Here is a 576,716-nt window from a genome sequence, read left to right on the forward strand (position 1 = left end):
AATCAATCAATCAGCACCTGAATCCCAATAATCAATCAATCAGCACCTGAACCCAATAATCAATCAATCAGCACCTGTATCCCAATAATCAATCAATCAGCACCTGTATCCCAATAATCAATCAATCAGCACCTGTATCCCAATAATCAATCAATCAGCACCTGAACCCAATAATCAATCAATCAGCACCTGAACCCAATAATCAATCAATCAGCACCTGAACCCAATAATCAATCAATCAGCACCTGTATCCCAATAATCAATCAATCAGCACCTGTATCCCAATAATCAATCAATCAGCACCTGTATCCCAATAATCAATCAATCAGCACCTGAACCCAATAATCAATCAATCAGCACCTGTATCCCAATAATCAATCAATCAGCACCTGTATCCCAATAATCAATCAATCAGCACCTGAACCCAATAATCAATCAATCAGCACCTGAACCCAATAATCAATCAATCAGCACCTGAACCCAATAATCAATCAATCAGCACCTGAACCCAATAATCAATCAATCAGCACCTGTATCCCAATAATCAATCAATCAGCACCTGTATCCCAATAATCAATCAATCAGCACCTGCTATCCCAATAATCAATCAATCAGCACCTGAACCCAATAATCAATCAATCAGCACCTGAACCCAATAATCAATCAATCAGCACCTGTATCCCAATAATCAATCAATCAGCACCTGTATCCCAATAATCAATCAATCAGCACCTGAACCCAATAATCAATCAATCAGCACCTGTATCCCAATAATCAATCAATCAGCACCTGAACCCAATAATCAATCAATCAGCACCTGTATCCCAATAATCAATCAATCAGCACCTGTATCCCAATAATCAATCAATCAGCACCTGAACCCAATAATCAATCAATCAGCACCTGTATCCCAATAATCAATCAATCAGCACCTGTATCCCAATAATCAATCAATCAGCACCTGAACCCAATAATCAATCAATCAGCACCTGTATCCCAATAATCAATCAATCAGCACCTGTATCCCAATAATCAATCAATCAGCACCTGAACCCAATAATCAATCAATCAGCACCTGTATCCCAATAATCAATCAATCAGCACCTGTATCCCAATAATCAATCAATCAGCACCTGTATCCCAATAATCAATCAATCAGCACCTGAACCCAATAATCAATCAATCAGCACCTGTATCCCAATAATCAATCAATCAGCACCTGTATCCCAATAATCAATCAATCAGCACCTGTACCCAATAATCAATCAATCAGCACCTGTATCCCAATAATCAATCAATCAGCACCTGAACCCAATAATCAATCAATCAGCACCTGTATCCCAATAATCAATCAATCAGCACCTGTATCCCAATAATCAATCAATCAGCACCTGAACCCAATAATCAATCAATCAGCACCTGTATCCCAATAATCAATCAATCAGCACCTGTATCCCAATAATCAATCAATCAGCACCTGTATCCCAATAATCAATCAATCAGCACCTGTATCCCAATAATCAATCAATCAGCACCTGAACCCAATAATCAATCAATCAGCACCTGTATCCCAATAATCAATCAATCAGCACCTGTATCCCAATAATCAATCAATCAGCACCTGAACCCAATAATCAATCAATCAGCACCTGTATCCCAATAATCAATCAATCAGCACCTGTACCCAATAATCAATCAATCAGCACCTGATCCCAATAATCAATCAATCAGCACCTGAACCCAATAATCAATCAATCAGCACCTGTATCCCAATAATCAATCAATCAGCACCTGTATCCCAATAATCAATCAATCAGCACCTGTATCCCAATAATCAATCAATCAGCACCTGAACCCAATAATCAATCAATCAGCACCTGTATCCCAATAATCAATCAATCAGCACCTGTATCCCAATAATCAATCAATCAGCACCTGTATCCCAATAATCAATCAATCAGCACCTGAACCCAATAATCAATCAATCAGCACCTGTATCCCAATAATCAATCAATCAGCACCTGTATCCCAATAATCAATCAATCAGCACCTGAACCCAATAATCAATCAATCAGCACCTGAACCCAATAATCAATCAATCAGCACCTGTATCCCAATAATCAATCAATCAGCACCTGAACCCAATAATCAATCAATCAGCACCTGTATCCCAATAATCAATCAATCAGCACCTGTACCCAATAATCAATCAATCAGCACCTGTATCCCAATAATCAATCAATCAGCACCTGAACCCAATAATCAATCAATCAGCACCTGTATCCCAATAATCAATCAATCAGCACCTGTATCCCAATAATCAATCAATCAGCACCTGTATCCCAATAATCAATCAATCAGCACCTGAACCCAATAATCAATCAATCAGCACCTGTATCCCAATAATCAATCAATCAGCACCTGAACCCAATAATCAATCAATCAGCACCTGTATCCCAATAATCAATCAATCAGCACCTGAACCCAATAATCAATCAATCAGCACCTGTATCCCAATAATCAATCAATCAGCACCTGTATCCCAATAATCAATCAATCAGCACCTGTATCCCAATAATCAATCAATCAGCACCTGTATCCCAATAATCAATCAATCAGCACCTGAACCCAATAATCAATCAATCAGCACCTGTATCCCAATAATCAATCAATCAGCACCTGTATCCCAATAATCAATCAATCAGCACCTGAACCCAATAATCAATCAATCAGCACCTGTATCCCAATAATCAATCAATCAGCACCTGTATCCCAATAATCAATCAATCAGCACCTGTATCCCAATAATCAATCAATCAGCACCTGAACCCAATAATCAATCAATCAGCACCTGTATCCCAATAATCAATCAATCAGCACCTGAACCCAATAATCAATCAATCAGCACCTGTATCCCAATAATCAATCAATCAGCACCTGAACCCAATAATCAATCAATCAGCACCTGTATCCCAATAATCAATCAATCAGCACCTGTATCCCAATAATCAATCAATCAGCACCTGTATCCCAATAATCAATCAATCAGCACCTGTATCCCAATAATCAATCAATCAGCACCTGAACCCAATAATCAATCAATCAGCACCTGTATCCCAATAATCAATCAATCAGCACCTGTATCCCAATAATCAATCAATCAGCACCTGAACCCAATAATCAATCAATCAGCACCTGTATCCCAATAATCAATCAATCAGCACCTGTATCCCAATAATCAATCAATCAGCACCTGAACCCAATAATCAATCAATCAGCACCTGAACCCAATAATCAATCAATCAGCACCTGTATCCCAATAATCAATCAATCAGCACCTGAATCCCAATAATCAATCAATCAGCACCTGTATCCCAATAATCAATCAATCAGCACCTGAACCCAATAATCAATCAATCAGCACCTGTATCCCAATAATCAATCAATCAGCACCTGTATCCCAATAATCAATCAATCAGCACCTGAACCCAATAATCAATCAATCAGCACCTGTATCCCAATAATCAATCAATCAGCACCTGTATCCCAATAATCAATCAATCAGCACCTGAACCCAATAATCAATCAATCAGCACCTGTATCCCAATAATCAATCAATCAGCACCTGAACCCAATAATCAATCAATCAGCACCTGTATCCCAATAATCAATCAATCAGCACCTGAACCCAATAATCAATCAATCAGCACCTGTATCCCAATAATCAATCAATCAGCACCTGTATCCCAATAATCAATCAATCAGCACCTGTATCCCAATAATCAATCAATCAGCACCTGTATCCCAATAATCAATCAATCAGCACCTGAACCCAATAATCAATCAATCAGCACCTGTATCCCAATAATCAATCAATCAGCACCTGAACCCAATAATCAATCAATCAGCACCTGTATCCCAATAATCAATCAATCAGCACCTGTATCCCAATAATCAATCAATCAGCACCTGTATCCCAATAATCAATCAATCAGCACCTGAACCCAATAATCAATCAATCAGCACCTGAACCCAATAATCAATCAATCAGCACCTGTATCCCAATAATCAATCAATCAGCACCTGTATCCCAATAATCAATCAATCAGCACCTGTATCCCAATAATCAATCAATCAGCACCTGAACCCAATAATCAATCAATCAGCACCTGAACCCAATAATCAATCAATCAGCACCTGTATCCCAATAATCAATCAATCAGCACCTGTATCCCAATAATCAATCAATCAGCACCTGTATCCCAATAATCAATCAATCAGCACCTGAACCCAATAATCAATCAATCAGCACCTGTATCCCAATAATCAATCAATCAGCACCTGTATCCCAATAATCAATCAATCAGCACCTGTATCCCAATAATCAATCAATCAGCACCTGAACCCAATAATCAATCAATCAGCACCTGTATCCCAATAATCAATCAATCAGCACCTGTATCCCAATAATCAATCAATCAGCACCTGAACCCAATAATCAATCAATCAGCACCTGAACCCAATAATCAATCAATCAGCACCTGTATCCCAATAATCAATCAATCAGCACCTGAACCCAATAATCAATCAATCAGCACCTGTATCCCAATAATCAATCAATCAGCACCTGTATCCCAATAATCAATCAATCAGCACCTGTATCCCAATAATCAATCAATCAGCACCTGAACCCAATAATCAATCAATCAGCACCTGTATCCCAATAATCAATCAATCAGCACCTGAACCCAATAATCAATCAATCAGCACCTGAACCCAATAATCAATCAATCAGCACCTGTATCCCAATAATCAATCAATCAGCACCTGTATCCCAATAATCAATCAATCAGCACCTGTATCCCAATAATCAATCAATCAGCACCTGTATCCCAATAATCAATCAATCAGCACCTGAACCCAATAATCAATCAATCAGCACCTGTATCCCAATAATCAATCAATCAGCACCTGTATCCCAATAATCAATCAATCAGCACCTGTATCCCAATAATCAATCAATCAGCACCTGTATCCCAATAATCAATCAATCAGCACCTGAACCCAATAATCAATCAATCAGCACCTGTATCCCAATAATCAATCAATCAGCACCTGAACCCAATAATCAATCAATCAGCACCTGTATCCCAATAATCAATCAATCAGCACCTGAACCCAATAATCAATCAATCAGCACCTGAACCCAATAATCAATCAATCAGCACCTGAACCCAATAATCAATCAATCAGCACCTGTATCCCAATAATCAATCAATCAGCACCTGTATCCCAATAATCAATCAATCAGCACCTGTATCCCAATAATCAATCAATCAGCACCTGTATCCCAATAATCAATCAATCAGCACCTGAACCCAATAATCAATCAATCAGCACCTGTATCCCAATAATCAATCAATCAGCACCTGTATCCCAATAATCAATCAATCAGCACCTGTATCCCAATAATCAATCAATCAGCACCTGAACCCAATAATCAATCAATCAGCACCTGTATCCCAATAATCAATCAATCAGCACCTGAACCCAATAATCAATCAATCAGCACCTGTATCCCAATAATCAATCAATCAGCACCTGAACCCAATAATCAATCAATCAGCACCTGAACCCAATAATCAATCAATCAGCACCTGTATCCCAATAATCAATCAATCAGCACCTGAACCCAATAATCAATCAATCAGCACCTGTATCCCAATAATCAATCAATCAGCACCTGTATCCCAATAATCAATCAATCAGCACCTGTATCCCAATAATCAATCAATCAGCACCTGTATCCCAATAATCAATCAATCAGCACCTGTATCCCAATAATCAATCAATCAGCACCTGAACCCAATAATCAATCAATCAGCACCTGACCCCAATAATCAATCAATCAGCACCTGTATCCCAATAATCAATCAATCAGCACCTGTATCCCAATAATCAATCAATCAGCACCTGTATCCCAATAATCAATCAATCAGCACCTGTATCCCAATAATCAATCAATCAGCACCTGAACCCAATAATCAATCAATCAGCACCTGTATCCCAATAATCAATCAATCAGCACCTGTATCCCAATAATCAATCAATCAGCACCTGAACCCAATAATCAATCAATCAGCACCTGTATCCCAATAATCAATCAATCAGCACCTGAACCCAATAATCAATCAATCAGCACCTGTATCCCAATAATCAATCAATCAGCACCTGTATCCCAATAATCAATCAATCAGCACCTGTATCCCAATAATCAATCAATCAGCACCTGTATCCCAATAATCAATCAATCAGCACCTGAACCCAATAATCAATCAATCAGCACCTGTATCCCAATAATCAATCAATCAGCACCTGAACCCAATAATCAATCAATCAGCACCTGTATCCCAATAATCAATCAATCAGCACCTGAACCCAATAATCAATCAATCAGCACCTGAACCCAATAATCAATCAATCAGCACCTGTATCCCAATAATCAATCAATCAGCACCTGAACCCAATAATCAATCAATCAGCATCCTGCACCCTGCCTAAAGCTCACTGAACTCTTTTGTGATCACACACTGCCTTGAAGGTAAAACCCTCTCCCTGTGAAATCAGCTTGTTCTAAATCCTCACTATTCCCACAGCAACTGATGAAAAGCTCTGGCTCTTTTCCATGTTTCTGAACCAAGCCAATGATTCCCAGAAGATAAAATGCTTGATATATGCCAATGAGTCTGCCCAGAAATATAACACTCCCACCAATAGCTACAAAGACTACATACAGAACAGAAATGATAATGTGGAGTGTTATTGTGAACCAGTTCAACTGAGAAAACTTTGAAAAACAAATCCATCTATTTCAGAGGAAATTATTGTCAGACACAGTAGTTATTGTGAAGTGGCCAATTCTCAAGGACATTGACTCACAGAGGGGAAAATCAAAATCAACAATTGGAAATGTTTCAGTTCATCCCCCTTAGCTTGGATCATTCAGCTGCAGGGGTGTTGCATTTGGGAGTGGGGAAATATGGTCCTAGCCTGGACCGTGTGTTTGTACAGTAGCCTCAGTTGGCACACTACGTGCAACTCTAAACCCTGTACCCATACTGAACCAGGAGAGCTCAGTACCTAACCTTTTTTTTGATGATTGGGAAGTGGCTGACACTGGCAAAGCCTTATTTATTGCCCACCTTATTTGCTCTAAGAGTTACCAGTACAGTGTGAGATGTGGGTTACATCTGGGCCAGACCAGGTTTTCTTAGTGAATCAGTTGAATTTTACAATTCCACAGATTGCATTGTCATTTTATTTGGTGCCAAATTTATTCAATTCAATTTCACAACTTGAGAAGGGTGTGAGGATAAAATCACAAAATAACTTGCATTTACACAGTGTAGTTCATAACCTCAGTGGTCCCAAGGCACTTTGCTGCCACTGAAGTACTTTGGAAGTCCCATCACTGTTGTCATCTAGGAAATCATGTTAACCACAGTGTGTTCCCACAAACAGTGATAATCACCAAATAATCTGTTTTAGTGATATTGGTTTTAGGGATAAATATTGACCAGAATACCGGAGAAAACTCCCCTACTCTTCTTAAAAACAGTACCGTGGGATCTTTTACATCCACCTAAGAGGGAAAGGGGAGAAACCTTGTCTTGTAAGAACAACTTCAATGGGGTAAGAATGGATCTTGCCCAGATAAATTGGAATCAAAGATTGGCAGGAAAAACAGTAACTGAACAATGGGCTGCCTTTAAAGAACAGATAGTTCAGGCAAAGTCAAGGTATATTCCTACAAAGGGGAAAAGTAGGACAAACAAATCCAGAGGTCCCTGGTGATGAAAGAGATAGAGATTCAGATGAAGAAGATAAAGTGTGCTTATGACAGATGTCAGGTGGATAATAGAACCGAGAACCAAGCTGAATATAGAATGTTCAGAGGGGAAGTGAAAAAGCAAATAAAAGAAGCTAAGAGAGAGCATGAAAAGAGACTGGCAGCTAATATGAAAGGAATCCCAAAGTCTTCTATAGGCATGTTAATAGTTAAAGGGTGGTAAAAGGAGGGGTTGGGCGATTAGGGACCAAAAAGGGGATATACGCATGGAGACAGGGTTAAATAAATGAATACTTTGCATCCAAGGAAGATGATGCTGTGCAGGTCACGGTGAAAGAGGAGGTAACTCAGACACTTGAAAAGTTTTAAATTGATAAAGAGGAGGTATTGGATAGACTATTTGTACTTAAAGTTGATAAAGCACCAGGACTGGATGAGATGCCTCTAAGGATACCGAGGGAAATGAGAGTGGAAATTGCAAAGGTGCTGGCCATAATTTGCTGGTCTTCCTTAGATTGAGGGGTGATGCCAGAGGACTGGAGAATTGCAAATGTTACGCCCTTGTTCAAACTAAAGGTGTAAAGATAAGTTCAGCAACTACAGGCCAGTCAATTTAAACTCAGTGGTGGGGAATCTTCTAGAAACGATAATTCGGGACAAAATTAACAGTCTCTGGGGCAAATATGGGTTAATTCGGGAAAGCCAGCACGAATTTGTGAATCACAAATCATGTTTAACTAACTTGCTGGAGTTTTTGATGAGGTAACAGAGAAGGTTGATGAGGGTAATGCTGTTGATGTGGAGTACATGGACTTCCAAAAAGCATTGCTCTTTTGAAGAGCCAGTGCAGACATGACAGGCCGAAAGGCCTGCTTCTGTGCTGTAACAATTCTGTGAAACATCTCATCTGACAGTGCAGCTCTCCCTCAGTACCGCACTGGAGTGTCAGCTTATATTTTGTGCTCAGGTTACTGGAATGGGACTTAAACCCACAACCACAGAATTCCTTGATTGCTGGTCCAGTATGATAACCATTAAGCTACAGTACTCTGTAACCTGTGTTCAAGCTGCCCTCAGAGTGCTTGATGGGACTCACTCCGAACATCCCAAGCCCCCACTCCTGATCAATACCCAGAGTTCCCACTCCTGATCAATACCCAGAGTCACCGGTCCTCATCAATATCCAGAGCTCCCCACTCCTCATCAATACCCAGAGTCACCAGTCCTCATCAATATCCAGAGCTCCCCACTCCTGATCAATACCCAGAGTCCCCAGTCCTCATCAATATCCAGAGCTCCCCACTCCTGATCAATACCCAGAGTCCCCACTCCTCATCAATATCCAGACCTCCCCACTCCTGATCAATACCCAGAGTTCCCACTCCTGATCAATACCCAGAGACCCCACACCGCAACAATATCCAGAGTCCCCACTCCTCATCAATATCCAGAGTTCCCACTCCTGATCAATACCCAGAGTCACCGGTCCTCATCAATATCCAGAGCTCCCCACTCCTGATCAATACCCAGAGTCCCCACTCCTCATCAATATCCAGACCTCCCCACTCCTGATCAATACCCAGAGTCCCCAGTCCTCATCAATATCCAGAGCTCCCCACTCCTGATCAATACCCAGAGTCCCCACTCCTCATCAATATCCAGACCTCCCCACTCCTGATCAATACCCAGAGTCCCCAGTCCTCATCAATATCCAGAGCTCCCCACTCCTGATCAATACCCAGAGTCCCCAGTCCTCATCAATATCCAGAGCTCCCCACTCCTGATCAATACCCAGAGTCCCCACTCCTCATCAATATCCAGACCTCCCCACTCCTGATCAATATCCAGAGTCCCCAGTCCTCATCAATATCCAGAGCTCCCCACTCCTGATCAATACCCAGAGTCCCCACTCCTCATCAATATCCAGACCTCCCCACTCCTGATCAATACCCAGAGTCCCCACTCCTCATCAATATCCAGACCTCCCCACTCCTGATCAATACCCAGAGTCACCGGTCCTCATCAATATCCAGAGCTCCCCACTCCTGATCAATACCCAGAGTCACCGGTCCTCATCAATATCCAGAGCTCCCCACTCCTGATCAATACCCAGAGTCACCGGTCCTCATCAATATCCAGAGCTCCCCACTCCTGATCAATACCCAGAGTCTCCACTCCTCATCAATATCCAGAGTCCCCATTCCACATCAATATCCAGAGTCCCCATTCCTCATCAATATCCAGAGCTCCCCACTCCTGATCAATACCCAGAGTCCCCACTCCTCATCAATATCCAGACCTCCCCACTCCTGATCAATATCCAGAGTCCCCAGTCCTCATCAATATCCAGAGCTCCCCACTCCTCATCAATACCCAGAGTCCCCAGTCCTCATCAATATCCAGAGCTCCCCACTCCTGATCAATACCCAGAGTCCCCACTCCTCATCAATATCCAGAGTCCCCACTCCTCATCAATATCCAGAGTCCCCATTCCTCATCAATATCCAGAGCTCCACACTCCTGATCAATACCCAGAGTCCCCAGACCTCATCAATACCCAGAGCTCCCCACTCCTGATCAATACCCAGAGTCCCCACTCCTCATCAATATCCAGAGTCCCCATTCCTCATCAATATCCAGAGTCCCCACTCCTGATTAATACCCAGAGTCCCCAGTCCTCATCAATATCCAGAGTCCCAACTCCTGATCAATATCCAGAGTTCCCACTCCTGATCAATACGGAGAGTCCCTACTCCTCATCAATATCCAGAGCTCCCCACTCATCATCAATACCCAGAGTCCCCACTCCTGATCAATATCCAGTCCCCACTCCTGATCAATATCCAGAGTGCCAACTCCTGATCAATACCCAGAGTCCCCACTCCTGATCAATATCCAGAGTCCCCACTCCTGATCAATATCCAGAGTGCCAACTCCTGATCAATACCCAGAGTCCCCACTCCTCATCAATATCCAGAGCTCCCCACTCCTCATCAATACCCAGAGACCCAGACCTCATCAATACCCAGAGTCCCCTCTCCTCATCAATATCCAGTGTCCCCAGTCCTCATCAATATCCAGAGTGCCAACTCCGGATCAATACCCAGAGTCCCCACTCCTCATCAATACCCAGAGTCCCCACTCCTGATCAATAACCAGAGTCCCAACTCCTGATCAATACCCAGAGTCCCCACTCCTCATCAATATCCAGAGCTCCCCACTCCTCATCAATACCCAGAGACCCAGACCTCATCAATACCCAGAGTCCCCTCTCCTCATCAATATCCAGTGTCCCCAGTCCTCATCAATATCCAGAGTGCCAACTCCGGATCAATACCCAGAGTCCCCACTCCTCATCAATACCCAGAGTCCCCACTCCTGATCAATAACCAGAGTCCCCACTCCTGATCAATACTCAGAGACCCAGTCCTCATCAATACCCAGAGTCCCCACTCCTGATCAATACCCAGAATCCCCAGTCCTCATCAATATCCAGAGTCCCCACTCCTGATCAATACCCAGACTCCCCACTCCTGATCAATAGCCAGAGTCACCACACCTGATCAATACCCAGAGTCCCCACTCCTGATCAATACCCAGAGTCCCCACTCCTCATCAATATCCAGAGCTCCCCACTCCTCATCAATACACAGAGTCCCCAGTCCTCATCAATATCCAGAGTCCCCACTCCTCATCAATACCCAGAGTCCCCACTCCTCATCAATATCCAGAGCTCCCCACTCCTCATCAATACCCAGACTCCCCACTCCTCATCAATATCCAGAGCTCCCCACTCCTCATCAATACCCAGAGTCCCCACTCCTCATCAATACCCAGAGTCCCCACTCCTGATCAATACCCAGAGTCACCACACCTGATCAATACCCAGGGTCCCCACTCCTGATCAATACCCAGAGACCCAGTCCTCATCAATACTCAGAGTCCCCAGTCTTCATCAATACCCAGAGTCCCCACTCCTGATCAATACCCAGAGTCACCAGTCCTGATCAATATCCAGAGTGCCAACTCCTGATCAATACCCAGAGTCCCCACTCCTCATCAATATCCAGAGCTTCCCACTCCTCATCAATACCCAGTCCCCACTAGTGATCAATACCCAGAGTTCCCACTCCTGATCAATACCCAGAGACCCAGACCTCATCAATACCCAGAGTCCCCACTCCTTATCAATATCCAGTGTCCCCAGTCCTCATCAATATCCAGAGTGCCAACTCCTGATCAATACCCAGAGTCCCCACTCCTCATCAATACCAAGAGTCCCCACTCCTGATCAATACCCAGAATCCCCAGTCCTCATCAATATCCAGAGTGCCAACTCCTGATCAATACCCAGAGTCCCCAGTCCTCTTCAGTACCCAGAGCCGCGACTCCTCATTAATATCCACAGTCCCCACACCTGATCAATACCCAGAGTCCCCACTCCTCATCAATATCCAGAGCTCCCCACTCCTCATCAATACCCAGAGACCCAGACCTCATCAATACCCAGAGTCCCCTCTCCTCATCAATATCCAGTGTCCCCAGTCCTCATCAATATCCAGAGTGCCAACTCCGGATCAATACCCAGAGTCCCCACTCCTCATCAATACCCAGAGTCCCCACTCCTGATCAATAACCAGAGTCCCAACTCCTGATCAATACCCAGAGTCCCCACTCCTCATCAATATCCAGAGCTCCCCACTCCTCATCAATACCCAGAGACCCAGACCTCATCAATACCCAGAGTCCCCTCTCCTCATCAATATCCAGTGTCCCCAGTCCTCATCAATATCCAGAGTGCCAACTCCGGATCAATACCCAGAGTCCCCACTCCTCATCAATACCCAGAGTCCCCACTCCTGATCAATAACCAGAGCTCCCCACTCCTGATCAATACCCAGAGTCTCCACTCCTCATCAATATCCAGAGTCCCCATTCCACATCAATATCCAGAGTCCCCATTCCTCATCAATATCCAGAGCTCCCCACTCCTGATCAATACCCAGAGTCCCCACTCCTCATCAATATCCAGACCTCCCCACTCCTGATCAATATCCAGAGTCCCCAGTCCTCATCAATATCCAGAGCTCCCCACTCCTGATCAATACCCAGAGTCCCCACTCCTCATCAATATCCAGAGTCCCCATTCCTCATCAATATCCAGAGCTCCACACTCCTGATCAATACCCAGAGTCCCCAGACCTCATCAATGCCCAGAGCTCCCCACTCCTGATCAATACCCAGAGTCCCCACTCCTCATCAATATCCAGAGTCCCCATTCCTCATCAATATCCAGAGTCCCCACTCCTGATTAATACCCAGAGTCCCCAGTCCTCATCAATATCCAGAGTCCCAACTCCTGATCAATATCCAGAGTTCCCACTCCTGATCAATACGGAGAGTCCCTACTCCTCATCAATATCCAGAGCTCCCCACTCATCATCAATACCCAGAGACCCAGACCTCATCAATACCCAGAGTCCCCTCTCCTCATCAATATCCAGTGTCCCCAGTCCTCATCAATATCCAGAGTGCCAACTCCGGATCAATACCCAGAGTCCCCACTCCTCATCAATACCCAGAGTCCCCACTCCTGATCAATAACCAGAGTCCCCACTCCTGATCAATACTCAGAGACCCAGTCCTCATCAATACCCAGAGTCCCCACTCCTGATCAATACCCAGAATCCCCACTCCTGATCAATAGCCAGAGTCACCACACCTGATCAATACCCAGAGTCCCCACTCCTGATCAATACCCAGAGTCCCCACTCATCAATATCCAGAGCTCCCCACTCCTCATCAATACACAGAGTCCCCAGTCCTCATCAATATCCAGAGTCCCCACTCCTCATCAATACCCAGAGTCCCCACTCATCAATATCCAGAGCTCCCCACTCCTCATCAATACACAGAGTCCCCAGTCCTCATCAATATCCAGAGTCCCCACTCCTCATCAATACCCAGAGTCCCCACTCCTCATCAATATCCAGAGCTCCCCACTCCTCATCAATACCCAGACTCCCCACTCCTCATCAATATCCAGAGCTCCCCACTCCTCATCAATACCCAGAGTCCCCACTCCTCATCAATACCCAGAGTCCCCACTCCTGATCAATACCCAGAGTCACCACACCTGATCAATACCCAGGGTCCCCACTCCTGATCAATACCCAGAGACCCAGTCCTCATCAATACCCAGAGTCCCCAGTCTTCATCAATACCCAGAGTCCCCACTCCTGATCAATACCCAGAGTCACCAGTCCTGATCAATACCCGGAGTCCCCAGTCCTCATCAACACCCAGAGTCCCCAGTTTTCATCAATACCTAGAGTCCCCACTCCTCATCGACATCCAGAGTCCCCACTCCTGATCAATACCCAGAGTCCCCACTCCTGATCAATACCCAGAGTCCCCAATCCTGATCAATACTCAGAGCCCCCACCCCTCATCAATACCCAGAGTCCCCACTCCTGATCAATATCCAGAGTGCCAACTCCTCATCAATATCCAGAGCTTCCCACTCCTCATCAATACCCAGTCCCCACTAGTGATCAATACCCAGAGTTCCCACTCCTGATCAATACCCAGAGTCCCCACTCCTTATCAATATCCAGTGTCCCCAGTCCTCATCAATATCCAGAGTGCCAACTCCTGATCAATACCCAGAGTCCCCACTCCTCATCAATACCAAGAGTCCCCACTCCTGATCAATACCCAGAGTCCCCACTCCTCATCTATATCCAGAGCTCCCCACTCCTCATCAATACCCAGAGACCCCAGTCCTCATCAATATCCAGAGTCCCCAATCCTGATCAATACCCAGACTCCCCAGTCCTCTTCAATACCCAGAGCCGCGACTCCTCATTAATATCCACAGTCCCCACACCTGATCAATACCCAGAGTCAGCACACCTGATCAATACCCAGGGTCCCCACTCCTGATCAATACTCAGAGCCCCCACTCCTCATCAATATCCAGAGTCCCCAGTCCTCATCAACACCCAGAGTCCCCAGTCTTCATCAATACCTAGAGTCCCCACTCCTCAACAATACCCAGAGTCCCCACTCCTCATCAATACCCAGAGTCCCCAATCCTGATCAATACTCAGAGCCCAACTCCTGATCAATATCCAGAGTCCCCACTCCTCATCAATATCCAGAGCTCCCCACTCCTCATCAATACCCAGAGTCCCCATTCCACATCAATATCCAGTCCCCATTCCTCATCAATATCCAGAGCTCCCCACTCCTGATCAATACCCAGAGTCCCCACTCCTCATCAATATCCAGACCTCCCCACTCCTGATCAATATCCAGAGTCCCCAGTCCTCATCAATATCCAGAGCTCCCCACTCCTCATCAATACCCAGAGTCCCCAGTCCTCATCAATATCCAGAGCTCCCCACTCCTGATCAATACCCAGAGTCCCCACTCCTCATCAATATCCAGAGTCCCCATTCCTCATCAATATCCAGAGCTCCACACTCCTGATCAATACCCAGAGTCCCCAGACCTCATCAATACCCAGAGCTCCCCACTCCTGATCAATATCCAGAGTCCCCAGTCCTCATCAATATCCAGAGCTCCCCACTCCTCATCAATACCCAGAGTCCCCAGTCCTCATCAATATCCAGAGTCCCCATTCCACATCAATATCCAGAGTCCCCATTCCTCATCAATATCCAGAGCTCCCCACTCCTGATCAATACCCAGAGTCCCCACTCCTCATCAATATCCAGACCTCCCCACTCCTGATCAATATCCAGAGTCCCCAGTCCTCATCAATATCCAGAGCTCCCCACTCCTCATCAATACCCAGAGTCCCCAGTCCTCATCAATATCCAGAGCTCCCCACTCCTGATCAATACCCAGAGTCCCCACTCCTCATCAATATCCAGAGTCCCCATTCCTCATCAATATCCAGAGCTCCACACTCCTGATCAATACCCAGAGTCCCCAGACCTCATCAATACCCAGAGCTCCCCACTCCTGATCAATACCCAGAGTCCCCACTCCTCATCAATATCCAGAGTCCCCATTCCTCATCAATATCCAGAGTCCCCACTCCTGATTAATACCCAGAGTCCCCAGTCCTCATCAATATCCAGAGTCCCAACTCCTGATCAATATCCAGAGTTCCCACTCCTGATCAATACGGAGAGTCCCTACTCCTCATCAATATCCAGAGCTCCCCACTCATCATCAATACCCAGAGACCCAGACCTCATCAATACCCAGAGTCCCCTCTCCTCATCAATATCCAGTGTCCCCAGTCCTCATCAATATCCAGAGTGCCAACTCCGGATCAATACCCAGAGTCCCCACTCCTCATCAATACCCAGAGTCCCCACTCCTGATCAATAACCAGAGTCCCCACTCCTGATCAATACTCAGAGACCCAGTCCTCATCAATACCCAGAGTCCCCACTCCTGATCAATACCCAGAATCCCCAGTCCTCATCAATATCCAGAGTCCCCACTCCTGATCAATACCCAGACTCCCCACTCCTGATCAATAGCCAGAGTCACCACACCTGATCAATACCCAGAGTCCCCACTCCTGATCAATACCCAGAGTCCCCACTCATCAATATCCAGAGCTCCCCACTCCTCATCAATACACAGAGTCCCCAGTCCTCATCAATATCCAGAGTCCCCACTCCTCATCAATACCCAGAGTCCCCACTCCTCATCAATATCCAGAGCTCCCCACTCCTCATCAATACCCAGACTCCCCACTCCTCATCAATATCCAGAGCTCCCCACTCCTCATCAATACCCAGAGTCCCCACTCCTCATCAATACCCAGAGTCCCCACTCCTGATCAATACCCAGAGTCACCACACCTGATCAATACCCAGGGTCCCCACTCCTGATCAATACCCAGAGACCCAGTCCTCATCAATACCCAGAGTCCCCAGTCTTCATCAATACCCAGAGTCCCCACTCCTGATCAATACCCAGAGTCACCAGTCCTGATCAATACCCGGAGTCCCCAGTCCTCATCAACACCCAGAGTCCCCAGTTTTCATCAATACCTAGAGTCCCCACTCCTCATCGACATCCAGAGTCCCCACTCCTGATCAATACCCAGAGTCCCCACTCCTGATCAATACCCAGAGTCACCACACCTGATCAATACCCAGGGTCCCCACTCCTGATCAATACCCAGAGACCCAGTCCTCATCAATACTCAGAGTCCCCAGTCTTCATCAATACCCAGAGTCCCCACTCCTGATCAATACCCAGAGTCACCAGTCCTGATCAATATCCAGAGTGCCAACTCCTGATCAATACCCAGAGTCCCCACTCCTCATCAATACCCAGAGTCCCCACTCCTGATCAATAACCAGAGTCCCCACTCCTGATCAATACTCAGAGACCCAGTCCTCATCAACACCCAGAGTCCCCAGTTTTCATCAATACCTAGAGTCCCCACTCCTCATCGACATCCAGAGTCCCCACTCCTGATCAATACCCAGAGTCCCCACTCCTGATCAATACCCAGAGTCCCCACTCCTGATCAATACCCAGAGTCCCCAATCCTGATCAATACTCAGAGCCCCACTCCTCATCAATATCTAGAGTCCCCACTCCTGATCAATACCCAGAGTCCCCACTCCTCATCAATATCCAGAGCTTCCCACTCCTCATCAATACCCAGTCCCCACTAGTGATCAATACCCAGAGTTCCCACTCCTGATCAATACCCAGAGACCCAGACCTCATCAATACCCAGAGTCCCCACTCCTTATCAATATCCAGTGTCCCCAGTCCTCATCAATATCCAGAGTGCCAACTCCTGATCAATACCAAGAGTCCCCACTCCTGATCAATACCCAGAATCCCCAGTCCTCATCAATACCAAGAGTCCCCACTCCTGATCAATACCCAGAGTCCCCACTCCTCATCTATATCCAGAGCTCCCCACTCCTCATCAATACCCAGAGACCCCAGTCCTCATCAATATCCAGAGTCCCCAATCCTGATCAATACCCAGACTCCCCAGTCCTCTTCAATACCCAGAGCCGCGACTCCTCATTAATATCCACAGTCCCCACACCTGATCAATACCCAGAGTCAGCACACCTGATCAATACCCAGGGTCCCCACTCCTGATCAATACTCAGAGCCCCCACTCCTCATCAATATCCAGAGTCCCCAGTCCTCATCAACACCCAGAGTCCCCAGTCTTCATCAATACCTAGAGTCCCCACTCCTCAACAATACCCAGAGTCCCCACTCCTCATCAATACCCAGAGTCCCCAATCCTGATCAATACTCAGAGCCCAACTCCTGATCAATATCCAGAGTCCCCACTCCTCATCAATATCCAGAGCTCCCCACTCCTCATCAATACCCAGAGTCCCCACTAGTGATCAATACCCAGAGTTCCCACTCCTGATCAATACCCAGAGACCCCACACCGCAACAATATCCAGAGTGGCCACTCCTCATCAATATCCAGAGTTCCCACTCCTGATCAATACCCAGAGTCCCCACTCCTCATCAATACCCATAGTCCCCACTACTGATCAATACCCAGAGTCCCCACTCCTGATCAATAGCCAGTGTCCCCACTCCTGATCAATAACCAGAGTCACCACACCGGATCAATACCCAGAGTCCCCAGTCCTCATCAATATCCAGAGTCCCCAGTCCTCATCAATATCCAGAGCTCCCCACTCCTCATCAATACCCAGAGTCCCCACTCCTGATCAATAACCAGAGTCCCCACTCCTGATCAACACCCAGAGTCACCACACCTGATCAATACCCAGGGTCCCCACTCCTGATCAATACCCAGAGACCCAGTCCTCATCAATACCCAGAGACCCCAGTCTTCATCAATACCCAGAGTCACCACACCTGATCAATACCCAGAGTCCCCACTCCTGATCAATACCCAGAGACCCAGTCCTCATCAATACCCAGAGTCCCCAGTCTTCATCAATACCCAGAGTCCCCACTCCTGATCAATACCCAGAGTCACCAGTCCTGATCAATACCCGGAGTCCCCAGTCCTCATCAACACCCAGAGTCCCCAGTCTTCATCAATACCTAGAGTCCCCACTCCTCATCGACATCCAGAGTCCCCACTCCTGATCAATACCCAGAGTCCCCAATCCTGATCAATACTCAGAGCCCCCACCCCTCATCAATATCCAGAGCCCCACTCCTCATCAATACCCAGAGTCCCCACTCCTCATCAATACTCAGAGCCCCCACTCCTCATCAATATCCAGAGTCCCCAGTCCTCATCAACACCCAGAGTCCCCAGTCTTCATCAATACCTAGAGTCCCCACTCCTCATCAATACCCAGAGTCCCCACTCCTCATCAATACCCAGAGTCCCCAATCCTGATCAATACTCAGAGCCCCACTCCTCATCAATATCTAGAGTCCCCACTCCTGATCAATACCCAGAGTCCCCAGTCCTCATCAATATCCAGTTCCCACTCCTGATCAATACCCAGAGACCCAGACATCATCAATAACCAGAGTCCCCACACCTCATCAATACCCAGAGTCCCCAATCCTGATCAATACTCAGAGCCCCACTCCACATCAATATCCAGAGTCCCCACTCCTGATCAATACCCAGTGTCCCCAGTCCTCATCAACACCCAGAGTCCCCAGTCTTCATCAATACCTAGAGTCCCCACTCCTCATCGACATCCAGAATCCCCACTCCTGATCAATACCCAGAGTCCCCACTCCTGATCAATATCCAGTCCCCACTCCTCATCAATACCCAGAGTCCCCAATCCTGATCAATACTCAGAGCCCCACTCCTCATCAATATCCAGAGTCCTCATTCCTCATCAATATCCAGAGTCCACACTCCTGATCAAAACTCAGAGCCCCACTCCTCATCAATGTCCAGAGTCCCCACTCCTGATTAATACCCAGAGTCCCCACTCCTGATCAATACCCATAGTCCCCAGTCCTCATCGATATCCAGAGTTCCCACTCCTGATCAATACCCAGAGACCCAGACATTAGCAATAACCAGAGTCCCCAGTCTTCATCAATACCCAGAGTCACCACACCTGATCAATACCCAGAGTCACCACACCTGATCAATACCCAGAGTCCCCACTCCTGATCAATACCCAGAGACCCAGTCCTCATCAATACCCAGAGTCCCCAGTCTTCATCAATACCCAGAGTCCCCAATCCTGATCAATACCCAGAGTCACCAGTCCTGATCAATACCCGGAGTCCCCAGTCCTCATCAACACCCAGAGTCCCCAGTCTTCATCAATACCTAGAGTCCCCACTCCTCATCGACATCCAGAGTCCCCACTCCTGATCAATACCCAGAGTCCCCACTCCTGATCAATACCCAGAGTCCCCAATCCTGATCAATACTCAGAGCCCCCACCCCTCATCAATACCCAGAGTCCCCACTCCTCATCAATACTCAGAGCCCCCACTCCTCATCAATATCCAGTCCCCAGTCCTCATCAACACCCAGAGTCCCCACTCCTCATCAATACCCAGAGTCCCCAATCCTGATCAATACTCAGAGCCCCACTCCTCATCAATATCTAGAGTCCCCACTCCTGATCAATACTCAGAGCCCCACTCCTCATCAATATCTAGAGTCCCCACTCCTGATCAATACTCAGAGCCCCACTCCTCATCAATATCCAGAGTCCCCAGTCCTAATCAATACCCAGAGTCCCCAATCCTGATCAATACTCAGAGTCCCCACTCCACATCAATATCCAGAGTGCCAACTCCTGATCAATACCCAGAGTCCCCACTCCTCATCAATACCCAGAGTCCCCACTCCTGATCAATACCCATAGTCCCCACTCCTGATCAATACTCAGAGCCCCACTCCTCATCAATATCCAGAGTCCCCAGTCCTAATCAATACCCAGAGTCCCCACTCCTGATCAATACCCAGAGTCCCCACTCCTGATCAATACTCAGAGCCCCACTCCTCATCAATATCCAGAGTCCCCAGTCCTAATCAATACCCAGAGTCCCCACTCCTGATCAATACTCAGAGCCCCACTCCTCATCAATATCCAGAGTCCCCAGTCCTAATCAATATCCAGAGTCCCCACTCCTGATCAATACCCAGACTCCCCAGTCCTCTTCAATACCCAGAGTCGCGACTCCTCATTAATATCCACAGTCCCCACACCTGATCAATACCCCGAGTCACCACACCTGATCAATACCCAGAGTCACCACACCTGATCAATAGCCAGAGTCCCCACTCCTGATCAATAACCAGAGTCCCCACTCCTGATCAATACCCAGAGTCACCACACCTGATCAATACCCAGAGTCACCACACCTGATCAATAGCCAGAGTCCCCACTCCTGATCAATAACCAGAGTCCCCACTCCTGATCAATACCCAGAGTCACCACACCTGATCAATACCCAGAGTCCCCACTCCTGATCAATACCCAGAGTCCCCCTCCTGATCAATACTCAGAGTCCCCACTCCTCATCAATACCCAGAGTCCCCACTCCTCATCAATACTCAGAGCCCCCACTCCTCATCAATATCCAGAGTCCCCAGTCCTCATCAACACCCAGAGTCCCCAGTCTTCATCAATACCCAGAGTCCCCACTCCTCATCAATACCCAGAGTCCCCACTCCTCATCAATACCCAGAGTCCCCAATCCTGGTCAATACTCAGAGCCCCACTCCTCATCAATACCCAGAGTCCCCAGTCCTCATCAATATCCAGTTCCCACTCCTGATCAATACCCAGAGTCCCCAGTCCTCATCAATATCCAGTTCCCACTCCTCATCAATACCCAGAGTCCCCACTCCTCATCAATACCCAGAGTCCCCAATCCTGGTCAATACTCAGAGCCCCACTCCTCATCAATACCCAGAGTCCCCAGTCCTCATCAATATCCAGTTCCCACTCCTGATCAATACCCAGAGACCCAGACATCATCAATACCCAGAGTCCCCAATCCTGATCAATACTCAGAGCCCCACTCCTCATCAATATCCAGAGTCCCCAGTCCTCATCAATACCCAGAGTCCCCAATCCTGATCAATACTCAGAGTCCCCACTCCACATCAATATCCAGAGTCCCCACTCCTGATCAATACCCAGAGTCCCTAGTCCTCATCAATACCTAGAGTCCCCACTCCTCATCGACATCCAGAATCCCCACTCCTGATCAATACCCAGAGTCCCCACTCCTGATCAATATCCAGTCCCCACTCCTCATCAATACCCAGAGTCCCCAATCTTGATCAATACTCAGAGCCCCACTCCTCATCAATATCCAGAGTCCTCACTCCTCAGCAATATCCAGAGTCCACACTCCTGATCAATACTCAGAGCCCCACTCCTCATCAATGTCCAGAGTCCCCACTCCTGATTAATACCCAGAGTCCCCACTCCTGATCAATACCCATAGTCCCCAGTCCTCATCGATATCCAGAGTTCCCACTCCTGATCAATACCCAGAGACCCAGACATCATCAATAACCAGAGTCCCCACACCTCATCAATACCCAGAGTCCCCAGTCTTCATCAATACCCAGAGTCACCACACCTGATCAATACCCAGAGTCACCACACCTGATCAATACCCAGAGTCCCCACTCCTGATCAATACCCAGAGACCCAGTCCTCATCAATACCCAGAGTCCCCCCTCCTGATCAATACCCAGAGACCCAGTCCTCATCAATACCCAGAGTCCCCAGTCTTCATCAATACCCAGAGTCCCCACTCCTGATCAATACCCAGAGTCACCAGTCCTGATCAATACCCGGAGTCCCCAGTCCTCATCAACACCCAGAGTCCCCAGTCTTCATCAATACCTAGAGTCCCCACTCCTCATCGACATCCAGAGTCCCCACTCCTGATCAATACCCAGAGTCCCCACTCCTGATCAATACCCAGAGTCCCCAATCCTGATCAATACTCAGAGCCCCCACCCCTCATCAATATCCAGAGTCCCCATTCCTCATCAATACCCAGAGTCCACACTCCTCATCAATACTCAGAGCCCCCACTCCTCATCAATATCCAGAGTCCCCAGTCCTCATCAACACCCAGAGTCCCCAGTCTTCATCAATACCTAGAGTCCCCACTCCTCATCAATACCCAGAGTCCCCACTCCTCATCAATACCCAGAGTCCCCAATCCTGATCAATACTCAGAGCCCCACTCCTCATCAATATCCAGAGTCCCCAGTCCTCATCAATACCCAGAGTCCCCAGTCCTCATCAATACCCACAGTCCCCACTCCTCATCAATACTCAGAGCCCCACTCCTCATCAATACCCAGAGTCCCCACTCCTCATCAATACCCAGAGTCCCCACTCCTCATCAATACCCAGAGTCCCCAGTCCTCATCAATACCCAGAGTCCCCAGTCCTCATCAATACCCAGAGCCCCACTCCTCATCAATATCCAGAGTTCCCACTCCTTATCAATACCCAGAGACCCAGACATCATCAATAACCAGAGTCCCCACACATCATCCAATACCCAGAGTCCCCACTCCTCATCAATACCCAGAGTCCCCAGTCCTCATCAATACCCAGTCCCCAATCCTGATCAATACTCAGAGCCCCACTCCTCATCAATATCCAGAGTCCCCAGTCCTCATCAATACCCAGAGACCCCAGTCCTCATCAATACCCAGAGTCCCCACTCCTCATCAATACTCAGAGCCCCACTCCTCATCAATATCCAGAGTTCCCACTCCTGATCAATACCCAGAGACCCAGACATCATCAATAACCAGAGTCCCCAGTCCTCATCAATACCCAGAGTCCCCAATCCTGATCAATACTCAGAGCCCCAGTCCTCATCAATACCCAGAGTCCCCAGTCCTCATCAATACCCAGAGTCCCCAATCCTGATCAATACTCAGAGCCCCAGTCCTCATCAATACCCAGAGTCCCCAGTCCTCATCAATACCCAGAGTCCCCAATCCTGATCAATACTCAGAGCCCCAGTCCTCATCAATACCCAGAGTCCCCAGTCCTCATCAATACCCAGAGTCCCCAATCCTGATCAATACTCAGAGCCCCAGTCCTCATCAATACCCAGAGTCCCCAGTCCTCATCAATACCCAGAGTCCCCAATCCTGATCAATACTCAGAGCCCCAGTCCTCATCAATACCCAGAGTCCCCAGTCCTCATCAATACCCAGAGTCCCCAATCCTGATCAATACTCAGAGCCCCACTCCTCATCAATATCCAGAGTCCCCAGTCCTCATCAATACCCAGAGTCCCCAATCCTGATCAATACTCAGAGTCCCCACTCCTCATCAATATCCAGAGTCCCCAGTCCTCATCAATACCCAGAGTCCCCAGTCCTCATCAATACCCAGAGTCCACAATCCTGATCAATACTCAGAGCCCCACTCCTCATCAATATCCAGAGTCCCCAGTCCTCATCAATACCCAGAGTCCACAATCCTGATCAATACTCAGAGCCCCACTCCTCATCAATATCCAGAGTCCCCAGTCCTCATCAATACCCAGAGTCCCCAATCCTGATCAATACTCAGAGTCCCCACTCCTCATCAATATCCAGAGTCCCCAGTCCTCATCAATACCCAGAGTCCCCAATCCTGATCAATACTCAGAGTCCCCACTCCTCATCAATATCCAGAGTCCCCACTCCTGATCAATACTCAGAGCCCCACTCCTCATCAATATCCAGAGTTCCCACTCCTGATCAATACCCAGAGACCCAGACATCATCAATAACCAGAGTCCCCACACATCATCCAATACCCAGAGTCCCCACTCCTCATCAATACCCAGAGTCCCCAGTCCTCATCAATACCCAGTCCCCAATCCTGATCAATACTCAGAGCCCCACTCCTCATCAATATCCAGAGTCCCCAGTCCTCATCAATACCCAGAGTCCCCAGTCCTCATCAATACCCACAGTCCCCACTCCTCATCAATACTCAGAGCCCCACTCCTCATCAATATCCAGAGTCCCCAGTCCTCATCAATACCCAGAGTCCCCAGTCCTCATCAATACCCAGAGTCCCCACTCCTCATCAATACTCAGAGCCCCACTCCTCATCAATATCCAAAGTTCCCACTCCTGATCAATACCCAGAGACCCAGACATCATCAATAACCAGAGTCCCCACACATCATCAATACCCAGAGTCCCCACTCCTCATCAATATCCAGAGTCCCCAGTCCTCATCAATACCCAGAGTCCACAATCCTGATCAATACTCAGAGCCCCACTCCTCATCAATATCCAGAGTCCCCAGTCCTCATCAATACCCAGAGTCCCCAATCCTGATCAATACTCAGAGTCCCCACTCCTCATCAATATCCAGAGTCCCCAGTCCTCATCAATACCCAGAGTCCCCAATCCTGATCAATACTCAGAGTCCCCACTCCTCATCAATATCCAGAGTCCCCACTCCTGATCAATACTCAGAGCCCCACTCCTCATCAATTACCAGAGTTCCCACTCCTGATCAATACCCAGAGACCCAGACATCATCAATAACCAGAGTCCCCACACATCATCAATACCCAGAGTCCCCACTCCTCATCAATATCCAGAGTCCCCAGTCCTCATCAATACCCAGAGTCCACAATCCTGATCAATACTCAGAGCCCCACTCCTCATCAATACCCAGAGTCCCCACTCCTGATCAATACTCAGAGCCCCACTCCTCATCAATATCCAGAGTCCCCAGTCCTCATCAATACCCAGAGTCCACAATCCTGATCAATACTCAGAGTCCCCAGTCCTCATCAATACCCACAGTCCCCACTCCTCATCAATACTCAGAGCCCCACTCCTCATCAATACCCAGAGTCCCCAGTCCTCATCAATACCCAGAGTCCCCACTCCTCATCAATACTCAGAGCCCCACTCCTCATCAATATCCAGAGTTCCCACTCCTGATCAATACCCAGAGACCCAGACATCATCAATAACCAGAGTCCCCACACATCATCAATACCCAGAGTCCCCACTCCTCATCAATACCCAGAGTCCCCACTCCTCATCAATACCCAGAGTCCCCAGTCCTCATCAATACCCAGTCCCCAATCCTGATCAATACTCAGAGCCCCACTCCTCATCAATATCCAGAGTCCCCAGTCCTCATCAATACCCAGAGTCCCCAGTCCTCATCAATACCCAGAGTCCCCACTCCTGATCAATACTCAGAGCCGCACTCCTCATCAATATCCAGAGTCCCCACTCCTCATCAATATCCAGAGTCCCCAATCCTGATCAATACTCAGAGCCCCACTCCTCATCAATACCCAGAGTCCCCACTCCTCATCAATATCCAGAGTCCCCAATCCTGATCAATACTCAGAGCCCCACTCCTCATCAATATCCAGAGTCCCCAGTCCTCATCAATACCCAGAGTCCCCAATCCTGATCAATACTCAGAGTCCCCACTCCTCATCAATATCCAGAGTCCCCAATCCTGATCAATACTCAGAGCCCCACTCCTCATCAATATCCAGAGTCCCCACTCCTGATCAAAACTCAGAGCCCCACTCCTCATCAATGTCCAGAGTCCTCACTCCTCTTCAATGTCCAGAGTCCCCACTCCTGATCAATACCCATAGTCCCCAGTCCTCATCGATATCCAGAGTTCCCACTCCTGATCAATACCCAGAGACCCAGACATCATCAATAACCAGAGTCCCCACTCCTGATCAATACCCAGAGACTCACTCCTGATCAATACCCAGAGACCCAGACATCATCAATAACCAGAGTCCCCACACCTCATCAATACCCAGAGTCCCCACTCCTCGTCAATACCCAGGCCCCAATCCTGATCAATACTCAGAGCCCCACTCCTCATCAATACCCAGAGTCACCAGTCCTCATCAATACCCAGTCCCCAATCCTGATCAATAGTCAGAGCCCCACTCCTCATCAATATCCAGAGTCCCCACTCCTCATCAATATCCAGAGTCCCCAGTCCTCATCAATACCCAGAGTCCCCAATCCTGATCAATAGTCAGAGCCCCACTCCTCATCAATATCCAGAGTCCCCAGTCCTCATCAATACCCAGAGTCCCCAATCCTGATCAATACTCAGAGCCCCACTCCTCATCAATATCCAGAGTCCCCAGTCCTCATCAATACCCAGAGTCCCCAATCCTGATCAATACTCAGAGCCCCACTCCTCATCAATATCCAGAGTCCCCACTCCTCATCAATATCCAGAGTCCCCAGTCCTCATCAATACCTAGAGTCCCCACTCCTCATCGACATCCAGAATCCCCACTCCTGATCAATACCCAGAGTCCCCACTCCTGATCAATATCCAGTCCCCACTCCTCATCAATACCCAGAGTCCCCAATCTTGATCAATACTCAGAGCCCCACTCCTCATCAATATCCAGAGTCCTCACTCCTCAGCAATATCCAGAGTCCACACTCCTGATCAATACTCAGAGCCCCACTCCTCATCAATGTCCAGAGTCCCCACTCCTGATTAATACCCAGAGTCCCCACTCCTGATCAATACCCATAGTCCCCAGTCCTCATCGATATCCAGAGTTCCCACTCCTGATCAATACCCAGAGACCCAGACATCATCAATAACCAGAGTCCCCACACCTCATCAATACCCAGAGTCCCCAGTCTTCATCAATACCCAGAGTCACCACACCTGATCAATACCCAGAGTCACCACACCTGATCAATACCCAGAGTCCCCACTCCTGATCAATACCCAGAGACCCAGTCCTCATCAATACCCAGAGTCCCCAGTCTTCATCAATACCCAGAGTCCCCACTCCTGATCAATACCCAGAGTCACCAGTCCTGATCAATACCCGGAGTCCCCAGTCCTCATCAACACCCAGAGTCCCCAGTCTTCATCAATACCTAGAGTCCCCACTCCTCATCGACATCCAGAGTCCCCACTCCTGATCAATACCCAGAGTCCCCACTCCTGATCAATACCCAGAGTCCCCACTCCTGATCAATACCCAGAGTCCCCACTCCTGATCAATACCCAGAGTCCCCACTCCTGATCAATACCCAGAGTCCCCACTCCTGATCAATACCCAGAGTCCCCACCCCTCATCAATATCCAGAGTCCCCATTCCTCATCAATACCCAGAGTCCACACTCCTCATCAATACTCAGAGCCCCCACTCCTCATCAATATCCAGAGTCCCCAGTCCTCATCAACACCCAGAGTCCCCAGTCTTCATCAATACCTAGAGTCCCCACTCCTCATCAATACCCAGAGTCCCCACTCCTCATCAATACCCAGAGTCCCCAATCCTGATCAATACTCAGAGCCCCACTCCTCATCAATATCCAGAGTCCCCAGTCCTCATCAATACCCAGAGTCCCCAGTCCTCATCAATACCCACAGTCCCCACTCCTCATCAATACTCAGAGCCCCACTCCTCATCAATACCCAGAGTCCCCACTCCTCATCAATACCCAGAGTCCCCAGTCCTCATCAATACCCAGTCCCCAATCCTGATCAATACTCGGAGCCCCACTCCTCATCAATATCCAGAGTCCCCAGTCCTCATCAATACCCAGAGTCCCCAGTCCTCATCAATACCCAGAGTCCCCACTCCTCATCAATACTCAGAGCCCCACTCCTCATCAATATCCAGAGTCCCCAGTCCTCATCAATACCCAGAGTCCCCAGTCCTCATCAATACCCAGAGTCCCCACTCCTCATCAATACTCAGAGCCCCACTCCTCATCAATATCCAGAGTTCCCACTCCTTATCAATACCCAGAGACCCAGACATCATCAATAACCAGAGTCCCCACACATCATCCAATACCCAGAGTCCCCACTCCTCATCAATACCCAGAGTCCCCAGTCCTCATCAATACCCAGTCCCCAATCCTGATCAATACTCAGAGCCCCACTCCTCATCAATATCCAGAGTCCCCAGTCCTCATCAATACCCAGAGACCCCAGTCCTCATCAATACCCAGAGTCCCCAATCCTCATCAATACTCAGAGCCCCATTCCTCATCAATATCCAGAGTCCCCACTCCTCATCAATATCCAGAGTCCCCAATCCTGATCAATACTCAGAGCCCCAGTCCTCATCAATACCCAGAGTCCCCAGTCCTCATCAATACCCAGAGTCCCCAATCCTGATCAATACTCAGAGCCCCACTCCTCATCAATATCCAGAGTCCCCAGTCCTCATCAATACCCAGAGTCCACAATCCTGATCAATACTCAGAGCCCCACTCCTCATCAATATCCAGAGTCCCCAGTCCTCATCAATACCCAGAGTCCCCAATCCTGATCAATACTCAGAGTCCCCACTCCTCATCAATATCCAGAGTCCCCAGTCCTCATCAATACCCAGAGTCCCCAATCCTGATCAATACTCAGAGTCCCCACTCCTCATCAATATCCAGAGTCCCCACTCCTGATCAATACTCAGAGCCCCACTCCTCATCAATATCCAGAGTTCCCACTCCTGATCAATACCCAGAGACCCAGACATCATCAATAACCAGAGTCCCCACACATCATCCAATACCCAGAGTCCCCACTCCTCATCAATACCCAGTCCCCAATCCTGATCAATACTCAGAGCCCCACTCCTCATCAATATCCAGAGTCCCCAGTCCTCATCAATACCCAGAGTCCCCAGTCCTCATCAATACCCACAGTCCCCACTCCTCATCAATACTCAGAGCCCCACTCTTCATCAATATCCAGAGTCCCCAGTCCTCATCAATACCCAGAGTCCCCAGTCCTCATCAATACCCAGAGTCCCCACTCCTCATCAATACTCAGAGCCCCACTCCTCATCAATATCCAGAGTTCCCACTCCTGATCAATACCCAGAGACCCAGACATCATCAATAACCAGAGTCCCCACACATCATCAATACCCAGAGTCCCCACTCCTCATCAATATCCAGAGTCCCCAGTCCTCATCAATACCCAGAGTCCACAATCCTGATCAATACTCAGAGCCCCACTCCTCATCAATATCCAGAGTCCCCAGTCCTCATCAATACCCAGAGTCCCCAATCCTGATCAATACTCAGAGTCCCCACTCCTCATCAATATCCAGAGTCCCCAGTCCTCATCAATACCCAGAGTCCCCAATCCTGATCAATACTCAGAGTCCCCACTCCTCATCAATATCCAGAGTCCCCACTCCTGATCAATACTCAGAGCCCCACTCCTCATCAATTACCAGAGTTCCCACTCCTGATCAATACCCAGAGACCCAGACATCATCAATAACCAGAGTCCCCACACATCATCAATACCCAGAGTCCCCACTCCTCATCAATATCCAGAGTCCCCAGTCCTCATCAATACCCAGAGTCCACAATCCTGATCAATACTCAGAGCCCCACTCCTCATCAATACCCAGAGTCCCCACTCCTGATCAATACTCAGAGCCCCACTCCTCATCAATATCCAGAGTCCCCAGTCCTCATCAATACCCAGAGTCCACAATCCTGATCAATACTCAGAGTCCCCAGTCCTCATCAATACCCACAGTCCCCACTCCTCATCAATACTCAGAGCCCCACTCCTCATCAATATCCAGAGTCCCCAGTCCTCATCAATACCCAGAGTCCCCAGTCCTCATCAATACCCAGAGTCCCCACTCCTCATCAATACTCAGAGCCCCACTCCTCATCAATATCCAGAGTTCCCACTCCTGATCAATACCCAGAGACCCAGACATCATCAATAACCAGAGTCCCCACACATCATCAATACCCAGAGTCCCCACTCCTCATCAATACCCAGAGTCCCCACTCCTCATCAATACCCAGAGTCCCCAGTCCTCATCAATACCCAGTCCCCAATCCTGATCAATACTCAGAGCCCCACTCCTCATCAATATCCAGAGTCCCCAGTCCTCATCAATACCCAGAGTACCCAGTCCTCATCAATACCCAGAGTCCCCACTCCTGATCAATACTCAGAGCCGCACTCCTCATCAATATCCAGAGTCCCCACTCCTCATCAATATCCAGAGTCCCCAATCCTGATCAATACTCAGAGCCCCACTCCTCATCAATAACCAGAGTCCCCACACATCATCCAATACCCAGAGTCCCCACTCCTCATCAATACCCAGAGTCCCCAGTCCTCATCAATACCCAGTCCCCAATCCTGATCAATACTCAGAGCCCCACTCCTCATCAATATCCAGAGTCCCCAGTCCTCATCAATACCCAGAGTCCCCAGTCCTCATCAATACCCACAGTCCCCACTCCTCATCAATACTCAGAGCCCCACTCCTCATCAATATCCAGAGTCCCCAGTCCTCATCAATACCCAGAGTCCCCAGTCCTCATCAATACCCAGAGTCCCCACTCCTCATCAATACTCAGAGCCCCACTCCTCATCAATATCCAGAGTTCCCACTCCTGATCAATACCCAGAGACCCAGACATCATCAATAACCAGAGTCCCCACACATCATCAATACCCAGAGTCCCCACTCCTCATCAATATCCAGAGTCCCCAGTCCTCATCAATACCCAGAGTCCACAATCCTGATCAATACTCAGAGCCCCACTCCTCATCAATATCCAGAGTCCCCAGTCCTCATCAATACCCAGAGTCCCCAATCCTGATCAATACTCAGAGTCCCCACTCCTCATCAATATCCAGAGTCCCCAGTCCTCATCAATACCCAGAGTCCCCAATCCTGATCAATACTCAGAGTCCCCACTCCTCATCAATATCCAGAGTCCCCACTCCTGATCAATACTCAGAGCCCCACTCCTCATCAATTACCAGAGTTCCCACTCCTGATCAATACCCAGAGACCCAGACATCATCAATAACCAGAGTCCCCACACATCATCAATACCCAGAGTCCCCACTCCTCATCAATACCCAGAGTCCCCAGTCCTCATCAATACCCAGAGTCCACAATCCTGATCAATACTCAGAGCCCCACTCCTCATCAATATCCAGAGTCCCCAGTCCTCATCAATACCCAGAGTCCACAATCCTGATCAATACTCAGAGTCCCCAGTCCTCATCAATACCCACAGTCCCCACTCCTCATCAATACTCAGAGCCCCACTCCTCATCAATACCCAGAGTCCCCACTCCTGATCAATACTCAGAGCCCCACTCCTCATCAATATCCAGAGTCCCCAGTCCTCATCAATACCCAGAGTCCACAATCCTGATCAATACTCAGAGTCCCCAGTCCTCATCAATACCCACAGTCCCCACTCCTCATCAATACTCAGAGCCCCACTCCTCATCAATATCCAGAGTCCCCAGTCCTCATCAATACCCAGAGTCCCCAGTCCTCATCAATACCCAGAGTCCCCACTCCTCATCAATACTCAGAGCCCCACTCCTCATCAATATCCAGAGTTCCCACTCCTGATCAATACCCAGAGACCCAGACATCATCAATAACCAGAGTCCCCACACATCATCAATACCCAGAGTCCCCACTCCTCATCAATACCCAGAGTCCCCACTCCTCATCAATACCCAGAGTCCCCAGTCCTCATCAATACCCAGTCCCCAATCCTGATCAATACTCAGAGCCCCACTCCTCATCAATATCCAGAGTCCCCAGTCCTCATCAATACCCAGAGTCCCCAGTCCTCATCAATACCCAGAGTCCCCACTCCTGATCAATACTCAGAGCCGCACTCCTCATCAATATCCAGAGTCCCCACTCCTCATCAATATCCAGAGTCCCCAATCCTGATCAATACTCAGAGCCCCACTCCTCATCAATACCCAGAGTCCCCACTCCTCATCAATATCCAGAGTCCCCAATCCTGATCAATACTCAGAGCCCCACTCCTCATCAATATCCAGAGTCCCCAGTCCTCATCAATACCCAGAGTCCCCAATCCTGATCAATACTCAGAGTCCCCACTCCTCATCAATATCCAGAGTCCCCAATCCTGATCAATACTCAGAGCCCCACTCCTCATCAATATCCAGAGTCCCCACTCCTGATCAAAACTCAGAGCCCCACTCCTCATCAATGTCCAGAGTCCCCACTCCTGATTAATACCCAGAGTCCCCACTCCTGATCAATACCCATAGTCCCCAGTCCTCATCGATATCCAGAGTTCCCACTCCTGATCAATACCCAGAGACCCAGACATCATCAATAACCAGAGTCCCCACTCCTGATCAATACCCAGAGACTCACTCCTGATCAATACCCAGAGACCCAGACATCATCAATAACCAGAGTCCCCACACCTCATCAATACCCAGAGCCCCACTCCTCGTCAATACCCAGGCCCCAATCCTGATCAATACTCAGAGCCCCACTCCTCATCAATACCCAGAGTCACCAGTCCTCATCAATACCCAGTCCCCAATCCTGATCAATAGTCAGAGCCCCACTCCTCATCAATATCCAGAGTCCCCACTCCTCATCAATATCCAGAGTCCCCAGTCCTCATCAATACCCAGAGTCCCCAATCCTGATCAATAGTCAGAGCCCCACTCCTCATCAATATCCAGAGTCCCCAGTCCTCATCAATACCCAGAGTCCCCAATCCTGATCAATACTCAGAGCCCCACTCCTCATCAATATCCAGAGTCCCCAGTCCTCATCAATACCCAGAGTCCCCAATCCTGATCAATACTCAGAGCCCCACTCCTCATCAATATCCAGAGTCCCCACTCCTCATCAATATCCAGAGTCCCCAGTCCTCATCAATACTCAGAGTCCCCACTCCTGATCAATACCCAGTCCCCACTCCTGATCAATACCCAGACACAGCCCTCATCAATATCCAGAGTCCCCAGTCCTCATCAATACCCAGAGTCCCCAATCCTGATCAATACTCAGAGCCCCACTCCTCATCAATATCCAGAGTCCCCACTCCTCATCAATATCCAGAGTCCCCAGTCCTCATCAATACCCAGAGTCCCCACTCCTGATCAATATCCAGAGTTCCCACTCCTGATCAATACCCAGAGACACAGACATCATCAATAACCAGAGTCCCCACTCCTCATCAATATCCAGAGTCCCCAGTCCTCAACAATACCCAGAGTCCCCAATCCTGATCAATACTCAGAGTCCCCACTCCTCATCAATATCCAGAGTCCCCACTCCTGATCAATACTCAGAGCCCCACTCCTCATCAATACCCAGAGTCCCCACTCCTGATCAATACTCAGAGCCCCACTCCTCATCAATATCCAGAGTCCCCAATCCTGATCAATACTCAGAGTCCCCACTCCTCATCAATATCCAGAGTCCCCACTCCTGATCAATACTCAGAGCCCCACTCCTCATCAATACCCAGAGTCCCCACTCCTGATCAATACTCAGAGCCCCACTCCTCATCAATACCCAGTCCCCACTCCTGATCAATACCCAGAGACCCACTCCTGAACAATACCCAGAGACACAGACATCATCAATAACCAGAGTCCCCACTCCTCATCAATACCCAGTCCCCACTCCTGATCAATACCCAGAGACCCACTCCTGAACAATACCCAGAGACCCAGACATCATCAATAACCAGAGTCCCCAGTCCTCATCAATACCCAGTCCCCACTCCTGATCAATATCCAGAGTTCCCACTCCTGATCAATACCCTGAGACACAGACATCATCAATAACCAGAGTCCCCAGTCCTCATCAATACCCAGAGTCCCCAATCCTGATCAATCCTCAGAGTCCCCAGTCCTCATCAATACCCAGAGTCCCCAATCCTGATCAATACTCAGAGCCCCACTCCTCATCAATATCCAGAGTCCCCACTCCTCATCAATATCCAGAGTCCCCACTCCTGATCAATACTCAGAGTCCCCACTCCTCATCAATATCCAGAATCCCCACTCCTGATCAATACTCAGAGCCCCACTCCTCATCAATACCCGGAGTCCCCACTCCTGATCAATACTCAGAGTCCCCACTCCTCATCAATATCCAGAGTCCCCACTCCTGATCAATACTCAGAGCCCCACTCCTCATCAATACCCGGAGTCCCCACTCCTGATCAATACTCAGAGCCCCACTCCTCAATATCCAGAGTCCCCACTCCTGATCAATATCCAGAGTTCCCACTCCTGATCAATACCCAGAGACACAGACATCATCAATAACCAGAGTCCCCACTCCTCATCAATACCCAGTCCCCACTCCTGATCAATACCCAGAGACCCACTCCTGATCAATACCCAGAGACCCAGACATCATCAATACCCAGAGTCCCCAGTCCTCATCAATACCCAGAGTCCCCAATCCTGATCAATACTCAGAGTCCCCAGTCCTCATCAATATCCAGTCCCCACTCCTGATCAATACTCAGAGCCCCCACTCCTCAATATCCAGAGTCCCCAGTCCTGATCAATACCCAGAGGCCCAGACATCATCAATAACCAGAGTCCCCACACCTCATCAATACCCAGTCCCCACTCCTGATCAATACTCAGAGCCCCACTCCTCAATATCCAGAGTCCCCACTCCTGATCAATATCCAGAGTTCCCACTCCTGATCAATACCCAGAGACACAGACATCATCAATAACCAGAGTCCCCACTCCTCATCAATACCCAGTCCCCACTCCTGATCAATACCCAGAGACCCACTCCTGATCAATACCCAGAGACCCAGACATCATCAATACCCAGAGTCCCCAGTCCTCATCAATACCCAGAGTCCCCAATCCTGATCAATACTCAGAGTCCCCAGTCCTCATCAATATCCAGTCCCCACTCCTGATCAATACTCAGAGCCCCCACTCCTCAATATCCAGAGTCCCCAGTCCTGATCAATACCCAGAGGCCCAGACATCATCAATAACCAGAGTCCCCACACCTCATCAATACCCAGTCCCCAATCCTGATCAATAGTCAGAGTCCCCACTCCTCATCAATACCCAGTCCCCACTCCTCATCAATACCCAGAGTCCCCAGTCCTGATCAATACTCAGAGTCCCCAATCCTGATCAATACTCAGAGCCCCCACTCCACATCAATATCCAGAGTCCCCAGTCCTCATCAATACCCAGAGTCCCCAATCCTGATCAATACTCAGAGTCCCCACTCCTCATCAATATCCAGAGTCCCCACTCCTCATCAATACCCAGAGTCCCCACTCCTGATCAATACTCAGAGCCCCACTCCTCAATATCCAGAGTCCCCACTCCTGATCAATATCCAGAGTTCCCACTCCTGATCAATACCCAGAGACACAGACATCATCAATAACCAGAGTCCCCACTCCTCATCAATACCCAGTCCCCACTCCTGATCAATACCCAGAGTCCCCACTCCTGATCAATACCCAGAGTCCCCACTCCTCATCAATACCCAGTCCCCACTCCTGATCAATACTCAGACTGCTTATCCGACAGCCACTACTGGATGAGCAGAAATTTCCTTCAATTAAATATTGGGGAGGCTGAAGCCATTGTTTTTGGTCGCTGCTCCAAACTCCGTTCTCTAGCTACTGACTCCATCCTCTCCCTGTCAACCTTGGTGTCACATTTGACCCTGAGATGAGCTTCCAACCTCCTATTTGTGCCATCAGTAAGAGCTCCTATTTTCACCTCCATAACATTGCGGGACTCTGCCCCTGTCTCAGCTCATCTGCTGCTGAAATCCTTGTCATCGTTACCTCTAGACTTGACTATTCTTGTGCACTCCTGGCTGGTCCCACATTCCACCCTCTGTAAACTCAAGGTCATCAAAAACACGGCTGCCCATGTCTGAACTCGCACGAAGCTCCGTTCACCTGTGAAGGAATCTGGCCATAATGAGGGGTTATAAGGTTAAAAGAGTTATTTTACCATGAATGAGGAACTAAAAAATTAAAAAAGTGTTCATCTTCCCTCATGGTTAAAAAAGTTCATCTTTATAATAGCAAATGGACATGAGCCTCTGTGTTAAAAAGCTTCCCTCATCTTAAAAGCATAAAGGCAGCTTTCAATAAGGAACATTCACTCCCTAAAGTCACGAACCTCATCACACGGTAAAACATTGTTAACATAGTTTTGCAAATTGTCACAAAAGCTACCACAGTGTGATATTTATTAAGATGGTTTTATGCTGACAACCCTAAACCACAGCCAACTGAATTTTTGACAAAGCTAACCAAACTCAAAAACTGAATTATAATCTTGAAACACAGTTAGATAGCTAATGAAAAATTGACCATCATGAGGCTCGCAGCTTGTCTTTCTTAGAAATCAAAGAGGCTCGGACATTACCTTGAAATTAATAGTTATACAACCTTTCTTAGGAATCAAAGAGGATGGACCTTACCTAAAACTTAATGGTGATATAGCCTTATTTGGGATGTAAAGGGGGCCGAACTTACAGTTGAGGTGGCACCCCCATATGTAAGAAATGAGTTATGCACTTTGAAAAACAGTATAAATATTGGAAGCACACACACTGGATTTTTAGATTTATTGAACTCACTCCAACATCTCGCATGGTAAAGCTATGACTATTGGAGTGAGGCAATGATAATTCTCCCCTTAACTGGGACAGAGGTATCTCGCTAACTCTCTAATCTTCTACTTGGGGAATTAAGGTAAAAGTTACTTTAATGATTGATGAATATCCTACTTAAAGATTTTACTGTAACAATATTTGGATTTAAAAATTGGATTCTGTATGCGAAACAAGATTGTACCTTCTATCTTTTCCCAGAACTATTATCGTTGCAATTGACTGACTCACCAACTGTGAATTGCATGTTCGGTTCTTGAATAAACTTTTATTTAATTTAGAATTTATGTTGTCTGATGTAATCTTCTATATGGCTAACTCATGAACCCATCTCCGTACACTCTTTGGTGGGAGGTACATTATGGAGGACAGATTTCCAGACCCTCATAATATCCAGGTTATCATCTGGCTGAAACTTATTAAAGAGGCTATCAGGAGGATGGTAATATTCTCAGCCGGTTCCTTTCCTTTGTGGGGATGTTAGATCAGTCCTCAGACCCATTCAGTGTCTTTGGGATCTGTCTTTCTCACCCTTAGGTTGTGAGTGACCACCTGAGAGTACATCTGATCCGGGATAGCCCCAAAAAGGGGCTAGGATTATACTCCACTAGACCCCTATCACCCCTGTGCTCACTGACCTACATTGGCTGCCGGTCAAGCAACATATTGATGTAAAAAATTCTCATCCTTATTTTCAGATTCCTCCATGGCCTCACCCTTCCCTATCTTTCTAATCTCCTCCAGCCTCATAACTCTCTGGGATAGCTGTGCTCCTTTAATTCTGACCTCTTGAGCATTCCTGATTTTAATTGGTCCACCATTGGTGGCCAGGCCTTCAGTTGCCTCGGCCCCGAGCTCTGGAATAGCCTCCCTAAACCTCTCGCTCTCTCCGCCCTGTTTTCCTCCTTTAAGACACTCCTTAAAACTGACCAAGCCAATGGTCATCTGACCTAATATCTCCTTACCTGGCTTGGTGTCATATTTTATTTCATAATGCTCCGATGAAGCATCTTGGGACATTTTATTATGTTAAAGGCCTATATAAATATAAGTTGATGTTGTTGTGCCACTCCTGATAACTATCCTGGAAGCAGAGTCCCCACTCCTAAACAGGTTGGTATTGTGGGACTGTACCTCAGTCAGGGTGTGTGTTGGTATTGTGGGACTGTACCCCGGACTGTATGCCAGTCAGAGTGTGTGTTGGTATTGTGGGACTGTACCCCGGACTGTACGCCAGTCAGAGTGTGTGTTGGTATTGTGGGACTGTACCCCAGTCAGAGTGTGTGTTGGAACAAAAACAAGAAATGCTGGAATCACTCAGCAGGTCTGGCAGCATATGTGGAAAGAGAAGCAGAGTTAACGTTTCGGGTCAGCGACCCTTCTTCGGAACTTCTTCGGAGTGTGTGTTGGTATTGTGGGACTGTACCTCAGTCAGGGTGTGTGTTGGTATTGTGGGACTGTACCTCAGTCAGGGTGCGTGTTGGTATTGTGGGACTGTACGCCAGTCAGAGTGTGTGTTGGTAGTGTGGGACTGTACCCCAGTCAGAGTGTGTGTTGGTACTGTGGGACTGTACCCCAGTAAGAGTGGGCAGCTTGGAGAGTAAATGAGAAATAATGATCAGTTGTAAACTTTGACCCTGAGCTGTGTGGTTCAGGTATTGCCTCGTTCCGTCCTTTTTGTGCTTATCTCTCTAGAAGCCTCTGCCAAGGTACCGGTGGAACCAGTTTTGCTGAAACCAGGTTGTCAGGAGGTTACTGCTCATTTCCTTCTTTATCAGAAAGGTGTCAAATTCCTTTCAGGGGAATAGGGTTGGGTTTCAGAAGCTTTTAGTTTATATTTTATGTTGAGTTGTCCAAGGACACACTCCTAGGAACAGAAGGAGGCCATTTAGTCCCTCGAGTCTGTTTTGTCATTCAATTAGATCATGGCTGATCTGCACGTTAATGGTATTACCCACCTTGTCCTTGGTATGTTTAGCTAATACTGATCTACTGATCTCAGTGACCCGGGGGGAGGGTTTGGTGGGAAGCGTTCCATATTTCCACTCCCACTTCTATGAAAAACTACTTCCCACTTTGCCTGTTAAACGATCCAACTCTAATTTTAAGACAGCGTCTCTTGTTCTGGACTCCCCCACCAGAGAAAATAGTTTCTCTCTATCTACCCTATCAAATCCCTTAATCATTTTCAACACCTAAATTAGACGACCCTCAATCTTCTAAACCCAAGGGAGTACACGCCAATATAATAAAAGCAAAATACTGCGGATGCTGGAAATCTGAAACAAAAACAAGAAATGCTGGATTCACTCAGCAGGTCTGGCAGCATCTGTGGAAAGAGAAGCAGAGTTAACGTTTCGGGTCAGTGACCCTTCTTCGGAACTGACAAATATTAGAAAAGTCACAGATTATAAACAAGTGAGGTGGGGGTTGGGCAAGAGATAACAAAGGAGAAGGTGCAGATTGGACCAGGCCACATAGCTGACCAAAAGGTTATGGAGCAAAGGCAAACAATATGTTAATGGTGTGTTGAAAGACAAAGCATTAGTACAGATTAGGTGTGAATATACTGAATATTGAACATCAGCAAGTGCAAACCTGAAGAAAAACAACCTGAAAAAAACAGTGGGTGAGCAAACTGAACAAACTAAGATGAACTGAAATAAATACAAAAAAAGATTGTAAAAAATGTAAAAAGGAATGCCAAAAAAAAAAAAAAGGGAAGAAAAAATAACTAAAAATGAAAGTAAAGTGGGGGGCTGTCATGCTCTGAAATTATTGAACTCAATGTTCAGACCGGCAGGCTGTAGTGTGCCTAATCGGTAGATGAGATGCTGTTCCTCGAGCTTGCGTTGATGTTCACTGGAACACTGCAGCAATCCCAGGACAGAGATGTGAGCATGAGAGCAGGGGGGAGTGTTGAAATGGCAAGCAACCGGAAGCTCAGGGTCCTGCTTGCGGACTGAGCGGAGATGTTCCGCAAAGCGGTCACCCAGTCTGCGCTTGGTCTCCCCAATGTAGAGGAGTACACGCCAAGTTTATGTAACCAGTCCTCATAACAACAACAACCTGGCTATAGCGCCTTTAACTGATGAAATGTTCCAAGGTGTTTCGCAGCAATAATTATCGAACAAAGTATCGAGCCACATACGGAGATTTTAGGACAGGTGATTAAAAGCTAGGTCAAAGAAGTAGGTTTTAATTAAAGGAGAATCTTAAAGGAAGAAAGAGAGGCGGAGAGGTTTAGGGAGGGAATTCCAGAGCTTAGGGCCCAGGCAGCTGAAGGCACGGCCACCAATGGTGGAGCGATGGGAATCGGGGGATGGTCAAGACACTAGAAGTGGAAAGCGCAGATATGTCAGAAGTTTGTGGGGCTGGAGGAGGTAACAGAGTTAGGGAGGGTTGTCGGGGCTGGAGGAGGTTACAGAGATAGGGAGGGTTGTCGGGGCTGGAGGAGGTTACAGAGATAGGGAGGGTTGTCGGGGCTGGAGGAGGTTACAGAGATAGGGAGGGTTGTCGGGGCTGGAGGAGGTTACAGAGATAGGGAGGGTTGTCGGGGCTGGAGGAGGTTACAGAGATAGGGAGGGTTGTTGGGGCTGGAGGAGGTTACAGAGATAGGGAGGGTTGTCGGGGCTGGAGGAGGTTACAGAGATAGGGAGGGTTGTTGGGGCTGGAGGAGGTTACAGAGATAGGGAGAGGTGTAGGGGCTGGAGGAGGTTACAGAGATAGGGAGAGGTGTAGGGGCTGGAGGAGGTTACAGAGATAGGGAGGGTTGTCGGGGCTGGAGGAGGTTACAGAGATAGGGAGAGGTGTAGGGGCTGGAGGAGGTTACAGAGATAGGGAGGGTTGTTGGGGCTGGAGGAGGTTACAGAGATAGGGAGAGGTGTAGGGGCTGGAGGAGGTTACAGAGATAGGGAGGGTTGTCGGGGCTGGAGGAGGTTACAGAGATAGGGAGGGTTGTCGGGGCTGGAGGAGGTTACAGAGATAGGGAGGGTTGTCGGGGCTGGAGGAGGTTACAGAGATAGGGAGGGTTGTCGGGGCTGGAGGAGGTTACAGAGATAGGGAGGGTTGTTGGGGCTGGAGGAGGTTACAGAGATAGGGAGAGGTGTAGGGGCTGGAGGAGGTTACAGAGATAGGGAGGGTTGTCGGGGCTGGAGGAGGTTACAGAGATAGGGAGGGTTGTTGGGGCTGGAGGAGGTTACAGAGATAGGGAGGGTTGTCGGGGCTGGAGGAGGTTACAGAGATAGGGAGGGTTGTTGGGGCTGGAGGAGGTTACAGAGATAGGGAGAGGTGTAGGGGCTGGAGGAGGTTACAGAGTTAGGGAGGGTTGTCGGGGCTGGAGGAGGTTACAGAGATAGGGAGGGTTGTCGGGGCTGGAGGAGGTTACAGAGATAGGGAGGGTTGTTGGGGCTGGAGGAGGTTACAGAGATAGGGAGAGGTGTAGGGGCTGGAGGAGGTTACAGAGATAGGGAGGGTTGTCGGGGCTGGAGGAGGTTACAGAGATAGGGAGGGTTGTCGGGGCTGGAGGAGGTTACAGAGATAGGGAGGGTTGTCGGGGCTGGAGGAGGTTACAGAGATAGGGAGGGTTGTCGGGGCTGGAGGAGGTTACAGAGATAGGGAGGGTTGTTGGGGCTGGAGGAGGTTACAGAGATAGGGAGAGGTGTAGGGGCTGGAGGAGGTTACAGAGATAGGGAGGGTTGTCGGGGCTGGAGGAGGTTACAGAGATAGGGAGGGGTGTAGGGGCTGGAGGAGGTTACAGAGATAGGGAGGGGTGTAGGGGCTGGAGGAGGTTACAGAGATAGGGAGGGTTGTTGGGGCTGGAAGAGGTTACAGAGATAGGGAGCGTTGTCGGGGCTGGAGAAGGTTACAGAGATAGGGAGGGGTGTAGGGGCTGGAGGAGGTTACAGAGATAAGAGGCGTGTAGGGGCTGGAGGAGGTTACAGAGATAGGGAGGGGTGTAGGGGCTGGAGGAGGTTACAGAGATAGGGAGGGTTGTTGGGGCTGGAAGACGTTACAGAGATAGGGAGGATTGTCGGGGCTGGAGGAGGTTACAGAGATAAGAGGGGTGTAGGGGCTGGAGGAGGTTACAGAGATAGGGAGGGGTGTAGGGGCTGGAGGAGGTTACAGAGATAGGGAGGGGTGTAGGGGCTGGAGGAGGTTACAGAGATAGGGAGGGGTGTAGGGGCTGGAGGAGGTTACAGAGATAGGGAGGGGTGTAGGGGCTGGAGGAGGTTACAGAGATAAGCGGGGTGTAGGGGCTGGAGGAGGTTACAGAGATAGGGAGGGGTGTAGGGGCTGGAGGAGGTTACAGAGATAGGGAGGAGTGTAGGGGCTGGAGGGATCTCAAAATAAACTTCCGATTTTTCAAAGATGACTTTTTTTCTAATCAGCTCCTTGGTGGATTTTCCTGGATCTTCTTCATGTTGTATAATTAAATGAAAGTACAGCAGCCACGATACAAACTGCAACATCTTATAAAGGGCAATGAGATGTGTGACGGGCCAGGAATGTTGGAAAACTCACTACTCTTCTTCAAATTGGCCCATTGGATCTTTAACACCCGCCTGATCACTGAGATCTGGGTTTAGCATGTCAGGAGCAACAAGACGCCAACTCCTTCCCGAGAGGAGATTTTAAAAATCGTGAAAAGGGTAGACAGATGTTAAGAGCTGTGTCTCAGTGCTGGATGAGTTATGCAGGGAATGTATGGCTGGGATGATTGTTATGCAAATTTAAGAACTGGTTTGACAATGGTTGATTGAAATTCAAGTATGCCAGAACATTGGGGAGATGGTTACACAATCAGTCATAGAATGACACGTCTCTGAAGGAGGCCATTCGACCCATCGTTTAAAGGAGCTATCTAATGTGGTTAACTCTTACATGCCCTCTGAAATGGCCGAGCAAGCCATTCAGTTGTACCTAACCCCAACGAGGTCAAGAAAAAGGAATGAAACCGGACGGACCACCCGGCATCGACCTAGGCACCGGAAACGACAACAGCAAACCCAGCCCTGTCGACCCTGCAAAGTCCTCCTTACTAACATCTGGGGGCTTGTGCCAAAGTTGGGAGAGCTGTCCCACAGACTAGTCAAGCAACAGCCTGACATAATCATACTCACGGAATCATACCTGACAGACAATGTCCCAGACACTGCCATCACCATCCCCGGGTATGTCCTGTCCCACTGGCAGGACAGACCCACCAGAGGTGGTGGCACAGTGGCATACAGTCCGGAGGGGGTTGCCCTGGGAGTCCTCAACATCGACTCCGGACCCCATGAAGTCTCATGGCATCAGATCAAACACAGGCACGGAAACCTCCTACTGGGGCGGCACAGTGGCGCAGTGGTTAGCACCGCAGCCTCACAGCTCCAGCGACCCGGGTTCGATTCTGGGTACTGCCTGTGCGGAGTTTGCAAGTTCTCCCTGTGAACGCATGGGTTTCCGCCGGGTGCTCCGGTTTCCTCCCACAGCCAAAGACTTGCAGGTAGATAGGTAAATTGGCCATTGTAAATTGCCCCTAGAATAGGTAGGTGGGAGGGGAATTGAGGAAAGGTAGAGATGTGGCAGGAATATGGGATTAATGTAGGATTAGTATAGATGGGTGGTTGATGGTTGGCACAGACTCGGTGGGCCGAAGGGCCTGTTTCAGTGCTGTATCTCTAAATAAATAAATAAAATAAATGATTACCACTTACCGCCCTCCCTTTGCTGATGGGTCAGTACTCCTCCATGTTGAACACCACTTGGAGGAAGCACTGAGGGTGGCAAGGGCACAAAATGTACTCTTGGTGGGGGACTTCAATGTCCATCACCAAGAGTGGCTCGGGAGCACCACTACTGACCGAGCTGGCCGAGTCCAAAAGGACATAGCTGCTAGACTGGGTCTGCGGCAGGTGGTGAGGGAACCAACATGAGGGAAAAACATACTTGACCTCGTCCTCTCCAATCTGCCTGCCGCAGATGCTTCTGTCCATGACAGTATTGGTAGGAGTGACTACCGCACAGTCCTTGTGGAGACGAAGTCCCACCTTCACATTGAGGATACCCTCCATCGTGTTATGTGGCACTATCACCGTGCTAAATGGGATAGATTTCAAACAGATCTAGTAATGCAAAACTGGGCATCCATGAGGCGCTGTGGGCCATCAGCAGCAGCAGAATTGTACTCAACCACAATCTGTAACCTCATGGCCCGGCATATCCCCCACTCTACCATTACCATCAAGCCAGGAGACCAACCCTGGTTCAATGAAGAGTGCAGGAGGGCATACCAGGAGCAGCACCTTAAAATGAGGTGTCAACCTGGTGAAGCTACAACCCAGGACTACTTGCATGCCAAACTGCGTAAGCAGCATGTGATAGACAGAGCTAAGCGATCCCATAACCAACGGATAAGATTTAAAAACTGCAGTCCTGCCACATCCAGTCGTGAATGGTGGTGGACAATTAAACAACTAACTGGAGGTGGTGGCTCCACAAATATACCCATCCTCAATGATGGGGGAGCCCAGCACATCAGTGCGAAAGATAAGGCATTTGCAACAATCTTCAGCCAGAAGTGCCGAGTTGATGATCCATCTCGGCCTCCTCCTGAAGTCCCCAGCATCACAGATGCCAGACTTCAGCCAATTCGATTCACTCCGCATGATATCAAGAAACGACTGAAGGCACTGGATACTGCAAAGGCTATGGGTCCTGACAATATTCCGGCAATAGTACTGAAGACCTGTGCTCCAGAACTGGCTGCATCCCTAGCCAAGCTGTTCCAGTACAGCTACAACATTGGCATCTACCCTGCAATGTGGAAATTTCCCCACGTATGTCCTGTACACAAAAAGCAGTACAAGTCCAGCCCGGCCAATTACCGCCCCATCAGCCTACTCTCAATCATCAGTAAAGTGATGGAAGGTGTCATCAACAGTGCCATCAAGCGGCACTTGCTTAGCAATAACCTGCTCAGTGATGCTCAGTTTGTATTCTGCCACGGCCACTCAGCTCCTGACCTCATTACAGCCTTGGTTCAAACATGGACAAAAGAGCTGAACTCAAGTGGTGAGGTGAGAGTGACTGCCCTTGACATCAAGGCAGCATTTGACCGAGTATGGCATCAAGGAGCCCTAGCAAAACTGAGGTCAATGGGAATCAGGGGGAAAACCCTCCGCTGGCTGGAGTCATACCCAGCGCAAAGGAAGATGGTTGTGGTTGTTGGAGGTCAATCATCTGAGCTCCAGGACATCACTGCAGGAGTTCCTCAGGGTAGTGTCCTGGGCCCAACCATCTTCAGCTGCTTCATCAATGACCCTCCTTCAATCATAAGGTCAGAAGTGGGGATGTTCGCTGATGATTGCACAATGTTCAGCACCATTCGCGACTCCTCAGATACTGAAGCAGTCCATGTAGAAATATAGCAAGACCTGGACAATATCCAGGCTTGGGCTGATAAGTGGCAAGTAACATTCGCACCACACAAGTCCCAGGCAATTACCATCTCCAACAAGAGAGAATCTAACCATCTCCCCATGACATTCAATGGCATTACCATCGCTGAATCCCCCACTATCAACATACTAGGGGCTACCATTGACCAGAAACTGAACTGGAGTAGCCATATAAATACTGTGGCTACAAGAGCAGGTCAGAGGCTAGGAATCCTGCGGCAAGTAACTCACCTCCTGACTCCCCAAAGCCTGTCCACCATCTACAGGGCACAAGTTAGGAGTGTGATGGAATACTCTCCACTTGCCTGGATGGGTGCAGCTCCAACAACACTCAAGAAGCTCGACACCATCCAGAACAAAGCAGCCCGCTTGATTGGCACCCCATCTACAAACATTCACTCCCTCCACCACCGACATACAGTGGCAGCAGTGTGTACCATCTACAAGATGCACTGCAGCAATGCACCAAGGCTCCTTAGACAGCACCTTCCAAACCCGCGACCTCTACCAACTAGAAGGACAAGGGCAGCAAATACATGGGAACATCACCACCTGCAAGTTCCCCTCCAAGTCACACACCATCCTGACTTGGAACTATATCACTGTTCCTTCACTATTGCTGGGTCAAAATCCTGGAACTCCCTTCCTAACAGCACTGTGGGTATACCTACCCCAAATGGACTGCAGCGATTCAAAAAGGCAGCTCACCACCACCTTCTCAAGGGCAATTAGGGATGGGCAATAAATGCTGGCCTGGCCAGTGACGCCCACATCCCATGAATGAATAAAAAAAAATTAATCCCATTCCCCCTGCTCTTCCTTTATAGTCAGGTAAATATCCAATATATAATTGTATATGAAACAATGCTTGATGCTGTCAGGTGCAATGTGCATTGTCGCTCAGAGATAGGAGTTAGGAAATGTCTTCACACAGAGTGGTGTTGCAATGTGAAATGGATGAGGCTGAGACCATCGCGCCTTTTAAGGAAAAAAATGGATAAATATTTAAAACAGAGGTAGGTAGATACAGGATATAGGGAGGGTGCAGGGCAATGGGGGTAGAATGGATCTGAGTTATAAAGTGTAACCCAGAAAAGAGACCTTGAATTTCCTGGAGGACATGTCCCTCTGATCTTTGACATGGAGAATCTGAGGGTGTCAGCAAATGCTTTAAAGAGTGGCACAGTGTGAGTTGATCTCAGAAACCCAGGACAGAGCTCCTGAACATAATGAGTATTCACGACAAATGGAGCAAAGTACATTGGTACAGACTTTGTGTGAGGTGAGGATGGGTTTTGGCTGTGATGCTTCTTGTAGTTGAATAGCAAGCTGAGACAGTCTCTCCCAACAAAGATGTGAAGCACAGAGGGATAGGGAGAAGTGCCAGCACTTGTAACATGTCTCTGCAACTCCAAGACAGGAGGCAGCAGGAAGGAAAATAAAACAAATGGTCAAAGCAACAATCTTCAATGAAAAGAATGGAACTGAATGTTTTAAGGACGAGCCCAGATATAATCACAGAGTGTGCAGAACACATTGGCTCCAATATTGTCAGGAGAATGGAAACATTAACTGTGGAATGTAGCCTGACCAGCTCCAACAATGCTGAATGAGATGTCACACTGATAGCTCAGAATCCTGCCGGGTTACCTGAGCAGAGTTAACAAAAAATGTTGTAGCTTTTCATAGTCCTCCCAGCTTACCTTCTGGGCTATGCTGGGGGAAGGCAGTGGGACAATTCTGTGCTGGCTGACAGTAGCGCCCTGTTGCTCCCGCAACTGCTCCCAGGTTAGATCAGACCTTACCTTCTAGCACAGTTTTCCTTAACAAAATAAATAAACTGAGAAGAGTTAATGTGGCAGACAGACCCAACAGAGATCAGAACACATCAGCCATGATCTGTTTGAAGGATGAGGCAGGTTTGAGATTGAATGGTCTCTTCATGGTTTGCTGAGTCACAGCCCCAGGGTGAAATGTTCAAGTTCATGAACTGTGAAATCCAACAGAAACATACACCTGCAAATGGAGAACACGACAACAGACAAAGGCACAAGTCAGGAATGTGATGGAATACTCTCCATTGGCCTGGATGGGTGCAGCGCTAACAACATTCAAAAAGCTCGACACCATCCAGAACAAAGCAGCCCGCTTGATTGGCACCCCATTCACAAACATTCACTCCCTCCACCACCGACACACAGTGACAGCAGTGTGTACCATCTACAGGATGCACTGCAGCAACGCACCAAGGCTCCTTAGACAGCACCTTCCAAACCCGCGACCTCTACCAACTAGAAGGACAAGAGCAGCAAATGCATGGGAACACCACCACCTGCAAGTTCCCGTCCAAGTCACACACCATCCTGACTTGGAACTATATCGCCGTTCCTTCACTGTCGCTGGGTCAAAATACTGGAACTCCCTTCCTAACAGCACTGTGGGTGTACCTACCTCACATGGACTGCAGCCGTTCAAGAAGGCAGCTCACCACCACCTTCTCAAGGGCAATTAGGGATGGGCAATAAATGCTGGCCTGGCCAGCGACACCCAGACCCTGTGAATGAACCAAAAAACTATCTCTCAACCACCGTCACTAAAAGCAGAATACTTTGTCATTCCAACAATGCTGTTTGTGGGATCTTGCTGTGTGCAATTGGCTACTTTGTTTCCTACAACAGTGAGCATATTTTAAAAGTACTTTATTGGCTCTAAACCGCTTTGGGACATTCTTAGGTCATGAAAGGCACGACTGAAATGCAAGTTTATTCATGAAATCATGCTAGTTTTCACTTCCATTCTCGTCAGTAATCCTCACCTGGTCCTCACAGCAGCCCATCAGCTTTGTTAGGGCCGAAGGGCCTGTTTTTGTGCTGTATAACTCTATGATTCTATGACATCTCTGAGTTAGGACGTCATGGGTTCAAATCCCATTCCACAGGCCCAACCTCATAATCCAGGCTGACACTCCCTGTGCAGTGCTGAGGGAGTGCCGCGCTGTCAGAGGGTCAGGACTGAGGCAGTGCCGCAATGTCAGAGGGTCAGGACTGAGGGAGTGCCGCACTGTCAGAGGGTCAGTACTGAGGGAATACTGCACTGTCAGAAGGGCAGTACTGAGGGAGTGCTACACTGTCAGAGAGTCAGTACTGATGGAATGCTGCACTGTCAGAGGGTCAGTACTGATGGAATGCTGCACTGTCAGAGGGCCAGTACTGATGGAATGCTGCACTGTCAGAGGGTCAGTACTGAGGGAATGCCGCACTGTCACAGGGTCAGTACTGAGGGAGTGCTACACTGTCAGAGAGTCAGTACTGATGGAATGCTGCACTGTCAGAGGGTCAGTACTGATGGAATGCTGCACTGTCAGAGGGTCAGTACTGAGGGAATGCTGCACTGTCAGAGGGTCAGTACTGAGAGAGTGCTACACTGTCAGAAGGTCAGTACTGAGGGAATGCTGCACTGTCAGAGGGTCAGTACTGATGGAATGCTGCACTGTCAGAGGGTCAGTACTGAGGGAATGCTGCACTGTCAGAGAGTCAGTACTGAGGGAATGCCGCACTGTCAGAGGGTCAGTACTGAGGGAATGCCGCACTGTCAGAGGCTAAGTACTGAGGGAATGCTGCACTGCCAGAGGGTCAGTACTGAGGGAGTGCCGCACTGTCACAGGGTCAGTACTGAGGGAATGCTGCACTGTCGGAGGGTCAGTACTGAGGGAGCGCTGCACTGTTGGAGAGTCAGTACAGAAGGAGTGCTGCACTGTCGGAGGGTCAGTACTGAGGGAGCACTGCACTGTCGGAGAGTCAGTACTGAAGGAGTGCTGCATTGTCGGATGGTCAGTACTGAGGGAGCGCTGCACTGTCGGAGAGACAGTACTGAGGGCTTGCTGCACTGTTGGAGAGTCAGTACTGAAGGAGTGCTGCACTGTCGTAGGGTCAGTACTGAGGGAGCACTACACTATCGGAGGCTCAGTACTGAGGGAGCACTGCACTGTCGGAGAGTCAGTACTGAGGGAGTGCTGCACTGTCGGAGAGTCAGTACTGAAGGAGCGCTGCACTGTCGGAGAGTCAGTACTGAGGGAGTGCTCCACTGTTGGAGAGTCAGTACTGAGGGAGTGCTGCACTGTCGGAGGCTCAGTTCTGAGGGAGTGCTGCACTGTTGGAGAGTCAGTACTGAGGGAGTGCTGCACTGTCGGAGAGTCAGTACTGAGGGAGTGCTGCACTGTCGGAGAGTCAGTACTGAAGGAGTGCTGCACTGTCGGAGAGTCAGTACTGAGGGAGTGCTGCACTGTTGGAGAGTCAGTCCTGAGGGAATGCTGCACTGTCGGAGGGTCAGCACTGAGGGAGCGCTCCACTGTTGGAGAGTCAGTACTGAGGGAGTACTGAAGGAGTGCTGAACTGTTGGAGAGTCAGTACTGAAGGAGTGCTGCACTGTCGGAGAGTCAGTACTGAGGGAGCGCTGCACTGTCGGAGAGTCAGTCTTGAGGGAATGCTGCACTGTCGGAGGGTCAGTACTGAGGGAGTGCTGCACTGTTGGAGAGTCAGTCCTGAGGGAATGCTGCACTGTCGGAGGGTCAGTACTGAGGGAGCGCTGCACTGTTGGAGAGTGAGTACTGAAGGAGTGCTGCACTGTCGGAGAGTCAGTACTGAGGGAGCGCTGCACTGTTGGAGAGTCAGTACTGAAGGAGCGCTGCAGTGTCGGAGAGTCAGTACTGAAGGAGCAGTGCACTGTCGAACAGTCAGTACTGAGGGAGTGCTGCACTGTCGGAGAGTCAGTACTGAGGGAGCACAGCACTGTCGGAGAGTCAGTATTGAGGGAGCGCTGCATTGTCGGAGGGTCAGTACTGAGGGAGTACTGCACTGTCGGAAGGTCAGTACTGAGGGAGTGCAGCACTGTCGTAGGGTCAGTACTGAGGGAGCAATGCACTGTCGGAGAGTCAGTACTGAGGGAGTGCTGCACTGTCGGAGAGTCAGTACTGAGGGAGCACAGCACTGTCGGAGAGTCAGTACTGAGGGAGCGCTGCACTGTTGGAGAGTCAGTACTGAAGGAGAGCTGCAGTGTCGGAGAGTCAGTACTGAAGGAGCAGTGCACTGTCGAACAGTCAGTACTGAGGGAGTGCTGCACTGTCGGAGAGTCAGTACTGAGGGAGCACAGCACTGTCGGAGAGTCAGTATTGAGGGAGCGCTGCATTGTCGGAGGGTCAGTACTGAGGGAGTACTGCACTGTCGGAAGGTCAGTACTGAGGGAGTGCAGCACTGTCGTAGGGTCAGTACTGAGGGAGCAATGCACTGTCGGAGAGTCAGTACTGAGGGAGTGCTGCACTGTCGGAGAGTCAGTACTGAGGGAGCACAGCACTGTCGGAGAGTCAGTACTGAGGGAGCGCGGCACAGTCGGAGGGTCAGTACTGAGGGAGTGCTGCACTGTCGGAGAGTCAGTACTGAGGGAGTGCAGCACTGTCGTAGGGTCAGTACTGAGGGAGCAATGCACTGTCGGAGAGTCAGTACTGAGGGAGCGCTGCACTGTCGTAGGGTCAGTACTGAGGGAGCACTGCACTGTCGGAGAGTCAGTACTGAGGGAGTGCTGCACTGTCGGAGAGTCAGTACTGAGGGAGCGCGTCACAGTCGGAGGGTCACTACTGAGGGAGTGCTGCACTGTCGGAGGGTCAGTACTGAGGGAGTGCTGCAGGAGAGTCAGTACTGAGGGAGTGCTGCACTGTTGGAGAGTCAGTACTGAAGGAGTGCTGCAGGAGAGTCAGTACTGAGGGAGTGCTGCACTGTCGGAGGGTCAGTACGGCGGGAGCGCTGCACTGTCGGAGAGTCAGTACTGAGGGAGCGCTGCACTGTTGGAGAGTCAGTCCTGAGGGAATGCTGCACTGTCGGAGAGTCAGTACTGAGGGAGTGCTGCACTGTTGGAGAGTGAGTACTGAAGGGTCAGTACTGAGGGAGCACTGCACTGTCGGAGAGTCAGTACTGAGGGAGCGCTGCACTGTTGGAGAGTCAGTACTGAAGGAGCGCTGCAGTGTCGGAGAGTCAGTACCGAGGGAGTGCTGCACTGTCGGAGTGTCAGTCCTGAGGGAATGCTGCACTGTCGGACGGTCGGTACTGAGGGAGCGCTGCACTGTTTTTAGAGTCAGTACTGAGGGAGCGCTGCACTGTCGGAGAGTCAGTACTGAGGGAGTGCTGCACTGTTGGAGAGTCAGTCCTGAGGGAAAGCTGCACTGTCGGACGGTCAGTACTGAGGGAGCACTACACTGTCGGCGGGTCAGTACTGAGGGAGCACTGCACTATCGGAGAGTCAGTACTGAAGGAGTGCTGCATTGTCGGAGGGTCAGTAGTGAGGGAGTGCTGCACTGTTGTAGGGTCAGTACTGAGGGAGCACTGCACTGTCGGAGAGTCAGTACTGAGGGAGTGCTGCACTGTTGGAGAGTCAGTACTGAAGGAGTGCTGCACTGTCGTAGGGTCAGTACTGAGGGAGTGCTGCACTGTCGGAGAGTCAGTCCTGAGGGAGCACTGCACTGTCGGTAAGTCAGTACTGAGGGAGTGCTGCACTGTCGGAGAGTCAGTACTGAGGGAGTGCTGCACTGTTGGAGGGTCAGTACTGAGGGAGCGCTGCACTGTCGGAGAGTCAGTACTGAGGGAGTGCTGCACTGTCGGAGAGTCAGTACTGAGGGAGCGCTGCACTGTTGGAGAGTCAGTACTGAAGGAGCGCTGCAGTGTCAGAGAGTCAGGACTGAGGGAGTGCTGCACTGTCGGAGGGTCAGTACTGAGGGAGTGCTGCAGGAGAGTCAGTACTGAGGGAGTGCTGCACTATTGGAGAGTCAGTACTGAAGGAGCGCTGCACTGTCGGAGGGTCAGTACTGCGGGAGCGCTGCACTGTCGGAGAGTCAGTACTGAGGGAGCGCTGCACTGTCGGAGAGTCAGTACTGAGGGAGCGCTGCACTGTCGGAGAGTCAGTCCTGAGGGAATGCTGCACTGTCGGAGGGTCAGTACTGAGGGAGTGCTGCACTGTTGGAGAGTCAGTCCTGAGGGAATGCTGCACTGTCGGAGGGTCAGTACTGAGGGAGCGCTGCACTGTTGGAGAGTGAGTACTGAAGGAGTGCTGCACTGTCGGAGGGTCAGTACTGAGGGAGTGCTGCACTGTTGGAGAGTCAGTCCTGAGGGAATGCTGCACTGTCGGAGGGTCAGTACTGAGGGAGTGCTGCACTGTCGGAGAGTCAGTACTGAAGGAGCGCTGCAGTGTCGGAGAGTCAGGACTGAGGGAATGCTGCACTGTCGGAGGGTCAGTACTGAGGGAGCGCTGCACTGTTGGAGAGTGAGTACTGAAGGAGTGCTGCACTGTCGGAGGGTCAGTACTGAGGGAGTGCTGCACTGTTGGAGAGTCAGTCCTGAGGGAATGCTGCACTGTCGGAGGGTCAGTACTGAGGGAGTGCTGCACTGTCGGAGAGTCAGTACTGAAGGAGCGCTGCAGTGTCGGAGAGTCAGGACTGAGGGAGTGCTGCACTGTCGTAGGGTCAGTACTGAGGGAGTTCTGCACTGTCGGAAAGTCAGTACTGAGGGAGCACTGCAGTGTCGGAGAGTCAGTACCGAGGGAGTGCTGCACTGTCGGAGAGTCAGTACTGAGGGAGCGCTGCACTGTTGGAGAGTCAGTACTGAAGGAGCGCTGCACTGTCGGAGAGTCAGTACTGAGGGAGTGCTGCACTGTTGGAGAGTCAGTCCTGAGGGAAAGCTGCACTGTCGGACGGTCAGTACTGAGGGAGCACTACACTGTCGGCGGGTCAGTACTGAGGGAGCACTGCACTGTCGGAGAGTCAGTACTGAAGGAGTGCTGCATTGTCGGAGGGTCAGTAGTGAGGGAGTGCTGCACTGTTGTAGGGTCAGTACTGAGGGAGCACTGCACTGTCGGAGAGTCAGTACTGAGGGAGTGCTGCACTGTTGGAGAGTCAGTACTGAAGGAGTGCTGCACTGTCGTAGGGTCAGTACTGAGGGAGTGCTGCACTGTCGGAGAGTCAGTCCTGAGGGAGCACTGCACTGTCGGTAAGTCAGTACTGAGGGAGTGCTGCACTGTCGGAGAGTCAGTACTGAGGGAGTGCTGCACTGTTGGAGGGTCAGTACTGAGGGAGCGCTGCACTGTCGGAGAGTCAGTACTGAGGGAGTGCTGCACTGTCGGAGAGTCAGTACTGAGGGAGCGCTGCACTGTTGGAGAGTCAGTACTGAAGGAGTGCTGCACTGTCGGAGAGTCAGTACTGAAGGAGCGCTGCAGTGTCAGAGAGTCAGGACTGAGGGAGTGCTGCACTGTCGGAGGGTCAGTACTGAGGGAGTGCTGCAGGAGAGTCAGTACTGAGGGAGTGCTGCACTGTTGGAGAGTCAGTACTGAAGGAGCGCTGCACTGTCGGAGGGTCAGTACTGCGGGAGCGCTGCACTGTCGGAGAGTCAGTACTGAGGGAGCGCTGCACTGTCGGAGAGTCAGTACTGAGGGAGCGCTGCACTGTCGGAGAGTCAGTCCTGAGGGAATGCTGCACTGTCGGAGGGTCAGTACTGAGGGAGTGCTGCACTGTTGGAGAGTCAGTCCTGAGGGAATGCTGCACTGTCGGAGGGTCAGTACTGAGGGAGTGCTGCACTGTCGGAGAGTCAGTACTGAAGGAGCGCTGCAGTGTCGGAGAGTCAGGACTGAGGGAGCGCTGCACTGTTGGACAGTCAGTACTGAAGGAGTGCTGCACTGTCATAGGGTCATTACTGAGGGAGTGCTGCACTGTCGGAGAGTCAGTACTGAGGGAGTGACGCACTGTCATAGGGTCATTACTGAGGGAGTGCTGCACTGTCGGAGAGTCAGTCCTGAGGGAGCACTGCACTGTCGGTAAGTCAGTACTGAGGGAGTGCTGCACTGTCGGAGAGTCAGTACTGAGGGAGCACTGCACTGTCGGTAAGTCAGTACTGACGGAGTGCTGCACTGTCGGAGAGTCAGCACTGAGGGAGTGCTGCACTGTCGGAGAGTCAGTACTGAAGGAGTGATGCACTGTCGTAGGGTCAGTACTGAGGGAGCACTACATTGTCGGAGGGTCAGTACTGAGGGAGCACTGCACTGTTGGAGAGTCAGTACTGAGGGAGTGCTGCACTGTCAGAGAGTCAGTACTGAGGGAGCGTTGCACTGTCGGAGAGTCAGTACTGAAGGAGTGCTGCACTGTCGTCGGGTCAGTACTGAGGGAGCACTACGTTGTCGGAGGGTCAGTACTGAGGGAGTGCTGCACTGTCAGAAAGTCAGTACTGAGGGAGCGCTGCACTGTCGGAGAGTCAGTACTGAAGGAGTGCTGCACTGTCGGAGAGTCAGTACTGAGGGAGTGCTGCACTGTTGGAGAGTCAGTACTGAAGGAGTGCTGCACTGTTGGAGAGTCAGTCCTGAGGGAGTGCTGCACTGTCGGACGGTCAGTACTGAGGGTGCGCTGCACTGTCGGAGAGTCAGTCCTGAGGGAGTGCTGCACTGTCGGAGGGTCAGTACTGAGGGAGCGCTCCACTGTTGGAGAGTCAGTACTGAAGGAGTGCTGCACTGTCGTAGGGTCAGTAGTGAGTGAGCACTGCACTTTCGGAGAGTCAGTACTGAGGGAGCACTGAACTGTCGGAGGGTCAGTGCTGAGGGAGTGCTGCACTGTTGGAGAGTCAGTGCTGAGGGAGCACTGCACTGTCGGAGAGTCAGTACTGAGGTAGCACTGCACTGTCGGAGAGTCAGGACTGAGGGAGTGCTGCACTGTCGTAGGGTCAGTACTGAGGGAGTTCTGCACTGTCGGAAAGTCAGTACTGAGGGAGCACTGCACTGTCGGAGAGTCAGTACTGACGGAGAGCTGCACTGTCATAGGGTCAGTACTGAGGGAGCACTGCACTGTCACAGGGTCAGTACTGAAGGAGTGCTGCACTGTCATAGGGTCAGTACTGAAGGAGTGCTGCACTGTCATAGGGTCAGTACAGAGGGAGTGCTGCACTGTCGTAGGGTCAGTACTGAAGGAGTGCTGCACTGTCATAGGGTCAGTACAGAGGGAGTGCTGCACTGTCGTAGGGTCAGTACTGAGGGAGCACTGCACTGTCGGAGAATCAGTACTGAGGGAGCACTGCACTGTCGGAGAGTCAGTACTGAGGGAGTGCTGCACTGTTGGAGAGTCAGTACTGAAGGAGTGCTGCACTGTTGGAGAGTCAGTCCTGAGGGAGTGCTGCACTGTCGGACGGTCAGTACTGAGGGTGCGCTGCACTGTCGGAGAGTCAGTCCTGAGGGAGTGCTGCACTGTCGGACGGTCAGTACTGAGGGTGCGCTGCACAGTTGGAGAGTCAGTACTGAAGGAGTGCTGCACTGTCGGACGGTTAGTACTGAAGGAGTGCTGCACTGTCGGAGAGTCAGTACTGAGGGAGTGCTGCACTGTTGGAGAGTCAGTACTGAAGGAGTGCTGCACTGTCGGAGAGTCAGTCCTGAGGGAGCACTGCACTGTCGGTGTGTCAGTACTGAGGGAGCACTGCACTGTCGGTAAGTCAGTACTGACGGAGTGCTGCACTGTCGGAGAGTCAGCACTGAGGGAGTGCTGCACTGTCGGAGAGTCAGTACTGAAGGAGTGATGCACTGTCGTAGGGTCAGTACTGAGGAAGCAGTACGTTGTCGGAGAGTCAGTACTGAGGGAGCTCTGCACTGTCGGAGAGTCAGTACTGAAGGAGTGCTGCACTGTCGGAGAGTCAGTACTGAGGGAGTACTGCACTGTTGGAGAGTCAGTCCTGAGGGAATGCTGCACTGTCGGAGGGTCAGTACTGAGGGAGCGCTCCACTGTACGAGAGTCAGTACTGAAGGAGTGCTGCACTGTCGTAGGGTCAGTAGTGAGTGAGCACTGCACTTTCGGAGAGTCAGTACTGAGGGAGCACTGCACTGTCGGAGGGTCAGTGCTGAGGGAGTGCTGCACTGTTGGAGAGTCAGTGCTGAGGGAGTGCTGCACTGTCGGAGAGTCAGTACTGACGGAGAGCTGCACTGTCATAGGGTCAGTACTGAGGGAGCACTGCACTGTCGTAGGGTCAGTACTGAGGGAGTGCTGCACTGTTGGAGAGTCAGTACTGAAGGAGTGATGCACTGTCGTAGGATCAGTACTGAGGGAGCACTACGTTGTCGGAGGGTCAGTACTGAGGGAGCGCTGCACTGTCGGAGAGTCAGTCCTGAGGGAGTGCTGCACTGTTGGAGAGTCAGTCCTGAGGGAATGCTGCACTGTCGGACGGTCAGTACTGAGGGAGTGCTGCACTGTCGGAGGGTCAGTACTGAGGGAGCGCTGCACTGTTGGAGAGTCAGTACTGAAGGAGTGATGCACTGTCGTAGGGTCAGTATTGAGGGAGTGCCGCACTGTCGGAGAGTCAGTCCTGAGGGAATGCTGCACTGTCGGACGGTTAGTACTGAGGGAGCACTACACTGCCGGCGGGTCAGTACTGAGGGAGCACTGCACTGTCGGAGAGTCAGTACTGAAGGAGTGCTGCATTGTCGGAGGGTCAGTACTGAGGGAGTGCTGCACTGTTGTAGGGTCAGTACTGAGGGAGCACTGCACTGTCGGAGAGTAAGTACTGAGGGAGTGCTGCACTGTTGGAGAGTCAGTACTGAAGGAGTGCTGCACTGTTGGAGAGTCAGTACTGAAGGAGTGCTGCACTGTCGTAGGGTCAGTACTGAGGGAGTGCTGCACTGTCGGAGAGTCAGTCCTGAGGGAGCACTGCACTGTCGGTAAGTCAGTACTGAGGGAGTGCTGCACTGTCGGAGAGTCAGTACTGAGGGAGTGCTGTACTGTCGGAGAGTCAGTACTGAAGGAGTGATGCACTGTCGTAGGGTCAGTACTGAGGGAGCACTACGTTGTCGGAGGGTCAGTACTGAGGGAGCACTGCACTGTCGGAGAGTCAGTACTGAGGGAATGCTGCACTGTCGGACGGTCAGTACTGAGGGAGTGCTGCACTGTCGGAGAGTCAGGACTGAGGGAGTGCTGCACTGTCGGAGGGTTAGTACTGAGGGAGTGCTGCACTGTCGGAGAGTCAGTACTGAGGGAGTGCTGCACTGTTGGAGAGTCAGTCCTGAGGGAATGCTGCACTGTCGGACGGTCAGTACTGAGGGAGCGCTGCACTGTTGGAGAGTCAGTCCTGAGGGAGCACTGCACTGTCGGACGGTTAGTACTGAGGGAGCACTACACTGTCGGAGAGTCAGTACTGAAGGAGTGCTGCACTGTTGTAGGGTCAGTACTGAGGGAGCACTGCACTGTCGGAGAGTCAGTACTGAGGGAGTGCTGCACTGTTGGAGAGTCAGTCCTGAGGGAGTGCTGCACTGTCGGACGGTCAGTCCTGAGGGAGCACTGCACTGTCGGTAAGTCAGTACTGACGGAGTGCTGCACTGTCGGAGAGTCAGTACTGAAGGAGTGATGCACTGTCGTAGGGTCAGTACTGAGGGAGCACTACATTGTCGGAGGGTCAGTACTGAGGGAGCACTGCACTGTTGGAGAGTCAGTACTGAGGGAGTGCTGCACTGTCAGAGAGTCAGTACTGAGGGAGCGCTGCACTGTCGGAGAGTCAGTACTGAAGGAGTGCTGCACTGTCGTCGGGTCAGTACTGAGGGAGCACTACGTTGTCGGAGGGTCAGTACTGAGGGAGTGCTGCACTGTCAGAAAGTCAGTACTGAGGGAGCGCTGCACTGTCGGAGAGTCAGTACTGAAGGAGTGCTGCACTGTCGGAGAGTCAGTACTGAGGGAGTGCTGCACTGTTGGAGAGTCAGTACTGAAGGAGTGCTGCACTGTTGGAGAGTCAGTCCTGAGGGAGTGCTGCACTGTCGGAGAGTCAGTACTGAGGGTGCGCTGCACTGTCGGAGAGTCAGTCCTGAGGGAGTGCTGCACTGTCGGAGGGTCAGTACTGAGGGAGCGCTCCACTGTTGGAGAGTCAGTACTGAAGGAGTGCTGCACTGTCGTAGGGTCAGTAGTGAGTGAGCACTGCACTTTCGGAGAGTCAGTACTGAGGGAGCACTGCACTGTCGGAGGGTCAGTGCTGAGGGAGTGCTGCACTGTTGGAGAGTCAGTGCTGAGGGAGCACTGCACTGTCGGAGAGTCAGTACTGAGGTAGCACTGCACTGTCGGAAAGTCAGTACTGAGGGAGCACTGCAGTGTCGGAGAGTCAGTACCGAGGGAGTGCTGCACTGTCGGAGAGTCAGTACTGAGGGAGCGCTGCACTGTTGGAGAGTCAGTACTGAAGGAGCGCTGCAGTGTCGGAGAGTCAGTACCGAGGGAGTGCTGCACTGTCGGACGGTCGGTACTGAGGGAGCGCTGCACTGTTTTTAGAGTCAGTACTGAGGGAGCGCTGCACTGTCGGAGAGTCAGTACTGAGGGAGTGCTGCACTGTTGGAGAGTCAGTCCTGAGGGAAAGCTGCACTGTCGGACGGTCAGTACTGAGGGAGCACTACACTGTCGGCGGGTCAGTACTGAGGGAGCACTGCACTGTCGGAGAGTCAGTACTGAAGGAGTGCTGCATTGTCGGAGGGTCAGTAGTGAGGGAGTGCTGCACTGTTGTAGGGTCAGTACTGAGGGAGCACTGCACTGTCGGAGAGTCAGTACTGAGGGAGTGCTGCACTGTTGGAGAGTCAGTACTGAAGGAGTGCTGCACTGTCGTAGGGTCAGTACTGAGGGAGTGCTGCACTGTCGGAGAGTCAGTCCTGAGGGAGCACTGCACTGTCGGTAAGTCAGTACTGAGGGAGTGCTGCACTGTCGGAGAGTCAGTACTGAGGGAGTGCTGCACTGTTGGAGGGTCAGTACTGAGGGAGCGCTGCACTGTCGGAGAGTCAGTACTGAGGGAGTGCTGCACTGTCGGAGAGTCAGTACTGAGGGAGCGCTGCACTGTTGGAGAGTCAGTACTGAAGGAGTGCTGCACTGTCGGAGAGTCAGTACTGAAGGAGCGCTGCAGTGTCAGAGAGTCAGGACTGAGGGAGTGCTGCACTGTCGGAGGGTCAGTACTGAGGGAGTGCTGCAGGAGAGTCAGTACAGAGGGAGTGCTGCACTGTTGGAGAGTCAGTACTGAAGGAGCGCTGCACTGTCGGAGGGTCAGTACTGCGGGAGCGCTGCACTGTCGGAGAGTCAGTACTGAGGGAGCGCTGCACTGTCGGAGAGTCAGTACTGAGGGAGCGCTGCACTGTCGGAGAGTCAGTCCTGAGGGAATGCTGCACTGTCGGAGGGTCAGTACTGAGGGAGTGCTGCACTGTTGGAGAGTCAGTCCTGAGGGAATGCTGCACTGTCGGAGGGTCAGTACTGAGGGAGCGCTGCACTGTTGGAGAGTGAGTACTGAAGGAGTGCTGCACTGTCGGAGGGTCAGTACTGAGGGAGTGCTGCACTGTTGGAGAGTCAGTCCTGAGGGAATGCTGCACTGTCGGTGGGTCAGTACTGAGGGAGTGCTGCACTGTCGGAGAGTCAGTACTGAAGGAGCGCTGCAGTGTCGGAGAGTCAGGACTGAGGGAGTGCTGCACTGTTGGAGAGTCAGTCCTGAGGGAGTGCTGCACTGTTGGACAGTCAGTACTGAGGGTGCGCTGCACTGTCGGAGAGTCAGTCCTGAGGGAGTGCTGCACTGTCGGACGGTCAGTACTGAAGGAGTGCTGCACTATCATAGGGTCATTACTGAGGGAGTGCTGCACTGTCGGAGAGTCAGTCCTGAGGGAGCACTGCACTGTCGGTAAGTCAGTACTGAGGGAGTGCTGCACTGTCGGAGAGTCAGTACTGAGGGAGCACTGCACTGTCGGTAAGTCAGTACTGACGGAGTGCTGCACTGTCGGAGAGTCAGCACTGAGGGAGTGCTGCACTGTTGGAGAGTCAGTCCTGAGGGAAAGCTGCACTGTCGGACGGTCAGTACTGAGGGAGCACTGCACTGTCGGAGAGTCAGTACTGAAGGAGTGCTGCATTGTCGGAGGGTCAGTAGTGAGGGAGTGCTGCACTGTTGTAGGGTCAGTACTGAGGGAGCACTGCACTGTCGGAGAGTCAGTACTGAGGGAGTGCTGCACTGTTGGAGAGTCAGTACTGAAGGAGTGCTGCACTGTCGTAGGGTCAGTACTGAGGGAGTGCTGCACTGTCGGAGAGTCAGTCCTGAGGGAGCACTGCACTGTCGGTAAGTCAGTACTGAGGGAGTGCTGCACTGTTGGAGGGTCAGTACTGAGGGAGCGCTGCACTGTCGGAGAGTCAGTACTGAAGGAGCGCTGCACTGTCGGAGGGTCAGTACTGAGGGAGTGCTGCAGGAGAGTCAGTACTGAGGGAGTGCTGCACTGTTGGAGAGTCAGTACTGAAGGAGCGCTGCACTGTCGGAGGGTCAGTCCTGAGGGAATGCTGCACTGTCGGAGGGTCAGTACTGAGGGAGCGCTGCACTGTCGGAGAGTCAGTACTGAGGGAGCGCTGCACTGTCGGAGAGTCAGTCCTGAGGGAATGCTGCACTGTCGGAGGGTCAGTACTGAGGGAGCGCTGCACTGTCGGAGAGTCAGTACTGAGGGAGCGCTGCACTGTCGGAGAGTCAGTCCTGAGGGAATGCTGCACTGTCGGAGGGTCAGTACTGAGGGAGTGCTGCACTGTTGGAGAGTCAGTCCTGAGGGAATGCTGCACTGTCGGAGGGTCAGTACTGAGGGAGCGCTGCACTGTTGGAGAGTGAGTACTGAAGGAGTGCTGCACTGTCGGAGGGTCAGTACTGAGGGAGTGCTGCACTGTTGGAGAGTCAGTCCTGAGGGAATGCTGCACTGTCGGAGGGTCAGTACTGAGGGAGTGCTGCACTGTCGGAGAGTCAGTACTGAAGGAGCGCTGCAGTGTCGGAGAGTCAGGACTGAGGGAGTGCTGCACTGTTGGAGAGTCAGTCCTGAGGGAGTGCTGCACTGTTGGACAGTCAGTACTGAGGGTGCGCTGCACTGTCGGAGAGTCAGTCCTGAGGGAGTGCTGCACTGTCGGACGGTCAGTTCTGAAGGAGTGCTGCACTGTCATAGGGTCATTACTGAGGGAGTGCTGCACTGTCGGAGAGTCAGTACTGAGGGAGTGACGCACTGTCATAGGGTCATTACTGAGGGAGCACTGCACTGTCGGTAAGTCAGTACTGACGGAGTGCTGCACTGTCGGAGAGTCAGCACTGAGGGAGTGCTGCACTGTCGGAGAGTCAGTACTGAAGGAGTGATGCACTGTCGTAGGGTCAGTACTGAGGGAGCACTACATTGTCGGAGGGTCAGTACTGAGGGAGCACTGCACTGTTGGAGAGTCAGTACTGAGGGAGCGCTGCACTGTCGGAGAGTCAGTACTGAAGGAGTGCTGCACTGTCGTCGGGTCAGTACTGAGGGAGCACTACGTTGTCGGAGGGTCAGTACTGAGGGAGTGCTGCACTGTCAGAAAGTCAGTACTGAGGGAGCGCTGCACTGTCGGAGAGTCAGTACTGAAGGAGTGCTGCACTGTCGGAGAGTCAGTACTGAGGGAGTGCTGCACTGTTGGAGAGTCAGTACTGAAGGAGTGCTGCACTGTTGGAGAGTCAGTCCTGAGGGAGTGCTGCACTGTCGGAGAGTCAGTACTGAAGGAGTGCTGCACTGTTGGAGAGTCAGTACTGAAGGAGTGCTGCACTGTTGGAGAGTCAGTACTGAAGGAGTGCTGCACTGTTGGAGAGTCAGTCCTGAGGGAGTGCTGCACTGTTGGAGAGTCAGTACTGAAGGAGTGCTGCACTGTTGGAGAGTCAGTACTGAAGGAGTGCTGCACTGTTGGAGAGTCAGTACTGAAGGAGTGCTGCACTGTTGGAGAGTCAGTCCTGAGGGAGTGCTGCACTGTCGGAGAGTCAGTCCTGAGGGAGTGCTGCACTGTCGGAGGGTCAGTACTGAGGGAGCGCTCCACTGTTGGAGAGTCAGTACTGAAGGAGTGCTGCACTGTCGTAGGGTCAGTAGTGAGTGAGCACTGCACTTTCGGAGAGTCAGTACTGAGGGAGCACTGCACTGTCGGAGGGTCAGTGCTGAGGGAGTGCTGCACTGTTGGAGAGTCAGTGCTGAGGGAGCACTGCACTGTCGGAGAGTCAGTACTGAGGTAGCACTGCACTGTCGGAGAGTCAGGACTGAGGGAGTGCTGCACTGTCGTAGGGTCAGTACTGAGGGAGTTCTGCACTGTCGGAAAGTCAGTACTGAGGGAGCACTGCACTGTCGGAGAGTCAGTACTGACGGAGAGCTGCACTGTCATAGGGTCAGTACTGAGGGAGCACTGCACTGTCACAGGATCAGTACTGAAGGAGTGCTGCACTGTCGTAGGGTCAGTACTGAAGGAGTGCTGCACTGTCATAGGGTCAGTACAGAGGGAGTGCTGCACTGTCGTAGGGTCAGTACTGAGGGAGCACTGCACTGTCGGAGAATCAGTACTGAGGGAGCACTGCACTGTCGGAGAGTCAGTACTGAGGGAGTGCTGCACTGTTGGAGAGTCAGTACTGAAGGAGTGCTGCACTGTTGGAGAGTCAGTCCTGAGGGAGTGCTGCACTGTCGGACGGTCAGTACTGAGGGTGCACTGCACTGTTGGAGAGTCAGTCCTGAGGGAGTGCTGCACTGTCGGACGGTCAGTACTGAGGGTGCGCTGCACAGTTGGAGAGTCAGTACTGAAGGAGTGCTGCACTGTCGGACGGTTAGTACTGAAGGAGTGCTGCACTGTCGGAGAGTCAGTACTGAGGGAGTGCTGCACTGTTGGAGAGTCAGTACTGAAGGAGTGCTGCACTGTCATAGGGTCATTACTGAGGGAGTGCTGCACTGTCGGAGAGTCAGTCCTGAGGGAGCACTGCACTGTCGGTGTGTCAGTACTGAGGGAGTGCTGCACTGTCGGAGAGTCAGTACTGAGGGAGCACTGCACTGTCGGTAAGTCAGTACTGACGGAGTGCTGCACTGTCGGAGAGTCAGCACTGAGGGAGTGCTGCACTGTTGGAGAGTCAGTACTGAAGGAGTGATGCACTGTCGTAGGGTCAGTACTGAGGAAGCAGTACGTTGTCGGAGAGTCAGTACTGAGGGAGCTCTGCACTGTCGGAGAGTCAGTACTGAAGGAGTGCTGCACTGTCGGAGAGTCAGTACTGAGGGAGTACTGCACTGTTGGAGAGTCAGTCCTGAGGGAATGCTGCACTGTCGGAGGGTCAGTACTGAGGGAGCGCTCCACTGTACGAGAGTCAGTACTGAAGGAGTGCTGCACTGTCGTAGGGTCAGTAGTGAGTGAGCACTGCACTTTCGGAGTGTCAGTACTGAGGGAGCACTGCACTGTCGGAGGGTCAGTGCTGAGGGAGTTTTGCACTGTTGGAGAGTCAGTGCTGAGGGAGTGCTGCACTGTCAGAGAGTCAGTACTGACGGAGAGCTGCACTGTCATAGGGTCAGTACTGAGGGAGCACTGCACTGTCGTAGGGTCAGTACTGAGGGAGTGCTGCACTGTTGGAGTGTCAGTACTGAAGGAGTGATGCACTGTCGTAGGATCAGTACTGAGGGAGCACTACGTTGTCGGAGGGTCAGTACTGAGGGAGCACTGCACTGTCAGTAAGTCAGTACTGAGGGAGTGCTGCACTGTCGGAGAGTCAGTACTGAGGGAGTGCTGCACTGTCGTAGGGTCAGTACTGAGGGAATGCTGCACTGTCGGAGAGTCAGTACTGAGGGAGTGCTGCACTGTCGGAGAGTCAGTACTGAGGGAGTGCTGCACTGTCGTAGGGTCAGTACTGAGGGAGCACTACGTTGTCGGAGGGTCAGTACTGAGGGAGCACTGCACTGTCGGAGAGTCAGTACTGAGGGAGCGCTGCACTGTCGGAGAGTCAGTCCTGAGGGAGTGCTGCACTGTCGGAGAGTCAGTCCTGAGGGAGCGCTGCACTGTTGGAGAGTCAGTACTGAAGGAGTGATGCACTGTCGTAGGGTCAGTATTGAGGGTGTGCTGCACTGTCGGAGTCAGTCCTGAGGGAATGCTGCACTGTCGGACGGTTAGTACTGAGTGAGCACTACACTGTCGGCGGGTCAGTACTGAGGGAGCACTGCACTGTCGGAGAGTCAGTACTGAAGGAGTGCTGCATTGTCGGAGGGTCAGTACTGAGGGAGTGCTGCACTGTTGTAGGGTCAGTACTGAGGGAGCACTGCACTGTTGGAGAGTAAGTACTGAGGGAGTGCTGCACTGTTGGAGAGTCAGTACTGAAGGAGTGCTGCACTGTTGGAGAGTCAGTACTGAAGGAGTGCTGCACTGTCGTAGGGTCAGTACTGAGGGAGCACTGCACTGTCGGAGAGTCAGTACTGAGGGAGCGCTGCAGTGTCGGAGAGTCAGGACTGAGGGAGTGCTGCACTGTTGGAGAGTCAGTCCTGAGGGAGTGCTGCACTGTTGGACAGTCAGTACTGAGGGTGCGCTGCACTGTCGGACGGTCAGTACTGAAGGAGTGCTGCACTGTCATAGGGTCATTACTGAGGGAGTGCTGCACTGTCGGAGAGTCAGTACTGAGGGAGTGACGCACTGTCATAGGGTCATTACTGAGGGAGTGCTGCACTGTCGGAGAGTCAGTCCTGAGGGAGCACTGCACTGTCGGTAAGTCAGTACTGACGGAGTGCTGCACTGTCGGAGAGTCAGCACTGAGGGAGTGCTGCACTGTCGGAGAGTCAGTACTGAAGGAGTGATGCACTGTCGTAGGGTCAGTACTGAGGGAGCACTACATTGTCGGAGGGTCAGTACTGAGGGAGCACTGCACTGTCGGAGAGTCAGTACTGAGGGAGTGCTGCACTGTTGGAGAGTCAGTACTGAAGGAGTGCTGCACTGTTGGAGAGTCAGTCCTGAGGGAGTGCTGCACTGTCGGACGGTCAGTACTGAGGGTGCACTGCACTGTTGGAGAGTCAGTCCTGAGGGAGTGCTGCACTGTCGGACGGTCAGTACTGAGGGTGCGCTGCACAGTTGGAGAGTCAGTACTGAAGGAGTGCTGCACTGTCGGACGGTTAGTACTGAAGGAGTGCTGCACTGTCGGAGAGTCAGTACTGAGGGAGTGCTGCACTGTTGGAGAGTCAGTACTGAAGGAGTGCTGCACTGTCATAGGGTCATTACTGAGGGAGTGCTGCACTGTCGGAAAGTCAGTCCTGAGGGAGCACTGCACTGTCGGTGTGTCAGTACTGAGGGAGTGCTGCACTGTCGGAGAGTCAGTACTGAGGGAGCACTGCACTGTCGGTAAGTCAGTACTGACGGAGTGCTGCACTGTCGGAGAGTCAGCACTGAGGGAGTGCTGCACTGTTGGAGAGTCAGTACTGAAGGAGTGATGCACTGTCGTAGGGTCAGTACTGAGGAAGCAGTACGTTGTCGGAGAGTCAGTACTGAGGGAGCTCTGCACTGTCGGAGAGTCAGTACTGAAGGAGTGCTGCACTGTCGGAGAGTCAGTACTGAGGGAGTACTGCACTGTTGGAGAGTCAGTCCTGAGGGAATGCTGCACTGTCGGAGGGTCAGTACTGAGGGAGCGCTCCACTGTACGAGAGTCAGTACTGAAGGAGTGCTGCACTGTCGTAGGGTCAGTAGTGAGTGAGCACTGCACTTTCGGAGTGTCAGTACTGAGGGAGCACTGCACTGTCGGAGGGTCAGTGCTGAGGGAGTTTTGCACTGTTGGAGAGTCAGTGCTGAGGGAGTGCTGCACTGTCAGAGAGTCAGTACTGACGGAGAGCTGCACTGTCATAGGGTCAGTACTGAGGGAGCACTGCACTGTCGTAGGGTCAGTACTGAGGGAGTGCTGCACTGTTGGAGAGTCAGTACTGAAGGAGTGATGCACTGTCGTAGGATCAGTACTGAGGGAGCACTACGTTGTCGGAGGGTCAGTACTGAGGGAGCACTGCACTGTCAGTAAGTCAGTACTGAGGGAGTGCTGCACTGTCGGAGAGTCAGTACTGAGGGAGTGCTGCACTGTCGTAGGGTCAGTACTGAGGGAATGCTGCACTGTCGGAGAGTCAGTACTGAGGGAGTGCTGCACTGTCGGAGAGTCAGTACTGAGGGAGTGCTGCACTGTCGTAGGGTCAGTACTGAGGGAGCACTACGTTGTCGGAGGGTCAGTACTGAGGGAGCACTGCACTGTCGGAGAGTCAGTACTGAGGGAGCGCTGCACTGTCGGAGAGTCAGTCCTGAGGGAGTGCTGCACTGTCGGAGAGTCAGTCCTGAGGGAGCGCTGCACTGTTGGAGAGTCAGTACTGAAGGAGTGATGCACTGTCGTAGGGTCAGTATTGAGGGTGTGCTGCACTGTCGGAGTCAGTCCTGAGGGAATGCTGCACTGTCGGACGGTTAGTACTGAGTGAGCACTACACTGTCGGCGGGTCAGTACTGAGGGAGCACTGCACTGTCGGAGAGTCAGTACTGAAGGAGTGCTGCATTGTCGGAGGGTCAGTACTGAGGGAGTGCTGCACTGTTGTAGGGTCAGTACTGAGGGAGCACTGCACTGTTGGAGAGTAAGTACTGAGGGAGTGCTGCACTGTTGGAGAGTCAGTACTGAAGGAGTGCTGCACTGTTGGAGAGTCAGTACTGAAGGAGTGCTGCACTGTCGTAGGGTCAGTACTGAGGGAGCACTGCACTGTCGGAGAGTCAGTACTGAGGGAGCGCTGCAGTGTCGGAGAGTCAGGACTGAGGGAGTGCTGCACTGTTGGAGAGTCAGTCCTGAGGGAGTGCTGCACTGTTGGACAGTCAGTACTGAGGGTGCGCTGCACTGTCGGACGGTCAGTACTGAAGGAGTGCTGCACTGTCATAGGGTCATTACTGAGGGAGTGCTGCACTGTCGGAGAGTCAGTACTGAGGGAGTGACGCACTGTCATAGGGTCATTACTGAGGGAGTGCTGCACTGTCGGAGAGTCAGTCCTGAGGGAGCACTGCACTGTCGGTAAGTCAGTACTGACGGAGTGCTGCACTGTCGGAGAGTCAGCACTGAGGGAGTGCTGCACTGTCGGAGAGTCAGTACTGAAGGAGTGATGCACTGTCGTAGGGTCAGTACTGAGGGAGCACTACATTGTCGGAGGGTCAGTACTGAGGGAGCACTGCACTGTTGGAGAGTCAGTACTGAGGGAGTGCTGCACTGTCAGAGAGTCAGTACTGAGGGAGTGCTGCACTGTCGTCGGGTCAGTACTGAGGGAGCACTACGTTGTCGGAGGGTCAGTACTGAGGGAGTGCTGCACTGTCGGAGAGTCAGTACTGAGGGAGTGCTGCACTGTTGGAGAGTCAGTACTGAGGGAGTGCTGCACTGTCGGAGAGTCAGTACTGAGGGAGCGCTGCACTGTTGGAGAGTCAGTACTGAAGGAGTGCTGCACTGTCGGAGAGTCAGTACTGAAGGAGCGCTGCAGTGTCAGAGAGTCAGGACTGAGGGAGTGCTGCACTGTCGGAGGGTCAGTACTGAGGGAGTGCTGCAGGAGAGTCAGTACTGAGGGAGTGCTGCACTGTTGGAGAGTCAGTACTGAAGGAGCGCTGCACTGTCGGAGGGTCAGTACTGCGGGAGCGCTGCACTGTCGGAGAGTCAGTACTGAGGGAGCGCTGCACTGTCGGAGAGTCAGTACTGAGGGAGCGCTGCACTGTCGGAGAGTCAGTCCTGAGGGAATGCTGCACTGTCGGAGGGTCAGTACTGAGGGAGTGCTGCACTGTTGGAGAGTCAGTCCTGAGGGAATGCTGCACTGTCGGAGGGTCAGTACTGAGGGAGCGCTGCACTGTTGGAGAGTGAGTACTGAAGGAGTGCTGCACTGTCGGAGGGTCAGTACTGAGGGAGTGCTGCACTGTTGGAGAGTCAGTCCTGAGGGAATGCTGCACTGTCGGAGGGTCAGTACTGAGGGAGTGCTGCACTGTCGGAGAGTCAGTACTGAAGGAGTGCTGCACTGTTGGAGAGTCAGTCCTGAGGGAGTGCTGCACTGTCGGAGAGTCAGTCCTGAGGGAGTGCTGCACTGTCATAGGGTCATTACTGAGGGAGTGCTGCACTGTCGGAGAGTCAGTACTGAGGGAGTGACGCACTGTCATAGGGTCATTACTGAGGGAGTGCTGCACTGTCGGAGAGTCAGTCCTGAGGGAGCACTGCACTGTCGGTAAGTCAGTACTGAGGGAGTGCTGCACTGTCGGAGAGTCAGTACTGAGGGAGCACTGCACTGTCGGTAAGTCAGTACTGACGGAGTGCTGCACTGTCGGAGAGTCAGCACTGAGGGAGTGCTGCACTGTCGGAGAGTCAGTACTGAAGTAGTGATGCACTGTCGTAGGGTCAGTACTGAGGGAGCACGACATTGTCGGAGGGTCAGTACTGAGGGAGCACTGCACTGTTGGAGAGTCAGTACTGAGGGAGCGCTGCACTGTCGGAGAGTCAGTACTGAAGGAGTGCTGCACTGTCGTCGGGTCAGTACTGAGGGAGCACTACGTTGTCGGAGGGTCAGTACTGAGGGAGTGCTGCACTGTCAGAAAGTCAGTACTGAGGGAGCGCTGCACTGTCGGAGAGTCAGTACTGAAGGAGTGCTGCACTGTCGGAGAGTCAGTACTGAGGGAGTGCTGCACTGTTGGAGAGTCAGTACTGAAGGAGTGCTGCACTGTTGGAGAGTCAGTCCTGAGGGAGTGCTGCACTGTCGGACGGTCAGTACTGAGGGTGCGCTGCACTGTTGGAGAGTCAGTACTGAAGGAGTGCTGCACTGTTGGAGAGTCAGTACTGAAGGAGTGCTGCACTGTTGGAGAGTCAGTCCTGAGGGAGTGCTGCACTGTCGGAGAGTCAGTCCTGAGGGAGTGCTGCACTGTCGGAGGGTCAGTACTGAGGGAGCGCTCCACTGTTGGAGAGTCAGTACTGAAGGAGTGCTGCACTGTCGTAGGGTCAGTAGTGAGTGAGCACTGCACTTTCGGAGAGTCAGTACTGAGGGAGCACTGCACTGTCGGAGGGTCAGTGCTGAGGGAGTGCTGCACTGTTGGAGAGTCAGTGCTGAGGGAGCACTGCACTGTCGGAGAGTCAGTACTGAGGTAGCACTGCACTGTCGGAGATTCAGGACTGAGGGAGTGCTGCACTGTCGTAGGGTCAGTACTGAGGGAGTTCTGCACTGTCGGAAAGTCAGTACTGAGGGAGCACTGCACTGTCGGAGAGTCAGTACTGACGGAGAGCTGCACTGTCATAGGGTCAGTACTGAGGGAGCACTGCACTGTCACAGGATCAGTACTGAAGGAGTGCTGCACTGTCGTAGGGTCAGTACTGAAGGAGTGCTGCACTGTCATAAGGTCAGTACAGAGGGAGTGCTGCACTGTCGTAGGGTCAGTACTGAGGGAGCACTGCACTGTCGGAGAATCAGTACTGAGGGAGCACTGCACTGTCGGAGAGTCAGTACTGAGGGAGTGCTGCACTGTCGGAGAGTCAGTACTGAAGGAGTGATGCACTGTCGTAGGGTCAGTACTGAGGAAGCAGTACGTTGTCGGAGAGTCAGTACTGAGGGAGCTCTGCACTGTCGGAGAGTCAGTACTGAAGGAGTGCTGCACTGTCGGAGAGTCAGTACTGAGGGAGTACTGCACTGTTGGAGAGTCAGTCCTGAGGGAATGCTGCACTGTCGGAGGGTCAGTACTGAGGGAGCGCTCCACTGTACGAGAGTCAGTACTGAAGGAGTGCTGCACTGTCGTAGGGTCAGTAGTGAGTGAGCACTGCACTTTCGGAGTGTCAGTACTGAGGGAGCACTGCACTGTCGGAGGGTCAGTGCTGAGGGAGTGCTGCACTGTTGGAGAGTCAGTGCTGAGGGAGTGCTGCACTGTCGGACGGTCAGTACTGAGGGTGCGCTGCACTGTTGGAGAGTCAGTACTGAAGGAGTGCTGCACTGTTGGAGAGTCAGTCCTGAGGGAGTGCTGCACTGTTCGAGAGTCAGTCCTGAGGGAGTGCTGCACTGTCGGAGGGTCAGTACTGAGGGAGCGCTCCACTGTTGGAGAGTCAGTACTGAAGGAGTGCTGCACTGTCGTAGGGTCAGTAGTGAGTGAGCACTGCACTTTCGGAGAGTCAGTACTGAGGGAGCACTGCACTGTCGGAGGGTCAGTGCTGAGGGTGCACTGCACTGTTGGAGAGTCAGTCCTGAGGGAGCACTGCACTGTCGGAGAGTCAGTACTGAGGGAGTGCTGCACTGTTGGAGAGTCAGTACTGAAGGAGTGCTGCACTGTTGGAGAGTCAGTCCTGAGGGAGTGCTGCACTGTCGGACGGTCAGTACTGAAGGAGTGCTGCACTGTCGGAGAGTCAGTACTGAGGGAGTGCTGCACTGTTGGAGAGTCAGTACTGAAGGAGTGCTGCACTGTCATAGGGTCATTACTGAGGGAGTGCTGCACTGTCGGAGAGTCAGTCCTGAGGGAGCACTGCACTGTTGGTGTGTCAGTACTGAGGGAGTGCTGCACTGTCGGAGAGTCAGTACTGAGGGAGCACTGCACTGTCGGTAAGTCAGTACTGACGGAGTGCTGCACTGTCGGAGAGTCAGCACTGAGGGAGTGCTGCACTGTCGGAGAGTCAGTACTGAAGGAGTGATGCACTGTCGTAGGGTCAGTACTGAGGAAGCAGTACGTTGTCGGAGAGTCAGTACTGAGGGAGCTCTGCACTGTCGGAGAGTCAGTACTGAAGGAGTGCTGCACTGTCGGAGAGTCAGTACTGAGGGAGTACTGCACTGTTGGAGAGTCAGTCCTGAGGGAGTGCTGCACTGTTGGAGAGTCAGTCCTGAGGGAGTGCTGCACTGTTGGAGAGTCAGTACTGAGGGAGTACTGCACTGTCGGAGAGTCAGTACTGAGGGAGTACTGCACTGTTGGAGAGTCAGTCCTGAGGGAGTGCTGCACTGTCGGAGGGTCAGTACTGAGGGAGCGCTCCACTGTACGAGAGTCAGTACTGAAGGAGTGCTGCACTGTCGTAGGGTCAGTAGTGAGTGAGCACTGCACTTTCGGAGTGTCAGTACTGAGGGAGCACTGCACTGTCGGAGGGTCAGTGCTGAGGGAGTGCTGCACTGTTGGAGAGTCAGTGCTGAGGGAGTGCTGCACTGTCGGAGAGTCAGTACTGATGGTGCGCTGCACTGTTGGAGAGTCAGTCCTGAGGGAATGCTGCACTGTCGGAGGGTCAGTACTGAAGGAGTGATGCACTGTCGTAGGGTCAGTATTGAGGGTGTGCTGCACTGTCGGAGAGTCAGTCCTGAGGGAATGCTGCACTGTCGGACGGTTAGTACTGAGTGAGCACTACACTGTCGGCGGGTCAGTACTGAGGGAGCACTGCACTGTCGGAGAGTCAGTACTGAAGGAGTGCTGCATTGTCGGAGGGTCAGTACTGAGGGAGTGCTGCACTGTCGGAGAGTAAGTACTGAGGGAGTGCTGCACTGTTGGAGAGTCAGTACTGAAGGAGTGCTGCACTGTTGGAGAGTCAGTACTGAAGGAGTGCTGCACTGTCGTAGGGTCAGTACTGAGGGAGCACTGCACTGTCGGAGAGTCAGTACTGAGGGAGCGCTGCAGTGTCGGAGAGTCAGGACTGAGGGAGTGCTGCACTGTTGGAGAGTCAGTCCTGAGGGAGTGCTGCACTGTTGGACAGTCAGTACTGAGGGTGCGCTGCACTGTCGGAGAGTCAGTCCTGAGGGAGTGCTGCACTGTCGGACGGTCAGTACTGAGGGAGTACTGCACTGTCGGAGAGTCAGTACTGAAGGAGTGCTGCACTGTCATAGGGTCATTACTGAGGGAGTGCTGCACTGTCGGAGAGTCAGTACTGAGGGAGTGACGCACTGTCATAGGGTCATTACTGAGGGAGTGCTGCACTGTCGGAGAGTCAGTCCTGAGGGAGCACTGCACTGTCGGTAAGTCAGTACTGACGGAGTGCTGCACTGTCGGAGAGTCAGCACTGAGGGAGTGCTGCACTGTCGGAGAGTCAGTACTGAAGGAGTGATGCACTGTCGTAGGGTCAGTACTGAGGGAGCACTACATTGTCGGAGGGTCAGTACTGAGGGAGCACTGCACTGTTGGAGAGTCAGTACTGAGGGAGTGCTGCACTGTCAGAGAGTCAGTACTGAGGGAGCGCTGCACTGTCGGAGAGTCAGTACTGAAGGAGTGCTGCACTGTCGTCGGGTCAGTACTGAGGGAGCACTACGTTGTCGGAGGGTCAGTACTGAGGGAGTGCTGCACTGTCAGAAAGTCAGTACTGAGGGAGCGCTGCACTGTCGGAGAGTCAGTACTGAAGGAGTGCTGCACTGTCGGAGAGTCAGTACTGAGGGAGTGCTGCACTGTTGGAGAGTCAGTACTGAAGGAGTGCTGCACTGTTGGAGAGTCAGTCCTGAGGGAGTGCTGCACTGTCGGACGGTCAGTACTGAGGGTGCGCTGCACTGTCGGAGAGTCAGTCCTGAGGGAGTGCTGCACTGTCGGAGGGTCAGTACTGAGGGAGCGCTCCACTGTTGGAGAGTCAGTACTGAAGGAGTGCTGCACTGTCGTAGGGTCAGTAGTGAGTGAGCACTGCACTTTCGGAGAGTCAGTACTGAGGGAGCACTGCACTGTCGGAGGGTCAGTGCTGAGGGAGTGCTGCACTGTTGGAGAGTCAGTGCTGAGGGAGCACTGCACTGTCGGAGAGTCAGTACTGAGGTAGCACTGCACTGTCGGAGAGTCAGGACTGAGGGAGTGCTGCACTGTCGTAGGGTCAGTACTGAGGGAGTTCTGCACTGTCGGAAAGTCAGTACTGAGGGAGCACTGCACTGTCGGAGAGTCAGTACTGACGGAGAGCTGCACTGTCATAGGGTCAGTACTGAGGGAGCACTGCACTGTCACAGGGTCAGTACTGAAGGAGTGCTGCACTGTCGTAGGGTCAGTACTGAAGGAGTGCTGCACTGTCATAGTGTCAGTACAGAGGGAGTGCTGCACTGTCGTAGGGTCAGTACTGAGGGAGCACTGCACTGTCGGAGAATCAGTACTGAGGGAGCACTGCACTGTCGGAGATTCAGTACTGAGGGAGTGCTGCACTGTTGGACAGTCAGTACTGAAGGAGTGCTGCACTGTTGGAGAGTCAGTCCTGAGGGAGTGCTGCACTGTCGGACGGTCAGTACTGAGGGTGCGCTGCACTGTCGGAGAGTCAGTCCTGAGGGAGTGCTGCACTGTCGGACGGTCAGTACTGAGGGTGCGCTGCACAGTTGGAGAGTCAGTACTGAAGGAGTGCTGCACTGTCGGACGGTTAGTACTGAAGGAGTGCTGCACTGTCGGAGAGTCAGTACTGAGGGAGTGCTGCACTGTTGGAGAGTCAGTACTGAAGGAGTGCTGCACTGTCATAGGGTCATTACTGAGGGAGTGCTGCACTGTCGGAGAGTCAGTCCTGAGGGAGCACTGCACTGTCGGTGTGTCAGTACTGAGGGAGTGCTGCACTGTCGGAGAGTCAGTACTGAGGGAGCACTGCACTGTCGGTAAGTCAGTACTGACGGAGTGCTGCACTGTCGGAGAGTCAGCACTGAGGGAGTGCTGCACTTTCGGAGAGTCAGTACTGAAGGAGTGATGCACTGTCGTAGGGTCAGTACTGAGGAAGCAGTACGTTGTCGGAGAGTCAGTACTGAGGGAGCTCTGCACTGTCGGAGAGTCAGTACTGAAGGAGTGCTGCACTGTCGGAGAGTCAGTACTGAGGGAGTACTGCACTGTTGGAGAGTCAGTCCTGAGGGAATGCTGCACTGTCGGAGGGTCAGTACTGAGGGAGCGCTCCACTGTACGAGAGTCAGTACTGAAGGAGTGCTGCACTGTCGTAGGGTCAGTAGTGAGTGAGCACTGCACTTTCGGAGAGTCAGTACTGAGGGAGCACTGCACTGTCGGAGGGTCAGTGCTGAGGGAGTGCTGCACTGTTGGAGAGTCAGTACTGAAGGAGTGCTGCACTGTCGGAGAGTCAGTACTGAGGGAGTACTGCACTGTTGGAGAGTCAGTCCTGAGGGAATGCTGCACTGTCGGAGGGTCAGTACTGAGGGAGCGCTCCACTGTACGAGAGTCAGTACTGAAGGAGTGCTGCACTGTCGTAGGGTCAGTAGTGAGTGAGCACTGCACTTTCGGAGAGTCAGTACTGAGGGAGCACTGCACTGTCGGAGGGTCAGTGCTGAGGGAGTGCTGCACTGTTGGAGAGTCAGTGCTGAGGGAGTGCTGCACTGTCGGAGAGTCAGTACTGACGGAGAGCTGCACTGTCATAGGGTCAGTACTGAGGGAGCACTGCACTGTCGTAGGGTCAGTACTGAGGGAGTGCTGCACTGTTGGAGAGTCAGTACTGAAGGAGTGATGCACTGTCGTGGGATCAGTACTGAGGGAGCACTACGTTGTCGGAGGGTCAGTACTGAGGGAGCACTGAACTGTCAGTAAGTCAGTACTGAGGGAGTGCTGCACTGTCGGAGAGTCAGTACTGAGGGAGTGCTGCACTGTCGTAGGGTCAGTACTGAGGGAATGCTGCACTGTCGGAGAGTCAGTACTGAGGGAGTGCTGCACTGTCGGAGAGTCCATACTGAGGGAGTGCTGCACTGTCGTAGGGTCAGTACTGAGGGAGCACTACGTTGTCGGAGGGTCAGTACTGAGGGAGCACTGCACTGTCGGAGAGTCAGTACTGAGGGAGCGCTGCACTGTCGGAGAGTCAGTCCTGAGGGAGTGCTGCACTGTCGGAGAGTCAGTACTGATGGTGCGCTGCACTGTTGGAGAGTCAGTCCTGAGGGAGCGCTGCACTGTTGGAGAGTCAGTACTGAAGGAGTGATGCACTGTCGTAGGGTCAGTATTGAGGGAGTGCTGCACTGTCGGAGAGTCAGTCCTGAGGGAATGCTGCACTGTCGGACGGTTAGTACTGAGGGAGCACGACACTGTCGGCGGGTCAGTACTGAGGGAGCACTGCACTGTCGGAGAGTCAGTACTGAAGGAGTGCTGCATTGTCGGAGGGTCAGTACTGAGGGAGTGCTGCACTGTTGTAGGGTCAGTACTGAGGGAGCACTGCACTGTCGGAGAGTAAGTACTGAGGGAGTGCTGCACTGTTGGAGAGTCAGTACTGAAGGAGTGCTGCACTGTTGGAGAGTCAGTACTGAAGGAGTGCTGCACTGTCGTAGGGTCAGTACTGAGGGAGTGCTGCACTGTTGGAGAGTCAGTACTGAAGGAGTGCTGCACTGTCGTAGGGTCAGTACTGAGGGAGTGCTGCACTGTCGGAGAGTCAGTCCTGAGGGAGCACTGCACTGTCGGTAAGTCAGTACTGAGGGAGTGCTGCACTGTCGTAGGGTCAGTACTGAGGGAGCACTACGTTGCCGGAGGGTCAGTACTGAGGGAGCACTGCACTGTCGGAGAGTCAGTACTGAGGGAGCGCTGCTCTGTTGGAGAATCAGTACTGAGGGAAGGCTGCACTGTCGGACGGTCAGTACTGAGGGAGTGCTGCACTGTCGGAGAGTCAGGACTGAGGGAGTGCTGCACTGTCGGAGGGTTAGTACTGAGGGAGTGCTGCACTGTCGGAGAGTCAGTACTGAGGGAGTGCTGCACTGTTGGAGAGTCAGTCCTGAGGGAATGCTGCACTGTCGGACGGTCAGTACTGAGGGAGCGCTGCACTGTTGGAGAGTCAGTCCTGAGGGAGCACTGCACTGTCGGACGGTTAGTACTGAGGGAGCACTACACTGTCGGAGAGTCAGTACTGAAGGAGTGCTGCACTGTTGTAGGGTCAGTACTGAGGGAGCACTGCACTGTCGGAGAGTCAGTACTGAGGGAGCGCTGCACTGTTGGAGAGTTAGTCCTGAGGGAGCACTGCACTGTCGGAGAGTCAGTACTGAAGGAGTGCTGCACTGTTGTAGGGTCAGTACTGAGGGAGCACTGCACTGTCGGAGAGTCAGTACTGAGGGAGCGCTGCAATGTTGGAGAGTCAGTCCTGAGGGAGCACTGCACTGTCGGACGGTTAGTACTGAGGGAGCGCTGCACTGTTGGAGAGTCAGTCCTGAGGGAGCACTGCACTGACGGCGGGTCAGTACTGAGGGAGTGCTGCACTGTTGGAGAGTCAGTCCTGAGGGAGCACTGCACTGTCGGTAAGTCAGGACTGACGGAGTGCTGCACTGTCGGAGAGTCAGCACTGAGGGAGTGCTGCACTGTCGGTAAGTCAGTACTGACGGAGTGCTGCACTGTCGGAGAGTCAGCACTGAGGGAGTGCTGCACTGTCGGAGAGTCAGTACTGAAGGAGTGATGCACTGTCGTAGGGTCAGTACTGAGGGAGCACTACGTTGTCGGAGAGTCTGTACTGAGCGAGCGCTGCACTGTCGGAGAGTCAGTACTGAAGGAGTGCTGCACTGTTGGAGAGTCAGTACTGAGGGAGTGCTGCACTGTTGGAGAGTCAGTACTGAAGGAGTGCTGCACTGTCGGAGAGTCAGTACTGAGGGAGCACTGCACTGTCGGAGAGTCAGTACTGAGGGAGTGCTGCACTGTCGGAGAGTCAGTACTGAAGGAGTGCTGCACTGTCGGAGAGTCAGTACTGAGGGAGTGCTGCACTGTTGGAGAGTCAGTTTTGAAGGAGTGCTGCACTGTCGGAGAGTTAGTACTGAGGGAGCACTGCACTGTCGGAGAGTCAGTACTGAGGGAATGCTGCACTGTCGGAGGGTCAGTACTGAGGGAGCGCTCCACTGTTGAAGAGTCAGTACTGAAGGAGCGCGGCACTGTCGGAGAGTCAGTACTGAGGGAGTGCTGCACTGTCGTAGGGTCAGTACTGAGGGAGTGCTGCACTGTCGTAGGGTCAGTACTGAGGGAGTGCTGCACTGTCAGAGGGTCAGTACTGAAGGAGCACTGCACTGTCGGAGGGTCAGTACTGAGGGAGTGCCGCACTGTCGTAGGGTCATTACTGAGGGAGTGCTGCACTGTCGTAGGGTCATTACTGAGGGAGCACTGCACTGTCGGAGAATCAGTACTGAGTGAGTGCTGCACTGTCAGAGGGTCAGGACTGAGGGAGTGCCGCATTGTCGGAGGGTCAGTACTGAAGGAGTGCTACACTGTCGTAGGGTCAGTACTGAGGGAGTGCTGCACTATCATAGGGTCAGTACTGAAGGAGTGCTGCACTGTCGTAGGGTCAGTACTGAGGGAGTGCTGCACTGTCGTAGGGTCAGTACTGAAGGAGCACTGCACTGTCGGAGGGTCAGTACTGAGGGAGTGCTGCACTGTCGTAGGGTCAGTACTGAGGGAGTGCTGCACTGTCGTAGGGTCAGTACTGAAGGAGCACTGCACTGTCGGAGGGTCAGTACTGAGGGAGTGCTGCACTGTCGTAGGGTCAGTACTGAAGGAGCACTGCACTGTCGGAGGATCAGTACTGAGGGAGTGCTGCACTGTCGTAGGGTCAGTACTGAGGGAGTGCTGCACTGTCGTAGGGTCAGTACTGAGGGTGCGTCGCACTGTCGGAGGGTCAGTACTGAGGGAGCACTACGTTGTCGGAGGGTCAGTACTGAGGGAGCACTGCACTGTCGGTAAGTCAGTACTGAGGGAGTGCTGCACTGTCGGAGAGTCAGTACTGAGGGAGTGCTGCACTGTTGGAGAGTCAGTACTGAGGGAGCGCTGCACTGTCGGAGGGTCAGTACTGAGGGAGCGCTGCACTGTCGGAGAGTCAGTACTGAAGGAGCGCTGCACTGTCGGTGGGTCAGTACTGAGGGAGCGCTGCACTGTCGGAGAGTCAGTACTGAGGGAGCGCTGCACTGTCGGAGAGTCAGTCCTGAGGGAATGCTGCACTGTCGGAGAGTCAGTACTGAGGGAGTGCTGCACTGTCGGAGAGTCAGTACTGAGGGTGCGCTGCACTGTTGGAGAGTCAGTCCTGAGGGAATGCTGCACTGTCGGAGGGTAAGTACTGAGGGAGTGCTGCACTGTTGGAGAGTGAGTACTGAAGGAGTGCTGCACTGTCGGAGAGTCAGTACTGAAGGAGTGCTGCACTGTCGGAGAGTCAGCACTGAGGGAGTGCTGCACTGTCGGAGAGTCAGTCCTGAGGGAATGCTGCACTGTCGGACGCTTAGTACTGAGGGAGCACTACACTGTCGGCGGGTCAGTTCTGAGGGAGCACTGCACTGTCGGAGAGTCAGTACTGAAGGAGTGCTGCATTGTCGGAGGGTCAGTACTGAGGGAGTGCTGCACTGTTGTAGGGTCAGTACTGAGGGAGCACTGCACTGTCGGAGAGTCAGTACTGAGGGAGTGCTGCACTGTTGGAGAGTCAGTACTGAAGGAGTGCTGCACTGTTGGAGAGTCAGTACTGAAGGAGTGCTGCACTGTCGTAGGGTCAGTACTGAGGGAGTGCTGCACTGTCGGAGAGTCAGTCCTGAGGGAGCACTGCACTGTCGGTAAGTCAGTACTGAGGGAGCACTGCACTGTCGGTAAGTCAGTACTGAGGGAGTGCTGCACTGTCGGAGAGTCAGTACTGAGGGAGTGCTGCACTGTCGTAGGGTCAGTACTGAGGGAGCACTACGTTGTCGGAGGGTCAGTACTGAGGGAGCACTGCACTGTCGGAGAGTCAGTACTGAGGGAGCACTGCTCTGTTGGAGAATCAGTACTGAGGGAATGCTGCACTGTCGGACGGTCAGTACTGAGAGAGCGCTGCACTGTCGGAGAGTCAGTACTGAGGGAGCGCTGCACTGTTGGAGAGTCAGTCCTGAGGGAGTACTGCACTGTCGGAGGTTCATTACTGAGGGAGCACTGCACTGTCGGAGTGTCAGTACTGAGGGAGTGCTGCACTGTCGGAGGGTTAGTACTGAGGGAGTGCTGCACTGTCGGAGAGTCAGTACTGAGGGAGTGCAGCACTGTTGGAGAGTCAGTCCTGAGGGAATGCTGCACTGTCGGACGGTCAGTACTGAGGGAGCACTGCACTGTCGGAGAGTTCGTACTGAGGGAGCACTACACTGACGGCGGGTCAGTACTGAGGGAGTGCTGCACTGTTGTAGGGTCAGTACTGAGGGAGCACTGCACTGTCGGAGAGTCAGTACTGAGGGAGTGGTGCACTGTTGTAGGGTCAGTACTGAGGGAGCACTGTACTGTCGGAGAGTCAGTACTGAGGGAGCACTGCACTGTCGGAGAGTCAGTACTGAGGGAGTGCTGCACTGTGGTAGGGTCAGTACTGAGGGTGCGTCGCACTGTCGGAGGGTCGGTACTGATGGAGTGCTGCACTGTCGTAGGGTCAGTACTGAGGGAGTGCTGCACTGTGGTAGGGTCAGCACTGTGGGAGCACTGCACTGTCGGAGGGTCAGTACTGAGTTAGTGCTGCACTGTCGGAGGGTCAGTACTGAGGGAGTGCTGCACTGTTGGAGAGTCAGTACTGAGGGAGTGCTGCACTGTCGGAGAGTCAGTACTGTGGGAGTGCTGCACTGTCGTAGGGTCAGTACTGAGGGAGTGCTGCACTGTCGTAGGGTCAGTACTGAGGGAGCGCTGCACTGTCGTAGGGTCAGTACTGAGGGAGTGCTGCACTGTAGTAGGGTCAGTACTGAGGGAGTGCTGCACTGTCATAGGGTCAGTACTGAGGGAGTGCTGCACTGTAGTAGGGTCAGTACTGAGGGAGTGCTGCACTGTCGTAGGGTCAGTACTGAGGGAGTGCTGCACTGTCAGAGGGTCAGTACTGAGGGAGTGCTGCACTGTCGTAGGGTCAGGACTGAGGGAGTGCTACACTGTCGTAGGGTCAGTACTGAGGGAGTGCTGCACTGTCGTAGGGTCAGTACTGAGTGTGCATACGAACATATGAATTAGGAGCAGGAATAGGCCACTCCGCCCCTCAAGCCAGCTCCGCCATTCAACAAGATCATGACTGATCTAATTGTAACCTCAACTCCATATTCCCATCTACCCCCGATAACTTTTCACCCCCTTGCTTATCAAGAATCTATCTACCTCTGCCTTAAAAATATTCAAAGACTTTGTTTCCACTGCCTTTTGAGGAAGAGAATTCCAAAGACTCATGACCGTCAGAGAAAAAACATTTCTCCTCATCTCTGTCTTAAATGGGTGACCCCGTATTTTTAAACAGTGACCCCTAGTTCTAGATTCTCCTACAAGGGGAAACATCCTTTCCACATCCACCCTGGCAAGACCCCTCACGATCTTATATGTTTCAATCAAGTCGCCTCTTACTCTTCCAAACTCCAGCGGATACAAGCCTAGCCTGTCCAATCTTTCCTCGCAAGACAGCCCGCCCATTCCAGGTATTCGTCTAGTAAACCTTCTCTGAACTGCTTCCAATGCATTTACATCCTTCCTTAAATAAGGAGAACAGTATTAGCCACGGTACTCCAGACGTTGTCTCACCAATGCCCTGTATAGCTGAAGGATAACATCCCTACTTTTGTATTCAATTCCCCTCGCGATAAACGATAACATTCTATTAGCTTTTCTAATTACTTGCTGTACCTGCACACTAACCTTTTGCAATTCATGCACGAGGACACCCAGATCCCTCTGCATGAATTGAATTAATAAATCTGGAATTAATGGTGTAACCATTGTGGATTGTTGTAAAAACCCATCTGGTTCACTAATGTCCTTTAGGGAAGGAAATCTCCTGTCCTTACCTGGTCTGGCCTACATGTGACTCCAGACCCACAGCAATGTGGTTGAATCTTAAATGCCCTCTGAACTGGCCTAGCAAGATAGTCAATTCAAGGGCAATTAGTGATGGGCAATAAATGCTGGCCTAGCCTGCGACGCCCACATCCCACAAATGAATTTTTGAAAAATCTCAGATCTCTGCAATCTCTCACCATTTAGATAATGTTACTGTTTTATTTTTCCTGCCAAAATGGAGAATTTCACATTTTCCCACATTATACTCCTTTTGCCAGATCTTTTCCCACTCACTTTATCTATATCCCTTTGTAACCCCCTTATGTCCTCTTCACAACTTACTTTCCTACCTCTCTTTGTGTTATCAACAAATTTAGCAACCATATCTTCGGTCCGTTCATCAAAGTCATTTATATAAATGGTTAAAAAGTTGAGACCCCAGCACAGATCCCTGTGGCACACCACTCGTTACATCTTGCCAAGCAGAAAATGACCCATTTATACCTACTCTCTGTTTCCTGTTAGCTAGCCAATCTTCTATCCATGCCAATATGTTACTCCCTACACCATGAGCTTTTATTTTCCATAATAACCTTTGATGTGGCACCTTATCAAATGCCTTCTGGAAATCTAAGTACAATACATCCACCAGTTCCCCTTTATCCACAACACATGTTACTTCTTCAAAGAACTCCAATAAATTGGTTAAACATGATTTCCCTTTCACAAAACCATGTTGACTCTGCCTGATTACCTTGAATTTTTCTAAATGCCCTGCTATAACATCTTTAATAATAGCTTCTAACATTTTCCCTAAGACAGATGTTAAGCTAACTGGCCTGTAGTTTCCTGCTTTCTGTCTCCTTTCCTTTTTGAAAAAGGAGTTACATTCACTGTTTTCCAATCTAACAGAACCTTCTCCGAATCTAGGGAATTTTGGAAAATTAAAACTAACGCATTAACTATCTCACTAGCCACTTCTTTTAACACACTAGGATGAAGTCCATCAGGACCCGAGGACTCATCAGCCCACAGCTCCAACAATTTGTTCAGTACCACTTCCCTGGTGATTGTAATTTTCTCGAGTTCCTCCCTCCCTTCCATTTCTTGATTTACAGCTATTTCTGGGATGTTACTTGTATCTTCTATGGTGAAGACTGATGCAAAATATCTGTTCAGTTCATCTGCCATCTCCTTATTTTCCATTATTAATTCCCCAGACTCACTTTCTATTGGACCAACACTCACTTTGTTAACTCTTTTCTTTTTTAAATATCTGTAGAAACTCTTACTATGTTATTATATTTCTAGCTAGCTTTCTCTTGTACTCTAATTTTTCCCTCCTTATTAATCTTTTAGTCATTCTTTGCTGTTTTTTATATTTTGTCCAATCTTCTGACCTGCCTCCCATCTTTGCACAATTATAGGCTTTTTCTTTAAGTTTGATACTATCTTTAACCTTTTTAATTAACCACGGATGGTGGGTCCTCCCCTTGGAATTGTTCTTTTTGTTGGAATGTATCTATTCTATGGATTCTGAAATATCCCCTTAAATGTCTGCCAGTGCATCTCTATTGACGTATCCCTTAATCTACTTTGCCAGTTCACTTTAGCTAGCTCTACTTTCATGCCCTCATAATTGCCCTTATTTAAGTTTAAGATACTAGTCCTGGACCCACTCTTCTCTCTCTCAAACTGAATGTAAAATTCAATCATATTATGATCCCTGCTGCCTCGGGGCGCCTTCATTATGAGGTCATTAATTAATCCCATCTCGTTGCAAAATACCAGATCTGGTATAGCCTGCTTGCTGGTTGGCTCCAGAATGAGCTGTTCTAAGAAACTATCCTGAAAACATTCCATGTACTCCTCATCTGATTTTTCCAGTCTATATGTAGATTAAAATCCCCCATGATTATCGTCGTACCTTTCTGACAAGCACCTATTATTTCTTCCTTTATACCCTGTCTGACCATGTGGTTAGAGTTAGTCACTCCCACAAGTGACTTCTTGCCTTTATCATTTCTCATCTCTACCCAAACTTCTTCGACATCCTGGTTTCCTGAACTTAGGTCATCCCTCTCTAATGTGCTAAAACCATCATTAATTAACAGAGCTATCCCTCCACCTTTTCCCAGCTTCCTGCCCTTCCTAAATGTCATGTACCCTTCAATATTCAGGTCCCAATCTATGTCATCCTGCAGCCATGTCTCTGTAATGGCTATCAGATCATACTTATTTATTAAAAGCAAAATACTGCAGATGCTGGAAATCTGAAATAAAAACAAGAAATGCTGGAACCACTCAGCAGGTCTGGCAGCATCTGTGGAAAGAGAAGCAGAGTTAATGTTTTGGGTCAGTGACCCTTCTTCGGAACTGACAAATATTAGAAATGTCACAGGTTATAAGCAAGTGAGGTGGGGGTGGGGCAAGAGATAACAAAGGAGAAGGTGTAGATTGGACAAGGTCACATAGCTGACCAAAAGGTCATGGAGCAAAGGCAAACAATATCTATTTGCGCTCTCAGTTCATCTGTTTTGTTTCGAATGCTACATGCATTCGGATACAGAGCCTTTAGTTTTGTCCTTTTATTTTTTCGTAACCTCTAGACTTCCAGGCAGTCACCACCCTCTGTGTAAAGAACTTACCTCGCACATCCCCTCTAAACTTTGCCCCTCTCATCTTAAACCTATGTCCCCTAGTAACTGACTCTTCCACCCTGGGAAAAAGCTTCTGACTATCCACTCTGTCCATGCCGCTCATAACTTTGTAAACCTCTATCATGTCGCCCCTCCACCTCCGTCCTTCCAGTGAAAACAATCCGAGTTTATCCAACCTCTCCTCATAGCTAATGTCCTCCAGACCAGGCAACATCCTGGTAAACCGCTTCTGTACCCTCTCCAAAGCCTCCACGTCCTTCTGGTAATGTGGCGACCAGAATTGCACGCAATATTTTAAGTGTGGCCAAACTAAAGTTCTGTACAGCTGCAGCATGACTTGCCTATTTTTATACTCTATGCCCCGACCGATGAAGGCAAGCATGCCGTATGCCTTCTTGACTACCTTATCCACCTGCGTTGCCACTTTCAGTGACCTGTGGACCTGTACGCCCAGATCTCTCTGCCTGTCAATACTCCTAAGGCTTCTGCCATTTACTGTATACTTTCCACCTGCATTCGACCTTCCAAAATGCATTACCTCACATTTGTCCGAATTAAACTCCATCTGCCATTTCTCCGCCCAAGTCTCCAACCGATCTATATCCTGCTGTATCCTCTGACAATCCTCATCACTGTCCGCAACTCCACCAACCTTTGTGTCGCCCGCAAACTTACTAATCAGCCCAGTGACATTTTCCTCCAAATCATTAATATATACTACAAACAGCAAAGGTCCCAGCACTGATCACTGCGGAACACCACTAGCCACATCCCTCCATTCAGAAAAGCACCCTTCCACTGCTACCCTCTGTCTTCTATGACCGAGCCAGTTCTGTATCCATCTTGCCAGTTCCCCTCTGATCCCGTGTGACTTCACCTTTTGTACCAGTCTGCCATGACGGACCTTGTCAAAGGCTTTACTGAAGTCCATATAGATAACATCCACTGCCCTTCCTTCATCAATCATCTTTGTCACTTCCTCAAAAAACTCAATCAAATTAGTGAGACACGACCTCCCCTTCACAAAACCATGCTGCCTCTCGTTAACAAGTCCATTTGTTTCCAAATAGGAGTAAATCCTGTCTCGAAGAATCCTCTCTAATAATTTCCCTACCACTGACGTAAGGCTCACCAGCCTATAATTTCCTGGATTATCCTTGCCACCCTTCTTAAACAAAGGAACAACATTGGCTATTCTCCAGTCCTCTGGGACCTCACCTGTAGCCAATGAGGATGCAAAGATTTCTGTCAAGGCCCCAGCAATTTCTTCCCTTGCCTCCCTCAGTATTCTGGGGTAGATCCCATCAGGCCCTGGGGACTTATCTACCTTAACGCATTGCAAGACACCCAACACCTCCTCCTTTTTGATAATGAGATGACTGAGACTATCTAAACCCCCTTCCCTCGGCTCATCATCCATCAAGTCCTTCTCCTTGGTGAATACTGATGCAAAGTACTCATTTAGTACCTCGCCCATTTCCTCTGGCTCCTCACATAGATTCCCTTCTCTGTCCTTGAGTGAGCCAACCCTTTCCCTGGTTACCCTCTTGCTCTTTATATACGTATAAAAAGCCTTGGGATTTTCCTTAATCCTGTTTGCCAATGACTTCTCATAACCCCTTTTAGCCCTCCTGACTCCTTGCTTAAGTTCCTTCCTACTGTCTTTATATTCCTCAAGGGATTCGTCTGTTCCTAGCCTTCCAGCCCTCACAAGTGCTTCCTTTTTCTTTTTGACGCGTCTCACAATATCCCGCGTTATCCAAGGATCCCGAAACTTGCCAAACTTATCCTTCTTCCTCACAGGAACATGCTGGTCCTGGATTCTAATCAACTGACGTTTGAAAGACTCCCACATGTCAGATGTTTATTTACCCTCAAACAGCCGCCCCCAATCTAAATTCTTCAGTTCCTGCCTAATATTGTTATAATTAGCCTTCCCCCAATTTAGCACCTTCACCCGAGGACTACTCTTATCCTTATCCACAAGTACCTTAAAACTTATGGAATTATGGTCACTGTTCCCGAAATTCTCCCCTACTGAAACTTCGACCACCTGGCCGGGCTCATTCCCCAATACCAGGTCCAGTACGGCCCCATCCCTAGTTGGACTATCTACATACTGTTTCAAGAAGCCCTCCTGGATGCTCCTTACAAATTCTGCCCCATCCAAGCCCCTAGCACTAAGTGAGTCCCACTCAATATAGGGGAAGTTAAAATCACCCACCACTACAGCCCTGTTACCTTTATATCTTTCCAAAATCTGTCTACATACCTGCTCCTCTACCTCCCGCTGGCTGTTGGGAGGCCTGTAGTAAACCCCCAACATCGTGACTGCACCCTTCCTATTCCTGAGCTCCACCCATATTGCCTCGCTGCACGACCCCTCCGAGCTGTCCTCCCGCAGTACAGCTGTGATATTCTCCTTAACCAGTAATGCAACTCCCCCACCCCTTTTACATCCCCCTCTATCCCGCCTGAAGCTTCTAAATCCTGGAACATTTAGCTGCCAATCCTGTCCTTCCCTCAACCAAGTCTCTGTAATAGCAACAATATCATCGTTCCAAGTACTAATCCAAGCTCTAAGTTCATCTGCCTTACCTGTTATACTTCTCACATTGAAACAAATGCACTTCAGACCACCAGTCCCGCTGTTCTCCGCAACAGCTCCCTGCCTGCTCTTCCTCTTAGTCTTACTGGCCTTATTTACTAGTTCCCCCTCATTTATTTCACTTGCTGTCCTACTGCTCTGGTTCCCATCCCCCTGCCACACTAGTTTAAACCCTCCCGAGTGACGCTAGCAAACCTTGCAGCCAGGATATTTGTGCCCCTCCAGTTTAGATGCAACCCGTCCTTCTTGTACAGGTCCCATCTGTCCCTGAAGAGAGCCCAATGGTCCAGATATCTGAAACCCTCCCTTCTACACCAGCTGTTCAGCCACGTGTTTAGCTGCACTATCTTCCTATTTCTAGCCTCACTGGCAAGTGGCACAGAGAGTAATCCCGAGATTACAACCCGAGAGGTCCTGTTTTATAACTTTCTACCAAACTCCCTAAACTCCCCCTGCAGGACCTCATCACTCTTCCTGCCTATGTCGTTGGTACCGATGTGTACCACAACCTCTGGCTGTTCACCCTCCCACTTCAGAATGCCCCCTATCCGTTCAGAGAGACAGCACCTTCAGAAACTGTCCCCTAGTGAGAGTCAGTACCTTCAGGCACTGTCACCCAGTGAGAGTCAGCACCTTCAGGAACTGTATCCCAGTGAGAGTCAGCACCTTCAGAAACTGTACCCCAGTGAGAGTCAGCACCTTCAGTAACTGTCCCCCTGTGAGAGTCAGCACCTTCAGGAGCTGAATCACAATGAGTGTCAGCATCTTCAGGAACTGAATCCCAGTGAGAGTCAGCATCTTCAGGAACTGAATCCCAGTGAGAGTCAGCACCGTCAGGAACTGTATCCCAGTGAGAGTCAGCACCTTCAGGAACTGTCCCCCAATGAATGTCAGCACCTTCAGGAACTGAATCCCAGTGAGAGTCAGCACCTTCAGGAACTGTATCCCAGTGAGAGTCAGCACCTTCAGCAACTGTATCCCAGTGAGAGTCAGCACCTTCAGGAACTGTCCCCCAATGAGTGTCAGCACCTTCAGGAACTGAATCCCAGTGAGAGTCAGCACCTTCAGGAACTGTCCCCGAATGAGTGCCAGCACCTTTAGGAACTGAATCCCAGTGAGAATGAGCATCTTCAGGAACTGTATCCCAGTGAGAGTCAGCACCTTCAGGAACTGTCCCCCAATGAGTGTCAGCACCTTCAGGAACTGTATCCCAGTGAGAATCAGCATCTTCAGGAACTGTATCCCAGTGAGAGTCAACACCTTCAGGAACTGTATCCCAGTGAGAGTCAGCACCTTCAGGAACAGTATCCCAGTGAGAGTCAGCACCTTCAGGAACTGTATCCCAGTGAGAGTCAGCACCTTCAGGAACTGTATCCCAGTGAGAGTCAACACCTTCAGGAACTGTATCCCAGTGAGAGTCAGCACCTTCAGGAACAGTATCCCAGTGAGAGTCAGCACCTTCAGGAACTGTACCCCAGTGAGAGTCAGCACTTTCTGGAACTGTATCCTAGTGAGAGTCAGCACCTTCAGGAACTGTACCAAAGTGAGAGTCAGCACCTTCAGGAAATGTCCCCCAATGTGAGAGTCAGCACCTTCAGGAACTGTACCCCAGTGAGAGTCATCACCTTCAGGAACTGCACCCCAGTGAGAGTCAGTACCTTCAGGAAATGTCCCCCAATGTGAGAGTCAGTACCTTCAGGAACTGTATCCCAGTGAGAGTCAGCACCTTCAGGAACTGTATCCCAGTGAGAGTCAGCACCTTCAGGAACTGTATCCCAGTGAGACTAAGCACCTTCAGGAACTGTACCCCAGTGAGAGTCAGCACCTTCAGGAATTGTCCCCCAATGTGAGAGTCAGCAGCTTCAGGAACTGTATCCCAGTGAGAGTCAGCACCTTCTGGATCTGTATCCCAGTGAGAGTCAGCACATTCAGTAACTGTCCCCCAGTGAGCGTCAGCACCTTCAGGAACTGTATCCCAGTGAGAGTCAGCACCTTCAGCAACTGTATCCCAGTAAGAGTCAGCACCTTCAGGAACTCTATCCCAGTGAGAGTCAGCACCTTCAGGAACTGTCCCCCAGTGAGCATCAGCGCCTTCAGGAACTGTATCCCAGTGAGAGTCAGCACCTTCAGGAACTGTATCCCAGTGAGAGTCAGCACCTTCAGGAACTGTCCCCCAGTGAGAGTCAGCACCTTCAAGAACTGTATCCAAGTGTGATTCAGCACCTTCAGGAACTGTCCCCCAGTGAGAGTCAGTGCCTTCAGGAACTGTACCCCAGTGTGAGTCAGCACCTTCAGGAACTTTATCCCAGTGAGAGTCAGCACCTTCAGGAACTGTATCCAAGTGTGATTCTGCACCTTCAGGAACTGTCCCCCAGTGAGAGTCAGCGCCTTCAAGAACTGTATCCAAGTGTGATTCAGCACCTTCAGGAACTGTATCCCAGTGAGAGTCAGCACCTTCAGGAACTGTATCCAAGTGTGATTCTGCACCTTCAGGAACTGTCCCCCAGTGAGAGTCAGCGCCTTCAAGAACTGTATCCAAGTGTGATTCAGCACCTTCAGGAACTGTCCCCCAGTGAGAGTCAGTGCCTTCAGGAACTGTACCCCAGTGAGAGTCAGCGCCTTCAAGAACTGTATCCAAGTGTGATTCAGCACCTTCAGGAACTGTATCCCAGTGAGAGTCAGCACCTTCAGGAACTGAATCCCAGTGTGAGTCAGCACCTTCAGGAACTGTATCCCAGTGAGAGTCAGCACCTTCAGGAACTGTATCCCAGTGAGAGTCAGCGCCTTCAGGAACTCTATCCCAGTGAGAGTCAGCACCTTCAGGAACTGTATCCCAGTGAGAGTCAGCACCTTCAGGAACTGTATCCCAGTGAGAGTCAGCGCCTTCAGGAACTCTATCCCAGTGAGAGTCAGCACCTTCAGGAACTGTATCCTAGTGTGATTCAGCACCTTCAGGAACTGTATCCCAGTGAGAGTCAGCACCTTCAGAAACTGTATCCCAGTGAGAGTCAGCACCTTCAGGAACTGTATCCCAGTGTGAGTCAGCACCTTCAGGAACTGTATACCAGTGAGAGTCAGCACATTCAGGAACTGTATCCCAGTGACAGTCAGCGCCTTCAGGAACTGTATCCCAGTGAGTGTCAGCTCCTTCAGGAACTGTATCCCAGTGAGAGTCAGCACCTTGAGGAACTGTATCCCAGTGAGAGTCAGCACCTTCAGGAACTGTATCCCAGTGTGAGTCAGCACCTTCAGGAACTGTATCCCAGTGAGAGTCAGCACATTCAGGAACTGTATCCCAGTGACAGTCAGCGCCTTCAGGAACTGTATCCCAGTGAGTGTCAGCTCCTTCAGGAACTGTATCCCAGTGAGAGTCAGCACCTTGAGGAACTGTATCCCAGTGAGAGTCAGCACCTTCAGGAACTGTCCCCCAATGAGTGTCAGCACCTTCAGGAACTGAATCCCAGTGAGAATCAGCATCTTCAGGAACTGTATCCCAGTGAGAGTCAGCACTTTCTGGAACTGTACCCAAGTGAGAGTCAGCCCCTTCAGGAACTGTATCCTCGTGAGAGTCAGCACCTTCAGGAACTGTACCAAAGTGAGAGTCAGCACCTTCAGGAAATGTCCCCCAATGTGAGAGTCAGCACCTTCAGGAACTGTACCCCAGTGAGAGTCAGCACCTTCAGGAACTGTATCCCAGTGAGAGTCATCACCATCAGGAACTGCACCCCAGTGAGAGTTAGTACCTTCAGGAAATGTCCCCCAATGTGAGAGTGAGCACCTTCAGGAACTGTATCCCAGTGAGAGTCAGCACCTTCAGGAACTGTATCCCAGTGAGAGTAAGCACCTTCAGGAACTGTATCCCAGTGAGAGTCAGCACCTTCAGGAATTGTCCCCCAGTGAGAGTCAGCACCTTCAGGAACTGTATCCCAGTGAGAGTCAGCACCTTCAGGAACTGTATCCCAGTGAGAGTCAGCACCTTCAGGAACTGTATCCCAGTGAGAGTCAGCACCTTCAGGAACTGTATCCCAGTGAGAGTCAGCACCTTCAGGAACTGTATCCCAGTGAGAGTCAGCACCTTGAGGAACTGTATCCCAGTGAGAGGCAGCACCTTCAGGAACTGTATCCCAGTGTGAGTCAGCACCTTCAGGAACTGAATCCCAGTGAGAATCAGCATCTTCAGGAACTGTATCCCAGTGAGAGTCAGCACCTTCAGGAACTGTATCATAGTGAGTGTCAGCACCTTCAGGAACTGAATCCCAGTGAGAATCAGCATCTTCAGGAACTGTATCCCAGTGAGAGTCAGCACTTTCTGGAACTGTACCCAAGTGAGAGTCAGCCCCTTCAGGAACTGTATCCCAGTGAGTGTCAGCACCTTCAGGAACTGAATCCCAGTGAGAATCAGCATCTTCAGGAACTGTATCCCAGTGAGAGTCAGCACTTTCTGGAACTGTACCCAAGTGAGAGTCAGCCCCTTCAGGAACTGTATCCTCGTGAGAGTCAGCACCTTCAGGAACTGTACCAAAGTGAGAGTCAGCACCTTCAGGAAATGTCCCCCAATGTGAGAGTCAGCACCTTCAGGAACTGTATCCCAGTGAGAGTCATCACCATCAGGAACTGCACCCCAGTGAGAGTTAGTACCTTCAGGAAATGTCCCCCAATGTGAGAGTGAGCACCTTCAGGGACTGTATCCCAGTGAGAGTCAGCACCTTCAGGAACTGTATCCCAGTGAGAGTAAGCACCTTCAGGAACTGTATCCCAGTGAGAGTCAGCACCTTCAGGAATTGTCCCCCAATGTGAGAGTCAGCAGCTTCAGGAACTGTATCCCAGTGAGAGTCAGCACCTTCTGGAACTGTATCCCAGTGAGAGTCAGCACCTTCAGGAACTGTATCCCAGTGAGAGTCAGCACATTCAGTAACTGTCCCCCAGTGAGCGTCAGCACCTTCAGGAACTGTATCCCAGTGAGAGTCAGCACATTCAGTAACTGTCCCCCAGTGAGCGTCAGCACCTTCAGGAACTGTATCCTAATGAGAGTCAGCACCTTCAGGAACTGTATCCCAGTGAGAGTCAGCACCTTCAGGAACTGTATCCCAGTGAGAGTCAGCACCTTCAGGAACTGTCCCCCAGTGAGAGTCAGCGCCTTCAGGAACTGTATCCCAGTGAGAGTCAGCACCTTCACGAACTGTATCCCAGTGAGAGTCAGCACCTTCAGGAACTGTATCCCAGTGTGAGTCAGCACCTTCAGGAACTGTATCCCAGTGAGAGTCAGCACCTTCAGGAACTGTATCCCAGTGTGAGTCAGCACCTTCAGGAACTGTATCCAAGTGTGATTCAGCACCTTCAGGAACTGTCCCCCAGTGAGAGTCAGCGCCTTCAAGAACTGTATCCAAGTGTGATTCTGCAACTTCAGGAACTGTCCCCCAGTGAGAGTCAGCGCCCTCAAGAACTGTATCCCAGTGTGATTCAGCACCTTCAGGAACTGTATCCTAGTGTGATTCAGCACCTTCAGGAACTGTATCCCAGTGAGAGTCAGCACCTTCAGGAACTGTATCCCAGTGAGAGTCAGCACCTTCAGGAACTGTATCCCAGTGTGAGTCAGCACCTTCAGGAACTGTATCCCAGTGAGAGTCAGCACCTTCAGGAACTGTATCCCAGTGTGAGTCAGCACCTTCAGGAACTGTATCCCCGTGAGAGTCAGCGCCTTCAAGAACTGTATCCAAGTGTGATTCAGCACCTTCAGGAACTGTCCCCCAGTGAGAGTCAGCGCCTTCAAGAACTGTATCCAAGTGTGATTCTGCAACTTCAGGAACTGTCCCCCAGTGAGAGTCAGCGCCCTCAAGAACTGTATCCCAGTGTGATTCAGCACCTTCAGGAACTGTATCCTAGTGTGATTCAGCACCTTCAGGAACTGTATCCCAGTGAGAGTCAGCACCTTCAGGAACTGTATCCCAGTGAGAGTCAGCACCTTCAGGAACTGTATCCCAGTGTGAGTCAGCACCTTCAGGAACTGTATCCCAGTGAGAGTCAGCACCTTCAGGAACTGTATCCCAGTGAGAGTCAGCGCCTTCAGGAACTCTATCCCAGTGAGAGTCAGAACCTTCAGGAACTGTATCCCAGTGTGAGTCAGCACCTTCAGGAACTGTATCCCAGTGAGAGTCAGCACCTTCAGGAACTGTATCCCAGTGAGAGTCAGCACCTTCAGTAACTGTATCCCAGTGAGAGTCAGCACCTTGAGGAACTGTATCCCAGTGAGAGTCAGCACCTTCAGGAACTGTATCCTAGTGTGATTCAGCACCTTCAGGAACTGTATCCCAGTGTGAGTCAGCACCTTCAGGAACTGCCCCCCAGTGAGAGTCAGCACCTTCAGGAACTGTATCCCAGTGAGAGTCAGCACCTTCAGTAACTGTATCCCAGTGAGAGTCAGCACCTTCAGGAACTGTATCCTAGTGTGATTCAGCACCTTCAGGAACTGTATCCGAGTGAGAGTCAGCACCTTCAGGAACTGTATCCCAGTGACAGTCAGCGCCTTCAGGAACTGTATCCCAGTGAGTGTCAGCACCTTCAGGAACTGTATCCCAGTGAGAGTCAGCACCTTGAGGGACTGTATCCCAATGAGAGTCAGCGCCTTCAGGAACTGTATCCCAGTGAGAGTCAGCACCTTGAGCAACTGTATCCCAGTGAGAGTCAGCGCCTTCAGGAACTGTATCCCAGTGAGAGTCAGCACCTTGAGGAACTGTATCTCAGTGAGAGTCAGTACCTTCAGGAACTGTATCCCAGTGAGAGTCAGCACCTTCAGGAACTGTATCCTCGTGTGATTCAGCACTATCAGGAACTGTATCCCAGTGAGAGTCAGCACCTTCCGAAACTGTATCCCAGTGAGAGTCAGCACCTTCAAGAACTGTCCCCCAGTGTGCGTCAGCGCCTTCAGGAACTGTATCCCAGTGAGAGTCAGCACCTTCAGGAACTGTCCCCCAGTGAGAGTCAGCGCCTTCAGGAACTGTATCCCAGTAAGAGTCAGCACCTTCAGGAACTGTATCCCAGTGGGAGTCAGCACCTTCAGGAACTGTATCCCAGTGAGAGTCATCACGTTCAGGAACTGTATCCCAGTGAGAGTCAACACCTTCAGGAACTGTATCCCAGTGACAGTCAGCGCCTTCAGGAACTGTATCCCAGTGAGTGTCAGCTCCTTCAGGAACTGTATCCCAGTGAGAGTCAGCACCTTGAGGAACTGTATCCCAGTGAGAGTCAGCACCTTCAGGAACTGTATCCCAGTGTGAGTCAGCACCTTCAGGAACTGTATCCCAGTGAGAGTCAGCACATTCAGGAACTGTATCCCAGTGACAGTCAGCGCCTTCAGGAACTGTATCCCAGTGAGTGTCAGCTCCTTCAGGAACTGTATCCCAGTGAGAGTCAGCACCTTGAGGAACTGTATCCCAGTGAGAGTCAGCACCTTCAGGAACTGTCCCCCAATGAGTGTCAGCACCTTCAGGAACTGAATCCCAGTGAGAATCAGCATCTTCAGGAACTGTATCCCAGTGAGAGTCAGCACATTCAGGAACTGTATCCCAGTGACAGTCAGCGCCTTCAGGAACTGTATCCTCGTGAGAGTCAGCCCCTTCAGGAACTGTATCCTCGTGAGAGTCAGCACCTTCAGGAACTGTACCAAAGTGAGAGTCAGCACCTTCAGGAAATGTCCCCCAATGTGAGAGTCAGCACCTTCAGGAACTGTACCCCAGTGAGAGTCAGCACCTTCAGGAACTGTATCCCAGTGAGAGTCAGCACCTTCAGGAACTGTATCCCAGTGAGAGTTAGTACCTTCAGGAAATGTCCCCCAATGTGAGAGTGAGCACCTTCAGGAACTGTATCCCAGTGAGAGTCAGCACCTTCAGGAACTGTATCCCAGTGAGAGTAAGCACCTTCAGGAACTGTATCCCAGTGAGAGTCAGCACCTTCAGGAATTGTCCCCCAGTGAGAGTCAGCACCTTCAGGAACTGTATCCCAGTGAGAGTCAGCACCTTCAGGAACTGTATCCCAGTGAGAGTCAGCACCTTCAGGAACTGTATCCCAGTGAGAGTCAGCACCTTCAGGAACTGTATCCCAGTGAGAGTCAGCACCTTGAGGAACTGTATCCCAGTGAGAGTCAGCACCTTGAGGAACTGTATCCGAGTGAGAGTCAGCACCTTGAGGAACTGTATCCCAGTGAGAGTCAGCACCTTGAGGAACTGTATCCCAGTGAGAGTCAGCACCTTGAGGAACTGTATCCGAGTGAGAGTCAGCACCTTCAGGAACTGTATCCCCGTGAGAGTCAGCGCCTTCAAGAACTGTATCCAAGTGTGATTCAGCACCTTCAGGAACTGTCCCCCAGTGAGAGTCAGCGCCTTCAAGAACTGTATCCAAGTGTGATTCTGCAACTTCAGGAACTGTCCCCCAGTGAGAGTCAGCGCTCTCAAGAACTGTATCCCAGTGTGATTCAGCACCTTCAGGAACTGTATCCTAGTGTGATTCAGCACCTTCAGGAACTGTATCCCAGTGAGAGTCAGCACCTTCAGGAACTGTATCCCAGTGAGAATCAGCATCTTCAGGAACTGTATCCCAGTGAGAGTCAGCACTTTCTGGAACTGTACCCAAGTGAGAGTCAGCCCCTTCAGGAACTGTATCCTCGTGAGAGTCAGCACCTTCAGGAACTGTACCAAAGTGAGAGTCAGCACCTTCAGGAAATGTCCCCCAATGTGAGAGTCAGCACCTTCAGGAACTGTATCCCAGTGAGAGTCATCACCATCAGGAACTGCACCCCAGTGAGAGTTAGTACCTTCAGGAAATGTCCCCCAATGTGAGAGTGAGCACCTTCAGGGACTGTATCCCAGTGAGAGTCAGCACCTTCAGGAACTGTATCCCAGTGAGAGTAAGCACCTTCAGGAACTGTATCCCAGTGAGAGTCAGCACCTTCAGGAATTGTCCCCCAATGTGAGAGTCAGCAGCTTCAGGAACTGTATCCCAGTGAGAGTCAGCACCTTCTGGAACTGTATCCCAGTGAGAGTCAGCACCTTCAGGAACTGTATCCCAGTGAGAGTCAGCACATTCAGTAACTGTCCCCCAGTGAGCGTCAGCACCTTCAGGAACTGTATCCCAGTGAGAGTCAGCACATTCAGTAACTGTCCCCCAGTGAGCGTCAGCACCTTCAGGAACTGTATCCTAATGAGAGTCAGCACCCTCAGGAACTGTATCCCAGTGAGAGTCAGCACCTTCAGGAACTGTATCCCAGTGAGAGTCAGCACCTTCAGGAACTGTCCCCCAGTGAGAGTCAGCGCCTTCAGGAACTGTATCCCAGTGAGAGTCAGCACCTTCACGAACTGTATCCCAGTGAGAGTCAGCACCTTCAGGAACTGTATCCCAGTGTGAGTCAGCACCTTCAGGAACTGTATCCCAGTGAGAGTCAGCACCTTCAGGAACTGTATCCCAGTGTGAGTCAGCACCTTCAGGAACTGTATCCAAGTGTGATTCAGCACCTTCAGGAACTGTCCCCCAGTGAGAGTCAGCGCCTTCAAGAACTGTATCCAAGTGTGATTCTGCAACTTCAGGAACTGTCCCCCAGTGAGAGTCAGCGCCCTCAAGAACTGTATCCCAGTGTGATTCAGCACCTTCAGGAACTGTATCCTAGTGTGATTCAGCACCTTCAGGAACTGTATCCCAGTGAGAGTCAGCACCTTCAGGAACTGTATCCCAGTGAGAGTCAGCACCTTCAGGAACTGTATCCCAGTGTGAGTCAGCACCTTCAGGAACTGTATCCCAGTGAGAGTCAGCACCTTCAGGAACTGTATCCCAGTGTGAGTCAGCACCTTCAGGAACTGTATCCCCGTGAGAGTCAGCGCCTTCAAGAACTGTATCCAAGTGTGATTCAGCACCTTCAGGAACTGTCCCCCAGTGAGAGTCAGCGCCTTCAAGAACTGTATCCAAGTGTGATTCTGCAACTTCAGGAACTGTCCCCCAGTGAGAGTCAGCGCCCTCAAGAACTGTATCCCAGTGTGATTCAGCACCTTCAGGAACTGTATCCTAGTGTGATTCAGCACCTTCAGGAACTGTATCCCAGTGAGAGTCAGCACCTTCAGGAACTGTATCCCAGTGAGAGTCAGCACCTTCAGGAACTGTATCCCAGTGTGAGTCAGCACCTTCAGGAACTGTATCCCAGTGAGAGTCAGCACCTTCAGGAACTGTATCCCAGTGAGAGTCAGCGCCTTCAGGAACTCTATCCCAGTGAGAGTCAGAACCTTCAGGAACTGTATCCCAGTGTGAGTCAGCACCTTCAGGAACTGTATCCCAGTGAGAGTCAGCACCTTCAGGAACTGTATCCCAGTGAGAGTCAGCACCTTCAGTAACTGTATCCCAGTGAGAGTCAGCACCTTGAGGAACTGTATCCCAGTGAGAGTCAGCACCTTCAGGAACTGTATCCTAGTGTGATTCAGCACCTTCAGGAACTGTATCCCAGTGTGAGTCAGCACCTTCAGGAACTGCCCCCCAGTGAGAGTCAGCACCTTCAGGAACTGTATCCCAGTGAGAGTCAGCACCTTCAGTAACTGTATCCCAGTGAGAGTCAGCACCTTCAGGAACTGTATCCTAGTGTGATTCAGCACCTTCAGGAACTGTATCCGAGTGAGAGTCAGCACCTTCAGGAACTGTATCCCAGTGAGAGTCAGCACCTTCAGGAACTGTATCCCAGTGACAGTCAGCGCCTTCAGGAACTGTATCCCAGTGAGTGTCAGCACCTTCAGGAACTGTATCCCAGTGAGAGTCAGCACCTTGAGGGACTGTATCCCAATGAGAGTCAGCGCCTTCAGGAACTGTATCCCAGTGAGAGTCAGCACCTTGAGCAACTGTATCCCAGTGAGAGTCAGCGCCTTCAGGAACTGTATCCCAGTGAGAGTCAGCACCTTGAGGAACTGTATCTCAGTGAGAGTCAGTACCTTCAGGAACTGTATCCCAGTGAGAGTCAGCACCTTCAGGAACTGTATCCTCGTGTGATTCAGCACTATCAGGAACTGTATCCCAGTGAGAGTCAGCACCTTCCGAAACTGTATCCCAGTGAGAGTCAGCACCTTCAAGAACTGTCCCCCAGTGTGCGTCAGCGCCTTCAGGAACTGTATCCCAGTGAGAGTCAGCACCTTCAGGAACTGTCCCCCAGTGAGAGTCAGCGCCTTCAGGAACTGTATCCCAGTAAGAGTCAGCACCTTCAGGAACTGTATCCCAGTGGGAGTCAGCACCTTCAGGAACTGTATCCCAGTGAGAGTCATCACGTTCAGGAACTGTATCCCAGTGAGAGTCAACACCTTCAGGAACTGTATCCCAGTGACAGTCAGCGCCTTCAGGAACTGTATCCCAGTGAGTGTCAGCTCCTTCAGGAACTGTATCCCAGTGAGAGTCAGCACCTTGAGGAACTGTATCCCAGTGAGAGTCAGCACCTTCAGGAACTGTATCCCAGTGTGAGTCAGCACCTTCAGGAACTGTATCCCAGTGAGAGTCAGCACATTCAGGAACTGTATCCCAGTGACAGTCAGCGCCTTCAGGAACTGTATCCCAGTGAGTGTCAGCTCCTTCAGGAACTGTATCCCAGTGAGAGTCAGCACCTTGAGGAACTGTATCCCAGTGAGAGTCAGCACCTTCAGGAACTGTCCCCCAATGAGTGTCAGCACCTTCAGGAACTGAATCCCAGTGAGAATCAGCATCTTCAGGAACTGTATCCCAGTGAGAGTCAGCACATTCAGGAACTGTATCCCAGTGACAGTCAGCGCCTTCAGGAACTGTATCCTCGTGAGAGTCAGCCCCTTCAGGAACTGTATCCTCGTGAGAGTCAGCACCTTCAGGAACTGTACCAAAGTGAGAGTCAGCACCTTCAGGAAATGTCCCCCAATGTGAGAGTCAGCACCTTCAGGAACTGTACCCCAGTGAGAGTCAGCACCTTCAGGAACTGTATCCCAGTGAGAGTCAGCACCTTCAGGAACTGTATCCCAGTGAGAGTTAGTACCTTCAGGAAATGTCCCCCAATGTGAGAGTGAGCACCTTCAGGAACTGTATCCCAGTGAGAGTCAGCACCTTCAGGAACTGTATCCCAGTGAGAGTAAGCACCTTCAGGAACTGTATCCCAGTGAGAGTCAGCACCTTCAGGAATTGTCCCCCAGTGAGAGTCAGCACCTTCAGGAACTGTATCCCAGTGAGAGTCAGCACCTTCAGGAACTGTATCCCAGTGAGAGTCAGCACCTTCAGGAACTGTATCCCAGTGAGAGTCAGCACCTTCAGGAACTGTATCCCAGTGAGAGTCAGCACCTTGAGGAACTGTATCCCAGTGAGAGTCAGCACCTTGAGGAACTGTATCCGAGTGAGAGTCAGCACCTTCAGGAACTGAATCCCAGTGAGAATCAGCATCTTCAGGAACTGTATCCCAGTGAGAGTCAGCACTTTCTGGAACTGTACCCAAGTGAGAGTCAGCCCCTTCAGGAACTGTATCCTCGTGAGAGTCAGCACCTTCAGGAACTGTATCCCAGTGAGAGTCATCACCATCAGGAACTGCACCCCAGTGAGAGTTAGTACCTTCAGGAAATGTCCCCCAATGTGAGAGTGAGCACCTTCAGGAACTGTATCCCAGTGAGAGTCAGCACCTTCAGGAATTGTCCCCCAATGTGAGAGTCAGCAGCTTCAGGAACTGTATCCCAGTGAGAGTCAGCACCTTCTGGAACTGTATCCCAGTGAGAGTCAGCACCTTCAGGAACTGTATCCCAGTGAGAGTCAGCACATTCAGTAACTGTCCCCCAGTGAGCGTCAGCACCTTCAGGAACTGTATCCAAGTGAGAGTCAGCACATTCAGTAACTGTCCCCCAGTGAGCGTCAGCACCTTCAGGAACTGTATCCTAATGAGAGTCAGCACCTTCAGGAACTGTATCCCAGTGAGAGTCAGCACCTTCAGGAACTGTATCCCAGTGAGAGTCAGCACCTTCAGGAACTGTCCCCCAGTGAGAGTCAGCGCCTTCAGGAACTGTATCCCAGTGAGAGTCAGCACCTTCACGAACTGTATCCCAGTGAGAGTCAGCACCTTCAGGAACTGTCCCCCAGTGAGAGTCAGCGCCTTCAAGAACTGTATCCAAGTGTGATTCAGCACCTTCAGGAACTGTCCCCCAGTGAGAGTCAGCGCCTTCAAGAACTGTATCCAAGTGTGATTCTGCAACTTCAGGAACTGTCCCCCAGTGAGAGTCAGCGCCCTCAAGAACTGTATCGCAGTGTGATTCAGCACCTTCAGGAACTGTATCCTAGTGTGATTCAGCACCTTCAGGAACTGTATCCCAGTGAGAGTCAGCACCTTCAGGAACTGTATCCCAGTGAGAGTCAGCACCTTCAGGAACTGTATCCCAGTGTGAGTCAGCACCTTCAGGAACTGTATCCCAGTGAGAGTCAGCACCTTCAGGAACTGTATCCCAGTGTGAGTCAGCACCTTCAGGAACTGTATCCCCGTGAGAGTCAGCGCCTTCAAGAACTGTATCCAAGTGTGATTCAGCACCTTCAGGAACTGTCCCCCAGTGAGAGTCAGCGCCTTCAAGAACTGTATCCAAGTGTGATTCTGCAACTTCAGGAACTGTCCCCCAGTGAGAGTCAGCGCTCTCAAGAACTGTATCCCAGTGTGATTCAGCACCTTCAGGAACTGTATCCTAGTGTGATTCAGCACCTTCAGGAACTGTATCCCAGTGAGAGTCAGCACCTTCAGGAACTGTATCCCAGTGAGAGTCAGCACCTTCAGGAACTGTATCCCAGTGTGAGTCAGCACCTTCAGGAACTGTATCCCAGTGAGAGTCAGCACCTTCAGGAACTGTATCCCAGTGAGAGTCAGCGCCTTCAGGAACTCTGTCCCAGTGAGAGTCAGAACCTTCAGGAACTGTATCCCAGTGTGAGTCAGCACCTTCAGGAACTGTATCCCAGTGAGAGTCAGCACCTTCAGGAACTGTATCCCAGTGAGAGTCAGCACCTTCAGTAACTGTATCCCAGTGAGAGTCAGCACCTTGAGGAACTGTATCCCAGTGAGAGTCAGCACCTTCAGGAACTGTATCCTAGTGTGATTCAGCACCTTCAGGAACTGTATCCCAGTGTGAGTCAGCACCTTCAGGAACTGCCCCCCAGTGAGAGTCAGCACCTTCAGGAACTGTATCCCAGTGAGAGTCAGCACCTTCAGTAACTGTATCCCAGTGAGAGTCAGCACCTTCAGGAACTGTATCCTAGTGTGATTCAGCACCTTCAGGAACTGTATCCGAGTGAGAGTCAGCACCTTCAGGAACTGTATCCCAGTGAGAGTCAGCACCTTCAGGAACTGTATCCCAGTGACAGTCAGCGCCTTCAGGAACTGTATCCCAGTGAGTGTCAGCGCCTTCAGGAACTGTATCCCAGTGAGAGTCAGCACCTTGAGCAACTGTATCCCAGTGAGAGTCAGCGCCTTCAGGAACTGTATCCCAGTGAGAGTCAGTACCTTCAGGAACTGTATCCCAGTGAGAGTCAGCACCTTCAGGAACTGTATCCTCGTGTGATTCAGCACTATCAGGAACTGTATCCCAGTGAGAGTCAGCACCTTCCGAAACTGTATCCCAGTGAGAGTCAGCACCTTCAGGAACTGTATCCCAGTGAGAGTCAGCACCTTCAGGAACTGTATCCTCGTGTGATTCAGCACTATCAGGAACTGTATCCCAGTGAGAGTCAGCACCTTCCGAAACTGTATCCCAGTGAGAGTCAGCACCTTCAAGAACTGTCCCCCAGTGTGCGTCAGCACCTTCAGGAACTGTATCCCAGTGAGAGTCAGCACCTTCAGGAACTGTCCCCCAGTGAGAGTCAGCGCCTTCAGGAACTGTATCCCAGTAAGAGTCAGCACCTTCAGGAACTGTATCCCAGTGGGAGTCAGCACCTTCAGGAACTGTATCCCAGTGAGAGTCATCACGTTCAGGAACTGTATCCCAGTGAGAGTCAACACCTTCAGGAACTGTATCCCAGTGAGAGTCAGCGCCTTCAGGAACTGTATCCCAGTGGAGAGTCAGCACCTTCAGGAACTGTATCCCAGTGAGAGTCAGCGCCTTCAGGAACTGTATCCCAGTCAGAGTCAGCACCTTCAGGAAATGTATCCCAGTGAGAGTCAGCGCCTGCAGGAACTGTATCCCAGTCAGAGTCAGCACCTTCAGGAAATTTATCCCAGTGAGAGTCAGCACCTTCAGGAACTGTATCCCAGTGAGAGTCAGCACCTTCAGGAACTGTATCCCAGTGAGAGTCAGCGCCTTCAGGAACTGTATCCCAGTGAGAGTCAGCACCTTCAGGAAATGTATCCCAGTGAGAGTCAGCGCCTTCAGGAACTGTATCCCAGTGAGAGTCAGCACCTTCAGGAACTGTATCCCAGTGAGAGTCAGCACCTTCAGGAACTGTATCCCAGTGAGAGTCAGCACCTTCAGGAACTGTATCCCAGTGTGAGTCAGCACCATCAGGAACTGTATCCCAGTGAGAGTCAGCACCTTCAGGAACTGTATCCCAGTGACAGTCAGCGCCTTCAGGAACTGTATCCCAGTGAGTGTCAGCACCTTCAGGAACTGTATCCCAGTGAGAGTCAGCACCTTGAGGAACTGTATCCCAGTGAGAGTCAGCGCCTTCAGGATCTGTATCCCAGTAAGAGTCAGCACCTTGAGGAACTGTATCCCAGTGAGAGTCACCACCTTCAGGATCTGTATCCCAGTGAGAGTCAGCACCTTGAGCAACTGTATCCCATTGAGAGTCAGCGCCTTCAGGAACTGTATCCCAGTGAGAGTCAGCACCTTCAGGAACTGTATCCCAGTGAGAGTCAGCACCTTCAGTAACTGTATCCGAGTGAGAGTCAGCACCTTCAGGAACTGTATCCCAGTGAGAGTCAGTACCTTCAGGAACTGTATCCCAGTGAGAGTCAGCACCTTCAGGAACTGTATCCCAGTGAGAGTCAGCACCTTCAGGAACTGTCCCCCAGTGAGTGTCAGCACCTTCGGGAACTGTATCCCAGTGAGAGTCAGCACCTTCAGTAACTGTCCCCCAGTGAGTGTCAGCACCTTCAGTAACTGTATCCCAGTGTGATTCAGCACTATCAGGAACTGTATCCCAGTGAGAGTCAGCACCTTCAGAAACTGTATCCCAGTGAGAGTCAGCACCTTCAGGAACTGTCCCCCAGTGTGCGTCAGCACCTTCAGGAACTGTATCCCAGTGTGATTCAGCACCTTCAGGAACTGTATCCCAGTGAGAGTCAGCACCTTCAGGAACTGTCCCCCAGTGAGAGTCAGTGCATTCAGGAACTGTATCCCAGTAAGAGTCAGCACCTTCAGGAACTGTATCCCAGTGAGAGTCAGCACCTTCAGGAACTGTATCCCAGTGAGAGTCATCACGTTCAGGAACTGTATCCCAGTGAGAGTCAACACCTTCAGGAACTGTATCCCAGTGAGAGTCAGCGCCTTCAGGAACTGTATCCCAGTGGAGAGTCAGCACCTTCAGGAACTGTATCCCAGTGAGAGTCAGCGCCTTCAGGAACTGTATCCCAGTCAGAGTCAGCACCTTCAGGAAATGTATCCCAGTGAGAGTCAGCGCCTTCAGGAACTGTATCCCAGTCAGAGTCAGCACCTTCAGGAAATTTATCCCAGTGAGAGTCAGCGCCTTCAGGAACTGTATCCCAGTGAGAGTCAGCACCTTCAGGAACTGTATCCCAGTGAGAGTCAGCGCCTTCAGGAACTGTATCCCAGTGAGAGTCAGCACCTTCAGGAAATGTATCCCAGTGAGAGTCAGCGCCTTCAGGAACTGTATCCCAGTGAGAGTCAGCACCTTCAGGAACTGTACCCCAGTGAGAGTCAGCGCCTTCAGGAACTGTACCCCAGTGAGAGTCAGCACCTTCAGGAAATGTATCCCAGTGAGTGTCAGCAGCTTCCGGAACTGTATCCCAGTGAAAGTCAGCACCTTCAGGAACTGTATCCCAGTGAGAGTCAGCGCCTTCAGGAACTGTATCCCAGTGAGAGTCAGCACCTTGAGGAACTGTACCCCAGTGAGAGTCAGCGCCTTCAGGAAATGTATCCCAGTGAGAGTCAGCGCCTTCAGGAACTGTATCCCAGTGAGAGTCAGCACCTTCAGGAACTGTATCCCAGTGAGTGTCAGCACCTTCAGGAACTGTATCCCAGTGAGAGTCAGCACCTTCAGGAAATGTATCCCAGTGAGTGTCAGCACCTTCAGGAACTGTATCCCAGTGAGAGTCAGCACCTTGAGGAACTGTATCCCAGTGAGTGTCAGCACCTTGAGGAACTGTATCCCAGTGAGAGTCAGCGCCTTCAGGAACTGTATCCCAGTGAGTGTCAGCACCTTCAGGAACTGTATCCCAGTGAGAGTCAGCACCTTCAGGAAATGTATCCCAGTGAGAGTCAGCACCTTCAGTAACTGTATCCCAGTAAGAGTCAGCACCTTGAGGAACTGTATCCCAGTGAGAGTCAGCGCCTTCAGGAACTGTATCCCAGTGAGAGTCAGCACCTTCAGGAAATGTATCCCAGTGAGAGTCAGCACCTTCAGTAACTGTATCCCAGTAAGAGTCAGCACCTTGAGGAACTGTATCCCAGTGAGAGTCACCACCTTCAGGATCTGTATCCCAGTGAGAGTCAGCACCTTCAGTAACTGTATCCCAGTAAGAGTCAGCACCTTGAGGAACTGTATCCCAGTGAGAGTCACCACCTTGAGGAACTGTATCCCAGTGAGAGTCACCACCTTCAGGATCTGTATCCCAGTGAGAGTCAGCACCTTGAGCAACTGTATCCCATTGAGAGTCAGCACCTTGAGCAACTGTATCCCAGTGAGAGTCAGTACCTTCAGGAACTGTATCCCAGTGAGAGTCAGCACCTTCAGTAACTGTATCCGAGTGAGAGTCAGCACCTTCAGGAACTGTATCCCAGTGAGAGTCAGTACCTTCAGGAACTGTATCCCAGTGAGAGTCAGCACCTTCAGGAACTGTATCCCAGTGAGAGTCAGCACCTTCAGGAACTGTCCCCCAGTGAGTGTCAGCACCTTCGGGAACTGTATCCCAGTGAGTCAGCACCTTCAGTAACTGTCCCCCAGTGAGTGTCAGCACCTTCAGTAACTGTATCCCAGTGTGATTCAGCACTATCAGGAACTGTATCCCAGTGAGAGTCAGCACCTTCAGAAACTGTATCCCAGTGAGAGTCAGCACCTTCAGGAACTGTCCCCCAGTGTGCGTCAGCACCTTCAGGAACTGTATCCCAGTGTGATTCAGCACCTTCAGGAACTGTATCCCAGTGAGAGTCAGCACCTTCAGGAACTGTCCCCCAGTGAGAGTCAGCGCCTTCAGGAACTGTATCCCAGTAAGAGTCAGCACCTTCAGGAACTGTATCCCAGTGAGAGTCAGCACCTTCAGGAACTGTATCCCAGTGAGAGTCATCACGTTCAGGAACTGTATCCCAGTGAGAGTCAACACCTTCAGGAACTGTATCCCAGTGAGAGTCAGCGCCTTCAGGAACTGTATCCCAGTGGAGAGTCAGCACCTTCAGGAACTGTATCCCAGTGAGAGTCAGCGCCTTCAGGAACTGTATCCCAGTCAGAGTCAGCACCTTCAGGAAATGTATCCCAGTGAGAGTCAGCGCCTTCAGGAACTGTATCCCAGTCAGAGTCAGCACCTTCAGGAAATTTATCCCAGTGAGAGTCAGCGCCTTCAGGAACTGTATCCCAGTGAGAGTCAGCACCTTCAGGAACTGTATCCCAGTGAGAGTCAGCGCCTTCAGGAACTGTATCCCAGTGAGAGTCAGCACCTTCAGGAAATGTATCCCAGTGAGAGTCAGCGCCTTCAGGAACTGTATCCCAGTGAGAGTCAGCACCTTCAGGAACTGTATCCCAGTGAGAGTCAGCACCTTGAGGAACTGTACCCCAGTGAGAGTCAGCGCCTTCAGGAACTGTACCCCAGTGAGAGACAGCACCTTGAGGAACTGTATCCCAGTGAGAGTCAGCGCCTTCAGGAACTGTATCCCAGTGAGTGTCAGCACCTTCAGGAACTGTATCCCAGTGAGAGTCAGCACCTTCAGGAAATGTATCCCAGTGAGAGTCAGCACCTTCAGTAACTGTATCCCAGTGAGAGTCAGCACCTTCAGGAAATGTATCCCAGTGAGAGTCAGCACCTTCAGGAACTGTATCCCAGTGAGAGTCAGCACGTTCAGGAACTGTATCCCAGTGAGAGTCAGCTCCTTCAGGAACTGTATCCTAGTGAGAGTCAGCACCTTCAGGAACTGTCCCCCAGTGAGAGTCAGCACCTTCAGGAACTGTATCCCAGTGAGAGTCAGCTCCTTCAGGAACTGTATCCCAGTGAGAGTCAGCACCTTCAGGAACTGTATCCCAGTGAGAGTCAGTACCTTCAGGAACTGTATCCCAGTGAGAGTCAGCTCCATCAGGAACTGTATCCCAGTGAGAGTCAGCGCCTTCAGCAACTGGCCCCCAGTGGGAGTCAGCACCTTCAGGAACTGTATCCCAGTGAGAGTCAGCACCTTCAGGAAATGTATCCCAGTGTGAGTCAGCACCTTCAGGAACTGTATCCCAGTGAGAGTCAGCACCTTCAGGAACTGTATCCCAGTGAGAGTCAGCACCTTCAGTAACTGTATCCCAGTGAGAGTCAGCTCCTTCAGGAACTGTATCCCAGTGAGAGTCAGCACGTTCAGGAACTGTATCCCAGTGAGAGTCAGCTCCTTCAGGAACTGTATCCCAGTGAGAGTCAGCACCTTCAGGAACTGTCCCCCAGTGAGAGTCAGCACCTTCAGTAACTGTATCCCAGTGAGAGTCAGCTCCTTCAGGAACTGTATCCCAGTGAGAGTCAGCACCTTCAGGAACTGTATCCCAGTGAGAGTCAGCTCCATCAGGAACTGTATCCCAGTGAGAGTCAGCACCTTCAGGAACTGTATCCCTGTGAGAGTCAGCACCTTCAGGAAATGTATCCCAGTGTGAGTCAGCACCTTCAGGAAATGTATCCCAGTGAGAGTCAGTACCTTCAGGAACTGTATCCCAGTGAGAGTCAGCACCTTCAGGAATTGTATCCCAGTGAGAGTCAGCTCCTTCAGGAACTGTATCCCAGTGTGAGTCAGCACCTTCAGGAAATGTATCCCAGTGAGAGTCAGTACCTTCAGGAACTGTATCCCAGTGAGAGTCAGCACCTTCAGGAATTGTATCCCAGTGAGAGTCAGCTCCTTCAGGAACTGTATCCCTGTGAGAGTCAGCACCTTCAGGAAATGTATCCCAGTGTGAGTCAGCACCTTCAGGAAATGTATCCCAGTGAGAGTCAGTACCTTCAGGAACTGTATCCCAGTGATAGTCAGCACCTTCAGGAATTGTATCCCAGTGAGAGTCAGCTCCTTCAGGAACTGTATCCCAGTGAGAGTCAGTACCTTCAGGAACTGTATCCCAGTGAGAGTCAGCACCTTCAGGAACTGTATCCCAGCGAGAGTCAGCACCTTCAGGAACTGTATCCCAGTGAGAGTCAGCACCTTGAGGAACTGGACCCCAGTGAGAGTCAGCACCTTCAGGAACTGTATCCCAGCGAGAGTCAGCACCTTCAGGAACTGTATCCCAGCGAGAGTCAGCACCTTCAGGAACTGTATCCCAATGAGAGTCAGCACCTTCAGGAACTGTATCCCAGTGAGAGTCAGCACCTTCAGGAACTGTATCCCAGTGAGAGTCAGCACCTTCAGGAAATGTATCCCAGTGAGAGTCAGCACCTTCAGGAACTGTATCCCAGCGAGAGTCAGCACCTTCAGGAAATGTATCCCAGCGAGAGTCAGCACCTTCAGGAACTGTATCCCAATGAGAGTCAGTACATTCAGGAACTGTCACCCAGTGAGAGTCAGCCCCTTCAGGAACTGTATCCCAGTGAGAGTCAGCACCTTCAGGAACTGTATCCCAGTGAGAGTCAGCACCTTCAGGAACTGTATCCCAGCGAGAGTCAGCACCTTCAGGAACTGTATCCCAATGAGAGTCAGCACCTTCAGGAACTGTATCCCAGTGAGAGTCAGCACCTTGAGGAACTGTATCCCAGTGAGAGTCAGCACCTTCAGGAACTGTCCCCCAATGAGTGTCAGCACCTTCAGGAACTGAATCCCAGTGAGAATCAGCATCTTCAGGAACTGTATCCCAGTGAGAGTCAGCACATTCAGGAACTGTATCCCAGTGACAGTCAGCGCCTTCAGGAACTGTATCCTCGTGAGAGTCAGCCCCTTCAGGAACTGTATCCTCGTGAGAGTCAGCACCTTCAGGAACTGTACCAAAGTGAGAGTCAGCACCTTCAGGAAATGTCCCCCAATGTGAGAGTCAGCACCTTCAGGAACTGTACCCCAGTGAGAGTCAGCACCTTCAGGAACTGTATCCCAGTGAGAGTCAGCACCTTCAGGAACTGTATCCCAGTGAGAGTTAGTACCTTCAGGAAATGTCCCCCAATGTGAGAGTGAGCACCTTCAGGAACTGTATCCCAGTGAGAGTCAGCACCTTCAGGAACTGTATCCCAGTGAGAGTAAGCACCTTCAGGAACTGTATCCCAGTGAGAGTCAGCACCTTCAGGAATTGTCCCCCAGTGAGAGTCAGCACCTTCAGGAACTGTATCCCAGTGAGAGTCAGCACCTTCAGGAACTGTATCCCAGTGAGAGTCAGCACCTTCAGGAACTGTATCCCAGTGAGAGTCAGCACCTTCAGGAACTGTATCCCAGTGAGAGTCAGCACCTTGAGGAACTGTATCCCAGTGAGAGTCAGCACCTTGAGGAACTGTATCCGAGTGAGAGTCAGCACCTTCAGGAACTGAATCCCAGTGAGAATCAGCATCTTCAGGAACTGTATCCCAGTGAGAGTCAGCACTTTCTGGAACTGTACCCAAGTGAGAGTCAGCCCCTTCAGGAACTGTATCCTCGTGAGAGTCAGCACCTTCAGGAACTGTATCCCAGTGAGAGTCATCACCATCAGGAACTGCACCCCAGTGAGAGTTAGTACCTTCAGGAAATGTCCCCCAATGTGAGAGTGAGCACCTTCAGGAACTGTATCCCAGTGAGAGTCAGCACCTTCAGGAATTGTCCCCCAATGTGAGAGTCAGCAGCTTCAGGAACTGTATCCCAGTGAGAGTCAGCACCTTCTGGAACTGTATCCCAGTGAGAGTCAGCACCTTCAGGAACTGTATCCCAGTGAGAGTCAGCACATTCAGTAACTGTCCCCCAGTGAGCGTCAGCACCTTCAGGAACTGTATCCAAGTGAGAGTCAGCACATTCAGTAACTGTCCCCCAGTGAGCGTCAGCACCTTCAGGAACTGTATCCTAATGAGAGTCAGCACCTTCAGGAACTGTATCCCAGTGAGAGTCAGCACCTTCAGGAACTGTATCCCAGTGAGAGTCAGCACCTTCAGGAACTGTCCCCCAGTGAGAGTCAGCGCCTTCAGGAACTGTATCCCAGTGAGAGTCAGCACCTTCACGAACTGTATCCCAGTGAGAGTCAGCACCTTCAGGAACTGTCCCCCAGTGAGAGTCAGCGCCTTCAAGAACTGTATCCAAGTGTGATTCAGCACCTTCAGGAACTGTCCCCCAGTGAGAGTCAGCGCCTTCAAGAACTGTATCCAAGTGTGATTCTGCAACTTCAGGAACTGTCCCCCAGTGAGAGTCAGCGCCCTCAAGAACTGTATCGCAGTGTGATTCAGCACCTTCAGGAACTGTATCCTAGTGTGATTCAGCACCTTCAGGAACTGTATCCCAGTGAGAGTCAGCACCTTCAGGAACTGTATCCCAGTGAGAGTCAGCACCTTCAGGAACTGTATCCCAGTGTGAGTCAGCACCTTCAGGAACTGTATCCCAGTGAGAGTCAGCACCTTCAGGAACTGTATCCCAGTGTGAGTCAGCACCTTCAGGAACTGTATCCCCGTGAGAGTCAGCGCCTTCAAGAACTGTATCCAAGTGTGATTCAGCACCTTCAGGAACTGTCCCCCAGTGAGAGTCAGCGCCTTCAAGAACTGTATCCAAGTGTGATTCTGCAACTTCAGGAACTGTCCCCCAGTGAGAGTCAGCGCTCTCAAGAACTGTATCCCAGTGTGATTCAGCACCTTCAGGAACTGTATCCTAGTGTGATTCAGCACCTTCAGGAACTGTATCCCAGTGAGAGTCAGCACCTTCAGGAACTGTATCCCAGTGAGAGTCAGCACCTTCAGGAACTGTATCCCAGTGTGAGTCAGCACCTTCAGGAACTGTATCCCAGTGAGAGTCAGCACCTTCAGGAACTGTATCCCAGTGAGAGTCAGCGCCTTCAGGAACTCTGTCCCAGTGAGAGTCAGAACCTTCAGGAACTGTATCCCAGTGTGAGTCAGCACCTTCAGGAACTGTATCCCAGTGAGAGTCAGCACCTTCAGGAACTGTATCCCAGTGAGAGTCAGCACCTTCAGTAACTGTATCCCAGTGAGAGTCAGCACCTTGAGGAACTGTATCCCAGTGAGAGTCAGCACCTTCAGGAACTGTATCCTAGTGTGATTCAGCACCTTCAGGAACTGTATCCCAGTGTGAGTCAGCACCTTCAGGAACTGCCCCCCAGTGAGAGTCAGCACCTTCAGGAACTGTATCCCAGTGAGAGTCAGCACCTTCAGTAACTGTATCCCAGTGAGAGTCAGCACCTTCAGGAACTGTATCCTAGTGTGATTCAGCACCTTCAGGAACTGTATCCGAGTGAGAGTCAGCACCTTCAGGAACTGTATCCCAGTGAGAGTCAGCACCTTCAGGAACTGTATCCCAGTGACAGTCAGCGCCTTCAGGAACTGTATCCCAGTGAGTGTCAGCGCCTTCAGGAACTGTATCCCAGTGAGAGTCAGCACCTTGAGCAACTGTATCCCAGTGAGAGTCAGCGCCTTCAGGAACTGTATCCCAGTGAGAGTCAGTACCTTCAGGAACTGTATCCCAGTGAGAGTCAGCACCTTCAGGAACTGTATCCTCGTGTGATTCAGCACTATCAGGAACTGTATCCCAGTGAGAGTCAGCACCTTCCGAAACTGTATCCCAGTGAGAGTCAGCACCTTCAGGAACTGTATCCCAGTGAGAGTCAGCACCTTCAGGAACTGTATCCTCGTGTGATTCAGCACTATCAGGAACTGTATCCCAGTGAGAGTCAGCACCTTCCGAAACTGTATCCCAGTGAGAGTCAGCACCTTCAAGAACTGTCCCCCAGTGTGCGTCAGCACCTTCAGGAACTGTATCCCAGTGAGAGTCAGCACCTTCAGGAACTGTCCCCCAGTGAGAGTCAGCGCCTTCAGGAACTGTATCCCAGTAAGAGTCAGCACCTTCAGGAACTGTATCCCAGTGGGAGTCAGCACCTTCAGGAACTGTATCCCAGTGAGAGTCATCACGTTCAGGAACTGTATCCCAGTGAGAGTCAACACCTTCAGGAACTGTATCCCAGTGAGAGTCAGCGCCTTCAGGAACTGTATCCCAGTGGAGAGTCAGCACCTTCAGGAACTGTATCCCAGTGAGAGTCAGCGCCTTCAGGAACTGTATCCCAGTCAGAGTCAGCACCTTCAGGAAATGTATCCCAGTGAGAGTCAGCGCCTGCAGGAACTGTATCCCAGTCAGAGTCAGCACCTTCAGGAAATTTATCCCAGTGAGAGTCAGCACCTTCAGGAACTGTATCCCAGTGAGAGTCAGCACCTTCAGGAACTGTATCCCAGTGAGAGTCAGCGCCTTCAGGAACTGTATCCCAGTGAGAGTCAGCACCTTCAGGAAATGTATCCCAGTGAGAGTCAGCGCCTTCAGGAACTGTATCCCAGTGAGAGTCAGCACCTTCAGGAACTGTATCCCAGTGAGAGTCAGCACCTTCAGGAACTGTATCCCAGTGAGAGTCAGCACCTTCAGGAACTGTATCCCAGTGTGAGTCAGCACCATCAGGAACTGTATCCCAGTGAGAGTCAGCACCTTCAGGAACTGTATCCCAGTGACAGTCAGCGCCTTCAGGAACTGTATCCCAGTGAGTGTCAGCACCTTCAGGAACTGTATCCCAGTGAGAGTCAGCACCTTGAGGAACTGTATCCCAGTGAGAGTCAGCGCCTTCAGGATCTGTATCCCAGTAAGAGTCAGCACCTTGAGGAACTGTATCCCAGTGAGAGTCACCACCTTCAGGATCTGTATCCCAGTGAGAGTCAGCACCTTGAGCAACTGTATCCCATTGAGAGTCAGCGCCTTCAGGAACTGTATCCCAGTGAGAGTCAGCACCTTCAGGAACTGTATCCCAGTGAGAGTCAGCACCTTCAGTAACTGTATCCGAGTGAGAGTCAGCACCTTCAGGAACTGTATCCCAGTGAGAGTCAGTACCTTCAGGAACTGTATCCCAGTGAGAGTCAGCACCTTCAGGAACTGTATCCCAGTGAGAGTCAGCACCTTCAGGAACTGTCCCCCAGTGAGTGTCAGCACCTTCGGGAACTGTATCCCAGTGAGAGTCAGCACCTTCAGTAACTGTCCCCCAGTGAGTGTCAGCACCTTCAGTAACTGTATCCCAGTGTGATTCAGCACTATCAGGAACTGTATCCCAGTGAGAGTCAGCACCTTCAGAAACTGTATCCCAGTGAGAGTCAGCACCTTCAGGAACTGTCCCCCAGTGTGCGTCAGCACCTTCAGGAACTGTATCCCAGTGTGATTCAGCACCTTCAGGAACTGTATCCCAGTGAGAGTCAGCACCTTCAGGAACTGTCCCCCAGTGAGAGTCAGTGCATTCAGGAACTGTATCCCAGTAAGAGTCAGCACCTTCAGGAACTGTATCCCAGTGAGAGTCAGCACCTTCAGGAACTGTATCCCAGTGAGAGTCATCACGTTCAGGAACTGTATCCCAGTGAGAGTCAACACCTTCAGGAACTGTATCCCAGTGAGAGTCAGCGCCTTCAGGAACTGTATCCCAGTGGAGAGTCAGCACCTTCAGGAACTGTATCCCAGTGAGAGTCAGCGCCTTCAGGAACTGTATCCCAGTCAGAGTCAGCACCTTCAGGAAATGTATCCCAGTGAGAGTCAGCGCCTTCAGGAACTGTATCCCAGTCAGAGTCAGCACCTTCAGGAAATTTATCCCAGTGAGAGTCAGCGCCTTCAGGAACTGTATCCCAGTGAGAGTCAGCACCTTCAGGAACTGTATCCCAGTGAGAGTCAGCGCCTTCAGGAACTGTATCCCAGTGAGAGTCAGCACCTTCAGGAAATGTATCCCAGTGAGAGTCAGCGCCTTCAGGAACTGTATCCCAGTGAGAGTCAGCACCTTCAGGAACTGTACCCCAGTGAGAGTCAGCGCCTTCAGGAACTGTACCCCAGTGAGAGTCAGCACCTTCAGGAAATGTATCCCAGTGAGTGTCAGCAGCTTCCGGAACTGTATCCCAGTGAAAGTCAGCACCTTCAGGAACTGTATCCCAGTGAGAGTCAGCGCCTTCAGGAACTGTATCCCAGTGAGAGTCAGCACCTTGAGGAACTGTACCCCAGTGAGAGTCAGCGCCTTCAGGAAATGTATCCCAGTGAGAGTCAGCGCCTTCAGGAACTGTATCCCAGTGAGAGTCAGCACCTTCAGGAACTGTATCCCAGTGAGTGTCAGCACCTTCAGGAACTGTATCCCAGTGAGAGTCAGCACCTTCAGGAAATGTATCCCAGTGAGTGTCAGCACCTTCAGGAACTGTATCCCAGTGAGAGTCAGCACCTTGAGGAACTGTATCCCAGTGAGTGTCAGCACCTTGAGGAACTGTATCCCAGTGAGAGTCAGCGCCTTCAGGAACTGTATCCCAGTGAGTGTCAGCACCTTCAGGAACTGTATCCCAGTGAGAGTCAGCACCTTCAGGAAATGTATCCCAGTGAGAGTCAGCACCTTCAGTAACTGTATCCCAGTAAGAGTCAGCACCTTGAGGAACTGTATCCCAGTGAGAGTCAGCGCCTTCAGGAACTGTATCCCAGTGAGAGTCAGCACCTTCAGGAAATGTATCCCAGTGAGAGTCAGCACCTTCAGTAACTGTATCCCAGTAAGAGTCAGCACCTTGAGGAACTGTATCCCAGTGAGAGTCACCACCTTCAGGATCTGTATCCCAGTGAGAGTCAGCACCTTCAGTAACTGTATCCCAGTAAGAGTCAGCACCTTGAGGAACTGTATCCCAGTGAGAGTCACCACCTTGAGGAACTGTATCCCAGTGAGAGTCACCACCTTCAGGATCTGTATCCCAGTGAGAGTCAGCACCTTGAGCAACTGTATCCCATTGAGAGTCAGCACCTTGAGCAACTGTATCCCAGTGAGAGTCAGTACCTTCAGGAACTGTATCCCAGTGAGAGTCAGCACCTTCAGTAACTGTATCCGAGTGAGAGTCAGCACCTTCAGGAACTGTATCCCAGTGAGAGTCAGTACCTTCAGGAACTGTATCCCAGTGAGAGTCAGCACCTTCAGGAACTGTATCCCAGTGAGAGTCAGCACCTTCAGGAACTGTCCCCCAGTGAGTGTCAGCACCTTCGGGAACTGTATCCCAGTGAGTCAGCACCTTCAGTAACTGTCCCCCAGTGAGTGTCAGCACCTTCAGTAACTGTATCCCAGTGTGATTCAGCACTATCAGGAACTGTATCCCAGTGAGAGTCAGCACCTTCAGAAACTGTATCCCAGTGAGAGTCAGCACCTTCAGGAACTGTCCCCCAGTGTGCGTCAGCACCTTCAGGAACTGTATCCCAGTGTGATTCAGCACCTTCAGGAACTGTATCCCAGTGAGAGTCAGCACCTTCAGGAACTGTCCCCCAGTGAGAGTCAGCGCCTTCAGGAACTGTATCCCAGTAAGAGTCAGCACCTTCAGGAACTGTATCCCAGTGAGAGTCAGCACCTTCAGGAACTGTATCCCAGTGAGAGTCATCACGTTCAGGAACTGTATCCCAGTGAGAGTCAACACCTTCAGGAACTGTATCCCAGTGAGAGTCAGCGCCTTCAGGAACTGTATCCCAGTGGAGAGTCAGCACCTTCAGGAACTGTATCCCAGTGAGAGTCAGCGCCTTCAGGAACTGTATCCCAGTCAGAGTCAGCACCTTCAGGAAATGTATCCCAGTGAGAGTCAGCGCCTTCAGGAACTGTATCCCAGTCAGAGTCAGCACCTTCAGGAAATTTATCCCAGTGAGAGTCAGCGCCTTCAGGAACTGTATCCCAGTGAGAGTCAGCACCTTCAGGAACTGTATCCCAGTGAGAGTCAGCGCCTTCAGGAACTGTATCCCAGTGAGAGTCAGCACCTTCAGGAAATGTATCCCAGTGAGAGTCAGCGCCTTCAGGAACTGTATCCCAGTGAGAGTCAGCACCTTCAGGAACTGTATCCCAGTGAGAGTCAGCACCTTGAGGAACTGTACCCCAGTGAGAGTCAGCGCCTTCAGGAACTGTACCCCAGTGAGAGACAGCACCTTGAGGAACTGTATCCCAGTGAGAGTCAGCGCCTTCAGGAACTGTATCCCAGTGAGTGTCAGCACCTTCAGGAACTGTATCCCAGTGAGAGTCAGCACCTTCAGGAAATGTATCCCAGTGAGAGTCAGCACCTTCAGTAACTGTATCCCAGTGAGAGTCAGCACCTTCAGGAAATGTATCCCAGTGAGAGTCAGCACCTTCAGGAACTGTATCCCAGTGAGAGTCAGCACGTTCAGGAACTGTATCCCAGTGAGAGTCAGCTCCTTCAGGAACTGTATCCTAGTGAGAGTCAGCACCTTCAGGAACTGTCCCCCAGTGAGAGTCAGCACCTTCAGGAACTGTATCCCAGTGAGAGTCAGCTCCTTCAGGAACTGTATCCCAGTGAGAGTCAGCACCTTCAGGAACTGTATCCCAGTGAGAGTCAGTACCTTCAGGAACTGTATCCCAGTGAGAGTCAGCTCCATCAGGAACTGTATCCCAGTGAGAGTCAGCGCCTTCAGCAACTGGCCCCCAGTGGGAGTCAGCACCTTCAGGAACTGTATCCCAGTGAGAGTCAGCACCTTCAGGAAATGTATCCCAGTGTGAGTCAGCACCTTCAGGAACTGTATCCCAGTGAGAGTCAGCACCTTCAGGAACTGTATCCCAGTGAGAGTCAGCACCTTCAGTAACTGTATCCCAGTGAGAGTCAGCTCCTTCAGGAACTGTATCCCAGTGAGAGTCAGCACGTTCAGGAACTGTATCCCAGTGAGAGTCAGCTCCTTCAGGAACTGTATCCCAGTGAGAGTCAGCACCTTCAGGAACTGTCCCCCAGTGAGAGTCAGCACCTTCAGTAACTGTATCCCAGTGAGAGTCAGCTCCTTCAGGAACTGTATCCCAGTGAGAGTCAGCACCTTCAGGAACTGTATCCCAGTGAGAGTCAGCTCCATCAGGAACTGTATCCCAGTGAGAGTCAGCACCTTCAGGAACTGTATCCCTGTGAGAGTCAGCACCTTCAGGAAATGTATCCCAGTGTGAGTCAGCACCTTCAGGAAATGTATCCCAGTGAGAGTCAGTACCTTCAGGAACTGTATCCCAGTGAGAGTCAGCACCTTCAGGAATTGTATCCCAGTGAGAGTCAGCTCCTTCAGGAACTGTATCCCAGTGTGAGTCAGCACCTTCAGGAAATGTATCCCAGTGAGAGTCAGTACCTTCAGGAACTGTATCCCAGTGAGAGTCAGCACCTTCAGGAATTGTATCCCAGTGAGAGTCAGCTCCTTCAGGAACTGTATCCCTGTGAGAGTCAGCACCTTCAGGAAATGTATCCCAGTGTGAGTCAGCACCTTCAGGAAATGTATCCCAGTGAGAGTCAGTACCTTCAGGAACTGTATCCCAGTGATAGTCAGCACCTTCAGGAATTGTATCCCAGTGAGAGTCAGCTCCTTCAGGAACTGTATCCCAGTGAGAGTCAGTACCTTCAGGAACTGTATCCCAGTGAGAGTCAGCACCTTCAGGAACTGTATCCCAGCGAGAGTCAGCACCTTCAGGAACTGTATCCCAGTGAGAGTCAGCACCTTGAGGAACTGGACCCCAGTGAGAGTCAGCACCTTCAGGAACTGTATCCCAGCGAGAGTCAGCACCTTCAGGAACTGTATCCCAGCGAGAGTCAGCACCTTCAGGAACTGTATCCCAATGAGAGTCAGCACCTTCAGGAACTGTATCCCAGTGAGAGTCAGCACCTTCAGGAACTGTATCCCAGTGAGAGTCAGCACCTTCAGGAAATGTATCCCAGTGAGAGTCAGCACCTTCAGGAACTGTATCCCAGCGAGAGTCAGCACCTTCAGGAAATGTATCCCAGCGAGAGTCAGCACCTTCAGGAACTGTATCCCAATGAGAGTCAGTACATTCAGGAACTGTCACCCAGTGAGAGTCAGCCCCTTCAGGAACTGTATCCCAGTGAGAGTCAGCACCTTCAGGAACTGTATCCCAGTGAGAGTCAGCACCTTCAGGAACTGTATCCCAGCGAGAGTCAGCACCTTCAGGAACTGTATCCCAATGAGAGTCAGTACATTCAGGAACTGTCACCCAGTGAGAGTCAGCACCTTCAGGAACTGTATCCCAGTGAGAGTCAGCACCTTCAGGAACTGTATCCTAATGAGAGTCAGCACCTTCAGGAACTGTATCCCGGTGAGAGTCAGCACCCTCAGGAACTGTATCCCAGTGAGAGTCAGCACCTTCAGGAACTGTCCCCCAGTGAGAGTCAGCGCCTTCAGGAACTGTATCCCAGTGAGAGTCAGCACCTTCAGGAACTGTATCCCAGTGAGAGTCAGCACCTTCAGGAACGGTCCCCCAGTGAGAGTCAGCACCTTCAGGAACTGTATCCCAGTGAGAGTCAGCACCTTCAGGAACTGTATCCCAGTGAGTGACAGTACCTTCAGGAACTGTATCCCAGTGAGAGTCAGCACCTTCAGGAACTGTATCCCAGTGAGTGACAGTACCTTCAGGAACTGTATCCCAGTGAGAGTCAGCAATGTATTGTCAGGAGGGTTAAAGATTCGATAAAAGGAACAATAGAACAGTGATACAGTTTCGAAGAGTCTGATCTTTTCATTGCCTGTGAGACTCTTTGACCACTTACTTCTGATGATTGCCGCCACTGTGTGGACATAGAAAGATTTTCCTTGTTTTTTTTAAACAAATAATTCTCAGGGTGAGGGCTTTGTTGGCAGGATTGGCATTTATTGCCCTTCTCCAGTTGCTCTGAGTGAGGGTTTAATAAACCTGGGTTGCTGTCACATGTCAGCCAAACTGGGTAAGGATGGCAGGCTTTCTTCCCTATGGACATTAATGAATGAGTTGGGTTTCTCAGGGCAAATCCCACAGGGTCATGGTCACTTTTACTGGTACCAGAATTTTATATTCGGACTTTTGTAAACTCAATACAAATTTCTAAATTGCAATTTTGGGATTTTAAGTCCCATTCTTGTGTTATTAATCCAGTAAGATAACCACTACATCACATTCACCTCACGGCTCTGAATTCCCCTGTGCCTCAATACAGTTTTTGCAGCACTGTGTAGTGCAGGATCCTTTCAGGATCTCACACTGCAGAAATAAATTAATTTAATTAAAAAAACAAACTTTATTGTGAATTAATACAACAGTGATGATACTGGCTTTAAGAAGCTAAATCGGAATGAGTAAATCCCACTTCCTCAGCAGAACTGACTGTGACTGCTCCAGATCACAGGCGGGATCTTACTTGTGTTGGAAAGGCTGGAGGGGACGGGACATTGGAGTGTTGGTGACACAGTATTTCAAAATGAGATGTTAAACTGGGATTCCTCGGTTCATTTTAATTTCAGTCCTCCCTGCCCCTCCCCTCCACCTCCACACACTGCCCTCACCATGGAAAACTGAGGTGATTTTACTCTCCATGATTCACTGGAGAATCCATTCTGGTGGACAATGAGGATTATCGAGCTCCTACTGAAAAGGCCAGTCACAGGCAGAACAACTCACAATAATACCTCTCAGAAAGTAAGAACTTGCATTTATATAGCACCTTTCACCACCTCAGGACCTCCCAAATCACTTTACAGCCAATGAAGTACCTTTTGCAGTAGTGTCGCTGTTGTAATGTGGGAAACATGATGGCCAATTTGCACACAGCAAGATCCCGCAAACAGAAAACTGTGGCCCTATAAACAACATTTACACAGGAATTAGCATCTTATCAAACAGCGAGAACACCCAGATTTCTCCACGTCAGCGGGTTTGAGCGGACGGCACTGTGTCATCGGCATCTCTCTCTTTAAAACTCCATTTCTTAATTAAACATGGAAACAGCAAACAGATTTCAGCCAACATGTGCAGCCAACCACAACCACACAAAGGCTGACATTCCTACAGCACATTCCCCATGCTGAGGATGTCCAAAGTGTTTCATAGCCAATGATGCACTTTCTGAAGTGTAATCACTGTCATAATGTAGGAATTGTGATTCCCCCTTTATTACCGCCTGTGATTCCTCCATTACCCCCTGTGATTCCCCATTATCCCATGATTCCCCTATTGCCCCTGTGATTCCCACATTACCCCCTGTGATTCCCCCATTACCCCCTGTGATTCCCCCAATACCCCATGTGATATCCCATTACCCCCTGTGATTTCCTCCTATTATTACGCATGTAATTCCCCCATTACCCCCTGTGATTCCCCCATTACCCCATGTGATTCCCCATTACCCCATGATTCCCCTATTACCCCCTTTGATTCCACAATTATCCCCTGACATTCTCCCTATTACCCGCTGTGCTTCTCACAATTCCACCCTGTGATTCTCCCTATTTTTACCCCTTGTGATTTCCCTATTTTTATCCCCAGTTATTCTCCCTATTTTAACCCCCTGTGATTCTCCCTACTTTTACCCCCAGTGATTCTCCCTATTTTAACCCCCAGTGATTCTCCCTATTTTAAACCCCTGTGATTCTCCCTACTTTTACCCCTGTGATTCTCCCTATTTTTACCCCCTGTGATTCTCCCTACTTTTACCCCCCAGTGATTCTCCCTATTTTAACCCCCTGTGATTCTCCCTATTTTTACCCCCTGTGATTTCCCTATTTTTACCCCCAGTGATTCTCCCTATTTTTACCCCCCAGTGATTTCCCTATTTTTACCCCCATGATTCTCCCTATTTTTACCCCCTGTGATTTCCCTATTTTAACCCCTTGTGATTTCCCTACTTTTACCCCCAGTGATTCTCCCTATTTTAACCCCCTGTGATTCTCCCTACTTTTACCCCCTGTGATTCTCCCTATTTTTACCCCTTGTGATTTCCCTACTTTTACCCCCAGTGATTCTCCCTATTTTAACCCCCTGTGATTCTCCCTACTTTTACCCCCTGTGATTCTCCCTATTTTTACCCCCTGTGATTCTCCCTATTTTAACCCCCTGTGATTCTCCCTATTTTTACCCCCTGTGATTTCCCTATTTTTACCCCCCAGTGAATCTCCCTATTTTTACCCCCAGTGATTTACCTATTTTTACCCCCTCTGATTTCCCAATTTCAACCCCCAGTGATTCTCCCTATTTTTACCCCCAGTGATTTCCCTATTTTTACCCCCAATGATTCTCCCTATTTTTACCCCCAGTGATTCTCCCTATTTTTACCCCCAGTGATTTCTCTATTTTTACCCCCAGTGATTTCCCTATTTTTACCCCCAGTGATTCTCCCTATTTTTACCCCCAGTGATTTCCCTATTTTTACCCCCAGTGATTCTCCCTATTTTTACCCCCAGTGATTTCCCTATTTTTACCCCCAGTGATTCTCCCTATTTTTACCCCCAGTGATTTACCTACTTTTACCCCCAGTGATTCTCCCAATTTTAAACCCCAGTGATTTCCTTATTTTAACCCCCAGTGATTTCCCTATTTTTACCCCCAGTGATTCTCCCTATTTTAACGCCCAGTGATTTCCCTATTTTTCCCCCAGTGATTCTCCCTATTTTAACCCCCAGTGATTTCCCTATTTTTCCCCCAGTGATTTCCTTATTTTAACCCCCAATGATTTCCCTATTTTTACCCACAGTGATTTCCCTATTTTTCCTATTTTCACCCCCAGTGATTTCCCTATTTTAACCCCCAGTGATTTCCCTATTGTTACCCCCAGTGATTTCCTTATTTTAACCCCCAGCGATTTCCTTATTTTAACCCCCAATGATTTCCCTATTTTTACCCCCAGTGATTCTCCCTATTTTTACCCCCTGTGATTTCCCTATTTTTACCCCCAGTGATTCTCCCTATTTTTACCCCCCAGTGATTTCCCTATTTTTACCCCCATGATTCTCCCTATTTTTACCCCCTGTGATTTCCCTATTTTAACCCCTTGTGATTCTCCCTATTTTAACCCCCTGTGATTCTCCCTACTTTTACCCCCTGTGATTCTCCCTATTTTTACCCCTTGTGATTTCCCTACTTTTACCCCCTGTGATTCTCCCTATTTTTACCCCCTGTGATTCTCCCTATTTTAACCCCCTGTGATTCTCCCTATTTTTACCCCCTGTGATTTCCCTATTTTTACCCCCCAGTGAATCTCCCTATTTTTACCCCCAGTGATTTACCTATTTTTACCCCCGCTGATTTCCCAATTTCAACCCCCAGTGATTCTCCCTATTTTTACCCCCAGTGATTTCCCTATTTTTACCCCCAATGATTCTCCCTATTTTTACCCCCAGTGATTCTCCCTATTTTTACCCCCAGTGATTTCTCTATTTTTACCCCCAGTGATTTCCCTATTTTTACCCCCAGTGATTTCTCTATTTTACCCCCAGTGATTCTCCCTATTTTTACCCCCAGTGATTTCTCTATTTTTACCCCCAGTGATTTCCCTATTTTTACCCCCAGTGATTCTCCCTATTTTTACCCCCAGTGATTTCCCTATTTTTACCCCCAGTGATTCTCCCTATTTTTACCCCCAGTGATTTCCCTATTTTTACCCCCAGTGATTCTCCCTATTTTTACCCCCAGTGATTTACCTACTTTTACCCCCAGTGATTCTCCCAATTTTAACCCCCAGTGATTTCCTTATTTTAACCCCCAGTGATTTCCCTATTTTTACCCCCAGTGATTCTCCCTATTTTAACGCCCAGTGATTTCCCTATTTTTCCCCCAGTGATTCTCCCTATTTTGACCCCCAGTGATTTCCCTATTTTTCCCCCAGTGATTTCCTTATTTTAACCCCCAATGATTTCCCTATTTTTACCCCCAGTGATTTCCCTATTTTCCCTCCCAGTGATTCCCCTATTTTTACCCCCAGTGATTTACCTACTTTTACCCCCAGTGATTCTCCCAATTTTAAACCCCAGTGATTTCCTTATTTTAACCCCCAGTGATTTCCCTATTTTTACCCCCAGTGATTCTCCCTATTTTAACGCCCAGTGATTTCCCTATTTTTCCCCCAGTGATTCTCCCTATTTTAACCCCCAGTGATTTCCCTATTTTTCCCCCAGTGATTTCCTTATTTTAACCCCCAATGATTTCCCTATTTTTACCCCCAGTGATTTCCCTATTTTTCCTATTTTAACCCCCAGTGATTCTCCCTATTTTAAACCCCTGTGATTCTCCCTACTTTTACCCCTGTGATTCTCCCTATTTTTACCCCCTGTGATTCTCCCTACTTTTACCCCCCAGTGATTCTCCCTATTTTAACCCCCTGTGATTCTCCCTATTTTTACCCCCTGTGATTTCCCTATTTTTACCCCCAGTGATTCTCCCTATTTTTACCCCCCAGTGATTTCCCTATTTTTACCCCCATGATTCTCCCTATTTTTACCCCTGTGATTTCCCTATTTTAACCCCTTGTGATTCTCCCTATTTTAACCCCCTGTGATTCTCCCTACTTTTACCCCCTGTGATTCTCCCTATTTTTACCCCTTGTGATTTCCCTACTTTTACCCCCAGTGATTCTCCCTATTTTAACCCCCTGTGATTCTCCCTACTTTTACCCCCTGTGATTCTCCCTATTTCTACCCCCTGTGATTCTCCCTATTTTAACCCCCTGTGATTCTCCCTATTTTTACCCCCCTGTGATTTCCCTATTTTTACCCCCCAGTGAATCTCCCTATTTTTACCCCCAGTGATTTACCTATTTTTACCCCCTCTGATTTCCCAATTTCAACCCCCAGTGATTCTCCCTATTTTTACCCCCAGTGATTTCCCTATTTTTACCCCCCAGTGATTTCCCTATTTTTACCCCCATGATTCTCCCTATTTTTACCCCCTGTGATTTCCCTATTTTAACCCCTTGTGATTTCCCTACTTTTACCCCCAGTGATTCTCCCTATTTTAACCCCCTGTGATTCTCCCTACTTTTACCCCCTGTGATTCTCCCTATTTTTACCCCTTGTGATTTCCCTACTTTTACCCCCAGTGATTCTCCCTATTTTAACCCCCTGTGATTCTCCCTACTTTTACCCCCTGTGATTCTCCCTATTTTTACCCCCTGTGATTCTCCCTATTTTAACCCCCTGTGATTCTCCCTATTTTTACCCCCTGTGATTTCCCTATTTTTACCCCCCAGTGAATCTCCCTATTTTTACCCCCAGTGATTTACCTATTTTTACCCCCTCTGATTTCCCAATTTCAACCCCCAGTGATTCTCCCTATTTTTACCCCCAGTGATTTCCCTATTTTTACCCCCAATGATTCTCCCTATTTTTACCCCCAGTGATTCTCCCTATTTTTACCCCCAGTGATTTCTCTATTTTTACCCCCAGTGATTTCCCTATTTTTACCCCCAGTGATTCTCCCTATTTTTACCCCCAGTGATTTCCCTATTTTTACCCCCAGTGATTCTCCCTATTTTTACCCCCAGTGATTTCCCTATTTTTACCCCCAGTGATTCTCCCAATTTTAAACCCCAGTGATTTCCTTATTTTAACCCCCAGTGATTTCCCTATTTTTACCCCCAGTGATTCTCCCTATTTTAACGCCCAGTGATTTCCCTATTTTTCCCCCAGTGATTCTCCCTATTTTAACCCCCAGTGATTTCCCTATTTTTCCCCCAGTGATTTCCTTATTTTAACCCCCAATGATTTCCCTATTTTTACCCCCAGTGATTTCCCTATTTTTCCTATTTTCACCCCCAGTGATTTCCCTATTTTAACCCCCAGTGATTTCCCTATTGTTACCCCCAGTGATTTCCTTATTTTAACCCCCAGCGATTTCCTTATTTTAACCCCCAATGATTTCCCTATTTTTACCCCCAGTGATTCTCCCTATTTTTACCCCCTGTGATTTCCCTATTTTTACCCCCAGTGATTCTCCCTATTTTTACCCCCCAGTGATTTCCCTATTTTTACCCCCATGATTCTCCCTATTTTTACCCCCTGTGATTTCCCTATTTTAACCCCTTGTGATTCTCCCTATTTTAACCCCCTGTGATTCTCCCTACTTTTACCCCCTGTGATTCTCCCTATTTTTACCCCTTGTGATTTCCCTACTTTTACCCCCAGTGATTCTCCCTATTTTAACCCCCTGTGATTCTCCCTACTTTTACCCCCTGTGATTCTCCCTATTTTTACCCCCTGTGATTCTCCCTATTTTAACCCCCTGTGATTCTCCCTATTTTTACCCCCTGTGATTTCCCTATTTTTACCCCCCAGTGAATCTCCCTATTTTTACCCCCAGTGATTTACCTATTTTTACCCCCTCTGATTTCCCAATTTCAACCCCCAGTGATTCTCCCTATTTTTACCCCCAGTGATTTCCCTATTTTTACCCCCAATGATTCTCCCTATTTTTACCCCCAGTGATTCTCCCTATTTTTACCCCCAGTGATTTCTCTATTTTTACCCCCAGTGATTTCCCTATTTTTACCCCCAGTGATTTCTCTATTTTACCCCCAGTGATTCTCCCTATTTTTACCCCCAGTGATTTCTCTATTTTTACCCCCAGTGATTTCCCTATTTTTACCCCCAGTGATTCTCCCTATTTTTACCCCCAGTGATTTCCCTATTTTTACCCCCAGTGATTCTCCCTATTTTTACCCCCAGTGATTTCCCTATTTTTACCCCCAGTGATTCTCCCTATTTTTACCCCCAGTGATTTACCTACTTTTACCCCCAGTGATTCTCCCAATTTTAACCCCCAGTGATTTCCTTATTTTAACCCCCAGTGATTTCCCTATTTTTACCCCCAGTGATTCTCCCTATTTTAACGCCCAGTGATTTCCCTATTTTTCCCCCAGTGATTCTCCCTATTTTAACCCCCAGTGATTTCCCTATTTTTCCCCCAGTGATTTCCTTATTTTAACCCCCAATGATTTCCCTATTTTTACCCCCAGTGATTTCCCTATTTTCCCTCCCAGTGATTCCCCTATTTTAACCCCCAGTGATTTCCCTATTGTTACCCCCAGTGATTTCCTTATTTTAACCCCCAGCGATTTCCTTATTTTAACCCCCAATGATTTCCCTATTTTTACCCCCAGTGATTCTACCTATTTTTACCCCCAGTGATTTCCTTATTTTAACCCCCAATGATTTCCTTATTTTAACCCCCAGTGATTTCCTTATTTTAACCCCCAATGATTTCCCTATTTTTACCCCCAGTGATTTCCCTATTTTTCCCCCAGTGATTTCCTTATATTAACCCCAATGATTTCCCTATTTTTACCCCCAGTGGTTTCCCTATTTTTACCCCCAGTGATTCTCCCTATTTTTACCCCCAGTAATTTCCCTATTTTAACCCCCAGTGATTTCCCTATTTTACCCCCAGTGATTTCCTTATTTTACCCCCCAATGATTTCCTTATTTTAACCCCCAATGATTTCCCTATTTTTACCCCCAGTGATTCTTCCTATTTTTACTCCAGTGATTTCCCTATTCTTACCCCCAATGATTCTCCCTATTTTTACCCCCTGTGATTTCTCTATTTTTACCCCCAGTGATTCTCCCTATTTTTACCCCCAGTGATTTCTCTATTTTTACCCCCAGTGATTCTCCCTATTTTTACCCCCAGTGATTTCCCTATTTTTACCCCCAGTGATTCTCCCTATTTTTACCCCCAGTGATTTCCCTATTTTTACCCCCAGTGATTCTCCCTATTTTTACCCCCAGTGATTTCCCTATTTTTACCCCCAGTGATTTCCCTATTTTTCCCTCAGTGATTTCCTTATTTTAACCCCCAACGATTTCCCTATTTTTACCCCCAGTGATTTCCCTATTTTTACCCCCAGTGATTCTACCTATTTTTACCCCCAGTGATTTCCTTATTTTAACCCCCAATGATTTCCCTATTTTTACCCCCAATGATTTCCCTATTTTTACCCCCAGTGATTTCCCTATTTTTACCCCCAGTAATTCTCCCTATTTTCCCCCCAGTGATTTCCTTATTTTAACCCCCAGTGATTTCCCTATTTTTGCCCCCAGTGATTCTCCCTACTTTAACCCCCAGTGACTTCCCTATTTTCCCCCCAGTGATTTCCTTATTTTAACCCCCAATGATTTCCCTATTTTTACCCCCAGTGGTTTCCCTATTTTTACCCCCAGTGATTCTCCCTATTTTTACCCCCAGTAATTTCCCTATTTTAACCCCCAGTGATTTCCCTATTTTACCCCCAGTGATTTCCTTATTTTGCCCCCCAATGATTTCCTTATTTTAACCCCCAATGATTTCCCTATTTTTACCCCCAGTGATTCTCCCTATTTTTACTCCCAGTGATTTCCCTATTCTTACCCCCAATGATTCTCCCTATTTTTACCCCCAGTGATTCTCCATATTTTTAACCCCAGTGATTTCTCGATATTTACCCCCAGTGATTTCCCTATGTTTACCCCCAGTGATCCTCCCTATTTTTACCCCCTGTGATTTCCCTATTTTTACCCCCAGTGATTTCTCTATTTTTACCCCCAGTGATTCTCCCATTTTTACCCCCAGTGATTTCCCTATTTTTACCCCAGTGATTCTCCCTATTTTAACCCCCAGTGATTTCCCTATTTTTACCCCCAGTGATTCTCCCCATTTTTACCCCCAGTGATTTCCTTATTTTAACCCCCAGTGATTTCCCTATTTTACCCCCAGTGATTTCCTTATTTTAACCCCCAATGATTTCCTTATTTTAACCCCCAATGATTTCCCTATTTTTACTCCCAGTGATTTCCCTATTCTTACCCCCAATGATTCTCCATATTTTTACCCCCAGTGATTTCTCTATGTTTACCCCCAGTGATTCTCCCTATTTTTACCCCCTGTGATTTCCCTATTTTTACCCCCAGTGATTTCTCTATTTTTGCCCCCAGTGATTCTCCCTACTTTAACCCCCAGTGACTTCCCTATTTTCCCCCCAGTGATTTCCTTATTTTAACCCCCAATGATTTCCCTATTTTTACCCCCAGTGGTTTCCCTATTTTTACCCCCAGTGATTCTCCCTATTTTTACCCCCAGTAATTTCCCTATTTTAACCCCCAGTGATTTCCCTATTTTACCCCCAGTGATTTCCTTATTTTACCCCCCAATGATTTCCTTATTTTAACCCCCAATGATTTCCCTATTTTTGCCCCCAGTGATTCTCCCCATTTTTACCCCCAGTGATTTCCTTATTTTAACCCCCAGTGATTCTCCCTATTTTTACCCCCAGTGATTTCTCTATTTTTACCCCCAGTGATTCTCCCTATTTTTACCCCCAGTGATTTCCCTATTTTTACCCCCAGTGATTCTCCCTATTTTTACCCCCAGTGATTTCCCTATTTTAACCCCCAGTGATTTCCCTATTTTACCCCCAGTGATTTCCTTATTTTACCCCCCAATGATTTCCTTATTTTAACCCCAGTGATTCTCCCTATTTTTACCCCCTGTGATTTCCCTATTTTTACCCCCTGTGATTTCTCTATTTTTACCCCCAGTGATTCTCCCTATTTTTACCCCCAGTGATTTCTCTATTTTTACCCCCAGTGATTCTCCCTATTTTATCCCCCAGTGATTTCCCTATTTTAACCCCCAGTGATTTTCCCTATTTCCCCCCAGTGATTTCCTTATTTTAACCCCCAGTGATTTCCCTATTTTTACCCCAGTGATTTCCTTATTGTAACCCCGAATGATTTCCCTATTTTTACCCCCCAGTGAATTCCCTATTTTTACCCCCAGTGATTCTCCCGATTTTTACCCCCAGTGATTCTCCCTATTTTTACCCCCAGTGATTTATCTATTTTAACCCCCAGTGATTTCCCTATTTTCCCCCCAGTGATTTCCTTATTGTAACCCCGAATGATTTCCCTATTTTTACCCCCAGTGATTCTCCATATTTTTACCCCCAGTGATTTCTCGATATTTACCCCCAGTGATTTCCCTATTTTTACCCCCAGTGATTTCTCTATTTTTACCCCCAGTGATTCTCCCTATTTTATCCCCCAGCGATTTCCCTATTTTTACCCCCAGTGATTCTCCCTATTTTAACCCCCAGTGATTTCCCTATTTTAACCCCCAGTGATTTCCCTATTTTCCCCCCAGTGATTTCCTTATCGTAACCCCGAATGATTTCCCTATTTTTACCCCCCAGTGATTTCTCTATTTTTACCCCCCAGTGAATTCCCTATTTTTACCCCCAGTGATTCTCCCGATTTTTACCCCCAGTGATTCTCCCTATTTTTACCCCCAGTGATTTCCCTATTTTTACCCCCAGTGATTCTCCCTATTTTTACCCCCCAGTGATTTCTCTATTTTTACCCCCAGTGATTCTCCCGATTTTTACCCCCAGTGATTCTCCCTATTTTTACCCCCAGTGATTTCCCTATTTTTACCCCCAGTGATTCTCCCTATTTTTACCCCCCAGTGAATTCCCTATTTTTACCCCCAGTGATTCTCCCTATTTTAACCCCCAGTGATTTCCCTATTTTAACCCCCAGTGATTTCCCTATTTTTACCCCCAGTGATTCTCCCTATTTTAACCCCCAGTGATTTCCCTATTTTAACCCCCAGTGATTTCCCTATTTTCCCCCCAGTGATTTCCTTATCGTAACCCCGAATGATTTCCCTATTTTTACCCCCCAGTGATTTCTCTATTTTTACCCCCCAGTGAATTCCCTATTTTTACCCCCAGTGATTCTCCCGATTTTTACCCCCAGTGATTCTCCCTATTTTTACCCCCAGTGATTTCCCTATTTTTACCCCCAGTGATTCTCCCTATTTTTACCCCCCAGTGATTTCTCTATTTTTACCCCCAGTGATTCTCCCGATTTTTACCCCCAGTGATTCTCCCTATTTTTACCCCCAGTGATTTCCCTATTTTTACCCCCAGTGATTCTCCCGATTTTTACCCCCAGTGATTCTCCCTATTTTTACCCCCAGTGATTCTCCCGATTTTTACCCCCAGTGATTCTCCCGATTTTTACCCCCAGTGATTCTCCCTATTTTTACCCCCCAGTGAATTCCCTATTTTTACCCCCAGTGATTCTCCCGATTTTTACCCCCAGTGATTCTCCCTATTTTTACCCCCAGTGATTTCCCTATTTTAACCCCCAGTGATTTCCCTATTTTTACCCCCAGTGATTCTCCCTATTTTAACCCCCAGTGATTTCCCTATTTTAACCCCCAGTGATTTCCCTATTTTCCCCCCAGTGATTTCCTTATCGTAACCCCGAATGATTTCCCTATTTTTACCCCCCAGTGATTTCTCTATTTTTACCCCCCAGTGAATTCCCTATTTTTACCCCCAGTGATTCTCCCGATTTTTACCCCCAGTGATTCTCCCTATTTTTACCCCCAGTGATTTCCCTATTTTTACCCCCAGTGATTCTCCCTATTTTTACCCCCCAGTGATTTCTCTATTTTTACCCCCAGTGATTCTCCCGATTTTTACCCCCAGTGATTCTCCCTATTTTTACCCCCAGTGATTTCCCTATTTTTACCCCCAGTGATTCTCCCGATTTTTACCCCCAGTGATTCTCCCTATTTTTACCCCCAGTGATTCTCCCGATTTTTACCCCCAGTGATTCTCCCTATTTTTACCCCCAGTGATTTCCCTATTTTTACCCCCAGTGATTCTCCCGATTTTTACCCCCAGTGATTCTCCCGATTTTTACCCCCAGTGAACTCTGACCGGTGACGTAGGCAGTCCAAGATGGCGGCGCCCGAGGAGGAGGATTTTGTTTATTTCGGGTCGGCGCTGGAGCCGCTGGAGGGTAAAACCCGGACCCGGGGAGAGGCCGGGACAGGGAGCGGCGGGAGTCAGGCCTCAGGACGTTTCCATAACAACCGCGGCCCGGGTCAGGCTCCTGGCCTCCATTTAGCGGCCGAGGTTTTCAGTCCGATCAGCAGCTGCTGTCAGCTGGAGCGGGGCTCAGTCCGAGCCCGGATCCTCCTGCCCTTCCCCTGCATTGTCACCAAGGCAATCCTCTCTTCCCCCCCCCCCCCAACCCCCCATCACCCCGGCAACCAACCCCCCCCCCCCCCAACCCCCCATCACCCCGGCAACCAACCCCCCCCCCCAACCCCCCATCACCCCGGCAACCAACCCCCCCCCCCCAGCAACCAACCAACCCCAACCCCCCATCACCCCGGCAAACCCCCCCTCCCCCCATCACCCCGGCAACCAACCCCCCCCCCCCAGCAACCCCCCTCCCCCCCCAACCCCCCATCACAACGGCAACCAACCCCCCCCCAGCAACCCCCCCCCGCAACCCCCCATCACCCCGGCGGCAAACCCCCCAACCCCCATCACCCCGGCAACCAACCCCCCCCCCCCACCAACCAACCCCCAACCCCCCATCACCCCGGCAAACCCCCCCCCAACCCCCATCACCCCGGCAACCACCTGCCCCCCCCCCCCATCACCCCGGCAACCACCTGCCCCCCCCCCATCACCCCGGCAACCACCTACCCCCCCATCACCCTGGCAAACCCACCCCCCCCCCCCCCCCGTCACCCCAGCAACCATCCCCCCATCACCCCAGCACCCATCCCCCCCTTCACCCCGGCAACCCCCCCCCCCACCCCCCCCCCGAATCACCCTGACAAATCCCAGGATACTCCATCACCCCTTATGCCACCTAAATAGATTTCATGCCTTTTACCTCTGCTGGTAGTTTTGTAAGGTGGTGGGAAACAGTGCTGAAGGAGGGGGAACCCTGTAGAATGCCACCCAATAGAGGGTGTGGAGAAGTTGCATAATCCAGAGTTTTGTGGGTCATGGGAGAAGGAGGTGATTCTCCTGGATGACATGTGCTTGTAAAGGGCATTGGGTGAGGGCAGGACTGGACAGATAGCCTACGGGCGACTACTGTGCAGGCTCAGTCACAGACATGTGAGAAATAGAGTTGTGGAGGTACCAGAGGACTGCTGTCCCTCGGTGAGATTTGGCATCATCTGGACAGGAGCAGGGGAACATTGACTACAGGAAGGGAAACAACTGAATGAATACTTGCTTAGTTTGTGGGGTTGTGTTAATGTAGACTCTTTTTCTTTGCTTCTAAGATGAATCAACCAAGAAACCAATCCCTCTGCAGGAGCAGACAGTCAAAGATGAGAAGGGGCGGTACAAACGCTTTCATGGAGCATTCACTGGGGGCTTTTCTGCTGGTTATTTCAACTCAGTGGGGTCAAAAGAAGGTAAGAGAAACTATCACATCAATGCCTTGAAATGAGACTCCATGGCTTTAAGGTACAAATGTTTTCATGGATTCTTATGACCATTCTTTTAATAGAGGCACTCAGCTAATTACAATCAATCGATTATCTTATAAAAACAAGAAATGCTGGAAATACTCAGCAGGTCTGGCAACATCTGTGTATTTCAGATTTCCAGCGTCTGAAGTATTTTGCTTTTATTAAACAGATTATGTTGTTGATGTCCTTCCATCTATGAGAGATGATGGACAGCAAACAATCCATTTAGGTGGGGTGTCTTCTCTTGGTGCGCTATTGCTGATGGCTGTGGAGGCTAAGCCTTGAGAGGCAGGTTCCGCCACATGAAACTGCCAGGTGATGTTTTGGATTGTTGTTTCTGACGTTGGCGCCTATTGCCATGCTGCTGTAGTGACTGGTTGTCATGGTAGTGCACACCAGTCCACAGGATGTGCCGCCATTTCCCTCCTTCACCAGCTCATGACTTCCAGTGCGATAGTCGAAATTTAGGGCCTTCATGTCACGCTTGCAAGCATCCTTGAAGCGGAGCTTTGGGCGCCCCACTGGTTGTCTGGCTTCGGCTACCTCACCATATGGAAAATCCTTGGGTATGCGTCCATCATCCATCCTGCAGAGGTGCCCAATCCACCAAAGCCACCTCTGTTTGATTAGTGCCAACATACTTGGGAGCTCTGCCTTTGAGAGGACTGCCACATTTGTGATTGTGATCCTGCCAGGATATACCCGTAATGTGCCACAGACAGCAAGATGGAAATTATTGAGCTGCTTTTCCTGGTAGCAGTAAGTTGCCCATGTTTTACAGCCGTACAGCAAGGTGATGAGAACGCAGGCTTTATAAACTATCAGCTTGCTCTTAAGGGTCAACTTGGTATTGTTCCATGCGAGTTGGCCAAAGGTGATATCTGCTTTCTGTATGTGTGTATCGAGCTCTACATCAAAGGACAGATTGTCTGTGACCATGGACCCAAGGTAGCAGAATTTGCTAACCACTTCCAGTGGGGTGTTATTTAGTGTGATCAGGGGCGGAGATGCAACACTTTGTCCCATGATCAGGGTAAACAGATTAACAGCTCCACTAATTTAATGGGAAAGGAATTCTCTACGGACTCACTGTGTGATCACACACTAATATTCAAAAAGCCTAATTTTAAGGTGCAGGCATCTCTTTATCTAATTACCCAGCGGATTCCCCGGTGTGTGCTCCTGGTCTGGTGCGTGCTTCTGTTGAGGTGAGGAGGGTGCTCACAGGGAATGCTGGTGGGTCATCCTGGGCCTGTGGTGCTGGATTTGCCGTCGGTTAACTGCTGTGATTTCCAGACCAATGCTCTTTATGGGTGCCTGGTCAGGGATCACTCTTTGTATTAATGCTGTCCCTCTGGATTGAGATGGCTGCAAAAAGCATTAGCTATAATGTGTCAAAGCCCCCAATCAAAATATGATTCTGATTGTGGTGGGAGAAACGCACTGATAATTCAATCCCGTCACTCCACAGATCGCCTAACATATGATTTAAAACTTTCCAAATTAAAGAAAGACCCAGCCAAATTGTACCATCTATTAACCCCCGAATGAGGCTAACCAAACCAGGTGTCTTTAAATCAACAAATTAACTCTTTTTTAATTAGAAGAACTAAATTCTTAAACACTATGAAAATTCTTAAACAACATTTAAAATAGAAAGAATTAGAGTCCTTGCAAATTTACAGTCCAATGTTGCTCAAAGTCCTCACCGAATGTTCCTTGAAGTCTTCACAGTTGTCCAATGCGGGAAGAAAGATTCTTCCACCGTAGAACAGTCTGTAGTCGAACTTCAGCAGTAGGTGATGCTTTCCTTCTCCAGCGAATTTCAACAATTAACGACGTGCACTTTCAATAAAATCAAGCTAACTTTAGAGTTTTTGAGGGATAAAAGATTGTCACAGTCTAGCTTCCCTTTCTTCAATTTAAATTACCAGAGATCTGTTTTGGCTTGACGTAGAAACATAGAAAATAGGAGCAGGAGTAGGCCGTTCAGCCCTTTGAGCCTGCTCCGCCATTCATTATGATCATGGCTGATCATCCAACTCCGTAATCTGTTCCTGCTTTCACCCCATATCCTTTGATCCCTTTTAAACCCAAGAGCTATATCTAACTCCTTCTTGAGAACATGCAACGTTTTGGCCTCAACTGCTTTCTGTGGTAGCGAATTCCACAGGTTCACCATTCTCTGGGTGAAGAAATTTCTCCTCATCTCAGTCCTGAAAGGTTTACCCCGTATCCTTAGACTATGACCCCTGGTTCTGGACTCCCCCGCCATCGGGAACATCCTTCCTGCATCTACCCTGTCAAGTCCTGTTAGAATTTTATAGGTTTCTATGAGATCCCCCTCACTCTTCTGAACTCCAGCGAATATAATCCCAACCGACTCAATCTCTCCTCATACGTCAGTCCCGCCATCCCAGGAATCAGTCTGGTAAACCTTCACTGCACTCCCTCTATAGCAAGAACATCCTTCCTCAGATAAGCAGACCACGACTGCACACAATATTCCAGGTGTGGCCTAACCAAGGCCCTCTATAATTGCAGCAAGACATCCCTGCTTATTCCCCTCGCTCAGATTATAGCCATTCAGATAATCTGCCTTCCTGTTTTTGCTACCAAAGTGGATAACCTCACATTTATCCACATTATACTGCATCTGCCATGCATTAGCCCACTCACTCAACTTGTCCAAATCACCCTGAAGCCTCTCTGCATCCTCCTCACAACTCACCCTCCCACCAAGTTTTGTGTCATCTGCAAATTTGGAGATATTACATTTAGTTCCCTCATCTAAATCATTAATATCTATTGTAATAATATATAATATCTAATAGCTGGGGTCCTAGCACCGATCCCTGCGGTACCCCACTAGTCACTGCCTGCCATTTGGAAGAAGACCCGTTTATTCCGACTCTGTTTCCTGTCTGCCAACCAATTTTCTATCCATCGCAATACACTACCCCCAATCCCTTGCGCTTTAATTTTACATGCTAACCTCTTATGTGGGACTTTGTCGAAAGCCTTCTGAAAGTCCAAATAAACCACATCCACTGGCTCCCCCTCATCAACTCTACTGGTTATATCTTCGAAGAATTCGAGCAGATTTGTCAAGCGTGATTCCCCTTTCGTAAATCCATGCTGACTCTGTCCGATTCTACCACTTCTCTAAGTACTCTGCTATAAAATCTTTGATAATGGACTCTAGAATTTTCCCCACTACCGATGTCAGGCTAACCGGTCTATAATTCCCTGCTTTCTCTCTACCTCCCTTTTTAAATAGTGGGGTTACATTAGCTACCCTCCAATCTGTAGGAACTGTTAGAGTCTATGGAATGTTTTGCATGTTTGCCATTGCCTTTCCACCGTCATCCCTTTAAGTAACGTTTCCCAATCCAATTTGGCCAACCCGCGCCTCATACCTTCGTAGTTTCCTCTACGTCACTCTCCAACTTGAAGAAGAATTCTATCATATTATGGTCACTCGTCCCCAAGGGGTCTCACACCACTAGATTGTCAATTATTCCTCTCTCATTACACAATACCCAGTCTAGGATGGCCTATTCTCTAGTTGGTTCCTCAACGTATTGATCCAGAAAACCATCCCGTATACACTCCATGAATTCCTCCTCTAAGGTATTATGACTAATTTGACTCTTTTAGAATTTTGAGAGATAATAATTAACAGACAAAAAATCCTATTCCTTCAGCTTAAATGGTTGAGAGCTCTTTTTTCAAGTGCTAAACACCACAGCTGTCTGTCTGTGTCCTCTGTGTCTGTGTTCTGTTAGAACAAACTGTCTTCAACTAAAAAGCCAGTTCAGAATTGAATTGTAACAAATGTATCACTTAATACTCAATTCCCAGTATCTGTACCTATGGTAACGCGATTGCACCCTTTGAATCGCAGTCTCCAAATTGCTGTTTCTAAGGCAATGGAAATGCACCTTCCAATAACTCCTGAGGCTGTCTGGTTCTTAAAGCAATACTGATCTTTTGCAAACCTTAAAGGCAAACAGCATATTCTCGGGAAAAAAAACTACAGGACCACGATAAATAGGTCTGCTCTAATTAGACAGTGAGCCTCTCACACTCTGGCTGCAATTGCATAAAGCTTTGTGTTTAAAAAAAAACCACCAACAGGGGAATGTTGTGCATTATGGCCTGTGTGTAATACACTCCGGCCCCTGTGTTCTCCCGTGTGTTGTGCGCCCTGGCCCCTGCGTTCTCCCGTGTGTTGTGCGCTCGGACTGTGTGGCAGTTGGACTGATGGTTTGACAATGTTACTGTGTCTGTAGGATGGGCGCCTTCAACATTTGTGTCTTCACGGCAGCAAAAGGCAGATAAGCAGCTCTTCAGTCCCGAAAACTTCATGGATGAAGAGGTACTGTATGAGGAGTTTATTTTGTTGATCTGTGCAGGTGGGTGGATGGTGATGTCCTGGGGAGACTCGGAGTATAGATGTGTGATGGTGAAGTAACACGCACTGTGCACTCGGGATTAAGAGGAAGGGGTGGTTATTGTTATGTTTGGACCTGTTCTGTGTAGAGCCTGGAGTGCAGCATCCTGTGGAGCTGATCCCCAGATGCTACTTTCGTGGTCACTCCATTATCAAGAAGCACCAGTAGAGGCTGGCTGCTCCACTTGGAGGAAGTTTGGGATGAAGGGAGGGAGTGAGTCTGATCTTCAGGCCCCTCACACTTTCCTTCAGTCAATATCTCCACATTTTATGTATGAAGAGGCTGTTCTCCTTGCAGCAGAGAGGGTTAAGGGGATATTTGATAGAGGGGTTCAAAATTTGAAGGGTTTTGTGAAGAGTAAAGAAGGTGAAAATGTTTCCCTGGAGGGAGGGTCAGTAACCAGAGGACACAGATTTAAAGTGATTGGCAAAAGAACCAGAGGGGGAGATGAATAGAATTTTCTTCATTCAGTGAGTTGCTACAATCGGGAATGTGCTGCAGGAAAGGGCAGTGGAAGCAGATTCACTAGTAACTTAAAAAAAAATTGGATAAATACTTGAAAAGGAAAGGTTTGCAGGGTTATGGAGCAAGCTTAGGCAATGGGACTAATTAGATAACCCTTTCAAAGAGCTAGCACAGTGGGCCGAATGGCCTCCTATGCTATAAGATTCTGTGATTTTTTTTTTATTAAACTTTTTTTAAGGATCTCAAGGAGCATGGAATTGCGCCAAAGGGGATAACAACAACAGACGACTTTGCCTCGAAGGCTAAAGACAAGATCCAGGAGAAGTCACGAGCTTTGACGAGTGTGGCAGCTCCCATTCCTGGGGCCACCATTTTGGACGACATGATTGCTCCAGCAAAGTGAGAGGGGAGTGGGGTTTGAGGGAGGAGATTACAGTTGAACGGAAGACTATCCTAGCCTTGACTGGGTTGCCACACCAAATGACGCTCGGTGGCAGAGGCTCTGTCAGTCTGGTGAAGCGATCATTGGCTGCAATTCAAATGCAGCAGTGGTTGGGGAAAAGACCAAAACACGGACAGACCTGTCCATGCGGGTAGGGTTGGGGGAGAGGTGGGGGGTGCAATTGTAGATATTGGGGTTGAAAATACCCCTCCCTCGTAGGTTCCCTTGTTGGAGCGGCAGCCACAGGATAAAGCACCTGTCTAAATTAAACGTTTTATGATGACATGGAAGTTTCTTCTCAGTACTTTTCCCTTCAGTTTTTGCCCCATCTTCCATGAAGTGACTGCCCCTCCCTGCAGGAGGGGTTGCAGGGGCGTCCTCGTTTCCGTGCACACCTGATGGGTGTCCCTGGGGTATTTGGCTGTGGTGCGCAGACTGTTGTCTCCCATCACCGGACAGTGATCAGGAACAGGAGTTGATTTCTGCTTTCTCTAACTGAGGTTCACTGGACATAGGAAAGAGTAGGAACAGGAGGAGGCTATTTAATGCTTCGAGCCTGTTCTACCATTCACTGAGATCATGGCTGATCTGTGAGTAACTCACCTCCTGACTCCCCAAAGCCTGTCCACCATCTACCTGATACAAGTCAGGAGAGTGATGGAATACTCTCCACTTGCCTGGATGAGTGCAGCTCCAACAACACAAGAAGCTGAACAGCATCCAGGACAAAGCAGCCCACTTGATCGGCAACCCATCCACCAACATAAACATTCATTCCCTTCACCACCGACGCACAGTGGCAGCAGTGTGTACCATCTACAAAATGCACCGCAGCAACTCACCAAGGCTCTTTCGACAGCACCTACCAAACCAGCGACCTCTACCACCTAGAAGGACGAGGGCAGCAGATACATGGGAACACCACCACCTGTAAGTTCCCCTCCAAGCCAGAAACCATCCTGTCTTGGGAATTTATCACTGTTCCTTCAATGTTGCTGGATCAAAATGCTGGAACTCCCTTCCTAACAGCACTATGGAAGTACCTGCGCCAGTTCAAGAAGGCAGCTCACCACATCCTTCTCAAGGGCAATCAGGGATGAGCAACAAATGATGGCCTAACCAGCGACACTTACATCCCATGAAAGAATATTTAAAAAAAAAAGACCTAACTTTACATACTGCATATACCTTAAAGTTTACAATTGATCTAGCATTAATTGCCATTTGCGGAAGAGAGTTGCATGAAGGGTTGTGAATCTTTAGAATTCTCTACTCTGGAGGGTTGTGGATGATCTATTGTTGAATATATTTAAGGCTGAGATAGACAGATTTTTGGTGTCTCGGGAAATCAAGGGATTTTGGTGGGAGGAGTGGGTGCAGGTTGGAAAGTGGAGTTGAAGACCAAGATCAGCCATGATTGTATTGAATGGCGGAGCAGGCGTGACAGGCCATATGGTCTTCTCCTGCTCCTATTTCTTATGTTCTACCACCTTCTGTGAGTAGAAGTGTTGCTAATTTCATTCCTAAAAGGTCTTGCTCTAATTTTTAGACAGTCGCCAAGTGCTAGACTCCCCAACCAGCGGAATAATTGCTCTCTGTTTCACTTAATATCTTGAAAACTTTGATCAAATTCACCCTTAACCTTCTAAATTCCAGGGGAATACAACCCTAGTTTGTGTAATCTCTCCTTGTAGCTTAACTCTTGGAGTCCAGGTAGAATTCTAGTAAATCTGATGCTCTGCCTCCAAGGCCAGTATATCCTCCCTAAGGTGTGGTGCCCAGAACTGCTCTCAGTAACTCCAGGTGTGGTCTACCCAGAGCTTTGTGTAGCTGAAGTATGACCTCTATCCATTTGTATTCTAGTTCTCCAGCTGTAAAGGCCAGTATTCAATTAGCCTTTTTGATTATTTTCTGTACCTGTTCATGACATTTTAATGATCTGTGTACATGGACCCGCCCCACCTCCATCTCTTTGGATCTCTACTGTTTTTCACTTTTCACCATTTAGAAAATATCATGTTCTATCCATTTAGGTCCAAAGTGGATAACCTCACACTTGCCTACATTGAATTCCATTTGCCACAGTTTTGCACATTCCCCGAATCAATTAATATCTCTTTGTAATTTTATACTTCCACCAACACTACTTACAATGCTCGCTATCTAACTGGGGGGTCACTGAGGTGAACCGTATTCACCGCTACCTGGTTGAGATCAAAGGACCGAATCTGCCACCTTCCTGGTGTGGAGGAGGGTCCATTTAGCACCCAATCCCGAAGAGGCACTGAACTAATTGAATTTTGATTTTCAAGTCTTGATCAGATGCTGTAATGCCTGGAAGGGATGAAACTGCGGTTGTAGTGCTGTTGATATTGAAGTCACCTTGACCTTGAGCACTGTGTGCCTCTGGTGATCACAAGCTGTTTGTGTTTTTATTTAGGGGGTTGGGTTGGTGGGTGGGTCTCTCAGTCACTCATGTTTCCCCCGCCCCCCCCCCCCCCCCCCAATATGTCACATTACTGAAACGCAACAAGTTCCTTTTGGTGCTGAGCTCTGAGTGATTTGCGTTCCAAAGCATCGTAATGTGTACTCCAAATGAAGCAATACTGGAGGTTTTTGAAGCAGGGCGGTGAGTTGGAGAGCAAGAAGGGGAGTGATGTGCTCCTTCTGTGGGACAGACCAACCAAACCCCAGTCTGTTCAGAAGTCTGGTGTGTCCTGGTGATCAATTGTCTGGTCCCACTAACACTGTCATAACCTGGTTAACAGTTTTCAAGTGATTTCATTAATTCAAAGATGTAAAGTAAAGTCTCCCAACTTTGGCCCAGGATAACAATTGGTGTGCAGTTACTGCGGAAAATGGGCTGGAAGGAAGGACAAGGGCTCGGACCGCGTGTGAAGAGGAAGCCTCAGAGGCAACAATGTGGTGAGAAATGACCCAGTATCACTGCTAATTTTTAGCTTGCTTTCAGGACTCAGTTGGATGTAAGAAAGAACTTTCATTTCTGTAGCACCTTTCACAACCTCGGGATGTCCTTTAGTTTTACAGCGAAAATAGTACTTTTAAAAGTGTTGTAATGTAGGAAATATGGCAGCCAATGTATGCACAGCAAGATCCCACAAACAGCAATGTGATGATCATCAGGTAATCTGTTTTATTGATGGTTGAGGGATAAATATTGGCCAGGACACCAGGGAGAACTCCCCTGCTTTTCTTTGAAATAGTGGCCATGGGATCTTTACGTCCACCTGAGAGGGCAGATGAGGCCTTTTTTTAACGTCTCGTGAAAGACAGCACCTCTGACAGTGCAGCACTCCCTCTATACCGCACTGGCATGTCAGCCTAGATTGCACGCTCAAGTCTCTGGAGTGGGACTTGAATCCATGACCTCCTGACTCAGAGGAGAAACTGCTACCCACTGAGCCATGGCTGATAAATAGAATGATGTTTGAGGCCTTGCAGAGGGTGTTCAAGGATTTAGGTACAAGATTGAAAACAAATCCCTGTCGGATGGTAATCTCTGCATTGTTTTCTGCAACTACTTACTGGACAGGTTAAGGGTAGGGAGATTTGGATGGTCAGTGTATGGCTGTGGAGTTGGTGCAGGAGTGAAGGATTCATGCATTTAGGGCGCTGGAGTGAACTCTGAACACGGGAAGATTATACAAGAACAAAATACTGCAAATGCTGGAAATCTGAAATAAAAACAGAAAGTGCTGGAAATACTCAGCAGGTCTGGCAGCATGTGTAGAGAGAGAAGCAGAGTTAACGCTTCAGGTCAGTGACCTTTCATCAGAACTGGGAAAAGTTAGAAATCTAATAGGTTTTAAGCAAGTGGGCGGGGCGGGGTAGGGGGACAAAGAACAAAAGGGACAGTCTGTGATGGGGTGAAAGGCAGGAGAGATTAAAGTTTATTTTTTATTTTATTTATTTATTTAGAGATATAGCACTAAAACAGGCCGTTCGGCTCACCGAGTCTGTGCCGACCATCAACCACCCGTTTATACTAATCCTACATTAATCCTATATTCCTACCCCATCTTTCCTCAATTTCCCTACCACCTACCTACACTAGGGGCAATTTACAATGGCCAATTTACCTATCAACTTGCAAGTCTTTGGCTGTGGGAGGAAACTGGAGCACCCGGCGGAAACCCACGCGGTTACAGGGAGAATTTGCAAACTTCGCACGGGCAGTACCCAGAACTGAACCTGGGTTGCTGGAGCTGTGAGGCTGCAGTGCTAACCACTGCGCCACTGTGCCGCCCAAAATGACAAAAGAGTTGGTGATGTAGGGCCAAAGGGAGTGGTAAGGGGAAGATTATACCATAGGGACGGTCTTCACCTGAACACAAATGGCACAGACATCCTTGCTGAGAGTGGAAGTAGAACAGGATTTAAACTAATATGATGAGGAGGTGGGGGCAAATGTCAGGGTTCGAGTCCAGAGAGGATGAGCAGAATTAGTAAAGCTTTTGGAATAGAAGCTGATGTCTTAGCTTGCATTTGAGGAAAAGACTCTGAGGTAGTGATGCTGCAGATGTGGAGTAGATGAATTTTCAACACAACTTGTATTTATAAATCATCTCTAACATAGTAAAATGTCCCAAAGTGCCTCACAGGTGGCTTATCAAAACAAAATTTGATACTGAGCCACATGGGGGAAGAGATCTTAGGGCAGGCGACCAAAAGCTTGGTCAAAGAGGTAGGTTTTAAGGAGCGTCTTGAAGGAGGAGAGAGAGGCGGAGAAGTTTATTTATTTATTTAGAGATACAGCACTGAAATGCCCTTCGGCCCACTGAGTCTGTGCCGACCAACAACCACCCATTTATACTAATCCTACATTAATCCCATATTCCCTACCACATCCCCACCATTCTCCTACCACCTACCTACACTAGGGGCAATTTATAATGGCCAATTTACCTATCAACCTGCAAGTCTTTGGCTGTGGGAGGAAACCAGAGCACCCGGCGGAAACCCACGCGTTCACAGGGAGAACTTGCAAACTCCGCACAGGCAGTACCCAGAACTGAACCCGGGTCGCTGGAGCTGTGAGGCTGCGGTGTTAACTACTGCGCCACTGTGCCGCTCTAGGGAGAGATTTCCAGAGCTTAGGGTTTAAGCAGCTGATGGCACAGCCAGCAATGATGGGGCAATGAATATCGGGGATTTGGAAGAGGCCAGAATTAGAAGAGTGCAGAGATCTTGGAGGGTTGTGGAGCTGGGGACATTGGAGAGGTAGAGGGCTCAGGCCATGGAGGGATTTGAAAGCAATGACAAGGCAGTAGAGAAGGAGGCCATTCAGCCCATTGTGCCTAAACCAGCTCTTTGAAAGAACAATATAATTAATCCCACTCCCCTGCTCTTTCACCATTGTTATGACCAGGTGAGGCAGGGGTCTAGGGCTCCCCTCTCAGCCTTTTCCTGGTTTGGCCGTAACAGGGTTTAATTTTTAAAACACTCTTTTTAGCTTCCCCTCTGAGTTCTTGCTTACTACTCTCTAATTGTAATGGCAAAGAAATCAACCAGACAGGCTTTCTCAGATTTAAACCAGAAAGGTGTAAGTTTATTAACCTGAAAACTCTAACTCAGTTAAAACTACAAAGAATACGCAATGCAACAACACTAACATGCATACGCGATAAACGCACACGCAAATAGAGACAGAGGAAGAGAAAGAATTAAGGGGGAATGGTTTTAAGTAATAGATGGAATTCAGTTACTGGTTCTGGGTTGGATATAAAGTCTTTGATTGAACTTAAGTCTTGCAGTTCTCGTTGGGGCCCAGATCACACTTTCAAACTTGTTTAGCTGGTACCAGAAGGCTGCAGGAGTCTTCTGTCTTGAGGCTTGAGTTACATCCGTGGGTCCCTAAAATTGTGCGTGTGAGAGATAGAGAAGGCGTGCTCTTTTCTTGAAGTTCAATTGCAGTCTCTTCCAAAAACTCTTCTGTGAGCACAATTCAATTAACTCCAGGCTGGCCAGCAGGTTAGTCATGTGACTAGCATTTGTCTTGAGGCAGCCTCGCCTGTGAGGTTTGTGGATTCCTCACAGCTTACCAGACACACTCTGGGCGGGGTGGAATGCTGGCTCTTACACATTCAATGACACTCAATGTCTCTTGATTATCGCTACTGGGAAAATCCATCTGGCTAATTGGATCAGGGAGTGCTCCCATTGTCTGTCCATTTAGAATGCAAATATGCAGCCATGTTTTCAGCCACTGTTCTGTGGTCTTTTTAAACAAGTTATTTCAATGTCCAGTAAACGTTCAAATAATAATGTTCCATATGACAAAATTAAGATGTCTCATTCCGTCACACATCCACATCCAGCAGAATGAAATGCGACATTAGGGGAGCCAATCCCGAAATGTTGGAAAAATTAGACCCCACATCCTCCTATGTAAATGCAGACACCAGAAGCACCCCACCAGAGTTGCTAACAGCATTTACAGAAACATGCAGGGAGAAAGAGAGTCAAGAGGGCAAAGAAACTGTGAAGAGAAAGTACAGGAAAACACGCACGCATTTCTCTCTTTCATTCTCATTCATTCAGAAATCTTAAAAATGGTTACAGTCTGTCTGTCCTTTGTAGCAGTGCTGCTTTAAACTGCCCCTTTTCTTGAGGTGGGTCTGAGATAGTTATGTGTTACCCAAGGGGTTTAAAATTTCTTCACTTTCAGCCTGCAATACGTTGGGAATGGGCATCCCAATAAACATGTGATTTTTGGGGAGGTTTGCAGTTTGCACATTTCCATGACTGCCTAGGGTTCCTTTGTTCCTGTTGAGGTCTGCAGGGGGAAGGTCAGATTTAGTTACCCCTGGTTTGGAGTTCTGCTCGTGAGAGTCGGCTGTGGGTGGATCCACTCTGATCTCTCTCCCAGTGCCCTGATGAGTCATGCAAGGGCTTTTCCTTTTAGGGGATGGTTGGTTCCCTTTTCTCCTGACTGTGGGGGTGGATTCTTTGCTAATCTCCCCTTTGTCCACTGGGACACTCCTGCTTGCAGGTATTTGTCCAGATTCTACTGCACTCCACTGCGGCACTTGGACTAGGTGAGGCATCACCTTCACTGTTTCTTTGCTCTCTTGCCTCTCTTTCTCCCTGCATGTTTCTGTAATGCTATTAGCAAGTCTGGTGGGGTGCTTCTGGTGTCTGTGTTTACATAGGAGGATGTGGGGTCTAATTTTTCCAACATTTTGGGGTTGGCTGACTGGACAGTAGGGATTTTCATTTGGACATCCTCTCGGAACTCCTTCAACTTGTCCTCGTTGTCCCTTTTTCCCCTTTCCTCTAACTTTTTGCCAGCCCTGTGCCTGCATGTCCCTTTTTGTTCTTGGCAGGGGTCCCTTACAATTCGTGGCCTCCTGCTGGAGAGTCCTCTAAACAGCGGTACATGATTTAGGGGTGCAGATTTCACTGCAGGTTGGGGTTTCCCCTCAACCTGGCACATGTGGCAACTCCTGCAGTACTCCACCACATCTTTGTGGAGTTTTGGCCAGTCAATCTGCTGTCTTATGTGGGCTTTGGTTTTTCGTATACCGGCATGTACAGCCATTGTAGTCTCATGGGCCCTTCTTAATATTTCTCTCCGATATCTCTGTGGCACCACTAACTGGTGAACCACTGTCTACTCTTTGCTCTCAGGTCTGTGAGGAGAACTCCATTTCCTCATCAGTATATCATTCTTTAATTAGTAGCAATCAGGGACTCCCTCTGCTTCAATTTCAGTCTGGGCAGCCTGTGCTAACACTCTGATTACTGGGTCGGCTCGCTGAGCCTCAGCCAGGGAAGATTCATTTCATTCGTTCCCTGGGTCCTTTAACTTTCCAAAGAAAGTCTGACGGACAGACCTCATGGTCATCTGCCTGCAGTGCCAATTCGGTCTCCTCTGGGGTAGCTGGTTTGATCATGGCCCAATTCACTACACATTCAGGGGAACTGCAGGGAACCATCTCCTGCCATTACCCTGTCTCTCTCAGTTCCTCTTTCCCTACTGGGAAGCTACCACTTTAGCCACCGCCAGATCATTACCTAACAGCAGGTCAACCCTGTCCACAGGCAAACTACGTACAATCCCAACGGTCACTGGTCCCGAAACTAGGTCACACTCCAAGTGCACCCGATGTAAAGATACAGACATACACTGCCCTCCAATACCATTTACCACTATTCTGGTATTTACTGCACTCTCTGGGGAAAAGGTCGGGCCTTTTCCCAGTTAAAGGGATCTTGTGGCACCCGTATCCCTGAGGATTATTATGGGTTTGCTTGCCCCACTCGAGGGGTATGGGGTTACTCTCCCTTCAGACACGAAATTCTGATAACCTTCAGGAATCTTATTAAATTTTCCTGCACCTACAGCAGTATGTTTTCTGGGCCTTACTACTGTTGCAGTTAAAGCCACAGCTTGTTCAGCTGTGCTTTCCCAGGGTCCTTTCTCCTTCACTGAGTGGGTGTTCCCTGATTAACCCTACAAGATTTCCCAGTAGTTTCTAGCAATCAGCTCTCAGATGACCTGCCTTCTTACAATGGAAGCACACAGGTCTCTGGGTCTCACTCTTATTTACAGCACCTTCCTTTTGGGCTGGAGGAGGGCCCCGTGTGTGTCCTGCTTTTCTCTCTTTCCCAGGACTGCCTGGGCTCCTATCACCTTCCCACTCTTTGTCCCTTTTGGATTTGTGGGGTGACTGGGAAAGGTTTTCCCCTGGGGAACCGACTTGTATATTAGAGCAAACTCATCAGCCAGAACTGTGGGCTTGCCTCGCTCTATGTACTTTTTGTTCCTCCACATGGGTCTTTATGGAGAGGGGGAGAGAGAGTTTTTAAATTCCTCTAGCAAAATTACCTCTCTGAGATTCTCATAGCTGGGCTGCACTTTAAGAGCCTTCAACCACTGGTCAAAAGCCAGCTGCTTACTTCTGTCAAACTCAAAATAAGTTTGATCATCTTGCTTCCTGAGAGTTTGAAACTTCTGGCGGTAGGCTTCCGGTACTAGCTCGTATGCCCCGTGGATAGCATTTCTGTCAGTTCATAATTTGATGCACCCTCATCTGGCAAAAGGGAGTAAACCTCATGGGCTTTTCCTGTTAGCTTACTTTGCAACAGAAGAGTCAAGTCTCAGCCGGCCACTTTAACTGCCTTGCAAGTTTCTCAAAAGATACAAAAAATGTTTCCACGTCTCTCTCATTGAGTTTGGGAATCAATTGGGAAAATTTTAAAAATTCCATACACAGCCCCACATTTGTATTTTCAATGCTTTCACTGGGGTTACTCTGTTGCCCCCTAGTTAACTCAAGCTGCTTCTGATGAAGGGTCACTGACCTGAAACGTTAACTCTGCTTCTCTCTCCACAGATGCTGCCAGACCTGCTGAGTATTTCCAGCATTTCTCGTTTTTATTTCAGATTTCCAGCATCTGTAGTATTTTGCTTTTATATTAGATTTGTGGTGAATGGTTGTTTTTCAGACTGGAGTCACAGTGGATCTACAGTGAGTGATGTTCCCAAGGTTGAGTGCTAGGGCCACTGCTTTTTTGACTTGGATATTGGGAAACTGAGTAAAATTTCAACATTTGTAAATGATACCATACTTGGAGGTGTGGCAAACAGTGAGAATGATACTAATTGACTGCAACAGGACATAGATAGGCTAGCAGAATGGGCAGACAAGTGGCAGGTGTAATTTAATACAGACGAATGTGAGGTGATGCATTTTGACAGAAGGGATAGGGCAAGGCAATGTAGACTTAATGGCAAAGTTGTAAAGAGTGTGCAGGGACCGAGGGACCTGGGAATCCATGTGCATTGATCTTTGAAGGTGGCAGAACATATTGAGAGAGTACTATCTTGGGATTCATAAATAGAGATATTGAGCACAAAAGCAGGGAAGTTATGCTGAACCCTTATTAAGCTCTGGTTAGGCCACAACTGGAGTACTGTGTCCAGTTCTGGTCACCACACTTTAGGAAGGATGTGAGGGTCCTTGAGAGGGTACAGAGGAGATTTACCAGAATGGTTCCAGGGGTGAGGGAATTTAGTTACAAGGTTAGGTTGGAGAAGCTGGAGTTGTTCTCCTTGGAGCAAAGGAGGCTGAGGGAGATTTGATAGAGGTGGATAAGATTATGACAGGTTTAGATAAGGTAGACAAGGAAAAACTGTTCCCATTTAGCTGACAGTACAAGGACTAGGGGTTGAAGGTTTTGGGCAAGAAATGTAGGGGGATGTGAGGTAAGAACTTTTTTATGCAGCAAGTGGTAATGACCTGGGACTTGCTGCCTATGAGGGTGGTGGAAGTGGAGACGATCAATGATTTCAGTAGGAAATTGGATGGGCACGAGGGAAATCAACTTGCAGGGATATGGGGATTGAGAGGGTCAGTGGGACTAGTTGGATTGCTGTACAGAGAGCTGGCATAGGTCGATGGGCTGAATGGCCTCCTCCTGTGCCGTTATGACTCTATGGATTTATTAGTGACTATCTTTATAGTTAAGGCCCCTAGTTCTGTTATGTGTGCTTCTTTAAAAGAAAAAAATGATCAGGATCGAGAACTTCACCGGTATTGTTCCCCTGACCCTGAGGCTAATTGCAACACCAAAGCCTGAGCTGGGCTCTGCCAGCTTGGTATAAACCCAGCGATTACAACTGGGACCCCAGTCATTTGTCATTCAGTTACTGACTGAGCTTTCAGGAACCTTCCCATGCAACATGTTGAACATAGAATGGATGTTGGACTCATCCTTGCTTACTGTTTCCATTTTATTTGACACACAGATACAGGTGTGAAAGTGTATGGGTGTTCCTTGCCTGACGAAGGCTCGGATGGATTGCAGGTATGTTGTGGAGTCCTGACTGTTGTGTTTCCTCCTTGATTAACCTCGTGATTCGCCATTTTTAATCATTAAGCCCTCCAATACCTGCAGTGTTATGCTGTGTGATCTTATTGACTGTTCAATGCAGGGAAGTGTGAGGTCATCCACTTTGAACTTTCTACATGGTGAAGAGTGAGGAACTGTGGAGGAGCAGAGATGTTGAGGGATCTAGGTATAGAGTTCACTAAAAGCCTGTGAAAAGTCCAGAAAATAATTGAAGAGGTTAATGGAATGTTGGGCTTTATCTCAAGAAGACTGGAATACAAAGGGATGGAAGTTAGTTAAAGCTGTACAAAGCTCTGGTTAGACCCCATCTGGAATATTCAGTTCTGGGCACAGCATCTTTGGAAGAATAAATTGGCCTCGGAGGGAGTGCAGTGCAGATTCACCAGAATGATATTGGAGCTAAAAAAGGGTTAAATTACGAGGACAGGTTGCATGGACGGATTGTATTTCCTTGAATTTAGAAGGTGAAGGGGTGATGTAATTGAGTTGTTTACAATGATTAAAGGATTTGATAGGGTAGACAGAGATAAACTATTTCCTCTGATGGAGGAGTCCAGAAAAAGGGGGGCATAACCTTTAGATATTTAGAGCCAGGCCGTTCAGGGGTGATGTCAGGAAGCACTTCTTCACACAAAGGGGAGTGGAAATCTGGAACAGTCTCTGCACCCTCTTTCCCCCCCCCCCACCCCCCCCAAAAAAAAGCTGTTGAAGTGGAGGGTCAATTGAAAATTTCAAAACTTCGATAGATTTTTCGATAGGCAAAGGGTATTATGGCCTTGCTGTAATTTAGAGGGGAATCTAAGTGTTCACTCTGTTTTTCACTCCAGGAGGAAGAGGATGAGTATCAGCCTGAAAATGTCACCTTTGCACCAAAGGATGTGGTGATGATGGACTTCACACCAAAGGACGACCGGCATGGGCTTGGGTACAGTGGAATCGATCCTCGCAGGGCTTTGTATGGAGCGTCAAGAGAGGGGTCCATTAGCATATTGAACACAGACTCCGACAGGTCCAGCAATCTACTAGGTGATGTCCAATCTGGCAAGGGGAGGAAACTCGGCATCACTGGGCAGGTGAAACTATTAATACAGCTGACTTTTGGTCACATTTCTAAAGAACTGAAGGCACGACTGCCAACGGTGAATCAATGGGAATCAGGAATGCTCAAGGGGCCAAAATTGGAGGAGCGCAGAGATCTCAGAGTTGTAGGACTGGAGGAGGTGACGACTAGGGAGGGATGTGGCAATGGAGGGATTTGAACACAAGGATGAGAATTTTAAACTTGAGGCATTGGTGGACCAGGAACTGGTGTAGGCCAGCAAGTACAGGAGTGATGGGTGAACAGGATTTGGTGTGAGTTAGGACACTAGCAGCAGAGTTTTTGGATAAGCCTAAGTTAATGCAGGTTGGAGAATGCGAGGCTGACTAAGGGAGCATTGGAATAGTTGAGTTTGGTTATGACAAAAGCATGGATGAGGGTTTCAGAAAATTGGTAAGGCAGGGCGGAAGGTAGGCCATGTTGGGGACATGGGAGTAGGCGGTCTTGGTGAAGGAGGCTGCATTTTACAAGCCACTGATGTCGGTGGCCAGGGTGGACCGCCCCCTCACTGGCGTGCAACTTTATCATCCCGCCACTGGGAACGATAGTGGGTGTGGCTGCGCAAAAAGGCAGCTGTCCTCCCCAATCACATGGTAAGAGCAGCGATAGAGACGCCGTTGCCCCGTTCACAAAAAACCCCTTGCAGAGAGCACCCCCCCCCCCCGGCCGTTCTAACACAAGCCCCCTGCAGAGTTTCCGTCCCATTCATACAAACCCCTTGCAGAGCTCCCCCCACCCCCCCATAAACCCCTTGGACACTCAGCATAGCAGCAGTGGCCATTGTAAACCTCGCTTCCCCTGTGCTACTCTGGTTATGTTGCCTTCCCTCTTGCGGCACCGTGAACTCTTGCCTCGGTGGCACCAGCTTTTCAAAGTCGCGAAACCGAAGGCATGTGACTGCTGCACATCATCCACAAAATTGAGTAAGCTTCATTGGATTGCAGTGAATTAGATACAAATTTATTTTAAACAGCATTTCAAACATTTAAATGATGCTTTCGCATTGGGGCATCAGTACCGCCACGGTATTCCACCGCCTCCAACAAAATTGGCACATTGCAGTACGCCAGCGGGTTTCATGGCAGACGTCTCCACAGAGATTCTCAGCACCCCCTGCCCCTCACACCACTGAACCCGCCTCCGACAAGAGAAGAAAATTCAGCCCTCTGTTATATAATCAATGTAGAAGAGCTAAAGAAAGAAAGAAAGAACTTGCATTTATAGTAACACCTTTCTCATCCTCAAGGTGTCCCTAAGGGTTTTTACTTGTAATGAATTACTTTGGAAGTGTAGACACTATTGTTAGGTCACCCCACCCGAACCCCTAGAGGCTGTACTGAATCTTTCAAGTTTGAACATCTGCTGGGGCTCCAGGTATATTCACATTGAATAACTTTGCAGCAGCTGGGTAAAGCATTTTGTAGAGATGTCTGGGATCCTGGTTAAGTCACGGGCAGCTTAGACACCAGAATGCCATGCTGAAGTCATAGAGTTACACAGCACAGGAATAGGCCCTTCGGCCCATCGTGTCCGTGCCGGCCATCAAGCACCTAACTATTTTAATCCCATTTTCCTGCACTTGGCCCGTAGACTTGTATGCTATGGCATTTCAAGTGCTCATCTAAATACTTCTTAAATGTTGTGAGGATTCCTGCCTCTACCACCTCTTCAGGCAGTGTGTTCCAGATTCCAAACACCCTCTGGGTGAAAAAAGTTTTCCTCAAATCCCCTCTAAACCTCCTGCCCCTTACCTTAAATCTATGCTCCCTGGTTATTGACACCTCCACTAAGGGAAAAAGTCTCTTCCTATCTAACCTATCAATACCCCTCATAATTTTGTATACCTCAATCATGTCTCCCCTCAGCCTTCTCTGCTCTAAGGAAAACAACCCGAGCCTTTTCAGTCTCTCTTCATAGCTGAAATGTTCCAGCCCAGGCAACATCCTGGTGAATCTCCTCTGCACCCTCTCCAGTGCAATCACATCCTTCCCATAGTGTGGTGCCCAGAACTGTACACCGTACTCCAGCTGTGGCCTAACTAGCGTTTTATACAGCTCCATCATAACCTCCCTGCTCTTATGCCTCGGCTAATAAAGGCAAGTATCCCATATGCCTTCCTAACCACCTCAGCTACCTGTATTGCTGCCGTCAGTGATCTATGGACAAGTACACCAAGGTCCCTCTGACCTTCTGTACTTCCTAGGGTCCTACCATCCATTGTATATTCCCTTACCTTGTTAGTCCTCCCAAAATGTATCACCTCACACTTCTCAGGATTAAATTCCATTTGTCACTGCTCCGCCCATCTTACCAGCCCATCTATATCGTCCTGTAATCTAAGGCTTTCCTCCTCACTATTTATGACACCATCAATTTTCGTGTCATCTGCAAACTTCCTGATCATACCTCCGATATTCACATCTAAATCATTAATGTACACTACAAACAGCAAGGGTCCAGCACCGATCCCTGTGGTACACCACTGGTCACCGGCTTCCACTTGCAAAAACAACCCTCGACCATCACCCTCTGTTTCCTGCCACTAAGCCAATTTTGGATCCAATTTGCCAAATTGCCCTGGATGCCATGGGCTCTTACCTTCTTAACCAATCTCCCATGCGGGACCTTATCAAAAGCCTTACTGAAGTCCATGTAGACTGCATCAACTGCTTTACCCTCATCTACACATCTAGTCACCTCCTCGAAAAATTTAATCAAGTTAATTAGACACGATCTCCCCCTGACAAAGCAGTGCTGACTATCCCTGATTATTCCTTGCCTCTCCAAGTGGAGATTAATCCTGTCCCTCAGAATTTTTTCCAATAGTTTCCCAACCACTGATGTTAGACTCACCAGCCTGTAATTACCTGGTTTATCCCTGTTACCCTTCTTGAATAATGGTACCACGTTCGCTGTCCTCCAGTACCTCTCCTGTGACCAGAGAGGATCTGAAAATTTGTGTCAGAGCCCCTACTATCTCCTCCCTTGCCTCACATAACAGCCTGGGATACATCTCGTCTGGGCCTAGGGATTTATCCACTTTTAAGCCTGCTAAAACATCTAATACTTCCTCCCTTTCAATGCTAATATGTTCAAGTATATCGCAATCCCCCTCCCTGATCTCTACACCTACATCATCCTTCTCCACAGTGAAAACAGATGAAAAGTAATCATTTAAAACCTCACCTATGTCCTCCAGCTCCACACACGCATTGCCACTTTTGTCCCTAATGGGCCCTGCTCTTTCCCTGGTTATCCTCTTGCCCTTAATATACTTAGGATGCGCCTTAGGATTTTTCTTTATCTTGCCCGCCAATGTTTTTTCATGTCCCTTCTTCGCTGTCCTAATTACTTTATTAAGTACCCCCTACACTTTCTATACTCCTCTCGTGCCTCCGCTGTTTTCAGCGCTCTGAATCTGCCATAAGCCTCCTTTTTTTTCCTGATCCAATCCTCTGTATCCATTGACATCCAGGGTTCACTGGACTTGATGGTCCTACCCTTCACCTTAATGGGTACATGATGGCCCTGAACCCTCGCTATTTACTCTTTGAATGACTCCCACTGGCCTGATGTAGACTTTCCTACAAGTAGCTGCTCCCAGTCCACTTTGTCCAGATCCTGTTTTATCATATTGAAATCGGCCTTCCCCCAATTCAGTTCCTTTATTTCTGGCCCGTCTTTGTCCTTTTCCATAACTACCTTAAATCTTAGAGTTATGGTCACTATCCCTGAAATGTTCCCCCACTGACACTTCTACCACTTGTCCAGCTTCATTCCCTAAATTAGGTCCAGTACTGCCCCTTCTCCTGTAGGGCTTTCTACATACTGGCTCAAAAAGCTCTCCTGTATGCATTTTAAGAATTCCGCCCCCTTTGAGCCTTTTGCACTAAGACTTTCCCAGTTGATATTAGGTAAGTTGAAATCCCCTACTATTATTACCCTATTATTTTTACACCTTTCTGAGATTTGCCTACATATCTGCTCCTCTGTCTCTCCCTGACTATTTGGAGGCCTGTAGTACACACCCGGCCAAGTGATTGCCCCCTTTTTGTTTTTAAATTCTACCTAAATGGCCTCATTTGAGGAACCTTCTAAGATATCATCCCTCCTTACTGCAGTAATTGACTCCTTGATCAACAGTGCAATGCCACCTCCTCTTTTATTCCCTCCCCTATCACGCCTGAAGATTCTATACCCTGGAATATTGAGTTGCCAGTCCTGCCCCTCCCTCAACCATGTCTCTATAATAGCAATAATATTTTTATTTATTGCAAAGGCGTTTGGTGTGGGTGCTCTCGAGGAAGATGATGATGATATTTACGCCAGGGATACGCTGTCACAATACGATACGGTGCTGAGAGAGGAAGAGCCAGGTGATGGGCTGTTTGGGTGGACAGCACCACAACAATACAAGAAAGCGAAAGGTGAGTGCGTGTAGTGTGAGGAAGGGAAGCTTTCTGCAGGATGCTCTGGGTGCACATCTTGGCACGGACTCTGGATTAATTGAAACCAGACTTTGTATGTTGCAGGTTTGGACCCTCAGACGGGATATATCGGAAAACTGCTAGAGGGCTTCTCCTTGGGGTCCAAGGCGACTAAATCAAAAAAGGTACTTGTATCATCGTCTAGTCTGCTTTCTCTGTACCTGTCTGTACAGTAACAAACAAGACAAGGGGAGTGGACCATCAATATAAGATAGTCACTAATAAATCCAATAGGGAATTCAGGAGAAACTTCTTTACCCAAAGAGTGGTGAGGATGTGGAACTCACTACCACAGGGAGTGGTTGTGTTGAATAAGCATTGCTACATTTAAGGGGAAACTAGATGAGCACAGAGGACCAAAGGAATAGCAGGATAGGCTGTTAGGGTGAAATGGAGTAGGGTGGGAGGAGGCTTGTGTGGAGCTTAAACACCAGCATGGACCTGTTGGGCTGAATGGCCTATTTCTGTGCTGTATGTAACTCAGTGATGCAGGGCTAACAGGCAGTGATTAGGTAGTAATTTAGCCCTTGCTTTCCTTGTGTTGTCTCTGAACACTGACGGAGTAAATTCCAGACAGTTGGCTGGATATTTTCCCATGACCAAAACCACCGGCCACTCAGTAAATGGACCACAGGTCCTCTACAATCTGGGAAGTACCATTATCTGCCCGGTATCTAGGTAAATGACGATGAGAGCCAGGGATTGTAATGGTGAACTGTGACTACACCAGCTACTGGAAAGCATCACCTCCTGCCATGTGATTCTCCCTACTGTGAAAAACAGATCAAATGTACACTCCTGCTCCTCCATTCAGCAAATTTATTTCTTTGGGTTTTTTTGCAGTTCCTGTGGTATTATGAGTTGGAATAACTCTTTGATACTGGGCCATCCTCTTCGAAACAGATGCTAAACAAACAAATATTTTCTTTTTATAAGACAGGCAGATGAACAGAGAGTGAAATATATATTAATCTCTTTGATGTAGTAAATAATAGACACCACCAGCTTTCTCTTTAAACACAGACTTTAAATATAAGTGGACGCCCCAAGCGTCAATTTGGCCTAGCTCCCCTGCAAGGCGGCAGAAAGTTTAAAGGCAGCTTTCGGTCATGCAGCCTTTCAGCCCACAAGCTTGTTCCCCATTCAGTTAGGTCATGGCTGATCTGTAGCTCACTCCATTTACACGACTTTGTTCCACATCCCCTGATACTCTCTATCTACCCTATCAAATCCTTGTATCAGTTTAAAAACCTTGATTTGATCAGCACACAATCTTCTGTACTCGGGGAATGCAAGCCAAATACGTACTCTCCTCCAAGGCCAATATACCCTTCCTGAGATTGGTTGCTGTACTGGTGGGCGCCACACATTCTCTCCAGGACCACGCAGACACAGGTATCCAGAGTGATGTCCCCACTCCACCTGCCATGCCCATCTGGACCTGTGAATGGCAGGACCAGGAGCAAGCCCATGAGAACACTGGGTGGCACAGTGGTTAGCACCGCAGCCTCACAGCTCCAGGGACCCGGGTTCGATTCTGGGTACTGCCTGTGTGGAGTTTGCAAGTTCTCCCTGTGTCTGCGTGGGTTTTCCCCGGGTGCTCCGGTTTCCTCCCGCAGCCAAAGACTTGCAGGTGATAGGTAAGTTGGCCATTGTAAATTGCCCCTAGTGTAGGTAGATGATAGGGAATAAGGGATTACTGTAGCGTTAGTATAAATGGGTGGTTGTTGGTCGGCACAGACTCGGTGGGCCGAAGGGCCTGTTTCAGTGCTGTATCTCTAAATAAAATAAAGAAGCTACCCAGATTTGCCGTCCCCTTCCCTCCTCCATGCTGAGTGGGGCTAAGATTGAAGATTCCTCCCATAATTAATCATAACCAGAGGGCACAGGTTTAAAAACAACCAGAGTGGAGATGAGGAAACAATTGTTTACACAGTGAGTTGTTGTGATCTGGAACGCGCTGCCTGAAAGGGCGGTGGAAGCAGATTCAATAGTAACTTTCAAAAGGGAATTGGATAAAGAGTTGAAAAGGAGAGATTTTCAGGGCTATGGGGAAAGAGCAGGGGAGTGGAACTAATTGGATTGCTCTTTCAAAGAGCAGCCACAAGTACAGTGGGCCAAATGGTTTCCTGTGCTGAATCATGCTATGATTCTATACTATGATTAGACTGTATAGTGTGGTTGCTGTTTGTATCTGCGCAAAGGTTCTAGAGCATTGACTCTGGGAACTGAGTGGCAGTAAATGACTTGCACTCCCTGCGATGTATTGATACCAGGCCCCCATTGGCAGCAATATGACAGAGCAGGGGGTCAGGGAGGAGGTTTGTTGCAGACTGTCTAAGTCTAACACCTTGCCCATTATGTCAGGTGTATGGTCCCCCTGAACTGCCGAGGGACTACAGGCCGATTCACTACTTCCGACCGGTTGTGGCGCCAGGAACCGTCAGCACTGCAATGGCGCAAGCACTCGTGGCATCAGCAGGGCAGCTCAACACCGAGGCGGGACCAAAGGGCCGGCACCAGCTGAATGCAATGCAGAGACGAGAGCTGATTGGGGAAGATGCTCTGCAAGGTATGGGGATCCTTGACAACTCCAAAAAACATCTCACCAACACGCAACAGGGTTTATTTCATATAACTAAGAAAAAAGCAAAGTTTGTCTTAAATACACTCGACCTCTCCGCTCTATCGAAAGAAAGAACGTACATTTCTGTAGTGCCTTTCACAACCTTAGGAGATCCCAGAGTGCTTTACAGCCAATAAAATACTTTTGAAGTATAGTAACTACAGTAAGTATAGTAACTTGTAGTCTAGAAACTGTGACAGGCAATTTATGAACGGCAAGAATCCACAAACTGCAATGTGACAAATCCAGATATCTGTTTTAGTGATGTTGGTTGAGAGGTAAGTATTCTTCAGGACATGGGGAAGAACTCCCCTGTTCTTCTTCACAATATTTTGTGAAGATCTTTTATGTCCATCGGTCCTTGGTTTAACGTATCATCTGACAGATGGCACCTCTGACAGTACTGCACTCCCTCAGTACTGCACCGTCAGTGTCAACCTGGATTATGGGCTCATGGAACCAATGACCTGGCTCAGGCAAGAGAGTGCTGCCACTGAGCCACAGCTGGCAGTGAGTGAAATAACCTAGGCAGCCAATGTCAGCAGGCTAACATGTGAAGGATGAACACGGGTTGAGGGAGCAGGATTAAACTGCTTACAGTTTTGTATGTAGTGTGGTTTTGTGTGGCAGATCGATTGTGCTCAATATCGAGGAACATAGGAAGTTAGGAACAGGAGTAGGCCATTCAGCCCCTCGAGCCTGTCCCACCATTCTTTGAGATCATGGTTGATCCGTGGCCTAACTCCATATACCTGCCTTTGGCCCATATCCCTTAATATCTTTGCTTAACAAAAATCTCTCTCAGATTTAAAATTAACTTTTAGAACATTACAGCGCAGTACAGGCCCTTCGGCCCTCGATGTTGCGCCGACCTGTGAAACCATCTGACCTACACTATTCCATTTTCATCCATATGTCTATCCAATGACCACTTAAATGCCCCTAAAGTTGGCGAATCTACTACTGCTGCAGGCAGGGCGTTCCACGCCCTTACTACTCTCTGAGTAAAGAAACTACCTCTCACATCTGTCCTATATCTATCACCCCTCAACTTGAAGCTATGTCCCCTCGTGTTTGCCATCACCATCCGAGGAAAAAGTCTCTCACTATCCACCCTATCTAACCCTCTGATTATCTTATATGTCTCTATTAAGTCACCTCTCCTCCTCCTTCTCTCCAACGAAAACAACCTCAAGTCCCTCAGCCTTTCCTCGTAAGACCTTCCCTCCATACCAGGCAACATCCTAGTAAATCTCCTCTGCACCCTTTCCATAGCTTCCACATCCTTCCTATAATGCGGTGACCAGAACTGCACGCAATACTCCAGGTGCGGTCTCACCAGAGTTTTGTACAGCTGCAGCATGACTTCGTGGCTCCGAAACTCGACCCCCCTACTAATAAAAGCTAACACACCATATGCCTTCTTAACAGCCCTATTAACTTGGTTAGCAACCTTCAGGGATTTATGCACCTGGACACCAAGATCTCTCTGTTCATCTACACTACCAAGAATTTTCCCATTAGCCCAGTACTCTGCATTCCTGTTACTCCTTCCAAAGTGAATCACCTCGCACTTTTCCGCATTAAACTCCATTTGCCATCTCTCAGCCCAGCTCTGCAGCCTATCTATGTCCCTCTGTACCCTACAACATCCTTCGGCACTATCCACAACTCCACCGACCTTAGTGTCATCTGCAAATTTACTAACCCACCCTTCTACACCCTCTTCCAGGTCATTTATAAAAATGACAAACAGCAGTGGCCCCAAAACAGATCCTTGCGGTACACCACTAGTAACTGTTCTAGCTTCAACTGCTGTTTGTGGGAGAGAGTTCGAAACCACCCTTTGCTTGAAGAAGTGCTTCCTAACATCTCTCCTGAACGGTCTGGTCTTAATTTTTAGACTATGCCCCCTAGTTTTAGAATCTCCAACCAGTGGAAATAGTTTATCTTTATCCAGCCTGTCTTTTCCTGTTAATATCTTGAAGACTTTGATCAGATCACCCTTAACCTTCTAACTTCTAGCGAAAACAGGCCTAATTTGTGTAATCTGTCCTCGTAACTTAACCCTTGTAGTTCAGGTATCATGCTTGTAAACCTACGTTGCGCTCCCTCCAAGGCCAATATATCCTTCCTAAGGTGTGGTGCCCAGAACTGCTCACAGTACTCCAAGTGGGGTCTTACCAGGGTTTTGTACAGCTGCAGCATAACCTCTGTGTCTTTATACTCCAATCCTCTAGATATAAAGGCTAGCATTCCATTAGCCTTTTTGATTATTTTCTGCACTTGCTCGTGGCATTTTAAAGATCTATGCACCTGAACCCCCAAGTCTCTTTGGACATCCACTGTACTTAACCTCTTCCCATTTAGAAAGTACCCTGCTCTATCCTCTTTTGGTCCAAAATGGATAATCTCACACTTGCCCGCATTGAAATCCATCTGCCACAGTTTTGCCCACTCACCTAGTCTGTCAATATTTTCTTACAATTTTTATGCTATCATCCAGACTGTCTACAATGCCACCTAACTTTGTATCATTAGCAAATTTGGATATATGACTTACTATGCCATCATCCAAGTCGTTAATGAATAATGTGAATAATTGAGGCCCCAACACAGATCCCTGCGGGACACCACTAGTCACATCCTGCCAATCAGAGTACGTACCCATGATCCCCACTCTTTGTCGCCTACCACTCAACCAACTTCCTAACCATGTCAATAATTTGCCCTCAACTCCATGGGCTTCTACCTTAGTTAACAGTCTCTTATGTGGGACTTTATCAAATGCCTTCTGGAAATCCATATAAATAACATCCATAGACATTCCCCTGTCCACTACCTTAACAAGCTCTTCAAAAAATTCAATGAGATTTGTCAGGCATGACCTTCCCGTCATGAATCCATGCTGGCTGTCCCTGATTAACTGAAGTTTTTCTATGTGTTCAGTCACCCTATCCTTGATTGTAGACTCCAGCAACTTCCCCACCACAGATGTCAGGCTAACTGGTCTGTAATTTCCTTGGTTCCCCCTTTCACCCTTCTTGAAAAGTGGGGTGACGTGCAACTTTCCAATCCAGAGGGACCTGAATCTAGGGAACTCTGAAAGACTATAGTTAGGGCATCTACAATGTGTTCCCCTACTTCCTTTAACACCCTCGGATGGAAACCGTCAGGTCCTGGGGATTTCTCACTCTTTAGTTCCATTAATTTCCTTGTTACTGATGATTTACTTACATTAATTGTATTAAGTCCCTGTCCCCATCAGCTATTAATTTCTTCGGGACTTCCGGCAAGTTATCCTCCTTTTCAGCTGTAAATACTGAGGCAAAGTAATTGTTCAACATGTCTGCCATTTCCCCATTCTCAATGACAATATCTCCAGTTTCAGCTTTTAGTGGGCCTATATTGCTCTTGACCACCCATTTCCCCTTTATGTAACGATAACATTTCTTATTGATTTTGATGTCCCTTGCAAGTTTCCTTTCATAATCTCTTTTAGTAGCTCTTATAAGCTGCTTTGTGACCCTTTACTGGTCTTTGTATTGATCCCATTCGGTCGGATCTGTGCTGCGTTTTGCATTTTTGTAATCTAGTAGTAGTCCCTCTCATTACATTGCAAGACCGTCTCAATGGAATGCTAGCAGTTTTATTTTCTGACGGTTTGTAAGTTCAGAATGAGTTGAGCAATATAATTTTTTTTTTAATTTGTTCGTGGGACGTGGGCATCGCTGGCAAGGCCAGCATTTATTGCCCATCCCTAATTGCCCTTGAGAAGGTGGTGGTGAGCTCTTGAACCGCTGCAGTCCATGTGGGGTAGGTACACCCACAGTGCTGTTAGGAAGGGAGTTCCAGGATTTTGACCCAGTGACAGTGAAGGAATGGTGATATAGTTCCAAGTCAGGATGGTGTGTGACTTGGAGGGGAACTTGCAGGTGGTGATGTTCCCATGCATCTGCTGCCCTTGTCCTTCTAGATGATCGAGGTTGCGGGTTTGGAAGGTGCTGTCTGAGGAGCCTTGGTGAGTTGCTGTAGTGTATCTTGTAGATGGTGCACACTGCTGCCACTGTGTGTCGGTGGTGGAGGGAGTGAATGTTTGTAGATGGGGTGCCAATCAAGTGGGCTGCTTTGTCCTGGATGGTGTTGAGCTTCTTGAGTGTTGTTGGAGCTGCACCCATCCAGGCAAGTGGAGAGTGTTCCATCACACTCCTGACTTGTGCTTTGTAGATAATGGACAGGCATTGGGGTGACAGGAGGTGAGTTACTCATCGCAGAGGTCCCAGCCTCTGATCTGCTCTTGTAGCCACAGTATTTATGTGGCTGGTCCAGTTCAGTTTCTGGTCAATGGTAACCCCCCCAGAATGTTAGTGGGGGATTCAGTGATGGTAATGCCATTGAATGTCAAGGGGAGATGGTTAGATTCTCTCTTGTTGGAGATGGACATTGCTTGGCACTTGTGTGACACAAATGTTACTTGTCACTTATCAGCCCAAGCCTGGATGTTGTCCAGGTCTTGTTGCCTCTGGACATGGGCTGCTTCAGTATCTGAGGAGTCGCGAATGGTGCTGAACATTGTGCAATCATCAGTGAACATCCCCACTTCTGACCTTATGATTCAGGGAAGGCCATTGATGAAGCAGCTGAAGATGGTTGGGCCTAGGACACTACCCTGATGAACTCCTGCAGTGATGTCCTGGAGCTCAGATGATTGACCTCCAACAACCACAGCCATCTTCCTTTGTGCCAGGTATGACTCCAACCAACAGAGAGTTTTCCCCCTGATTCCCATTGACTCCAGTTTTGCTAGGGCTCCTTGATGCCATACTCAGTCAAATGCTGCCTTGATGTCAAGGGCAGTCACTCTCACCTCACCTCTTGAGTTCAGCTCTTTTGTCCATGTTTGAACCAAGGCTGTAATGAGGTCAGGAGCTGAGTGTCCCTGGCGGAACCCAAACTTAGCGTCAGTGAGAAGGTTATTGCTGAGCAAGTGCCGCTTGATGGCACTGTTGACAACCTCTTCCATCACTTTGCTGATGATTGAGAGTAGACTGGGTTGGATTTGTCCTGCTTTTCATGCACAGGACATACCTGGGCAATTTTCCACAATGCTGGGTAGATGCCAGTGTTGTAGCTGTACTGGAACAGCTTGGCTAGGGTGCGGCCAGTTCTGGAGCACAAGTCTTCAGTACTATTGCCAGAATGTTGTCAGGACCCGTAGCCTTTGCAGTATCCAGTGCCTTCAGTCATTTCTTGGTATCACATGGAGTGAATCGAATTGGCTGAAGACTGGCATCTGTGATGCTGGGGACCTCAGGAGGAGGCCGAGATGGATCACCTACTCGGCACTTTTGGCTGAAGATGGATGCAAATGCTTCAGTCTTGTCTTTCGCACTGATGTGCTGGGCTCCCTCCATCATTGAGGATGGGGATATTTGTGGAGCCACCTCCTCCAGTTAGTTGTTTAATAAGAACTAGGATCATAAGAACTAGGAGCAGGAGTAGGCCGTCCGGCCCCTCGAGCCTGCTCCGTAATTGTCCACCACTGGATGTGGCAGGACTGCAGAGCTTAGATCTGATCTGTTGGTAATGGGATTGCTTAGCCCTGTCTATTGCATGCTGCTTCTGTTGTTTGGCATGCAAGTAGTCCTGTGTTGTAGCTTCACCAGGCTGACACTTCATTTTGAGGTATGCCCGGTGCTGCTCCTGGTATGCCCTTCTGCACTCTTCATTGAACCTGTGTTGGTCTCCCAGCTTAATGGTAATGGTAGAGTAGGGGATATGCCGGGTCATGAGGTTACAGATTGTGGTTGAGTACAATTCTGCTGCTGATGGCCCACAGCGCCTCATGGATGCCCAGTTTTGAATTGCTAGATCTGTTTGAAATCTATCCCATTTAGCACGGTGGTAGTGCCACACAACATGATAGACGGTATCCTCAATGTGAAGGCGGGACTTCGTCTCCACAAGGACTGTGCAGTGATCACTCCTACCAATACTGTCATGGACAGATGCATCTGCAACAGGTAGATTGGTGAGGGCGAGGTCAAGTTTGTTTTTCCTCCTTGTTGGTTGTCACAGACCCAGTCTAGCAGTTATGTCCTTTAGGACTCGGCCAGCTCAGTCAGTAGTGGTACTACCGAGCCACTCTTGGTGATGGACATCGAAGTCCCCCACCCGGAGTACATTTTGCGCCCTTGCTACCCTCTGTGCTTCTTCCAGTTGTTCAACATGGAGGAGTACTGAGTCATCAGACAAGGGGAGGCAGTTGGTGGTAATCGTCAGGAGGTTTCCTTGCTCATGTTTGACCTGATGCCATGAAGCTTCATCGGGTCCTAAGTCAATGTTGAAGACTCCCAGGACAACTCCCTCCTGACTGTATACCACTGTGTTGCCACCTCTGTCCTGCCGGTGGGACAGGACATACCCAGGGATAGTGATGGTGGTGTCTGGGACATTGTCTGCAAGGTAAGATTCCATGAGTATGACTATGTCAGGCTGTTGCTTTACTAAAGGATATTAGTGAACCAGATGGGTTTTTACAACAGTCGACATTGGACTAGATTTTAATTCCAGATTTAGTAATTGAATTCAAATTTCACCATCTGCCTTGGTGGGATTTGAACCCATGTCCCCAGAGCATTAGCCTGGGTCTCTGTTACTAATCTAGTGACATTACCACTACTCCACCGTCTTCCCTGATTGCCAAGTTCCTAACTTGCAGCAAGTCCCATTCCCCTATCACCCACTGTGCTCGCTGTCCTACATTGGCTCCTGTGCCAGCAACACCTCGATTTTAAAATTTTCATCTTCATTCACATGGCTTGGCCCCTGTGTGACTATCTCTGTAATCTCCTCCAGCCTCACAATCCTCTGCGATATCTGTGCTCCTCTAATTCTGGTCTCTTGAGCATCCCTGATTTTAACCGCTCCACCATTGGTGCCCGCACATTCAGCTGTCTAGGTGCTAAGCTGTGGATTTTCCTCCCTAAACCTCTCCGCTTCTCCCTCCTCCTTTAAGTTACTCATTAAACTTTGAACAAATTTTTGGTTCACTTGGCATAACAGCAAATGTGGCTCTGTGTCAAATTTTTGAGAACACCCGAGAGGCTCCCTGGGATGTTTTACTATGTTAAAGGTGCTATATAAATACACGTTGTTGTTGGCCATTTATGTCCTACATGGTTTCTGCTGAGCTGAAGATGATCAGAACTGACCCTTGTGTATTGGCAGGCCCCCGCTCGGTGTTTGAACTTCTAGCTGGAAAAGACAAGGAGAGACTGAAGGATGTACAGCAGCAGCAACAACAACAGGCTGCATGCCGCACTGCCGCCTTCTGGGATCTGTCCGACCGATCACAGGCCCTGGCCTCGGAGAAGCCCTCGGCTTCCCAGCTCGCAATGCTTGGTGGAAAAAGGGTCACTGGATCGAGTGAGTTTAAACCCTTTCTAAAGAATCCTGAGAAACAGAAGAGATACGAGGCATATGTGGAGAAGCTTAACTCTGGACAGAACGGTAAGTTGCCTGAGATCAAAGTCATTGCTTTGCTATCAGGACTATTGCAATCGGCTTCCACAACCCTTACCCAACATCAATCTGATGATGGGTCATCGACCTGAAACATTAACTCTGTTTCTCTCTCTCTCCACACATGCTGCCAGACCTGCACTTTTTGTTTATATTTCAGATTTCCACCATCCACGGTACTTTGCTTTTGTGACAGTCTTTTATTCTCAGTTTTGAAATTTTCAATTGACCCCAAACAGCATTCTGGGGGAGAGAGTTCCAGATTTCCACCACTCTTTGTGTGAAGAAGTGCTTCCTGACATCACCCCTGGCTCTAATGTTAAGGTTAAGCCTCTATGTTCTGGACTCCCCTCAACAGAGGAAATAGTTTCTCTCTATCCTATCAACTCCTTTAATCGTCTTAAATGCCTGCGTTAGATCACCCCTTAATCTTCTATACTTAAGGGAAATTAGGCCTAGTCTATGCAACTTTTCCTCATAATTTCACCCTTTTAGTCCCAGTATTATTGTATGTGACTCCTCCCAGATGCCCTGGACAGCAGCCTGGACCCCAACATGACGGAATGGGAGCGAGAACGAGAACAGTACGAGTTTAGCCGTGCAGCCATGCTGTATTGTTCCACCAGCGCCTCACTGTCATCCCGCTTTACCCGTGCCAAGCTCACAGAAGACACAGACAAGGTGGAAGTGCCTAAGGAACAGGAGGTACGTTAATGCTGAGCCTGAGGGTCGACCGGCTGGGCAAAGGTCACAGGTCACTACAGAACTTGCTTGAATTGCACACGTCTCTCTGGTTTTGATTTAAAGAGAAGTGTCACATCTTAACTGACCATGTTCCTTCATGCCTGTGGAATAGTAAATGTAATTTCACAAAGGTAACCTTTATTGCCGAGTGCATGACCTCAAAGTCTGCCACGTGAATTGTGAGTGAATCCGCCATGTATTGTATTGAGCCACACAGAGCAGGAAAGGATCGGGTTCTGGCCTCGACATTTGCAAGTCAGCTCATCGTTATTGGGGCATAAGAACATAAGAAATAGGAGCAGGAGTAGACCATTCGGCCCCTCGAGCCTGCTCTGCCATTAAATAAGATCATTGCTGATCTGATCGTGGCCTCAACTCCACCTTCCTGTCTGCTCCCCGTAACCCTTGATTCTTTTGTAGATCAAAAATCTGACTAACTCAGCCATGAATATATTCAATGACCCAGCCTCTACTCATTAGAACATTACAGCTCAGTACAGGCCCTTCGGCCCTCGATGTTGCGCCGACCTGTGAAACCATCTGACCTACACTATTCCATTTTCATCCATATGTCTAGCCAATGACCACTTAAATGCCCTTAAAGTTGGCGAGTCTACTACTGTTGCAGGCAGGGCGTTCCACGCCCCTACTACTCTCTGAGTAAAGAAACTACCTCTGACATCTGTCCTATATCTATCACCCCTCAACTTAAAGCTATGTCCCCTCGTGTTTGCCATCATCATCCGAGGAAAAAGACTCTCACTATCCACCCTATCTAACCCTCTGATTATCTTATATGTCTCTATTAAGTCACCTCTCCTCCTCCTCTCCAACGAAAACAACCTCAAGCCCCTCAGCCTTTCCTCGTAAGACCTTCCCTCCATACCAGGCAACATCCTAGTAAATCTTCTCTGCACCCTTTCCAAAGCTTCCACATCCTTCCTCTAATGCGGTGACCAGAACTGCACGCAATACTCCAGGTGCGGCCTCACCAGAGTTTTGTACACTGGGTAAGAGAATTCCAAAGATTAATGACCCTCTGAGAGAAGCAATTCCTCCTCATTTCTGGAGACCTCGTACTCTTAAAAATGTGTCCCCTAGTTCTAGATTACCCCACGAGGGGAAACATCCTCTCAGCATCTACACAAAAGCAAAATACTGCAGATACTGGAAATCTGAAACAAAAACAGAAAATGTTGGAAATAATCAGCAGGTCTGGCAGCATCTGTGGAGAGAAAAAGAGTTGACATTTCAGGTCTGTAACCTTTCATCAGAACTGACAAAGGTTAGAAATGTAATAGGCTTTGAGCAAGTGAAGGGGGAGGGGGTGAGGAAGAAGAACAAAAGGAGGGTCTATGATAGGGCGGAGGGGCGGAGACATTAAGTGACAAAAGGTTTCATAGTACAAAGCCAAATAAAGAAATGAAAAATGTGTCTGGATGACGTGTAGGTGGCAGGATAGCAGCCGTCCAAGCATAAAGTAAAGGGATTACGAAAGAACAAGGTGGGAGTGAGAAAAAAGCAAGGGAAAAGGAAAAAGAGGGCTGAGGTTATGATCCAAAATTGTTGAACTCAATGTTGAGTCTGGAAGGCTGCACAGTGCCCAGTTGAAAGATGAGGTGCTGTTCCTCGAGCTTGCGGTGAGCTTTATAGGAACACTGTATCAGACCAAGCACAGAAATGTCAGAGTGGGAGTAAGGTAGAGAATTGAAATGACAAGTGACCGGAAGCTCGGGGTCGTGCTTGCAGACTGAATGGAGATGTTCCACAGAACAGACACCCAGTCTGCGTTTGGTCTCCCCACTGTAGAGGAGACCACATTGTGAGCAGCGAATACAGTATACTACATTGAAAGAGGTACAAGTAAATCGCTGCTTCACTTGAAAGGAGTGTTTGGAGCCCTGGACGGTGGGAAGGGAGGAGGTAAAAGGGCAGGTGTTGCATCTCCTGCGCTTGCGTGGAAAGGTGCCGTAGGAAAGGGTGGAGGTATTGGGGGTAACTGAGGAGTGGACCAGAGTGTCGCGGAGGGAACGGTCCTTTCGGAATGCTGCGAGGGGAGGGGCAGATGTGATTGGAGGTGGCAGAAATGGCGGAGGATGATCCATTGAATACGGATGCTGGTGGGGTGGAGGGTGAGGACAAGGGGAACCCTATCATGGTTCTGGGATGGAGAGAAGGGGTGAGGGCAGAAGTGTAGGAAATAGATCGGACACGGTTGAGGGCTCCGTCAACCATGATAGTGGGGAGCACTCATTTGAGGAAAAAGGAAGACATGTCAGAAGTGCTGGTATGGAAGGTTGCATTGTCCAAACAGATGTGACCGAGATGGAGAAACTGGGAGAATGGAATGGAGTCTTTGCAGGAAGTGGGGTGTGAGGAAGTGTAGTCCAAGTAGCTGTGGGAGTCAGTGGGTTTCTCATGAATATTGGATAATAGCCTATCCTCCTAAATGGAGACTGAGAAGTCGAGGAAGGGAAGGGAAGTGTCGGAGATGGACCATGTGAAGGTGAAAGAAGGATGGAAATTGGAAACAAAGTCAAATAAGTTTTCCAGTTCAGGGCGGGAGCAGGAAATTACACTGAAACAGTCATCAATGTACTGGAAAAAGAGGTGAAGGAGGGAGCCAAAATAGGACTGGAACAAGGAATATGCCACATATCCCACAAAAAGACAGGCATAACTAGCACCCATGTGGGTACTCAAAGCAACACTGTTAATTTGGAGGAAGTGAGTGGAGTTGAAGGAGAAGTTGTTCAATGTGAGAACAAGTTCAGCCAGGTGGAGGAGGGTGGTGATGGATGGGGACTGGTTGGTTCTCCATTCCGGGAAGACCTGGAGAGCCCTCAGACCGTCCTGGTGGGGATGGAGTGCAGAGGGATTGGACATCCAACATGAATAGGAGACTGTGACAGCCGGGAATCTGGAAACTGTTGAAGAGGCGGAGGGCATCAGAAGAGTCATGGATGTAGGTGTGAGAGACTGGACAAGTGGAGTAAAACTAGAGTTGAGACAGGAAGAAATCAGTTCAGTGTTCTCTCAGCGTCCACCCTATCAAATTCCTCAAATCTTGTATCTTTCAATAAAATCACCTCTCATTCTTCTGAACTCCAATGAGTATAGGACCAACCTGCTCAACCTTTCCTCATAAGACAACCCCTTCCATCCCAGGATCTCAACTAAGTGAACCTTCTCTGAACTGCTTCCAATATCCCTCTTTAAGTAAGGAAACCAAAACTGTACACAGTATTCTAGGTCCGGTCTCACCAATGCCCTGTACAGTTGTAGCAAGACTTCCTTACTTTTATACTCCATCTCCCTTGCAATAAAGAACAGCATTCCATTTGCTTTCCTAATTACTTGCTGTATCTGCATGCTAACATTTTGAGATTCATGTACGAAGACACCCAGATCCCTCTGTGCCGCTCCATTTAAGTAATATTCTGCTTTTCTATTCTTCCTACCAAAGTAGATAACCTCACATTTTCCCACATTATACTTCATCTGCCAAATTTTTGCCCACTCACTTAACCTGTTTGCAGACACTTCGTGTCCTCCTCACAACTTGCTTTCCCACCAATCTTTGTATTGTCCACAAATGTGGCTAAAATACAGTCAGTCTCTTCATCCAAGCCATTGATCTAGATTATAAATAGATGAGGGCCAGCACTGATCCCTGTGGCATCCCACTTGTTACTGTTTGCCAACCTAAAAATGCCCATTTATCCCGACTCTCTGTTTTCTGTGAGTTAGTCAATCCTCTGTCCTTGCTAATACATTACCCCCAACACCATGAACTCTTATCTTGTGTAGTAGTAACCTTTTAATGTGGTACCTTATCGAATGCCTTTTGGAAATCCAGGTATACTACATCTACTGATTCCTCGTAATCCACCCTGCTTGTTACGTCCTCAAAGATCTCCAATAAATTTGTCAAATGATTTCCCTTTCATAAAATCATGTTGACTTTTATATTTGTTCGCGGAATGTGTCATTGGCTAGGCTAGCATTTGTTGCCCATCCCTAATTGCCCTGTGGAAGGTGGTGGTGAACTGCCTTCTTGAACTGCTGCAGTCCTAGGGGTGTAGGTACATCCACAGTGCTGTTAGGAAGGGAGTTCCAGGATTTTGACCCAGCGACAGTGAAGGAACAGCGATATAGTTCCATGTTAGAGAAATCTCCAAGCCTGTTTGTAAAGAAGACACTGAGACTAGGATGCTTTGGTGTAGATTGTTTATTACTTGTCAGAGTTTACTTCTGCTCTCCAAACAGCACCACCAGCCAGTGCTGGCTGGCTCTTTATAGACATACAATTAACTAATTAACACCAACACCAGTTCACCCTATTATCCTGAACTACCAGGTATTTATCATCCATTAACAGAACTTCAGACCCTAACAGATTCCCCCTTTTTTCTTTAAGTTAAATACGTAGAAATAAAAAACAAATAATGACACATTTTTCTTTACATTATTTATCATTAACTTTCAACAGCACCAGCCATTAACATGCTGTATTCCCCCCCTTTAAAAAAAAAATCCTGTTTAAAGAAAAAGTGATCAATTCGTAAATTTTTTTTCCACGTTTTCCGAACTTATCAGAACACAAGACAGCCCTCTTAGAGGTCATCCAACAATTTTTTTGAACAATCACCTCTCTTAGTAAGACAATCCAACAACTGATGACTTGCGTCAACCCATTTTATTTTGGAAATTTCTTTTCTCTCCAACATTTCTTTTATGCTCGAGATCAATCCTCAACCTCTGTCCAGTCAACAAAAAGTGTTGCAGAAAATTGTCCCAGAGAGAATGGTTATCTATGTAGCATTGTATAGGAAAACTCTTCTCTGCCCCTTATACAAGAGTTCCTTTTAAAATACTCGATACATACATCCCCATATCTATCGCTTCTATCAGTGCAAGTGTCTCAGCAGCTAAAGTGCTTTTAATTATCCTCTTTATTTTTTTCAATTCCCAGGCTAACTGACAACATTTATAATTTCTTCCCACCAAAAGTATAACGCACCCTGCTGCGCTCGAATAACCATAGGGAAGATTAGCATGTGAGGCGTCACTAAAAAATCCGGCCTAGTTTGTGAGCACAACCAGTTCAACTGCCCCATTAAGCTCCTTAATTGGTCAACTCTTCCTTTTCTGAGGATCTGGCCCGATTTATTGGGATCCTATTAACATTCGCTAGCTAAGGCTGTTGATTTAGGGTTACCCCCAACGTAATCTGCCTAAAATTCAGCCCTCTATATTTAAAAGCTCCAGAAGCCCGACTTCCCATTTTAAATTTCTCAAATGCCTCAGATCCTCCCCACAAAAAATAATCCACATGCATCAGGAAAATTGCTGCTAGTTTTTCTTCATAGTACCAATAAAACATTGTCAGATCCACCTTCAGTTGAATAGAACCAGCTTTCAGTAGGACGGACCTAACTGAAAAATACCACATCCTGGATGCATCATTTAGCCCAGAAACACACTTGTTTAGCTTCCATAATTTCCCTTCTATATCTCCAGCTTCTTTTGGGCAGCAATGCTGAAGATCATAAAATAATCACTGAAAAGGAAATTCAGCACATCAGTCTCATCTATTATTCAAATCATCTGGGGTGCACCTTCCACCCTTCACCCCAAACCACTGTGCACCTCCCCCTCCGTGGCCCCCTCAGCACCAGCTGATTGAAAACAGGATCTTGCTCCAACATCTCCAACAACCACAACCGAATCTACAGCCCCCGTTACTGAGCTTCTGTTGCACCCGTTGACCTGGGTTTTGACTGCTCTGCTGTTCTCTCTCTGCACAGGGTGACATCAATGACAAAGAGGCTGCGGTGAAAATGAAGATGTTCGGGCACCTCACCAGGGACAAGTTGGAGTGGCATCCTGAGAAACTTCTCTGCAAACGATTCAATGTCCCGGATCCCTACCCTGGGTATGTGCGAAATCAGGATTCAGTCTCTCACTCTGGGTATATACTGTGTACAGAATTCAGTCCCTCACTCTGGGTATGTACTGTGTACAGGATTCAGTCCCTCACTCTGGGTATGTACTGTGTACAGGATTCAGTCCCTCACTCTGGGTATGTACTGTGTACAGGATTCAGTCTCCCACTCTGCGTATGTACTGTGTACAGGATTCAGTCCCTCACTCTGGGTATGTACTGTGTACAGGATTCAGTCCCTCACTCTGGGTATGTACTGTGTACAGGATTCAGTCCCTCACTCTGGGTATGTACTGTGTACAGGATTCAGTCCCTCACTCTGGGTATGTACTGTGTACAGGATTCAGTCCCTCACTCTGGGTATGTACTGTGTACAGGATTCAGTCCCTCACTCTGGGTATGTACTGTGTACAGGATTCAGTCCCTCACTCTGGGTATGTACTGTGTACAGGATTCAGTCCCTCACTCTGGGTATGTACTGTGTACAGGATTCAGTCCCTCACTCTGGGTATGTACTGTGTACAGGATTCAGTCCCTCACTCTGGGTATGTACTGTGTACAGGATTCAGTCCCTCACTCTGGGTATGTACTGTGTACAGGATTCAGTCCCTCACTCTGGGTATGTACTGTGTACAGGATTCAGTCCCTCACTCTGGGTATGTACTGTGTACAGGATTCAGTCCCTCACTCTGGGTATATACTGTGTACAGGATTCAGTCTCTCACTCTGGGTATGTACTGTGTACAGGATTCAGTCTCTCACACTGGGTATGTACAGGATTCAGTCTCTCACTCTGGGTATGTACAGGATTCAGTCCCTCACTCTGGGTATGTACTGTGTATAGGATTCAGTCTCTCACTCTGGGTATGTACTGTGTACAGGATTCAGTCTCTCACTCTGGGTATGTACTGCATTCAGTCCCTCACTCTGGGTAGGTACTGTGTACAGGATTCAGTCCCTCACTCTGGGTATGTACTGTGTACAGGATTCAGTCCCTCACTCTGGGTATGTACTGTGTACAGGATTCAGTCCCTCACTCTGGGTATGTACTGTGTACAGGATTCAGTCTCTCACTCTGGGTATGTACTGTGTACAGGATTCAGTCTCTCACTCTGGGTATGTACTGTGTACAGGATTCAGTCCCTCACTCTGGGTATGTACTGTGTACAGGATTCAGTCCCTCACTCTGGGTATGTACTGTGTACAGGATTCAGTCCCTCACTCTGGGTATGTACTGTGTACAGGATTCAGTCCCTCACTCTGGGTATGTACTGTGTACAGGATTCAGTCTCTCACTCTGGGTATGTACTGTGTACAGGATTCAGTCTCCCACTCTGGGTATGTACTGTGTACAGGATTCAGTCCCTCACTCTGGGTATGTACTGTGTACAGGATTCAGTCCCTCACTCTGGGTATGTACTGTGTACAGGATTCAGTCCCTCACTCTGGGTATGTACTGTGTACAGGATTCAGTCCCTCACTCTGGGTATGTACTGTGTACAGGATTCAGTCCCTCACTCTGGGTATATACTGTGTACAGGATTCAGTCTCTCACTCTGGGTATGTACTGTGTACAGGATTCAGTCTCTCACACTGGGTATGTACAGGATTCAGTCTCTCACACTGGGTATGTACAGGATTCAGTCTCTCACTCTGGGTATGTACAGGATTCAGTCCCTCACTCTGGGTATGTACTGTGTATAGGATTCAGTCTCTCACTCTGGGTATGTACTGTGTACAGGATTCAGTCTCACTCTGGGTATGTACTGCATTCAGTCCCTCACTCTGGGTATGTACTGTGTACAGGATTCAGTCTCTCACTCTGGGTATGTACTGTGTACAGGATTCAGTCTCCCACTCTGGGTATGTACTGTGTACAGGATTCAGTCCCTCACTCTGGGTATGTACTGTGTACAGGATTCAGTCCCTCACTCTGGGTATGTACTGTGTACAGGATTCAGTCCCTCACTCTGGGTATGTACTGTGTACAGGATTCAGTCCCTCACTCTGGGTATGTACTGTGTACAGGATTCAGTCCCTCACTCTGGGTATATACTGTGTACAGGATTCAGTCTCTCACTCTGGGTATGTACTGTGTACAGGATTCAGTCTCTCACACTGGGTATGTACAGGATTCAGTCTCTCACACTGGGTATGTACAGGATTCAGTCTCTCACTCTGGGTATGTACAGGATTCAGTCCCTCACTCTGGGTATGTACTGTGTATAGGATTCAGTCTCTCACTCTGGGTATGTACTGTGTACAGGATTCAGTCCCTCACTCTGGGTATGTACTGTGTACAGGATTCAGTCTCTCACTCTGGGTATGTACTGTGTACAGGATTCAGTCCCTCACTCTGGGTATGTACTGTGTACAGGATTCAGTCTCTCACTCTGGGTATGTACTGTGTACAGGATTCAGTCCCTCACTCTGGGTATGTACTGTGTACAGGATTCAGTCTCTCACTCTGGGTATGTACTGTGTACAGGATTCAGTCTCTCACTCTGGGTATGTACTGTGTACAGGATTCAGTCTCTCACTCTGGGTATGTACTGTGTACAGGATTCAGTCCCTCACTCTGGGTATGTACTGTGTACTGGATTCAGTCCCTCACTCTGGGTATGTACTGTGTACTGGATTCAGTCCCTCACTCTGGGTATGTACTGTGTACAGGATTCAGTCCCTCACTCTGGGTATGTACTGTGTACAGGATTCAGTCCCTCACTCTGGGTATGTACTGCATTCAGTCCCTCACTCTGGGTATGTACTGTGTACAGGATTCAGTCCCTCACTCTGGGTATGTACTGTGTACAGGATTCAGTCCCTCACTCTGGGTATGTACTGTGTACAGGATTCAGTCTCTCACTCTGGGTATGTACTGCATTCAGTCCCTCACTCTGGGTATGTACTGTGTACAGGATTCAGTCCCTCACTCTGGGTATGTACTGTGTACAGGATTCAGTCTCTCACTCTGGGTATGTACTGTGTACAGGATTCAGTCTCTCACTCTGGGTATGTACTGTGTACAGGATTCAGTCTCTCACTCAAGGTATGTACTGCATTCAGTCCCTCACTCTGGGTAGGTACTGTGTACAAGATTCAGTCCCTCACTCTGGGTATATACTGTGTACAGGATTCAGTCTCTCACTCTGGGTATGTACTGTGTACAGGATTCAGTCTCTCACTCTGGGTATGCACTGTGTACAGATTCAATCCCTCACTCTGGTTATATACTGTGTACAGGATTCAGTCCCTCACTCTGGGTAGGTACTGTGTACAGGATTCAGTCCCTCACTCTGGGTATGTACTGTGTACAGGATTCAGTCTCTCACTCAAGGTATGTACTGCATTCAGTCCCTCACTCTGGGTATGCACTGTGTACAGATTCAATCCCTCACTCTGGTTATATACTGTGTACAGGATTCAGTCCCTCACTCTGGGTAGGTACTGTGTACAGGATTCAGTCCCTCACTCAAGGTATGTACTGCATTCAGTCCCTCACTCTGGGTAGGTACTGTGTACAGGATTCAGTCCCTCACTCTGGGTATATACTGTGTACAGGATTCAGTCTCTCACTCTGGGTATATACTGTGTACAGGATTCAGTCTCTCACTCTGGGTAGGTACTGCATTCAGTCCCTCACTCTGGGTATGTACTGTGTACAGGATTCAGTCCCTCACTCTGGGTATGTACTGTGTGCAGGATTCAGTCCCTCACTCTGGGTATGTACTGTGTGCAGGATTCAGTCCCTCACTCTGGGTATGTACTGTGTACAGGATTCAGTCCCTCACTCTGGGTATGTACTGTGTACAGATTCAATCCCTCACTCTGGGTATGTACTGTGTGCAGGATTCAGTCCCTCACTCTGGGTATGTACTGTGTACAGATTCAATCCCTCACTCTGGGTATGTACTGTGTGCAGGATTCAGTCCCTCACTCTGGGTATGTACTGTGTCCAGATTCAATCCCTCACTCTGGGTATGTACTGTGTACAGGATTCAGTCTCTCACTCTGGGTAGGTACTGCATTCAGTCCCTCACTCTGGGTATGTACTGTGTACAGGATTCAGTCCCTCACTCTGGGTATGTACTGTGTACAGGATTCAGTCCCTCACTCTGGGTATGTACTGTGTACAGGATTCAGTCTCTCTGGGTATGTACTGTGTACAGGATTCAGTCTCTCACTCTGGGTATGTACTGTGTACAGGATTCAGTCTCTCACTCTGGGTAGGTACTGCATTCAGTCCCTCACTCTGGGTATGTACTGTGTACAGGATTCAGTCCCTCACTCTGGGTATGTACTGTGTACTGGATTCAGTCTCTCACTCTGGGTATGTACTGTGTACAGGATTCAGTCCCTCACTCTGGGTATGTACTGTGTACAGGATTCAGTCCCTCACTCTGGGTATGTACTGTGTACAGGATTCAGTCCCTCACTCTGGGTATGTACTGTGTACAGGATTCAGTCCCTCACTCTGGGTATGTACTGTGTACTGGATTCAGTCTCTCACTCTGGGTATGTACTGTGTACAGGATTCAGTCCCTCACTCTGGGTATGTACTGTGTACTGGATTCAGTCTCTCACTCTGGGTATGTACTGTGTACAGGATTCAGTCTCTCACTCTGGGTATGTACTGTGTACAGGATTCAGTCTCTCACTCTGGGTATGTACTGTGTACTGGATTCAGTCTCTCACTCTGGGTATGTACTGTGTACTGGATTCAGTCTCTCACTCTGGGTATGTACTGTGTACTGGATTCAGTCTCTCACTCTGGGTATGTACTGTGTACAGGATTCAGTCCCTCACTCTGGGTATGTACTGTGTACAGGATTCAGTCCCTCACTCTGGGTATGTACTGTGTACAGGATTCAGTCCCTCACTCTGGGTATGTACTGTGTACAGATTCAATCCCTCACTCTGGTTATATACTGTGTACAGGATTCAGTCCCTCACTCTGGGTATGTACTGTGTGCAGGATTCAGTCCCTCACTCTGGGTATGTACTGTGTGCAGGATTCAGTCTCTCACTCTGGGTATGTACTGTGTACAGGATTCAGTCCCTCACTCTGGGTATGTACTGTGTACAGGATTCAGTCCCTCACTCTGGGTATGTACTGTGTACAGGATTCAGTCCCTCACTCTGGGTATGTACTGTGTACAGGATTCAGTCCCTCACTCTGGGTATGTACTGTGTACTGGATTCAGTCTCTCACTCTGGGTATGTACTGTGTACAGGATTCAGTCCCTCACTCTGGGTATGTACTGTGTACAGGATTCAGTCCCTCACTCTGGGTATGTACTGTGTACAGGATTCAGTCCCTCACTCTGGGTATGTACTGTGTACAGATTCAATCCCTCACTCTGGTTATATACTGTGTACAGGATTCAGTCCCTCACTCTGGGTATGTACTGTGTGCAGGATTCAGTCCCTCACTCTGGGTATGTACTGTGTACAGGATTCAGTCCCTCACTCTGGGTATGTACTGTGTACTGGATTCAGTCTCTCACTCTGGGTATGTACTGTGTACAGGATTCAGTCCCTCACTCTGGGTATGTACTGTGTACAGGATTCAGTCCCTCACTCTGGGTATGTACTGTGTACAGGATTCAGTCCCTCACTCTGGGTATGTACTGTGTACAGATTCAATCCCTCACTCTGGTTATATACTGTGTACAGGATTCAGTCCCTCACTCTGGGTATGTACTGTGTGCAGGATTCAGTCCCTCACTCTGGGTATGTACTGTGTGCAGGATTCAGTCCCTCACTCTGGGTATGCACTGTGTACAGATTCAATCCCTCACTCTGGGTAGGTACTGCATTCAGTCCCTCACTCTGGGTATGTACTGTGTACAGGATTCAGTCCCTCACTCTGGGTATGTACTGTGTACAGGATTCAGTCCCTCACTCTGGGTATGTACTGTGTACAGGATTCAGTCTCTCACTCTGGGTATGTACTGTGTACAGGATTCAGTCTCTCACTCTGGGTAGGTACTGCATTCAGTCCCTCACTCTGGGTATGTACTGTGTACTGGATTCAGTCCCTCACTCTGGGTATGTACTGTGTACTGGATTCAGTCCCTCACTCTGGGTATGTACTGTGTACTGGATTCAGTCCCTCACTCTGGGTATGTACTGTGTATAGGATTCAGTCTCTCACTCTGGGTATGTACTGTGTACTGGATTCAGTCCCTCACTCTGGGTATGTACTGTGTATAGGATTCAGTCTCTCACTCTGGGTATGTACTGTGTACAGGATTCAGTCCCTCACTCTGGGTATGTACTGTGTACAGGATTCAGTCCCTCACTCTGGGTATGTACTGCATTCAGTCCCTCACTCTGGGTATGTACTGTGTACAGGATTCAGTCCCTCACTCTGGGTATGTACTGTGTACAGGATTCAGTCCCTCACTCTGGGTATGTACTGTGTACAGGATTCAGTCTCTCACTCTGGGTATGTACTGCATTCAGTCCCTCACTCTGGGTATGTACTGTGTACAGGATTCAGTCCCTCACTCTGGGTATGTACTGTGTACAGGATTCAGTCTCTCACTCTGGGTATGTACTGTGTACAGGATTCAGTCTCTCACTCTGGGTATGTACTGTGTACAGGATTCAGTCTCTCACTCAAGGTATGTACTGCATTCAGTCCCTCACTCTGGGTAGGTACTGTGTACAAGATTCAGTCCCTCACTCTGGGTATATACTGTGTACAGGATTCAGTCTCTCACTCTGGATATGTACTGTGTACAGGATTCAGTCTCTCACTCTGGGTATGCACTGTGTACAGATTCAATCCCTCACTCTGGTTATATACTGTGTACAGGATTCAGTCCCTCACTCTGGGTAGGTACTGTGTACAGGATTCAGTCCCTCACTCTGGGTATGTACTGTGTACAGGATTCAGTCTCTCACTCAAGGTATGTACTGCATTCAGTCCCTCACTCTGGGTATGCACTGTGTACAGATTCAATCCCTCACTCTGGTTATATACTGTGTACAGGATTCAGTCCCTCACTCTGGGTAGGTACTGTGTACAGGATTCAGTCCCTCACTCAAGGTATGTACTGCATTCAGTCCCTCACTCTGGGTAGGTACTGTGTACAGGATTCAGTCCCTCACTCTGGGTATATACTGTGTACAGGATTCAGTCTCTCACTCTGGGTATATACTGTGTACAGGATTCAGTCTCTCACTCTGGGTAGGTACTGCATTCAGTCCCTCACTCTGGGTATGTACTGTGTACAGGATTCAGTCCCTCACTCTGGGTATGTACTGTGTGCAGGATTCAGTCCCTCACTCTGGGTATGTACTGTGTGCAGGATTCAGTCCCTCACTCTGGGTATGTACTGTGTACAGGATTCAGTCCCTCACTCTGGGTATGTACTGTGTACAGATTCAATCCCTCACTCTGGGTATGTACTGTGTGCAGGATTCAGTCCCTCACTCTGGGTATGTACTGTGTACAGATTCAATCCCTCACTCTGGGTATGTACTGTGTGCAGGATTCAGTCCCTCACTCTGGGTATGTACTGTGTCCAGATTCAATCCCTCACTCTGGGTATGTACTGTGTGCAGGATTCAGTCCCTCACTCTGGGTATGTACTGTGTACAGGATTCAGTCCCTCACTCTGGGTATGTACTGTGTGCAGGATTCAGTCTCTCACTCTGGGTATGTACTGTGTACAGGATTCAGTCTCTCACTCTGGGTATGTACTGTGTACAGGATTCAGTCTCTCACTCTGGGTAGGTACTGCATTCAGTCCCTCACTCTGGGTATGTACTGTGTACAGGATTCAGTCCCTCACTCTGGGTATGTACTGTGTACAGGATTCAGTCCCTCACTCTGGGTATGTACTGTGTACAGGATTCAGTCTCTCTGGGTATGTACTGTGTACAGGATTCAGTCTCTCACTCTGGGTATGTACTGTGTACAGGATTCAGTCTCTCACTCTGGGTAGGTACTGCATTCAGTCCCTCACTCTGGGTATGTACTGTGTACAGGATTCAGTCCCTCACTCTGGGTATGTACTGTGTACTGGATTCAGTCTCTCACTCTGGGTATGTACTGTGTACAGGATTCAGTCCCTCACTCTGGGTATGTACTGTGTACAGGATTCAGTCCCTCACTCTGGGTATGTACTGTGTACAGGATTCAGTCCCTCACTCTGGGTATGTACTGTGTACAGGATTCAGTCCCTCACTCTGGGTATGTACTGTGTACTGGATTCAGTCTCTCACTCTGGGTATGTACTGTGTACAGGATTCAGTCCCTCACTCTGGGTATGTACTGTGTACTGGATTCAGTCTCTCACTCTGGGTATGTACTGTGTACAGGATTCAGTCTCTCACTCTGGGTATGTACTGTGTACAGGATTCAGTCTCTCACTCTGGGTATGTACTGTGTACTGGATTCAGTCTCTCACTCTGGGTATGTACTGTGTACTGGATTCAGTCTCTCACTCTGGGTATGTACTGTGTACTGGATTCAGTCTCTCACTCTGGGTATGTACTGTGTACAGGATTCAGTCCCTCACTCTGGGTATGTACTGTGTACAGGATTCAGTCCCTCACTCTGGGTATGTACTGTGTACAGGATTCAGTCCCTCACTCTGGGTATGTACTGTGTACAGATTCAATCCCTCACTCTGGTTATATACTGTGTACAGGATTCAGTCCCTCACTCTGGGTATGTACTGTGTGCAGGATTCAGTCCCTCACTCTGGGTATGTACTGTGTGCAGGATTCAGTCTCTCACTCTGGGTATGTACTGTGTACAGGATTCAGTCTCTCACTCTGGGTATGTACTGTGTACAGGATTCAGTCTCTCACTCTGGGTATGTACTGTGTACAGGATTCAGTCTCTCACTCTGGGTAGGTACTGCATTCAGTCCCTCACTCTGGGTATGTACTGTGTACAGGATTCAGTCCCTCACTCTGGGTATGTACTGTGTACAGGATTCAGTCCCTCACTCTGGGTATGTACTGTGTACAGGATTCAGTCTCTCTGGGTATGTACTGTGTACAGGATTCAGTCTCTCACTCTGGGTATGTACTGTGTACAGGATTCAGTCTCTCACTCTGGGTAGGTACTGCATTCAGTCCCTCACTCTGGGTATGTACTGTGTACAGGATTCAGTCCCTCACTCTGGGTATGTACTGTGTACTGGATTCAGTCTCTCACTCTGGGTATGTACTGTGTACAGGATTCAGTCCCTCACTCTGGGTATGTACTGTGTACAGGATTCAGTCCCTCACTCTGGGTATGTACTGTGTACAGGATTCAGTCCCTCACTCTGGGTATGTACTGTGTACAGGATTCAGTCCCTCACTCTGGGTATGTACTGTGTACAGGATTCAGTCCCTCACTCTGGGTATGTACTGTGTACAGGATTCAGTCCCTCACTCTGGGTATGTACTGTGTACAGATTCAATCCCTCACTCTGGTTATATACTGTGTACAGGATTCAGTCCCTCACTCTGGGTATGTACTGTGTGCAGGATTCAGTCCCTCACTCTGGGTATGTACTGTGTACAGGATTCAGTCCCTCACTCTGGGTATGTACTGTGTACTGGATTCAGTCTCTCACTCTGGGTATGTACTGTGTACAGGATTCAGTCCCTCACTCTGGGTATGTACTGTGTACAGGATTCAGTCCCTCACTCTGGGTATGTACTGTGTACAGGATTCAGTCCCTCACTCTGGGTATGTACTGTGTACAGATTCAATCCCTCACTCTGGTTATATACTGTGTACAGGATTCAGTCCCTCACTCTGGGTATGTACTGTGTGCAGGATTCAGTCCCTCACTCTGGGTATGTACTGTGTGCAGGATTCAGTCCCTCACTCTGGGTATGCACTGTGTACAGATTCAATCCCTCACTCTGGGTAGGTACTGCATTCAGTCCCTCACTCTGGGTATGTACTGTGTACAGGATTCAGTCCCTCACTCTGGGTATGTACTGTGTACAGGATTCAGTCCCTCACTCTGGGTATGTACTGTGTACAGGATTCAGTCTCTCACTCTGGGTATGTACTGTGTACAGGATTCAGTCTCTCACTCTGGGTAGGTACTGCATTCAGTCCCTCACTCTGGGTATGTACTGTGTACTGGATTCAGTCCCTCACTCTGGGTATGTACTGTGTACTGGATTCAGTCCCTCACTCTGGGTATGTACTGTGTACTGGATTCAGTCCCTCACTCTGGGTATGTACTGTGTATAGGATTCAGTCTCTCACTCTGGGTATGTACTGTGTACTGGATTCAGTCCCTCACTCTGGGTATGTACTGTGTATAGGATTCAGTCTCTCACTCTGGGTATGTACTGTGTACAGGATTCAGTCCCTCACTCTGGGTATGTACTGTGTACAGGATTCAGTCCCTCACTCTGGGTATGTACTGCATTCAGTCCCTCACTCTGGGTATGTACTGTGTACAGGATTCAGTCCCTCACACTGGGTATGTACTGTGTACAGGATTCAGTCCCTCACTCTGGGTATGTACTGTGTACAGGATTCAGTCTCTCACTCTGGGTATGTACTGCATTCAGTCCCTCACTCTGGGTATGTACTGTGTACAGGATTCAGTCCCTCACTCTGGGTATGTACTGTGTACAGGATTCAGTCTCTCACTCTGGGTATGTACTGTGTACAGGATTCAGTCTCTCACTCTGGGTATGTACTGTGTACAGGATTCAGTCTCTCACTCAAGGTATGTACTGCATTCAGTCCCTCACTCTGGGTAGGTACTGTGTACAAGATTCAGTCCCTCACTCTGGGTATATACTGTGTACAGGATTCAGTCTCTCACTCTGGGTATGTACTGTGTACAGGATTCAGTCTCTCACTCTGGGTATGCACTGTGTACAGATTCAATCCCTCACTCTGGTTATATACTGTGTACAGGATTCAGTCCCTCACTCTGGGTAGGTACTGTGTACAGGATTCAGTCCCTCACTCTGGGTATGTACTGTGTACAGGATTCAGTCTCTCACTCAAGGTATGTACTGCATTCAGTCCCTCACTCTGGGTATGCACTGTGTACAGATTCAATCCCTCACTCTGGTTATATACTGTGTACAGGATTCAGTCCCTCACTCTGGGTAGGTACTGTGTACAGGATTCAGTCCCTCACTCAAGGTATGTACTGCATTCAGTCCCTCACTCTGGGTAGGTACTGTGTACAGGATTCAGTCCCTCACTCTGGGTATATACTGTGTACAGGATTCAGTCTCTCACTCTGGGTATATACTGTGTACAGGATTCAGTCTCTCACTCTGGGTAGGTACTGCATTCAGTCCCTCACTCTGGGTATGTACTGTGTACAGGATTCAGTCCCTCACTCTGGGTATGTACTGTGTGCAGGATTCAGTCCCTCACTCTGGGTATGTACTGTGTGCAGGATTCAGTCCCTCACTCTGGGTATGTACTGTGTACAGGATTCAGTCCCTCACTCTGGGTATGTACTGTGTACAGATTCAATCCCTCACTCTGGGTATGTACTGTGTGCAGGATTCAGTCCCTCACTCTGGGTATGTACTGTGTACAGATTCAATCCCTCACTCTGGGTATGTACTGTGTGCAGGATTCAGTCCCTCACTCTGGGTATGTACTGTGTCCAGATTCAATCCCTCACTCTGGGTATGTACTGTGTGCAGGATTCAGTCCCTCACTCTGGGTATGTACTGTGTACAGGATTCAGTCCCTCACTCTGGGTATGTACTGTGTGCAGGATTCAGTCTCTCACTCTGGGTATGTACTGTGTACAGGATTCAGTCTCTCACTCTGGGTATGTACTGTGTACAGGATTCAGTCTCTCACTCTGGGTAGGTACTGCATTCAGTCCCTCACTCTGGGTATGTACTGTGTACAGGATTCAGTCCCTCACTCTGGGTATGTACTGTGTACAGGATTCAGTCCCTCACTCTGGGTATGTACTGTGTACAGGATTCAGTCTCTCTGGGTATGTACTGTGTACAGGATTCAGTCTCTCACTCTGGGTATGTACTGTGTACAGGATTCAGTCTCTCACTCTGGGTAGGTACTGCATTCAGTCCCTCACTCTGGGTATGTACTGTGTACAGGATTCAGTCCCTCACTCTGGGTATGTACTGTGTACTGGATTCAGTCTCTCACTCTGGGTATGTACTGTGTACAGGATTCAGTCCCTCACTCTGGGTATGTACTGTGTACAGGATTCAGTCCCTCACTCTGGGTATGTACTGTGTACAGGATTCAGTCCCTCACTCTGGGTATGTACTGTGTACAGGATTCAGTCCCTCACTCTGGGTATGTACTGTGTACTGGATTCAGTCTCTCACTCTGGGTATGTACTGTGTACAGGATTCAGTCCCTCACTCTGGGTATGTACTGTGTACTGGATTCAGTCTCTCACTCTGGGTATGTACTGTGTACAGGATTCAGTCTCTCACTCTGGGTATGTACTGTGTACAGGATTCAGTCTCTCACTCTGGGTATGTACTGTGTACTGGATTCAGTCTCTCACTCTGGGTATGTACTGTGTACTGGATTCAGTCTCTCACTCTGGGTATGTACTGTGTACTGGATTCAGTCTCTCACTCTGGGTATGTACTGTGTACAGGATTCAGTCCCTCACTCTGGGTATGTACTGTGTACAGGATTCAGTCCCTCACTCTGGGTATGTACTGTGTACAGGATTCAGTCCCTCACTCTGGGTATGTACTGTGTACAGATTCAATCCCTCACTCTGGTTATATACTGTGTACAGGATTCAGTCCCTCACTCTGGGTATGTACTGTGTACAGGATTCAGTCCCTCACTCTGGGTATGTACTGTGTGCAGGATTCAGTCTCTCACTCTGGGTATGTACTGTGTACAGGATTCAGTCCCTCACTCTGGGTATGTACTGTGTACAGGATTCAGTCCCTCACTCTGGGTATGTACTGTGTGCAGGATTCAGTCCCTCACTCTGGGTATGTACTGTGTACAGGATTCAGTCCCTCACTCTGGGTATGTACTGTGTACTGGATTCAGTCTCTCACTCTGGGTATGTACTGTGTACAGGATTCAGTCCCTCACTCTGGGTATGTACTGTGTACAGGATTCAGTCCCTCACTCTGGGTATGTACTGTGTACAGGATTCAGTCCCTCACTCTGGGTATGTACTGTGTACAGATTCAATCCCTCACTCTGGTTATATACTGTGTACAGGATTCAGTCCCTCACTCTGGGTATGTACTGTGTGCAGGATTCAGTCCCTCACTCTGGGTATGTACTGTGTGCAGGATTCAGTCCCTCACTCTGGGTATGCACTGTGTACAGATTCAATCCCTCACTCTGGGTAGGTACTGCATTCAGTCCCTCACTCTGGGTATGTACTGTGTACAGGATTCAGTCCCTCACTCTGGGTATGTACTGTGTACAGGATTCAGTCCCTCACTCTGGGTATGTACTGTGTACAGGATTCAGTCTCTCACTCTGGGTATGTACTGTGTACAGGATTCAGTCTCTCACTCTGGGTAGGTACTGCATTCAGTCCCTCACTCTGGGTATGTACTGTGTACAGGATTCAGTCCCTCACTCTGGGTATGTACTGTGTACTGGATTCAGTCTCTCACTCTGGGTATGTACTGTGTACAGGATTCAGTCCCTCACTCTGGGTATGTACTGTGTACAGGATTCAGTCCCTCACTCTGGGTATGTACTGTGTACAGGATTCAGTCCCTCACTCTGGGTATGTACTGTGTACAGGATTCAGTCCCTCACTCTGGGTATGTACTGTGTACTGGATTCAGTCCCTCACTCTGGGTATGTACTGTGTGCAGGATTCAGTCTCTCACTCTGGGTATGTACTGTGTACAGGATTCAGTCTCTCACTCTGGGTATGTACTGTGTACAGGATTCAGTCTCTCACTCTGGGTATGTACTGTGTACTGGATTCAGTCTCTCACTCTGGGTATGTACTGTGTACTGGATTCAGTCCCTCACTCTGGGTATGTACTGTGTACAGGATTCAGTCCCTCACTCTGGGTATGTACTGTGTACAGGATTCAGTCCCTCACTCTGGGTATGTACTGTGTACTGGATTCAGTCTCTCACTCTGGGTATGTACTGTGTGCAGGATTCAGTCCCTCACTCTGGGTATGTACTGTGTACAGGATTCAGTCTCTCACTCTGGGTATGTACTGTGTACAGGATTCAGTCTCTCACTCTGGGTATGTACTGTGTACAGGATTCACTCTCTCACTCTGGGTATGTACAGGATTCAGTCTCTCACTCTGGATATGTACTGTGTACAGGATTTTGTGGCCTAATTTGAGGTCTTCCAAATTGTAACAACACCTCGGACATCTTAGCAATTTCATACAATGATTTACTTTGTAGTGGGATGATTGTTACTGTATTACAAACAGCAAGATCCCATATCAGCAATGATATTACTGAGCAGTTAGTCAGCTTTTATGAAGCTGAGTGACGAATTTTGGTCCAATCACTGGGAGAACTCTCTCTAATCTTCAGCTTCCACCTGAAGCACTGGAGCTGGCATATCGGCCCTTGATTCAACATCTTCTTGGAAGGACAGTATCTCTGACAGTGCAGCACTCCCTCAGTCCTGCACTGGAGTGTCAAACTTCTCCCAGTCTGAGGCTTGAGCCCACAAACTTCTCATTCTAAGGCAAGACTGGAAAAGATTGATAATCTGGAATGAGGCTGTCTCAGGAACGGTGGGGTTATTTGTTGGGTATTGATGTTGGAGCATGCCGCTGTCTATCTGCCTTGGTGAGCTGCTGTTCATAATATCTCTGTTCCTTCAGCTTCAAGCTACTCCCTGAGTTTTACAATATGTTTTATTTTTGCTTCTGCAGGTCAACAAGGTCTGGTCTCCTCAAAGTGAAACGGGACAAATATTCGGTGTTTAACTTTTTAACCGTCCCCACAGCTCCTGCATCCAGCAGAATGGAAACAAAGAGGGAAAGCGTGCAACTCGACATATCATTCAGTGAGTCTGTGTTATAAAATAAACTCCCTGTCACTGATAAATCCATTGCCAATGAGCAAGATTGGCTCAGCTGTGATGTTTCCCACAGTCAGTCAGCCGATACTCACTAAAATAAAAGCAAAATACTGCGGATGCTGGAAATCTGAAACAAAAACAAGAAATGCTGGATTCACTCAGCAGGTCTGGCAGCATCTGTGGAAAGAGAAGCAGAGTTAACGTTTAGGGTCAGTGACCCTTCTTCGGAACCCCAGTTCCGAAGAAGGGTCACTGACCCGAAACGTTAACTCTGCTTCTCTTTCCACAGATGCTGCCAGACCTGCTGAGTGAATCCAGCATTTCTTGTTTTTGAGCCGATACTCACTGCCTAGTTTCACACTATGCTGACTTGTCTAAGGTACCAACTGATATCCAGCACCATAGATCAGTACTGTAGTAAGAGTCTGCATCTTCAGCAGAGGAGGGGAGAAATGTGAGGAGTTGAGCAGGTAACAGATAATATAAACACCTGGAGAGTAACTGATGGGACCCAGTTCCCAAAACTGATGGAAGCCATTGGCAACACGTGGTGCTTTGTGAACTTCACAGAGAATTCAGAGATTTTGCTGCTGAATTATTCAGAACCATGTATATCATTTCAAATGTAATAAATTCTCTGCTGTTTCGATCAGAAGCTCCAAAACCTCCTGAATCCAGAAGACGGTCCAGGTGGGACATGTCAGCAGAGGATAAGGAGAAAGATGTTGTTGGCCATGCTTCTAATCTCGTTGGATTGGATACGGCAACAGAAACGTGCTTAACTCGATATACGGAGAAAGAAATCGAACAGGTTGGAGAAAATCAACTTGCAGATAAGGTACCTGGGCTAATGGGGGCGTGCAGCCCATGGGGTAGCTGGGGTAACTAATGTGTGAGCTCATTGCTACCACTGATCAGATTTATGAAAGGGTTAGTGCTCCTAAAAACCACACAGTTAACTTACAACTGGACACCATCTATAAGGGGAGAAATCACCAGAGACAAACTAACTGAACACTTAATTGTGTGTGGACTGGTCACAGATGGTCAGCGTGTATTTGTAAAGGGTAGGTGACGTTTGAATAACCTTACCGGATTTTTTGAGAGCAAAATGGGAACTGTAGACGGGCATTTGGTAGATGGAATTTATTTGGACTCCCAGGAACCATTTTATCAAGTGCCACATAAGGAATTGTTCAGAAAAGTCAGGTTCGGTGTGTAAAAGAGAAAATGGCAGTACAGATAGTGGGAAGCCTCATGGGTGGTGGGTTGTAGTAAATGGATGTTTGTCACACTGCGGGGAAAGGTCTGTGACTTGTGGAGCATGATATATATATCTATATCAAAATTTTCTGATGAAACTTGGAGGAGTAACAAACTGCCAGGAAGAATGCAGGAAAACACAGGACATAAGGCTAGAGGAATGGGCAGAGAGGTGGCAAGTACAGTTTAGTACAGGTAAATGTAAGGTGTTACGTTTTGAGAGCAAGAATAAAGAATGGATGTCAAGCTTAAATATTAAACATCTCAGGCTGTGAAAAAGCAGGGTCTTCAGATACATAAACTTTACAGGTTAAAAAATCCATTTCAAAGATAAATAGGATTTGGGGTTTTTTATTGAGATGAATTGAGTACAAAAGCAAAGTGTTTTTGGTAATTCTCTACAAAGTAAGTGGCTTGACCTCATTTACAATACTGTGTGCAGCCTGGCCTTCACTGTAAAAGAGATTATAACACACCTGCACAAAATGCTGCACTTAGGAACATAGGAAGATAGGAACAGGAGTAGGCCATTCAGCCCCTCGAGCCTGTTCCGCCATTCAATGAGATCATGGCTGATCCACGGCCTAACTCCATATACCTGCCTTTGGATCATATCCCATAATATCTTTGCTTAACAAAAATCTATCTCAGATTTAAAATTAACAACTGTTCTAGCTACAACTGCTGTTTGTGGGAGAGAGTTCCAAACCTCTACCACCCTTTGCATGAAGTGCTTTCTAACATCTCTCCTGAACGGTCTGGTCCTAATTTTTACACTATGCCTCCTAGTTTTGGAATCCCCAACCAGTGGATATAGCTTATCTTTATCTAGCCTATCTTTTCCTGTTAGGAGGGCACCATGGGTGAGAAATTGAGTGGTATTCTTAAGAATTGTTGAGGGGTGGGAGTTGTTGGGTTCTCGAGAAATCGACACGGTAAATGTAGAGTGATTGGTTTCCATTGGTAGGTAAGTGATGTTGGTAGGTAAGAAGAAATGAGGCCAGGATCTCGGAACAAGTACTAAATATGAGAGATTAAAAAACTTCTCTCACAGTTGTTAGAATGTTTTTGGACGTTGGTGATCGATGTATTGAAACAGGTAACCACTGCAGAGGAGAGTTAACAGTCTGGGGTGAGAGCAGCAAGTGGGTTTAGTTAGGGAGAGAGCAGTTAAAATGGGACTGTGTAAAATCTGACTGTGTAAAATGAAGAGAGCCCAGTCAAAGAAGGGCCAAATGGCCTCCACCTGTGCCAAGTGTTCTATGTTTACTCGTTGCTTTCTTTCTTTAATCCTATTCAGGACATTGCCATGGGGATGGTAATCTAGTGGTTCTGAAACCAGACTGTTAACCCAGAGGTTGAGTTTCAGTCACAGCAGGGAAATTGTTTAAATTTAATTCAATAAATTTGTGGTTTGATACAGGAAAAAAAATCAAAAAGCTGTCGAATTGTCTTAAAAACCCAACTGGTTCGTTACTACCTTTCAGGAAATGCAACTGGCTGCCACCACCTGGTCTGGCCTCCACGTGACTCCAGTCTTGATCTGTGTGATTGACCTCAGGGCAACTAGGGATGGCCCACATCACAAGTACAAATAACATATAAAAACTCTTGTCTGGGGCCTGACCCTTAACCATTGCTGTTTTATATAGGACAGTGTCAAAGGCCAATTTTAATACTGTGTCTCACCTCCATCTGTATGATTTGTAACTTCATCAAACACAACTTCCCACTCCTGGCACCATGCTGGCTGTCTCGTTTTACCTGTTCCCCTTATTCCTTTAACAGTTTCCACTTGTGGGGGAGGCCAAATATAAGATAGTTATGAATAAATCCAATAGGGAATTCAAGAGAAACTTCTTTACCCAGAGAGTGCTTAGAATTCTCCACAGGGAGTAGTTCAGGCAAATAGCATTGATGCATTTAAGTGGAAGCTGGATAAGTACATGAGGGAGAAAGGAATAGAAGGGCCTGGTGAGAGTATGACATGGGGCTCGTGTGGAGCATAAATGCCAGCGTGGACTAGTTGGGCCGAATGGCCTGTTCCTGTGCTGTAAATACTTTGTAATTCAATGTTATCTAAAGAATGAGGTTAACGGTATATCAACCTCTCTGCTCCATCTATCTGATCACCTCCTCTTGCAGCTTTGTGTTGAAGAAATTTGACAACAATCTTTCCCAGGGTTGTGGCTTTGAATTTTTCTTTCTCTATTAAAGTAACTTTCTTTTCTTCCTTGCAGAAAGATGCTGAGGAGGAAGAAAACCGGCCATCCATGGACTTATTCAAAGCCATCTTTGCCAGCTCATCCGAGGAAAAGTCTTCGTCTTCCTCCTCGGATGAGGCAGACGAGGATGAAGATGAGGAGTCCAATCAAATGGACCCTTCTTCTGGAGTGCAGGACGCAGTGGAACCCGTACAACCAGCAACCCCGTCAGTCGACCTGCCAGGTAAGGGGATGCTTTCTGGAGAGTTTACTGAGCATCTCTGTGATTGGCTATATTCAATCCTTCAATAACTTTATAAAAGCAGATAAATAAAACAAAACTCAAATTAAAATACCATTATCTGCATCGATGATGCACTGCAGCCCCTTTGGTGCTCACCGGTCGCGGAAGGCCTCAAGCATACCAGCAGACACCACATGCACCTTCTCCAGGGACACCCGGGCACGAACGTAACCTCTCAAGAGGTTACGTTATCAGGGCGGACGGACCCCTCGACGGCCTGCAGCCTGGACCTGTGAATTGCCACCTTGGTTAGGCCCAGGAGCAGACCAACGAGGAGATCCTCCTCCCAGTACACGCCCCTCCGCAACGGGTGCCCAAACATCAGGAGCGTGGGGCTGAAGTGCAGCCAAAACCTGAGGAGCAGCCCCTTTAAATACGCACACTCCATATAAATGTAGAACACTGACTCGTCCAGGCCGCAGAAAGTACAGGCTAGCTGGGAGTCCATGAACCTACTTAAAAGTCGATTGCATGGGACTGCCCTGTGCAGCACCCTCCATCCCAGGTCCCCGATGTAAAGGGGGAGGACTCCCACGTAGAGAGATCTCCACCGGGGATTCCCCTCGCTGCCCGATGGCAACACGGACCGCCAGGGCGTGTCTGCATAGCAGACAAGAGTGAGGAAGTGGAGAGTGTGCAGGAGCAGCCCGTACAGGAAACCCCTCCGCGCCATGTGGAATGGCACAGAGGGCATTTCCGAGAGGCGGCTCAGGTTGTGCGGGACCGGCTCCTGAGGAGGGTTTCGGGGCCTGGGTCTGATGAGAAGTTCCGGCCGAGCGGGGGTCAGCTTGGCCAGCAGCGCTCCGCACTCCTGAGCCCCTTCTTCACCCGCAGTGAGGGGCATGCTGGGGGTTTCTGCTACTCCTCCGCCTGTCGGTCCATCCCCAGAGCCGGCTGCTCAGACAGCCGAGGCGCTCTCCTCCGCCGGCGGGGAAGCGCCCTGACTCGAAGCGACCATGTTCCAGACTCTGAATAGATCCCAGTAAAAGACAGGCAGCTCCCTCAGAGAGACACGACTAATGTTCTGCGCCGGGAGCTGCGTGTCGTCTTGAAGGCAGTGCTTTGGCAGTAAAAATACGTCGCCAGCGCACAAAATCTGGGAGGATGCTCGACGTACAGGTATCTCTGCAGGGTCCACAGGCGGAGAGTCGCAGCCTGGGTGCCGACGCACACCAGCGACTGGCCGCCCTCCTCAATCGGGAGACTCAGGACCGCGGCAGAGACCCAGTGTTTCCTCTTGCCCCAGAAGAAATCGACGAACTTCTTCTGGATCTTGGTGAATGCGGGGAGTGGGTCCAAAGTGACTGACCGGTACCACAGCATGGAGGCCACCAGTTGGTTTATGACCAACGCTCGGCCCCTGTAGGAAAGCACTCGGAGCAGTCCTGTCCAGCGCCCCAACCGAGTGGTGACTTTTGCCTCCAACTCCTGCCAGTTTGCCGGCCAGGCTTCCTCAGCGGGGCTAAGGTGGACTCCCAGATAGAGGAGGTGCGTGGTGCTCCACGCAAAAGATGTCAACTCCTCTGGCAGGGAGTCCACCCGCCACTGACCCACCAGGATTCTGGAACATTTCTCCCAATTGATCCTCGCGGAGGACGCGGCAGAAAAGGTCTGCTGGCAGTCGCGCATCCTCCGCAAGTCAACGGGATCTGTGACCACGAGGAGCACGTCGTCGGCTCAAGCCGAGAGGACGACCCGCATGGCCGGCTCGCGCAGAGCCAATCCCGTCAACCTCCTGCGAAGCAGGCACACGAATGGCTCCACGCAGATGGAATATAATTGGCCAGACATGGGGCATCCCTGACGCACTCCTCTCCCAAAGCGAAGGAACGTCCTGAGGAGCTCAATGGTCAGCCTGTCCAGCCCTGGGGATTTGCCCCTTGGGAGCTGGTGGAGGGCGCCGGTCAGCTCCGCCAACATGAGCGAAGCCTCCAATCCTTCAGCGTCCTCTGGGCTGACCTTCGCAGGTCCTCCCACAAAACTCTGCACGCGTCCTCGCTGGATGGATCCGGAGAGAACAACATGCCATAGTAGGTACAAACCAAAAGGCCCGTTTCCTCCGGATCTGTGATGGAGGATCCGTTGACGGCCAGCAGCTCAACAAGCTGCTTACGGACCCCCGCCATTTTTCCAGCAAGTAGAAGGGTGAGGTGCGGTCAAAATCTGGATCCGTGACCTCACATATGCATCTCGGGACCCTATGAGCTGCAGGTCCCTCAGTGCGCCCTTCTTCTCTTTGTACGCCTGCCACACGGCTGGGTCCGTGACAGCATGACCGAGGCGGAATTCCAAGTTGAGCACCTCCCTCTCCAGGCGCAAGATCGCGGCTTCCCACCTCTTGGTTGACCCCTTCACGTGCTCCTGACAGAAGACACTGATGTGAGTCTTACCCACATCCCACCTTAGCCTCAAGGAGGGCAAGCCCCTTGCTTCCTTCTCCAGTTGGCCCAGAATCGACGGAACGACTCCTGGAATCGCTTGTCCTCCAGCACTCGGTTGTTAAAGTGCCAGTACGCAGACCCTGTCCGCATGCGGAGCGGAGTGAACTCCACCCACATTAGGCAATGGTCAGAGCACGGCATCAGCCGCATGGAGGCCACCAAGACGCAGGAGACGTACGCCTGCGAAAAGTAGAGGCGGTCGATTCGGCACCCTCCTCCTCCAGACCTCCACGTGAAGGCGCTGGAGTCAGGATGGAGATTCTGCCAGACGTCCACCAAGTTAAGGGAGCTGATCAGTCCCCTCAACTTCCCCACCAACGCTTGGCTGTGCTGGAGCCCGGAGTAATCTCCCACCTCGAGGGTACAGTTAAAATCCCCCCACCCAGGATGATGTGCTCGCCGCTATCGATAGATCTCAAGAGAGCGGACACTTCTTCAAAGAAGCGCGCTTGCAAAGCGCTTGGCCTGGGCGTGTACACTTCCACAAAGTGGAGCGGCACGCTACCCAGGCGAACGGCGAGGTGGAGCAAGCAGCCCGGCACTAGCTCCTTGACTCCCAAGATCTCCGGCTGAAAAGTCGGGGTCAACATGATGGCCACTAGAAATAGGGATGAGGTGACTCATGTAGACCCCACCCTGCCACTCCAGGAGCCAGGTGGCTTCGTCTCCTGGAACGGTGTGGGTTTCCTGCAGAAAGCTCACCGCTTATCTAAGATGGAACTGGAGCCTGTGGGTACCAGCGGTTCAGGACCTCACTCCACCTCCGTCCCCAGGCCAATCAGCGGTTCAGGGGAGACGGGAGTTCCCGACTCCGGAAATTCAGCCGGAGCCAAGACTGGAGGCGGAGAGAGGAGGCTCCCCCACCACAAGCAGGGCTCCACTTACTCTTTCAGGAGGGGCCTCATGTACAAAGGCCTCCCCCTCCCCTCTATCCTGAGGAGTAGAGAGCTCCTGTCCAGACTTTGAAGCCTTGATGGTGTTGGTGGTAGGGGAAACCTGGGGACCTGAACATGGAGACAGCTCCCTTCTCCCAACAGATTAACATGTGTTATCTCCATGGAGGTGTGCCTTCTCCTCTTTTTCCCAGTTGGGCGCCGAGGCTCAGAGACCTCCATGCCATCAGAGGCCTCCGCCTCCGCACTCTCTTTTGTTTTAGTCACCCTGGGCCTGAGCCCAGCCCTGGGGCAAGTGGGCTCCCCGAGATCGGTCCTTGGGCTGAGCTCAGGCTCGGGTTGTGTCAATTTGTTCAGGGGACGCGCCTCTTGATGTTTATTTTTCCTCCGCGCCTTCCTTCCACTCGGACGGGCACTCTCCTTCCCGCCAGAGGCTGTGAAATCCACAGCCTCCGGAACCGACTGAGCGGTGTCTGTTGGATGTGTGGGGGGATTGGGAGGAGGTGCTGTGGAACCACCCTGGGCCGCCGAAGTGGAGCTGGCGGCTGGGAGGTTGGGGCAGTTCTTACGAACATGCCCCACCCCCTTGCAGACGTGGCACCGCGCCCCGTCTGAAGTCCAAAAGCGCGGTAGGCCGTCCCTGGAACTCCACATTAAATTGGCCCCCTCAGACTTCCTCCCGCGCCAGCTGCATAAATAACTGCCGGCGGAAGGAGTAGACATGTTGGAGGCTGTGCTCCCGAAGACCAAGCGGGACTGGGGTGATCCCCGACCTCACCTCTCCCATATGCTGCAGGTGGGGGAGGAGGAGCTCACTGGGAATGAAGGGTGGGACGTTGGATAGCATTATTCACTGCGCAGTGGCCCCTAGAGGGTCCACCGGCAGGAAGGTCCCCCCCCCACAGTGATCCCTTTACTCAGGGCCAGGGACACCGCCCGCTCAGTCTTCAAAAAGAACACAGCCTTCCCATACATCTTTGAGGCCGCAACAATGGCCGAGGGGCCGACAACCTCAGCCATTGCCTTTACACAGGCCTCAATAGACATGTTGGGGTGGGGATAGCTCTTCACCCCATGGCTGGATGTTATCAATTTAAAGGGTGACGGGGCCATGTGGGCAGCCACAGAGGCTGTAGCTGTATAGGTAGTAGAGGGCTCCGCCACCGGAGATGAAGGGCTTGCCATGGGTCTAAGAGCTAAACCCACCCCAAATTGTGGGCTTGCACACCGAATATCAAAAGATTCACAGAAAATATTGAATATGTATTTAAAAAAAGCAAACAAACAAACAACAGGTTAGGGGAGAGGCTGAGGGAATAGAGGAGAGGTAAAGGCAGGCTGTAGTGGATGACTTAGTTTCTGGAGGTGGTGCTCACAGCACACTTAAAACAGTCTTTGCACTTGGTCTTCCGGTCTTCTGGTTGAGGGAGGCGTCTTCACCTGGGTCAGCTGAAGCTGCCCAGGCACTATCTATCCCCTTCCGTCTGTTTAGCCGGGCAGCTTCAGCTGACCCAGGCTGGGCAATTGGGGTTGGGAGAGAGCTTCCCTGTGTGCTTGTTGCAGCAGCACAGATTCCTGCTGAATTGGCAGCCCCGCCACTTGTTCCTCCCCCAACAGTCCAAAGCAAAGCAAATTACTGGTGTTCAGTAACCACCTCCAGACAAAGCCTTGTTTCCAACAAAAAATGTCTCCTTTTCTTTAATGGTAATTGTTGTTGAAGCTTTCCCTCTGCTTGGTTGTAACTGCTCTCCCTTGCTCAGTGTAGCTCCTCTTTCCACCTCTGCAACCTCCAACTGCCACCAGCACTCTCAGCTGAGGCTCGTTGCTGCAATCAGCAGTCAACACTTCAATTAGCCAGCAGCCAACCCCATTTTTTTTTTTTGTCCTGGGGGTGTTTGATGGGGACAGTGTAGAGGGAGCTTTACTCTGTATCTGTACCTGTCCTGGGAGTGTTTGATGGGGACAGTGTAGAGGGAGCTTTACTCTGTATCTAACCCCGTGCTGTACCTGTCCTGGGGAGTGTTTGATGGGACAGTGTATAGGGAGCTTTACTCTGTATGTTACATGTGCTGTTTTTGAATTATCATAGAATTGTAGAAATTTACAGCACAGGAGGAAGCCATTCGGCCCATCTTGACCACTATCCATTGCTCTTGTGCAGTGTCTCACCAAATCAATGCAGCAACATTTCCCCATTGCCTGACCTGCCTGTGTACTTTGTGTAGTTGCTGTTGGTTGCACATGTTGACTGAAAGCAGTTTGTTGTTTCTTTGTTTAGTGAAGGAGCCTGACTGTAGACCGAGAGAAGCTGATCAAACCTCAGAGCCTGCACAATGCAGCTCACAGAAACCTGCTGACACTGAGGAATTCGGACCCAGGCTCCCACCAGCTCTGCTCTTTGGTGAGATGCTAATTCCTGTGTAAATACTGTAGCTTGACAGCAATCATCAGTGTATGGGCATCAACAATGTAGTCGACAATAAAAAGCAAGGCAGTTATGCTAAACCCTTTATAAAACCCTGTTTATACTTTAGCTAAAGTATTGTGTGGAATTCTGGGCACAACTCTTTCGGGAGGATGTCATGGCTTTGGAGAGGGAGCAGGGTAGATTTACTAGAATGGTACCAGGGATGCGGGACATCAGATATGTAAAGAGATTGGAGAAGCTAAGCTTGTTCTGCTACGAGCAGCGAAGTTTAAGGGGAGATTTAATTGATTTTGGCAGGGACACAAAAGCAAAATACTGCACATTCTGGAAATCTGAAATAAAAACAGAAAGTGCTGGAAATACTCAGCAGAAACGGAGTTAACGTTTCAGGTCTGTGATCTTTCACTGGCAGGAGGGTCCGTAACCAGAGAGCACAGCTTTCAGATGATTGGCAAAAGAATCAGAGGGGAGATGAGGAGTTTTACTCTGAGTTGTTGTGATCTGGAACGTGCTGCCTAAAAGGGCAGTGGAAGCAGATTCAATAGTAACTTTTAAAAGGGAATCGGATAAATAGTTGAAGGGGAAATAACAGGGAGTGGGGCTAATTGGATAACTCTTTCAAAGAGGTGGCACAGACACGATGGGCTGAATGGCTTTCTCTTGTGCAGTATGATTCTATGATATGTACAGGAGTGTAATACTCAGTAACTGTATAGATTAAATGGAACTGTTCCATTCATTAACAACATAGATTATATAGACAGGAGAGTACACTTGGTTGCACATGATATAGATTATATAAAGGAGAATTACACTCAGTAACAGTATAGATTATATATAGATTACACTTCGTAGCACAGTATAGATTTTATATATAGGAGTGTTACACTCAGTGCCTGCAATGAATTTAGCCTAACCATCAGCCTCAAGAAAACTGACATCATGGGACAGGACGTCAGAAATGCTCCATCCATCAATATCGGTGACCACGCTCTGGAAGTGGTTCAAGAGTTCACCCACTTAGGCTCAACTATCACCAGTAATCTGTCTCTAGATGCAGAAATCAACAAGCGCATGGGAAAGGCGTCCCCTGCTATGTCCAGATTGGCCAAGGGGGTGTGGGAAAATGGCGTACTGACACAGAACACAAAAGTCCGAGTCTATCAAGCCTGTGTCCTCAGTACCTTGCTCTTTAGCAGCGAGGCCTGGACAACATCAGCCAAGAGCAACGTCTCAACTAGAGTCATAGAGAGATACAGCACTGAAACAGGCCCTTCGGCCCACCGAGTCTGTGCCGACCAACAACCACCCATTTATACTAATCCTACATTAATCCCATATTCCCTACCACGTCCCCACCATTCCCCTACCACCTACCTACACTAGGGGCAATTTACAATGGCCAATTTACCTATCAACCTGCAAGTCTTTGGCTGTGGGAGGAAACCAGAGCACCCGGAGGAAACCCACGTGGTCGCAGGGAGAACTTGCAAACTCCGCACAGGCAGTACCCAGAATCGAACCCGGGTCACTGGAGCTGTGAGGCTGCGGTGCTAACCACTGTGCTGCCCTAGTCTCATTCCATCTTCGCTGCCTCCGGAGAATCCTTGGCATCAGGTGACAGGACCGTATCTCCAATGCAGAAGTCCTCGAGGTGGCCAATATCCACAGCATATACACCCTACTGAGTCAGCGGCGCATGAGACGGCTTGGTCATGTGAGCCGCATGGAAGATGGCCCCAAGGACACATTGTACAGCAAGCTTGTCACTGGTATCAGACCCACCGGCCATCCATGTCTCTGCTTTAAAGACGTCTGCAAGCGCGACATGAAGTCCTGTGACATTGACCACAAGTCGTGGGAGTCAGTTGCCAGTGATTGCCAGAGCTGGCGGGCAGCCTTAAAGGCGGTGCTAAAGAGTGGCGAGTCGAAGAGACTTAACAGTTGGCAGGAAAAAAGTCAGAAGCGCAAGGAGAGAGCCAACTGTGCAACAGCCCCGACAACCAATTTTATCTGCAGCACCTGTGGAAGAGTCTGTCACTCTAGAATTGGCCTTTATAGCCACTCCAGGCGCTGCTGCACAAACCACTGATCACCTCCAGGCGCTTACCCATTGTCTCTCGAGACAAGGAGGCCAAAGATGACACTCAGTAACGGTATAGATTATATAGAGGAGTGTTGCACTCAGTAACAAAACAGATTATATATTGGGGTGTTAGACCCAATGATAGTATAGATTAGAGGAGACTGCACTTGGTATCTGTCTGATTTTGGATCAGTGATTTACAGCATTGATACAATACAGGTTGTGATTCCTGTTAAACTGAAGGTAACTCCTACCTGTCGCCCAATTCTGCCTCAGGTTCTCCAGTGCCGAGATGCAAGATGCCAGAGGAAAGCAGCAGCAGCACAGTTCACCAGAAGAAGAAACAGAAAAAGAAACACAAAGACAGGCAGAAGGGAAAGAAACTGAAAAAGGAGAAGGTGAGTTCAGAGCAGTGGGGAGTGTGCTGGAGGGGAATGAATGTGCGGGAACATCTGCTGGTTGTGTTGGAAATACCCTGAGACATTTGGTATACATTTCTGCCCATTTCTCTGAGCCTCACTGTACACTGTTGACCTGAGATCAAGTGTGGCAAATGGAAGGCAGCTCAACCTGATCCTGCCCCCCTCTCATTGGCAGGACAGAGCAATACCAGGGACTCTGGCACAGTGTTTCCTTACCCCTGCCCCCTCTCACTGGCAGGACAGAGCAACACCAGGGACTCTGGCCCAGTGTTTGTTGTCCCTTAATAATATGCATTCATTTCGCATTCTGTCCGTTAATGTGGACAATAATTCTACAATGTTGTGGTCTGCCTGAGACCCTCCCCACCCCGGAGGCACTGACCGGCCAAGACCCCAAGAGGGCCAGTTCTGAGGGAGCGCCGCACTGTCTGAGGGCCAGTTCTGAGGGAGCGCCGCACTGTCTGAGGGCCAGTTCTGAGGGAGCGCCGCACTGTCTGAGGGCCAGTTCTGAGGGAGCGCCGCACTGTCTGAGGGCCAGTTCTGAGGGAGCGCCGCACTGTCTGAGGGCCAGTTCTGAGGGAGCGCCGCACTGTCGGAGGGCCAGTACTGAGGGAGCGCCGCACTGTCGGAGGGTCAGTACTGAGGGAGCACCACACTGTCGGAGGGTCAGTACTGAGGGAGCGCCGCACTGTCGGAGGGTCAGTACTGAGGGAGCGCCGCACTGTCGCAGGGTCAGTACTGAGGGAGTGCTGCTTGTGTTAAAATTTGCTGCACGTTTCCTACATTATAACTTTGAAAAGTGATTGATTGGATGTAAAGCACTTTGGGACGTCCCGAGGCGGTGGAAGACATTATTGAAATGAAAATCTTTCTTTTACCTGTCAGAAAAAGAAACACAGAAAGCACAAACACAAATCCAAACTGAAGGGCAGGAAACCAAAGGGCAGCGACAGCAGTTCAGGGGAGTCCAGCTTCCAGCAGGGCAGTGACGAAAGTGACAGCGACAGAGAGGGAGGGAACCCCCATCCAGTGTCCAGTGTGGATCTGCTGAAACGGTGAGTGTTCAGGGGTTACTGCCGGGAGTTCTCTGTCTGACGTGGGGGGGAAGTGGGTCACAGAATGAGTGCAGAACAGAGTGCATCACACACAAAGTGCAAATATTGGGAATTTGGTGCGGGAAGGAAGGAGTGCTATTCTACAGAAAGTCAGGTGGTGAAGGATAGAACTGGAGACAATCTTTACACTTTTAAAAGCATTTATTTACAGAGATACAAACATGCACCTAACCCAAGAACCATCGTTTCAGTCTCTTTTTTTATATGGGCACAAGTGAATCCCTGGTCATGGCCACACCTGCAAACACGTAAAGCACAATGTACACGTAAAACAATTAATATACATTTAACAAGGAGGAGCTGCATTTTGCCTCCGGTTCTTGTTGTGGTTCATGTAAGCTTGAGCAGTATTTAAAATATTTACCCAGTGTTTTAGTACAAGTTAATGTGTAGAAAAAGAAAACAATTTGCAAACTAAAAATTCATAGACATAACAGCACAGAAGGATGTGATTCAGTTCGTGTCCATGCTGGCTCTCTGTAGTCTGCCCCATTCCCCCCTCTATCACCATAGCCCTGCTGATTTATTTGCCCCAAGTGCTCATCCAATTTCCGTTTGAAATCATTGATTGTCTCCTCTTCCATCTCCCTTGTGGGCAGTGAGTTCCAGGTCATTAACACTCGCTGCATAAAAAAGTTCTTTCCCCCCATCTTTATCTCTTGCCCAAAAGCTTAAAAATCTGTGTCCCCTAGTCCTTGTACCATTAGTTAATAGGAACAGTTTTTGCTTGTCTAACTTAACTAAACCTGCCAAATTCTTATACACCTCTATTAAATTTCCCCTCAATCTCCTTTTCTCCAAGGAGAACAACCCCAGCTTCTCCAACCAAACGTTGTAGCTAAAATCCCTCATCCCTGGAACCATTCTGGTAAATCTCCTCTGCACCCTCTCAAGGACCCTCACATCCTTCCTAAAGTGTGGTGGCCAGAACTGGACACAATACTCTGCTCTAGTTGTAGCCTAACCAGAGCTTTATAAAGGTTCCGCATAACTTTCCTGCTTTCCTGCTCCGTACCTCTATTTATGAATCCCACGATCCTATATGCTTTGCTAACTTCAAAGATCGATGCACATGGACCCCCAGGTCCCTCGGTCCCTGCACACTCTTTACAACTTTGCCAATAAGTCTACGTCGTCTCGCCCTATCCCTTCTGATAAAATGCATCACCTCACATTTGTCTGTATTAAATTTCACCTGCCACTTGTCTGCCCATTCTGCTAACCTATCTATGTCCTGTTTAGTCAATTAGTATCATTCTCACTGCCACAACTCCCTTTTACAAATGTTGAAATTTTACTCTATCCCAATATCCAAGTCATATATAAGCAATGGCCCTAGCACTGAACCTTGAACACCGCTCGCTGTCTACCATCCTCCAGTCTGAAACAGCCATTCACCACGACTCGCTGTTTTCTGTCCTTGAGCTAATTTTTTTACCCAAGCTGACACTGACTTTCCTACTCCATGAGCCTCAATTTTGTTAACCAGCCTTTTATGTGGTTCTTTGTCAAACACTTTTTTAAAATCCATATAGACAACATCCACCGCATTCCCTTCATCAACCTTCTCTGTTACTTCATCAAAAAATTCAATTAGATTAGTCAAGCAAGATCTCCCTTTGACAAATCCATGCTGTCTCTCCTTAATTAACGCAAACCTCTCCAAGTGCCTGTTCATTCTTTCCTTGATTATTGTTTCTAAAACCTTACCACCACTGATGCTAAACTGACCAGTCTGTATTCCTAGGAATGGTATTAAACCTTTCTTGAATAAGGATTCACATTTGCCACTTTACAATCCTTTGGCACCTCCCCCATATCTAGGGAAGATTGGAAGATTATAGCAAGCCCTTCTGTTATCTCCACCTTCCTTTAGCAACCTGGGATGTAAGCCATCCGGGCCAGGCGACTTATCCACTCTAAGCATAGCCAACCTTTCCAGTGCATCCTGATTATCAGTTTTCGCCTCATCCTTTACCTCTACTACCTCCATTTCTACCAATATTTTATCAGCATCCGCTTGCTTAGTAAACACTGATACAAAGTACTCATTATGTATTCTAGCCTTGCTTTGTGCCTCTAAGCATATATCATCCTCTTTGTCCCCAATAGGCCCCACGCCACCTCTTGCTACCTGCTTACTATTCATATGCCAGTTGAAAACTTTTGGGTTCACTGTTATGTTGACTGCTGTTCTGTTCTCATATTCTCCCTTTTCCAGTCTTGTTTTCCTCTTCATCTCCCCTCTCAACTTACTGTATTTCATCTAGTTCTCGTTTGAAGAATTCATCTGACATGCATTATACGCCATTTTGTTTCGTCAAATTTTGTATTTCCCTCGTCATTCAAGGAGCCCTGGCTTTGGTTTCTCTACCTTTCACCCTGTTGGAATGTACTTAGCCTATACCTGAAACATCCGTTACAGATTTTCCTGTCAGTCTTTTGATTCCACTTTTCCCTGGCTAGTTCCCTTGTCATCCCATTGAAGTTAGCCCTCTTCCAATTTAGAAGTTCTACTTTAGATTGTTCCTTGCTCTTCTCCATCATTAATCTAAATCTTATGCTACAATTATCATTCTTTCCCAAGTGCTCCTCCCACAGACACTTGGTCCTCTTGGCCCACCTCATTCCTCAGCACCAGATCCAGCAATGCTTCCTTTCGAGTTGGACTGAGAACGCACTGGTCAAGGAAGTTCTCCTGAACACATCTCACAAATTCTATTATTCTGAGCTCTCACTGCCTGTGGGGTGATCACCTCCTAGAGCGTCCGTTCCTGCAAACTCTCCTGCTCCCTGCTGTCTGCAATGACTCCAGCTACCCCTCAAGCTTGGAAATCCTGAGCTCAAGTAGCTGGAGACACTTCCTCAACATGTGGTCGCCCAAGATACATGAGTCCTGAAGTTCCCACATGGTGCTGGAATTGCAAACAGCAGGGCTTATCTGCCCATTCAGGAGCTAAAAGATCTCTGTCCCCTCTTTTAGAATCTAGTTAGTACCTTGTTTAAACTATCAATGTTAATTAATGCTTCTAGACCTGCTCTGATCTAATACTCTTATTAATTTGTTTACTGTTATACTGACCCTGATTGAATTTTTAAAAATTTCCTGCCTCCTAGATAAGAGAGAAAAAAAGAAATACCAACCAATCACTTACCTGCTTTCTGGTGACATTGCATTTTGATTTTTTTTTTCTTTCCTCCTTGAAACCGGTCCGTCCACTCCCGACCCCAAACTCTATTTAACCCCGCTGGTCTCGCTCCTGGTCTCCAAGATATTAATGATCCAGATCTAAATATTCTTGACTAAGATACAGTAAAACAGGTTGCGTGTCTGGCCTGCAGTATGTAGGAGTTTGTGGACAGTGAGACTATCCACAGTGAATATATCTGCAGTAAATGTCACCATCTCAAATCTCTCTAGTTCAGAGTCACTGAGCTGCAGCGTGAGTAGGAGACATTCTGACACATAAGCGAGGGGGAGCAATATCTGGACTGTCTGCTTCAGACTGGTCACACCTCACAGGGAGATGTAGGTTCAGAACGGGGTTGGTATGACTGATAGTACACGGAGTAAGGAGAACCCAGATGAGATAGTGAATGATCGCCCACAGAAACTGATCCTATCCAACAGGTACAATGTACTTTCTATGTTTGACAATAAGGATAAAGACTGTCAGAAGGACAGTCAGAATGTGGAACACGGCACCTTGGATCAGGAGACGGTCCGAAGAGGGGGAGGAGGAGGAAGATAAAGTGCAATGTGGTAGTTATAGGGAATTCAATAATTAGGGGGGGCAAACAGCTTCCTTTATAAGCAGGATTGAGAGTCCCAAATGGTTTGTTGCCTGCCTGGTGCTGGGGTGAGGGACATCTCAAACCGGCTTGAAAGAATATTGGAGGGGGAGGATCCAGTAGCTGTGATCCATGTTAGCACCAACAACATTGGGAAGAGTAGGTCAGAGATCCTGTTTGAAGAGCACCAGGAATGACAGGACCTCAAGGGGTATAGTCTTTGGATTATTACCTGAACCACATACAAATCTACGTATGGATAAGTAGATAGGGAGGTGAGCACTTGGCTGAAAGAGTGATATGGAAAAGAGGGGTTCCATTTCATGTGTTACGACCAAGTGAGAAAGGTGTCTCGGGGTGTTTTACTGTCTTTGCCTGGTCTTATTGTAACCGGGTTTATTTTTAAACACACTGTGTTTTAGCTCCTCCTTTGGTGAATCCTTGTTCACCACTTTCCAATTATAAGGCAAAGAAATGAGCATAAACAGGCTTTCTTAGGTTTAAAGAAGAAAAGTGAAATTTATTAAACCTTAAACTAAAACTCTAACACAGTTAAAGCCTATGGATATACGATGCACCCACGCAAGCATGCACATGCAATGCACATATGCTAATAGGGGCACAAAAGAGCAGAAGTAAAATAAAATGGAGAGGTTTGAGGCAATATCAGAAGAGTTTCTTGTTTACTGTGCTTCGAGCTCACTGTAGTACTTTTGTAAGTAGTCTTGCTTTTCGGTAGGGCCCACTGTAGGAGACTTTTCTGTCTTGGGATTCATATGTCTTCAATGGCCTCCAAAGCTGGTGAGAAAGAGATGAGAGCAGACAGGAGAGAGATGTTCTCAGTCCAGGAGAAAACAGCTTTGAGTTCAAATTCCCTGTTGGAAGTTCAAATTCAAAAAACTCCGTCATTTAGTCACATGACTAAACTGGCCTGACCATGTCTGTTTGCGCATTCAGCTATTTTAGCAGTTAACCTGGAATACTTCAATGTCTGGTAATCAAAAGTCCATTGTGGATTAAATTGGAGCAGGGAATAGCTCCTTGGTCCTTTTGAAGTACTGTCAGTTGAAATGCTAATATCTCTCTTCAGCCAAAGTCTCCAATTATTTTTTAAAGCAAATTCTTTCTTCAACAACTGTTTAAAATCAATGTTCATGTGGCGAAATTAATTTTCCTCATTCTTGGCAGGTGGGGGGCTTGCCTGACACATGGGACACTGGTACCAGTACTGGGACAGGAAGGAACTGTACTGTTGGGACATGCTCGACCTGAACCAGGCTGGGACCAGGACCTAGAGGAAAGGATAAATAGGGTGGTCATCAGGACCTTATACAATCATAGAATAGTTACAGTCCAGAAGGAGGCCATTCAGCCCGTTGTGTCTGTGCCAGCCCTCTGCAAGAGCAACTCACCTAGTCCCACACTCCTGCCTTTTCCCCATAGCCCTGCCAATTTTTTTCTCTTCAAAAGAGAACTGGATAATTCTATGAATGCCTCAGTTGAATCTGCCTCCACCACACTCTCGCGCAGTGCATTCTAAACCAGGAAACAGGGAGATAGCTCAGATGGAAAAGGCAGTATATGTAATAGTTCAAAAACAGATGAAAGGGAAGAGAGTAGGTAGGGTTGTTTTCCTTAGAACTGAGGCGGCTGAGGGGTGACTTAATTGAGGTGCACAAAATTCAGGGGCCTAGATAGAGTAGACAGGAAGAACCTGTTTCCCTTAGCAGAGAGGTCAGTTATCAGAAGGGCACAGATTTAAGGTGATTGGTAGAAGGATTAGAGGAGACATGAGGAAAAACTTTTTTATCCAGAGAATGGTGGGTGTCTGGAATTCACTGCCAGGAACGGGTGGATGCAGAAACCCTCAACCCTTTGAAAAGGTACCTGGACATGCACCTGAAATGCTGTAACCTGCAAGACTATGGACAGGTGCTGGAAGGGGGGGATTAGATTGGGCGGCTAGTTTTTTCAGCTGGCACAGACACAATGGGCTGAATGGCCTCCTTCTGTGCTGTAACTTTTCTATGGTTCTAGAGTAGAGTAACAGTCAGAAATTGTGCTTTAGACGATACAGGTAAAGGGATAAGTAAAAGATGTAAAGCAATTAATCCAGGAGAGAAAAATAAGAAACATGTGAGTGAAATATTGGAGCAGAAACATGGGTCAAGATGGGAGACCCAAATAGATGTTTAGACAAACACAAAGAATACAAGGAACAAATTCAACTTGGAGAATACAATATGGTAGCCATTACCGAGCTATGGCTGCAAGACGGTCAGGACTGGGAACTAAATATACCAGGTTATAAGGTCTACAGGAAAGGTAGGGAAATGGTAGAGGGGGGGGGGGAGTAGCTTTTGTGATTAAGGATGAAATCATTTCAATGGTAAGAGAGGATATAACGAGAGGTAAGCAGGCACTGGAGACTATGGATAGAATTTTTAAAAATTTAGATTGAAAAATTGTCACCTTTCTTAAATAGTAGAGTGACACGTGCAGAGGGAAACCAGGGAAGTATAGAAAAATAGGAGCAGGAGTAGGCCATTCAGCCCTTCGAGCCTGCACCGCCATTCAATACGATCATGGCTGATCATCCAAACTCAGTACCCTGTTCCCACTTTCTCCCTGTATCCTTTGATCCCTTTCGCCCTAAGAACTATATCTAACTCTTTCTTGAATATACTTAACGATTTGGCTTCAACTGCTTTCTGTGGTAGAGAATTCCACAGGTTCACCATTCTCTGGGTGATGAAATCCCTCCTCATCTCAGTCCTAAATGGCTTAGCCCTTATCCTTAGACTGTGACCCCTCATCCTGGACTCCCCCGCCATCGGGAACATCCTTCCTGCATCTAGTCTGTCCAGTCCTGTTGGAAATTTGGAGGTTTCTATGAGATCCCCCCTAATTCTTCTAAACTCTAGCGAATACAAGCCTAATCGACCCAATCTCTCTTCATACGTCAGTCCTGCCATCCCAGGAATCAGTCTGGTGATAGACCAGTATAGACCAGTTCGCTTAACATCTGTTGTCAGGAAATTATTAGCGTCTATAATTAACGATTGGTGGCTGAACATCTTGAAAATTTTCAGCTGATGAGTGACAGCAAGCATGGATTTGTAAAGGTAGATCTTGCTTGGTGAGCCTGATGGAATTGTTTGAAGAGGTGATTAAAGTTTTGGTCAAGGGACTGTCTATGGACCGCATGTGACCGCAGTCTCACTCTACACGTTGGCACTTATTGCCCTCCGTCATGGCTTGCAATAATCATTATTTCTTGATGAAAGGTAGATTGGAATGGCAGTAAATTAATCTTTACCCAAAATCCGAGTACAAATTAAAAAATGTAAGGAGGCCATTCTTTCCATCGTGCCTGTTGCGTACTGTCGACTCTAATCCGACTGCCCTGCTGTGTAATATCTTCCCCCCTCAATGTTCATCAAATTTTTCTAAAGGAGTTGGACCACCAGGCTATTGTGTGAAAACATTCCTCCAGTATTGATCCTGAGTCTGAGCTCCACCTTCTCAAACATAGTAGAACAGCAGTCAGCCAAATGGAGGCTTCACCATTCAGTGACGTAATGGCTGAACACCTACCTCAACTCCACTCCACTTTCCTTCCCTATCCCATATCCCTCGATTCACGTCGAACCCAAAAATCTATCAATCTCTCTCATAACTTGCATTAGATCCCCCTGACCATCTCATACATACACTAATGAAGTGTGACCCCATCTCACCAATTGATGTGAAGCTTATCCCTTATCGGGGGGAGAGTGTCTGATGGTGTTTACTTTACTTGTTCGCAGTTTGAAAGATCTTCCATTGGCGAGACCATGAGACGGGGTGGCGGAGAAAGAGATGGTGATGTGGGAAGTTGAGGACCCAGTCACAGTGATAACCTGCACTCTCCTCACGTTCACATTAGATCCTATCCTGACCTGATTGTTATTGGCTGCAAGCTCCTCTAGGAAATTGTCAGTAATTTCCCAATGAAAGGGAACCAATCCAGGAACACAAACACTGGTGACCCCGATGCAGGAAAGCTCAGCTCACTGACCTGTGGACATCGCATGCCTTCCGAAGTTATCACCTAATTCATTTATAACCAGCTGTGAGAACATCATGCGTCACATTATTAGAAACACCCGAGACTGCCATGAGCTTCTGTCTTAATAATCTTCCGGACAAGTATTAGCGCAGTTATATTGCTTTTGCTGCAACGATGCCTCTGTGACAGTCACGGTTAATTCGGGATTGCTAGCCTCCATTGTGGTGCTCAGTACCTTGCCAGCACATGAGAGCAGCTGGAAATTTCTGGATGAATGAGAGAAGGACAACCGCCCCACCCATCCCTCACTCATTCTCTCATTCTGTTTGAGAGTGTGTCTCATTCCCGCACTTACTGAGGCGGGTGAAACTGTTGTGGCATCTTTTATTTACGAAATTAATTACAGGTAAATGTGATAAGTCTGGAATGTCAGAGACCCTGCCCTCTTGGTGGGTGGTGCTGGGTTTGCGGAGTCAGTACGACTTGCCACACTAAGCTGTTGGTGCCACACCGTCAGGGGGCAGAGTGACAGTGCATTGCCTGACAGACTGAGCTCTTCCTCTGGCTCCCGAGAAGATTCCGGACCCTCCCTACTTGGACATTGAAGGAAGGGATTTCCCAGGGTCGCAGTCAGCCCAGCTCCCAGGGAACGACTTCACAACAGCCGTGGCAGAACAGGCCCAGTCTCTTACTGGAGCGAGAGCTGGAGGGGAACGCATACCGGGGCTGGGTGCACACAGTGGGTGTGTCTTGGGATCTTGCTGTGTGCAAATTGGCTGCTCGTTTCCTACATTACAGCAATAACTACACTTCAAAAGTGCTTCATCGGCTCTAAAGTGCTTTGGGACATCTTGAGGGTGTGTAAGGCATTAGAGAAATGGAAGTCTTCAAATAATTCTCAGCAAAGAAATGCCACTGCAACTGAGGAAGTTTTAAATGAGTGAAGTTTGTATGTACTCCAAGATACAATGCTGAAACAGGTGAAAAACAAATGGAGGGAAAGGAATGAATTTGGGTTCAGGTTCCCACTTGGCTGGACACAGTGTAACGGTCTGTTCTATCTGCTGTGCTGTAATATTTAGCTGCCAAGGTCTAGCAGGGACAGTTAATCTCATGTACAGTGAATCAAAATGTGAATGAATTTGGATGTAAATCCTTGAACTTTGTACAGTTTTCTTACTGACTGGAATAAAATCTTTAAACTTGTTTTGCTGCCGCTCACTAAGTGACTGAAATGAGGCAGTGACGAACATGTCCCAGAAACCCAATCTGTGCTGAGTCAGCTGATCACAGGCTCGAGGGGCTAAAGGGGTGACTGCTGTTGCTACAGCTGTGACAAATGCCCAGGGTGATCGGGGAAGGTTGTAAATGCCCAGGGTTATTAGGGTGGGTAATAAATGCCTGGGGTGATTAGGGCAGGTAATAAATGCCCGGGGTGATTAGGGAGTGTGATAAATGCCCGGGTTGATTAGGGAGGGTAATAAATGTCAGGGGTAATTGGGGAGAGTAATAAATGGCAGGGTTATTCGGGAGAGTAACAAATTCCAAGGGTAATGAGGGAGGGGAGCAAATGCCCGGGGTAATTAGGGGGGAATAAATGCTGGGGAAATTAGGGAGGGTAACAAATGCCACGGGTAATGAGGGAGGGTAATAAATGCTGGGGAAATTAGGGAGGGTAATAAATGCCAGGGGTAATTAGGGAGGGTAATAAATGCCAGAGGTAATTACGGAGGGTAATAAATGCCCGGGGTAATTAGGGAGGGTAATAAATGCCAGGGGTACTTAGGGGGGATTAAATGCCCGGGGTAATTAGGGAGGGTAATAAATGCCAAGGGTAATGAGAGAGGGGAACAAATGCCAGGGGTAATTAGGGGGGAATAAATGCTGGGGAAATTAGGGAGGGTAACAAATGCCACGGGTAATGAGGGAGGGTAATAAATGCTGAGGAAATTAGGGAGGGTAATAAATGCCAGCGGTAATTAGGGAGTGTAATAAATGCCAGGGGTAATGAGGGAGGGGAATAAATGCCCAGGGTATTTAGGGAGGGTAATAAATGCCAGGGGTAATTAGGGGGGATTAAATGCCCGGGGTAATTAGGGAGGGTAATAAATGCCAGGGGTAATTAGGGAGGGTAATAAATGCCAAGGGTAATGAGAGAGGGTAACAAATGCCCGGGGAAATTAGAGGGGAATAAATGCTCAGGGTATTTAGGGAGGGTAATAAATGCTGGGGAAATTAGGGCGGGTAATTAATGCCAGGCGTAATTAGGGAGGGTAGTAAATGCTGGGGTAATTAGGGAGGGTAATAAATGCCAGGGGTAATGAGGGAGGGTAATAAATGCCAAGGGTAATGAGGGAGGGTAATAAATGCTAGGGAAATTCGGGAGGGTAATAAATGCCAGGGGTAATTCGGGAGGGTAATAAATGCCAGGGGTAATTAGGGAGGGTAATAAATGCCAGGGGTAATTAGGGAGGGTAATAAATGCCAGCGGTATTTAGGGAGGGTCATAAATGCCAAGGGTTATGAGGGAGGGTAATAAATGCCAGGGGTAATTAGGGGGGATTAAATGCCCGGGGTAATTAGGGAGGGTAATAAATGCCAGGGGTACTTAGGGGGGATTAAATGCCCGGGGTAATTAGGGAGGGTAATAAATGCCAAGGGTAATGAGAGAGGGGAACAAATGCCAGGGGTAATTAGGGGGGAATAAATGCTGGGGAAATTAGGGAGGGTAACAAATGCCACGGGTAATGAGGGAGGGTAATAAATGCTGAGGAAATTAGGGAGGGTAATAAATGCCAGGGGTAATGAGGGAGGGTAAAAAATGCCATGGGTAATGAGGGAGGGTAATAAATGCTGGGGAAATTAGGGAGGGTAATAAATGCCAGGGGTAATTATGGAGGGTAATAAATACCAGGGGTAATTATGGAGGGTAATAAATGCTGGGGTAATTAGGGAGGGTAATAAATGCTGGGGTAATTAGGGGGAATTAAATGCTGGGGTAATTAGGGAGGGTAACAAATGCCCGGGGTAATCAGGGAGGGTAATAAATGCCAAGGGTAATGAGAGAGGGTAACAAATGCCAGGGGTAGTTAGGGGGGAATAAATGCTGGGGTAATTAGGGAGGGTAATAAATGCTGGGGTAATTCGAGAGGGTAATAACTGCCCGGGGTAATTAAGGAGGGTAATAAATGCTGGGGTAATGAGGCAGGGTAACAAATGCCAGGGGTAATGAGGGCAGAATAAATGCTGGGGTAATTAGGGGGGACTAAATGCTGGGGTAATTAGGGAGTGTAATAAAAGCACGGGGTAATTAGGGCAGGTAATAAATGCTGGGATAATGAGGGAGGGTAACAAATACCAAGGGTAATGAGGGAGGGTAATAAATGCTGGGGTAATTAGGGAGGGTAATAAATGCCAGGGGTAATTAGGGAGGGTAATAAATGCCAGGGGTAATGAGGGAGGGTAATAAATGCCAAGGGTAATGAGGGAGGATAATAAATGCTGGGGAAATTAGGGAGGGTAATAAATGCCAGGGGTAATTAGGGAGGGTAATAAATGCCAGGGGTAATTACGGAGGGTAATAAATGCTGGGGAAATTAGGGAGGGTAATAATGCCAGGGGTAATTAGGGAGGGTAGTAAATGCTGGGGTAATTAGGGAGGGTAATAAATGCCAGGGGTAATGAGGGAGGGTAATAAATGCCAAGGGTAATGAGGGAGGATAATAAATGCCAAGGGTAATGAGGGAGGGTAATAAATGCTGGGGAAATTAGGGAGGGTAATAAATGCCAGGGGTAATTCGGGAGGGTAATAAATACCAGGGGTAATGAGGGAGGGTAATAAATGCCAGGGGTAATTAGGGAGGGTAATAAATGCCAGGGGTAATTAGGGAGGGTAATAAATGGCAGGGGTAATTCGGGAGGGTAATAAATGCCAGCCGTAAAAATGGAGGGTAATAAATGTTGGGGTAATTAGGGAGGGTAATAAATGCCGGGGGAAATTAGAGAGGGTAATAAATGCTAGGGGTAATGAGGGAGGGTAATAAATGCCAAGGGTAATGAGGGAGGATAATAAATGCCAAGGGTAATGAGGGAGGGGATTAAATGCTGGGGTAATTAGGGAGGGTAACAAATGCCCGGGGTAATTAGAGGGGAATAAATGCCCAGGGTATTTAGGGAGGGTAATAAATGCTAGGGGTAATTAGGGGGGATTAAATGCCCGGGGTAATTAGGGAGGGTAATAAATGCCAAGGGTAATGAGAGAGGGGAACAAATGCCAGGGGTTATTAGGGGGGAATAAATGCTGGGGAAATTAGGGAGTGTAACAAATGCCACGGGTAATGAGGGAGGGTAATAAATGCTGGGGAAATTAGGGAGGGTAATAAATGCCAGGGGTAATTAGGGAGGGTAATAAATGCCAGGGGTAATTACGGAGGGTAATAAATGCTGGGGAAATTAGGGAGGGTAATTAATGCCGGGGTAATTAGGGAGGGTAATAAATGCCAGGGGTAATGAGGGAGGGGAATAAATGCCCAGGGTATTTAGGGAGGGTAATAAATGCCAGGGGTAATTAGGGGGGATTAAATGCCCGGGGTAATTAGGGAGCGTAATAAATGCCAAGGGTAATGAGAGAGGGTAACAAATGCCCGGGGAAATTAGAGGGGAGTAAATGCCCAGGGTATTTAGGGAGGGTAACAAATGCCAGGGGTAATCAGGGGGGAATAAATGCTGGGGAAATTAGGGAGGGTAACAAATGCCACGGGTAATGAGGGAGGGTAATAAATGCTGAGGAAATTAGGGAGGGTAATAAATGCCAGGGGTAATTAGGGAGGGTAATAAATGCTGGGGAAATTAGGGCGGGTAATTAATGCCAGGCGTAATTAGGGAGGGTAGTAAATGCCAAGGGTAATTAGGGAGGGTAATAAATGCCAGGGGTAATGAGGGAGGGTAATAAATGCCAAGGGTAATGAGGGAGGGTAATAAATGCTAGGGAAATTAGGGAGGGTAATAAATGCCAGGGGTAATTCGGGAGGGTAATAAATGCCAGGGGTAATTAGGGAAGGTAATAAATGCTGGGGTAATTAGGGCGGGTAATAAATGCCAAGGGTAATGAGGGAGGGTAATAAATGCCAGGGGTAATTAGGGAGGGTAATAAATGCCAGGGGTATTTAGGGAGGGTCATAAATGCCAAGGGTTATGAGGGAGGGTAATCAATGCTGGTGAAATTAGGGAGGGTAATAAATGCCAGGGGTAATTAGGGAGGGTAATAAATGCCAGGGGTAATGAGGGAGGGTAATAAATGCTGGGGAAATTAGGGAGGGTAATAATTGCTCGGGGTAATTAGGGAGGTTAATAAATGCCAGGGGTAATTAGGGAGGGTAATAAATGCCACGGGTAATGAGGGAGGGTAACAAATGCCCGGGGTAATTAGAGGGGAATAAATGCCCAGGGTATTGAGGCAGGGTAATAAATGCCAGGGGTAATTAGGGGGGATTAAATGCCAGGGGTAATTAGGGAGGGTAATAAATGCCAAGCGTAATGAGAGAGGGTAACAAATGCAGGGGTAACGGAGTAATTAAGGAGGGTAATAAATGCCAGGGGGAATTAGGGCAGAATAAATGCTGGGGTAATTAGGGGGGAATGCTGGGGTAATCAGGGAGTGTACTAAAAGCCCGGGGTAATTAGGGCAGGTAATAAATGCTGGGATAATGAGGGAGGGTAACAAATACCAAGGGTAATGAGGGAGGGTAATAAATGCTGGGGTAATTAGGGAGGGTAATAAATGCCAGGGGTAATTAGGGAGGGTAATAAATGCCAGGGGTAATGAGGGAGGGTAATAAATGCCAAGGGTAATTAGGGAGGGTAATAAATGCTGGGGAAATTAGGGAGGGTAATAAATGCCAGGGGTAATTTGGGAGGGTAATAAATGCCAGGGGTAATTATGGAGGGTAATAAATACTGGGGTAATTATGGAGGGTAATAAATGCCAAGGGTAATTGGGGAGGGTAATAAATGCTGGGGTAATTAGGGGGATTAAATGCTGGGGTAATTAGGGAGGGTAACAAATGCCTGGGGTAATTAGAGGGGAATAAATGCCCAGGGTATTTAGGGAGGGTAATAAATGCCAGGGGTAATTAGGGAGGATTGAATGCCCGGGGTAATTAGGGAGGGTAATAAATGCCAAGGGTAATGAGAGAGGGTAACAAATGCCAGGGGTAATTAGCGGGGAATAAATGCTGGGGAAATTAGGGAGGGTAATTAATGCCCGGGGTAATTAGGGAGGGTAATAAATGCTGGGGAAATTAGGGAGGGTAACAAATGCCACGGGTAATGAGGGAGGGTAATAAATGCTAGGGAAATTAGGGAGGGTAATTAATGCCCGGGGTAATTAGGGAGGGTAGTAAATGCTGGGGTAATTAGGGAGGGTAATAAATGCCAGGGGTAATGAGGGAGGGTAATAAATGCCAAGGGTAATGTGGGAGGGTAATAAATGCTGGGGAAATTAGGGAGGGTAATAAATGCCAGGGGTAATTCGGGAGGGTAATAAATACCAGGGGTAATTATGGAGGGTAATAAATGCTGGGGTAATTAGGGAGGGTAATAAATGATGGGGTAATTAGGGAGGGTAATTAATGCCGGGGGTAATTGAGGAGGGTAATAAATGCTGGGGTAATTAGGGGGATTAAATGCTGGGGTAATTAGGGAGGGTAACAAATGCCCGGGGTAATTAGAGGGGAATAAATGCCCAGGGTATTGAGGGAGGGTAATAAATGCCAGGGGTAATCAGGGGGGATTAAATGCCCGGGGTAATTAGGGAGGGTAATAAATGCCAAGCGTAATGAGAGAGGGTAACAAATGCCAGGGGTAATTAGGGGGGAATAAATGCTGGGGTAATTTGGGAGGGTAATAAATGCTGGGGTAATTAGGGGGGAATAAATGCCCGGGGTAATCAGGGAGGGTAATAAATGCCAAGGGTAATGAGAGAGGGTAACAAATGCCAGGGGTAACGGGGTAATTAAGGAGGGTAATAAATGCTGGGTTAATGAGGCAGGGTAACAAATGCCAGGGGGAATTAGGGCAGAATAAATGCTGGGGTAATTAGGGGGGAATAAATGCTGGGGTAATCAGGGAGTGTAATAAAAGCCCGGGGTAATTAGGGCAGCTAATAAATGCTGGGATAATGAGGGAGGGTAACAAATACCAAGGGTAATGAGGGAGGGTAATAAATGCTGGGGTAATTAGGGAGGGTAAAAAATACCAGGGGTAATTAGGGAGGGTAATAAATGCCAGGGGTAATGAGGGAGGGTAATAAATGACAAGGGTAATTAGGGAGGGTAATAAATGCTGGGGAAATTAGGGAGAGAAATAAATGCCAGGGGTAATTAGGGAGGGTAATTAATGCCAGGCGTAATTAGGGAGGGTAGTAAATGCTGGGGTAATTAGGGAGGGTAATAAATGCCAGGGGTAATGAGGGAGGGTAATAAATGCCAAAGGTAATGAGGGAGGGTAATAAATGCTGGGGAAGTTAGGGAGGGTAATAAATGCCAGGGGTAATTCGGGAGGGTAATAAATACCATGGGTAATGAGGGAGGGTAATAAATGGCAGGGGTAATTAGGGAGGGTAATAAATGCCAGGGGTAATTAGGGAGGGTAATAAATGCTGGGGTAATTAGGGAGGGTAATAAATGCCAAGGGTAATGAGGGAGGGTATAAATGCCAGGGGTAATTAGGGAGGGTAATAAATGCCAGGGGTAATTAGGGAGGGTAATAAATGCCAAGGGTAATTAGGGAGGGTAAAAAATGCTGGGGAAATTAGGGAGAGTAATAAATGCCAGGGGTAATTTGGGAGGGTAATAAATGCCAGGGGTAATTATGGAGGGTAATAAATGCTGGGGTAATTAGGGAGGGTAATAAATGCTGGGGTAATTAGGGAGGGTAATAAATGCCAGGGGTAATTAGGGAGGGTAATAAATTCTGGGGTAATTAGGGAGGGTAATAAATGCCAGGGGTAATTGGGGAGGGTAATAAATGCTGGGGTAATTAGGGAGGCTAACAAATTCCAGGGGTAATTAGAGTGGCATAAATGCCCAGGGTATTTAGGGAGGGTAATAAATGCCAGGGGTAATTAAGGGGATTGAATGCCCGGGGTAATTAGGGAGGGTAATAAATGCCAAGGGTAATGAGAGAGGGTAACAAATGCCAGGGGTAATTAGCGGGGAATAAATGCTGGGGAAATTAGGGAGGGTAACAAATGCCACGGGTAATGAGGGAGGGTAATAAATGCTGGGGATGTTAGGGAGGGGAATAAATGCCAGGGGTAATTAGGGAGGGTTATAAATGCCAGGAGTAATTAGGGGGGAATAAGTGCCCGGGGTAATTAGGGAGGTTAACAAATGCCAGGGGTAATTAGGGGGGTATAAATGCCCGCGGTGATTAGGGAGGGTAATAAATGCCAAGGGTAATGAGAGAGGGTAACAAATGACAGGAGTAATTAGGGGGGAATAAATGCTGGGGTAATTAGGGAGGGTAATAAATGCTGGGGTAATTCGGGAGGGTAATAACTGCCCGGGGTAATTAGGGAGGGTAATAAATGCTGGGGTAATTAAAGAGGGTAATAAATGCTGGGGTCATTAGGGAGGGTAATAAATGCCAAGGGTAATTAAGGAGGGTAATAAATGCTGGGGTAATTAGGGAGGGTAATAAATGCCAAGGGTAATTAAGGAGGGTAATAAATGCTGGGGTAATTAGGGAGGGTAATAAATGCCAAGGGTAATTAAGGAGGGTAATAAATGCTGGGGTCATTAGGGAGGGTAATAAATGCTGGGGTAACTAGGGAGGGTAATAAATGCCAAGGGTAATTAAATAGGGTAATAAATGCTGGGGTCATTAGGGAGGGTAATAAATGCCATAGGTAATTAAGCAGGGTAATAAATGCCAGGGGTAATTAGGGACGGTAATAAATGCCAAGGGTCATTAAGGCGGGTAATAAATGCTGGGGTAATTAAAGAGGGTAATAAATGCTGGGGTCATTAGGGAGGGTAATAAATGCTGGGGTAATTAAAGAAGGTAATAAATGCTGGGGTTATTAGGGAGGGTAATAAATGCTGGGGTAATTAAAGAGGGTAATAAATGCTGGGGTCATTAGGGAGGGTAATAAATGCTGGGGTAATTAGGGAGGGTAATAAATGCCAAGGGTAATTAGGGAGGGTAATAAATGCCAGGTGTAATTTGGGAGGGTAATAAATGCCAGGACTAATTAGGGAGGGTAATAAATGCCAGGGGTAATGAGGGAGGGTAATAAATGCTGGGGAAATTAGGGAGGGTAATAAATGCCAAGGGTAATGAGGGAGGATAATAAATGCTGGGGAAATTAGGGATGGTAATAAATGCCAGGGGTAATTAGGGAGAGTAATAAATGCCAGGGGTAATTAGGGAGGGTAATAAATGCCAGGGTTAATGAGGGAGGGTAATAAATGCCAGGGGTAATTAGGGAGGGCAATAAATGGCAGGGGTAATTAGGGAAGGTAATAAATGCCAGGGGTAATGAGGGAGGGTAATAAATGCTGGGGAAATTAGGGAGGGTAATAAATGCCAGGGGTAATTAAGGAGGGTAATAAATGCCAGGGGTAATGAGGGAGGGTAATAAATGCCAGGGGCAATTAGGGAGGGTAATAAATGCCAGGGGTAATGAGGGAGGTTAATAAATGCTGGGAAAATTAGGGAGGGTAATAAATGCTGGGGTAATTAGGGAGGGTAATAAATGCCAGGGGTAATTAGGGAGGGTAATAAATGCCCAGGGTAATGAGGGAGGGTAATAAATGCCGGGGGTAATTAGGGAGGGTAATAAATGCCAGGGGTAATTAGGGAGGTTAATAAATGCCAGGGGTAATGAGGGAGGGTAATAAATGCCAGGGGTAATTAGGGAGGGTAATAAATGCCAGGGGTAATTAGGGAAGGTAATAAATGCCAGGGGTAATGAGGGAGGGTAATAAATGCTGGGGAAATTAGGGAGGGTAATAAATGCCAGGGGTAATTAGGGAGGGTAATAAATGCCAGGGGTAATGAGGGAGGGTAATAAATGCCAGGGGTAATTAGGGAGGGTAATAAATGCCAGGGGTAATGAGGGAGGTTAATAAATGCTGGGGAAATTAGGGAGGGTAATAAATGCCAGGGGTAATTAGGGAGGACAATAAATGCCAGGGGTAATTAGGGAGCGTAATAAATGCTGGGGTAATTAGGGAGGGTAATAAATGCCCAGGGTAATGAGGGAGGGTAATAAATGCCAGGGGTAATTAGGGAGGGTAATAAATGCCAGGGGTAATTAGGGAGGGTAATAAATGCCAAGGGTAATGAGGGAGGGTAATAAATGCTGGGGAAATTAGGGAGGATAATAAATTCCAAGGGTAATGAGGGAGGGTAATAAATGCTGGGGAAATTAGGGAGGGTAATAAATGCCAGGGGTAATTAGGGATGGACATAAATGCCAGGGGTAATTAGGGCGGGTAATAAATGCAAGTGGTAATTAGGGAGGGCAACAAATGCCAGGGGTAATTAGGGGGCAATAAATGCTCGAGTAATTAGGGAGGTTAATAAATTCTGGGGTAATTAGGCAGGCTAATAAATGCAGGGGTAATTAGGGAGGGTAACAAATGCAAGGGGTAATTAGGGAGGGTAATAAATGCTGGGGTAATTAGGGAGGGTAATAAATGCGAGGGGTAATTAGGGGGGAAAATGCCCGGGGTAATTAGGGAGGGTAACAAATGCCAGGGGTAATTAGAGGGTAATAAATGCCAAGGGTAATGAGGAAGGGTAACAAATGCCAGGGGTAATTAGGGGGGATTAAATGCTCGGGTAATTTGGGAGGGTAGCAAATGCCCGGGGTAATTAGAGGGGAATAAATGCCCAGGGTAATTAGGGAGGGTTATAAATGCCAGAGTAATTAGGGGGGAATAAGTGCCCGGGGTAATTAGGGAGGGTAACAAATGCCAGGGGTAATTAGGGGGGTATAAATGCCCGCGGTGATTAGGGAGGGTAATAAATGCCAAGGGTAATGAGAGAGGGTAACAAATGACAGGAGTAATTAGGGGGGAATAAATGCTGGGGTAATTAGGGAGGGTAATAAATGCTGGGGTAATTCGGGAGGGTAATAACTGCCCGGGGTAATTAAGGATGGTAATAAATGCTGGGGTAATTAAAGAGGGTAATAAATGCTGGGGTCATTAGGGTGGGTAATAAATGCCAAGGGTAATTAAGGAGGGTAATAAATGCTGGGGTAATTAGGGAGGGTAATAAATGCCAAGGGTAATTAAGGAGGGAAATAAATGCTGGGGTCATTAGGGAGGGTAATAAATGCTGGGGTAACTAGGGAGGGTAATAAATGCCAAGGGTAATTAAATAGGGTAATAAATGCTGGGGTCATTAGGGAGGGTAATAAATGCCAAGGGTAATTAAGCAGGGTAATAAATGCCAGGGGTAATTAGGGAGGGTTATAAATGCCAAGGGTCATTAAGGAGGGTAATAAATGCTGGGGTAATTAAAGAGGGTAATAAATGCTGGGGTAATTAAAGAGGGTAATAAATGCTGGGATCAATAGGGAGGGTAATAAATGCTGGGGTAATTAAAGAAGGTAATAAATGCTGGGGTTATTAGGGAGGGTAATAAATGCTGGGGTCATTAGGGAGGGTAATAAATGCTGGGGTAATTAAGGAGGGTAATAAATGCTGGGGTGATTAGGGACGGTAATAAATGCTGGGGTGATTAGGGAGGGTAATAAATGCTGGGGTGATTAGGGAGGGTAATAAATGCTGGGGTAATTAGGGACGGTAATAAATGCTGGGGTAATTAGGGAGGGTAATAAATGCTGCGGTAATTAAGGAGGCTAATAAATGCTGGGGTGATTAGGGAGGGTAATGAATGCCAGGGGTAATTAGGGAGGGTAATAATTGCCAGGGGTAATTAGGGAGGGTAATAAATGCCAAGGGTAATGAGGGAGGGTAATAAATGCTGGGGAAATTAGGGAGGTTAATAAATTCCAAGGGTAATGAGGGAGGGTAATAAATGCTGGGGACATTAGGGAGGGTAATAAATGCCAAGGGTAATGAGGGAGGGTAATAAATGCTGGGGAAATTAGGGAGGGTAATAAATGCCAGGGGTAATTAGGGAGGGTCATAAATGCCAGGGGTAATTAGGGCGGGTAATAAATGCAAGTGGTAATTAGGGAGGGTAACAAATGCCAGGGGTAATTAGGGGGCAATAAATGCTGGAGTAATTAGGGAGGGTAATAAATTCTGGGGTAATTAGGCAGGCTAATAAATGCAGGGGTAATTAGGGAGGGTAACAAATGCAAGGGGTAATTAGGGAGGGTAATAAATGCTGGGGTAATTAGGGAGGGTAATAAATGCGAGGGGTAATTAGGGGGGAAAAATGCCCGGGGTAATTAGGGAGGGTAACACATGCCAGGGGTAATTAGAGGGTAATAAATGCCAAGGGTAATGAGGAAGGGTAAGAAATGCCAGGGGTAATTAGGGGGGATTAAATGCTCGGGTAATTTGGGAGGGTAGCAAATGCCCGGGGTAATTAGAGGGGAATAAATGCCCAGGGTAATTAGGGAGGGTTATAAATGCCAGGAGTAATTAGGGGGGAATAAGTGCCCGGGGTAATTAGGGAGGGTAACAAATGCCAGGGGTAATTAGGGGGGTATAAATGCCCACGGTAATTAGGGAGGGTAATAAATGCCAAGGGTAATGAGAGAGGGTAACAAATGACAGGAGTAATTAGGGGGGAATAAATGCTGGGGTAATTAGGGAGGGTAATAAATGCTGGGGTAATTCGGAAGGGTAATAACTGCCCGGGGTAATTAGGGAGGGTAATAAATGCTGGGGTAATTAAAGAGGGTAATAAATGCTGGGGTCATTAGGGAGGGTAATAAATGCCAAGGGTAATTAAGGAGGGTAATAAATGCTGGGGTAATTAGGGAGGGTAATAAATGCCAAGGGTAATTAAGGAGGGAAATAAATGCTGGGGTCATTAGGGAGGGTAATAAATGCTGGGGTAATTAAAGAGGGTAATAAATGCTGGGGTCATTAGGGAGGGTAATAAATGCCAAGGGTAATTAAGGAGGGTAATAAATGCTGGGGTAATTAGGGAGGGTAATAAATGCCAAGGGTAATTAAGGAGGGAAATAAATGCTGGGGTCATTAGGGAGGGTAATAAATGCTGGGGTAACTAGGGAGGGTAATAAATGCCAAGGGTAATTAAATAGGGTAATAAATGCTGGGGTCATTAGGGAGGGTAATAAATGCCAAGGGTAATTAAGCAGGGTAATAAATGCCAGGGGTAATTAGGGAGGGTAATAAATGCCAAGGGTCATTAAGGAGGGTAATAAATGCTGGGGTAATTAAAGAGGGTAATAAATGCTGGGGTAATTAAAGAGGGTAATAAATGCTGGGGTCAATAGGGAGGGTAATAAATGCTGGGGTAATTAAAGAAGGTAATAAATGCTGGGGTTATTAGGGAGGGTAATAAATGCTGGGGAAATTGAAGAGGGTAATAAATGCTGGGGTCATTAGGGAGGGTAATAACTGTTGGGGTAATTAGGGAGGGTAATAAATGCTGGGATAATTAAAGAGGGTAATAAATGCTGGGGTAATTAGGAGTGTAATAAATGCTGGGGTAATTAAAGAGGGTAATAAATGCTGGGGTCATTAGGGAGGGTAATAAATGCTGGGGTAATTAAAGAGGGTAATAAATGCTGGGGTGATTAGGGAGGGTAATAAATGCTGGGTTGATTAGGGAGGGTAATAAATGCTGGGGTGATTAGGGACGGTAATAAATGCTGGGGTGATTAGGGAGGGTAATAAATGCTGGGGTGATTAGGAAGGGAAATAAATGCTGGGATGATTAGCGACGGTAATAAATGCTGGGGTGATTAGGGAGGGTAATAAATGCTGGGGTGATTAGGGAGGGTAATAAATGCTGGGGTAATTAAGGAGGGTAATAAATGCTGGGGTGATTAGGGACGGTAATAAATGCTGGGGTAATTAGGGAGGGTAATAAATGCTGGGGTAATTAAGGAGGGTAATAAATGCTGGGGTGATTAGAGAGGGTAATAAATGCCAAGGGTAATTAAGGAGGGTAATAAATGCTGGGGTCATTAGGGAGGGTAATAAATGCTGGGGTAACTAGGGAGGGTAATAAATGCCAAGGGTAATTAAATAGGGTAATAAATGCTGGGGTCATTAGGGAGGGTAATAAATGCCAAGGGTAATTAAGCAGGGTAATAAATGCCAGGGGTAATTAGGGACGGTAATAAATGCCAAGGGTCATTAAGGAGGGTAATAAATGCTGGGGTAATTAAAGAGGGTAATAAATAATGGGGTCATTAGGGAGGGTAATAAATGCCAAGGGTAATTAAGGATGGTAATAAATGCTGGGGTAATTAGGGAGGGTAATAAATGCCAAGGGTAATTAAGGAGGGAAATAAATGCTGGGGTCATTAGGGAGGGTAATAAATGCTGGGGTAACTAGGGAGGGTAATAAATGCCAAGGGTAATTAAATAGGGTAATAAATGCTGGGGTCATTAGGGAGGGTAATAAATGCCAAGGGTAATTAAGCAGGGTAATAAATGCCAGGGGTAATTAGGGAGAGTAATAAATGCCAAGGGTCATTAAGGAGGGTAATAAATGCTGGGGTAATTAAAGAGGGTAATAAATGCTGGGGTAATTAAAGAGGGTAATAAATGCTGGGGTCAAGAGGGAGGGTAATAAATGCTGGGGTAATTAAAGAAGGTAATAAATGCTGGGGTTATTAGGGAGGGTAATAAATGCTGGGGAAATTAAAGAGGGTAATAAATGCTGGGGTCATTAGGGAGGGTAATAACTGTTGGGGTAATTAGGGAGGGTAATAAATGCCAAGGGTACTTAAGGAGGGTAATAAATGCTGGGGTAATTAAAGAGGGTAATAAATGCTGGGGTCATTAGGGAGGGTAATAAACACTGGGGTAATTAGGGAGGGTAATAAATGCTGGGATAATTAAAGAGGGTAATAAATGCTGGGGTAATTAGGAGTGTAATAAATGCTGGGGTAATTAAAGAGGGTAATAAATGCTGGGGTCATTAGGGAGGGTAATAAATGCTGGGGTAATTAAAGAGGGTAATAAATGCTGGGGTGATTAGGGAGGGTAATAAATGCTGGGGTGATTAGGGAGGGTAATAAATGCTGGGGTGATTAGGGACGGTAATAAATGCTGGGGTGATTAGGGAGGGTAATAAAGGCTGGGGTGATTAGGAAGGGAAATAAATGCTGGGGTGATTAGGGAGGGTAATAAATGCTGGGATGATTAGGGACGGTAATAAATGCTGGGGTGATTAGGGAGGGTAATAAATGCTGGGGTGATTAGGGAGGGTAATAAATGCTGGGGTAATTAAGGAGGGTAATAAATGCTGGGGTGATTAGGGACGGTAATAAATGCTGGGGTAATTAGGGAGGGTAATAAATGCTGGGGTAATTAAGGAGGGTAATAAATGCTGGGGTGATTAGAGAGGGTAATAAATGCCAAGGGTAATTAAGGAGGGTAATAAATGCTGGGGTCATTAGGGAGGGTAATAAATGCTGGGGTAACTAGGGAGGGTAATAAATGCCAAGGGTAATTAAATAGGGTAATAAATGCTGGGGTCATTAGGGAGGGTAATAAATGCCAAGGGTAATTAAGCAGGGTAATAAATGCCAGGGGTAATTAGGGACGGCAATAAATGCCAAGGGTCATTAAGGAGGGTAATAAATGCTGGGGTAATTAAAGAGGGTAATAAATGCTGGGGTCATTAGGGAGGGTAATAAATGCTGGGGTAATTAAAGAAGGTAATAAATGCTGGGGTTATTAGGGAGGGTAATAAATGCTGGGGTAATTAAAGAGGGTAATAAATGCTGGGGTCATTAGGGAGGGTAATAAATGCTGGGGTAATTAGGGAGGGTAATAAATGCCAAGGGTACTTAAGGAGGGTAATAAATGCTGGGGTCATTAGGGAGGGTAATAAATACTGGGGTAATTAGGGAGGGTAATAAATGCTGGGGTAATTAAAGAGGGTAATAAATGCTGGGGTAATTCGGAGTGTAATAAATGCTGGGGTAATTAAAGAGGGTAATAAATGCCAAGCGTCATTAGGGAGGGTAATAAATGCTAGGGTAATTAAAGAGGGTAATAAATGCTGGGGTCATTAGGGAGGGTAATAAATGCTGGGGTAATTAAAGAGGGTAATAAATGCTGGGATAATTAGGGAGGGTAATAAATGCTGGGGTGATTAGGGAGGGTAATAAATGCTGGGGTGATTAGGGACGGTAATAAATGCTGGGGTGATTAGGGAGGGTAATAAATGCTGGGGTGATTAGGGACGGTAATAAATGCTGGAGTGATTTGGGAAGGTAATAAATGCTGGGGTGATTAGGGACGGTAATAAATGCTGGGGTGATTAGGGAGGGTAATAAATGCTGGGGTGATTAGGGAGGGTAATAAATGCTGGGGTGATTAGGGAGGGTAATAAATGCTGGGGAGATTAGGGAGGGTAATAAATGCTGGGGTCATTAAGGAGGGTAATAAATGCTGGGGTGATTAGGGACGGTAATAAAAGCTGGGGTGAATAGGGAGGGTAATAAATGCTGGGGTGATTAGGAAGGGAAATAAATGCTGGGATGATTAGGGACGGTAATAAATGCTGGGGACATTAGGGAGGGTAATAAATGCTGGGGTAACTAGGGAGGGTAATAAATGCCAAGGGTAATTAAATAGGGTAATAAATGCTGGGGTCATTAGGGAGGGTAATAAATGCCAAGGGTAATTAAGCAGGGTAATAAATGCCAGGGGTAATTAGGGAGAGTAATAAATGCCAAGGGTCATTAATGAGGGTAATAAATGCTGGGGTAATTAAAGAGGGTAATAAATGCTGGGGTAATTAAAGAGGGTAATAAATGCTGGGGTCAATAGGGAGGGTAATAAATGCTGGGGTAATTAAAGAAGGTAATAAATGCTGGGGTTATTAGGGAGGGTAATAAATGCTGGGGAAATTAAAGAGGGTAATAAATGCTGGGGTCATTAGGGAGGGTAATAACTGTTGGGGTAATTAGGGAGGGTAATAAATGCCAAGGGTACTTAAGGAGGGTAATAAATGCTGGGGTAATTAAAGAGGGTAATAAATGCTGGGGTCATTAGGGAGGGTAATAAACACTGGGGTAATTAGGGAGGGTAATAAATGCTGGGATAATTAAAGAGGGTAATAAATGCTGGGGTAATTAGGAGTGTAATAAATGCTGGGGTAATTAAAGAGGGTAATAAATGCTGGGGTCATTAGGGAGGGTAATAAATGCTGGGGTAATTAAAGAGGGTAATAAATGCTGGGGTGATTAGGGAGGGTAATAAATGCTGGGGTGATTAGGGAGGGTAATAAATGCTGGGGTGATTAGGGACGGTAATAAATGCTGGGGTGATTAGGGAGGGTAATAAATGCTGGGGTGATTAGGAAGGGAAATAAATGCTGGGGTGATTAGGGAGGGTAATAAATGCTGGGATGATTAGGGACGGTAATAAATGCTGGGGTGATTAGGGAGGGTAATAAATGCTGGGGTGATTAGGGAGGGTAATAAATGCTGGGGTAATTAAGGAGGGTAATAAATGCTGGGGTGATTAGGGACGGTAATAAATGCTGGGGTAATTAGGGAGGGTAATAAATGCTGGGGTAATTAAGGAGGGTAATAAATGCTGGGGTGATTAGAGAGGGTAATAAATGCCAAGGGTAATTAAGGAGGGTAATAAATGCTGGGGTCATTAGGGAGGGTAATAAATGCTGGGGTAACTAGGGAGGGTAATAAATGCCAAGGGTAATTAAATAGGGTAATAAATGCTGGGGTAATTAGGGAGGGTAATAAATGCCAAGGGTAATTAAGCAGGGTAATAAATGCCAGGGGTAATTAGGGACGGTAATAAATGCCAAGGGTCATTAAGGAGGGTAATAAATGCTGGGGTAATTAAAGAGGGTAATAAATGCTGGGGTCATTAGGGAGGGTAATAAATGCTGGGGTAATTAAAGAAGGTAATAAATGCTGGGGTTATTAGGGAGGGTAATAAATGCTGGGGTAATTAAAGAGGGTAATAAATGCTGGGGTCATTAGGGAGGGTAATAAATGCTGGGGTAATTAGGGAGGGTAATAAATGCCAAGGGTACTTAAGGAGGGTAATAAATGCTGGGGTCATTAGGGAGGGTAATAAATACTGGGGTAATTAGGGAGGGTAATAAATGCTGGGGTAATTAAAGAGGGTAATAAATGCTGGGGTAATTCGGAGTGTAATAAATGCTGGGGTAATTAAAGAGGGTAATAAATGCCAAGCGTCATTAGGGAGGGTAATAAATGCTAGGGTAATTAAAGATGGTAATAAATGCTGGGGTCATTAGGGAGGGTAATAAATGCTGGGGTAATTAAAGAGGGTAATAAATGCTGGGATAATTAGGGAGGGTAATAAATGCTGGGGTGATTAGGGAGGGTAATAAATGCTGGGGTGATTAGGGACGGTAATAAATGCTGGGGTGATTAGGGAGGGTAATAAATGCTGGGGTGATTAGGGACGGTAATAAATGCTGGAGTGATTTGGGAAGGTAATAAATGCTGGGGTGATTCGGGACGGTAATAAATGCTGGGGTGATTAGGGAGGGTAATAAATGCTGGGGTGATTAGGGAGGGTAATAAATGCTGGGGTGATTAGGGAGGGTAATAAATGCTGGGGAGATTAGGGAGGGTAATAAATGCTGGGGTAATTAAGGAGGGTAATAAATGCTGGGGTGATTAGGGACGGTAATAAAAGCTGGGGTGATTAGGGAGGGTAATAAATGCTGGGGTGATTAGGGAGGGTAATAAATGCTGGGGTAATTAGGGACGGTAATAAATGCTGGGGTAATTAAGGAGGGTAATAAATGATGGGGTAATTAAGGAGGCTAATAAATGCTGGGGTGATTAGGGAGGGTAATAAATGCCAGGGGTAATTAGGGAGGGTAATAAATGCCAGGGGTAATTAGGGAGGGTAAAAAATTCCAAGGGTAATTAAGGAGGGTAATAAATGCTGGGGTAATTAGGGAGGGTAATAAATGCCAAGGGTAATTAAGGAGGGAAATAAATGCTGGGGTCATTAGGGAGGGTAATAAATGCTGGGGTAACTAGGGAGGGTAATAAATGCCAAGGGTAATTAAATAGGGTAATAAATGCTGGGGTCATTAGGGAGGGTAATAAATGCCAAGGGTAATTAAGCAGGGTAATAAATGCCAGGGGTAATTCGGGAGGGTAATAAATGCCAAGGGTCATTAAGGAGGGTAATAAATGCTGGGGTAATTAAAGAGGGTAATAAATGCTGGGGTAATTAAAGAGGGTAATAAATGCTGGGGTCAATAGGGAGGGTAATAAATGCTGGGGTAATTAAAGAAGGTAATAAATGCTGGGGTTATTAGGGAGGGTAATAAATGCTGGGGAAATTAAAGAGGGTAATAAATGCTGGGGTCATTAGGGAGGGTAATAAATGCTGGGGAAATTAAAGAGGGTAATAAATGCTGGGGTAATTAAAGAGGGTAATAAATGCTGGGGTCAATAGGGAGGGTAATAAATGCTGGGGTAATTAAAGAAGGTAATAAATGCTGGGGTTATTAGGGAGGGTAATAAATGCTGGGGAAATTAAAGAGGGTAATAAATGCTGGGGTAATTAGGGAGGGTAATAAATGCTGGGGAAATTAAAGAGGGTAATAAATGCTGGGGTAATTAAAGAGGGTAATAAATGCTGGGGTCAATAGGGAGGGTAATAAATGCTGGGGAAATTAAAGAAGGTAATAAATGCTGGGGTTATTAGGGAGGGTAATAAATGCTGGGGAAATTAAAGAGGGTAATAAATGCTGGGGTCAATAGGGAGGGTAATAAATGCTGGGGTAATTAAAGAAGGTAATAAATGCTGGGGTTATTAGGGAGGGTAATAAATGCTGGGGTCAATAGGGAGGGTAATAAATGCTGGGGTAATTAAAGAAGGTAATAAATGCTGGGGTTATTAGGGAGGGTAATAAATGCTGGGGTCATTAGGGAGGGTAATAACTGCTGGGGTAATTAGGGAGGGTAATAAATGCTGGGGAGATTAGGGAGGGTAATAAATGCTGGGGTAATTAAGGAGGGTAATAAATGCTGGGGTGATTAGGGACGGTAATAAATGCTGGGGTGATTAGGGAGGGTAATAAATGCTGGGGTGATTAGGGAGGGTAATAAATGCTGGGGTAATTAGGGACGGTAATAAATGCTGGGGTAATTAAGGAGGCTAATAAATGCTGGGGTGATTAGGGACGGTAATAAATGCCAGGGGTAATTAGGGAGGGTAATAAATGCCAGGGGTAATTAGGGAGGGTAATAAATGCCAAGGGTAATGAGGGAGGGTAATAAATGCTGGGGAAATTAGGGAGGATAATAAATTCCAAGGGTAATGAGGGAGGGTAATAAATGCTGGGGACATTAGGGAGGGTAATAAATGCCAAGGGTAATGAGGGAGGGTAATAAATGCTGGGGAAATTAGGGAGGGTAATAAATGCCAGGGGTAATTAGGGAGGGTCATAAATGCCAGGGGTAATTAGGGCGGGTAATAAATGCAAGTGGTAATTAGGGAGGGTAACAAATGCCAGGGGTAATTAGGGGGCAATAAATGCTGGAGTAATTAGGGAGGGTAATAAATTCTGGGGTAATTAGGCAGGCTAATAAATGCAGGGGTAATTAGGGAGGGTAACAAATGCAAGGGGTAATTAGGGAGGATAATAAATGCTGGGGTAATTAGGGAGGGTAATAAATGCTGGGGTGATTAGGGAGGGTAATAAATGCTGGGGAAATTAGGGAGGGTAATAAATGCCAGGGGTAATTAGGGAGGGTCATAAATGCCAGGGGTAATTAGGGCGGGTAATAAATGCAAGTGGTAATTAGGGAGGGTAACAAATGCCAGGGGTAATTAGGGGGCAATAAATGCTGGAGTAATTAGGGAGGGTAATAAATTCTGGGGTAATTAGGCAGGCTAATAAATGCAGGGGTAATTAGGGAGGGTAACAAATGCAAGGGGTAATTAGGGAGGATAATAAATGCTGGGGTAATTAGGGAGGGTAATAAATGCGAGGGGTAATTAGGGGGGAAAATGCCCGGGGTAATTAGGGAGGGTAACACATGCCAGGGGTAATTAGAGGGTATTAAATGCCAAGGGTAATGAGGAAGGGTAAGAAATGGCAGGGGTAATTAGGGGGGATTAAATGCTCGGGTAATTTGGGAGGGTAGCAAATGCCCGGGGTAATTAGAGGGGAATAAATGCCCAGGGTAATTAGGGAGGGTTATAAATGCCAGGAGTAATTAGGGGGGAATAAGTGCCCGGGGTAATTAGGGAGGGTAACAAATGCCAGGGGTAATTAGGGGGGTATAAATGCCCGCGGTAATTAGGGAGGGTAATAAATGCCAAGGGTAATGAGAGAGGGTAACAAATGACAGGAGTAATTAGGGGGGAATAAATGCTGGGGTAATTAGGGAGGGTAATAAATGCTGGGGTAATTCGGGAGGGTAATAACTGCCCGGGGTAATTAGGGAGGGTAATAAATGCTGGGGTAATTAAAGAGGGTAATAAATGCTGGGGTCATTAGGGAGGGTAATAAATGCCAAGGGTAATTAAGGAGGGTAATAAATGCTGGGGTAATTAGGGAGGGTAATAAATGCCAAGGGTAATTAAGGAGGGAAATAAATGCTGGGGTCATTAGGGAGGGTAATAAATGCTGGGGTAACTAGGGAGGGTAATAAATGCCAAGGGTAATTAAATAGGGTAATAAATGCTGGGGTCATTAGGGAGGGTAATAAATGCCAAGGGTAATTAAGCAGGGTAATAAATGCCAGGGGTAATTAGGGAGGGTAATAAATGCCAAGGGTCATTAAGGAGGGTAATAAATGCTGGGGTAATTAAAGAGGGTAATAAATGCGGGGGTAATTAAAGAGGGTAATAAATGCTGGGGTCAATAGGGAGGGTAATAAATGCTGGGGTAATTAAAGAAGGTAATAAATGCTGGGGTTATTAGGGAGGGTAATAAATGCTGGGGTAATTAAAGAGGGTAATAAATGCTGGGGTCAATAGGGAGGGTAATAAATGCTGGGGTAATTAAAGAAGGTAATAAATGCTGGGGTTATTAGGGAGGGTAATAAATGCTGGGGTCATTAGGGAGGGTAATAACTGTTGGGGTAATTAGGGAGGGTAATAAATGCCAAGGGTACTTAAGGAGGGTAATAAATGCTGGGGTAATTAAAGAGGGTAATAAATGCTGGGGTCATTAGGGAGGGTAATAAACACTGGGGTAATTAGGGAGGGTAATAAATGCTGGGATAATTAAAGAGGGTCATAAATGCTGGGGTAATTAGGAGTGTAATAAATGCTGGGGTAATTAAAGAGGGTAATAAATGCTGGGGTCATTAGGGAGGGTAATAAATGCTGGGGTAATTAAAGAGGGTAATAAATGCTGGGGTGATTAGGGAGGGTAATAAATGCTGGGTTGATTAGGGAGGGTAATAAATGCTGGGGTGATTAGGGACGGTAATAAATGCTGGGGTGATTAGGGAGGGTAATAAATGCTGGGGTGATTAGGAAGGGAAATAAATGCTGGGGTGATTAGGGAGGGTAATAAATGCTGGGATGATTAGGGACGGTAATAAATGCTGGGGTGATTAGGGAGGGTAATAAATGGTGGGGTGATTAGGGAGGGTAATAAATGCTGGGGTAATTAAGGAGGGTAATAAATGCTGGGGTGATTAGGGACGGTAATAAATCCTGGGGTAATTAGGGAGGGTAATAAATGCTGGGGTAATTAAGGAGGGTAATAAATGCTGGGGTGATTAGAGAGGGTAATAAATGCCAAGGGTAATTAAGGAGGGTAATAAATGCTGGGGTAACTAGGGAGGGTAATAAATGCCAAGGGTAATTAAATAGGGTAATAAATGCTAGGGTCATTAGGGAGGGTAATAAATGCCAAGGGTAATTAAGCAGGGTAATAAATGCCAGGGGTAATTAGGGACGGTAATAAATGCCAAGGGTCATTAAGGAGGGTAATAAATGCTGGGGTAATTAAAGAGGGTAATAAATGCTGGGGTCATTAGGGAGGGTAATAAATGCTGGGGTAATTAAAGAAGGTAATAAATGCTGGGGTTATTAGGGAGGGTAATAAATGCTGGGGTAATTAACGAGGGTAATAAATGCTGGGGTCATTAGGGAGGGTAATAAATGCTGGGGTAATTAGGGAGGGTAATAAATGCCAAGGGTACTTAAGGAGGGTAATAAATGCTGGGGTCATTAGGGAGGGTAATAAATACTGGGGTAATTAGGGAGGGTAATAAATGCTGGGGTAATTAAAGAGGGTAATAAATGCTGGGGTAATTCGGAGTGTAATAAATGCTGGGGTAATTAAAGAGGGTAATAAATGCCAAGCGTCATTAGGGAGGGTAATAAATGCCAAGGGTAATTAAGGAGGTAATACATGCTGGGGTAATTAAAGAGGGTAATAAATGCTGGGGTCATTAGGGAGGGTAATAAATGCTGGGGTAATTAAAGAGGGTAATAAATGCTGGGGTCATTAGGGAGGGTAATAAATGCTGGGCTAATTAAAGAGGGTAATAAATGCTGGGGTAATTAGGGAGGGTAATAAATGCTGGGGTGATTAGGGACGGTAATAAATGCTGGGGTGATTAAAGAGGGTAATAAATGCTGGGGTCATTAGGGAGGGTAATAAATGCTGGGGTAATTAAAGAGGGTAATAAATGCTGGGGTCATTAGGGAGGGTAATAAATGCTGGGGTAATTAAAGAGGGTAATAAATGCTGGGGTAATTAGGGAGGGTAATAAATGCTGGGGTGATTAGGGAGGGTAAAAAATGCTGGGGTGATTAGGGATGGTAATAAATGCTGGGGTGATTAGGGAGGGTAATAAATGCTGGGGTGATTAGGGACGGTAATAAATGCTGGAGTGATTTGGGAAGGTAATAAATGCTGGGGTGATTAGGGACGGTAATAAATGCTGGGGTGATTAGGGAGGGTAATAAATGCTGGGGTGATTAGGGAGGGTAATAAATGCTGGGGTGATTAGAGAGGGTAATAAATGCTGGGGAGATTAGGGAGGGTAATAAATGCTGGGGTAATTAAGGAGGGTAATAAATGCTGGGGTGATTAGGGACGGTAATAAATGCTGGGGTGATTAGGGAGGGTAATAAATGCTGCGGTGATTAGGGAGGGTAATAAATGCTGGGGTAATTAGGGACGGTAATAAATGCTGGGGTAATTAAGGAGGGTAATAAATGATGGGGTAATTAAGGAGGCTAATAAATGCTGGGGTGATTAGGGAGGGTAATAAATGCCAGGGGTAATTAGGGAGGGTAATAAATGCCAGGGGTAATTAGGGAGGGTAATAAATTCCAAGGGTAATGAGGGAGGGTAACAAATGCTGGGGAAATTAGGGAGGATAATAAATTCCAAGGGTAATGAGGGAGGGTAATAAATGCCAAGGGTAATGAGGGAGGGTAATAAATACTGGGGAAATTAGGGAGGGTAATAAATGCCAGGGGTAATTAGGGAGGGTCATAAATGCCAGGGGTAATTAGGGCGGGTAATAAATGCAAGTGGTAATTAGGGAGGGTAACAAATGCCAGGGGTAATTAGGGGGCAATAAATGCTGGAGTAATTAGGGAGGGTAATAAATTCTGGGGTAATTAGGCAGGCTAATAAATGCAGGGGTAATTAGGGAGGGTAATAAATGATGGGGTAGTTAAGGAGGCTAATAAATGCTGGGGTGATTAGGGAGGGTAATAAATGCCAGGGGTAATTAGGGAGGGTAATAAAGGCCAGGGGTAATTAGGGAGGGTAATAAATTCCAAGGATAATGAGGGAGGGTAACAAATGCTGGGGAAATTAGGGAGGATAATAAATTCCAAGGGTAATGAGGGAGGGTAATAAATGCTGGGGACATTAGGGAGGGTAATAAATGCCAAGGGTAATGAGGGAGGGTAATAAATGCTGGGGAAATTAGGGAGGGTAATAAATGCCAGGGGTAATTAGGGAGGGTCATAAATGCCAGGGGTAATTAGGGCGGGTAATAAATGCAAGTGGTAATTAGGGAGGGTAACAAATGCCAGGGGTAATTAGGGGGCAATAAATGCTGCAGTAATTAGGGAGGGTAATAAATTCTGGGGTAATTAGGCAGGCTAATAAATGCAGGGGTAATTAGGGAGGGTAACAAATGCAAGGGGTAATTAGGGAGGGTAATAAATGCTGGGGTAATTAGGGAGGGTAATAAATGCGAGGGGTAATTAGGGGGGGAAATGCCCAGGGTAATTAGCGAGGGTAACAAATGCCAGGGGTAATTAGAGGGTAATAAATGCCAAGGGTAATGAGGAAGGGTAACAAATGCCAGGGGTAATTAGGGGGGATTAAATGCTCGGGTAATTTGGGAGGGTAGCAAATGCCCGGGGTAATTAGAGGGGAATAAATGCCCTGGGTAATTAGGGAGGGTTATAAATGCCAGGAGTAATTAGGGGGGAATAAGTGCCCGGGGTAATTAGGGACGGTAACAAATGCCAGGGGAAATTAGGGGGGTATAAATGCCCACGGTAATTAGGGAGGGTAATAAATGCCAAGGGTAATGAGAGAGGGTAACAAATGACAGGAGTAATTAGGGGGGAATAAATGCTGGGGTAATTAGGGAGGGTAATAAATGCCAAGGGTAATTAAGCAGGGTAATAAATGCCAGGGGTAATTAGGGACGGTAATAAATGCCAAGGGTCATTAAGGAGGGTAATAAATGCTGGGGTAATTAAAGAGGGTAATAAATGCTGGGGTCATTAGGGAGGGTAATAAATGCTGGGGTAATTAAAGAAGGTAATAAATGCTGGGGTTATTAGGGAGGGTAATAAATGCTGGGGTAATTAAAGAGGGTAATAAATGCTGGGGTCATTAGGGAGGGTAATAAATGCTGGGGTAATTAGGGAGGGTAATAAATGCCAAGGGTACTTAAGGAGGGTAATAAATGCTGGGGTCATTAGGGAGGGTAATAAATACTGGGGTAATTAGGGAGGGTAATAAATGCTGGGGTAATTAAAGAGGGTAATAAATGCTGGGGTAATTCGGAGTGTAATAAATGCTGGGGTAATTAAAGAGGGTAATAAATGCCAAGCGTCATTAGGGAGGGTAATAAATGCCAAGGGTAATTAAGGAGGTAATAAATGCTGGGGTAATTAGGGAGGGTAATAAATGCTAGGGTAATTAAAGAGGGTAATAAATGCTGGGGTCATTAGGGAGGGTAATAAATGCTGGGGTAATTAAAGAGGGTAATAAATGCTGGGGTAATTAGGGAGGGTAATAAATGCTGGGGTGATTAGGGAGGGTAATAAATGCTGGGGTGATTAGGGAGGGTAATAAATGCTGGGGTGATTAGGGATGGTAATAAATGCTGGAGTTATTTGGGAAGGTAATAAATGCTGGGGTGATTAGGGACGGTAATAAATGCTGGGGTGATTAGGGAGGGTAATAAATGCTGGGGTGATTAGGGAGGGTAATAAATGCTGGGGTGATTAGGGAGGGTAATCAATGCTGGGGAGATTAGGGAGGGTAATAAATGCTGGGGTAACTAGGGAGGGTAATAAATGCCAAGGGTAATTAAATAGGGTAATAAATGCTGGGGTCATTAGGGAGGGTAATAAATGCCAAGGGTAATTAAGCAGGGTAATAAATGCCAGGGGTAATTAGGGAGGGTAATAAATGCCAAGGGTCATTAAGGAGGGTAATAAATGCTGGGGTAATTAAAGAGGGTAATAAATGCTGGGGTCAATAGGGAGGGTAATAAATGCAGGGGTAATTAAAGAAGGTAATAAATGCTGGGGTTATTAGGGAGGGTAATAAATGCTGGGGAAATTAAAGAGGTTAATAAATGCTGGGGTCATTAGGGAGGGTAATAACTGCTGGGGTAATTAGGGAGGGTAATAAATGCCAAGGGTACTTAAGGAGGGTAATAAATGCTGGGGTAATTAAAGAGGGTAATAAATGCTGGGGTCATTAGGGAGGGTAATAAATACTGGGGTAATTAGGGAGGGTAATAAATGCTGGGGTAATTAAAGAGGGTAATAAATGCTGGGGTAATTAGGAGTGTAATAAATGCTGGGGTAATTAAAGAGGGTAATAAATGCTGGGGTCATTAGGGAGGGTAATAAATGCTGGGGTAATTAAAGAGGGTAATAAATGCTGGGGTAATTAGGGAGGGTAATAAATGCTGGGGTGATTAGGGAGGGTAATAAATGCTGGGGTGATTAGGGACGGTAATAAATGCTGGGGTGATTAGGGAGGGTAATAAATGCTGGGGTGATTAGGAAGGGAAATAAATGCTGGGGTGATTAGGGAGGGTAATAAATGCTGGGATGATTAGGGACGGTAATTAATGCTGGGGTGATTAGGGAGGGTAATAAATGCTGGGGTGATTAGGGAGGGTAATAAATGCTGGGGTAATTAAGGAGGGTAATAAATGCTGGGGTAATTAGGGAGGGTAATAAATGTTGGGGTAATTAAGGAGGGTAATAAATGCTGGGGTGATTAAGGAGGGTAATAAATGCTGGGGTAATTAAGGAGGGTAATAAATGCTGGGGTAATTAGGGAGGGTAATAAATGTTGGGGTAATTAAGGAGGGTAATAAATGCTGGGGTGATTAGGAGTGTACTAAATGCTGGGGTAATTAAAGAGGGTAATAAATGCTGGGGTCATTAGGGAGGGTAATAAATGCTGGGGTGATTAGGGAGGGTAATAAATGCCAAGGGTACTTAAGGAGGGTAATAAATGCTGGGGTCATTAGGGAGGGTAATAAATACTGGGGTAATTAGGGAGGGTAATAAATGCTGGGGTAATTAAAGAGGGTAATAAATGCTGGGGTAATTCGGAGTGTAATAAATGCTGGGGTAATTAAAGAGGGTAATAAATGCCAAGCGTCATTAGGGAGGGTAATAAATGCCAAGGGTAATTAAGGAGGTAATAAATGCTGGGGTAATTAGGGAGGGTAATAAATGCTAGGGTAATTAAAGAGGGTAATAAATGCTGGGGTCATTAGGGAGGGTAATAAATGCTGGGGTAATTAAAGAGGGTAATAAATGCTGGGGTAATTAGGGAGGGTAATAAATGCTGGGGTGATTAGGGAGGGTAATAAATGCTGGGGTGATTAGGGAGGGTAATAAATGCTGGGGTGATTAGGGACGGTAATAAATGCTGGAGTTATTTGGGAAGGTAATAAATGCTGGGGTGATTAGGGACGGTAATAAATGCTGGGGTGATTAGGGAGGGTAATAAATGCTGGGGTGATTAGGGAGGGTAATAAATGCTGGGGTGATTAGGGAGGGTAATCAATGCTGGGGAGATTAGGGAGGGTAATAAATGCTGGGGTAATTAAGGAGGGTAATAAATGCTGGGGTGATTAGGGACGGTAATAAATGCTGGGGTGATTAGGGAGGGTAATAAATGCTGGGGTGATTAGGGAGGGTAATAAATGCTGGGGTAATTAGGGACGGTAATAAATGCTGGGGTAATTAAGGAGGGTAATAAATGATGGGGTAATTAAGGAGGCTAATAAATGCTGGGGTGATTAGGGAGGGTAATAAATGCCAGGGGTAATTAGGGAGGGTAATAAATGCCAGGGGTAATTAGGGAGGGTAATAAATTCCAAGGGTAATGAGGGAGGGTAACAAATGCTGGGGAAATTAGGGAGGATAATAAATTCCAAGGGTAATGAGGGAGGGTAATAAATGCTGGGGACATTAGGGAGGGTAATAAATGCCAAGGGTAATGAGGGAGGGTAATAAATGCTGGGGAAATTAGGGAGGGTAATAAATGCCAGGGGTAATTAGGGAGGGTCATAAATGCCAGGGGTAATTAGGGCGGGTAATAAATGCAAGTGGTAATTAGGGCGGGTAACAAATGCCAGGGGTAATTAGGGGGCAATAAATGCTGCAGTAATTAGGGAGGGTAATAAATTCTGGGGTAATTAGGCAGGCTAATAAATGCAGGGGTAATTAGGGAGGGTAACAAATGCAAGGGGTAATTAGGGAGGGTAATAAATGCTGGGGTAATTAGGGAGGGTAATAAATGCAAGGGGTAATTAGGGGGGGAAATGCCCGGGGTAATTAGGGAGGGTAACAAATGCCAGGGGTAATTAGAGGGTAATAAATGCCAAGGGTAATGAGGAAGGGTAACAAATGCCAGGGGTAATTAGGGGGGATTAAATGCTCGGGTAATTTGGGAGGGTAGCAAATGCCCGGGGTAATTAGAGGGGAATAAATGCCCAGGGTAATTAGGGAGGGTTATAAATGCCAGGAGTAATTAGGGGGGAATAAGTGCCCGGGGTAATTAGGGAGGGTAACAAATGCCAGGGGTAATTAGGGGGGTATAAATGCCCACGGTAATTAGGGAGGGTAATAAATGCCAAGGGTAATGAGAGAGGGTAACAAATGACAGGAGTAATTAGGGGGGAATAAATGCTGGGGTAATTAGGGAGGGTAATAAATGCTGGGGTAATTCGGGAGGGTAATAACTGCCCGGGGTAATTAGGGAGGGTAATAAATGCTGGGGTAATTAGAGGGTAATAAATGCTGGGGTCATTAGGGAGGGTAATAAATGCCAAGGGTAATTAAGGAGGGTAATAAATGCTGGGGTAATTAGGGAGGGTAAAAAATGCCAAGGGTAATTAAGGAGGGAAATAAATGCTGGGGTCATTAGGGAGGGTAATAAATGCTGGGGTAACTAGGGAGGGTAATAAATGCCAAGGGTAATTAAATAGGGTAATAAATGCTGGGGTCATTAGGGAGGGTAATAAATGCCAAGGGTAATTAAGCAGGGTAATAAATGCCAGGGGTAATTAGGGAGGGTAATAAATGCCAAGGGTCATTAAGGAGGGTAATAAATGCTGGGGTAATTAAAGAGGGTAATAAATGCTGGGGTCAATAGGGAGGGTAATAAATGCTGGGGTAATTAAAGAAGGTAATAAATGCTGGGGTTATTAGGGAGGGTAATAAATGCTGGGGAAATTAAAGAGGTTAATAAATGCTGGGGTCATTAGGGAGGGTAATAACTGCTGGGGTAATTAGGGAGGGTAATAAATGCCAAGGGTACTTAAGGAGGGTAATAAATGCTTGGGTAATTAAAGAGGGTAATAAATGCTGGGGTCATTAGGGAGGGTCATAAATACTGGGGTAATTAGGGAGGGTAATAAATGCTGGGGTAATTAAAGAGGGTAATAAATGCTGGGGTAATTAGGAGTGTAATAAATGCTGGGGTAATTAAAGAGGGTAATAAATGCTGGGGTCATTAGGGAGGGTAATAAATGCTGGGGTAATTAAAGAGGGTAATAAATGCTGGGGTAATTAGGGAGGGTAATAATTGCTGGGGTGATTAGGGAGGGTAATAAATGCTGGGGCGATTAGGGACGGTAATAAATGCTGGGGTGATTAGGGAGGGTAATAAATGCTGGGGTGATTAGGAAGGGAAATAAATGCTGGGGTGATTAGGGAGGGTAATAAATGCTGGGATGATTAGGGACGGTAATAAATGCTGGGGTGATTAGGGAGGGTAATAAATGCTGGGGTAATTAAGGAGGGTAATAAATGCTGGGGTAATTAGGGAGGGTAATAAATGTTGGGGTAATTAAGGAGGGTAATAAATGCTGGGGTGATTAAGGAGGGTAATAAATGCTGGGGTAATTAAGGAGGGTAATAAATGCTGGGGTAATTAGGGAGGGTAATAAATGTTGGGGTAATTAAGGAGGGTAATAAATGCTGGGGTGATTAGGAGTGTACTAAATGCTGGGGTAATTAAAGAGGGTAATAAATGCTGGGGTCATTAGGGAGGGTAATAAATGCTGGGGTGATTAGGGAGGGTAATAAATGCTGGGGTGATTAGGGAGGGTAATAAATGCTTGTGTGATTAGGGACGGTAATAAATGCTGGGGTGATTAGGGAGGGTAATAAATGCTGGGGTGATTAGGGACGGTAATAAATGCTGGGGTGATTAGGGAGGGTAATAAATGCTGGGGAGATCAGGGAGGGTAATAAATGCTGGGGTAATTAAGGAGGGTAATAAATGCTGGGCTGATTCGGGAGGGTAATAAATGCTGGGGTAATTAAGGAGGGTAATAAATGCTGGGGTAATTAGGGAGGGTAATAAATGCTGGGGTAATTAAGGAGGGTAATAAATGCTGGGGTATTTAAGGAGGGTAATAAATGCTCGGGTAATTAAAGAGGGTAATAAATGCTGGGGTCATTAGGGAAGGTAATAAACGCCAAGGGTAATTAAGGAGGGTAATAAATGCTGGGGTAATTAGGGAGGGTAATAAATGCCAAGGGTAATTAAGGAGGGTAATAAATGCTGGGGTAATTAGGGAGGGTAATAAATGCTGGGGTAATTAAAGAAGGTAATAAATGCTGGGGTTATTAGGGAGGGTAATATATGCTGGGGTAATTAAAGAGGGTAATAAATGCTGGGGTCATTAGGGAGGGTAATAAATGCTGGGGTAATTAGGGAGGGTAATAAATGCCAAGGCTACTTAAGGAGGGTAATAAATGCTGGGGTAATTAAAGAGGGTAATAAATGCTGGGGTCATTAGGGAGGGTAATAAATACTGGGGTAATTAGGGAGGGTAATAAATGCCAAGGGTAATTAAGGAGGGTAATAAATGCTGGGGTAATTAAAGAGGTTAATAAATGCTGGGGTAATTAGGAGTGTAATAAATGCTGGGGTCATTAGGGAGGGTAATAAATACTGGGGTAATTAGGGAGGGTAATAAATGCCAAGGGTAATTAAAGAGGGTAATAAATGCTGGGGTCATTAGGGAGGGTAATAAATACTGGGGTAATTAGGGAGGGTAATAAATGCCAAGGGTCATTAGGGAGGGTAATAAATGCCAAGGGTAATTAAGGAGGTAATAAATGCTGGGGTAATTAAAGAGGGTAATAAATGCTGGGGTAATTTGGGAGGGTAATAAATGCTGGGGTGATTAGGGACGGTAATAAATGCTGGGGTGATTAGGGAGGGTAATAAATGCTGGGGTGATTAGGGACAGTAATAAATGCTGGGGTGATTAGGGAGGGTAATAAATGCTGGGGTGATTAAGGAGGGTAATAAATGCTGGGGTGATTAGGGACGGTAATAAATGCTGGGGTGATTAAGGAGGGTAATAAATGCTGGGGTGATTAGGGAGGGTAATAAATGCTGGGGTGATTAGGGAGGGTAATAAATGCTGGGGTACATAAGGAGGGTAATAAATGCTGGGGTGATTAGGGAGGGTAATAAATGATGGGATAATTAAAGAGGGTAATAAATGCTGGGGTCATTAGGGAGGGTAATAAATGCCAAAGGTAATTAAGGAGGGTAATAAATGCTGGGGTAATTAGGGAGGGTAAAAATGCCAAGGCTAATGAGAGAGGGTAACAAATGACAGGAGTAATTAGGGGGGAATAAATGCTGGGGTAATTAGGGAGGGTAATAAATGCTGGGGTAATTCGGGAGGGTAATAACTGCCCGGGGTAATTAGGGAGGGTAATAAATGCTGGGGTAATTAAAGAGGGTAATAAATGCTGGGGTCATTAGGGAGGGTAATAAATGCCAAGGGTAATTAAGGAGGGTAATAAATGCTGGGGTAATTAGGGAGGGTAAAAAATGCCAAGGGTAATTAAGGAGGGAAATAAATGCTGGGGTCATTAGGGAGGGTAATAAATGCTGGGGTAACTAGGGAGGGTAATAAATGCCAAGGGTAATTAAATAGGGTAATAAATGCTGGGGTCATTAGGGAAGGTAATAAATGCCAAGGGTAATTAAGCAGGGTAATAAATGCCAAAGGTAATTAGGGAGGGTAATAAATGCCAAGGGTCATTAAGGAGGGTAATAAATGCTGGGGTAATTAAAGAGGGTAATAAATGCTGGGGTCAATAGGGAGGGTAATAAATGCTGGGGTAATTAAAGAAGGTAATAAATGCTGGGGTTATTAGGGAGGGTAATAAATGCTGGGGAAATTAAAGAGGGTAATAAATGCTGGGGTCATTAGGGAGGGTAATAACTGCTGGGGTAATTAGGGAGGGTAATAAATGCCAAGGGTACTTAAGGAGGGTAATAAATGCTGGGGTAATTAAAGAGGGTAATAAATGCTGGGGTCATTAGGGAGGGTAATAAATACTGGGGTAATTAGGGAGGGTAATAAATGCTGGGGTAATTAAAGAGGGTAATAAATGCTGGGGTAATTAGGAGTGTAATAAATGCTGGGGTAATTAAAGAGGGTAATAAATGCTGGGGTCATTAGGGAGGGTAATAAATGCTGGGGTAATTAAAGAGGGTAATAAATGCTGGGGTAATTATGGAGGGTAATAAATGCTGGGGTGATTAGGGAGGGTAATAAATGCTGGGGTGATTAGGGACGGTAATAAATGCTGGGGTGATCAGGGAGGGTAATAAATGCTGGGGTGATTAGGAAGGGAAATAAATGCTGGGGTGATTAGGGAGGGTAATAAATGCTGGGATGATTAGGGACGGTAATAAATGCTGGGGTGATTAGGGAGGGTAATAAATGCTGGGGTGATTAAGGAGGGTAATAAATGCTGGGGTGATTAGGGACGGTAATAAATGCTGGGGTGATTAGGGAGGGTAATAAATGCTGGGGTAATTAAGGAGGGTAATAAATGCTGGGGTAATTAGGGAGGGTAATAAATGTTGGGGTAATTAAGGAGGGTAATAAATGCTGGGGTGATTAGGAGTGTACTTAAAGCTGCGGTAATTAAAGAGGGTAATAAATGCTGGGGTCATTAGGGAGGGTAATAAATGCTGGGGTGATTAGGGAGGGTAATAAATGCTGGGGTGATTAGGGAGGGTAATAAATGCTTGTGTGATTAGGGACGGTAATAAATGCTGGGTGATTAGGGAGGGTAATAAATGCTGGGGTGATTAGGGACGGTAATAAATGCTGGGGTGATTAGGGAGGGTAATAAATGCTGGGGTGATTAGGGAGGGTAATAAATGCTGGGGTGATTAGGGAGGGTAATAAATGCTGGGGAGATCAGGGAGGGTAATAAATGCTGGGGTAATTAAGGAGGGTAATAAATGCTGGGGTGATTAGGGAGGGTAATAAATGCTGGGGTAATTAAGGAGGGTAATAAATGCTGGGGTAATTAGGGAGGGTAATAAATGCTGGGGTAATTAAGGAGGGTAATAAATGCTGGGGTATTTAAGGAGGGTAATAAATGCTCGGGTAATTAAAGAGGGTAATAAATGCTGGGGTCATTAGGGAAGGTAATAAATGCCAAGGGTAATTAAGGAGGGTAATAAATGCTGGGGTAATTAGGGAGGGTAATAAATGCCAAGGGTAATTAAGGAGGGTAATAAATGCTGGGGTAATTAGGGAGGGTAATAAATGCTGGGGTAATTAAAGAAGGTAATAAATGCTGGGGTTATTAGGGAGGGTAATATTTGCTGGGGTAATTAAAGAGGGTAATAAATGCTGCGGTCATTAGGGAGGGTAATAAATGCTGGGGTAATTAGGGAGGGTAATAAATGCCAAGGCTACTTAAGGAGGGTAATAAATGCTGGGGTAATTAAAGAGGGTAATAAATGCTGGGGTCATTAGGGAGGGTAATAAATACTGGGGTAATTAGGGAGGGTAATAAATGCCAAGGGTAATTAAGGAGGGTAATAAATGCTGGGGTAATTAAAGAGGGTAATAAATGCTGGGGTAATTAGGAGTGTAATAAATGCTGGGGTCATTAGGGAGGGTAATAAATACTGGGGTAATTAGGGAGGGTAATAAATGCCAAGGGTAATTAAAGAGGGTAATAAATGCTGGGGTCATTAGGGAGGGTAATAAATACTGGGGTAATTAGGGAGGGTAATAAATGCCAAGGGTCATTAGGGAGGGTAATAAATGCCACGGGTAATTAAGGAGGTAATAAATGCTGGGGTAATTAAAGAGGGTAATAAATGCTGGTGTAATTTGGGAGGGTAATAAATGCTGGGGTGATTAGGGACGGTAATAAATGCTGGGGTGATTAGGGAGGGTAATAAATGCTGGGGTGATTAGGGACAGTAATAAATGCTGGGGTGATTAGGGAGGGTAATAAATGCTGGGGTGATTAAGGAGGGTAATAAATGCTGGGGTGATTAGGGACGGTAATAAATGCTGGGGTGATTAAGGAGGGTAATAAATGCTGGGGTGATTAGGGAGGGTAATAAATGATGGGGTAATTAAGGAGGGTAATAAATGCTGGGGTAATTAGGAGTGTAATAAATGCTGGGGTAATTAAAGAGGGTTATAAATGCCAAGGGTCATTAGGGAGGGTAATAAATGCCAAGGGTAATTAAGGAGGTAACAAATGCTGGGGTAATTAAAGAGGGTAATAAATGCTGGGGTGATTAGGGAGGGTAATAAATGCTGGGGTGATTAGGGACGGTAATAAATGCTGGGGTGATTAGGGACTGTAATAAGTGCTGGGGTGATTAAGGAGGGTAATAAATGCTGGGGTGATTAGGGAGGGTAATAAATGCTGGGGTGATTAGGGAGGGTAATAAATGCTGGGGTAATTAAGGAGGGTAATAAATGCTGGGGTGATTAGGGATGGTAATAAATGCTGGGGTAATTAAGGAGGGTAATAAATGCTGGGGTGATTAGGGACGGTAATAAATGCTGGGGTAATTAGGGAGGGTAATAAATGCTGGGGTAATTAAGGAGGGTAATAAATGCTGGGGTGATTAGGGACGGTAATAAATGCTGGGGTAATTAGGGAGGGTAATAAATGCTGGGGTAATTAAGGAGGGTAATAAATGCTGGGGTGATTAGGGACGGTAATAAATGCTGGGGTAATTAGGGAGGGTAATAAATGCTGGGGTGATTAGGGAGGAAATAAATGCTGGGGTAATTAGGGAGGGTAATAAATGCTGCGGTGATTAGGGAGGGTAATAAATGCTGGGGTAATTAGGGACGGTAATAAATGCTGGGGTAATTAAGGAGGGTAATAAATGCTGGGGTATTTAAGGAGGGTAATAAATGCTGGGGTGATTAGGGAGGGTAATAAATGCTGGGGTGATTAGGGAGGGTAATAAATGCTGGGGTGATTAAGGAGGGTAATAAATGCTGGGGTATTTAAGGAGGGTAATGAATGCTGGGGTGATTAGGGAGGGTAATAAATGCTGGGGTAATTAGGGAGGGTAATAAATGCTGGGGTAATTAGGGAGGGTAATAAATGCTGGGGTGATTAGGGAGGGTAATAAATGCTGGGGTGATTAGGGAGGGTAATAAATGCTGGGGTAATTAAGGAGGGTAATAAATGCTGGGGTGATTAGGGACGGTAATAAATGCTGGGTTAATTAGGGAGGGTAATAAATGCTGGGGTAATTAAGGAGGGTAATAAATGCTGGGGTGATTAGGGAGTGTAATAAATGCTGGGGTAATTAAGGAGAGTAATAAATGCTGGGGTAATTAGGGAGGGTAATAAATGCTGGGTTGATTAGGGAGGGTAATAAATGCTGGGGTGATTAAGGAGGGTAATAAATGATGGGCTATTTAAGGAGGGTAATGAATGCTGGGGTGATTAGGGAGGGTAATAAATGCTGGGGTAATTAAGGAGGGTAATAAATGCTGGGGTATTTAAGGAGGGTAATAAATGCTGGGGTGATTAAGGAGGGTAATAAATGCTGGGGTAATTAGGGAGGGTAATAAATGCTGGGGTAATTAGGGAGGGTAATAAATGCTGGGGTAATTAAGGAGGGTAATAAATGCTGGGGTGATTAGGGAGGGTAATAAATGCTGGGGTAATTAAGGAGGGTAATAAATGCTGGGGTGATTAGGGACGGTAATAAATGCTGGGGTAATTAAGGAGGGTAATAAATGCTGGGGTGATTAAGGAGGGTAATAAATGCTGGGGTGATTAGGAAGGTTAATAAATACTGGGGTAATTAAGGAGGGTAATAAATGCTGAGGTAATTAAGGAGGGTAATAAATACTGGGGTATTTAAGGAGGGTAATAAATGCTCGGGTAATTAAAGAGGGTAATAAATGCTGGGGTCATTAGGGAAGGTAATAAATGCCAAGGGTAATTAAGGAGGGTAATAAATGCTGGGGTAATTAGGGAGGGTAATAAATGCCAAGGGTAATTAATCAGGGTAATAAATGCTGGGGTAATTAGGGAGGGTAATTAAGGAGGGTAATAAATGCTGGGGACATTAGGGAGGGTAATAAATGCTGGGATAACTAGGGAGGGTAATAAATGCCAAGGGTAATTAAATAGGGTAATAAATGCTGGGGTCATTAGGGAGGGTAATAAATGCCAAGGGTAATTAAGCAGGGTAATAAATGCCAGGGGTAATTAGGGAGGGTAATAAATGCCAAGGGTCATTAAGGAGGGTAATGAATGCTGGGGTAATTAAAGAGGGTAATAAATGCTGGGGTCATTAGGGAGGGTAATATATGCTGGGGTAATTAAAGAGGGTAATAAATGCTGGGGTCATTAGGGAGGGTAATAAATGCTGGGGTAATTAGGGAGGGTAATAAATGCCAAGGGTACTTAAGGAGGGTAATAAATGCTGGGGTAATTAAAGAGGGTAATAAATGCTGGGGTCATTAGGGAGGGTAATAAATACTGGGGTAATTAGGGAGGGTAATAAATGCCAAGGGTAATTAAGGAGGGTAATAAATGCTGGGGTAATTAAAGAGGGTAATAAATGCTGGGGTAATTAGGAGTGTAATAAATGCTGGGGTAATTAAAGAGGGTAATAAATGCCAAGGGTCATTTGGGAGGGTAATAAATGCCAAGGGTAATTAAGGAGGTCATAAATGCTGGGGTAATGAAAGAGCGTAATAAATGCTGGGGTAATTAGGGAGGGTAATAAATGCTGGGGTGATTAGGGATGGTAATAAATCCTGGGGTGATTAGGGAGGGTAATAAATGCTGGGCTGATTAGGGACAGTAATAAATGCTGGGGTGATTAGGGAGGGTAATAAATGCTGGGCTGATTAAGGAGGGTAATAAATGCTGGGGTGATTAGGGACGGTAATAAATGCTGGGGTGATTAAGGAGGGTAATAAATGCTGGGGTGATTAGGGAGGGTAATAAATGCTGGGGTAATTAAGGCGGGTAATAAAAGCTGGGGTGATTAGGGAGGGTAATAAATGATGGGGTAATTAAGGAGGGTAATAAATGCTGGGGTAATTAAAGAGGGTAATAAATGCTGGGGTAATTAGGAGTGTAATAAATGCTGGGGTAATTAAAGAGGGTAATAAATGCCAAGGGTCATTGGGGAGGGTAATAAATGCCAAGGGTAATTAAGGAGGTAATAAATTCTGGGGTAATAAAAGAGGGTAATAAATGCTGGGGTGATTAGGGAGGGTAATAAATGCTGGGGTGATTAGGGATGGTAATAAATGCTGGGGTGATTAGGGACGGTAATAAATGCTGGGGTGATTAAGGAGGGTAATAAATGCTGGGGTGATTAGGGACGGTAATAAATGCTGGGGTGATTAAGGAGGGTAATAAATGCTGGGGTGATTCGGGAGGGTAATAAATGCTGGGGTGATTAGGGAGGGTAATAAATGCTGGGGTAATTAAGGAGGGTAATAAATGCTGGGGTGATTAGGGAGGGTAATAAATGCTGGGGTAATTAAGGAGGGTAATAAATGCTGGGCTAATTAGGGAGGGTAATAAATGCTGGGGTATTTAAGGAGGGTAATAAATGCTCGGGTAATTAAAGAGGGTAATAAATGCTGGGGTCATTAGGGAAGGTAATAAACGCCAAGGGTAATTAAGGAGGGTAATAAATGCTGGGGTAATTAGGGAGGGTAATAAATGCCAAGGGTAATTAAGGAGGGTAATAAATGCTGGGGTAATTAGGGAGTGTAATAAATGCTGGGGTAATTAAAGAAGGTAATAAATGCTGGGGTTATTAGGGAGGGTAATATATGCTGGGGTAATTAAAGAAGGTAATAAATGCTGGGGTCATCAGGGAGGGTAATAAATGCTGGGGTAATTAGGGAGGGTAATAAATGCCAAGGGTACTTAAGGAGGGTAATAAATGCTGGGGTAATTAAAGAGGGTAATAAATGCTGGGGTCATTAGGGAGGGTAATAAATACTGGGGTAATTAGGGAGGGTAATAAATGCCAAGGGTAATTAAGGAGGGTAATAAATGCTGGGGTAATTAAAGAGGGTAATAAATGCTGGGGTAATTAGGAGTGTAATAAATGCTGGGGTAATTAAAGAGGGTAATAAATGCCAAGGGTCATTAGGGAGGGTAATAAATGCCAAGGGTAATTAAGGAGGTAATAAATGCTGGGGTAATTGAAGAGGGTAATAAATGCTGGGGTAATTAGGGAGGGTAATAAATGCTGGGGTGATTAGGGACGGTAATAAATGCTGGGGTGATTAGGGAGGGTAATAAATGCTGGGGTGATTAGGGACGGTAATAAATGCTGGGGTGATTAGGGACAGTAAAAAATGCTGGGGTGATTAGGGAGGGTAATAAGTGCTGGGGTGATTAAGGAGGGTAATAAATGCTGGGGTGATTAGGGAGGGTAATAAATGCTGGGGTGATTAGGGAGGGTAATAAATGCTGGGGTACTTAAGGAGGGTAATAAATGCTGGGGTGATTAGGGAGGGTAATAAATGATGGGGTAATTAAGGAGGGTAATAAATGCTGGGGTAATTAGGAGTGTAATAAATGCTGGGGTAATTAATGCCATGGGTCATTAGGGAGGGTAATAAATGCCAAGGGTAATTAAGGAGGTAATAAATGCTGGGGTAATTAAAGAGGGTAATAAATGCTGGGGTGATTAGGGAGGGTAATAAATGCTGGGGTGATTAGGGACGGTAATAAATGCTGGGGTGATTAAGGAGGGTAATAAATGCTGGGGTGATTAGGGCTGGTAATAAATGCTGGGGTGATTAGGGAGGGTAATAAATGCTGGGGTAATTAAGGAGGGTAATAAATGCTGGGGTGATTAGGGAGGGTAATAAATGCTGGGGTAATTAAGGAGGGTAATAAATGCTGGGGTGATTAGGGACGGTAATAAATGCTGGGGTAATTAGGGAGGGTAATAAATGCTGGGGTAATTAAGGAGGGTAATAAATGCTGGGGTGATTAGGGACGGTAATAAATGCTGGGGTAATTAGGGAGGGTAATAAATGCTGGGGTAATTAAGGAGGGTAATAAATGCTGGGGTGATTAGGGACGGTAATAAATGCTGGGGTAATTAGGGAGGGTAATAAATGCTGGGGTGATTAGGGAGGGTAATAAATGCTGGGGTAATTAAGGAGGGTAATAAATGCTGGGGTAATTAGGGACGGTAATAAATGCTGGGGTAATTAAGGAGGGTAATAAATGCTGGGGTGATTAAGGAGGGTAATAAATGCTGGGGTGATTAGGGAGGGTAATAAATACTGGGGTAATTAAGGAGGGTAATAAATGCTGGGGTGATTAGGGAGGGTAATAAATGCTGGGGTAATTAAGGAGGGTAATAAATGCTGGGGTATTTAAGGAGGGTAATAAATGCTGGGGTGATTAGGGAGGGTAATAAATGCTGGGGTGATTAGGGAGGGTAATAAATGCTGGGGTGATTAAGGAGGGTAATAAATGCTGGGGTATTTAAGGAGGGTAATAAATGCTGGGGTGATTAGGGAGGGTAATAAATGCTGGGGTAATTAAGGAGGGTAATAAATGCTGGGGTATTTAAGGAGGGTAATAAATGCTGGGGTGATTAAGGAGGGTAATAAATGCTGGGGTAATTAGGGAGGGTACTAAATGCTGGGGTAATTAGGGAGGGTAATAAATGCTGGGGTAATTAAGGAGGGTAATAAATGCTGGGGTGATTGGGGAGGGTAATAAATGCTGGGGTAATTAAGGAGGGTAATAAATGCTGGGGTGATTAGGGACGGTAATAAATGCTGGGGTAATTAGGGAGGGTAATAAATGCTGGGGTAATTAAGGAGGGTAATAAATGCTGGGGTGATTAGGGAGTGTAATAAATGCTGGGGTAATTAAGGAGGGTAATAAATGCTGGGGTGATTAGGGAGGGTAATAAATGCTGAGGTAATTAGGGAGGGTAATAAATGCTGGGGTAATTAAGGAGGGTAATAAATGCTGGGGTGATTAAGGAGGGTAATAAATGCTGGGGTGATTAGGGAGGTTAATAAATGCTGGGGTAATTAAGGAGGGTAATAAATGCTGGGGTGATTAGGGAGGGTAATAAATGCTGGGGTAATTAAGGAGGGTAATAAATGCTGGGGTAATTAAGGAGGGTAATAAATACTGGGGTATTTAAGGAGGGTAATAAATGCTCGGGTAATTAAAGAGGGTAATAAATGCTGGGGTCATTAGGGAGGGTAATAAATGCCAAGGGTAATTAAGGAGGGTAATAAATGCTGGGCTAGTTAGGGGGGGTAATAAATGCCAAGGGTAATTAAGGAGGGTAATAAATGCTGGGGTAATTAGGGAGGGTAATTAAGGAGGGTAATAAATGCTGGGGTCATTAGGGAGGGTAATAAATGCTGGGGTAACTAGGGAGGGTAATAAATGCCAAGGGTAATTAAATAGGGTAATAAATGCTGGGGTCATTAGGGAGGGTAATAAAAGCCAAGGGTAATTAAGCAGGGTAATAAATGCCAGGGGTAATTAGGGAGGGTAATAAATGCCAAGGGTCATTAAGGAGGGTAATAAATGCTGGGGTAATTAAAGAGGGTAATAAATGCTGGGGTCATTAGGGAGGGTAATAAATGCTGAGGTACTTAAAGAAGGTAATAAATGCTGGGGTTATTAGGGAGGGTAATATATGCTGGGGTAATTAAAGAGGGTAATAAATGCTGGGGTCATTAGGGAGGGTAATAAATGCTGGGGTAATTAGGGAGGGTAATAAATGCCAAGGGTACTTAAGGAGGGTAATAAATGCTGGGGTAATTAAAGAGGGTAATAAATGCTGGGGTCATTATGGAGGGTAATAAATATTGGGTTAATTAGGGAGGGTAATAAATGCCAAGGGTAATTAAGGAGGGTTATAAATGCTGGGGTAATTAGGAGTGTAATAAATGCTGGGGTAATTAAAGAGGGTAATAAATGCCAAGGGTCATTAGGGAGGGTATAAAATGCCAAGGGTAATTAAGGAGGTAATAAACGCTGGGGTAATTAAAGAGCGTAATAAATGCTGGGGTAATTAGGGAGGGTAATAAATGCTGGGGTGATTAGGGATGGTAATAAATGCTGGGGTGATTAGGGAGGGTAATAAATGCTGGGGTGATTAGGGACGGTAATAAATGCTGGGCTGATTAGGGACAGTAATAAATGCTGGGGTGATTAGGGAGGGTAATAAATGCTGGGGTGATTAAGGAGGGTAATAAATGCTGGGGTGATTAGGGACGGTAATAAATGCTGGGGTGATTAAGGAGGGTAATAAATGCTGGGGTGATTAGGGAGGGTAATAAATGCTGGGGTGATTAGCGAGGGTAATAAATGCTGGGGTAATTAAGGAGGGTAATAAATGCTGGGGTGATTAGGGAGGGTAAGAAATGATGGGGTAATTAAGGAGGGTAATAAATGCTGGGGTAATTAAAGAGGGTAATAAATGCTGGGGTAATTAGGAGTGTAATAAATGCTGGGGTAATTAAAGAGGGTAATAAATGCCAAGGGTTATTAGGGAGGGTAATAAATGCCAAGGGTAATTAAGGAGGTAATAAATGCTGGGGTAATTAAAGAGGGTAATAAATGCTGGGGTAATTAGGAGTGTAATAAATGCTGGGGTAATTAAAGAGGGTAATAAATGCCAAGGGTCATTAGGGAGGGTAATAAATGCCAAGGGTAATTAAGGAGGTAATAAACGCTGGGGTAATTAAAGAGCGTAATAAATGCTGGGGTAATTAGGGAGGGTAATAAATGCTGGGGTGATTAGGGATGGTAATAAATGCTGGGGTGATTAAGGAGGGTAATAAATGCTGGGGTGATTAGGGAGGGTAATAAATGCTGGGGTGATTAGGGAGGGTAATAAATGCTGGGGTAATTAAGGAGGGTAATAAATGCTGGGGTGATTAGGGAGGGTAAGAAATGATGGGGTAATTAAGGAGGGTAATAAATGCTGGGGTAATTAAAGAGGGTAATAAATGCTGGGGTAATTAGGAGTGTAATAAATGCTGGGGTAATTAAAGAGGGTAATAAATGCCAAGGGTTATTAGGGAGGGTAATAAATGCCAAGGGTAATTAAGGAGGTAATAAATGCTGGGGTAATTAAAGAGGGTAATAAATGCTGGGGTGATTAGGGAGGGTAATAAATGCTGGGGTGATTAGGGACGGTAATAAATGCTGGGGTGATTAGGGACGGTAATAAATGCTGGGGTGATTAAGGAGGGTAATAAATGCTGGGGTGATTAGGGACGGTAATAAATGCTGGGGTGATTAAGGAGGGTAATAAATGCTGGGGTAATTAAAGAGGGTAATAAATGCTGGGGTCATTAGGGAGGGTAATAAATGCTGGGGTAATTAAAGAGGGTAATAAATGCTGGGGTGATTAGGGAGGGTAAGAAATGATGGGGTAATTAAGGAGGGTAATAAATGCTGGGGTAATTAAAGAGGGTAATAAATGCTGGGGTCATTAGGGAGGGTAATAAATACTGGGGTAATTAGGGAGGGTAATAAATGCCAAGGGTAATTAAGGAGGGTAATAAATGCTGGGGTAATTAAAGAGGGTAATAAATGCTGGGGTAATTAGGAGTGTAATAAATGCTGGGGTAATTAAAGAGGGTAATAAATGCCAAGGGTCATTAGGGAGGGTAATAAATGCCAAGGGTAATTAAGGAGGTAATAAACGCTGGGGTAATTAAAGAGCGTAATAAATGCTGGGGTAATTAGGGAGGGTAATAAATGCTGGGGTGATTAGGGATGGTAATAAATGCTGGGGTGATTAGGGAGGGTAATAAATGCTGGGGTGATTAGGGACGATAATAAATGCTGGGCTGATTAGGGACAGTAATAAATGCTGGGGTGATTAGGGAGGGTAATAAATGCTGGGGTGATTAAGGAGGGTAATAAATGCTGGGGTGATTAGGGACGGTAATAAATGCTGGGGTGATTAAGGAGGGTAATAAATGCTGGGGTGATTAGGGAGGGTAATAAATGCTGGGGTGATTAGGGAGGGTAATAAATGCTGGGGTAATTAAGGAGGGTAATAAATGCTGGGGTGATTAGGGAGGGTAAGAAATGATGGGGTAATTAAGGAGGGTAATAAATGCTGGGGTAATTAAAGAGGGTAATAAATGCTGGGGTGATTAGGAGTGTAATAAATGCTCGGGTAATTAAAGAGGGTAATAAATGCCAAGGGTTATTAGGGAGGGTAATAAATGCCAAGGGTAATTAAGGAGGTAATAAATGCTGGGGTAATTAAAGAGGGTAATAAATGCTGGGGTGATTAGGGAGGGTAATAAATGCTGGGGTGATTAGGGAGGGTAATAAATGCTGGGGTGATTAGGGACGGTAATAAATGCTGGGGTGATTAGGGACGGTAATAAATGCTGGGGTGATTAAGGAGGGTAATAAATGCTGGGGTGATTAGGGACGGTAATAAATGCTGGGGTGATTAAGGAGGGTAATAAATGCTGGGGTGATTAGGGAGGGTAATAAATGCTGGGGTGATTAGGGAGGGTAATAAATGCTGGGGTAATTAGGGAGGGTAATAAATGCTGGGGTAATTAAGGAGGGTAATAAATGCTGGGGTGATTAGGGAGGGTAATAAATGCTGGGGTAATTAGGGACGGTAATAAATGCTGGGGTAATTAAGGAGGGTAATAAATGCTGGGGTGATTAAGGAGGGTAATAAATGCTGGGGTGATTAGGGAGGGTAATAAATGCTGGGGTAATTAAGGAGGGTAATAAATGCTGGGGTGATTAGGGAGGGTAATAAATGCTGGGGTAATTAAGGAGGGTAATAAATGCTGGGGTAATTAAGGAGTGTAATAAATGCTGGGGTATTTAAGGAGGGTAATAAATGCTGGGGTGATTAGGGAGGGTAATAAATGCTGGGGTGATTAAGGAGGGTAATAAATGCTGGGGTATTTAAGGAGGGTAATAAATGCTGGGGTGATTAGGGAGGGTAATAAATGCTGGGGTAATTAAGGAGAGTAATAAATGCTGGGGTATTTAAGGAGGGTAATAAATGCTGGGGTGATTAAGGAGGGTAATAAATGCTGGGGTAATTAAGGAGGGTAAGAAATGCTGGGGTAATTAAGGAGGGTAATAAATGCTGGGGTAATTAGGGAGGGTAATAAATGCTGGGGTAATTAAGGAGGATAATAAATGCTGGGGTAATTAAGGAGGGTAATAAATGCTGGGGTAGTTAAGGAGGGTAATAAATGCTGGGGTAATTAGGGAGGGTAATAAATGCTGGGGTAATTAAGGAGGGTAATAAATGCTGGGGTGATTAAGGAGGGAAATAAATGCTGGGGTGATTAGGGAGGGTAATAAATGCTGGGGTAATTAAGGAGGGTAATAAATGCTGGGGTAATTAGGGAGGGTAATAAATGCTGGGGTGATTAAGGAGGGTAATAAATGCTGGGGTAATTAAGGAGGGTAATAAATGCTGGGGTGATTAAGGAGGGTAATAAATGCTGGGGTAATTAAGGAGGGTAATAAATGCTGGGGTGATTAAGGAGGGTAATAAATGCTGGGGTAATTAAGGAGGGTAATAAATGCTGGGGTAATTAAGGAGGGTAATAAATGCTGGGGTGATTAAGGAGGGTAATAAATGCTTGGGTGATTAAGGAGGGTAATAAATGCTGGGGTAATTAAGGAGGGTAATAAATGCTGGGGTGATTAAGGAGGGTAATAAATGCTGGGGTAATTAAGGAGGGTAATAAATGCTGGGGTGATTAAGGAGGGTAATAAATGCTGGGGTAATTAAGGAGGGTAATAAATGCTGGGGTAATTAAGGAGGGTAATAAATGCTGGGGTGATTAAGGAGGGTAATAAATGCTGGGGTATTTAAGGAGGGTAATAAATGCTGGGGTAATTAAGGAGGGTAATAAATGCTGGCCTGACAAGCGGGTCCCACTCCCTGATGAATAAAAGATACAGCTTTCTGTCACGACCTTTGGCCTGAGAATGGGCTCTGTGCTCGTGCTGACCTGTGACCCCGGGGTACGTTCGGGGTCAGCGCGGTTAGAGTGAGGCGTGGCCCCGCCCCAGGAGCGGACCACGTGTTCCGAGCCGGTCACCATGGGAACGGCTGTGCGCACACACTCTGGGAGTCGGAGCTGTGGTTCTCGCTCCGCTTCACATTCAATTTCCGTGTTTAAACCGGCCCAGGAAATCGCGGAGTCTTCAGTCCGCTCCGTTGGGGCGTGGCCTTGGACATCACCGGGTTGCCAAGGAGACCAGGGCCGCTTTCTGTTCGTGTGAGGACTTCCGTGGTGGAGCAGCCCTGACCCCCTGACCCCGCACCATGCTGCCTAAATGCCCCTCGTTGACCGCCCTGCGCTGGACCGGCCAGGATCCACCCCCAGACCCCTTGGATCTGGAAGTCCCCAGACTCGAGTTCAGCGCGGAGAAGAATGTGTGGGAGCAGCAACTGCAGGCACAGGTGGGTAGGGCATCCCATCGATTGGTGTTGGGACGGCAATGGGCACAGGTGGGTAGGGCATCCCATCGATTGGCGTTGGCACGGCAATGGGCACAGGTGGGTAGGGCATCCCATCGATTGGTGTTGGGACGGCAATGGGCACAGGTGGGTAGGGCATCCCATCGATTGGCGTTGGCACGGCAATGGGCACAGGTGGGTAGGGCATCCCATCGATTGGTGTTGGCACGGCAATGGGCACAGGTGGGTAGGGCATCCCATCGATTGGCGTTGGCACGGCAATGGGCACAGGTGGGTAGGGCATCCCATCGATTGGCGTTGGCACGGCAATGGGCACAGGTGGGTAGGGCATCCCATCGATTGGCGTTGGCACGGCAATGGGCACAGGTGGGTAGGGCATCCCATCGATTGGCGTTGGCACGGCAATGGGCACAGGTGGGTAGGGCATCCCATCGATTGGCGTTGGCACGGCAATGGGCACAGGTGGGTAGGGCATCCCATCGATTGGCGTTGGCACGGCAATGGGCACAGGTGGGTAGGGCATCCCATCGATTGGCGTTGGCACGGCAATGGGCACAGGTGGGTAGGGCATCCCATCGATTGGCGTTGGCACGGCAATGGGCACAGGTGGGTAGGGCATCCCATCGATTGGCGTTGGCACGGCAATGGGCACAGGTGGGTAGGGCATCCCATCGATTGGCGTTGGCACGGCAATGGGCACAGGTGGGTAGGGCATCCCATCGATTGGCGTTGGCACGGCAATGGGCACAGGTGGGTAGGGCATCCCATCGATTGGCGTTGGCACGGCAATGGGCACAGGTGGGTAGGGCATCCCATCGATTGGCGTTGGCACGGCAATGGGCACAGGTGGGTAGGGCATCCCATCGATTGGCCTTGGCACGGCAATGGGCACAGGTGGGTAGGGCATCCCATCGATTGGCCTTGGCACGGCAATGGGCACAGGTGGGTAGGGCATCCCATCGATTGGCGTTGGCACGGCAATGGGCACAGGTGGGTAGGGCATCCCATCGATTGGCGTTGGCACGGCAATGGGCACAGGTGGGTAGGGCATCCCATCGATTGGCGTTGGCACGGCAATGGGCACAGGTGGGTAGGGCATCCCATCGATTGGCGTTGGCACGGCAATGGGCACAGGTGGGTAGGGCATCCCATCGATTGGCGTTGGCACGGCAATGGGCACAGGTGGGTAGGGCATCCCATCGATTGGCGTTGGCACGGCAATGGGCACAGGTGGGTAGGGCATCCCATCGATTGGCGTTGGCACGGCAATGGGCACAGGTGGGTAGGGCATCCCATCGATTGGCGTTGGCACGGCAATGGGCACAGGTGGGTAGGGCATCCCATCGATTGGCGTTGGCACGGCAATGGGCACAGGTGGGTAGGGCATCCCATCGATTGGCGTTGGCACGGCAATGGGCACAGGTGGGTAGGGCATCCCATCGATTGGCATTGGCACGGAGATGGGCACAGGTGGGTAGGGCACCCCATCGATTGGCGTTGGCACGGAGGTGGGCATAGATGGGTAGGGCATCCCATCGATTGGTGTTGGCACGGAGATGGGCACAGGTGGGTAGGGCAGCCCATCGATTGGCGTCGGCACGGAGATGGGCACAGGTGGGTAGGGCACCCCATCCATCGGCGTCGGCATGGCAAAGGGCACAGGTGGGTAGGGCATCCCATCAATTGGCAGCATCAGCACGGCGATGGGCACAGGTAGGTAGGGAAGCCTGTTGATCAGCGTCAGCACGGAGATGGGCACAGGTGGATAGGGCACCCCATCGATCGGTGTCGGCATGGCAAAGGGCACAGGGTGGGTAGGGCTCCCCTTCGATTGGCGTTGGCACGGCGATAGGCATGGGGTGGGTAGGGCACCCCATCGATTGGCGTTGGCACGGGTTGGGTAGGGCACCCCATCAGTCGGCGGCGGCACGGCGATGGCCAGAGGTGGCTAGGGCACCCCATCTATTGGCATCAGCACAGGGTGGGCAGGACATCTCACTAATCGGCGTCGGCACAGCGATGGGCACAGGGTGGGTAGGGCATCCCATCGATCAGCGTTGGCATGGCAATGGGCACAGGTGGGTAGGGCACCCCATCCATTGACATCGGCACAGCGATGGGCACAGGTGGGTACGGCACTCCATCCATTGGCATCGGCATGGCGATGGGCACCTATGGGTAGGGCACCCCCTCGATCGGCATTGGCACGGCGATGGGTACAGGGTGAGTCGTGCACCCCATCGATCAGCGTTGGCACGGCGATGGGCACAGGTGGGTTGGGCACTCATTCGATCAATGTCGGCACGGCGATGGGCACAGGTGAGTAGAGCACCCCATCAATTTCTCTACCCCTGAACCCAATCCTACACAGTGCTACCCCAACATGCATCTCCCAAAGACCACCCACACCTAGTTACCTCTACCCCAACCCCACAAGTCTCTCAACTCTGATCTAATATGCAGCAAGACCTGGACAACATCCAGGTTTGGGCTGATAAGTGATAAGTAAAATTCACGCCACTCAAGTGGCAGGCAATGACCATCTTCAACAGGAGAGAATCTAACCATCTCCACTTGACATTCAATGGCATTACAATCATGAATCCCTACTATCAACATCCTGGGGGAGTCACCATTGATCAGAAACTGAACTGGACCAGCTACATAAATGCTGTGGCTACAAGAGCAGGTCAGAGGCTGTGAATCCTGTGGAGACCACCACACCCCCCCCCAACTCTCCCCAACACCCCCAATCACTCCAATATCCCATCCTCCAACCCTAGACTCACCCCAACATCTCAATCCCCCCAAAGGTCCCTTTAAGTGACCCTCTGATGCAATAAGAAACAATCAGCAGTTCAAGGTTCAGGAGAAAATTAGCTGCTCAGTCCAAGAGGAGGCCATTCAGCCCCTTCAGTACTGTTACACAAGAACAGGAGGAGAATGCAGGAGAGAACAGGGTACACAGGGAAAGCATGGGATACAGGGAGAGAATGGGACAAACAGAGAGCGTACAGGATACAAAGGGAGAGGGATGGATACACAGGGAAAGAATAGAATACACGGAGAAAACGGGATACACAGGGAGGGGGACGCGATACAAAGGGATGGGGACGGGATACAAAGGGATGGGGACAGGATACACAGGGAGAGAAAGGGATACACAGGGAGAGGGACGGGATACACATGGATAAATAAACACTTGGCAGGGCAGAATATTGTGGAGATACTTAATGACTGAATGGATATGGGTCTGCAAAGGGCTGAGAGGCTGAAAATCATTCCTCCAGTTATCACATTTGTTTGCTGAAAATAAAAAAAATCAAAATCCTTTAATACGATTGAGAATGATCATCTCAATCACCATAGCTAGCAACCTCCTGTCCAGTGCACAGGGAGCCTACCCACACCCTGCCTTACAGCCACTGCTGACTGCTGAACATGTTTGTGACTGAGTTAGCAAGAGTGAAACATTGATCAGGGATTGTTGAGGGTAATGGGTCAGTGTGTGTGGGTAATGGGTCAGTGTGTGTGGGTAATGGGTCAGTGTGATTGGGTAATGGGTCAGTGTGTGTGGGTAATGGGTCAGTGTGTGTGGGTAATGGGTCAGTGTGAGTGGGTAATGGGTCGGTGTGAGTGGGTAATGGGTCAGTGTGTGTGGGTAATGGGTCAGTGTGAGTGGGTAATGGGTCAGTGTGAGTGGGTAATGGGTCAGTGTGTGTGGGTAATGGGTCAGTGTGAGTGGGTAATGGTTCAGTGTGATTGGGTAATGGGACAGTGTGATTGGGTAATGGGTCAGTGTGATTGGGTAATGGGTCAGTGTGTGTGGGTAATGGTTCAGTGTGAGTGGGTAATGGGTCGGTGTGAGTGGGTAATGGGTCAGTGTGTGTGGGTAATGGGTCAGTGTGTGTGGGTAATGGGTCAGTGTGAGTGGGTAATGGGTCAGTGTGAGTGGGTAATGGGTCAGTGTGAGTGGGTAATGGGTGAGTGTGTGTGGGTAATCGGTCAGTGTGAGTGGGTAATGGGTCAGTGTGGGTGGGTAATGGATCAGTGTGAGTGGGTAATGGGTCAATGTGAGTGGGCAACGGGTCAGTGTGAGTGGGTAATGGGTCAGTGTGAGTGGGTAATGGGTCAGTGTGAGTGGGTAATGGGTCAGTGTGATTGGGTAATGGGACAGTGTGAGTGGGTAATGGGTCAGTGTGATTGGGTAATGGGTCAGTGTGTGTGGGTAATGGGTCAGTGTGTGTGGGTAATGGGTCAGTGTGAGTAGTGAGTCAGTGTGATTGGGTAATGGGTCAGTGTGAGTGGGTAATGGGTGAGTGTGTGTGGGTAATCGGTCAGTGTGAGTGGGTAATGGGTCAGTGTGGGTGGGTAATTGATCAGTGTGAGTGGGTAATGGGTCAATGTGAGTGGGCAACGGGTCAGTGTGAGTGGGTAATGGGTCAGTGTGAGTGGGCAACGGGTCAGTGTGAGTGGGTAATGGGTCAGTGTGAGTGGGCAACGGGTCAGTGTGAGTGGGTATTGGGTCAGTGTGAGTGGGTAATGGGTCAGTGTGAGTGGGTATTGGGTCAGTGTGAGTGGGTAATGGGTCAGTGTGAGTAATGGGTCAGTGTGGGTACTGTGTCACTGTGATTGGGTAATGGGTCAGTGTGTGTGGGTAATGGGTCAGTGTGTGTGGGTAATGGGTCAGTGTGAGTGGGCAACGGGTCAGTGTGTGTGGGTAATGGGTCAGTGAGTGGGTAATGGGTCAGTGTGAGTAGTAATGGGTCAGTGTGAGTGGGCAACGGGTCAGTGTGATTGGGTAACGGGTCAGTGTGAGTGGGTAATGGGTCAGTGTGATTGGGTAATGGGTCAGTGTGATTGGGTAATGGGTCAGTGTAAGTGGGCAATGGGTCAGTGTGTGTGAGTAATGGGTCACCTTGATTGGGTAATGGATCAGTGTGAATGGGTGATGTGTCAATGTGAGTGGGTGATGGTTCGTTGTCAGTGGGTAATGGGTCAGTGTGATTGGGTAATGGGTCAGTGTGATTGGGTAATGGGTCAGTGTGAGTGGGTAATGGGTCAGTGTGAATGGGTGATGGGTCAATATGAGTGGGTGATGGTTCGTTGTGAGTGGGTAATTGGTCAGTGTGATTGGGTGATGGGCCAGTGTGAGTTGGTAGTGGGTCAGTGTGTGATTAATCAGATGTTAAGTGACTAAATACCTCTGTGTCTCTGACCAGATCACTTTCCAGGTTGGCACCGCCCACACTGACCGAGTTAGTTGCTGCAAGTTTTGTTTCAATGACTGCAGATATATCACCTGTTCTTTCGATGGAAGTGCAATACTCTGGGTAAGATTGTTCAGCTCAGCTTTACATCAGTCATCCCAATGTGATATTAAACTGAAGCCCTGTCTGTCCTCTCAGTATGACATAACTGATCCCACAGGTACTGTTGGAAGAAAGGCAGTGATGTTTTCCTGAGTTCTGGGGCCACGATTTATCCTTCAGCGAGTATGGGATCTTAGCATCCTGGTAATGTTCCTGTATCAGTAATCCAGCAGCCCAGATGAATGTTCTCGAGACATGAGTTCAAATGCCACCACTGCAGTCAGGAAAATTTAAATTTAATCAATAAAACCGGAATAAAATGCTGGTCTCATTAGTAATGATTATGAAACTACTAGATTGTTGTAAAACCCATTTGGTTCACCAGGGAAGGAAATCTGCCGTCCTTACCTGGTCTGGCCTTCGTGTGACTCCAGACCAACAGCAATGTGGTTGACTCTTAACTGCCCTCTGAAACAGCCCAGCAAGCCAAGGCTTACTACCAGCTTCTCAAAGACATTAGGAATGGGCAATAAATGCTGGTCTATGTCAGCAGTGCATTACTGAAACAGGTAATCTTGTCATTTATCAATTGACATTTGTGGGATCTTACTGTGCACAAATTGGCTTCTGCATTTCCTACAACAGTGATGAAACTTCAAAAGATTGGGACATCAAGAGATTGTGAAAGGTGCTATATAAATCTAATTCTTTCTTTCTTTCATGCATACCCATATCTCTCTGTTCCTGCACCCCCTTTAAAATTGTACCATTTATTTTATATTGCCTCTCCTCATTCTTCCTGCCAAAATCTATCACTTCACACTTCTCTGCGTTAAATTTCATCTCACATTTCACCAGTCTCTCTATGTCCTCTTGAAGTGTGTTACGTTCCGCCTCACTGTTAGCTAATTTACGAGTTTCGTGTCTACCTGAAAACTTTGAAATTATGGACTCCATACCCAAGGATGAAAATATTTTTTCTGCTTGATTTGTGTAAAGTGCTCAATGTTTGACATGTTTGTTCCCTGCAGGATCTGTTGAGCGGAGCTACTGTCTCTGTGTTTGGGATTCACTCCACCCCACTCACTGAATGTTGCATTAGTCCAGACAACCGAAGGTGATCTTAATACTGCTTCTGATTTCAAAACCTGTGCCAAGAAAATGCTTCATTGCAGAGAGCGAGAGAGGGAGCGAGAGAGAGAAAGAGAGGGAGAGATAGAGAGAGAGGAGGGAGAGAGAAAGTGAGAGTGAGTGAGTGAGAGAGAAAGTGAGAGTGAGCGAGGGCGAGAGAGTGAGAGACAGAGTAAGAGAGAGGGAGTGAGAGAGTGGGAGAGAGAAAGAGAAAGAGGAAATGAATGATTGTGAGTGTGCATGGGTTTGAATGACTGTGTGTTTGAGTGAGTGTGCGTGTGTGTGAATGATTGTGAGTATGTGAGTGTGTGTGTGAGGGTGTGTGTGTGTGTGTGAGAGCGGGTTTGTTTGAGTGTGTAGCCGGGATTTTATCCAGCCAACGGGGGTCTCGACCCCAGGCTGAAGCGCTGGCGAGAACTCTGCGTCGCCCCTTCTGTGGGAGGTTCGCCAAATCTAGTATTAATTAGACACTTAACTGGATAGCGGCGGGCCTTCCATGGAATCAAGGACCCTGGAGACAGAGGGAGAGCATAAAATTCCCTCGTGTCTGTGTGAATGATTGTGAGTGTGTGTGTGCGCACGTGGGTTTGAGTGTTTATGTGTGAGAATGTTTGGATGAGTGTGTGAGTGTGAATGATTGAGTGTATATGTGCGTGTTTGAGAGAGTGCGTGTGGGTGTGCATCTGCTGCTAATGATTAAGGATAACAGTCGTTGGGAAGATGTTGGAAACTATGATTAAAGGAGTCTCAACATTGCACTTGGAAAAGCATAGTATGATTAGAACAAGTCAGGATGTTTTTTTTTTAAAGAGATACAGCACTGAAACAGGCCCTTCGGCCCACCGAGTCTGTGCTGACCAAGAACCACCCATTTATACTAACCCTGCAGTAATCCCATATTCCCTACCTACACTAGGGGCAATTTACAATGGCCAATTTTACCTATCACCTGCAAGTCTTTGGTGGTGGGAGGAAACCAGAGCACCCAGCGAAAACCCACACGGTCACAGGGAGAACTTGCAAACTCCACGCAGGCAGTACCTAGAATTGAACCCAGGTCCCTGGAGCTGTGAGGCTGCAGTGCTAACCACTGCGCCACTGTGTCGCCCAAGTAAAGGGAGATCCTGTTTGACAAATTTATTAGAGTTTTTTGAGGATGTAACTAGTAGGGTAGATAAAGAGGGACCAGTAGATGTAGTATACCTGGATTTTCAAAAGACATTCGATAAGGTGCTACATAAAAGATTAATAGGCAGGATAAGGGCTCATGGTGTTGGGGGTAATATATTAGCATGGATAGAGGATTGGATAACAGACAGGAAGCAGAGTGTGGGCATAAATGGGGCATTTTCAAGTTGGCATGCAGTGAATATTGGGGTGCCGCAAGGATCAGTGCTGGGGCCTCAGCTATTTACACTCTATATTAATGACTTGGATGAAAAGACAGAGAGTAATGTATCTAAGTTTGCTGATGATAAAAGCTCGGTGGAAAGGTAAGCTGTGGGGAGGATGTAGAGGCTGCAAAGAGATATAGACAGGTTAAATGAGTGGGCAAAAGATGGCAAATGAAGTATAATGTAGGGAAGTGTGAAGTTGTTCACTTTGGTTGTAAAAATAGAAAAGCAGAATTTTTTTAAAAGGTGTGAAACAGTTAAGTGTTGATGTTCAGAGAGACTTGGGGGAACTCGTACAAGGAATGTAGAAGTTAACATGCAGGTGCAGCAGGCTATTAGGAAGGCAAATGGCATGTTGGCCTTTATTGCAAGGGGATTGGAGTACAGGAATAAAGAAGTCTTACTAAAATTGTACAGGGCTTTGGTGAGACCACACCCAGAATACTGTGTGCAGTTTTGGTCTCCACATTTAAGAAAGAATATACTTGCACTGGAGGCGGTGCAGCGAAGATTTACTAAATTGGTCTCAGGGATGAGGGGGTTGACCTATGATGTGTGGCTGAGTAAACTGGGCCTATATTCTCTGGAGTTTAGAAGAATGAGAGGCGATCTAATTAAGACATACAAGATTCTGAAAGGGCTTGATAGGGTAGAAGCTGAGAGATTATTTCCACTGGTCAGGGAATCTAGAACACGGGGACACAGTCTCAGGATAAGGGGCCAATCATTCAGGACTGAGATGAGGAGAAATTATTACACTAAAGGGTTGTGAATCTTTGGAATTCTCTACCCCAGAGGGTTGTGGATGCTTCATCATTGAATACATTTAAGGCTGGGGTAGATAGATTTTTGATCTCTCAGGGAATCAAGGGATATGGGGAGCGGGCAAGAAAGTGGAATTGAAGCCCAAGATCAGCCATGATCGTATTGAATGGCGGAGCAGGCTCGATGGGTCATAAGGTCTACTTCAGCTCCTATTTCTTGTGTTCATGTGTTCTTAGAGTCATAGTTATGCAGCACAGAAACAGGCCCTTTGGCCCATCATGTCTGTGCTGGCCATCAAGCACCTAACTATTCTAATCCCATTTTCCAGAACTTGGCCCGTAGCCTTGTATGCTATGGTGTTTCAAGTGCTCATCTAAATACTTCTTAAATGTTTGATGGTTCCTGCCTCTACCACCCCTTCAGGCAGTGCGTTCCAGATTCCAACCACCCTCTGGGTGAAAATACTTTTCCTCAAATCCCCTCTAAACCTCCTGCCCCTTATCTTAAATCTATGCCCCCGGTTATTGACCCCTCCGCTAAGGGAAAAAGTCTCTTCCTATCAATGCCCCTCATAATTTTGTATACCTCAATCATGTCCCCCTTTAGCCTTCTCTGCTCTAAGGAAAACAACCCTAGCCTTTTCAGTCTCTCTTCATAGCTGAAATGCTCCAGTCCAGGCAACATCCTGGTGAATCTCCTCTGCACTCTCTCCAGTGCAGTCACATCCTTCCCATAGTGTGGTGCCCAGAACTGTACACAGTACTCCAGCTGTGGCCTAACTAGTGTTTTATACAGCTCCATCATAACCTCCCTGCTCTTATATTCTATGCCTCGGCTAATAAAGGCAAGTAGCCCATATGCCTTCCTAACCACCTTATCTACCTGTGCTGCTACCTTCAGTGATCTATGGACAAATACACCAAGGTCCCTCTGACCCTCTGTACTTCCTAGGGTCCTACCATCCATTGTATATTCCCTTGCTTTGTTAGTCCTCCCAAAATGCATCACCTCACACTTCTCAGGATTAAATTCCATTTGCCACTGCTCCACCCATCTTACCAGCCCATCTATATCGTCCTGTAATCTAAGACTTTCCTCCTCACTATTTACGACACCACCAATTTTCGTGTCATCTGCGAACTTACTTATCATACCTCCTATATTCACGTCTAAATCATTAATGTACACTACAAACAGCAAGGGTCCCAGCACCGATCCCTGTGGTACACCACTGGTCACCGGCTTCCACTCGCAAAAACAACCCTTGACCATTACCCTCTGTTTCCTGCCACGAAGCCAATTTTGGATCCAATTTGCCAAATTACCCTAGATCCCATGGGCTCTTACCTTCTTAACCAATCTCCCATGCGGGACCGTATCAAAAGCCTTACTGAAGTCCATGCAGACCACATCAACTGCTTTACCCTCATCTACACATCTAGTCATCTCCTTGAAACATTCAATCAAGTTAGACACGATCTCCCCCTGACAAAGCCATGCTGACTATCCCTGATTAATCCCTGCCTCTCCAAGTGGTGATTAATCCTGTCCCTCAGAATTTTTTCCAATAGTTTCCCAACCACTGATGTTGGACTCACTGGCCTGTAATTACCTGATTTATCCCTTCCACCCTTCTTGAATAATGGTACCACATTCGCTGTCCTCCAGTCCTCTGGCACCTCTCCTGTGACCAGAGAGGGTCTGAAAATTTGTGTCAGAGCCCCTGCTATCTCCTGCCTTGCCTCACATAACAGCCTGGGATAGATCTCATCTGGGCCTGGGGATTTATCCACCTTTAAGCCCGCTAAAACATCTAATACTTCCTCCCTTTCAATGCTAATATGTTCAAGTATATCGCAGTCCCCCTCCCTGATCTCTACACGTACATCGTCTTTCTCCATAGTGACCACAGATGAAAAGTAATAATTTAAAGCCTAATCTATATCCTCTGGCTCCACACACAGATTGCCACTTTGGTCTCTAATTGGCTCTACTCTTTCCCTGTTTATCCTCTTGCCCTTAATATACTTATAAAACACCTTAGGATTTTCCTTTATCTTGCCCACCAACGTTTTATCATGTCCCCTCTTTGCTCTCCTAATTACTTTTTTAAGTACCCCCCTACACTTTCTATACTCCTCTAGTGCCTCTGCTGTTTTCAACGCTCCGAATCTGCTATAAGCCTCCTTGTTTTTCCTGATCCAATACTCTATATCCCTTGACATCCAGGGTTCCCTGAACTTGTTGGTCCTACCCTTCACCATAACGGGTACATATTGGCTCTGAACTCTCACTATTTCCTCTTTGAATGACTCCCACTGATCTGATGTCGACTTTCCTACAAGTAGTTGCTCCCAGTCCACTTTGGCCAGATCCTGTTTTATCATATTGAAATTGGCCTTCCCCCAATTCAGTACCTTTATTTCTGTCCCGTCTTTGTCCTTTTCTATAACTACCTTAAATCTTACAGAGTTATGGTTACTATCCCCGAAATGCTCCCCCACTGACACTTCTACCACTTGTCCAGCTTCATTCCCTAAGATTAGGTCCAGTACTGCCCCTTCTCTTGTAGGACCTTCTACATACTGGCTCAAAAAGCTCCCCTGTATGCATTTTAAGAGTTCCTCCCCCTTTAAGCCTTTTGCACTAAGATATCCCAGTTGATATTTCTTTGGCCTCCTTGTCTCGAGAGACAACGGGTAAGCACCTGGAGGTGGTCAGTGGTTTGTGAAGCAACACCTGGAGTGACTATAAAGGCCAATTCTAGAGTGACAGACTCTTCCACAGGCGCTGCAGAGAAAATTGGTTGTCGGGGCTGTTACACAGTTGGCTCTCATCTTAGTCTCTTCGAGACGCCACACTTTAGCCGCCTTTATGGCTGTCCGCCAGCTCTGGCGATCACTGGCAACTAACTCCAACGACTTGTGGTCAATGTCACAGGACTTCATGTCGCGTTTGCAGACGTCTTTAAAGCGGGGACATGGACGGCCGGTGGGTCCGATACCAGTGACGAGCTCGCTGTACAATGTGTCCTTGGGGATCCTGCCATCTTCCATGCGGCTGACATGGCCAAGCCATCTCAAGCGCCGCTGGCTCAGTAGGGTGTATATGCTGGGGATGTTGGCCGCCTTGAGGACTTCTGTGTTGGAGATACGGACCTGCCACCTGATGCCAAGGATTCTCCGGAGGCAGCGAAGATGGAATGAATTGAGACGTCGCTGTTGGCTGACATACGTTGTCCAGGCCTCGCTGCCGTAGAGCAAGGTACTGAGGACACAGGCCTGATACACTCGGACTTTTGTGTTCCGTGTCAGTGCGCCATTTTCCCACACCCTCTTCGCTAGTCTGGACATAGCAGTGGAAATGCGCTTGTTGATTTCTGCATCGAGAGACAGGTTACTGGTGATAGTTGAGTCTAGGTAGGTGAACTCTTGAACCACTTCCAGAGTGTGGTCACCGATATTGATGGATGGAGCATTTCTGACGTCCTGCCCCATGATGTTCGTTTTCTTGAGGCTGATGGTTAGGCCAAATTCGTTGCAGGCAGCCGCAAACCTGTCGATGACTCTCTGCAGACACTCTTCAGTGTGAGATGTTAATGCAGCATCGTCAGCAAAGAGGAGTTCCCTGATGAGGACTTTCCGTACTTTGGTCTTCGCTCTTAGACGGGTAAGGTTGAACAACCTGCCACCTGATCTTGTGTGGAGGAAAATTCCTTCTTCTGAAGACTTGAACGCATGTGAGAGCAGCAGGGAGAAGAAGATCCCAAACAGTGTAGGTGCGAGAACACAGCCCTGTTTCACGCCACTCAGGATAGGAAAGGGGTCTGATGAGGCGCCGCTGTGCTGAATTGTGTCTTTCATATTGTCATGGAATGAGGTGATGATACTTAGTAGCTTTGGTGGACATCCGATCTTTTCTAGTAGTCTGAAGAGACCACGTCTGCTGACGAGGTCAAAGGCTTTGGTGAGAGCAATGAAAGCCTCACAGCTCCAGGGACCCGGGTTCAATTCTGGGTACTGCCTGTGCGGAGTTTGCAAGTTCTCCCTGTGACTGCTTGGGTTTTCGCCGGGTGCTCCGGTTTCCTCCCACCGCCAAAGACTTGCAGATGATAGGTAAATTGGCCATTGTAAATTGCCCCTAGTTTAGGTAGGTGGTAGGGAATTTTTTTAGAATTAGAATTAGAACATTACAGCGCAGTACAGGCCCTTTGGCCCTCGATGTTGCGCCGACCTGTGAAACCATCTGACCTACACTATTCCATTTTCATCCATATGTCTATCCAATGACCACTTAAATGCCCTTAAAGTTGGCGAATCTACTACTGCTGCAGGCAGGGCGTTCCACGCCCCTACTACTCTCTGAGTAAACAAACTACCTCTGACATCTGTCCTATATCTATCACCCCTCAACTTGAAGCTATGTCCCCTCGTGTTTGCCATCACCATCCGAGGAAAAAGACGCTCACTATCCACCCTATCTAACCCTCTGATTATCTTATATGTCTCTATTAAGTCACCTCTCCTCCTCCTTCTCTCCAACGAAAACAACCTCAAGTCCCTCAGCCTTTCCTCCGTAAGACCTTCCCTCCATACCAGGCAACATCCTAGTAAATCTCCTCTGCACCCTTTCCATAGCTTCCACATCCTTCCTATAATGCGGTGACCAGAACTGCACGCAATACTCCAGGTGCGGTCTCACCAGAGTTTTGTACAGCTGCAGCATGACCTCGTGGCTCTGAAACTCGATCCCCCTACTAATAAAGGCTAACACACCATATGCCTTCTTAACAGCCCTATTAACCTGGGTAGCAACTTTCAGGGATTTATGCACCTGGACACCAAGATCTCTCTGTTCATCTACACTACCAAGAATCTTCCCATTAGCCCAGTACTCTGCATTCCTGTTACTCCTTCCAAAGTGAATCACCTTGCACTTTTCCGCATTAAACTCCATTTGCCATCTCTCAGCCCAGCTCTGCAGCCTATCTATGTCCCTCTGTACCCTACAACATCCTTCGGCACTATCCACAACTCCACCGACCTTAGTGTCATCTGCAAATTTACTAACCCACCCTTCTACACCCTCTTCCAGGTCATTTATAAAAATGACAAACAGCAGTGGCCCCAAAACAGATCCTTGCGGTACACCACTAGTAACTAAACTCCAGGATGAACATTTGCTGGGGGGGGGATGTGGTGGGAATATGGGATTAATGTAGGGTTAGTATAAATGGGTGGTTCTTGGTCGGCACAGACTCAGTGGGCCGAAGGGCCTGTTTCAGTGCTGTATCTCTAAATAAATAAAATAAATAAAAATAAACGTAGAGGGGCATCTGTTGTTCTCGGCATTTCTCCTGTATGTGACGAAGGGAGAACAGCATGTCAATGGTGGATCTTTCTATTCGAAAGCCGCACTGTGCCTCAGGGTAGACACGCTCAGCCAGCTTCTGGAGCCTGTTTAAAGCGACTCGAGCGAAGACTCTCCCCACTATGCTGAGCAGGGAGATTCCACGGTAGTTATTGCAGTCACCGCGGTCACCTTTGTTTTTATAGAGGGTGATGATATTGGCATCGCGCATGTCCTGTGGTACTGCTCCCTCGTCCCAGCACAGACAAAGCAATTTGTACGGTGCTGAAAGTATAGCAGGCTTGGCACTCTTGATTATTTCAAGGGTTAATGCCGTCCTTCACAGGGGCTTTTCCGCTGGCTAGAGAATCAATAGCATCATTGAGTTCTGATTTTGTTGGCTGTTCGTCCAGCTCATCCATGACTGGCAGAGACTGGGCTGCATTGAGGGCGGTCTCAGTGACAACATTCTCCCTGGAGTACAGTTCTAGGTAGTGCTGCACCCAGCAGTCCATTTGTTTGTGTTGGTCAGTGATTGTGTCCCCTGATTTAGACTTGAGGGGGGGGGGTGCGATCTTCCTGATGGTTGGCCCAAAAGCTCTCTTCATGCCATCATACATTCCTCTGATGTTTCCGGTGTCGGAGGCCAGCTAAATATGACTGCATAGGTGTTGCCAGTAGTCATTTGCGCAGCGCCTGGCTGCTCTTTGTGCAGTGCTTCTGGCTGCGTTAAGTACTACGGATGTTAACTCGCTGGGGGCTATCTTGTAGTTCAACAGTGCAATGCGCTTAGTGGCTATAACAGGTTCCAGCTCTTCAAAGTGAGATTGAAACCAATCTGCGTTCTGCTTCACACGTTTGCCAGAGGTGGTCATTGCTGAGTCATAGATGGCGTCTCTGATGTGGGCCCTCTTAGTCTCTGCATCCCCTGTAGGAGTGTTTTGAAGGGCTTTTTCAAGTGAATTTAGAAACTTATGTAACAGCTGTGGATAAGAAATTCTGCTCGTGTTGATGCGCGGGCCGCCCTTCTGCTTGGAGTGATGCAGCTTTTTTGGTTTGAGTCTAACCTTGCTGCACACCAGGGAGTTATCGGTGTTGCAGTCCGCACTGTGGAAGCTGCGTGTGATTTGAACACTGTTTAAGGAGGCTCGCCTTGTGACGATGAGGTCCAGCTGGTGCCAACAACGTGATCTTGGGTGCCTCCATGAAACCTGGTGACAGGGTTTAGTATGAAAGTTGGTGATACAGAGGTTATGATAGGTACACAACTCCAGCAGTCTCTGTCCATTCTCATTCATCCTTCCAACGCCATAGCACCCAAGGCAGGAGGGCCATGAGTCATGGTCGGCCCCAACCCTGGCATTAAAGTCCCCCAGCAGGAACAGGTGTTCGGTGTTGGGGATGCTACTAGTGATATGATGGAGTTCCTCGTAGAACTGGTCTTTAACTTCAGGTGGGGAGCAGAGTGTTGGAGCATAGATGCTGAGTAGGTGTACTGGACCAGAGGCGGTGAGCAGTCGGATGGACAGTATGCGTTCTGAGCCATTTAAAGGTGGCTCTATCATACTGAGCAAAGAGTTTCTGATGGCAAAGCCCACTCCATGCTGTCTTGGTTCTTCAGGATCCCTACCCTGTCAGAAGAAGGTGTAGTCTTGCTCTCTTAGAGATCCGCTCGCAGGGAGGCGTGTCTCCTGAAGTGCTGCAATGTCCACATTGAGTCTACTGAGCTCGTTGTTAATGATGGCAGTCTTCCGAGAATCTTTGATTTGTGTAAGGTCTTCCAGCAGGCCAGAACACATAGTTCTGACGTTCCAGCTTGCAAAACAAAGGGCTGGTACCTTCTTTCCTTTTTTTGTCGTGCTGTTTGGTGTGGTGTTACAGTCCACTTGTCGGGCAATGACCCTGAGCTCCAAGCACCAGTTGAAGCAGGTGGACTGTGGCGGGACAGAACCTTATTGACCGGGGGCTGCCCAGTTTGAGGCGGGCGGTAGCTGCCCAGTGAGATGTGATGACCTCTCCCACCGACAAAGGCAACCCGTGGCGCCCAATCTCTACGCCAATTGAGCTGGACTTATAACGCGTAACTGCTGCCTTCCGTGTTGTTTTGGTCACTGTGAGGCGACTATGGAGTGACCTCTCCATGGCGCATGCCTGGGCGGATGTATAGAGGTTGTGAGTAGCCCAAGCATCAAAACCCCCCTCTCGGCCTTCCTGGTGGGGTCCAAAGGAATGCAGAGCATGACGTTTGGCACCGGTATGGCTGCAGGAACTGCCGGAAACATGCCAAAGGTGATACATGACCGCCTTTGGGGTTCCGCTCCATATTTTCTGTTAGGGTTTACTCCCTTAGCCTTGGTCTCTCCTGAGACACCCACAAGGCAGTGGGGGTCAGTTAATATTAGGTAAGTTGAAATCCCCTACTATTATTACCCTATTATTTTTACATCTCTCTGAGATTTGCCTACATATCTGTTCCTCTATATCTCTCCCTGACTGTTTGGCGGCCTGTAGTACACTCCCAGTCAAGTGATTGCCCCCTTTTTGTTTTTAAGTTCTACCCATATGGCCTCATTTGAGGAACCTTCTAAGATATCATCCCTCCTTACTGCAGTAATTGACTCCTTGATCAACAGTGCAATGCCACCTCCTCTGTTACCCCCTCCTCTGTCACGCCTGAAGATTCTATACCCTGGAATATTGAGTTGCCAGTCCTGCCCCTCCCTCAGCCATGTCTCTGTAATAGCAATAATATCATAATCCCATGTGCTAATCAATGACCTTAATTCATCTGCCTTACTGGTAAGGCTCCTTGCATTAAAATAAATGCAATCCAGTCTTGCATTTTTCACTTGTGCCTTAACAGGTCTATATTTGCTCTGCCTTCCAGACTGACTCAGTTTCTCTTCTATATTTGACTGTGCATCACCCCCTAAAGTACCTCCACTCTGTATCCCATTCCCCTGCCAAATTAATTTAACCCCCCCCTCCCCACCCGCACTAGCAAACCTCCCAGCAAGGATGTTGGTCCTGTTCCGGTTCAGGTGCAACCCGTCCAACTTGTACAGGTCTCACCTTCGCAAGAAACAGACCTGATGATCCAGGAAACTAAAGCCCTCCCTCCTGCACCATCTCCTCAGCCACGCATTCATCTGCTCTATCCTCCTATTCCTATACTCACTAGCACGTGGCACTGGGAGTAATCCAGAGATTACAACCTTTGAGGTCCTGCTTTTTAATCTGGTACCTAGCTCCCTAAATTCTTGTTGCAGGACCTCATCCCTCTTTCTATCTATGTCATTGGTACCAATGTGTACCACGACCTCTGACTGCTCACCCTCCCCTTGTGATATTGCTGTGGGTGGGTAAGTGTAAAGCAAGAGCTCGATATTATGCAGGAGGCAGTGAATGATGCTCTGATATGTTGGCTGTGTGACCCACTGTTCCTCACAGACACAGTGTTGTAGTTGGATGTGGATGGGGTGGGAGTTGATTTGATCGGCTTGTAGTCTGAAATCAGCCTCACCCTGTTTCTGTATTTGAAACTGCAGACTCTTCACCTCCTCATGGGATAAATCATTGAAAGCATGGGACATCGAAACCGGCAAAGTTCTAGTAGGTGTTTATTCAGAACTCAACACTTTGATATCCCTGTCAGTCAACAGTGAGCTTGTGTGACGAATGCAATTATGTATAAGTGTATCTGTGTATGTGAGTGTGATTGCGTGATTGAGTATGAATGAGAGTATAAGTGAGTGTGAGTAAATGTTAGTGATCTACAACTTGAGGGTCAGAAAAAAGACCTAGTTATCATCAACAATTTATACATCATCTTTTTCAGTCAGTTTTATAATCGATAAATTGTTAAAACATCTTGTGGAAATGCACATGTCCTGCCCAGCCTCTATTATCAGGGTTTTTGGTTGCGCTGTTTTGTTAACATTTCACATTGAAATTGTAAACATTTAGGGTGGGAAATTTAGATCCGCAGAGCCATTGGAGACAGTTCTGCTCTGGCTCACTGAGCCTCCAGCTGCTTCTGGCTCGTACGGCTGTCCCGAGCATGCACCAGAAGAATGTGAAGTCTTGTCACCGTGACGACACGCAGCTCTAGCTGCTGATCTGATGCCCAACTTTCAAATTTGGACCAGGTCCATTGGATGAGTTCGCTGACACTCACAAACAATCAAGCATTCAGCTGCAAGAGGGGCCCAGCATTAGCATTACTTAAAGAGCCAGGCACCCAACTTGTAGGGTAACTTAGAATAACTTCTCCTGTGGCAAGGTCTCTGGAAATACTGTGGAGTGTTTTTTGGAGGGGTTGTGGTGTGTTCCTGGATTTGGCAGGTAGTGTTGCTGCCTCCTCACAGGGAGGGCAGAGGAGTCAGTGACCTGTCCACACAAAGGCTGCAACAGGTGTGGGGGCTGCAGGGGCAGAGACTCTGGGTCTTCAGCACAACAGGGAGATGGAGCAGAAGCTGTGGAGAGGGCAAGCTTAGTGTGAAGCTCTCTGCCATGCTGGAGCTGGACTCCTCCATGCTCCTTGACAGTGACAGGAGGCCGTCTGGCAGCCCAGCCAATGCACCCAGCATCTCAGTGTGCAGGTTCATCAGCATTCTCCTGTATGTGCCCCAGAGAAGTCCTCATCTGAGTTCCCGTAGCAGAACCCGTCTGCGACCTCGCCTTCCAGTGAGCTGGCAAACCAACTATCCTTTCCCCCGGTCAGGCTGCAGCCAACTCGTGCAGATCCCAGCTGTATACTACCCTCTAAAGTACATGCAGTGTGAGTATCTGAGCTGGTGGCTGTGAGTGTCAGATCAAGTTGTGGGGTTTCTTCATCAATGTTGTGGTGTTGCTCTCTCTCCGCCTCCCGGGCAGGCGGGTGATCCTGGGTGTTTGAAAACAGAAAATCAGAATAGAGCAGGTTGGGGTGAGGGAACAGGGTTTGGGTGCAGAGTAAGAGGTCCATGGTCACACCATCAGCCGCTTGCTCACCATGCCAGATAGCAGGATGATGGTGAGCTGGGAGTTGAGAAGGGGAATGAGGCAGGAAGATGCCGTCATCCTCTGTGTTCTCAGTGATGCCGGACGTCACAGGCACAGTCACAGCCAGTCCCATGATGGTGAGAGCCATAGGGCTCAGGAGATGCAGGAGTCCTTGTCCCCCACTGGTTCTGCTCTGCTCCCTCTATTGTGTGTCACCTTGTCCCGCAAGAGAGAGAGGGCAGAATGTCAGTGAGTGTGTGCATTTTGTTTGGGTGATGTGCCTGCCACAGCTGAATAGCTGAAAGTATGTGGAAGCTGCAAGAGGTGGGAGTGGGACTTGCATCATTTCAATGAGAGTGAGTAGGAGTATCTGGATCAGGTGTGAGTCCTGAGTGTTGGGGGTGCTGCTGGGTGAGTGAAGGGGGTGTGGTGCATAGAGCAGTGTGAGAGTTTAGTGATGTGGTGGGTAGGAGATGGTATGTGAAGATGCTTCACTGACCTTCACCATCCGTGTGAGGTCACTGGATGTCTTGTAGCACTGCTGCCAGGTAACGTCCCCTCCAATTTTTTTGTTGTTGCGTGCGGCCTATTCATTTGAGTGTCTGGTACCTTTAAACTTTTTGTCCCAGCCACACATGTACGGTATCTTAAAGGGCACAACGTGTGCGTGGCCTGCGCGGTTAACTTCTGGGATGCTGCAAGGCCATGCATGCGCACAGCTTAGAGGGAACAATACTGCCAGGTCCGTGGGTCCAGACGCTGGGAATTGAGCTCTTTGGCCATCTGCTCTCATTTCAATCTGAGGGTGGTCCTGGAGAGGCCCCCAGTCCACCGTGGGACCATGGCTTCTCTTCTCTTGTCCACTTCCACTACTAAGGCCTCTATCCATGCACCTGTGAAGCTGGGAGCCCTCTCTCTGCCCTGATGTTCCATTTCTCTTGTTTAAAATTGCTGTAATAATAGTCAGCACCATTGGATGGGTTTCTGAATCTTTCTCCCAAATCCATCAGCATCTTGTAGAATATAGAATCATACAGCACAGCACAGAAGGAGGCCATTCAGCCCATCCTGTCTGTGCTGGCTCTTTGAAATTAGTCTCACTCCCCTGCACTTTTTCCATAGACCTGCAACTTTTTCCCATTTAACTATTTATCTGATTCCCTTTTGAAAGTTACTATTGAATCTGCTTCTACCGCCCTTTCAGGCAGCGCGTTCCAGATCACAACAACTCACTGCGTAAACAATTGTTTCCTCATCTCCCCCTCTGATGCTTTTCCTAATCATCTTCAATCTGTGTCCCTCTGGTTACCGACCCTCCTGCCACTGGAAACAATTATTCCTTGTTTACTCTATCAAAATAAATGGGGCATTTTCAGTTTGGCAAACTGTATCTAGTTTAGTTTAGAGATACAACACTGAAACAGGCCCTTCGGCCCACCGAGTCTGTGCCGACCATCAACCACCCATTTATACTAATCCTACACTAATTCCATATTCCTACCACATCCCCATCTGTCCCTATATTTCCCTACCACCTACCTATACTAGGGGCAATTTATAATGGCCAATTAACCTATCAATCTGCAAGTCTTTTGGCATGTGGGAGGAAACCGGAGCACCTGGAGGAAACCCACGCAGACACAGGGAGAACTTGCAAACTCCACACAGGCAGTACCCAGAATTGAAGCCGGGTCGCTGGAGCTGTGAGGCTGTGGTGCTAACCACTGTGGAGTGCCACAGGGATCAGTGCTGGGGTCTCAACTATTTACAATCTATATCAATGACTTGGATGAAGGGACCGAGTGTATTGTGTGTAAATTTGCGGACGATACAAAGATAGGTCGGAAAGCAAGTTGCGAGAAGGACACGAAGTGTCTGTAAAGAGACATAGATAGGTTAAGTGATTGGGCAAAAATTTGGCAGATGGAATATAATGTGGGAAAATGTGAGGTTGTCCACTTTGGCAGGAAGAATAGAAAAACAGAATATTATTTACACGGAGAGAGACTGCAGAACGCTACAGTACAGAGGGATCAGGGTGTCCTTGTACATGAATCACAAAATGTTAGCATGTAGGTACAGCAAGTAATGAGGAAGGCAAATGGAATGTTGATCTTTATTGCAAGGGGGATGGAGTAGAACTAGGGGGCATGGTTTCAGAAAAGGGGTCTCTCTTTTAGGACAGAGATGAGGAGGAATTTCTTCTCTCAGAGAGTCGTTAATCTTTGGAATTCTCTTCCCCAGAGAGCAGTGGCGGCTGGGTCACTATGGGCTAAAAATTAATCTGTGGCATTAATTGGAAACTTAGCATAATGCTTCCACAATCTCAGGCTCAGAAAAAACATCAAAAGCACCTGACTTGCAACTTGAATGGCCCTATAGATAGCGCTGCTGCGGGGCCCATCTTGCAGCTGAATGTTTGATCTTTGTGGAGTGACTTGCGCATTTGTCCAATGGCTCTGCATTGTGGAAATTTGGTCTCGGATCAACTGGTAGAGCTGTGCAATGTCAGGATAGCACTCAATCAGATGCTTCCTGTTCACATGGGGGACACCCGCCGGAGCAACCTTCACGTGCTGGTGCACTGCGTGGGCCATGCTGCCAGTGGCTGGAATGTAGTGGCTCCAGAGAAAGTATCTGTAGCGCTGTCTCCAGTGAAGCTATGGAAACTACATTCATGCTCCATAAATATTGGATATAAAACCTGGGGCTGGGCCACACAACCTTTCGATACCCTGTCAAACTGAGGAAATTACTTGGGACAATTTGTCACTGTGCTTCCAGTTAACTCATTCTTACCATCTTATGGGGTATCTGTGTATGAATCTGGGGGGTGAGTAGGGAATCTGGGGGGTGAGTAGGGTATCTGGGGGGTGAGTGGGATATCTGTGTATGTGTGGGGTATCTGGGGGGTGAATGGGGTATCTGGGGGGTGAGTGGGGTATCGAGGGATGAGTGGGGTATCTGGGGGTTGAGCAGAATCTATAGCAATTACCAGAAGGGGACAGACTAATTGGACAGCTCTATCAAAGAGCCCAGTACAGGCACGATAGACCGAATGGCCTCCTTCTGTGCTGTCTCATTCTCTGATTGGTTGAGCAGCTTCTCTCTTCCCTCTTAGTGGTCAGTTGTTCACAGTCGACCCCTGACCTGCTGCGATGTCTCCTTCGATGGAAAGTACGTTGTGTGTGGGAGCGACATTGACAATGGAGTTTACATCAAAGCGTCTGAAAGTGGGGAGCCGGTCACATGCCTGCAGGGTAAGTGGAGCGGAGGGCGGGGGGGAGGGGTGTGTGGTGGGAATGGGTATGATGAGAGTTTGCAGAGGTGTGACTGTTCCCCTTTCTCACAGTTACAGAACCCGACACAAGCTATGTGAGCTTTTCCTATATTGTCCTGGCATTGACTCGGGGTCATTGTGGAGGCTGTAAGGATCACCCACTGCCTGATTCTGTTCACAGCAACAGAAGAGAAACTTGCGCTAGAGTAAAAGGGTCGACTGGCCTCCGTATGCTCTGTCATTCTGGATTGATCAGGCTGTCTCACACATTCCTCACTCTGTTCCCCACTGTCTGTTCCGCTTCCGCCTCTGAGCTTGAGGCTGTAGCCTCTCCCATGCTCCCTGAAGCCCCCTTCCATCCCCCACTCCCACACACCCCCTTTACTGCCCCATACCCCGCCACTCCATCCCTTCCACTCTTGTGCTCTACCTGCTGCTACCCCTTCCCCACCCTGTCCCCAGGCTCTCCGAGAGTGCGAGCTTCCAGTGAGATAAGAGCAGGATTTCTCCTGGGTTCAATGTTCATTGAGAGTGTTTTTAATTGTTTCCTTCCTGGTTCCCCCCAGACCAGCATCACAGCACGGTGACGAGCTGCCGTTTCAATCCAGATGGACAGCATGTGGCCTCTGTATCTTGCGACAAGACTGCCAGAATCTGGGACATGTTGGTGCACAGGACAACCATGACATTAAAGAAGTAAGAGGAACTTGCCAAGGCTCCTTTACAGCACCTTCCAAATCTGCAACCTCTACCACCTAGAAGGAGAAGGGCAGCAGATGCATGGGAACACCATCACCTGCAAGTTCCCTTCCAAGTCACACACCATCCTGACTTGGAACTATATCGCCGATCCTTTACTGTCACTGGGTCAAAATCCTGGGACTCCCTTCCTAACAGCACTGTGGGTGAACCTACCCCACATGGTCTTCAGCGGTTCAAGAAGGCAGCTCACCACCACCTTCTCCAGGGCAATTAGGGATGGGTAATAAATGCTGGCCTGGCCAGTGACGCCCATATCCCATAAAACTAATAAAGCAAAAAAAATCTTTTAATAGGAACTTTTAACTGGGAGGGGGGGGGGTCATAAGACATAGAAAATAGGAGTAGGAGTAGGCCATTCGGCCCTTCGAGCCTGCTCCACCATTCATTATGATCATGGCTGATCATCCAACTCAGTGACCTGTTCCCGCTTTCGCCCTATACCCTTTGAACCCTTTAGACCCAAGAGCTATATCTAACTCCTTCTTGAAAACATACAATGTTTTGGCTTCAATTGCTTTCTGTGGTAGCGAATTCCACAGGCTCCCCACTCTCTGGGTGAAGAAATTTCTCCTCATCTCAGTCCTGAAAAGTTTACCCCGTATCCTTAGACTATGACCCCTGGTTCTGGACTCCCCCGCCATCGGGAACATCCTTCCTATATCTACCCTGTCAAGTCCTGTTAGAATTTTATAGGTTTCTATGAGATAAGGGTGGCACAGTGGTGCAGTGGTTAGCACTGCAGCCTTACAGCTCCAGCGACCCGGGTTCAGTTGTGGGTACTGCCTGTGCGGATTTTGCAAGTTCTCCCTGTGACCGCATGGGTTGCTGCCGGGTGCTCCGGTTTCCTCCCACAGCCAAAGACTTGCAGGTTGATAGGTAAATTGGCCATTGTAAATTGCCCCTAGTGTAGGTGGTAGGAGAATTGTGGGGATGTGGGATTAATGTAGGATTAGTATAAGTGGGTGGTTGTTGGTTGGCACAGACTCGGTGGGCTGAAGGGCCTGTTTCAGTGCTGTATCTCTAAATAAATAATAAATAATCCCCCTCACTCTTCTGAACTCCAGTGAATATAATCCTAATCAACTCAATCTCTCCTCAATCCTGCCATCCCAGGAATCAGTAAACCATCGCTGCACTCCCTCTATAGCAAGAACATCCTTCCTCAGATAAGCAGACCACAACTGCACACACTATTCCAGGTGTGGCCTCACCAAGACCCTGTATAATTGGAGAAAGACATCCCTGCTCCTGTACTCGAATCCTCTCGCTATGAAGGCCAACATACCATTTGCCTTTTTTACCGCCTGTTGCACCTGCATGCTTACCTTCAGTGACTGGTGTACGAGAACACCCAGGTCTCGTTGCATATTCCCCTCTCTCAGTTTATAGCCGTTCAGATAATAATCTGCCTTCCTGTTTTTGCTACCAAAGTGGATAAGCTCACATTTATCCACATTATACTGCATCTGCCATGCATTAGCCCACTCACTCAACTTGTCCAAATCACCCTGAAGCCTCTCTGCATCCTCCTCACAACTCACCCTCCCACGCAGTTTTGTGTCATCTGCAAATTTGGAGATATTACATTTAGTTCCCTCATCTAAATCATGAATGTATATTGTGAATAGCTGGGGTCCTAGCACCGATCCCTGCGGTACCCCACTAGTCACTGCCTGCCATTCGGAAAAAGACCCATTTATCCCTACTGTTAGTTCCCTGTCCGTCAACCAATTTTCTATCCATCGCAATACACTACCCCCAATCCCATGCACTTTAATTTTACATGCTAATCTCTTATGTGGGACTTTGTCGAAAGCCTTCTGAAAGTTCAAATAAACCCCATCCACTGGCTCCCCCACATCAACTCTACTAGTTACATCCTCGAAGAATTCTAGTAGATTTGTCAAGCATGATTTCCCTTTCGTAAATCCATGCTGACACTGCCCGATTCTACCACTGTTCTCTAAGTGCTCTGCTATAAAATCTTCGATAATGGACTCTAGAATTTTCCTCACTACCGACGTCAGGCTGACTGGTCTATTATTCCCTGCTTTTTCTCTACCTCCCTTTTTACATTAGCTACCCTCCAATCTGTAGGAACTGTTCCAGAGTCTATAGAATCTTGGAAGATGACCACCAATGCATCCACTATTTCTAGGGCCACTTCCTTAAGTACTCTGCGATGCAGACCATCAGGCCCTGGGGATTTATTGGCCTTCAATCCCATCAATTTCCCAAACACTATTTCTCTACTAATACTGATTTCTTTCAGTTCCTCTCTCTCACTAAGCCCTGTGTTCCCTAACATTTCTGGTATGTTATTTGTGTCCTCCTTTGTGAAGAACCAAAGTATGCATTTAGTTGGTCAGCCATTTCTTTGTTCCCCATAATTCCTCTGTTTCTGACTGTAAGGGACCTACATTTGTCTCCACCAATCTTTTTCTCTTCACATACCTATAGAAACTTTTACAGTCAGTTTTTATGTTCCCCGCAAGCTTGCTCTCGTACTCTATTTTCCCCTTCTTAATCAATCACTTGGTCCTCCTTTGCTGAATTCTAAACTGCTCCCAATCCTCAGGTCTGTTGTTTTTCCTGGCAAATTTATATGCCTCTTCCTTGGATCTAATGCTATCTCTAATTTCCCTTGTAAGCCATGTTTTGGCTACCTTTCCCGTTTTACTTTTGCGCCAGACAGGGATAAACAATTGTTGCAGTTCATCCATGCGCTCTTTGAATGTTTGCCATTGCCTATCCACCGTCATCCCTTTAAGTAACGTTTCCCAATCCGTCATGGCCAACTCGCACCTCATATCTTCATAGTTTCCTTTACTAAGATCCAGGACCCTTATCTCAGAATCAACTACGTCACTCTCCATCTTGATGAAGAATTCTATCATATTATGGTCGTTCATCCCCAAGGGGTCTCGCACCACTAGATTGTCAATTATTCCTGTCTAATTACACAATACCCAGTCTAGGATGGCCTGTTCTCTAGTTGGTTCCTCAATGTATTGGTCCAGAAAACCATCCCATATACACTCCAAGAATTCCTCTACGGTATTGTGACTGATTTGATTTGCCCAATCTATATGCAGATTAACGTCACCCATAATTACAGATGTTCCTTTATCGCATGCGTCTCTAATTTCCTGTTTAATGCCATTCCCAACATCACCACTACAGTTTGGGGGTCTATATACAACCCCCACTAACGTTTTTTGCCCCTTAGTGTTTCTCAGCTATAACCATACAGATTCCACATCATCAGAGCTAATATCCTTTCTCACTAATACGTTAATTTCCTCTTTAACCAGCAATGCAACTCCACCGCTTTTTGCTTTTTGTCTGTCCTTCCTAAATACCGAATAAATGGTTGTTCATTTCCCGTCCCTGGTCACCTTGCAGCCATGTCTCCGTAATCCCGACTATATCATACCTGTTTACATCTATTTGCGCCATTAATTCATCCACTTTATTGCGAATGCCCCGTGTGTTAAGGCACAAAGCCTTAAGGCTTGTCTTTTTAACATTACTTGTCCCCTTCCCGCTATTTTTCACTGTGTCCCTGTTCGATTCTGGCCCTTGATTTCTCTGTCTATCATTTTTCTTATTCCCCTTGCTGTCTTTTGTTCTTGTCTTTGATCCCCCCTCCTCTGACTCCTTGCAAAGGTTCCCATCCCCCTGCCATTTTAGTTTAAACCCTCCCCAACCACTCTAGCAAGTACTCCCCCTAGGACACCAGTCCCGGTCCTGCCCAGGTGTAACCCGTCCAGTTTGTACTGGTCCCACCTCCCCCAGAACCGGTCCCAATGTCCCAGGAATCTAAAACCCTCCCCCTCACACCATCTCTTCAGCCACGTATTCATCCGATATATCCTGCTATTTCTACTGTGACTGGGACGTGCCACTGGTAGTAATCCTGAGATCACGACCTTTGAGGTCCTACTTTTAAACTTACTTCCTAACTCCCTATATTCTGCTTTTAGGACCTCATCCTTTTTTTTACCTATGTCGTTTGTACCGATGTGTACCACGACCACTGGCTGTTCACCCTCCCCCTTCAGAATGTCCTGTAACCGCTCTGAGACATCCTTGACCCTAGCACCAGGGAGACAACATACCATCCTGGAGTCTCGTTTGTGGCCACAGAAACGCCTATCTATTCCTCTTACAATTGAATTCCCAACAACTATTGCATTCCACACTTTTTACTCCTCCCCTATGCAGCAGAGCCAACTGTACTGCAACGAATTGGGCTGTTGCTGCTTTCCCCCGAGAGGCCAATTCCCCCCCAACAGTATCCAAAGCAGTATATCTGTTTTGCAGGGGAATAGCCACAGGAGATTCCTGCACTGTCTGCCTAGTCCTCTTGCTCTGCCTGGTGGTCACCCATTCCCCTCCTGCCTGTGGGGTCTGAGCCTGTGGTGTGACCACCTCTCTATACGTGCTATCCACGATACTCTCCACCTCGTGGATGCTCCACAGTGTCCCCAGCTGCCATTCCAGCTCCGAAACCCGGGCTTCCAGGAGCTGCAGCTGGAGACACTTCCTGCACACATGCTGGTCCCGGGCATTGGAAATGTTCCCGGCTTCCGACATGGAGCACGAGGAGCACACCACGGCTTTGAGCTCTCCTGCCATGACTTAACCCTTTAAATTAAACCTTCTGGAAGATCTTAATGTCCAATAATATCAGTTACTCTAGGGCCCTTCTTCCCTGGTCCTCATTACTCCAGAACTCCCTAAAAAAAAACACTACTTACTATATTTGAAATAAACTTTAAACTTTTAAACTTTTCAGAAAACCTGATGCTGGCGTTCATTTCTAGAAGGATAGAATTGAAAAGTAGGAAAGTTATGTTAAAATTGTATTGAGCCTTGGTTAGACGACTCGGAAAACGGAACAATTTCCGGTCTCTATATTGTTAAAAGGATATAGACACACAGCAGAAGGTGCAAAAACTATTTAAAAGGATGATACCAGAACTCTTTATGTGACTCGATGTCAAGTTTTGTTTGATAATGCTCCTGTGAAGCACGGTGCTGTAGAAATTCAAGTTGTTGATGTTATAGCTGTCAGGAAAAACTGAACAAGCTGAAACTCTTTACTCTATCTCCCAGGCACAGAAACGTGGTGTCTGATTGTTGTTTCAGTCAGATGGGAAATGTACTCTGCACTGCCTCCTGGGACAGGACACTGCTGGTGTGGGATATTTCGCTGGGAGGATTCCGATCCCGGGGCCCACTGAGTCTCGTTGATGGTCATGAGGGTTGCATCAGTTCCTGCGCATTGTCAAAGGACGGTGAGTTCTTGCAACAGCACACAGGCAGTAAACAAGGGAAGCACCAGACTGCTTCCTCATGTGCTCAGGGCACTGGTTTCAGGTCCATGTTAAAACAAGAGAATCAGCAATGAGTGACTGACACCAGGGGTTTGCAGTCTGGCTTGATCCTGCACACTTTCTGAAAGGCCTCCCTGGACAGTGATCAGGAGCAGAAATCCTGCCTGATTTCCCCTTCCTAACCAGAAGCTTGCAGCATTCTCTTAGTACTGAACCTCTGACAGTGCAGCACTCCCTCAGTACTGACCCTCTGACAGGGCAGCGCTCCCTCAGTACTGACCCTCCAACAGTGCATCACTCCCTCAGTATTGACCCTCTGACAGTGCAGCACTCCCTCAGTACTGACCCTCTGACAGTGCGGCACTCCCTCAGTACTGACCCTCCGACAGTGCAGCGCTTCCTCAGTACTGACCGTCTGACAGTGCAGCACTCCCTCAGTACTGACCCTCTGACAGTGCAGCGCTCCATCAGTACTGACCCTCCAACAGTGCAGCACTCCCTCAGTACTGACCCTCTGACAGTGCGGCACTCCCTCAGTACTGACCCTCTGACAGTGCAGCGCTCCCTCAGTACTGACCCTCCAACAGTGCAGCACTCCCTCAGTACTGACCCTCTGACAGTGCAGCGCTCCCTCAGTACTGACCCTCCGACAGTGCAGCACTCCCTCAGTACTGACCCTCTGACAGTGCGGCACTCCCTCAGTACTGACCCTCCGACAGTGCAGGGCTCCCTCAGTACTGACCCTCTTACAGTGCGGCACTCCCTCAGTACTGACCCTCCGACAGTGCAGCACTCCCTCAGTACTGACCCTCCAACAGTGCAGCACTCCCTCAGTACTGGCCCTCTGACAGTGCGGCACTCCCTCAGTACTGACCCTCCGACAGTGCAGGGCTCCCTCAGTACTGACCCTCTTACAGTGCGGCACTCCCTCAGTACTGACCCTCCGACAGTGCAGGGCTCCCTCAGTACTGACCCTCTTACAGTGCGGCACTCCCTCAGTACTGACCCTCTGACAGTGCAGCGCTCCCTCAGTACTGACCCTCCAACAGTGCAGCACTCCCTCAGTACTGGCCCTCTGACAGTGCGGCACTCCCTCAGTACTGACCCTCCGACAGTGCAGGGCTCCCTCAGTACTGACCCTCTTACAGTGCGGCACTCCCTCAGTACTGACCCTCCGACAGTGCAGCACTCCCTCAGTACTGACCCTCCGACAGTGCAGCGCTCCCTCAGTACTGACATTCCGACAGTGCAGCACTCCCTCAGTGCTGATTCTCCGACAGTGCAGCGCTCCCTCAGTACTGACCCTCCGACGGTGCAGCACTCCCTCAGTACTGACCCTCCGACAGTGCAGCGCTCCCTCAGTACTGACCCTCTGACAGTGCAGCACTCCCTCAGTACTGACCCTCTTACAGTGCGGCACTCCCTCAGTACTGACCCTCCGATAGTGCAGCGCTCCATCAGTACTGACCCTCCGACAGTGCAGCACTCCCTCAGTCCTGACTCTCCGACAGTGCAGCGCTCCCTCAGTACTGACCCTCCGACAGTGCAGCATTCCCACAGTACTCACCCTCCGACAGTGCAGCACTCCCTCAGTACTGACTCTCCGACAGTGCAGCGCTCCCTCAGTACTGACCCTCCGACAGTGCAGCATTCCCTCAGTACTCACCCTCCGACAGTGCAGCACTCCCTCAGGATTGACTCTCCGACAGTGCAGCGCTCCCTCAGTACTGACCCTCCGACAGTGCAGCATTCCCTCAGTACTCACCCTCCGACAGTGCAGCACTCCCTCAGGATTGACTCTCCGACAGTGCAGCGCTCCCTCGGGACTGACCCTCCGACAGTGCAGCATTCCCTCAGTACTGACCCTCTGACAGTGCAGCATTCCCTCAGTACTCACCCTCCGATAGTGCAGCACTCCCTCAGTACTGACTCTCCGACAGTGCAGCATTCCCTCAGTACTCACCCTCCGACAGTGCAGCACTCCCTCAGTACTGACTCTCCGACAGTGCAGCACTCCCTCAGTACTGACTCTCCGACAGTGCAGCGCTCCCTCAGTGCTGACCCTCTGACAGTGCAGCGCTCCCTCAGTACTGACCCATCAACAGTGCAGCACTCCTTCAGTACTGACCCTCTGACAGTGCGGCACTCCCTCAGTACTGACCCTCCGACAGTGCAGGGCTCCCTCAGTACTGACCCTCTTACAGTGCGGCACTCCCTCAGTACTGACCCTCCGACAGTGCAGCACTCCCTCAGTACTGACCCTCCGACAGTGCAGCAGTCCCTCAGTACTGATTCTCCGACAGTGCAGTGCTCTCTCAGTACTGACCTTCCGACGGTGCAGCACTCCCTCAGTACTGATCCTCCGACAGTGCAGCGCTCCCTCAGTACTGACCCTCTGACAGTGCAGCGCTCCCTCAGTACTGACCCTCTGACAGTGCAGCACTCCCTCAGTACTGACCCTCTTACAGTGTGGCACTCCCTCAGTACTGACCCTCCGACAGTGCAGCACTCCCTCAGTACTGACATTCCGACAGTGCAGCACTCCCTCAGTACTGACTCTCCGACAGTGCAGCGCTCCCTCAGTACTGACCCTCCGACAGTGCAGCACTCCCTCAGTACTGACTCTCCGACAGTGCAGTGCTCCCTCAGTACTGACCCTCCGACAGTGCAGCATTCCCTCAGTACTGACCCTTCGACAGTGCAGCACTCCCTCAGTACTGACATTCCGACAGTGCAGCACTCCCTCAGTACTGACTCTCCAACAGTGCAGCGCTCCCTCAGTACTGACCCTCCGACAGTGCAGCATTCCCTCAGTACTGACCCTTCGACAGTGCAGCACTCCCTCAGTACTGGGTCTAAATTATGCTGAAGTTTAGTTTAGTTTAGTTTAGAGATACAGCACTGAAACAGGCCCTTCGGCCCACCGAGTCTGTGCCGACCATCAACCACCCATTTATACTAAACCTACACTAATTCCATATTCCTACCACATCCCCACCTGTCCCTTTTTTTCCCTGCCACCTACCTATACTAGGAACAATTTATAATGGCCAATTTACCTACCAACCTGCAAGTCTTTTTGGCATGTGGAAGGAAACCGGAGCACCTGGAGAAAACCCACGCAGACACAGGGAGAACTTGCAAACTTCACACAGGCAGTACCCAGAATTGAAGCCGGGTCGCTGGAGCTGTGAGGCTGCGGTGCTAACCACTGCGCCACATTCTGATTTTGAGACCAGTGTGCTACCCACTGAGCTGCACCTGACATTTTGTTGCAGTGCTTTACAGTTTCTCGTTACTCAGTCCATCTTTAGGAAGTTGCCCTGACTGTTTCACTTTTTCATTATCCTACAGCAACTCTGATCGTAGCTGGGTCTTACGATCAAACCATATCTATCTGGGACACAGCCGGACTGTACAGGAAGCTGGTCTTAAAGGTTCGTTAAATTTCATCATGCTGTATTCGCCAGGCCTGGGGGCGGCGTGGGTTTGGGGAGGGGCTCTTTCCAGGATCATGGTGGGAGGCAGAGATTGATGTGGTATTGGTGGTGTGTGGGGGAGGGGCTCGGGGGGAGAGGAAGATCTGGGAAGGGGATGTTGGAGGAATCCTGAGTGAACCTCCTTAGCAATCCCATGATTTCTAATTTACAATGACTGCTTGAATTCCGATACTCAATACAACCTGGTGAAACATACAGATGTACCAAACTTGCAGAGGACGAGGAATAGGATGGAGGGTGCTGTGACTGGGAAGAACCATGAGAAGATGTTTTATAGTTTATAGTTTTATATTATTCCGTGCCTCGTATTGGGAGGAAAAGTGGGAATGCAGACTGAAGATCCAGGAAAGCCAGGAGTCTTCGTTAGCATATACGATAGAGCCTACCGCACAGGATGCTGGTTTCTGCTCCACAGCAGCATCCCTCCACCCCTCTTCATGTCACTGTATCAGATCCTTATTCTATTCCTTTCTCCCTCGTACTGATCTAGCTTCCCCTTAAATGTATTGAACCATTGGAGGCTCTTCCTGATTCTCCACAGTCTGTGTTTTGGGAAAGGCTGGGCTCTTGTCCTCAACGACAACAACAACAACTTGTATTTATATAGCATCTTTAATGTAATAAAATGTCCCAAGGTGCTTTACAGGAGTGTTATCAAAAACATTTTGCACCTTGTTTTCAAATCCCTCCATGGCCTCAACCCTCCCTATCTCTGTAATCTCCTCCAGACCCACACTCTCCAAGATCTCTGTGCTCCTCTAATTCTGGTCCCTTGCTTATCCCTGGTTTTAATGCCTCCACCATTGGCAGCCGTGCCTTCAGCTGCCTGGGCTCCAAGCTCTGGAATTCCCTCCATAAACCTCTCCACCTCTCTCTCCTCCTTTAAGACACTCCTTAAAATCTCACTCTTTGAAGAAGCTTTTGGTCGCCTGTCCCTAATATCTCATTATGTGGCTCGGTGTCTAAAACAAAGAACAAAGAACAAAGATAATTACAGCACAGGAACAGGCCCTTCGGCCCTCCAAGCCTGCGCCGATCCAGATCCTCTCTCTAAACATGTCGCCTATTTTCTAAGGTTCTGTATCTCTTTTCTTCCTGCCCATTCATGTATCTGTCCAGATACATCTTAAAAGACTCCATCGTGCCCGCATCTACCACCTCCGCTGGCAATGCGTTCCAGGTGCCCACCACCCTCTGCGTAAAGAACTTTCCACGCATATCCCCCCTAAACCTTTCCCCATAGTTCTGGTCATCACACTTTAGGAAGGATGTGAGGCTCCTTGATAGGGTACAGAGGAGATTTACCAGAATGGTTCCAGGGATGAGGGATTTTAGTTACAAGGTTAGGTTGGAGAAGCTGGGATTGTTCTCCCTGGAGCAAAAGGAGATTGAGGGGAAATTTGATGGAGGTGTACAAGATTATGACAGGTTTAGATAAGATAGACAAAGAAAGGCTGTTCCCATTAGCCAAAAGTACAAAGGCCGGGGGACACAGATTTAAGATTTTGGGCAGGAGATGCAGGTGGATGTGAGGAGGAACTTTTTTTTTTTACACAGTGAGTGATGACCTGGAAGTCGCTGCCGATGAGGGTGGTGGAAGTGGAGACGATGAATGATTTCAAAAGGAAATTGGATGGGCACTTGAGGAAAATAGACTTGCAGGGATATGGGGATCGAGCGGGAGAGTGGGACTGACTGGATTTCTCCTTGGAGAGCCTGCATGGACTCGATGGGCTGAATGTCCTCCATCTGCACCTTAAATAAGTGACTCTAAAGTGCAGTCCCAGCCAGCTGGTTGACAGTGGAGAGCTGTTGGAGAAGGTTGGTGTGGTTAATGGTGTCAAAGGCTACAGACAGGTCGAGAAGGATGAGGAGGGAAAGTTTGCCTTTCTCACAGTCACATAGGATGTCATTGCTGACTTTCATAAGAGCTGTTTCAGTACCATGGCGGGATAGAAACCTGATTGGAGGGGTAATTACCTGAAAGTTAATTGGAAAAAGAACCAGGGGTGAAATGAGGAGAATCTATTCCACACGGTGAGTTGTTGTGATTTGGAATATGCTGCCTGTAAGGGAATTGGACATCAATATAAAATAGTCCCTAATAAATCCAATCGGGAATCCAAGAGAAACCTCTTTCCCAGAGAGTGGTGGGAATGTGGAACTCAGTACCACAGGGAGTGGTTAAGGTGAATAGAATAGATACCTTTAAGGGGAAGCTAGATAACACAGAAGGAAGAAAGGAATAGAAGGATAGTTTTCACAGAATCACAGAATAATACAGTGCAGAAGAGGCCCTTCGGCCCATCGAGTCTGCACCGATGCATTAAAACACCTGACCCGTCTACCTAATCTCATTTGCCAGCCCTTGGCCCATAGCCTTGAATGTTATGACGTGCCAAGTGCTCATCCAGGTACTTTTTAAAGGATGTGAGGCAACCTGCCTCTACCACCCTCCCAGGCAGGGCATTCAAGACCGTCACCACCCTCTGGGTAAAAAGGTTCTTCCTCAAATCCCCCTTAAACCTCCCACCCCTCACCTTAAACTTGTGTCCCCTCGTAACTGACCCTTCAACTAAGGGGAACAGCTGCTCCCTATCCACCCTGTCCATGCCCCTCATAATCTTGTACACCTCGATCAGGTCACCCCTCGGTCTTCTCTGCTCCAGCAAAAACAACCCAAGCCTATCCAACCTCTCTTCATAGCTTAAATGTTCCATCCCAGGCAACATCCTGGTGAATCGCCTCTGCACCCCCTCCAGTGCAATCACATCCTTCCTATAATGTGGCGACCAGAATTGCACACAGTACTCCAGCTGTGGCCTTACCAAAGTTCTGTACAACTTCAACATGACCTCCCTGCTTTTGTAATCTGTGCCTCGATTGATAAAGGCAAGTGTCCCATATGCCTTTTTCACCACCCTATTAACCTGCCCTTCTGCCTTCAGAGATCTATGGACAAACACGCCAAGGTCCCTTTGTTCCTCGGAACTTCCCAGTGTCAGGCCATTCATTGAATACTTCCATGGCACATTACACTTTCCAAAGTGTATCACCTCACACTTTTCAGCGTTAAATTCCATCTGCCACTTTTCTGCCCATTTGACCATCCCGTCTATATCTTCCTGTAACCCAAGACACTCAACCTCACTGTTAACCACTCGGCCAATCTTTGTATCATCCGCGAACTTACTGATCCTACCCCCCACATAGTCATCTATGTCGTTTATATAAATGACAAACAATAGGGGACCCAGCACAGATCCCTGTGGTACACCACTGGACACTGGCTTCCAGTCACTAAAACAGCCGTCTGTCATCACTCTCTATCTCCTACAGCTAAGCCAATTTTGAATCCACCTTATCAAGTTACCCTGTATCCCATGTGCATTTGCTTTCTTGATAAGTCTTCTATGTGGGACCTTGTCAAAGGCTTTGCTGAAATCCATGTAAACTACATCAACTGCACTACCCTCATCGACACACCTGGTCACATGCTCAAAAAATTCTATCAAATTTGTTAGGCATGACCTCCCTCTGACAAAGCCATGCTGACTATTCCTAATCAAATTTTGCCTCCAAATGATGATAGATTCTCTCCTTCAGAATTTTCTCCAATAGTTTCCCTACCACTGACGTGAGACTCACTGGTCTATAGTTCCCTGGCTTATCTCTACAACCTTTCTTAAATAGTGGGACCACATTAGCTGTTCTCCAGTCCTCTGGCACCTCCCCCGTGGCCGGAGAGGAATTAAAAATTTGGGTCAGAGCCCCTGCAATCTCCACCCTCGCCTCCCACAGCATCCTGGGACACAAATTGTCCAGACTTGGAGATTTGTCCACTTTTAAGCCTTCCAAAACCTCCAATACCTTGTCACTCCCTATGACAATTTGCTCAAGAACCTCACAGTCTCTGTCTCTGAGTTCCATATCTACATCCTCATTCTCTTGGGTGAAGACAGATGTGAAGTATTCATTCAACACCCTCCCAATGTCCTCTGGCTCCACCCACAAATTTCCCCCTTGGTCCCTAATGGGTCCTACTCTTTCCCTGGTTATCCTCTTCCCATTGATATACTTATAGAATATCTTGGGATTTTCCCTACTTTTACCAGCCAGAGCGTTCTCATATCCCCCTTTGCTCTCCTAATTGCTTTCTTAAGCTCTATCCTACACTTTCTGTACTCCACTAATGCTTCCATTGATTTGCTCTCCTTGTATTTTCTAAAAGCCTCTCTTTTCCTTCTCATCGTACCCTGAATGTTTCTGGTCATCCATGGTTCTCTGGGCTTGTTCCTCCTACCTATTACCCTAGAGGGAACAAGTTGGGCCTGGGCCTGTTTTAATGGGGGACTTCAATTATCCAAACATAGACTGGGATAATCGTAGTGTAAAGGGCAGTGGGGGGCTAGAGTTCCTAGAGTGTGTTCAGGAAAATTTTCTACAACAGTATGTTTCCAGTCCAATGAGAAAGGAGGGACTGCGAGACTTGGTTCTTGGGAGTGAGGTGGGCCAAGTGAATCAAGTATCAGTAGAAAGGCATTTAGGGGATAGTGATCATTGTATCATAAGGTTTAGGCTGACTATGGAAAAGGACAAAGAGCAATCCAGGGTAAGAATAATTAACTGGGGGAAGGCCAACTTCATGGGGTAAGAATGGAGCTGGGCGAATAAATTGGAGTCAAAAGCTGGCAGGAAAACCGGTAGATGAACAATGGGCTACCTTCAAAGAAGAGATAGTGCGGGCACAGTCAAGGTTTAGATTAGATTAGATTAGAGATACAGCACTGAAACAGGCCCTTCGGCCCAACGAGTCTGTGCCGAACATCAACCACCCATTTATACTAATCCTACACTAATCCCATATTCCTACCAAACATCCTCACCTGTCCCTACATTTCCCTACCACCTACCTATACTAGTGACAATTTATAATGGCCAATTTACCTATCAACCTGCAAGTCTTTTGGCTTGTGGGAGGAAACCGGAGCACCCGGAGAAAACCCACGCAGACACAGGGAGAACTTGCAAACTTCACACAGGCAGTACCCGGAGTCGAACCCGGGCCCCTGGAGCTGTGAGGCTGCGGTGCTAACCACTGCGCCACTATGCCGCCCTCGAAGGTATGTTCCCTCGAAGGGGAAAAGTAGAGCAAACAAATCCAGAGCTTCCTGGATGGCAAAAGAGGTAGAGATCAAGATAAAGAAGAAAAAGTGTACTTATGACAGATGCCAGGTAGAAAATACTATTGAGAACCAGGCTGAATATAGAAGGTCCAGAGGGGAAGTGAAAAAGCAGAGAGAGAGCATGAAAATAGACTGGCAGCTAGCATTCAAGGAAATCCCAAATTTTTCTATAGGCATATAAACAGTAAAAGGGTGGTAAAAGGAGGAATGGGGCCAATTAAGGACCAGAAAGGGGATTTACACCTGGAGGCAGAGGGCATAGCTGAGGTATTAGGAAAAGTCCTGGGGAAAATTGTTGTCCAGAGAGATTTGGGTGTTCAGGTCCATTGTTCCCTGAAGGTGGCAACGCAGGTCAATAGAATGGTCAAGAAGGCATACGGCTTGCTTTCCTTCATCGGATGGGGTATTGAGTACAAGGGTTGGCAGGTCATGTTACAGTTGTATAAGACTTTGGTTCGGCCACATTTGGAATACTGCGTGCAGTTCTGGTCGCCACATTACCAAAAGGATGTGGATGCTTTGGAGAGGGTGCAGAGGAGGTTCACCAGGATGTTGCCTGGTATGGACGCCGCTAGCTATGAAGAGAGGTTGAGTAGATTAGGATTATTTTCATTAGAAAGACGGAGGTTGAGGGGGTACCTGATTGAGGTGTACAAAATCATGAGAGGTATAGACAGGGTGGATAGCAAGAAGCTTTTTCCCAGAGTGGGGGATTCAATTACTAGGGGTCACGAGTTCAAAGTGAGAGGGGAAAGGTTTAGGGGGGATATGCGTGGAAAGTTCTTTACGCAGAGGGTGGTGGGTCCCTGGAACGCTTTGCCAGCGGAGTTGGTAGACGCGGGCACGATAGCGTCTTTTAAGATGTATCTAGACAGATACATGAATGGGCAGGAAGCAAAGAGATACAGACCCTTAGAAAATAGGCGACATGTTTAGATAGAGGATCTGGATCGGCGCAGGCTTGGATGGCCGAAGGGCCTGTTCCTGTGCTGTAATTTTCTTTGTTCTTTTGTTCTTTGAATCCTTTGCATCTTTTTTTTTATTCATTCATGGGATGTGGGCATCGCTGGCCAGGCCAGCATTTGTTGCCCATCCCTAATTGCCCCTGAGAGAAGGCACTAGTGAGCTGCCTTCTTAAACCACTGCAGTCTTCCCACAGTACTAGCAGTTAGATACAACTGAGTGGCTTGATTTCAGAGGGCATGTCAGAGTCAACCACATTGCTGTGGGTCTGGAGTCACATGTAGGCCAGACCAGGTAAGGACAGCAGATTTCCTTCCCTGAAGGACATTAGTGAATCAGATGGGTTTTTACAACAATCAACAATGATTTCATGGCCATCATAATTCCAGATTTATTAATTGAATTCAAATTCCACCTTCTGCTATGGTGGGATTTGAACCCATGCCCCTACAGCAATACCCTGGGTCTCCAGGTTGCCAGTCCAGTGACATACCATTACACCACCACCTCCCCCTGTCTTTACCAAGGTAGAAGATGCAACCCAGGCAATGTTGAAAGAGGAGGCAAGTCAGGCACTAGATAGGTTTAAAATTGATAAAGAGGAAGTATTAGATAGGCTGAAACAAAAACAAGAAATGCTGGAATCACTCAGCAGGTCTGGCAGCATCTGTGGAAAGAGAAGCAGAGTTAACGTTTCGGGTCAGCGACCCTTCTTCGGGGTTCCGAAGAAGGGTCGCTGACCCGAAACGTTAACTCTGCTTCTCTTTCCACAGATGCTGCCAGACCTGCTGAGTGATTCCAGCATTTCTTGTTTTTGTTTCAGATTTCCAGCATCCGCAGTATTTTGCTTTTATTTTAGATAGGCTGTCTGTACTTGAAGTGGATAAAACACCAGGACCAGATGAGATGCATCCAAGGATACTGAGGGAAGTGAGGGTGGAAATCGCAGAGGCACTGGCCATAATCTTTCAGTCTTCCTTAGACTGGAGAATTACAAACGTTACAACCTTGTTCAAAAAAGGGGGGGAGGATAAGCCCAGCAACTACAGGACAGTCAGTTTAACTTTGGTGGTGGGAAAACTTCTAGAAAAAAATCAATAGTCACATGGACAAAAGCGAGTTAATTAAGGAAAGCCAGCATGGATTTCTGGAGGGAAAATCAAGTTTAACTAACTTGCTGGAGTTTTTTGAGGATGTAACAGAGAGGGTTGATGAGGACAATGCTGTTGATCTGGTGTACATGGACTTTCAAAAGACATGTGATACAGTGCCACACAACAGACTTGTGAGCAAACTTGTAGCTCATGGAATAAAAGGGACGGTAGCAACATGGATACGAAATTGACTGAGTGACAGGAAACAAAGAGTAGTGGTTAATGGTTGCTTTTCGGGCTGGAGGAAGGTTTGTAGTGGAGTTCCCCAGGAGTCAGTGTTGATTTTCCTGATATATATTAATGACCTAGACCTTGATGTACAGGGCACAATTTCAAAGTTTGCAGATGATACAAAACTTGGAAGCATTGTGAACTGTGAGGAGGATAGTGTAGAACTTCAAAAGGACATATACAATGTCCACCAATGTCCACCTTCCTCCAGCCCCAAAAAAAATCCATTAACCGCTACTCTTTGTTTCCTGTCACTCAGCCAATTCCGTATCCATGTTGCTACCATCCCTTTTATTGGTGGAATGGGCAGACAGGTGGCAGATGAAGTTCATTGCAGAGAAATGTGAAGTGATTCATTTTGGTAGGAAGAACATGGAGAGACAATATAGAATAAAGGGTACAATTCTAAAGGGGGTGCAGGAGCAGAGGGACCTGGGTGTATATGTGCATAAGTCATTGAAGGTGGCAGGACAGGTTGAGAGAGCGGTTAATAAAGCATACAGTATCCTGGACTTTATTAATAGGGGCATAGAGTACAAGAGCAAGGAAGTTATGCTGAACTTGTTTAAGACACTAGTTCGGCCTCAGCTGGAGTATTGCGTCCAATTCTGGGCATCGCACTTTAGGAAAGATGTGAGGGCATTGGAGAGAGTACAGAAAAGATTCATCAGAATGGTTCCAGGGATGAGGAATTTCAGTTATGAAGATAGATTGGAGAAGATGGGACTGTTTTACTTGGAGAAGAGAAGGCTGAGAGGTGATTTGATAGAGGTATTCAAAATCATGAAGGGTCTGGACAGAGTAGATAGAGAGAAACAGTCCCCTCTCGTGAAAGGATCAAGAATGATAGGGCACAGATTTAAAGTATTTGGTAAGAGAAGCAAAAGTGACATGAGGAAAACATTTTCACGCAGAGAGTGGTTAATGTCTGAAATGCACTGCCTGAGAGTGCGGTGGCGGCAGGTTCAATTGAAGCATTCAAAAGGGAATTAGACAGTTACATGAAAAGGAAGAATGTGCAGGGTTACGGGGAGAAGGGGCAGGGGAATGGAACTGAGGAAATTGCTCTTTCGGAGAGCCAGTGCAGACATGATGGGCTGAATAGCCTCCTTCTGCATTGTAACGATTCTGTGATATGCTGATAGGGTGAGATGAAGAGGGGTGGGAGGAGGCTCATGTGGAGCATAAACCCCAGTATGGACCTGTCGGGCCGAATGGCCTGTTTCTGTGCTGTGAATACAATGATAGGAGACATCTGGAATATGATCCTTTAGAGGAATATGAAATAGTAAATTGGTAACAGTTTAGTATGAATCTGTATCAATTTACCCAGTTTACCTCCCTCTCTGTCCACCTTGACAGGATCATAAGGATTGGGTGATGGATGTTGCAATCTCCTCAGACAACAAGTGGATTCTCTCCGCCTGCAAGGTAGTGATTATATTTGTGATAGTTTATAATATTTTCATCTACCATCTACAAGGCTCCTTCGACAGCACCTTCCAAACCCACGACCTCTACCACCTCGAAGGACAAGGGCAGCAGATACATGGGAACACCACCACCTGCAAGTTCCCGTCCAAGTCACACACCATCCTGACTTGGAACTATATCACCATTCCTTCACTGTCACTGGGTCAAACTCCTGGAACTCCCTTCCTAACAGCACTGTGGGTGTATCTACCTCACATGGACTGCAGCGGTTCAAGAAGGCAGCTCACCGCCACCTTCTCAAGGGCAATTAGGGATGGGCAAGAAATGCTGGCCTGGCCAGCGATGCCCGCATCCTGACAAATTAAAAAAAAGTCCAGTGCCATGTTAGTCTACTATCTCATTACCTGTCGCTGATATCCAATGGAATGTTTAATGGATTTTCTGTGTCATTGCTCTCAGGTTTAATTGTTTTAACTGGCCAAAGTCAGCTCTGGTTCTAAAACCTTCTGTTCCAGTTTCTAAGTTGCTTTTTTCACATCTTCCATTTTTTTTTTCTAGGACTCTACAGTGCGGGTTTGGAACATTGAAAGAATGGAACAGATTCCAGCTGTCAAAGCTGAATGGAGGGAACATGGGGAGAAAGTTGTCCAGGTTTGAGAGTCGTCTCTTCTTTGCTCAGTTCAGTTGGGGGTTGAGGTGCGGGGAGGGGGTTTGTTCCCTTCCTGTATGAAGGGAGTTTTATCAGGCTGCTCGTAATTTCACTGTTAATTTTCAGACAGCCACAGCATGTCATCAGTAAGTGTTGCTGAGTCAGGCTGTCTAGAAGTATCTCATCTTCCATCGCCGATCTGGGTGGAATGACCTATCATTTAATACAGTTCCTCTGGACTGTGGGAGAAAATTCTCCTGAGCTCCTGCTGTGAATCACAAGTTGAAATGACTGATAAAACATCATACAGAATCCTGGGCTTTATAAATAGAGGCATAGAGGACAAAAGCAAGGAAATTATGCCAAACCCTTTATAAACCACTGGCTCAGCCCCAGCTGGAGTATTGCGTCCTATTCTGGGCACCACACTTGACGAGGGATGTCAAGGCCTTGGAGAGGGTGCAGAGGAGATTTACTAGAGCGGTTCCAGGGATGAGGGAATTCAGTTAATGTGGAGAGACTGGAGAAGCTGGGGTTGTTCTCAGAGCAGAGAATGTTATGGGGAGAATTAATAGAGACATTCAAAATAATGAAAGCTTTTGATAGAGTAAATAAGGAGAAACTTTCCAGTGGCAGGAGGGTCAGTAACTAGAGGAGACAGATTTAAGGTGATTGGCAAAAGAACCAGAGGCGAGATGAGGAAAAAATGTTTTACGCAGCAAGTTGTTATGATGTGGAATGCGCTGCCTGCGTGTCTGTGTAAGTGTCTATGTACCTTTGAGTGTGTACCTGTATGTGTACCTGTGTGAATGTGTGTTCCTCTGTGTGTGTGTGTGTACTTGTGCATGTGGGTACCTGTGTATGAGTGTACCTGTGTGTGTGTACCTCTGTGTGTGTGTGTGTATACCTGTGAGTGTGTGAGTATACCTTTGTATGTGTGACTGTGTACCTGTGAATGTGAGTGTATGTGTTTACCTTTGAGTGTGTGTGTGTGTGTATACCTGTGAGTGTGAGTGTGATGTGTATGTGTGTGTATATATATCTGTGACCTGTGAGTGTGTGTTTACCTGTGAGTGTGATAGCATGTGTGTGTGCTTGTATGTATGAGTATGTGTACCAGTGAGTGTGTGTACCTGTGTGTGTGAACAAAGAACAGTACAGCACAGGAACAGGCCATTCGGCCCTCCAAGCCTGCGCCGATCTTGATGCCTACCTAAACTAAAACCTTCTGCACTTCCGGGGACCGTATCCCTCTATTCCCATCCTATTCATGTATTTGTCAAGATGCCTTTTAAATGTGCTATCGTACCTTCTTCTACCACCTCCCCCGGCAGCAAGTTCCAGGCACTCACCACCCTCTGTGTAAAGAAAGTGTGAGTGTGCGTATTTACCTTTGAGTGTGTGTATGTACCTGTGAGTGTGAGTGTGTATGTGTACCTGTGTGTCTACCTGTGTGTATGTATACCTGTGACCTGTGAGTGTGAGTCTGTGTGTGCACCTGTGAGTGAATTTCTTTTCTTTTTTTTCTTTTGGGCCTCCTTATCTCGAGAGACAATGGGTAAGCGCCTGGAGGTGGTCAGTGGTGTGTGGAGCAGCACCTGGAGTGGCTATAAAGGCCAATTCTAGAGTAACAGGCTCTTCCACAGGTGCTGCAGAGAAATTTGTTTGTCGGGGCTGTTGCACAGTTGGCTCTCCCCTTGCGCCTCTGTCTTTTTTCCTGCCAACTACTAAGTCTCTTCGACTCGCCACACTTTAGCCCCGTCTTTATGGCTGCCCGCCAGCTCTGGCGAACGCTGGCAACTGGCTCCCACAACTTGTGATCAATGTCACAGGATTTCATGTCGCGTTTGCAGACGTCTTTAAAGCGGAGACATGGACGGCCGGTGGGTCTGATACCAGTGGCGAGCTCGCTGTACAATGTGTCTTTGGGGATCCTGCCATCTTCCATGCGGCTCACATGGCCAAGCCATCTCAAGCGCCGCTGAACTCAGTAGTGTGTACAAGCTGGGGATGTTGGCCGCCTCGAGGACCTCTGTGTTGGAGATACGGTCCTGCCACCTAATGCCAAGTATTCTCCGGAGGCAGCGAAGATGGAATGAATTGAGACGTCGCTCTTGGCTGGCATACGTTGTCCAGGCCTCGCTGCCATAGAGCAAGGTACTGAGGACACAGGCTTGATACACTCGGACTTTTGTGTTCCGTGTCAGTGCGCCATTTTCCCACTCTCTCTTGGCCAGTCTGGACATAGCAGTGGAAGCCTTTCCCATGCGCTTGTTGATTTCTGCATCTAGAGACAGGTTACTGGTGATAGTTGAGCCGAGGTAGGTGAACTCTTGAACCACTTCCAGAGCGTGGTTGCCGATATTGATGGATGGAGCATTTCTGACGTCCTGTCCCATGATGTTTGTTTTCTTGAGGCTGATGGTTAGGCCAAATTCATTGCAGGCAGCCGCAAACCTGTCGATGAGACTCTGCAGACACTCTTCAGTGTGAGATGTTAAAGCAGCATCGTCAGCAAAGAGGAGTTTCCTGATGAGGACTTTCTGTACTTTGGACTTCGCTCTAAGACGGGCAAGGTTGAACAACCTGCCACCTGATCGTGTGTGGAGGAAAATTCCTTCTTCTGAAGACTTGAACGCATGTGAAAGCAGCAGGGAGAAGAAAATCCCAAAAAGTGTGGGTGCGAGAACACAGCCCTGTTTCACACCACTCAGGATAGGAAAGGGCTCTGATGAGGTGCCGCTATGCTGAATTGTGCCTTTCATGTTGTCATGGAATGAGGTGATGATACTTAGTAGCTTTGTTGGACATCCGATCTTTGGTAGTAGTCTGAAGAGACCACGTCTGCTGACGAGGTCAAAGGCTTTGGTGAGATCAATGAAAGCAATGTAGAGGGGCATCTGTTGTTCACGGCATTTCTCCTGTATCTGACGAAGGGAGAAACTGTGAGTGTGAGTGAATACGTGAGTGATTGTGTATGTTTGTGCGTATGTACGAGTGTGTGTGTACCTGTAAGTGTGTTTGTGTGAGTGTACCTGTGTGTATTTATGTGGGTGTGTACCTGTGTGTGTGTACTGTGAATGAGTATGTGTACCTGTGTGTGTATACACCTGTGAGTGTGTGTGCCTGTGTGTGTATACACCTGTGAGTGTGTGTGCCTGTGTGTGTGTGAGTGTGTATATCTGAGTGTGTGTACCTGTGTATGTGTCTCTCTATATACTTGTGAGTGTATGTACCTCTGTGTGTGTGTGTGTGTACCTGTGTATACCTGTGAGTGTGTGTATCTGTGTGTGTATACCTGTGTATGTACCTGTGAGTGAGTGTGTGTACCTGTGTACCTCTGTGTGTGTGTACCTGTGTGTATACCTGTGAGTGTGTGTACCTGTGTGTGTGTGTGTTTGTGTATACACTTGTGAGTGTGTACACCTGTGTATGTACCTGTGAGTGAGTGTGTGTACCTGTGTACCTCTGTGTGTGTGTACCTGTTTGTATACCTGTGAGTGTGTGTACCTGTGTGTGTGTGTGTGTGTTTGTGTATACACTTGTGAGTGTGTATACCTGTGAGTGTGTGCGTGTGTCTCTCTATATACCTGTGAGTGTGTGTACCTGTGTGTGTGCGTGTGTATATATACCAGTGTATGTGTGTTTGTACCTGTATGTGCCTGTGTGTGTACCTACCTGTGTGTGTATGTGTGTACTTGTGTCCATGTGTGTACCTGTGTGTACCTGTGTGAGTGTGTGTATACTTGTGCGTGTGGAAACCTTTGTATGAGTGTACCTGTGTGTGTGTGTGTGTGTATTTTTGGATACACCTGTGAGTGTGTGTTCCTCTGTGTGTGTGTGTGTGTGTGTGTGTGTGTGTGTGTACCTGTGTGTGTCTATGTGTGTGTACCTACCTGTGTGTATGTACTTGTGTCCATGTGTGTACCTGTGTGAGTGTGTGTACCTCAGTATGTGTGTATACTTGTGCGTGTGGGTACCTTTGTATGAGTGTACCTGTGTGAGTATGTGTGTGTATACCTGTGACCTGTGGGGGTGTGTGTATACCTGTGAGTGTGAGTATGTGTATACTTTTGAGTGTGTGTGTGTACCTGTGAGTGTGTATGTGTGTGTATGTATACCTGTGATCTGTGAGTGTGAGTCTGTGTCTACACCTGTGCGTGTGATTGTGTGTGTTTATGTGTATATACGAGTATGTGTGTATACCTGTGACTGTGTGTACCTATGTGTGTGTGTGCATACCTGTGTGTGTGTATACCTCTCTGTGTGTCTGTATCCCTCTGTGTGTGTGTGTGTGTGTACCTGTGTGTCTGTATATACTGGTGAATGTGTGTATGTGTGTGTACATCTGTGTGTGTAGCTGTGTACCCGTGTGTGTGTGTACACCTGTGTGTGTGTGTATACCTGTGTGTGTACCTGTGTACCCGTGTGTGTGCGTGTGTGTACCTGTGAGTGTGTGTACACCTGTGTGGTGTGTGTATACCTGTGAGTGTGCCGTTGCCTTATATCCTGCTGATATCTCTCCTCCTCTCCTCAGTGTACCCATTGTGGAAAGCCGTTCTCCAGATGCCACAAGGACGACTCGGAGTTTCTGACCCTCTGCGTCTTTTGCCGACAGTCAGCATCACCACAGAACTCTCTGCCCACCCTCTCACCCCCACCCCAATCCCGACCCCGACCCCGACCCCGCTCCCGCCCCCACTCATTCTCCCGTATCCGTAGCAAGAATTGAGGAAAGGTCACATAGCCTGTTAATTCTGCTCCATCTGGTGCATGTTTGTTCCTTCCCTCTCCCTCTGCCCTGCTAAAGAAACAAAGTTCCTCCGTTGGAAGCAATTCAAGTGATGGTGTCAATCTCTCTCTGACCTACAGTCAACTCTTTACAAACAGTCGGCTCCAAATAAACTCCCTTCTGCTGCATTCTGCTCCACTATCCCTGGAAACAGCTCATTCTCTAATCTCTACCTTTGAGCGAGGGTAGGAATTTTGTATGTGTCATCGGTCCTGGGCTCATTTCCCAAACTTCCTCCAAACACCGAGAGCATTCACTGTATTGAACTGAATTGAGTTTACTGCTCTGGACTCTCGTCCCACCCTCAATCCCTTCATCTGCTTCGATTTTTCTCGATAACTCAATGCCCTCGCTCCTTAAATCACTATTGGCCGACGGTTCCCGAATCCCTCCAAATGGGCAGCTGTCCCATTCTAATATAAACTGATAAAAGCACAGTCCCCAGAACCACCCCCTCACCCACCACTCCCACTCCCCCCCACACACCCCCCCACACACCCCCCCACACACACCCCCCACACACCCAACATCCCTCCCCACACACCCAACATCCCCCCCCACACACCAAACCCCCCCCCACACTCCCAACATCCCCCCCACACACCAAACCCCCCCCACACACCCAACATCCCCCCCACACACCAAACCCCCCCCACACACCCAACATCCCCCCCACACACCAAACCCCCCCCCACACTCCCAACATCCCCCCCACACACCAAACCCCCCCCACACACCCAACATCCCCCCCACACACCAAACCCCCCCCACACTCCCAACATCCCCCCACCACACACCAACCCCCCCCCCCACCCCCAGACACCTCCCACACCCCCCCACACTCCCACACTGATCTCATGCTGACTCATACCTGTCCTAATGATGATGTTTCTCTGTTTCATTTCCAACAATCCCAATTTGGATTTCAGTTTTCAATTCATTTTGTGGACACTTTCGATTGAATCCAGATCCATCAGTCAGTGGGAAGGGAACTCACTCATTTTGTTGTCATAATGTAATCAGTCTGACCCTAAAAATAAAACAAATGACATTATCTGGGATTGTAATCTCTCGCACTGTTTTTGCTCCTGAATCTCCCCCAAACATTTCCAGTTATTGAGGGCCGTGAATGTAGTCTGGGTCAGTGTGCCGTTTAGCCCCCGATTTTATCCAGCACTGTGAGTCTGATCAGATTCAGCCAAGAAACACACACAACAGCGCTCGTTAATCTAACAGGAAACCATGACAGAACAGCAGATTAACCCTGAATATGATGACCAGGCTGAAAAATTCCTGATGCCTGACTTTGGAAAAGGTCACATCACAAGACAGACAGGGATGGGGGAAGCCATTGAGCCCATCATCGCTCATCCATCCCAAGGAGAAACCTACATTTCTCCAACAACAGTGAGCTGTCTCTCAGTCAGAGTCCACGGGAGCGGGGGCTGGGGTCCAACAACAATGGTGGGACAGACAAAGGGGGGAGAACAGGATGAGACGAGAGTCAGCAGATGGAAAAGTGCAGAAACGGGAGTGTGGTTTCAGGGAAGATGAGGACAAGATTTTAAATTTAATGTGGTTGGAGAACAATTTGCATTTATATAGCGTCTTCAACAAAGTAAAATGTCCCAAAGTGCTTCTCAGGAGCACAAATCAGACACAATTTGACATAAGGAGACATTAGACAGATGACCAAAAGCTTGGTCAAGAGGTTGGTTTTAGGGACTGACTATGATTGGGCACAGTCAACACAGATTTACAGAAGGGAAATCCTGTTTGTCAAATTTATTAGAGTTTTTTGAGGATGTAACTAGTAGGGTAGATAAAGGGGACCCAGTAGATGTAGTATACCTGGATTTTCAAAAGGCATTCGTTAAAGTGCCACAACAAGGGGTAATAAGCAAGATCAGGGCTCATGGAGCAATATATTAGCATGGATAAAAGATTAGTTAATGGACAGGAAGCAGAGAGTAGGGACAAACAGGGCATTTTCAATTTGGCAGGCTGTAATTGTGGAGTGCTGCAAGGATCAGTGCAGGGGCCTCAGCTATTTACAATCTATATTAATGACTTAGCTGAAGTGACAGAGAGTAATATCCAAGTTTGCTGATGATACAGAGCTAGGTGGGAATGTAAGCTGTGAGGACACAAAGAGGCTGCAAAGAGATATCAACAGGTTAAGTGAGTGGTCAACAAGGTGGTAGCTGGAGTATAACGTGGGGAAATGTGAGGTTATTCACTTTGGTAGTAAGATTAGAAAATCAGAATATTTTTAAATGGTGAGAAACCTTTAACTGTTGGTGTTCAGAGGGATCTGGACGTGTCCTTGTACAAGAAACACAGAAAGTCAGCATACGGGTATGACAAGCAGTCAGGAAGACGAAAGGTATGTTGGCCTTCATTGCAAGAGGATTGGAGTGCAGGAGCAAAGATGTCTTGCTGCAGTTACACAGGGCCTTGGTGAGACCACATCTGGAGTATTGGTCCCCTTATCTGAGGAAGGACGTTCTTGCCATGAAGGGAGTGCAGCGAAGATAAACGAGGCTAATTCCTGGGATGGCAGGATTGACGTATGAGGAGAGATTGGGCCGACTAGGCCTATATTCACTAGAGTTTAGAAGAATGAGAAGGGATCTCATAGAAACCTATAAAATTCTAACAGGACTAGACAGGCTAGATGCAGGGAGGATGGTCCCAATGGCTGGGGAGTCCAGAACCAGGGGTCACAGTCTCAGGATATGGGGTATGCCATTTAGAAGTGAGATGAGGAGAAATGTCTTTACTCAGAGGGTGGTGAACCTGTGGAATTTTCTACCGCGGAAGGCAGTGGAGGCCAAGTCATTAAATATATTCAAGAAGGAGATAGATATATTTCTTAATGCCAAAGGGATCAAGGGATATGGGGAGAAAGTGGGAACAGGGTACTGAATTAGACGATCAGCCATGATTTTTTTTGAATGGCAGAGCAGGCCCGAAGGGCTGAATGGCCTACTCCTGCTCCTATTTTTCTATGTTTCTATGTTTGTAGCTGTACTGGAACAGCTTGGCTAAGGGTGCAGCTAGTTCTGGAGCACAGGTCTTCAGTACTATTGCCGGAATGTTGTCAGGGCCCATAGTCTTTGCAGTATCCAGTGCCTTCAGCCATTTATTGATATCACATGGAGTGAATTGGATTTGCTGAAGACTGGCATCTGTGATGCTGGGGACCTCAGGAGGGGGCCGAGATGGATCATCCACTTGGCACTTCTGGCTGAAGATTGTTGCAAATGCTTCAGCCTTGGCTGATCGAGAACGCGAGGGCACAGATTTAAAGTATTTGGTAAGAGAAGCAAAAGTGACATGAGGAAAAACTTTTTCACACAGCGAGTGGTTAAGGTCTGGAATGCACTGCCTGAGAGTGCGGTGGAGGCAGGTTCAATTGAAGCATTCAAAAGGGAATTGGACAGTTATATGAAAAGGAAGAATGTGCAGGGTTACAGGGAGAAGGCGGGGGAATGGCACTAAGGAAATGTTCATTCCAGAGAGGCGGTGCATTTACGATGGGCTGAATGGCCTCATTCTGCGCTGTGAAAGTTCTGTGATTCTGTCTTTTGCAATGATGTGCTGGGCTCCCCCATCATTGAGGATGGGAATATTTTTGGAGCCTCCTCCTCTGGTTAGTTGTTTAATTGTCCACTACCATTCATGATTGGAAGTGGCAGGACTGCAAGAGCTTGGATCTGATCTGTTGGTTGTGGGATCGCTTAGCTCTGTCCATTGCATGTTGCTAACGCTGTTTAGCATGTAGTCCCGTGGGTCAGAGTCTCAGGATAAAGGTCAGCCATTTCGGACTGAGATGAGGAGAAATTTCTTCACTCAGAGGGTTGTGAATCTTTGGAATTTTCTACTGTAGAGGGTAGTGGATGCTCAGTCGTTGAGTATGTTCAAGACTGAGATCGATGGGATATGGGGATAAGGCAGGAAGGTGCAGTTGAGGCAAACACCTTTATTGAATGGTGCAGCAGGCTCGAGGTGCTGAAGAGCCTACCCCTGCCCTTATTTCTTATGTTCTTACGGGACAGGAGCAGTAACAGTGGGACGGCGGTGGGGGAGACAGAGTGGGACGGGGCGGGGGGGGAGACAGAGTGGGACAGGGGGGAGACAGTGTGGGGTGGGGGGGAGACAGAGTGGGACAGGGGGGAGACAGTGTGGGGCGGGGGGGAGACAGAGTGGGACAGGGGGGAGACAGTGTTGGACGGGGTTGGGGGGGAGACAGTGTTGGACGGGGTTGTGGGGGAACAGTGTGGGACAGAGGGGAGACAGTGTGTGACACTGGGGGGGAGGAGACAGTGTGTGACACTGGGGGGGGGAGACAGTGTGAGACACTGGGGGGGGGAGACAGTGTTGCGCGTTGTGGGGGGGACAGTGTGGGACGGGGGGGGGAACAGTGTGGGACGGTGGGGGGGGACAGTGTGGGACGGGGGTGGGGGGATGGATTAGACTGGGTGCTTCCTGTGGGTAAAAGCAGCAGTGTGGATTCGATGGGCTTCCTTCAGTGCTGAACCATTTTACAAGAAATCATTTCATCCTGGATGAATTCAGACTGAATAAAAACCAGAAATGCTGGAAATACTCAGCAGATCTGGCAGCATCTGTGGAGAGAGAAACAGAGTTAACGTTTCAGGTCAGTGACCTTTCATCAGAAATGTAAAAGGTTTTAAGCAAATAAAGTGGGCGTGGTGCAAGCGATAACAAAAGAGGTGTTGATCGGACAAGGTCACAGAGACTAATTGACCCGAAGGTCATGGAGGAAAGGGTATGTTAATGGTGTGCTAAAAGACAAAGCTTTAGTGCAGAGAGGGTGTGAATTGACAGAAAAATGAACAGCCCTGGCCAAATGCACAAAAATGAAAAAAAAAACAATGGGCAGGCACATGGTAAAAAAAATGAATAATGAAACAAACTAAACTAAAATAAAAATCAGAAATAAAAAAGAAAAATATTCCTAAAAATAAAAAAGGGGGCCCTCCATGCTCTGAAATATATCCAAATTTGCTGACGATACAGAAATAGGTGGGAGGGCATGTTGTGATAAGGACTTAAGGAATCTGCAAGGGTTGAGTGAGGGGCAAAAACTTGGCAGATGGAGTTTAATGTAGGAAAGTGTGAGGTCATGCACTTTGGTAGGAAGATTCAAAATGGAGAGACTCCAAAGAAGTGCAGCGCAGAGGGATCTGGGTGTTCCTGTGCATGAAACACAAAATGTTAACATGCAGGTGCAGCAAGTAATTAAGGAGGCAAATGGAATTTATGCCTTTATTGCTCGGGGGTTAGAGTTTAAAAATAGGGAAGTCCTGTTACAACTGTACAGGGTGTTGGTGAGGCCGCACCTGGAGTACTGTATACAGTTTTAGTCCCCGTATTTAAGGAAGGATATATGGGCATTGGAGGCAGTTCAAAAGAGATTCACTAGGCTGATTCCTGGGGTGAAGGGGTTGACTTATCAAGAACGGCTAAACAGGTTAGGCCTTTATTCATTAGAGTTTAGAAGAATGAGAGGTGACCTTATTGAAATGTACAAGATTCTGAGGGGGCTTGACAGGGTAGATGTTGAGAACATGTTTCCACTAGTGGGGGAATCTCGAACTAGGGGACGTAGTTACAGAATAAGGGGACATTCATTTAAAACTGAGATGCGAAGGAATTTCTTCTCTGAGGGTAATGAATGTCTGGAATTCTCGACCCCAGAGAGTTGTGGAGGCTAGATCACTGAAAGTATTTAAAGAGGAGGTAGATAGATTTTTGAAATATCGGGGAGTTGAGGGCTATGAGGAGCTGGCACGAAAGAGGAGTTGAGGTTGGGTTAGATCAGCCATGATCTTATTGAATGGTGGGGCAGGCTTGAGGGGCCGAATGGCCTACTCCTGCTCCTATTTCTTATGTTCTTAGGTTGAAATTATTGACCTCAGTGTTCAGTCCGGCAGGCTGTAGTGTGCCTAGAACAACGAACAAAGAACAGTACAGCACAGGAACAGGCCATTCGGCCCTCCAAGCCTGCGCCGATCTTAATGCTGCCTAAACTAACACCTTCTGCACTTCCGGGGCCCATATCCCTCTATTGCCATCCTATTCATATATTTGTCAAGATATATCTTAAACGTCGCTATCGTATCTGCTTCCACCACCTCCCCTGGCAGCAAGTTCCAGGCACTCACCACCCTCTGTGTAAAGAACTTGCCTCGCACATCCCCTCTAAACTTTGCCCCTCGCACCTTAAACCTATGTCCCCTAGTAACTGACTCTTCCACCCTGGGAAAAAGCTTCTGACTATCCACTCTGTCCATGCCGCTCATAACTTTGTAAACCTCTATCATGTCGCCCCTCCACCTCCGTCGTTCCAGTGAAAACAATCCGAGTTTTTCCAACCTCTCCTCATAGCTATTGCCCTCCGTACCAGGCAACATCCTGGTAAACCTCCTCTGTACCCTCTCCAAAGCCTCCACGTCCTTCTGGTAGTGTGGCAACCAGAATTGCACGCAATATTCTAAGTGTGGCCTAACTGAGGTTCTGTACAGCTGCAACATGACTTGCCAATTTTTATACTCTATGCCCCGACTGATGAAGGCAAGCATGCCGTATGCCTTCTTGACTACCTTATCCACCTGCGTTGCCAATTTCAGTGACCTGTGGACCTGTACGCCTGTCAATACTCCTAAGGGTTCTGCCATTTACTGTATACCTCCCACCTGCATTAGACCTTCCAAAATGCATTACCTCACATTTGTCCGGATTAAACACCATCTGCCATTTCTCCGCCCAAGTCTTCAACCGATCAATATCCTGCTGTATCCTCTGACAATCCTCATCATTATCCGCAACTCCACCAACCTTTGTGTCATCCGCAAACTTACTAATCAGCCCAGCGACATTTTCCTCCAAATCATTTATATATACTACAAACAGCAAAGGTCCCAGCACAGATCCCTGCGGAACACCACTAGTCACATCCCTCCATTCAGAAAAACACCCATCCACTGATACCCTCTGTCTTCTGTGACCGAGCCAGTTCTGTATCCATCTTGCCAGCTCACCTCTGATCCCGTGTGACCTCACCTTTTGTACCAGTCTGCCATGCGGGACCTTGTCAAAGGCTTTACTAAAGTCCATATAGATAACATCCACTGCCCTTCCTTCATCAATCATCTTCGTCACTTCCTCAAAAAACTCAATCAAATTAGTGAGACACGACCTCCCCTTCACAAAACCATGCTGTCTCTCGCTAATAAGTTTGTTTCTTTCCAAATGGGAGTAAATCCTGTCCCGAATAATCCTCTCTAATAGTTTCCCTATCACTGACGTAAGGCTCACCAGCCTATAATTTCCTGCATTATCCTTGCCACCGTTCTTAAACAAAGGAACAACATTGGCTATTCTCCAGTCCTCTGGGACCTCACCTGTAGCCAATGAGGATGCAAAGATTTCTGTCAAGGCCCCAGCAATTTCCTCCCTTGCCTCCCTCAGTATTCTAGGGTAGATCCCATCAGGCCCTGGGGACATATCTACCTTAATGTTTTGCAAGACACCCAACACCTCCTCCTTTTTGATAATAAGATGACTGAGACTATCTGCACTCCCTTCCCTAGGCTCATCATCCACCAAGTCCTTCTCTTTGGTGAATACTGATGCAAAGTACTCATTTAGCACCTCGCCCATTTCCTCTGGCTCCACACATAGATTCCCATCTCTGTCCTTGAGTGGGCCAACCCTTTCCCTGGTTACCCTCTTGTTCTTTATATACGTATAAAAAGCCTTGGGATTTTCCTTAATCCTGTTTGCCAATGACTTTTCATGACCCCTTTTAGCCCTCTTAACTCCTTGCTTAAGTTCCTTCCTACTGTCTTTATATTCCTCAAGTGCTTCGTCTGTTCCTAGCTTTCCAGCCCTTACAAATGCTTCCTTTTTCTTTTTGACTAGGCTCACAATATCCCGCGTTATCCAAGCTTCCCAAAACTTGCCAAAATTGTCTTTCTTCCTCACATGAACATGCTGGTCCTGGATTCTAATCAGCTGACGTTTGAAAGACTCCCACATGTCAGATGTTGATTTACCCTCAAACAGCCGCCCCCAATCTAAATTCTTCAGTTCCTGCCTAATATTGTTATAATTAGCCTTCCCCCAATTTAGCACCTTCACCTGAGGACTACTCTTATCCTTATCCACAAGTACCTTAAAACTTATGGAATTATGGTCACTGCTCCCGAAATGCTCCCCCACTGAAACTTCGACCACCTGGCCGGGCTCATTCCCCAATACCAGGTCCAGAATGGTCCCATCCCTAGTTGGACTATCTACATACTGTTTTAAGAAGCCCTCCTGGATGCTCCTCACAAATTCTGGCCCATCCAAGCCCCTAGCACTAAGTGAGTCCCAGTCAATATAGGGGTAATCGGTAAATGAGATGCTGTTCCTCGAGCTTGCGTTGATGTTCACTGGAACACTGCAGCAATCCCAGGACAGAGATGTGAGCATGAGAGTGGGGGGTGGGGGGGGTGGCGATGGTGGTGTTGAAATGGCCTGAAACCGGAAGCTCGGGGTCATGCTTTCAGACTGAGCAGAGGTGTTCCACAAAGCAGTCACCCAGCTTGCATTTGGTCTCCCCAGTGTACAGGAGACCACATTGTGAGCAGCGAATACAGTATACTACATTGAAAGTACAAGTAAATCGCTGCTTCACCTGAAAGGAGTGTTTGGGGCCTTAGTGAGGAGAGAGGAGGGAAAAGGGCAGGTATTACACCTACTGCGATTGCATGGGAAGGTGCCGTGGGAAGGGGACGAGTTGGTGGGGATAATGGAGGAGAGGACCAGGGTGTCGTGGAGGGAACGATCCCTTTGGAATGCTGACAGGGAAGGGGAGGGGAAGATGCCTTTGGTAGTGGCATCACGCTGGAGGTGGCGGAAAGGGCGGAGGATGATTCTTTGGATATGGAGGCTGATGGGGTGGAAAGTGAGGACAAGGGGAACTGTGTCGTGGTTCTGGGAGGGAGGGGAAGGGGTGAGGAAAAAGAGTTGGGGGAGGGGGCCTGAGTAGGACTGGAACAAGAAATGTTCGACATATCCCACAAAAAGACAGGCATAACTAGGGCCCATGCGGGTACCCATAGCAACACCTTTTACTTGAAGGAAGTGAGTGGAGTTGAAGTAGAAGTTGTTCAATGTGAGAACAAGTTCAGCCAGGCGGAGGAGGGTGGTGGTGGATGAGGACTGGTTGGCCTCTGTTACAGGAAGAAGCGGCGAGCCCTTAGACTGTCCTGGTGGGGGATGGAGGTGTAGAGACATTGGACGTCCATAGAGAAGAGGAGGCGTTTAGGACCAGGAAACTGGAAATTGTCAAATTGACGTAGGGCGTCAGAAGAGTCACAGATGTAGGTGGGAAGAGACTGGACCAGCGGAGAAAAGATAGAGTCAAGATAGGAAGAAATAAGTTCAGTGGGGTAGGAAGAGGCTGAAATGATGGGTCTCCCAGGACAGTCTTGTTCGTGGATTTTGGGAATGTTTTTATTTCAGATTTCCAGCATCTGCAGTATTTTGCTTTTATAAGACTGGATGACCTCTGTCATCTATACCTACCCCCATTGCCCCTCCCCATTGGCCCTCTCTCATTTACCCATAGCCCTGCCCTACTGCCCCTCCCTATGCCCCCTCCCCATTCCCCCATTGCCCCTCCCCATTGCCCCCCTCATTCCCCCATTGCCCCTCCCCATTACCCCCATTGCCCCTCCTTCATTCCCCCATTGCCCCTTTCTCATTCCCCCATTGCCCCTCCCCATTACTCCCATTGCCCCTCCTTCATTCCCCCATTGTCCCTCCCTCATTCCCCCATTGCCCCTTTCTCATCCCCCCATTGCCCCTCCCCATTACGCCCATTGCCCCTCCTTCATTCCCCCATTGCCCCTTTCTCATTCCCCCATTTCCCCTCCCCATTACCCCCATTGCCCCTCCTTCATTCCCCCATTGCCCCTTTCTCATTCCCCCATAGCCCCTCTCTCATTCCCCTATTGTCCCTCCCGCATTGCCCCTCCCTCATTCCCCCATTGCCCCCTCCCTCATTCTCCCATTGCCCCCCCTCATTCCCCCATTGCCCCCCCCTCATTCCCCCATTGCCCCCCCCTCATTCCCCCATTGCCCCCTCCCTCATTCTCCCATTGCCCCCCCCTCATTCCCCCATTGCCCCCTCCCTCATCCATTGCCCCCTCCCTCATTCTCCCATTGCCCCCTCCCTCATTCCCCCATTGCCCCTCCCTCATTCCCCCATTGCCCCTCCCTCATTCCCCCATTGCCCCCTCCCTCATTCCCCCATTGCCCCCTCCCTCATTCCCCCATTGCCCCCTCCCTCATTCTCCCATTGCCCTTCTTTCTCCGCGCTGCGGCGTTAAGTGTCTGCGCAGGCGCAGTCCCTGAAAACGGATTTTATGAATGGAGCTGCCGAGTGCGCAGGCGCACTGAGTCTAAAAGCCCCGATTCTGGAGGCTGAGTCGGCGGCGCCGTGGCTTAGTTGGTTAAAGCGCCTGTCTAGTAAACAGGAGATCCTGGGTTCGAATCCCAGCGGTGCCTTTTTACAGCAGCAAACAGGCCCTGCCCACATTTCACACTCAAACTTTTTACAATAACCTCTCCTTTATTGCTGCATTTAACTGTCCAACTGAACTGGTAAACTGGGCAGGAGGAGAGGCTTTGTATTTAACCCCAGCACACAGCATTGTCAGAAAGAACTTATATTTCTGTTGCACGCTTCACAACTTCGGGATGTCAAAAAGCATTTATGGCCAATGAAGCACTTTTTTTTGAAGGATAGCCACTGTTGCAATGTAAGAAAGGTGGCGGATAACTTATTCAGAGTGTTGTTCATCAGGAGCAAGAATCCTGGTCTTTTTCCGCCTTTCTACCTAAATCGAACGACTGCGCTCAGTTGCAATGCCCTGACTGCTGCTGGCTAAGATTGGCTTTTGTTCCTTACGTTTATATAGAAGCAAAATACTGCGGATGCTGGAAATCTGAAATAAAAACAAGAAATGCTGGAAATACTCAGCAGGTCTGGCAGCATCTGTGGAGAGAGAAACAAAGTTAACGTTTCAGGTCAGTGACCCTTCATCAGAACTGAGAAATATTAGAAATGTAAAAGGTTTTAAGCAAGTAAAGCGGGGGTGGGGCAAAAGAGATAACAAAAGAGAAGGTGTTGATAGGACAAGATCAGAGAGAATAACTGACCAGAAGGTCATGGAGCAAAGGCAAACAATATGTTAACGGTGTGTTGAAAGACAAAGTGTTAGTACAGAGAGGGTGTGAATAGACTGTAAAGCACAAAGCACTCCAAGCACAAACATTAAATTTAAAAAAAAACAGAAACAGTGGGTAGGCACAGTAGAAACAAACTAAAAAACCTAAAGTAAAATAACCAAATAAAAAAGAAAAAAAATAACTAAACATAAAAATGGGGGGCCCATCATGCTCTGAAATGATTGAATTCAGTGCTCAGTCCGGCAGGCTGTAGTGTGCCTAATCGGTAAATGAGATGCTGTTCCTCGAGCTTGCGTTGATGTTCGCCTCATTATCCAAGGCCCAAACACTCCTTTCAGGTGAAGCAGCGATTTACTTGTACTTCTTTCAATGTAGTATACTGTATTCGCTGCTCACAATGTGGTCTCCTCTACACTGGGGAGACCAAACGCAGCCTTTAACGACGGTCTTAGAGGAGGAAAGTAAGATAGAGAGGCGGAGAGGTGGTGTAAGTCTGTAAGCACAGGGATGATAGGGGACTGGGACTTGGTGCAAGTTAAGACACAGGCAGCAGAGTCTTGAATGACCTCATGTTTACAGACGGTAGAATATGGGAGACCAGTCAGGAGTGCGTTGGAATAGTCAAACCTAGAGGTAACAAAGGCATGAATGAACGACAACATAATAATGAAAGCAAAATACTGCAGATGCTGGAAATCTGAAATAAAAACAAGAAATGCTGGAAATACTCAGCAGGTCTGGCAGCATCTGTGGAGAGATTCAGAGTTAACATTTCAGGTCACTGACCCTTCATCAGAAAAACTGCTACTTGATAAAACACCTTTAATGTAGAAAAACGTCCCAAGGTGCTTCACAGGAGTGTTACCAGATAAATTAGACTCTGAGCCACATAAGGAAATTTTAGGGCAGGTGATCAAAAACTTGGTCAAACAGGTAGATTTTAAGGAGCGTCTTAAAGGAGGCACAGACATGACGGGCTGCATGACCGGTACCATTCTGTGATACTTAGTTTTAGTTTTAGAGGCACTGAAACAGGCCCTTCGGCCCACCGAGCCTGTGCCGACCATCAACCACCCATTTATACTAATCCTACACTAATTCCATATTCCTACCACATCCCCACCTGTCCCGATATTTCCCTACCACCTGCCTATACTCGGGGCAATTTATAATGGCCAATTTACCTATCAACTATGATTCTATTAGAGGGGTAGAGTGGTTTGGAAAGTGAATCTCAGAGCTTAGGGCCCAGGCAGCTGAAGGTACAGCCTCCAATGATGGACTGATGGAAATTGGGGGATGCTGAGGAGGCCAGAATTGGAGGAGTGCAGATATCTTGGAGGGTTGTAGGGCTGGAGGAGGTTATAGAGATAGGACCAGTCAGCCTCTGTAAAGAGAGGACTCTAGGGTAGCTGGTTTATGAGGTCTCTGTGTACTTCCAACATATTTTTGAATTGACCTTTCTATCATTTGCTCTTATATTTATATCCTTATTTTTTATATTCAATAATTTAACTTTTTTGTAAATAATATTGTTAATGCAAAATAGGAGCACTTTACTCTCAAAATTCATTTTATTTTATTTAGTTCTATTTAAAACTCTCATGTTCCTGTTTCCTGTGGGGAAATGTCTATATTTCCCTGCAATTCCAGTAGGTGCTGCTGTGATTGGTATTTCAATGTTACTTGCCTGTCAAATCATTGAATTTCCAGTACGGAAACAGGCCATTCAGCCCAACTGGTCAGTGCCAGTATTTGTATTCCACCTGATCCTTCTCCAATACTTCATCTCACCCTATCAACATATCCTTCTGTTTCTTTCTCCCTTGTATTTTCCAGCTTCCCCATAAATACTTCTACACTACTTGCCTCAACTACTGCCTGTGGTAGCTACTTCCACTTTCTCACCACTGTCTGGGGAAAGAAGTTTCTCTTCAATCCCCTATCAGATTAAATAGTGACTATCTTATATTTATGACTCCTAGTTCTGGTCTCCACCATCTTATCTACGTCTACCCTATCAAACCCCTTCATAATTTTAAAGACCTCTATCAGGTCACCTCTCACTCTTCCGTCTTCGAGAAATAAAGAGAGTTAGCCTGTTCAATCTTTCCTGGTAGTTATAACCTCTCAGCTCTGGTCATCCAGCTGTGTGCGACTGCCTGGTTACATTCTTACCTAACTAATCGTAACTGGAGAATCACTTGCAATGGCTTCTCTTCCTGCTTCCACACCGTTACTTCAGGTGTCCCTTAAAGAATCTATCCTTGGACTCCTCCTATTTTTCATCTACGTGCTGCCCCTCAGCGACATCATCTGAAAACACAACATCAGTTTTCACATATACGCTGATGACACTCAGCTCTACCTCACCACCACCTCTGTCGACTCCACCACTAATGCTAAATTATCAGACTGTTTGTGCGACATCCAGTACTGTATTAACAGAAATTTCCTCCAATTAAACACTGGGAAAACCTAAGCTATTGCCTTTTGTCCCGGCTACAAACTTTATTCCCTAGCTCCCCTCTCTCTGGCAATGGTGTGAGGCTGAAACAGATTGTTCACAGACTTGGTGCCTTTTTGAACTTGAGATGAACATTTGGCCACATATCCGGGCCATCATTAAGACTGCCTATTTCAACTTCTGTAACATTGCCTGACTCTGTGCCTGCCTCAACTCTACTGAAACCCTCATCCATGCCTTTGTTACCTCGAGACTTGACTATTCCAATTTAACCAGTGAGTAGGCTGTGGAGTGACCTAATAGAGGTCTTTAAAATGATGAAAGGTTTTGATAGAATAGACAGAGAGAGGGTTTTTCCAATTGTGGGAAGGAGTAAAATGAGTGGCCATCAATATGATAGTCACCAATAAATCCAATAGGGAATTAAGTAGAAATTTCTTTACGCAAAAGATGGTGAGAATAATGTGGAACTTGCAACCACAGAGAGTGGTTGAAGTGACTTGTTTTTATTTGTTCATGGGATGTGAGCGTTGTTAGAAGGTCAATATTTATTGCCCATCCCTAATTGCCCTTGAGAGGGTGATCAGCCACCTTCTTGTACCGCTGCAGTCCATGTGGTGTAGGTACACCCACAATGCTGTGAACAGCATAGATGCATTTGTGCTGTAAAGCACTTTGAGACATCCTGAGGTTGAGACAGGTACTGTAGAAATGTAAGTCTTTTTATATTTTGCATTTAAGCAAATGAAGGAGAGGGGAATAGAGGGTTATGCTGATAAAGAATGGGGGGGAGGCTGGAGTGGAGCAAAACACTAGCCTGGACTGGTTGGGCCGAATGGCCTGTTTCTGGGCCATCCATGCAGGATATGGGTACAAGATGCCTTTATCAAAGATGGCGGAGATCCCTTCCCCACAGAGTGTATCTCCTATGACGCTTGGCAATTGGACCGCCAGGCGTTGTGCGCAGGCTCAGCAAGAGCCGGGGAGCCGGCAGGCGGTTGTGCGCAGGCTCAGCAAGAGCCGGGGAGCCGGCAGGCGGTTGTGCGCAGGCGTGCGGCCATGTTGCTGTCGGAGCCTGGAGTGCGGGGCTGGGCCTCCGGGGTCCGGGCTGGATTTTAACCCGAGAGTGAGGTGAGGACAGGCCGCTGTTGGTGGAGGAGGAATCCCCGCCTCAGCCACCATGAGGTGGAGGGAGGCCCATCTCTCAGTGGCGCCGGGCAGCAGCGGTGTAACGGGACGGACTCGGTGAACATGGCGGCGTCAGAGCGGCGGAGGCGGCTGCTGGGAGGCCTGGTCCTGATCGGGGCAGGTGAGAGACCGGGGCGCCGGGTAGGCCCAAGCCGGGGGGCGCGGGGGTCCAGTCAGTGGGCGGGCGGCCTGTGTGTTCAGGATGTGGGTTTGTTTTTTTTTGACAGCTCAGTCTATCAAACTGCTCTGCAATGTTACCCAAACCCCATCCCATACACAAAGCAAAATACTGCAGATACTAGAATCTGAAATAAAAAGAAATGCTGGAAATACTCAGCAGGTCTGGCAGCATCTTGGAGAGAGAAACAGAATTAATGTTTCAGATCCATGGAATGGATTTGTAAAGGGAAGGTGATTGCTGCAGAATCTCATTGAATTTTTTGAAGATGGGACTAAAGTAGTGGACAGGGGAATGTTATTTATATGGAATTCCAGAAGGCATCTGATAAAATCCCTCATGGAGTCATAGAAAGTTTAAGGCACAGAAAGAGGTCACTTGGCCCATCGTGTCTGTGCCATCCTTTTATAAGAGACTGTTAACTAAAGTTGAAGCCCATGGAACTGGAGGAAAATTATTGACCTGGTTGGGAAATTGGCTGAACGGCAGGAGACAGACGGTAGTGTTAATGGGAAGGTACTCTAATTGACAGGATGTGACTAGCGGTGTCCGACGAGGATCTGTGTTGGGGTTGCAACTATTCACTGTATTTATCAACAACTTCGATGATGGGATAGAAAGCCACATATTCAAATTTACCAATGACATAAAGGTAGATGATAATGCAAACTGTGTAATTTTATGCTTCCATTTACAAAGGGATATTGATAGATTAATTGAATAGGCAAAACTGTTGCAAGTAGATTTCGATGTAGGATAGAACAAAGTACTTTCAAAATGGTGAAAAGCTAGAAACAGTGGAGGTCCAAAGAGACTTGGTTGTTCAGGTACGCAGGTCATTAAAATGTCGTGAACAGATACAGAAGAGCCTGTCACTCCAGAATTGGCCTTTATAGCCACTCCAGGCGCTGCTTCACAAACCACTGACCACCTCCAGGCGCGTATCCATTGTCTCTCGAGATAAGGAGGCCCAAAGATACAGAAAATAATCAAAATAGCTCATGGAATGTTGGCTTTTATATCGCGAGGACTAGAATACAAGGGGGTAGAAGTCAGCTGTATGAAGCCCTGGTTAGACCACACCTGGAGTTACTGTCAGCAGTTCTGGGCACCACACCTTAGGAAAGCTATATTGGCCTTGGAGGGAGTGCAGTGTAGATTTAACAGAATGATACCTGGACTCCAGGGGTTAAATTCTGAGGAGAGATTACACAAACAAGGATTACATTCCCTGGAATTTAGAAGGTTCAGGGGTGATTTGATCAAAATTTTCAAGATATTAAGAGGAGCAAATGGTTTTCCCCTTTGACCCTATTTCCAGTGATTGGGAAGTCTAGGACTCCAGACATAGGTCTGGATCTAATTTTTAGATTTTCAGGAGTGAAATTAGGAAACACTTCTACACAGGGTGATAGAAATTGGAACTCTCTTCTGCAAACAACTATTGATGTTGGATCTTAATGTTAATTTTAAATCTGCAGTTTGATAGATTTTTGTTAACGAGAGGTATTAAGGGATATGGGGCAAAGAGGTTGGAGGAGTTAGGTTACAGGTCCACCATGATCTCGGTGAATAGTGGAATGGGATCCAGGGTCTAAGTGGCCTCCTCCTGTTCCTATGATATCAGTCTCCTGTTGTGCACTATGCTGCTGTTTGTAGATTATGTGGACAATGTATGTTGTGTTATTTCTCTGTTTCCCACCTTTACCTGTGCTGTCATTCCCTGCTGTTTGCTGACATGTGGGATGATGATGTTGGTGATGCTGCATTGTTGTGGGACCACTTTGTAGAACATCACAATGCTCATGTCATACATCAACCAGTCATCACTGCAATCTCTGCAAGGACCATTTTGGCATTGCAATAACCATGGGTTGCCCCTTTAGGGTTCAGAGTGTCTCTGTGTGCAGCCACGTTTACTTGTGGACTCTGCACTGGAAGCTAGTCAGATGCAGTCATCGTATTGCTCTTGTTCCCAGCCTCTGCCTAACTGCACACCGACATATGGAAAATACCATTCCATATTAAAAATTAACTATTGTCGAGCTTTAAAGTAAGCATTGGCTTGCAGTTTGTGTGCCTGAGTTCGGGGTGATCTTCACCGTGTGGATTGTACCCTAGCACTGTGACATAGAATCACAGAACGTTTAAGGTGCAGAAAGAGGCCACTTGGCCCATTGGGTCTGTGCTAGCCGAAAAATGATCCACCCAGTCTAATCCCATCTTCCAGCATTTGGTCCGTACCCCTGCAGATTATAGTGCTTGAGGTGCATATCCAGACTCCTTTTGAATGAGTTGAGGGTTTCTGCCTCAATTACCCTTTCAGGCAGTGAATTCCAGACCCCTACCACCTCTGGGTGAAGAAATATTTCCTCAACTCCCCCTAATTTTTCTACCAGTCACTTTGAATCTATGTCCCCCAGTCACTGACCTCTCTGTTAAGGTAAATAGGCCCTTCACCTTCACTCTAATCCAGGCACCTCACAGTTTTGTACATTTCAATCAGATCTCCCCTCAGCCTTCTCTGTTCCAAGGAGAACAACCCCAGCCTATCCAATCTTTCCTCATAGCTGCATTTTTCCAGTCCTGGCAACATCCTCGTAAATCTCCCCTGTGCCCTCTCTAGTGCAATTACATCCTTTCTGTAATGAGGTGACCAGAACTGCACACAGTAATCAATTTATGGCCTAACCAATGAGTTATACAGTTCCAGCATTACCTCCCTGCTCTTATATTCTGTACCTTGGCTAATAAAGGAAAGGATTCCATATGCCGCCTTAACCACCTTATCGACCTGTCCTGCTACCTTCAGGGATCTGTGGTTCTCTTCAAGGTCCCTCACTTCCTCTACACTTCTCAGTATTTTCCCATTAATTGTGTATTCCTTTGCCTTGTTTGACCTCCCCAGATGCATCACCTCACACTTCTCCAAGTTGAATTCCATTTGCCACTTTTCTGCCCATCTGACCAGACCCTCAATATCTTCCTGCAGCCTACAGCTATCCTCCTTGCTACCACACGGCCAATCTTTGTGTCGTCGACAAACCTCTTGATCGTGCCATCTACATTTACGCCCAAATCGTTAATATATACTGTCATGGCCCTGTAGCTTTTTTTGGAATATGCGGTTTGCATTTAAGGCTTGCAAGGGATCAGTATTGCTTTAAAGCCGGCAAGCCTTAGGAGTTATAGGAAGGTGCATTTTCGTTGCCTTAGAAACAGCCATTTGGAGATGCGATTCAAAGGGTGCATTCTCAATACCATGGAAACAGCCACTGGGAGTGAGCCTGATGCGATACATTTGTTAGAATTCAGTTTGAACTGGCAGTTAGTAAGACAGTTTGAACACAGACGCGGACACAGAAACAGCTGTGGTGTCAACATTGAAAAAGAGCTCTCTATCATATAAACTGAAGGAAGAGGATTTTTAGTCTGTTTTAATTATTGTCTCTCAAAATTCTAAAACATCAAGCCAAGACACAGATCTCTGGTAATTTAAATTGAAGAAAGGGAAGTTAGACTGTGACAATCTTTTATCCCTGATAAATTCTGTTGAAAGTGTTTGCAAGTCGTTAATTGTTGAAATTCGCTGGAGAAGAAAAGCAACATCCAAGAGGACTTTGAGCAACATTGGACTGTAAATTTGCGAGGACTGTAATTTTTTCTATTTTAAATGTTGTTTATATCTTCATATGTTTAAGAATTTAGTTCTTCTAATTAAAGAGTTAATTTGTTGATCTAAAGACACCTGGTTTGGTTAGCCTCATTCGGGGGTTAATAGATGGTACAATTTGGCTGGGTCTTTAATTTGGAAAGTTTTAAATGATATGTTTGCCAATCTGTGGAGTGACGAGATTGAATTAACAGTGCATCTCTCCCACCACAATCAGAGTCGTATATTTTGATTGGGGGCTCTGACAGGAGCGGTTGGTCGTAACATTTATTGAGGGCTTGTCCGCGATTTGAATAACATATTAATTGGGGGCTCACTCAAGATTTGAATCGCATAATTGGGTTTCTGGATTTGAATAATATCATAATTGGGGGCTCGCTCGCAGTTGAATCATATTTAATTCAGTGGCTCACGTCTGGAATCAGAATCAGACAAATTTGGAGGGCTCACGTTTGGAATAATAGTTATTACCCGTCTCTGGGATAACATATTTAAATTGGGGTCTTACGTTAGGCATCAGATTAATTGCTCTCGAGTCTGGCATCTTGTCAACTGGAAACTTGATTGTTGGGATCTAAATCTGACACCAATTACAAAGAAATTAAAAGAACCAGGTCTCTTGTATAATAAGGTACAATCTATACCATTGTTATGGCATTAGTGGTTGTAGCAGAGGTTTTGAGAAAGCAGAATGTCTCCCTGAGTGACTTGATAATTTTAACTAAGAACAAATTAAAAGAATTGGCAGCAAAATTGGGTTTGGAATTGAAATCAGGTGCCTAAAAAGCAGGGATAATTGGATTAATAGCCGAACATCTGGAATTAGTAGATGATGATGATGAGGGTAATGCAGATGAAGGGCAATACGAGGAACAAGAAAGGGAATACGAGAGACATGAAGGTAATAGGTCCGAGAGTGATGCAGTGGAATTGGCTAGGATTCAGGTAGAAATGAAAAAACTGGAGCTACAGCAGGAAAAAGAATTAGGAAAACTTGAAAGGGAAAGAGGAAAAGAAATAGCAATAAGAAAACTTGAATTGGAGGAAAGGGAGAAGGAGAGAGAGTGAAAGAGAAGAGAGGGAATTTAGGTTAAAAGAGATGGAACTAAGACACAGGGGTAATCTTAAATCCAGGGAAAATTCGGGTCAGGAAGAATGAGTTTAGATCGGGACCCAGTGAGAGGTTGTTTAAATTTATACAGGCTCTTCCTAAGTTTGAGGAAAGGGATGTAGAGGCATTTTTCATATCTTTTGAAAAATTAGCCAAACAGGTGAAATGGTTGAAAGAAAGCTGGACATTGCTCATGCAGGCCAGGCAGAGCTCAGGAAGTTTTTGCCATGCTTTCTGAAGAGGCTTCTGCAGATTGAGATGGCAAAAAAGGCAATTATCACTGCATATGAGTTAGTCCCTGAAGCTTACCATCAGAAGTTTAGGAACCTATGGAGATTGACTGGGCAGACATAGTTAGAATTTGAGAGGGTGAAGCAAATGAATTTTGACCGTTGGATATGGGCGTTAACGATAGAAACCACATGTGAGAACCTTTGAGAATTGATTCTCTTAGAAGAGTTTAAAAACTCCATTCCTTCAGTAGTGAGAACTCATATAGATAACCTGAAAGTTTTGAAAGCTAGGCAAGCAGCAGAGATTGCTGATGATTTTGAGCTTGTGAATAAGCCAACCTATTTTGTCCGTCACCCCCATAAGCCCGAGAAGGATAGAAAGTGGGAGAGTGAAAGGAAGGCAAGTAGCCGGGGACAAGAAGGAACAGTTGGGAATGCCCCAAGATCACCTCCTCAGGTCAGAAAGGAAGGTGCTGAGGGTAGAAGTGAGGTTCGCAAGCTAAAGTGTTATCATTGCAACAAAACGGGTCATCTTCATTCAGAGTGCTGGAAATTGCGAGGTAAACCCATAGGACTTGTTGGGGTACGCAAAGTTAGTGCAGAGGAAAAGACATTGACTGAGAGTAAAGCAGACCAGGCTATAGCTTTAACAACAGCTGTGAATGTGAAACCAGATACTAAAACTAAGAGGAGTGTAGAGGTTAAGAATAAAATATCTGAGAGTTATAATGATTTTATGTCAAAGGGGAGAGGATCTCTGTATCCTGTAAGTGAGGCAGGAAGACCTATCATTATACTCAGGGATAAGGGAGCGACCCAAACACTTTTGCTGGGGAAAGATGGGGTTTCCACCAGAGAACGCCTTGAACGCTAAAGTTTTAGTAAATGGAATTGGCAGGGTGTGTATACACGTACCTTTGTATAAAGTATGCCTAGAGAGTGACTTAATATCTGGGATAGTAACTGTAGGTGTTGTCCACACTTTGCCAGTAAAGGGAATTGATCTACTCCTAGGAAACAATTTGGCAGGTTCAAAAATATCAGAATCTCCTATAGTTAGAGGAACCGAATTAAATTAAGGAAACTGAGCAATTACAGGTGCAAGTTCCGGGAATATTCCTTGAGTGTGTAGTTACCCGAGCAATGGCTAAACAGGATCTATTGTCGGAGGTAAAAGGGGCACCACAAATAGACAGCCAGGCATCTGAAACCTTATTTGGGGATTTAGATAATCCAAATGAGATGTTTAACAGATTGTCTATCATTGCAGCACAGCAAGCTGATCCAGAGATCTACCAAATAGCACAGATGACTCTGACAGAAGCTGAGGTGAAAGGAGTTCCAGGAGGCTATTATATGGCAAACGGGGTTTTGAGGAGGAAATGGAGACCGCCTCATAGACCTGCCGACGAAGACTGGACAGTTGTTGAACAGATAATGGTATCACCTGAATATCGACCAAGATTATTAAGGTTAGCACACAACATTCCTTTTTCAGGACACAGGGCAATTCAGAAGACCAAATCACATATAAGCAAACGTTATTACTGGCCAGGTCTTACAAAGGATGTGAGACAATTTTGTAGGACATACCACACCTGTCAAATGGTGGGAAAACCACAACCTACCATAAAACCAGGGGATGAAGTATTATTTTTGTTACCGTCACAGGGAGAACCAGTGAATGCACGGTTCAATGGCTCAAATATAGTGATCAAAATAGTGGGTAAGGTAGATTACATGATTGACACCCCTGATCGCTCGATGAAGAACCGGTTGTGTCACATTAATTTGCTCAAACCATATCACTGCAGGGAGGAGGATAAGCCAGTACAAGTATGTCAGGTAATCGGGACTGTGGAGAAGGAAAAGGATAGTGAGGATGAGGCAGAAGTAGGCCGAGGATATTCTCAGATTGAACCTCCAACTGTCTAATCAGCGAATGCAGAATGGCTAGGAAAGTTAAACAATAGGCTTTTACACTTAGAGGCAAACAGCGTTCAGTCCTAACCAGGGTTTTCACAATGTTTCAAAAAGTCTGTAGGGATAAGCCAGGATGTGCAACCTTAGCCACACATGATGTGGGTATAGGGGGAGCCATTCCTTTAAAACAACATCCTTGTTGATTAGGTCCAGACAGACAGGTCCAAGTGGAAGCAGAGGTACAATGCATGCTGAAGGGCAGCTTAGTTGAACCTAGTCAGGAATTCACAGATGGTCTTGATGTCTAAACCTGGTGGGTTGGCTCAAAGACTCTAGAAAAGTCACTGTGGTGAAGAAGGCAGACTCCTAGCCAAATTCTCATTTAAAGGACTGTATGGACAGAGTGGGCAACACAATGTGTCTTAAAGAGACAGATGTGTTGGAAGGATACTGTCAAATTCCTTTGACATCCCAGGGTAAGAAAAAATCAGCTTCTGTTACACTGGACAGGGTTTTCCAGTGTTAAGGGGTACTCGAGAAATTTCTCAGAATAGTGAACCCAGTATTGGTCAATGCTCCTAGCTGTGCAGCTCACCTGGCTGAGGTGATGGACAATAGGGACACTTGGAAGAAAAACACAAGCCAATTGGTAGACTACACTTGGAAATTTAAAATGGGTTAATTGGAACAATCTTTTGAAAATTTAAAGCTGAAATGTCCTGGTTGAACTTGTTGCTGTAGTCCAAAGATTTTTTTTAGAAATGTGTATATCTGTAAGTGTGTGAAAAAAAAGTTAGCATTTTTTAAATTTGTATTTTTTTTACCCATTGAAATGAAACGCATTTCGGGAATGGCGTTTCATTCCGTTCGGGGCAGAGGTGTCATGGCCCTGTCGTTTTTTTTCGGAATATGCGGTTTGCCTTTAAGGCTTGCAAGGGATCAGTATTGCTTTAAGAGCTGGCAAGCCTTAGGAGTTATAGGAAGGTGCATTTTCGTTGCCTTAGAAACAGCCATTTGGAGACTGCGATTCAAAGGGTGCATTCTCAATACCATGGCAACAGCCACTGGGAGTGAGCCTGATGCGATACATTTGTTAGAATTCAGTTTGAACTGGCAGTTAGTAAGACAGTTTGAACACACTGACAGAAGATACAGAGGACACAGCTGTGATAAGCACACCTGAAAAAGAGCTCTCAACCATTTTTAGTCTGTTTCAATTATTATCTGTCAAAATTCTAAAACATCAAGCCAAGACACAGATCTCTGGTAATTTAAATTGAAGAAAGGGAAGTTAGACTAGGACAATCTTTTATCCTTCAAAAATCCTTAAGTCAGATTGATTCTGTTGAAAGTGTTTGCAAGTCGTTAATTGTTGAAATTCGCTGGAGAAGGAAAGCAACATCCAAGAGGACTTCGAGCAACATCCTGTGAGGACTTCGAGCAACAAAATTTGCAAGGACTCCAATTTTTTCTATTTGAAATGTTGTTTATATCTTCATAGTGTTTAAGAATTTAGTTCTTCTAATTAAAGAGTTAATTTGTTGATGTAAAGACACCTGGTTTGGTTAGCCTCATTCAGGGGTTAATAGATAGTACAATTCGGTTGGGTCTTTCTTTCCTTTGGAAAGTTTTAAATGATATGTTTGCCGATCTGTGGAATGATGGGATTGAATTAACAGTACCTTGGTCCCACCACAATCAGAATCGTATATTTTGATTGGGGGGCCTCTGACAGGAGCAGTCGGTCGTAACAATACCACAAAAAGCGGGGGACCCAGTACTAAGCTCTGCAGAACGCAACTGGAAACAGCCCTCCAGTCGCAAAAACACCCGTCAACAATTACCCTTTGTTTCCTGCCACTGAGCCAATTTTGTATCCACCTTGCTGCATTTCCCTGGATCCCATGGGCTTTTATATTTTTAACCAGTCTGCCATGTGGAACTTTGTCAAAAGCCTTGCTGAAATCTATGTAGACCGCATCAACTGCACTACCCTCATCTATCTTCTTTGTTACTTCAAAAAATTCAATCAAGTTGGTCAGACAAGATCTTCCCTGAACAAATCCATGCTGACTATCCTTGATTAGCCTGTGCCTTTCTAAGTGACAGTTTATCCTGTCTCTCAGAATTGTTACCAATAATTTGCCCACTACTGAGGTTAGACTGACTGGCCTGTAATTATTCGGTCTATCCTTCACTTCCTTATTCATCAGAGGTACAACGTTAGCAGTTCTCCAATCCTCCGGCACCATACCTGTATCCAGTGATGACTGGAAAATGATGGTCAGACCTTCCACTATTTCCTTTCTCACTTCTTTTAACAGCCTGGGGTACATTTCATCTGGCCCTGGTGATTTATCAACTTTCAAGGATGCTAATCCCATTAATGCCTTCTCTCTCCCTATGTGTATCACATCCAATACTTCAGACCCCTCTTCCTTGACTACAATATCTGCATCATCCCCCTCTTTTGTGAAGACAGACGGAAAATATTCATTAAAACAATACCAACATCTTCCGCCCTTACACATAGGTTACCTTTTTGTTCTTTTATGGGCCCTACTCTCTCCTTAGTTATCCTCTTACTCTTAATAAAACATCTTTGGGTTCACCTTGATTTTTCTTGACAATATTCTTTCATGCCCTTTTCCTAATTTCCTTTTTGATTTCATCCCTCCATTTTCTATACTCCTCTCGGCTTTCTGTAGTATTGAGTTCTTGGTGTCGGACATAAGCTTTCCTTTTCTGCCTTATCTTACCCTGTCGGCTCCTTGACATCCATGGGGCTCTGGATTTGGCCGCCTCACCCTTTTTCTTTGTGGGAACATGTTTACTCTGAACCCCTTGAATCTCCCCTTTGAATGCCTCCCACTGCTCTGACACTGAGTTACCTTCAAGTAGCTGTTTCCAGTCCACTTTTGCTAAATCACTCCTTAGTTTAGTAAATTTGGCCTTGCCCCAATTGAGAACTCTAACTCCTGTTCTATCTCTGTCCTTTTCCATAATTATGTTAAAACTGACATGCAGGCACTGACTGGCAACAGTAAGCTTTGGCTAAAGGCAGTATTGCTTGCTCAGCGCTGCTGCTCTCGTCACAGATAGGGTGACAACAAGGAGGAACTGTTTGTAGGAGAACGTGAAGGAGAGCAGTGGTGTGTAGGGGAGTGAGGAGCGGGGAACAGTCTGCCATGAGCTCTGAGCCCACCCTCCTGGTCAGTAGTTGATGAGTATGTTGGTAGAGCAACAAATACATTCCAGGGCACTTGTTGAAATTTTCATCAGTACGTGAAGTGGAGATTTAAGTCGTCCAAGGGTTTAAGTCCCATTATCAGAGACTTGAGCACATAATCCAGATTGACGGTACTGAGGGAGTGTTGCACTGTCGGAGAGTCGGTACTGAGGGAGCGCCGCACTGTCGGAGGGTCGGTACTGAGGGAGGGTCAGTACTGAGGGAGCGCCGCACTGTCGGAGGGTCGGTACTGAGGGAGTGTCGGAGAGTCGGTACTGAGGGAGCGCCGCACTGTCGGAGGGTCGGTACTGAGGGAGCGCCGCACTGTCGGAGGGTCGGTACTGAGGGAGCGCCGCACTGTCGGAGGGTCGGTACTGAGGGAGCGCCGCACTGTCGGAGGGTCGGTACTGAGGGAGCGCCGCACTGTCGGAGGGTCGGTACTGAGGGAGCGCCGCACTGTCGGAGGGTCGGTACTGAGGGAGCGCCGCACTGTCGGAGGGTCGGTACTGAGGGAGCGCCGCACTGTCGGAGGGTCGGTACTGAGGGAGCGCCGCACTGTCGGAGGGTCGGTACTGAGGGAGCGCCGCACTGTCGGAGGGTCGGTACTGAGGGAGCGCCGCACTGTCGGAGGGTCGGTACTGAGGGAGCGCCGCACTGTCGGAGGGTCGGTACTGAGGGAGCGCCGCACTGTCGGAGGGTCGGTACTGAGGGAGCGCCGGAGGGTCGGTACTGAGGGAGCTCCGGAGGGTCGGTACTGAGGGAGCTCCGGAGGGTCGGTACTGAGGGAGCTCCGGAGGGTCGGTACTGAGGGAGCTCCGGAGGGTCGGTACTGAGGGAGCTCCGGAGGGTCGGTACTGAGGGAGCTCCGGAGGGTCGGTACTGAGGGAGCTCCGGAGGGTCGGTACTGAGGGAGCTCCGGAGGGTCGGTACTGAGGGAGCTCCGGAGGGTCGGTACTGAGGGAGCTCCGGAGGGTCGGTACTGAGGGAGCTCCGGAGGGTCGGTACTGAGGGAGCTCCGGAGGGTCGGTACTGAGGGAGCTCCGGAGGGTCGGTACTGAGGGAGCTCCGGAGGGCCGGTACTGAGGGAGCTCCGGAGGGCCGGTACTGAGGGAGCTCCGGAGGGCCGGTACTGAGGGAGCGCCGCACTGCCGGAGGGCCGGTACTGAGGGAGCGCCGCACTGTCGGAGGGCCGGTACTGAGGGAGCGCCGCACTGTCGGAGGGCCGGTACTGAGGGAGCGCCGCACTGTCGGAGGGCCGGTACTGAGGGAGCGCCGCACTGTCGGAGGGCCGGTACTGAGGGAGCGCCGCACTGTCGGAGGGCCGGTACTGAGGGAGCGCCGCACTGTCGGAGGGCCGGTACTGAGGGAGCGCCGCACTGTCGGAGGGCCGGTACTGAGGGAGCGCCGCACTGTCGGAGGGCCGGTACTGAGGGAGCGCCGCACTGTCGGAGGGTCGGTACTGAGGGAGCGCCGCAGGGTCGGTACTGAGGGAGCTCCGGAGGGTCGGTACTGAGGGAGCTCCGGAGGGTCGGTACTGAGGGAGCTCCGGAGGGTCGGTACTGAGGGAGCTCCGGAGGGCCGGTACTGAGGGAGCTCCGGAGGGCCGGTACTGAGGGAGCTCCGGAGGGCCGGTACTGAGGGAGCTCCGGAGGGCCGGTACTGAGGGAGCTCCGGAGGGCCGGTACTGAGGGAGCTCCGGAGGGCCGGTACTGAGGGAGCTCCGGAGGGCCGGTACTGAGGGAGCTCCGGAGGGCCGGTACTGAGGGAGCTCCGGAGGGCCGGTACTGAGGGAGCGCCGCACTGTCGGAGGGCCGGTACTGAGGGAGCGCTGCACTGTCGGAGGGGCCATTCTTTGGATGAGATGTTAAGCTGATGCACTGTTTGGGCTTTTGCGTTTATGTAAAAGATCGCAGGGCACTATTCTGGAGAAGAACAGGGGAGTTCTCCCCGATGTCCCGGGTCATATTTATCCCTTGAGCAACATCACTAAAACCAAATTTTCTGGTCATTATTATGTTGCTGTTGGTGGGACGTTGCAGTGTGTAAATTGGCTGCCGTGTTTCCTGCATTACCACAGTGACTACACTTCCAAAAGAATTTAATTGGGTGTGATTTTGAAGGGCGCTACATAAATGCAAGTTATTTCTTCAATCTGTCTGTGCATTATTGGATAAAATGTTAACCGCATAATGGGCAGAAACTGCCGGAAACTTTACAAAAATATTAAATTAATTCATAGCACAAAAGCAGTGGTGCAGAAAGTGAAAGCATAAGCTTCCATGAATAATGCTGGTACTGGAGATACTGAATTCTGCTCCCGATTGGTGGGGGCTGTCTTTGTGCAGTGTGGACGGACCATGTGCTCGGAATATTTTAAGTATCGCTTTGCCGGCGGGATAATAATTGCTTGTTGGCTGAGCTGGTGTTGCCCGTCTTTATTTGTTTTTCTGTATTGCAACATAAATACTCCCCTTTGTGTTTAAATGCTTTGGCTCCTCGATCCTTTTTACACAACTCAACTCGCTGTGTGTTCATTGGTTTGTTGATATGATGCTGGGTGTCAGTGGATCAGTTCCAACCCTCGGGAGGTTACCGTGCCAACAACCCCTGACGCAAATAGACCTGGGTCCCTCAGGTCTCGGGTATAGTACAGTTTTTATAGAATCATAGAATAGAATTGTACAGCACCAAATTGAATCTGCTTCCACTGCCCTTTTAGGCAGGGCGTTCCAGATCACCACAGCTCACTTTAAAAAAAAGAATTCTCCTCATCTGCCATTGTAGAACCTTTCACAAGGTTGTCTTATGAGGAAAGGTTGGACAGGCTAGGCTTGTATCCACTGGAATTTAGAAGAATAAGAGGCGACTTGATTGAAACATATAAGATCCTGAAGGGTCTTGACAGGGTGGATGTGGAAAGGATGTTTCCTCTTGTGGGAGAATCTCAAACTAGGGGTCACTGTTTAAAAATAAAGGGTCGCCCATTTAAGACAGAGATGAGAAATTTTTATTTATTTTTATTTATTTAGAGATACAGCACTGAAACAGGCCCTTCGACCCACCGAGTCTGTGCCGACCATCAACCAGCCATTTATACTAATCCTACATTAATCCCATATTCCTACCACATCCCCACCTTCCCTCAATTCCCCTACCACCTACCTATACTAGGAGCAATTTACAATGGCCAATTTACCTATCAACCTGCAAGCCTTTGGCTGTGGGAGGGAACCGGAGCACCCGGCGGAAACCCACGCGGTCACAGGGAGAACTTGCAAACTCCGAGGAGGATCGTGAGTCTTTGGAACTCTTCCTCAAAAGGCAGTGGAAGCAGAGTTTTTAAATATTTTTAAGGCAGAGGTAGATAGATTCTTGATAAGGGAGGGAAAGGTTATCAGGGGTAGGTGGGAAATGTGGAGTTGAGGTTACAGTTGGATCAGCCATGATCTTGTTGAATGGTGGAGCAGGCTTGAGGGGCCGAGTGGCCTACTCCTCCTAATTCATATTTCGTACAACTGCAGGATATCCCAAAGTGCTTTACAGCCAATGAAGTACAGTTTTTTGAAGTGCACTGTTGTGTAATAGGAATATAAATACAAGGAGACCATTCAGCCCCTCACGCCTATATCATCATTCAGTTAGATCATGCCTTCCATTGACTTGGTTCTGTTAGCCGAAGCTGACACAAGTCTGTCGATGTCAATCTTGAAATTTTTAATTGGCCCCCAGCCTCAATCGGTTTTTTTTTGGAGGGCAACATTTCTAGATTTCCACTACCTCTTGTGTGAAGAAGTGCTTCCTGACATCAACCCTGAACAGTACTGGGCTTACCACCCCACCCCCGACCACCAGAGGAAAAGGTTTGCCTTTCTACCCCACCAATTCCTTTAGTTATCATAAACACTTCCTAATGGGAGATGGTGGCGTAGTGGTAATGTTACTGAACTAGTATTTCAGAGGCCCACACCAATGTCCTGGAGACATGGATTTAAATCCCACCACGGCAGCTCTCAGTAACGTTGCCATGAAATTATCATTGATTGTCATAAAAACCCATCTCCCATCTGTTTCACTAATGTCCTTTAGAGAAGGAAATCTGCCGTCATTACCTGGTTTGTCCTACGTGTGACTCCAGACCCACAGCAATGTGGTTGACTCTTAACTGCCCTCTGCAATGGTCTAGCCAGCCAGTTAAAGGCAATTAGGGACGGACAACAAATGCTGGCCTTGCCATGAAAGAATAATGTAAGAACCAGGTGAGAAAGGTGTCCGGGGTCATTTACTGTCTTCACCTGGTCTTATTGTAACGGGGTTTAATTTATAAACACTGTGTTTTGAGCTCCCCCTTTGGTGACTCCTTGTTCACCGCTTTCCAATTATAAGGGAAAGAAATGAGCACAACAGGTTTCTTTAGGTTTAAAGAAGAAAAGCGAAATTTATAAAATCTTAAACTCTAATACTGTTAACGCCTACGGTTGTACAACGCGCCCACGCTAGCATGCACACACGATACACGTGCAAATAGGGACAGAAAAGAGCGGAAGAAAAATAAAATGCAGACGTTTGAGGCAATATCAGAAGAGTTTCTTATTTACTGTGCTTCGAGATCACTGTAGTCCTGTTGAAAGTAGTCTTGCTTTTCGTTGGGGCCCAGTATTCTTGTTAAACCTTGTTTGCTGTGGGAGACTTTTCTTTCCTGGGGATCATGTGTCTTTAGTAGTTTCCAAAACTGGTAAGAGCGAGATGAGAGCAGATGGGAGAGAGGTGTTCTCAGTTCAGGAGAAAACAGCTTTCTGAGTTCAAATTCCTTGTTGGAAGGTCAAATTCAAAAAAAGCTCCATCAGTCAGTCATGTGACCTATCTGGTCCGCCCACATCTGTTTGTGTATCTGGCCATTTTAGTAGTTAACCTGGAATGCTTCAACGTCTGGTAATCATGAATCCATTGTGGATTAAATTGGAGCAGGGAATAGCTCCTTTGTCCTTTGCAGGACTGTCAGTTGAAATGCTAATGTCTCTCTCCAGCCAAAGCCTTCAATTGTTTTTTTTTAAAGCAAGTTCTTTCTTCAACAACTGTTTAAAATCAATGTTCATGTGGCGAAATTACTTTTCCTCATTCTTGGCAAGTGGGGGGCTTGCCTGATAATGAAAAAAATTAGATTGGCCCTTAGACTTCCATATTTGAAGGAATACAAGTCCTCATAATTTAACAAAAGCAAAATACTGCAGATGCTGGAAACCTGAAATAAAAACAAGAAATGCTGGAAATACTCAGCAGCTCTGGCAGCATCTGTGGAGAGAGAAGCAGAGTTAACGTTTCAGGTCAGTGACCCTCATCTGACTCCCTCCTCTTTGTGTTAATGGCCAGCATTCCATTAGTCTTTCTAATTTTTTTGGTCCTGTCCACTAGCTTGTAATTTTGGAAACATGGCACCCAATTTGCATACAGCAAACTCCCACAAACAGCAATGAAAGCAATGAGCAGGATGTCGACTTTGTGATGTTGGTTAGGGATAGATATTGGCCAGGGCACTGGAGAGAACTCCCCTGCTCCTCTTTGATTAGTGCAGTGGGGTTGAATAGCACACCCTCAGTACAGCACTGGAGTGTCAACCTAGATTCTTATGCTCATGTCTCTGGAGTAGGGCTAATACCCCTGAACTTCAGACTCGGTCAGGAGTACTATCCACTGAGCCATGGTGACCAGAATCTGCTGGGACCCTGTACTACATCTCCCGCAGTGATTACCTGAATCCGCTGGGATCCTGTACTGTATCTCCCGGCAGTGATTACCTGAATCCGCTGGGATCCTGTACTGTATCTCCCGGCAGTGATTACCTGAATCCGCTGGGATCCTGTACTGTATCTCCCGGCAGTGATTACCTGAATCCGCTGGGATCCTGTACTGTATCTCCCGGCAGTGATTCCCTCAATCTGCTGGGACCCTATACTACATCTCCCGCAGTGATTACCTGAATCCGCTGGGATCCTATACTATATCTCCCGGCAGGGATTACCTGAATCTGCTGGGACCCTGTACTACATCTCCCGCAGTGATTACCTGAATCCGCTGGGACCCTGTACTGTATCTCCCGGCAGTGATTACCTGAATCCGCTGGGACCCTGTACTATATCTCCCGCAGTGATTACCTGAATCTGCTGGGACCCTGTGCTATATCTCCTGCAGTGATTACCTGAATCCGCTGGGACCCTGTACTATATCTCCCGCAGTGATTACCTGAATCCGCTGGGACCCTATACTATATCACCCGCAGTGATTACCTGAATCCGCTGGGACCCTGTACTATATCTCCTGCAGTGATTACCTGAATCCGCTGGGACCCTGTACTATATCTCCCGCAGTGATTACCTGAATCCGCTGGGACCCTGTACTATATCTCCTGCAGTGATTCCCTCAGTCCGCTGGGACCCTGTACTACATCTCCCGCAGTGATTACCTGAATCTGCTGGGACCCTGTACTATATCTCCTGCAGTGATTCCCTCAGTCCGCTGGGACCCTGTACTACATCTCCCGCAGTGATTACCTGAATCTGCTGGGACCCTGTGCTATATCTCCTGCAGTGATTCCCTCAGTCCGCTGGGACCCTGTACTACATCTCCCGCAGTGATTACCTGAATCTGCTGGGACCCTGTGCTATATCTCCTGCAGTGATTACCTGAATCCGCTGGGACCCTGTACTACATCTCCTGCAGTGATTACCTCAGTCCGCTGGGACCCTGTACTATATCTCCTGCAGTGATTACCTGAATCCGCTGGGACCCTGTACTGTATCTCCCGGCAGTGATTCCCTCTCCGCTGGGACCCTGTACTATATCTCCTGCAGTGATCACTTGAATCCGCTGGGACCCTGTACTATATCTCCCGCAGTGATTACCTGAATCCGCTGGGACCCTGTGCTATATCTCCTGCAGTGATTCCCTCAGTCCGCTGGGACCCTGTACTGTATCTCCCGCAGTGATTACCTGAATCCGCTGGGACCCTGTGCTATATCACCTGCAGTGATTACCTTAGTCCGCTGGCACCCTGTACTATATCTCCCGCAGTGATTACCTTAGTCCGCTGGCACCCTGTACTATATCTCCCGCAGTGATTACCTGAATCCGCTGGGACCCTGTACTATATCTCCCGCAGTGATTACCTGAATCTGCTGGGACCCTGTACTATATCTCCCGGCAGTGATTCCCTCTCCGCTGGGACCCTGTACTATATCTCCCGGCAGTGATTCCCTCTCCGCTGGGACCCTGTACTACATCTGCCGCAGTGATTACCTGAATCCGCTGGGACCCTGTACTGTATCTCCCGCAGTGATTACCTGAATCCGCTGGGATCCTGTACTGTATCTCCCAGCAGTGATTCCCTCAGTCCGCAGGGACCCTATACTATATCTCCCGCAGTGATTACCTGAATCCGCTGGGACCCTGTGCTATATCTCCCGCAGTGATTACCTGAATCCGCTGGGACCTGTACTATATCTCCCGCAGTGATTACCTGAATCTGCTGGGACCCTGTACTATATCTCCCGCAGTGATTACCTGAATCTGCTGGGACCCTGTGCTATATCTCCCGGCAGTGATTACCTGAATCTGCTGGGACCCTGTGCTATATCTCCCGGCAGTGATTACCTGAATCTGCTGGGACCCTGTGCTATATCTCCCGCAGTGATTACCTGAATCCGCTGGGACCCTGTGCTATATCTCCCGCAGTGATTACCTGAATCCGCTGGGACCCTATACTATATCTCCCGGCAATGATTACCTGAATCCGCTGGGACCCTATACCATATCTCCCGCAGTGATTACCTGAATCCGCTGGGACCCTATACCATATCTCCCGCAGTGATTACCTGAATCTGTTGGGGCCCTGTGCTATATCTCCCGCAGTGATTACCTGAATCTGCTGGGACCCTGTGCTATATCTCCCGGCAGTGATTACCTTTATCTGCTGGGGCCCTATACTATATCTCCCGCAGTGATTACCTGAATCTGCTGGGACCCTGTGCTATATCTCCTGCAGTGATTACCTGAATCCGCTGGGACCCTATACTATAATCTCCTGCAGTGATTACCTGAATCCGCTGGGACCCTATACTATATCTCCCGGCAGTGATTACCTGAATCCGCTGGGACCCGATACTATATCTCCCGCAGTGATTACCTGAATCTGCTGGGACCCTATACTATATCTCCCGCAGTGATTACCTGAATCTGCTGGGACCCTGTGCTATATCTCCTGCAGTGATTACCTGAATCCGCTGGGACCCTGTACTGTATCTCCCGGCAGTGATTCCCTCAGTCCGCTGGGACCCTGTACTACATCTCCCGCAGTGATTACCTGAATCCGCTGGGACCCTGTACTATATCTCCTGCAGTGATTACCTGAATCCGCTGGGACCCTGTACTGTATCTCCCGGCAGTGATTCCCTCAGTCCGCTGGGACCCTGTACTACATCTCCCGCAGTGATTACCTGAATCCGCTGGGACCCTGTACTATATCTCCTGCAGTGATTACCTGAATCCGCTGGGACCCTGTAATATATCTCCTGCAGTGATTACCTGAATCCGCCTGGACCCTGTAATATATCTCCCGCAGTGATTACCTGAATCTGCTGGGACCCTGTGCTATATCTCCTGCAGTGATTACCTGAATCCGCTGGGACCCTGTACTGTATCTCCCGGCAGTGATTCCCTCAGTCCGCTGGGACCCTGTACTACATCTCCCGCAGTGATTACCTGAATCCGCTGGGACCCTGTACTATATCTCCTGCAGTGATTACCTGAATCCGCTGGGACCCTGTACTGTATCTCCCGGCAGTGATTCCCTCAGTCCGCTGGGACCCTGTACTACATCTCCCGCAGTGATTACCTGAATCCGCTGGGACCCTGTACTACATCTCCCGCAGTGATTACCTGAATCCGCTGGGACCCTGTACTATATCTCCCGCAGTGATTACCTGAATCCGCCTGGACCCTGTAATATATCTCCTGCAGTGATTACCTGAATCCGCTGGGACCCTATACTATAATCTCCTGCAGTGATTACCTGAATCCGCTGGGACCCTATACTATATCTCCCGGCAGTGATTACCTGAATCCGCTGGGACCCGATACTATATCTCCCGCAGTGATTACCTGAATCTGCTGGGACCCTATACTATATCTCCCGCAGTGATTACCTGAATCTGCTGGGACCCTGTGCTATATCTCCTGCAGTGATTACCTGAATCCGCTGGGACCCTGTACTGTATCTCCCGGCAGTGATTCCCTCAGTCCGCTGGGACCCTGTACTACATCTCCCGCAGTGATTACCTGAATCTGCTGGGACCCTATACTATATCTCCCGCAGTGATTACCTGAATCTGCTGGGACCCTGTGCTATATCTCCCGCAGTGATTACCTGAATCCGCTGGGACCCTGTACTATATCTCCCGCAGTGATTACCTGAATCCGCTGGGACCCTGTACTATATCTCCCGCAGTGATTACCTGAATCCGCCTGGACCCTATACTATATCTCCCGCAGTGATTACCTGAATCCGCTGGGACCCTGTACTATATCTCCCGCAGTGATTACCTGAATCCGCCTGGACCCTATACTACATCTCCCACAGTGATTCCCTCAGTCCGCTGGGACCCTGTACTACATCTCCTGCAGTGATTACCTGAATCCGCTGGGACCCTATACTACATCTCCCACAGTGATTCCCTCAGTCCGCTGGGACCCTGTACTATATCTCCTGCAGTGATTACCTCAGTCCGCTGGGACCCTGTACTATATCTCCCGCAGTGATTACCTGAATCCGCTGGGACCCTGTACTATATCTCCCGCAGTGATTACCTGAATCCGCTGGGACCCTGTACTATATCTCCCGCAGTGATTACCTGAATCCGCCTGGACCCTATACTATATCTCCCGCAGTGATTACCTGAATCCGCTGGGACCCTGTACTATATCTCCCGCAGTGATTACCTGAATCCGCCTGGACCCTATACTATATCTCCCGCAGTGATTACCTGAATCCGCTGGGACCCTGTACTATATCTCCCGCAGTGATTACCTGAATCCGCCTGGACCCTATACTACATCTCCCACAGTGATTCCCTCAGTCCGCTGGGACCCTGTACTACATCTCCTGCAGTGATTACCTGAATCCGCTGGGACCCTATACTACATCTCCTGCAGTGATTACCTGAATCTGCTGGGACCCTGTGCTATATCTCCCGGCAGTGATTACCTGAATCTGCTGGGACCCTGTGCTATATCTCCCGGCAGTGATTACCTGAATCTGCTGGGACCCTGTGCTATATCTCCCGCAGTGATTACCTGAATCCGCTGGGACCCTGTGCTATATCTCCCGCAGTGATTACCTGAATCCGCTGGGACCCTATACTATATCTCCCGGCAATGATTACCTGAATCCGCTGGGACCCTATACCATATCTCCCGCAGTGATTACCTGAATCCGCTGGGACCCTATACCATATCTCCCGCAGTGATTACCTGAATCTGTTGGGGCCCTGTGCTATATCTCCCGCAGTGATTACCTGAATCTGCTGGGACCCTGTGCTATATCTCCCGGCAGTGATTACCTGAATCTGCTGGGGCCCTATACTATATCTCCCGCAGTGATTACCTGAATCTGCTGGGACCCTGTGCTATATCTCCTGCAGTGATTACCTGAATCCGCTGGGACCCTGTACTGTATCTCCCGGCAGTGATTCCCTCAGTCCGCTGGGACCCTGTACTACATCTCCCGCAGTGATTACATGAATCCGCTGGGACCCTGTACTATATCTCCTGCAGTGATTACCTGAATCCGCTAGGACCCTGTACTGTATCTCCCGGCAGTGATTCCCTCAGTCCGCTGGGACCCTGTACTACATCTCCCGCAGTGATTACCTGAATCCGCTGGGACCCTGTACTATATCTCCTGCAGTGATTACCTGAATCCGCTGGGACCCTGTACTATATCTCCCGCAGTGATTACCTGAATCCGCCTGGACCCTGTAATATATCTCCTGCAGTGATTACCTGAATCCGCTGGGACCCTATACTATAATCTCCTGCAGTGATTACCTGAATCCGCTGGGACCCTATACTATATCTCCCGGCAGTGATTACCTGAATCCGCTGGGACCCTATACTATATCTCCCGCAGTGATTACCTGAATCTGCTGGGACCCTATACTATATCTCCCGCAGTGATTACCTGAATCTGCTGGGACCCTGTGCTATATCTCCTGCAGTGATTACCTGAATCCGCTGGGACCCTGTACTGTATCTCCCGGCAGTGATTCCCTCAGTCCGCTGGGACCCTGTACTACATCTCCCGCAGTGATTACCTGAATCCGCTGGGACCCTGTACTATATCTCCCGCAGTGATTACCTGAATCCGCTGGGACCCTGTACTATATCTCCCGCAGTGATTACCTGAATCCGCCTGGACCCTATACTATATCTCCCGCAGTGATTACCTGAATCCGCTGGGACCCTGTACTATATCTCCTGCAGTGATTACCTGAATCCGCCTGGACCCTATACTACATCTCCCACAGTGATTCCCTCAGTCCGCTGGGACCCTGTACTACATCTCCTGCAGTGATTACCTGAATCCGCTGGGACCCTATACTACATCTCCCACAGTGATTCCCTCAGTCCGCTGGGACCCTGTACTATATCTCCTGCAGTGATTACCTCAGTCCGCTGGGACCCTGTACTATATCTCCCGCAGTGATTACCTGAATCCGCTGGGACCCTGTACTATATCTCCCGCAGTGATTACCTGAATCCGCTGGGACCCTGTACTATATCTCCCGCAGTGATTACCTGAATCCGCCTGGACCCTATACTATATCTCCCGCAGTGATTACCTGAATCCGCTGGGACCCTGTACTATATCTCCCGCAGTGATTACCTGAATCCGCCTGGACCCTATACTATATCTCCCGCAGTGATTACCTGAATCCGCTGGGACCCTGTACTATATCTCCCGCAGTGATTACCTGAATCCGCCTGGACCCTATACTACATCTCCCACAGTGATTCCCTCAGTCCGCTGGGACCCTGTACTACATCTCCTGCAGTGATTACCTGAATCCGCTGGGACCCTATACTACATCTCCCACAGTGATTCCCTCAGTCCGCTGGGACCCTGTACTATATCTCCTGCAGTGATTACCTCAGTCCGCTGGGACCCTGTACTATATCTCCTGCAGTGATTACCTCAGTCCGCTGGGACCCTGTACTACATCTCCCGCAGTGATTACCTGAATCCGCTGGGACCCTGTACTATATCTCCCGGCAGGGATTACCTCAGTCCGCTGGGACGCTATACTACATCTCCCGCAGTGATTACCTGAATCCGCTGGGACCCTGTACTGTCTCTCCCGCAGTGATTACCTGAATCCGCTGGGACCCTGTACTTTATCTCCCGCAGTGATTACCTGAATCCGCTGGGACCCTGTACTATATCCACTGGGAATGATTACTGGCAATGCAATCACCTGAGCTTTGAAAATAATCCACCAACATCCAGCATCACACCAGAAAACCAACAACAGGAAATGCTGGAAAGGTTAGCAAGGTGCTGTCAGTATTGCTAATGTGTCTGCTACTTTTCCACAGCTGTTGTAATTCATCACCTCCCCTGAAACATTCAGCCATTCGCTTGTTTTATTTATTCTCATTTTCTCCACTTCTGAGCTGTAGTGGACATTCTGTAACTCATTGAGGGACTGTACCTCACTGAGTCTCAGCCATGAGCCTGGTTGTTAACAGTCAGGGTCCCATCTTGTGCTCACATGGTGACCATGCTTTTATAATGGGTCATCAAACACTTTGGGACATTTTACTGTGTTAAAGGCTGTATGTAAATGCAAGTTGTTAATTGGGAACAAGGATCCTGGCCGTTTACCATAGCACCCACACCCCCACCACCGCCCCCCCCACCCCCCCAACTTAATCTGGAAGACTGTGATCAGTTATAATCCCCTGCTCGGCTACTTGCACTTGATACTGTGCCTGCAATGTAGTAAACCATCCCAAAGCACTTCACAGGAGGTAAAAGAAGACATTGAGCCAAAGATGGAGGTATTGGGACAGGTGATCAGAAGCTTTGTTATATAGGTTGGTATTGAAGGTGTTAAAGATGGCGTTAAAGGAGAAGTGAGAGGTAGAGAGGCGAAGAGGTTTAGGGAGGGACTTCCAGCACGTAGGGCCAAGATGGCTGAAGGCACGGCAGCCAGATTAAAGCATAATCTCTGAGGGAACGCAGCTGGCAGTGATGCCCAGATTGCATAGCAGGTACAAGATGCAGAAATGGTGCATGAGAGGGATGGACTGGGAGTTTTCATAGTGTGTGAGCGAAAGAGCAGAGTGCATCCTGGATTGATACCTGCTGTGATACCATCCAGGGCTCTGTCTCAGCTAACCTGTGACTGTGTGCAGCCTTGAGATACAGGAGTGAAATCTGTTTCAATGACAATGATCCATTAAACCGAGGCCTCTGTCTGCCCTCTCATGCACATAAATAATCCCATGACACTATTCAAAGAGCAAGGAAATTGGCTGCAGTGTTCTGGTCAATATGTATCCCTCGATCATCGCTAAAATAAAAGATTTGCTCATTATCACTTGTACGTAATTATCATTTGTACATAAACTAAAAGATCAGTTTGTGCTTATTTCCAAGTGAGTTTTATTTTCCTCTTTCCAGCACGTGCTGTTTGCTGATGAGGCTGGCATGTTACTAAGTCTGATCTTTCCCATTGACTCAGAGCCTGTGATTTATTGGATATTCTCTCCTCTTCCTCACACTTCCAATGGATGTCTCCTTAACATTGGCTAGATCTGGACCACCACAGCCCAGCCCAGCCCAGCCAGGGAGTTTGGATCCCATCCTGTAATAATAAATGAGATTCTTCTTAAGAAATGGTTTGATTTTGCTCACAAGTTTTCTTTTTTTGTCTGCAGCAAATTCATTCTTTCTGGGAGGAGCGGAATGTTCCGGAATGGGTAAGAGTAATTTCCTCCTTGTTACACAGCCGTACATTTTTTTTTTAAAGTATTAACTTTCTGTGTATAAATTTTTATAACCCCTAAATAAAGTTTGGATCCTGCTGACTAGAACATAAAAGGGGAAAATATGAGACATAACAATCTCTAGTAGTAAAAAGTTGATTTCAGCAGTAACACCAATGTTGTGTCTAGTGTGTGTTTTGTCTGTCACTCTCCAGCCTGTCACACTTTGTTACAGCAAAGCCATCTTTTTAAAAAGTAGAAAAAACCAGTTGCTGGCAGCTTAAAATTCGAGCATTTTCCAATCTGCCATTTTCTGACCAAACAGCAATGGTTATCATTTATATAGCATCTTTTAATGTCGCAAAATGTCCTAAAGTATTATCAAACTCAATTTGACACTGGACCACATGAGATATTGGGGCTGGTGATTTAAGGTTTGGTTAAAGAGGTAGGTTTTAAGAAGCATCTTAAAGGAGGAGTGATTTAGGGAGAGAATTCCAGACCTTAGGGTCCAGGCAGCTGAAGGCACGACCGCCAATGCTGGAGTGATGAAATTGCTCTGGTTAAACATGTACACCTGAGCCCCTGTTTAACTAACAACCAAATGGACTTCACTGCTTCACTGTAGCAGCAGAATAATACATTGCGCTTTAATTGGTGTAACACTCCAACCCTTGTGCCACGGGAGATCTGCCAGTGAGCAATCAACTCTGATGATACCATTGTGAAACCTACAGGATTCCCAGATCTCCCTGTACCTCGGGACCTTGAAGGAAGCTATGCCCATTCAGGCAGGGCTGAGCCAGGTTATATCCGACAGCTACCAGGACCAGCTGTACATATAAAACTATTCTGCCCAGCTCACTGAACTGCCCCGAGAGAGAACAGAGACTTTTCTTAATCATGATGGATAGGAAGTTCTATCATATTCTAAATCATAAGTCTCTGTTTTTCATAAGTACTGGCCGATCTCCGGTGGCTTTACACACAGGGCAGTAAGTGCTAATATATTTTTGAGGTGAAGTGGAGTTAACAGGGCATGGAATAATGGGATTACAGATGTGATCAGTTTAAGTACATCTGTCCACCTTTATAAAGGAGACTCCTGATGTAAACATGTCACACCCTAGCACTGCAGTGCTCCCATTGGCAGGAGAATGTAATTACAGTGTGATCAATTTAAATGGATCATTTTATTATAAATGTGGACAGAGGGATTTATGATGGCAGAATTCGTCAAGAAGTGCGTGCAGGCCCAACTTAAGACCTTTACAGCTAAGGGAGAGGAAGTCCCAGTATGTGCACTGGATTCAAATGCAGGGAACAGAATAACAATCATTGTGTGAGCCATCTCTCTACAAAGTTACAAAGTGCTATCTTCTACAACACCTGTTACTAATCTGCAACGGGCAAAGTGGTGGCTGATGATCTCAATTGTTCTGAAGTGGACAAATCACAGGATTTCAAAGTTTATTCCTGGTGAAAATCCTTTGCCACAGCTACAGTTCAATGGCCTTTATTAGAGCTAGTAATCTGCTGTAAGGTTTTAATAAGATGTGGCTGGTCACTCTGAGTTTGTGTTACTGCAGGTTTTTGCATTGGAAATAAAGTTCTGTATTCCTTATGGATGACTGGGAATTGCCAGTGTTTGTGACTGGTTCATCAAGGCATTGCATTTTTCATTAAGAAACCTGTTTTGATTGTGTGAAGTGGCTAACACTGCTTAACTCAGACTGCTGATTCGTCCCGAAAGCAGTTAGTTTGTGAAGGGCTCGGTCATGTGCAAATTCAGCTTGAAAGTGACCATGAAACTGTCGGATTGTTGTTAAAAACCCCACCAGAGTCACTTCCTTTAAGGAAGGAAACCTGCTGTCCTTAGCCAGTCTGGGTCTATATGTGACTCCAGTCCTGCACGACCAACATGGTTGCCTCTTTAACTGCCCCCTGAAGTGGCCTAGTGAAACACTTGGTGTCGGTCTGCTACAAGAATCACCACATGGGCTGCAGTGCAGGGCCATAAACACCTAGGTGCACCTGGCTGTGCTAGTGACACTCATCCTCAGAATGATTAATAAAAAAGGGGAAACCTGATCAATTCCTTGTTTCCTGTCCCACCCATCCACAGTCCGTGTGTCTCGAGGTCACTTGTACCCCCACTGCTGAGCATTGGTTTTTAAGCAGAACAAGGTTCATAGGCTGCCGTGGTGAGCGGTGGCATTGGCTGCTCCGTTAGGCTTTCCTGTCAAACGATGGGTGCTGGATTTGAGCCAGTAATGGCTGAGTTTCAGGTCAGGCCAGGTATTGTTAATTGCACTGTGTGGGAGGAGAACTGTAAAGAATTTAATTCCTGCACATTACAATGTTTGAGTTCTAAGTGTGTGTTTTTATTACTGTTCTTTCAGCTGCCTGTCATGGGAAGCTGGAGCCGCACAAGGAGCAACGGGGAGTCATCTACAGCCCCTCCTGGCCCATGAACTACCCCCCATCCATGAACTGCAGCTGGTATATCCAGGGAGATTATGGAGACCTCATAACCATCAGGTGCTGACTGAGGTTTCAGTTTGTTGGAATGTTTCATGGTGACCTGTCCCCGTGTCCTGTACACGGGATTGTGAACAGAGTTTTCTGTTGCTTCTGTGATTCACTGAGCAGACTCACTCCCCAGTGTGGCACTGAGTGAGAGCTCACAGCCAGGATCATTCGAGGGCAGTGCTGTGGTTGGTCACAGTGCAGGGTTAGGGATGCTAGTTTTGCTGCTCCTGATCATCGTGCAGTGACTAATTGGAATGGGTTTTGTGTGGTATGTTGTGCATTTTGTGTGCATGAGAATTTGTATTTAGTTTTTAAAAATCTTCAAATAAAAAGCTGGTCTCAGTAATGGTGACCATGAAACTATCCGATTGTCATGAAAATCCATCTGGTTCACTAATATCCTTCAGGGAAGGAAATCTGCTGTCATTACCTGGTCTGGCTGATATGTGACTCCAGACCCACAGCAATGTGATTAACATTTAACTGTTGTCTGAAAGGACCCAGCTCAACTCTCAGTTGTAGCAAAATTGCTACAAGGAATAGCAAGAATCACCACATGGACTGCAGGCTCATCACCAACTTCTCAGGGCAACTGTACAGATGGCAGCAAATGCCAGCCTGGCTAGCAATGCCTATGCCTTGGGAATGAATTGTCACAGTTGGGGGGATGTGTGGTGTAGATTGGGATCTGCTTGTTCATGGGGTTTATCCAGAATAAAGGAGTGACTTTCTCATGTATTTTCCAGCTTTCAGAATTTCGACCTGGAGAATTCTCACAAGTGCATGGTGGACTGGCTGATGGTTGGTCCAGCCCCAAAGCGAGAGGAGTACAGAATGTGTGGCTCGTACATCCCCCAGCCCTTCATCTCCACCCGGGATCACGCCTGGGTCTTCTTCCATTCTGATCGTTCCAGCTCCGGGCGCTCTCGTGGATTCCGATTGTCCTATATCCGAGGTGTGTCTAATTACCCCGCTATTGGTTGTACTATGGTGGGGGTGGTAGGGAGGGAGACTCCTGGTATAAGTAGTCCTTTATTCCGCCCTAGTATTTTTTTCCTGAATGTACAGACTCACCCTATGCCCGGCTGCAAAGTTATGAGGTAACACATGTGGATAAGGTAGTCAAGAAGGCATACGGCATGCTTGCCTTCATCGGCCGGGGCATAGAGTATAAAAATTGGCAAGTCATGCTGCAGCTGTACAGAACCTTTAGTTAGGCCACACTTGGAATATTGCGTGCAATTCTGGTCGCCACACTACCAGAAGGATGTGGAGGTTTTGGAGAGGGTACAGAGGAGGTTTACCAGGATGTTGCCTGGTCTGGAGGGCATTAGCTTTGAGGAGAGGTTGGATAAACTCAGATTGTTTTCACTGGAACGACGGAGGTGGAGGGGTGACATGATAGAGGTTTACAAAGTTATGAGTGGCATGGACAGAGTGGATAGTCAGAAGCTTTTTCCCAGGGTGGAAGAGTCAGTTACTGGAGGACATAGGTTTAAGGTGCGAGGGGCAAAGTTTAGAGGGGATGTGCGAGGCAAGTTCTTTACAAAGAGGGTGGTGAGTGCCTGGAACTTGCTGCCAGGGGAGGTGGTGGAAGCAGATACGATAGCGACATTTAAGAGATATCTTGACAAATACATGAATAGGATGGGAATAGAGGGATATGGGCCCCGAAAGTGCAGAAGGTTTTAGTTTAGGCAGGCATCAAGATCGGCGCAGGTTTGGAGGGCCGAATGGCCTGTTCCTGTGCTGTACTGTTCTTTGTTCATACAAACGAGAGAGGAATAGAGGATATGCTGCTAGGATTGATGAAGTAAGGTGGGAGGAGGCTGCTGTGGAGTATGCCTGTTGAGCTGGATGTCCTGTATCTGCTGGAAATTTGTACCCACTGAGTCTGAGGTTGTAATTCTTTTCCTGTTCACACAGGGAAGCTGGCTCAGGGCAGCTGCAAGTCTGATGAGTTCCTATGCGAGAATGGGAAATGCATCCTGAGTGCCTGGAGGTGTAATAAGATGGATGAATGTGGCGATAACTCTGATGAGCAGGAGTGCCAAGTCCCTCCGACCATTTCCCACATCAGCCTGTGCCCAGCCAGAACATTCCATTGCCTGGCCAAGCATGCTCCGCAGTGCCTCCCGATGAAAGTCCGGTGCGATGGCAGCGTGGACTGTGATGAGGGGACAGATGAGGAAAGCTGCCCTGATACCAGCTGCGGGAAGAGACTGGGGAACTTCTATGGTTCCTTTGCTTCGCCCGACTACTTTCGCTCGCAGCAGGACAGGGCGGAACTGGACTGTACCTGGGTTGTGGACACGCAGGATAGCAGGCACATTGTACTGCAGCTGAACCTACAGCTGGGCTACAACGACAGGGTGCATGTGTACGATGGGGCGACCGAGGAGCGGGGCAGGCTGCTGCAGACACTCTCCTTCCGCAACAACCGGCGCTCTGTCACCGTCGAGTCTTCACGAGGTCAGATCGCCGTCTCTTACCACACCGAGCCTGGCAGCACGGGTCACGGGTTCAATGCCACCTACCAGGTGAAAGGTTACTGCCTCCCACAGGAACACCCGTGCGGGAATGATGGAGGCTGTTTTGCCGACTCACAGCGGTGCGACGGCTGGTGGCACTGCCCAAGCGGCAAGGACGAGGACAGCTGCGCCGCCTGCCAAAAGGATGAGTACCCATGCGGGGGCACCAGCGGAATGTGCTACCCGCTGACAGACCGCTGCAACAACCAGAAGAACTGCCCTGATGGCTCTGACGAGAAGAACTGCTTCTCCTGTCAGCCGGGGAATTTCCACTGCGGCACCAAGATCTGCATCTTTGAGCAGTGGCGTTGTGATGGCCAGGAGGATTGCCAGGATGGCAGTGACGAGCAGAACTGCCTGGTGGTGGTGCCAAGGAAAGTGATCACAGCTGCCCTCATTGGGAGCCTGATATGTGGCCTCCTGCTTGTCATAGCCTTGGGGTGTGCGTTTAAACTGTACACCCTCCGAACTCGCGAGTACAGGTATTGTAACCACAACAACTTGGAACCTGCCCATCTCCATGTGCGGGCAGTTTGCATTAAATAGTAAAGTTTGTAACAATATTGATATTAATCTGTAGGAGAAAAGACAGATCAGAACAAGGGAGCTTCTACATCCACATGGAGGGCAGACGGAAGCTCGGTTTAATGTCGCCTCCAATGCCGTCCCTCCGATGGTGCGGTCCTCCCTCACTATTCTGTTCGAGTGTCTGTCTGGATTATGTAGATTTGAATTAGATTTTTTGGAAATTATGTTGTCCTGAACCACAACCTTTCCTTTTGTGTTTTAGAGCTTTCGATACCCCAATGACTCGGCTGGAGGCGGATTTTGTGCAGCGCGAGGCCCCCCCATCTTATGGCCAGCTGATTGCCCAGGGGCTCATCCCACCTGTCGATGACTTCCCCGTTTACAACCCAGCTCAGGTAGACCTGCTGAACTCAGGCATCCTATCCATTGTCATTTCAGATCATTGGTAAATGAACTGGGGTTGGAGGAGGTGAAGTGCTTTTACACTGAGTTGTTGTGATCTAGAATGCAGTGGAAGCAGATTCAATAAGAAGGTTTGAAAAGGAAGTGGATAAATACTTGAAGGGGAAAATTTTATGGGGCCATGGCGAAAGAACAGGGCAGTGGTACTCATTGGATAACTTTCATTGAGTCAGTACAAGCACGATGCACAAATGGCTTCCTCCTAAGATGTCTGTTTCTGTGGGAACTCTTACAACTTTTTTTCACTCCTGGTCATTGCAAGATAATAAATCCCTGATTTCTAAAGTAAAGAATTAACTGCATGAAGCATAAAGATCTGCCAACACACACACCTGCTGTTCTGCACACAGACTCAGTGCTCCAGTGTGTGCACACAGATCCTCATGCTCCCCTACATGCACAGATCCTGGGCACCACCCCTGCACCCCGCAGTTTTACACACAGACCCATCTTACATTTCCCACATTTTCAGATTTCAAGAAGTTCGGCACCATCCAGGAAAAAGTAGCCTGCTTGAACGGCACCCCATCCACCACCGACGCATAGTGGCAGCAGTGTGTGCCATCTACAAGATGCACTGCGGCAATTCACCAAGCCTCCTTCAACAGCACTTTCCAAACCCACGAATTCTGCCACCTGAAAGGACAGGATAGCAAATGCATGGAAACACCACCTGCAAGTTCCCCTCCAAGCCTCCCACCATCCTGACTTGGAACTATATCGCTGTTCCTTCACTGTCACTGGGTCAAAATCCTGGAACTCCCTTCCTAACAGCACTGTGGGTGTACCTACATGGACTGTAGCGGTTCAAGAAGGCAGCTCACCACCACCATCTCAATTAGGGATGGGCAATAAATGCTGGTCTAGCCAGTGATGCTCCCAGCCCATGATTGAATAAAAGTAGTAAAAAAAAAGACCTGATCTATATCGTCCAAACAATTAAATATGTACATGCTAACCAATGGAATATGAGTGAGAAAAATGGCAACTTCATGTTCTGCTTTCTGGTGATTTTTTTTTTGCCCATCAGCCAATGTGCTCAGCTCCACACCATGTGAAGCTGAGAGTGAGCGAGCTCTGTCAGCACCGCTCAGAGCCAGCTCCTGGGAAGCTCATAAGCTATAGTGGCCGAGTTAATGTGCTGGATTGCAGAGAGAGGAGCATTTTTCATCTTTTATTATTCGTTCATGGGATGTGGGCATTGCTGGCTCGGTAGATCCCTTGGCACTATTTCGTGAAGAGCAGGGGAGTCCTCCCCAGTGTCCTGGCCTCTATTTATCACTCGATCAACATCATAAGAATCAGGTTATCTGGTCATTGTCACATTGCCGATTGTGGGATCTTGCTCTGCTCAAATTGGCTGCTCTGTTTCCTACATTACAACAGTGACTACACTTCAAAAGTACCTCATTGGCTGTAAAGCATTTTGAGTTCTCTGATGTTTGTGAAAATTGCTATAGAAATACAAGTCTTGTTTTTGCCTTTTTTAAGGTTGGAAACCTATTGTGCTTACCTGGTCTGGCTTATCTGTGACTCCAATCCCACGCCAATGTGGTTGACTCTTAAGTGCCCTCTTAGGTGGTCTAGCAAGACACAGTTATATTTAAATTGCCTCAGGAGGGCCCACCACCACCTTCTCACCGCAACTAGGGGTGGGCAATAAATGCCTTGCCAGTGATGCTTCTATCTCAAAAAGATATCCTGTTGTTACGGCTGAGGCAGTCCCACACCTTTTAAGTGGATTGGGTTCCGTGGCGACTCTACTTATCCTGCTGATGCTCCCCCTATGGCTCACTGGGTATCATTGCTGTGAGTGTGGGTACTGAGCCATTCAGATCATCAAACTTGCAGTCTGACCCTTGGTCTGTATGACATTCAGGGTTCTCGAATTAATGGAATAGAGTTGGTGGAGAAGCCAAGCTTTCCACCCTTAATCGCTACCCGTCAACCTCTGCCGCAAGATGCACTTGTGTTGGTGAGGACAGGGTTGCACTGGGCGGTGATGTCACCCATAATCAAATAGCTCATCACGCTATTTAAGAAAAAAATAAAAACCTGGATTTCTGTAGCACTTTTCATAACTTCAGAACATCCCAAAACATTTTGAAGCCAATGTAGCAAATACATCAGCCAATATTTACACAGCAAACTCCCACAAACACCATTGTGATAATGACCAGATATCTGTTTTAGTGATGTTTGTTGAGGGATGAATATTGGCCAGGGTACCAGGGAGGAATTGCCTCCTTCAAATAATGCCCTGGGATCTTTGACATCCATCTGAATGATATAATGTCTCAACTGGAAGACTAAGCTTGTATGTGGAGACTGATTATCTTGTCGGGGTGGTGATGAGGTGCATGTCTGGGGCCTGTGTAACTTTCCCCCAGTGTCTCAGTGTGAGGCATTGTCCTGAAGGGAGGGAGTGGGCCTATCTTAGAATTTGCAGGCTTCAGTGCCAGTTAAGGAGATCAAGTCAGTCTTTGAAGAGATTGTAGCATTTTCTCTGTTTCCAGGCCTCCGTCCTGCAGAACATCCGCACGGCTATGAGACGCCAAATTCGCCGCCATGCCACACGGAGGATGTCCTCTCGTGGGCGCCTCAGCAGGATTTGGAGCAGGTTTTTCCAGAGACCCAGGGGCTGGGGGCTTATCCCCCTGCTCACCCCGACCTCTGCCTCGGCTGCCTCATCCTCCCATCTGGGTCGGAGTGAGACGGTGCGGAGTTGCCAACAGGAGGAGAGCAGCCGGAGCTGTGTGGCACCTCGAGACGAGCCTGACTCAGATACTGACATGGAGACCGATCGGCAGGTCGGTGAGACTCCAGGGGCCACGTCAGACAGCTTGTCAACAGTGGCCTTCGAAAACCCGCTGCCAAAAGCATCCTCGTCCCCCAGCACAGTCAGTCAGACGGAGCTGCAGACGACTCTCCTGCACACTTCGAGTTCTGAGGAGACCTGTAGCACTGACTTTGACTTCTCTCTCGGACGGTCATCAGGAGGCAGATGTACCAGAAACGTTTGTAGCCGCGATCCACTATCTGGCAGCCTGGAGCATGGCTTCAGCAGGCGCCGGCAGCGCCTGCGCCCAGGCTCTCACCCACTCGCGAGGTCTGGTGGCTACAGTGGCAGGAGCTCACTGGCAGTGAGTATAACAGTGCTCGGGAGAGGTCAGGGTTACTATTCAGAGTCTGATCATCACCGAGATCCTAGACAGCAGAGTTTGACCTCAGCTCCACCTGTGTGCAGGAATCAATGTTCCAGTTGCCCAGACCCTGTGATGGAAAGACCAGGCTCCCTGTCGGTGCCTCACAACAAACACTTCAGTACAGAGATCCCACCGCCAGACCCTTCCTTCCAGAGCCCTTTCCAACGGTCAAACCACAGGAGTGACGACCAGGTCCTGCTCGACTGCTGAGAAATCCCCACATCTCCGTAGAGACATTTAAATGGTGAACTCTCTCTGGTACTTTTATTGCTGGTGTATTTTTTGAAACAGTTGTTTCCTTCTCCAAACAACCAAAAAAAGGAAAAAAAAACACATATCAATGAAGCTGCTTTTTGAATGTGATTCATTATACAGGATGTGGGCTGGATTCAGCAGAGTGCTCAATCAGAAGACCAGTCGCATTTACAATCACCTGAGATTTGTTGTGTCAACACTGTTGTTTAAAACATTTAGCCATTGTGTGGCTTAATACATGGCAGCAAGTGTCGATGAGACTTTGAGATGTCCTATTTATACAGCCTAACATATTCCTGAAGAGTGCCGGTAAATCCTGGGAGTTGGCGTGAATACACAGCAGTATCTTGCTCACCGCTAAAGATAGCATTTTGGTTTCAGTTCTGTAATTTCTGGCCCCCAGGAAATGTTTGGATGATATATCAAATGCTTTGGTGATGAACTATTTGCAATCTTAGATTTCAGCTATCTTCTCACTGTAATGAGATGTTTTAGTCCCTTTTATCGGGCAGGTTTGAAGCTAGATTCTGTCTGCAGTGGGACAGGTTGTTCTATCTGTTCCTCAGTTTCTGCTTTCCTCTTTCTTATGTATCTGTTTGTCTTCTCTCCATCTATTTGCTGCTTTGTGCCTCTCAGTCATTCCCTTCTGTATACATCTCATCTATCTCTCTGCTGACTGTCTCACTCTGTGCCCGTCTGTCTGTCTGTTTTTCTCTCTCACTCTGGTGTGTGTGTGTCTGTGCGCACGCTTGTGTCTCACTGCTGTCGTGTGTGTGTCTTTCTCTCTCTCTGCTGTCGTGTGTGTGTCTCTCTCTCTCCCGATGTGTATGTCTGTCTGGTTCTCTCTCAGCCTCTCCAGTGACCATCCATTGCAAGTGCTTTCTCATTGTCATTGCCCAGTGTTTGGACTCTCTGCACTTGTCTCTCTTCCCCTGTAATTGTCCTCTGGCTGGATTAAAACTTTGGGATGCAGCTGATCAATCTGTAAATCCAAATACATACCAAATTGAATTGCTATTTGTGGGGGGTGCAGTGCGGTGGGGGGAGGGGGGGGAGGGGCGGTGTGTCAGAAGGATATAAAGACTGAAGTGTCTCGCCATGATGCTGGGGACCAAAACACCTCCTTAAGTGAACCCTCTTCCCACATGGCAGTCCTGATTGAGTTTGGGAAAGTGCTGTCTGTGGAATTGGGATTTGAAGCCTGTGTCTTGTCATTGACTTTGCAACTTGTCGTGCTGTGATTCAAGTCCTTCCCTTTTTGATGCTAATATTTACGCAATTGTCCGATGTACATTTCTACCAAGAAGACAGAGAACTGTGCAGGCACATAACTTGACAAAATACTCTGTAGTCACTCAAAGCTGCATCAAAGCTCCCACGAGCAGTGTGCCCTTTGGAATTGATATATTGTCATTGGAATTTCAGTTAAGTGCAACAAGGAGAATGAAAATTCCAACATGTCTACTTGAATTGTGAAAAACACCCAGTAGTACCATTCTAGATTCAGTCCATCCAAACTCGGGCTGTGTACAGGGAGAGCATTTTCAATAATGCTGGGGTACGGTACTGATGGGGACAGGTCTGTCACTGTATAATACTGGGATACAGTACTGGTGGGTACAGGTCTGTCACTATAACACTGGGGTTTAGTACTGGTGGGTACAGGTCTGTCACTATAACACTGGGGTTTAGTACTGGTGGGTACAGGTCTGGCACTATAACACTGGGGTTTAGTACTGGTGGGTACAGGTCTGGCACTGTATAATACTGGGGTACAGTACTGGTGGGGACAGGTCTGTCACTGTATAATGCTGGGGTACAGTACTGGTGGGTACAGGTCTGTCACTATAACACTGGGGTTTAGTACTGGTGGGTACAGGTCTGTCACTATAACACTGGGGTTTAGTACTGGTGGGTACAGGTCTGGCACTGTATAATACTGGGGTACAGTACTGGTGGGGACAAGTCTGTCACTGTATAACACTGAGGTACAGTACTGGTGGGACAAGTCTGTCACTGTATAACACTGAGGTACAGTACTGGTGGAGACAGGTCTGTCACTGTATAACACTGAGGTACAGTACTGGTGGAGACAGGTCTGTCACTGTATAATGCTGGGGTACAGTACTGGTGGGGACAGGTTTGTCACTGTATAACACTGGGGTTTAGTATTGGTGGGGACAGGTCTGTCACTATAACACTGGGGTTTAGTACTGGTGGGTACAGGTCTGTCACTATAACACTGGGGTTTAGTACTGGTGGGTACAGGTCTGTCACTATAACACTGGGGTTTAGTACTGGTGGGTACAGGTCTGGCACTGTATAATACTGGGGTACAGTACTGGTGGGGACAAGTCTGTCACTGTATAACACTGAGGTACAGTACTGGTGGGACAAGTCTGTCACTGTATAACACTGAGGTACAGTACTGGTGGAGACAGGTCTGTCTCTATAACGGGTGCAGTACTGGTAAGTATATAAGGGAATAAAATAAGAATGTTATACAAGAACGGTATTACGTTGGTTTATATTTTCCCCGTTACCTATTACGATCAGTATGCTGAACCTGCCTGGTGACAACACTGGAATTTTGAAACAGGGAAGTGCCAAAAGTGGGGTTACCCCTAACATCAAGTTTATTGTGGCAAAAGATTAATAAATACTTAATATTTCAACTTTGCAATTCTTTTGTGTAGCTTTAGTTACCTCCCGATAGTGGCAAGTAGTGAACAGATTAACAATACTAATCTGCTTGCTAATATAACAATTGCTTTTATTAATACTGCTCCTTACAAGGTTGAAAAATGTCCCAAGGTGCATCACAGAGACGCAATAAAAATGGGCCAAGAGCAAAAACAAGATGAGGAGGGACCAATTAAAGAAATGGCTTTTAAGGAGGGTCTTAAAGAAGAGTGAGAAGTGGAAAGGTTTAGTGAGGGAATTCTATTGTGCGGGATATTGGTGGCTGAAAGAACAGCTACCTATGGTAGGCGGAAGGAAGGGGTGGTATACGAGAAGTTCAAAAGAAAGACTTGCATTTCTATAGCACCTTTCACAACCTCACAATGTCCCACAACACTTCACAGCCAATGAAGTAATTTTGAAGTGTAGTCACTGTTGTAATGTAGGAAACAGAGCAGCCAATTTACGTACAGCAAGATCTCACAAACAGCAATGTAACAATGACTAGATAATCTCCTTTAGTGATGGCTGAGGGATAAATATTGGGCCCAGGACACTGGGAACAACTCCCCTACTCCTCTTCCAGTAGTGGTTATTGAAACTTTTATCTCGACCTGAGAGGTCAGATAGGGCCTCGGTTTAATGTCTCACCTGAAAGATGGGTAAACAAAGAGCATAGAGGGGATATTGCAGGACTGGAGGAGGTTACACGGATAGGAGAGGTGAGACCATGCAGTTATTTAAAGGCAAGGATGAAAATGTAACGTTTCGGTGTTGGAGGACCAGGAGCCAATGTCGGTCAGCAAGGACGGGTGACTGAGTGGGGCTTGTATGGAAATAGGACATGGGCAGCAGAGTTTTGGATGGGTTTTTGAGATGTTGGACTACCCCTGGCTGTGGAGTTTAGAACTGGGTCACAGTTTCAGAATAAGGTGTTGACCATTTAACACTGAGATGAGAGATTTCTTCACTTAAAGGGTTGTAAATTTTTGGAATTCTCTAACCCAGAGAGCAGTGGATGCTCAGTTGTTGAGTATATTCAAGTCAGAGAGTGGTACTAAGAGAATGGGTATGGGGATAGTGCAGGAAGGTATAGCTGAGGTAGAAGATTAGCCATGATCTTTTTGAATGGCAGAGCAGGCTTGAAGGACTGAATGGCCTACTCCTGCTCCTATTTCTTATATTCTTGAGATCAGTGGATGGGGCAGGTTAGTTATGTGGCTAATAGGATCGCGTCTTCTCGGTGCGTCTGAATTGCATCAAAAAGTTTTCAACAGAGCAGAAACAGAGAGTTTCACAAAAAAACATTCACAATTAGCACAATATCAAGAATGGAAGTAGTATCTGTGCTACCGGATCTCCTGGGGTCTCTGGATTGATCTCCATGGATCCCCTCTGTGGCAAGCAGTCAATTCTGAGGGGTTTGACAGGGTAGATGCTGAGAGGTCGTTTCCCCTCGCGGGGGAATCGAGAATGAGGGCGCACAGTTTCAAAGTAAGGGGTCTCTTTTATTTAAGACTAAGGAGATGAGAAATTTCTTCTGAGAGTTGTTACTTTTTGGAATCCTCTTCCCCGGAGAGCAGTGGAGCTGGGCCATTGAGTATATTCAGGGCTGAGTTAGGAAGATTTTTGATCTACAAGAGAGGCAAGGGTTATGGGGGGCAGACAGCCATGATCTTATTGAATGGCCGAGCAGGCTCGAGGGGCCGAATGGCCTACTCTTATTTTTTATGTTCTAGTGGCGTCGGAATGTCATCCAAGCAGCTGAGCCTCCGAAACATCATGTAGTCGATGAAGAATTCATTGACCCACTTAACAACTTGCTTTAAGATATAAGGCAAGAGATCCAAAGGGAAGGTGAGAGGATTTTGTTTTTTAACAGTGAGGTGTTATGATCTGGAATGTGCTGCCTGAAAGGCTGGTGGAAGCAGATTTAATAGTAACTTTCAAAAGAGAATTGAATAAATAATTGAAAGGGAAAAATTTACAAGGCTATGGGGAAAATAGCAGAGGGAGCAGGACTAATTGGATAGCTCTTTCAAAGAGCTAGCACAGGCATGATGGGCTAAATGGCCTCCTTCACTACCGTATCATTCTATGAGATTGATTCTGTCTGAATCCCTCTTTGGTTTGTATGTCAGTCAGTCCTCTCACTAGTGTGTCCACTCCTACACCAATGTTGCTACTCCAACGTCCTTACATATTCCGTCCCTCCTAAAAAGCTATCTAACCCAACAGATTTACTTTCCCTTCCTTCCTCATTGTTGCCAAGTAGTCCACTTTAAGGGGAGGCTTTCATGTGCCCATGTGGGGCTAGAATTTCCTGGTAAAACTGGCACTGAGTTTAGCTGCAGCAGGAAAGCTGGTGGAACAGATAGAATGTGATGCACCTTTTGGGGTCACACAGTGCCTCATTCTCAACATGTAGCCACACAGCTGACTGGCAAGATGGTTAGATTCTCTCTTGTTGGGGAGGGTCATTGCCTGGCATTTGTGTGGCGCTAATGTTACTCGCCACTTATCAGCCTAACATTCAATGGCATTACCATCACTGAATTCCCCCACTATCAACATCCTGGGGGTTACTGTTGACCAGAAACTGAACTGGAGTAACCATTGAAACAGCAGCTCAGAGACTGGGAATTCTGTGGCGAGTAACTCACCGCCTGACTCCCCAATTCCTGTCCTCCATCTACAAGGCACAAGTTAGGAGTGTGATGGAATACTGTCTACTTGCCTGGATGGGTGCAGCTCCAACAACACTCAGGAAGCTCGACACCATCCAGGACAAAGTAGCTTGATTGGCACCCCATCCACCACCTTCAACATTCACTGCCTTCACCACGTGGCAGCAGTGTGTACCATATACAAGATGCATTGCAGCAACGCACCAAGGCTCCTTAGACAGCATCTTCCAAACCCGTGACCTCTTTCATCCGGAAGAACAAGGGTAGCAGATGCATAGGAACACCACCACCTGCAGGTTCCCCTCCATGTCTTACACACCATCCTGACTTGGAACTATATCGCCGTTCCTTCACTGCCGCTGGGTCAAAATCCTGGAACTCCCTTCCTAACAGCACTGTGGGTGTACCTACCCCACATGGACTGCAGCGGTTCAAGAAGGCAGCTCACCACCACCTTCTCAAGCAAAAAATCCCAAGCCTTAATGTTGTCCATGTCTTGCTGCATATGGACACAGACTGCTTCAGTCTCTAAGGAGTCACAAATGGTACTGAACATCATCCAGTCATCAGCAAATATTCCCTCTTGGGATGGACTGATGTAGCTCACCACCACCTTCTCAAGGGCAGTAAATGCTAGGTTTGCCAGAAACAGCCACATCCTGAGAATGAACAGCAGAGATAAATGACCAAGTAATTCTTTTTAGTGATTAATATTGACCAGGACATGCAGATTTCCCCTGCTTTTCTGTGAACAGTACTATGGAGTCTTCTTACATGCACCTCAGAGGTCAGATAGGACCACAGTTTAATATCTCCAACTATGCAGCACTCCCTCTGTACAGCCTCCCTGACAGTGTGGTACTCCCTCAGTACTGCTGCTCTGACAGTGCAGCATTCCCTCTGTATTGTCGTTCTGACAGTATGGCACTCCCTCAGTGCTGCTGCTCTGACAGTGCAGCACTCTGTAGGTACTGACCCTCCGAAAGTGCAGCACTCCCTCTCTACTGCCTCTCTGACAGTGCAGCACTCCCTCACCTCAGTATTGTACTGGGATGCTAGCCTGGGTTTTGTGCTCAGATCTCTGGAATGGGACTTGAATTCAGCTTTCTGAGGCAAGAGAGCTCCCCACTGAGCCACAGCTGATACTGAGAGGAGGGGCGGGGTCGGTGGAGAACGCAGTTCTGTTTCTACCTGGACTGTGAGGAAAATTGTGACAAGGAGATTCCCGGGTGTGATAAATTCTGGCCTTTTATTACTCTGGTGAATTATCCAGAAATTCAGACACTGCACTGAGAGTATTTGGGGTAACAGGTTTTTCAAAAAAAAAATCATATAAAATTTGAAGTCTGTAACAGCAGGAATTCCAAACGTTTACTAATTAGGAAAGGAATAAACATCAAGAATGGGATTGGAAGAACTTTAATGAATCTAATCGAGGGTTTTCCCCAAGTTCTTCCTGTGTATCACAACTAGTGTCACTACTCCTTTCCCCTTTCAACAGAAACAGATGCCTGTTCTGATTGAGGAGCCCGGCAGAATCAGTGGATGAAAATTCATCATTTCACTCTGATCCTGTGCACCAAGCCTTGGCAGAATTCGCATCTGCACTCAGAAAAAGGGTAGCACAGGATAGAGGTGAGGGCATGGGGTAAGGGTGCAGGCACAGGGTAAGGATGGGGGCACAGGGTAAGGGAAGCACTGTGGCAACATGGCCTGATGCCTGTCGACCACGTTCTTCAGCTTTAGTCATGTCTGAGAATTTTACATTTGAGCAGAAATTCTCAGCAGACACAACTCAGGGAGCGGCTAGATACAGCTTGTAGCAAAGCAGCCCGCCTAGCACTTCAATTGGAAGCCTGTGGGTGAGCGTGTGGACTGGATTCTGGATTACTGGATCAGGACTGGCACTGGATTCTGGATTACAGGATTGGGACTGGCACCAGCAAAAGCGCCAGAGATGAGAGGCATTAAGAGAATGGATACAGAGCTGAAGCGGAGACAATGTGTAGAATAAGCAGCAATGGGCCATGCAAGTCAGAGGGTCAGGAGGAGGAGGTTGGGAGAGAGTTGCATCTGGACAGAAAGGGATCGAGTGGGTAGGTGACATTGAGGGAGATGAGGAGAAGGTGCAGTTAGTTCAGTGTGCACCCAATTTGTACTGTCCTGGTTATTGACACTGGGAAAATGGTCCTGCTTGAATTCATTGGCTACTCCATAATGTTAACTTTAATTCAAGTTTGGATCAGGTCAGACCCTCAGGCTAACGGGAGATAGAATCAATCCCAATCGGGCTGACTCGGTCTGATACGCTCCAGCTTCCTTTTGGTGGTTAGATGGACTTTTCCATAAGTTCTACTGATCTCTATCAGTTTGATCCCTAAACGGAAAACATCAGAATTTCTGCCTCTCCAGCAAATCTTTATTTTTTCCTTTTTGTTTTTTGGCAAAACACTTCCTACTGTCCTTGTTGTTGGTCACAGTTTGGTGACAGCTCATTAGCTGTAGTCTGGCATACAGTCCACATTCAGGGTCAGCTATGCATTCCGGTACTTTCTGTTTGGATTCAGGGTTAGAGGTTGGCCATTCTCTTCTGGAATCTCCTCTTGTGGGTAAATGACAAAACAGAACTTCTGTCCGGAAAATGTCATCGATTCTGTAAAAGGAGAACACATCGGCTGGGTCAGAACATAAGAACTAGGAACAGGAGTAGACCATTCAGCCCCTTGCTCCTGCTGCACCATTCAATAGGATCATGACTGATCCTGTGCCTCAACTCCACTTTCCCGCCTGCTCTCCATATCCCTTGATTCCAAGTCCAAAAATCTATCTATCTCAGTATTATATATACTCAATGACTGACCCGTCACAGCTCTCTAGGGCAGAGAATTCCTAAGATTCACCAACCTCTGAGTGAAGAAATTTCTCCTCATCTCAGTCCTAAATGGCTGACCCCTTATCCTGAGACTGTGACCCCTCGTTCTAGACTCGCCAACCAGTGGAAGCAGCCTCAGTATCTATCCTGTCAAGCCCTTGAAGAATTTTACATAGTTTATTCAGATCACCCCTCATTCTTCTAAACTCAGTCTTTCCTCATAGGACAACCCACTCATCCCAGGAATCAATATGGTGAACCTTCATTGCACGCACTGTCAGGCAAGTATATCCTTCCTTAGGTACTATACACACTTCTCCAAGTGTACTCTATGCAAAGCCTTGTACAATTGCAGCCAAGACTTCCTTATTCTTGTACTCGAATCCCCTTGCAATAAAGACAAACAATGTTTGGGGTCAGGGGTCAATGCAGGAAGGATTAAGACCCAGAAAGTTCTCATCAACACTGTTTTTTTATTGTAGTGAGTTGGGAATTGGTCTCTACAGAAATCTCCCATCATTTTTTCCTTTCTCTTGTTTTCCTTTCTCTTGTTTTCCCTCTTTTTTTAAGAGATACAGCACTGAAACAGGCCCTTCGGCCCACCGAGTCTGTGCCGACCATCAACCACCCATTTATACTAATCCTACACTGATTCCATATTCCTACCACATCCCCACCTGTCCCTATATTCCCCTACCACCTACCTATACTAGGGGCAATTTATAATGGCCAATTTACCCATTAACCTGCAAGTCTTTGGCTGTGGGAGGAAACCGGAGCACCCGGAGGAAACCCACGCAGACACGGAGAACTTGCAAACTTCACACAGGCAGTACCCAGAATTGAACCCGGGTCGCTGGAGCTGTGAGGCTGCGGTGCCGCCCCCTGCGCCACTGTGCCGCCCCTCGTCCCTCCCTATGATCTGATCGAGGTCTTTAAGATGATTAAATGGATTTCATCGTTTCTTTCTATCCTATTTCCTCTGGTGGGGGAGTCCAGAACAAAAGGGGCAAAACCTTAAAATTAAAGCCAGGCCATTCAGAGTGGTGTCAGGAAGCATTTCTTCACACAAAGGAACAGGAGGAGGCCATTCAGCCCCTCAAATCTGTTCCATCGTTCAATTGGATCATGGCTGATTTGCACCTCAGCTCCATATTCCTTATCCAATAAAAATCTATCAATCGCAGTCTTGAAATTTCAATTGACTTCATCTCACCCTATCAGCATTTCCTTCCATTCCTTTTTCCCTCGTGTTTATCGAGCTTGCCCTTAAATGCATCTATGCTAGTCATCTTAACAACTACTACTCATTCTCCAGGTAAAGAAGTTTCTACTGAATTCCCTATTGGATTCATTAGTGAATATCATATATTTATGGCCCCTAGTTCTGGTCTGGCCCGCAAGTGGAAACATCTCTACTTCTACCTGTCAAGCTCTTCATAATCTTAAAGACCTCTATCAGGAAACCCCTCAGTCTTCTCTTTTCTAGAGAAAAGAGCCCCAGCCTGTTCAACCTTTCCCAATATATATAACCCCTCAGTTCTAGTATCATTCTGATAAATCTTTTTTGCACTTTCTCCAGTGCCTTTATATTCCTTTCTATAATATGGAGACCAGAACTGTTCACAGTACACAGAATTAGGGTTCATGGGGTTGGGGGAATACATTAACATCGATTGAAGATTGGACAGAATCGACAGAAAACAGAGAGTAGGAACAAATGGACCATTTCTTTTTTAATTCATTCATGGGATGTGGGTATCGCTGGCCAGGCCAGCATTTATTGCCCATCTCTAATTGCCTTTGAGAAGGTGGTGGTGAGCTGCCTTCATGAACCGCTGCAGTCCATGTGGGGTAGGTACACCCACAGTGCTGTTAGGAAGGGAGTTCCTTGCTGCATTTTCAGGTTGGCAAGCTGTAATTAGTTGCAATGATCAGTGCTGGGACCTCAGTTATTTACACTCTATATTAATGACTTAGATAAAGGTACCGAGAGTAATTTATCCAAGTTTGCTGCTGATACAAAGTTAGGTGGGAAAGTAAACTGTGAAGAGGACACAAGAAGGCTGCAAAAGAATTTACACAGGTTAATTGAGTGGGCAAGAGCATGAAAAATGGAATATAATGTGGAGAAATGTGAAGTTATCTACTTTAGTAGGAATAGCAAAATATTTTAAAATGGTGAGAGACTGGGAACTGTTGGTATTCAGAGGGACTTGGGTATCCTTGTACACGAATCACAAAATGTTTACATGCTGACACAGCACACAATTAGGAAAGCAAATGGTGTGTTCGTCTTTATTGCAAAGGTATTGGAGTATAAGAGTAAAGATGGGCTTCGATGGGAGACTGAGGGTATCGGGGGTTGGGCTTTGATGGGAGAATGAGGGTATCGGGGGGGGGGGTGGTTGGGCTTTGATTGGAGAGTGAGGGTATCGGGGGGGTTGGGCTTTAATGGGAGAATGAGGGTATCGGAGGATGAGCTTTGATGGGAGAGTGAGGGTATCGGGGGGGGTTGGGCTTTGATGGGAGAATGAGGATATCGGAGGATGAGCTTTGATGGGAGAGTGAGGGTATCGGGGGGTGGGCTTTGATGGGAGAATGAGGGTATCGGAGGGTTGGGCTTTGACGGGAGAGTGAGGGTATCGGGGAGTTGGGCTTTGACGGGAGAATGAGGGTATCGGAGGATGAGCTTTGATGGGAGAGTGAGGGTATCGGGGGGTTGGGCTTTGACGGGAGAGTGAGGGTATCGGGGGTTTGGGCTTTGATGGGAGAGTGAGGGTATCGGGGGGTTGGGCTTTGATGGGAGAGTGAGGGTATCGGGGAGTTGGGCTTTGACGGGAGAGTGAGGGTATCGGAGGATGAACTTTGATGGGAGAGTGAGGGTATCGGGGGGGTTGGGCTTTGATGGGAGAGTGAGGGTATCGGAGGATGAGCTTTGATGGGAGAGTGAGGGTATCGGGGGGGTTGGGCTTTGACGGGAGAGTGAGGGTATCGGGGGGGGGTTGGGCTTTAATGGGAGAGTGAGGGTATCGGGGAGTTGGGCTTTGACGGGAGAGTGAGGGTATCGGGGAGTTGAGCTTTGACGGGAGAGTGAGGGTATCGGGGAGTTGGGCTTTGACGGGAGAGTGAGGGTATCGGAGGGTTGGGCTTTGACGGGAGAATGAGGGTATCGGAGGGTTGGGCTTTGACGGGAGAGTGAGGGTATCGGGGAGTTGGGCTTTGACGGGAGAGTGAGGGTATCGGAGGGTTGGGCTTTGACGGGAGAGTGAGGGTATCGGGGAGTTGGGCTTTGACGGGAGAGTGAGGGTATCGGAGGGTTGGGCTTTGACGGGAGAATGAGGGTATCGGGGAGTTGGGCTTTGACGGGAGAGTGAGGGTATCGGAGGATGAGCTTTGATGGGAGAGTGAGGGTATCGGGGGGTTGGGCTTTGACGGGAGAGTGAGGGTATCGGGGGGGATTGGGCTTTGATGGGAGAATGAGGGTATCGGAGGATGAGCTTTGATGGGAGAATGAGGGTATCGGGGGTGGGGGTTGGGCTTTGATGGGAGAATGAGGGTATCGGAGGGTTGGGCTTTGATGGGAGAGGGAGGGTATCTGGGGGGGGGGGTGGGGTTGGGCTTTGATGGGAGAATGAGGGTATCGGAGGGTTGGGCTTTGTTGGGAGAGCGAGGGTATCGGGGGGTTGGGCTTTGATGGGAGAGGGAGGGTATCGGGGGGGGGTGGGTGGGGTTGGGCTTTGATGGGAGAATGAGGGTATCGGAGGATTGGGCTTTGATGGGAGAATGAGGGTATCGGAGGATTGGGCTTTGACGGGAGAGTGAGGGTATCGGGGGGTTGGGCTTTGATGGGAGAGGGAGGGTATCGGGGGTGGGGGGGGGGGTTGGGCTTTGATGGGAGAATGAGGGTATCGGAGGGTTGGGCTTTGATGGGAGAGGGAGGGTATTGGAAGAATGTGCTTCACCCCATGGTCTTGGAGATGTTATATGTTTGTTGTTCAGTGTTTCAATTCCATGGATTGCCTGCTAATTTTGGGTGCTTTGTTCCAATGTGCACAGCATTTCTTTGACAAAGCTGACCTAATTGTTTGAAATCCTTTCTGCCAGTTGATATACCCAGGCACTGTATCTCCCATTCCACCCAATGTTACCACCATCTACAAATTTAGTAAAGGTGCAGTTGACATTGTCTCTTGCTCCAGACTCACTGATCATATCATCAAAATACTTTGGCTTCTTGCTCCATTGGATTCCCAGCAGATACACGGGAACGCCAGTCAGCATTATGACGAGCGCTGTGCCACACACCACCGGCTCCGAGTAGAAGCTGAAGACCAGCAGGAAAGCCCAAAACAGCAGGTAAACAATTGGAAACAGGAGATTCACCTGGAGGGAAATATGGTGAGATTGAAATCAGGGTTGTTAGAGCTCAACACTTAGAGGTAGTGAAATGGGTTTGTAGATTCACTGAACAACTTGTATTTATATAAGTAGGTTTGAATGAACCTTTTAAAGGAGGAGCACAGAGACAGAGAAATTTATGGAGAAAGTTCCTGAGCTTGGGGTCCAGGCAACTGAAGGCACGGCCACCAATGGTGGAGCGATTAAAATCAGGGATGCTCAAGAGGCCAGAATTAGAGGAGTGCCAAAATCCCAGAGGCTGGGATTGAGGCTGGAGGAGATTACAGAGATGGGGAGGGACGAGGGGCAGGAGGAGATTACAGAGATGGGGAGGGACGAGGGGCTGGAGGAGATTACAGAGATGGGGAGGGACGAGGGGCTGGAGGAGATTACAGAGATGGGGAGGGAGGGGCTGGAGGAGATTACAGAGATGGGGAGGGACGAGGGGCAGGAGGAGATTACAGAGATGGGGAGGGACGAGGGGCTGGAGGAGATTACAGAGATGGGGAGGGACGAGGGGCTGGAGGAGATTACAGAGATGGGGAGGGACGAGGGGCAGGAGGAGATTACAGAGATGGGGAGGGACGAGGGGCTGGAGGAGATTACAGAGATGGGGAGGGACGAGGGGCAGGAGGAGATTACAGAGATGGGGAGGGACGAGGGGCAGGAGGAGATTACAGAGATGGGGAGGGACGAGGGGCAGGAGGAGATTACAGAGATGGGGAGGGACGAGGGGCTGGAGGAGATTACAGAGATGGGGAGGGAGGGGCTGGAGGAGATTACAGAGATGGGGAGGGACGAGGGGCTGGAGGAGATTACAGAGATGGGGAGGGACGAGGGGCTGGAGGAGATTACAGAGATGGGGAGGGACGAGGGGCTGGAGGAGATTACAGAGATGGGGAGGGACGAGGGGCAGGAGGAGATTACAGAGATGGGGAGGGACGAGGGGCTGGAGGAGATTACAGAGATGGGGAGGGAGGGGCTGGAGGAGATTACAGAGATGGGGAGGGAGGGGCTGGAGGAGATTACAGAGATGGGGAGGGAGGGGCTGGAGGAGATTACAGAGATGGGGAGGGAGGGGCTGGAGGAGATTACAGAGATGGGGAGGGACGAGGGGCAGGAGGAGATTACAGAGATGGGGAGGGAGGGGCTGGAGGAGATTACAGAGATGGGGAGGGACGAGGGGCAGGAGATTACAGAGATGGGGAGGGACGAGGGGCTGTAGGAGATTAGAGATGGGGAGGGAGGGGCTGGAGGAGATTACAGAGATGGGGAGGGAGGGGCTGGAGGAGATTACAGAGATGGGGAGGGAGGGGCTGGAGGAGATTACAGAGATGGGGAGGGACGAGGGGCAGGAGGAGATTAGAGAGATGGGGAGGGACGAGGGGCTGTAGGAGATTACAGAGATGGGGAGGGACGAGGGGCTGGAGGAGATTACAGAGATGGGGAGGGAGGGGCTGGAGGAGATTACAGAGATGGGGAGGGACGAGGGGCAGGAGGAGATTACAGAGATGGGGAGGGACGAGGGGCTGGAGGAGATTACAGAGATGGGGAGGGAGGGGCAGGAGGAGATTACAGAGATGGGGAGGGACGAGGGGCTGGAGGAGATTACAGAGATGGGGAGGGAGGGGCTGGAGGAGATTACAGAGATGGGGAGGGACGAGGGGCAGGAGGAGATTACAGAGATGGGGAGGGACGAGGGGCTGTAGGAGATTACAGAGATGGGGAGGGACGAGGGGCAGGAGGAGATTACAGAGATGGGGAGGGACGAGGGGCAGGAGGAGATTACAGAGATGGGGAGGGACGAGGGGCAGGAGGAGATTACAGAGATGGGGAGGGACGAGGGGCTGTAGGAGATTACAGAGATGGGGAGGGACGAGGGGCTGGAGGAGATTACAGAGATGGGGAGGGACGAGGGGCAGGAGGAGATTACAGAGATGGGGAGGGACGAGGGGCAGGAGATTACAGAGATGGGGAGGGACGAGGGGCTGGAGGAGATTACAGAGATGGGGAGGGACGAGGGGCAGGAGGAGATTACAGAGATGGGGAGGGACGAGGGGCAGGAGGAGATTACAGAGATGGGGAGGGAGGGGCTGGAGGAGATTACAGAGATGGGGAGGGACGAGGGGCAGGAGGAGATTACAGAGATGGGGAGGGACGAGGGGCAGGAGGAGATTACAGAGATGGGGAGGGACGAGGGGCAGGAGGAGATTACAGAGATGGGGAGGGACGAGGGGCAGGAGGAGATTACAGAGATGGGGAGGGACGAGGGGCAGGAGGAGATTACAGAGATGGGGAGGGACGAGGGGCAGGAGATTACAGAGATGGGGAGGGACGAGGGGCTGGAGGAGATTACAGAGATGGGGAGGGACGAGGGGCTGGAGGAGATTACAGAGATGGGGAGGGACGAGGGGCTGGAGGAGATTACAGAGATGGGGAGGGACGAGGGGCAGGAGATTACAGAGATGGGGAGGGACGAGGGGCTGGAGGAGATTACATAGATGGGGAGGGACGAGGGGCAGGAGGAGATTACAGAGATGGGGAGGGACGAGGGGCTGGAGGAGATTACAGAGATGGGGAGGGACGAGGGGCAGGAGGAGATTACAGAGATGGGGAGGGACGAGGGGCAGGAGGAGATTACAGAGATGGGGAGGGAGGGGCTGTAGGAGATTACAGAGATGGGGAGGGAGGGGCTGGAGGAGATTACAGAGATGGGGAGGGACGAGGGGCTGGAGGAGATTACAGAGATGGGGAGGGACGAGGGGCAGGAGGAGATTACAGAGATGGGGAGGGACGAGGGGCTGGAGGAGATTACAGAGATGGGGAGGGACGAGGGGCAGGAGGAGATTACAGAGATGGGGAGGGACGAGGGGCAGGAGGAGATTACAGAGATGGGGAGGGAGGGGCTGGAGGAGATTACAGAGATGGGGAGGGAGGGGCTGGAGGAGATTACAGAGATGGGGAGGGAGGGGCTGGAGGAGATTACAGAGATGGGGAGGGACGAGGGGCTGGAGGAGATTACAGAGATGGGGAGGGACGAGGGGCAGGAGGAGATTACAGAGATGGGGAGGGACGAGGGGCTGGAGGAGATTACAGAGATGGGGAGGGACGAGGGGCAGGAGGAGATTACAGAGATGGGGAGGGACGAGGGGCAGGAGGAGATTACAGAGATGGGGAGGGAGGGGCTGGAGGAGATTACAGAGATGGGGAGGGAGGGGCTGGAGGAGATTACAGAGATGGGGAGGGAGGGGCTGGAGGAGATTACAGAGATGGGGAGGGACGAGGGGCAGGAGGAGATTACAGAGATGGGGAGGGAGGGGCTGGAGGAGATTACAGAGATGGGGAGGGACGAGGGGCAGGAGGAGATTACAGAGATGGGGAGGGACGAGGGGCAGGAGGAGATTACAGAGATGGGGAGGGACGAGGGGCAGGAGGAGATTACAGAGATGGGGAGGGACGAGGGGCAGGAGGAGATTACAGAGATGGGGAGGGACGAGGGGCTGGAGGAGATTACAGAGATGGGGAGGGACGAGGGGCTGGAGGAGATTACAGAGATGGGGAGGGACGAGGGGCTGGAGGAGATTACAGAGATGGGGAGGGACGAGGGGCTGGAGGAGATTACAGAGATGGGGAGGGACGAGGGGCTGTAGGAGATTACAGAGATGGGGAGGGACGAGGGGCTGTAGGAGATTACAGAGATGGGGAGGGACGAGGGGCTGGAGGAGATTACAGAGATGGGGAGGGACGAGGGGCTGGAGGAGATTACAGAGATGGGGAGGGAGGGGCTGGAGGAGATTACAGAGATGGGGAGGGAGGGGCTGGAGGAGATTACAGAGATGGGGAGGGACGAGGGGCAGGAGGAGATTACAGAGATGGGGAGGGAGGGGCTGGAGGAGATTACAGAGATGGGGAGGGACGAGGGGCAGGAGGAGATTACAGAGATGGGGAGGGACGAGGGGCTGGAGGAGATTACAGAGATGGGGAGGGACGAGGGGCTGTAGGAGATTACAGAGATGGGGAGGGACGAGGGGCTGGAGGAGATTACAGAGATGGGGAGGGACGAGGGGCTGTAGGAGATTACAGAGATGGGGAGGGACGAGGGGCTGGAGGAGATTACAGAGATAGGTTTGAGGCCGTGGAGGGATCTGTAAACAAAGATGAGAATTTTAAAATTGAGATGTTGTTGGACCAGGTGTCAATGTAGCACAGGGGTGATGGGTGAATGGGATTGGTGCGAGTTTTAAGATAGGGGCAGCAGAATTTTGGACAAGATGAAGTTTACAGAATTAGTTTGGAGATTGATACAGGGCTATGGGGAGTGAGCGTGGCAGTGGGATTAGTTTGGGGATTGATACAGGGAGATGGGGAGAGAGTGGGGCAGTGGGATTAGTTTGGGGATTGATACAGGGCTATGGGGAGAGAGTGGGGCAGTGGGATTAGTTTGGGATTGATACAGGGCTATGGGGAGAGAGTGGGGCAGTGGGATTAGTTTGGGATTGATACAGGGCTATGAGGAGAGAGTGGGGCAGTGGGATTAGTTTGGGGATTGATACAGGGCTATGGGGAGAGAGCGGGCAGTGGGATTAGTTTGGGGATTGATACAGGGAGATGGGGAGAGAGTGGGGCAGTGGGATTAGTTTGGGATTGATACAGGGCTATGGGGAGAGAGCGGGGCAGTGGGATTAGTTTGGGGATTGATACAGGGCTATGAGGAGAGAGTGGGGCAGTGGGATTAGTTTGGGATTGATACAGGGCTATGAGGAGAGAGTGGGGCAGTGGGATTAGTTTGGGATTGATACAGGGCTATGGGGAGAGTGAGGCAGTGGGATTAGTTTGGGATTGATACAGGGCTATTGGGAGAGAGTGGGGCAGTGGGATTAGTTTGGGATTGATACAGGGCTATGGGGAGAGAGAGGGACAGTGGGATTAGTTTGGGATTGATACAGGGCTATGGGGAGAGAGTGGGACAGTGGGATTAGTTTGGGATTGATACAGGGCTATGAGGAGAGAGTGGGGCAGTGGGATTAGTTAGGGATTGATACAGGGCTATGAGGAGAGAGTGGGGCAGTGGGATTAGTTTGGGATTGATACAGGGCTATGAGGAGAGAGTGGGGCAGTGGGATTAGTTTGGGATTGATACAGGGCTATGGGGAGAGAGTGGGGCAGTGGGATTAGTTTGGGATTGATACAGGGCTATGGGGAGAGAGTGGGGCAGTGGGATTAGTTTGGGATTGACAGGGCTATGGGGAGAGAGTGGGGCAGTGGGATTAGTTTGGGATTGATACAGGGCTATTGGGAGAGAGTGGGGCAGTGGGATTAGTTTGGGATTGATACAGGGCTATGGGGAGAGAGAGGGACAGTGGGATTAGTTTGGGATTGATACAGGGCTATGGGGAGAGAGTGGGACAGTGGGATTAGTTTGGGATTGATACAGGGCTATGAGGAGAGAGTGGGGCAGTGGGATTAGTTAGGGATTGATACAGGGCTATGAGGAGAGAGTGGGGCAGTGGGATTAGTTTGGGATTGATACAGGGCTATGAGGAGAGAGTGGGGCAGTGGGATTAGTTTGGGATTGATACAGGGCTATGGGGAGAGAGTGGGGCAGTGGGATTAGTTTGGGATTGATACAGGGCTATGGGGAGAGAGTGGGGCAGTGGGATTAGTTTGGGATTGACAGGGCTATGGGGAGAGAGTGGGGCAGTGGGATTAGTTTGGGATTGATACAGGGCTATTGGGAGAGAGTGGGGTAGTGGGATTAGTTTGGGATTGATACAGGGCTATGGGGAGAGAGTGGGGCAGTGGGATTAGTTAGGGATTGATACAGGGCTATGAGGAGAGAGTGGGGCAGTGGGATTAGTTTGGGATTGATACAGGGCTATGGGGAGAGAGTGGGGCAGTGGGATTAGTTTGGGATTGATACAGGGCTATGGGGAGAGAGTGGGGCAGTGGGATTAGTTTGGGATTGACAGGGCTATGGGGAGAGAGTGGGGCAGTGGGATTAGTTTGGGATTGATACAGGGCTATTGGGAGAGAGTGGGGCAGTGGGATTAGTTTGGGATTGATACAGGGCTATGGGGAGAGAGTGGGGCAGTGGGATTAGTTTGGGATTGACACAGGGCTATGGGGAGAGAGTGGGGCAGTGGGATTAGTTTGGGATTGATACAGGGCTATGGGGAGAGAGTGGGGCAGTGGGATTAGTTTGGGATTGACACAGGGCTATGGGGAGAGAGTGGGGCAGTGGGATTAGTTTGGGATTGATACAGGGCTATGGGGAGAGAGTGGGGCAGTGGGATTAGTTTGGGATTGATACAGGGCTATGGGGAGAGAGTGGGGCAGTGGGATTAGTTTGGGATTGACACAGGGCTATGGGGAGAGAGTGGGGCAGTGGGATTAGTTTGGGATTGATACAGGGCTATGGGGAGAGAGTGGGGCAGTGGGATTAGTTTGGGATTGACACAGGGCTATGGGGAGAGAGTGGGGCAGTGGGATTAGTTTGGGATTGATACAGGGCTATGGGGAGAGAGTGGGGCAGTGGGATTAGTTTGGGATTGATACAGGGCTATGAGGAGAGAGTGGGGCAGTGGGATTAGTTTGGGATTGATACAGGGCTATGGGGAGTGAGCGTGGCAGTGGGATTAGTTTGGGATTGATACAGGGCTATGAGGAGAGAGTGGGGCAGTGGGATTAGTTTGGGGATTGATACAGGGCTATGAGGAGAGAGTGGGGCAGTGGGATTAGTTTGGAGATTGATACAGGGCTATGGGGAGAGAGCGTGGCAGTGGGATTAGTTTGGGATTGATACAGGGCTATGGGGAGTGAGCGTGGCAGTGGGATTAGTTTGGGATTGATACAGGGCTATGGGGAGAGAGTGGGGCAGTGGGATTAGTTTGGGATTGATACAGGGCTATGGGGAGAGAGTGGGGCAGTGGGATTAGTTTGGGATTGATACAGGGCTATGGGGAGAGAGTGGGGCAGTGGGATTAGTTTGGGATTGATACAGGGCTATGGGGAGAGAGTGGGGCAGTGGGATTAGTTTGGGATTGATACAGGGCTATGGGGAGAGAGTGGGGCAGTGGGATTAGTTTGGGATTGATACAGGGCTATGGGGAGAGAGTGGGGCAGTGGGATTAGTTTGGGGATTGATACAGGGCTATGGGGAGAGAGTGGGGCAGTGGGATTAGTTTGGGATTGATACAGGGCTATGGGGAGAGAGTGGGGCAGTGGGATTAGTTTGGGATTGATACAGGGCTATGAGGAGAGAGTGGGGCAGTGGGATTAGTTTGGGATTGATACTGGGCTATGAGAATAGAGTGGGGCAGTGGGATTCATTTGGGGATTGATACAGGGCTATGAGGAGAGAGCGGGACAGTGGGATTAGTTTGGGATTGATACAGGGCTATGAGGAGAGAGTGGGGCAGTGGGATTAGTTTGGGATTGATACTGGGCTATGAGAATAGAGTGGGGCAGTGGGATTCATTTGGGGATTGATACAGGGCTATGAGGAGAGAGCGGGGCAGTGGGATTAGTTTGGGATTGATACAGGGCTATGAGGAGAGAGCGGGGCAGTGGGATTAGTTTGGGATTGATACAGGGCTATGGGGAGAGAGTGGGGCAGTGGGATTAGTTTGGGATTGATACAGGGCTATGAGGAGAGAGCGGGGCAGTGGGATTAGTTTGTGATTGATACAGGGCTATGGGGAGAGAGCGGGGCAGTGGGATTAGTTTGGGATTGATACAGGGCTATGAGGAGAGAGCGGGACAGTGGGATTAGTTTGGGATTGATACAGGGCTATGGGGAGAGAGCGGGGCAGTGGGATTAGTTTGGAGATTGATACAGGGCTATGAGGAGAGAGTGGGGCAGTGGGATTAGTTTTGGATTGCGGTAGCACAAAGCTGTCACCAGGAGCAGAATGACTTCCCGAAAAGGAATGGCTTTCATTGGGATTCTCCCATATAACCTGTCTACCACTGGCTGGCACACAAAGGACTGAATGGCCTCGTTTGCACTCCAAATACCTGAGTTTCCAGTAAGGGAGGGCTGACGGGGGTGATTAGATCTGCAGTTTTGAGGCCCTGGGACAGAATGACTTGGATATGGTGACAGTGCGAGGAATCTCAATGCAGGGAGGAGAGAATACAGGATAGAAACTAACAAACTAAATGTCAATAAAATAGAGCTGAAAGGTAACAGAAGAGGAAGAGACTGAAGGAGAAACAGGAATCTTACACTACCTTAATGGGTCTAGCAATATTGGGCTTCTTCCAGCGGAGAACGATGAGTGCGGTTACAGTAACTCCGTAACACAAATAGTTAATGAAGACCACATAATTAATTAGTGTGTAAATATCCGCAATGATCAGCATCAACAGGGAGGTAACACACTGGAGGAGGAAAAGGACAAAAACCGTTGGTGAGGAGCAGAGATGCACCCCTCACAGTAATACTCATATATCCCGCACCCCTCACAGTAATACTCATATATCCCGCACCCCTCACAGTAATACTGATATATCCCGCACCCCTCACAGTAATACTGATATATCCCGCACCCCTCACAGTAATACTCATATATCCCGCACCCCTCACAGTAATACTGATATATCCCGCACCCCTCACAGTAATACTGATATATCCCGCACCCCTCACAGTAATACTCATATATCCCGCACCCCTCACAGTAATACTGATATATCCCGCACCCCTCACAGTAATACTCATATATCCCGCACCCCTCACAGTAATACTGATATATCCCGCACCCCTCACAGTAATACTCATATATCCCGCACTCCTCACAGTAATACTCATATATCCCGCACCCCTCACAGTAATACTGATATATCCCGCACCCCTCACAGTAATACTGATATATCCCGCACCCCTCACAGTAATACTGATATATCCCGCACCCCTCACAGTAATACTCATATATCCCGCACCCCTCACAGTAATACTGATATATCCCGCACCCCTCACAGTAATACTCATATATCCCGCACTCCTCACAGTAATACTCATATATCCCGCACCCCTCACAGTAATACTGATATATCCCGCACTCCTCACAGTAATACTGATATATCCCGCACCCCTCACAGTCATACTGATATATCCCGCACCCCTCACAGTAATACTGATATATCCCGCACTCCTCACAGTAATACTGATATATCCCGCGCCCCTCACAGTAATACTGATATATCCCGCACCCCTCACAGTAATACTCATATATCCCGCACCCCTCACAGTAATACTGATATATCCCGCACCCCTCACAGTAATACTCATATATCCCGCACTCCTCACAGTAATACTGATATATCCCGCACCCCTCACAGTCATACTGATATATCCCGCACCCCTCACAGTAATACTGATATATCCCGCACTCCTCACAGTAATACTGATATATCCCGCGCCCCTCACAGTAATACTGATATATCCCGCACCCCTCACAGTAATACTCATATATCCCGCACCCCTCACAGTAATACTGATATATCCCGCACTCCTCACAGTAATACTCATATATCCCGCACCCCTCACAGTAATACTGATATATCCCGCACTCCTCACAGTAATACTGATATATCCCGCACCCCTCACAGTCATACTGATATATCCCGCACCCCTCACAGTAATACTGATATATCCCGCACCCCTCACAGTAATACTGATATATCCCGCGCCCCTCACAGTAATACTGATATATCCCGCGCCCCTCACAGTAATACTGATATATCCCGCACCCCTCACAGTAATACTGATATATCCCGCACCCCTCACAGTAATACTGATATATCCCGCACCCCTCACAGTAATACTCTGATATATCCCGCACCCCTCACAGTAATACTCTGATATATCCCACACCCCTCACAGTAATACTGATATATCCCGCACCCCTCACAGTAATACTGATATATCCCGCACCCCTCACAGTAATACTCTGATATATCCCGCACCCCTCACAGTAATACTCTGATATATCCCGCACCCCTCACAGTAATGCTCTGATATATCCCGCACCCCTCACAGTAATACTCTGATATATCCCATACCCCTCACTGTAATACTGATATATCCCGCACCCCTCACAGTAATACTGATATATCCCGCACCCCTCACAGTAATACTCTGATATATCCCACACCCCTCACAGTAATACTGATATATCCCTCACAGTAATACTCTGATATATCCCGCACCCCTCACAGTAATACTGATATATCCCTCACAGTAATACTCTGATATATCCCGCATCCCTCACAGTAATACTGATATATCCCTCACAGTAATACTCTGATATATCCCGCACCCCTCACAGTAATACTGATATATCCCTCACAGTAATACTCTGATATATCCCACACCCCTCACAGTAATACTGATATGATTAGATTAGATTAGAGATCCAGCACTGAAACAGGCCCTTCGGCCCACCGAGTCTGTGCTGAACATCAACCACCCATTTATACTAATCCTACACTAATCCCATATTCCTACCAAACATCCCCACCTATCCCTATATTTCCCTACCACCTACCTATACTAGTGACAATTTATAATTGCCAATTTACCTATCAACCTGCAAGTCTATATCCCGCACCCCTCACAGTAATACTGATATATCCCGCACCCCTCACAGTAATACTCTGATATATCCCGCACCCCTCACAGTAATACTCTGATATATCCCGCACCCCTCACAGTAATACTCTGATATATCCCGCACCCCTCACAGTAATACTCTGATATATCCCGCACCCCTCACAGTAATACTGATATATCCCGCACCCCTCACAGTAATACTCTGATATATCCCACACCCCTCACAGTAATACTGATATATCCCTCACAGTAATACTCTGATATATCCCGCACCCCTCACAGTAATACTGATATATCCCTCACAGTAATACTCTGATATATCCCGCACCCCTCACAGTAATACTGATATATCCCTCACAGTAATACTCTGATATATCCCGCACCCCTCACAGTAATACTGATATATCCCTCACAGTAATACTCTGATATATCCCGCACCCCTCACAGTAATACTGATATATCCCTCACTCTAACACTCTGATATATCCCGCACCCCTCACAGTAATACTCTGATATATCCCGCACCCCTCACAGTAATACTGATATATCCCTCACAGTAATACTCTGATATATCCCGCACCCCTCACAGTAATACTCTGATATATCCCGCACCCCTCACAGTAATACTCTGATACATCCCGCACCCCTCACAGTAATACGCTGATATATCCCGCACCCCTCACAGTAATACTCTGATATATCCCGCACCCCTCACAGTAATACTCTGATATATCCCACACCCTTCACAGTAATACTGATATATCCCACACCCCTCACAGTAATACTGATATATCCCTCACAGTAATACTCTGATATATCCCGCACCCCTCACAGTAATACTCTGATATATCCCGCACCCCTCACAGTTATACTGATATCTCCCTCACAGTTATACTGATATCTCCCTCACAGTTATACTGATATCTCCCTCACAGTAATACTCTGATACATCCCGCGCCCCTCACAGTAATACTCTGATACATCCCGCACCCCTCACAGTAATACTCTGATATATCCCGCACCCCTCACAGTAATACTCTGATATATCCCACACCCCTCACAGTAATACTGATATATCCCACACCCCTCACAGTAATACTGATATATCCTTCACAGTAATACTCTGATATATCCCGCACCCCTCACAGTAATACTCTGATATATCCCGCACCCCTCACAGTTATACTGATATCTCCCTCACAGTTATACTGATATCTCCCTCACAGTAATACTCTGATATATCCCGCACCCCTCACAGTTATACTGATATCTCCCTCACAGTTATACTGATATATCCTTCACAGTAATACTCTGATATATCCCGCACCCCTCACAGTAATACTCTGATATATCCCGCACCCCTCACAGTTATACTGATATCTCCCTCACAGTTATACTGATATCTCCCTCACAGTAATACTCTGATATATCCCGCACCCCTCACAGTTATACTGATATCTCCCTCACAGTTATACTGATATCTCCCTCACAGTAATACTCTGATACATCCCGCACCCCTCACAGTAATACTCTGATACATCCCGCACCCCTCACAGTAATACTCTGATATATCCCGCACCCCTCACTGTAACACTGATATACCTCACACTTACCTTCTGGGAGAGGAGCAGACCTGCAGGAAGAACACGGAGCGAGGAACTGATAAATAGAGCCCGAGGATCGCAGCCTAGAGCACTTACCGTCTGGGAGAGGAGTCCAGGCATGCCGGAGTTTGAAAACAAAGTGAGCAGTGACATCACAGGAAAGCTGCAAGGTGTTTGGTTGGTGAGTAACTGCTGTCAGGGGATAACTCTAAATAGCTGGGTTATTCTACTGTTGGTGTGTGTGTGTGTAAATAGCTTAATAATAAGAAACAAGTAAGTAGCTGGTATTTTTCTTTTGAGTAATGTTTATTTTAACTAGTGATCTATATTGTTTTTGGTAGGATTTATCAGTACTAGTAAGGTTCTATTAATAATTCTAAGCTGTTGTAGTATTGGTAAGGTTTTTTTTAGTAGTAGCAAAGGGTCAACTAATAAATAAAGGAATGGCAGGGTTACTTCAACCTCGAGAGTGCACCGTCTGTGCTATGTGGGAGCTCCAGGGTGCTTCCTGTATCCTGGAGAACCATTTGTGTAGGAAGTGTTATCAATTGAAGCAGCTTGAGCGCCGGATTTTGGAACTTGAGCGGCAGCTGGTGACACTACGGTGCATTCATGAGGATGAGAGCTACGTGGATAGTACATTTATAGATGTGGTCTTATCTGAATGCACGTAGCATTTGTAACAAGATAGATGAGCTGACGGCGCAAATAGAAATAAATGAATATGATTTGATAGCTATCACAGAGATGTGGTTGCAGGATGACCAGGACTGGAAACTCAATGTTCAAGGATATTCGATGTTCCGGAAGAATAGGCAGAAAGGAAAAGGAGGTGGGGTAACTTTGTTATTAAAGAAAGGGATCAGTGCAGTTGTGAGTAATGATATAGGTGTAATAGATCGTGATGTAGAATCAGTCTGGGTGGAAATAAGGAATAGCAAGGGAATGAAATCACGGGTGGGAGTGGTCTATAGGCCCCCGAGGAGTTGCCTCTCTGTAGGGCAAAGTATTAATCAGGAAATAATGGAGGCGTGTAAGAAGGCCTCAGTTTTCACGGTGGACGACACTAGTACCATCCCAATAGTAACAGGTAACGCAGAGGTTATAGAAAGGGAGGAATTTGGAACAATCATCATCACTAGGGAAAAAGTACTGAGCAAACTATTGGGATTGAAGGCAGACAAGTCCCCAGGATCTGATGGCCTACATCCTAGGGTCTTAAAGGAAGTGGCAGCAGAGATAGTGGATCCATTGGTTATAATATTCCAAAATTCACTGGATGCGGGAAAGGTTCCAGTGGATTGGAAAAAAGCTATTATTCAAAAAGGGAGGGAGGCAGGAAGTAGGAAACTACAGACAAGTTAGTTTAACATCTGTCGTTGGGAAATTGTTAGAATCCTTTATTAAGGAAGTAATAACAGGACACTTAGAAAGTCAAAATGCAATCCATCAGAGTCGGCATGGTTTCATGAAGGGTAAATCACGTTTGACTAATTTTCTAGAGTTCTTCGAAGCTGTAAGAAACAAAGTGGATAATGGGGATCCTGTAGATGTAGTATATCTGGACTTCCAGAAGGCATTTGATAAGGTGCCGCACAAAAGGTAAGATCACATGGGGTTAGTTGGATAGAGGATTGGCTAACCAACAGAAAACAGAGGGTCGGGATAAATGGGTCTTTTTGGTTGGCAAGATGTAACTAGTGGGGTGCCACAGGGTTCGGTCTTCAGGCCCCAACTATTTACAATCTATATTAATGACTTGGATGCAGGGATAGAAGGTACTATAGCCAAATTTGCAGATGACACTAAAATAGGTGGGATAGTAAGTTGCAATAAAGAAATAAGAAATTTAGAAATGGATATGGATAGGTTAGGTGAATGGGCCAACATCTGGCAGATGGAGTTTAAAGTGGATAAGTGTGAGGTTATCCATTTTGGTCAGAAGAATAGAAAGGCAAATTATTATCTAAGTGGAGAGAAACTTCAGAGTGCTTCAGTGCAGAGGGATCTGGGTGTCCTCGTACATGAATCACAGAAAACTAGTATGCAGGTGCAGCAGGTAATAAGGAAGGCAAATGGAATTTTGGCATTTATTGCTAAAGGAATATAATATAAAAGTAGGGAAGTGTTGCTGCAACTGTCCAAGGCATTAGTGAGACCGCACCTGGAGTATTGCATACAGTTTTGGTCCCCTTACTTGAGGAGGGATAGAACATAGAACAGTACAGTACAGGCCCTTCGGCCCACGATGTTGTGCCGAACCTTTAACCTACTCTAAGATCAAACTAACTACCTACCCTTAATTCTACTATCAGCCATGTACCTATCCAAGAGTCGCTTAAATGCCCCTAATGTATCTGCTTCTACTACCACCGCTGGCAGTGCATTCCACGCACCCACCACCACTCTGTGTAAAGAACCTACCTCTGACATCTCCCCTAAACCTTCCTCCAATCACCTTAAAATTATGCCCCCTGGATGTAGTTGCATTGGAGGCAGTTCAGAGGAGGTTCACTAGATTGATTCCAGGGATGAGGGGTCTGTCTTATGAAGAGAGATTGAGCAGTTTAGGCCTTTACTCTCTAGAGTTTAGAAGAATGAGAGATCTAATTGAGGTATATAAGATGATTAAGGGGATTGACAAAGTAGATATAGAGAGGATGTTTCCTCTTGTGGGACAATCTAGAACGAGAGGTCATAGTTTTAGGATAAGGGGTAGCAGATTTAAAATAGAGATGAGGAAAAATTACTTGTCTCAAAGGGTTGTGAGTCTGTGGAATTCACTACCCCAGAGTGCGGTGGATGCCGGGACATTGAATAAATTTAAGGAGGATATAGACAGATTTTTAATTAGTAATGGGTTGAAGGGTTATGGAGAATGGGCAGGAAAGTGGAGTTGAGGCTGAGATGAGATCAGCCATGATGGTATTGAATGGTGGAGCAGGTTCGAGGGGCTGAATTGCCTACTCCTGCTCCTAGTTCTTATGTTCTTATGTACAATTATCATGGGTGATTTTAATCTGCATTTAGACTGGACAAATCAAATAGACAAGGGTAGCATGGAAGATGAATTTGTCGAGTGCCTCAGGGATTGTTTCTTATAACACTACGTTGCAGAACCTACCAGGGAACAGGCTATTTTAGATTTGGTATTGTGTAATGAGGTAGGATTAATAAGAGATCTCGTAGTTAAGGATCCTCTCCGGGGAAGCGATCATAACATGGCAGAATTTCAAATTCAGTTTGAGGATGAGCAACTCGGGTCTCAAACCAGTGTCTTCAACTTAAACAAGGACAATTACAGAGGTATGAAGAAAGAGTTGTCTAAAGCGGGCTGGGAAAATAGACTACAGGGGAAGTCAGTAGATGAGCAGTGGCAGACTTTTAAGCAGATATTTCATAACACTCAGCAAACATTTATTCCAGTCAGAAGGAAGGACTCAAAGAAAAGATGAACCACCCGTGGATAACACAGGAAGTTAAGGAGAGTATCAAATCAAAAACAAAGGAGTACAATGCGGTGAAAACTAGTGGTAGGCCAGAGAATTGGGAATATTTTAGAAACCAACAGCAGATGACTAAAAAACTAATAAAGAGGGAGAAAATTGATTGTGAGAGTGAATTGGCAAGAAATATAAAAACAAACAGTAAGAGTTTCGACAGGTATATAAAAAGGGAGAGAGTAGCTAAAGTAAGTGTGGGACCCTGAGAGGATGAGACTGGGGAATTAATAACAGGGAAATGGCAGATAATTTAAACGAATATTTTGCATCAGTCTTCACGGTGGAGGACACTATAAACCTCCCAACAATAGATGAGCAAGGTGTAAATGGGAGGGAGGAACTTATAAAAATCTCTATCACGAGGGAAAAGGTGCTGGACAAACTGATGGGACTAAAGGTAGACAAGTCACCAGGACCTGATGGCCTGCATCCAAGGGTTTTAAAAGAAGTGGCTGCAGAGATAGTGGAGGCATTGGTCATAATATACCAAAACTCACCGGATTCCGGTCGGGTACCAGCGGATTGGAAAACCGCTAATGTGACGCCCCTATTCAAGAAAGGAAGGAGACAGAAAGCAGGAAACTACAGACCAGTTAGCTTAACATCTGTCATTGGGAAAATGATAGGGTCCATTATTAAAGAAGAAATAACAGGACATTTAGAAAAACATAATGCAATCAGAGTCAACATGGTTTTATGAAAGAGAAATCATGTTTGACAAATTTGTTAGAGTTCTTTGAGGATATCACAAGCAGAGTTGATAAAGGGGAACCGGCAGAAGTTGTGCATTTGGATTTTCAGAAGACGTTTGATAAGGTGCCACATAAAAGGTTATTGCACAAAATAAGAGCTCAGGGTATTGGGGGTAATGTGTTGGCATGGACTGAGGATTGTCTAACACACAGAAAGCAGAGAGTCGGGATCAATGGGTCTTTTTCAGGTTGGAAAGCTGTAACTAGTGGGATGCCACCAGGATCAGTCCTCGGGCCTCAACTATTTACTATCTATATTAATGACTTAGAGGAGGGAGCAGAGTGTAATATATCCAAATTTGCTGATGATACAAAAATAGGCGGGAAAGCATGTTGTGATGAGGACACAAAGAATCTGCAAAGGGATATAGATAGGTTAAGTGAGTGGGCAAAAACTTGGCAGATGGAGTTTAATGTGGGAAAGTGTGAGGTCATCCACTTTGGTAGGAAGAATAAAAAGGCAGATTATTATTTAGATGGAGAAAGACTACAAAATACTGCCTTTTTATAGAGGGATTTTACAGAGGGATCTGGGTGTTCTTGTACATGAAACACAAAAAGTTAGCATGCAGGTGCAGCAAGTAATTCGGAAGGCAAATGGAATGTTGGCCTTTATTGCTCGGGGGTTAGAGTTTAAAAATAGGGAAGTCTTGTTACAACTGTCCAGGGGGTTGGTGAGGCCACACCTGGAGTACTGCATACAGTTTTGGTCCCCGTATTTAAGGAAGGATAAACTAGCATTGGAGGCAGTTCAGAAAAGGTTCACTAGGCTGATTCCTGGCATGAAGGGACTGTCTTATCAAGAACAACTAAACAGGTTAGGCCTTTATTCATTGGAGTTTAGAAGAATGAGAGGTGATCTTATTGAAGCATATAAGATTCTAAGGGGGCTTGACAGGGTAGATGTTGACAATATGTTTCCACTGGTGGGGGAATCTCAAACTAGGGGACATAGTTACAGAATAAGGGGGCACTCATTTAAAACTGAGATGCGATGGAATTTCACCTGTCAGAGGGTGGTGAATTTCTGGAATTCTCTACCTCAGAGTTGTGGAGGTTAGTTCACTAAATGTATTTAAGGAGGAGGTAGACAGATTTTTGAAATCTCGGGGAGTCAAGGGTTACGCGGAGCAGGCCCGAAAGAGGAGTTGAGGCCTGGGACAGATCAGACATGATCTTATTGAATGGAGGGTCAGGCATAAGGGGCTGAATGGCCTACTCCTGCTCCTATTTCTTAAGTTCTTATGTCACCCCACAGCTTAAGAGTATGCAGGGAGAGAGGGCATGGGTGACCATCAGGCAGTCAAAAAGAATCAGGCAGGTAGTGCAGGAGACCCCTGAGTGCATCTCAGTCTCCAACAGGTATTCAGTTCTGAATACTGAGGAAAGTGATGCTGGGCAGTGCAGCCAGAGCCAAGACCATGGCACCATGGGTGGCTCAGCTGCACAGGGGGGTACAGGGAAGACTGGAAGAGCCATAGTGATAGGTGATTCAATGGTCAGGGGAACAGACAGGCGTTTCTGTGGCTGCAGACGTGAATCCAGAATGGTGTGTTGCCTCCCTGATGCCAGGGTCAAGGATGTCACTGAGCGGCTGCAGAGCATCCTGAAGGGGGAGGGTGAACAGCCAGCAGTCGTGATCCACATCGGAACCAACGACATAAGTAGAAAGAGGCATGTGGTCTTGCAGTCAGAATTTAGGGAGCTAGGTAAGAAATTAGCAAGCAGGACCTCAAAAGTAATAAGCTCCAGATTATTCCCAATGCCACACGCAAGTGAGTATAGAAATAGAAGGAAAAGACAGATGCATGTGTGGCTGGAAAGATGGTGCAGGAGGGAGGACTTCAGATTCCTGGGATATTGGGACCGGCTCTGGGAGTGATGGGACCTGTAACAGGCCAGACGGGTTGCAACTGAACAGAACCGGGAACTGAGTTATTTGCGGGACGTTTTGCGAGTGCTGTTGGGGAGGGTTTAAACTAGTTTGGCAGGGGGATGGGGACCTGAGCTGGGACAAAATCAGAAATGAAAATGGAAGGTGGAAAATTAATGGATGAAATAAAAACAAGAAATGCTGGAAACACTCAGCAGGTCTGGCAGCATCTGTGGAGAGAGAAGCAGAGTTAACGTTTCAGGTCAGTGACCCTTTTTCAGAACTGGCAGATATAAGAAATGTGAAAGGTTTTAAGCAAGTAAAGCAGGGGTGGGGCAAGAGATATCAAAGGAGAAGGTGTAGATAGGACAAGGTCACAGAGAATAACCGACCAGAAGGTCATGGAGCAAAGGCAAACAATATGTTAATGGTGTGTTGAAAGACAAAGCATTAGTACAGATAGGGTGTTAATGGACTGAAAGCTGAACAGCCGCAAGTACATACTTGAAAAAAAACAATGGGTAGACAAACTGAACAAACGAAGATAAAATAAAATAAACACAAAAAAAAGAAAAAAAACTAAAAAAAAACTAAAATGGGGGGCCCGTCATGCTCTGAAATTATGAGCATGACGGGCCCCCCATCTTAATTTTATTTTTAGTTATTTTTTCTTTTTCTTTTTGTTTTTTTTTTGTGTTTATCTTATTTTATCTTAGTTTGTTCAATTTGCCTACCAACTTTTTTTTCAAGTTTGTACTTGCGGCTGTTCAGCTTTCAGTCCATTAACACCCTATCTGTACTAATGCTTTGTCTTTCAACACACCATTAACATATTGTTTGCCTTTGTTCCATGACCTTCTGGTCGGTTATTCTCTGTGACCTTGTCCTATCTACACCTTTTCCTTTGATATCTCTTGCCCCACCCCTGCTTTACTTGCTTAAAACCTTTCACATTTCTTATATCTGCCAGTTCTGAAGAAGGGTCACTGACCTGAAACGTTAACTCTGCTTCTCTCTCCACAGATGCTGCCAGACCTGCTGAGTGTTCCCAGCATTTCTTGTTTTTATTTCAGATTTCCAGCATCCGCAGTATTTTGCTTTTATTTTAAGTTAATGGATGAGTCTGGAAGACAGAGGAATCAAGGGTTAGAAAATAAAGAGAGAGTTTGGCAGTGCTCAAGGGTATCTATTTCAATACAAGTATAGCAAATAAAGCAGATGAGCTGAGGGCACAGATAGACATGTGGCAGTATGATATCATAGTTATTAAGTCTTCGCTCGAGTCGCTTTAAACAGGCATCAGAAGCTGGCTGAGTGGGTCTACCCTGGAGGCACAGTGTGGCTTTCGAGCAGAGAGATCCACCATTGACATGCTGTTCTTCCTTCGCCAGCTGCAGGAGAAATGCCGCCGACAACGGATGTCCCTCTACGTTACTTTCATTGATCTCACCAAAGCCTTTGACCTCGTCAGCAGACGTGGTCTCTTCAGACTACTACCAAAGATCGGATTTCCACCAAAGCTACTAAGTATCGTCACCTCATTCCATGACAATATGAAAGGCACAATTCAGCATAGCGGCACCTCATCAGAGCCCTTTCCTATCCTGAGTGGTGTGATCTTCTTCTCACTGCTGCTCTCACATGCTTTCAAGTCTTTAGAAGAAGGAATTTTTCTCCGCACAAGATCAGATGGCAGGTTATTCAACCTTGCCCGTCTAAGAACGAAGACCAAAGTACAGAAGGTCCTCATCAGGGAACTCCACTTTGCTGACGATGCTGCTTTAACATCTCACACTGAAGAGTGCCTGCAGAGTTTCATCGACAGGTTTGCGGCTGCCTGCAATGAATTTGGCCTAACCATCAGCCTCAAGAAAACGAACATCATGGGACAGGATGTCAGAAATGCTCCATCCATCAATATTGGCGACCACGCTCTGGAAGTGGTTCAAGAGTTCACCTACCTAGGCTCAACTATCACCAGTAACCTGTCTCTCGATGCAGAAATCAACAAGCACATGGGAAAGGCTTCCACTGCTATGTCCAGACTGGCCAAGAGAGTGTGGGAAAATGGCGCACTGACACGGAACACAAAAGTCCGCGTGGATCAAGCCTGTGTCCTCAGTACATTGTTCTACGGCAGCGAGGCCTGGACAACGTATGTCAGCCAAGAGCGACGTCTCAATTCATTCCATCTTCGCTGCCTTCGGAGAATCCTTGACATCAGGTGGCAGGACTATATCTCCAACACAGAAGTCCTCAAGGCGGCCAACATCCCCAGCATATACACCCTACTGAGCCAGCGGCGCCTGAGATGGCTTGGCCATGTGAGCCACATGGAAGATGGCAGGATCCCCAAGGACGCATTGTACAGCGAGCTCGTCACTGGTATCAGACCCACCGGCTGTCCATGTCTCCGCTTTAAAGACGTCTGCAAATATGACATGAAGTCCTGTGACATTGATCACAAGTCGTGGGAGTCAGTTGCCAGTGACCGCCAGAGCTGGCGGACAGCCATAAAGGCGGGGCTAAAGAGTGGCGAGTCGAAGAGACTTAGCAGGCAGGAAAAAAGACAGAAGCGCAAGGGGAGAGCCAACTGTGAAACAGCCCCGACAAACAATTTTATTTGCAGCACCTGTGGAAGAGACTGTCACTCTAGAATTGGCCTTTATAACCATTCCAGGCGCTGCTCCACAAACCACTGACCACCTGCAGGCGCTCACCCATTGTCTCCCGAGACAAGGAGGCCAAAGAAGAAGAAGAACAGAAACGTGGCTTAAGGAGGGACAGGAATGGCAGTTCAATGTTCCTGGTTACAGGGTTTTCAGATGCGATAGGGAGGGGGATAAGAAAGGAGGGGAAGTGGCAATTTTGGTCAAGGAAACTATTACAGCTGTGAGGAGGGATGATATGTTGGAAGATTCATCAAATTAGGCCGTATGGATTGAGCTAAGGAACAAAAAAGGGGCAATCACACTGCTGGGAGTTTACTATAGACCCCCAAACAGTCAGAGGGAGATAGAAGAGCAGATATGTAGGCAAATCTCTGAGAAGTGCAAGAACAATAGGGCAGTAATAGTAGGGGATTTTACTTACCCCAATATTAACTGGGATAGTTTTAGTGTGAAAGGAATTGAGGGAGCAGAATTCTTGTGGTGCATTCAGGAGAACCATTTTGCCCAGTATGTAGCAAGTCCAACCAGAGAGGGTGCAGTTTTAGATTTAGTTTTAGGAAATGAAGTTGGGCAGGTGGAAGGAATGGCAGTGGGAGAGCATTTTGGTAGTAGTGATCATAATTCAGTCAGTTTTAACATAAATGTGGAAAAGGACAGAGATAGAACAGGAATTAGAGTTCTCAATTGGGACAAGGCCAATTTTACTAAACTGAGGAGTGATTTAGCAAAAGTGGACTGGAAACAGCTACTTGAAGGTAACTCAGTGTCAGAACAGTGGGAGGCATTCAAAGGGGAGATTGAAGGGTTCAGGGTAAACATGTTCCCACAAAGAAAAAGGGTGAGGTGGCCAAATCTACAGTCCCGTGGATGTCAAGGAGCCTACAGGGCACGATAAGGCAGAAAAGGAAAGCTGATGTCCGACACAGAGAACTCAATACTACAGAAAGCCGAGAGGAGTATAGAAAGTGGAGGGGTGAAATCAAAAAGGAAATTAGGAAAGCAAAGAGAGGGCATGGAAGAACATTGGCAAGCAAAATCAAGGTGAACCCAAAGATGTTTTATCAATACATTTAAAGTAAGAGGATAACGAAGGAGAGAGTAGGGCCCATAAAAGACCAAAAAGGTAACCTATGTGTAGGAGCGGAAGATATTTGTATGATTCTTAATGAATACTTCGCATTTGTCTTCAAAATAAGAGGCAGATATTGTAGTTAAGGAGGAGGAGTGTGAAGCATTGGATGTGATAAACATAGGGAGAGAGGAAGTATTAATGGGATTAGCATCCTTGAAAGTTGACAAATCACCAGGTTCGGATGAAATGTACCCTAGGCTGTTAAAAGAAGCAAGAGAGGGAAATAGCAGGGGGTTTGACCATCATTTTCCAGTCCTCACCTGGATACAGGTGTTGTGCCAGAGGACTGGAGAACTGCTAATGTTGTACCTCTGTTTAAAAAGGGAGCGAAGGATAGACTGAATAATTACAGACCAGTCAGTCTAACCTCAGTAGTGGGCAAATTATAGGAATCTATTCTGAGAGACTGGAAAAACCGTCACTTAGAAAGGCACAGGTTAATCAAGGATAGTCAGCATGGATTTGTTAAGGGAAGATCTTGTTTGACCAACTTGATGGAATTTTTTGAAGAAGTAACAAGGAAGATAGATGAGGGTAGTGCAGTTGATGTGGTCTACATGGATTTTAGCAAGGCTTTTGACAAGGTCCCACATGGCAGACTGGTTAAAAAAATGGGATCCAGGGAAATGCAGCAAGGTGGATACAAAATTGGCTCAGTGGCAGGGTAATTATTGACGGGTGTTTTAGTGACTGGAGGGCTGTTTTCAGTGCCGTTCCGCAGGGCTCAGTACTGGGCCCCCTGCTTTTTGTGGTGTATATCAACGATTTAGATATAAACGTAGGGGACATGATAGAAAAGTTTGCGGATGACACAAAGATTGACCGTGTGGGAGCGAGGAGGATAGCTGTAGGCTGCAGGAAGATATTGATGGTCTGGTCAGATGGGCAGAAAAGTGGCAAATAGAATTCAACCCAAAGAAGTGTGAGATGATGCATTTGGGGAGGTCAAACAAGGCAATGGAATACATGATTAATGGGAAAATACTGAGAAGTGTAGAGGAAGTGAGGGACCTTGGAGTTAATGTCCACAGATCCCTGAAGGTAGCAGGACAGGTCGATAAGGTGGTTAAGAAGGCATATGGAGTCCTTTCCTTTCCTTTATTAGCCGAGGTATAGAATACAAGATCAGGGAGGTTATGCTGGAACTGTATAACTCATTGGTTAGGCCACAACTTGAGTACTGTGTGCAGTTCTGGTCACCTCATTACAGAAAGGATGTAATTGCACTAGAGAGGGTACAGAGGGGATGTACGAGGATGTTGCCAGGACAGGAAAAATGCAGCTATGAGGAAAGATTGGATAGGCTGGGGTTGTTCTCCTTGGAACAGAGAAGGCCGAGGGGAGATCTGATTGAAATGTACAAAATTTTGAGGGGCCTGGATAGAGTGGAGGTGAAGAGTCTACTCACCCTAGCAGAGAGATCAGTGACGAGGGGGCAGAGATTTTAAGTGATTGGTAGAAAAATTAGAAGGGAGATGAGGAAAGACTTTTTCACCCAGAGGCTGGTGATGGTCTGGAACTCACTGCCTGAAATAGTATTTGAGGCAGAGACCCTCAACTCATTCAAAAGGAGACTGGATATGCACCTCAAGTGCCGTAATCTGCAGGGGTACAGACCAAATGCTGGAAGGTATGATTAGAATAGGTGGATCGTTTTTTGGCCGGCACAGACACGATGGGCCAAATGGCCTCTTTCTATGCCTTAAACTTTCTATGATTCAATGAAATACCCCACACCCCTCACTGTAACATTGAGTACTATCCCTCCAACAGTGCGGCACTCCCTCAGTACTGTCCCTCTGACAGGGCAGCGCTCCCTCAGTACTGACCCTCCGACAGTGCAGCGCTCCCTCAGTACTGACCCTCCGACAGTGTGGCGCTCCCTCAGTACTGACCCTCCGACAGTGTGGCGCTCCCTCAGTACTGACCCTCCGACAGTGCAGCGCTCCCTCAGTACTGACCCTCCGACAGTGTGGTGCTCCCTCAGTACTGACCCTCTGACAGTGCAGCACTCCCTCAGTACTGACCCTCTGACAGTGCGGCACTCCCTCAGTACTGACCCTCCGACAGGGAAGCGCTCCTTCAGTAGACCCTCCGACAGGGCGGCACTCCCTCAGTACTGACTCTCTGACAGTGCAGCACTCCCTCAGTACTGACCCTCCGACAGTGCAGCGCTCCCTCAGTACTGACTCTCTGACAGTGCAGCGCTCCCTCAGTACTGACCTTCCGACAGTGCAGCGCTCCCTCAGTACTGACCCTCCGACAGTGCAGCGCTCCCTCAGTACTGACCCTCCGACAGTGCAGCGCTCCCTCAGTACTGACCCTCCGACAATGCAGCGCTCCCTCAGTACTGACCCTCTGACAGTGCGGCACTCCCTCAGTACTGACCCTCCGACAGTGCAGTGCTCCCTCAGTACTGACCCTCCGACAGTGCAGCGCTCCCTCAGTACTGACCCCCCGACAGTGCAGCGCTCCCTCAGTACTGACCCTCCGATAGTGCAGCGCTCCCTCAGTACTGACCCTCCGACAGTGCAGCGCTCCCTCAGTACTGACCCCCCGACAGTGCAGCGCTCCCTCAGTACTGCACTGGAGTGTCGGCCTTGATTAAGAATTTGACTCTCTGGAGTAGAACTGGAACGCAGAACCATTGGTCTCAGTGGGGTGAGTGGCCTCACTGAACCTCGGCTGACACCCAGTTTCTGATCTGCTGGAAGTGACACTGATCATTCCATCTATCAGCCGTTGTCAGTCAGGGTTTGGGAAGAGTGGAGAGGATATGATTTGACAGTAGCTGAGCAGAACTTCAATCTTCCTTACAGAGCACAGAAGCGCCAGGATGGGAGTGCATCGTTTCATGTGGATCATTGCGAACAGACTCGGCAGGTGACCTTCACGAGCTCCTGCATAACAGAGTCTGGAAAGAAAAGACCAAGTGTAAGAAGTAAATAATCAGAGCTAACAAGAGCAAGAATACAGAGAGTAAAGTTCCCTCTACACTGTCCCCATCAAACACTCCCAGGACAGGTACAGCACAGGGGTTAGATACAGAGTAAAGCTCCCTCTACACTGTCCCCATCAAACACTCCCAGGACAGGTACAGCACAGGGGTTAGATACAGAGTAAAGCTCCCTCTACACTGTCCCATCAAACACTCCCAGAACAGGTACAGCACGGGGGTTAGATACAGAGTAAAGCTCCCTCTACACTGTCCCATCAAACACTCCCAGGACAGGTACAGCACGGGGTTAGATACAGAGTAAAGCTCCCTCTACACTGTCCCCATCAAACACTCCCAGGACAGGTACAGCACGGGGGTTAGATACAGAGTAAAGCTCCCTCTACACTGTCCCATCAAACACTCCCAGGACAGGTACAGCACGGGGTTAGATACAGAGTAAAGCTCCCTCTACACTGTCCCCATCAAACACTCCCAGGACAGGTACAGCACGGGGTTAGATACAGAGTAAAGCTCCCTCTACATTGTTCCATTAAACACTCCCAGGACAGGTACAGTACGGGGTTAGATGCAGAGTAAAGCTCCCTCTACATTGTTCCATTAAACACTCCCAGGACAGGTACAGCACGGGGTTAGATACAGAGTAAAGCTCCCTCTACATTGTTCCATTAAACACTCCCAGGATAGGTACAGCACAGGGTAATAAAAAAAGAAAAAAAAATGAGGTTAGATGCAGAATAAAGCTCCATAGAGTCATCGTTATACAGAACAAAAACAGACCCTTTGGCCCACCGTGTCCTTGCCGGATATCATGTCTATCTGTTCTAATGCCATTTTCCAGCACTTGGCGTTTAGCCTTGTATACTATGGCGTTTCAAGTGCTCATCCAGGTACTTCTTAAATGTTGTGAGGGTTTCTGCCTCTACCACCCCTTCAGACAGTGTGTTCCAGAGTCCAACCACCCTCTGGGTGAAAAAAGTTTTCCTCAAATCCTGCCCCTTACCTTAAATCCGAAAAAAAAGGGTTTAGATACAAAAAACGTGCGTTGGCTGCTGCCTAATTGGAGGTGCTGAGTGCATCAATGAGGTGCAGCTGACTGTGGCTGTGTGACTGCTGCAAGGAGAGAGACTGAGTTTGAAAGGAAAGTTTTTCCATCTATCTTTAATCTGAAAGAAGAAAACAGGAGGCTAGAAGAGATGACAGCTCCTGTGAATTTGGCTTTTTCAAGCCCTTTCATTGATTGTTGTGGGGACAGGGAAGGAAGAGACCGGAAGACCTTAGGTGGGGCTGTTTTTTTTTAGATTAGAGATACAGCACTGAAACAGGCCCTTCGGCCCACCGAGCCTGTGCCGAACATCAACCACCCATTTATACTACAGAAGATTAGATTAGAGATACAGCACAGTTTTGTTTGAACAGGGAGCTCAGCTCCTGTGTTTAACAGCATTGGATAGGAGTTCCCTCCCAGGTGAAGAGACTTTCTCTTTACTGTTTCAAACAACACCGGAAACAAAGTGTGCCTGGGCACCTTCCAGCTGTCCCTGGTGAAGACATCCTCTCCCCTCGCCTCACCCCCCCCCCCCCCCCCCCCCCTCTCCCTCCACACCACCAACTGGAAGATCAGCGAAAGGACTGCCTGAAATGAAGGTAAGATGTACAAAAACCTCCTGACCTTCCTCTCCTTCAGTCTCTCTCCCTAGCCATAAACCACCTATTTGTATATTTCTGGGATAATTTGTTATTGTTTATTTTTTCCTTTCTCTCCATTTCTATTTTATTCAATGGTGGGTGTGACTCTTCTACCCATGGCTTCACAGTCCTGTCCGGTAGCGGGGCCCTCCTATGCTGCAGCAGCCGCTCCTGTGGCCCCGTCACCATTTAAAATCTTGACATCAAAGCATGGGGTGAAGAGTTACACCCACCCTAACATGACTATTGAGGCTTGCGTTAAGGCAATGGCCAAGGTTGTCGGCCCCTCGGCCATTGTGGCAGCCCCAAAGATGTACGGGAAGGCTGTGTTCTTCCTGAAGACCGAGCAAGCTGTGTTCCTCACCCTGAGTAAGGGGCTAACAGTGGTGCGTCTTTCCTGCCAGTGGACCCTCTGGGGGCCACTGGCAGTGGATAATGTTGTCGCACGTCCCGCCCTTCATTCCTGATGAGCTCCTCCTCCCCAACCTGCACTAACTGGGGGAGGTGATGTCTGGGATCACTCCAGTCCCACTCGGTCTTCAGGGGAACGGCCTACGACATGTCTACTCCTTCCGCCACCAGCTATTTATGCAGCTGACACGGGAGGAGGTCTTGGAGGGCCACTTCAGTGTGGAGTTCCAGGGGACTGCCTACCGCGTCTTCTGGACCTCGGATGGGGCGCGGTGCCATGTCTGCAAGGGGGTGGGATCATGATGGAGGCGGGACCAGCTGGCGTGGCCGGGACGTCCACCCCACAGTGTGTGGTGGGTGTGTCGGCCGCTGGCGGTGACGACCCGGAGGAGGATGGGGATTCGGTGTGGGGCACGGAGGATGATCTTGATTCCATCGCCAGTGAGGTGGTGGAGTCCCTCATGCCTTCCACCGAGTCTCCTCTCATCCCCACGGCGGAACTCCAGGATTTCCTCGCAGTTTGCAGGGGTTTCCGCAATAAAATTCAGCTGGCCCTCGGCCATTGGTCGAGTCTGGCACTGATCATCCAGTCCGTCCGAGCTGCCCTCGAGAGCGGGGAAGGGCACGGGCATGAAACTGGTTGAGAGGCGCCGTTTTAATGTGTTCCTCAATGGGTTGCTGGGGGAGTGGAGGGCCAGGTGCACTTCCACTCCCTCCTCACAGTGAGGTGTTGGTGACGGGTTTTAAGTACCTTTGACATGAAGATAACCATAGCCAGCCTCAACATCAACGGCAGCAGGGGGTCTCACCGCAGATTTCACAATCTCTCAGTCCTTAGGGAAGGGAGATACGCGGTGAGCTTTCTGCAGGAAACCCACACCGTTCCGGGAGACAAAGCCACCTGGCTCCTGGAGTGGCAGGGTGGGGTCTACTTGAGTCATCTCACCCCTATTTCTAGTGGGGTGGCTATCTTGTTGGTCCGGACTTTTCAGCCGGAGATCTTGGGGGTCAAGGAGCTAGTGCCGGGCTGTAGAGGCTTGCTACCCGACCCAAACCTGACGACGTGTCGGGTCGGGTCGGGCCCATCTTCAGGATATGGCTTTCAGGCTCGGGTCGGGTCGGGCCGGGTCGGGCCGGGTCGGGCCGGGTCGGGTCGGGTCGGGTCGGGTTGGGTCGGGCCCATCTTCAGGATATGGCTTTCAGGCTCGGGTCGGGTCGGGTCGGGTCGGGTCGGGTCGGGTCGGGCCGGACACACACGGTAAGTGCTCTGCTGGTAAGTATTGAAATTTTAAAAACTTACCTAATTTGAGAGTCCGGGATGAAACTGAGTCTGCGCAGTGAGCGAATGATGTCACTGTGATGTCATCACGCATGCGCTGCAGCTTCTTGCAGGTTCGGTGTCAGGAAGGTAAGTAAAGGGATGGTCAGGTCGGGGCAAAATCGGAGGGACTCGGGACCGCTGTGGCTCGGTCGGGTTATTTTTTCCCGACCAGAGCAGGACTCTACCGGGCCGCTTGCTCCACCTTGCCGTTCACCTGGGTAGCGTGCCGCTCCACTTTGTGAACGTGTACGCGCCCAGGCCCGGCGTGTTGCAAGCGCACTTCTTTGAAGACGTGTCCGCTCTCTTGAGCTCCATCGATAGTGGCGAGTGCATCATCCTTGGGTGGGATTTTAACTGTACCCTCAAGGTGGGGGATCGCTCCGGTCCCCAGTGCGGCCAAGCGTCGGTGGAGAAGTTGAGGGGACTGATCAGCTCCCTCAACTTGGTGGACGTCTGGCGGAATCTCCATCCCGACTCCAGCACCTTCACGTGGAGGTTTGGAGGAGGAGGGTCCCGAATTGACCGCCTCTACATTTCGTAGGCGTACGTCTCCCGCGTCTCGGCGGCCTCCATGTGGCTGGTGCCGTGCACGGACCACCGCCTGGTGTGGGCGGAGTTCACTCCGCTCTGAACGCGGACGGGGTCCGCGTACTGGCACTTTAACAACCGGCTGCTGGAGGACGAGCGATTCTGGGCCGACTGGAGAAGGAAGCAGGGGGGCTTCCCCTCCTTGAGGCTATGGTGGGATGTGGGCAAGACTCACATCCACGTCTTCTGTCAGGAGTACGTGATGGGGTCGACCAAGAGGCGGGAAGCCGAGATCAGGCGCCAAGAGAGGGAGGTGCTCGACTTGGAGTCCCGTCTCGGTCATGCCTTCGCGGACCCGGCCCTGTGGTAGGCATATAAAGAGAAGAGGGGCGCGCTGAGGGACCTGCAGCTCATAGGGTCCCGAGGCGCGTACGTGAGGTCGCGGATCCAGATCATGCAAGATTTGGACCGCGCCTCACCCTTCTACCCGCTGGAAAAATGGCGGGGTTTCTGTCAGCAGCTCATTGAGCTGCTGGCCGACGACGGATCCTCCATCACGGATCTGGAGGGAATGGGCCTCCTGGTCCGTACTTATTACAGTGCGTCGTTCTCTCTGGATCCATCCAGCGAGGACTTGCAGAGTTTTGTGGGAGGACCTGTCGAAGGTCAGCCTGGAGGGCGCCAACGCATTCGAGGCTCCACTCACGTTGGAGGAGCTGGCCGTTGCCCTCCACCAGCTCTCGAGGGTAATTCCCTGGGTCTGGACGGGCTGACCGTGGAGTTCCTCAGGGTGTTCTGGGACTTTCTGGGGAACGATTACGCGCGGGTCCTGGGGGAGAGCCTGGCGACCGGGAGATGACTCCGTCGTGGCGCAGTTGGTCATTGTCCTGCTGCCAAAGGGGGGCGATCTCCGCTTGTTCTAAAACTGGCGTCCGGTCTCCCTCCTCCAAATTATAAGATTTTTGCCCGGGCTATGTCTACTTGCCTGGGCTCCATGCTTTTTTTTCCTTTATTCATTCATGGGATGTGGGCATTGCTGGCTATGCCAGCATTTATTGCCCATCCCTAATTGCCCTTGAGAAGGTGGTGGTGAGCTGCCTTCTTGAACCACTGCAGTCCATGTGGGGTAGGTACACCCACAGTGCTGTTAGGAAGGGAGTTCCAGGATTTTGACCCAGCGACAGTGAAGGAACGGCGATATAGTTCCAAGTCAGGATGGTGTGTGACTTGGAGGGGAACTTGCAGGTGGTGGTGTTTCCATGCATCTGCTGCCCTTGTCCTTCTAGTTGGTCCGGTGCCTAGGTCAATGCGGGGTGATCTGTCCGGTTTCATTTCTTTTTGTTGACTTCGTAGCGGTTAGATACAACTGAGTGGCTTGCTAGGCCGTTTCAGAGGGTCTGTAAGAGTCAACCACATTGCTGTGGGTCTGGAGTCACATGTAGGCCAGACCAGGTAAGGACAGCAGATTTCCTAAAGGATATTAGTGAACCAGATGGGTTTTTACAACATTCGACAATGGATTCATGGCCATCATTAGACTAGCTTTTTAATTCCACATTTATTAATTAAATTCAAATCCCACCTTCTGCTGTGGTGGGATTTGAGCCCATGTCCCCAGAGCAATACCCTGGGTCTCTGAGTTACTAGTCCAGTGACAATACCACTACACCACCACCTACCCTCATGATCCACCCCGACCTGTCCTACATGGTCCCAGTCATTCAATCCAGGACAACATCCACCTGGTCCGGGACCTGATCCATCTTTTCCAGAGGACTGGTATGTCGGTCGCCGTTCTCTCCCTCGATCAGGAGAAGGCGTTCGACAGGGTGGATCACGAATACCTTTTCGGGACTCTGCGCGCTTTCAGACTCAGGCCGCATTTCGTGGCCCGGGTCCGACCTTTATACGCCGCCGCAGAGTGCCTAGTCAAAGTTAACCAGTCCTTGACGACGCCCCTTCGCTTTGGGAGAGGAGTGCGTCAGGGATGCCCCATGTCCGGCCAATTGTATACCATCTGCGTGGAGCCCTTCCTGTGCCTGCTTCGCAGGAGGTTGACGGGATTGGCTCTGCACGAGCCGGCCATGCGGGTCGTCCTCTCGGCTTACGCCGACGACGTGCTCCTTGCGGTCACAGATCCCGTTGACTTGCAGAGGATGCGCGACTGCCAGCAGACCTTTTCTGCCGTGTCCTCCGCAAGGATAAAGAATGAGGTGGGTCAGTGGCGGGTGGACTCCCTACCGGAGGAGTTGACGCCTTTTGCGTGGAGTACCACGCACCTCCTCTATCTGGGAGTCCACCTTAGCCCTGCTGAGGAAGCCTGGCCAACCAACTGGCAGGAATTGGAGGCGAAAGTCACCACTCGGCTGGGGCGCTGGACAGGACTGCTCCGAGTGCTTTCCTACAGGGGCCGAGTGCTGGTCATAAACCAACTGGTGGCCTTGATGCTGTGGTACCTGTTGGTCACTTTGGTCCCACCCCCTGCATTCACCATCAAAATCCAGAAGAAGCTCGTCGATTTCTTCTGGGGCAAGAGGAAAGACTGGGTCTCTGCCGCGGTCTTGAGTCTCCCGATCGAGGAGGGCGGCCAGTCGCTGATGTGTGTCTGCACCCAGGCTGCGACTCTCCACCTTCGGACCCTGCAGAGATACCTGTACGTCGAGCGTCCTCCCAGATGGTGTGCGCTGGCGACATATCTTTTCTGCCAGTGTCACTGCCTTCAAGACAACACGCAGCTCCTGGTGGAGTCCGTTAGCCGCGCCTCTCTGAGGGAGTTGCCTGTCTTTTACCGGGATCTATTCTGAGTCTGGAACATGGTCGCCTACAGTCAGAGCGCTCCCCCCGCCCCCCGGCAGAGGACAGCGCCTCGGCTGTCCGGGCGGCCGACTCTGGGGACGGTCCGGCGGGTGGAAGAGTAGCCAAAACCCCTGGGATGCCCCTCACTGCGGGTGGCGAGGGGGCTCAGGAGTGTGGAGTGCTCCCGGCCGAGCTGACTCCCGCTTGGCTGTAAGTGGTCATCAGACCCAGGCCCCGAACCCCTCCTCGGGAGCCAGTCCCGCACAATCCGAGCCACCTCTCGGAAATACAGGGTTTCCTGTACGGGCTGCTCCTGCACACTCTCTACTTCCTCACCCTTGTCAGCCGGCTGGACACACCCTGGCGGTCCGCGTTGCCATCTGGCAACGAGGGGAAACCCCGATGGAGGTCTCTCTACATGGGAGTCCTCCCCCTTTACATCGGGGACCTGGGGTGGAGGGTGTTGCACCGTGCAATAGACTTTTTAAGTAGGTTCACGGACTCCCAGGTCGCCTGTAATTTCTGTGGCTTGGACGAGTCCGTGTTCCTTGTGTATATGGAGTGTGCGAGTTTGAAGCCCCTGTTCGAGTATCCAAAGTTTTGGCTGCACTTCAGTCCCACGCTCCTGATCTTTGGGCAGCCAGTGAGGAGGGGTGTGGGCCGGGAGGAGGTTCTCCCCGTTTGTCTGCTCCTGGGCCTGGCCAAGGTGGCAATTCACAGGTCCAGGCTGCGGGCCGTCGGGGGGTCCGTCCACCCTGATTGCCTGCCCCTCTTCCGCGTATATGTTCGCACCTGGGTGTCCCTGGAGAGGGAGCATGCGGTGTCCGCCGGTAAGCTTGAGGCCTTCTGCGACCGGTGGGCATCGCAGGGACTGGAGTGCATTGTCGACGCCGAGAATGGCATTTTAATTTGAGTTTTTGGTTTATTTATCTGTTTTTAATAAATTTATTTAAAAATGTATATAAAGGGGGCCTGTGGAATAAAGGTCCCCTCGACATAACATACCTAAAGGGGACCTGGGGTATAAAGGCCACCTTATTTTAAAAAAAAAGAAAAAAAGCAGGGTTAGATTTTTAAAAACGGGGTTTGATACAGAGTAAAGCTACCTCTAGAGCCTCCTAAATATAGATGACTGGGGGTGTTTTGAATCCTGGTGACAGAAGCGACTGTTGTTTCCTTGACCAGGGCAAAATTAGAGTTCAAATGCTAGGGGTGAAGGTTCAGAACTCAGAGTGTGACCGATGCCAGGATTCTCCTGTTTAGGGTGGGTTTCGGGGAAATGTTGATCACTGTGTGACCCTGTGGTGAGGATGCCCCAGAGTTCAGTGAGCTCCTGGTTGCATGAGGTTGGAAAATCCATGCTGGAATACAGTGGAGGCAAAATGGCGGATCTAGAAAAGCGAGGACGAGGGAGCCTTAAAGGGGCAGGATGTCAGAGTGTATAGCCATCACAAGGACTTCAGCTGAGGCTCAGGCCTTTGGCAGCTAAAGCTCAAGGCCAGTCTGGAAGTCACTCCCTGGGCCCCTCCTCCTCTGCTGGGGGTTACTCGAGGCTAAATTCCCAGAGAAGTGAAGGTGATGGGAGAGAACTGCGCTGGTGACGTGGGCCCTGCACTCTGCCTTTATTGGCCTACAGGGTAGGGTTGCCAACACAACCTGGATGTAACAGGAGGTTTCATCACCTGACCTCCTGCTTAAAACTGTCTTGCCCTCACTCTCCTGCCATTGGTCCATCCTCAAGGTGCTCCACCTTCCCACAGCCAATTGGAAAGCAGAGAGAGACATTTTACTACCCAATTGGTTTTGTTGAACGCTGCCTGTGTTTTCCCCTCGGGGTGTTTCCCAGCAGTATCCTGAAGACCAAGCTTCAATTCCAGGAGAATCCAGGGCAATCCTGGATGATTGGGAACTCTGTGGGCTGGGTTTTGCTCCTGACCGATGTTGGGTTCCGGGGGGGGAGGGGTGGCGAGAATTGGAGTGGCAGCAGTTGCCACGGAACCCGACGCCAGGGTTTGCGGGGCCCAATCTTCCTGGCAGCTCTGCGGGAACCTCTCCACCGCTCTGCGACAGGACCCTGCTTTCCATATACTCGTCAGATTGCTGGGCAGACGGTGGCGTAATGGTAATGTTGCTGGACTAGTAATCCAGAGCCCAGGCTAATGCTCTGGGGACATGGGTTCAAATCCCACCACAGCAGATGATGACAGTTGAATTCAATTAATAAAAAATCTGGAATTAAAAAGCTAGTCAAATGGTGACCATGAAACCATTGTCGATTGTTGTAAAAACCCATCTGGTTCACTAATGTCCTTTAGGGAAGGAAATCCGCTGTCCTTACCTGGTCTGACCTACATGTGACTCCAGGCTCACAGAAATGTGGTTGACTATCAAATACCCTTTGAAATGGTCTAGCAAGGGCAATTAGGGATGGGCAGTAAATGCTGGCCTAGCCAGCGACGCCCACATCCCGGGAATGAATAAAAAAATGTTACCCGGAGTGATCTTACCTTCAGTTCCCGATCTTCAGTGCGAGGAGCAGCTGTCATGTGCCTTCACTTTCCCATCCAAGGAAAACTGGCACCTCCGAGGTGGGGGAAGGGGTGAACTCTGCAGGATTTGTTTAGGGAAAGGGGGAAGGGGTGAGCTCTGCAGGATTTGTTTAGAGGAAGGGGTGAACTCTGCAGGATTTGTTTAGGGGAAGGGGTGAACTCTGCAGGATTTGTTTAGGGGAGGGGGAAGGGGTGAAATCTGCAGGATTTGATTAGGGAAAGGGGGAAGGGGTGAACTCTGCAGGATTTGATTAGGGGAAGGGGTGAACTCTGCAGGATTTGTTTAGGGAAAGGGGGAAGGGGTGAACTCTGCAGAATTTGTTTCGGGAAAGTGGGGGAAGGGTTGAACTCTGCAGGATTTGTTTAGGGAAAGGGGGGGAAGGGTTGAACTCTGCAGGATTTGTTTAGGGAAAGGGGGAAGGGATGAACTCTGCAGGATTTGTTTAGGGAAAGGGGGAAGGGGTGAACTCTGCAGGATTTGTTTAGGGAAAGGGGGGGAAGGGTTGAACTCTGCAGGATTTGTTTAGGGGAAGGGGTGAACTCTGCAGGATTTGTTTAGGGAAAGGGGGAAGGGGTGAACTCTGCAGGATTTGTTTCGGGAAAGGTGGGGAAGGGTTGAACTCTGCAGGATTTGTTTAGGGAAAGGGGGAAGGGGTGAACTCTGCAGGATTTGTTTCGGGAAAGTGGGGGGAAGGGTTGAACTCTGCAGGATTTGTTTAGGGAAAGTGGGGGGAAGGGTTGAACTCTGCAGGATTTGTTTAGGGAAAGGGGGAAGGGATGAACTCTGCAGGATTTGTTTAGGGAAAGGGGGAAGGGGTGAACTCTGCAGGATTTGTTTAGGGAAAGGGGGGGAAGGGTTGAACTCTGCAGGATTTGTTTAGGGAAAGGGGGAAGGGATGAACTCTGCAGGATTTGTTTAGGGAAAGGGGGAAGGGGTGAACTCTGCAGGATTTGTTTAGGGAAAGGGGGGGAAGGGTTGAACTCTGCAGGATTTGTTTAGGGGAAGGGGTGAACTCTGCAGGATTTGTTTAGGGAAAGGGGGAAGGGGTGAACTCTGCAGGATTTGTTTCGGGAAAGGTGGGGAAGGGTTGAACTCTGCAGGATTTGTTTAGGGAAAGGGGGAAGGGGTGAACTCTGCAGGATTTGTTTCGGGAAAGTGGGGGGAAGGGTTGAACTCTGCAGGATTTGTTTAGGGAAAGTGGGGGGAAGGGTTGAACTCTGCAGGATTTGTTTAGGGAAAGGGGGAAGGGATGAACTCTGCAGGATTTGTTTAGGGAAAGGGGGAAGGGGTGAACTCTGCAGGATTTGTTTAGGGAAAGGGGGGGAAGGGGTGAACTCTGCAGGATTTGTTCAGGGGAGAGGGGGAGAACTCTGCAGGATTTGTTTAGGGAAAGGGGGAAGGGGTGAACTCTGCAGGATTTGTTTTGGGAAAGTGGGGGGAAGGGTTGAACTCTGCAGGATTTGTTTTGGGAAAGTGGGGGGAAGGGTTGAACTCTGCAGGATTTGTTTAGGGAAAGGGGGGGAAGGGTTGAACTCTGCAGGATTTGTTTAGGGAAAGTGGGGGGAAGGGTTGAACTCTGCAGGATTTGTTTAGGGAAAGGGGGAAGGGATGAACTCTGCAGGATTTGTTTAGGGAAAGGGGGAAGGGGTGAACTCTGCAGGATTTGTTTCGGGAAAGTGGGGGGAAGGGTTGAACTCTGCAGGAATTGTTTAGGGAAAGGGGGAAGGGGTGAACTCTGCAGGATTTGTTTAGGGAAAGGGGTGAACTCTGCAGGATTTGTTTAGGGAAAGGGGAAAGGGGTGAACTCTGCAGGATTTGTTTAGGGAAAGGGGAAAGGGGTGAACTCTGCAGGATTTGTTTAGGGGAAGGGGAAAGGGGTGAACTCTGCAGGATTTGTTTAGGGGAAGGGGCGAACTCTGCAGGATTTGTTTCGGGAAAGGGGAAAGGGGTGAACTCTGCAGGATTTGTTTAGGGGAAGGGGTGAACTCTGCAGGATTTGTTTAGGGAAAGGGGAAAGGGGTGAACTCTGCAGGATTTGTTTAGGGGAAGGGGCGAACTCTGCAGGATTTGTTTCGGGAAAGGTGGGGAAGGGTTGAACTCTGCAGGATTTGTTTAGGGAAAGGGGGAAGGGGTGAACTCTGCAGGATTTGTTTAGGGAAAGGGGGAAGGGGTGAGCTCTGCAGGATTTGTTTAGAGGAAGGGGTGAACTCTGCAGGATTTGTTTAGGGGAAGGGGTGAACTCTGCAGGATTTGTTTAGGGGAAGGGGTGAACTCTGCAGGATTTGTTTAGGGGAGGGGGGAAGGGGTGAACTCTGCAGGATTTGTTTAGGGAAAGGGGGGGGAAGGGTTGAACTCTGCAGGATTTGTTTAGGGAAAGTGGGGGGAAGGGTTGAACTCTGCAGGATTTGTTTAGGGAAAGGGGGAAGGGATGAACTCTGCAGGATTTGTTTAGGGAAAGGGGGAAGGGGTGAACTCTGCAGGATTTGTTTAGGGAAAGGGGGGGAAGGGTTGAACTCTGCAGGATTTGTTTAGGGAAAGGGGGAAGGGGTGAACTCTGCAGGATTTGTTTAGGGAAAGGGGGAAGGGGTGAACTCTGCAGGATTTGTTTAGGGAAAGGGGGAAGGGATGAACTCTGCAGGATTTGTTTAGGGAAAGGGGGAAGGGGTGAACTCTGCAGGATTTGTTTCGGGAAAGGTGGGGAAGGGTTGAACTCTGCAGGATTTGTTTAGGGGGAAGGGGCGAACTCTGCAGGATTTGATTAGGGGAAGGGGTGAACTCTGCAGGATTTGTTCAGGGGAGAGGGGGAGAACTCTGCAGGATTTGTTTAGGGAAAGGGGGAAGGGGTGAACTCTGCAGGATTTGTTTCGGGAAAGTGGGGGGAAGGGTTGAACTCTGCAGGATTTGTTTAGGGAAAGGGGGGGAAGGGTTGAACTCTGCAGGATTTGTTTAGGGAAAGTGGGGGGAAGGGTTGAACTCTGCAGGATTTGTTTAGGGAAAGGGGAAAGGGATGAACTCTGCAGGATTTGTTTAGGGAAAGGGGGAAGGGGTGAACTCTGCAGGATTTGTTTAGGGAAAGGGGGAAGGGTTGAACTCTGCAGGATTTGTTTAGGGAAAGGGGGAAGGGGTGAACTCTGCAGGATTTGTTTAGGGGAAGGGGCGAACTCTGCAGGATTTGTTTCGGGAAAGGTGGGGAAGGGTTGAACTCTGCAGGATTTGTTTAGGGAAAGGGGGAAGGGATGAGCTCTGCAGGATTTGTTTAGAGGAAGGGGTGAACTCTGCAGGATTTGTTTAGGGGAAGGGGTGAACTCTGCAGGATTTGTTTAGGGGAGGGGGGAAGGGGTGAACTCTGCAGGATTTGTTTAGGGAAAGGGGGAAGGGGTGAACTCTGCAGGATTTGTTTAGGGAAAGGGGGAAGGGGTGAACTCTGCAGGATTTGTTTAGGGAAAGCGGGGGAAGGGGTGAACTCTGCAGGATTTGTTTAGGGAAAGGGGGAAGGGGTGAACTCTGCAGGATTTGTTTAGGGAAAGGGGGAAGGGGTGAGCTCTGCAGGATTTGTTTAGAGGAAGGGGTGAACTCTGCAGGATTTGTTTAGGGGAAGGGGTGAACTCTGCAGGATTTGTTTAGGGGAGGGGGGAAGGGGTGAACTCTGCAGGATTTGTTTCGGGAAAGGGGGAAGGGGTGAACTCTGCAGGATTTGTTTAGGGAAAGGGGGAAGGGGTGAACTCTGCAGGATTTGTGTAGGGGAAGGGGTGAACTCTGCTGGATTTGTGTAGGGGAAGGGGTGAACTCTGCAGGATTTGTTTAGGGGAGGGGGGAAGGGATGAACTCTGCAGGATTTGTTTAGGGGAGGGGGGAAGGGATGAACTCTGCATTTTGATGAACTATTTTGCAAGGCTTGCAGTTTTTGTGAAAGTGGTGCCAGCATCTGCTCCTGCATCAGGTGACATTGTAAATATGTAAAGTGGCTGTCCGCTGCAGCACCGCGGTTGTGCGGGTCTCATGGTTGAATAGCTGCCATTTTTCATATCCACTGCAGGAATTCCAGTCCTATGTTTGGGGAAGCACTGGGTAGCAGTGGTTTGGCAAGAGTGGGTCCTGCCGGGTGTAGATTCCACCCTGAGTGAAGGAGTCAATTCTCACCTGGATGAAGTGAATAGGTAACCATTGATCCCTCCGAAGGTTGACAGGGCCACAGAGAAAGGCATAATCCATGGCATCGATCCCAGTAACTTCTCACCAAAGGTCTGAGAGAACAGAAAAAAACAAAGACTTGCATTTCTATCGTGCCTTTCACCACCTCAGGATGTCCTATAGCACGTCACAGCCTATGTGTGCACAGCAAGATCCCATAATCAGCAATGTGACAGTGACCAGATGCTCTGTTTTTCGTGATGTTGATTGAGGGAAAAACATTGCCCAGGAGACCAGGGTGAGCTCCCCTGCTCCTCCTCAAATAGTCAGAGTCATATTGGCCCAGAAGGAGGACATTTGGCCAATCGAGTCCATGCCTGTTCTCTGTAGAGCAATCCAGTCAGTCCCACTCTCCCGCTCGATCCCCATATCCCTGCAAGTCTATTTTCCTCAAGTGCCCATCCAATTTCCTTTTGAAATCATTCATCGTCTCCACTTCCACCACCCTCATCGGCAGCGACTTCCAGGTCATCACTCACTGTAAAAAAAAAAGTTCCTCCTCACATCCACCTGCATCTCCTGCCCAAAATCTTAAATCTGTGTCCCCCGGTCCTTGTACTTTTGGCTAATGGGAACAGCCTTTCTTTGTCTATCTTATATAAACCTGTCATAATCTTGTCCACCTCCATCAAATCTCCCCTCAATCTTCTTTTGCTCCAGGGAGAACAATCCCAGCTTTTTATTTTATTTATTTTTTTTAGAGATACAGCACTGAAACAGGCCCTTCGGCCCACCGAGTCTGTGCCGACCATCAACCACCCACAATCCTACACTAATTCCGTATTCCTACCACATCCCCACCTGTCCCTATATTTCCCTACCACCTACCTATACTAGGGGCAATTTATAATGGCCAATTTACCTATCAACCTGCAAGTCTTTGGCATGTGGGAGGAAACCGGAGCACCTGGAGGAAACCCATGCAGACACAGGGAGAACTTGCAAACTCCACACAGGCAGTACCCAGAATTGAACCCGGGTCGCCGGAGCTGTCAGGCTGCGGTGCTAACCACTGTGCCGCTTCTCCAACCCAACCTTGTAACTAAAATCCCTCATCCCTGGAACCATTCTGATAAATCTCCTCTGCACCCTCTCAAGGAACTTCACATCCTTCCTGACGTCTGGTGACCAGAACTGGACACAGTACTCCAGTTGGGATCTAACCAAACCTTTACAAAGGTTCAGCATAACTTCCCTGTTTTTGTACTACCAGGATGGACGGGACCTTAATTAATTGTGTCATTCAAAAGACAGCAGCTTCAACAGTGCAGCACTCCCTCAGCACTGACCCTCAACAGTGCAGCGCTCCCTCAGTACTGACCCTCCGACAGTGCAGCGCTCCCTCAGTACTGACCCTCCGACAGTGCAGCACTCCCTCAGTACTGACCCTCCAACAGTGCAGCACTCCCTCAGTACTGACCCTCTGACAGTGCAGCACTCCCTCAGTACTGACCCTCTGACAGTGCAGCGCTCCCTCAGTACTGACCCTCTGACAGTGCATCACTCCCTCAGTACTGACCCTCTGACAGTGCAGTGCTCCCTCAGTACTGACCCTCTGACAGTGCAGCATTCCCTCAGTACTGACCCTCTGACAGTGCAGCACTCCCTCAGTACTGACCCTCTAACAGTGTGGTGCTCCCTCAGTACTGACCCTCTGACAGTGCAGCACTCCCTCAGTACTGACCCTCTAACAGTGCGGTGCTCCCTCAGTACTGACCCTCTGACAGTGCAGCACTCCCTCAGTACTGACCCTCTAACAGTGCGGTGCTCCCTCAGTACTGACTCTCTAACAGTGCAGCACTCCCTCAGTACTGACCCTCTAACAGTGCGGTGCTCCCTCAGTACTGACTCTCTGACAGTGCAGCACTCCCTCAGTACTGACTCTCTAACAGTGCAGCACTCCCTCAGTACTGACTCTCTGACAGTGCAGCACTCCCTCAGTACTGACTCTCTAACAGTGCAGCACTCCCTCAGTACTGACTCTCTAACAGTGCAGCACTCCCTCAGTACTGACTGTCTAACAGTGTGGTGCTCCCTCCCCTGGGGAAGGTGATTCAGGGTGTGAAGCCCTCACACGGGCTGCTGGAGACAGGAATATTTTTGTGGTGTCCTGACCGAGTACAGATGGGTGAAGTGTCAGTGGGACGCGCTCTGCACTCTTCATCTACTTTGCAGTCATTATAGGATTCAAATTTACATATTATAAGGTAACCATCAGCCTCAAACAGGCAGGTCCTCTCCTCAGGTCCTATCCCGAGTTTGGAATGTCTGCAGTGTGACTGTCAAGGAGCCGGGAAGTGACCCAACACCATTTGCAAGATCCTCCCTTTTGTCAGTCGGGGAGTGGTCGTTCCCTGAACATTAGTCCCTGTCGAGGAACCCCTCATGACCAACTCCTCGACCAGAAGAGATCCTCTTCCTCCCTCCTCTTACACTGAGTGACATTAACCTTCGGCTACATCAGTGGCAGACAAACAGAACAAGAAGCTTCTCTTACAACAGCCACGGCTCCTGAATCCAACAGCTCCTGGGGATTCATGGCTGTGACATAGGCCACATTGGAGAAGACATAAACAAAGGTCACTAGCGGAATGGAGATGAAGATGGCACGAGGAATATTCCTGGAAGAAAGATTTGAAAAATATTTACCATTCTGTAACATCAGGAATGCACAAGGGACTACAGAATGAAAGAAATTGCATTTATTTAGCGCCTGTCACAATCTCAGACGTCCCAAAGTGCTTCACAGCCAATCAAGTACTTTTTGAAGTGTTGTCACTGTTGCAATGCATGGAACACAGCAGTCAATTTGCACACAGCAAGATCCCACAAACAACAGTGCATAAATGACCAGATCATCTGTTTTCATGATGTTTGTTGAGGTACACATATTGACCAGGACACTGGGGAGAACTCCCCTACTTTTCACAATACTGCCATGGGATCTGAGCTTCCACCTGAGAGCGGACAGGGCCTTGGTTTCATATCACACCTGAAACACTAACCTCCGACAGTGCTGTGCTCCCTCAGTACTGACCCTCCGACAGTGAAGCGCTCCCTCAGTACTGACCCTCCGAACTTCGGCAGCCCCTCAGTACTAACCCTCCAATAGTGCGGCGCTCCCTCGGTACTGACCCTCTGACAGTGCAGCACTGCCTCGGTACTGACCCTCCGACAGGGCAGCACTCCCTCAGTACTGACCCTCTGACAGTGCAGCGCTCCCTCAGTACTGACCCTCTGACAGTGCAGCGCTCCCTCAATACTGACCCTCTGACAGTGCAGCACTCCCTCAGTACTGACCCTCTGACAGTGCAGCACTCCCTCGGTACTGACCCTCTGACAGTGCAGCGCTCCCTCAATACTGACCCTCTGACAGTGCAGCACTCCCTCAGTACTGACCGTCCGACAGGGCAGCACTCCCTCAGTACTGACCCTCTGACAGTGCAGCACTCCCTCGGTACTGACCCTCTGACAGTGCAGCACTGCCTCGGTACTGACCCTCCGACAGGGCAGCACTCCCTCAGTACTGACCCTCTGACAGTGCAGCACTCCCTCAGTACTGACCCTCTGACAGTGCAGCGCTCCCTCAGTACTGACCCTCTGACAGTGCAGCACTCCCTCAGTACTGACCCTCTGACAGTGCAGCACTCCCTCAGTACTGACCCTCTGACAGTGCAGCACTCCCTCAGTACTGACCCTCTGACAGTGCAGCACTCCCTCAGTACTGTAAAGGGCTTTGTGCTCTAGTCTCTGCAGTGAAAGCTGAACCCATGACTTACTGATTCAGAATAGGAGCTATGGAAGGTGAATTTCTGCTGGGATATTCCTGCTGACCTGTGCTGTGACAGGAAACCACGAATAAAAAATTAAATTTTCCTTTGTCAGGTATTTTATTTGAGCCCCTCTGACTGATGAGCCTCAACAATTTTCCCTTTGAAGGACGGTCCCTGGTTGGTCATTGTTCTCTCGTGGAACCAGAGACGAGCAGCAATAGTGAACTGGAATCAGCAACTTTCAACTAAATCAACAGAACAGGACAGCACAGAGAAACAGCAGAAAGCTGAGTCTTAACCCAACACTGTTAGCATCAGCCAAAACAGCGATGTCACAGCTCTGCTGACAGTCGTCCCCTGCAGCCAGCACAATTCGCCAACATATTCCACGGAGACTGACACAGATAACCCGGAATTTGGGCTGTTGCTTCAACACTCTTGGACACCTGGTTCATGGTTTATATTAATTTTCTAGAGGTATCATTTAATTTGGGAATTAAAATTTAATACAAGACCAATGAAAACACCTGGTTTGAGAAGCTGGCAAACAAACCTAGGGTGGAAACAAATAAAAGCGTGGTCCATGTTTTTGAAGGAAGGTCATAATGGGAAGTGTAAAGACCCTAAACTATGGGAACCTCTCTAAACTTCTTGATGGACATTTTTAAAAATTCATTCATGGGATGTGGGCGTCGCTGGCCAGGCCAGCATTTATTGCCCATCCCTAATTACCCTTGAGAAGGTGGTGGTGAGCTGCCTTCTTGAACCGCTGCAGTCCATGTGGGGTAGGTACACCCACAGTGCTGTTAGGAAGGGAGTTCCGGGATTTTGACCCAGTGACAGTGAAGGAACGACGATATAGTTCCAAGTCAGGATGGTGTGTGACTTGGAGGGGAACTTGCAGGTGGTGGTGCTCCCATGCATTTGCTGCCCTTGTCCTTCTAGTTGGTAGAGGTCGCGGGTTTGGAAGGTGCTGTCTAAGGAGCTTTGGTGCGTTGCTACAGTGCATCTTGTAGATGGTACACACTGCTGCCACTGTGCGTCGGTGGTGGAGAAAGTGAATGTTTGTAGATGGGGTGCCAATCAAGCGGGCTGCTTTGTCCTGGATGGTGTCGAGCTTCTTGAGTGTTGGAGCTGCACCCATCCAGGCAAGTGGAGAGTATTCCATCACACTCCTGACTTGTGCCTTGTAGATGGTGGACAGGCTTTGGGGAGTCAGGAGGTGAGTTACTCGCCGCAGAATTCCCAGCCTCTGACCTGCTCTTGTAGCCACGGTATTTATGTGGCTACTCCAGTTCTTGGCATCTTGAAATACTTGGCATCAGGTGGCAGGACCGTATCTCCAACACAGAAGTCCTTGAAGCGGCCAACATCCCCAGCTTGTACACACTACTGAGTCAGCGGCGCTTGAGATGGCTTGGCCATGTGAGCCGCATGGAAGATGGCAGGATCCCCAAAGACACATTGTACAGCGAGCTCGCCACTGGTATCAGACCCACCGGCCGTCCATGTCTCCGCTTTAAAGACGTCTGAAAACGCGACATGAAATCGTGTGACATTGATCACAAGTCGTGGGAGTCAGTTGCCAGCGTTCGCCAGAGCTGGCGGGCAGCCATAAAGACAGGGCTAAAATGTGGCGAGTCGAAGAGACTTAGTAGTTGGCAGGAGAAAAGACAGAGGCGCAAGGGGAGAGCCAACTGTGCAACAGCCCCGACAAACAAATTTCTCTGCAGCACCTGTGGAAGAGCCTGTCACTCTAGAATTGGCCTTTATAGCCACTCCAGGCGCTGTTTCACAAACCACTGACCACCTCCAGGCGCGTATCCATTGTCTCTCGAGATAAGGAGGCCCAAAAGAACTCCAGTTCAGTTTCTGGTCAATGGTAGCCCCTAGGATGTTGATAGTGGGGGATTCAGCGATGGTAATGCCATTGAATGTCATGGGGAGATGGTTAGATTCTCTCTTGTTGGAGATGGTCATTGCCTGGCACTTGTGTGGCGCAAATGTTACTTGCCACTTATCAGTCCAAGCCTGGATATTGCCCAGGTCTTGCTGCATTTCTACACGGACTGCTTCAGTATCTGAGGAGTCATGAATGGTGCTGTACATTGGGCAATCATCAGCGAACATCCCCACTTCTGACCTTATGATTGAAGGAAAGTCATTGATGAAGCAGCTGAAGATGGTTGGGCCTAGGACACTACCCTGAGGAACTCCTGCAGTGATGTTCTGGAGCTCAGATGATTGACCTCCAACAACCACAGCCATCTTCCTTTGCGCTCGGTGTGACTCCAGCCAGCGGAGGGATTTCCCCCTGATTCCCATTGACTCCAGTTTTGCTAGGGCTCCTTGATGCCATATTCGGTCAAATGCTGCCTTGATGTCAAGGGCAGTCACTCTCACCTCACCTCTGGAGTTCAGCTCTTTTGTCCATGTTTGAACCAAGGCTGGAATGAGGTCAGGAACTGAGTAGCCCTGGCGGAACCCAAACTGAGCGTCACTGAGCAGGTTATTGCTAAGCAAGTGCTGCTTGATGGCAATGTTGATGACACCTTCCATCACTTTTCTGATGATTGAGAGTAGACTGATGGGGCGGTAATTGGCCGGGTTGGACTTGTCCTGCTTTTTGTGTACAGGACATACCTGGGCAATTTTCCACATTGCAGGGTATCCAGTGTTGTAGCTACACTGGAACAGCTTGGCTAGGGGTGCGGCAAGTTCTGGAGCACAGGTCTTCAGTACTACTGCCGGAATATTGTCAGGGCCCACAGCCTTTGCAGTATCCAGTGCCTTCAGTCGTTTTTTGATGTCACGCGAAGTGAATTGAATTGGCTGAAGTCTGGCATCTGTGATGCTGGGGACTTCAGGAGGAGGCCGAGATGGATCATCAACTCGGCACTTCTGGCTGAAGATTGTTGCAAATGCTTCAGCCTTATCTTTCGCACTGATGTGCTGGGCTCCCCCCATCATTGAGGATGGGGATATTTGTGCAGCCACCTCCTCCAGTTAGTTGTTTAATTGTTCACCACCATTCACGGCTGGATGTGGCAGGACTGCAGAGCTTAGATCTGATCCATTGGTTATGGGATCGCTTAGCTCTGTCTATCGCATGCTGCTTACGCAGTTTGGCACGCAGATAGTCCTGTGTTGTAGCTACACCAGGTTGACACCTCATTTTGAGGTATGCCTGGTGCTGTTCCTGGCATGCCCTCCTGCACTCTTCATTGAACCAGGGTTGGTCTCCTGGCTTGATGGTAATGGTAGAGTGGGGGATATGCCGGGCTATGAGGTTACAGTTTGTGGTTGAGTACAATTCTGCTGCTGCTCATGGCCCACAGCGCCTCATGGATACCCAGTTTTGCATTGCTAGATCTGTTCGAAATCTATCCCATTTAGCACGGTGATAGTGCCACACAGCACAATGGAGTAGATCCTCAATGTGAAGGCGGGACTTCGTCTCCACAAGGACTGTGCGATGGTCACTCCTACCAATACAGTCATGGACAGAACCATCTGCAGCAGGCCGATTGGTGAGGACGAGGTCAAGAATATTTTTCCCTCTTGTTGGTTTCCCCCACCACCTGCCGCAGACCCAGTCTAGCAGCTATGTCCTTTAGGACTCGGTCAGCTCGGTCAGTAGTGGTGCTACTGAGCCACTCTTGGTGATGGACATTGAAGTCCCCCATCCTGTGTACATTCTGTGCTCTTGCCATCCTCAGTGCTTCCTCCAAGTGCTGTTCAACATGGAGGAGTACTGACTCAACAGCTGAGGGAGGGCGGTAGGTGGTAATCAGTAGGAGGTTTCCTTGTCCATGTTTGACCTGATGCCATGAGACTTCATGGGGTCCGGAGTCGATGTTGAGGACTCCCAGGGCAACTCCCTCCCTACTGTATACCCCTGTGCCACCACCTCTGGCAGTGGGACCGGACCATACCCGGGGATGGTGATGGCAGTGTCTGGGACATTGTCTATAAGGTATGATTCCGTGTGTATGACTATGTCAGGCTGTTGCTTGACTAGTCTGTGGGACAGTTCTCCCAACTTTGGCACAAGTCCCCAGATGTTAGTAAGGAGGATTTTGCAGGGTCGACAGGGCTGGGTTTGCCGTTGTCGTTTCCGGTGCCTCAGTCAATGCCGGGTGGTCCGTCCGGTTTCATTCCTTCTCTTAGACTATGTAGCAGTTTGATGCAACTGAGTGGCTTGCTGGGCCATGTCAGAGGGCAGGTAAGAATCAACCACATTGCTGTGGGTCTGGAGTCACATGTAGGCCAGACCAGGTAAGGACAGCAGATTTCCTTCCCTAAAGGACATTAGTGAACCAGATGGGTTTTTACCAATGGTTTCATGGCCATCATTAGACTAGCTTTAAATTCCAGATTAATTGAATTCAAATTCCACCTTCTGCTGGGATTTGAACCCATGTCTCCAGAGCAATACCCTGGGTCTCTGGGTTACTAGTCCAGTGATAATTCCACAATGCCACCGCCTCCCCTGGTGTGAGATGGTGTGTCTGCAGCTACCTCAGTCAGGGATTTAAATTATTCATGATTCCCAGAACAAAGAGAAGATTTAAGGTTGGAAGTAATTAGTTTAAATTGCTATCTGGACATCCCATATGTACCACACTGCTATGGAGATAGATGATGCAGGGGTGTCTGCTGGCTTTTTGATCTGTGTGTTAGCTGATACAGACAGTCAGTTGACTTCAGACAAGTAGTTGGCTTTTGGAAAGCTGTTGACTTTTGGAAGTCTGTTCGACTTAGGAGCAAAGAAGCCATCAGGAACCAGGGGTCTTTCTGTTATGAGTAAGGCCCATGCTCAAGCTGGGAAGTCCAGATTCGGGAGGTGATCACAAACCTCAAAAGACAGCTGAGAAACTAACAAAATTGAATTGGATTCCCCAGAGCTGTGGTACACTTTGGATGAGTCCCAGGAGAAGTGAATAAACTGCCAAGATCTTATAAAGTGTTTCTTTATAAAGATCTTCTTGGGGAACTCTTGGGGCGGAAGTAACAGTCAAACAGGAGTGTTCTGTTAAGATCTAGAGTTTAAAGTATTCGTCTTTATGTTTTGTTATGATTTTAAGTTTCAAGTATGTGTTTCCAAATTGTAGTGTTAAGTAAGTAGTGTTCTGCTTGTTTAACTCTTGTACAGTAAAGTTTTTGTTTAAAACGTGAAGTTTTGTAGCGTAATTCTTTCAGGAATAAGTGGGAATTCAACGTTCTCTTTGTAAAAGTTAATGGGCTCTCAGAGGATCATAACAAGATGCCGGACATGGCTGTACCTGCAAGGATTGACTAATTCTTCTGTCACATAGTTGAGGAAGTTCCAGCCGCTGTAAGAGAAGGAGCCCTGGAGGAAAGCGAGGGCAATGTGGCCAATCCCTGGGCTCGCCTGACTATCAAAAGCATTGCTGGGCTTCAAGGCTTCGTAGTGACCTGTGAAAATAGAGAATACAGAGTTTGGATTGTACACAGTGTCACATACTCCGACACATTCTCGGTAAAAGAAAGAACTTGCATTTCTATAGCGCCTGTCACATCCTCAGGACGTACCAAAGAGCTTCACAGCCAATGAAGTACTTTCGAAGTGTAATCACTGTTGTAATGTAGGAAATGCAGCAGTCAATTTACACACAGCAAGATCCCACAAACAACACTGTGATAATGAACAGATAATCTGTTTGAGTGAGGTTGGTTGAGGGCCGAGGACACTGGGGAGAACTCTCCTGCTCTTCCAAATTTTGTCCGTGGGATCCTTTACATTTGACTGAGAGGACAGATGCAGCCTCGGTTTAAAATCCAGTCTGATAAATGTTGCCTCAACAGTGCGGGGCCCCCTCAGTACTGACCCTCCGACAGTGCAGCCCACCCTCTGTACTGACTCGCCGACAGTGCGGCGCCCCCTCAGTACTGACCCTCCGACAGTGCGGCCCACCCTCAGTACTGACCCTCCGACAGTGTGGCGCCCCCTCAGTACTGACCCTCCAACAGTGCGGCGCACCCTCAGTACTGACCCTCCGACAGTGCGGCGCACCCTCAGTACTGACCCTCCGACAGTGCGGCGCACCCTCAGTACTGACCCTCCGACAGTGCGGCGCACCCTCAGTACTGACCCTCCGACAGTGCGGCGCACCCTCAGTACTGACCCTCCGACAGTGCGGCACCCCCTCAGTACTGACCCTCCGACAGTGCGGCGCTCCCTCAGTACTGACCCTCCGACAGTGTAGCATTCCCTCAGTACTGACCCTCCGACAGTGTGGCATTCCCTCAGTACTGACCCTCCAACACTGCAGCGCTCCCTCAGTACTGACCCTCCGACAGTGCGGCGCACCCTCAGTACTGACCCTCCGACAGTGCGGCGCTCCCTCAGTACTGACCCTCCGACAGTGTAGCATTCCCTCAGTACTGACCCTCCGACAGTGCGGCGCTCCCTCAGTACTGACCCTCCGACAGTGCGGCGCTCCCTCAGTACTGACCCTCCGACAGTGCGGCACCCCCTCAGTACTGACCCTCCGACAGTGCGGCGCTCCCTCAGTACTGACCCTCCGACAGTGTAGCATTCCCTCAGTACTGACCCTCCGACACTGCAGCGCTCCCTCAGTACTGACTCTCCGACACTGCGGCGCACCCTCAGTACTGACCCTCCGACAGTGCGGCACTCCCTCAGTACTGACCCTCCGACAGTGTAGCATTCCCTCAGTACTGACCCTCCGACAGTGCGGCGCTCCCTCAGTACTGACCCTCCGACAGTGTAGCATTCCCTCAGTACTGACCCTCCGACAGTGCGGCGCTCCCCCAGTACTGACCCTCCGACAGTGCGGCACCCCCTCAGTACTGACCCTCCGACAGTGCGGCGCTCCCTCAGTACTGACCCTCCGACAGTGTAGCATTCCCTCAGTACTGACCCTCCGACACTGCAGCGCTCCCTCAGTACTGACTCTCCGACACTGCGGCGCACCCTCAGTACTGACCCTCCGACAGTGCGGCACTCCCTCAGTACTGACCCTCCGACAGTGTAGCATTCCCTCAGTACTGACCCTCCGACAGTGCGGCACTCCCTCAGTACTGACCCTCCTGCAGCACTCCCTCAGTACTGACCCTCCGACAGTGCAGCACTCCCTCAGTACTGACCCTCCAACACTGCGGCGCTGCCTCAGTACTGACTCTCTGACAGTGCAGCACTCCCTCAGTACTGACCCTCCGACAGTGCGGCGCTCCCTCAGTACTGACCCTCCGACAGTGTAGCATTCCCTCAGTACTGACCCTCCGACAGTGTGGCATTCCCTCAGTACTGACCCTCCAACACTGCAGCGCTCCCTCAGTACTGACCCTCCGACAGTGCGGCGCACCCTCAGTACTGACCCTCCGACAGTGCGGCGCTCCCTCAGTACTGACCCTCCGACAGTGTAGCATTCCCTCAGTACTGACCCTCCGACAGTGCGGCGCTCCCTCAGTACTGACCCTCCGACAGTGCGGCGCTCCCTCAGTACTGACCCTCCGACAGTGCGGCACCCCCTCAGTACTGACCCTCCGACAGTGCGGCGCTCCCTCAGTACTGACCCTCCGACAGTGTAGCATTCCCTCAGTACTGACCCTCCGACACTGCAGCGCTCCCTCAGTACTGACTCTCCGACACTGCGGCGCACCCTCAGTACTGACCCTCCGACAGTGCGGCACTCCCTCAGTACTGACCCTCCGACAGTGTAGCATTCCCTCAGTACTGACCCTCCGACAGTGCGGCGCTCCCTCAGTACTGACCCTCCGACAGTGTAGCATTCCCTCAGTACTGACCCTCCGACAGTGCGGCGCTCCCCCAGTACTGACCCTCCGACAGTGCGGCACCCCCTCAGTACTGACCCTCCGACAGTGCGGCGCTCCCTCAGTACTGACCCTCCGACAGTGTAGCATTCCCTCAGTACTGACCCTCCGACACTGCAGCGCTCCCTCAGTACTGACTCTCCGACACTGCGGCGCACCCTCAGTACTGACCCTCCGACAGTGCGGCACTCCCTCAGTACTGACCCTCCGACAGTGTAGCATTCCCTCAGTACTGACCCTCCGACAGTGCGGCACTCCCTCAGTACTGACCCTCCTGCAGCACTCCCTCAGTACTGACCCTCCGACAGTGCAGCACTCCCTCAGTACTGACCCTCCAACACTGCGGCGCTGCCTCAGTACTGACTCTCTGACAGTGCAGCACTCCCTCAGTACTGACCCTCCGACAGTGCAGCACTCCCTCAGTACTGCATTGGCAAGTCAGCCAAATCTGACTTGCTCAAATCTCTGGACTGTGATTTGAATCCATGACATGAGGGGAGAGGCTACCAACTGAGCATACAGAGGGCTGTGAATATTTTTGTTTCAGGTTCTTGACTCCGTTGCAGTGAAGGAACCGTGGTATTGTTTTTGTTTTTATTCTTCCATGGGATGTGGGCATTGCTGGCAAGCCCAGCATTTGTTGCCCATCCCTAATTACCCTTAACTGCCCTCAGAAATGGCCTTGCAAGCTATTCAGTTGCTAAGAGTCAACCACATTGCTGTGGGTCTGGAGTCGCATGTCGGCCAGACCAGGTAAGGACAGCAGATTTCCTTCCCTAAAGGACATTAGTGAACCAGATGGGTTTTTATGACAATTGATCGTTTCAAGGCACCATTATGGAGACGAGCTTTCAAATCCATGTTTTAATTAATTAATTAAATTGAAATTCCACTAGCTGCAGTGATGGGATTTGAACCGTCCCCAGAGCATTAGATTGGGCCTCTGGATTACTAGTCCTCTGATGTTACTACTATGCCACCATCTCCCCTCGTTCCGAGTCAGGATGGTGTGTGACTTGGAGGGGAACTTGCAGGTGGTGGTGTTCCCATGCATCTGCTGCCCTTGTCCTTCTCGTTGGTAGAGGTCACGGGTTTGGAAGGTGCTGTCTAAGAAGCCTTGGTGCATTGCTGCAGTGCATCTTGTAGATGATACACACTGCTGCCACTGTGCGTCGGTGGTGGAGGGAGTGAATGTTTGTGGATGGGATGCCAATCAAGTGGGCTGCTTTGTCCTGGATGGTGTCGAGCTTCTTCAGTGTTGTTGGAGCTGCACCCATCCAGGCAAGTGGAGAGTATTCCATCACACTCCTGACTTGTGCCTTGTAGATGGTGGACAGGCTTTGGGGAGTCTGGCGATGAGTTACTCGCCACAGGATTCCCAGCCTCTGACCTGCTCTTGTAGCCACGGTATTTATGTGGATACTCCAGCTCAGTTTCTGGTCAATGGTAGCCCCTAGGATGTTGATAGTGGGGGATTCAGCGATGGTAATGCTGTTGAATGGCAAGGGGAGATGGTTAGATTCTCTCTTATTAGAGATGGTCATTGCCTGACACTTGTGTGGCGTGAATGTAACTTGCCACTTATCAGTCCAAGCCTGGATGTTGTCCAGGTCTTGCTGCATTTCTACACAGACTGCTTCAGTATTTGAGGAGTTGCGAATGGTGCTGAACATTATGCAATCATCAGTGAACATCCCCACTTCTGACCTTATGATTGAAGGGAAGTCATTGATGAAGCAGCTGAAGATGGTTGGGCCTAGGACACTACGCTGAGGAACTCCTGCAGTGATGTCCTGGAGCTCAGATGATTGACCTCCAACAACCATCTTCCTTTGCGCTAGGTATGACTCCAGCCAGCGGAGGGTTTTCCCCCTGATTCCCATTGACTCCAGTTTTGCGAGGGCTCCTTGATGCCATACTCGGTCAAATGCTGCCTTGATGTCAAGGGCAGTCACTCTTACCTCACAAGTTCAGCTCTTTTGTCCATGTTTGAACCAAGGCTGTAATGAGGTCAGGAGCTGAGTGGCCCTGGCGGAACCCAAACTGAGCACCTCTTGGCATTTCTTCGCGGACAAAGATTTCGGAAAGGTTGTACTCATTGGTCGCAGCCTGTTGGTGGCTAGTCAGGCCTATCCGTGATGGGCAGATTCTTCCACAGCAGGTACAAGTGAAGGTGTAGTCGCTGCTGGGGGCAATTGGATGTATCCTTCTCCTTCTTTTCTCTTTCGTGCCGGTTCTTCGCTCAGTCTTAAAAGTGTCTATAACCCTTCTGATGTAGCATCTCCAGGCATCATGACCTAAGGTCTGTGCTTTCCACTGGTCATGAGCGATGTGGCATACAGAGAGGGACTTCTTCAGGGAGTCCTTAAAACATTTGCATGGGACCCCTCTGTTCCTTTTACCAGTAGTCAGCTCTCCGTACAACAGGATCTCGGGCAGGCGACTGTCGTCCATCCGGGCAATGTGACCCGCCCAGCGTGGTTGGCTTTGCAGGAACTGGTGATGTTGGCTGTTTCCAGGACTTCAATGTTTGTGATGCGGTCCTGCCAGCGGATCGTGAGGATGCTGCGGAGGCAGCGCTGATGGAAGCACTCTAGAAGGTGTAAATGGTATAGGACCCATGACTCGTGCCATGCAGAAGGGTGGTGAGGACTATGGCTTTGTACACTGAGTTTGGTCTGTGCTCTGAGGCTGTGGTTGCTCCACACTCGTTTGTACAGTCTGCCGAATGTATGTTTGCTTTTGAGAACCTATTGTCCACTTCCTTGTCTATGGTGGCATCAAACGAGATGACGCTCCCCAAATAAGTAAATTGCTTGACGGCATTCAGCTTGGTTCCTTCGATGACTATGCTTGGTGGTCTATATTCTTCTTAGGGTGCAGACTGATGCAGGACTTCAGTTTTCTTTAAACTGATTTTTCATCTGAAGAGTTGTACTGCCTCGGAAAAATATATTGTTATACCTTGCTGATCTGACTGACTGTGGGCCAGGAGAGCACAGTCATCGGCAAAAAGAGGTTCACGGATGAGTTTTTCATGAGCGTCACTGAGCAGGTTATTGCTAAGCAAGTGCCGCTTGATGGCACTGTTGATGACACCTTCCATCACTTTACTGATGATTGAGAGTAGGCTGATGGGGTGGTAATTGGCCGGGTTGGACTTGTCCTGCTTTTTGTGTACAGGACATACCTGGGCAATTTTCCACATTGCAGGGTAGATGCCAGTGTTGTAGCTGTACTGGAACAGCTTGGCTAGGGGTGCGGCAAGTTCTGGAGCGCAGGTCTTCAGTACTATTGCCGGAATATTGTCAGGGCCCCATAGCTTTTGCAGTATCCAGTGCCTTCAGTCGTTTCTTTATTTTTTATTATTCGTTTGTGGAATGTGGGTGTCACTGGCTGGGCCAGCATTTATTGCCCTTGAACTGAGTGGCTTGCCAGGCCAAAGAGGGCATTTTAAGAGACAACCACATTGCTGTGGGTCTGGAGTCACATGTAGGCCAGACCAGGTAAGGACAGCAGATTTCTTTCCCTATAGGACATTAGAGAATATCATGTGGAGTGAATCGAATTGGCTGAAGTCTGGCATCGGTGATGCTGGGGACTTCAGGAGGAGGCCGAGATGGATCATCAACTGGGCACTTCTGGCTGAAGATTGTTGCAAATGCTTCAGCCTTATCTTTTGCACTGATGTGATGGGCTCCCTCATCGTACAGGTTGGGGATGTTCGCGGAGCCTCGTCCTCCCGATAGTTGTTTAATTGTCCACCACCACAGAGTCATAGAATTGTTACAGCACAGAAGGAGACCATTCGGCCCATCGTGTCTGCACTGCCTCTCCATTCACAACGGGACTGCAGAGCTTTGATCTGATGCATCGGTTGTGGGAGCACTTCGCTCTGTTTATAATATGCTGTTTCCCCTGTTTAACATGTACAGAGTCCTGTGCTGTAGCTTCGTCAGGTTGGCACCTCAGTCATGGTGAGTGAATTATAATGTATAGGAAGTGTATAGGGGCAGGAGCAGGGTCCAGAGCAGTGACAAATGGAGACTGTTCCTTTTACCAAGTGAGTTGTGTAAAAGCAGTGATTGCTGCCTCCATTGTCACGAATATAACTCAAAATAAACTGGCCAATAATCAATGTTGGATGCATAATTTGATTTAAGCTAGATCCTAATTATGATTCAATTAGAACATTTCATAGTGTGATATATAATCTATATGGTGTTATAGCCTATATTAAAATTTTGTACTGGAAGATAAAACCCAATAACAGTGTTATATCTACAGGAGTGTTACACCTGATAACACAGTTCTGTAATATCTAGCTAGGCATGTCACACACAATAATACTTGTCACACTCATGGAGGGATGAGATGTGATGAAATATGAAATGAACTGGAGGAATTATGAAATTTGTGCCACAGACAAAATGGAGCAGAGGTCAGGTGACCTCTCCTGACTGCCAATAAACAAGTTTGTCTATTGAAGACGAAATCCATTATGCACATCTGAATTAACTTTGGGGAAAACACATTGAAATGGAAAACAGCCCATGCCATGCTAACAACTCTTATCTGCAGGAATGAAGCTAACAAAGACTTTTGCAGACAGACTAACTCCGAAGACAAGGCCAAAATAATAGGTGAGAAATAGCACCTATTTATCAAAATGGACTGCATTCAGATGCCATCATGTAACAATGGTTCCCATATCCTGGAACATTGTATGAATCACCCCAGGGGAGACAGCCCTTAGTCACCTGACCGACACCCCCAACCTGATAAGTTTCTACCTTAAAAGGTATCTCTCTGGAGAGAGAGGGGAAGAACAGTGAGAGAAGGTCTTTTCCAGTCAGAACAGCTGTGAGAAAGTTCTGCTGGGAACATCTTTTAACTCCTGCAGCAGTGAAATTGCAAGGTAAGTTTGGAACTCCTAATCTGCAAAAGTGAACCAGGAATTCCACCATTGACTTTGGATTGAGGCTTATGCACAAGGAGCCTGCGACACGAAATCCTTTTCAAGACAAAAAACATTCAGGCCTGCACCGCTGAAAGATTTCTTCCTAAAAGCTTCTAAATGTTTTTTAAAGCAACAACCTCTTTTACAACAAATAGACTCTAATTGGATGTTATACTCTCTGTCTTTTCTTGTGAGTGTGTGTGTATCTGAGAGTGGGTGAAGTTGCAAATATTTTTCAGTTATTGGGTAAAAATAAATATTTATCTTTCTTTTTTAACATATGAGAAAACCTGTTGTTTGTCTATTTAATTGACCCCTAAAACACTCAGAGACTAAAACACCCTATTTTTAAAACATTATCTCTGGTCAGTTGAGCGGTGAACAGTGGAAGTTACCCATACCACCTTCCATTTGTCCGTAATACACTACATAAAATAAACACCCAGTAATAGGTTATTATATATCATATATGGGAATACTACACTAAATATATTGTTTTATATAATACTATCGTCAATGCTACAGTGTCAGCCTTGGCAGAGTTGGGCAGAAGGTTGTGGATTCATGATACACTCCAGATAAGTAAGCATTGAGTCTAGGCTGACATTCCAGTGCAGTACTGAGGGAGTGTCGGAGGGTCAGTACTGAGGGAGTGCTGCACTGTCGGAGGGTCAGTACTGAGGGAGTGCCGCACTGTCGGAGGGTCAGTACTGAGGGAGTGCCGCACTGTCGGAGGGTCAGTACTGAGGGAGTGCTGCACTGTCGGAGGGTCAGTACTGTGGGAGTGCTGCACTGTCGGAGGGTCAGTACTGAGGGAGTGCTGCACTGTCGGAGGGTCAGTACCGAGGGAGTGCCGCACTGTCGGAGCGCCGCACTGTCAGAGGGTCAGTACTGAGGGAGTGCTGCACTGTCAGAAGTGCCGTCTCCTGGATGAGACATTAAACTGAGGCCCCGTCTGTCCTCTCAGGTGGATGTAAAAGATCCCAGGGTGTTATTTTGAAGAAGAGCAGGGCAGTTCTCCCCAGTGTCCTGACCAATATTTAACCCTCAATCAACATCACACAAACAGAATGTCTGGTCATTATCACATTGCTGTTTGTGGGATCTTGCTGTGTGTACATTACAACAGTGACTACACTTCCAAAATTACTTCATTGGCTGTAAAGTGTGTTTAACAATAATTTCTAAATGCTGAGTCCGTGTGAGATACTGCTTGAAATTGACAAACACTCAACTCTGCAACATTCCTGACCAGACAACGATTGAACACAGACTGTCTTTAATTATACTATATTCACATGTATACAAACACACACACACATAATCGCACAGACAAATGTGCGCACAATCGTACAGACAGGGCTATTACATCCAGTAAACAGCAGTGGGGATAATCTGGTTTTGTGTGACAGTGGAAGATGGTCGAGAGTGAGTTCACATCCCCTTTTACTTCCCTCCTTTTTCATATATCTATTAAATTCAATGGAAATAAAAATGGAGAGAGAATGGAAAAGGAGCTGAGTACTCTCTATCATTAATCGCATGAAGCAAGCTCGACCCCAGTGTGTTACATAGTACACATTGGAATGTTGTATCTATTCCCTTCTCACCTTGAGTTTCCCTCTCTTCCTGTTCTGCTACAATGAGCTCCATTCCCTCCGCCAACAATCTTACTCTGTCTCACAATATTTCTGACCCCAGTTTGGCAACATTTCAATGTTAAAATTCTCATTGTTGTTTTCAAAACCCTCCATGGCCTCGCCCTCCCGATCTCTGGAATCGCCTCCAGTCCTACAACCCTTCGAGATCTCTGCGTTCTTCTGATTCCGGCCTCTTGAGAATTCCTGCTGTTAATCGCTGCACATTGATGGTCATGTCTTCAGCTCCTGGGCCCTGAGCTCTGGAATTCCCTCCCTAATCCTCTCAGCTTCTCCCTCTCTCTCCCCTTCTTCAAGATGCTCTTTAAAACCGACCTCTTTGACCTGCCCTAATATTGCCGCCTGTTCTCGGTGTCAGATATTTGTCTGAAACCACTCCCATGAAGTGCCCTGGGATGTTTCACTAGATTCAAGGTGCTATATAGATGCAAGTTGTTGTTGTAGCTTGGTTGCAGTAAAACCTGCTGTGTGAAGACCGTTATCAACAGGATATCCCAAGCAGGGAATTTTGTGATGTTTTAGAATTATTCTGTGGCTTTTACCTTTGCAGATCTGCACAAACCCCATGACGATGATGAGTCCAAGGGCCAGGAGTTTTCCAGCAGTGAAGAGATCCTGGACTCGGGTAACCCATCGCACACTGAAACAGTTCACCCAGGTCAGCAGCACTGCGGCAACAAGAACCGAGCAAGTCATCAGCAAAAACTGCAATACAATTTTCAAAAATCATTTCTAATCCTACTTCTCTGAGGTACATGAGGGACCCTGTATCTAACCCCGTACTGTACCTGTCCTGGGAGTGTTTGATGGGACAGTGTAGAGGGAGCTTTACTCTGTATCTAACCCCGTACTGTACCTGTCCTGGGGAGTGTTTGATGGGACAGTGTAGAGGGAGCTTTACTCTGTATCTAACCCCGTACTGTACCTGTCCTGGGAGTGTTTGATGGGACAGTGTAGAGGGAGCTTTACTCTGTATCTAACCCCGTACTGTACCTGTCCTGGGAGTGTTTGATGGGGACAGTGTAGAGGGAGCTTTACTCTGTATCTAATCCCCATTTTTTTTTTCTATGTCGAGGGGGCCTTTATTCCTCAGGCCCCCTTTATGTACATATTTACATTTTAAAAATAACTTTATTAAAACCAGATAAATAAACAAAAACTCAAATTAAAATGCCATTCTCGGCGTCGACAATGCACTCCAGTCCCTGCGGTGCCCACCAGTCGCGGAAGGCCTCAAGCGTACCGGCGGACACCGCATGCTCCTTTTCCAGGGACACCCGGGCGCGAACGTAACCGCGGAAGAGGGGCAGGCAATCGGGGAGGACGGACCCCCCGACGGCCCGCAACCTGGACCTGTGAATTGCCACCTTGGCCAGGCCCAGGAGCAGACCGACGAGGAGATCCTCCTCCCGGCCCAAGCCCCTCCACACCGGGTGCCCAAAGATCAGGAGCGTGGGACTGAAGTGCAGCCAGAATTTGAGGAGCAGCCCCTTCAGATACTCAAATAGGGGCTGCAACCTCGCACACTCCGTATAAATGTGGAACATGGACTCGTCCAGGCCGCAGAAAGTACAGGCGGCCTGGGAGTCCGTGAACCTACTTAAAAGCCTATTGCACGGGACTGCTCTGTGCAGCACCCTCCACCCCAGGTCCCCGATGTAAAGGGGGAAGACTCCCGCGTAGAGAGACCTCCATCGGGGTTTCCCCTCGCCGCCAGATGGCAACGCGGAATGTATCTAACCCCGTGCTGTACCTGTCCTGGGAGTGTTTGATGGGACAGTGTAGAGGGAGCTTTACTCTGTATCTAACCCCCGTACTGTACCTGTCCTGGGAGTGTTTGATGGGACAGTGTAGAGGGAGCTTTACTCTGTATCTAACCCCTGTACCTGTCCTGGGAGTGTTTGATGGGGACAGTGTAGAGGGAGCTTTACTCTGTATCTAACCCCTGTACTGTACCTGTCCTGGGAGTGTTTGATGGGACAGTGTAGAGGGAGCTTTACTCTGTATCTAACCCCCGTACTGTACCTGTCCTGGGGAGTGTTTGATGGGACAGTGTAGAGGGAGCTTTACTCTGTATCAACTCCCTGGTTACTCCAATCAGACATTTGTTTTAAGGGATTAGTTAATGGAGCATCAATTGTTTTTCATGGTCATGGTGGATATTGTTTTTCTGCTCTGACTAAGGCCATGTACAAATGAAGCTTCACTTCCTCCCTTTTATATTCCAACCCCTTTAAGATGAAGGACAACATTCCAATAGGCTTTGTGTTTACATTTTATCTCCATCCTCTAGATATTCGTGTACCTGGACACTCAGACATTTAGGGGGATATTTCAGAATACACAGAATAGATACATTCCAACGAGGAAGAAAAATTCCAAGTGAAACACCCGTCATTGGTGGTTAACTAAAAAAGTTAAAGATAGTATCAATCTTAAAGAAAAAGCTATAATCACGCAAAGATGGGAGGCAGGTCAGATGATTGGACAGAATATAAAGAACAGCAAAGAATGACTAAAAGATTGACAAAGAGGGAAAAATTAGAGTACGAGAGAAAGCTAGCTAGAAATATAAAAACAGATAGTGAGAGTTTAGAAACCATAGAGCCATAGAAATGTTATAGCACAGAAGGACATTCAGCCCATCGTGTTTGCACCATTTGAAAAAAACTAGCTGCCTAATCTAATCCCACCTTCCAGCACCTGGTCTGTAGTTTTGCAGATTACAGCACTTCAGGTGCAGGTCCAGGTACCTTTTAAATGAGTTGAGGGTTTCTGCCTTCACCACCCTCTGGGTGAAAAAGTTTTTCCTCATGTCCCCTCTAATCCTTCTACCAATCACAAATCTGTGCCCCCTGGTAATTGACCTCTCCGCTAGGGGAAGCAGGTCCTTCCTGTCTACTCTATCTAGGCCCCTCATAATTTTGTACACCTCTATTAAGTCACCCCTCAGCCTCCTCTGTTCTAAGGAAAACAACCCTTGCCTATCCAATCTTTCCTCATAGCTGCAACTTTCAAGCCCTGGAAACATTCTTGTAAATTTAGTCTGTACTCTCTCCAGAGCAATTATGTCCTTTCTGTAATGTGGTGACCAGAACTGTACACAATACTCCAGCTAAGGCCTAACCAGTGTTTTATACAGTTCCAGCAATACATCCCTGTTTTTGTATTCTATACCTCGGCCAATAAAGGAAAACATTCCATATGCCTTCTTCACCACTTTATCCACCTGTCCTGCCACCTTCAGGGACCTGTGAACATGCACTCTAAGGTCTCTCACTTCCTCTGCCCCTCTCAATATCCTCCCATTTATTATGTATTCCCTCGCTTTATTTGCCCTCCCCAAGTACATTACCTCACACTTCTCTGGATTTAATTCCATTTGCCACTTTTCCACCCACTCAACCAAACCATTGATATCATTCTGGAGTCTACAGCTATCCTCTTCACTATCAACTACACGGCCAATTTTTGTGTCATCAGCAAATTTCCCAATCATACCTCCCATATTTAAGTCCAAATCATTAATATATACCACAAACAGCAAGGGACCCAACAATGAGCCCTGTGGAATGCCACTGGAAATCACTTTTCATTCACAAAAACATCCATCGACTATTACCCTTTGTTTCCTGTCATTGAACCAATTCTGGATCCAACCTGCCTCATTCCCCTGTATCCCATGGGCTTTTACTTTTCTGACCAGTCTACCCTGTGGGACCTTTTATTTTTTATATTTATTTAGAGATACAGCACTAAAACAGGCCCTTCGGCCCACCGAGTCTGTGCCGACCAACAACCACCCATTTATACTAACCCTACAGTAATCCCATATTCCCTACCTACACTAGGGGCAATTTATAATGGCCAATTTACCTATCAACCTGCAAGTCTTTGGCTGTGGGAGGAAACCGGAGCACCCGGCGAAAACCCACGCGGTCACAGGGAGAACTTGCAAACTCCACACAGTCAGTACCCAGAATTGAACCCGGGTCGCTGGAGCTGTGAGGCTGCGGTGCTAACCACTGCGCCGTCTTGTCAAATGCCTTACTAAAATCCATGTAAAAAACATCCACCGCACTACCTTCATCAATCCTCCTTGTTACTTCCTCAAAAAATTCAATTAGATGAATAAGACACAACCTTCCCGTAACAAATCCGTGCTGATTATCCCTGATTAATCCGTGCCTTTCTAAGTGGCGGTTTATCCTGTCTCAGAATTGATTCTAATAATTTACCCACCACCGAGGTCAGACTGACCAGCCTCTAATTATTTGGCCTATCCCTCGCATCCTTTTTAAACAATGGTACAACGTTTACAGACCTCCAATCCTCTGGCACCTCGCCTGTATCCAGTGAGGATTTGGAGTTGATCCTAAGCGCATCTGCTATTTCCTCCCTGGCATCCTTTAACAACCTGGGATGCAATCCATCCGGCTCTGGCGATTTATCCATTTTTAAGTATGTCAGACCCTCTCATACTTCCTCTCTCATTATGCTGATCATATTTAATATTTCACACTCTTCCTCTTTAACTACAATGTCTGCATCAACCCTCTCCCTTATGAAGACAAACTACTAACTAATTTGTATAGATATTTTAAAAAGAAAAGAGTAAGTAAAGTGAGCATTGGTCCTATAGAAAGTGAGTCTGGGGAATTAATAATGGATAATAAAGAGATGACAGATGAATTGAACAGATATTTTGCATTGGTCTTCACTATTGAGGATACAAGTAACGTCCCAGTATTAGCTGTAAGTTAGGAAATGGAAGGGAGGGAGGAACTCCAGAAAATTACAATCACCAGGGAAGTGGTACTGAACAAATTGTTGGAGCTGTGGGCTGACAAGTCCCCAGGTCCTGATGGACTTCATCCTAGGGTGTTAAAAGAAGTGGCTACTGAGATAGTTGATACGTGACTTTTAATTTTCCAAAATTCCCTAGATTCGGGGAAGGTTCCATTAGATTGGAAAACAGTGAATGTAACTCCTTTATTCAAAAAGGGAGGGAGACAGAAAGCAGGAAACTACAGGCCAGTTAGCTTAACATCTGTCTTAGGGAAAATGTTAGAAGCTATTATTAAAGACGTTATAGCAGGGCACTTAGAAAAATTCAAGGCAATCAAGCAGAGTCAACATGGTTTTCTGAAAGGGAAATCATGTTTAACCAATTTATTGGAGTTCTTTGAGGGAGTTACATTTGCTATGGATAAAGGGGAACTGGTGGATGTATTGTACTTAGATTTCCAGAAGGAATTTGATAAGGTGCCACATCAAAGGTTATTGCGGAAAATAAAAGCTCATGGTGTAGGGGTAACATTATTGGCATGAATAGAAGATTGGCTAGCTAACAGGAAACATAGAGTAGGTGTAAATGAGTCATTTTCTGGTTGGCAAGATGTAACGTGTGGTGTGCCACAGGGATCTGTGCTGGGGTCTCAAATTTTACAATTTATATAAATGACTTGGATGAACGGACCGATGGTATGGTTGCTAAATTTGCTGATGACACAAAGATTGGTAGGAAAGTAACTTGTGAAGAGAACATAAGGAGGTTTCAAAGAGATAAGGATAGGCTAAGTGAGTGGGCAAAAATGTGGGAGATGGAGTATAATGTGGGAAAATGCAAAGTTGTCCATTTTGCCAGGAAGAATAAAAAAGACTATCTAAATGGTGAGAGATTGCAGAGCGATCTGGATGTTCCAGTGCATGAATCGCAAAAGGTTGGTATGCAGATTCGGCAATTAATTAGGAAAGCTAATAGAATGTTATCGTTTATCACAGGGGGATTAAATACAAAAGTAGGGAGGTTATGCTTCAGCTATACAGGGCATTGGTGAGACCACATCTGGAGTACTGTGTACAGTACTAGTCTCCTTAATTAAGGAAGGATGTAAACGCGTTGGAAGCAGTTCAGAGAAGGTTTACTAGACTAATACCTGGAATGAGCAGGTTGTCTGATGAGGAAAGATTGGACAGGTTAGGCTTGTATCTGCTGGAATTTAGAAGAGTAAGAGGCGACTTGATTGAAACATAAGATTCTGAGGGGTCTTGACAGGGTGGATGTGGAAAGGATGTTTCCCCTTGTGGGAGAATCTAGAACTAGGGGTCACTGTTTAAAAAATAAAGGGTCACCCATTTAAGACAGAGATGAGGAGAAATTTTTTCTCTCACAGGGTTGTGAGTCTTTGGAATTCTCTTCCTCAAAAGGCGGTAGAAGCAGAGTCTTTAAATATTTTTAACGCAGAGGTAGATAGATTCTTGATAAGCAAGGGGCTGAAAGGTTATTGGGGGTAGGTGGGAATGTGGAGTTGAGGATACAATCAGATCAGCCATGATCTTGTTGAATGGTGGAGCAGGCTCGAGGGGCCGAGTGGCCTACTCCTGCTCCTAATTCGTGTTCGTGTGTTCGTATGTATGTTCTCTTTGCTCTTCCATGTTCCCAGTCTCTCTCCATTAAGAAAATATTCAGATTTGTCTTTCTTGAATCCAAAGCTGTCACACTGAACTTCATCTGTCGCGATTTGATCCACTCATTCAGCCTGCTCGTATCCCTTTGTAACATCTAACTCCCATCTACACAACTTACTGTAACATCATAACTGGGGAAAAGCTGAGGCCCCAGTACAGCTCCTCAGAGAACACCTTTGTTCTCAACTCTCTGCCTCCTATCTCCCTGTTATCTCCAGTTTTGTCAGTTTTCATTTTTACTAACAATCGCTTTTCCAATATTTTCTGGTAGACATCGGAACAAGAGGAGGCCATTCGTCCCCTTCAGCCTGTTCTGCCATTCAGTCAGATCATGGCTGATATGTGACTTAACTCCATATTCCCACCTTTACCCCGTATCCCTCAATACCTTTGCTGAACAAAAATCTATCAATCTCAGCTTTAAAATTAACAATTAATTTTTATGGGATGTGGGCGTCACTGGCCAGGCCAGCATTTATTGCCCTTGAGAAGGTGGTAATGAGCTGCCTTCTTGAACGGCTGCAGTCCATGTGGGGTAGGTTTACCCACAGTGCTGTTAGGAAGGGAGTTCCAGGATTTTGACCCTGTGACAGTGAAGGAACAGCGATATAGTTCCAAGTCAGGATGGTATGTGACTTGGAAGGGAACTTGCAGGTGGTTGTGTTCCCATGCATTTGCTGCCCTTGTCCTTCTAGTTGGTAGAGGTCGCGGGTTTGGAAGGTGCTGTCTAAGGAGCCTTGGTACATTGCTGTAGAGGATCTTGTAGATGGTACACACTGCTGCCACTGTGCGTCGGTGGTGGAGGGAGTGAATGTTTGTAGATGGGGTGCCAATCAAGTGGGCTGCTTTGTCCCGGATGGTGTCGAGCTTCTTGAGTGTTGTTGGAGCTGCACCCATCCAGGCAAGTGGAGAGTATTCCATCACACTCCTGACTTGTGCCTTGTCGATGGTGGACAGGCTTTGGGGAGTCAGGAGGTGAGTTACTCACCACAGGATTCCTAGCCTCTGACCTGCTCTTGTAGCCACGGTATTTATATGGCTACTCCAGTTCAGTTTCTGGTCAATGGTAGCCCCTAGGATGTTGATAGTGGGGGATTCAGAGATGGTAATGCCATTGAATGTCAAGGGGAGATGGTTAGATTCTCTCTTGTTGAAAATCGTCATTGATTGGCACTTGTGTGGTGTGTATGTTATCCAGGTCTTGCTGCATATGGACACGGGCTGCTTTAGTATCTGAGGAGTCATGAATGGTGCTGAACATTGTTCAATCGTCAGCAAACATCCCCACTTCTGACCTTATGATTGAAGGAAGGTCATTGATGAAGCAGCTGAAGATGGTTGGGCCTAGGACACTACCCTGAGGAACTCTGACAGTGATGTCCTGGGACTGAGATGATTGACCTCCAACAACCACAGCCATCTTCCTTTGCGCCAGGTATGACTCCAATCAGCAGAGAGTTTTCCCCTGATTCCCATTGACTCCAGTTTTGCTAGGGCTCCTTGATGCCATACTCGGTCAAATGCTGCCTTGATGTCAAGGGCAGTCACTCTCACCTCACCTCTTGAGTTCAGCTCTTTTGTCCACACAGTCATAGAGTTATACAGCACAGAAACAGGCCCATCGTGTCTGTGCCGGCCATACAGCACCTAACTATTCTAATCCCATTTTCCAGCACTTGGTCCGTAGCCTTGTCTGCTATGACGTTTCAAGTGTTCATCTAAATACTTCTTAAATGCTGGTAGGGTTCCTACCTCTACCACCCTTTCAGGCAGTGTGTTCCAGATTCCAACCACCCTCTGAGTGAAAAACTTTTCCTCAAATCCCCTCTAAACCTCCTGCCCCTTATCCTAAATCTATGCCCCTGGTTATTGACACCTCTGCTAAGGGAAAAAGTTTCTTCCTATCTAACCTATCAATGCCCCCTCATAATTTTGTATACCTCAATCATGTCCCCCCTCAGCCTTCTCTGCTCTAACGAAAACAACCCTAGCCTATCCAGTCTCTCCTCATAGCTGAAATGCTCCAGCCCAGGCAACATCCTGGTGAATCTCCTCTGCACCCTCTCCAGTGCAATCACATCCTTCCTATAGTGTGGTGCCCAGAACTGTACACAGTACTCCAGCTGTGGCCTAACTAGCGTTTTATACAGCTCCATCATAACCTCCCTGCACTTATATTCTATGCCTCGGCTAATAAAGGCAAGTATCCCATATGCCTTCCTAACCACCTTATCTACCTGTGCTGCTGTCTTCAGTGATCTATGGACAAGTACACCAAGGTCCCTCTGACCCTCAGTACTTCCTAGGGTCCTACCATCCATGGTATATTCCCTTGCCTTGTTAGTCCTCCCAAAATGCATCACCTCACACTTCTCAGGATTAAATTCCATTTTCTACAGCTCTGCCCATCTTACCAGCCCATCTATATACTCCTGAAATCTAAGGCTTTCCTCCTCACTATTTACAATACCAGCAATTTTTATGTCATCTGTGAACTTACTGATCATACCTCCTATATTCACGTCTAAATCATTAATGTACACTACAAACAGCATGGATCCCAGCACCGATCCCTGTGGTACACCACTGGTCACAGGCTTCCACTCGCAGAAACAACCCTTGACCATCACCCTCTGCCTCCTGCTACTACCCAATTTTGGATCCAATTTGTCAAATTACCCTGGATCCCATGGGCTCTTACCTTCTTAACCAATCTCCCATGTGGGATCTTATCAAAAGCCTTACTGAAGTCCATATAGACTACATCAACTGCTTTACCCTCATCTGCACATCTAGTCACCTCATCGAGAAATTCAATCAAGTTAGTTAGACATGATCTCCCCGACAAAGCCATGCTGACTATCACTGATTAATCCCTGCCTCTCCAAGTGGAGATTAATCCTGTCCCTCAGAATTTTTTCCAATAGTTTCCCTACCAATGATGTTAGACTCACCGGCCTGTAATTACCTGGTTTATCCCTACTACCCTTCTTGAATAATGGTACCACATTCGCTGTCTCCAGTCCTCTGGTACCTCTCCTGTGACCAGAGAGGATTTGAAAATTTGTGTCAAAGCCCCTGCTAACTCCTCCCTTGCCTCACATAACAGCCTGTGATACATCTCATCTGGGCCTGAGGATTTATCCACTTTTAAGCCCGCTAAAATAGCTAATACATCCTCCTTTTCAATGCTAATATGTTCAAGTATATCACAATCCCCCTCCCTGATCTCTACACCTACATTGTCCTTCTACATAGTGAACACAGATGAAAAGTAATCATTTAAAACCTCACCTATGTCCTCCGGCTCCACACACACATTGCTACGTTGGTCCCTAATGGGCCCTACTCTTTCCCTGGTTATCCTCTTACCCTTAATATACTTATAAAACGCCTTGGGATTTTCCTTTATTTGCCTGCCAGTGTGTTTTCATGTCCCCTCTTCGCTCTCCTAATTACTTTTTTTAAGTGTCACCCTACACTTTCTATACTCCTCTAGTGCCTCCGCTGTTTTCAGCGCTTGGGATCTGCCACAAGCCTCCTTTTTTTTCCTGATCCAATCCTCTATATCCTTGACATCCAGGGTTCCATGGGCCTGTTAGTCCTACCCTTCACCTTAACAGGTACATGTTGGCTCTGAACTCTCACTATTTCCTCTTTGAATGACTCCCACTGGCCTGATGTAGACTTTCCTACAAGTAGCTGCTCCCAGTCCACTTTGGCCAGATCCTGTTTTATCATATTGAAATCGGCCTTCTCCCAATTCAGTACCTTTATTTCCAGTCCCTCTATGTTCTTTTCCATAACTACCTTAAATCTTGCAGTGTTATGGTCACTGTCCCCGAAATGCTCCCCCACCATCACTTCTACCACTTGTCCGGCTTCATTCCCTAGGATTAGGTCCAGTACTGCCCCTTCTCTTGTAGGACCTTCTACGTACTGGCTCAAAAAGCTCTCCTGTATGCATTTTAAGAATTCCACCCCCTTTAAGCCTTTTGCACTGAGACTATCCCAGTTAATATTGGGGAAGTTGAAATCCCCTACTATTATTACCCTATTATTTTCACAACACTCTGAGATTTGCCTACATATCTGTTCCTCTATCTCTCCCTGACTGTTTGGAGGCCTGTAGTACACTCCCAGCCAAGTGATTGCCCCCTTTTTGTTTTTAAGTGCTACTCAAATGGCCTCATTTGAGGAACCTTCTAAGATATCATCCCTCCTTATTGCAGTAATTGACTCCTTGATTACCAGTGCAATGCCACCTCCTCTTTTACCCCCTCCCCTGTCTTGCCTGAAGTTTCTATATCCTGGAATATTGAGTTGCCAGTCCTGACCCTCCTTCAACCATATCTCTGTGATAGCAATAATATCATATTCCCATGTGCTAATCCACGCCCTCAATTCATCTGCCTTTCTAGTAAGACTCCTTGCATTAAAATAGATGCAATCCAACCTTGCATTTTTCCCTTGTGCCTTACCAGGTCGATATTTGCTCTGCCTTCCAGACTGACTCACCTTCTGTTCTATATTACCCCCGACTGTACCGCCACTCTGTATCCCATCCCCCTGACAAATTAGTTTAAACCCCCTTCAACAGAACTAGCAAACCTCCCAGCAAGGATGTTAGTCCCGTTCCGGTTCAGGTGCAACCCGTCCAACTTGTACAGGTCCCACCTTTGCCAGAAACAGACCCAGTGATCCAGGAAACTAAAGCCCTCCCTCCTGCACCATCTCCTCAGCCACGTATTCATCTGCTCTATCCTCCTATTCCTATACTCACTAGCATGTGGCACCGGGAGTAATCCAGAGATTACAACCTTAGAGGTCCTGCTTTTTAATCTTGTACCTAGCTCCCTAAATTCTTGTTGCAGGACCTCATCCATGTTTGGACCAAGGCTGTAATGAGGTCAGGAGCTGAGTGGCCCTGGCGGAACCCAAACTGAGCGTCACTGAGCAGGTTATTGCTGAGCAAGTGTCACTTGATGGCACTGTTGATGACACTTTCCATCACTTTACTGATGATTGAGAGTAGACTGATGGGGCGGTAATTGGCTGGGTTGGACTTGTCCTGCTTTTTGTGGACAGGACATACCAGTAAATGCCAGAGTTGCAGCTGTTTTATGTTTCGGAATGTCAACAACTCGCATCCAGCTCAAGGATTCTGTGTCGGAGAGACATCGACTGTGGGTGTGTCTGCTCGGAACAAGAGAACTCCGACACACAGCAGTCCTGACACACAACCTGCTGTGCCATAAGCATTGGACTAATAGTTTAAAAAGTTACTGCCTTAAGGTTACGTGAGCCACTACAAGTAGTGGAGACAAAAAGCAGCACCACCTCCTCTACCTGCACTGGAATTCCCACTTGTACCAAAATATATCGTCAACATCCTGAGCCTAGTTTTACCAATGCCCTGCTCATCCCGGTCACTCTCTCTGCCCCCCGACGCTCTCTCTGCCCCCCGACGCTCTCTCTGCCCCCGGACGCTCTCTCTGCCCCCGGACGCTCTCACTGCCCCCGGACGCTCTCTCTGCCCCCCGACGCTCTCTCTGCCCCCGGACGCTCTCTCTGCCCCCGGACGCTCTCTCTGCCCCCGGACGGTCTCACTGCCCCCGGACGCTCTCTCTGCCCCCCGACGCTCTCTCTGCCCCCGGACGCTCTCTCTGCCCCCCGACGCTCTCTCTGCCCCCCGACGCTCTCTCTGCCCCCGGACGCTCTCTCTGCCCCCCGACGCTCTCTCTGCCCCCCGACGCTCTCTCTGCCCCCCGACGCTCTCTCTGCCCCCGGACGCTCTCTCTGCCCCCGGACGCTCTCACTGCCCCCGGACGCTCTCTCTGCCCCCCGACGCTCTCTCTGCCCCCGGACGCTCTCTCTGCCCCCGGACGCTCTCTCTGCCCCCGGACGCTCTCTCTGCCCCCCGACGCTCTCTCTGCCCCCCGACGCTCTCTCTGCCCCCCGACGCTCTCTCTGCCCCCCGACGCTCTCTCTGCCCCCCGACGCTCTCTCTGCCCCCCGACGCTCTCTCTGCCCCCCGACGCTCTCTCTGCCCCCGGACGCTCTCTCTGCCCCCGGACGCTCTCACTGCCCCCGGACGCTCTCACTGCCCCCGGACGCTCTCACTGCCCCCGGACGCTCTCACTGCCCCCGGACGCTCTCCCTGCCCCCGGACGCTCTCCCTGCCCCCGGACGCTCTCCCTGCCCCCGGACGCTCTCCCTGCCCCCGGACGCTCTCCCTGCCCCCGGACGCTCTCCCTGCCCCCGGACACTGTCACTGCCCCCGGACACTGTCACTGCCCCCGGACACTGTCACTGCCCCCGGACACTCTCTCTGCCCCCGGACACTCTCTCTGCCCCCGGACACTCTGTCTCCGGATTCTGTCTCTGCCCTCGATCACTCTCTCTCCCTCGATCACTCTCTCTCTCTCTCTCGGTCACTCTCTCCACCTTGGTCACTTTCTCCCTGGTCACTCTCTCCATGGTCACTCCTCCACAGTCACTCTCTCGCCCCTGATCCCCCTCTCCCCTGGTCACGTTCTCTCCTGTAAGCTCAGTTTGGGTGTCCTGACTGCCTGCTCAAAGGAGCAGCTTAGTTTTGGTCCAGTGGGATTGAAGGGTGTAATTTTGGGCCCAGTGGGATTGGAGGGGTTAATTTGGGCCCAGTGGGATTGGAGGGGTTAATTTGGGCCCAGTGGGATTGAAGGGTGTAATTTTGGGCCCAGTGGGATTGGAGGGGTTAATTTGGGCCCAGTGGGATTGGAGGGGTTAATTTGGGCCCACTGGGATTGGAGGGGTTAATTTGGGCCCACTGGGATTGGAGGGGTTAATTTGGGCCCACTGGGATTGGAGGGGTTAATTTGGGCCCACTGGGATTGGAGGGGTTAATTTGGGCCCAGTGGTATTGGAGGGGTTAATTTGGGCCCAGTGGAGTTGGAGGGTTTAATTTGGGCCCAGTGGGGTTGGAGGGGTTAATTTGGGCCCAGTGGGGTTGGAGGGGTTAATTTGGGCCCAGTGGGATTGGAAGGGTTAATTTGGGCCCAGTGGGATTGGAGGGGTTAATTTGAACCCAGTGGGATTGGAGGGGTTAATTTGAACCCAGTGGGATTGGAGGGGTTCATTTGGGCCGAGTGGGATTGGAGGGTTTAATTTGGGCCCAGTGGAATTGGAGGGGTCAATTTGGACCCAGTGGGATTGGAGGGGTCAATTTGGACCCAGTGGGATTGGAGGGGTCAATTTGGACCCAGTGGGATTGGAGGGGTCAATTTGGACCCAGTGGGATTGGAGGGGTCAATTTGGACCCAGTGGGATTGGAGGGGTCAATTTGGGCCCAGTGGGATTGGAGGGTTTAATTTGGGCCCAGTGGGATTGGAGGGGTCAATTTGGGCCCAGTGGGATTGGAGGGTTTAATTTGGGCCCAGTGGGATTGGAGGGGTCAATTTGGGCCCAGTGGGATTGGAGGGTTTAATTTGGGCCCAGTGGGATTGGAGGGGTCAATTTGGACCCAGTGGGATTGGAGGGGTCAATTTGGGCCCAGTGGGATTGGAGGGTTTAATTTGGGCCCAGTGGGATTGGAGGGTTTAATTTGGACCCAGTGGGATTGGAGGGTTTAATTTGGGCCCAGTGGGATTGGAGGGTTTAATTTGGGCCCAGTGGGATTGGAGGGTTTAATTTGGGCCCAGTGGGATTGGAGGGTTTAATTTGGACCCAGTGGGATTGGAGGGTTTAATTTGGGCCCAGTGGGATTGGAGGGTTTAATTTGGGCCCAGTGGGATTGGCGGGGTTAATTTGGACCCAGTGGGATTGGAGGGGTTAATTTGGGCCCAGTGGGATTGGAGGGTTTAATTTGGACCCAGTGGGATTGGCGGGGTTAATTTGGACCCAGTGGGATTGGTGGGTTTAATTTGGGCCCAGTGGGGTTGGAAGGGTTAATTTGAACCCAGTGGGATTGGAAGGGTTAATTTGAACCCAGTGGGATTGGAGGGGTTAATTTGGGCCGAGTGGGATTGGAGGGGTTAATTTGGGCCCAGTGGGGTTGGAGGGGTTAATTTGGGCCCAGTGGGATTGGAAGGGTTAATTTGGGCCGAGTGGGATTGGAGGGGTTAATTTGGGCCGAGTGGGATTGGAGGGGACAATTTGGGCCGAGTGGGATTGGAGGGGACAATTTGGGCCGAGTGGGATTGGAGGGGTTAATTTGAACCCAGTGGGATTGGAGGGGTTAATTTGGGCCGAGTGGGATTGGAGGGGTTAATTTGGGCCGAGTGGGATTGGTGGGGTTCATTTGGGCCCAGTGGGGTTGGAGGGGTTAATTTGGGCCGAGTGGGATTGGTGGGGTTCATTTGGGCCCAGTGGGGTTGGAGGGGTTAATTTGGGCCCAGTGGGATTGGAAGGGTTAATTTGAACCCAGTGGGATTGGAGGGGTTAATTTGGGCCGAGTGGGATTGGAGGGGTTAATTTGGGCCGAGTGGGATTGGAGGGGACAATTTGGGCCGAGTGGGATTGGAGGGGTTAATTTGAACCCAGTGGGATTGGAGGGGTTAATTTGGGCCGAGTGGGATTGGTGGGGTTCATTTGGGCCCAGTGGGGTTGGAGGGGTTAATTTGGGCCCAGTGGGATTGGAAGGGTTAATTTGAACCCAGTGGGATTGGAGGGGTTAATTTGGGCCGAGTGGGATTGGAGGGGTTAATTTGGGCCGAGTGGGATTGGAGGGGTTAATTTGGGCTGAGTGGGATTGGAGGGGTTAATTTGGGCCGAGTGGGATTGGAGGGGTTAATTTGGGCCGAGTGGGATTGGAGGGGTTAATTTGGGCCGAGTGGGATTGGAGGGGTTAATTTGGGCTGAGTGGGATTGGAGGGGTTAATTTGGGCCGAGTGGGATTGGAGGGGTTAATTTGGGCCGAGTGGGATTGGAGGGGTTAATTTGGGCCGAGTGGGATTGGAGGGGTTAATTTGAACCCAGTGGGATTGGAGGGGTTAATTTGGGCTGAATGGAATTGGAGGGGTTAATTTGGGCCGAGTGGGATTGGAGGGGACAATTTGGGCCGAGTGGGATTGGAGGGATTAAGTTGTTCCCTCATTTAATGGCCCTGTTCCCGGTTTCTGCTGGACATTGAGTGTTAAAATCAGGGCCACATGTTTCTCTATGCTGGTAAATTCCACAGTAATGGACAGGTCGACAGTTTCCTGCTTTCCCCCACTTCTCGTCTTAAATAATGGAGTTAAAATTTTCCAATCTAAAGGTAGAATTCCTGAATCTAGGGAGAATTGGAAAATTATGTTGAAAGCATCTGCAATCTCCACACTTATTCCTTACAATATCCCGGAGTGGAAATCTTCATTTCCTGTGTTAAGTCCCATTATTTTCTCCATTATTAATTTTAGATTTATATGAAACACACTAAGTGAGTTTGTACATTGAGTGAATCGGGGTGGGATGGGCAGATTGTGTTCCTGTTTTCTACGCAGATAAAGCCATTGCAGAGTTTCATCTTTACCCTGTCGAAACCGCATACTCACAGAGACAGACTGCAGCCAGGAGTCTTGAAGCGATGTAAGGAGGCACACAGGCTGGGAAGACAGGCTGCAGAACATAACTGGAGAACGTTAAGGCCATCACGGCTTGGGTGGTGGGATAAATGACCAGCAGGGCACTCCACAACACCAGGAATCTGAGGAAAGCAATAGGTGCTATATCATGTCACAGGCCTGTGAGGTCCTAACAATATCATAATGAGGGTTCCCAACCCTGCTTTAATGTATTGCTGCAGGTTTCATCACATAAAGTCCTGTCTTCAATATTTTTATATTTAATAAGCAAAAACATTAAAAAAAGGAAACAATAAACATAATTAATTTTATTGCCCTGGAGTTTTTTGAGGGATTGTTCAGTGTCAGAATGGGGAAACTGGGAAGTTATTCTTGATGACTGAGTGTTGTCTGGTGCAGTTCGGCACCGTCCAGTCACAGCTGATAAACTCGATCTCTGGTCTACACTGTTTGTCGAGGTGGTGATAGGTTCAGTATCATTGTTCACAGCCACCCCTGGGCTGGGGTTAGGGGGGCAGTGGTGGGGACAAGGAGAAGGAAAATGTTCAGCCAAGGTTCCTGCTCCAGATCATTATCCAATGATCCTTGTTGTGCACGGACACCACTGTGATGCACAGTGCAGTCGAATGGCCCGCCAACATTCACTGCTCAGCCTCAAATGTGAAGAATATTCGCTTGGAATCATATCCCAACATGGTGGGGAGAATACCCCCAAATATCCCAAATATCCCAGTAACCCACAACCCCCAACTCCCCAAATACCCCCAATACCCTGGTAATCCTCCAAACACAGTCTTGACATAAGCGTAGTCTCCTCCTGATTTGGGGATTGTCACTCCGAGCTCTGCATAACAGAGGGACCCGATGACGGTGATTAGCCCGGCTAACGCCCAGATAATGAGTGCCAGGCCCACAGAGCCTGCGTGTTCCAGAACTCCTTTCGGGGAGATGAAGATTCCGGAACCGATGATGTTACCTGTGGAAAGGACAGTATAAGGTCTTACAATTTTCAAACATTCACACTCAATTGCTGCACAGAATGAGGCCATTTGGCCCTTCATGCTGGTCTTAGCTCTTCAACTGGAGCTTCCTCCTGTCATCCCATTACTCCCACCATTTCCCTGTCTCCTTTTATATTCTTCCTTTTCAAATCCTCATCCAGTTTTCAGTTAAATGTTTTGCAGTCTCTGCTCCTTGCAGTAAATTATTCTGTGTCCTAATAATCCTCGCTATGAAAATATTTCTTTGAACTCCCATCTCTGTGGTTCGAGTAATGATGCTCAGTCTGTGTCCCCTTGTTACCTACTCACCAACCAATGGGAACAGCCTGTCACGATTTACACCCTCAAATCTTGCACAATTTTGAAAACTTCCACTCGATTCCTCTTTAACCTTGTCATTCTAATGAAAATAGCCCCAATCTGGAATGCACTGCCTGAAAGGGTGGTGGAAGCAGATTCAATAGTAACTTTCAAAGGGGATAAATACTTGAAAAGTAAACACTTTCAGAGCATGAACCTACTGTCTTCTCTCAGGATGGCACCATTCTTGCTCCCACCACTGCCATTCCGCCAGTGCCCTTGCTGTTGCCCGTCAGTCAGCCCAGACAGCAGGTGCCCAGGCCGAGGCCGTGCAGTCTAAGGCTGGGTCCGTGGAGCTGCTCGAGGGTGTCCTGCAAGGCCACCTGCAGTCTCTCCGAGTGAAAACCAGCAGCTTCAGCAGCTAGGCTGCAGCCACTGGGGTAAAACTATGTAGGAACACTAGGACAGGTAAAGGCACCCACTGGACAGGCACTAAGGGAATGTACAAGGATGATTAGTTCAGTTTTGTACGTGTTATTAGATGTGTTTTGGGAAAAGGTTGTGTGTAAAGGTTTTTGTCGGTGATTTTTATTTCAGGGTCTTGGTGGATAGGATGCTGTGATGGGATGTCCCAGATAGATGGGAAGGTGGGGAAGTGTAGAGCAGCAGCGAAAGTGGGATGATGTCTTAGGGGAAACTGGAGTCTCAGTAACTGCTCATGGGCAAACAGTCTACAGGGACGGGATCCTGGATACCTCCTTCATGCCTCGTCCTCCTCCTCCCACTGAGGCGGCCTCCCAATACTTGGTGGCAATGGCTGTGCCCTCATGATAGTGAAGTTGTGGAGGACGCAGCAGACCAGGACGATCTTGGACATTCGCTGTGAGTACTGGAGACCTCCTCACGAGAGGTCCAGACAGCACAGCTATTGCTTTAGGATGCCAATGCTCTGTGATATTCCTTGTGCCCGATTGGTCTTGCTATAGGTGTGTTGTCCCCATGTGGTCAGGTGGCAGAGGGCATCATGAGCCGGGTGTATAGTGGGTATCGCTTGCTACCCAGCAGCCAGCCTCTGGTCCGGCTGACTGTCTCCGAATGAAGGCATCATGGCTGGTGTCAGGAGAGCAGGTATTCAGGTAGTCTCTGTGTGAACTTTGTAGTAGATTGTGGAGAGCAGCTCGACAGCAAGGAAGGTGATCCAGCTGTCAAACAGTATCTCCCACATAAAGAGGATATCCTCAATCCTCTGGCTGTTGCAGGTCATTGGGTGACTACAGTGGACAAACTGAAGCTGATCCACCATCCAGTTAATTTCTATTCCACATACTGAGCATGCTCACACACCAGCTGCATGTTGATGATGGAGTAGATCTTGTAGTTAAGCTAACTCTCGCCCTTTACACACAGGGTCCCCAGAGACACGTGTGTGCACTCAATAGCTCCCCGCACCGCTAAAAATCCCACTACCCTGGCAAAGCCATGCACCCAATCCTGCCTCTATCTGATAAGAGACAATGATGAAGTGTTCTCTCCTGGTGTACAGAACCTCCATCACCTCCCTGATGCATTGATGGATGGTGAACTGGGAAATGTTCGCTATGTCACCTGCTCCCACCTGGAAGGATCTGCTTGTGTAGAAGTTGAGAGGAACGGTGACTTTGACGGCCACTGACAGTGCCCTCCTTGCCCTGCTGTGTGGGTTCTGTTGGAGGTGGCATAGTTCAGTGACCACCTCCTTGCTGAATCGTAGGCATTTCAGACATTGCTCCTGGCTGAAGTGGAGGTAAAATTGCTTCCCAGAAAACTCTGATGGGAAGGTCGTTTTATTAAGACGACTCCTCATCCTCCTCCTCCCTCTGCACACAGCTTCCCCTCTCTGCAGCTTCTGCTCCATCTCCCTGTCATCTTGTAACCCAAGAGGAACTGCAACTGTAGACCGCAAACTCTCAACGGCTTTCTTTTTAAAAATTCATTCATGGGATGTGGGCGTCGCTGGCCAGGCCAGCATTTATTGCCCATCCCTAATTGCCCTCGAGAAGGTGGTGGTGAGCTGCCTTCTTGAACCACTGCAGTCCGTGTGGGGTAGGTACACCTACAGTGCTGTTCGGAAGGGAGCTCCGGGATTTTGACCCAGCGACAGTGAAGGAACAGCGATATAGTTCCAAGTCAGGATGGTGTGGGACTAGGAAGGGAACTTGCAGGTGGTGATGTTCCCATGCATTTGCTGCCCTTGTCCTTCTAGTTGGTAGAGGTCGCAGGTTTGGAAGGTGCTGTCTAAGGAGCCTTGGTGCATTGCTGCAGTGCATCTTGTAGATGGTACACACTGCTGCCACTGTGTGTCGGTGGAGGAGGGAGTGAATGTTTGTCGATGGGGTGCCAATCAAGCGGGCTGCTTTGCCCTGGATGGTGTTGAGCTTCTTGAGTGTTGTTGGAGCTGCACCCATCCAGGCAAGTGGAGAGTATTCCATCACACTCCTAACTTGTGCCCTGTAGATGGTGGACAGGCTTTGGGGAGTCAGGAGGTGAGTTACCCGCCTCAGGATTCCTAGCCTCTGACCTGCTCTTGTAGCCATGGTATTTATGGCAGGTCAAATTAAGTTTCTGGTCAATGGTGAACCCTAGGATGTTGATGGTGGGGGATTCAGTGATGGTAATACCATTGAATGTCAAGGGGAGATGGTTAGATTCTCTCTTGTTGGAGATGGTCATTGCCTGGCACTTGTGTGGCGCGAATGTTATTTGCCACTTATCAGCCCAAGCCTGGATATTGTCCAGGTCTTGCTGCATTTCTACATGGACTGCTTCAGTATCTGAGGAGTCACGAATGGTGCTGAACATTGTGCAATCATCAGCAAACATCCCCACTTCTGACCTTATGATTGAAGGAAGGTCATTGATGAAGCAGCTGAAGATGGTTGGGCCTAGGACACTACCCTGAGGAACTCCTGCAGTGATGTCCTGGAGATCAGATGATTGACCTCCAACAACAACAACCATCTTCCTTTGTGCTAGGTATGACTCCAGCCAGCAGAGAGTTTTCCCCCTGATTCCCATTGACTCCAGTTTTGCTAGGGCTTCTTGATACCATACTCGGTCAAATGCTGCCTTGATGTCAAGGGCAGTCACTCTCACCTCACCTCTTGAGTTCAGCTCTTTTGTCCATGTTTGAACCAAGGCTGTAATGAGGTCAGGGGCTGAGTGGCCCTGGCGGAACCCAAACTGAGCATCACTGAGCAGGTTATTGCTAAGCAAGTGCTGCTTGATGGCACTGTTGATGACACCTTCCATCACTTTACTGATGATTGAGAGTAGACTGATGGGGTGGTAATTGGCCGGGTTGGACTTGTCCTGCTTTTTGTGTACAGGACATACCTGGGCAATTTTCCACATTGCAGGGTAGCCAGTGTTGTAGCTGTACTGGAACAGCTTGGCTAGGGGCGCGGCAAGTTCTGGAGCACAGGTCTTCAGTACTATTGCTGGAATATTGTCAGGGCCCACAGCCTTTGCAGTATCCAGTGCCTTCAGTCGTTTCTTGATATCAAGTGGAGTGAATCGAATTGGCTGAAGTCTGGCATCTGTGATGCTGGGGACTTCAGGAGGAGGCCGAGATGGATCATCAACTCAGCACTTCTGGCTGAAGATTGTTGCAAATGCTTCAGCCTTATCTTTCGCACTGATGTGCTGGGCTCCCCCATCATTGAGGATGGGGATATTTGTGGAACCACCTCCTCCAGTTAGTTGTTTAATTGTCCACCACCATTCACGGCTGGATGTGGCAGGACTGCAGAGCTTAGATCTGATCCGTTGGTTATGGGATCGCTTAGCTCTGTCTATTGCATGCTGCTTACGCAGTTTGGCACGCAGATAGTCCTGTGTTGTAGCTTCACCAGGTTGACACCTCATTTTGAGGTATGCCTGGTGCTGCTCCTGGCATGCCCTCCTTCACTCTTCATTGAACCAGGGTTGGTCTGCTGGCTTGATGGGTAATGGTAGAGTGGGGGATATGTCGGGCCATGAGGTTACAGATTGTGGTCGAGTACAATTCTGCTGCTGCTGATGGCCCACAGCACCTCTTGGATGCCCAGTTTTGCATTGCTTGATCTGTTTGAAATCTATGCCATTTAGCACGGTGATAGTGCCACACAACACGATGGACGGTATCCTCAATGTGAAGGCGGGACTTCGTCCCCACAAGGACTGTGCGGTGGTCACTCCTACCAATACTGTCATGGACAGATGCATCTGCGGCAGGCAGATTGGAGAGGACGAGATCAAGTATGTTTTTCCCTCGTGTTGGTTCCCTCACCACCTGCCGCAGACCCAGTCTCGCAGATATGTCCTTTAGGACTCGGCCAGCTCGGTCAGTAGTGGTGTTACTGCGCCATTGTTGGTGATGGACATTGAAGTCCCCCACTCAGAGTACATTCTGTGCCCTTGCCACTCTCAGCGCATCTTCCAACTGGTGTTCAACATGGAGAAGCACTGATTCATCAGCTGAGGGAGGGCGGTAGGTGGTAATCAGCAGGAGGTTCCTTGCCCATGTTTGACCTGATGCCATGAGACTTCATGGGGTCCGGAGTTGATGTTGAGGACTCCCAGGGCAACTCCCTCCCTACTGTCGACCACTGTGCCACCACCTCTGCTGGGTCTGTCCTGCCAGTGGGACAGGACATACCCGGGGATGGTGATGGCAGTGTCTGGGACGTTGTCTGTAAGGTATGATTCCGTGAGTATGACTATGTCAGGCTGTTGCTTGACTAGTCTGTGGGACAGTTCTCCCAACTTTGGCACAAGCCCCCAGATGTTAGTAAGGAGGACTTTGCAGGGTCGACAGGGCTGGGTTTGCTGTTGTCGTTACCGGTGCCTCGGTTGATGCCGGGTGCTCCGTCCGGTTTCATTCCTTTTTATTGACTTCGTAGCGGTTAGGTACAACTGAGTGGCTTGCTAGGCCATTTCAGAGGGCATGTAAGAGTTAACCACATTGCTGTGGGTCTGGAGTCACATGTAGGCCAGACCAGGTAAGGACAGCAGATTTCCTTCCCTAAAGACATTCTGCTGACTGGCAGAAAACTCCTTTAACCTCCCTGTCAGGATGCAACAAGCCACCAAAACTCCTCCAAAAACACACCTCAACACTTCCACAAACTTTGCAAGAGCAAACGTAATTTAACAACACCTCAACTGCAAGTTGGATGGTGGGGGTTTTAAAGAACATGAGTGTGAGGGAGGGTGCGAGGAGACGGGGGCTCCCCTCATGCAGCTGAACTCATGTTCACCTTTGAGGGACTGAGAGAGGGCGTTAACAGAGTCTCATTGACGTCACGATCTGCTGACTCTGCTTCCAGTGTACGCATGGTATGAACACACTAGCATCCTGCCAGATATGGCCAGAAGCTTTCCCGCTGCCATTATTTCATTGCGGGGTTTCCGTAACGCCAGCACCAAGGCATTTTCGAGCCCAATCTTGCAGGAAGGACGGGCTTTAATGGGAGAGATAGGGAATGGTTCATCAGGATAGGGACCTGAATCTCCAACTGTCCTTTCTGCCAACACAAAGCTTGTTCATGGAGACACAGCAACATTTCAGAGAATCATTCAGGATGTGAATTTTCACAGATTTAACTATGGAAGTGAGAATGGATTCGTGCTGTGCTGCCTCACCCTCAACACCAAACTCTTCCTAAAACAGGTCAGGATTCACAGCCGATATTGTGCTTGCCGACACACACTCATTGTCCCCCCAATCCAGAGCCCCAGAGATTAACGTTAGCAGTCTCGATGACCACACTATGTGGAGTCAGTTAGCTCTGCGTGGACTGAGATGGAACTTGGGATCGTCTGTTGCTGTGTTTGACTCAGAACATCATCTTTCAACACACAGGGGCGGCACAGTGGCGCAGTGGTTAGCACCGCAGCCTCACAACTCCTGCGACCCGGGTTCAATTCTGGGTACTGCCTGTGCGGAGTTTGCAAGTTCTCCCTGTGTCTGTGTGGGTTTCCTCCGGGTGCTCCGGTTTCCTCCCACATGCCAAAAGACTTGCAGGTTGATAGGTAAATTGGCCATTATAAATTGTCCCTAGTATAGGTAGGTGGTAAGGGAATATTGGGACAGGTGGGGATGTGGTAGGAATATGGAATTCGTGTAGGATTAGTATAAATGGGTGGTTGATGGTTGGCACAGACTTGGTGGGCCGAAGGGCCTGTTTTAGTGCTGTATCTCTAAACTAAACTAAACTAAATTACCCTCATGGCAGCAATCCACCACCTGCAAGTTCCCCTCCAAGTCACACACCATCCTGACCTGGAACTATATCGCCGTTCCTTCACTGTCGCTGGGTCAAAATCCCGGAGCTCCCTTCCTAACAGCACTGTGGGTGTACCTACCTCACATGGACTGCAGCGGTTCAAGAAGGCAGCTCACCACCACCTTCTCAAGGGCAATTAGGGATGGGCAATAAATGCTGGCCTGGCCAGTGACACCCACATTCTGAGAACTAATTTTAAGAACAAACCATTGAGGGAAATGTAACACTGCTGCATTTGTTACAGAAACACTTTACTTTGTGTGACTGTGTAGAGCACGCTTAATCATTTCAATTAGTGATGTTAAAAACTCAGTGCTGGGTAGGCCGAGCTCTATTCTCAGGCCTGTTAGGAGTTGAGTTGTGGAAGTGAAGTTCCCCAGAGGGCCAGTCTGACTCAGTGCCAGGTCTGGTTGGTACTGAAGGCAGTCCTGCCTGGACCAGGCCCTTAACCAGAGTTAAATGGGATCAGAGCTGGGTTGCTAGGGGCTTCTCCCGTAGAACGGATAAAAGTGCAGATGTCTCGGCTGCTGGCTCTGCATACAGATGACACAGAGACATCATTCAACCGTGACAAACAAGACATTTTTCTTGCGGTTCCTTGTGTGTGACAGGATCGCTTGCTGAGACACAGTGTGCCCAGTTAACCCTCACAAAGCCAAGCAGCATTCCTGAAATGAAATTCAGTTTCCGATCATTTGTGAATGGGTTTACTGAGGAGATTATGTAGCTGGTCCCTGGCTCTAGCCCCACCCGGGCTTCTAGGTGGAGGCCATTCAGCCCCTCAAACCTGTTTTGCCGCTTAATGAGATCATGGCTGATCTGTGATGTATTCTATATCCCCACCTTTGCCCCATATCGCTTAATACTTTTCGTTATCAAAAATCTATCATTCTCAGATTTAAAATTTACAATTGATCCATCATCAACTGCCATTTCGAGAAGAGAGTTCCAAAATGGGGAATTAATAATGGATGATAAGGAGATGGCAGATGAATTGAACAGATATTTTGCATCGGTCTTCACCAGAGAGGATACAAGTAACATCCCAGTATTAGCTGTAAGTTAGGAAATGGAAGGAAGGGAGGAACTCAAGAAAATTACAATCACGATGGGCCGAAGAGCCTGTTTCTATGCTGTATAACTCAATGACTCTATGACCAGGGAAGTGGTACTGAACAAATTGTTGGAGCTGTGGGCTGACAAGTCCCCGGGTCCTGATGGACTTCATCCTAGGGTGTTCTTTAGCATGAAATACAAAATGTTAGCATGTAGGTGCAGCAAGTAATTAAGGAGGCAAATGGAATTTTGGCATTTATTGCAAGGGGGTTGGAATTTAAAAATAGGAAAGTCTTGTTACAGCTACAGGGTGTTGGTGAGGCCACCTCACCATTTCTCCTCATCTCTGTCTTAAATGGGTGACCCCTTATTTGTAAACAGTGACCCCGAGTTCAAGATTCTCCCACAAGGGGAAACATCCTTTCCACATCCACCCTGTCAAGACCCCTCCGAATCTTATACATTTCAATCAATTCGCCTCTTACTCTTCTAAATTCCAGCAGATACAAGCCTAGCCTGTCCGATCTTTCCTCATAAGACAGCCCGCCCATTCCAGGTATTAGTCTAGTAAACCTTCTCTGAACTGCCTCCAACACATTTACATCCTTCCTTAAATAAGGAGACCAGTACTGTACACAGTACTCCAGATGTGGTCTCACCAATTCCCTGTATAACTGAAGCATAACCTCCCTACTTTTGTATTCAATTCCCCTCGCGATAAACAATAACATTATATTTGCTTTCCTAATTACTTGCTGTACCTGGATACTAACCTTTTGCGATTCATACACTAGGACACCCAGATCCCTCTGCATCTCAGAGCTCTGCAATCTCTCACCATTTAGATAATATGCTTCTTTTTTATTCTTCCTGCCAAAGTGGACAATTTCACATTTTCCCACATTATATTCCATATGCCAGGTCTTTGCCCACTCACCTAACCTGTCTATATCCCTTTGTAGCCTCCTTATGTCCTCTTCACAAGTTATTTTCCGACCTATCTTTGTGTGTCACCAGCAAATTTAGCAACCATACCTTCAGTCCCTTCATCTAAGTCATTCATATAAATTGTAAAAAGGTGAGGCCCCAGCACTGATCCCTGTGATACCACGGCTGGCACTGTTGTTCAGCAGGGAGGGACAAAGCGCAGAAGAGCAATAGTTATAGGGGACTCTATAGTCAGGGGCACAGATAGGCGCTTCTGTGGACGTGAAAGAGACTCCAGGATGGTATGTTGCCTCCCTGGTGCCAGGGTCAAGGATGTCTCTGAACGGACAGGGGGCATTCTGAAGGGGGAGGGTGAACAGCCAGAGGTTGTGGTACACATCGGTACCAATGACATAAGCAGGAAGAGTGACGAGGTCCTGTATGGGGAGTTTAGGGAGTTCGGTAGAAAGTTAAAAGACAGGACCTCTAGGGTTGTAATCTCGGGATTACACCCTGTGCCACGTGCCAGTGAGGCTAGAAATAGGAAGATAGTGCAGCTAAACACGTGGCTGAACAGCTGGTGTAGAAGGGAGGGTTTCAGATATCTGGACCATTGGGATCTCTTCAAGGACAGATGGGACCTGTACAAGAAGGACGGGTTACATCTAAACTGGAGGGGCACAAATATCCTGGCTGCAAGGTTTGCTAGCGTCACTCGGGAGGGTTTAAACTCGTGTGGCAGGGGGGTGGGAACCAGAGCAGTAGGACAGCAAGTGAAATAAATGAGGGGGAACTAGTAAATAAGGCCAGTAAGACTATGAGGAAGAGCAGGCAGGGAGATGTTGCGGAGCACAGCTGGACTGGTGGGCTGAAGTGCATTTGTTTCAATGCGAGAAGTGTAACAGGTAAGGCAGATGAACTTAGAGCTTGGATTAGTACTTGGAAATATGATGTTGTTGCTATTAGAGAGACTTGGTTGAGGGAAGGGCAGGATTGGCAGCTAAATGTTCCAGGATTTAGAAGCTTCAGGCGGGATAGAGGGGGATGTAAAAGGGGTGGGGGAGTTGCATTACTGGTTAAGGAGAATATCACAGCTGTACTGCGGGAGGACACCTCGGAGGGGTCACGCAGCGAGGCAATATGGGTGGAGCTCAGGAATAGGAAGGGTGCAGTCCCGATGTTGGGGGTTTACTACAGGCCTCCCAACAGCCAGCGGGAGGTAGAGGAGCAGATATGTGGACAGATTTTGGAAAGATGTAAAGGTAACAGGGTAGTAGTGGTGGGTGATTTTAACTTCCCCTATATTGACTGGGACTCACTTAGTGCTAGGGGCTTGGATGGGGCAGAATTTGTGAGGAGCATCCAGGAGGGCTTCTTGAAGCAGTATGTAGATAGTCCAACTAGGGATGGGGCCATTCTGGACCTGGTATTGGGGAATGAGCCCGGCCAGGTGGTCAAAGTTTCAGTGGGGGAGCATTTCGGGAACAGTGACCATAATTCCATAAGTTTTAAGGTACTTGTGGATAAGGATAAGAGTAGTCCTCGGGTGAACGTGCTAAATTGGGGGAAAGCTAATTATAACAATATTAGGCAGGAACTGAAGAATTTAGATTGGGGGCGGCTGTTTGAGGGTAAATCAACATCTGACATGTGGGAGTCTTTCAAACGCCAGCTGATTAGAATCCAGGACCAGCATGTTCCTGTGAGGAAGAAGGATAAGTTTGGCAAGTTTCGGGAAGCTTGGATAACGCGGGATATTGTGAGCCTATTCAAAAAGAAAAAGGAAGCATTCGTAAGGGCTGGAAGGCTAGGAACAGACGAAACACTTGAGGAATATAAAGACAGTAGGAAGGAATTTAAGCAAGGAGTCAGGAGGGCTAAAAGGGGTCATGAAAAGTCATTGGCAAACAGGATTAAGGAAAATCCCAAGGCTTTTTATACGTATATAAAGAGCAAGAGGGTAACTAGGGAAAGGGTTGGCCCGCTCAAGGACAGAGATGGGAATCTATGTGTGGAGCCAGAGGAAATGGGTGAGGTGCTAAATGAGTACTTTGCATCAGTATTCACCAAGGAGAAGGACTTGGTGGATGATGAGCCTAGGGAAGGGAGTGCAGATAGTCTCAGTCATCTCATTATCAAAAAGGAGGAGGTGTTGGGTGTCTTGCAAAACATTAAGGTCGATAAGTCCCCAGGGCCTGATGGGATCTACCCCAGAATACTGAGGGAGGCAAGGGAGGAGATTGCTGGGGCCTTGACAGAAATCTTTGCATCCTCATTGGCTACAGGTAAGGTCCCAGAGGACTGGAGAATAGCCAATGTTGTTCCTTTGTTTAAGAAGGGTAGCAAGGATAATCCAGGAAATTATAGGCTGGTGAGCCTTACGTCAGTGGTAGGGAAACTACTAGAGAGGATTCTTCGGGACAGGATTTACTCCCATTTGGAAACAAACGGACTTATTAGTGAGAGGCAGCATGGTTTTGTGAAGGGGAGGTCGTGTCTCACTAATTTGATTGAGTTTTTTGATAATGAGATGACTGAGACTATCTGCACTCCCTTCCCTAGGCTCATCATCCACCAAGTCCTTCTCCTTGGTGAATACTGATGCAAAGTACTCATTTAGCACCTCACCCATTTCCTCTGGCTCCACGCATAGATTCCCATCTCTGTCCTTGAGTGGGCCAACCCTTTCCCTGGTTACCCTCTTGCTCTTTATATATGTATAAAAAGCTTTGGGATTTTCCTTAATCCTGTTTGCCAATGACTTTTCATGACCCCTTTTAGCCCTCCTGACTCCTTGCTTAAGTTCCTTCCTACTGTCTTTATATTCCTCAAGTGCTTCATCTGTTCCTAGCCTTCCAGCCCTTGCGAATGCTTCCTTTTTCTTTTTGATGAGGCTCACAATATCCCGCGTTATCCAAGCTTCCCGAAACTTGCCAAACTTATCCTTCTTCCTCACAGGAACATGCTGGTCCTGGATTCTAATCAACTGACGTTTGAAAGACTCCCACATGTCAGATGTTGATTTACCCTCAAACAGCCGCCCCCAATCTAAATTCTTCAGTTCCTGCCTAATATTGTTATAATTAGCCTTCCCCCAATTTAGCACCTTCACCCGAGGACTACTCTTATCCTTATCCACAAGTATCTTAAAACTTATGGAATTATGGTCACTGTTCCCAAAATGCTCATCAGTAATACAACTCCCCCACTCCTTTTACATCCCCCTCTATCCCGCCTAAAGCTTCTAAATCCTGGAACATTTAGCTGCCAATCCTGTCCTTCCCTCAACCAAGTCTCTGTAATAGCAACAACATCATAGTTCCAAGTACTAATCCAAGCTCTAAGTTCATCTGCCTTACCTGTTATACTTCTCGCATTGAAACAAATGCACTTCAGACCACCAGTCCCGCTGTGCTCAGCAACATCTCCCTGCCTGCTCTTCCTCTTAGTCTTACTGGCCTTATTTACTAGTTCCCCCTCATTTATTTCACTTGCTGTCCTACTGCTCTGGTTCCCATCCCCCTGCCACACTAGTTTCAACCCTCCCGAGTGACGCTAGCAAACCTCGCAGCCAGGATATTTGTGCCCCTCCAGTTTAGATACAACCCATCCTTCTTGTACAGGTCCCATCTGTCCCTGAAGAGAGCCCAATGGTCCAGATATCTGAAACCCTCCCTTCTACACCAGCTGTTCAGCCACATGTTTAGCTGCACTATCTTCCTATTTCTAGCCTCACTGGCACGTGGCACAGGGTGTAATCCCGAGGTTACAACCCTCGAGGTCCTGTTTTTTAACTTTCTACCGAACTCCCTAAATTCCCCCTGCAGGACCTCATCACTCTTCCTGCCTATGTCATTGGTACCGATGTGTACCACAACCTCTGGCTGTTCACCCTCCCACTTCAGAATGCCCCCTGTCCGTTCAGAGACATCCTTGACCCTGGCACCAGGGAGGCAACATACCATCCTGGAGTCTCTTTCACGTCCACAGAAGCGCCTATCTGTGCCCCTGACTATAGAGTCCCCCATAACTATTGCTCTTCTGCGCTTTGTCCCTCCCTGCTGAACAACAGTGCCAGCCGTGGTGCCACTGCTCTGGCTGCTGCTGTTTTCCCCTGATAGGCCATCCCCCCCAACAGTAGCCAAAATGGTATACTTGTTAGAGAGGGGGATAGCCACAGGGGATTCCTGCACTGACTGTCTGCCCCTTCTAGCAGTCACCCATCTATCTGCCTGCACCTTGGGTGTAACCACTTCTCTAAAACTCCTGTCTATGACACTTTCCGCCACCTGCATGCTCCTAAGTGCATCCAGTTGCTGCTCCAACTGATCCATGCGGTCTGTGAGGAGCTGCAACTGGGTACACTTCCTGCAGATGTAGTCGTCCGGAACGCTGGAAGCTTCACGGACTTCCCACATCTCACAGGTGAAGCACTTCACCCCTCTAACTGACATTTCTATCACTAATTAGTTAATTGATATAAAATAAATAAATACTTATTAAATCCTTACTAAATTGTTATAATTAACTATATGGTCCCTAGTGCTAGATTCCTACTATAAATATTACAATGTTTTGGCCTCAACTGCTTTCTGTGGTAGTGAATTCCACAGGTTCACCACTCTCTGGGTGAAGTAATTTCTCCTCATCTCAGTCCTGAAAGGTTACCCCGTATCCTTAGACTATGACCCCTGGTTCTGGACTCCCCCACCATCGGGAACATCCTTCCTGCATCTACCCTGTCAAGTCCTGTTAGAATTTTATAGGTTTCTATGAGATCCCCCCTCACTCTTCTGAACTCCAGCGAATATAATCCTAATTGACTCAATCTCTCCTCATACGTCAGTCCCACCATCCCAGGTATCAGTCTGGTAAACCTTCACTGCACTCCCTCTATAGCAAGAACATCCTTCCTCAGATAAGGAGACCAAAACTGCACACAATATTCCAGGTGTGGCCTCACCAAGACCCTGTATAATTGCAGCAAGACATCCCTGCTCCTGTACTCGAATCCTCTCGCTATGAAGGCCAACATACCATTTGCCTTTTTTACCACCTGTTGAACCTGCATGCTTACCTTCAGCGACTGGTGTACGAGAACACCCAGGTCTCACTGCATATTCCCCTCTCTCAGTTTATAGTTCAGATGATAATCTGCCTTCCTGTTTTTGCTACCAAAGTGGATAACCTCACATTTATCCACATTATACTGCATCTGCCATGCATTAGCCCACTCACTCAACCTGTCCAAATCACACTGGAGCTTCTCTGCATCCTCCTCACAGCTCACACTCCCACCCAGCTTTGTGTCATCTGCAAATTTGGAGATATTACATTTAGTTCCCTCATCTAAATCATTAATATATATTGTGAATAGCTGGGGTCCTAGCACTGATCCCTGCGGTACTCCACTAGTCACTGCCTGCCATTCGGAAAAAGACCCATTTATCCCTACTGTTTGTTTCCTGTCTGCCAACCAATTTTCTATCCATCGCAATACACTATCCCCAATCCCATGCGCCTTAATTTTACACGCTACTCTCTTATGTGGGACTTTATCGAAATCCTTCTGAAAGTTCAAATAAACCACATCCACTGGCTCCCCCTCATCAACTCTAAGGTGGGGGAGTGCCACTGGGTAAATTACTCTTTCAGAGAGAGGCACTGGGTAAATTACTCTTTCAGAGAGTGGCACTGGGTAAATTACTCTTTCAGAGAGTGGCACCGGGTAAATTACTCTTTCAGAGAGAGGCACTGGGTAAATTACTCTTTCAGAGCGAGGCACTGGGTAAATTACTCTTTCAGAGAGAGGCACTGGGTAAATTACTCTTTCAGAGAGAGGCACTGGGTAAATTACTCTTTCAGAGAGAGGCACTGGGTAAATTACTCTTTCAGAGAGAGGCACTGGGTAAATTACTCTTTCAGAGAGAGGCACTGGGTAAATTACTCTTTCAGAGAGAGGCACTGGGTAAATTACTCTTTCAGAGAGAGGCACTGGGTAAATTACTCTTTCAGAGAGTGGCACCGGGTAAATTACTCTTTCAGAGAGAGGCACTGGGTAAATTACTCTTTCAGAGCGAGGCACTGGGTAAATTACTCTTTCAGAGAGAGGCACTGGGTAAATTACTCTTTCAGAGAGAGGCACTGGGTAAATTACTCTTTCAGAGAGAGGCACTGGGTAAATTACTCTTTCAGAGAGAGGCACTGGGTAAATTACTCTTTCAGAGAGAGGCACTGGGTAAATTACTCTTTCAGAGAGAGGCACTGGGTAAATTACTCTTTCAGAGAGAGGCACTGGGTAAATTACTCTTTCAGAGAGAGGCAGTGGGTAAATTACTCTTTCAGAGAGAGGCAGTGGGTAAATTACTCTTTCAGAGAGAGGCACTGGGTAAATTACTCTTTCAGAGAGTGGCACCGGGTAAATTACTCTTTCAGAGAGAGGCAGTGGGTAAATTACTCTTTCAGAGCGAGGCACTGGGTAAATTACTCTTTCAGAGCGAGGCACTGGGTAAATTACTCTTTCAGAGCGAGGCACTGGGTAGATTACTCTTTCAGAGCGAGGCACTGGGTAGATTACTCTTTCAGAGAGAGGCACTGGGTAGTTTACTCTTTCAGAGCGAGGAACTGGGTAGATTACTCTTTCAGAGCGAGGCACTGGGTAGATTACTCTTTCAGAGAGAGGCAGTGGGTAAATTACTCTTTCAGAGCGAGGCAGTGGGTAAATTACTCTTTCAGAGCGAGGCACTGGGTAAATTACTCTTTCAGAGAGAGGCAGTGGGTAAATTACTCTTTCAGAGAGTGGCACCGGGTAAACTACTCTTTCAGAGAGAGGCAGTGGGTAAATTACTCTTTCAGAGAGAGGCACTGGGTAAATTACTCTTTCAGAGAGTGGCACCGGGTAAACTACTCTTTCAGAGAGAGGCAGTGGGTAAATTACTCTTTCAGAGAGAGGCACTGGGTAAATTACTCATTCAGAGCGAGGCACTGGGTAAATTACTCTTTCAGAGAGTGGCACCGGGTAAACTACTCTTTCAGAGAGAGGCGCACTGGGTAAATTACTCTTTCAGAGAGAGGCGCACTGGGTAAATTACTCTTTCAGAGAGAGGCACTGGGTAAATTACTCTTTCAGAGAGAGGCACTGGGTAAATTACTCTTTCAGAGAGAGGCAGTGGGTAAATTACTCTTTCAGAGCGAGGCACTGGGTAAATTACTCTTTCAGAGCGAGGCACTGGGTAAATTACTCTTTCAGAGCGAGGCACTGGGTAGATTACTCTTTCAGAGCGAGGCACTGGGTAGATTACTCTTTCAGAGAGAGGCACTGGGTAGTTTACTCTTTCAGAGCGAGGAACTGGGTAGATTACTCTTTCAGAGCGAGGCACTGGGTAGATTACTCTTTCAGAGAGAGGCAGTGGGTAAATTACTCTTTCAGAGCGAGGCAGTGGGTAAATTACTCTTTCAGAGCGAGGCACTGGGTAAATTACTCTTTCAGAGAGAGGCAGTGGGTAAATTACTCTTTCAGAGAGTGGCACCGGGTAAACTACTCTTTCAGAGAGAGGCAGTGGGTAAATTACTCTTTCAGAGAGAGGCACTGGGTAAATTACTCTTTCAGAGAGTGGCACCGGGTAAACTACTCTTTCAGAGAGAGGCAGTGGGTAAATTACTCTTTCAGAGAGAGGCACTGGGTAAATTACTCATTCAGAGCGAGGCACTGGGTAAATTACTCTTTCAGAGAGTGGCACCGGGTAAACTACTCTTTCAGAGAGAGGCGCACTGGGTAAATTACTCTTTCAGAGAGAGGCGCACTGGGTAAATTACTCTTTCAGAGAGAGGCACTGGGTAAATTACTCTTTCAGAGAGAGGCACTGGGTAAATTACTCTTTCAGAGAGAGGCACTGGGTAAATTACTCTTTCAGAGCGAGGCAGTGGGTAAATTACTCTTTCAGAACGAGGCACTGGGTAAATTACTCTTTCAGAGAGAGGCACTGGGTAAATTACTCTTTCAGAGAGAGGCACTGGGTAAATTACTCTTTCAGAACGAGGCACTGGGTAAATTACTCTTTCAGAGAGAGGCACTGGGTAAATTACTCTTTCAGAGAGAGGCACTGGGTAAATTACTCTTTCAGAGAGAGGCACTGGGTAAATTACTCTTTCAGAGAGAGGCAGTGGGTAAATTACTCTTTCAGAGAGAGGCACTGGGTAAATTACTCTTTCAGAGCGAGGCACTGGGTAAATTACTCTTTCAGAACGAGGCACTGGGTAAATTACTCTTTCAGAGAGAGGCACTGGGTAAATTACTCTTTCAGAGAGAGGCACTGGGTAAATTACTCTTTCAGAGAGAGGCACTGGGTAAATTACTCTTTCAGAGAGAGGCAGTGGGTAAATTACTCTTTCAGAGAGAGGCACTGGGTAAATTACTCTTTCAGAGAGAGGCACTGGGTAAATTACTCTTTCAGAGCGAGGCAGTGGGTAAATTACTCTTTCAGAACGAGGCACTGGGTAAATTACTCTTTCAGAGAGAGGCACTGGGTAAATTACTCTTTCAGAGCGAGGCACTGGGTAAATTACTCTTTCAGAGAGGCGCACTGGGTAAATTACTCTTTCAGAGAGAGGCACTGGGTAAATTACTCTTTCAGAGAGAGGCACTGGGTAAATTACTCTTTCAGAGAGAGGCACTGGGTAAATTACTCTTTCAGAGAGAGGCAGTGGGTAAATTACTCTTTCAGAGAGAGGCACTGGGTAAATTACTCTTTCAGAGCGAGGCACTGGGTAAATTACTCTTTCAGAGCGAGACACTGGGTAAATTACTCTTTCAGAGAGGCGCACTGGGTAAATTACTCTTTCAGAGAGAGGCACTGGGTAAATTACTCTTTCAGAGCGAGGCACTGGGTAAATTACTCTTTCAGAGAAAGGCACTGGGTAAATTACTCTTTCAGAGCGAGGCACTGGGTAAATTACTCTTTCAGAGAGAGGCACTTTGTAAATTACTCTTTCAGAGCGAGGCACTTTGTAAATTACTCTTTCAGAGCGAGGCACTGGGTAAATTACTCTTTCAGAGAGAGGCACTGGGTAAATTACTCTTTCAGAGAGAGGCGCACTGGGTAAATTACTCTTTCAGAGAGAGGCACTGGGTAAATTACTCTTTCAGAGAGAGGCACTGGGTAAATTACTCTTTCAGAGCGAGGCACCGGGTAAATTACTCTTTCAGAGAGTGGCAGTGGGTAAATTACTCTTTCAGAGAGAGGCACCGGGTAAACTACTCTTTCAGAGAGAGGCACTTTGTAAATTACTCTTTCAGAGAGAGGCACTGGGTAAATTACTCTTTCAGAGCGAGGCACCGGGTAAATTACTCTTTCAGAGCGAGGCACCGGGTAAATTACTCTTTCAGAGCGAGGCACTGGGTAGATTACTCTTTCAGAGAGAGGCAGTGGGTAAATTACTCTTTCAGAGCGAGGCACTGGGTAAATTACTCTTTCAGAGCGAGGCACTGGGTAAATTACTCTTTCAGAGCGAGGCACTGGGTAGATTACTCTTTCAGAGCGAGGCACTGGGTAGATTACTCTTTCAGAGAGAGGCACTGGGTAGTTTACTCTTTCAGAGCGAGGAACTGGGTAGATTACTCTTTCAGAGCGAGGCACTGGGTAGATTACTCTTTCAGAGAGAGGCAGTGGGTAAATTACTCTTTCAGAGCGAGGCAGTGGGTAAATTACTCTTTCAGAGCGAGGCACTGGGTAAATTACTCTTTCAGAGCGAGGCACTGGGTAAATTACTCTTTCAGAGAGTGGCACTGGGTGAATTACTCTTTCAGAGAGAGGCACTGGGTAAATTACTCTTTCAGAGCCAATACAGACACAATGGGCCGAATGGCCTCCTTGTGTGCTGCAACAATTCTGAGATTCTGTCATTCTGTCTCCTTGTAACCTGATATATTTTGTTCGTGGTCCTGAACATCTTGCAGCAATGTTTCAGTAATGGTTTACCAAGTCAGCCCAATGAGAAAGGAGGCTTTGCTGCATCTGGTGCCGGCGGATGAGGTGGACCAAGTGTCTGTGGGGGAGCACTAGGGTAAGAGTGATCATCTTATCATAAGGTTTAGACTAGAATACAGAAAAGCAAGGAATAAAATAAAGTCAAATGTCTAGATTGGAAGAGGGCTAATTTCAATGCGATGAGAAGGGATCTAGCCAGGGTAGAATGGAACCAAAGACTGACAGGAAAAACTATATCGGAACAATGGCTGATCTTTAAGGAAGAGATGCTTCAGGTACAGGTTCGGATGAAGAGTAGGGGACCAAAAACTGGGCTCATTGCTTGAGGGAGACACGGATGATGATGAAACAAAAAAAAAAAAAGAGGGTGTATGATACAAGTCAGGTGAAATCATCAAGTGAGAACCAGGCCATATAGAATAAGTCGAGTGGGGAGGTGAAGAGGAAAATAAGATTGGCAAAGAGAGAATATGAAAATAGAATGGCAGTCAACATAAAAGGGAACCCAAAAATCTTCTACCGGGTTGTAAATAATAAGCGAGTAGTAAGAGGAGGAATGGGGCCTATTAGGGACAGAGGGGATAACACATATGCTTAGAGGGGCAGGGCAAGGCTAGAATACTTAATGAGTACCCTGTATCGGTGTTTAATGAGGAAGAGGATGCTGACAAAATATCTGTAGAAGCAGAGAGAGTAGATGCAATGGATCGGGTAAAAATTGTGATGGGGAGGTACTGAAAAGGCTGGCTATGCTCAGAGTGGGTAAGTCACCTGGTCCAGATGGTTTGCATCCCAGGTTGCTAAAGGAAGTGGGGATGGAGATAGCGGAAGAGCTTGTCATAATCTTCCAATCTTCCCGAGATACAGGGGAGGTGCCAGAGGATTGGAGAGTGGAAAATGTCACACCCTTATTCAAGAAAGTGTGTAAGGACATTTCGAGTAACTACAGGCCAGTCAGTTTAATATCAGTGATGGGTAATGTTTTAGAAACAACAATCAGGGAAAATATCAATGGACACTTAGAGAGGTTTGAGTTAATTAAGGACAACCAGGATGGATTTGTTAAAGGCAGATCATGTTTGAGTAATTGAATTGAATTTTTTGATGAAGTAACAGAGAAGGTTGATGAAGGGAATGTGATGGATGTTGTTTGTGTGGATTTTAAAAAGCATTTGATAAAGTATCACATAAAAGGCTGGTTAACAAAATTGAGGCTCATGGCCTAGTAGGTTCAGTGTCCAATTGAATAAAAAATTGCTTTAAGGACAGAAAACAGCGAGTCGCAGTAAATGGTTGTTTTTCAGACTGGAGGATGGTAGACAGTGCTGTTTCTCAAGGGGTCAGTGCTCGAACAACTGCTTTTTTTGCTATATATAAATAACTGGGATCTTGGAATACAGAGTAGAATTTCAAAATTTGCTGATGACACCAAACTTAGAGAAGAGGCAAACAGTGAGGATGATATGAACTGCCTGCAACAGGACATAGATAGGCTAGCAGAATGGGCAGGCAAGTGTCAGATGGAATTTAATACAGAGAAATGTGAGGTGATGCATTTTGGAAGGGATAGGGTGAGGCAATATATACTTAACGACACAGTTCTAAAGAGTGTGCAGGGACAGAGGGACCTTGGGGTCCATGTGCATTGATCTTTGAAGGTGGCAGGACATATTGAGAGAGTGTTACAAACGAACAAAGAACAGTACAGCACAGGAACAGGCCATTCGGCCCTCCAAGCCTGTGCCGAACTTGATGCCTGCCTAAACTAAAACCTTCTGCACTTCCGGGGACCGTATCCCTCTATTCCTATCCTATTCATGTATTTGTCAAGATGCCTCTTAACCATCGCTATCATATCTGCTTCCACCACCTCCCGTGGCAGCAAGTTCCAGGCACTCACCACCCTCTGTGTAAAGAACTTGCCTCGCACATCCCCTCTAAACTTTGCCCCTCTCACCTTAAACCTATGTCCCCTAGTAACTGACTCTTCCACCCTGGGAAAAAGCTTCTGACTATCCACTCTGTCCATGCCACTCATAACTTTGTAAACCTCTATCATGTCGCCCCTCCACCTCCGTCGTTCCAGTGAAAACAATCCGAGTTTTTCCAACCTCTCCTCATAGCTAATGCCCTCCAGACCAGGCAACATCCTGGTAAACCTCTTCTGTACCCTCTCCAAAGCCTCCACGTCCTTCTGGTAGTGTGGCGACCAGGATTGCACGCAATATTCTAAGTGTGGCCTAACTAAGGTTCTGTACAGCTGCAGCATGACGCCAATTTTTATACTCTATGCCCTGTCCGATGAAGGCAAGCATACTGTATGTCTTCTTGACTACCTTATCCACCTGCGTTGCCACTTTCAGTGCCCTGTGGACCTGTACGCCCAGATCTCTCTGCCTGTCATTACTGTTAGTAAAGCATATGGGATTTTGGGCTTTGTAATGGAGGGATTGAGTACAAAAGCTGGGAAGTTATGCGGAACCTTTATAAAGGTCTGGTTAGGTATTGCATCCAGTTCTGGTCACCACACTTTGGGAAGGATGTGAGGGTCCTTGAGAGGCTGCAGAGGAGATTTACCAGAATGGTTCCAGGGATGGAGGATTTTAGTGACAAGGTTAGGTTAGAGAAGTGGGGTGGTTTTCATTAGAGCAAAGGAGATTGAGGGAGGTGTGATAGAGGTGTACAAGATTATGACAGGTTTAGATAAGGTAGACAAGGAAAAACTGATGGTACAAGGAGTGAGGGAGACAGATTGAAGGTTTTGGGAAAGAGATGCGGGTGGGGAGGGAGATGCGAGGAAAAACTTTTTTACACAGCATGTGGTAATGACCTGGAACTCGCTGCCCATGAGGGGGGTGGAAGCAGAGATGATCAATGATTTCAAAAGGAAATTGGATGGGCACCTGAGGGAAATAAACTTGCAGGGATACAGGGATAGAGCAGGGGAATGGGACTGAGTGGATTGCTCTGCAGAGAACCAGCTTGGAGTCGATGGGCCAGAATGTCTCGATGACTCATTTGTTATTTCTCTCTTCCAGTTTAATCACTTGACATCTTTGATATTTCCCTTTACCTGTATAACCTACAGCACAATTTCTGACTGTTACTCTATTCTACCCTTTCCTTTGTTTATGAACTATTATTTTTTTGGCTTTTTCAATCTGAACCCTCTCTCTTCACCCTCAATTTACCAGTTTAAAGTCCTTGTCACCGATCTATTTATTCTTTCTGTTAGGACCCTGGTCCCAGCCCAGTTCAGATAAGCCTGTCCCAACAGTGCAGCTCCTTCCAGTCCCAGCACCGTTGCCAGTGTCCCTGTGGCAGGCCAGGGGGCCAGGGATCTCCCTGTGGCAGGCCAGGGGGCCAGGGGTCTCCCTGTGGCAGGCCAGGGGTCTCGCTGTGGCAGGCCAGGGGGCCAGGGGTCTCCCTGTGGCAGGCCAGGGGGCCAGGGGTCTCCCTGTGGCAGGCCAGGGGGCCAGGGGGCATCCTTTATTTAAACCCCACCCCGGAGCTGCTTCTGCCTCAGGGCCACAGCTGCAGCCTCAGGCCATCCTGCAAGGGCTTCCCCTCCACCATGATGGCCTGGCAGTTACGGCCACAAATCATATTAATAATTTCACATGTCTTCCGATGGTGCCTCGACCTTGAGGTGCCCTTGTGTTCTCCAGCCTGGTGGGGCTGTTGGCAGAACAAGGCTGTGAGTCGTCCCATTGACCCAGCCGGGTGCCTGTTCTGCCCGCTTTCCTTAACTGGATGGTGCTCCTGGAGGTGGCCTCCTATTGGTCGCCAGTGGGAAGATCGTACAGGCAGGTGGCGAGTAGGTTGGGGACCTACCATTGGTCCTGACCGCAGAAAATGTTCAAATGTGGTAAGATTCTACCCTGTTTGTCAGAGATACTATTTACTTTCTGAGAGCACCTTGGGCCGCCCCCAAACTAACAGAGTGCTGCACTGTCAGAGGGTCAGTACTGAGGGAGCGCTGCACTGTCAGAGGGTCAGTACTGAGGGAGTGCCGCACTGTCGGAGGGTCAGTACTGAGGGAGCGCCGCACTGTCGGAGGGTCAGTACGGAGGGAGTGCCGCACTGTCGGAGGGTCAGTACTGAGGGAGTGCCGGACATTCGGAGGGTCAGGACTGAGGGAGCGCCGCAATGTTGGAGGGTCAGTACTGAGAGAATGCCGCACTGTCGGAGGGTCAACACTGAGGGAGTGCTGCACTGTCGGAGGGTCAGTACTGAGGGAGCGCCGGACATTCGGAGGGTCAGGACTGAGGGAGCGCCGCAATGTTGGAGGGTCAGTACTGAGAGAATGCCGCACTGTCGGAGGGTCAACACTGAGGGAGTGCTGCACTGTTGGAGGGTCAGTACTGAGGGAGAGCTGCACTTTCGGAGGGTCAGTACTGAGAGAATGCCGCACAGTCGGAGGGTCAATACTGAGAGAATGCCGCACAGTCGGAGGGTCAATACTGAGGGAGTGCCGAACTGTCGGAGGGCCAGTACTGAGGGAATGCCGAACTGTCGGAGGGTCAGTACTGATGGAGAGCTGCACTGTCGGAGGGTCAGCACTGACGGTGCCGCACTGTCGGAGGGTCAGTATTGAGGGAGTGCCGCACTGTCGGAGGGTCAGTATTGAGGGAGTGCTGCATTGTCGGAGGGTCAGTACTGACTGAGTGCTGCAATGTCAGAGGGTCAGAACTGAGGGAGCGCAGCACTGTCGGAGGGACAGTACTGAGGGAGCACTGCACTGTCGGAGGGTCAGTACTGAGGGGGCGCCGCAATGCCGGAGGGTCAGTACTGAGAGAGTGCTGCACTGTCGGAGGGTCAGTACTGAGGGAGTGCCGCATGTCGGAGGGTCAGTACTGAGGGAGTTCCGAACCGTCGGAGGTTCAGTACTGAGGGAGTGCTGCACTGTCAGAGGGTCAGTACTAAGGGAGTGCTGCACTGTCGGAGGGTCAGTACTGAGGGAGCGCCGGACATTCGGAGGGTCAGTACTGAGGGTGTGCCACACTGTCGGAGGGTCAGTACTGAGGGAGCACTGCACTGTCGGAGGGTCAGTACTGAGGGAGTTCCGAACCGTCGGAGGTTCAGTACTGAGGGAGTGCTGCACTGTCAGAGGGTCAGTACTAAGGGAGTGCTGCACTGTCGGAGGGTCAGTACTGAGGGAGCGCCGGACATTCGGAGGGTCAGTACTGAGGGAGCACTGCACTGTCAGAGGGTCAGTACTGAGGGAGTGCTGCTCTGTCGTAGGGTCAGTACTGAGGGAGTGCCGCAATGCCGGAGGGTCAACACTGAGAGAGTGCTGCACTGTCAGAGGGTCAGTACTGAGGGAGTGCCGCTCTGTCGTAGGGTCAGTACTGAGGGAGTGCCGCAATGCCGGAGGGTCAGCACTGAGAGAGTGCTGCACTGTCGGAGGGTCAGTACTGAGGGAGCGCTGGACATTCGGAGGGTCAGGACTGAGGGAGGGCCGCAATGTTGGAGGTTCAGGACTGACGGAGTGCGCACTGTCGGAGGGTCAGCACTGAGGGAGCGCCGAACTGTCGGAGGGCCAGTACTGAGGGAGCGCCGAACTGTCGGAGGGTCAGTACTGAGGGAGCGCCGAACTGTCGGAGGGTCAGTACTGAGGGAGCGCCGAACTGTCGGAGCGTCAGTACTGAGGGAAAGCAGCACTGTGAGCGGGTCAGTACTGAGGGATGGCCGCAATGTCGGAAGGTCAGTACTGAGGGAACGCCGAACTGTCAGAGGGTCAGGACTGAGGGTGTGCCGCACTGTCAGGGGGTCAATACTGAGGGAGTGCTGAACTGTCGGAAACTCAGTACTGAGGGAGTGCCGAAGTGTCGGAGGGTCAGTACTGAGGGAGCGCCGGACATTCGGAGGGTCAGTACTGAGGGTGTGCCACACTGTCGGAGGGTCAGTACTGAGGGAGCACTGCACTGTCGGAGGGTCAGTACTGAGGGAGTGCCGCATGTCGGAGGGTCAGTACTGAGGGAGTTCCGAACCGTCGGAGGTTCAGTACTGAGGGAGTGCTGCACTGTCAGAGGGTCAGTACTAAGGGAGTGCTGCACTGTCGGAGGGTCAGTACTGAGGGAGCGCCGGACATTCGGAGGGTCAGTACTGAGGGTGTGCCACACTGTCGGAGGGTCAGTACTGAGGGAGCACTGCACTGTCAGAGGGTCAGTACTGAGGGAGTGCCGCTCTGTCGTAGGGTTAGTACTGAGGGAGTGCCGCAATGCCGGAGGGTCAGCACTGAGAGAGTGCCGCACTGTCGGAGGGTCAGTACTGAGGGAGTGCCGCACTGTCGGAGGGTCAGTACTGAGAGAGTGCTGCACTGTCGGAGGGTCAGTACTGAGGGAGCACTGCACTGTCGGAGGGTCAGTACTGAGAGAGTGTTGCATGTCAGAGGGTCAGTACTGAAGGAGCGCCGGACATTCGGAGGGTCAGCACTGTGGGTGTGCCACACTGTCGGAGGGTCTGCACTGAGGGAGTGCCGCACTGTCGGAGGGTCAGTACTGAGGGAGTGCCGCACTGTCGGAGGGTCAGTACTGAGGGAGTGCCGCACTGTCGGAGGGTCAGTACTGAGGGATCGCCGCACTGTCGGAGGGTCAGTACTGAGGGAGCGCCGCACTGTCGGAGGGTCAGTACTGAGGGAGCTCCGCACTGTCGGAGGGTCAGTACTGAGGGAGTGCCGCACTGTCGGAGGGTCAGTACTGAGGGAGTGCCGCACTGTCGGAGGGTCAGTACTGAGGGATTGCCGCACTGTCGGAGGGTCAGTACTGAGGGAGTGCCGCACTGTCGGAGGGTCAGTACTGAGGGAGTGCCGCACTGTCGGAGGGTCAGTACTGAGGGAGTGTCGCATGTCGGAGGGTCAGTACTGAGGGAGTGCCGCACTGTCGGAGGGTCAGTACTGAGGGAGTGCCGCACTGTCGGAGGTTCAGTACTGAGGGAGTGCCGCACTGTCGGAGGGTCAGTACTGAGGGAGTGTCGCACTGTCGGAGGGTCAGTACTGAGGGAGTGTCGCACTGTCGGAGGGTCAGTACTGAGGGAGTGCCGCACTGTCGGAGGGTCAGTACTGAGGGAGTGCCGCACTGTCGGAGGGTCAGTACTGAGGGAGTGCCGCACTGTCGGAGGGTCAGTACTGAGGGAGTGCCGCACTGTCGGAGGGTCAATACTGAGGGAGCGCCACACTGTCAGAGGGTCTGTACTGAGGGAGCGCCGAACTGTCGGAGTGTCAGTATTGAGGGAGTGCTGCACCGTCGGAGGGTAAGTGCTGAGGGAGTGTTGCACTCTCGGAGGATCAGTACTGAGGGAGTGCTGCACTGTTGGAGGCTCAATACTGAGGGATCGCCGCACTGTCGGAGGGTCAGTACTGAGGGAGTGCCGCACTGTCGGAGGGTCAGTGCTGAGCGAGGGCCGCACTGTTGGAGGGACATTCATGAGCGACCGACGCAATGTCGGAGGGTCAATATGGAGGGAGTGCCGCACTGTCGGAGGGTCAATACAGAGGGAGCGCCGCAGTGTCGGAGGGTCAGCACTGAGGGAGTGCCGCATATCGGAGGGTCAGTACTGAGGGAGTGCTGCACTGTTGGAGGGTCAGTACTGAGGGAGTGCCGCACTGTCGGAGGGTCAGTACTGAGGGAGTGCTGCACTGTTGGAGGGTCAGTACTGAGGGAGTGCTGCACTGTCGGAGGGTCAGTTCAGAGGGAGTGCCGCACTGTCGGAGGGTCAGTATTGAGGGAGTGCTGCAATGTCAGAGGGTCAGAACTGAGGGAGCGCAGCACTGTCGGAGGGTCAGTACTGAGGGAGCGACGCAATGCTGGAGGGTCAGTACTGAGAGAGTGCTGCACTGTCGGAGGGTCAGTACTAAGGGAGCGCTGCACTGTCGGAGGGTCGGTACTGAGGGAGCGCCGGACATTCGGAGGGTCAGTACTGTGGGTGTGCCACACTGTCGGAGGGTCTGCACTGAGGGAGTGCCGCACTGTCGGAGGTTCAGTACTGAGGGAGTGCCGCACTGTCGGAGGGTCAGTACTGAGGGAGTGCCGCACTGTCGGAGGGTCAGTACTGAGGGAGTGCCGCACTGTCGGAGGGTCAGTACTGAGGGAGTGCCGCACTGTCGGAGGGTCAGTACTGAGGGAGTGCCGCACTGTCGGAGGGTCAATACTGAGGGAGCGCCACACTGTCAGAGGGTCTGTACTGAGGGAGCGCCGAACTGTCGGAGGGTCAGTATTGAGGGAGTGCTGCACCGTCGGAGGGTAAGTGCTGAGGGAGTGTTGCACTCTCGGAGGATCAGTACTGAGGGAGTGCTGCACTGTTAGAGGCTCAATACTGAGGGATCGCCGCACTGTCGGAGGGTCAGTACTGAGGGAGTGCCGCACTGTCGGAGGGTCAGTGCTGAGCGAGGGCCGCACTGTTGGAGGGACATTCATGAGCGACCGACGCAATGTCGGAGGGTCAATATGGAGGGAGTGCCGCACTGTCGGAGGGTCAATACAGAGGGAGCGCCGCAGTGTCGGAGGGTCAGCACTGAGGGAGCACCGCACTGTCGGAGGGTCAGTACTGAGGGAGCGCCGAACTGTCGGAGGGTCAGTACTGAGGGAGCGCCGAACTGTCGGAGGGTCAGTACTGAGGGTGCGATGCACAGTCGGAGGGTCAGTAGTGAGCGAGTGCGCACTGTTGGAGGGACATTCATGAGGGACTGCGGCAATGTTGGAGGGTCAATATGGAGGGAGTGCTGCACTGTCGGAGGGTCGGTACTGAGGGAGCACCACACTTTCTGAGGGTCAGTACTGAGAGAGCGCTGCATCGTCAGAGGGTCAGTACTGACGGAGTGCCGCAAAGTCGGAGGGTCAGTAATGAGGGAGTGCTGCACTGTCGGAGGGTCAGTTCGGAGGGAGTGCCGAACTGTCGGAGGGTCAGCACTGAGGGAGTGCCGCATATCGGAGGGTCAGTACTGAGGGAGTGCCGCATATCGGAGGGTCAGTTCAGAGGGAGTGCCGCACTGTCGGAGGGTCAGTATTGAGGGAGTGCTGCAATGTCAGAGGGTCAGAACTGAGGGAGCGCAGCACTGTCGGAGGGTCAGTACTAAGGGAGCGCTGCACTGTCGGAGGGTCGGTACTGAGGGAGCGCCGGACATTCGGAGGGTCAGTACTGTGGGTGTGTCACACTGTCGGAGGGTCAGTACTGAGGGAGTGCCGCACTGTCGGAGGGTCAGTACTAAGGGAGCGCCGCACTGTCGGAGGGTCGGTACTGAGGGAGCGCCGCACTGTCGGAGGGTCAGTACTGAGGGAGTGCCGCACTGTCGGAGGGTCAGTACTGAGGGAGTGCCGCACTGTCGGAGGGTCAGTACTGAGGGAGTGCCGCACTGTCGGAGGGTCAGTACTGAGGGAGCGCCGCACTGGCGGAGGGTCAGTACTGAGGGAGTGCCGCACTGTCGGAGGGTCAGTACTGAGGGAGTGCCGCACTGTCGGAGGGTCAGTACTGAGGGAGTGCCGCACTGTCGGAGGGTCAGTACTGAGGGAGTGCCGCACTGTCGGAGGGTCAGTACTGAGGGAGTGCCGCACTGTCAGAGGGTCAGTACTGAGGGAGTGCCGCACTGTCGGAGGGTCAGTACTGAGGGAGTGCCGCACTGTCGGAGGGTCAGTACTGAGGGAGTGCCGCACTGTCGGAGGGTCAGTACTGAGGGAACGCCGAACTGTCAGAGGGTCAGGACTGAGGGTGTGCCGCACTGTCAGGGGGTCAATACTGAGGGAGTGCTGAACTGTCGGAAACTCAGTACTGAGGGAGTGCCGAAGAGTCGGAGGGTCAGTACTGAGGGAGTGCCGAACTGTCGGAGGGTCAGTACTGAGGGAGCGCCGAACTGTCAGAGGGTCAGTACTGAGGGAGTGCTGCACTGTCAGAGGGTCAGTACTGAGGGTGTGCCGAACTGTCGGAGGGTCGGTACTGAAGTAGACCACATTGTCGGAGGGTCAGTACTGAGGGAGCGCTGCACTGTCGGACGGTCAGAACTGAGGGAGTGCTGCACTGTCGGAGGGTCAGTACTGAGGGAGCGCCACACTGTCGGAGGGTCTGTACTGAGGGAGCGCCGAGCTGTCGGAGGGTCAGTATTGAGCAGTGCTGCACTTTCGGAGGGTAAGTGCTGAGGGAGTGCTGCACTCTCGGAGGGTCAGTACTGAGGGAGCGCCACACTGTCGGAGGGTCACTACTGATGGAGCGCCACACTGTCGGAGGGTCTGTACTGAGGGAGCGCCGAGCTGTCGGAGGGTCAGTATTGAGCAGTGCTGCACTTTCGGAGGGTAAGTGCTGAGGGAGTGCTGCACTCTCGGAGGATCAGTACTGAGGGAGTGCTGCACTGTCAGAGGCTCAATACTGAGGGAGCGCAGCACTGTCGGAGGGTCAGTACTGAGGGAGCGTCGTACTATCGGAGGGTCAATACTGAGTGAGTGCCGCACTGTCGGAGGGTCAGTACGGAGGGAGTGCCGCACTGTCGGAGGGTCAGTACGGAGGGAGTGCCGCACTGTCGGAGGGTCAATACTGAGTGAGTGCCGCACTGTCGGAGGGTCAGTACGGAGGGAGTGCCGCACTGTCGGTGGGTCAGTACGGAGGGAGTGCCGCACTGTCGGAGGGTCAGTACGGAGGGAGTGCCGTACTGTCGGAGGGTCAATACAGAGGGAGTGCCGCACTGTCGGAGGGTCAGTACGGAGTGAGTGCCGCACTGTCGGAGGGTCAGTACGGAGTGAGTGCCGCACTGTCGGAGGGTCAGTACGGAGTGAGTGCCGCACTGTCAGAGGGTCAGTACGGAGGGAGTGCCGCACTGTCGGAGGGTCAATACGGAGTGAGTGCCGCACTGTCGGAGGGTCAGTACGGAGTGAGTGCCGCACTGTCGGAGGGTCAGTACGGAGTGAGTGCCGCACTGTCGGAGGGTCAATACAGAGGGAGTGCCGCACTGTCGGAGGGTCAATACAGAGGGAGTGCCGCACTGTCGGAGGGTCAGTACGGAGGGAGTGCCGCACTGTCGGAGGGTCAGTACGGAGGGAGTGCCGCACTGTCGGAGGGTCAATACTGAGTGAGTGCCGCACTGTCGGAGGGTCAGTACGGAGGGAGTGCCGCACTGTCGGAGGGTCAGTACGGAGGGAGTGCCGCACTGTCGGAGGGTCAGTACGGAGGGAGTGCCGCACTGTCGGAGGGTCAATACGGAGTGAGTGCCGCACTGTCGGAGGGTCAGTACGGAGTGAGTGTCGCACTGTCGGAGGGTCAATACAGAGGGAGTGCCGCACTGTCGGAGGGTCAATACAGATGGAGTGCCGCACTGTCGGAGGGTCAGTACGGAGGGAGTGCCGCACTGTCGGAGGGTCAGTACGGAGGGAGTGCCGCACTGTCGGAGGGTCAATACTGAGTGAGTGCCGCACTGTCGGAGGGTCAGTACTAAGGGAGTGCTGCACTGTCGGAGGGTCAGTACTGAGGGAGCGCCGGACATTCGGAGGGTCAGTACTGAGGGAGCACTGCACTGTCAGAGGGTCAGTACTGAGGGAGTGCTGCTCTGTCGTAGGGTCAGTACTGAGGGAGTGCCGCAATGCCGGAGGGTCAACACTGAGAGAGTGCTGCACTGTCAGAGGGTCAGTACTGAGGGAGTGCCGCTCTGTCGTAGGGTCAGTACTGAGGGAGTGCCGCAATGCCGGAGGGTCAGCACTGAGAGAGTGCTGCACTGTCGGAGGGTCAGTACTGAGGGAGCGCTGGACATTCGGAGGGTCAGGACTGAGGGAGGGCCGCAATGTTGGAGGTTCAGGACTGACGGAGTGCGCACTGTCGGAGGGTCAGCACTGAGGGAGCGCCGAACTGTCGGAGGGTCAGTACTGAGGGAGCGCCGAACTGTCGGAGGGTCAGTACTGAGGGAGCGCCGAACTGTCGGAGGGTCAGTACTGAGGGAGCGCCGAACTGTCGGAGCGTCAGTACTGAGGGAAAGCAGCACTGTGAGCGGGTCAGTACTGAGGGATGGCCGCAATGTCGGAAGGTCAGTACTGAGGGAACGCCGAACTGTCAGAGGGTCAGGACTGAGGGTGTGCCGCACTGTCAGGGGGTCAATACTGAGGGAGTGCTGAACTGTCGGAAACTCAGTACTGAGGGAGTGCCGAAGTGTCGGAGGGTCAGTACTGAGGGAGCGCCGGACATTCGGAGGGTCAGTACTGAGGGTGTGCCACACTGTCGGAGGGTCAGTACTGAGGGAGCACTGCACTGTCGGAGGGTCAGTACTGAGGGAGTGCCGCATGTCGGAGGGTCAGTACTGAGGGAGTTCCGAACCGTCGGAGGTTCAGTACTGAGGGAGTGCTGCACTGTCAGAGGGTCAGTACTAAGGGAGTGCTGCACTGTCGGAGGGTCAGTACTGAGGGAGCGCCGGACATTCGGAGGGTCAGTACTGAGGGTGTGCCACACTGTCGGAGGGTCAGTACTGAGGGAGCACTGCACTGTCAGAGGGTCAGTACTGAGGGAGTGCCGCTCTGTCGTAGGGTTAGTACTGAGGGAGTGCCGCAATGCCGGAGGGTCAGCACTGAGAGAGTGCCGCACTGTCGGAGGGTCAGTACTGAGGGAGTGCCGCACTGTCGGAGGGTCAGTACTGAGAGAGTGCTGCACTGTCGGAGGGTCAGTACTGAGGGAGCACTGCACTGTCGGAGGGTCAGTACTGAGAGAGTGTTGCATGTCAGAGGGTCAGTACTGAAGGAGCGCCGGACATTCGGAGGGTCAGCACTGTGGGTGTGCCACACTGTCGGAGGGTCTGCACTGAGGGAGTGCCGCACTGTCGGAGGGTCAGTACTGAGGGAGTGCCGCACTGTCGGAGGGTCAGTACTGAGGGAGTGCCGCACTGTCGGAGGGTCAGTACTGAGGGATCGCCGCACTGTCGGAGGGTCAGTACTGAGGGAGCGCCGCACTGTCGGAGGGTCAGTACTGAGGGAGCGCCGCACTGTCGGAGGGTCAGTACTGAGGGAGTGCCGCACTGTCGGAGGGTCAGTACTGAGGGAGTGCCGCACTGTCGGAGGGTCAGTACTGAGGGATTGCCGCACTGTCGGAGGGTCAGTACTGAGGGAGTGCCGCACTGTCGGAGGGTCAGTACTGAGGGAGTGCCGCACTGTCGGAGGGTCAGTACTGAGGGAGTGTCGCATGTCGGAGGGTCAGTACTGAGGGAGTGCCGCACTGTCGGAGGGTCAGTACTGAGGGAGTGCCGCACTGTCGGAGGTTCAGTACTGAGGGAGTGCCGCACTGTCGGAGGGTCAGTACTGAGGGAGTGTCGCACTGTCGGAGGGTCAGTACTGAGGGAGTGTCGCACTGTCGGAGGGTCAGTACTGAGGGAGTGCCGCACTGTCGGAGGGTCAGTACTGAGGGAGTGCCGCACTGTCGGAGGGTCAGTACTGAGGGAGTGCCGCACTGTCGGAGGGTCAGTACTGAGGGAGTGCCGCACTGTCGGAGGGTCAATACTGAGGGAGCGCCACACTGTCAGAGGGTCTGTACTGAGGGAGCGCCGAACTGTCGGAGTGTCAGTATTGAGGGAGTGCTGCACCGTCGGAGGGTAAGTGCTGAGGGAGTGTTGCACTCTCGGAGGATCAGTACTGAGGGAGTGCTGCACTGTTGGAGGCTCAATACTGAGGGATCGCCGCACTGTCGGAGGGTCAGTACTGAGGGAGTGCCGCACTGTCGGAGGGTCAGTGCTGAGCGAGGGCCGCACTGTTGGAGGGACATTCATGAGCGACCGACGCAATGTCGGAGGGTCAATATGGAGGGAGTGCCGCACTGTCGGAGGGTCAATACAGAGGGAGCGCCGCAGTGTCGGAGGGTCAGCACTGAGGGAGTGCCGCATATCGGAGGGTCAGTACTGAGGGAGTGCTGCACTGTTGGAGGGTCAGTACTGAGGGAGTGCCGCACTGTCGGAGGGTCAGTACTGAGGGAGTGCTGCACTGTTGGAGGGTCAGTACTGAGGGAGTGCTGCACTGTCGGAGGGTCAGTTCAGAGGGAGTGCCGCACTGTCGGAGGGTCAGTATTGAGGGAGTGCTGCAATGTCAGAGGGTCAGAACTGAGGGAGCGCAACACTGTCGGAGGGTCAGTACTGAGGGAGCGACGCAATGCTGGAGGGTCAGTACTGAGAGAGTGCTGCACTGTCGGAGGGTCAGTACTAAGGGAGCGCTGCACTGTCGGAGGGTCGGTACTGAGGGAGCGCCGGACATTCGGAGGGTCAGTACTGTGGGTGTGCCACACTGTCGGAGGGTCTGCACTGAGGGAGTGCCGCACTGTCGGAGGTTCAGTACTGAGGGAGTGCCGCACTGTCGGAGGGTCAGTACTGAGGGAGTGCCGCACTGTCGGAGGGTCAGTACTGAGGGAGTGCCGCACTGTCGGAGGGTCAGTACTGAGGGAGTGCCGCACTGTCGGAGGGTCAGTACTGAGGGAGTGCCGCACTGTCGGAGGGTCAATACTGAGGGAGCGCCACACTGTCAGAGGGTCTGTACTGAGGGAGCGCCGAACTGTCGGAGGGTCAGTATTGAGGGAGTGCTGCACCGTCGGAGGGTAAGTGCTGAGGGAGTGTTGCACTCTCGGAGGATCAGTACTGAGGGAGTGCTGCACTGTTAGAGGCTCAATACTGAGGGATCGCCGCACTGTCGGAGGGTCAGTACTGAGGGAGTGCCGCACTGTCGGAGGGTCAGTGCTGAGCGAGGGCCGCACTGTTGGAGGGACATTCATGAGCGACCGACGCAATGTCGGAGGGTCAATATGGAGGGAGTGCCGCACTGTCGGAGGGTCAATACAGAGGGAGCGCCGCAGTGTCGGAGGGTCAGCACTGAGGGAGCACCGCACTGTCGGAGGGTCAGTACTGAGGGAGCGCCGAACTGTCGGAGGGTCAGTACTGAGGGAGCGCCGAACTGTCGGAGGGTCAGTACTGAGGGTGCGATGCACAGTCGGAGGGTCAGTAGTGAGCGAGTGCGCACTGTTGGAGGGACATTCATGAGGGACTGCGGCAATGTTGGAGGGTCAATATGGAGGGAGTGCTGCACTGTCGGAGGGTCGGTACTGAGGGAGCACCACACTTTCTGAGGGTCAGTACTGAGAGAGCGCTGCATCGTCAGAGGGTCAGTACTGACGGAGTGCCGCAAAGTCGGAGGGTCAGTAATGAGGGAGTGCTGCACTGTCGGAGGGTCAGTTCGGAGGGAGTGCCGAACTGTCGGAGGGTCAGCACTGAGGGAGTGCCGCATATCGGAGGGTCAGTACTGAGGGAGTGCCGCATATCGGAGGGTCAGTTCAGAGGGAGTGCCGCACTGTCGGAGGGTCAGTATTGAGGGAGTGCTGCAATGTCAGAGGGTCAGAACTGAGGGAGCGCAGCACTGTCGGAGGGTCAGTACTAAGGGAGCGCTGCACTGTCGGAGGGTCGGTACTGAGGGAGCGCCGGACATTCGGAGGGTCAGTACTGTGGGTGTGTCACACTGTCGGAGGGTCAGTACTGAGGGAGTGCCGCACTGTCGGAGGGTCAGTACTAAGGGAGCGCCGCACTGTCGGAGGGTCGGTACTGAGGGAGCGCCGCACTGTCGGAGGGTCAGTACTGAGGGAGTGCCGCACTGTCGGAGGGTCAGTACTGAGGGAGTGCCGCACTGTCGGAGGGTCAGTACTGAGGGAGTGCCGCACTGTCGGAGGGTCAGTACTGAGGGAGCGCCGCACTGGCGGAGGGTCAGTACTGAGGGAGTGCCGCACTGTCGGAGGGTCAGTACTGAGGGAGTGCCGCACTGTCGGAGGGTCAGTACTGAGGGAGTGCCGCACTGTCGGAGGGTCAGTACTGAGGGAGTGCCGCACTGTCGGAGGGTCAGTACTGAGGGAGTGCCGCACTGTCAGAGGGTCAGTACTGAGGGAGTGCCGCACTGTCGGAGGGTCAGTACTGAGGGAGTGCCGCACTGTCGGAGGGTCAGTACTGAGGGAGTGCCGCACTGTCGGAGGGTCAGTACTGAGGGAACGCCGAACTGTCAGAGGGTCAGGACTGAGGGTGTGCCGCACTGTCAGGGGGTCAATACTGAGGGAGTGCTGAACTGTCGGAAACTCAGTACTGAGGGAGTGCCGAAGAGTCGGAGGGTCAGTACTGAGGGAGTGCCGAACTGTCGGAGGGTCAGTACTGAGGGAGCGCCGAACTGTCAGAGGGTCAGTACTGAGGGAGTGCTGCACTGTCAGAGGGTCAGTACTGAGGGTGTGCCGAACTGTCGGAGGGTCGGTACTGAAGTAGACCACATTGTCGGAGGGTCAGTACTGAGGGAGCGCTGCACTGTCGGACGGTCAGAACTGAGGGAGTGCTGCACTGTCGGAGGGTCAGTACTGAGGGAGCGCCACACTGTCGGAGGGTCACTACTGATGGAGCGCCACACTGTCGGAGGGTCTGTACTGAGGGAGCGCCGAGCTGTCGGAGGGTCAGTATTGAGCAGTGCTGCACTTTCGGAGGGTAAGTGCTGAGGGAGTGCTGCACTCTCGGAGGGTCAGTACTGAGGGAGCGCCACACTGTCGGAGGGTCACTACTGATGGAGCGCCACACTGTCGGAGGGTCTGTACTGAGGGAGCGCCGAGCTGTCGGAGGGTCAGTATTGAGCAGTGCTGCACTTTCGGAGGGTAAGTGCTGAGGGAGTGCTGCACTCTCGGAGGATCAGTACTGAGGGAGTGCTGCACTGTCAGAGGCTCAATACTGAGGGAGCGCAGCACTGTCGGAGGGTCAGTACTGAGGGAGCGTCGTACTATCGGAGGGTCAATACTGAGTGAGTGCCGCACTGTCGGAGGGTCAGTACGGAGGGAGTGCCGCACTGTCGGAGGGTCAGTACGGAGGGAGTGCCGCACTGTCGGAGGGTCAATACTGAGTGAGTGCCGCACTGTCGGAGGGTCAGTACGGAGGGAGTGCCGCACTGTCGGTGGGTCAGTACGGAGGGAGTGCCGCACTGTCGGAGGGTCAGTACGGAGGGAGTGCCGTACTGTCGGAGGGTCAATACAGAGGGAGTGCCGCACTGTCGGAGGGTCAGTACGGAGTGAGTGCCGCACTGTCGGAGGGTCAGTACGGAGTGAGTGCCGCACTGTCGGAGGGTCAGTACGGAGTGAGTGCCGCACTGTCAGAGGGTCAGTACGGAGGGAGTGCCGCACTGTCGGAGGGTCAATACGGAGTGAGTGCCGCACTGTCGGAGGGTCAGTACGGAGTGAGTGCCGCACTGTCGGAGGGTCAATACAGAGGGAGTGCCGCACTGTCGGAGGGTCAGTACGGAGGGAGTGCCGCACTGTCGGAGGGTCAGTACGGAGGGAGTGCCGCACTGTCGGAGGGTCAATACTGAGTGAGTGCCGCACTGTCGGAGGGTCAGTACGGAGGGAGTGCCGCACTGTCGGAGGGTCAGTACGGAGGGAGTGCCGCACTGTCGGAGGGTCAGTACGGAGGGAGTGCCGCACTGTCGGAGGGTCAATACGGAGTGAGTGCCGCACTGTCGGAGGGTCAGTACGGAGTGAGTGTCGCACTGTCGGAGGGTCAATACAGAGGGAGTGCCGCACTGTCGGAGGGTCAATACAGATGGAGTGCCGCACTGTCGGAGGGTCAGTACGGAGGGAGTGCCGCACTGTCGGAGGGTCAGTACGGAGGGAGTGCCGCACTGTCGGAGGGTCAATACTGAGTGAGTGCCGCACTGTCGGAGGGTCAGTACGGTGGGAGTGCCGCACTGTCGGAGGGTCAGTACGGAGAGAGTGCCGCACTGTCGGAGGGTCAGTACGGAGGGAGTGCCGCACTGTCGGAGGGTCAATACAGAGGGAGTGCCGCACTGTCGGAGGGTCAATACTGAGGGAGTGCTGCACTGGCGGAGGGTCAGTACTGAGGGAGTGCCGCACTGTCGGAGGGTCAGTACTGAGGGAGTGCCGCACTGTCGGAGGGTCAGTACTGAGGGAGTGCCGCACTGTCGGAGGGTCAGTACTGAGGGAGTGCCGCACTGTCGGAGGGTCAGTACTGAGGGAGCGCCGGACATTCGGAGGGTCAGGACTGAGGGAGTGCCGCACTGTTGGAGGGTCAGTACTGAGAGAATGCCGCACTGTCGGAGGGTCAACACTGAGGGAGTGCTGCACTGTTGGAGGGTCAGTACTGAGGGAGAGCTGCACTGTCGGAGGGTCAGTACTGAGAGAATGCCGCACAGTCGGAGGGTCAATACTGAGAGAATGCCGCACAGTAGGAGGGTCAATACTGAGAGAATGCCGCACAGTCGGAGGGTCAATACTGAGGGAGTGCCGAACTGTCGGAGGGCCAGTACTGAGGGAATGCCGAACTGTCGGAGGGTCAGTACTGAGGGAATGCCGAACTGTCGGAGGGTCAGTACTGATGGAGAGCTGCACTGTCGGAGGGTCAGCACTGACGGAGTGCCGTATGTCGGAGGGTCAGTCCTGAGGGAGTGCTGCACCTTCGGAGGGTCAGTACTGAGGGAGTGCCGCACTGTCGGAGGGTCAGTATTGAGGGAGTGCCGCACTGTCGGAGGGTCAGTATTGAGGGAGTGCTGCATTGTCGGAGGGTCAGTACTGACTGAGTGCTGCAATGTCAGAGGGTCAGAACTGAGGGAGCGCAGCACTGTCGGAGGGACAGTACTGAGGGAGCACTGCATTGTCGGAGGGTCAGTACTGAGGAGGCGCCGCAATGCCGGAGGGTCAGTACTGAGAGAGTGCTGCACTGTCGGAGGGTCAGTACTGAGGGTGTGCCGCATGTCGGAGGGTCAGTACTGAGGGAGTTCCGAACCGTCGGAGGTTCAGTACTGAGGGAGTGCTGCACTGTCAGAGGGTCAGTACTAAGGGAGTGCTGCACTGTCGGAGGGTCAGTACTGAGGGAGCACTGCACTGTCGGAGGGTCAGTACTGAGGGTGTGCCACACTGTCGGAGGGTCAGTACTGAGGGAGCACTGCACTGTCGGAGGGTCAGTACTGAGGGAGTGCCGCATGTCGGAGGGTCAGTACTGAGGGAGTTCCGAGCCGTCGGAGGTTCAGTACTGAGGGAGTGCTGCACTGTCAGAGGGTCAGTACTAAGGGAGTGCTGCACTGTCGGAGGGTCAGTACTGAGGGAGCGCCGGACATTCGGAGGGTCAGTACTGAGGGTGTGCCACACTGTCGGAGGGTCAGTACTGAGGGAGCACTGCACTGTCGGAGGGTCAGTACTGAGGGAGTGCCGCATGTCGGAGGGTCAGTACTGAGGGAGTTCCGAGCCGTCGGAGGTTCAGTACTGAGGGAGTGCTGCACTGTCAGAGGGTCAGTACTAAGGGAGTGCTGCACTGTCGGAGGGTCAGTACTGAGGGAGCGCCGGACATTCGGAGGGTCAGTACTGAGGGTGTGCCACACTGTCGGAGGGTCAGTACTGAGGGAGCACTGCACTGTCAGAGGGTCAGTACTGAGGGAGTGCCGCTCTGTCGTAGGGTCAGTACTGAGGGAGTGCCGCAATGCCGGAGGGTCAACACTGAGAGAGTGCTGCACTGTCGGAGGGTCAGTACTGAGGGAGCACTGCACTGTCAGAGGGTCAGTACTGAGGGAGTGCCGCTCTGTCGTAGGGTCAGTACTGAGGGAGTGCCGCAATGCCGGAGGGTCAACACTGAGAGAGTGCTGCACTGTCGGAGGGTCAGTACTGAGGGAGCGCCGGACATTCGGAGGGTCAGGACTGAGGGAGGGCCGCAATGTCGGAGGGTCAGGACTGTGGGAATGGCGCAATGTCGGAGGGTCAGTACTCAGGGAGCACTGCACTGTCGGAGGGTCAATACTGAGGGAGTGCCGCACTGTCGGAGGGTCAGTACTGAGGGAGTGCCGCACTGTCGGAGGGTCAATACTGAGGGAGTGCCGCACTGTCGGAGGGTCAGTACTGAGGGAGTGCCGCACTGTCGGAGGGTCAGTACTGAGGGAGTGCCGCACTGTCGGAGGGTCAGTACTGAGGGAGTGCCGCACTGTCGGAGGGTCTGTACTGAGGGAGTGCCGCACTGTCGGAGGGTCAATACTGAGGGAGCGCCACACTGTCAGAGGGTCTGTACTGAGGGAGCGCCGAACTGTCGGAGGGTCAGTACTGAGCGAGTGCCGAACTGTCGGAGGGTCAGTATTGAGGGAGTGCTGCACCGTCGGAGGGTACGTGCTGAGGGAGTGTTGCACTCTCGGAGGATCAGTACTGAGGGAGTGCTGCACTGTTTGAGGCTCAATACTGAGGGAGCGCAGCACTGTCAGAGGGTCAGTACTGAGGGAGTGCCGCACTGTCGGAGGGTCAGTGCTTAGCGAGGGCCGCACTGTTGGCGGGTCAGTAATGAGGGAGAGCGCACTGTGGGAGGGTCAGTACTGAGTGAGTGCCGAACTGTGGGAGGGTCAGTACTGAGGGAGCACTGCACTGTCGGAGGGTCAGTACTGAGCGAGTGCCGATCAGTCGGACGGTCAGTACTGAGGGAGTGCAGCACTGTCGGAGGGTCAGTACTGAGGGAGTGCTGCACTGTCGGAGGCTCAATACTGAGGGAGCGCAGCACTGTCGGAGGGTCAGTACTGAACGAGTGCCGCTCTGTGAGAGGGTCAGTACTGAGGGAGTGCCGCACTGTCGGAGGCTCAATACTGAGGGAGCGCAGCACTGTCGGAGGGTCAGTACTGAACGAGTGCCGCTCTGTGAGAGGGTCAGTACTGAGGGAGTGCCGCATGTCGGAGGGTCACTATTGGGGGAGTGGTGCACTGTCGGAGGGTCAGTACTGAGGATGCGCCGCACAGTCGGAGGGTCAGTACTGAGCGAGTGCGCACTGTTGGAGGGACATTCATGAGGGACTGCCGCAATGTTGGAGGGTCAGTACTGAGGGAGTGCTGCACTGTCGGAGGGTCAGCACGGAGCGAGGTTCGATCTGTCGGAGGGTCAGTACTGAGGGAGTGCTGCACTGTCGGAGGGTCAGTACTGAGGGAGTGCCGAAATGTCGGAGGGTCAGTACTGAGGGAGTGCCGAAATGTCGGAGGGTCAGTACTGAGGGAGAGCTGCAGTGTCAGAGGGTCAGTACTGAGGGAGTGTTGCACTGTCGGAGGGTCAGTACTGAGGGAGCGCTGCACCTTCGGAGGGTCAGTACTGAGGGAGTGCCGCACTGTCGGAGGGTCAGTATTGAGGGAGTGCCGCACTGTCGGAGGGTCAGTATTGAGGGAGTGCTGCATTGTCGGAGGGTCAGTACTGACTGAGTGCTGCAATGTCAGAGGGTCAGAACTGAGGGAGCGCAGCACTGTCGGAGGGACAGTACTGAGGGAGCACTGCATTGTCGGAGGGTCAGTACTGAGGAGGCGCCGCAATGCCGGAGGGTCAGTACTGAGAGAGTGCTGCACTGTCGGAGGGTCAGTACTGAGGGAGTGCCGCATGTCGGAGGGTCAGTACTGAGGGAGTTCCGAACCGTCGGAGGTTCAGTACTGAGGGAGTGCTGCACTGTCAGAGGGTCAGTACTAAGGGAGTGCTGCACTGTCGGAGGGTCAGTACTGAGGGAGCGCCGGACATTCGGAGGGTCAGTACTGAGGGTGTGCCACACTGTCGGAGGGTCAGTACTGAGGGAGCACTGCACTGTTGGAGGGTCAGTACTGAGGGAGTGCCGCATGTCGGAGGGTCAGTACTGAGGGAGTTCCGAGCCGTCGGAGGTTCAGTACTGAGGGAGTGCTGCACTGTCAGAGGGTCAGTACTAAGGGAGTGCTGCACTGTCGGAGGGTCAGTACTAAGGGAGTGCTGCACTGTCAGAGGGTCAGTACTAAGGGAGTGCCGCACTGTCGGAGGGTCAGTACTGAGGGAGCGCCGGACATTCGGAGGGTCAGTACTGAGGGTGTGCCACACTGTCGGAGGGTCAGTACTGAGGGAGCACTGCACTGTCAGAGGGTCAGTACTGAGGGAGTGCCGCTCTGTCGTAGGGTCAGTACTGAGGGAGTGCCGCAATGCCGGAGGGTCAACACTGAGAGAGTGCTGCACTGTCGGAGGGTCAGTACTGAGGGAGCGCCGGACATTCGGAGGGTCAGGACTGAGGGAGGGCCGCAATGTCGGAGGGTCAGGACTGTGGGAATGGCGCAATGTCGGAGGGTCAGTACTCAGGGAGCACTGCACTGTCGGAGGGTCAGTACTGAGAGAGTGTTGCATGTCAGAGGGTCAGTACTGAGGGAGAGCCATATGTCGGAGGGTCAGTACTGAGGGAGCGCCGCACTGTCGGAGGGTCAGTACTGAGGGAGTGCCGCACTGTCGGAGGGTCAATACTGAGGGAGTGCCGCACTGTCGGAGGGTCAGTACTGAGGGAGTGCCGCACTGTCGGAGGGTCAGTACTGAGGGAGTGCCGCACTGTCGGAGGGTCAATACTGAGGGAGCGCCACACTGTCAGAGGGTCTGTACTGAGGGAGCGCCGAACTGTCGGAGGGTCAGTACTGAGCGAGTGCCGAACTGTCGGAGGGTCAGTATTGAGGGAGTGCTGCACCGTCGGAGGGTAAGTGCTGAGGGAGTGTTGCACTCTCGGAGGATCAGTACTGAGGGAGTGCTGCACTGTTAGAGGCTCAATACTGAGGGAGCGCAGCACTGTCAGAGGGTCAGTACTGAGGGATCGCCGCACTGTCGGAGGGTCAGTACTGAGGGAGTGCCGCACTGTCGGAGGGTCAGTGCTGAGCGAGGGCCGCACTGTTGGCGGGTCAGTAATGAGGGAGAGCGCACTGTGGGAGGGTCAGTACTGAGTGAGTGCCGAACTGTGGGAGGGTCAGTACTGAGGGAGCACTGCACTGTCGGAGGGTCAGTACTGAGCGAGTGCCGATCAGTCGGACGGTCAGTACTGAGGGAGTGCAGCACTGTCGGAGGGTCAGTACTGAGGGAGTGCTGCACTGTCGGAGGCTCAATACTGAGGGAGCGCAGCACTGTCGGAGGGTCAGTACTGAACGAGTGCCGCTCTGTGAGAGGGTCAGTACTGAGGGAGTGCCGCACTGTCGGAGGCTCAATACTGAGGGAGCGCAGCACTGTCGGAGGGTCAGTACTGAACGAGTGCCGCTCTGTGAGAGGGTCAGTACTGAGGGAGTGCCGCATGTCGGAGGGTCACTATTGGGGGAGTGGTGCACTGTCGGAGGGTCAGTACTGAGGATGCGCCGCACAGTCGGAGGGTCAGTACTGAGCGAGTGCGCATTGTTGGAGGGACATTCATGAGGGACTGCCGCAATGTTGGAGGGTCAGTACTGAGGGAGTGCTGCACTGTCGGAGGGTCAGCACGGAGCGAGGTTCGATCTGTCGGAGGGTCAGTACTGAGGGAGTGCTGCACTGTCGGAGGGTCAGTACTGAGGGAGTGCCGAAATGTCGGAGGGTCAGTACTGAGGGAGAGCTGCAGTGTCAGAGGGTCAGTACTGAGGGTGTGTTGCACTGTCGGAGGGTCAGTACTGAGGGAGCGCTGCACTGTCGGAGGGTCAGTACTGAGGGAGTGCCGAACTGTCGGAGGGTTAGTTCGGAGGGAGTGCCGATCAGTCGGAGGGTCAGTAGTGAGAGAGTGCCGCACTGTCGGAGGGTCAGTCCTGAGGGAGTGCCGCACTGTCGGAGGGTCAGTCCTGAGGGAGTGCCGCACTGTCGGAGGGTCAGTCCTGAGGGAGTGCCGCACTGTCGGAGGGTGAGGACGGAGCGAGTGCCGCACTGTCGGAGGGTCAGTCCTGAGGGAGTGCCGCACTGTCGGAGGGTGAGGACGGAGCGAGTGCCGCACTGTCGGAGGGTCAGTACTGAGGAAGTGCCGCACTGTCGGAGGGTGAGGACGGAGCGAGTGCCGCAATGTCGGAGAGTCAGTACTGGGGGAGTGCCGCACTGTCGGAGGGTGAGGACGGAGCGAGTGCGCACTGTCGGAGGGTCAGTACTGAGGAAGTGCCGCACTGTCGGAGGGTGAGGACGGAGCGAGTGCGCACTGTCGGAGAGTCAGTACTGGGGGAGTGCCGCACTGTCGGAGGGTGAGGACGGAGCGAGTGCCGCAATGTCGGAGAGTCAGTACTGGGGGAGCTCTGTCGAAAGTGCCATCTTTTGGATGATTTGTTAATCCGAGGTCCCGTTGTCTCTCAGGTGGATTTGAGGCTCTCTACTGGATGTAATGGAAAGGGAATTCTCCCTCCTGTCCTGAACTCTCCTCGAACACCATTCTTCATGTTTTCAAATCCCTCCATGGTCTCACCACTCCCTATCTTGCAACCAGTTCTGACCTCTTGAGCATTTCCAATTCCTATCACTCCACCATTGGCGGCCGTGCCTTCAGCTGGCTGGGCCCTCACCTCTGGAATTCCCTCCCTAATCCTCCAGACCCTCCCTCTTTCCTCCTTCTAACCTGTTGGTCACCTCTCCTGATATCTTCTTATGTGGCTCGGTGGCAAATGGTATTGATTGTGCTGCCATTAGGTGCTGCAGACCTATTTCTACATTCTAGGCACTATATAAATGCAATCTGTTATTGTTGACTATGCATGTGCTGTGAGTCCTCAGCATGATCTTCTTTGTTGGTAATCTCTGCCGACCATTCTGTTCCTCTCCTTCGTCACATTGTCTCAACATTGAAAGTGAAAGAAAATCTTCCATTTCTGCTACACCTTTTAGCAACTCAGGATGTGTCAAAGACCTTAACAGGCAATGAGATCTTTTTAAATGTAGTCACTGTTTAAATGCAGCTACTGCAGAAGCAAATTTACACAAAGCAAGATCCCACAAACAGCAATGCTTTAATCTCGAGATTAAACCTGTTTTTGTGATGTTGGTTGAGGGAATAATATTGGCCGGGACACCGGGCAGAACTCCCCTTCTTCCAAATACAGCCAAAGGATCTTATAAATCCACCTGAGAGAAAACGGGACCTCGGTTTAACAACTCATCCGAAAGATGGCACTTTCGACAGAGCTCCCTCAGTACTGACCCTCCAACAGTGCAGCACTCCTTCAGTACTGACCCTCCAACAATGCGGCGCTCCCTCAGTACTGACCCTCCAACACTGCTGCACTCCCTCAGTATTGAACCTCCAAAAGGGCAGCACTCCCTCAGTACTCACCCTCCGACAGTGCAGCACACCCTCAGTACTGACCCTCCGACTGTGCAGCACTCCCTCAGTGCTGACCCTCCGACTGTGCAGCACTCCCTCAGTGCTGACCCTCCGACTGTGCAGCACTCCCTCAGTGCTGACCCTCCGACTGTGCAGCACTCCCTCAGTGCTGACCCTCCGACTGTGCAGCACTCCCTCAGCGCTGACCCTCCGACACTGCAGCACTCCCTCAGTACTGACCCTCCGACACTGCAGCACTCCCTCAGTACTGACCCTCCGACACTGCAGCACTCCCTCAGTACTGACCCTCCGACAGTAAAGCTCCTTCTACTTATCCCAAAAAAAAAGGAATAAAAAACTGGATTGGCTGGAGAGTTTGAAGCACTTCAAGTTTGCAATCAGGCACAACAGCTGTACTTGTGATGGTTGGTGGGAGCTGGAACTGGAGAGGAGTGAGGAGAGAGATTTACAACTTCGAATGTGGAACTGTTTCCATTTAGTGGAGAGAAAAGATCTATTTTAGATAGGTGGGTGTTGGAGCACCAGAGAGCTGTTTTTGTTCTGTCCTGGGTGTTTTTGATGGGACAGTGTAGAGGGAGCTTTACTCTGTATCTAACCCTGTGCTGTACCTGTTCTGGGAGTGTTTGATGGGACAGTGTAGAGGGAGCTTTACTCTGTATCTAACCCTGTGCTGTACCTGTTCTGGGAGTGTTTGATGGGACAGTGTAGAGGGAGCTTTACTCTGTATCTAACCCCTGTGCTGTACCTGTCCTGGGAGTGTTTGATGGGGACAGTGTAGAGGGAGCTTTACTCTGTATCTAACCCTGTGCTGTACCTGTTCTGGGAGTGTTTGATGGGACAGTGTAGAGGGAGCTTTACTCTGTATCTAACCCCGTGCTGTACCTGTCCTGGGAGTGTTTGATGATGTGACCGGCTACAGGAAGCAGAATGAATGTTCAGGTCATTGACTGGGGATAGATTTGAATCCAGATTCTGAGCTGGAGTCTGCAGTCACAGTCTTGCCCTTACTTTAAATGCTGTTCTCTACTGACTGTGTTCCAATGTGGTTGAGAACACAATGTGATCACTGTCTGGGTGATTATATCCCTTTTTACCATTAACAGCACCTACAGCAGTGGCCCTTTAAAGGCAGCTGCAGAATATATTCTGTGCTGCACTGGATCTGCGATCCTGGCTTTGGGAAACATCAGTTTGCTGAAAGTTGTGTGTTTGGAATTTTGCCCTGATTCCTGTGAATGAGAGAGTTGTTCAAAGCTCCTTTCTGTTAGAATTAACAATCTGAGCTAATGGGAGCAAGAGCAAGTGTAGAAATGCTCACACATATGAATGACTCTGCTGGTCGACTGTGTGTTCTGAACTGGGCTGTGAGGCTTGTGTCACCTTCAGAATCACACAGAGTAACTTTATCCTAACTTTCCAGGTGAGAAAACCCCAGGATCAGTTGGAACACTGATTTTCCAGCTGCCAAATATTACTGGCTGAGGGAGAATAACATCGGAGAGGTGGAAAACCCACATTGCCCCCAATCCCATCAGTTTGCTGACACATTAGTTGCCCCCATTAGGAAGATATAATATCAGCCTTTGCACCTGACCCCATTCCCATTCCAGTGGATTATAGCGAAATTAAACCTAATCCAGATTTCTAGCCTGAATCCTGCTCACAAACAGCTAAGTATGTGTTCAGATTTCTAAATCTGTGGAACTTGTAGAAATACATGGACAATCTCTGTTTAAACAGCATTGGGAACAAGAAACTCTCCTCTTAGACAGGAGGAAGTTTACAGCAGACTGATCGGGGTTCTTGAGTTCCCACTCTGTCTCCCTCTCTCATCTCCAGTACTTACCCACGATAATAGCACAGGCGCTGGTCAGGCCGATCTCCTTTTTCAATGCCACTCGATCGGGGATGTCCCCTGCATCACAGGAGCCTTTCTTTGCTGGCATTGCTGCTAGGAATTGCCTCTGCCTTCCTCACTCCTTACCCGTCTCCAGTCATCAGTCACTGAGAGGAACAGAGAGAACAATCTCTGCCAAACTAGTGGCTGCAGCAAACTAGTTGGGGGCGAAAAGTCCCTCCCCTGTCAGCCCATTGGAGAATAAAAGATGGGAATTAAAGCAAACAGTTGACTGAACAAACCCAGAGGGAGAATTGTTCAACTCACAGGCTGTCATCGAGTCCACATTTTAATTCAAAGAAACTAAAACAGAATTTGACTTTCATTCCACACCAGGCAGTTTGACAAAGAATTTAGCAACTCCTCTCAGTAAAACAGTAAACCTTTCAATGTAACTCACCTGACTACCACTGACTCCCTTCAGCTGGAAATGTCACTTTGTAATTCCTCACCACATGCCAGAGAGATTCGAAAGGATTGAATATCAATTAGACCCAGTGCTGTGCCTGTACATAATCACCATGCAACATTGGACCATTAGGGACAAGAAGAGGCCATTCAGCCCATCAACCCTGTTCCACCCTTTAATCAGATCAAGGCTGATCAAACCCATGTTATCTGCCTTCCAGCCACATCCCTCCATACACTAAAAGAGGTCTGTTCTAAATCCCAGCACTCCCTCAGTACTGACCCTCCGCCAGTGTGACGCTTCCTCAGTACTGACCCTCCGACAGTGCAGCACTCCCTCAATACTGACCCTCTGACAGTGCAGCACTCCCTCAGAACTGACCCTCTGACAGTGCAGCACTCCCTCAGTACTGACCCTCTGACAGTGCAGCACTCCCTCAGAACTGACCCTCTGACAGTGCAGCACTCCCTCAGTACTGACCCTCTGACAGTGCAGCACTCCCTCAGTACTGACCCTCCGACAGTGCAGCACTCCCTCAATACTGACCCTCTGACAGTGCAGCACTCCCTCAGTACTGACCCTCTGACAGTGCAGCACTCCCTCAGTACTGACCCTCCGACAGTGCAGCACTCCCTCAGTACTGACCCTCCGACAGTGCAGCACTCCTTCAATACTGACCCTCTGACAGTGCAGCACTCCCTCAGTACTGACCCTCCGACAGTGCAGCACTCCCTCAGTACTGACCCTCCGACAGTGCAGCACTCCCTCAGTACTGACCCTCTGACAGTGCAGCACTCCCTCAATACTGACCCACTGAGTGCAGCACTCCCTCAATACTGACCCTCTGACAGTGCAGCACTCCCTCAGAACTGACCCTCTGACAGTGCAGCACTCCCTCAGTACTGACCCTCTGACAGTGCAGCACTCCCTCAGTACTGACCCTCCGACAGTGCAGCACTCCCTCAATACTGACCCTCTGACAGTGCAGCACTCCCTCAGTACTGACCCTCCGACAGTGCAGCACTCCCTCAGTACTGACCCTCTGACAGTGCAGCACTCCCTCAGTACTGACCCTCCGACAGTGCAGCACTCCCTCAATACTGACCCTCTGACAGTGCAGCACTCCCTCAGAACTGACCCTCTGACAGTGCAGCACTCCCTCAGTACTGACCCTCCGACAGTGCAGCACTCCCTCAATACTGACCCACTGACAGTGCAGCACTCCCTCAGTACTGACCCTCCGACAGTGCAGCACTCCCTCAGAACTGACCCTCTGACAGTGCAGCACTCCCTCAGAACTGGCCCTCTGACAGTGCAGCACTCCCTCAGTACTGACCCTCCGACAGTGCAGCACTCCCTCAATACTGACCCTCTGACAGTGCAGCACTCCCTCAGAACTGACCCTCTGACAGTGCAGCACTCCCTCAGTACTGACCCTCCGACAGTGCAGCACTCCCTCAATACTGACCCACTGACAGTGCAGCACTCCCTCAGTACTGACCCTCTGACAGTGCAGCACTCCCTCAGTACTGACCCTCCGACAGTGCAGCACTCCCTCAGTACTGACCCTCTGACAGTGCAGCACACCCTCAGTACTGATCCTCCACCAGTGTGGCACTCCCTCAGTACTGACCCTCCGAAAGTGTGGCACTCCCTCAGTACTGACCCTCCGCCAGTGTAGTACTCCCTCAGTACTGACCTTCCGCCAGTGCTGCACTCCCTCAGTACTGACCCTCCAACAGTGCAGCACTCCCTCAGTACTGACCCTCCAACAGAGCAGCACTCCCGCAGTACTGACCCTCCAACAGAGCAGCACTCCCTCAGTACTGACCCTCCAACAGTGCAGCACTCCCTCAGTACTGACCCTCCGACAGTGTGGGACTCCCTCAGTACTGACCCTCCGCCAGTGCAGCGCTCCCTCAGTACTGACCCTCCAACAGTGCAGCACTCCCTCAGTACTGACCCTCCGACAGTGCGGGACTCCCTCAGTACTGACCCTCCGCCAGTGCAGCGCTCCCTCAGTACTGACCCTCCGCCAGTGCGGCGCTCCCTCAGTACTGGCTGTCCGACAGTGCGGCACTCCCTTAGTACTGACCCTCCAACAGTGCAGCACTCCTTCAGTACTGACCCTCCGCCAGTGCGGCGCTCCCTCAGTACTGACCCTCCGACAGTGCGGCACTCCCTCAGTACTGACCCTCCAACAGTGCAGCACTCCCTCAGTACTGACTCTCCGACAGTGCAGCACTCCCTCAGTACTGACTCTCCGACAGTACAGCATTCCCTCAGGACTGACTCTCCGACAGTGTGGCACTCCCTCAGTACTGACCCTCTGACAGTACAGTACTCCCTCAGTACTGACCCTCGGACAGTGCAGCACTCCCTCAGAACTGACCCTCGGACAGTGCAGCACTCCATCAGTAATGACCCTCCGACAGTGCTGCGCAGCCTCAGTACTGACCCTCCGACAGTGCGGTGTTCCCTCAGTACTGACCCTCCAACAATGCGGCGCTCCCTCAGTACTGACCCCCCGACAGTGCAGCGCTCCCTCAGTGCTGACCCTCGGACAGTGCAACACTCCCTCAGTACTGACCCTCCAACAGCGCGGTACTCCCTCAGTACCGACCCTCCAACAGTGCGGTACTCCCTCAGTACTGACCCTTCGCCAGTACAGTGCTCCCTCAGTACCGACCCTCCAACAGTGCGGTACTCCCTCAGAACTGACCCTCTGACAGTGCGGCACTCCCTCAGTACTGACCCTCCGACATTGCGGCGCTCCCTCAGTACTGACCCTCCGACATTGCGGCGCTCCCTCAGTACTGACCCTCCGACAGTGCGGTTCTCCCTCAGTACTGACCCTCCAACATTTCGGCGCTCCCTTAGTACTGACCCTCCAACATTGCGGCGCTCCCTCAGTACTGACCCTCCAACAGCGCGGTACTCCCTCAGTACCGACCCTCCAACAGTGCGGTACTCCCTCAGTACTGACCCTTCGCCAGTACAGTGCTCCCTCAGTACCGACCCTCCAACAGTGCGGTACTCCCTCAGAACTGACCCTCTGACAGTGCGGCACTCCCTCAGTACTGACCCTCTGACAGTGCAGCACTCCCTCAGTACTGACCCTCCGACATTGCGGCGCTCCCTCAGTACTGACCCCCCGACATTGCAGCGCTCCCTCAGTACTGACCCTCTGACAGTGCAGCACTCCCTCAGAACTGACCCCCAACAGTGCAGCACTCCCTCAGTACTGACCCTCCGACAGCGCAGCACTCCCTCAATACTGACCCTCTGACAGTGCTGCACTCCCTCAGAACTGACCCCTGACAGTGCAGCACTCCCTCAGTACTGACCCTCCGACAGTGCAGCACTCCCTCAGTACTGACCCTCCGACATGGCGGCACTCCCTCAGTACTGACCCTCCGACAGTGCAGCACTCCCTCAGTACTGACCCTCCGACAGTGCAGCACTCCCTCAGTATTGACCCTCTGACAGTGCAGCACTCCCTCAGTACTGACCCTCTGACAGTGTTGCACTCTCTCAATGCCGACCCTCTGACAGTGCAGCACTCCCTCAGTACTGACCCTCCGACAGTGTAGCACTCTCTCAGTACTGACCCTCTGACAGTGCAGCACTCCCTCAGTACTGACCATCTGACAGTGCAGCACTCCCTCAGTACTGACGATCTGACAGTGTTGCACTCTCTCAATACCGACCCTCTGACAGTGCAGCACTCCCTCAGTACTGACCCCCTGACAGTGTATCACTGTCTCAGTACTGACCCTCCGACCATGCAGCACTCCCTCAGTACTGACCCTCTGACAGTGCAGCACTCCCTCAGTACTGACCCTCGGACAGTGCAGCACTCCCTCAGAACTGACCCTCGGACAGTGCAGCACTCCCTCCGTACTGACCCTCCGACAGTGCAGCACTCCCTCTGTACTGACCCTCCGAAAGTGCAGCGCTCCCTCAGTACTGACCCTCCGACAGTGTAGTACTCCCTCAATAGTGACCCTCCGACTGAAGCACACCCTCAGTACTGACCCTCCAACAGTGCAGCACTCCCTCAGTACTGACCCTCCGACAGTGCAGCACTCCCTCAGTACTGACCCTCCGACAGTGCAGCAATCCCTCAGAACTGACCCTCGGACAGTGCAGCACTCCCTCAGAACTGACCCTCGGACAGTGCAGCACTCCCTCAATAATGACCCTCCGACAGTGCTGCGCTGCCTCAGTACTGACCCTCCGACCGTGCAGCACTCCCTCAGTACTGACCCTCCGACAGTGCGGTGCTCCCTCAGTACTGACCCTCTGACAATGTTGCAATCTCTCAGTACCGACCCTCTGACAGTGCAGCACTCCCTCAGTACTGACCCTCTGACAGTGCAGCACTCCCTCAGTACTGACCCTCTGAGTGTCGCACTCTCTCAGTACTGACCCTCTGACAGTGCAGCACTCCCTCAGTACTGAACCTCTGACAGTGCAGCACTCCCTCAGTACTGACGCTCTGACAGTGTTGCACTCTCTCAATGCCGACCCTCTGACAGTGCAGCACTCCCTCAGTACCGACCCTCTGACAGTGCAGCACTCCCTCAGTACTGACCCCCTGACAGTGTAGCACTGTCTCAGTACTGACCCTCCGACCGTGCAGCACTCCCTCAGTACTGACCCTCTGACAGTGCAGCACTCCCTCAGTACTGACCCTCGGACAGTGCAGCACTCCCTCAGAACTGACCCTCGGACAGTGCAGCACTCCCTCAGTAATGACCCTCCGACAGTGCAGCACTCCCTCAGTACTGACCCTCTGACAGTGCAGTGCTCCCTCAGTACTGACCCTCTGACAGTGCAGCACTCCCTCAGTACTGACCCTCCGACAGTGCAGCACTCCCTCAGTACTGACCCTCTGACAGTGCAGTGCTCCCTCAGTACTGACCCTCTGACAGTGTAGCACTCTCTCAGTACTGTCCCACCGACCGTGCAGCACTCCCTCAGTACTGACCCTCTGACAGTGTAGCACTCTCTCAGTACTGTCCCACCGACCGTGCAGCACTCCCTCAGTACTGACCCTCTGACAGTGTAGCACTCTCTCAGTACTGTCCCACCGACCGTGCAGCACTCCCTCAGTACTGACCCTCTGACAGTGTAGCACTCTCTCAGTACTGACCCACCGACCGTGCAGCACTCCCTCAGTACTGACCCTCTGACAGTGCAGCACTCCCTCAGTACTGCACTGGGAGTGTCAGCCTGGATTTTGTGCTGAGGTTTCTGAAGTGGGACTTCAAACCTTAACCTTGTGACTCATTTGACGGTAATACCTGCTGAGGCATGGCTGACACAATAAAGGGAGATTATTCATTGGGTAGAGATGATGAAAATCCAGAGAGTAGTTTACCCAGGCTCTGATGTGTGCTCCCATTAGCTGATCTGGATTGCCTTGGGCTGGGCTCAGGGACTCTGTGAGCACCTTGACTCCCTACCTGCTGATGAACAACCCATTATCATCCAGGATCGAATCGATTTTAATTGGGACGAGGGGGAGGCATTGGGAATTCCCATGGGACTGACTGCTGAGGGATGCAAGGCCTTCATTGGACATTGGAGAGAGGAAAGTGTATAGAATGATAGACTGATGCAACACAGAAGGAGGCTATTCAGCCCATCATTCCTCTGCTAGCACCTTTAAAGAGCTATCCAATTAGAGTTACTCCTGCAGTTTTTCCCAATAGTCCTGTCATTTTTTCCCCCCTTCAATTATTTATCTAATTCTCTTTTGAAAGTTACTATTGAATCTGCTTCCACTGCTTTTTCAGACAGCACATTCCAGATCACAACAACTCACTGTGTAAAGAACATTTCCTAACGTGCCTCTTGTCCTTTTGCCAATCACCTTAAATCTGAGTCCTCTGTTTACTGACCCTCCTGTGTCTGGAATGTTTCTCCTTATCTATTCTATCAAAACTGCTCATAATTTAGAACCGCTGTTAAATCTCCCCTTGAACTTCTCTGCTCTAAGGAGAACACTCCCAACTTCTCCAGTCTCTTCACATTAACTGAATCCCTCATCCCTGCTCCCATTTCAGTAAATCTCCTCTGCATGCTTTCTCATGCTTTCACATTCTTTCGAAAGTGTAGTGCCCCAGAATTGGACACAATACTCTAGCTCAGACCTAACCAGTGTTTTATAAAGGGTTGAGCAGTACATCCTTGTTTTTGTTCTTTATTCCTCTATTAATAAAGTCAAGGATCCCGTATGCTTTTCTAACAACTTGCTGAGCTTGTTCTGCTACCCTCTAAATTTGTACATGTATACCCCCAGGGTCTCTCTGTTACTGCACCCTCTTTAAAATTGTACCGATTCTGATCGTTTCAGAGCATGACTGCCATTTTTTTTAATGTGATTTTTTACAATTTAATTTAATTTTTTAACCATGTGCCAGTCTTAAACTTGCTTTTCATGTTTTTGCTTTTGGACAGAGCTGTTCAATGTTCTGCTATTAACACTCCCTCTGGACTAATGCTTTGACTTTTTCTACAACTATTACCACTCCCTTTGCCTTCTTTTCCGTGACGTCTCTGTCATTTAATCTCTCCTGTCCTTCACCCTATCACACACAATCTTTTTTGTTCTTCTTCCCCTCTCCCCTTCTCCCCTTTCACCTGCTTAAAACCTATTACATTTCTAACCTTTACCAGTCCTGATGAAGGGTCACTGACCTGAAACATTAACTCTGTTTCTTTCTCCAGAGATCCTGCCTGACCTGCTGAGTATTTCCAGCACTTTCTGTTTTTATTACCATATTAAATACAAATTTCTGTGGTGTTATTCAGAATCGGTACAATTTTAAAGAGGGTGCAGTAACAGAGAGAACCTGGGGTGTACATATACACATTTTTGAAGGTCGCAGAACAAGTTGAGCAAGATGTTAGAAAAGCATACAGGATCCTTGACTTTATTAATAGAGGAATAGAGTTTAAAAACAAGGACATTCTGCTCAACTCTTTATAAAACACTGGTTCCTGGACCGGGAGCCACTGTAGGTCAGTGAGCACAGGGGTGATGGGTGAAGAGGGACCAGGAAGGAGATGAAAGATAGTAAGATGAAGGAAATTGGGAAAGTGAGAGTGTTCTATTCATTATCCTGCCTTCTTGTTGCTGGGTTACTGAATGGGTAAAATATCTCTGATGGATTGAGTTATAGGAAGGTAGGAAGTGGAGGATTTGGCCTAGACAGTAAAGTAACTATACGGTCTAAAGGGAAGAGTGTGAGGCCCAGCTTTGGGACTGGGTCAAGGACTGGAGTGGAATAATATCAGCCTCACAAATCGGATGTTCTAACGAAGGCACTGCCCCCCCTGATGTTTAATGCATCTTGTAGCAACTCAACCGTGGAGGCTGAATCTGGGTTGAGTGCTCACTTTTCATTGGGTCTCAGGCAATTCGCATCTTTCTACCCACTTTGTCTCATTGCCTGCTGGGAGCAGTCAGATTTTCCCTAAGGTTCCCCCAAAGGGAGTCAGAATAACTCAAACATTCCAGAATACTGGAATGCTAGATACTGTGATTGGCTGACACGGGGCAAGAGTCCGAATGCTGGTTTCCTGATTGTTTGAAGCTTTCCTCAATGATTGCCTCCTATTGGCTTGTGGGCAGTAAAGGCCATATGTTCAACACCCAATCCTGAACAATGACTGAGCAGATCTAACCAATCGGGGAGAAGGAGTAAGAGCCAATCCCCAAAGAGGGAGAATAGCATTGGCTCAATATTACATCCTTTCCTTTTGGCCTCCTTGTCTCGAGAGATAATGGGTAAGCGCCTGGAGTTGGTCAGTGGTTTGTGGAGCAGCGCCTGGAGTGGCTATAAAGGCCAATTCTAGAGTGACAGACTCTTCCACAGGTGCTGCAGGTAAAATTGGTTGTCGGGGCTGTTACACAGTTGGCTCTCTCCTTGCGCTTCTGACTTTTTTCCTGCCAACTGCTAAGTCTCTTTGACTCACCACACTTTAGCCCCGCCTTTACGGCTGCCCGCCAGCTCTGGCGATCACTGGCAACTGACTCCCACAACTTGTGATCAATGTCACAGGACTTCATGTCGCGTTTGCCGATGTCTTTAAAGCGGAGACGTGGACGGCCGGTGGGTCTGATACCAGTGACGAGCTTGCTGTACAATGTGTCCTTGGGGATCCTGCCATCTTCCATGCAAATCACATGGCCAAGCCATCTTAAGTGCCGCTGGCTCAGTAGGGTGTATATGCTGGGGATGTTGGCCACCTCGAGGACCTCTGTGTTGGAGATACGGTCCTGCCTCCTGATGCCAAGGATTCTCCGGAGGCAGTGAAGATGGAATGAATTGAGACATCGCTCTTGGCTGACATATGTTGTCCAGGCCTCGCTGCCATAGAGCAAGGTACTGAGGACACAAGCTTGATACACTCAGACTTTTGTGTTCCGTGTCAGTGTGCCATTTTCCCACACTCTCTTGGCCAGTCTGGACATAGCAGTGGAAGCCTTTCCCATGCGCTTGTTGATTTCTGCATCTAGAGACAGGTTACTGGTGATAGTTGAGCCTAGGTAGGTGAACTCTTGAACCACTTCCAGAGCGTGGCCACCGATATTGATGGTTGGAGCATTTCTGACGACCTGCCCCATGATGTTCGTTTTCTTGAGGCTGATGGTTCGGCCAAATTCATTGCAGGCAGCCGCAAACCTGTCGATGAGTCTCTGCAGGCATTCTTCAGTGTGAGATGTTAAAGCAGCATCGTCAGCAAAGAGGAGTTCCCTGATTAGGACTTTCCGTACTTTGGACTTCGCTCTTAGACGGGCAAGGTTGAACAACCTGCCACCTGATCTTGTGTGGAGGAAAATTCCTTCTTCTGAAGATTTAAATGCAATATTACATATCGGTTAGAAAAATAAGGAGGTCATATATTACTTGGAAAAGAAGCATCTAAAAGGGGTAAGTGAGAAAGGTAATTTGGGATCACAATACACAAATCACAAAGTTATGACAGATCAATAAGGTCACAAAAAAGCAACCCAAACTCTAGAGTTTATTTCTAGCGAGATAAAATTGAAAATAGAAATGTTATGCTAAACTTATAGCGTACCTTGGTCAGACCACATTTGGATTATAGACTCAAAGTTATCGGGCTGAATTTTAAGGGATCATTTGAGACAGAAACAGGGCGGGGGTGGTGCATAAAATAGGGAAGGAAGACATCGGACAGGAAGTCCGACATTGTGATGTCCCTTCCGGATCTTACTGTTGGTAGCGGGCATGGAGGGTGGACTTGGCACCTTCACGAGGTGGAAAGCCAATTAAAGTATTTAAGAGCCCAATTGACAGCAATTTTATTCTCCATTTTGAATTTTCCTTTGGGCGTTCAGGAACCACGGGGTCTCGTCTGATGAAAGGAGGTGACAAGGAGACGGGAGCTCAGTGTTGGCTTCACTGGGAAGCCACTGGGTGAGGCAACTTCACTTGGCAGTGAGGGTGGAGGAGGGGGGGGGGCATCAGGAAACATGGTTGGGGCCGAGGTGGCAGGACTGCCATGGCACCATGGGGGGCACAAAGAAGACTGGAAGAGCAATAGTGACAGGAGATTCGATAGTCAGGGGAACAGACCAGCGTTTTTGTGCCCGCAGATGTGAATCCAGAATGGTGTGTTGCCTCCCTGATGCCAGGGTCAAGGATGTCACTGAGCGGCTGCAGAGCATCCTGAAGGGGGAGGGTGACCAGTCAGCAGTTGCGGTTCACATCGGCACCAATGACATAGGTAGAAAGAGGGATGTGGTCTTGCAGTCAGAATTCAGGCAGCTAGGTAAGAAATTGGCAAGCAGAACCTCAAAAGTAATAATCTCCAGATTACTCCCAGTGCCACGTGCAAATGAGCATAGAAATAGAAGGAAAAGACAGATGAATGCGTGGCTGGAAAGATGGTGCAGGAGGGAGGGCTTCAGATTCCTGGGACACTGGGAGCAGATGTGGAGAAGGTGGGACCTGTACAGGGCGGATGGGTTGCATCTAAACAGAGCCGGGACAAATTTCCTTGCAGGGTGATTTGCTAGTGCAACTATGGAGGGTTTAAACTAACTTGGCAGGGATGTGGGAACCAGGAGGAAATGTCAGAGAGGAATAGCAAGGTGGACAGAATACTGGGAGAGACAGATAGCACTGGAGTAGGAAATTGTAAGTTATTCAGTGGGTTCAGAGTAAGGGAGAAAGAAAGAAATTCTGAATCAGGGTTAATGTGCATGTATGTGAATGTGTCGAGTGTGGTTAATAAGATGGTGAGGTACAGGCACAGATTGCCATGTGGAAATATGATATTGTGGCGATAATAGAGACTTGGTTCAAAGAAGGGCAAGACTGGGTGTTAAATATTCCTGGATATATTCCAGGAAAGATAGGAAAAGAAGGAAAGGAGGAGGAGTGGCAGTATTGATTAAGGAGAGCATTGCAGTGCTGGATAAAAGGATGTCCCAGAGGGGTTGAGGACAGAATCTATTTGGCGAGAGCTAAGAAACAAAAAAGGTGCAGTTCCATTGCTCGGGGTTGTCTATAGGTCACCAGCTAGTGGGAAAGGTGTAGAGGAACTAATTTGCAAGGAAATTACAGACAGGTGCAGGAATTATAGTGTGGTTATAATGGGGGACTTTAATTATCCATTTATAGACTGGGATAGCAGTACTGTAAAGGGCAGAGAGGGGCAAGAGTTCCTAGAGTGTGTTCTGAGAATTTTCTACAGCAGTATGTTTCTTGTCCAATGAGAACGGTGGCACTGCTGGACCTGGTTCTTGGGAATGAGGTGGGCCAAGTGGACCAAGTATCAGTCGGGGACAATGATCATTGTATCATAAGGTTTAGGTTGGCTATGGACAAGGATAAAGAACAATCCAGAGTAAGAATAATTCACTGGGGGAAAGCCAACTTCAGTGGGGTAAGAATGGAGCTGGGGCGAATAAATTGGAATCAAAGACTGGCAGGAAAAACAGTAACTAATGAGCTGCCTTTAAAGAGGAGATAGTTCAGGCAAAGTCAAGGTATGTTCCCACAAAAGGGAAAAGTAGGACAAACAAATCCAGAGCTCCCTGGATGACAAAAAAGATAGTTTAAGATGAAGAAAAAAAGTCAGGTGGATAATAATAGAACCGAGAACCAGGCTGAATATAGAAGGTTCAAAGGGGAAGTGAAAAAGCAAACAAGAGAAGCAAAGAGAGAGCGTAAAAAGAGACTGGCAGCTAATATAAAAGGGAATCCCAAAGTCTTCTATAGACATGTTAATAGTTAAAGGGTGGTAAAAGGAGGAATGGACTCGATTAGGGACCAGGAAGGGGATTTACACATGGAGGAGGGGGTATAGCTGAGGTATTAAATTAATACTTTGCATCTGTCTTTACTAAGGAAGAAGATGCTGTACCGATCATGGTGAAAAAGGAGGTAATTCAGACATTTGAAAGGTTTAAAATTGAGGAGGAGGAGGTATTGGATAGGCTGTTTGTACTTAAAATTGATAAAACACCTGGAGCGGATGTGATGCATCCAAGGATACTGAGGGAAGTGAAAGTGGAAATTGCGGAGGCACTGGTCATAATTTTCCAGTCTTCCTTAGATTCAGGAGTGGTGGCAGATGATTGGAGAATTGCAAATGTTACACCCTTGTTCAAAAAGGATGTCACAATAAACCCAACAACTGCAAGCCAGTCAGTTTAACCTTGATGGCGGAGAAGTTTCTAGAAACAATAATTCGGGAGATGAGACACTCTATCACAAGGCTGCTTCCTATTGTGGGCTGTCTTCTCCTGCAGACTAGTTTGTCTTCCAGCAGGGACAAACCCAAAACCTCTGATAGTGATAGTCCAGTGGACAATGATGGGGAAACACTTATGTCTCCTGCATGTGGGCCGTCTCGAGGGACTGTGTAGAGTTTAACAATGACTGCCGTGTGCCCCTCACTGACATGTAACCCAGCCACAGAGAGCATATCCTTCTGGCCTTCCCCAAGCTGACTGGGTGGCCACTCCCTCACACTGAGCCACATGCAATACCCAAAGGGTTCAAAGAGTTTGGAGTTCTTACCTTAGCAGCCCGGATGAGATCATTGACCCATTTCCTGCACGAGATCCATATCCTGAGGGTGACCCCACCCATGGCGACTGACCTCCTCCACAACTCTGTCCAGGGTGATTGGTCAGGTGGGCAGTCTCCTCCTCCCGTCCCTGGGGAAGAGGAATTCCCACCTTGTGAGAACCTGCAGGGAGGAATCGCTAAAGCGTGGGGCCACCCGGGGTCTTCCTTCAGTGACGGCCAGTGCAGGCTCCCAATCAGAACCTTCTCTTAGGCAGCACAGACAGCAGATAGGTCCAGGGGGAAGAGAGGGCAACAGACAGGATCCAGGGGGAAGAGAGGGCAACAGACATGGTCCAGGGGGAAGAGAGGGCAACAGACAGGATCCAGGGGGAAGAGAGGGCAACAGACAGGGTCCAGGGGGAAGAGAGGGCAACAGACAGGATCCAGGGGGAAGAGAGGGCAACAGACAGGATCCAGGGGGAAGAGAGGGCAACAGACAGGATCCAGGGGGAAGAGAGGGCAACAGACAGGGTCCAGGGGGAAGAGAGGGCAACAGACAGGATCCAGGGGAAAGAGAGGGCAACAGACAGGATCCAGGGGAAAGAGAGGGCAACAGACAGGGTCCAGGGGGAAGAGAGGGCAACAGACAGGATCCAGGGGGAAGAGAGGGCAACAGACAGGATCCAGGGGGAAGAGAGGGCAACAGACAGGATCCAGGGGAAAGAGAGGGCAACAGACAGGGTCCAGGGGGAAGAGAGGGCAACAGACAGGATCCAGGGGGAAGAGAGGGCAACAGACAGGGTCCAGGGGGAAGAGAGGGCAACAGACAGGATCCAGGGGAAAGAGAGGGCAACAGACAGGATCCAGGGGAAAGAGAGGGCAACAGACATGGTTCAGGGGAAAGAGAGGGCAACAGACATGGTCCAGGGGAAAGAGAGGGCAACAGACAGGGTCCAGGGGGAAGAGAGGGCAACAGACAGGGTCCAGGGGGAAGAGAGGGCAACAGACAGGGTCCAGGGGGAAGAGAGGGCAACAGACATGGTCCAGGGGAAAGAGAGGGCAACAGACAGGGTCCAGGGGGAAGAGAGGGCAACAGACAGGGTCCAGGGGGAAGAGAGGACACTCAGCCAGGCAAGAGTGAATGGGGGGGGGGGGGGGGGGGTGCTGTTGCCAGCCCTTTCAATATGGCGCCAGCATGTGCTGTTGCGTAAGATGATGGTGCCGCAGCTTCCCTTTCCCCACCTCAGGCCCTTGATTGCACGGGCTCCATGCCTCTCCTTGCTTAATTGGCTGTCTGTCATGTGATTGCAATCAGCCTGCTGCATTTCCATCTTATGGCGATGGTACCCATTTCCAGTGCTGCCGCTGAAACCCTTGCTGTTCAAGCAAAATTCAGCTCATAGAGTCATAACAGCACAGACGGAGGCCATTCAGCCCATTGAATCCATGCTGGCTCTCTATAGAGTAATCCAATTAGTCCCACTCCCTTAGGCTGTTAAAAGAAGCAAGAGAGGACATTGCAGAGGGTCTGACCATCATTTTCCAGTCCTGACTGGATACAGGTGTGGTGCCAGTGGATTGGAGAATTGCTAACATTGTACCTCTGTTTAAAAAGGGAGCGAAGGATAAACCGAATAATTACAGGCCAGTCAGTCTAACCTCAGTAGTGGGCAAATTATTGGAATCTATTCTGAGAGACAGGATAAACTGTCACTTAGAAAGGCACAGGTTAATCAAGGATAGTCAGCATGGATTTGTTAAGGGAAGATCTTGTTTGACCAACTTGATGGAATTTTTTGAAGACGTAACAAGGAAGATAGATGAGGGTAGTGCAGTTGATGTGATCTACATGGATTTTAGCAAAGCTTTTGACAAGATCCCACATGGCAGACTGGTTAAAAAAATTAAATCCCATGGGATCCAGGGAAATGCAGCAAGGTGGATACAAAATTGGCTCAGTGGCAGGAAACAAAGGGTAATTGTTGACGGGTGTTTTTGCGACTGGAGGGCTGTTTCCAGTGGCATTCCACAGGGCTCAGTACTGGGTCCCCTGCTGTTTGTGGTATATATTAACGATTTGGAGGTAAATGTAGGGGGCATGATCAAGAAGTTTGCGGATGACACAAAGATTGGCTGTGTGGTAGATGAGGAAGATATTGATAGTCTGGTCAGATGGGCAGAAAAGTGGCAAATGGAATTCAACTTGGAGAAGTGTGAGGTGATGCATTTGGGGAGGTCAAACAAGGCAAAGGAATACACGATTAATGGGAAAATACTAAGAAGTGTAGAGGAAGTGAGCGACTTTGGAGTTAATGTCCACAGATCCCTGAAGGTAGCAGGACAGGTCGATAAGGTGGTTAAGAAGGCATATGGAATCCTTTCCTTTGTTAGCCAAGGTATAGAATATAAGATCAGGGAGGTTATGCTGGAACTGTGTAACTCATTGGTTAGGCCACAACTTGAGTACTGTGTGCAGTTCTGGTCACCTCATTACAGAAAGGATGTAATTGCACGAGAGAGGGTACAGAGGGGATTTACGAGGACGTTGCCAGGACTGGAAAATTGCAGCTATGAGGAAAGATTGGATAGGCTGGGGTTGTTCTCCTTGGAACAGAGAAGGCCGAGGGGAGATCTGATTGAAATGTACAAAATTCTGAGGGGCCCGGGTAGAGTGGAGGAGAAGGGTCTATTCACCCTAGCAGAGAGGTCAGTAATGAGGCGTATAGATTTTAAACGCTAGTTAGGCCACAGCTGGAGTACTGTGTACCGTTCTGGTCACCACACTATAGGAAGGATGTGATTGCACTGGAGAGGGTGCAGAAGAAATTTTCTGACACTGATTTACCTTCAAGTAGCTGTTTCCAGTCCACTTTCACTAAATCACTCCTCAGTTTAGTAAAATTGGTCTTGCCCCAATTGAGAACTCTAATTCCTGTTCTATCTCTGTCCTTTTCCACATTTATGTTAAAACCTACTGAATTATGATCACTACTACCAAAATGCTCTCCCACTGCCACTCTTTCCACCTGCCCATCTTCATTTCCTAAAACTAAGTCTAAAACTGTGCCCTCTCTTGTTGGACTTGCCACATACTGGGCAAAAATGTTCTCCTGAATGCCCCACAAGAATTCTGCTCCATCAATCCCTTTCACATTAAAACTATCCCAGTTAATATTGGGGTAATTAAAATCCCCTACTATTACTGCCCTAATGTTCTTGCACTTCTCAGAGATTTGCCTACAAATCTGCTCTGCTATCTCCCTCTGACTGTTTGGGGGTTTATAGTACACTCCCAGCAGTGTGATTGCCCCTTTTTTGTTCCTTAGCTCAATCCATATGGCCTAATTTGATGAACTTTCCAATTGAGGGAACGGCTCTTTCAGAGAGCCAGTACAGACATGATGGGCCAAATGGCCTCCTTCTGTGCTGTAACAATTCTGTGATTCTGTGATATCATCCGTCCTCACAGCTGTAATAGTTTTCTTGATAAAAATTGCCACTCCCTCTCCTTTCTTATCCCCCTCCCTATCGCGTCTGAAAACCCTGTAACCAGGAACATTGAACTGCCATTCCTGTCCCTCCTTAAACCATGTTTCTGTAATAGCTATGATATCATACTGCCAGGTGTCTATCTGTGCCCTCAGCTCATCTGCTTTATTTGCTATACTCCTTGCATTAAAATAGATACCCTTGAGCACTGCCAAACTCTTTATTTTATTTTCTAACCTTTGTTTCCTCTGTCTTCCAGACTTATCCATTAATTTTCTGCCTTCCATTTTCATTTCTGATTTTGTCCCAACTGAGTCTACCCTCAGGTGCCCATCCCGCTGCCCTTGTACTGTCAGCAAATGGGAACAGCTTCTTCTTGTCTAGCCTATCCAAACTTATCATAATCTTGGACACCTCTGTTAAATCTCCCCTCAATCTCCTTAACTCCAAGGAGAACAACTCCAGTTTCTCCAACCTAACCTTGTAACTAAATTCCCTCATCCCTGGAACAATTCTGGTAAATCTCCTCTGTACCCTCTCAAGGGCCGTCACATCCTTCCTTAAGTGTGATCTTATTGAAACATATTGTTACGACCGACCGCTCCAGTCAAAGCCCCCAATCAAAAATATATGATTCTGATTGTGATGGGAGAAACGCACTGTTGATTCAGTCCCATCACTCCACAGATCGCCTAACAAATACTTTTAAACTTTCCAAATTAAAGAAAGACCCAGCCAAATTGTACCATCTATTAACCTCTGAATGAGGCTAACCAAATCAGGAGTCTTTAGATCAACAAATTAACTCTTTAATTAGAAAAACTAAATTCTTAAACACAACTAAGATATAAACAATATTTAATATAGAAAAAAATTAGTGTCCTTGCATATTTGCGCTCCTGCCGAAGTGAAACCTTCCAATGTGGAATAGTCCAAGGTAGCTTGAAGTCCTCACAGCCGTCTGATGGGGAAAAAACAGGTTCTCCAACAGTAGAACAGTCCGTAGTCTCATTCAACAGTTGCATTGATGCACTTCTTTTCCAGCGATGAATTTCAACAATTACAGTTCAGTAGTTAATGGAATTGATTATTTTCAAATAAATTAATCTGGCTTGACATCAGAATTCTGAAAGTATAATAAATAGCGTTTAAATGAATCAAGAGAAAGCTCTCTTTTCCTTCAGTATATGCTAGCTGACTGTCTGTGTCTGTCTCTGTTAACTGTCACAAAAGCCAGTTTTTCAACTAGTCTCATTATCAAAAAGGAGGAGGTGTTGGGTGTCTTGCAAAGCATTAAGGTAGACAAGTCCCCAGGGCCTGATGGGATCTACCCTAGAATACTGAGGGAGGCAAGGGAAGAAATTGCTGGGGCCTTGACAGAAATCTTTGCATCCTCATTGGCTACAGGTGAGGTCCCAGAGGACTGGAGAATAGCCAATGTTGTTCCTTTGTTTAAGAAGGGTGGCAAGGATAATCCAGGAAATTATCAGCCGGTGAGCCTTACGTCAGTGGTAGGGAAATTATTAGAGAGGATTCTTCAGGACAGGATTTACTCCCATTTGGAACCAAATGAACTTATTAGCGAGAGACAGCATGGTTTTGTGAAGTGGAGGTCGTGTCTTACTAATTTGATTGAGTTCTTTGAGGAAGTGACGAAGATGATTGATGAGGGAAGGGCAGTGGATGTTGTCTATATGAACTTTAGTAAAGCCTTTGACAAGGTCCCGCATGGCAGACTGGTACAAAAGGTGAAGTCACACGGGATCAGAGGTGAGCTGGCAAGATGGATACAGAACTGGCTCGGTCATAGAAGACAGAAGGTAACAGTGGATGGGTGTTTTTCTGAATGGAGGGATGTGATGAGTGGTGTTCCGCAGGGATCAGTTCTGGGACCTTTGCTGTTTGTAGTACATATAAATGATTTGGAGGAAAATGTAGCTGGTCTGATTAGTAAGTTTGCGGACGACACAAAGGTTGGTGGAGTTGCGGATGGTGATGAGGATTGTCAGAGGATACAGCAGGATATAGATCGGTTGGAGACTTGGGCGGAGAAATGGCAGATGGAGTTTAATCCGGACAAATGTGAGGTAATGCATTTTGGAAGGTCTAATACAGGTGGGAGGTATACAGTAAATGGCAGAACCCTTAGGAGTATTGACAGGCAGAGAGATCTGGGCGTACAGGTCCACAGGTCACTGAAAGTGGCAACGCAGGTGGATAAGGTAGTCAAGAAGGCATACGGCATGCTTGCCTTCATCGGTCGGGGCATAGAGTATAAAAATTGGCAAGTCATGTTGCAGCTGTACAGAACCTTAGTTAGGCCACACTTAGAATATTGCGTGCAATTCTGGTCGCCACACTACCAGAAGGACGTGGAGGCTTTGGAGAGGGTACAGAGGAGGTTTACCAGGATGTTGCCTGGTCTGGAGGGCATTAGCTATGAGGAGAGGTTGGAAAAACTCGGATTGTTTTCACTGGAACGACAGAGGTGGAGGGGCAACATGATAGAGGTTTACAAAGTTATGAGCGGCATGGACAGAGTGGATAGTCAGAAGCTTTTTTCCAGGGTGGAAGAGTCAGTTACTAGGGGACATAGGTTTAAGGTGCGAGGGGCAAAGTTTAGAGGGGATGTGCGAGGCAAGTTTTTCACACAGAGGGTGGTGAGTGCCTGGAACTTGGGAGGTGGTGGAAGCAGGTACGATAGCGACGTTTAAGAGACATCTTGACAAATATATGAATAGGAAGGGAATAGAGGGATATGGGCCCCGGAAGTGCAGAAGGTGTTAATTTCGGCAGGCATCAAGATCGGCGCAGGCTTGGAGGGCCGAATGGCCTGTTCCTGTGCTGTACTGTTCTTTGTTCTTTGTTGTTGTTCAAATGTCAATTGGCAACGATGTATCTCTCAATCCTCAGTCCTTGAGTGGTTGTATCCCGGGGCAACCAGGATGCACCCTTTGAATCAGAGTCTCTGAGTGGCTGTATCCTGGGGCAATGAGAATGTACTCTTTGACTCAATCTCTGGAGCTTATTGCCTTAAAGCAGTTCTACTCCTTTTCCAGCCTTAAAAGTATACCACATTCTTCCCAGAAAAAAAACCTACAGGATCATAACAATATAAGATCCTGAGGGGACTTGACAGGGTAGATGCTGATAGGATGTTTCCCCTTTTGGGGGAATCTGGAACTAGGTGGCTCTGTTTCAAAATAAGAGTCTCCCTTTTAAGACAGAAATGAGGAGAAATTTCTTCTCTCAGAGAGTCGCTAATCTTTGGAATTCTCTTCCCCAGAGAGCAGTGGAGGCTGGATCATTAAATATATTCAAGGTTGAGTTAGACAGATTTTTGATCTACAAGAGGGGCAGGTAGGATGGTGGAGTCAAGGCCACAATCAGATCAGTGTTATGACCGAGGTGGGAGGAATGCACTGTTAATTCAGTCCCACTTCTCCACAGGTCACAGCATATATTTACATTTTGGTGATGGCTGTCAATGGGATCTTCCTATTTTGCTTTTATATATTTAAATTTTCCCACTTACCGAAACAATCAATCAGATACTCTATTTTCCCCAGAATAAAACACACCAACCAGGTTTCTTTAATAAACAACAAAATTATCAGTTTATTCTTAACCAACTTTTAACCAATAATGAAGTAAAACATACACAAATTGAAATATTAAAGCCACTTATTTCATTGTAGCCTCACACACACACAACCGGTTGACTGGGAAAAAAATAAAAGGGCTTTTTGTTACAGCAGTTTGTCTCAGATGGCATATTCTGAGGCAGAAGCCGCAAATGACCCTCAGTGCAATTAGATTAACGATAATCTAATGTGAAAGTGGACACTGTCCCAGAGGCCCGGTGATGAGGATTGGGCTGTATCAGTCCCCCTGGACTATAATTCATCAGGTATCAGTCCCCCTGGACTATAATTCATCAGGTATCAGTCCCCCTGGACTATAATTCATCAGGTATCAGTCCCCCTGGACTATAATTCATCAGGTATCAGTCCCCCTGGACTATAATTCATCAGGTATCAGTCCCCCTGGACTATAATTCATCAGGTATCAGTCCCCCTGGACTATAATTCATCAGGTATCAGTCCTCCTGGACTATAATTCATCAGGTATCAGTCCCCCTGGACTATAATTCATCAGGTATCAGTCCCCCTGGACTATAATTCATCAGGTATCAGTCCCCCTGGTCTATAATTCATCAGGTATCAGTCCCCCTGGACTATAATTCATCAGGTATCAGTCCCCCTGGACTATAATTCATCAGGTATCAGTCCTCCTGGACTATAATTCATCAGGTATCAGTCCCCCTGGACTATAATTCATCAGGTATCAGTCCCCCTGGACTATAATTCATCAGGTATCAGTCCTCCTGGACTATAATTCATCAGGTATCAGTCCCCCTGGTCTATAATTCATCAGGTATCAGTCCCCCTGGACTATAATTCATCAGGTATCAGTCCCCCTGGACTATAATTCATCAGGTATCAGTCCTCCTGGACTATAATTCATCAGGTATCAGTCCCCCTGGACTATAATTCATCAGGTATCAGTCCCCCTGGACTATAATTCATCAGGTATCAGTCCCCCTGGTCTATAATTCATCAGGTATCAGTCCCCCTGGACTATAATTCATCAGGTATCAGTCCCCCTGGACTATAATTCATCAGGTATCAGTCCCCCTGGACTATAATTCATCAGGTATCAGTCCCCCTGGACTATAATTCATCAGGTATCAGTCCCCCTGGACTATAATTCATCAGGTATCAGTCCCCCTGGACTATAATTCATCAGGTATCAGTCCCCCTGGACTATAATTCATCAGGTATCAGTCCCCCTGGACTATAATTCATCAGGTATCAGTCCTCCTGGACTATAATTCATCAGGTATCAGTCCCCCTGGACTATAATTCATCAGGTATCAGTCCCCCTGGACTATAATTCATCAGGTATCAGTCCCCCTGGACTATAATTCATCAGGTATCAGTCCCCCTGGACTATAATTCATCAGGTATCAGTCCCCCTGGACTATAATTCATCAGGTATCAGTCCCCCTGGACTATAATTCATCAGGTATCAGTCCCCCTGGACTATAATTCATCAGGTATCAGTCCCCCTGGGCTATATTTCATCAGGTATCAGTCCCCCTGGACTATAATTCATCAGGTATCAGTCCCCCTGGACTATAATTCATCAGGTATCAGTCCCCCTGGGCTATATTTCATCAGGTATCAGTCCCCCTGGACTATCATTCATCAGGTATCAGTCCTCCTGGACTATAATTCATCAGGTATCAGTCCCCCTGGACTATAATTCATCAGAAATCAGTCCCCCTGGGCTATATTTCATCAGGTATCAGTCCCCCTGGACTATAATTCATCAGGTATCAGTCCCCCTGGACTATAATTCATCAGGTATCAGTCCCCCTGGACTATAATTCATCAGAAATCAGTCCCCCTGGGCTATATTTCATCAGGTATCAGTCCCCCTGGACTATAATTCATCAGGTATCAGTCCCCCTGGACTATAATTCATCAGAAATCAGTCCCCCTGGGCTATATTTCATCAGGTATCAGTCCCCCTGGACTATAATTCATCAGGTATCAGTCCCCCTGGACTATAATTCATCAGGTATCAGTCCCCCTGGACTATAATTCATCAGGTATCAGTCCCCCTGGACTATAATTCATCAGGTATCAGTCCCCCTGGACTATAATTCATCAGGTATCAGTCCCCCTGGACTATAATTCATCAGGTATCAGTCCCCCTGGGCTATATTTCATCAGGTATCAGTCCCCCTGGACTATCATTCATCAGAAATCAGTCCCCCTGGGCTATATTTCATCAGGTATCAGTCCCCCTGGACTATAATTCATCAGGTATCAGTCCCCCTGGACTATAATTCATCAGGTATCAGTCCTCCTGGGCTATAATTCATCAGGTATCAGTCCCCCTGGTCTATAATTCATCAGGTATCAGTCCCCCTGGACTATCATTCATCAGAAATCAGTCCCCCTGGGCTATATTTCATCAGGTATCAGTCCTCCTGGACTATAATTCATCAGGTATCAGTCCCCCTGGTCTATAATTCATCAGGTATCAGTCCTCCTGGACTATAATTCATCAGGTATCAGTCCCCCTGGTCTATAATTCATCAGGTATCAGTCCCCCTGGACTATAATTCATCAGGTATCAGTCCCCCTGGACTATAATTCATCAGGTATCAGTCCCCCTGGACTATAATTCATCAGGTATCAGTCCTCCTGGACTATAATTCATCAGGTATCAGTCCCCCTGGACTATAATTCATCAGGTATCAGTCCCCCTGGACTATAATTCATCAGGTATCAGTCCTCCTGGACTATAATTCATCAGGTATCAGTCCCCCTGGTCTATAATTCATCAGGTATCAGTCCTCCTGGACTATAATTCATCAGGTATCAGTCCCCCTGGTCTATAATTCATCAGGTATCAGTCCCCCTGGACTATAATTCATCAGGTATCAGTCCCCCTGGACTATAATTCATCAGGTATCAGTCCCCCTGGACTATAATTCATCAGGTATCAGTCCTCCTGGACTATAATTCATCAGGTATCAGTCCCCCTGGACTATCATTCATCAGAAATCAGTCCCCCTGGGCTATATTTCATCAGGTATCAGTCCCCCTGGACTATAATTCATCAGGTATCAGTCCTCCTGGACTATAATTCATCAGGTATCAGTCCCCCTGGTCTATAATTCATCAGGTATCAGTCCTCCTGGACTATAATTCATCAGGTATCAGTCCCCCTGGTCTATAATTCATCAGGTATCAGTCCCCCTGGACTATAATTCATCAGGTATCAGTCCCCCTGGACTATAATTCATCAGGTATCAGTCCCCCTGGACTATAATTCATCAGGTATCAGTCCTCCTGGACTATAATTCATCAGGTATCAGTCCCCCTGGTCTATAATTCATCAGGTATCTGTCCCCCTGGACTATAATTCATCAGGTATCAGTCCCCCTGGTCTATAATTCATCAGGTATCAGTCCCCCTGGTCTATAATTCATCAGGTATCAGTCCCCCTGGACTATAATTCATCAGGTATCAGTCCCCCTGGACTATAATTCATCAGGTATCAGTCCCCCTGGTCTATAATTCATCAGGTATCAGTCCTCCTGGACTATAATTCATCAGGTATCAGTCCCCCTGGTCTATAATTCATCAGGTATCAGTCCTCCTGGACTATAATTCATCAGGTATCAGTCCCCCTGGTCTATAATTCATCAGGTATCAGTCCCCCTGGTCTATAATTCATCAGGTATCAGTCCCCCTGGACTATAATTCATCAGGTATCAGTCCCCCTGGACTATAATTCATCAAGTATCAGTCCCCCTGGACTATAATTCATCAGGTATCAGTCCCCCTGGACTATAATTCATCAGGTATCAGTCCCCCTGGACTATAATTCATCAGGTATCAGTCCCCCTGGACTATAATTCATCAGGTATCAGTCCCCCTGGACTATAATTCATCAGGTATCAGTCCCCCTGGACTATAATTCATCAGGTATCAGTCCCCCTGGACTATAATTCATCAGGTATCAGTCCCCCTGGACTATAATTCATCAGGTATCAGTCCCCCTGGACTATAATTCATCAAGTATCAGTCCCCCTGGACTATAATTCATCAGGTATCAGTCCCCCTGGTCTATAATTCATCAGGTATCAGTCCCCCTGGACTATAATTCATCAGGTATCAGTCCCCCTGGACTATAATTCATCAGGTATCAGTCCCCCTGGACTATAATTCATCAAGTATCAGTCCCTCTGGACTATAATTCATCAGGTATCAGTCCCCCTGGACTATAATTCATCAGGTATCAGTCCCCCTGGTCTATAATTCATCAGGTATCAGTCCCCCTGGACTATAATTCATCAGGTATCAGTCCCCCTGGACTATAATTCATCAGGTATCAGTCCCCCTGGAGTATAATTCATCAGGTATCAGTCCCCCTGGACTATAATTCATCAGGTATCAGTCCCCCTGGTCTATAATTCATCAGGTATCAGTCCTCCTGGACTATAATTCATCAGGTATCAGTCCCCCTGGTCTATAATTCATCAGGTATCAGTCCCCCTGGACTATAATTCATCAGGTATCAGTCCTCCTGGACTATAATTCATCAGGTATCAGTCCCCCTGGTCTATAATTCATCAGGTATCAGTCCCCCTGGACTATAATTCATCAGGTATCAGTCCCCCTGGACTATAATTCATCAGGTATCAGTCCTCCTGGACTATAATTCATCAGGTATCAGTCCCCCTGGACTATAATTCATCAGGTATCAGTCCTCCTGGACTATAATTCATCAGGTATCAGTCCCCCTGGACTATAATTCATCAGGTATCAGTCCCCCTGGACTATAATTCATCAGGTATCAGTCCTCCTGGACTATAATTCATCAGGTATCAGTCCCCCTGGACTATAATTCATCAGGTATCAGTCCCCCTGGACTATAATTCATCAGGTATCAGTCCCCCTGGACTATAATTCATCAGGTATCAGTCCCCCTGGTCTATAATTCATCAGGTATCAGTCCCCCTGGTCTATAATTCATCAGGTATCAGTCCCCCTGGACTATAATTCATCAGGTATCAGTCCCCCTGGTCTATAATTCATCAGGTATCAGTCCCCCTGGACTATAATTCATCAGGTATCAGTCCCCCTGGACTATAATTCATCAGGTATCAGTCCCCCTGGACTATAATTCATCAGGTATCAGTCCCCCTGGACTATAATTCATCAGGTATCAGTCCTCCTGGACTATAATTCATCAGGTATCAGTCCCCCTGGACTATAATTCATCAGGTATCAGTCCTCCTGGACTATAATTCATCAGGTATCAGTCCCCCTGGACTATAATTCATCAGGTATCAGTCCCCCTGGACTATAATTCATCAGGTATCAGTCCCCCTGGACTATAATTCATCAGGTATCAGTCCCCCTGGTCTATAATTCATCAGGTATCAGTCCCCCTGGTCTATAATTCATCAGGTATCAGTCCCCCTGGACTATAATTCATCAGGTATCAGACCCCTGGACTATAATTCATCAGGTATCAGTCCCCCTGGAGTATAATTCATCAGGTATCAGTCCCCCTGGACTATAATTCATCAGGTATCAGTCCCCCTGGTCTATAATTCATCAGGTATCAGTCCCCCTGGTCTATAATTCATCAGGTATCAGTCCCCCTGGACTATAATTCATCAGGTATCAGTCCCCCTGGACTATAATTCATCAGGTATCAGACCCCTGGACTATAATTCATCAGGTATCAGTCCCCCTGGAGTATAATTCATCAGGTATCAGTCCCCCTGGACTATAATTCATCAGGTATCAGTCCCCCTGGACTATAATTCATCAGGTATCAGTCCCCCTGGTCTATAATTCATCAGGTATCAGTCCCCCTGGACTATAATTCATCAGGTATCAGTCCCCCTGGACTATAATTCATCAGGTATCAGTCCCCCTGGTCTATAATTCATCAGGTATCAGTCCTCCTGGGCTATAATTCATCAGGTATCAGTCCCCCTGGACTATAATTCATCAGGTATCAGTCCCCCTGGACTATAATGCATCAGGTATCAGTCCCCCTGGACAATAATTCATCAGGTATCAGTCCCCCTGGACTATAATTCATCAGGTATCAGTCCCCCTGGAGTATAATTCATCAGGTATCAGTCCCCCTGGACTATAATTCATCAGGTATCAGTCCCCCTGGACTATAATACATCAGGTATCAGTCCCCCTGGACTATAATTCATCAGGTATCAGTCCCCCTGGACTATAATTCATCAGGTATCAGTCCCCCTGGACTATAATTCATCAGGTATCAGTCCCCCTGGACTATAATTCATCAGGTATCAGTCCCCCTGGACTATAATTCATCAGGTATCAGTCCCCCTGGACTATAATTCATCAGGTATCAGTCCCCCTGGACTATAATCCATCAGGTATCAGTCCCCCTGGACTATAATTCATCAGGTATCAGTCCCCCTGGACTATAATTCATCAGGTATCAGTCCCCCTGGACTATAATTCATCAGGTATCAGTCCCCCTGGACTATAATTCATCAAGTATCAGTCCTCCTGGACTATAATTCATCAGGTATCAGTCCCCCTGGACTATAATTCATCAGGTATCAGTCCCCCTGGACTATAATTCATCAGGTATCAGTCCCCCTGGACTATAATTCATCAGGTATCAGTCCCCCTGGACTATAATTCATCAGGTATCAGTCCCCCTGGTCTATAATTCATCAGGTATCAGTCCCCCTGGACTATAATTCATCAGGTATCAGTCCCCCTGGACTATAATTCATCAGGTATCAGTCCCCCTGGACTATAATTCATCAGGTATCAGTCCTCGTGGACTATAATTCATCAGGTATCAGTCCCCCTGGACTAGAATTCATCAGGTATCAGTCCCCCTGGACTATAATTCATCAGGTATCAGTCCCCCTGGAGTATAATTCATCAGGTATCAGTCCCCCTGGACTATAATTCATCAGGTATCAGTCCTCCTGGACTATAATTCATCAGGTATCAGTCCCCCTGGACTATAATTCATCAGGTATCAGTCCCCCTGGACTATAATTCATCAGGTATCAGTCCCCCTGGACTATAATTCATCAGGTATCAGTCCCCCTGGGCTATAATTCATCAGGTATCAGTCCCCCTGGGGTATAATTCATCAGGTATCAGTCCCCCTGGACTATAATTCATCAGGTATCAGTCCCCCTGGACTATAATTCATCAGGTATCAGTCCTCCTGGGCTATAATTCATCAGGTATCAGTCCCCCTGGACTATAATTCATCAGGTATCAGTCCCCCTGGACTATAATTCATCAGGTATCAGTCCCCCTGGGCTATAATTCATCAGGTATCAGTCCCCCTGGGGTATAATTCATCAGGTATCAGTCCCCCTGGACTATAATTCATCAGGTATCAGTCCCCCTGGACTATAATTCATCAGGTATCAGTCCTCCTGGGCTATAATTCATCAGGTATCAGTCCCCCTGGACTATAATTCATCAGGTATCAGTCCCCCTGGACTATAATTCATCAGGTATCAGTCCCCCTGGACTATAATTCATCAGGTATCAGTCCTCCTGGGCTATAATTCATCAGGTATCAGTCCCCCTGGACTATAATTCATCAGGTATCAGTCCTCCTGGACTATAATTCATCAGGTATCAGTCCCCCTGGACTATAATTCATCAGGTATCAGTCCCCCTGGACTATAATTCATCAGGTATCAGTCACCCTGGAGTATAATTCATCAGGTATCAGTCCCCCTGGACTATAATTCATCAGGTATCAGTCCCCCTGGACTATAATTCATCAGGTATCAGTCCTCCTGGACTATAATTCATCAGGTATCAGTCCCCCTGGACTATAATTCATCAGGTATCAGTCCCCCTGGACTATAATTCATCAGGTATCAGTCCCCCTGGACTATAATTCATCAGGTATCAGTCCCCCTGGACTATAATTCATCAGGTATCAGTCCCCCTGGAGTATAATTCATCAGGTATCAGTCCCCCTGGACTATAATTCATCAGGTATCAGTCCTCCTGGACTATAATTCATCAGGTATCAGTCCCCCTGGACTATAATTCATCAGGTATCAGTCCCCCTGGACTATAATACATCAAGTATCAGTCCTCCTGGACTATAATACATCAGGTATCAGTCCCCCTGGACTATAATTCATCAGGTATCAGTCCTCCTGGACTATAATTCATCAGGTATCAGTCCCCCTGGACTATAATACATCAAGTATCAGTCCTCCTGGACTATAATACATCAGGTATCAGTCCCCCTGGAGTATAATTCATCAGGTATCAGTCCCCCTGGACTATAATTCATCAGGTATCAGTCCCCCTGGACTATAATTCATCAGGTATCAGTCCCCCTGGACTATAATTCATCAGGTATCAGTCCTCCTGGACTATAATTCATCAGGTATCAGTCCTCCTGGACTATAATACATCAGGTATCAGTCCCCCTGGAGTATAATTCATCAGGTATCAGTCCCCCTGGTCTATAATTCATCAGGTATCAGTCCCCCTGGACTATAATTCATCAGGTATCAGTCCCCCTGGACTATAATTCATCAGGTATCAGTCCTCCTGGACTATAATTCATCAGGTATCAGTCCCCCTGGAGTATAATTCATCAGGTATCAGTCCCCCTGGACTATAATTCATCAGGTATCAGTCCCCCTGGAGTATAATTCATCAAGTATCAGTCCCCCTGGACTATAATTCATCAGGTATCAGTCCCCCTGGACTATAATTCATCAGGTATCAGTCCTCCTGGACTATAATTCATCAGGTATCAGTCCCCCTGGAGTATAATTCATCAGGTATCAGTCCCCCTGGACTATAATTCATCAGGTATCAGTCCCCCTGGAGTATAATTCATCAAGTATCAGTCCCCCTGGACTATAATTCATCAGGTATCAGTCCCCCTGGACTATAATTCATCAGGTATCAGTCCCCCTGGAGTATAATTCATCAGGTATCAGTCCCCCTGGACTATAATTCATCAGGTATCAGTCCCCCTGGAGTATAATTCATCAAGTATCAGTCCCCCTGGACTATAATTCATCAGGTATCAGTCCCCCTGGACTATAATTCATCAGGTATCAGTCCCCCTGGACTATAATTCATCAGGTATCAGTCCCCTTGGTCTATAATTCATCAGGTATCAGTCCTCCTGGACTATAATTCATCAGGTATCAGTCCCCCTGGACTATAATTCATCAGGTATCAGTCCTCCTGGACTATAATTCATCAGGTATCAGTCCCCCTGGACTATAATTCATCAGGTATCAGTCCTCCTGGACTATAATTCATCAGGTATCAGTCCCCCTGGACTATAATTCATCAGGTATCAGTCCTCCTGGACTATAATTCATCAGGTATCAGTCCCCCTGGACTATAATTCATCAGGTATCAGTCCTCCTGGACTATAATTCATCAGGTATCAGTCCTCCTGGACTATAATTCATCAGGTATCAGTCCCCCTGGACTATAATGCATCAGGTATCAGTCCTCCTGGACTATAATTCATCAGGTATCAGTCCCCCTGGACTATAATTCATCAGGTATCAGTCCTCCTGGACTATAATTCATCAGGTATCAGTCCCCCTGGAGTATAATTCATCAGGTATCAGTCCCCCTGGACTATAATTCATCAGGTATCAGTCCCCCTGGACTATAATTCATCAGGTATCAGTCCCCCTGGACTATAATTCATCAGGTATCAGTCCCCCTGGACTATAATTCATCAGGTATCAGTCCCCCTGGACTATAATTCATCAGGTATCAGTCCTCCTGGACTATAATTCATCAGGTATCAGTCCCCCTGGTCTATAATTCATCAGGTATCAGTCCTCCTGGACTATAATTCATCAGGTATCAGTCCCCCTGGACTATAATTCATCAGGTATCAGTCCCCCTGGACTATAATTCATCAGGTATCAGACCCCCTGGACTATAATTCATCAGGTATCAGTCCCCCTGGTCTATAATTCATCAGGTATCAGTCCCCCTGGTCTATAATTCATCAGGTATCAGTCCCCCTGGACTATAATTCATCAGGTATCAGTCCCCCTGGACTATAATTCATCAGGTATCAGTCCCCCTGGACTATAATACATCAGGTATCAGTCCCCCTGGACTATAATTCATCAGGTATCAGTCCCCCTGGACTATAATTCATCAGGTATCAGTCCCCCTGGACTATAATACATCAGGTATCAGTCCCCCTGGACTATAATTCATCAGGTATCAGTCCCCCTGGACTATAATACATCAGGTATCAGTCCCCCTGGACTATAATTCATCAGGTATCAGTCCCCCTGGTCTATAATTCATCAGGTATCAGTCCCCCTGAACTATAATTCATCAGGTATCAGTCCCCCTGGAGTATAATTCATCAGGTATCAGTCCCCCTGGGCTATAATTCATCAGGTATCAGTCCCCCTGGAGTATAATTCATCAGGTATCAGTCCCCCTGGACTATAATTCATCAGGTATCAGTCCCCCTGGACTATAATACATCAGGTATCAGTCCTCCTGGACTATAATTCATCAGGTATCAGTCCCCCTGGACTATAATACATCAGGTATCAGTCCCCCTGGTCTATAATTCATCAGGTATCAGTCCTCCTGGACTATAATTCATCAGGTATCAGTCCCCCTGGACTATAATTCATCAGGTATCAGTCCCCCTGGACTATAATACATCAGGTATCAGTCCCCCTGGACTATAATTCATCAGGTATCAGTCCCCCTGGACTATAATTCATCAGGTATCAGTCCCCCTGGACTATAATACATCAGGTATCAGTCCCCCTGGACTATAATTCATCAGGTATCAGTCCCCCTGGACTATAATTCATCAGGTATCAGTCCTCCTGGTCTATAATTCATCAGGTATCAGTCCTCCTGGTCTATAATTCATCAGGTATCAGTCCCCCTGGACTATAATTCATCAGGTATCAGTCCTCCTGGGCTATAATTCATCAGGTATCAGTCCTCCTGGACTATAATTCATCAGGTATCAGTCCTCCTGGACTATAATTCATCAGGTATCAGTCCCCCTGGACTATAATTCATCAGGTATCAGTCCCCCTGAACTATAATTCATCAGGTATCAGTCCCCCTGGAGTATAATTCATCAGGTATCAGTCCCCCTGGGCTATAATTCATCAGGTATCAGTCCCCCTGGAGTATAATTCATCAGGTATCAGTCCCCCTGGACTATAATTCATCAGGTATCAGTCCCCCTGGACTATAATTCATCAGGTATCAGTCCCCCTGGAGTATAATTCATCAGGTATCAGTCCCCCTGGACTATAATTCATCAGGTATCAGTCCCCCTGGAGTATAATTCATCAGGTATCAGTCCTCCTGGACTATAATTCATCAGGTATCAGTCCCCCTGGACTATAATTCATCAGGTATCAGTCCCCCTGGACTATAATACATCAGGTATCAGTCCCCCTGGACTATAATACATCAGGTATCAGTCCGCCTGGACTATAATTCATCAGGTATCAGTCCCCCTGGTCTATAATTCATCAGGTATCAGTCCCCCTGGACTATAATTCATCAGGTATCAGTCCCCCTGGACTATAATACATCAGGTATCAGTCCCCCTGGACTATAATACATCAGGTATCAGTCCTCCTGGACTATAATTCATCAGGTATCAGTCCCCCTGGACTATAATTCATCAGGTATCAGTCCCCCTGGACTATAATACATCAGGTATCAGTCCCCCTGGACTATAATTCATCAGGTATCAGTCCCCCTGGTCTATAATTCATCAGGTATCAGTCCCCCTGGACTATAATACATCAGGTATCAGTCCCCCTGGACTATAATACATCAGGTATCAGTCCTCCTGGACTATAATTCATCAGGTATCAGTCCCCCTGGACTATAATACATCAGGTATCAGTCCCCCTGGACTATAATACATCAGGTATCAGTCCTCCTGGACTATAATTCATCAGGTATCAGTCCCCCTGGTCTATAATTCATCAGGTATCAGTCCCCCTGGACTATAATACATCAGGTATCAGTCCCCCTGGACTATAATACATCAGGTATCAGTCCTCCTGGACTATAATTCATCAGGTATCAGTCCCCCTGGACTATAATTCATCAGGTATCAGTCCCCCTGGACTATAATACATCAGGTATCAGTCCCCCTGGACTATAATACATCAGGTATCAGTCCCCCTGGACTATAATTCATCAGGTATCAGTCCCCCTGGACTATAATTCATCAGGTATCAGTCCCCCTGGAGTATAATACATAAGGTATCAGTCCCCCTGGGCTATAATACATCAGGTATCAGTCCCCCTGGACTATAATTCATCAGGTATCAGTCCCCCTGGACTATAATTCATCAGGTATCAGTCCCCCTGGACTATAATTCATCAGGTATCAGTCCCCCTGGTCTATAATTCATCAGGTATCAGTCCCCCTGGACTATAATTCATCAGGTATCAGTCCCCCTGGACTATAATTCATCAGGTATCAGTCCCCCTGGTCTATAATTCATCAGGTATCAGTCCCCCTGGACTATAATTCATCAGGTATCAGTCCCCCTGGACTATAATTCATCAGGTATCAGTCCCCCTGGACTATAATTCATCAGGTATCAGTCCCCCTGGACTATAATTCATCAGGTATCAGTCCCCCTGGAGTATAATACATCAGGTATCAGTCCCCCTGGACTATAATTCATCAGGTATCAGTCCCCCTGGACTATAATACATCAGGTATCAGTCCCCCTGGACTATAATTCATCAGGTATCAGTCCCCCTGGACTATAATTCATCAGGTATCAGTCCCCCTGGACTATAATTCATCAGGTATCAGTCCCCCTGGACTATAATTCATCAGGTATCAGTCCCCCTGGACTATAATACATCAGGTATCAGTCCCCCTGGACTATAATACATCAGGTATCAGTCCCCCTGGACTATAATTCATCAGGTATCAGTCCCCCTGGACTATAATTCATCAGGTATCAGTCCCCCTGGAGTATAATACATCAGGTATCAGTCCCCCTGGACTATAATTCATCAGGTATCAGTCCCCCTGGACTATAATACATCAGGTATCAGTCCCCCTGGACTATAATTCATCAGGTATCAGTCCCCCTGGACTATAATTCATCAGGTATCAGTCCTCCTGGAGTATAATTCATCAGGTATCAGTCCTCCTGGACTATAATTCATCAGGTATCAGTCCTCCTGGAGTATAATTCATCAGGTATCAGTCCTCCTGGACTATAATTCATCAGGTATCAGTCCTCCTGGAGTATAATTCATCAGGTATCAGTCCTCCTGGAGTATAATTCATCAGGTATCAGTCCTCCTGGAGTATAATTCATCAGGTATCAGTCCTCCTGGACTATAATTCATCAGGTATCAGTCCTCCTGGAGTATAATTCATCAGGTATCAGTCCTCCTGGACTATAATTCATCAGGTATCAGTCCTCCTGGAGTATAATTCATCAGGTATCAGTCCTCCTGGACTATAATTCATCAGGTATCAGTCCTCCTGGACTATAATTCATCAGGTATCAGTCCCCCTGGACTATAATTCATCAGGTATCAGTCCCCCTGGACTATAATTCGTCAGGTATCAGTCCCCCTGGGCTATAATTCATCAGGTATCAGTCCTCCTGGAGTATAATTCATCAGGTATCAGTCCTCCTGGACTATAATTCATCAGGTATCAGTCCCCCTGGACTATAATTCATCAGGTATCAGTCCTTCTGGACTATAATTCATCAGGTATCAGTCCCCCTGGACTATAATTCATCAGGTATCAGTCCTCCTGGACTATAATTCATCAGGTATCAGTCCCCCTGGACTATAATTCATCAGGTATCAGTCCTCCTGGACTATAATTCATCAGGTATCAGTCCCCCTGGGCTATAATTCATCAGGTATCAGTCCTCCTGGAGTATAATTCATCAGGTATCAGTCCTCCTGGACTATAATTCATCAGGTATCAGTCCCCCTGGACTATAATTCGTCAGGTATCAGTCCCCCTGGGCTATAATTCATCAGGTATCAGTCCTCCTGGAGTATAATTCATCAGGTATCAGTCCTCCTGGACTATAATTCATCAGGTATCAGTCCCCCTGGACTATAATTCATCAGGTATCAGTCCCCCTGGGCTATAATTCATCAGGTATCAGTCCTCCTGGACTATAATTCATCAGGTATCAGTCCTCCTGGACTATAATTCATCAGGTATCAGTCCTCCTGGACTATAATTCATCAGGTATCAGTCCTCCTGGGCTATAATTCATCAGGTATCAGTCCTCCTGGACTATAATTCATCAGGTATCAGTCCCCCTGGACTATAATTCATCAGGTATCTGTCCCCCTGGACTATAATTCATCAGGTATCAGTCCTCCTGGACTATAATACATCAGGTATCAGTCCCCCTGGACTATAATTCATCAGGTATCAGTCCTCCTGGAGTATAATTCATCAGGTATCAGTCCTCCTGGACTATAATTCATCAGGTATCAGTCCTCCTGGACTATAATTCATCAGGTATCAGTCCTCGTGGGCTATAATTCATCAGGTATCAGTCCTCCTGGACTATAATTCATCAGGTATCAGTCCCCCTGGACTATAATTCATCAGGTATCAGTCCCCCTGGACTATAATTCATCAGGTATCAGTCCCCCTGGACTATAATTCATCAGGTATCAGTCCCCCTGGACTATAATTCATCAGGTATCAGTCCCCCTGGACTATAATTCATCAGGTATCAGTCCCCCTGGACTATAATTCATCAGGTATCAGTCCCCCTGGACTATAATTCATCAGGTATCAGTCCCCCTGGACTATAATTCATCAGGTATCAGTCCTCCTGGACTATAATTCATCAGGTATCAGTCCCCCTGGACTATAATTCATCAGGTATCAGTCCCCCTGGACTATAATTCATCAGGTATCAGTCCTCCTGGACTATAATTCATCAGGTATCAGTCCTCCTGGGCTATAATTCATCAGGTATCAGTCCTCCTGGACTATAATTCATCAGGTATCAGTCCCCCTGGACTATAATTCATCAGGTATCAGTCCCCCTGGACTATAATTCATCAGGTATCAGTCCCCCTGGACTATAATTCATCAGGTATCAGTCCCCCTGGAGTATAATTCATCAGGTATCAGTCCCCCTGGAGTATAATTCATCAGGTATCAGTCCCCCTGGACTATAATTCATCAGGTATCAGTCCCCCTGGACTATAATTCATCAGGTATCAGTCCCCCTGGACTATAATTCATCAGGTATCAGTCCTCCTGGACTATAATTCATCAGGTATCAGTCCCCCTGGACTATAATTCATCAGGTATCAGTCCCCCTGGACTATAATTCATCAGGTATCAGTCCCCCTGGACTATAATTCATCAGGTATCAGTCCCCCTGGACTATAATTCATCAGGTATCAGTCCCCCTGGACTATAATTCATCAGGTATCAGTCCCCCTGGACTATAATTCATCAGGTATCAGTCCCCCTGGACTATAATTCATCAGGTATCAGTCCCCCTGGACTATAATTCATCAGGTATCAGTCCCCCTGGACTATAATTCATCAGGTATCAGTCCTCCTGGACTATAATTCATCAGGTATCAGTCCCCCTGGACTATAATTCATCAGGTATCAGTCCCCCTGGACTATAATTCATCAGGTATCAGTCCCCCTGGACTATAATTCATCAGGTATCAGTCCCCCTGGACTATAATTCATCAGGTATCAGTCCCCCTGGACTATAATTCATCAGGTATCAGTCCCCCTGGACTATAATTCATCAGGTATCAGTCCTCCTGGACTATAATTCATCAGGTATCAGTCCCCCTGGACTATAATTCATCAGGTATCAGTCCCCCTGGACTATAATTCATCAGGTATCAGTCCCCCTGGAGTATAATTCATCAGGTATCAGTCCCCCTGGAGTATAATACATAAGGTATCAGTCCCCCTGGGCTATAATACATCAGGTATCAGTCCCCCTGGACTATAATTCATCAGGTATCAGTCCCCCTGGAGTATAATTCATCAGGTATCAGTCCTCCTGGACTATAATTCATCAGGTATCAGTCCCCCTGGACTATAATTCATCAGGTATCAGTCCTCCTGGACTATAATTCATCAGGTATCAGTCCTCCTGGACTATAATTCATCAGGTATCAGTCCTCCTGGACTATAATTCATCAGGTATCAGTCCCCCTGGACTATAATTCATCAGGTATCAGTCCTCCTGGACTATAATTCATCAGGTATCAGTCCCCCTGGAGTATAATTCATCAGGTATCAGTCCTCCTGGACTATAATTCATCAGGTATCAGTCCCCCTGGACTATAATACATCAGGTATCAGTCCTCCTGGAGTATAATTCATCAGGTATCAGTCCTCCTGGACTATAATTCATCAGGTATCAGTCCCCCTGGACTATAATACATCAGGTATCAGTCCCCCTGGAGTATAATTCATCAGGTATCAGTCCTCCTGGAGTATAATTCATCAGGTATCAGTCCTCCTGGACTATAATTCATCAGGTATCAGTCCCCCTGGACTATAATACATCAGGTATCAGTCCTCCTGGAGTATAATTCATCAGGTATCAGTCCTGCTGGACTATAATACATCAGGTATCAGTCCTCCTGGACTATAATTCATCAGGTATCAGTCCCCCTGGACTATAATTCATCAGGTATCAGTCCCCCTGGACTATAATTCATCAGGTATCAGTCCCCCTGGACTATAATTCATCAGGTATCAGTCCTCCTGGAGTATAATTCATCAGGTATCAGTCCCCCTGGACTATAATTCATCAGGTATCAGTCCCCCTGGACTATAATTCATCAGGTATCAGTCCCCCTGGACTATAATTCATCAGGTATCAGTCCCCCTGGACTATAATTCATCAGGTATCAGTCCTCCTGGAGTATAATTCATCAGGTATCAGTCCCCCTGGACTATAATTCATCAGGTATCAGTCCCCCTGGACTATAATTCATCAGGTATCAGTCCCCCTGGACTATAATTCATCAGGTATCAGTCCTCCTGGACTATAATTCATCAGGTATCAGTCCTCCTGGACTATAATACATCAGGTATCAGTCCTCCTGGACTATAATTCATCAGGTATCAGTCCCCCTGGACTATAATTCATCAGGTATCAGTCCCCCTGGACTATAATTCATCAGGTATCAGTCCCCCTGGACTATAATTCATCAGGTATCAGTCACCCTGGTCTATAATTCATCAGGTATCAGTCCTCCTGGACTATAATTCATCAGGTATCAGTCCCCCTGGTCTATAATTCATCAGGTATCAGTCCCCCTGGACTATAATTCATCAGGTATCAGTCCCCCTGGACTATAATTCATCAGGTATCAGTCCTCCTGGACTATAATTCATCAGGTATCAGTCCCCCTGGACTATAATTCATCAGGTATCAGTCCCCCTGGACTATAATACATCAGGTATCAGTCCTCCTGGAGTATAATTCATCAGGTATCAGTCCTGCTGGACTATAATACATCAGGTATCAGTCCCCCTGGACTATAATTCATCAGGTATCAGTCCTCCTGGACTATAATTCATCAGGTATCAGTCCCCCTGGACTATAATTCATCAGGTATCAGTCCTCCTGGACTATAATTCATCAGGTATCAGTCCCCTGGACTATAATTCATCAGGTATCAGTCCTCCTGGAGTATAATTCATCAGGTATCAGTCCTCCTGGACTATAATTCATCAGGTATCAGTCCCCCTGGACTATAATTCATCAGGTATCAGTCCCCCTGGACTATAATTCATCAGGTATCAGTCCCCCTGGACTATAATTCATCAGGTATCAGTCACCCTGGTCTATAATTCATCAGGTATCAGTCCTCCTGGACTATAATTCATCAGGTATCAGTCCCCTGGACTATAATTCATCAGGTATCAGTCCTCCTGGAGTATAATACATCAGGTATCAGTCCTCCTGGACTATAATTCATCAGGTATCAGTCCCCCTGGACTATAATTCATCAGGTATCAGTCCCCCTGGACTATAATTCATCAGGTATCAGTCCCCCTGGACTATAATTCATCAGGTATCAGTCCTCCTGGACTATAATTCATCAGGTATCAGTCCCCCTGGACTATAATTCATCAGGTATCAGTCCCCTGGACTATAATTCATCAGGTATCAGTCCCCCTGGACTATAATTCATCAGGTATCAGTCCCCCTGGACTATAATTCATCAGGTATCAGTCCCCCTGGACTATAATTCATCAGGTATCAGTCCCCCTGGACTATAATTCATCAGGTATCAGTCCTCCTGGACTATAATTCATCAGGTATCAGTCCCCTGGACTATAATTCATCAGGTATCAGTCACCCTGGTCTATAATTCATCAGGTATCAGTCCTCCTGGACTATAATTCATCAGGTATCAGTCCCCCTGGTCTATAATTCATCAGGTATCAGTCCCCCTGGACTATAATTCATCAGGTATCAGTCCTCCTGGACTATAATTCATCAGGTATCAGTCCCCCTGGACTATAATTCATCAGGTATCAGTCCTCCTGGACTATAATTCATCAGGTATCAGTCCCCCTGGACTATAATTCATCAGGTATCAGTCCTCCTGGACTATAATTCATCAGGTATCAGTCCCCCTGGACTATAATTCATCAGGTATCAGTCCCCCTGGACTATAATACATCAGGTATCAGTCCTCCTGGAGTATAATTCATCAGGTATCAGTCCTCCTGGACTATAATTCATCAGGTATCAGTCCCCCTGGACTATAATTCATCAGGTATCAGTCCCCCTGGACTATAATTCATCAGGTATCAGTCCCCCTGGACTATAATTCATCAGGTATCAGTCACCCTGGTCTATAATTCATCAGGTATCAGTCCTCCTGGACTATAATTCATCAGGTATCAGTCCCCCTGGACTATAATTCATCAGGTATCAGTCCCCCTGGACTATAATTCATCAGGTATCAGTCCCCCTGGACTATAATTCATCAGGTATCAGTCCCCCTGGACTATAATACATCAGGTATCAGTCCCCCTGGACTATAATTCATCAGGTATCAGTCCCCCTGGACTATAATTCATCAGGTATCAGTCCCCCTGGACTATAATTCATCAGGTATCAGTCCCCTGGACTATAATTCATCAGGTATCAGTCCCCCTGGGCTATAATTCATCAGGTATCAGTCCTCCTGGACTATAATTCATCAGGTATCAGTCCCCCTGGACTATAATTCATCAGGTATCAGTCCCCCTGGACTATAATTCATCAGGTATCAGTCCCCCTGGACTATAATTCATCAGGTATCAGTCCCCCTGGACTATAATTCATCAGGTATCAGTCCCCCTGGACTATAATTCATCAGGTATCAGTCCCCCTGGACTATAATTCATCAGGTATCAGTCCCCCTGGACTATAATTCATCAGGTATCAGTCCCCCTGGAGTATAATTCATCAGGTATCAGTCCTCCTGGACTATAACTCATCAGGTATCAGTCCTCCTGGACTATAATTCATCAGGTATCAGTCCCCCTGGACTATAATACATCAGGTATCAGTCCTCCTGGACTATAATTCATCAGGTATCAGTCCCCCTGGACTATAATACATCAGGTATCAGTCCTCCTGGACTATAATTCATCAGGTATCAGTCCCCCTGGACTATAATTCATCAGGTATCAGTCCCCCTGGACTATAATACATCAGGTATCAGTCCTCCTGGACTATAATTCATCAGGTATCAGTCCCCCTGGGCTATAATTCATCAGGTATCAGTCCCCCTGGACTATAATTCATCAGGTATCAGTCCCCCTGGACTATAATTCATCAGGTATCAGTCCTCCTGGACTATAATTCATCAGGTATCAGTCCCCCTGGACTATAATTCAGGTATCAGTCCCCTGGACTATAATCCATCAGGTATCAGTCCCCCTGGAGTATAATTCATCAGGTATCAGTCCCCCTGGTCTATAATTCATCAGGTATCAGTCCTCCTGGACTATAATTCATCAGGTATCAGTCCCCCTGGACTATAATTCATCAAGTATCAGTCCTCCTGGACTATAATTCATCAGGTATCAGTCCCCCTGGTCTATAATTCATCAGGTATCAGTCCTCCTGGACTATAATTCATCAGGTATCAGTCCCCCTGGACTATAATTCATCAAGTATCAGTCCTCCTGGTCTATAATTCATCAGGTATCAGTCCTCCTGGACTATAATTCATCAGGTATCAGTCCCCCTGGACTATAATTCATCAAGTATCAGTCCCCCTGGACTATAATTCATCAGGTATCAGTCCCCCTGGACTATAATTCATCAGGTATCAGTCCTCCTGGACTATAATTCATCAGGTATCAGTCCCCCTGGACTATAATTCATCAGGTATCAGTCCCCCTGGACTATAATTCATCAGGTATCAGTCCTCCTGGACTATAATTCATCAGGTATCAGTCCCCCTGGACTATAATTCAGGTATCAGTCCCCCTGGACTATAATCCATCAGGTATCAGTCCCCCTGGAGTATAATTCATCAGGTATCAGTCCCCCTGGTCTATAATTCATCAGGTATCAGTCCTCCTGGACTATAATTCATCAGGTATCAGTCCCCCTGGACTATAATTCATCAGGTATCAGTCCCCCTGGAGTATAATTCATCAGGTATCAGTCCCCCTGGAATATAATTCATCAGGTATCAGTCCTCCTGGACTATAATTCATCAGGTATCAGTCCCCCTGGACTATAATTCATCAGGTATCAGTCCCCCTGGAGTATAATTCATCAGGTATCAGTCCCCCTGGACTATAATTCATCAGGTATCAGTCCCCCTGGACTATAATTCATCAGGTATCAGTCCCCCTGGACTATAATTCATCAGGTATCAGTCCCCCTGGACTATAATTCATCAGGTATCAGTCCCCCTGGACTATAATTCATCAGGTATCAGTCCCCCTGGACTATAATTCATCAGGTATCAGTCCCCCTGGACTATAATTCATCAGGTATCAGTCCCCCTGGACTATAATTCATCAGGTATCAGTCCCCCTGGACTATAATTCATCAGGTATCAGTCCCCCTGGAGTATAATTCATCAGGTATCAGTCCTCCTGGACTATAACTCATCAGGTATCAGTCCCCCTGGACTATAATACATCAGGTATCAGTCCTCCTGGACTATAATTCATCAGGTATCAGTCCCCCTGGAGTATAATTCATCAGGTATCAGTCCTCCTGGACTATAATTCATCAGGTATCAGTCCCCCTGGACTATAATTCATCAGGTATCAGTCCCCCTGGAGTATAATTCATCAGGTATCAGTCCTCCTGGACTATAATTCATCAGGTATCAGTCCCCCTGGACTATAATACATCAGGTATCAGTCCTCCTGGACTATAATTCATCAGGTATCAGTCCCCCTGGACTATAATACATCAGGTATCAGTCCTCCTGGACTATAATTCATCAGGTATCAGTCCCCTGGACTATAATTCATCAGGTATCAGTCCCCCTGGACTATAATACATCAGGTATCAGTCCTCCTGGACTATAATTCATCAGGTATCAGTCCCCCTGGCTATAATTCATCAGGTATCAGTCCCCCTGGACTATAATTCATCAGGTATCAGTCCCCCTGGACTATAATTCATCAGGTATCAGTCCTCCTGGACTATAATTCATCAGGTATCAGTCCCCCTGGACTATAATTCAGGTATCAGTCCCCCTGGACTATAATCCATCAGGTATCAGTCCCCCTGGAGTATAATTCATCAGGTATCAGTCCCCCTGGTCTATAATTCATCAGGTATCAGTCCTCCTGGACTATAATTCATCAGGTATCAGTCCCCCTGGACTATAATTCATCAAGTATCAGTCCTCCTGGACTATAATTCATCAGGTATCAGTCCCCCTGGTCTATAATTCATCAGGTATCAGTCCTCCTGGACTATAATTCATCAGGTATCAGTCCCCCTGGACTATAATTCATCAAGTATCAGTCCTCCTGGTCTATAATTCATCAGGTATCAGTCCTCCTGGACTATAATTCATCAGGTATCAGTCCCCCTGGACTATAATTCATCAAGTATCAGTCCTCCTGGACTATAATTCATCAGGTATCAGTCCCCCTGGACTATAATTCATCAGGTATCAGTCCTCCTGGACTATAATTCATCAGGTATCAGTCCCCCTGGACTATAATTCATCAGGTATCAGTCCCCCTGGACTATAATTCATCAGGTATCAGTCCTCCTGGACTATAATTCATCAGGTATCAGTCCCCCTGGACTATAATTCAGGTATCAGTCCCCCTGGACTATAATCCATCAGGTATCAGTCCCCCTGGAGTATAATTCATCAGGTATCAGTCCCCCTGGTCTATAATTCATCAGGTATCAGTCCTCCTGGACTATAATTCATCAGGTATCAGTCCCCCTGGACTATAATTCATCAGGTATCAGTCCCCCTGGAGTATAATTCATCAGGTATCAGTCCCCCTGGAATATAATTCATCAGGTATCAGTCCTCCTGGACTATAATTCATCAGGTATCAGTCCCCCTGGACTATAATTCATCAGGTATCAGTCCCCCTGGAGTATAATTCATCAGGTATCAGTCCCCCTGGACTATAATTCATCAGGTATCAGTCCCCTGGACTATAATTCATCAGGTATCAGTCCCCCTGGACTATAATTCATCAGGTATCAGTCCTCCTGGACTATAATTCATCAGGTATCAGTCCCCCTGGACTATAATTCATCAGGTATCAGTCCCCTGGACTATAATTCATCAGTTATCAGTCCCCCTGGTCTATAATTCATCAGGTATCAGTCCTCCTGGACTATAATTCATCAGGTATCAGTCCCCTGGACTATAATTCATCAGGTATCAGTCCTCCTGGACTATAATTCATCAGGTATCAGTCCCCCTGGAGTATAATTCATCAGGTATCAGTCCCCTGGACTATAATTCATCAGGTATCAGTCCTCTTGGACTATAATTCATCAGGTATCAGTCCCCCTGGACTATAATTCATCAGGTATCAGTCCCCCTGGACTATAATACATCAGGTATCAGTCCCCCTGGACTATAATTCATCAGGTATCAGTCCCCCTGGACTATAATTCATCAGGTATCAGTCCCCCTGGACTATAATTCATCAGGTATCAGTCCCCCTGGACTATAATTCATCAGGTATCAGTCCCCCTGGAGTATAATACATCAGGTATCAGTCCTCCTGGACTATAATTCATCAGGTATCAGTCCTCCTGGACTTTAATTCATCAGGTATCAGTCCCCTGGACTATAATTCATCAGGTATCAGTCCTCCTGGACTATAATTCATCAGGTATCAGTCCTCCTGGACTATAATTCATCAGGTATCAGTCCTCCTGGACTATAATTCATCAGGTATCAGTCCTCCTGGACTATAATTCATCAAGTATCAGTCCTCCTGGACTATAATTCATCAGGTATCAGTCCCCCTGGACTATAATTCATCAGGTATCAGTCCCCCTGGAGTATAATTCATCAAGTATCAGTCCCCCTGGACTATAATTCATCAGGTATCAGTCCTCCTGGACTATAATTCATCAGGTATCAGTCCCCCTGGACTATAATTCATCAGGTATCAGTCCTCCTGGACTATAATTCATCAGGTATCAGTCCCCCTGGACTATAATACATCAGGTATCAGTCCCCCTGGACTATAATTCATCAGGTATCAGTCCTCCTGGACTATAATTCATCAGGTATCAGTCCCCCTGGAGTATAATTCATCAGGTATCAGTCCTCCAGGACTATAATTCATCAGTATCAGTCCCCCTGGACTATAATTCATCAGGTATCAGTCCTCCTGGACTATAATTCATCAGGTATCAGTCCCCCTGGACTATAATTCATCAGGTATCAGTCCCCCTGGACTATAATTCATCAGGTATCAGTCCCCCTGGACTATAATTCATCAGGTATCAGTCCCCCTGGACTATAATTCATCAGGTATCAGTCCCCCTGGACTATAATTCATCAGGTATCAGTCCTCCTGGACTATAATACATCAGGTATCAGTCCCCCTGGAGTATAATTCATCAGGTATCAGTCCTCCTGGACTATAATTCATCAGGTATCAGTCCTCCTGGACTATAATTCATCAGGTATCAGTCCCCCTGGACTATAATTCATCAGGTATCAGTCCCCCTGGACTATAATTCATCAGGTATCAGTCCCCCTGGACTATAATTCATCAGGTATCAGTCCCCCTGGACTATAATTCATCAGGTATCAGTCCCCCTGGAGTATAATTCATCAGGTATCAGTCCCCCTGGACTATAATTCATCAGGTATCAGTCCCCCTGGACTATAATTCATCAGGTATCAGTCCCCCTGGACTATAATTCATCAGGTATCAGTCCTCCTGGACTATAATTCATCAGGTATCAGTCCCCCTGGAGTATAATTCATCAGGTATCAGTCCCCCTGGACTATAATTCATCAGGTATCAGTCCCCCTGGACTATAATTCATCAGGTATCAGTCCCCCTGGACTATAATTCATCAGGTATCAGTCCTCCTGGACTATAATTCATCAGGTATCAGTCCCCCTGGAGTATAATTCATCAGGTATCAGTCCCCTGGACTATAATTCATCAGGTATCAGTCCTCCTGGACTATAATTCATCAGGTATCAGTCCCCCTGGAGTATAATTCATCAGGTATCAGTCCCCCTGGTCTATAATTCATCAGGTATCAGTCCCCTGGACTATAATTCATCAGGTATCAGTCCTCCTGGACTATAATTCATCAGGTATCAGTCCCCCTGGACTATAATTCATCAGGTATCAGTCCTCCTGGACTATAATTCATCAGGTATCAGTCCCCCTGGAGTATAATTCATCAGGTATCAGTCCCCCTGGACTATAATTCATCAGGTATCAGTCCCCCTGGACTATAATTCATCAGGTATCAGTCCTCCTGGACTATAATTCATCAGGTATCAGTCCCCCTGGACTATAATTCATCAGGTATCAGTCCCCCTGGACTATAATTCATCAGGTATCAGTCCCCCTGGACTATAATTCATCAGGTATCAGTCCCCCTGGAGTATAATTCATCAGGTATCAGTCCCCCTGGACTATAATTCATCAGGTATCAGTCCCCCTGGACTATAATTCATCAGGTATCAGTCCCCCTGGACTATAATTCATCAGGTATCAGTCCTCCTGGACTATAATTCATCAGGTATCAGTCCCCCTGGAGTATAATTCATCAGGTATCAGTCCCCCTGGACTATAATTCATCAGGTATCAGTCCTCCTGGACTATAATTCATCAGGTATCAGTCCCCCTGGAGTATAATTCATCAGGTATCAGTCCCCCTGGTCTATAATTCATCAGGTATCAGTCCCCCTGGACTATAATTCATCAGGTATCAGTCCTCCTGGACTATAATTCATCAGGTATCAGTCCCCCTGGAGTATAATTCATCAGGTATCAGTCCCCCTGGACTATAATTCATCAGGTATCAGTCCCCCTGGACTATAATACATCAGGTATCAGTCCTCCTGGACTATAATTCATCAGGTATCTGTCCCCCTGGACTATAATTCATCAGGTATCAGTCCCCCTGGACTATAATTCATCAGGTATCAGTCCTCCTGGACTATAATTCATCAGGTATCAGTCCCCCTGGACTATAATACATCAGGTATCAGTCCCCCTGGACTATAATTCATCAGGTATCAGTCCTCCTGGACTATAATTCATCAGGTATCAGTCCCCCTGGAGTATAATTCATCAGGTATCAGTCCCCCTGGACTATAATTCATCAGGTATCAGTCCCCCTGGACTATAATACATCAGGTATCAGTCCTCCTGGACTATAATTCATCAGGTATCAGTCCCCCTGGAGTATAATTCATCAGGTATCAGTCCCCCTGGACTATAATTCATCAGGTATCAGTCCCCTGGACTATAATACATCAGGTATCAGTCCTCCTGGACTATAATTCATCAGGTATCAGTCCTCCTGGACTATAATTCATCAGGTATCAGTCCCCTGGAGTATAATTCATCAGGTATCAGTCCCCCTGGACTATAATTCATCAGGTATCAGTCCCCCTGGAGTATAATTCATCAGGTATCAGTCCCCCTGGACTATAATTCATCAGGTATCAGTCCCCTGGACTATAATACATCAGGTATCAGTCCTCCTGGACTATAATTCATCAGGTATCAGTCCCCCTGGAGTATAATTCATCAGGTATCAGTCCTCCTGGACTATAATTCATCAGGTATCAGTCCCCCTGGACTATAATACATCAGGTATCAGTCCCCCTGGACTATAATTCATCAGGTATCAGTCCTCCTGGACTATAATTCATCAGGTATCAGTCCTCCTGGACTATAATTCATCAGGTATCAGTCCCCCTGGAGTATAATTCATCAGGTATCAGTCCCCCTGGACTATAATACATCAGGTATCAGTCCTCCTGGACTATAATTCATCAGGTATCAGTCCCCCTGGACTATAATTCATCAGGTATCAGTCCCCCTGGACTATAATTCATCAGGTATCAGTCCCCCTGGACTATAATTCATCAGGTATCAGTCCTCCTGGACTATAATTCATCAGGTATCAGTCCCCCTGGACTATAATACATCAGGTATCAGTCCCCTGGACTATAATTCATCAGGTATCAGTCCCCCTGGACTATAATTCATCAGGTATCAGTCCCCCTGGACTATAATTCATCAGGTATCAGTCCCCCTGGACTATAATTCATCAGGTATCAGTCCCCCTGGACTACAATACATCAGGTATCAGTCCCCCTGGACTATAATTCATCAGGTATCAGTCCTCCTGGACTATAATTCATCAGGTATCAGTCCCCCTGGACTACAATACATCAGGTATCAGTCCCCCTGGACTATAATTCATCAGGTATCAGTCCCCCTGGACTATAATTCATCAGGTATCAGTCCCCCTGGACTATAATTCATCAGGTATCAGTCCCCCTGGACTATAATTCATCAGGTATCAGTCCTCCTGGACTATAATTCATCAGGTATCAGTCCCCCTGGACTATAATACATGAGGTATCAGTCCCCCTGGACTATAATTCATCAGGTATCAGTCCCCCTGGAGTATAATTCATCAGGTATCAGTCCTCCTGGACTATAATTCATCAGGTATCAGTCCCCCTGGACTATAATTCATCAGGTATCAGTCCTCCTGGACTATAATTCATCAGGTATCAGTCCTCCTGGACTATAATTCATCAGGTATCAGTCCCCCTGGACTATAATTCATCAGGTATCAGTCCTCCTGGACTATAATTCATCAGGTATCAGTCCTCCTGGACTATAATTCATCAGGTATCAGTCCCCCTGGACTATAATTCATCAGGTATCAGTCCCCCTGGACTATAATTCATCAGGTATCAGTCCTCCTGGACTATAATTCATCAGGTATCAGTCCTCCTGGACTATAATTCATCAGGTATCAGTCCCCCTGGACTATAATTCATCAGGTATCAGTCCCCCTGGACTATAATTCATCAGGTATCAGTCCCCCTGGACTATAATTCATCAGGTATCAGTCCTCCTGGACTATAATTCATCAGGTATCAGTCCTCCTGGACTATAATTCATCAGGTATCAGTCCTCCTGGACTATAATTCATCAGGTATCAGTCCCCCTGGACTATAATACATCAGGTATCAGTCCCCCTGGACTATAATTCATCAGGTATCAGTCCCCCTGAACAATAATTCATCAGGTATCAGTCCCCCTGGTCTATAATTCATCAGGTATCAGTCCCCCTGGACTATAATTCATCAGGTATCAGTCCTCCTGGACTATAATTCATCAGGTATCAGTCCCCTGGACTATAATACATCAGGTATCAGTCCTCCTGGACTATAATACATCAGGTATCAGTCCCCCTGGACTATAATTCATCAGGTATCAGTCCCCCTGGACTATAATTCATCAGGTATCAGTCCTCCTGGACTATAATTCATCAGGTATCAGTCCCCTGGACTATAATACATCAGGTATCAGTCCTCCTGGACTATAATACATCAGGTATCAGTCCCCCTGGACTATAATTCATCAGGTATCAGTCCCCCTGGACTATAATTCATCAGGTATCAGTCCTCCTGGACTATAATTCATCAGGTATCAGTCCCCCTGGACTATAATTCATCAGGTATCAGTCCTCCTGGACTATAATTCATCAGGTATCAGTCCCCCTGGAGTATAATTCATCAGGTATCAGTCCTCCTGGACAATAACTCATCAGGTATCAGTCCCCTGGACTATAATTCATCAGGTATCAGTCCCCCTGGACTATAATTCATCAGGTATCAGTCACCCTGGACTATAATTCATCAGGTATCAGTCACCCTGGACTATAATACATCAGGTATCAGTCCCCCTGGACTATAATTCATCAGGTATCAGTCCTCCTGGACTATAATTCATCAGGTATCAGTCCTCCTGGACTATAATTCATCAGGTATCAGTCCTCCTGGACTATAATTCATCAGGTATCAGTCCTCCTGGACTATAATTCATCAGGTATCAGTCCTCCTGGACTATAATTCATCAGGTATCAGTCCCCCTGGACTATAATTCATCAGGTATCAGTCCTCCTGGACTATAATTCATCAGGTATCAGTCCTCCTGGACTATAATTCATCAGGTATCAGTCCCCCTGGACTATAATTCATCAGGTATCAGTCCTCCTGGACTATAATTCATCAGGTATCAGTCCTCCTGGACTATAATTCATCAGGTATCAGTCCTCCTGGACTATAATTCATCAGGTATCAGTCCTCCTGGACTATAATTCATCAGGTATCAGTCCCCCTGGTCTATAATTCATCAGGTATCAGTCCCCCTGGAGTATAATTCATCAGGTATCAGTCCCCCTGGACTATAATTCATCAGGTATCAGTCCCCCTGGACTATAATACATCAGGTATCAGTCCCCCTGGAGTATAATTCATCAGGTATCAGTCCCCCTGGACTATAATACATCAGGTATCAGTCCCCCTGGACTATAATTCATCAGGTATCAGTCCTCCTGGACTATAATTCATCAGGTATCAGTCCCCCTGGACTATAATTCATCAGGTATCAGTCCCCCTGGACTATAATACATCAGGTATCAGTCCCCCTGGACTATAATACATCAGGTATCAGTCCTCCTGGACTATAATACATCAGGTATCAGTCCCCCTGGACTATAATTCATCAGGTATCAGTCCCCCTGGACTATAATTCATCAGGTATCAGTCCCCCTGGACTATAATTCATCAGGTATCAGTCCTCCTGGACTATAATACATCAGGTATCAGTCCCCCTGGACTATAATTCATCAGGTATCAGTCACCCTGGACTATAATACATCAGGTATCAGTCCCCCTGGACTATAATTCATCAGGTATCAGTCCTCCTGGACTATAATTCATCAGGTATCAGTCCCCCTGGACTATAATTCATCAGGTATCAGTCCCCCTGGACTATAATACATCAGGTATCAGTCCCCCTGGACTATAATACATCAGGTATCAGTCCTCCTGGACTATAATACATCAGGTATCAGTCCCCCTGGACTATAATTCATCAGGTATCAGTCCCCCTGGACTATAATTCATCAGGTATCAGTCCCCCTGGACTATAATTCATCAGGTATCAGTCCTCCTGGACTATAATACATCAGGTATCAGTCCCCCTGGACTATAATTCATCAGGTATCAGTCACCCTGGACTATAATACATCAGGTATCAGTCCCCCTGGACTATAATTCATCAGGTATCAGTCCTCCTGGACTATAATTCATCAGGTATCAGTCCTCCTGGACTATAATTCATCAGGTATCAGTCCTCCTGGACTATAATTCATCAGGTATCAGTCCCCCTGGTCTATAATTCATCAGGTATCAGTCCCCCTGGAGTATAATTCATCAGGTATCAGTCCCCCTGGACTATAATTCATCAGGTATGAGTCCCCCTGGACTATAATACATCAGGTATCAGTCCCCCTGGAGTATAATTCATCAGGTATCAGTCCCCCTGGACTATAATTCATCAGGTATCAGTCCCCCTGGACTATAATTCATCAGGTATCAGTCCCCCTGGACTATAATTCATCAGGTATCAGTCCCCCTGGACTATAATTCATCAGGTATCAGTCCCCCTGGACTATAATTCATCAGGTATCAGTCCCCCTGGACTATAATTCATCAGGTATCAGTCCCCCTGGACTATAATACATCAGGTATCAGTCCCCCTGGAGTATAATTCATCAGGTATCAGTCCCCCTGGACTATAATTCATCAGGTATCAGTCCCCCTGGACTATAATTCATCAGGTATCAGTCCCCCTGGACTATAATTCATCAGGTATCAGTCCCCCTGGACTATAATTCATCAGGTATCAGTCCTCCTGGACTATAATTCATCAGGTATCAGTCCCCCTGGTCTATAATTCATCAGGTATCAGTCCTCCTGGACTATAATTCATCAGGTATCAGTCCTCCTGGACTATAATTCATCAGGTATCAGTCCTCCTGGACTATAATTCATCAGGTATCAGTCCTCCTGGACTATAATTCATCAGGTATCAGTCCCCCTGGTCTATAATTCATCAGGTATCAGTCCTCCTGGACTATAATTCATCAGGTATCAGTCCTCCTGGACTATAATTCATCAGGTATCAGTCCTCCTGGACTATAATTCATCAGGTATCAGTCCTCCTGGACTATAATTCATCAGGTATCAGTCCTCCTGGACTATAATTCATCAGGTATCAGTCCCCCTGGACTATAATTCATCAGGTATCAGTCCTCCTGGACTATAATTCATCAGGTATCAGTCCTCCTGGACTATAATTCATCAGGTATCAGTCCCCCTGGTCTATAATTCATCAGGTTTCAGTCCCCCTGGAGTATAATTCATCAGGTATCAGTCCCCCTGGACTATAATTCATCAGGTATCAGTCCCCCTGGACTATAATACATCAGGTATCAGTCCCCCTGGAGTATAATTCATCAGGTATCAGTCCCCCTGGACTATAATTCATCAGGTATCAGTCCCCCTGGACTATAATTCATCAGGAATCAGTCCTCCTGGACTATAATTCATCAGGTATCAGTCCTCCTGGACAATAACTCATCAGGTATCAGTCCTCCTGGACAATAACTCATCAGGTATCAGTCCTCCTGGACAATAACTCATCAGGTATCAGTCCTCCTGGAGTATAATTCATCAGGTATCAGTCCCCCTGGACTATAATACATCAGGTATCAGTCCCCCTGGAGTATAATTCATCAGGTATCAGTCCCCCTGGACTATAATACATCAGGTATCAGTCCCCCTGGACTATAATTCATCAGGTATCAGTCCCCCTGGACTATAATTCATCAGGTATCAGTCCCCCTGGACTATAATTCATCAGGTATCAGTCCCCCTGGACTATAATTCATCAGGTATCAGTCCCCCTGGACTATAATTCATCAGGTATCAGTCCCCCTGGACTATAATTCATCAGGTATCAGTCCCCCTGGACTATAATTCATCAGGTATCAGTCCCCCTGGTCTATAATACATCAGGTATCAGCCCTCCTGGGCTATAATTCATCAGGTATCAGTCCCCCTGGACTATAATTCATCAGGTATCAGTCCCCCTGGACTATAATTCATCAGGTATCAGTCCCCCTGGACTATAATTCATCAAGTATCAGTCCCCCTGGACTATAATTCATCAGGTATCAGTCCCCCTGGACTATAATTCATCAGGTATCAGTCCCCCTGGTCTATAATACATCAGGTATCAGCCCTCCTGGGCTATAATTCATCAGGTATCAGTCCCCCTGGACTATAATTCATCAGGTATCAGTCCCCCTGGACTATAATTCATCAGGTATCAGTCCCCCTGGACTATAATCCGTCAGGTATCAGTCCCCCTGGGGTATAATTCATCAGGTATCAGTCCCCCTGGACTATAATTCATCAAGTATCAGTCCTCCTGGACTATAATTCATCAGGTATCAGTCCTCCTGGACTATAATTCATCAGGTATCAGTCCTCCTGGACTATAATTCATCAGGTATCAGTCCTCCTGGACTATAATTCATCAGGTATCAGTCCTCCTGGACTATAATTCATCAGGTATCAGTCCTCCTGGACTATAATTCATCAGGTATCAGTCCCCCTGGTCTATAATTCATCAGGTATCAGTCCCCCTATAGTATAATTCATCAGGTATCAGTCCCCCTGGAGTATAATTCATCAGGTATCAGTCCCCCTGGAGTATAATTCATCAGGTATCAGTCCCCCTGGACTATAATTCATCAGGTATCAGTCCCCCTGGACTATAATACATCAGGTATCAGTCCCCCTGGAGTATAATTCATCAGGTATCAGTCCCCCTGGACTATAATTCATCAGGTATCAGTCCCCCTGGACTATAATTCATCAGGTATCAGTCCCCCTGGGCTATAATTCATCAGGTATCAGTCCCCCTGGACTATAATTCATCAGGTATCAGTCCCCCTGGAGTATAATTCATCAGGTATCAGTCCCCCTGGGCTATAATTCATCAGGTATCAGTCCCCCTGGACTATAATTCATCAGGTATCAGTCCCCCTGGACTATAATACATCAGGTATCAGTCCCCCTGGACTATAATTCATCAGGTATCAGTCCCCCTGGAGTATAATTCATCAGGTATCAGTCCCCCTGGACTATAATTCATCAGGTATCAGTCCTCCTGGACTATAATTCATCAGGTATCAGTCCCCCTGGAGTATAATTCATCAGGTATCAGTCCCCCTGGGCTATAATTCATCAGGTATCAGTCCCCCTGGACTATAATTCATCAGGTATCAGTCCCCCTGGACTATAATTCATCAGGTATCAGTCCCCCTGGACTATAATACATCAGGTATCAGTCCCCCTGGACTATAATTCATCAGGTATCAGTCCCCCTGGAGTATAATTCATCAGGTATCAGTCCCCCTGGACTATAATTCATCAGGTATCAGTCCCCCTGGACTATAATTCATCAGGTATCAGTCCCCCTGGGCTATAATTCATCAGGTATCAGTCCCCCTGGACTATAATTCATCAGGTATCAGTCCCCCTGGACTATAATTCATCAGGTATCAGTCCCCCTGGACTATAATACATCAGGTATCAGTCCCCCTGGACTATAATTCATCAGGTATCAGTCCCCCTGGAGTATAATTCATCAGGTATCAGTCCCCCTGGACTATAATTCATCAGGTATCAGTCCCCCTGGACTATAATTCATCAGGTATCAGTCCCCCTGGACTATAATTCATCAGGTATCAGTCCCCCTGGACTATAATTCATCAGGTATCTGTCCTCCTGGACTATAATTCGTCAGGTATCAGTCCTCCTGGACTATAATTCATCAGGTATCAGTCCTCCTGGACAATAATTCATCAGGTATCAGTCCCCCTGGACTATAATTCATCAGTTATCAGTCCCCCTGGACTATAATTCATCAGGTATCAGTCCTCCTGGACTATAATTCATCAGGTATCAGTCCCCCTGGTGTATAATTCATCAGGTATCAGTCCCCCTGGACTATAATTCATCAGGTATCAGTCCCCCTGGTCTATAATTCATCAGGTATCAGTCCCCCTGGACTATAATTCATCAGGTATCAGTCCCCCTGAACTATAATTCATCAGTTATCAGTCCCCCTGGACTATAATTCATCAGGTATCAGTCCCCCTGGACTATAATTCATCAGGTATCAGTCCCCCTGGTCTATAATTCATCAGGTATCAGTCCCCCTGGAGTATAATTCATCAGGTATCAGTCCCCCTGGACTATAATTCATCAAGTATCAGTCCCCCTGGTGTATAATTCATCAGGTATCAGTCCCCCTGGACTATAATTCATCAGGTATCAGTCCCCCTGGACTATAATTCATCAGGTATCAGTCCCCCTGAACTATAATGCATCAGGTATCAGTCCCCCGGACTATAATTCATCAGGTATCAGTCCCCCTGGTCTATAATTCATCAGGTATCAGTCCCCATGGACTATAATTCATCAGGTATCAGTCCCCCTGGTCTATAATTCATCAGGTATCAGTCCCCCTGGACTATAATTCATCAGGTATCAGTCCCCCTGGACTATAATTCATCAGGTATCAGTCCTCCTGGACTATAATTCATCAGGTATCAGTCCCCCTGGTCTATAATTCATCAGGTATCAGTCCTCCTGGACTATAATTCATCAGGTATCAGTCCCCCTGGTCTATAATTCATCAGGTATCAGTCCCCCTGGACTATAATTCATCAGGTATCAGTCCCCCTGGACTATAATTCATCAGGTATCAGTCCCCCTGGACTATAATTCATCAGGTATCAGTCCCCCTGGACTATAATTCATCAGGTATCAGTCCCCCTGGACTATAATTCATCAGGTATCAGTCCCCCTGGACTATAATTCATCAGGTATCAGTCCCCCTGGACTATAATTCATCAGGTATCAGTCCCCCTGGTCTATAATTCATCAGGTATCAGTCCCCCTGGACTATAATTCATCAGGTATCAGTCCCCATGGACTATAATTCATCAGGTATCAGTCCCCCTGGTCTATAATTCATCAGGTATCAGTCCCCCTGGACTATAATTCATCAGGTATCAGTCCCCCTGGGCTATAATTCATCAGGTATCAGTCCCCCTGGACTATAATTCATCAGGTATCAGTCCCCCTGGAGTATAATTCATCAGGTATCAGTCCCCCTGGGCTATAATTCATCAGGTATCAGTCCCCCTGGACTATAATTCATCAGGTATCAGTCCCCCTGGACTATAATTCATCAGGTATCAGTCCCCCTGGACTATAATACATCAGGTATCTGTCCCCCTGGACTATAATTCATCAGGTATCAGTCCCCCTGGAGTATAATTCATCAGGTATCAGTCCCCCTGGACTATAATTCATCAGGTATCAGTCCTCCTGGACTATAATTCATCAGGTATCTGTCCTCCTGGACTATAATTCGTCAGGTATCAGTCCTCCTGGACTATAATTCATCAGGTATCAGTCCTCCTGGACAATAATTCATCAGGTATCAGTCCCCCTGGACTATAATTCATCAGGTATCAGTCCCCCTGGTGTATAATTCATCAGGTATCAGTCCCCCTGGACTATAATTCATCAGGTATCAGTCCCCCTGGACTATAATTCATCAGGTATCAGTCCCCCTGGACTATAATTCATCAGGTATCAGTCCCCCTGGACTATAATTCATCAGGTATCAGTCCCCCTGGACTATAATTCATCAGGTATCAGTCCCCCTGGACTATAATTCATCAGGTATCAGTCCCCCTGGACTATAATTCATCAGGTATCAGTCCCCCTGGTGTATAATTCATCAGGTATCAGTCCCCCTGGACTATAATTCATCAGGTATCAGTCCCCCTGGACTATAATTCATCAGGTATCAGTCCCCCTGGACTATAATTCATCAGGTATCAGTCCCCCTGGACTATAATTCATCAGGTATCAGTCCCCCTGGACTATAATACATCAGGTATCAGTCCCCCTGGACTATAATTCATCAGGTATCAGTCCCCCTGGACTATAATTCATCAGGTATCAGTCCCCCTGGACTATAATTCATCAGGTATCAGTCCCCCTGGACTATAATACATCAGGTATCAGTCCCCCTGGACTATAATTCATCAGGTATCAGTCCCCCTGGAGTATAATTCATCAGGTATCAGTCCCCCTGGACTATAATTCATCAGGTATCAGTCCTCCTGGACTATAATTCATCAGGTATCAGTCCCCCTGGGCTATAATTCATCAGGTATCAGTCCCCCTGGACTATAATTCATCAGGTATCAGTCCCCCTGGAGTATAATTCATCAGGTATCAGTCCCCCTGGGCTATAATTCATCAGGTATCAGTCCCCCTGGACTATAATTCATCAGGTATCAGTCCCCCTGGTGTATAATTCATCAGGTATCAGTCCCCCTGGACTATAATTCATCAGGTATCAGTCCCCCTGGACTATAATTCATCAGGTATCAGTCCCCCTGGACTATAATTCATCAGGTATCAGTCCCCCTGGACTATAATTCATCAGGTATCAGTCCCCCTGGACTATAATTCATCAGGTATCAGTCCCCCTGGACTATAATACATCAGGTATCAGTCCCCCTGGACTATAATTCATCAGGTATCAGTCCCCCTGGAGTATAATTCATCAGGTATCAGTCCCCCTGGACTATAATTCATCAGGTATCAGTCCCCCTGGACTATAATTCATCAGGTATCAGTCCCCCTGGACTATAATTCATCAGGTATCAGTCCTCCTGGACTATAATTCATCAGGTATCAGTCCCCCTGGTGTATAATTCATCAGGTATCAGTCCCCCTGGACTATAATTCATCAGGTATCAGTCCCCCTGGTCTATAATTCATCAGGTATCAGTCCCCCTGGACTATAATTCATCAGGTATCAGTCCCCCTGGACTATAATTCATCAGGTATCAGTCCCCCTGAACTATAATTCATCAGTTATCAGTCCCCCTGGACTATAATTCATCAGGTATCAGTCCCCCTGGACTATAATTCATCAGGTATCAGTCCCCCTGGTCTATAATTCATCAGGTATCAGTCCCCCTGGAGTATAATTCATCAGGTATCAGTCCCCCTGGACTATAATTCATCAAGTATCAGTCCCCCTGGTGTATAATTCATCAGGTATCAGTCCCCCTGGACTATAATTCATCAGGTATCAGTCCCCCTGGACTATAATTCATCAGGTATCAGTCCCCCTGGACTATAATTCATCAGGTATCAGTCCCCCTGAACTATAATGCATCAGGTATCAGTCCCCCGGACTATAATTCATCAGGTATCAGTCCCCCTGGTCTATAATTCATCAGGTATCAGTCCCCATGGACTATAATTCATCAGGTATCAGTCCCCCTGGTCTATAATTCATCAGGTATCAGTCCCCCTGGACTATAATTCATCAGGTATCAGTCCCCCTGGACTATAATTCATCAGGTATCAGTCCCCCTGGACTATAATTCATCAGGTATCAGTCCCCCTGGTCTATAATTCATCAGGTATCAGTCCCCCTGGTCTATAATTCATCAGGTATCAGTCCTCCTGGGCTATAATTCATCAAGTATCAGTCCCCCTGGACTATAATTCATCAGGTATCAGTCCTCCTGGACTATAATTCATCAAGTATCATTCCTCCTGGGCTATAATTCATCAGGTATCAGTCCCCCTGGACTATAATTCATCAGGTATCAGTCCCCCTGGACTATAATTCATCAAGTATCAGTCCCCCTGGACTATAATTCATCAGGTATCAGTCCCCCTGGACTATAATTCATCAAGTATCAGTCCTCCTGGGCTATAATTCATCAGGTATCAGTCCCCCTGGACTATAATTCATCAGGTATCAGTCCCCCTGGTCTATAATTCATCAGGTATCAGTCCTCCTGGGCTATAATTCATCAGGTATCAGTCCCCCTGGACTATAATTCATCAAGTATCAGTCCTCCTGGGCTATAATTCATCAGGTATCAGTCCCCCTGGACTATAATTCATCAGGTATCAGTCCCCCTGGTCTATAATTCATCAGGTATCAGTCCTCCTGGGCTATAATTCATCAGGTATCAGTCCCCCTGGTCTATAATTCATCAGGTATCAGTCCTCCTGGACTATAATTCATCAAGTATCATTCCTCCTGGGCTATAATTCATCAGGTATCAGTCCCCCTGTACTATAATTCATCAGGTATCAGTCCTCCTGGGCTATAATTCATCAGGTATCAGTCCCCCTGGACTATAATTCATCAGGTATCAGTCCTCCTGGGCTATAATTCATCAGGTATCAGTCCCCCTGGACTATAATTCATCAGGTATCAGTCCCCCTGGGCTATAATTCATCAGGTATCAGTCCCCCTGGACTATAATTCATCAGGTATCAGTCCTCCTGGGCTATAATTCATCAGGTATCAGTCCCCCTGGACTATAATTCATCAAGTATCAGTCCCCCTGGACTATAATTCATCAGGTATCAGTCCTCCTGGGCTATAATTCATCAGGTATCAGTCCCCCTGGACTATAATTCATCAGGTATCAGTCCTCCTGGGCTATAATTCATCAGGTATCAGTCCCCCTGGACTATAATTGATCAGGTATCAGTCCTCCTGGGCTATAATTCATCAGGTATCAGTCCCCCTGGGCTATAATTCATCAGGTATCAGTCCCTCTGGACTATAATTCATCAGGTATCAGTCCTCCTGGGCTATAATTCATCAGGTATCAGTCCCCCTGGACTATAATTCATCAAGTATCAGTCCCCCTGGACTATAATTCATCAGGTATCAGTCCCCCTGGACTATAATTCATCAGGTATCAGTCCCCCTGGACTATAATTCATCAGGTATCAGTCCCCCTGGACTATAATTCATCAGGTATCAGTCCTCCTGGGCTATAATTCATCAGTTATCAGTCCCCCTGGACTATAATTCATCAAGTATCAGTCCCCCTGGACTATAATTCATCAGGTATCAGTCCCCCTGGACTATAATTCATCAGGTATCAGTCCCCCTGGACTATAATTCATCAGGTATCAGTCCTCCTGGGCTATAATTCATCAGTTATCAGTCCCCCTGGACTATAATTCATCAGGTATCAGTCCCCCTGGACTATAATTCATCAGGTATCAGTCCCCCTGGACTATAATTCATCAAGTATCAGTCCCCCTGGACTATAATACATCAGGTATCAGTCCCCCTGAACAATAATTCATCAAGTATCAGTCCCCCTGGACTATAATACATCAGGTATCAGTCCCCCTGAACAATAATTCATCAAGTATCAGTCCCCCTGGACTATAATACATCAGGTATCAGTCCCCCTGAACAATAATTCATCAAGTATCAGTCCCCCTGGACTATAATACATCAGGTATCAGTCCCCCTGGACTATAATTCATCAAGTATCAGTCCCCCTGGACTATAATACATCAGGTATCAGTCCCCCTGGACTATAATTCATCAGGTATCAGTCCCCCTGGACTATAATTCATCAAGTATCAGTCTCCCTGGACTATAATTCATCAAGTATCAGTCCTCCTGGACTATAATTCATCAGGTATCAGTCCCCCTGGACTATAATTCATCAGGTATCAGTCCCCCTGGACTATAATTCATCAGGTATCAGTCCCCCTGGACTATAATTCATCAGGTATCAGTCCCCCTGGACTATAATTCATCAAGTATCAGTCCCCCTGGACTATAATACATCAGGTATCAGTCCCCCTGAACAATAATTCATCAAGTATCAGTCCCCCTGGACTATAATACATCAGGTATCAGTCCCCCTGGACTATAATACATCAGGTATCAGTCCCCCTGGACTATAATTCATCAGGTATCAGTCCCCCTGGACTATAATTCATCAAGTATCAGTCCCCCTGGACTATAATTCATCAAGTATCAGTCCTCCTGGACTATAATTCATCAGGTATCAGTCCCCCTGGACTATAATTCATCAGGTATCAGTCCCCCTGGACTATAATTCATCAGGTATCAGTCCCCCTGGACTATAATTCATCAGGTATCAGTCCCCCTGGACTATAATTCATCAGGTATCAGTCCCCCTGGACTATAATTCATCAAGTATCAGTCCCCCTGGACTATAATACATCAGGTATCAGTCCCCCTGAACAATAATTCATCAAGTATCAGTCCCCCTGGACTATAATACATCAGGTATCAGTCCCCCTGGACTATAATACATCAGGTATCAGTCCCCCTGTACTATAATTCATCAGGTATCAGTCCCCCTGGACTATAATTCATCAAGTATCAGTCCCCCTGGACTATAATTCATCAAGTATCAGTCCTCCTGGACTATAATTCATCAGGTATCAGTCCCCCTGGACTATAATTCATCAGGTATCAGTCCCCCTGGACTATAATTCATCAGGTATCAGTCCCCCTGGACTATAATTCATCAGGTATCAGTCCCCCTGGACTATAATTCATCAAGTATCAGTCCCCCTGGACTATAATTCATCAAGTATCAGTCCCCCTGGGCTATAATTCATCAGGTATCAGTCCCCCTGGACTATAATTCATCAAGTATCAGTCCCCCTGGGCTATAATTCATCAAGTATCAGTCCCCCTGGACTATAATTCATCAGGTATCAGTCCCCCTGGACTATAATTCATCAGGTATCAGTCCCCCTGGACTATAATTCATCAGGTATCAGTCCCCCTGGACTATAATTCATCAAGTATCAGTCCCCCTGGACTATAATTCATCAGGTATCAGTCCCCCTGGACTATAATTCATCAAGTATCAGTCCCCCTGGACTATAATTCATCAAGTATCATTCCCCCTGGACTATAATTCATCAAGTATCAGTCCCCCTGGTCTATAATTCATCGGGTATCAGTCCCCCTGGACTATAATTCATCAAGTATCAGTCCCCCTGGACTATAATTCATCAAGTATCAGTCCCCCTGGTCTATAATTCATCAGGTATCAGTCCCCCTGGACTATAATTCATCAGGTATCAGTCCCCCTGGGCTATAATTCATCAGGTATCAGTCCCCCTGGACTATAATTCATCAGGTATCAGTCCCCCTGGGCTATAATTCATCAAGTATCAGTCCCCCTGGACTATAATTCATCAAGTATCAGTCCCCCTGGACTATAATTCATCAGGTATCAGTCCTCCTGGGCTATAATTCATCAAGTATCAGTCCCCCTGGGCTATAATTCATCAAGTATCAGTCCCCCTGGACTATAATTCATCAAGTATCAGTCCCCCTGGTCTATAATTCATCAGGTATCAGTCCTCCTGGGCTATAATTCATCAAGTATCAGTCCCCCTGGACTATAATTCATCAAGTATCAGTCCCCCTGGACTATAATTCATCAAGTATCAGTCCCCCTGGGCTATAATTCATCAAGTATCAGTCACCCTGGACTATAATTCATCAGGTATCAGTCCCCCTGGACTATAATTCATCAGGTATCAGTCCTCCTGGGCTATAATTCATCAGGTATCAGTCCCCCTGGACTATAATTCATCAGGTATCAGTCCTCCTGGGCTATAATTCATCAGGTATCAGTCCCCCTGGACTATAATTGATCAGGTATCAGTCCTCCTGGGCTATAATTCATCAGGTATCAGTCCCCCTGGGCTATAATTCATCAGGTATCAGTCCCCCTGGACTATAATTCATCAGGTATCAGTCCTCCTGGGCTATAGTTCATCAGGTATCAGTCCCCCTGGACTATAATTCATCAAGTATCAGTCCCCCTGGACTATAATTCATCAGGTATCAGTCCCCCTGGACTATAATTCATCAGGTATCAGTCCCCCTGGACTATAATTCATCAGGTATCAGTCCCCCTGGACTATAATTCATCAAGTATCAGTCCTCCTGGGCTATAATTCATCAGGTATCAGTCCCCCTGGACTATAATTCATCAAGTATCAGTCCCCCTGGACTATAATTCATCAGGTATCAGTCCCCCTGGAGTATAATTCATCAGGTATCAGTCCCCCTGGACTATAATTCATCAGGTATCAGTCCCCCTGGACTATAATTCATCAAGTATCAGTCCTCCTGGGCTATAATTCATCAGGTATCAGTCCCCCTGGAGTATAATTCATCAGGTATCAGTCCCCCTGGACTATAATTCATCAGGTATCAGTCCCCCTGGACTATAATTCATCAAGTATCAGTCCTCCTGGGCTATAATTCATCAGGTATCAGTCCCCCTGGACTATAATTCATCAAGTATCAGTCCCCCTGGACTATAATTCATCAGGTATCAGTCCCCCTGGACTATAATTCATCAAGTATCAGTCCTCCTGGGCTATAATTCATCAGGTATCAGTCCCCCTGGACTATAATTCATCAAGTATCAGTCCCCCTGGACTATAATTCATCAGGTATCAGTCCTCCTGGACCATAATTCATCAAGTATCAGTCCCCCTGGACTATAATTCATCAGGTATCAGTCCCCCTGGACTATAATTCATCAGGTATCAGTCCCCCTGGACCATAATTCATCAAGTATCAGTCCCCCTGGACTATAATTCATCAGGTATCAGTCCCCCTGGACTATAATTCATCAGGTATCAGTCCCCCTGGAGTATAATTCATCAGGTATCAGTCCCCCTGGACCATAATTCATCAAGTATCAGTCCCCCTGGACTATAATTCATCAGGTATCAGTCCCCCTGGACTATAATTCATCAGGTATCAGTCCCCCTGGACTATAATTCATCAGGTATCAGTCCTCCTGGACCATAATTCATCAAGTATCAGTCCCCCTGGACTATAATTCATCAGGTATCAGTCCCCCTGGACTATAATTCATCAGGTATCAGTCCCCCTGGACCATAATTCATCAAGTATCAGTCCCCCTGGACTATAATTCATCAGGTATCAGTCCCCCTGGACTATAATTCATCAGGTATCAGTCCCCCTGGACTATAATTCATCAGGTATCAGTCCTCCTGGACCATAATTCATCAAGTATCAGTCCCCCTGGACTATAATTCATCAGGTATCAGTCCCCCTGGACTATAATTCATCAGGTATCAGTCCCCCTGGACTATAATTCATCAGGTATCAGTCCCCCTGGACCATAATTCATCAAGTATCAGTCCCCCTGGACTATAATTCATCAGGTATCAGTCCCCCTGGACTATAATTCATTAGGTATCAGTCCCCCTGGACTATAATTCATCAGGTATCAGTCCCCCTGGACTATAATTCATCAGGTATCTGTCCCCCTGGACTATAATTCATCAGGTATCAGTCCCCCTGGACTATAATTCATCAGGTATCAGTCCCCCTGGACTATAATTCATCAAGTATCAGTCCTCCTGGACTATAATACATCAGGTATCAGTCCCCCTGGACTATAATTCATCAAGTATCAGTCCCCCTGGACTATAATTCATCAGGTATCAGTCCCCCTGGACTATAATTCATCAAGTATCAGTCCCCCTGGACTATAATTCATCAAGTATCATTCCCCCTGGACTATAATTCATCAAGTATCAGTCCCCCTGGTCTATAATTCATCGGGTATCAGTCCCCCTGGACTATAATTCATCAAGTATCAGTCCCCCTGGACTATAATTCATCAAGTATCAGTCCCCCTGGTCTATAATTCATCAGGTATCAGTCCCCCTGGACTATAATTCATCAGGTATCAGTCCCCCTGGGCTATAATTCATCAGGTATCAGTCCCCCTGGACTATAATTCATCAGGTATCAGTCCCCCTGGGCTATAATTCATCAAGTATCAGTCCCCCTGGACTATAATTCATCAAGTATCAGTCCCCCTGGACTATAATTCATCAGGTATCAGTCCTCCTGGGCTATAATTCATCAAGTATCAGTCCCCCTGGGCTATAATTCATCAAGTATCAGTCCCCCTGGACTATAATTCATCAAGTATCAGTCCCCCTGGTCTATAATTCATCAGGTATCAGTCCTCCTGGGCTATAATTCATCAAGTATCAGTCCCCCTGGACTATAATTCATCAAGTATCAGTCCCCCTGGACTATAATTCATCAAGTATCAGTCCCCCTGGGCTATAATTCATCAAGTATCAGTCACCCTGGACTATAATTCATCAGGTATCAGTCCCCCTGGACTATAATTCATCAGGTATCAGTCCTCCTGGGCTATAATTCATCAGGTATCAGTCCCCCTGGACTATAATTCATCAGGTATCAGTCCTCCTGGGCTATAATTCATCAGGTATCAGTCCCCCTGGACTATAATTGATCAGGTATCAGTCCTCCTGGGCTATAATTCATCAGGTATCAGTCCCCCTGGGCTATAATTCATCAGGTATCAGTCCCCCTGGACTATAATTCATCAGGTATCAGTCCTCCTGGGCTATAATTCATCAGGTATCAGTCCCCCTGGACTATAATTCATCAAGTATCAGTCCCCCTGGACTATAATTCATCAGGTATCAGTCCCCCTGGACTATAATTCATCAGGTATCAGTCCCCCTGGACTATAATTCATCAGGTATCAGTCCCCCTGGACTATAATTCATCAAGTATCAGTCCTCCTGGGCTATAATTCATCAGGTATCAGTCCCCCTGGACTATAATTCATCAAGTATCAGTCCCCCTGGACTATAATTCATCAGGTATCAGTCCCCCTGGAGTATAATTCATCAGGTATCAGTCCCCCTGGACTATAATTCATCAGGTATCAGTCCCCCTGGACTATAATTCATCAAGTATCAGTCCTCCTGGGCTATAATTCATCAGGTATCAGTCCCCCTGGAGTATAATTCATCAGGTATCAGTCCCCCTGGACTATAATTCATCAGGTATCAGTCCCCCTGGACTATAATTCATCAAGTATCAGTCCTCCTGGGCTATAATTCATCAGGTATCAGTCCCCCTGGACTATAATTCATCAAGTATCAGTCCCCCTGGACTATAATTCATCAGGTATCAGTCCCCCTGGACTATAATTCATCAAGTATCAGTCCTCCTGGGCTATAATTCATCAGGTATCAGTCCCCCTGGACTATAATTCATCAGGTATCAGTCCTCCTGGACCATAATTCATCAAGTATCAGTCCCCCTGGACTATAATTCATCAGGTATCAGTCCCCCTGGACTATAATTCATCAGGTATCAGTCCCCCTGGACCATAATTCATCAAGTATCAGTCCCCCTGGACTATAATTCATCAGGTATCAGTCCCCCTGGACTATAATTCATCAGGTATCAGTCCCCCTGGAGTATAATTCATCAGGTATCAGTCCCCCTGGACCATAATTCATCAAGTATCAGTCCCCCTGGACTATAATTCATCAGGTATCAGTCCCCCTGGACTATAATTCATCAGGTATCAGTCCCCCTGGACTATAATTCATCAGGTATCAGTCCTCCTGGACCATAATTCATCAAGTATCAGTCCCCCTGGACTATAATTCATCAGGTATCAGTCCCCCTGGACTATAATTCATCAGGTATCAGTCCCCCTGGACCATAATTCATCAAGTATCAGTCCCCCTGGACTATAATTCATCAGGTATCAGTCCCCCTGGACTATAATTCATCAGGTATCAGTCCCCCTGGACTATAATTCATCAGGTATCAGTCCTCCTGGACCATAATTCATCAAGTATCAGTCCCCCTGGACTATAATTCATCAGGTATCAGTCCCCCTGGACTATAATTCATCAGGTATCAGTCCCCCTGGACTATAATTCATCAGGTATCAGTCCCCCTGGACCATAATTCATCAAGTATCAGTCCCCCTGGACTATAATTCATCAGGTATCAGTCCCCCTGGACTATAATTCATTAGGTATCAGTCCCCCTGGACTATAATTCATCAGGTATCAGTCCCCCTGGACTATAATTCATCAGGTATCTGTCCCCCTGGACTATAATTCATCAGGTATCAGTCCCCCTGGACTATAATTCATCAGGTATCAGTCCCCCTGGACTATAATTCATCAAGTATCAGTCCTCCTGGACTATAATACATCAGGTATCAGTCCCCCTGGACTATAATCCATCAGGTATCAGTCCCCCTGGACTATAATTCATCAAGTATCAGTCCTCCTGGACTATAATTCATCAGGTATCAGTCCCCCTGGACTATAATTCATCAGGTATCAGTCCCCCTGGACTATAATTCATCAGGTATCAGTCCCCCTGGACTATAATTCATCAGGTATCAGTCCTCCTGGACTATAATTCATCAGGTATCAGTCCCCCTGGACTATAATTCATCAGGTATCAGTCCCCCTGGACTATAATTCATCAGGTATCAGTCCCCCTGGACTATAATTCATCAGGTATCAGTCCCCCTGGTCTATAATTCATCAGGTATCAGTCCTCCTGGACTATAATTCATCAGGTATCAGTCCCCCTGGAATATAATTCATCAGGTATCAGTCCCCCTGGACTATAATTCATCAGGTATCAGTCCCCCTGGACTATAATTCATCAGGTATCAGTCCCCCTGGTCTATAATTCATCAGGTATCAGTCCTCCTGGACTATAATTCATCAGGTATCAGTCCTCCTGGACTATAATTCATCAGGTATCAGTCCCCCTGGACTATAATTCATCAGGTATCAGTCCCCCTGGACTATAATTCATCAGGTATCAGTCCCCCTGGACTATAATTCATCAAGTATCAGTCCTCCTGGACTATAATTCATCAGGTATCAGTCCCCCTGGACTATAATTCATCAGGTATCAGTCCCCCTGGACTATAATTCATCAGGTATCAGTCCCCCTGGACTATAATTCATCAGGTATCAGTCCCCCTGGACTATAATTCATCAGGTATCAGTCCCCCTGGACTATAATTCATCAGGTATCAGTCCCCCTGGACTATAATTCATCAGGTATCAGTCCCCCTGGACTATAATTCACCAGGTATCAGTCCCCCTGGACTATAATTCATCAGGTATCAGTCCCCCTGGACTATAATTCATCAGGTATCAGTCCCCCTGGACTATAATTCATCAGGTATCAGTCCCCCTGGACTATAATTCATCAAGTATCAGTCCCCCTGGGCTATAATTCATCAGGTATCAGTCCCCCTGGACTATAATTCATCAAGTATCAGTCCCCCTGGGCTATAATTCATCAAGTATCAGTCCCCCTGGACTATAATTCATCAGGTATCAGTCCCCCTGGACTATAATTCATCAGGTATCAGTCCCCCTGGACTATAATTCATCAAGTATCAGTCCCCCTGGACTATAATTCATCAAGTATCAGTCCCCCTGGTCTATAATTCATCGGGTAACAGTCCCCCTGGACTATAATTCATCAAGTATCAGTCCCCCTGGACTATAATTCATCAAGTATCAGTCCCCCTGGTCTATAATTCATCAGGTATCAGTCCCCCTGGACTATAATTCATCAGGTATCAGTCCCCCGGGGCTATAATTCATCAGGTATCAGTCCCCCTGGACTATAATTCATCAAGTATCAGTCCCCCTGGACTATACTTCATCAAGTATCAGTCCCCCTGGATTATAATTCATCAGGTATCAGTCCTCCTGGGCTATAATTCATCAAGTATCAGTCCCCCTGGGCTATAATTCATCAAGTATCAGTCCCCCTGGACTATAATTCATCAAGTATCAGTCCCCCTGGTCTATAATTCATCAGGTATCAGTCCTCCTGGGCTATAATTCATCAAGTATCAGTCCCCCTGGACTATAATTCATCAAGTATCAGTCCCCCTGGACTATAATTCATCAAGTATCAGTCCTCCTGGAGTATAATTCATCAAGTATCAGTCCCCCTGGACTATAATTCATCAGGTATCAGTCCCCCTGGTCTATAATTCATCAGGTATCAGTCCCCCTGGAGTATAATTCATCAGGTATCAGTCCCCCTGGACTATAATTCATCAGGTATCAGTCCCCCTGGACTATAATTCATCAGGTATCAGTCCCCCTGGACTATAATTCATCAAGTATCAGTCCTCCTGGACTATAATTCATCAGGTATCAGTCCCCCTGGACTATAATTCATCAAGTATCAGTCCCCCTGGACTATAATTCATCAAGTATCAGTCCCCCTGGACTATAATTCATCAAGTATCAGTCCCCCTGGTCTATAATTCATCAGGTATCAGTCCTCCTGGGCTATAATTCATCAAGTATCAGTCCCCCTGGACTATAATTCATCAAGTATCAGTCCCCCTGGACTATAATTCATCAAGTATCAGTCCTCCTGGAGTATAATTCATCAAGTATCAGTCCCCCTGGACTATAATTCATCAGGTATCAGTCCCCCTGGTCTATAATTCATCAGGTATCAGTCCCCCTGGACTATAATTCATCAGGTATCAGTCCCCCTGGACTATAATTCATCAAGTATCAGTCCCCCTGGTCTATAATTCATCAGGTATCAGTCCCCCTGGACTATAATTCATCAAGTATCAGTCCCCCTGGACTATAATTCATCAGGTATCAGTCCCCCTGGAGTATAATTCATCAAGTATCAGTCCCCCTGGTCTATAATACATCAGGTATCAGTCCCCCTGGACTATAATTCATCAGGTATCAGTCCCCCTGGTCTATAATACATCAGGTATCAGTCCCCCTGGACTATAATTCATCAGGTATCAGTCCCCCTGGACTATAATTCATCAGGTATCAGTCCCCCTGGACTATAATTCATCAAGTATCAGTCCCCCTGGACTATAATTCATCAGGTATCAGTCCCCCTGGACTATAATTCATCAGGTATCAGTCCCCCTGGTCTATAATTCATCAGGTATCAGTCCCCCTGGACTATAATTCATCAGGTATCAGTCCCCCTGGTCTATAATACATCAGGTATCAGTCCCCCTGGACTATAATTCATCAAGTATCAGTCCCCCTGGACTATAATTCATCAGGTATCAGTCCTCCTGGACTATAATTCATCAAGTATCAGTCCTCCTGGACTATAATTCATCAAGTATCAGTCCCCCTGGACTATAATTCATCAGGTATCAGTCCCCCTGGACTATAATTCATCAGGTATCAGTCCCCCTGGGCTATAATTCATCAGGTATCAGTCCCCCTGGACTATAATTCATCAGGTATCAGTCCTCCTGGACTATAATTCATCAGGTATCAGTCCCCCTGGACTATAATTCATCAGGTATCAGTCCCCCTGGGCTATAATTCATCAAGTATCAGTCCCCCTGGGCTATAATTCATCAAGTATCAGTCCCCCTGGACTATAATTCATCAGGTAACAGTCCCCCTGGGCTATAATTCATCAAGTATCAGTCCCCCTGGACTATAATTCATCAGGTATCAGTCCCCCTGGACTATAATTCATCAGGTATCAGTCCCCCTGGACTATAATTCATCAAGTATCAGTCCCCCTGGACTATAATTCATCAGGTATCAGTCCCCCTGGACTATAATTCATCAAGTATCAGTCCCCCTGGACTATAATTCATCAAGTATCAGTCCCCTTGGACTATAATTCATCAAGTATCAGTCCCCCTGGACTATAATTCATCAAGTATCAGTCCCCCTGGACTATAATTCATCAGGTATCAGTCCCCCTGGACTATAATTCATCAAGTATCAGTCCCCCTGGACTATAATTCATCAAGTATCAGTCCCCCTGGACTATAATTCATCAGGTATCAGTCCCCCTGGACTATAATTCATCAGGTATCAGTCCCCCTGGACTATAATTCATCAAGTATCAGTCCCCCTGGACTATAATTCATCAAGTATCAGTCCCCCTGGACTATAATTCATCAAGTATCAGTCCTCCTGGACTATAATTCATCAAGTATCAGTCCCCCTGGACTATAATTCATCAAGTATCAGTCCCCCTGGACTATAATTCATCAAGTATCAGTCCCCCTGGACTATAATTCATCAAGTATCAGTCCCCCTGGACTATAATTCATCAGGTATCAGTCCCCCTGGACTATAATTCATCAGGTATCAGTCCCCCTGGACTATAATTCATCAAGTATCAGTCCCCCTGGACTATAATTCATCAGGTATCAGTCCCCCTGGACTATAATTCATCAAGTATCAGTCCCCCTGGACTATAATTCATCAAGTATCAGTCCCCCTGGACTATAATTCATCAAGTATCATTCCCCCTGGACTATAATTCATCAAGTATCAGTCCCCCTGGACTATAATTCATCAAGTATCAGTCCCCCTGGACTATAATTCATCAAGTATCAGTCCCCCTGGACTATAATTCATCAAGTATCAGTCCCCCTGGACTATAATTCATCAGGTATCAGTCCCCCTGGACTATAATTCATCAGGTATCAGTCCCCCTGGGCTATAATTCATCAGGTATCAGTCCCCCTGGACTATAATTCATCAAGTATCAGTCCTCCTGGGCTATAATTCATCAAGTATCTTTCCCCCTGGGCTATAATTCATCAGGTATCAGTCCCCCTGGTCTATAATTCATCAGGTATCAGTCCCCCTGGACTATAATTCATCAGGTATCAGTCCCCCGGGGCTATAATTCATCAGGTATCAGTCCCCCTGGACTATAATTCATCAAGTATCAGTCCCCCTGGACTATACTTCATCAAGTATCAGTCCCCCTGGATTATAATTCATCAGGTATCAGTCCTCCTGGGCTATAATTCATCAAGTATCAGTCCCCCTGGGCTATAATTCATCAAGTATCAGTCCCCCTGGACTATAATTCATCAAGTATCAGTCCCCCTGGTCTATAATTCATCAGGTATCAGTCCTCCTGGGCTATAATTCATCAAGTATCAGTCCCCCTGGACTATAATTCATCAAGTATCAGTCCCCCTGGACTATAATTCATCAAGTATCAGTCCTCCTGGAGTATAATTCATCAAGTATCAGTCCCCCTGGACTATAATTCATCAGGTATCAGTCCCCCTGGTCTATAATTCATCAGGTATCAGTCCCCCTGGACTATAATTCATCAGGTATCAGTCCCCCTGGACTATAATTCATCAAGTATCAGTCCTCCTGGACTATAATTCATCAGGTATCAGTCCCCCTGGGACTATAATTCATCAAGTATCAGTCCCCCTGGACTATAATTCATCAAGTATCAGTCCCCCTGGACTATAATTCATCAAGTATCAGTCCCCCTGGTCTATAATTCATCAGGTATCAGTCCTCCTGGGCTATAATTCATCAAGTATCAGTCCCCCCTGGACTATAATTCATCAAGTATCAGTCCCCCTGGACTATAATTCATCAAGTATCAGTCCTCCTGGAGTATAATTCATCAAGTATCAGTCCCCCTGGACTATAATTCATCAGGTATCAGTCCCCCTGGTCTATAATTCATCAGGTATCAGTCCCCCTGGACTATAATTCATCAGGTATCAGTCCCCCTGGACTATAATTCATCAAGTATCAGTCCCCCTGGTCTATAATTCATCAGGTATCAGTCCCCCTGGACTATAATTCATCAAGTATCAGTCCCCCTGGACTATAATTCATCAGGTATCAGTCCCCTGGGATATAATTCATCAAGTATCAGTCCCCCTGGTCTATAATACATCAGGTATCAGTCCCCCTGGACTATAATTCATCAGGTATCAGTCCCCCCTGGTCTATAATACATCAGGTATCAGTCCCCTGGACTATAATTCATCAGGTATCAGTCCCCCTGGACTATAATTCATCAGGTATCAGTCCCCTGGACTATAATTCATCAAGTATCAGTCCCCTGGACTATAATTCATCAGGTATCAGTCCCCCTGGACTATAATTCATCAGGTATCAGTCCCCCTGGTCTATAATTCATCAGGTATCCGTCCCCTGGGACTATAATTCATCAGGTATCAGTCCCCCTGGTCTATAATACATCAGGTATCAGTCCCCCTGGACTATAATTCATCAAGTATCAGTCCCCCTGGACTATAATTCATCAGGTATCAGTCCTCCTGGACTATAATTCATCAAGTATCAGTCCTCCTGGACTATAATTCATCAAGTATCAGTCCCCCTGGACTATAATTCATCAGGTATCAGTCCCCCTGGACTATAATTCATCAGGTATCAGTCCCCCTGGGCTATAATTCATCAGGTATCAGTCCCCCTGGACTATAATTCATCAGGTATCAGCCTCCTGACTATAATTCATCAGGTATCAGTCCCCCTGGACTATAATTCATCAGGTATCAGTCCCCCTGGGCTATAATTCATCAAGTATCAGTCCCCCTGGCTATAATTCATCAAGTATCAGTCCCCTGGACTATAATTCATCAGGTAACAGTCCCCCTGGCCTATAATTCATCAAGTATCAGTCCCCCTGGACTATAATTCATCAGGTATCAGTCCCCCTGGACTATAATTCATCAGGTATCAGTCCCCCTGGGACTATAATTCATCAAGTATCAGTCCCCCTGGACTATAATTCATCAGAGTATCAGTCCCCCTGGACTATAATTCATCAAGTATCAGTCCCCCTGGACTTAATTCATCAAGTATCAGTCCCCTTGGACTATAAGTCATCAAGTATCAGTCCCCCTGGACTATAATTCATCAAGTATCAGTCCCCCTGGACTATAATTCATCAGGTATCAGTCCCCCTGGACTATAATTCATCAAGTATCAGTCCCCCTGGACTATAATTCATCAAGTATCAGTCCCCTGGACTATAATTCATCAGGTATCAGTCCCCCTGGACTATAATTCATCAGGTATCAGTCCCCCTGGACTATAATTCATCAAGTATCAGTCCCCCTGGACTATAATTCATCAAGTATCAGTCCCCCTGGACTATAATTCATCAAGTATCAGTCCTCCTGGACATAATTCATCAAGGTATCAGTCCCCTGGACTATAATTCATCAAGTATCAGTCCCCCTGGACTATAATTCATCAAGTATCAGTCCCCTGGACTATAATTCTCAAGGTATCAGTCCCCCTGGACTATAATTCATCAGGTATCAGTCCCCCTGGACTATAATTCATCAGGTATCAGTCCCCCTGGACTATAATTCATCAAGGTATCAGTCCCCCTGGACTATAATTCATCAGGTATCAGTCCCCCTGGACTATAATTCATCAAGTATCAGTCCCCCTGGACTATAATTCATCAAGTATCAGTCCCCCTGGACTATAATTCATCAAGTATCAGTCCCCTGGACTATAATTCATCAAGTATCAGTCCCCCTGGACTATAATTCATCAAGTATCAGTCCCCCTGGACTATAATTCATCAAGTATCAGTCCCCCTGGACTATAATTCATCAAGTATCAGTCCCCCTGGACTATAATTCATCAGGTATCAGTCCCCCTGGACTATAATTCATCAGGTATCAGTCCCCCTGGCTATAATTCATCAGGTATCAGTCCCCCTGGACTATAATTCATCAAGTATCAGTCCTCCTGGGCTATAATTCATCAAGTATCTTTCCCCCTGGGCTATAATTCATCATGTATCAGTCCCCCTGGACTATAATTCATCAGGTATCAGTCCCCCTGGAACTATAATTCATCAGTATCAGTCCCCCTGGACTATAATTCATCAAGTATCAGTCCCCTGGGCTATAATTCATCAGGTATCAGTCCCCCTGGACTATACTTCATCAGGTATCAGTCCCCCTGGACTATAATTCATCAGGTATCAGTCCCCCTGGACTATAATTCATCAGGTATCAGTCCCCCTGGTCTATAATTCATCAGGTATCAGTCCCCCTGGACTATAATTCATCAGGTATCAGTCCCCCTGGACTATAATTCATCAGGTATCAGTCCCCCTGGACTATAATTCATCAAGTATCAGTCCCCCTGGGCTATAATTCATCAAGTATCAGTCCCCCTGGACTATAATTCATCAAGTATCAGTCCTCCTGGCTATAATTCATCAGTATCATTCCCCCTGGCTATAATTCATCAGGTATCAGTCCCCCTGAGACTATAATTCATCAGGTATCAGTCCCCCTGGACTATAATTCATCAGGTATCAGTCCCCCCTGGACTATAATTCATCAGGTATCAGTTCCCCCTGGGCTATAATTCATCAGGTATCAGTCACCCTGGGACTATAATTCATCATGTATCAGTCCCCCTGGACTATAATTCATCAGGTATCAGTCCCCCTGGACTATAATTCATCAGTATCAGTACCCCTGGGACTATAATTCATCAGGTATCATTCCCCCTGGACTATAATTCATCAGGTATCAGTACCCTGGACTATAATTCATCAGGTATCAGTCCCCCTCGACTATAATTCATCAGGTATCAGTCCCCCTGGACTATAATTCATCAGGTATCATTCCCCCTGGACTATAATTCATCAGGTATCAGTCCCCCTGGACTATAATTCATCAGGTATCAGTCCCCCTGGACTATAATTCATCAGTATCAGTCCCCCTGGACTATAATTCATCAGGTATCAGTCCCCCTGGACTATAATTCATCAGGTATCAGTACCCCTGGACTATAATTCATCAGGTATCAGTCCCCCTGGACTATAATTCATCAGGTATCAGTACCCCTGGACTATAATTCATCAGGTATCAGTCCCCCCTCGGCTATAATTCATCAGGTATCAGTCCCCCTGGACTATAATTCATCAGGTATCAGTCCCTCCTGGGACTATAATCATCAGTATCAGTCCCCCTGGGACTATAATTCATCAGTGTATCAGTCCCCTGGGCTATAATTCATCAGTATCAGTCCCCCTGGACTATAATTCATCAGGTATCAGTCCTCCTGGACTATAATTCATCAGGTATCTGTCCCCCTGGACTATAATTCATCAGGTATCTGTCCCCCTGGACTATAATTCATCAGGTATCAGTCCCCTGGACTATAATTCATCAGGTATCAGTCCCCCTGGACTATAATTCATCAGGTATCTGTCCCCCTGGACTATAATTCATCAGGTATCAGTCCCCCTGGACTATAATTCATCAGGTATCAGTCCCCTGACTATAATTCATCAGGTATCAGTCCCCCTGGACTATAATTCATCAGGTATCAGTCCCCCTGGGCTATAATTCATCAGGTATCAGTCCCCCTGGACTATAATTCATCAGGTATCAGTCCCCCTGGACTATAATTCATCAGGTATCAGTCCCTCCTGGACTATAATTCATCAGGTATCTGTCCCCTGGACTATAATTCATCAGGTATCAGTCCCCCTGGACTATAATTCATCAGGTATCTGTCCCCTGGACTATAATTCATCAGGTATCAGTCCCCCTGGGACTATAATTCATCAGGTATCAGTCCCCCTGGACTATAATTCATCAGGTATCTGTCCCCCTGGACTATAATTCATCAGGTATCAGTCCCCCTGGGGCTATAATTCATCAGGTATCAGTCCTCCTGGACTATAATTCATCAGGTATCAGTCCCCCTGACTATATTCATCAGGTATCAGTCCCCCTGGATCTAAATCAGGAATTCATCAGGTATCAGTCCTCCTGACTATAATTCATCAGGTATCAGTCCTCCTGGACTATAATTCATCAGGTATCAGTCCCCCTGGACTATAATTCATCAGGTATCAGTCCTCCTGGACTATAATTCATCAGGTATCAGTCCTCCCTGGACTATAATTCATCAGGTATCAGTCCCCCTGGACTATAATTCATCAGGTATCAGTCCCCCTGGACTATAATTCATCAGGTATCAGTCCCCCTGGACTATAATTCATCAGGTATCAGTCCCCCTGGACTATAATTCATCAGGTATCAGTCCCCCTGGGACTATAATTCATCAGGTATCAGTCCACCTGGACTATAATTCATCAGGTATCAGTCCTCCTGGACTATAATTCATCAGGTATCAGTCCCCCTGGACTATAATTCATCAGGTATCAGTCCCCCTGGACTATAATTCATCAGGTATCTGTCCCCCTGGACTATAATTCATCAGGTATCAGTCCCCCTGGACTATAATTCATCAGGTATCAGTCCCCCTGGACTATAATTCATCAGGTATCAGTCCCCCCTGGACTATAATTCATCAGGTATCAGTCCTCCTGGACTATAATTCATCAGGTATCAGTCCTCCTGGACTATAATTCATCAGGTATCAGTCCCCCTGGACTATAATTCATCAGGTATCTGTCCCCTGGACTATAATTCATCAGGTATCAGTCCCCCTGGGCTATAATTCATCAGGTATCAGTCCCCCTGGACTATAATTCATCAGGTATCAGTCCTCCTGGACTATAATTCATCAGGTATCAGTCCTCCTGGACTATATTGATCAGGTATCAGTCCCCCTGGACTATAATTCATCAGGTATCAGTCCCCCCTGGACTATAATTCATCAGGTATCAGTCCCTCCTGGGACTATAATTCATCAGGTATCAGTCCCTCCTGGACTATAATTCATCAGGGTATCAGTCCCCTGGACTATAATTCATCAGGTATCAGTCCCCCTGGACTATAATTCATCAGGTATCAGTCCCCCTGGACTATAATTCATCAGGTTATCAGTCCCCCTGGACTATAATTCATCAGGTATCAGTCCCCCTGGACTATAATTCATCAGGTATCGTCCTCCTGGACTATAATTCATCAGGTATCAGTCCCCCTGGACTATAATTCATCAGGTATCAGTCCCCTGGACTATAATTCATCAGGTATCAGTCCCTCCTGGACTATAATTCATCAGGTATCAGTCCCCCTGGACTATAATTCATCAGGTATCTGTCCCCCTGGACTATAATTCTCAGGTATCAGTCCCCCCTGGACTATAATTCATCAGGTATCAGTCCCCCTGGACTATAATTCATCAGGTATCAGTCCTCCTGGACTATAATTCATCAGGTATCAGTCCCCCTGGACTATATTCATCAGGTATCAGTCCTCCTGGACTATATTCATCAGGTATCAGTCCTCCTGGACTATAATTCATCAGGTATCAGTCCCCCTGGACTATAATTCATCAGGTATCAGTCCCCCTGACTATAATTCATCAGGTATCAGTCCCCCTGGACTATAATTCATCAGGTATCAGTCCCTCCTGGGCTATAATTCATCAGGTATCAGTCCCCTGGACTATAATTCATCAGGTATCAGTCCTCCTGGACTATAATTCATCAGGTATCTGTCCCCCTGGACTATAATTCATCAGGTAATCAGTCCCCCTGGACTATAATTCATCAGGTATCTGTCCCACCTGGACTATAATTCATCAGGTATCAGTCCCCCTGGACTATAATTCATCAGGTATCAGTCCCCCTGGACTATAATTCATCAGGTATCTGTCCCCTGGACTATAATTCATCAGGTATCAGTCCCCCTGGACTATAATTCATCAGGTATCTGTCCCCCTGGACTATAATTCATCAGGTATCTGTCCTCCCTGGCTATAATTCATCAGGTATCAGTCCCCCTGGACTATAATTCATCAGGTATCAGTCCCCCCTGGACTATAATTCATCAGGTTATCAGTCCTCCTGGACTATAATTCATCAGGTATCAGTCCCCCTGGACTATAATTCATCAGGGTATCAGTCCCCCTGGACTATAATTCATCAGGTATCTGTCCCCCTGGACTATAATTCATCAGGTATCAGTCCCCCCTGGACTATAATTCATCAGGTATCAGTCCTCCTGGGCTATAATTCATCAGGTATCAGTCCCCCTGGACTATAATTCATCAGTATCAGTCCCCCTGGACTATAATTCATCAGGTATCTGTCCCCCTGGACTATAATTCATCAGGTATCAGTCCCCCTGGACTATAATTCATCAGGTATCAGTCCTCCTGGGCTATAATTCATCAGGTATCAGTCCCCCTGGACTATAATTCATCAGGTATCAGTCCCCCTGGACTATAATTCATCAGGTATCTGTCCCCTGGCTATAATCATCAGGTATCTGTCCCCTGGACTATAATTCATCAGGTATCTGTCCCCCTGGACTATAATTCATCAGGTATCAGTCCCCCTGGACTATAATTCATCAGGTATCTGTCCTCCTGGGCTATAATTCATCAGGTATCAGTCCCCTGGACTATAATTCATCAGGTATCAGTCCCCCTGGACTATAATTCATCAGGTATCAGTCCCCCTGGACTATAATTCATCAGGTATCAGTCCCCCTGGACTATAATTCATCAGGTATCAGTCCTCCTGGACTATAATTCATCAGGTATCAGTCCCCCTGGACTATAATTCATCAGGTATCAGTCCCCCTGGACTATAATTCATCAGGTATCAGTCCCCTTGGCTATAATTCATCAGGTATCAGTCCCCCTGGACTATAATTCATCAGGTATCAGTCCTCCTGGACTATAATTCATCAGGTATCAGTCCCCCTGGACTATAATTCATCAGGTATCAGTCCCCCTGGACTATAATTCATCAGGTATCAGTCCCCCTGGACTATAATTCATCAGGTATCAGTCCCCCTGGCTGTAATTCATCAAGTATCAGTCCCCCTGGACTATATTTCATCAAGGTATCAGTCCCCCTGGACTATAATTCATCAAGTATCAGTCCTCCTGGGCTATAATTCATCAGGTATCAGTCCCCCCTGGACTATAATTCATCAGAGTATCAGTCCCCCTGGACTATAATTCATCAGGTATCAGTCCTCCTGAGTATAATACATCAGTATCAGTCCTCCTGGGCTATAATTCATCAGGTATCAGTCCCCCTGGACTATAATTCATCAGGTATCAGTCCCCCTGGACTATAATTCATCAGGTATCAGTCCCCTGGACTATAATTCATCAAGTATCAGTCCCCCTGGGCTATAATTCATCAAGTATCAGTCCCCCTGACTATAATTCATCAGGTATCAGTCCCCCTGCACTATAATTCATCAAGTATCAGTCCTCCTGGGACTATAATTCATCAAGTATCAGTCCCGCTGGTCTATAGCTCATCAAGTATCAGTCCTACTGGGCTATAATTCATCAGGTAATCAGTCCCCCCTGGACTATAATTCATCAGGTATCAGTCCCCCTGGACTATAATTCATCAGGTATCAGTCCTCCTGGACTATAATTCATCAGGTATCAGTCCTCCTGGGCTATAATTCATCAGGTATCAGTCCTCCTGGGCTATAATTCATCAGGTATCAGTCCCCCCTGGATTATAATTCATCAAGTATCAGTCCCCCTGGTCTATAATTCATCAGGTATCAGTCCCCCTGGACTATAATTCATCAGGTATCAGTCCTCCTGGACTATAATTCATCAGGTATCAGTCCCCCCTGGACTATAATTCATCAGGTATCAGTTCCCGTCCCTGGACTATAATTCATCAGGTATCAGTCCCCCTGGACTATAATTCATCAGGTATCAGTCCGTCCCTGGACTATAATTCATCAGGTATCAGTCCCCTGGACTATAATTCATCAGGTATCAGTCCCCCTGGACTATAATTCATCAGGTATCAGTCCCCCTGGACTATAATTCATCAGGTATCAGTCCCCCTGGGACTATAATTCATCAGGTATCAGTCCCCCTGGGCTGTAATTCATCAAGTATCAGTCCCCCTGGACTATAATTCATCAAGTATCAGTCCCCCTGGACTATAATTCATCAAGTATCAGTCCTCCTGGGCTATAATTCATCAGGGTATCAGTCCCCCTGGACTATAATTCATCAAGTATCAGTCCCCCTGACTATAATTCATCAGGTATCAGTCCTCCTGGAGTATAATACATCAGGTATCAGTCCTCCTGGGCTATAATTCATCAGGTATCAGTCCCCCTGGACTATAATTCATCAGGTATCAGTCCCCCTGGACTATAATTCATCAGTTATCAGTCCCCCTGGACTATAATTCATCAAGTATCAGGTCCCCCTGGGCTATAATTCATCAAGTATCAGTCCCCCTGAACTATAATTCATCAGGTATCAGTCCCGCTGGTCTATAGCTCATCAAGTATCAGTCCTACTGGGCTATAATTCATCAGGTATCAGTCCCCTGGACTATAATTCATCAGGTATCAGTCCCCCCTGGGACTATAATTCATCAGGTATCAGTCCTCCTGGACTATAATTCATCAGGTATCAGTCCTCCTGGGCTATAATTCATCAGGTATCAGTCCTCCTGGGCTATAATTCATCAGGTATCAGTCCCCCTGGATTATAATTCATCAAGTATCAGTCCCCCTGGTCTATAATTCATCAGGTATCAGTCCCCCTGGACTATAATTCATCAAGTATCAGTCCCCCTGGACTATAATTCATCAGGTATCAGTCACCCTGGAGTATAATTCATCAGGTATCAGTCACCCTGGAGTATAATTCATCAGGTATCAGTCCCCCTGGACTATAATTCATCAGGTATCAGTCCTCCTGGACTATAATTCATCAAGTATCAGTCCTCCTGGGCTATAATTCATCAGGTATCAGTCCCCCTGGGCTATAATTAATCAGGTATCAGTCCTCCTGGGCTATAATTCATCAGGTATCAGTCCCCTGGGCTATAATTCATCAGGTATCAGTCCCCCTGGACTATAATTCATCAGGTATCAGTCCCCCTGGACTATAATTCATCAGGTATCAGTCCCCCTGGACTATAATCCATCAAGTATCAGTCCTCCTGGGCTATAATTCATCAGGTATCAGTCCTCCTGGACTATAATTCATCAGGGTATCAGTCCCCCTGGACTATAATTCATCAGGTATCAGTCCCCCTGGACTATAATACAATCAGGTATCAGTCCTCCTGGACTATAATTCATCAGGTATCAGTCCTCCTGGACTATAATTCATCAGGTATCAGTCCCCCTGGACTATAATTCATCAGGTATCAGTCCCCCTGGACTATAATTCATCAGTATCAGTCCTCCTGGGCTATAATTCATCAGGTATCAGTCCTCCTGGGCTATAATTCATCAGGTATCAGTCCTCCTGGACTATAATTCATCAGGTATCAGTCCCCCTGGACTATAATTCATCAGGTATCAGTCCCCCTGGACTATAATTCATCAAGTATCAGTCCTCCTGGGCTATAATTCATCAGGTATCAGTCCTCCTGGACTATAATTCATCAGGTATCAGTCCCCCTGGACTATAATTCATCAGGTATCAGTCCCCCTGGACTATAATTCATCAGGTATCAGTCCCCCCTGGACTATAATTCATCAGGTATCAGTCCTCCTGGACTATAATACATCAGGTATCAGTCCCCCTGGACTATAATTCATCAGGTATCAGTCCCCCTGGACTATAATTCATCAGGTATCAGTCCCCTGGACTATAATTCATCAGGTATCAGTCCCCTGGTCTATAATTCATCAGGTATCAGTCCTCCTGGACTATAATTCATCAGGTATCAGTCCCCTGAACTATAATTCATCAGGTATCAGTCCCCTGGACTATAATTCATCAGGTATCAGTCCCCCTGGACTATAATTCATCAGGGTATCAGTCCCTCCTGGACTATAATACATCAGGTATCAGTCCCCTGGACTATAATTCATCAGGTATCAGTCCCCCTGGACTATAATTCATCAGGTATCAGTCCCCCTGGACTATAATTCATCAGGTATCAGTCCTCCTGGACTATAATACATCAGGTATCAGTCCCCCTGGACTATAATTCATCAGGTATCAGTCCCCCTGGACTATAATTCATCAGGTATCAGTCCCCCTGGACTATAATTCATCAGGTATCAGTCCCCTGAACTATAATTCATCAGGTATCAGTCCCCCTGGACTATAATTCATCAAGTATCAGTCCCCCTGGACTATAATTCATCAGGTATCAGTCCTCCTGGACTATAATTCATCAGGTATCAGTCCCCCTGGAGTATAATTCATCAGGTATCAGTCCCCCTGGGCTATAATTCATCAGGTATCAGTCCCCCTGGACTATAATTCATCAGGTATCAGTCCCCCTGAACTATAATTCATCAGGTATCAGTCCCCTGGACTATAATTCATCAAGTATCATTCCCCCTGGCTATAATTCATCAGGTATCAGTCCCCCTGGACTATAATTCATCAGGTATCAGTCCCCCTGGACTATAATTCATCAGGTATCAGTCCCCCTGGACTATAATTCATCAGGTATCAGTCCCCCTGGGCTATAATTCATCAGGTATCAGTCCCCCCTGGGCTATAATTCATCAGGTATCAGTCCCCTGGACTATAATTCATCAGGTATCTGTCCCCCTGGACTATAATTCATCAGGTATCAGTCCCCCTGGACTATAATTCATCAAGTATCAGTCCCCCTGGGCTATAATTCATCAGGTATCAATCCCCCTGGACTATAATTCATCAAGTATCAGTCCTCCTGGGCTATAATTCATCAAGTATCATTCCCCCTGGGCTATAATTCATCAGGTATCAGTCCCCCTGAACTATAATTCATCAGGTATCAGTCCCCTGGACTATAATTCATCAAGTATCATTCCCCTGGGCTATAATTCAACAGGTATCAGTCCCCCTGGACTATAATTCATCAGGTATCAGTCCCCCTGGACTATAATTCATCATGGTATCAGTCCCCCTGACTATAATTCATCAGGTATCAGTCCCCCTGAACTATAATTCATCAGGTATCAGTCCCCCTGGACTATAATTGATCAAGTATCATTCCCCCTGGGCTATAATTCATCAGGTATCAGTCCCCCTGGACTATAATTCATCAGGTATCAGTCCCCCTGGACTATAATTCATCAGGTATCAGTCCCCCTGGGCGTGTAATTCATCAGGGTATCAGTCCCCCTGGGCTATAATTCATCAGGTATCAGTCCCCCTGGACTATAATTCATCAAGTATCAGTCCCCCTGGACTATAATTCATCAGGTATCAGTCCCCCTGGGCAGTAATTCATCAGGTATCAGTCCCCCTGGGCTGTAATTCATCAGGTATCAGTCCCCCTGGGCTATAATTCATCAGGTATCAGTCCCCCTGGACTATAATTCATCAGGTATCAGTCCCCCTGGACTATAATTCATCAGGTATCAGTCCCCCTGGACTATAATTCATCAGGTATCAGTCCCCCTCGGCTATAATTCATCAGGTATCAGTCCTCCTGGACTATAATTCATCAGGTATCAGTCCCCCTGGACTATAATTCATCAGGTATCAGTCCCCCTGGACTATAATTCATCAGGTATCAGTCCCCCTGGACTATAATTCATCAGGTATCAGTCCCCCTGGACTATAATTCATCAGTATCAGGTCCCCTCGGCTATAATTCATCAGGTATCAGTCCCCCTGGACTATAATTCATCAGGTATCAGTCCCCTGGACTATAATTCATCAGGTATCAGTCCCCTGGACTATAATTCATCAGGTATCAGTCCCCCTGGACTATAATTCATCAGGTATCAGTCCCCCTGGACTATAATTCATCAGGTATCAGTCCCCCCTGGACTATAATTCATACAGTATCAGTCCCCCTGGGCTATAATTCATCAGGTATCAGTCCCCCCTGGACTATAATTCATCAGGTATCAGTCCCCCTGGACTATAATTCATCAGGTATCAGTCCCCCTGGACAATAATTCATCAGGTATCAGTCACCCTGGACTATAATACATCAGGTATCAGTACCCCTGGACTATAATTCATCAGGTATCAGTCCCCTGGGTCTATAATTCATCAGGTATCAGTCCCCTGGACTATAATTCATCAGGTATCAGTCCCCCTGGACTATAATACATCAGGTATCAGTCCCCCTGGACTATAATTCATCAGGTATCAGTCCCCCTGGGCTGTAATTCATCAGGTATCAGTCCTCCTGGACTATAATTCATCAGTATCAGTCACCCGTGGACTATAATACATCAGGTAGCAGTCCCCCTGGACTATAATACATCAGGTATCAGTCCCCCTGGACTATAATTCATCAGGTATCAGTCCCCCTGGACTATAATACATCAGGTATCAGTCCCCCTGGACTATAATCATCAGGTATCAGTCCCCCTGGACTATAATTCATCAGGTATCAGTCCCCCTGGGCTGTAATTCATCAGGTATCAGTCCTCCTGGACTATAATTCATCAGGTATCAGTCCCCCTGGACTATAATACATCAGGTATCAGTCCCCTGGACTATAATTCATCAGGTATCAGTCCCCCTGGACTATAATTCATCAGGTATCAGTCCCCCTGGACTATAATTCATCAGGTATCAGTCCCCCCTGGACTATAATTCATCAGGTATCTGTCCCCCTGGACTATAATTCATCAGGTATCAGTCCCCCTGGACTATAATTCATCAGGTATCAGTCCCCCTGGACTATAATTCATCAGGTATCTGTCCCCCTGGACTATAATTCATCAGGTATCAGTCCCCCTGGCTAATAATTCATCAGGTATCAGTCCCCCTGGACTATAATTCATCAGGTATCAGTCCCCCTGGACTATAATTCATCAGGTATCAGTCCCCCTGGACTATAATTCATCAGGTATCAGTCCTCCTGGACTATAATTCATCAGGTATCAGTCCCCCTGGACTATAATTCATCAGGTATCAGTCCTCCTGGAGTATAATTCATCAGGTATCAGTCCCCCTGGACTATAATTCATCAGGTATCAGTCCCCCTGGACTATAATTCATCAGGTATCAGTCCTCCTGGACTATAATTCATCAGGTATCAGTCCCCCCTGGACTATAATTCATCAGGTATCAGTCCCCCTGGACTATAATTCATAAGGTATCAGTCCCCCTGGACTATAATTCATCCAGGTATCAGTCCTCCTGGAGTATAATTCATCAGGTATCAGTCACCTGGAGTATAATTCATCAGGTATCAGTCCCCCTGGACTATAATTCATCAGGGTATCAGTCCCCTTGGACTATAATACATCAGGTATCAGTCCCCTGACTATAATTCATCAGGTATCAGTCCCCCTGGACTATAATTCATCAGGTATCAGTCCCCCTGGACTATAATTCATCAGGTATCAGTCCCCCTGGACTATAATTCATCAGGTATCAGTCCTCCTGACTATAATTCTCAGGTATCAGTCCCCCTGGACTATAATTCATCAGGTATCAGTCCTCCTGGACTATAATTCATCAGGTATCAGTCCTCCTGGACTATAATTCATCAGGTATCAGTCCCCCTTGGACTATAATTCATCAGGTATCAGTCCCCCTGGACTATATTCATCAGGTATCAGTCCTCCTGGACTATAATTCATCAGGTATCAGTCCCCTGGACTATAATTCATCAGGTATCAGTCCTCCTGGACTATAATTCATCAGGTATCAGTCGTCCTGGACTATAATTCATCAGGTATCAGTCCTCCTGGACTATAATTCATCAGGTATCAGTCCTCCTGGACTATAATTCATCAGGTATCAGTCCTCCTGGACTATAATTCATCATGGTATCAGTCCCCCTGGACTATAATTCATCTGGTATCAGTCCCCCTGGACTATAATTCATCAGGTATCAGTCCTCCTGGACTATAATTCATCAGGTATCAGTCCCCCTGGACTATAATTCATCAGGTATCAGTCCACCCTGGACTATAATTCATCAGGTATCAGTCCCCCTGGGCTATAATTCATCAGGTATCAGTCCTCCTGGACTATAATTCATCAGGTATCAGTCCTCCTGGACTATAATTCATCAGGTATTCAGTCCTCCTGGACTATAATTCATCAGGTATCAGTCCTCCTGGACTATAATTCATCAGGTATCAGTCCCCCTGGACTATAATTCATCAGGTATCAGTCCTCCTGGACTATAATTCATCAGGTATCAGTCCCCCTGGACTATAATTCATCAGGTATCAGTCCCCCTGGACTATAATTCATCAGGTATCAGTCCTCCTGGAGTATAATTCATCAGGTATCAGTCCTCCTGGAGTATAATTCATCAGGTATCAGTCCCCCTGGACTATAATTCATCAGGTATCAGTCCCCCCTGGACTATAATACATCAGGTATCAGTCCCCTGGACTATAATTCATCAGGTATCAGTCCCCCTGCGACTATAATTCATCAGGTATCAGTCCCCCTGGACTATAATTCATCAGGTATCAGTCCCCCTGGACTATAATTCATCAGGTATCAGTCCCCCTGGACTATAATTCATCAGGTATCAGTCCTCCTGGACTATAATTCATCAGGTATCAGTCCCCCTGGACTATAATTCATCAGGTATCAGTCCCCCTGGACTATAATTTCATCAGGTATCAGTCCCCCTGGACTATAATTCATCAGGTATCCAGTCCCCCTGGGCTGTAATTCATCAAGTATCAGTCCCCCTGGACTATAATTCATCAAGTATCAGTCCCCCTGGACTATAATTCATCAAGTATCAGTCCTCCTGGGCTATAATTCATCAGGTATCAGTCCCCCTGGACTATAATTCATCAAGTATCAGTCCCCCTGGACTATAATTCATCAGGTATCAGTCCTCCTGGAGTATAATACATCAGGTATCAGTCCTCCTGGGCAATAATTCATCAGGTATCAGTCCCCCTGGACTATAATTCATCAGGTATCAGTCCCCCTGGACTATAATTCATCAGGTATCAGTCCCCCTGGACTATAATTCATCAAGTATCAGTCCCCCTGGGCTATAATTCATCAAGTATCAGTCCTCCTGACTATAATTCATCAAGTATCAGTCCCCTGGTCTATAACTCATCAAGTATCAGTCCTCCTGGGCTATATTCATCAGGTATCAGTCCCCCTGGACTATAATTCATCAGGTATCAGTCCCCCCTGGACTATAATTCATCAAGTATCAGTCCCTCCTGGACTATAATTCATCAGTATCAGTCCCCCTGGTCTATAACTCATCAAGTATCAGTCCTCCTGGGCTATAATTCATCAGGTATCAGTCCCCCTGGACTATAATTCATCAGGTATCAGTCCCCTGGACTATAATTCATCAGGTATCAGTCCTCTGGACTATAATTCATCAGGTATCAGTCCTCCTGGGCTATAATTCATCAGGTATCAGTCCTCCTGGGCTATAATTCATCAGGTATCAGTCCCTGGACTATAATTCATCAAGTATCAGTCCCCCTGGTCTATAATTCATCAGGTATCAGTCCCCCTGGACTATAATTCATCAGGTATCAGTCCTCCTGGACTATAATTCATCAGGTATCAGTCCTCCGGACTATAATTCATCAAAGTATCAGTCCTCCTGGGCTATAATTCATCAGGTATCAGTCCCCCTGGGCTATAATTCATCAAGTATCAGTCCTCCTGGGCTATAATTCATCAGGTATCAGTCCCCCTGGGCTATAATTCATCAGGTATCAGTCCTCCTGGACTATAATTCATCAGGTATCAGTCCCCCTGGACTATAATTCATCAGGTATCAGTCCCCCTGGACTATAATTCATCAGGTATCAGTCCTCCTGGGCTATAATTCATCAGGTATCAGTCCTCCTGGACTATAATTCATCAGGTATCAGTCCCCCTGGACTATAATTCATCAGGTATCAGTCCCCCTGGACTATAATTCATCAGGTATCAGTCCCCCTGGACTATAATTCATCAGGTATCAGTCCCCCTGGACTATAATTCATCAGGTATCAGTCCTCCTGGACTATAATTCATCAGGTATCAGTCCCCCTGGACTATAATTCATCAGGTATCAGTCCTCCTGGACTATAATTCATCAGGTATCAGTCCCCCTGGACTATAATTCATCAGGTATCAGTCCCCCTGGACTATAATTCATCAGGTATCAGTCCCCCTGGACTATAATTCATCAGGTATCAGTCCCCCTGGACTATAATTCATCAGGTATCAGTCCCCTGGACTATAATTCATCAGGTATCAGTCCCCCTGGACTATAATTCATCAGGTATCAGTCCCCCTGGACTATAATTCATCAGGTATCAGTCCCCCTGGACTATAATTCATCAGGTATCAGTCCCCCTGGACTATAATTCATCAGGTATCAGTCCCCCTGGACTATAATTCATCAGGTATCAGTCCCCCTGGACTATAATTCATCAGGTATCAGTCCCCCTGGACTATAATTCATCAGGTATCAGTCCCCCTGGACTATAATTCATCAGGTATCAGTCCTCCTGGACTATAATTCTTCAGGTATCAGTCCTCCTGGGCTATAATTCATCAGGTATCAGTCCTCCTGGACTATAATTCTTCAGGTATCAGTCCTCCTGGGCTATAATTCATCAGGTATCAGTCCTCCTGGACTATAATTCTTCAGGTATCAGTCCTCCTGGGCTATAATTCATCAGGTATCAGTCCTCCTGGACTATAATTCATCAGGTATCAGTCCCCCTGGGCTATAATTCATCAGGTATCAGTCCCCCTGGACTATAATTCATCAGGTATCAGTCCCCCTGGACTATAATTCATCAGGTATCAGTCCCCCTGGACTATAATACATCAGGTATCAGTCCCCCTGGACTATAATTCATCAGGTATCAGTCCTCCTGGACTATAATTCTTCAGGTATCAGTCCCCCTGGACTATAATACATCAGGTATCAGTCCCCCTGGACTATAATTCATCAGGTATCAGTCCCCCTGGACTATAATACATCAGGTATCAGTCCCCCTGGACTATAATTCATCAGGTATCAGTCCCCCTGGACTATAATACATCAGGTATCAGTCCCCCTGGACTATAATTCATCAGGTATCAGTCCCCCTGGACTATAATTCATCAGGTATCAGTCCCCCTGGACTATAATACATCAGGTATCAGTCCCCCTGGACTATAATTCATCAGGTATCAGTCCTCCTGGACTATAATTCTTCAGGTATCAGTCCTCCTGGGCTATAATTCATCAGGTATCAGTCCCCCTGGACTATAATTCATCAGGTATCAGTCCCCCTGGACTATAATTCATCAGGTATCAGTCCCCCTGGGCTATAATTCATCAGGTATCAGTCCCCCTGGACTATAATTCATCAGGTATCAGTCCCCCTGGACTATAATTCATCAGGTATCAGTCCCCCTGGACTATAATACATCAGGTATCAGTCCCCCTGGACTATAATTCATCAGGTATCAGTCCCCCTGGACTATAATTCATCAGGTATCAGTCCCCCTGGACTATAATTCATCAGGTATCAGTCCCCCTGGACTATAATTCATCAGGTATCAGTCCCCCTGGACTATAATTCATCAGGTATCAGTCCCCCTGGACTATAATTCATCAGGTATCAGTCCCCCTGGACTATAATTCATCAGGTATCAGTCCCCCTGGACTATAATTCATCAGGTATCAGTCCCCCTGGACTATAATTCATCAGGTATCAGTCCTCCTGGACTATAATTCATCAGGTATCAGTCCCCCTGGACTATAATTCATCAGGTATCAGTCCCCCTGGACTATAATTCATCAGGTATCAGTCCCCCTGGACTATAATTCATCAGGTATCAGTCCCCCTGGACTATAATTCATCAGGTATCAGTCCTCCTGGACTATAATTCTTCAGGTATCAGTCCTCCTGGGCTATAATTCATCAGGTATCAGTCCCCCTGGACTATAATTCATCAGGTATCAGTCCCCCTGGACTATAATTCATCAGGTATCAGTCCCCCTGGGCTATAATTCATCAGGTATCAGTCCCCCTGGACTATAATTCATCAGGTATCAGTCCCCCTGGACTATAATTCATCAGGTATCAGTCCCCCTGGACTATAATACATCAGGTATCAGTCCCCCTGGACTATAATTCATCAGGTATCAGTCCCCCTGGGCTATAATTCATCAGGTATCAGTCCCCCTGGACTATAATTCATCAGGTATCAGTCCCCCTGGACTATAATTCATCAGGTATCAGTCCCCCTGGGCTATAATTCATCAGGTATCAGTCCCCCTGGGCTATAATTCATCAGGTATCAGTCCCCCTGGGCTATAATTCATCAGGTATCAGTCCCCCTGGACTATAATTCATCAGGTATCAGTCCCCCTGGGCTATAATTCATCAGGTATCAGTCCCCCTGGACTATAATTCATCAGGTATCAGTCCCCCTGGACTATAATTCATCAGGTATCAGTCCCCCTGGACTATAATACATCAGGTATCAGTCCCCCTGGACTATAATTCATCAGGTATCAGTCCTCCTGGACTATAATTCTTCAGGTATCAGTCCTCCTGGGCTATAATTCATCAGGTATCAGTCCCCCTGGACTATAATTCATCAGGTATCAGTCCCCCTGGACTATAATTCATCAGGTATCAGTCCCCCTGGGCTATAATTCATCAGGTATCAGTCCCCCTGGACTATAATTCATCAGGTATCAGTCCCCCTGGACTATAATTCATCAGGTATCAGTCCCCCTGGACTATAATTCATCAGGTATCAGTCCCCCTGGACTATAATTCATCAGGTATCAGTCCCCCTGGACTATAATTCATCAGGTATCAGTCCTCCTGGACTATAATTCATCAGGTATCAGTCCCCCTGGACTATAATTCATCAGGTATCAGTCCCCCTGGACTATAATTCATCAGGTATCAGTCCCCCTGGACTATAATTCATCAGGTATCAGTCCCCCTGGACTATAATTCATCAGGTATCAGTCCTCCTGGACTATAATTCATCAGGTATCAGTCCCCCTGGACTATAATTCATCAGGTATCAGTCCCCCTGGACTATAATTCATCAGGTATCAGTCCCCCTGGACTATAATTCATCAGGTATCAGTCCCCCTGGACTATAATTCATCAGGTATCAGTCCCCCTGGACTATAATTCATCAGGTATCAGTCCTCCTGGACTATAATTCATCAGGTATCAGTCCTCCTGGACTATAATTCATCAGGTATCAGTCCCCCTGGACTATAATTCATCAGGTATCAGTCCCCCTGGACTATAATTCATCAGGTATCAGTCCCCCTGGACTATAATACATCAGGTATCAGTCCCCCTGGACTATAATTCATCAGGTATCAGTCCCCCTGGGCTATAATTCATCAGGTATCAGTCCCCCTGGACTATAATTCATCAGGTATCAGTCCCCTGGACTATAATTCATCAGGTATCAGTCCCCCTGGACTATAATTCATCAGGTATCAGTCCCCCTGGACTATAATACATCAGGTATCAGTCCCCCTGGACTATAATTCATCAGGTATCAGTCCCCCTGGACTATAATTCATCAGGTATCAGTCCCCCTGGACTATAATTCATCAGGTATCAGTCCCCCTGGACTATAATTCATCAAGTATCAGTCCCCCTGGACTATAATTCATCAGGTATCAGTCCCCCTGGACTATAATTCATCAGGTATCAGTCCCCCTGGACTATAATTCATCAGGTATCAGTCCCCCTGGGCTATAATTCATCAGGTATCAGTCCCCCTGGACTATAATTCATCAGGTATCAGTCCCCCTGGCTATAATTCATCAGGTATCAGTCCCCCTGGGCTATAAGTCATCAGGTATCAGTCCCCCTGGGCTATAATTCATCAGGTATCAGTCCCCCTGGACTATAATTCATCAGGTATCAGTCCTCCTGGACTATAATTCATCAGTTATCAGTCCCCCTGGACTATAATTCATCAGGTATCAGTCCCCCTGGACTATAATTCATCAGGTATCAGTCCCCCTGGACTATAATTCATCAGGTATCAGTCCTTCTGGACTATAATTCATCAGTTATCAGTCCCCCTGGACTATAATTCATCAGGTATCAGTCCCCCTGGGCTATAATTCATCAGGTATCAGTCCTCCTGGACTATAATTCATCAAGTATCAGTCCCCCTGGGCTATAATTCATCAGGTATCAGTCCCCCTGGACTATAATTCATCAGGTATCAGTCCTCCTGGACTATAATTCATCAAGTATCAGTCCCCCTGGGCTATAATTCATCAAGTATCAGTCCCCCTGGACTATAATTCATCAGGTATCAGTCCTTCTGGACTATAATTCATCAGTTATCAGTCCCCCTGGACTATAATTCATCAGGTATCAGTCCTCCTGGACTATAATTCATCAGTTATCAGTCCCCCTGGACTATAATTCATCAGGTATCAGTCCCCCTGGGCTATAATTCATCAGGTATCAGTCCCCCTGGACTATAATTCATCAGGTATCAGTCCCCCTGGGCTATAATTCATCAGGTATCAGTCCCCCTGGACTATAATTCATCAGGTATCAGTCCCCCTGGACTATAATTCATCAGGTATCAGTCCCCCTGGACTATAATTCATCAGGTATCAGTCCCCCTGGACTATAATACATCAGGTATCAGTCCCCCTGGACTATAATTCATCAGGTATCAGTCCCCCTGGACTATAATTCATCAGGTATCAGTCCCCCTGGACTATAATTCATCAGGTATCAGTCCCCCTGGACTATAATTCATCAAGTATCAGTCCCCCTGGACTATAATTCATCAGGTATCAGTCCCCCTGGACTATAATTCATCAGGTATCAGTCCCCCTGGACTATAATTCATCAGGTATCAGTCCCCCTGGGCTATAATTCATCAGGTATCAGTCCCCCTGGACTATAATTCATCAGGTATCAGTCCCCCTGGGCTATAATTCATCAGGTATCAGTCCCCCTGGGCTATAAGTCATCAGGTATCAGTCCCCCTGGGCTATAATTCATCAGGTATCAGTCCCCCTGGACTATAATTCATCAGGTATCAGTCCTCCTGGACTATAATTCATCAGTTATCAGTCCCCCTGGACTATAATTCATCAGGTATCAGTCCCCCTGGACTATAATTCATCAGGTATCAGTCCCCCTGGACTATAATTCATCAGGTATCAGTCCTTCTGGACTATAATTCATCAGTTATCAGTCCCCCTGGACTATAATTCATCAGGTATCAGTCCTCCTGGACTATAATTCATCAGTTATCAGTCCCCCTGGACTATAATTCATCAGGTATCAGTCCCCCTGGGCTATAATTCATCAGGTATCAGTCCTCCTGGACTATAATTCATCAAGTATCAGTCCCCCTGGGCTATAATTCATCAGGTATCAGTCCCCCTGGACTATAATTCATCAGGTATCAGTCCTCCTGGACTATAATTCATCAAGTATCAGTCCCCTGGGCTATAATTCATCAAGTATCAGTCCCCCTGGACTATAATTCATCAGGTATCAGTCCTTCTGGACTATAATTCATCAGTTATCAGTCCCCCTGGACTATAATTCATCAGGTATCAGTCCTCCTGGACTATAATTCATCAGTTATCAGTCCCCCTGGACTATAATTCATCAGGTATCAGTCCCCCTGGGCTATAATTCATCAGGTATCAGTCCCCCTGGGCTATAATTCATCAGGTATCAGTCCCCCTGGGCTATAATTCATCAGGTATCAGTCCCCCTGGACTATAATTCATCAGGTATCAGTCCTCCTGGACTATAATTCATCAGTTATCAGTCCCCCTGGAATATAATTCATCAGGTATCAGTCCCCCTGGGCTATAATTCATCAGTTATCAGTCCCCCTGGACTATAATTCATCAGTTATCAGTCCCCCTGGACTATAATTCATCAGGTATCAGTCCTCCTGGACTATAATTCATCAGGTATCAGTCCCCCTGGACTATAATTCATCAAGTATCAGTCCCCCTGGGCTATAATTCATCAGGTATCAGTCCCCCTGGACTATAATTCATCAGGTATCAGTCCCCCTGGGCTATAATTCATCAGGTATCAGTCCCCCTGGACTATAATTCATCAGGTATCAGTCCTCCTGGACTATAATTCATCAGTTATCAGTCCCCCTGGTCTATAATTCATCAGGTATCAGTCCCCCTGGACTATAATTCATCAGGTATCAGTCCTCCTGGAATATAATTCATCAGTTATCAGTCCCCCTGGACTATAATTCATCAGGTATCAGTCCCCCTGGACTATAATTCATCAGGTATCAGTCCCCCTGGACTATAATTCATCAGGTATCAGTCCCCCTGGACTATAATTCATCAGGTATCAGTCCCCCTGGACTATAATTCATCAGGTATCAGTCCCCCTGGACTATAATTCATCAGGTATCAGTCCCCCTGGACTATAATTCATCAGGTATCAGTCCCCCTGGACTATAATTCATCAGGTATCAGTCCCCCTGGGCTATAATTCATCAGGTATCAGTCCTCCTGGACTATAATTCATCAGGTATCAGTCCCCCTGGACTATAATTCATCAGGTATCAGTCCCCCTGGACTATAATTCATCAGGTATCAGTCCTCCTGGACTATAATTCATCAGGTATCAGTCCCCCTGGACTATAATTCATCAGGTATCAGTCCCCCTGGGCTATAATTCATCAGGTATCAGTCCCCCTGGACTATAATTCATCAGGTATCAGTCCCCCTGGGCTATAATTCATCAGGTATCAGTCCCCCTGGACTATAATTCATCAGGTATCAGTCCCCCTGGTCTATAATTCATCAGGTATCAGTCCCCCTGAACTATAATTCATCAGGTATCAGTCCCCCTGGACTATAATTCATCAGGTATCAGTCCCCCTTGGCTATAATTCATCAGGTATCAGTCCTCCTGGACTATAATTCATCAGGTATCAGTCCTCATGGACTATAATTCATCAGGTATCAGTCCCCCTGGGCTATAATTCATCAGGTATCAGTCCCCCTGGACTATAATTCATCAGGTATCAGTCCTCCTGGACTATAATTCATCAGGTATCAGTCCCCCTGGACTATAATTCATCAGGTATCAGTCCCCCTGGACTATAATTCATCAGGTATCAGTCCCCCTGGACTATAATTCATCAGGTATCAGTCCTCCTGGACTATAATTCATCAGGTATCAGTCCCCCTGGACTATAATTCATCAGGTATCAGTCCCCCTGGACTATAATTCATCAGGTATCAGTCCCCCTGGGCTATAATTCATCAGGTATCAGTCCTCCTGGACTATAATTCATCAGGTATCAGTCCCCCTGGACTATAATTCATCAGGTATCAGTCCCCCTGGACTATAATTCATCAGGTATCAGTCCTCCTGGACTATAATTCATCAGGTATCAGTCCTCCTGGACTATAATTCATCAGGTATCAGTCCCCCTGGACTATAATTCATCAGGTATCAGTCCCCCTGGACTATAATTCATCAGGTATCAGTCCCCCTGGACTATAATTCATCAGGTATCAGTCCCCCTGGACTATAATTCATCAGGTATCAGTCCCCCTGGACTATAATTCATCAGGTATCAGTCCTCCTGGACTATAATTCATCAGGTATCAGTCCTCCTGGACTATAATTCATCAGGTATCAGTCCCCCTGGACTATAATTCATCAGGTATCAGTCCTCCTGGACTATAATTCATCAGGTATCAGTCCTCCTGGACTATAATTCATCAGGTATCAGTCCCCCTGGGCTATAATTCATCAGGTATCAGTCCTCCTGGACTATAATTCATCAGGTATCAGTCCCCCTGGACTATAATTCATCAGGTATCAGTCCCCCTGGACTATAATTCATCAGGTATCAGTCCTCCTGGACTATAATTCATCAGGTATCAGTCCTCCTGGACTATAATTCATCAGGTATCAGTCCCCCTGGACTATAATTCATCAGGTATCAGTCCTCCTGGACTATAATTCATCAGGTATCAGTCCCCCTGGACTATAATTCATCAGGTATCAGTCCCCCTGGGCTATAATTCATCAGGTATCAGTCCCCCTGGACTATAATTCATCAGGTATCAGTCCTCCTGGACTATAATTCATCAGTTATCAGTCCCCCTGGTCTATAATTCATCAGGTATCAGTCCCCCTGGACTATAATTCATCAGGTATCAGTCCTCCTGGAATATAATTCATCAGTTATCAGTCCCCCTGGACTATAATTCATCAGGTATCAGTCCCCCTGGACTATAATTCATCAGGTATCAGTCCCCCTGGACTATAATTCATCAGGTATCAGTCCCCCTCGGCTATAATTCATCAGGTATCAGTCCCCCTGGACTATAATTCATCAGGTATCAGTCCTCCTGGACTATAATTCATCAGGTATCAGTCCCCCTGGACTATAATTCATCAGGTATCAGTCCCCCTGGACTATAATTCATCAGGTATCAGTCCCCCTGGGCTATAATTCATCAGGTATCAGTCCTCCTGGACTATAATTCATCAGGTATCAGTCCCCCTGGACTATAATTCATCAGGTATCAGTCCTCCTGGACTATAATTCATCAGGTATCAGTCCCCCTGGGCTATAATTCATCAGGTATCAGTCCCCCTGGACTATAATTCATCAGGTATCAGTCCCCCTGGACTATAATTCATCAGGTATCAGTCCCCCTGGAGTATAATTCATCAGGTATCAGTCCTCCTGGACTATAATTCATCAGGTATCAGTCCCCCTGGGCTATAATTCATCAGGTATCAGTCCCCCTTGGCTATAATTCATCAGGTATCAGTCCCCCTTGGCTATAATTCATCAGGTATCAGTCCCCCTGGAGTATAATTCATCAGGTATCAGTCCTCCTGGACTATAATTCATCAGGTATCAGTCCCCCTGGGCTATAATTCATCAGGTATCAGTCCCCCTTGGCTATAATTCATCAGGTATCAGTCCCCCTGGAGTATAATTCATCAGGTATCAGTCCTCCTGGACTATAATTCATCAGGTATCAGTCCCCCTGGGCTATAATTCATCAGGTATCAGTCCCCCTTGGCTATAATTCATCAGGTATCAGTCCCCCTTGGCTATAATTCATCAGGTATCAGTCCTCCTGGACTATAATTCATCAGGTATCAGTCCCCCTGGACTATAATTCATCAGGTATCAGTCCCCCTGGACTATAATTCATCAGGTATCAGTCCTCCTGGACTATAATTCATCAGGTATCAGTCCCCCTGGGCTATAATTCATCAGGTATCAGTCCCCCTGGACTATAATTCATCAGGTATCAGTCCCCCTGGACTATAATTCATCAGGTATCAGTCCCCCTGGACTATAATTCATCAGGTATCAGTCCCCCTGGGCTATAATTCATCAGGTATCAGTCCTCCTGGACTATAATTCATCAGGTATCAGTCCCCCTGGACTATAATTCATCAGGTATCAGTCCCCCTGGGCTATAATTCATCAGGTATCAGTCCCCCTTGGCTATAATTCATCAGGTATCAGTCCCCCTGGACTATAATTCATCAGGTATCAGTCCCCCTGGGCTATAATTCATCAGGTATCAGTCCCCCTGGACTATAATTCATCAGGTATCAGTCCCCCTGGGCTATAATTCATCAGGTATCAGTCCCCCTTGGCTATAATTCATCAGGTATCAGTCCTCCTGGACTATAATTCATCAGGTATCAGTCCTCATGGACTATAATTCATCAGGTATCAGTCCCCCTGGGCTATAATTCATCAGGTATCAGTCCCCCTGGACTATAATTCATCAGGTATCTGTCCTCCTGGACTATAATTCATCAGGTATCAGTCCTCCTGGACTATAATTCATCAGGTATCAGTCCCCCTGGACTATAATTCATCAGGTATCAGTCCCCCTGGACTATAATTCATCAGGTATCTGTCCTCCTGGACTATAATTCATCAGGTATCAGTCCCCCTGGACTATAATTCATCAGGTATCAGTCCCCCTGGACTATAATTCATCAGGTATCAGTCCCCCTGGACTATAATTCATCAGGTATCAGTCCCCCTGGGCTATAATTCATCAGGTATCAGTCCTCCTGGACTATAATTCATCAGGTATCAGTCCCCCTGGGCTATAATTCATCAGGTATCAGTCCCCCTGGACTATAATTCATCAGGTATCAGTCCCCCTGGGCTATAATTCATCAGGTATCAGTCCTCCTGGACTATAATTCATCAGGTATCAGTCCCCCTGGACTATAATTCATCAGGTATCAGTCCCCCTGGACTATAATTCATCAGGTATCAGTCCCCCTGGGCTATAATTCATCAGGTATCAGTCCCCCTTGGCTATAATTCATCAGGTATCAGTCCTCCTGGACTATAATTCATCAGGTATCAGTCCTCATGGACTATAATTCATCAGGTATCAGTCCCCCTGGGCTATAATTCATCAGGTATCAGTCCCCCTGGACTATAATTCATCAGGTATCTGTCCTCCTGGACTATAATTCATCAGGTATCAGTCCTCCTGGACTATAATTCATCAGGTATCAGTCCCCCTGGACTATAATTCATCAGGTATCAGTCCCCCTGGACTATAATTCATCAGGTATCTGTCCTCCTGGACTATAATTCATCAGGTATCAGTCCCCCTGGACTATAATTCATCAGGTATCAGTCCCCCTGGACTATAATTCATCAGGTATCAGTCCCCCTGGACTATAATTCATCAGGTATCAGTCCCCCTGGGCTATAATTCATCAGGTATCAGTCCTCCTGGACTATAATTCATCAGGTAT

General features: G+C 48.1%; 4 protein-coding genes and 1 non-coding gene across 8 annotated transcripts; 4 read left to right on the plus strand and 1 right to left on the minus strand.

The window, feature by feature from the left end:
• Window positions 1-129,396: 129,396 nt before the first annotated feature.
• Window positions 129,397-206,836, plus strand: gpatch1 (G patch domain containing 1). 2 transcript variants are annotated; one of them, XM_068049013.1, is made up of 20 exons: window positions 129,397-129,486; window positions 130,778-130,912; window positions 135,265-135,350; window positions 136,130-136,290; window positions 139,161-139,258; window positions 147,108-147,166; window positions 148,039-148,284; window positions 152,590-152,737; window positions 152,843-152,922; window positions 155,165-155,369; window positions 162,654-162,935; window positions 163,474-163,652; window positions 169,502-169,629; window positions 184,483-184,616; window positions 185,285-185,469; window positions 188,135-188,342; window positions 194,015-194,137; window positions 196,527-196,648; window positions 197,558-197,727; window positions 205,389-206,836. In XM_068049013.1, the coding sequence occupies exons 1-20, from the start codon at window positions 129,426-129,428 to the stop codon at window positions 205,417-205,419; spliced, it is 2,841 nt and encodes a 946-aa protein (XP_067905114.1). In that variant the 5' UTR covers window positions 129,397-129,425; the 3' UTR covers window positions 205,420-206,836. The 2 variants fall into 2 exon arrangements, with proteins under 2 accessions (XP_067905114.1, XP_067905115.1); XM_068049014.1 differs by having other exon boundaries at window positions 185,285-185,442.
• A 45,112-nt stretch (window positions 206,837-251,948) lies between these two features.
• On the plus strand, window positions 251,949-299,164 carry LOC137379140 (WD repeat-containing protein 88-like). The gene is made up of 11 exons (XM_068049855.1): window positions 251,949-252,289; window positions 257,530-257,640; window positions 258,651-258,736; window positions 269,807-269,870; window positions 274,363-274,501; window positions 275,088-275,217; window positions 280,405-280,586; window positions 283,980-284,062; window positions 293,022-293,090; window positions 293,652-293,744; window positions 298,280-299,164. The coding sequence occupies exons 1-11, from the start codon at window positions 252,152-252,154 to the stop codon at window positions 298,472-298,474; spliced, it is 1,290 nt and encodes a 429-aa protein (XP_067905956.1). The 5' UTR covers window positions 251,949-252,151; the 3' UTR covers window positions 298,475-299,164.
• A 9,886-nt stretch (window positions 299,165-309,050) lies between these two features.
• trnat-agu (transfer RNA threonine (anticodon AGU)) lies at window positions 309,051-309,124 on the plus strand. The gene has a single exon. It is a non-coding gene; the product is annotated as a tRNA-Thr (tRNA).
• A 4,181-nt stretch (window positions 309,125-313,305) lies between these two features.
• lrp3 (low density lipoprotein receptor-related protein 3) lies at window positions 313,306-350,036 on the plus strand. 3 transcript variants are annotated; one of them, XM_068049015.1, is made up of 7 exons: window positions 313,306-313,584; window positions 337,800-337,841; window positions 340,250-340,388; window positions 341,126-341,334; window positions 342,306-343,392; window positions 343,701-343,833; window positions 346,399-350,036. In XM_068049015.1, exons 1-7 carry the CDS (start codon window positions 313,527-313,529, stop codon window positions 347,314-347,316), a joined length of 2,586 nt encoding a protein of 861 aa, XP_067905116.1. In that variant the 5' UTR covers window positions 313,306-313,526; the 3' UTR covers window positions 347,317-350,036. The 3 variants fall into 3 exon arrangements, with proteins under 3 accessions (XP_067905116.1, XP_067905117.1, XP_067905118.1); XM_068049016.1 differs by having other exon boundaries at window positions 313,307-313,584; window positions 346,417-350,036; XM_068049017.1 differs by lacking the exon at window positions 313,306-313,584 and adding an exon at window positions 320,084-320,130.
• A 5,133-nt stretch (window positions 350,037-355,169) lies between these two features.
• Window positions 355,170-479,355, minus strand: slc7a10a (solute carrier family 7 member 10a). The gene is made up of 11 exons (XM_068049856.1): window positions 479,249-479,355; window positions 433,590-433,794; window positions 432,789-432,940; window positions 417,348-417,473; window positions 407,652-407,805; window positions 401,091-401,214; window positions 398,543-398,646; window positions 384,969-385,065; window positions 368,236-368,385; window positions 359,811-359,988; window positions 355,170-355,383 (listed from the first exon to the last, which is right to left on the minus strand). Exons 1-11 carry the CDS (start codon window positions 479,346-479,348, stop codon window positions 355,265-355,267), a joined length of 1,509 nt encoding a protein of 502 aa, XP_067905957.1. The 5' UTR covers window positions 479,349-479,355; the 3' UTR covers window positions 355,170-355,264.
• Between the last annotated feature and the right edge of the window lie 97,361 nt (window positions 479,356-576,716).

Source organism: Heterodontus francisci, chromosome 17 (assembly GCF_036365525.1).
Source record: "Heterodontus francisci isolate sHetFra1 chromosome 17, sHetFra1.hap1, whole genome shotgun sequence".
NCBI classification, from domain to species: Eukaryota; Metazoa; Chordata; class Chondrichthyes; order Heterodontiformes; family Heterodontidae; genus Heterodontus; species Heterodontus francisci.

Bases quoted from the DNA above. Each gene is read 5' to 3' on its own strand.
- gpatch1 (XM_068049013.1), top strand. From the start codon at position 129,426: ATGGCGGCGCCCGAGGAGGAGGATTTTGTTTATTTCGGGTCGGCGCTG. The intron at 129,487-130,777 runs GTAAAACCCGGA...TTTGCTTCTAAG, and splicing joins GGCGCTGGAGCCGCTGGAGG to ATGAATCAACCAAGAAACCA. The intron at 162,936-163,473 runs GTAAGTTGCCTG...GACTCCTCCCAG, and splicing joins GCTTAACTCTGGACAGAACG to ATGCCCTGGACAGCAGCCTG.
- LOC137379140 (XM_068049855.1), top strand. From the start codon at position 252,152: ATGCTGCCTAAATGCCCCTCGTTGACCGCCCTGCGCTGGACCGGCCAG. The intron at 274,502-275,087 runs GTAAGTGGAGCG...GGTTCCCCCCAG, and splicing joins GCCGGTCACATGCCTGCAGG to ACCAGCATCACAGCACGGTG. The intron at 280,587-283,979 runs GTGAGTTCTTGC...ATTATCCTACAG, and splicing joins CTGCGCATTGTCAAAGGACG to CAACTCTGATCGTAGCTGGG.
- lrp3 (XM_068049015.1), top strand. From the start codon at position 313,527: ATGGCGGCGTCAGAGCGGCGGAGGCGGCTGCTGGGAGGCCTGGTCCTG. The intron at 341,335-342,305 runs GTGTGTCTAATT...CTGTTCACACAG, and splicing joins CCGATTGTCCTATATCCGAG to GGAAGCTGGCTCAGGGCAGC. The intron at 343,393-343,700 runs GTATTGTAACCA...TTTGTGTTTTAG, and splicing joins CTCCGAACTCGCGAGTACAG to AGCTTTCGATACCCCAATGA.
- slc7a10a (XM_068049856.1), bottom strand. From the start codon at position 479,348: ATGCCAGCAAAGAAAGGCTCCTGTGATGCAGGGGACATCCCCGATCGA. The intron at 407,806-417,347 runs GTAAAAGCCACA...CTATTTTCACAG, and splicing joins GTTTGTGCAGATCTGCAAAG to GTCACTACGAAGCCTTGAAG. The intron at 368,386-384,968 runs GTAAGGAAGATT...TTCCTCCTCCAG, and splicing joins TCCTGGCGCTTCTGTGCTCT to TGTGTTACCTCCCTGTTGAT.